The following is a 576,716-nucleotide window of genomic DNA, read 5'->3' as shown; positions in this document are numbered from 1 at the left end:
CGCCTTTGGAGATACACATTTGGTCGCCATTGAGGCGACCGAGAAGAGGTACTGGAATGCATAATAGCCGCCGAGTTCGGACCCCACCGCTGCCGCAGGGGTGGTCGGCTGTGTGTGAAGTTGGTTTTCCGTATTTGCCAACTTCGCAAGGCGAATGCGAGCTCGTTGAAAAGTCTCGCCACAGAGAGCAACATGCCTACAACTATACGTACAATTATTCAATCATTACACAAATATAATCGTTACACTTCACTCATAGTAACAAAAAAAATTACGGCAGATGGCAGCACTACACATAGCAAGCATCACACAGGAGCCGATTTCCCGTTAGGTTCACAACACATACATACATACACGCACAGCTTCCAGCATGTCCCAGGTCTTTTTTGACCACCTGCTAAAATCTTTTCATTTTGAAAGGGCCATGATTTGGTTAGGAGGAGGAGGAGTGCATAATAGAGACTAGCAACGAAAACAAATACATTGTTTTGTTCTACATCGCACAACTCGAGAGGCGAGGTAAAAAAAGAAAAAGAAGCCACTCAACGAGGTACGAGAGTCGAACAAACATGTTTGTTTTCACCTCGATCTGCTGATTTTCACTATTTGCTGATTGGGTAAGAAGTTTCTCCCTTATTTTTTCTTTCCCTCTTCTGCACAGAAATCATCATCATCTCACACCCTTACATTTCAGAACCTCTCCGGCCAGTTTCTCTATCTTCCTCATCCTCTTCTTTCACTATGTGCGGAAATGTCTTCCTCCACCCCTGTGCATTTTAACATTCCTAATCGAAGTCCTTCGAACTGGTACTGCTTCGCTCCACTGTGAGCGCAGCCTTTGTGTGATCAGCTATTTGTTATTTACACCCAACACTTCAAAAAAATTACAACCGGAATTTTTCTCTCCCCTTAAATATTACAGCAAGAAATAGGGCCGTAACTAGAAGGGGTTGGGACAAGGGCAGCGTAACTGCGCGGTTTGCAAAATCTGGGGAGGGGGGGGGGAGTTTTAGGTGGAAACAAAGAACACCGTTATAAAATGATCAAATTTTAACGTTTTGGGGATGCAAAATCATGTTTTCCCCTTTCTGCAAAAATATTAGTTACGGCAGCCGCATTAGTTAGCCACAATATTAGTTGGTGAGCCGCCGCAAGCACTTGTATGCCTGTTGCTCCCTGTTGAGAGACAACCCTATTATGATATTGACTCCAAACGCCAATGGAATAAACTCAAACAAGTCTATCCGTTTTCTTTCCTCCTTCCTCGTTACCACAAAACTTTATTGCAATACCAAAGACACAGAATTTTGGGAATACCTGCAACAGATTCAAATTATTCTACAAAACATAATTTATTTTTTTTTTACTGAAACCCACGCATTTTTCCATTGCACACAGATAAGAGAACAATTCTATTTGAAATGTTTAGTAGCATATCATTAAATAATAATATTATACAAAAATTCGACCCCAAAGACATTTAAAGCACCCCAAGCATAAAACATTCTTCCAAAAGAAAAAAAAAAGGGTTAAATTCCACTTTTCTCGAAATCTGATAAAATTCTCGATTTCCAAGCACGTATATGAACGCAAAAACTCAAAATACATACATATAGTATAAAAGCATCATATAATGATAATAATAATTTAAAAGCAATTTTTTTTTTTTTTCAAGGGCCAATATTCGTTCCGATGAACAATCCCGAAAATCGAATAACAATTTTCTTCCTTTCTACTAACCGTTACCGATATAATATGTGGAAAAGGGGGGGGGGGGGAGAAGAAAATTACATGGAAATATCAGAATATATTATCATCATCTTTCTTATAAATTACTCGAATAAATAAGTAACTAAATACGTTTTCCGTGATCAAAGATTTGAAGCGGGAGAGGGTGGAAGGTAAGGAGCATATAAAATGTTTTTATTTTAAAAGGGCTATTTTGAGAGCAATTTGGCGGAAACAAACATCGCCTTTTAGCTTCGATTTCCACAAACGTGGGAAAGTTGAGCTCGAGAAAATGGCGATTCCGGCAGAAGATGTTTTCTTCCGACAATTTACTTCTTTTTTTTAAATAAAAGAAGAAAAAAAATGTCTAGAAAATAAACACAAAACGCTCTCTTCATTCATTCAACGATGCAAGTAAAGTTGATAAATTGCTAAAGGCTATGAAAAGAAATCATCTTATCCGTCAAAATGGTCTTTTTTTGGTGGCGATTTTCCGCCATTTTGGGGTATGTATGTATGAGTATGCGTTTGCTCGCAACTTCACTCATGGATATTTGGTGGCCATTCAGCCACGACCCTATTAGTTCCAGCACAGCACTATAATAATATATAAAATGAAATAAAATATATAAATACAAGGCGATATATACCGCTTTCTTTCTCTTTATGGAGAAGAATACTCTGGTACGGTATGGCGTACGTATCTATATTAGCGTCCATTTAAAAAAAAATGGGTTTTTTTTTTTTAAGTTAATCTCTTGTTGGATTATCCGAGGCGTGGGATAATAGCCATTGACATATGAACGCTTTGTAACGTGTAATTTGCGTACCAAGTTGACAGGTTCGAGCATTAGACGATGATGATTGAGATGATTCTAACAACCCTCTTTTTTTTTTACTGAGGTGTCGTTCTATGGAAAAGAATGCAAGTCCAGACAAAAAGGATTTGCCAATGATTTTCTATAGTATGATAATGGATATTTTGATATAATCATAATTATGATCGAACTTTCTGTTTTGAATTTTTTTTTTTTTTCCCATCTGCAATATACAGTGGATCCCGCTTACAACGCTTTTCGAAAAACCGTCATGAAAAAACGTTGTGAGCGGGAAATCTTAATGAGAATTACTTAGACGTGAGACCACGAAAATGCGTCGAACTAAGCGGGAAGACGTTATAAGTGGGAACGATATAAGCGGGATCGACTCTAGTCATAACCCCTGAATCATCGGATAATGCCCTTATGTCTAAATTTTCTTTGTTGGCCGCTGAATCTAAGAAGTTAAGCTTAGTTCAGCTTATTCAGAAAAATATTTAATGATCGAAAAAATGAAAGGTATAGGCACCAGAGAGAGTAAAAACAGTACGAATTATCCTCTACTAAGAGCCTGGATGTTCAAAAATAAGATAAAATACTAAAATATACAGTAATTCCTCAAACGGCAACGTATGAAATGTATGCAATTTGAAAAAAATTAAAACAGTCACCTTTAACGTGGTACTCGCCAGCACCACAGTCCTAATCGAAGCACACGAAAGTGTTCGATTCCCATACAGCATAGTTCCCCCAGCCTTTTTTTGTCCCATCGCCCCCTTCTTCAAAAATATATTTTTCTACCGCCCCCCTGGAACATTCCATCTCCCCCCAGGGTGTGTTAACGCCCACGTTGGTAATCATTGCTATACAGGGTGTATGCATAGCTACCGGCCCACACACACCGCGTTTTACCGTTGATCCCAGATGCATAGAACCGAAACCAAGTTCTTTACTCACCGAGCCTGGGGCGACCACCGATAGATGGCGCCTTCATTTCCCACCCAATTCCACTGGTTGGAAATTGCCGTTAGCGTATATATATACCACCCGGAGTTGGTATGTGGTAAAGTAGATGCGTATTTCCAATTAGAAAAATTATCCAAACAAATAACGTGTAAAATTCAGATACGTCATTCATGTTGCAAGGGGGTGTTGTAGAATTATTAAATGACAAAAATAAACTTTTTATATGGAGACATCCTGTGCTCCGAAACCCAATTAGAAAGTTGTTGCCCTGCCTCTCCTGGAACCAAAAAAAAATGACATCAGGAGAGATTGAGCAACAATTTTGTAATTGGGTTTTGGGGCACAGTGAGAATGTATAAAATTTAATATTTTCTTATTTAAATAACCATACAACCCTTTGCAACATGAATGACATATCTGAGTGCTACACGTTATTTGGTTACTTTTGGAAATATGCTTTTAGGATAAATGGTTCGCCCTGTTACCTATGCACCTAGAGCATCATTTTTTTTTTCATACATTATATTCACTATAGAAGGGCCCGTGAAAAGCCTTACTTGAGGGTCGTCCAAAAATCCCAGCCTAGGGCTCCAGGATGTGGGGGAAGGGCAGGGAGGAAAAATCGATGCCTTAGCATACGGGCGCTCTTCCGATTATAGATACGGGAAGTGCTCGCAGTTTGAATATTTTGAAGACAGGAGAATTAAATCATGGAGATGACGAGGACTATGGGAGGTTTATCGTCAGTGCCGCCATTGTATAAATATAACATTCCAATTATATGTTTGCACACATGATTGCCGGACTGAGAATCACCTATGAACAAGCGATGGCGCCAAAGATTTTGTCAGGTTTTCACCGCGGAGGGTTTCGATTTCCGGCCATCAAAACCAAAGGTAAAAAAAAAAAAAAGAGAAATACCCACGGCCTCCAATTACTAGGCTCTTAGTGGTAAGTTTTGTCCGCGAAAATAGGTAGGCTTTAACCGATTTTGTTATTCGACTCCTTGGTTAAGTATAGGTTTTTAGAGCGAGCCCGTCACTCCCCGGGAGCATTCTGGGAGGTCACCAGTCTGATATGTTGGGATTTTTTTTTTTTTTAGTTTCATTTTAACGGTCTCGCAACCATGGGCCCAAAATCCCACGAATTCCGCTCTTTTATGAATTTCGGTTACGGGATTAAAACTAAGCGGCCTGGTTTATTCTAGTGTCTCGGCCGATTTGAAACAGCGTCCCGTAGTGTAATTTGATCATAAATGGCAAATATTTGGCTGTTGAAATCAAGAGATATCAAGCCCCAGGTCCGGAACTAGAGGGGAGCGGGGGGGGGGGCAACTGCCTCGGGTGGTAAAATTTGGGGAGGCGGCAGTTTTAGGTGGGAACAAAGAACACCGTTATAGAATTATAGAATTATAGGAACTAGATCATGGTTTCCCAACTTTTTTGTCCCATCGCCCCCTTCTTCAGAAATTTTTTTTCTCCCACCGCCCCCTTCTTCAGAATTTTTTTTTCTCCCACCGCCCCCCAACGCAATCTAACCCATAGGATCCTATGCTATACCCATAGCTTCTACCGTCCCCTCTCTCTCTATCATCGCCCCCGAGGGGGCGTTAACGCCCACGTTGGGAATCACTGATCTATAGCATAAGGCCTCCGCACGAAGCTCGTGACATCAATGAATAAGGTCATCTCACCTATAACCATTGAATATAGTACGCATGCGCCACCTTTATCCTTTTTATGTAGCATATCCAATGCTTGTAAGTAAGATGACCTTCTTCAGTGATGTCACGAGCTTCGCGCGGGGGCGAGCCTTCGAACCCGGGTCCTCGCGATGCGAGTGCGTCACTGACCACTCGACCACCGCAGCGGCAATTATACGCCTACTTGAGTATCCTACGTAGGAAGTTACGGTATGAAGGGTGGCGGTACCTCGTTCGCGTTTAGGTAGGGCTGCTACTGGATCAAAATATATACTAAAATATTACAGTATATGAATATCGTTTCATGGGAATCAACCGCGGTATGAATGACCTCTCTCTCTCTCTCCTCATTCAATTCAGTTCACTTTCACTACCGGCAAAGCCTCGAACCAGGGGTCACGGAGAACGACCAGACAGAACGAATATATAACGGACATACTCACATCATTACGATCAATTTCTTATATACTCTCTCATTTCCTTATACATGCATTCCCTTTTCCTCAATTTCTTAACAAAGAAGAAAAAATAAAAAAAGGAAGCGTGGATTACGCACATGAGAGATTTTCTCACAAGTCTCAAAAAAAAAAAAAAAATTCACACATCAGACATTATTACAAGTGTGTGTGTTTTCCCAGCTCATTTCTCCTTGTGTCTTAGGTGTGAAAAGCCACTTTAAGGCCCGGAGAATATGGCCCTTAATCACAAGGCTTCTATTTTTCTTTCCTACAAATGAAACCTTTTTTTCTCTTTTTCTCCACCATTCCTTTAAAAAGATCGTTTCCCAAACAAAGCAGTGGCAGTAGCAAATGGAAGAAAATGGTTTGGCCTTCTTCTTCTTCTCATGAGAAGCTTTACATCTCCACCTTCTCAAAGTGTGATGTGTGTATATATAAGAAATGGCGGATAGGTAACCATGTGCGAACCCAAACAATGTAGCATTAACCCCATGCGAAAGGCATCTGCAAGAGAGAGAGAGAGAGAAAAAAAAAGACATACGCCCGCCTTAATAGCTTCACCGCCACCAAATGATGCCTTTGAAATTGCCGGAAACCGAAACCAGGTATAAGTGTGTGTGTGCATATACAGAAGCCGCCATTTTCCGTAGCGAGACCCAAATGCGTAGGTGGTCATCAGGAGTCCATTATTTTTATTTTTGGGACCTGATGGTTATTTAACGCCTTTATTTGCCCCGCAGTAGCCCTAATGTTACATTAAAAAGAAAAGAATATGTAGGTGTGGAAGAAAAATGCCATTTTTTTTTTTTTTGCTTTTTTTCTTGTCCTAAACTGGTGGGAAAGCTCTTTGGGAACAACATTACAGAAAATTGATGGAAAGGAAAGAAATCTCTTTATTGTTTCAATATTATTAGGTTTTTGTTTCTTTCCCCCCTCCTAAATTAAGGATTATGAATCGTGAGAAAACTTTTTAAAAGTCTGAAGAGAAAGAGATCTTTTTCCAAACTGTTCACGGTTGTTTCTCCATCGACGGTTGTCAATTTCAGCCATTCTCGAAGGCTAAATAAAGAATACACAATTATGTGCATAGGAACCATGAGGGTCAAGGTACTTGATTGAGGCCCTGAAATAATTTATAAATATACAGGGTGATTCCATAATTCCCCCTCTTGCTGCATTTTACTGGCAAACCGTTGTCCTAGAGCAGTGGTGCGCAAACTTTTTGAAGCGCGACCCCCCCCCCACCTCCCTTTTGACCACAAACATTTACCGGTGACTCAATACGTAGGCTGAAAAGATGTCCTGGGTTTCCGGGCCATTCCGATTTTTTAGCCAGTAAATATGTTGTCCCGAAAGCACTTTTCGGTACGCTTGTTTCGATTTTATTTAGGCGATATTTACTTCTAAAGATATTCAATTTTTTTAATATCATAAATATTTGCTATGCTTTTTGATGTACTTAGTGTCTCATGCAAGATGGAAGTGTAGCGATGCGAACCGTCCTTGGTTGTTTCGTATACAAGAAAGGAATCATCGATTTCAAAGTGATTCTACTCTTGAAATCAACCATTAACATGGATTAATTGCTAATGAAACGTAAGCACATTTTCTCCCGTGTATTCACGTATCACTTATCATTCTACTCTGTGCTTTTAATTTTTAAGAAATATGCAGTTTTGAAATCGGGTGATTCCCTCCAAGTCACCCTGTAAAAGTACTAACTTGATTTCGTCCACCGCATGTCACAGAAGCACGAATGTACAAATTTCTCTTTCTTTTATCAGCGGTTTAGGCACCTTGTTTTGCTATCTAAGTTGGGCCTGAAAAGCGAATGTGTATCCCTATTCAAACACACGTTACAAAACATTTTAGGAAAATAACTTTCCTAGAGTAACATGGGTAGAGTAAACATTCAAATACCATTTCCCACATTCTTTATTTACAAGGACATTGCACATTCGTGATTCTGGCATGACGAAGCCGATATATTGATTATTGTACGAGTGGAATTTGATAAAATTACATTGTATGATACGTGGTAATTAGCTCAGCTGAATAAAGACATTCTTTACTTTTCACATAAAAATGATTTTCTTATTTGGTAGTTTTTATTTTAAAGAATCTCTCGCGACCTCTCATGGCTCGTGACCCAGGGTTTGCGTACAATTATCTTAGAGCACGGGTTTCCAACCGGTGTTCCGCGAAAGTTTTTTTTTGGGGGGGGGGGTGGGAAGGGGTTCCGCATGATCAAACCCTTAAAAATCCCGGATCTCGGAAAGCTTTCTAAAAAGAAATCTTTCTTGTTGCTGAATAATTCGCAAAGCTGATCTTTGTTTAGAATGTTAACGAGATAGTGTGGCATTTAGGAGAAAAAGCCCAGACCACTTTGATGACTAACCTAGAGAATTTGGAAGCATGTGAGCTACCAAAAGAATGACCTGTTGAGCGAGGGACGAAAAAAAAGTGACTTAAGGGGGGAGTGAAAGTACGTGAATGACAGAAAGGTAGTTGGCACACAGACTTATTTACGGTATGTGGGGGGGGGGGGGGCTGCTAAGAAAGCTATAGTCCGGGGAGGCTAATTTAGGGGAATGAGTAGTCAAGAAAACTAGACCAGAATGGATGAATGAATTGAGGCAAAATTTGTATAGCCCCACAGGCCGCAAAACGATGAATCCGCATCCGGAAAGGGGGGGGGGGGTGCAAAGCCCTCAACGGAGAGCCCAAAAATTATGCGGTCTTTGTCAATTACTCGAATTTCGTGGAAAAATAAGGCTTAAATGAGGAGGGGGGGGGGAATCCTGCTGAGCTGTGTGCGGTGGTTATGCATAATCACCAATTGCCTCAATAAAGAAAGCTAGAATTTGAAAAATATTCACTACATTTTTCTCTTTCACCTGCGATTATGAATAATTCTCAAATAAAAATGGAAAGTGCGGTAAATATGGAAAAATTTATAGCCTTTCTTCTCTTCATTAGACCAATTAATTATTTTTAGCCGTACTTCACGTATTCTGCAATAAAAATAGAATTAAATTAAAATAAGTGTGAAGAAGAAAAAAACATTCATAACGACATTATCGATCTCGTAATGTTGGTTTTCTTCTTACGTATTAACATGTGCAAACAAAACTAACATTACCATTCGGAATCACCATTCTGGACCATAGTTACGTTCCGCTAATCAAGTAAATGATTGCCGGATTGTAATATTTACCAATGCGAACTTGGGATTATTCATAATCACCGTTGAATATGATAAATTCTCGATTAATGGACAAAAATTAATAAATTATAGTTTTGAAAAAAAAAATTCGAGTTTGTCTATTATGTCTGCTAATGGGGAGGGAAATCGATTAAAGCCTTATTCCACGGGACCGGGATCAGAAAAGCTTCCGCTAACGGGAGGTGTCCGTTAAGGGATTTTCATGATTTTTAAAGCACATGCCAGAGTTCTTTCACCGGACAGTGGTTCCCAACCTGGCTCCGCGTCAGCTACAGGAATATAAAATGAATTACAGCGAATTCCCGTGAACACATAGAAAGAAGAGGCTGAAGATTCACGGCATAGACATTGTTTAAAAAAAAAAGGGCTTCACTGCTTGGAGGCTCAATCTTTTCGAGGGCACGGCCCGGTAAATTAAACTTGGGGAATTAAATATTAAATCACACATCATTTATATGATGATGTCATTAAGTGAACATCACATTAATTTACAAATTTGAAACGGCCAACTCAATTTTACTGAAACAATTGTCCGCAAGATCGTACAAACCAAGGGTGATAAACCTTTAGAAGAGTGCGGGGAGACTTCCGTGATTTGAAAAAGTTTCGCGGGGCCACTTAAGTGATACGTTAATGTGCCGCGTATCACTGACGTGATCTGGAAATGTGCCTCGTGCCACTTAAATGCCATAGAACTGTGCCGTGGATCACTCAAGTGATCTGCAAATATGTTGCAGGTCACTCTTGAGTGGTATGGAACTGTGCCACGGGTAACTTAAGTGCTCTGTTAATGTGCCATGGGGGAATTTAAGTGCCCTGGAATTGCGCGGCGAGTCACTCAGATGATCTGAAAATGTGTCGCTTAGTTTATTTTTTACGAAATTCGGTTTGAACTCGCGGACCGCATCAGATGATTCCGAGAGCCACATTTCACTGAAAACTTCACAGCCGATTTTTTTTTTCCCCTCACAGCTCTCTGTGCTTCGGCTTAAATGCCTGTCGTGGCTACCCTTTCACTTGATTTTTCTCCCCTCGTGGCATCCTTAGACTATCCCAGTACCGCAAGGGGTGCCACATGTCCCCAGACTGAGAACCACTGTTCTACCTTGTCCTCAGTGAATCGGATGGCTTCTTTGGTTTGATTCGCGTCAACTCTCTAATTGTAACGTACCGAAGCAAAAAGGGGTCGATATTTCCTAATACCTAGCTAACGTCGGATTCATGGGTATGGGTGCCTTTAACCTCTTTACGATCACTGAAGTTCAAACACCAATGGAATAAATACAAACAAGTTCTCTGTGTTTTCTTTCCTCTATTTTCATCATCACGAAGGTTTATACTGCCCATATCTCAACGGAAGTTGCGTCGTCTTTCCCAACTGTTAATGACTTTTTTTCCACACATATGATGTATCTTTCTACTATACATATAAGGGTGAACACATAGGGTGAAGGGGAAAGAAGACTGTAAAAACTTCTCTTATCTACCTTATATAATTATGCTTTCTCACCTTTCTTCCTTTCCTAACGTGCGATTAAGTCAGCACTAGGTAACCATATTTACCACCGATTCATCAAATAGAGATAATCCAAATTTGTGAAAACCTTGTACAAGAAGTGGCTAAATACTCACCAAAGAAAGCGAATAGGTAAAAGGATGCACCATTTTCCACACCACCCAAGAGGTATGGTGCCAGGCGCGTTACCCCTTTGTGTACGGCGGGTTCCCACGTAGGCATATTTCCGTCTTCATCCTGAGCAACCCATCGAAGATCTTCTCTCGACGGGCCCCAGAGCAGCAACCGTAAGTTGGTTGGGTGCCCTGGTAGAGGCCTCGCCCGTACACCACGTTTCGGCCGAGCCCCGGACCCGGTTAAGGTCGTATGGCTCGGCCCAACGATGGAAAGAAGCCTTTCGACGCGGGCTGCTTCCTCTGCCCCGGCTTCCTTGACAGTCGACCATCTCGCGCGCGAGGGAAATGGCGACCGACTAGCTGCACGCGGGGGCAAACTGGGGATCGGTCATCCAAACTCGCCGTCTCCGAAGATGGGACGGGCAAAAGCCGTGGAGCGCTCCTCAGAGGCGATGGATAAGAATGAAGCAATCTGAAAACATTACGTTTCCATTCAAAACAATGGAATTTTTACATTGTTTAAGAAATTCGTTCCAAAAGCTTCAACAATGAAACTTCATAGCTCATTGTTTGATTTCTAAACACAGGAAAAAAACATACCTACGCCAGGGTTTCTAAACCCCCGGGTAGTCGCGGGGCTTCCACGTGGGCTGTAGAAATTCTCTTACAGCCAAAGATTCTTGAGCTCCTGGTCACGATTCAAACTTGACTCGCAGGGTCTTCCGACATGTCGTTCAAATCAACTAACAGCCCGGGTTTCTTGACTTATGTATCGCGACCAGCAGGGTCGCAACAAGGGGGAGAGAAGGTGGGTCTGTGGTGCCCCAGGCGCCGGACCAGAGGGAGCTCGAATTTTTCATCCTTCAACCTCACCTTCAACATTACAAAGGAGCATCAGAATTTCTTCCCCGTGGCTGACCAAGCATCTAGTTTCGGCCCTGCCTACGGATACCTTTTTAAAGACAAATCTGATTATAAGTCATTTAGTATGGCAGTAAAGGATTGAAAATGTCCAGTAGAGTACAAAAATTTCCAAATTCTGTGCATTATTGCGCTCACATCACCGAAATTGAATGTCTACAAACTAATATTAAACATTCGTGTTAAGCTTAAATCAAGGGGTTCAATTCCACCTTAAGAAGAGTGCGGGCTACTTCATTGATTTGGAAACGTGTCGTGGGCCACACTTGAGCAGATGTGCCGCAGTTCACTGCAGTGATCTGGAAATGTGCCGTGGGTAAATGCGCCACGGGACGTTTAAGTGTTCTGGAGCTGTGCGGTACATCACTCGGATGACCTGTAAAAAAAAGTGTCGCTTATTTCATTTTTACAAAATTTGGTTTGACGCGGCAATCCACATCAGATAACGAGGGCCACATTTGTTCCGCGAGCTATGAGTTTAGCTTAGAACAGTGTTTCTTAACCTTTTTCCACGGCCCTCCTTTGGATCAGATTTTTGTCCCGTGGCCCCCTGTCCTATCCAGGGCCCCCTCTACCCCTCATTCAAGAGTGGGATACTTTCTATTTTTATATTATGAATGAAATTTTAATAAATCAGGCTATGTTCGGATTCAAATGGTGGATTATCATCTCTCCAAGGAGTCAAATTATATTGCAAAAAACGGTCTGTGTAAAATACGGGACGATCCAACGAACATCCACGATAAATTAACCCTCTCAACACATCAACCGTTGCTCCGGCGGCCCTCCATACTTAGCTGGAAGTAACAGCTTATATATGAAAATCATAGTACCAGATCCCATATAATGCAGTCCCCTCCCTCCATTACAGACATGAAGACCCTGGTCATGCCCACAGAGACCCAAGGGTTAAGATGCCCCTGGTTCTATGGACGGATCTGATGGATTCTGAAAGTAGTGATATTTTTCAACCATGTTTCACTTTTAAAAAGCTTTTCTCTTCACAGCTCTCTATGACTCCCTTCACCACCTGTCGTGGATCACGTTTATTCTGATATTCTTCCGTGCCCCCCCCCCCCACACTAGAATATCCCAGGACCGCAAGGGGGCCATATGACCCCAGGTTGAGAACCACTGGCTTAGAAGGTAGGTCACAATGAATTTCTGAAAACAAATTTTTAGCCTTCGAATAGCATTGAAATTGACAGAAATTGATTATAAGGGGCCATTCAAGTATTACGTAAGCAGATTTTCAGCCATTTTTGATCACGCCCCCCTTGTCAGCAGCTTAGAATATTTTATATCTTCAAAAAGGGGTGGTTGATGGCGTAAGCAACTTTCAAACCCCCCCTCCCCCTCCCATCAAAAGTCAGAAAATCCGAAACCCCCCCCCCCCGATGTTGAAGTAATACTTGAATGACCCCTAATATCATTTAAAGGTGTTTTTTTTTTCAGAAATTTTAATTTTTTTTAAATATTTTTTGCATCAAAAAAAAATTTTTTGATCATCTGGGGGAGGCGCCCGTGAACCCCCTATGCCCCCCTCGTACGTCTCAGATCCCAACATGCGTTGGGGGGGGGGCAGGGCTGACAAAATTCTGCTGACGGGGAGGGGGGATTCAAAAATGGCTAAAAATTTGCTGACGTAATACTTGAACGGCCCCTTGCAACGTGCATTACGTATCTGAGTACCACACGTGATCTGGAAATTTATTCCCCACACTTCCAGTGGGGAACGGTTTGCCAGTGAAATGCGGTTTACGGAAAATTCACAGCTGGAAAAAATTACCGACAACAGTTCTCGGTGAGCTAGTGAGGAATGACCGAGTGAGGGAGTCAGCAAATGACACAGTAGGTAGTGAACTAGAGATAGCGACCTAATGAGTTAGTGATAAAGTGAGTGACAAAGGAGTGATTGAGTCTGTAACAAAGGTAGCAACCTGGTGATTGAGAGATAAAAGGAGTGATCTAATGCGTGAAGGACGAAGTGAGCGACCTTGTAAGTGAGGAAGTTAGATGACTAGTTAGTTTGACCTAGGAAGTTAGCGAACGACCTAGTGAGTAAGCGACCCAGGGAGTAAAGAAGAGGCCGAGTTATTGAGTGCACGATTTACTGAGAGTGATCGAGTGACCTTTGAAGTGATAGAGCGAGCTACCTAGTGATAGAATGGTAAGTGAGTGAGTTCATTCACTCGTGTCAAACTCTTACCGGTGACTTTTCCGGACACGGTAAAATGCGGCAAGGGGAATCAACTTTTTTTTTTTTTATCCAATACCAACGTATCGACTCCACCTTGGCGTACGCATTTGAATTCCATGCAGTTTCGCCAATACGCATCTGGATGCGTGATTCACGCGTCAAAATTCAGTTTTACTCCGCAAAATTGAGTAAAAATACTCCTTCAATTTGGGGGGAAGCTAAGTGGGCTATAGCCCAGGGCGGCAAGTTCTGAGGGAGCGGCAAATTTGAGAAATGAGTGGTCGATACATTTTTATAGCCGACCAGGGAGTAAAACCATAGATTCGCCTCTGCCTAGACAGCGAGCAACTTTGGTCAGTGACCGACCAAACGAGTGACCTAGAGAGTTGAAATTATCTTTGATAATTCTAGAATTTTTTTTTCTTTCATTAATTGTGGGATTACCTTCCCTAAATTCTGGAAATATCTTTCATTATTTCTAGAAATTTTGGAATTATGTTTTCTTAATTCTGTAATTATTGTTTTCATTAATTTTGGAATTATCTCATCGACGCTGGAATTATTTCCTTTCGTCTATAGCTTAGTTTCCCAACCTATAGTTTCAGTCCCATCGGGCCCCCCCCCCCCCCAACGCAATCTAACCCATAGGGTCCTATGTTATATCCGTAGCTTCTACCTACCCCCTGGAACATTCCATCGCCCCCAAAGGGGACGCTAACGCCCACGTTGGGAATCACTGGTCTATCGTTTTTAAACTCCTATTTATGCCATTCGAAAACAACGGGGGGATTTGAGTGTGTTTTCACCGGGTCAAGTGATCTCCCGACGGATGATGTTGGCGACACCGTTCTCAGCACTGCCAAGGCGGAGACCGCTGACGTCATACTTCCTCTACTAATTATAAGCTCGATGTTATTACATAACCATCGTGAAACATTACTTCGTAGTTTCGCTATGCTTACCGTATTAGATTCAGTATCTACTTCATTCCAAATTAATTCCTCGTGAAAATGAATTAGGAAGTACACGGACCATAAGTAGTTTATAAGTAGAGGAAAATTGCTTTAAAATCACAAAATTTCACTTAGTTAACAATTTGGATAGTTAGTTCAGAGAGGTTAGTTTCTACTTCGCAAGCGTAACCAGTTTTCACAACACAACAAATCAGATTTTGTTACAAGTTGAAAAACGAAAGTTTTCCCCCGTTAATTTTCACTTTTAATGTCAAAATAAAACTTGCATCGACACACACACACGATTAACGCATACCGAAACTACTACTACTGGTAGTAACAAGCAACACACTGAAACACGGGTATCATTTCACAGGCAAAAGAGATAAATACAGTAGCGTGTACTGTTCGAAACAAAAAGGAAGAAGAGGAAACGCCTCCAAACAAAAAATAAGAAACATCATGGAAACTTTCGTAAACAAAACACAGCAATTCACAAATGAAAAAAAGAAACACCACACGAAACACTAGCGTTTCTGAAAAACGACGACACACGAGTCAGCAAAGGAAACACAAGAACGTTGATGATAAACGCCACAACATCCTCGGACGAAAACGGGGAGGCGCATCGACAACGAAACTCGCGAAGGGTTTATCCTGTCACTCGCCTTCTCCGAAGGGCTCCTTCGTCAAATAGTAGGACTTCTTCCCCTTCATGATGTCCTCCACGACCGTCTTCACGTACGGCGGATTCTTCCCGAAGTCCTCGTAGATTCGTTTCTTCAGCTCTTTCGGGAGGCTCCTCAGAACGGGGAGCTGGGCGACCTTGGCGGCGGCCTGATAGACCGGCACAGCCTTCGCCAGCACGTCCTTGTCCTCCCAGTCGATGTCGCCGATCAGGATCTCGGCGAGCTTCAGCTTCTGGTCCAGGCTGAACCTCGGCAGGTACTCGTTCCTCAGCGCTTCCATCGTGAGGGGCGGTCGCTCGGCCTGCCGGTCGTTGTGGTCGTCCCTGTTCGGATTCGACCCGGCGGCGGCGGAGTGGCGGCTGCTGCCCCTGACCCCGAACGACCTGATCCTCGGCGGGCTGAGGTCCCGCTGCCACGACCTGGGGGCCTTCGGGAGCTGGACCTCCATCTTCTGCCGGCCGTGCTTCTTCTCCCACTCCGCGACGTGCTCCTCGACCAGCGACTCGATGGCCGGCTTGCCGAGGTGCTTCATGCCGTCGATGATGCGGAAGGTCGTCGGGTCCGACTGCCTGAAGAAGGCCATCTTGTGCTTCAGCGACACTACGTGCTCGATGACGTTGATCTTGGTGAAGGAGCCCTGGCACAGGTGGCACTGGTAGATGCAGTCGCTCTTCGCGATGGCCGGCTGCCTCTCGGTGAGGAACGACAGCCCGAGGAGCGGCCCCTCGTATTCGTCCAGGGTGCGCTGGATGCGCGGTCGGATGCGGCCGTTGGCGACCGGGGCCGCGACGCTGATCGAAGCCGACGACGATTCCCTGGCGATCTTCTTCATGTTCTTGACGTGACGCTGGCCGCTGATGTGCATGTTCCAGATCTGCATCGTGTTCATGTGCGAATCGCAGACCCGGCAATAATAGTCGGAACGACTCCGATCGGGTTCGATCTCGACGTATTCAACGACTGATTCATCGTCGGAATACATTTCCTGTTGATTTTCCAAGTCGATGACGTACCCAAAAATACCGCGACGTTTCGAAACCTTTCACAAAAACACCGCGATAACGACAACACCCACACTTGACAGCAGGAAGGGGGGATCTGCCAATATGGCGGCTTCGATGGACTAGCACGCCACGTTTTTCCACTACGCGCATGCGCAAACCATTGGTCATTCAATACGCAGCCGATACGTTCGTTGCCAGGTGGTTTCTTTTCGTAAAATAAAAACCTGTAGTAATTTATTGCTGTGACCATATTTTACTGGACATATAACGGGAATTTCGTAAACCATTTTTTTTTTCTCTACTGTCCCGTTTTTTTTCAACGAAAATTTCGTGAAAAAATCCTGGATTTCAAGATAACATAACAATTGATTTTTTTTTCCCTTAGCTCAATGAAAGCCTTTTTTCAAAGATATATTATACCGAGGTGAACTTGGAAAGAAAGATCACATACAAGTCCACTCTGGGATTCGAACCCAGTTCGCTTGCAACCAAAGCTGCATTAAGAGATTATCTTTCAAGCGGCTTTGCTTGCAACCGGGAAAGCACGCTATCCGTATACGCCACAAGAGGATCGTCCACTCCTTTCTTATCATTTACGCACTGTGGCGTGACGTGCCGAAGTAGAAGCTCGGTATCTCCTCACTTAACTTCAGCAAATAGCCCCAGGTGGCGGCAGCAGCGAGAGTACTTTATAACCATAATTATTTATCACATATTTGTCGTTTTTTTCAGCATTTATTATTATTTTTTTTCGTAAAATGCATTTATATCGCTATAAGATTTGTAGAGGTCCTTTATTTTCACTCATTCATAGGGGCCGTTCAAGTACTACGTCATCATCGATGGGGGGGGGGGGGTTCCGATTTGCTGACTTTTGAATACAGGGGGAGGGGGTACGTCATCAACCACCCTTTATGAAAACATGAGTTAGGATCCAGAGGGGGCAGAGCTGATGACGCTTTCTTTCTCTCAAACCGAGCGTAACTCAGGTCTATCGCCATCTGTGGGTAATTTACTACCAAGTGAGTTGTGCCGGAAGTATGTGTACCTAACAGTCTCTAGCGGAAGCTACATAGTGTCACCAATGCTGCTTTAATATCCCGCATTGTGATTGTGTCACAAATAGTGTTGTTCAATTTAATAATATTGCGACAACGTTGACCGATCTCTATGGAGAAATATCATGTGAGCTAGTGGTTTTCCAAATGTGACAATGTGTAAATCCAGATTCGCCCGCAAGAGGTCGCCAAGGAGTTCGCGAAATTTATTCCGCAGCGAGGAATTTGAAATGAAAACATAGAAAAAATCGATTCAAGTATTTGCACAACCGTCTTGTTGGCGAGACTATAGATCTATTAGATCAGACTATAGATCTATTGGATCTATAGACTCTCAAATGATCCTTACTATTTTTTGAGCAATTCGAGTCTTGGCAGTTTTAAACTCAAACAATATAGGGATGTTCAGGACAATACTTATTGAAAAGCACTTGGTCAGGATATTTTTAAGGCCTCCCCGAGACGTCATTTCCTGCTCGGTACCTATTAGATTGGCTTTATGCATCGTGGTGGACTCTCATCGTGAGGATCCCGGATCGAACCCCGTTGGCATGGCTTTCCAACTTCGAGGTGCGAATTCGAGTCGGTCCCCCATTTGAAAACGTCTCCCCGCCGAGAGAGCAGGCAGCCTTTCTACACACATGATACTGACACAACGTGAAAAATTCAAACATTTATCATAAAATTTTCGAAATATGGAAGGCAGATGGCAGCACCAGCAACAGAGAAATCGAGGGCAGCACTACGTACAACAAGCGTTACACAGAAACAAACTTCACGCCAGGTTCGCTACACACACGCGCGCGCGTGCGCACATTTCAGCATGTACCAACTCGTAGGAAGTTCCGCAGAGGAATATAAACCAGGTGCGTGTGCGATTCAGTATTAGTACCGGCAAGAACATGAAGCAAGCGTGATTCTAACATGAAGACGTTATAGTACCATGCACACGCACAATACGTTTCCGCAAGTAACCGATTCGTTATAAATTCTGCATAGGAATGTGTACGAGGTACATGTACGGACCGGACCTCCAAGCAAGAGTCTTGCCGGGGGGGGGGGGAAGGCGTGAAGAGTAGAGATAATTTTGATTGGCGCGACATGTTTCGTTCTTCGGATCTACAGTCAGCTCCAATTTCACGAAAAGTAAATTGGCTTCTAAAAAGTCATTTCAAGTCATCAGTGCCATATAATCTTGCTAGACCATGGGTTTCCAACTGGTATTCCGCGGAATTTTGGGCGATGCATGACAGCTTTTTATTCGGGGTTATGCGTCATCAAACGCCACGGAGCCCTCGAAAGAAATTCAGGAACCCCTGGTGAGCTTTCGAAGGAAAAAAAAACTTTCTTGTCATGATACTCGAAAAGCTGTTCTTTATTTTGAATTTCAACAAGATGGTGTCGTTCGAAAAACATTAGATCGCTTTTTTAGATGACTAAACAACAAGAAGCAGTAACATTACATTCTTTCGAACCAGAAGTTCCAGAAGTTAACGAATGTCGTTTTCCTTTTCATCAGGAAATTATAATTTGCGAAAACTATGTTGGTTTTTTGGAACTTTCTAATCCACACTAAAAGTGAGGATTCTTGAATTGCAGAATTTACGTGTGTGCTTTACGGGGCCACCTTAACGCATGAGTCCCACACGGGCCACATGGGGGGGGGGTGGGATCTTCCACTATAGGTTAAAAATAACGGTAACCACGTGGCGACCAGACATTTAAAAGTGGAAACAGATTTTTTTGCGCTAGTATCCACCAATTTTCTTTCTTCATTTGTACAGCGATTGTAGTTTCTTCATCCCCTTCATGCGCGAGCTGTTGGCAACAAATTTTGATGATCTGGTAAGATGCTTGTCTACCAACGTGAAGTTTCCCGTCACGATATCAGGTTCGAATCGGGGCATAGAACGTCAGAAACAAGTTCTTCATATACTAGGCTTGGGGTTGACCACCGATAGATGTTACCTTCATTTGCCACCCAATTCCACTGATTGGAAATTGCCGTGTGCTCCGTACAGGGAGATTCAAAACTCGACGTAAGAACTTTTAAGGGAGTTAGAAAACACAAAAACAAAACAGCATCATATATAGGAATGTATGACCAGACTGATTAGCTGGAACATAAACGAAGATGCAGAAATAGCAAGCTAATAATGGGTGGAAAAACTCTTTTATTTAGTGATACTTTGACCCTTGATTCAGTGAATATTTTTGTGGAGGGTTCGATGCAGTGCTGTCACAGCATCATGAGCCCTAGGGCAAAAGGATGCTCTGGAACCCCCCGTATTTAGTTGGAAGCAACAGCTCATTTTACAATGGACACTCTTCTCGAAATTTACCGGCATAGCTGGTTTTCTAGGCGTCTAGTGGGGTTGCCTGCGCTATTTTGCGGTTTGCATCCATCACCACCAAAACAAAGACATTTTATTACTTTAGCCTGCTCCATGCGCGTCGATTGCTCCATCTATCATCCCCTTAAACGGCCCTGTCTCTACTCAGGGCTATTTTAGCTGCATAGGGGGACATCCTACTTGGCTGGCCTACTTTCCCGCATACTAACTCCGGTCAAATATCAACATGTAGCAATTTCCAACCAGTGGAGTTAGGTGGGAAATGAAGGCGACATCTATCAGGGGTCGTCCCAGGATCTGTAGGTAAAGAATATTTTTCTGATGTTCTTGCACGGACTCGAACCCGTGTACCTTGACGTTAACCTTCATAGAGAAAGACGAGCATCTTACCACTGAGCCACTCGAGTGCAGCAACATTTCCGGCACAACTCACTAGCTAGTAAATCGCCCATAGATGGTGATAGACTTGAGTTGTGCTCGGTTTGAAAGAAGAAAGAGAAAAAGACCCCTCAACACTCTGCCATGGGCTCCCCTTTCAATTTGATTTCATCCGATGCCCTCTTCCGCCTTCCCTCGGAGTATCTCAGGACCGCAAATGGAGCCATCTGTGCCCCCCCCCCCCAGATTGAGAAACACGTGCTAGACACTACAAACACGCACACACAGACAAACTTAAATAGCAGCGATGGGTCCATCGTCATCGTCGGTCGTCATCACCACCGTGTAAGACACAAAAGGATGGAGCGGTTTTCGCTGCCATTATTATTATTCATATTGTTTCGCGGGAGATGCGCCCCGAAATTGCGCAACGACCGCAATAAACCCGTGCACAAACTAATGTAAAGCATATTCTATACTCAATGAAACGAGTGCTCGTAGAATATATATATATAAATATAAAAATGGCGGTGTGTGATAACTGCCCTTTTTTTTTTTTCTTCATATTTAGGTATGATAGCGCGAAAGAGATCCCAAATGCGCCGTTGCCGCCGATTTTCTTTGTTCTTCTCCTTGTGTGTCGGCGGCGGCCAGCGTCGTATATTTTACGCAACTGCCCACGAACGACCATTTTTGAGAGTGTGTGTGTGTGAGTCTGTTTGGAAGGGGTTTTTTTTTTTTCTCGCTGATACAAAATGATTGCTTGAAGAAACAATAAAGCGCTACCGAGAAAATCGTTTCACATAAACATCCGTTATCATTTAATCTCCTGTATATCATGTCTCCAGCAACTGGAGAGACAATGGGGAAAAAAAGCCTTATTCCATTCATAAAAGCCTACCTCTGGTCGGAGAGACTGTGACTGTGTTTACACATTCGCATCCATTATACTCTCTTATACGAGTTCTCACTGCTCTCTCTGTACGTATGTGTGTGTGTGTGTGTAGGTATGAGTGAGTGTTTTGTGAGCTTCTTCTTTCTAGGAATTATCACCAAAAACGCTTTGCATTGAGTTTTCGTCAGCTTGGCGTAGACCTTAATGCTTTGTTTTCACTTGTGTGTGTGAGAGAGAAGATGATTCAAGATCGTTGAGTGATGGTCCCATTGAGACAGCGTCGTCTTTCTTTTTTGGACCGTAGCCAGGAGACGTTGCCACGATGACCGGTGCTTAATTTCGTCCAAGAAGACGGTTCGGGTCTGTGGACTGAAACTCTGAAAACGCATAGTTATCTACTATTCATCTATTTTGTGATGTATAAGGGTCGATATCGTCAAAATAGATTCATGAGGCTTTTTTCCAAAGACGCTCTATAATATTCATTATACCATTACTTTGAAGTAAGCTCCTTGTAACCGCAGGATGACTTATCCGCCATCTATGAGCAAAGTGTGACATCAGAATTATCGCTATACAGGGTGCATTAGGGCGTATGACATTTTACCGGTGAACCGTTGATCCTAGAGGCATATACTTCCAATTAGAAAAAAAGTTATACAAATAACGTTTATAGTACTTAAACAGATATGTCATTCATGATGCAAGTTGTTGTATATTAAAATGGTGCTCCTCGTTGGCTGGCGTTGGCACCTGGGTGCTTCCGCGAGCGTGGTTGTCGCTGTCTTGGAACGGCGGGGTTGGACCCTGCGGCTCTTGAATCGAAATGCCAGCTGGGCCTGAATACCGGGAGTGTTTTTCCAGCATGGTCCAGCCGCAAGGTAATCTGCTTATATCCCGCAAGGGACAGAGCAGGGACCATGTTTGGTTTGGCCTATATTGAAATGAAATAAAAAATTAACTTTTTATACAGTCTTTTCGCGTGCCCCTAAACCCAATTAGAAAGTTATTGCCCTGTCTCTCTTGATGCCAACAAGAACAACTCCACATTTCTAAGTGCAATATTCACTGGGATATTCTCGAATTAAAAAACGGAGGGGAAAGTTTGGAAAAAAACGGCATTATATTCGGGTGAATATAATGCTTCTTTTTTTTTTTTTGTTAGCATTAGGAGAGACAGAGCAACAACTTTCTAATTGAGTTAATGGGCACACGGGGAGACGGGAACTATATAAAAAGTATATTTTAATATACAACACCTTGCAGCATGAATGATATATCTGTGAGCACTAAACGTTATTTGGATACTTTTTCTAATTAGAAGTAGCCTCTAGGATCAACGGTTTTCTAGTAAAATGTCATACCCCCTGTTACCTAAGAGCCCCGCATAATATAGCTAATTTATCGCTGTTCCCTATCCCGCATTTTTTAAAAGATTTTACGTCACTTTAAACAAAAAATGGCACTCGTAGAATGGAGGAAGATGAGTCCGCTCGCCTTTCTAGGCGTCTTACGTTTAAGGATACGCACAGGATCATCACCATAGAAATCAGTGTTGAAAGTGCCAATTTCACTGTGAAAAATGTGAGTTTTCTTCGAGGTAAAAAGCCAAGAAAAATTCAATATAGACTTTCGACTTTGATTATACAGTCGATGCCGCTTATTAGAATCACAGACAATGTTATCATTCGGGTATTGTTATCATTTTGCAAAGAACGGAGTGCATCAATATCGTAACATAGGGAAAAAATTCGTTTGTAGTTATCGGAACTTTTCGGATCCGATATCCATCTTTTTTTTTTTGGTCGAAACTTTTTTTTTGTGCACTGAAGGTTTTATATGCTATTTGTGAAAGCTTTTTTCCCATTGGGAGTACGGCTTACAGAATTCATCGGTTCGCCCGTTAAATGCCGTGCTCACTGTTCAATATGCACCCTGTATAAATGAAAGATGCAAATGATTGAAATTTCGTCAAGTTGGTTGAAATTCTTTGATTTCCGTCACTTATTCGTATTAAAATTATCAATTCCTGAGAGGACTGGAATGATTCGATTCACGTTTAAAACACATTAAAAGCATTTGAAGAGTGATAAAAATCAAGAATTTCAAACACCGATGTGTCAGCGAACGTTTGCAAACTGTTACAAAATAAAAAGTAAAATAGAAAAACCGGAAAATTTTTTAATAATTTGAATTTCTTGATTGAGGTCTCGTACACGAAATATTTCCTACTATTCCCATGCGCACGCACACACTCTTACGGTACAACTCATTAACCCACTTAAAGAGGAAATTACCCAAAGGTGATAGAACTGAGTTGTGCCCGGTTTAAAACAGACAGGGGTTGTTAACGTTTTTGGGTTCTAGGGTCCATCTTGTAAAAATAACATGAAAGTCACATGGACCTCTGTTTCATTAAAATGAAGGTTACGGACCTCCCTTAATACAATAATATTCATAATAAAAAAATAAGTTAATTATGTGTTTTCTCATTCAAGCTCACGGACCTCCTGTAATCTTTTCGAGGAAACCAAGGGGTCCGTAGACCTCTGATAGAGAACTGCTGGTTTAGAGAGACGGACCTTGTGTAACTAATTCCTGGATTTAAATGAAATTTTACTAAGTCCCTGTGCACAGGGCCGCAACTAGATGTTTGGTCACTCGGGGCAAGTGCGCATTTTGGCGCCCCTTGTAATGTTGAAGGAGAGGTTTGAGAATAAAATTTGCACCCCCTCTGATCCGGCACCTGGGGCACGAGACCCGCCCCCCCCCCCTAGTAGCGGCCCTGCCTGCGCATGTATTTGCGCTAATCTAATGTATCTGCGCAACGAATAAAAATGTCGGGTTTATCTGATTCGTTAAGTCGGGGTTCGACTGTATCAGTCCACTGGAATGGATTCCGTTTGATCGACGCTTACATTTTTAGTATCCCTCACGCTGTTTACGCGCTTCCATTCCGGATACGTCAAATGAACGCTTCGTCGAGTCGCGAATTAATATGCGTGCCGAACGCACGCTCCCCACATTAATAACTACACAGAAATATATATATATTTATTTTAATCGCATGTTATAAATATTAGGCGGCTGCCGGTGGTGCACGCGCCCGGTTGTTTCGCCAGACTCGTTAGCACAGAGTGCCTATGATGTGTCAGTACACGGCCAACTGCCACCATGGTTACTTCCGGCACGTGTCCGGCACACGACGCTTGCCCTAAATAAATAACAGCGGAAAAATGGACACCCGACCCGGTCGGGGGAGAGAGAGAGAGAGGGGGGAGAGAGTCATTTGTTGAAACTAATTAGCGTCACCTCTCGGAACAGACACTCGTGCCACACGACATGTCCCACGTGTGGAAAAGTACCATACCAGGATATTCACGGGTATATATGGCAAAGTGGGTCCTGTTTGCAGTAGCACGATATGGATTCCGTATAGAAAGGGATTGAGACTTAACACCTTTCAGCAGGGGTGTCATGAGAGGTGGGCCAAAAGAGCCCCTGTAAATTGACGAAGAGTTTATTCGTTTACAATTTTTATTAATGTTTTTTTATTAATGTGAATACGTCTTTTAAAACGCATTCCTGCGCAACCAGTGTCTTTAAAAAAGTGCGCGTCGTGGATCCTAGGGGTGTCCACAACTTTTGTAAAGGGTGTTCGCAGCGAGCTGTCGCAATTGATGATTGCCCATTCAGTACTTTGAAGTGGTTCTTTTTTTAGGCTATTCTGGGGAGCGGTAGGTAAACGTCGTCATGGCAAGGGTGCTGTGAGTGTCAAAAGTTACAACCACTGTGCTAAACCAACTGCATTTCTGAAAATTTTGCGTAACGTAACTTAACGCTAACTCAGTCAAATATCTTATGTTGCTATGCAGGGCCGCTAATATAGGCCAGCAAGGGTCTGGTGCCCGGCCGCTGGACTAGCAATGGAACTGAGTTTATCCTTTTTTTCATTAAAAACTACGGGGAGGGGGGGGGGGGCAAAATGTATGCTAGCTCCAGTTGACAGTAAATTTCTGTTCCTGGTCTAGGGCCTGCTACCATGGCCCTCACATCCTGAAGCAGGACCCCTAGGCTGGGATCTTTTACGGGCCCCCACCCTTTATAGCATGAAAAAACAAAAAAAATGATTAAAATCCTCCCGAGCCCCCAGGGCTGGAGCCTTGTCAGCTCAACCCTAGTGGGGCCATGCCTGCTACTATGCCCGAAAAACTTGACTTGAAAATCGACGTCTGAAGTTATCGTATCTGATTTTTTTTAAACGGAAAATATGATGTCCTGTTGCGCAGCTGCAAGTGCACATGCGAACGGGATTGGATCAGAAAAAAATTTGAATTACCATTCTTAAAAAAATTATTATTATTTTAACATGGTAATGTGTATCTCATCGCGTTAGATAAGCGTTAAACCTCTCACAATTCTGCTTATTAGTTAAGGATAATTAAATGGGTACATTACGTTTAGACGCGGCTGTTTCGATTCGAGCAACGCGTTATCCAATGCGTTTCTAAATGCAGATTTGCACGGATGTTTATTCCATTTAGTAAAAAACATAAAGCAGCGTCTCACTTCTGGAATAGCTTACTCATAGATACTGCATTGATTCGGATTTTGCTCTACGGGCTCGTATAACTCCTGGCTTGTTTTTTGTACCCATGGCCAATATGAAGATTGTGTCGAAACAACCGCCACCACAGTCGGCCACTGTCTGAGCCAGTAATTTGGTCAGTTTGCCCAATTTGTTATAAGGTCACTGTACATTATGAAGCTCACATAAATAATTATGCAGAAGCTTGCAAGCCGAATTCGGTGCTGACCAGCCAATTTTGTGGAAATTCACAGGCATTTTGTTTTTTAATTTTAATGAATTGCAAATTGATCGATTGTAATGATCCTGCCGATTGTCCAGCGTCCAAACGGCTGCGTGCAAACGTTCTGTTCCGACTTAAATACACTCGTGATACGACCCAGATCGTGCCCATACGTTAGGGTAAGAACAACCCTGTCTCTAGTGGCCCATGATGTCTAAGATGGACCTGCGCATCGGACCCTTTCCTCCCGTTAAGCCGTTCGGATTACCGGGTTTGTATTAGAGAAGGTTCCAATGTATTTCCTTGTTTATTCTGTTATTCGCTAATTTAACTCCCATTGCTTAAAATTTTTTTTTTTACAGAAGTTGACCATTCAGTCCTTGCCCTAAAACTGTTTCTCTTTTTTGACATGGCTCCACATCTTGGAGTTGGATCCATAGGGATATTTGACAAGATTATTCAAGGGCCACTCTATAATAAATTAATAGTGTAAAGAAATAAGAAAGTAACCGGATTCATACCTGGTCCCAGGCAGGAGTGCTGTCGCCCCCCCCCCTCCCTATATGACTTTGGGGGCCCTGAATTCGTTAAACCGACTCTAGCATTTTAATCCCTATAGGCAACAAGCAACAAAAAGATTCTATAATTCTTATAGTGGTTTTTTTTCTCCCCAAGCAAGAAAAACGTTGTGAAAACATCGAAAGCACAGCGCAATTCTCTCCCCCCCCCCCCGCCCCTAAAGTTCAGCCAACAGAACTGTTTCAGATACAGTCAGCTCTCTTTTACCGCCATATAATAAGATTCATTTAAAAGGCTTCAGTGTGACCCTCCCCCTTTATTTTACATCTCTTCGACGGACGAATTTCTTTGTCTCCCCCCCCCCCCGGTGTCCACAAAAGAGCAGGTTATGTATTTGCTGGATAATTATTAAGCAAGCATGATCTTGCAGGACCTCCCCCCCTCCTTTCCTTTTATCCGAGTACAACTCCGGTCTATCGCCACCGACAATTTACAACCGAAATGAGTTGCGCCGGGAAGTTGCATGTGCACCTTAACGGTCTGAGTGTGCATCTAGTATTATGCGTGACCTCTCAAAATGCTGCCATATATTTTTTAAAACTATGAGTGAAAAGTGTAATGATTGAATATTTTTACCGCTGTAGGTCTGTTGCTCTCGTGGCGAGAGTTTTTAATGGGTGGGGGGGGGGGGGATCCACTCGCATTCACGCCTCGAAATCGGGGTCCACAGAAAACCAACTCCAACTGACCACTATTAAGCTGCCGGTGGGGGGGGGGGGGGGGTTCGAGCACCAGATTGTGATCCTGGAGAACCGTGACCAGGATGCGGTAATCTAGGCCGATGTGGATAAGATATTTGCCTAAAAGTACCAAAGTATGTTTAAAGGTAAAACTTTACTGACACGGGGGTACAACAAAAACGGCGACATCACCGCAGAAAAATATTACTACCGCAGAGAGTCCCACATCGAGGGGTTAGCGCCCCAACCACTCGGTGAGTATAAAAAAAATCAATAAGTAAATCCGCCTCTTCCGAGACAGTGAAGGAGTGGGTCAGAGTGAGTGAACAAAAGAGTGACCTACAAAGCGAGGGTCCAGGTCAGTGAGTGACCTAGAGCGTGTGCAAGCACGTGAAAGCATGTGAATGACCAATAAAGTGACATATAGCATGCGTAAACGTGTAAATGATCAAAAGCGACTCATAAAGCAAGGAACCATGCCAGTTAGCAACCAAAAGGGCGTGCGCAAGTATGTTCAAATCCGAAAGCTGCCGTTCGGAATCGGCAATAAATTGTAGGTCCCGGTCTAATTAGCCCTCGCGTGCAGGAAAATGACAGTGGTGCCAGAAAAAAAAAAATCTAATGAACCGCGTCCATGGGCGTCGGAAGCGTTTAAGGTCTGTAGGTGCTCGACTCGACCTTATAACATAGAAGATTTGGTGGGTGCTTATATATAGCTCCCGACTCCTACGCCACTGACCGCTCTCTCTGAACCATTTTTTTTACGCAGCCAACAGCCTATTTAAGCGATTATAAATGGCAAAAAATGTTGGAATATATAAAACAATCATTGATGGATGGACGGCGACTTGTGGCGAGCACTCGTTACACGATGGCGATCGCCCCATTGTGGGATTTACGGTTCTTTGGTACGAAAATTATTCGGTTCCGCCTATTTAATATCTACTAACGGATGTTATTAGCCGAGTCAATTATCAAAGCTTAGCGTTTTATGAAGAAAGAAAGAAAAAAATAGAGAGAGAGAGAGAGAGAGATAAGACTGAATTGTGTGTGTGCGAGATGGACAGAGAGAGAGAGTAATGACGATTATGCGCTTTTGTAGTAATAATGGCCTGTTGTGGTGCCTCGCGAAGGTCGAGGTTCAAAAACCAGCGACGCGCGTTTCCGACTGTCAGGTTACTGATTCATTTCACGTATTATCATCATGGTATTATAAACCCCCACCCCACCCGACGCCTTTTTATTTTTACCAAATACCCATCCGGTGCTTCTGCTCCCTTTGTGACCGCGAGTCACTGGATTGTGACTCGTTGTGTGACTCGACGCCTGCCAATGTTATATAATATGCGCGCTTACTTAATAGCCACCGTAATGATTAGTGGAGAAGAGAGAGAGGGTGGGGGGGGGGGAAGAGTGGAAAAAATTGCTGTTTTCTTCTAGTAAATTGTCCGTGTGTTTTCCTAATATAGCCATTTAGTAGCTTTAATGAATATTGACGTCATTTGTGTGATTGAAAGAGTGGAATTGGCGACGATTGAGGTGGATATGGTGGTGAATTTTCGCTGGGATTTTGATCTGTCTCGGTGCATGGCCAGTGGCGTAAAACCGCATGTTCGCATGTGTTATTAAGGACCCTGAACTGTATATCTCGGTGAAAAATTTAAAAATATATAATTTTTGAGTCGCATTTTTAAAACACAATTAGTTTTCCAACCATTTTGATATCGCGGACCACTGTAGCGAAGTTCAATGCACCGCGCACCACTGTAGTAATCATTTGATGGTTTTTTGTCGCACCACGGTCAATTTCTGCACACGAGGGCTAATTAGACAGGAACCTACAATTTATTGCCGATTCCGAACGGCAGGCTTGTTTTTTATACTCATCGAGAGGTTGGTGGCTAACCCATCGATGGGGGGGATTCCCTGCGGTAGCAATTTTTTTTCTGCGGTCATGTCGCTGTTTCTGTTGTACCCCTCTGTCAGGGAAGTTTTCTGACAAGGACGAGCCGGGTATTGAACTCGCGACACCTCAAAACATGGTACTTTAGGAAAGTATCTTATCGAACTTGGCTACCGCACCCAAACGCATCTATGATGTCATATTATGTATAGTTATGTGCGGTTTGTGTTCGAGAAGTTTTGCCATCTTTTCCACTGTAATAAAGATCAATGATTCGCGAACCCCCTGTAACGTCAGAAGTCAATTTCGACACCGTCCTCCCATAAAATGAAGAAAAAAAAGTATAATTTTTTCCCATAGTTTGCATATATCATTCAAAATTGAATAAACTGCAATTTTATTAGACAAAATTTGTCATTCACTGCAATGGCAGTAAATGAAAACGTACCACCCCCTCCCCTCCTTCCTACAAAGTACTCGCGGACAGTACCGCAGGTTGAAGAACAGTGACTAGAGACATATAAGAATTTCGATCGATCATGGATTTCTTTTCGAAAAATGCCCGTAGTTAGCATTTCCAAAAATTGTTTCAGGCACTTATTATTTCAAGTCGGAGGTATGCAAAGTTTATAGAGGTTTGGCCCTGGCATCAACATGCAATTTCCATCAGTTTTATGGGGTTGAGTTCACTCGCTCCGGTAGATTTGATGAAAATATACAAAATAGAAATATTGTGCTGGGGGAAATATAGGCCTATATACAATACTAGAGATCACCCGTGCCATCTCGCTTAGCACCTTAAGATTAAGTGGTGGGATTAAGTGCTGCACATGCTCGATGCAAACCAGCTAAAGAATGTTGAAATAGGCTAAAAATTAATTATCAAACAAAACTGTAGAGGAAAAGGGGATTATAAATTCGAATTAATCATGTTAATACGCGCGTAACCAATACTTTTCATGAAAACTGAATAGATTAGTAAACGACGATTTCATATGAAAGAACCTAAAATAAATATAAGAATTATTCCGATTTTCCGAGTCTTTCCAGACATTTTTCGTGGAATTTGAGGCAAAAGAAAAGGAGATAGAAAATCGAAACCAATTCCTTCTTTTTTAAAGTTAGAATAGAAATAACATTTAACGCGCAGCTGCTTTCCTTTTACAGAAGAAAAGAAACATGTAAAAGAAAAAATATATATATTATTTAATTTCTTCTTCTAAGACGATGATGACGATGGCCGAACACTTACTTCACAGGTGTGTTTTGCGAATTGTTTCTTATTTTCCTTTTTTTTTTTTTGGCATTTCCCCTCCCATTACAGATATACCTATATCTCAGCTGCATCCCATTTGTCTGCTTCCGTTGCAAGTCAGTAGCCCACTCCTCTCTACGGGAGGGCCCTTCTAAGGCCCAGGGCTCACAGTAAAAAGACATTTCGGATGAATAGTCGAAAAAAAAAAAAATATATATATATATACGCGTAAAAGGGGGCGAAGGAGGCGAAGTAGGTGCCGCCAAAGGGAGCAAAAATTAAGCTATTAGCCCGAGATGAAATAAAATAAGAAGAGAATGGATAGATATATAGGAATAGCGTGGAAATGATCTATCATTTATTTCTTTAGGGTGTGTATGACTTATATTCGGAAATCTTATTTGCTTCAGACACCTTTATACTGTACTTTCGGGGGCTTTAATAACTTGTCTTAAGAGCTATTAACAGTCGGTTTCTCTTAGATGTAATTTCTCACACAACCCACAAGATGTTAGTCACGCTGACGTAGATGCTAAGTTTCATTCTGTCTTATACGGTTTTTTTTTTCTTTTCTTAAGAGAAAGAAATTGGTAGAAATCACAAAATGAATGAGATTTCTGGTCATTCTTCTTTTGATTCATGTCAGCGAATGAAAGCGCGCCCCGTATATGGAAAAAAAAGAAAAAGAAGCATCATTCTCACGTGCTTCTGGTCATGGCAGTTGAATTTTATGTACGTACGTAACCGCGGCATTAATTATTGCCAGAGAAACTTTTCCTCTTTTAATGGCTATAAACTTTTTTTTTTTTTTTTTGGTTTTTTCCTGTTTGTGTTAATAGAAAGGAGGATCTGTTTCGTGTCCTCCTACCGAGAATTTGTACGACTCTATTTAGTTGTCGCTAATTTCGGTGGATAAGGGGAAAAAAATGGTGTGATGTCAATGTGATTTGGATGCACCGGTCAGGGCCGTCCTCATCAGATGAAGGCGTATTTTTTGTGATGAAAGAAATATTACTTAAAAATTTTCCACGGAAAATTATTTTAAAAAAATATCCAAAAATGTACAGGGTGTTCCGTTAATGGACCGACAAACTCAGAGGGTTGTTAGCAGGCGTCAAGGGGAACAAAAATTGCAATGGAACATGGTGTCGCAAACCACGTTGAGAGGGTGAAAATCGCAAAACGCACGCAGGCTCCGAGTCTAGAGGAGACGAAAGGTGGATGTCAGTTGATCAGATCACTGAATGCGTTCGAGGGTTCGCTCACCATATCTGACGTAAACAGCGTCGCGAAACGCATGCGCCGGGGTAGGATCGCGCACTGCGGACGACGTAAATTAACGCTATTGCGGTAGTAAGCACGTGTAGCAGTTAGCTGCCTGTTTCAACGAGTATCGTGATGGCTGACTACCCGAACGAGGAATACGTTGATATGCATTTTTGATTGCAGCAGATGGCGATGGGCGCTTGGCACAGCGTATGTACCATCAGCAATATCCGATGAGGCGCGGATTGTCGTCGCTGCGGCAGACATTAAAAGCATACCTGGTATGCTTCCGGGAATCGTTTTAACGTCGTTGTATTAATGACTTATCTAAGGTTAACACGTTATTTGGATACTTGTTCCAAATGGAACCATGTCTCTTTTATCAACGGTTCGCCAGCAGTTTGCGGTATGTGCTGTTAGCTATGCACTCTGCATATGTAAGTGCAGTCAAACTTGTGTGTGGTTATAACGACATTGAATATCCCACGAAATTTTGTCATTATAACCGAGTTGTCGTTACAACCGAGGTTGAAGTTTTCTAAAATTTTTGTTTTACGAAAAATATAACCAGATACAATCAAGTAACGTGCATAAAGCTGTTATTTCGTAATTATGAGGGTGACCATATTTGATCGTGAAAAATACGGGAAATTGGGGAAAATTAAGTATATCTATAGTGACGGACTCGCGATGCGAGGATCCGGGTTCGAACCCCACAGTGGTGGTCGGCTGAAGTTGGTTTTCTGTGGTTCCCAACTTCAAGGCGCAAATGCGAGCCGATTCCCCGTTAAAAAGTCTCACCACAGAGAGCAACAGTCCTACAACGATAAATCATTCAATCATAATACTTCACTCATAGTTAGAAAAACTGGTGGCAGATGGCAGCACTACACATAACAAGCATTACAGAGAAACAAAAAAAAACTTCACGTCAGGTTTCACTACACGTACACGAATATTCCCGCATGCACCGATTCGTTGGGGGTTCCGCGGGGGAGGGGTGTGGGCGGGGGTGCATGTGTGGTGTAGCAGTAGTAGGTAGGGCCTCCAAAAAATGGCTCGGGGATCCATGATGTTCTTAAGTCAGCCACCTCGGTGGGCAATTTGCCTGTTGTGGCGTTGTATTTGTATTTGTATTTGTATTAATACAACACTATGACTATTTTTATCAAAAATTGGTAATCGTTAGTAAAATTGCCAAATACTGCTCATAATTAGTACTTGGCGAGAAATGCGATGCTACAACAAGTCAGCAGTGATTTAACATGTATTTCACAGGGGAAAAAATTAACAGGGCAAGTATGTCCAAAAAATATTTACAGTCATATTCGTTTAAACGCAATTTCTAAATTATGCAAATTACCTACATCACTGATTCCAGTAAATATTGGAAATTGAAGTGAGCTTCGTTTTAAAAAAGCATTCGTGGCGCATTTTCATGAGGAAAAAAAAAGTGGAAATGCAAAATTCCGGGAAAATACGTAATGCCCCGTGAGGAATAATAATGCCGATGAGGAATAATAAATCTCCTCAATATTAGGCATGAATAGAACAACAAAGACGCTGCCTTTTTGAATAAGTGAACTCCAGGAATTTATAGAAAAAACATGAAAACGCTATCAAAAGCGATGGAAAAATTTGTCGTTATATTAGTCGATGCGTTTTCATCCACGTCATAGGCAAGGTTCCTTATCATTATTCTCTATGGGAATCAGCCCAGATCACCGATTATTGACGTTATTGTCAAGCTGTCGTTATAACAGAGTTTGACAGTAATATTTTTATTGGACAAAATATTTCAAATTAATGACAAAATGTTGCCAAGTTAAGACACTCAGACTTGAGAGAGTGAAGTGGGTACTGGCCTCGAAGCATCTAAGTCATATCTTCAGTACGTATACATAATTATTTTATCATTTCTTCTCTTTTGAGCCCACAGAGGACGCTAACTTTCTCAAAAAAAAGTAAAACTTTTAAATATTATGATCGTTGTTATTGAATACAGTTTCCATTAATTGATTTAATTATTCTGATTTATTCCAGACGCTTCATTATCATTGATCCTTCATCAGTTTTCAACACACAAGACTACTGCTGTTAAGAAAATTTTGTAAATTATCCTTACTCATCACCTATTATACCATTTTCATCTGTAAATAGTCATTATCTTATGTAAAAATGGAAATTAGGCATTTCTATAAATATCACCAAGTTGGCAACGAACTTGACAACAGCTCCAATGATTTGGCGACGTCATAACGCCAAGAGAAATGCAAAGATCTCACGAGAACCTTGGGGAGAGTCCTCGAAATTTTCTTTTAATAAGAGCGTCGCCAAAGCGGAACTATAAGCAGTTTTATTGAGGTGTTTTTTTTTTTTTTTGAAGACGGACTCTCTCTCTCTCTCTCTCTCTCTCTCTCTCTCCCTTGATGTGAGAGTAGTCGCACTATGGTTTGTGTGTTTCGTCAAATTACTGCTTGTGAATACGTGCAAATAGCTGTTTTGTAATATAAATCTGTGTTGTCTTTGAAATTACTTCATGCTTTGCCATCTCGAGTGTTTGTGAGAAACATTATCCGGGACAATACTAACGGTGCGAAAAAGCAGTTGAATGTTAAAGCCCTGTACCACCGAATATACCCCACTTAATCGGATATTGTGTGCTGGAACCATTGATATCCGTTTAAGCGGGGAAGCTGACTGTATTTGAGCATTTACTTTCAATATGATATGGTAAAAATCGAATTATTAGGAGTTCGTGAAAAGAAACGAAAATAATTCACACATAAATTAATCAAAAATCAACAACGTCTTTTTCAGCAATATTATCCCTACCGCATTGTTTAAATGAATTCATATTCGTAGCAAAATGCAAAATTTTTCCCTTTTTCCCCTCCTATCAGTGAAAAAAGTGAGATTGACTATACGCTGTACGTTTCAAATTACTTTTAGTTTTTGTTGAAAAATTCACGATGTTATATCCGATGTTTGTTATTAAATCCTCTATAAGTATTTTAATTCATTTTGTTATTATTATTATTTTTGAATTCATGACAGGCGGGGAGATGATATTATCGGAGCAGAAAAGATTGAATACGGCTCGTACATAATCTATGGAAAAGGCGTTTTTGCCCTAATCTCACGCTCTGATGCGTATTTTGTGTTGTCTGGGAGCCTCCCGCTGTTTTCTGTAATTAACTTTTCCGTTCACTTTTTTTTACATTATTATTGCGATCATCATTGTTGGCGGGTTACGGGAAGGCGGGCGGAACCCCCTGCCTTTTAACCCTAAGCGGGTCGTTTTCACCTCCCTCGGGTTCCCGGTTTTTTTTTTTCTCTCTCTCTCGTACTCAGTGCAGTAATATATCAGTTCGATTTTGGGGCTAAAGAGAGGTCATGAACACCTTCAACTCTTCGATAACTGACTTTCGGGCCCCCCACTAAAGTTAATAACTTTGGAAAAATGTCTGGACACCTCAGAAGTTGTAGAAGAGCCCAAGAACTTAGATATAAAAACTTAAAAACTTTGAATTTCGAACTGACTATTTTCGTCTATGTATCTCGGTGCCACTTGTCAGTCAGATGTAAACTGAATGGAATCGGGTAGTTACATATTACGTATACAGGTTGGCGCATTTAGTGGCGAGCGAACCGGGCCCCGACATCTGAAGGTCCCCCCCCCCGCGCCCCGAGGGAAAACGCAAACTTTGCACTTTATTTCTAATTTAACTTGTCCAATATTCTTCCACGCCCGGGGTCTCAGCTGACCTTAATCCGCTAACTATTGCTATAATTTAGCGCGGTGGCTATAATTTAGGGGGTGGGGGTATTTTGGGCTCGATCGGTCATGAAAAAATTATTGGCCCTAATGGAACAGAATCTTATGCGCATACTTCTCCGATTACGGGTTATTCAAGTACTACGTCAGCATCGTGGGGGGGGGGGGGGGTTCGGATTTGCTGACTTTTGATGACAAGGGGGGAGGGGAGGTGTGAAGGTTGCTTACGTCATCAACCATCCTTTTTGAAGATATGAAATATTCTAAGCTGCTGACGAAATTTTGCTGACAAGGGGGGGGGGGGGGGGTCAGTGTTTTGCTGACTTTTGTTGACAAGGGGGGGGGGTCAAAAATGGCTAAAGATCTGCTTACGTAATACTTGAATGGCCTCTTATGAGAATTATTGATGCTAAAGACAACTACATGGTGCTTGGCAATGCATAGGCCAGTTTTTCCCAAAGTGGGAAATATCGCTCCCTGGGTGGAACCATCTAACAGACAAGATTCCCTCCCCACGATTTATGCTGTTAATATTTTACAAAATGTGTTAAAATTTTGTTTAAATTTCCGACTTCTCGAATTTTTTAAATGGACAGGTGGGGGGGGGAATAAAATATATTTCGGACGAATATTTCGGCACATACAACGTTTTGCATTTTTGTGACGTGAAAACGAACGAAAGTAAATTTCGACCCCCAGCAAAGGTGTTGCAGCTTTTCGAAAATAAACTGAAATATTCAATACAGTTAGAAGCCAAGTTCGGTCACTTCATTCACGATTGGCGCTTTTTCTCTCCATGTAGTGTGATGTCATAACCTACCTGGTGTTATTTCGTGTTAGTTTCGTCCGGCTATATATTGGCAGATTTATCACCAGACATATATAAAGTATTAGCCAAACGAGATCTATTGGTTATCTCAAGATCATGGCGTGGAACGCCAGAGGTATTATTCGTGATCTCCAAGAATTAAGAGAAATTGTTGCAGATGAAGATTTTGATCTGATGTTAATTTGCGAAACATTTTTAAAACCATGTTATACAGCTAAGATAGCAAATTATGATTGTATAAGGAAAGATAGAACGCACGAAAGAGGAGGGGGAGTAGCCTTATATATCAAAAGGCATTTAAATTATGACATTGTTGACCTCCCACATTCCCGAGATTGCGAAGCGTTGGCAGTGGATTTGCACCTCACTAGCACTAGAAAAATCCGAATTTGTGTTTTATACAAACCACCAAATAATCAATTTGATATCTCTCTGTTAAATCATATATTTGACTGCAATTATGCAACAATTCTTAGCGGTGATTTAAATTCTAAATCACCAATTTGGAATTCAAATAATTACAATGCAGCAGGACGTATATTAGAGCAGTATTGCAGAAATAAAAATATTATTACATACGGGCCAAGTGCTGCGACACACTATCCGGATGACAGCAACCGAACACCAGACGTCCTAGATATTACACTGGTCAAAAACCTCAGTGTTCCTTTAGCAGTAGAGGTAATATCAGCACTTACATCAGATCACATTCCAACAATTATTGATGTTGATTTCGAAATTCCCATACAACAAAAAATCAAAAAAGTTACAAACTGGCCACTATATAGGCAAGTGCTTACAGGAATTGAAACACCAGATAATGCTAGTGAGTGTACCATAGATATAGAAAATGAAATAAACTCATTAACACAAAAATTGCAGGACACTGTTAATAATTCCACTCGGGAAAGGTCAAACGAAAACAACCCATTAGCACTCCCCAGATATCTGAGGGAAATGATAAGAGAAAAGAATAGAGCTAGAAGAAGGTGGCAAAGAACCAGAGATGCTACACATAGGCCCAGATATACAACATTACGAAACAATACACGTCGAGAAATCAGGGAATTTACAAGTGAACGATTTCTAAGGTTCCTAGAAGATGCTAATTGTGAGGATGGGTCGTTCTATAAAATTTATAGAGCACAAAAACCCCGTAGCCAAAGACTTACATCTATACATGGCCCGCATGGACTGGTATATACAGATGAAGATAAGGTAGAAGTATTTGCAGATACCTTTGAACTGCAATTCTCACCAAACACTAATACTTCAAATGTTCAGGTCGAGAGAGTGCTTAGAACTATTAATGAATATTTTGATAATCCTCCACCTGAAACACAAACAGCTCTCACTCCAACAGATATCAATGAATTAAAAACAATAATAAAACATTTGAAAATTCGGAAAGCATCTGGGCATGACCTAATTTCAAATATGGCACTGAAGAATTTGCCCAATAATATTTTAGAATATATTGTCAAAATTTTTAATAGATTGCTGGAGCTCAAATATTTCCCATCTAACTGGAAAACAGCAATTGTTAAAATTATACCAAAAGCTGGCCAAGATTTGCACTTTCCAAGCAATTGGAGACCCATCTCATTGCTTAGTAATTTTGGAAAGTTATTCGAGAGAGTTGTGGTAACACGTATCAACACTTACGAAAAGTCTCATCCAACAATTGGGCCCGAACAACATGGATTTAGAGACGGTCATTCTACAACCACACAATTATTAAGAGTTATAGAAACACTCCAAGAAGCTAGAATTTATCATGATACAGCTGCAGTTGCACTGTTGGATTTAAGTAAGTCATTTGACAAAGTGTGGCATGAGGGGTTGCTCTATAAAATGATTAGAATGGCCCTACCCTTTAGCATAATTAAAATTGTACGTCATTATCTAGCAGCAAGAACTTTTTATGTAAAAATCAATGACACAATATCTACAACTAGACGAATTAGATCATCTATAGTGCAAGGCAGTGTTATAGGACCTTGCCTCCACAATTATCACATGAATGATTTTCCAGTGGCAATTAAGGGTATTACTGCGCTGTACGCAGACGATTCAATGATAATTTGTACAGATAGAAAACCACAGAAGGCATTAAGTAATTTACAAGAATTAATTGATCAAATAGAAACATGGTGCGAAAACAGCAGAGTTAAACTTAATGCAGACAAGACAGTATTTATGTGGATCACAGGAAAACTAGATCTACCCCCAGATGCCGGAATAGTGGTTGGGGGGAAATTCATTGAACCTGTTATAAGTACTAAATACCTGGGAATAATAATTGACAAACGATTGACATTTGTGCAACAACGCAATTATGTAATACGAAGAGCAGACGTAGCAAAACACACTTTAAAACGCATACTTGCAAGCAGATCAACATTGACAATCAAGAACAAATTAAATGTATACAAAATGGCTATCAGATCCATACTTTTATATGCTGCACCAGTGTGGCTCTACTCGAGCAATCAACACATGGTTAAATTAGAACAATATCAAAACAAAACAATAAGAGCTATGCTGGGAGCCAATTGGTTCATCAGGAATAGAAGTATAAGAAACGATATAGGAATGCCAACCATACACGCCTTTGCTCAAAAGCTGGCTAATAATCTCTTCCAAACTCTTGAAGAGTCAGAATACCAACATCTTAGGGAAATATCCACTTACCCAAAAGATCAGATATCAGCTTTTTCCAGACCCAAAAACTTTCTGGTTATGAAAAGACCGGAGGTACCGGGATTGTGAAAAGTGTATATAAGCAACTATATATAGTGTAAATAATTAGACCAACTGCAAAATATCAAATTTGTAGATAATATATATTTAATCAAATAATCATAATTAACTGCATTTAATAACATATAATCGCATTTATTAATATGATCTATAGTTGACGCTGAACATAAAAATGAGAGTAGGTAATATATGCATTATGACGAATGATTAATGTTAAAAGAATAGCATTAATTATAACTTAATGACGTCCTAACAGGCTGATGAAGTGACATTCTGTCACTGCCCTGTTGAGTGACACTTTCTGCTTTCTATTTCTCCTCCAGCCTACTTAAGCTTTCTTTTCCCCCTAGATAATAACCCAATATGGGTAATATTAAACTCTAAGTAGTTTAAAAATAAAACATATACAACCATGGCGAAAATAGCACTACTAGTCCAGGATGGCTAAGAAATGACTCAGGGGTATGCACTGATTGCCAATTTCAGTCGGAACCCACAGGCCACTATGTCATATTTAGGATTTAGGATCTATTGGAAAAAAATGTTCTCGTAAAATCAGCACATTGCGCCAAAATTCGGTAATTTGCTCTCCGTCACTGTTAAGTAAAATATCTTGAGGGAAGGTGCATACACACACACAAGTGCATAGTGTTTACTGCGCGATCGTTTTTTCTTACCCTATCTTTCAAATTGGATCACATGTTGATCAATAAAACAGGGCAATATATTTTGAGTAATTTCGAAATTTCATCAAAATTGTTAGTCGCAAAAAGCTTCAATGAAGGATGTCAAAATTTTAGCTTGATGAAGGTGACTGGTGGAGACAGAGTTGAAATGAAGATTTTACATTTGCTTCTGACTGCAATTGATTTTTAATCTCACTGAAATGTTTACAAATTATTACTTCCCATTTTTACCAGAAAGATTTTGACATGACTTCGAAATTTATTAGAGCCTGCATGATTCACGCAGAACTTGGTCACTTTTTTTCAGATGGAGTTTCATTTGGGGGCGTATTTATAAGTAGGCGGTTGCCCCGGCCACTCTTAGCAGAGACGGTCTTCAAGCTATCACCACCCACTACTAACTTTGCCGCCCCTATGAGATGCTCTTATATTTCGTTTCTTAATTATGTTCCGTTGCTGTTATATATACCTTTCAATTTTCAAAATTCATCTCTTTACTCTTTGTTCTTCTGTTTTGAATATTGTTTCACACACACACACTCATAACAGGAATGAGATGTAAAAAATTTAAACTGTATTTGTTTTAGACGTCAGAAGAAGAATTAATTAATTAATAATGACAATTTATAATTGCGATCGATTTCATTCAACAAGCTTATTGTGTTGCAGAATTACAATCAAAAGCCGTGATGCAACATGTAAATCTTCCGAAACGTCTAGATTGGAGCTGGAACAAAAATAGCATAAAACTGCCCATGGAGCCAGGGATATCTTTACTCCTGGGGGGGGGGGGGGAAGTGTGGGCTACAGGGAATCAGATCATGATGAGACCTGGTGTTACGTTTTTCAAGAGTAATCAAATATACAGGGTGGGCAAAAAAGTCCGTAGAAACTAAAAATTCATAAAAACCGGAAGAATAACCGAAATAAAATACTGTTTGCAGGGTTAGCATCGCTAGATCACGGGAATTTTTTTACGACAGGGGAAAAAAAAATTACTCAAAAAAAAGCCGATAGGTAGTGCTGACACAAGCCAAAGAAAAGATACGCAAATTACGAATAGAATGCATCCAAATCGTTTAATACAGCAGTATGTGTTCAACATGACCACGACCACAGGGGATAACACATTGCAGGCGAGTCACAAATCCAGCAACGGCAGAGTGCAGCAGGTCTACTCGTGTATGTGTATACACGGGTTACAACAGTGAACTGGTTGTGGATTAGGAGCGCAAGTTCTTATAGCCGTCTCATTTGCATATTTCCACCGAAGTGGCTCGTACCAGTGCCACCTATCGGCTGTTTTTTTAGTTTTTTTTCCTGTATTAAAAAAGTTCCGTAACCTAGCGATGCTAACCCTGCAAACCGTTTTTTACTTCGGTTATTTTTCCGGTTTTTACTCATTTTTAAAGTTTCTGCGGACTTTTTTGCCCACCCTGTATAAATGAGCGCATTCTGTTTCTTTTAGCTAAGTACAGGGGCCTAAGAACATAATTTTGCTTTGGGGGGATATAATCTATCATACCGAGTTGGTCCTTCATAGAACCCAACACTCATTGAAATATAACGGAGACCGGTAAGGTCCTAAAAAAAGTTCTCATTCTCTTTAAATTCACTGAGAAAGTCAAATAAGTAGGAAGAATCTCATTCCTGAATGTGGGTGGAGAGGGCTCTGTAAGAGACGGGGGAGGGAGCATGGGAAGAAAACTTGGTCCAAAGAGAAAAGATCAAGAAACACAGTTATAATCCACTGCTTTTGTTTCAATTGTTATTATAAATGTTTAGCACCATAAAAATTGTCTGTTCTAACAAATTCTTTGAGCGTTTGGTGAGGAAACAAACAGAACGCATCCAATTTCGAGAGGCAGCTTGCTAATACGTACCATTCACACACAGGTAGGTTTAACATTCTCAGAGCGTGTCCACTACCAGAATACCAGCGGGATGCCCGACAGTATAACGTTGCAGCAACAACAACCGTTTCACGCTGTAGGGACCGCAGAAAGAAAATGTTTTCTGCAGGCAGTCAATTTCCTGTTGTTTTTCTGGCTCCGGTACTTTTAGCATCAGAGAAAAATAAAAGAGTGGGGGGAAAATATATTCATGGAGGTGAAGCAGCAGGGAATCGCCTCTCGGGAACATAACACATGGGGGCCCCCAACTCTCTCCATAGGAAATGGAGACCACCGGAAATCCATAAACATACCTGAGCCGCAGTACAGACGCTATAAAACATATAAACGCATCTATCTGTACACACACGTACGTACCTTATTCGCTTCCCACACAGGCAGTCATTTACGATCAAATGAATTCAATTCTTCCCCCAATATAAATCGATTAATACTGTAATATAAATACGCAATATATAAATAAATATGATTTTTAAAATATTTAAAAAATTTAAAAATGTATATATTTTTGTAATGTGAACGTGAATGGTCATTTTAAAATGATATAAATTATGTTTAGACAAGTGTAGGGCCGCAACTGGAGGGGGGGGGGGGGCTCCTGGTCCAGCGTCCGGAGCTGAACCAGGGTGGGTTTTACTCTTTTTCCCTTTCAAAATTTCGGGAAAATGTCACCAAATGAATACCTATTGGCTCCCAGTAATTGACAAAATTTCCAGTTGTGGCGCTTCAAAAGTATTTCACCGAGTGGGTGGTATCACCTACCCAGCCTACCCTTTGTTTTTATCCCGTCACAGTGGAGGCTCTGTGTGTTTCCATGTTTGTGTGTGTGTGTGTGTGTGTGTGTGTTGTGTACATATTGCATATTCTGTAAAAATTGTTTCCTCATTTCTCGTCCCAGTGCAGGCGCTGTATATATTTTCTATACATGGTGTATTTAGATCATTCTCGAATCTCTTCCACCTCAACATGCCAACTTCTTACCTGCCCCACAAATCTTCTCACACTTTTTTTGAAATCTTACAGCCCTATCATCACTTAGACCAGTGATTCTCAATATTGACCCCCGCCCCCACCGCATAGGATGTCGAGTACCCTCGTGAAGATCCGTTTCTAGTTTAAAAGATATTGTTTGCCATTCTTCCGCCCATTTTCTCAAGAAATGTTTTCTCATTAGCACCCCGTCCCCATTTGAATATTGCTCCTAAGATTAATTATTAATTTATATTATTAATTAATTATTATTAAATAATTATAATTAATTAATATTATAAAACTCGGAAATACCGGAAACCTCGCTTTGTCAGGCACGGTAAACTTTATTGGAGGTTTTTTACCAGTTCACATAAATTATTTCTTGCATTTGCTCGGAGTTTTCATCAGTTCTGGAATTATTTCTATTGACAGCAGACACCGCTTATAAGAATCAAATCGGCAAAACGAAAACCAAACGTTATTTTAACATAGGAAAAAAATCATCGGTTATAAGAATCAGAATTCCGCTTATATAAGAATCAAAGAAAAAAATTTTTTTTTCCTCCACAACTGCCACCGTTTATCTCTCAATAGTGGGAACTTGTAAAATAATTTTGTTGGCCATAAGATTATGTTTGAGGACCACTTATTGTCACTCTTACCTTTGTAATAATCATACTATATTGACTGGCCATCCCCAGGGTCGTCTTGAGAGCATCGGGTCTCCCCCCCCCCCGGGGCAAAGCAAGTTTTCTGAGGCCCTACCTGGCTAAAAATGGTTACCTAAATATTTGCATGCTTACTTTCGAAAATTTCAATCGGATCTCAAATTTGTGGGGGCCCTTCTTCTCTTGAGGTCCCCCGTGCAGTGACCGGGTGCGTCCATGCGTTAAGACGGCACTGTCCACCAAAACTGTGAAGATCATATCTTTGAAGTAAAGTGATCTTCCATGAATAACAGACAGGGTCGCAATTAAGGGAAGAAGCAGACAGGTCTGGTACCCCAGGCACTGGACTAGAGGGCAAGGCTCGAAAATTCACTGTTTTTACTGCTCCTTCTACATTAAACGCGGGGGGGGGGCAAAATGCTTGCTTGCGCCTACTGACAAAGTAGCTAGTTGCGACCCTGATGACAGAACTAACTTATCAGCAAGAGGTAGAAAAAGGGGATAAAATAGACACCCGTACCCCCTCTCTCCCCAGACTATTACGAATCCCGTTATAACGAACTCCAAAAACCGGAGAAATCATTTCCCTATAATGAAATTTCGTTATAAAGGAATTCCAGGTTGTATTATTTTGTTTCTATGTAAACGTATTTGGGGGGATTACAAAAGTTTTCGTTAAAATGAGATTTTCGCTATAACGGTATTCGTTAAAACGGGAATCGATTGTATTGCTCACTTGAGCTCACATGAGTTAGGCACTCGGACAGTAACACAGTTACTGTGTACCATTTTCGTCAATTGACAACGAACGATGTCAAAGGATAACAATATGCTATGGATATTCAAACTGATTTAAAATTATAAGAATTAAAATTTTATATAAATTAATAAGGGTTTATTTTTTACTCCAAAAACACAAAACTTGGCTTAAGCGGCCCCTTCCCCCAATACTTGCGCACTCCAGTGGCAACTCGCAACGGAAAAAAAATTCTCTCGATATAAGAATCAACCGCCTATAAGAATCAAAATGATTGAACAAAGCGCAATTCTTATAAGCGGTGGCTACTGTATTTTAAATTCACAAACTCTAGGAATTTTAATTATGTTAGTTTAAAACTACCGTCAGTGCTTAGTTTTCATCAATTTTTTATGTTAATCTACATTTCATTATGTTTCTAAAATTATTTGTACGGATATTTTTTTAAATAATAGATGCCGATTCTACAAAAATCTTGGTAGGGGGGGGGGGGGTCCTATATATAGTCAAATCCCGTTATAGCGAACTCCAGGAGACCGGAGAAATCACTTCGTTATAATGAAAAATTTCGTTATAAAGGAATTCCAGGTATTTACAATGTTCCTGTGTAAACTTATCTGGGGGATTGGAAAAGTGTTTGTTAAAACGAGATTTTCGCTACAACGGTATTCGTTAAAACGGAATTCGACTGTATATATAAACATTTTTTGGTGCCCCGAAATTGTTGAGACGCACCTGGCAATGCGTCTGGTAAGGGCGGCCCTGACCAATGCCAACATCTTAATGAAAACTGTGTGTAAGCGCCAGTGGCAGGAAAATTCAGAAATAAACTGTTAATCGTACACACGCTGCAGTTTTATACAAATACAACGCCACAACAGGCAAAATGCCCAACGAGTTGGCTGAGAAACGCACCCGGGCCTAAAGAGAAGGGGGGGGGGCCTCAGAAAAACGAGTAGAAGAAATTTGAAAAAAACAAAAAATGATGGTAATTACCCAGACCCCCAAGGCTGGCCAGCCCTATACCCTGACTCTGATTTGCATATTTACAGATGGACCGATTCCTTCAACTTTTAGGAACCTTCAAAGTATTTACGAATTTATGGGACACACTGTACACATATTTGATGTTGGGGCAATTGTCCCCTGTCCATTTCAGCGCCCTGATTGGACGCCCACACTCGACAAAACGCTTTTCATCTAAGTTTTTAGCATGATAATTTTTTTTTTATGATATACTTAATTACTTCACAGGAAATTAAAAATTATTTTTAATTCTGATTTTTTATTATTATTAATATAAATTTCTACAAAAAAATAGTTTTTCTACGTAAAATATGACATTTGTCATATTACACAAAAAAAAGAAAAGAAATACTAACAACAGTTTTTGTTTCACTTCGATAGAGGGCAGCACAGCAGATACAAAAAGTAACGCGGGAAAAAAATGGAGTTTTTAAAGAAATAATTTCATTACTAGGAATTAATAATAATTAATTGATCGCAATACTGAACAAAAGAAACAAATAAAAAGAAATTAAAAATATAATCTTATCAAAATTTTCAACAATTTAAAAAAATATATCCGCTTTATTGTAACAAAATTAATTTTCGACATGAAGTATCGATAGTAATTAATAATTCTTGATAATTTAATAATTATGATACCTAAATGAAAGAAGATCCGTGGCATTGGAGAGAAATTGATAGCATCGCGTGATGATAATAATAACGACAAATCGCGTAAGAACGCAGTAATAGCGATAAAATGCTGACCAGTGATAACACAGGAGACGAAAAAAAAAATTTTTTTTTTTTGGGCGACAACAACAGAAAAAAAACCCGCATAATAACAATAATGATAATAACAATAAAAAATACATGTAATACTGTACACGTGCACATTTCTCACACCCGTTAGGTATTACAAGGCCACGATGATGACTATGTACGGAATTTAATTGAACACGGGCTAGAAATTACAGCTTTCACGCGATATGGGGTGGACAATGATACGACGATCATGTCCGAAGTTTATGGACACTTGGAATCATCGCCGTTCGACATGTTCGTTGCCATGGTTTCAAATTAATGTGGGAAAATGGGAGTGTCCATATACAACGAAGCCATCGCCGCAAAACACGTGCGTGAAGTTTTCGAGGAACTTCCACAAAGAATAATGTTCAACTCCAGTTCGTAACTGGGACAATTACATACATGTGTACACAATGAAGAAATAGAGACAAAATAATTCAGTGTAAAAAATTGTAATCTTTTATTTATGGGTAACATTGCATTACATCATTGGTAACATGGGCAAGTTGCCCCAGTGTATAACAATTTGTTAGAAAGTGCAATTCTCAAGTGAAAGTGCTGCCAGTGATGGCCGACGATGTAATTTTAATATTCAATAAATCTCCGGAGGCACCGCAGTTCCCATGGGACATTATGCCTAAATCACCCTGCGTGATAGAGCCTGGGTGTCTCTCGGTAGCATTGCAGGGCTTCAGCGCTAGAGATTCTCGTATTTTATACTGATTTCAGAAATTATCAGTACTAAAGCTAATTTAGTTGTAAAACAAAGTATAATTAATTATACATTGTGGTTAATTATACGTTGTGGTGCCCCCAAACCCCGATGTCGCGTCAAACCCGCTTAACGCCAGAAAATTTCAACGAACAATATGCCATTTCTACACGTGTTAAACCGTGATTCGATATAACGCCAAACTCGTTATAGCGTCAGAATTATGTGAAATAAATGTAGGCGCTAAATCGAGGTTCTACTATTGATATTAACCCAGAGAAGCCTCTAGGAAAGCGGTTCTCAACCGGTGCTCCACGGAGCCCTTGGGGTTCCGTGTGAACTTCCAAAGGCACCGTGGCCGTTTTTTAAAATAATTTTTTAAAAAAACCCAGTAAATTTGAAAAAAAAATGATTTGGGGGGGGGGGGGGGTGATAGACTCCGACGCACCCGGCCCAGCGTTTCTGGTGTCCCCCCACACACTTACGGTAATGATAATTTATTTCGTGTAACTCCTGAATTTTCATCAATTGCGGAAATATATATTTCTTTAGTTCAAAATTTTCATCAATTCTTGAAGTTATGCTTTCATTTTTTGGTGTTTCATCGGGTCTGGAATCATTTATTTCATTTTTTCTGAATTTTCATCGGTGCTGGCAGGCCTGTCATTTCAATTTTTTCCGGGGGGAGGGGAGGGGATACATACCATCTCTCTAGTGTATTTTTTAAAGGCCCCCCCCCCCCGGCCAAATGACGGGTCTGGGTACCGGCAGTATATCTCAGTTAACTATTTTTCTCATTTTTGATTCATAGACTCTGAAAATTTATATTAGTTTTCTCAGAAAATTTCTTTCATTAGGTCTCAATTTTAATTGGTTTTGAAATTCCCTCCTTCTTCAATTTAAAATTTTTTCCGTAAATATTTCCATTAATTTTTTGTTTGTTTAATGTGTGTCTATATTGTTTTTTGTTTGGACATTTTTCAGCATTCCTGTATATTTTGCGAAAATGCATGAATTTTTGGATGTGCCGATTCCCCCCCCCCCCCACACTTTTCCCACAGAATACAGTCATTTCGCGATAAGCCGAACTCCGATTACTCGAATATCTGTTTGAATCAAAGTTTTCACTCAGCGACAGAACTTTTCCCGTATCTTAAAGTAAAAAAAAAAAATTCCCTTATATATATATATATATAACTTGAAGTTTCCTTCCTCTAAGTCAAAGTTATCGGGAATGAGAGAAATTTAAAAAACAACATTTTAGCAATAGAATTTAGCAGATTCATTTGTCTGCTTGCATAAAGTGACAAACCTTTCTCACGTGAGAAGCAGTGCTTGGGGGCGTTTATTATTCGGGCACGGTCCGGGGTGCCCTCAAGAGCGGGGGGGGAGGGCGCTTATGTAAATTGGTACAAATGAGCCAGGTTGGACGACAAAGGTATCACTTTGCCCGGGGGGCGTTGATGCTCTTAGGACCATAGACTTAAGATATAAAGAGTATTATTACTCTGTGCTTAGGATGGACCCGGTAAGAAGGACGAAAAATAGAGTCAAAAATCACTGCATTTTTTCGCAAAACTGCAGCCGCTTTTTACCCAATGATGACTTTTGAATAAACTGGTTTTTTTTCTCTCCAATGATGACTATCGAATCAATCGTTTTTCCAATGAAATGACGATCATCTTTTCTTCCCCCCGATATGGTACTTGCTTACATCAATGTTTTTTCTAATGATTATGTAGAATTGCCCTGTATTCTTTTTTTTTTTATCAATGACGACTCTCGAAACAACGTTTTTTTTCCAATGATGGCTCTTGCATCAAACAGGCGGGGGATCCTTAAAATAAACAATACTTTTTCCCTATCACATCGAAATGAGCATGTATATTGCCATACCACGCCTAGGGAAAGATCTACGTACATAAATGCAATAACTTGCAAGAACGTTGCACACGTTGCACATGATTCGTAAGTCGTAGATTGGGGGAGGGGGGGGGGCCCATTTAAGTATTGCGTCAGCATCGATAGGGGGGGGGGATGGGTTCGAATGATGCTCACGTCATTAACCACCATAGATAAAAATTTGAAATGTTCTTACTCGATGTGCGAAAAACGAGGAAACCTTTCTCTAGTTTGTACGGGTACTTGAAAAACATTCTTCCTATTGATAAGTCCTCTATAGAGCCACTTTAATAATCTCTAAATGTTCCGTAGATCGTTTAAGTGCTCTGGAACTGTGCCGCGCGTCACTGAAGTGATCCGTAATTATGCCTCTGATCACTTGAGTAATCTCAGAATGTGCCGCGGGTAACTTGAGTGATGTAGAACTGCACTGGGGTTCCGCTTAAGCGCTCTAAAACTCAACCTCTGCAGGAAACATGTAAAACCGCACAAAAACCGCCACAAATTGTCCTTCCCGGTCTAATTAGAATCTCACCGTGTGCTTCAAATGACCACGATGAGACAAAAATGATCAATCGATCCACCAGTCCTACGTGAACTGTTTTACCTCCAACAACTGTCAAATTGACTTCTACTTCAAGAATTACTTGAACTTTCTCGAATTTTGTTTCAACAATTCATTGAGCCTCAACAATAGTTTCACATAAACAAAAACAAAAAAATTCGTTCCAAAAAAATGTGTCGCAAGAAGATCCAGGAAATGCGTCATATTCCATAGAAATTTCTTACAGACACACATAACCACTGATAACCGTAAACAAAACGCGTGTCCATAATATAAAATGGTACATTAGGGGGGAGGGATCTACCGCAAAAACAGAAAAAAAAAAATCGCATGATATATATATTTTATACATAAAAGCACCGCGTAAGCGATCAATGAAATTTATTTACCGAAATTGAAATAGAAATAATAATAATAATAATAAAATAACGTTATCGGATGGCCAAGATTATAGTCTTATATACTATATAGATCTCTTCGTACACAATTTTCCTCTCTAAGGAGTAATCGCCAAAAGAATGGCCACGGTATGGACAATAGATGAGGTCAAGAAACACATCTTTTTCGCCGTACGGTGGTAAGTTTTGTCGGCCTTCTTTTGAGTAAAGAAAACACACACAGGAAAAAATGTTATTTTTCGAGATGTCATCTTTATAACTGCTTGATTCTATTTTCGCTTCCTGATTCCATTTTTTTTTTTTCTGCCGCGGCACAAAAATGTTTTTTTTCTTCCTAAAAAAACAGTCATTTATGGCCTTTTTGTGAGAATTTTACGTCAATGAAAATACCTCTTTTTCCGTTCTCGAAGGTCACCTGCAAATAGTTATTACCCAATAGCTTTTTATATTTTCGCTCGAATATCTGTAAGTGTAGAAGTAATTTGTTTACTTGTTTAATTGAATGGAAATTTGTTTTCGCGATGATTTTCGGGAAGTTCGTCAACTCCAGTGGGCTTGAACGCTACTACGTAGATCCAACTGCAAGCCTCGTTTTAGAATGAATTATATAACTTGATCGCGTTTCCGTATTGTAGTCCGCTGACCTCCCCCCCCCCTCCCTCCCCTTCTCTTCCCCGGGAGTCTTTAAGGGATGCATATCAGTATGAAGAAGAAATTTGAATAAAAGTGTTAGAAGTTATTGGAGACTTGAGGAATAGCGTGGTGGTTATCGATTCAATCAGTGCGGCTTTATAACCCTTTCCAGGGCTTTGTAAATTTCCTTTATAACTGGCACGGGGGAAACAAGCGAACCCTCTGTAAAATGGCATCTGTTTTCGAGAGGTTTTTTTCCTATTTCGTGCAGTTGATAGTGCTTCCCCCCCCCACCCCAACTCCGAGTAGAATAAACCTAGGGGGAATAATACTCTAACCTTTTCTACTATTTATGCAGGGTGTTCTGTTAATGAACCGACAAACTCAGAGGGTTGTTAGTAGACATCAAGAGGAACAAATATTGCTATGGAACATGGTGTCGCAAACCACTTTTTTCCTATGGTGACTCCATAGGAAAAAAGCCACGAACGCAATCAGCGATCAACTGACATCCACCTTTCGTCTCCTCTGGACTCAGAGCCCGCGTGTGTTTTTCGCGATTTTCACCCTCTCAACGTGGTTTGCGACACCATGTTCCATAGCAATATTTGTTCCTCTTGATGTCTACTAACAACCCTCTGTGTTTGTCGGTCCATTAACAGAACGCCCTGTATAATGTACGCATATTCATATACTACCCCCAAAAAAAAGGGCCAGAAAGTACATATTTCACAAGCAATCCCTCTTGCTCCTTCTGTTATCAAAATTTTAACATTTTAAGCGGTTTTTAAAATTTTCCTGATCTGTATTATAATTGCCAAATTGGGAATAAAAGCTTGTTAAGAACCCGAGATGTTTCGGGGTGACAGAAATAAAGCAGATCAAGTTCGACGAGATACCTCGGGATTGCCGCTGTAAGGGTTAATTATAGCTTGCTTCGACCACTAGCAGTTCATCAGCGTTCGCCGGCTGCCCATCTACACAGACGATGGATGCTTGGCATACTACGTCGAGAGGAATCAAGAGAAAAGATAATAAAAATGGTGAAATTCCTTGAGGAACAAACATCCTGGGAAGATAAGGGATCCGTCTCCTCCAACTCCTGCAACTCCGGTACCAGCACCTCCGTTAAGGAGATCGCCGCGTCTTCACCCTGACAGTGCGCTGGTGGCACTGTTTGAAGGCGGGGAGCAGGATGAATCCTAAATCTATAATCACGTGTCCCGGAGATATTTTAAAGACCTTCAACTGTGAAATCAAATTTCTGATTCCGCCTTTGCGATATGATTTTATACAACTTTCCATGATTATTTATTATCCGTGCCCGTGGCACTTTGACTTTAACTTGATTAATTTGATTCTTCTTTTTACATAATTTTTAATTTCCTTTCACTATATGTAATCTTTGACGTATCAATAAATAATGGTTTTGCCGGAGATGCCCTGGACCTCCCCCCTTCGGGGGGGGGGGGCGAGGAGCTTACGTTGCTTCTTGCGACAGAGCCTGGGTGTCTCGCGGTTTCTCCAGTTCTCCAGTTCCAGTTCATCTGACAGGTTGGATGAATGCGCAACATGTTGTTGGGGAAAGAACTTTGCACCTGGGCTCATCATTGCCGAAATAAAAGGATTTCAAAGAGTAACTGCTCATTTGGATACAAAGCGTCAAATTAGGTGAGATACATCGTAAACGCTTCTGTGAGACTAAGTAAGAAGTTAGGCCGTCTTGCCAGCACCATAGGGGGAACCCCGGGGAAATAAATTTTTGAGACCCCGTACCTCGAACCTACGTATCAACTTCCATACTAACAGTCTAAAATCATAGCGCCAAATCTCATAATCACGAGGCCTTTGGGCAGAGTCCTGCTGGGTCACTGGGTTAAAATGGTCCTGATAAGACCCATCACTCCTGCAAAAAATCGAACTTATAAGGTTCTAAAGATGGAACTTGATGCTTTTTGGAACTACTACTACTACTACTCAACCGTACATGCACCTCGTACACATTCCTCTACGGAATTTCTAACGAATCGGCACACGCCGGAACGTATGTTTTTAGGGTGTGGGGGGGGGGGCCTAACGTATTAATGTTGTCAAGTTACGCTTGTTTCGAGTTCGTGCTGCCGTCTGTCTTCCATTTTCTGAAGTAAAGATGGAAATGCTTGAATTTTCATGTTATGTCAGTATCGTGTTGTAGGTCTGCCAGCTATCTGTGCGGTTTCACAAAAATAAAATCTTCAAAAATATCGTAATTGAGGGATTTATCGTAGTAAAGTATATCGTTGTAGTTACCGAGAGGAGTTTAACATTAGACTCTCTCTACAGGCGATTCCAAGCAAGATTTGAAAAATTGTCGTTGTAGAGGGATTTATCGTTATACCGGGTATCGTTGTAGCGGGATTTCACTGTATTTCCTACGGTGCGAGCTAAATTTATTGCAGAGAGGCTCAAGAAAAATAAGTTTAATAATTACTTGCATATGAGGTGGGAGGGTGAACGGAAGGTCTTAGTTTAAGGTGCCCTGGCACTACAAGATGGTTTCTCGGTCTCTTGCTCTCATTATTCTAGCTTAACAGGCATTGTAATGCTCATTTAATTTTCATGTTAATTTGTAATTGATGTTTATATTTATTCTCTTCTGTATAGGCTTAAAATTTGTCCGGAGTAAACCCCTTAGCCATAACTGAAGCATCTCCGGCAGATCGGGAGCAATCTATTAAGAATCTCTATGTTCCATTGAAATTGCTTGGCTATGTAACACTTGAATGTAGAAACTTTTCGGTTAGTGGGAAGCGCTATATTTCCATCAAGATTTATGTTGCTTAAGAGGATATCTTCTTCAAATGCATGGTAAAGCCTATGAGCTGGCTACCAGATGTAGGATCTCGGCATTAGGTACACTGGAGTGGGTGCCTGCATTAGAAATACTAACTTAGCAATAAGTGAGATCACCCCCAGCCCTTTGAGGAGGAATAAAGGTATAAAATTGCATACTATACCTCCTTTAAACCTTAGCCTCGATCACGATTCGATTGAACTAGTTAGTGGAAATTGACGGTGGTGTCTCTTGCTGAAGTTCATTATTCGGGAAGGATCACTAGTGTTATTGAACGAGCGCCCACCGCTGTGGTAGTCGATAGTGACGGACTTGTAGGCGCGATTGCGAGCCGATCTCCCCTTTAAAAAGTCTCGCCACAGAGAGAAACAGGCCTACAACAAACAAGTATTCAATCATCGCACTTCACTCATAGTTAGAAAATTTGATGGCAGATGGCAGCACAATACACATAATAAGTATTACACGTTAACAAACTTCTCGTTGGGTTCACAACACGTGCACGCGCATTCCAACATGTACCAATTCGTTAGAAATTCCGCGGAAAAATGTGGACGAGGTGCATGCGTGGTTTAGTAGCAATACATAAGCGTGTACTTCTTTTTCCACTCTTATTTTTGTGCTCAATAAGATCCTTATCCAAAAGAAAATCGAAATTCGATCCAATCCGAAAGCTATATTTACATGAAATGCACCGAAATCAATTTAAATGGACAAAATGTAAATCTCCGATAAGTGCATTCATAAGAAATATAACTATGACTTCCATTATAAAAGATCAACATCTAGCAGTGTGCTTGGACCTACCTGGGTTCATTGTGGACGCTCACCCGTGTGATTGTATCAGTTGGATGATTGTGTACTGTATTATTATTACAATTCAAACATTACCTGACCCGGCCCGAGGGCCCCTACGGCCTCATACGGCCATACATTCATCTGGCTCGAGTAATAATGGTAATAACTAAATTCACGAAATGCGTTCGTACATTTATTGGCTAACTCAAAAGATCTTATAGAAATGAACCCCAGAGATCAAATTCTTCAGATCCAGAGGAGAATGAACTCCATTGTCTCCGATGTTCAGTGACACGCGCTTGCTTGGCCTGCTCCCCCCCGTGACACCCTGTTTTTTTCTTATTCCGTTCTAGGAAAAAAATTAAGAATTATTTTGTGCGTTGAATGAGGGGCACCCATCTTCAATAACAACGACTATTTTTGCGGAGGCGTTCGAACAGGGTAAATCCTATGTGTGTGCTGTTATTTTTCCATTCTCTCTCTCTCTCTCTCTGAATGTAAGTTCTATAATATAATCATGCAGTGATGCGATTCATCGGGACTCAAATGGGTGTCATGGGTCGTCGGGTGCTAACCTCAGTCAAAATGGAAGCGTACGACCAGCGGAAGTCTCCGAAACGAACTCTGATCCCTTACGTCTAGAAAAATGCTATAAAGTACGATTCCTTATTGAGGATAGCAATTTAAATTAGGCATTGTGGTTATTTAGTCGAGCGTTGCTTTTCGAACTTTTTTTTTCTTCTTCTCTTCTCTTACAATAATAACAACAACACATGGCAGTTGCCGTCGTGTGCCGAAGTTGCTATTCCTGTGCGGCACGCACCGGCATTTCGACGCGAATTACCTACACTGATCGCTCACCTTGATCTATGTTTTTGCGCGCTATTGTTTGATGGACACCGCGATCGTTCTTCACTCGCCCTTTTTTTCTTTTTACTTTGAACACTAATCAGTCGCAGGTGAACGACTATGGCAAAATGTCTTCAAAATGCGGAAACTTTACTGTCTTAAGAGAAAAAAAAAGTATAGGGCCCACGTAATATTAGCTTTTGTTATACGCGGTCGGGGCCAGTGACATGTCACTTCCTTTTCCCTTCCTTGATGCACTTGTCGATAATTTCTGGCTCGAGAACAAGGAATCCGAAAAAATTGGGGGTGGTCAGTCTTTTTTGACTTAAGAAGATCAGTTTCTTAGATTCTGCGGTCGGATTTTTCTTCTAAAGGTGGCCATTGTCTTTCAGGACAATGTTTTTTTAGCCTCGGATCGATTTGCCGACTTTGCTGCAATAACTGAATCCAAAATACTCTGAATGAATGTGAACTACGTACTTTGATGCGCGTGCGGCGGTGGTCAGTGGTTTTTTTTTTTTTTTTTTTTTGAGGGATCCCGGCTTTTGTTCGGATCATTAAGCCTAAAATTGATGTTAGGGCATTTTTTTGGTGTTTTTTTTTATCGTGTACGATGTCTTACAGGGTGTATGTAAACCCCACTCGAGAAATTAAGTCCAATAACTACCTTTGCATAGGGCTGGGGCAGGCCCGTCATTTGGGGAGGTCGGGGGGGGGCCCGGCTTTTGAAAATACACTAAAAATGGTATATATATTTACAAATACATATATATAGACGTACATTGAGTACATGTTTTTCGCCCCCCCCCCCTCTCCAGAAAAATTGAATTGACGGCTCTGGGCTGGGAATCGATTAAAGTTTTTAAATGGTTAATCAAAAAAGTTTTAATCGATTTATCGACTGATAAGCCGAAAAAATTGTAGGTCCCAAACTAATGAGCCCTCGTGTGCAGAAAATGAGCGTTGTGCGACAAAAATGATCAAATGATCATATCAAACGTAGCATTGGTGTCTATAAATATTATTAATTGATGCTAAAAATATATTTCATTCATTTCAATTGCTTATTTTCGCAGATGCGAATAAATATAGGAATAGATTAAGAAATTCTAGCCACACACTCATGATGCAATCTAATATGCTGAATATAGTTTGTCACATTGCGACAATCATGTTTAAGGTTACTTTATTCACTCTGCTTTATGAATGTGTTTGCCACCAACATAAATATTTTATATAGTTTGCCTTGGACGGGTCGCACTCATCCCTTAGGAGCAACAAGTGAACCATGCATGTTTGTGTATGTTCGTATATGCATCGTGCTGTATTTAATTTGTGCTTTTTATGTATTGTATATACATGGGTGATCAGCGAATAAGCCCTTATTTCAAAATTAAATATCTCTACAACAAAGATCAATAGAATTATGCGGTAAACGGTACGTTTATTATCAAAAATGTAAAAATGTTTTACAGAAATTTCGAATTTTTTTTTTTTTTTAATTTTTTAAAATTAAAAAAAAAAAAAAAAAACTGGAGATTTTGGGGTTTCGAAAATCCTTATTTGTGTGAAGAGAAACCACTGCATTCGCCTAAAGTTACTGCATGGGCTGCGGTATGCGCCATGTGTGCTGACAAATTGTTCCAAAATTGTAACGTAACGTTCAGTAGTAATCGTTTCTCGCACGAAGAAGGGGCCGATAATGCCTCTGGCGCATACCGCAGCCCATGCAGTAACTTTAGGCGAATGCAGTGGTTTCTCTTCACACAAATGAGGATTTTCGGAACCTCAAAATCTCCAGTTTTTTTGTTTTTTTTTTTAAATTTTAAAAAATTACAAAAAAAAACCTAAATTTTCGAAATTTCTGTACAACATTTTTACATTTTTGCCAATAAACGTACCGTTTACCGCATAATTCTATTGATCTTTGTTGTAGAGATATTTAATTTTGAAATAAGGGCTTATTCGCTGATCACCCTGTATGTGTATGTTAAAATTTCAGTTTCAGTTTTTCGAGGTACTTCATCATTTAACACACCTAATTGGTTTCGTCCAAGTAAATAAAGTTAATATTACATACTTCTAATGAAAATATTAATTGGATTTTAATCAGATTGACCGAGAATCAAACCAAAATTCTTAACTGCGATCAACAATTGATCGATTAATCAATCCAATTAACCAATTAATCGGCCCAGCCTCCCTTTTGCAAGTAATAATTTTAAATCGATTTTTTTCAGGAAATACTCGATGTAGTTTTTAGGTCATTTTCAATAGTAGGCTATGATGCCAATTCTGGATGGGAAAAACAAAACTACATTGGAAATAGGAAAGTCAGTGTGGCGATGTTCACTACTTAATGTTTTAACCAGAGGTTCCCAAACTGTGGTCCGTGAACCTCCGGGGTCCGTGAGTATTCTGTAAGGCAAGTGTCTCTTCAACGTATTTCCAGCGGGGCCACATTTGGCCCTCAGAGCTTTTTTTGTCGTGGCCCCGCCAATCATTTCCGGAAAATAGTTGAAAACATTGAAAAAAGAAATAATTCTGGAACAAATCAAAGAAATAGTGCCGGAACGAATTGATGAAAATTCTTAATTAATGAAAGAAATAATTCTAGAATTGGTGAAAGAAATAATAGAAATCAATATGAGAAATAATTCGTAATTTCTGATGAAAATTATTTCACAATCAATGAAAAGAATAATTGCATAATTATTTTAAAAAAACTGATTTCAAAATATGCATATTAAGAAAAATAATTTCAGAATTACAGAAATAAATAATTACAGAAATTACAGGAAATTAATATCACAATTAATTAATTCAATCAGTTATTAATGAAAAAAAATCGGAATTAGTGAAAAATTTATATGAGAACTAATCAAAATTTATAATTAATAAAATAAATAATTTCAGAATAAAAAAAGTCTTCGATTAATTTTTGTCTCAGTGGTCCCATTGCCCCCTTCTATTCAGATGGCACTAAATTACATGAGTTGGTGACCTCGAACATGCCCCCCCACCCCCCGGTGGATGGGGGTCTCCGGTGGATTCCCAGGCCAGAATTTTTTCACAAGCCTATATAATAAATGAATAGTATATTAAAAAAAAATAGCATTTATATCTGACCCGGCTGAAGCGCCTTCCGGCCTCCTTTGTGCAGATTTTACGGGTCTTGGCCATAAAGATATTATTACTATTATTACTCTATGGTTTCGACAATTGTGTAATTTGATAAGCTGTTGAATTCAGGGTAAAACAGATAAGAGTAATCCCCTCCCCCGAAACTTTAAAACTCGTTTTCTATTACTTTTTCGGATATAATCCGAGTTTCCAGTAATCCGAGGTGGTCTTGGTCCCGTTCACCTCGGATTATCGAGATTCGGCTGCACCACCATTACCGCTGCGGTGGTCGAGTGGCCATAGTGTCGGACTCGCATCAGGAGGATCCGGGCTCAAACCCCACCATCACCACGGTAGTGGTTGGCTGAAGTTGGCTTTCTGTGGTTCCAAACTTCGAATGTGAGCCGATCTCCCCCTTAAAAAGTCCCGCCACAGAGAGCAACTGGCCTACACACAACGGTACAAATATTCAATCATTGCACTTCACTCATTAGAAAAATTGATTGCAGACTGCAGCACACTACACATAACAAGCATTACACAGTAACAAATTTCATGTCAGATTCACAGCACGCACATTCCAGCTGGTACCAATTCGTTAGAAATTCCGCGGAGGAATGTGGACGAGGGGTGCATGTGTGGTTTAGTAGTGGTAATTAGTTGTACCACCACCATAATCATTTGTCATAAACGGTGCGTCCGTTTCGGGTCAGTTTCAATTTTGACAATTGTGTGTTCCAAGATGAATTAGTTTCGCTTTTTAATGCCATCTATCAGCGACTTCATAAATAATACTTTCTATTCTACAAATATAAATTTTAGTGGTCTTTTCCACTTCCTATTTTTTTTTTTTTTTTTTTTTTTTTTTTGTTAAAACTGAAAAATCAACCTCTAAATAATTTGAAAAATATTTGATTATTTTAAAAACTCGTGTCCATTGACAGAAACAATAAACTATTTAGAACAAGAATAAATTCAAGAAACCTAATTTTATAAAGGCACTGCTGCAGTAGCCTTTTTTGATTTAAAGAAATTTCTTGATAAAGTTTTGCACAATGGGCTGCTGTTTAAGATGATTCGCATGGGAATGCCGTATAACATCAAATTTGTGAGCAATTATCTCGACTCGCGCTCCTTCCGAGTACAGATAAGTGACTCAATATCTAATTCTAGACAGATTCGTTCATCAATAGCTCAGGGAAGTGTGTTAGGTCCTATCCTACACAATTTTCATATGAATGACTTCCCAGTTGCCCCTAAGGGTTTCACCGCTCTTTATGCCGACGATAGTGCCCTTTGTTGCACAGCTAGGGACCCTGGCAAGGCACTTTCAAACTTGCAAGAAATGGTAAGATTGGTCGAGCGCTGGTGTGTGCGAACCCGTGTTGAACTGAATGCAGATAAAACCAAATTCATGTGGTTCACTAACAAGTCCTCATTACCACAACAAGCACACATAGAGGTACAAGGAGTTATAATCAACCCAGTCATTCACAATAAATATTTGGGGGTGATAATGGACAAGAGATTCAGTTTCTCCCGGCAGTGTGTTGATGCCATCCGTAGGGCGACTGTGGCCTCGGTCATGCTCAACAGACTAAGCCACAGGCACTCAAGTCTTTCAATTCGAAATAAAATTATTCTGTATAAGATGGCAATTAGACCGATTCTTCTGTATGCTGCGCCTGTCTGGTTGTTCTCGAAGAAAATGAATATCATCGCTCTGGAGAGATTTCAGAACAAGACTCTGAGGAGATACACCGGACTACCTTGGTACGTTAGAAACGTTAATATCAGACGTGATTCCGGAGTGGCTGATGTAACGTCATATGCAAAGAAACTGGCAAAGAACTTATTTGATAAATTGAACGATTCTGAATTTCCACACCTTGCGGAGATTTCATCATACGACAGTAGACACAAAGCACGATTAAAATGACCAAAAAATTTTCTACACATGCCTCGACCTGTGTTGCCAGGTCTATGAAGATTTGAAAACTTTTGAAAGGAAAAAAAAAAAAAAAACCTTGGGTCTCAGGTGAACCTACGTCTTCACCCACCTTATTAGAATCTAACTATCATTGCAAAGCGCACTACTGCACAGGAATTGGCAGAGTCATGATGAAGGGGGTTTGATGGATTATAACTATCCATTGGAACCCCGTTTCACCAATTACGGTTTTCGGTAATTTTGAACCATTGGGTAATTTAACGTTTCAACTTGAAAGTTCTTGCGCCCATGTGGCGCATTGGGTTTGAATTCGGTCATAGACCATCAACAAGCAAGTTCTTTACCTAGTGAGCCTTTAGGAGACCACCGATGGATGGTGCCTTCATTTCCCGCCCAACTCCACTGGTTGGAAATTGGTGATATATGACCAGAGTTGGTGTGCGATAAAGTAGCTCAGAAACTGGAATACCTCAATGCAGGGCTTCTCTTAACCTTTTATATTCCGTGGGATCCTTTTGTGACGATAAAATAAAAACCACGGACTCCATTCGTCAAAAAAAAAAAAAAAAAAAAAAAATTGAGGCCACAGAGCCGTTAACAAAATAACATTCAGTATAGAATACTGTAAAAACCATAAAATAATTTTCTCAGCCATTCAGGAAACAATTATTCACGGACCCCTTCCGCTCCTGAAATCCCTCCAAGGAAACCCAAGGTGTTCGTGGATGCCGGGAATATCTTAGAAAACCCCAGCGTTGATGAATGCCAGGGTTTATTCCTCTTAGCATTATCAAGCAATGGATATTCTATGACAATAAATGAACACCACAGACCAGGGTCGTAACTAGGATTTTTGTCGCTCGGGGCAAACATAATTTAGCCACCTCACCCCCCTCCACAACTTTATAATTCGACAGACGGTTTTATGATGGTTTTCTTTGTTTCCAACTAAAATTGCCACCCCCAAATTTTCCCGCTTCTAGTAGTTGCCCCTTTGTTCCCCCCCCCCTCCCCAGGTTCCGGCCCTGCCCATAGACCCCCATGAGCCAAAAATAGTTAAGGCTACTAACCTCGTACGCCAAAAATACTAATGCCACAGACCCCTTCGCAAAAGTTACTTTTTTTTTCGCCCAAGATCTCGGACCCCAATAAAATCTCCCCAAGGACACCCGAGGGGTTCGTGGACGCTTGGTTAAGAACTCCCCATCCCTTTCCTGTGATGATGAATGCCGTTGTTAATTTCAAGCAAAAAAGGCGCTTCGGAGAGCGCATGGGTCTTTTTCCGCTACCACACACGGAAGACACCTAAAAATAAGAAAATATTCCAATCAGAGGGTAAGTAATTGAATCCACCTATTCATACCTGAATATTATATTCGGAAGCAACAGGTGCGCCAGAGATATTGGCTTCTTTCCTCATGTGTCCGAATCACATTTCAAATTTTTTTTTTTTGGTTCGTCAATGAATGGGTAACAAAAAAAGCAAAAAAAGGGGCCCCCAGAAACGACTGATAACTGCATTCAACAAGATATTAAGTACTTGTTAGTGTGACCACAGAAAAAAATAAGAAGAAATTATGGATGAGAGTGGAGTGAGCGGGCCATATTTTTGTTCAGGCCTATACCTGCCTACCCTCCCTACATAAGATATACAATTACTCGTAGCAAAATAAGAGAGGAAGAAAGGATGGAAGAGGGGCCTCTTGTTTAAAACATGTAGTTACAGGTAATTCTATAGCTTAAAAGCCTCAAATTTTGCTTATTACTGATGTGGGGGTCTTTTACATCCCTCCCGAATGTATCGTGCATGTTACAGGTGGGCCCAGTAACATGATACGAGGGGGTTAGAAATGAGGCCCTCCTCCACCCCTGATTTTTTTTTTTTTCTTTCTTTCTACTTGCTGTTATAATCTATTTCAGGGGCGGTATTGATTACATGTTGTGGACTAATGGGATAAGGTGTTACAAGCGCGACAGATCGTGCGATTATGATACTAACTATTAAAAAAAAATTGTTCTCGAAAGGAAATTATATTAAGCACATTATTTTTATATATTGTCCATTTTATGTATTGATATTACACGTTCTATATAATACTCTTATAACGAGTATTTGCGTGTTGAGTTAGATGCGCGTTTCGTCGCACGATCGCCCCTCGTCGATGAAGTAACAGATTACGGTCGATGAAACGATTCTTTGGGTACCATTATGATGAATGGTGATGATAACAATAATAATAATTAAATATTTATGAAATTTATATCGGCGATATTGATCGTTAAGTTGTTTTTCGATGTGTATCGTTCTTGTTTGCACCGTAGTTAAGAGCGCGATCTTTTTATCGTGGATCAGTAAATGTTCGAAGACTTTAGCCCCGTATCTTACAACCTGGGCCATATGGCTCCATCGTGGTCCTGGAGGATTTTGGCGGAGGGGGGAGGGAATCCCGGATGAAAATCAAATTAAAAGAGAGCCATGTCAGGTGGCTAAGGGTTGGGGGGGACCACAGAGAGCTGTGAAAAAATAGTCTTAATAATGTTAAAACGTAGAGGGAAAATTGTAGCTACACTACTGTATTATCAATGACTATGACTAACCCAAAATAGCGGATTTTCTAAAAAAATGGAGTGAATTCTAGAATTGTTCAGCATATAGTTTCCTAAACTTTTCGTTCTAGCATCCCCTATTTCAAAACTTTTTTCTTCTCATCGCCCCTATTTCAAGGCAACCCATAGGATCCTATACTAAATCTAAAACTTCCACGGCTCCCCCCCCCCCCCGGACCATTCCATAGCCCCCACGGGATGATATTACCTACTTTGGGAAACACTGGTGCATAACGTTTCTCAACCTTTCTGGTTCCCAGAACCAGAGAAGTGTCAGACAATTTTTGGGAGTACGAAATTTCAATAAGGGTCCATTGGCGTACGTAAGGACCCCTTCTTTGAGCTGAGATTATTGTGTTTTTTTTGCATGAAAAAATTATCCACACCCTTAAGGAGAAAAAAATGCCACAATAAATGCCACTAAACTTTATACTCCTGTCCTTCGAATGATGAATGGATTATTTCTATCTGATAAATCTGGGTTTTTTGCTCTAAAAAGGGATAAAAGACATACGATTCATTTGTAAATTGATTATTAATAAAATTCCAGAAATGCTTTGTATCAAGAATCTTTAACATTTGAGACTCAATGATCAAACATTTGTACTAGAAAACACTTGGGCCACATTGGTAGAAAAAGGACCATTTTTTAAGACACTATTTAAATACGTACAGATTATGATTTAAATACAGGGCTTTTTGAGTGAACCAAAACTACTACAGTGAAACTTCGGTTATAACGATCAATTCACATAATGGGTAAAAAGTTTTAAAAAATGTTGACTCTGTTAACGAGAGATGATTCGCATTACGAGCAAAAATGTTGCACTTTGCTTATTTGCTTTTCACGCTATCGCGACTGAGCTGATGGTTTTTTTTGCTTCCGTCCATAAACGTACTGCGGAAATGTGGGTAATATTATTCACAACATTCTCCGGTAAGCGTGTGTCACTCGAAAAACGAACACACGTGCGAGCGCAACTGTTTACGATACGATGCTAGATGTAATCACGCGTATATGCGTATTTTTTGAAATTCTGCTTGGAGAAAAGTGTGGGCTGTATGCATTATTGAACGTGACTTTGAGGGGACAGCTCATCAACAGGAGCTACCATTTGTCGAAGAGAATGTATTCCTTGGGGCAAGACCATCAGACTGGAGGTGCATAGGGATGACATTCAAGAGCTACGGGTAGAATATGGCCAGGAATAGACCGCAGACGAATTGATGGTTCTCCATTGCACGCAACAGCAAAGGGTTTATAGACGGTCTGATGAAGAGAGAAGTGACGAGAAGTTCTTCACTTTTCAAATGATATTAGAAACACGTGCGGAATGTGGGAATCTGTGCAAAATTTTGTGGGAAGGAACCAATCAGATAAAGCTGTAGCAAAGAAAAGCAATGAATCTGTCGACCAACGACACACAGTGCAATTTCCTATATCCGAGAAATCTTAAAAAGGAGGAAAAATTAAGTTTCATTGGATAGGTTCTTTTCAAAGTTTCATAAAAAGAATAGAAATTTGAAGTTTGAAAAGAAAGAAGTTTGCAAACAACAGAGGTCCCGTGAATCACCCTAAACCAGCTGTTCCCGATCTTTTTTGACTCGCGGAGCCCTTTTTGGCATATAATTTCTATGCCGGAGCCCCGTAGACCTATTTTTTACTTATTCAGCAAAATTACAGATCTATTTTTATTATTCTAAAGTACATATAATTATTTTTTTTCAAATTACTGGTTTTTATTTTATTTTCCGCGGAGCCCCAAGTGCTTCGCGGAGCACCGGTTGAGAACCGCTGCCCTAAACGATAGTCTTTTACTCTATCGTCTGTAGAGTAAGTTGATTTGTGAGCATTTTCGTATTGTATGCTTATATTTATGGCGTTATATATTTCATTGTATTATTATTATTGTGTTGTATTATTGATTGAATGCGGTTTTCATATATTCATTTTTATACGAATGAATAATTGTGGAAAGAATTATCCGAGTTTCCATTATTTTCTATTGGGAAGTTTGATTCGCATAACTAGCACGTTGGCGGAACGAATTAAGCTCGTTAACCAAAGTTCCACTGTATATTGTATTTGCAAATACTACTACTACTACTACTACTTATATTTGCCAAAGGCAAATTATATGACATAACATATAACACTTAAATGTTTTATTTATATATTTTGTCAGATTAAGATATTTTGGACCGCATGTCTCTCGTAGTATGGGGGAACTTTGTATGTGAAGCTTTGGTCGGAAGATTAATCGGATGAGGAAGAAAACGCTTTACGTTCCTCATTTCCCTCGATTTCTATTTTCCTCCTGTGTTAATACATATCTCAACGGTACCAATTTTTATTATCTTTCTTATAATTTTTATTACTGGAACAAAAACCGCCAAATGAAATTATCTCGTACCATAAGGTAGGGCGGTGAAGCGCATGTAAAAAGACGTCTACCGAGTACTACATCATCAAACACACACATACGGTCGATCGGAAGCGTTTTTCGCCACCTGCTCTCATACTTCATATTCCATTTTTTTTTTACATACAAGACAGAAGAGTTTTCGGTTCATTTTACCCGATAAAAAAAAAGGAACCGTTCGCTCTCAACACTAGAGATTTACAAGCAAAAAAAATGGCTTTCTATACAAAGCGGCGCGTTATAAGGGGCGTAACGCTATGTTTCTCTCGCCGCCGCTCTTTTCCCTTTTTCGCTTCGACCTACTAAACATTAATTAGCTAGCTAATAGGTCCTTAATTTGGCTAGAACCCCCAAGGGGGTGCTCGTGTTACTGCGTGAAACGGGCTGGAAGCACTACCAGCAGCAGCAGTAGCAGTAACAGTGTGGTAGCTACTCGGCCTAGTTGCCCCCTTTGCGCATCGATCATTTTGTCACTCCATAATAATAAATGGATAAGCTATACACAGGATGAATGCATACATTGATTGTTAAAAGCCCCCTTGTGCTTTGTAATGGGGTTTGCTGTGCGTAGATTATTACCTTGACATTCGGAGAGCGGGGGGGGGGGAGGTGGTTCCCCCTCCTGCAGTGGTGGAATAAAGCCAGATGTAATGTTACAAGGAATAATAATAATAACGCGTCACGCCAACGCGAACCAACGGCCTCTTTGTCAGTGTGTAGAGTACAGAGTAATTTTTATAATGACTTTTATGATCTCCGCGAATCTTTCTCGGGATTATATACTGCATTGCAGCGTTTCTCAACCTATGATCCGTGGACAGTGGGTCCACGACGATGGCATAGGTGACCCGCAGGTAGACTTGATAATTATATTCCAACTGAATGAAAAATTATTCAATTGTTGTAATTTATATTGCAGAAAAATATCTCTTTTATGGACAACGACGGGACAAAAATATTCGTTCTTAACAGAGAGGTGACTTAAATCATGATGATATGAGATGCACACTTTTATTATAGAAGGAAAAATTATTATTTGGCCGTAAAAGAGGGGGTGGCCGCATGGCCGCATCTGAGGAGTGTTCATTAAGAGGCGTTTTACTGTTCTAATTTTGATGTGGATTCAAATTTAAATTCTACCTTCATACTTAGGTTCAACATACCTCATCAAGGAAAATGCGATCCTGACTACGGGATATTACTGATTGTAGCTAAAAGATGTAATTTGTGACAAATTGCTAATTACTCTAAAAATGGACGAATTGGGGGGAAATAAAAGGCTGCTGCATATCACAGTAAACAAAAATGTATTCGACGAAAAAAATAGTCAAACGACTCGATGACCATATTTCATTTAGAAAAATAAGAACTGGAATCTTAACTACTCTCTCTGTAAACTACGGGACATCACCGATTCGTCATCGAAAACGTTGCCTTATAAGTCCGTCAATCACACTTGAAGGAGAAAAATGAATTTTGAAAAAATCTCACATTTTTCAAATCACTTCGGCCGAGTTTGCAATATGAAAGTTTGATAAAAGATCTTTTACAAAACTTGAAAAAACAACCCATAAGCCTGATGGTTACGTTCGCTCGAATGTAACGACCAGCTTATTGGTAGCATTTGTCAAGTTTTATAGAAGAATTTTTGTAAAACTTTCAGTGTACGCTGGAATTACACTATAAAAGTTCATTTATAAAACTTTAAAAATTCAACCGATAAGGTTATCCGTTGTATTTTCTCGAATGCAACCGATACCCTTATTGGTTGAATTTTTCAAGTTCTATAAGTTAACTTTTATGAAACTTTTATAGTGTGATCCCGGCCTAAGGCCAGATGTAGAGAAATCAAGTTAGCAGAGCATCACCTTTCCTTATAATCTCGATAATCCATATAGTATTCCTTAGAAAAGATAAAGGGAAAAAAATATATATATTTAAACTTTTTTAAACAACATCTCCACTCCCCCCCCCCCCCCCCCGAAATGAACTTTTCCACGATTTATGAGTCTTCGGGATAAGCTCTGTCAGGTTATGCAACAGGGACAATTCAAAACGGGAATATTTTTTGCAGATATTACAATGTAAAGTTAGTCTTTTTCTATGAAAAGGGAAACATATACACCTTTTTTTCATACACTTCGGTATTTTTCATCCCTCGATAATGGACACCCATGTTAACGAAAATTTTGTCCGCTAACGAGGAGTCTCCGTTAATGGATAGTAAGATAGTTTGAGTCCCGTCGATATGATTTAAAATTGTGTCCGTCATTGAACGACGTTCCATTGTAGAATGATCGTGTAATAACTTCCTGGGCTAGTTAGAGCATTCTGGAATCAACGGGTGACGTAGAAATTTCCGATTTTTCAAACTTAACCGGCTAAAATTTTAATCAAAAGGAAACGCACATTTCCACGAATTTTTTTTATGCACATTCCTTTTAAATGGGGATAACTATGATTAAGAAACATAATATATTTAAATATTCTTATACCACTCCCGTATGCTACCTGTTAGGCGAGGGAATTCTTAACTTTTTTCAGGCTCGACCCGAAATCCACAACAGAATCCAGCTTCGTGGCCCATGATACCGTTTGTTTTTTGAAATTGGTGAAACCAATGACTCAATAAGTGCATTTATAACGGGACCGTAAGAGGAGTTTTACGACTCATCTAGGAAGCAACCCCGCTAATCTTATTTGGATCGTGTCTCATAGCTCAAAAATCTCTGACTAAGTGGATTTATACTTAGTCGACCCAGCTAGTACTGCTTAGCTACTGGGTAGTACTGCAACTACCCAGCTTAGTCGACCCATTTGAAGGATCGACACAGCTCGGAAACACCTGCGAATCAAATTCAGATCGTGACTCATAGCTTGAGAATCCCTAGCTGCAAATGGATTTGAACGACCCATCTTGGGAGTCCCCGTGACCCTAGTTTGGGTCGCGACCCATAGGTTCAGAACCCCTGTGTTAGGCTGTTTTCCGTAAAGCAACCCATTCCGGAGGAATACGTTTTTTACTTCTACTGTAAATTTGGCAAAAGTTGAAATATTCCCTTTTGAATATAAGCTCCTATTCATATCTTAAAAACTCAACGAGTGGAAACGTTCAGACGAAATATGCAACGTGATCATTTTCAGAGATAAGGATATTCTTTTTCCCCCCTCTTAAACGCGTATAAGTCATGTATTATAATACACCAGAGACAGAGCTTCGGTTAATGATGAAAGTGAGAGATTGAATTTCCCTGGAGAGAATCTGGTTCATCGATGTAGAAACACGTATCCATTTAATCGGCTGATAGGGAATCAGTCAGCAAAAGATATCTTGCGTGCAGACAGCTTTGTTCGAACGACATCAAGACACGAGTCCATGTCTAATGAATTATTTATCGCGGCTTGTGCCTGTCGCTGCGGATAACATGAATTCGAGTCCGTATCCATCCACCTGTGATTCAGTTACTGTCTCTCTCTCTCTGGCACTTCTGATGCTGATGATGATTCGAAGCACTTCGGGGTGGTTGGAACCGGCTTTGATCTAAACTCGTATTTGTTCGTCGATGCATTAACATCACTAAACCGTTTCCCAACATGGGATGACACATTAACGAATCATATGGGTTCGTAGATGTCCACGTTCTACGGTTAAACGACTATTCTGTGTGGATTCGTCTTTTTTTCCCGTCGGGACAAACTGTGGACGAAATAGGCATCTCCGAAAAACAATGTTGTTGATCCATTCGTTTCCAATGTAAAAAGTTCAACTAACTTATTAAATGTCCGTTGTCTGGAAGTCAATACTTTATTAGACCAGTGGCTCTCAACCTAGAGAAGCCGGTGGGGGCCACGGGTGAAAATCGAGTCGAAGGAAAGCCATCACAGGTAATTAAATGGCCACATACAACTATGAAAAATTATTCAGATGTGAAGAAATAACGATATTTCAGGATAATATGGGGGAAAGTTGAATTTGGTTACTTTTAGAATATAACTAAAATCTGATAGAATTAGGCCCAGATATGCATGGTCCAAAGCTCTAATGTCAGCGGAAAGGTCTCAGAGCCGCAACTAAGCTGGTGCAACCGTGGCACTGCCCCTGGGCCCCGAGCTGAATGGGAGCCCCCAACGAAAGTTTACATTTGTTTTGCCTCATGATAAACTTTCAAAGAGAGGCCCTAAGGAAAAGTCTGCCCCGAAAAGGCACACTACAGCCAGGAGGAGCCTAAATGATGCGATATGGTACTGTAATTTCGCAATGTAAGTACATGAAACCTCGCTGCAACGATGTTCGAAGTAACGATAAGTTCCTCTACAAGTATATTTTTTTCGTCTTGTTTGGAGATGGCAAAAGTCTAATGTTGAATAAACGCCTCTCGATATAACGCTAATTAATCCCTCTACAGATTTTATTTATAAAATATTTATTTACTATAAATTTACTGAAAAAAAAACAGTTCTCAATAAGTAGAAAGATACATAAATGTTTCTTACAAAAATTTCAATTTTCACCGCATGTTTTTTCCTTATAACATGCGGAGTTTCCAACCAACTTTTTACGATACTTACAGAAAATCTGACTCCATAGGTCTACATGAGAGACTCACTTTGATGAAATATTTTTTTTTAACGTGTAACAATTGAGTATTCAATTAGATACGAACGTTTTTTTAAGTAAATGATGTTAAATTATTTTTAACTACGCATGCGTAGAAAATATCAATTTTATTTTTTCCAATATTTTTATGCCAGATATACAGGGTGATTATAAAAAAACTATCCCGACATATGGGCCCCTAACTATCATACCATTCACAGAAACTGAATGAAATTTTGGCATAAGGTATTTTCATGTATGCGCTCAAGAATGATATGGAAAACAACAGTGTCACTCTAACGGTTACGGTTACAGTGAGAAAATTTCGAAAATATCAAATGGCAACACCAAGTTTTTTGTATTGGAATGCGATCTCCATTGTGAAAAACCCTAAATAGCGTTCGAACGGCAACTGTAGCATGAAAATCACCGGCGGTAGATAGGCTAAAAGTGAGGACAACCAATAAGGACAGAGAAGCAGCATAAAATAAAGCATTTTATTGTGTTTCAAAAAATTTTCCACGCGACCTTGTGGAGGACTAATCAGGTTGGGATCTCAGCCGAAGAAACGGTGTGACGAATGAAACGAACATTAATGCTCTGGTGCACGGCAAAGTCCTTTTTACTTTTTCCTTGCCTAGCTCCGGGGTTTTCGTGCTACAGGTGCCATTCCAACGCTATTTAGTGTCTTTCAGTATGGAGATCGCATTCCAATACAAAAAACTTGGTGCTGCCATTTGATATTTTCGAAATTTTCTCACTGTAACCGTAACTGTTAGAGTGACACTGTTGTTTTCCATATCATTCTTGAGCGCATACCTCAAAATACTTTATGCCAAAATTTCATTCAGTTTCTGTGAATGGTATGATAGTTAGGGGCCCATATGTCGGGATATTTTTTTTATAATCACCCCGTATATATACTACAACTGCTGCTAAAACTTATATACTAAAAATTATTACAACTTATATAAAAATTCCAGTTGAATGTGTCGAAAATTGAGAAAAATATTGGCGATACCGCGAATCGTAATTTCAGTCACTTGCTTAAAGTAGCTGAATGATAAGGGATTTTCCACAAATCGATATTTTAATTATTTTCCGTCATTTTTGATTATGTATTTCTTCAATACTTTTCTCTTTGAAATTATACACGCGTGTTATGCGGCTTGAATAACACGCAATATTATATAAAAGAAATATGTGCGTTTCTTTTATTTAGTATCAGCCACGCGTCTTCGTTCCTTTACATTATTCTGCGGGATTATTCTGAAAATTAATCAGATGACAGCAAATAATCCAAATATGAGTTGCGGAAAATCACTTATCATTCAGCAACTTTCAGCTCTTAACTGAAAAATAACTATACATGATATCACCGTTATTTTCAACTGGAATTTTTATATAAGTTGCATACTATATACAGTCGATCCCGCTTATAACGTTCCCATTTGGAACGTTTTCCGCTTATTACGATATCTTCGTGATCCCAACTTTAACTATATATAATTCTCATTAAGATTTCCCGTTTAAAGCGTTTTCCTGCTTACACCGTTTTTTATGACGATTTTTTTATACGTTATAAGCGGGATCTACTGCAGACCTGGCAAATCAAATATTATGGGAAAATAAAACTTATTTTCTGCACTTGCGTAATTAAAAATAATTAAATATCATTTACTTAAAATGTTCGTATCTCACTGAATAGAACTCAATTGTTACACACACCTCAAATTTCTTTACAGTGCATTTGATGGATAGAGTCAAATTTTCTGTAATTTTCGTAAAAACTGGTTGAAAACCCCGTATGTTAAAAGCACAAAACTTCAGACACAAAATGGAATTTCTATAAGAAACGTCTATAACCGTCTTCAGTGAATATCCCGTACGTGCTTTTTCACGGAAATGCATACAAGTATTGCATCAAAGCAAGTGAAGTATTTCGTGAAAATTACAAATCATTTTGCAGCTTTCTATGTGTGTGTGTGATACAGGGTTGATAAAAAAAACCCTTTTCTTCTTTTTTTTAAATTTATTGTCGGTCCGCTAAAAACATTCGTGACCAAATCTGCCCTAGAAAAAACGAGTTCAAGTACTATGTTTACATGCCCGAACTTGTAAAACAGTGTATTGCTATAGCTCGCACTGACTTTTAAGCTCATTTGCTTAAAACTGTCAGGCGGTCATATTAAAATGGCCGCTCAGTCTATAAACAGGGTATTGTAAGTTAAAATAAAATAAAGATGCACAAACTTTTGTAGGGACCGAAATTTCGGTTCGCTACCATTCGGTAATAGAGAATGTCTTATATACACGGCTGGACAAAAGTTTCGTTCGTTAGGGGCCGTTCAAGTATTACGTCAGCAATTTTTCAGCCATTTTTGACCACCCCCACCGTCAGCAAAATTTCGTCATCTCTGCCCCCTACCTCCACCAATATGTGATAACATATTGTATAACATATAACTAATATGTTATATTGGTGGGATCAGAGACTGTTCCCGCGTGGGGGGGGGACCCACAATAAAAAAAAATGTTCGATGCAAAAAAATTTTTAAATCAACATTGCGAAAGAAAATACCTTTATATGTTATAATAATCAATTTCTGTTAATTCCAGTGCTATTCGAAGAAGACTAAAAACTCAAAATTTCCTTCTAAGAAATTCATTGCGACCCACCCCCTGCGCCATATAATGATAAATTCTTGGCCCGTAAACCAAATGTGGCCCAGGGAGGGGGGGGGGGGTTATCTGATGTGGCCTGCCCCCCCCCCCCCCCCCCACAAACCTAATTTTGTAAAAATGAACTAAGCGGCACATTCGCAGATTGCTTAGATGACACACGGCACAATTCCAGAGCATTTAGGTGGCCCGTGGCACAATTACGGTTCACTTGAATGATGCTTGGCACAGTTCGAGAGTACTTAAGCGTCCCGAACACATTTCTAGATCACTTGAAGGATCCACGAAGCATTTAGAGATTTTAGGAGATTTATCAATAGAGAGATTGTTAGTTCAGGTGCGCACAAATCACAGTTCAGGATGCTATTAAGAATATTTCATATTTTCATAATCATTTTTCATCGAGGCTGTCGTAATACTTGAATGACCCCTTACGTCCGGAGGCTTAATTATAAGATGGGCGCGAATCTCACTGATTGTTATGTTTTCGTAGTGGAACCTTCAAGTCTACATATTTTTCCAAATCATCATTTCAGCGGGATAACAATAGCTTGATCACAGGCTAATATATACTGCACTATATTGATGATATATTTTACATACATAATTTCAATTTTACAATCAGCCGTGTAGAGATTTTATTCATTTCCGACACTCTTCGTGAACACACAGTTTACCTATATATGTAACTACACATGTTAGAGGCTAATGTACGAAGTCTGGGCCGGCCGCATCGCACATTGGCCGTATAGCTGTTCGAGAACAATACTAATATAGAATCTTTTCTTTTTCTTTTTTCCTGTCTTCTGTGATTTCGAGATAAGACATGCCTACGTAATATGTCGGCGGAAGCGAGTAATCAGGAGGTCATTCAAACGAGTAGAAGCAAACAAACACATAACGAACAGAAAAACTATCCCCCCAAGGGCATCGCGTGTCGAATCTTCCTCAATGGCAACAACTAATGCAGTGGTCATGAATGGCTACGACGGGGGTGAAATGTCTCGAGGAGGAAGTTTGCCCTCCATCAGGCCATCAATAAACATCTTTTACCCCCAAGAACAAAGGAGAAATGTTCCATAAACACTCCAAAGAATTGAGTGCGGATCGCCCTCTGCTCAAGCGATTTCATTCTTAAGAGTAAGACTTTACTGACACGATAAGAATTGGATCATAAAAACGGAAACAATGAGCGCATTCCGCGTGACCTTTGGACGCATTCAAATTATAAGAGAAGATATTCAAGATCATTAACACAGAAATTTATGTTTTCATTTCACTAAGCACGGAAATCTATCATTGATTAACCCTTTATCCGGCGGAAATCACTAAACCCCCTGTAAAATGCCACCAATTTTTAGCGAGTGTGAAGTAAAAGGGGATAGGGAAATAGGTTTCATTGAGAAATCAGCTTTACAAAATATCTGGGCTCACCATTGCGAAACTCTTCAAGCAGGATTGACGAGATATCTCACCTTCTGAAGATCGACTTGTTTTAGCACTGACAACAAGGCCCCCACAAAGGGGAAGGGGCTGACAGGGCTCTAGCCCTGGGGCCCGGGACAGTTCTCGTCATTTTTTGCTTTTTGACGCTATAAATTAACTACAGTAGGGGCCCGTAAAAATTCTGACTGGGGGCCCGCATAAGATTCCATCCTGGGAGCCCCTCTCCAGGATGTGGGGGCCATGACTGACAAGTTCAGATATTTTGTAAAGTTGATTTCTCAATGGAAAACTTTCCCCCATATACCTGAGAGTACACCTGCTGAAAATTGGAAAACAGCCTACTTTCCTGAAGTTCAGAGAGGCTACTAAAATGCCTCTACTTCAACGCCTCACGCCACAGTGCGTGAAATAAGGAAGACAGGGCCATGTCTCCTGTGGTGTAGATGGTAGCATGCTTACCCGGTTTGCAAGAGGGCCTGGGCTCAACTCCCGGCGGAGACCAGATGAATTTTCTTCCCGAGTTCACCTCGGCATAATATCCAAAAAATATCAGTTCCCCTTGATATCTTGGGCTGAGCCTTCTAACCTGGCTCTTGGGCATTATTTCCGTTTCGCCCTGCCAGATCCGTGTTGAACTAACACCTTTCCTTCGCGCGAAGCTCGTGACGTCACTATAGTCATTGGATATGCCACAAAGAAGGGTAAAGATTTCTCCTAAGTTCTCCTGCTATATCCAGTGGCTACAGGACGACTTCAGTGACGTCGAAACTTCGTGCGGAGGCTTTCTGCTATAGAAGGTAGGAAGTTCAACACCAGGGTATTGTCGACGAAAAGCACGATGAACAGTTGTTAAGGACTCATACTTCGCGAAGCTTAGAACACAAAACGATTTCTGTTGTGCAGTCGCCATCTTTACAAACACTGAAGTGGCGGCCGAAGGGAGAGCGTCAGTGCTACCTGTCGGCAACTGCGCGAAACTCGAGATTATCTTTATTATAGTTTTTACAGAATTGACTGCATTCTTTGCTTAGAATATTTTTTCTGTACAATATATTTTGGCTTTTTTTAAATATTTTATATTCTTTTGATTTTTCTATAATTATTGATTTCATTCGTGCAATAGCAGAACGTCGGGGGATCGAGCATTTATTGTCTTTGAGGCTCAAAATGCTCTCAGAAACGTTCTGCTTTAAGCAATTGCCAGGGTGTTCCCCCCCCCCCGATTAGACGGGGGAGGAAGGGGGGGGGGAAGAAACCAACCAAATATATCGGGGTTTTTTCCATGCATATTTCAGATATGTTACCTCGTAGCACGGGTGGCGACGAGGACCAAATGGGAGGGGAGGAGGAGGAATATATTGTAAGAAAAATATAATTCTTGATATGTCCTCGATATAAATCGGGAAAAATGCAAACAGAAAGAAGGGGACGGGTTGCTAAAGATTAGATTATATAGTTTGATCGGGAATAGGTATTGGAGGAGGAGGAGGTAATTAGAAATTCGAGTATGTCTTTGAAGGGCAAAAAGATGCATTCTTTAAACAGATTTTAACGGTCATAATGAGTATTTTGGCATTATCAACCAATATTTTTGTTAATTTTCGGATTCTTAATATATATTTCCTCTCAGTAATTTCACCTTTCTTTCATGAATTCCTAACCTCTTCACTCCAGCGGTACACGTATGTGTGCCTTCATTTTCAACGGTTTTGAATGGTACTTTAAACAATTCTTTTTTCAAAACTTGAGGTATGCGTGCGGGGTGGGGGGGGAGGTACGTAATCCAAATGATCCTGGTAAAGATATCGACCCAAATCAATCAATTGATTAATTAATTTGTTTATATCTTTTTAAAGAACATTCTGACATACAATAAACACAAAACAATTAAAAAATGTTGTTTTTCAATGGTTGGTTTTGGCTCAAGTTTGAAAAAGGATGCTTTTTTAATGCTTTTTTATGCCTTTTTAATGCTTGTTTTCGTCTTCCTTTTTGGACCATTTTTAGTGCCTATACTTCCTGGTCTATTGATAACTAATACTACTATTGTGATCACACCACCTGTAATAAATTATCTCATACTATTTGCCACCAAAGAGCATGCCAATTATCCAACCCAAACAATAAAACTCAATAGGAATTTCATCTAGAATATTTTGAAATCATTTTTTTTCTCCCTTTCTTAATATGCAGTTTTTAATGAGATGCATCGCACGTTGATCTGAATCACAGGGTTGCACAGCCTGCCAAAACGCCACTTGCGATAAATTAGGTGTAAAAGAACGAAAATATTTTCTTTCGAAAGTTTATGAATTCAAACGGCAATCACAGTTTATTGTTCGTTTAACTTTGAAAATAATAAATATAAATAAATAAGAATAGACAAAAACAACGACACATAGAAAGGGGGATAGTCCCGAGTGCTATAATGAGATTTTTTTTTTCTGTTTTTCCTCCTTGTTTTTTTACGCAAAAACTATCCTTTTACTGAGTCACGAATAAATGACTATTCAATTCCGAGAATCTGTTACAATACACGTGTTCAAGGAGTTGCCACGAAGAATGACAAATTACATTCGTTTTAGGCTTTCTTTCTTCCTTATCACTGACAAAGTGCATACGTATGAACAATAGAATGACTATCGTATGACCATTTGGCCGGTATTACACTGTAAAAGTTTGATAAAATCCCTTTTATAAAACTTGAAAAATCTAGCCAATATAAATAATCATAGGTTACATTCGAGCAAATGCAACCCATAATATTGCTGGTTGAATTTTTCAAATTTTATAAAAGAACTTTTATAAAACTTTTATAGTGTAATACCGGCTTTAGACTGGAAATCTTGCATTAGTTAATTCTAATATCGAATTTAAAATATACCATATATATGCTCACTCTACGGATCGCGAGCCAAATGTGGCCCTCGCTGTGATGATGTGTGATCCGGTGTGACCCAGGGCCGTCTTAAGAGCATGATGGCCCCCCCGGGCAAAGTGATTTTTCTGAGGCCCTACCTGACAAATTTTCGAAAATTTCAACCGGTTCAAATGCACCCCTATGTCGTATCGGGGTCTCTGCATGCTTCTACTACTACTACTTCTACTACTTAACCGGACATGCACCTCGTACACATTCCTCTGCGAATCGGTACATACAGGAATGTCTGTTCTGAGCTGTGTCTGTGGGTCCCTAACGTGTTTAGGATAGCCGGCCGTATAAAAATTGAGATTTATTATTTTGTCTCACACTATATTTTCACTCTCAAAACTGGTACAGGGTAATTTTCGAAAGCCTTTTTAGCATTTTTTCAAGTTGAAAGCAGGGCCGATTTTCTCCACCCGGAGCAAACATTATTTTTGCGGCCCCACAACTTCGATAATTTTATAACGGTGTTTTTCTTTGCTCCCACCTAAAATTGCCCCCCCTCCTCCCTAAATTTTGCCGACCGAGGCAGTTGCGCCCCCTCCGTCCCCTCTAGTTCCGGCCTTTTTTGAGAGTATACCCCTTCGACGGACGGTTGATGTGAGATAAAGGCCGCATCAACACATACAAGACACCCTGTATCCGGAGCTTTGACGTGTGAAGAAAATTAAATTAAATTCATTCAAAATAAAATTCATATTTAAATTCGAAAAAACACAAGACAATATAATGCGATGTGATAATGCAATATATCTAAACATATGCAAGTGTATCGATATATATGTGTTGTCGAGGGGGTAATTATACCCGTACTGAAAACTAATCAATGGAATTAATGACCATAGTAAAAACGAATTTCACAGTCATATATAATGGCCCGCGTGGCATGGTGGTAAGATGCTCGTCTACCATCGTCAAGGTTGTTGTCAGGGTACCGTGTTCGAACCCAAGGGAGGATATAGATAAAAGATATTTTCCCTAACGAACTCGAGGCGACCACCGATAGACAGTGTCTTCACTTCCAACCCATCTCACTAACGGCAGTAAACTGCGATATGGCCAGAATTGGTGAAGTAGTAGTCATATATAATGCACATGTTAATAATAGTCGTAACGCTAAGCGGCAATTTTAATTCAAGTACCGTATTCGCATAGTCCCGTGATATACATTTCTAAATAGTCTTCTATGTTAGTTATAGCAGCAATGTAACTAAATAATTTCTTTTTTAAATTTAGAATATTAAGCTATATTTATTAATTTTAATGGCAAGGCATAATGTAAATTTTGGGAGCTAAATTGGGGCGAAGTGTTTTTTAAATATCTCTTTTCTATGTAAAGGGAATTTCAAATATTTCACCAGGTCTCCTCAGAGAAATTACTTTTTTAGGAGAGCATAAATTCTTATTTCTATGAAGTGTCAATATCGATTTGTAGACAACCAATTGTCTTTGACGGTAGCACAAAGTCAAAACCGAATGATTATTAAAAAGATTAAAAAATTAAAAGCTACGGAAACTTTTCCTCGTAAGATCATTTTTTATTAATTAGGCTTATACGCTCCAGAAAGCTTATTTTCAATACTTATTTTCCATCATTAGTAAATATCATTTTACAGTTATATAATTTAAATATCACATAGTGAATGACCGTTAAAAAAATTTTCATAAATTAATATTCAAACATTTGCTTTTCGTCCATTTGAGTCATAGCCCATACAAAACACCGAAAATCCATAAACAAACGCTTAGACAAATGCCTTTACAAAAAAAAGCTAGGTAATTTAAAACCGTTGGAATGTGCATGAAAATAAAGTTTTCCCTCCAAAAACAAAGTTATTGTTTATATGTGTTTATTTTTTGAGTAAAAAAAAATATCTTTGAACTTGAATTTGAAGTGAATTCGTGAACATTTATTTTGTTATCTATTTATTTTTATGTATTTATTTTGTGTCGTAAAATAAATATTTTTTTTAAGTGCGTAGAAACGTTTTTTTGAAAGTGGAACTAAAAAGCCGGAAATGTGGCGAAAAACGTCTAAAAAAAGAGGGGGGGGGGGAGAGAGAGAGAGAAGCGTTTTACGCGTGACAGTATTCCAGAGTCCGTTCTTGTATTTCAAATTCTGATTGGCGTCATTTTGTTTCTGTTTGTTTCTCTTGAAAGCTCCGTTCTCCTTGTAGGATGTCAACAACAATCGTAGCAATGTACGTATGTGTACGCAGAACATTTCGATTTGTTGCTTTACCTTGAATAGAATAATATTTTTGTGTATGGGAAATGATTTGTACCATTTTATGGGGAGAAAAAAAAAGTAAAATTTTTGACAAATACAAAGGCAGCAACAGACAAAATGCCTAACGTGGTGGATAAGAGAAAGATGCCCATACAAAATATGGACGTCGAATGTATATCTAAACTATATCGAAAATACAGCATCCCAATAAGAGCGATAAAAAAAAACCAATTACCACAAAAATTAGAACTTTGCCTGGTTTTAATTTGTACAAAAAATTGACACGCTTTCAAGGCAAATAAAATTTCAATTGGTCGACTGGTCCACGCGTTTCCGCTCTACAATGGAGAGCCGTCATCAGGACCTCATGATCAGGAATCACACAAATGAATCGTTGAAATCATAAACATCACCCCTTCAACGACTCACTTGTGTGATTTCTGACCACGAGATCCTGTTTTAGGAGCACACGGGAAATGTATAAAAAGTACTTTTTATTTAATTTTAATAACTATACATTCCCTTGAAACATCAATAATGTAACTGAGTACTACACACGTTTATTTAGCTACTTTTTCTAACTGGAAGTATACCACCAGGATCAACGGTTCGCAAATAAAATACCGTACACCCTGTATAATTCCAACAATGGAAAATAAAAGAAGCATATAGAAAATGGCAACGAACGTAGAAGTAGTTGTCTTTCACCCGGATGGTGGATTACCATCAAGGGGGTTGGTCCAAGTAAACAAAAATGCAAATAAATGCTTATTTTTATGCATCTTACACAAATTCATTCTTTGTTTGTAGAGTCTAGATCATGTCAGAGATCAGAACATATACGCCACACTCCAAAACACTAAATTTCCATCGTATCACTACAGATAATTACACTGAAGAAGAACTAAAAAACAGAATAATTTCGATGATATTGGCCGGTGAATCCTCCTCGGACACAAAAGAAAACTTTTAGGTCACACGCGCCTCGAAAACGAATCGCCTTATATAGTAGTAGTACGTAGTGGTAATACTTAAGACCATGTTATCATTGTAAAGTTGGCAAAACAAGAAATTATAATCCTTCATAGTGAAGTGAAATATCAGGAACAAGTCGGAAAATAAGAAAGAACATAATAACAACAACAACAACACAATTACTTTGCCCCGAAAGGAAGACCCCGAGGAATATTATTGTGCGACCCGAAGGCGATTTAAAAAGAATAAAAAAAGGAATGAAAATGGAGCAGTCCTTTTTATTATTTTTCTCAACTAAATTGCTGTGTGTGTGTGTGTGTTTTCTTCTACTTCTTTTGAATCTATTCTTTACGAGCGCGATCTTTTTCGGATTTTCCATTCCTGAGGCTGATCGCAATGACAGATATGGACGGTCAGTTCTACTTGTTACAAATCGGCCCGGTTCTGATTTGCCCGTTGCCTGCTCGAAAAGTTCCGAGTTATAAAAATGTGTTGTTGTTGTTTTTTCTCCTCCTCTCTCTTTTATTTTGAATGAATGAAACTAGAAAATTACGCTTTACTCCCTCTTTGTGTGTTATACGTATGCGTACGTCTCTATCTTAAAATGCCGTTTCTCGTATTAAGATGTTCTTGTTTAGTTTTGTTTGGGGGGGGTATAGCCATATACAACAGGAAATGATGCATGGAAACAATGGACTCTTTTTTGAAACGTAAAATACCCAAAGGGATGTATAAAAGTGCTTTGAAAAATTTATATGTTACGTAAACGTGATAAATCCGTTTATTTATAAATAATAACCGGTTATTATGCATAATCGCCGAGCATTTTGGTAAGTTTGACAAATTTACCTAAATTTATCACATTCACCGGCGATTATGCATAATACCCAAGCGTTGTTTGTAAATTTGAAAAATTTTCCTGAATTAATTCCTTTTACCGGTGATTATGCTTAATACCCAAGCGATCCCGTAACTAGAATTTTTTCCTCCCTTCTCCCCCAACTTTAGAAGTTGATAATTTTATAACAGTGTTCTTTGTTCCACTTGAAACTGCCGCCCAATAATTTTTTTCGCCCTGGACAGTTGCTCCTTCCCTCTAGATCCGTTCAAGTCATTGGTGAACATGATATATCACTGTATGTGATATACTATACACGAAATTCATGCATGTATTATGCAGTCAAACCTGGTCAATTTAAGTCCAAAGTCACTAGAAAAAAAGTTTGATTTATTTTACTGGATGTCGAGTGTCGGTAGTGAGCCAAAACCAAATGCTTCACTTTCAATTCATTCTGTATTCTAGATTATTCGAATCCACAAATTATACGAAAGAGGTTTTTCATTCCCACGTTCCTTCCAAAATATTCAATTTATATAAAACAATAATCCCAAAAAAATAAAGTAATGGTGGGGGGATTATTTGGCTTTAATTACTGAATTTATTATAATTATTTTCTAACCATGAGTGATTCTGATAAGAGTATGTTGCAGCATTAAAAAAAAGTCAATAAAAATTGAAATTATCGACATAATTTTTCTTGATATATATAGGTATAGGCCTACATCAGTGTTTCCAAAAGTGGGCAATAGCCCTTCGGAGGGGAGACGATGGAAATGTCGGTGGGGAGGGTCGAAGCTTTGGGTTTAGTATAGGTTCCTATGCGTTTTCTTGTGTTGGGGGGAGGGAGATGAGAAGAAGAAAAAAATTGAGGGTGGGGGTTGATGGGACAAACAGTTTGAGAATGGTCTACCCCGAGGCGATATTACCCACTTTGGGAAACGCCGGTCTACACGATGAAAAACATCCAATAATTTGAAGAGAATACAAGCAAGAGCTATTTATAGAATTTTCGGTACTTAACGGAATATAAAATACACGTGTATTAACTAAACGGTCCGAAATTTGTATATCGAGTTGTTCCGTCACGTTTGGATAACATGTAGCGTACCTAATAGCCATACTGGGAAAATGGCGTACTCCGTTACGCGATTCCTCCATCCGTAAAATTACACCCACTCATCTGAAAATAATGGGTCTTTCTGGATCTTTTGTGGTTTTCATGTCATAACGTGATACTCGGTAATCTCATCCTCTCCCTGTATACAGTGTAAGTAAAATTCAAATTAATGTTATCGATATTCTTATGAGTATATTCTTCAGCTAATTCATACATGACCACTTATGAAAAAGATTCAAAGATATTAACGAGTTTATACACTTTTATTAATTAATAAAATTAACAAAATAATTTGCCGATAACTTAATAATAATAATAATAACTTAGCTCAATAAACTAAAATAATAAAATATTTTACAACTCATAAATTTGTTTAACAGCTGTTAACCAAAAAAATAAATTTGATAGTTTTACTCGTTGTTCAACTTTAATTTCTTCTAATATCGTTTTGTTTTACAAATATTTGCTTATTATCACCATCAATATAACACGTAATTATTGAAAGTTTTTATTAATTATTAAATATTATCTTTGTTTTACATTTATTGTTAATTATCGAAATTATTGATAATTTTGTTCATAATTTGCATGTTAAGGAAGTTTTGCTATTTCTTAAATATTCTATTTTAAGCGAATTTTCAAGTTATAAGTATTAAATATCTTTTGGAGAAAAAATTTAGTATAAAAATTTATAAACAGAAATTCAGGAAATTTTTTTTAAGATGTTGAAATCATATTCTTTGATACAAGTAGCCTACTAGAGCTCAAAGGATTCAGAGAAATATACCTACGAGTAATATTCAATATTATCATTGATTGGATGAGGACTTTTTTTAATCACTTCATTACCTATATTTCATTATCATTGGTTGTTTCCCTAAATTTCATTAACTACTGATTAAAATTATTATTTCTATATTTTTACATGTTTTCTCCAGATTTGGATTGGATTTTGATTATTTGGCGCAAGGACCATCTAGGTCAAACTGCGCCATTCTCCAGATTTACCTATTTAAGAAATTTTAACATTTTCATATATTTAACGTTCATAGAATTGAATATTTTTAAAAATCTGCTATATATAATTCATGTATACATTTCTAAAAAAAAATGTTAACATATTTTTGAAATATTTATTAACACCGTTTCAAAAGTATTTTTGAACCTATTAATTGTATTTTTGAATATAACACATACAGTAAAAAATATTTACGAGAGTCATTCAAAATAAAGAATAAAATAATAGTAATAATGGTATTAATACAAAGAAAAATACAAAAGTGTAGGGAAAAATAGAAGAATGAGGGGGAAAAAAAATAGAATAATCGCTAGTCAATAGCGGTAATTTTACAAAGATGAAGAAATAGAGAGAGAGAGAGATAAAAGTGAGATATTTCACTTTTTCGGCATTATCTTTATAATAAGAAACGATAAAAAAAAAAAACTAAAAAAAATTTTTTTTTCTCTCTCTCTCTCTCTCGTTGCGGCTACCATTCAATGCTAATGGGTCGGTCAACGCCGTAATTCACATAAAAAAAAAAAATAAATAAAATTCCGAAATGTTGAATGTTTTTCAAGTAAAGGAATGAAAAATGAATGCCATTCTCGTATATGAATCTTGACTTTCGCGGCACATTAAAAAACAAAGAAGAGGGGGGGAAAATAAGAAAAGAAGACTTAATGAAGTCTCTTCTTTCTACTCTTTTCTCCTATCCATTTTTCTCTTATATATACTATATATTTCAGTGACAAAAAAATGATAATAATAAAGAAGTGACAATTGTCTTGATTTAAAATAGAAAAAAAAAAATACATATATATATAAAAGATATAAACAGCATTTCTCTGACTGTGAACACTTGCTTCAAAAAATAAGTAATAATAAAAAGAATCGGGCAACAACTGAATTATGACGAAAGAAGAACAAGATGTGAATGAAAAGGGGAAAAAAATTATATGTAAATGACCGAAATATATATTTTATTTTTTTTTTCCACATACTTTCGGAAACAATGGACCAACAAGAAGAGAAGAAAATTGATAAAATAATAAAAAGAGATAATAACATATATTTTTTTTGAGAGGAAAAATGTTTGTAAGAATAGATTCCTTCCCAAATATAATAAACTCACCGCCGTTGGTTGAATGAAAATAAGAGGAAGCGGCGAAAAACGGCTTTTGTGTTTTGGCAACACCGAATGTTACTCGTAGTTTAATGAATTGTATGATTGCGTTCATGAATTTTTGTTGAATGAAGTAATTATGTGGGTTTTTTTTTTTTGAATGAGGAGATTATACGCTGTATAAACATGGATGTTTGATAAGCATCCATGGGTTTGACTCTTAATTAATTACGTTAAAGTCCACACTGTTGCTGTAATTATGAGAGGGACGAAATGAATAGCTGGGAATGAGATCTAGGAAAAATGAGATAAATGATCTTCACACTTCTTAACCTATGAATAATTTTTTTTTTAAGAAATACTTCGAATTATATGATATATTTTTAATATGGTATGTGAAGGTAGATGAGGGTAATACAGCTATGCTAGGTTTCTCTGATAGAGGCCTATCTGATAGATTCTAAAAAAACAAATAATGTGACAAATACTTTGAAGTGTTGTTAATAGAAAAACATAAAAATCTAAGTTATATCTCAGGTGGAAAAAGATAGCTTTTTTAGCACTTTAGGGGCCGTTACGTCAGCAAATTTGTAGTCATTTTCGACCCCCCCTCTCCTTTGTCAGCAAAAGTCAGCAAAACTCTGACCCCTCTCCCTTGTCAGCAAAATTTCGTCAGCACAGCCCCATCCTCCTAATGCGTATTGGTGGGATCAGAAACGTACGCGGGAGGGGGGCATAGGGGCTCTTTCCCAACCCGACGAAAAAAATTATTTTTTTAATGTAAAAAATTTTTTAAAAAAAATTAAAATTTCGGAAGAAAATACCTTTATATATGTTATTATAATAAATTTCAATTTCTGTTAATTTCAATGCTATTCGAAGGGTAAGAACTCAAAATTTCTCCTCAAGAAATTCATTGCGACCTACTCTTTGAGCCATATATGGTAAACCCTTGACCCGCAGACAAAATGTGACTCTGAAGGGTATCTGATGCGGTTTGCCCCCTAAAACCTAATTTCGTAAAAATGAACTAAGCGGCACATTTACAAATCGCTTAAATGACCCGTGGCACAATTCCAGAGCATTTAAGTGGTCCATGGCACATTTTCAGATACCTGAAGTAGACCTCAAAGATCACTTTCATATTCAAAGATCACTAAAGTAACCCGCGACACAGTTCCAGAACACTTAAACGATCCCTTGAGTGGCATGTGGCACAGTTTTAGAGAGCTTAAGCGGCCCCAGTGCTGTTCTACATCACTCAAGTTACCCGCGGAACATTCTCAGATTACTTAAGTGATCCATGGCATAATTACGGATCACTTGAGATATACAAAAACTATTGGTGAGCTTTAACTAAAATTAGGTGATTTTTAATGAATCAAAAATCGTTAATACTTTAAAGTGAATTTAGAGGCGCATTGTGAACATATGAATCCTTTTCTGTTCTTGATGAATAGAAATTGTGGAGGGTGGGGGGTTGAAATCTCGTCTGGTCACATGAAATTTCTGACTAAAACATTTTATATTCGCACATGTGCTGTGAATGTAGCATTCCTGGCAATAGAGCCAACCTATCAAATACGAATAAAATTTTGGAATAATCGAACCCGAAATGAAATGTAAACTGAGGGTAAGAAAATTGACTTGTTAAATGACACTTTAGCTACATTATGGCGAGAACTGCTTACTCATGGGTTTGTTTATTGTTTCGTTATCTTTGGTTTTTGTAGTACAGCGAATCAGTAGTTCCTTTGGATAAGAATTTTAACGGTGACACCCCCCCCCCTTTTTCCCATGGCATCACATTCAGTGACCATATGTCCCGTTTCCCAGGACATTTTTTTGCAATGTGCTTCAATTTCCTTAATCGATGATAAATGAGGTCAACTTTTTGTTTTATTATAAAATATTTAGTTTTAGCAGAACTGTTTTATTATGAGATTGCAAACTAAACACACACGCTTTTTAGCTTAGAATCCTGCGGCCGGTGTCATCAGCAGAGCCGCAAGTTAGGACGGACTGCGTATTGTGCTCATCGTAATGGTGTAGAGGGGATAACTCGGTAATCAAACTCAGGGTCAGTATTACTAAACGCAGGGCCCAGTGCAAAAAAATTCTCAAATTCTTTTGTAAGAAGAATGCTTTTAGTTGTGGTTTGTTATAATATTTTTCAATATTAATAACGTTTTCATGGTTGTGGTACAGCCACCCTCTCGCTATAATATCCGCTATTGTGTTTTAACTACAGAAATATCTTCTATTATAGCGAGTACTCGGTGTACTCCCCGCATTATTTTCAACTCCTGCCTCCCTCTACCCGATATGTTTAAGCCCTCCCAATGTTCTCAATGTCTTCACTTCTTCATCAAAAGAGCTTCATAAACTGCACACTAGCGCACTATTAATTGTTTATAATCTAATATGTGAACATTATCCCCATACATTCGCATATTACTCATCGCGCGTTATGTGTTTTTAATTTTAAAAAATATATAAAAATATTTTAAAATTCGGTTGATTCTTATCCCCCTGTATAAATAGTAACTTAATCTATTGATTATTGAGCTAATAGAATTTCATAAAATCCACATTGTGTGATACAGTAAGTAGCTGTTCAACTGAGTTCAGGCATTTTGTAGTTTTGACGTACTTTTACTTACGCTGAGGAAACTAAAAATAAATATATTTTTCGGAGTCTCTCGTGACCCCCCCCCCCCAACGCATTAATGTGAACCCCCAGAGGTGGGGGGAGGCGTTGGGGGGTTGTGATCCACCCTTTGGGAGCCACTGCTGTAAATTACTGAAATTCAGTTGCTTAACTTGTTTAAGTTAGGTATTCTAATCGTAAAATTTTCATTAATTTAAGTATGAATTTCGTTTTTGTGTCTAAGGAGATATCTCTCTTTATCATGGCCTTGCACTGTCTCAAAGTACTACTGATGTGCGTTTGAAATGAATGTACGTATATATGATTAGTAAACATCCTTATATTATCAAAAAAGACCCATAAGCTCAGCCGTAACGATGCGATTCACTGACCCAACCGATTAATAGGATTCCCAATGACTTCGTGATGTCGTATGTCAGTAGCGTACTTAAAAATATCGATTCTTCTCTCTCTCTCCATAATAGATGGATATGGGACTGCACGCAATTAAGTAACTAAACTGTAAGAGAGAAGCTGATGGATTTCGCACTCGACGCCACCATTTCGAAGAAGGGAGGCAGAGAAAGGAGGGTATATATAAATTTTGCTAGCTTACAATATCAGTCACTCAGTGACACGATAATTGATTGCTGAAAGGTAAAATGATAATTAGATCAGTTTTCCTGATGATATCTGGGGAGGAAACAGTCGGGGATACTCTTCTTTGTAGAGTGAAATATCAATTTTTATAATATGCAATATATGTATATATATATAGCATTATTCCGTGACTACGTCCATATCAATCAAACTACAAGTCCATCAATTACATTGTATGACTGTATTCAGTAGTTTCTTTTGGTTCAAATTCGACGAATAAGTGTGCTTATGTGCGCATTTGCGTGTTTAATTAATATCGGAATGAAAATAACATAAATTATAATGAAGATTCAACTGAAATTAGTGACTATTATAGAATGTATCTCCTTTATAAATATTCATCATTTTCCGACATTTAATTAATATTTCTCTCTCAATGATGGTGAAATCGATCTTGGGTGGGGACACATAATTTTCCTGCTAAGTAGCAGATATATGCGTATCGCTCTTGAATTGCATGTAATGTTACACGTGCGTCTTGTTTGCTGTAATTTATTGCTACCTGTCATGAGAAAATATTTCATTCGTATATTTGTAGATTTTCTATGAAAACATGATTATTTTATCTTTTTTCCCGAATAATTACTTTCAAAAAACATGTAATATGTTTCGTCGTATTCAGATCTAAATTGCAGATGTTAACTAAAAGCTTCGTGACTGTGTAATTCGGAGGCATTTCAGAGGTAAAAACTTCGAATTACCATATTTTTAAGGATTACTGTTTATTGTGGTCGACAATTCCGACGTCAAATAGTCTAGGGACAATTTACTGTTTCGGGCGTTCCACCAGCCGCCATGGCCAACCCAAGGATGGGGGCTGACAGAGCTCCGGACCCAGGACGATTCTTATCTCTCCCCCCCCCCACTACTATAAAACTATAGTGGGGGCGTAAAAAATATCTTGTGAGTGGCCCCCTCAGGAAATCCCCGCCTTCGACCTTGTTGTAGGATGAAGGGACCAACAAGCTTCAAGAGTATTTCTGTTAGGGCAAGAATACCAGTCATTTCTAGCGGGGGCAAGCGTATTAGTCATTTTTTGAGATTCCTACGATATTCGAAAGGGGAAAAGCATCCCGTATGTCTAAATACAGATATTCCTCACTTTACGTGGCTTCACTTTACACGATTTGGAAAAGCTGATATCATAAATTGCAACCTGAGAAATTTGCCTTGGAGTTTAATGTTAATATTGAAAATGGGCTTGCAAATTAAAGATAAAATGACAGTTAATTAAAATTTGTTACTTAAAGTAGTTAAGTAGTTAAAAATGACAAAATCCGTTGGATTTTATGATTTAGATGAGACAAATATGGGCCAAACCCTCAAATCTAATTTGCCAGTGCTCACTTATCAATGTCTCTGGATAACATTGACATGCTTGGCACGCTTTGTATAAAAAAATTTATCAAATAAAATAACCCATCTCTAGGCCGATTCCTTGACTCGCACTGCCATAGCATCTCATTTAGGAATCACTGGAATGTGTGTACGCGTGAGTATGCACGTGTACGATATTTCATATACGGAATGAATTTTTTTTTCTGGAGTTTTCCAACTTAGAGTTTTGAATGCGAGCAGGTTTTCCATTTGAAAAAAAAAAAGTATCTTTCTCTGAAACTAGCCAAACCCACAACATAAAATTAAAATTCGAGCATTTCAATCTCCACTTCAAAATGTGGAAAACAGATGGCAGCACCAGGAAAAACATGAAGCAAGAGCAACTCTTACAACATAAATATCCGTTGGGGGGGGGGGGGCATACATTCACAGAACGCACATTCCGGCCTGTACGGATTCGTTACACATTATTCAGAGGAATGCCATGTGACGCACCCCGACCCATCTCTTGGGATATGCAGGCATTCCGCAGAGGAATGTGTGCGAGGTGCATGTGCGGTTAAGTAGTACTAGTCGTTAACAAACTCTGAACCATTAGATGAGATCAAACCAATCTATCGCTATGTACGACAAAATCAATATTATCAGTTCAGCCATCAGTTAAAATTTTCATTCACAATACATTTTTTCCCTATAGACCTCTAAATAATTTCAATTACGACACTGTCCTTAACGAGTACATACGCGTCCATTTGTTTATGAACAATCAATCCAACGCATGTAGACCTTGAAGCTGACACAACACACACACACACACACACACACACAAAAAAGAGAAAACTTTCACTTTTTTTTTATCTGGGATCACTTTCCTCGTCTAATATGTTGTATGCTTTCCTCGAAATACGAACCAAACATGGCTTCATCATCATCGCCAACGCGATGTGCTTTAAGTATTTCATTAACCACACGCACAGATAATAAAGAGGTGGCTTCCTCTCTCTCTCTCTCTTTCTCCGCGATTTTTCTTCTCCACTTTCCTCCATTTTTCTTCTTAAATGTATATATACACATACTTAATTACTAATAAAGTTTTTTAGTCAAAAAACTTAACCTTTCTTTCCACAGAAGCGAGCAAGCGTTTCAACGCAAGCGAAGCATACAAATTGCACGACGGACGCCGGTGTATAGCACACAAGTACACACTTACTTACTTACTTCTAATTCAATTTGTCCCTTAAAAACATCGTCCACTAGAGTAATTCACTTAAAACTTTTCCTCTCTCTCTCTCTCTCTCTCTCTCTAATAGTGAGGTCATTATAATTTAACGCTTTTTTCACTTCTCTTTTATCTCCATAGAAAATAGAAAAAAATAGAAGACACGAGGAAGAACATAAAAGAGATAAGAAAAAAAGGGGATAAAAGAGAAGTTTTTAGAGCCACTTAATGAATAAATTGTTCGCCGGATCTTCGCGCCGCTAAATCTATCCACTACTTATTCCATGCGGTGACACAAAATACTGTACACAAAAATTAGGTATTTACGGAGAGAGAGAGATAAGAAGAAAATTTTTACTTAAACTGCAAATATACAGTTATTTAATGAGGATATAAATCAGTATTTTCTGATCGGAAGCTATCTTCACCCGATTTCCAACGTGGGAAAAAAATATCTACATAAAATTGAGGTTTTCGTTATCTCTTCGAAGGCTAATGATTATAAATTATGGAGGGAGAAACTCTGCTGTACCTTGGCTGTACCAATGCTGTACCTTGAAAATGGTAAATCGCATTGTAAAAAAAAATGTACATGGTAAACCTTGGAACACTTGAAATAGTTTTAATACTATTCGATTCTAGCTGGGTGTTTTTTGGAGTGTAAAATATTAGAAATGCATAGCCTTACTAATGAGTGTTACTTCAGCTCTTTATCTGCGACATTGACATAGATTTTGCAAGTGGATTCAGTTCGGTAACAAAATTTTGCGTTTGTTCTTGTCGTGTTTCTTCTCATCTCTGCAAGTTTAGTGAACGATATTTAGTTATTACAATCTAGGCAATCACATGATGATGAACCATACCAAGTGCTAAATCATACCAAGCATTGGGAATAAAGTTATTAATATTTTTCACAAATATTTTAAATATATATTTGTGAAAAATATTATGTTTTATATATAATTTCACGACATCATGTACCTTCAAAAAAAAAAACGATCATGTACCTCGGTACAGTATAAATCTTAAATACAAACCAAACATATTTGCGAATTAGCGAAATCACAGTCGTACATACTCTGCAACAAACAAAGAGTTGTTGGCGTTAATTGAGACATCTACCAGCGCATTCAAAATATAAAATGGAAAGAAAATGACCTCAGCGCTTATGTACAAAGTGGAGTGTGACTTTTAATGTTGAAATTGGCTGCATTAGGCAATGAACGTCTAAAAGTCCCTTTGCATGTGTGCAAAGGTACGCATGTTAGGGTGAAGTGTCCCTTGGAGCCACATAGTATATACATTGCAACCACGATATAACGATATTCTGCGGATAAAGAAAACATATCGTTGTAGACAGATCTTTATATCGAGAGGAAACATTATCCTTACGTGTCATCAAATTCATGCTGCTGTTGTCATCTTTTCTACGTGCTTTTATGCATTTATTCGCCGCAAAAAATTTTAATTGTTTTGTTTATATAACTAAAATTTACTTTATATGCATTGCCCCTGTAAAGCAGTTTACCGCTTTGCACTTTTGTGCCTTACACAAAAAGTAGCAATACCAATAACTTATTTTAGCTTTCGGTGATAAGTAGGTGATAGTGATAGGAACCGAGAGACACCCAGGCTCTGTCACACTCAGTGATATAAGCACATTGTCCCTGGGGACTCGGGTGCCTCCGGGGAAACCTAACCATTTATTGATCTTGAGAAAGATATATTACATACATGGGCAGGTGCCATTACGCACCTCGCCAGTAAACAAGTATAAAATTTGTAATCGAAAAATGGTGATTCTGTAAATAAATCACAATTGTAAATCACAGGTTATAAATCTCATAATAATCGTCATAATCGGGAATAGTTCTTGATAAAATTTGATCTGCTTCTCTTCAGGGATTTCCATTGGATCAGTAACTATCACATCAATGAAAGCTGTCAATCTACTGCTGCGTTGATCTAATCGCTGCACCGTGTGGTTTGATTTGGTCAAAAGACATTCATCAGTAATTGCTGCCTGTATCCAGCTTTTCGATAAGCCAGCGTGGATCAAACTATTCTCGACTACTCATGCTCCTCTTCTTCTTCCTCTTCTCTAAACAGATGTACGAGATCGCTGTCTGGGTGTAGTTGACGTCGTAGTCTAGTGGATCTCCTAACTGGCATAGGTGGCTCTCTATCTGGTTCTGGCTCCGGGACTGTAGTTCTGATATCCTCAGGGTGCTGCTCTAGAAAGCGGACCAGTTTACTTATTTTACTTTTCGAATCTTCCCGCTTCAGGATGCACTCAAGCCAAGGTATTCGCAGATGTTCAGCTGGCTCTCTGAAGTGGAAAGCCGTTGTCTTGGGGCATAGAGTTGCGTAGTGAAGAGGCGTGCCTATGGCCAAACATGAGCATTTATCACTGGGGATTGATTTGAACCTATGAAGGTTAGCCGGAAATGGACCATGGCCCGTTACGAACATAATCATCTCACGTGACCATTTATGGTTCCCAGGCATTACATGTCGCAGGATCCTATGAGTTGATCGACCGGGCTCTGCGTTGTCATCCCACCTCTGTTGCCATTTATTCATTAGATCCTTCCATAGGATTGCTTTGGCGTGTGATGCGGGAAGCAGCAGATCTCCTGTAGTGATTTCGCATTCGGTAGCTTCCTTCGCCGTGGTATCCGCCAATTCATTACCCCATTGGCCTATATGTGCTTTTACCCAAGAGAGGCTTATTCTGGTGTGATTGCAGAGAAGCTGTCTTATTGTCCTAGCCATTTCATGACTAGACTGAGGATTAGAGACCGCCAGTATGCTAGAGCGACTGTCAGATCTAATTAGGGCAGCTTTTCGATGTAAAGAAGCATCTAAGACTGCGTTGTAGATGGCGAAAAGCTCAGCCTGAAACACTGAGTTATCATCCTTTAGCTTGACCGACCATCGGGCTATTACTTGTTTACCTTTAGTCTTAACGTATGCTGCTCCAGTCCCTTTTTCCGACTTTGATCCATCCGTGTAGTATGTAAGTGTGGATGACTGAAGCAGCTCACCTTCGTTTTCTGGTTCGTCAAAACGTATTTGGCTGTTCCGCAGCCCGACTGACGGGTGGGATGACCAACCCTTTATTTTTCGTTCATATGCCTGAGGATCCAATGTATTTTCCGTCGTTGAGACTGTCTTGCGGAGCTGGAGTAGGCGAGCCGACTTAGCTAGAAACTCCATTTTAAGGCTCAACGGAGGGAGGCCCAAGATAGTCTGGAGAGCATTTGTCGGGGTTGTACTATAAGCTCCTGAGGTGTACAACAGGTATCCTCTCTGAATTGAGTTCAGTCTGTTTGAAAGCTGTACCTGAGGCGATGCACACCAGATTGACGCACCGTAAGCCATAGTTCGCTCTGCCACCGTCAAATAGAGGATTCTGCGCATTTCTTGATTAATGCCCCACTTTGCTCCGGCCATAAGTCGCATCTTCTGCAGGGTAGCAGCAACTTTATCCTTCATTTTCTGGATATGGGACTCCCATTTGAGATCTTGGCTAATGGAAACTCCTAGATACTGCAATACCGTAGTTCTTTTTATTGTCTTTCCCATCATCCAAATCGATGGGGGGCGCTTCTTTGAGATCCAGAGAAATCTCGTTTTGCTCGCCGACAGGCAAAGGCTATGGGATAATAACCAATTTGTGATGGATTGGAGCGCCTTTTCCGCTAGCTCTGCAGTTCCTTTGATCGTCTGGTGAGACGCAATAACAAGTATATCATCGGCAAAGGCCTGGACACGGATATTGGCTGGCCACTCCCTTTTCAACAGCTCGTCGAGAACTAGATTCCATAAAAGAGGACCCGAGCACGACCCTTGTGGTGCTCCCTTTTGCAGATATTTAGTAGTCGATCCCGCGTCAGTCACAATCGCAGCTTGTCGATCGTGAAGAATGTCACACAAAATTGCCTTCAGCTGTGGAGGGACAGGCATTTCCACGATTCGGCGAAGGATAGATTCGTACCTTATGTTATCAAAGGCACTTTCAATGTCTAAAGATATGACGGCTACATCGTTTCCTTTGTCTCGCTGAGACTTAACTTCTACCATCATATCTTCCAAAGCCATCTCAGCTGATTTGCCTTGTCGGAACCCATACTGATGAATGTGCCACCAGTCAACCCTTTCCGTGTAATACATGATGCGCTGAACTATAATTCGCTCCAATATTTTACCAACAGAGGAGAGTAAAGATATTGGCCTATATGACCTCAAGTCATTGGGGTTACGGCCTCTTTTAAGAAATAAGAGGAGCTTTCCGATTTTAAAATGACTTGGGAAACATTCGATCGAGTAGCACTTGTTGAATAAGGTGTGCAGTAGATCTGGAAAGGATCTGTTGATTGCCTTGGTCATTCGATTATTCACTCTATCCAATCCAGGCGCCTTGTTATTGTCTAAATTGTCTATAATCCTTCTTATCTCTGATTTGGAAATTGGTCTATCACGATATCTAGGAGAGTCAGGATGTGCTGCTACCTTATGAGAATCTTGTGTGGATTGGGTTGAAGAGACTGGGACATCTGGATATATTGTTTGAAGTTGTCGGGTGGCCGCTTCTAGGATTGTCTCGTTACCTGTCTTCCCCATCATGAATTGGGGAAAAGATTTACTTTTCATTGTTGCTCGATAGTTGGTGCCGTAAACCACCGTTGCATCTTCACATGACTTTCTCCAAGACGCAATCTTAGTTTTACGTACCATTTTTGTATACATCGCCCGGTGTTTACAAAACATCGCCCGCAACCTGGGTTTGTCCTCTTCTGATGCCTTCTGGAAACGCCTCTTCAAGGCTCTTGAATGTTTCCTTTCGATTTCTAACTCTCTGTTCCACCACTTCGACTGATTCTTTTTGTCATTGACTCTGTCATTGGTCTCGGCTGCAAGAAGTGTCCGGTCACTCGCCGTCGTCAGTACTTGGAACAAGGATTTCGTCGCTTTCTCCAGGTCTTGTGAAGTATAACACCTCTTAATATTAGCTATTTGGTCTGGAATGCAATTTTTAAGATATCCTGTAAAGTTTTGGAGCCTTCTTTGTGTGGTGCGATAGCTTCTTCTTGTCGTAGTCATGGTAGTCGTTTTTATAGACATATGGATATAAGAATGACTACTCTGTGTCGTCTCCTCCCCTACGTACCACTCTATATTTTGTGCCAGCACTGGAGAGTTGGTCAGGGTTAAGTCGGGCCATCCATAGCTTCCTGTGTGGCCATATGTGGGTGTCTTATTATCGGCGTTCAACAAAATTAAATCTTTCGCCAGAATGAGATCTAGTATCATTTGACCTCTTTCATTATTATCATCATAACCCCATAGACTATTATGGCCGTTCCAATCAGAAGATATAATGATTCTATGTTTTGAGTTCTTCGTGATCATTTCCTCCATTTCTTGTATGACCTCGTATAAGTTCTTGTAAGGGGACGAGTAAGAACTTATTAGGACAAGTTCTTCTCCATCCACATGTAATTGAATTGCCACTGAATTTTCCTTGGTTTCCAAAGAAGCCCCATGGATACAGGTATTCCTAATGACAATTGCAGCCTTACCGTTTTGCGATAACCACCGCGGCCAGCTTGTCGGAAGACCCTTTAGCTCATAGCCATGCTCCGTGCGCCAAACCCATGGTTCTTGTATCATCATAATATCGATATTTTGACCATTTGCTGTTACTTCGAGTAAGTAGCTGGCCGCCTTGGCTCGATCAAGATTTATTTGAATGATATTGATGTCCATTAGAAGCATCAAAAGTGTTTCACTTGGTATTATAAGTCTTGTGAGAGACACTGTTTTTCACATTTAGCAACTCCGACTCCCGGCTACTAGGCCACGCCGGCCACACACTAACAGGTGTGAGGAGCATTTTAGGCCCATTACCTTATGATTGATGTCCATTGCCGTCTGATGTGCCATGTTCATCATCCAACAGTTGATACACCGCCGTGCCTTGCATCCCGTCTGCCCATATTCAGTGGAAATATATGGGTTGGAATGACGCCACTGGTTTTCTTGGCACCGCCAGTGCGCCTCTCTCTGAATGCGGCTGAATCCAGTCTGCACCGACCTACGATCCGGCATTACATTGGTAGACCCACAAAAATTATAATAACGGTATCGATGATTCTTTGATGGCTTTGTTTTTGCCATAGTCCTATTAGCATGGTGACTCTCACTTCGAAGTTTGGTGGATAATGACCTTCTACTACTGGTGAGAGTATCATTCAACCTAGTGAATGATTTGTCGTTGTACACTACTTTGTCGTTAAATGTTACTTGTTTGCGGCGCCATTCTTCTACGATAGAATATTCATCACCATGACTAGGGAACCAAGTTTTACTTTGTTCACTGCAAGGACTTGGGTTCTGTTGTTCCTCCTCGCTATACATTACTTTGTCACTAGGTGTTGCTTGCTTGCGGCGCCATTCGTCCACGATAATGTATTGATCATGCAGTCCAGGGAACCAGAAGTTTGTTTGTTTATTGCTTGAACTTGAGTCCCACTGTTCCCGTTCGTGAGCCGTAGCTTCCAGAGGTTCGTGTGATTGGGGAAGAACAGTTTCTGCTCGCTGCTTTGGAGAGGTGCTCTGAGAATAATCATCGATGCCCATACCAGTGACCTCAGCAGTTGTACAAGCTGTTCTCACATTTCCGTCTCTCTGTAGGGAGCAATGAAAATATGTGTTATTTTTTGATGTCCCAGGTAGTACTGGCCATGGCTCAGCTGTTACATTGTCATTCCGCACTGGCGGATCCTCGTCGCATTTCTCAGTACTGCTGTCCCGTATTTTCTTTGCATGACTGTCGTCTTTCCTCAGGACGACAGGTGTTTCTTTTCGCGGCCTGGAGTCATCTGTTATATACGGTACATCATTCGTCTTTCGGGAGGAAGAGTGATCATCTTGACATATGGTATTCAAGTCTAATATCACTCTCTTACCCAAGAGCACTATTGGATTCAGTGCTATTTGCTTATTACGAGTCGTCGGTGTAAGATGCTTTGGTGTTTCTGTCTGTGTGGTTAGTGACGAAGCTTTATCCTCACAATTAACCGTAGTGGTAGCCGAAAAGTCGCTGGCACCGTCACTCACTTGCACTATCTCTGCTGTGACGTCCTCATTGGTTTTCTGCGGAAGGCTGGTATAACTCCTTGTTTTGTAATCATCTTTGGCGATTTCGCTCACAAGAGCAGACATGATAAGTAGGTGCAAAATAGCGAAGTTATTAGACGCCTTCAAAAGAACGAAACAAGTGACGAATTTAAAACTAATTTCGAAACGATTTTGAGAAAAGTATTAAAAAAATATATCGTTATAGCGGTTTCAAAAATCTAAAAAATATCGTTATACAGGGATTTATATTTAATCCATACTGACAGTTTCATTACGTTTTCTGACCTATTTTCGAAGTTTTTTGAGGAAATGCATCCTCATTCACATACATGCATAATAAATATATTTTTACAATTATCGCTGCCATACCCTCCACCTTATTGGAAATTTTAACAAAAAGTATCGACTTAAAAATGAATTAATAATGTTTAAAACTGGCTCTTTAAAGGATATCGTTGTATCGAGAGGAGTTCAACATTAGACTATAGACAATTCAAGATTTGAAAAATATCGTTATAGAGGGATTTATCGTAGTAGCGAGATTTCACTGTATTCGTTATATATGTCTTCTTCCTTTTCCTTTTGCATTCACTTTTTGCTTGTTATCGTCCAGTACTTGTATAATGTAAATGTGTGTATATTTTTTACAATTAAAAAACATCATATACGGAAGGAAAAAAAACGGTATGTTATAAATACAGTAAAATAGTTTTTTTAGTTTTAGTATAATTATAGTATTAATAGTATAAACATTTCGTTTTTACTATATAAGAAATATATCCTACATATCAAGTTTAGAATTTCAAATTTATGAAAAAAGCAAAAAAACATAAAAAAAACATTCTCGGTATATAGTGTTTCATATTTCTCGTAAAAATACGTTCATTAAAATCCATTATAAATCCGAATATTGATTGCTAAATATTTTGTATTAGAGTACTGTAATATATTAAGCGCTCATGCGAATATCATAACACGTTTCGCATTGTTTTTAGTACGTAAATCCGTAATGACGGTTTCGTTAAGTTTAATGGCCTATTACCGAAGTTTTCTGACGAAATACATCCTCTTCCCATCATATATGCATAACTACCTGTTATCCGCGATTTAATTTAATTTAATTTAATCTGAAAATTGCTTGGCGATGTTTCTTCCCAATAACATTTGAATCCCTCGTGATGTCCTTGGGTGTTGCATTTCCAGAAATCCTGTCTTGGCGAGTCTCTATATTATAAAATATAGTATTAACCGAATTTCATATTTTTAGCGTCCAGTGGTTTGGGCTCAGCGATTGTTGCCCATATGTAACTCTGAACACACCCCCCCCCCTTAAAGTATGAATTTTTAAAAATCCATCATTAGTGAGTTATTACACATTACAAGATAAAACTAATGACCAAATTTCATATTTATAGCTTCGCTGATTTCTTCTCAGTGATGATTCCATATAACCTTTTAGCCCCTCCCCATGATCACTTCAGGCGCTGAATTTCGAGAAAAAAAAACCCTGTTAGTGAGTCTTTACGTCATGAAATGAAAACTACTGATAAAATTTCATAAATATAGATTGATAGCTCCAGCGGTTTCGGCTCGGCATGATTTCTCTGTATAACTTTAGAACCCCCCTTATGACCCTCTTAGGGGTTGAATTTTGGAAGGGAAAAAACCCCTGTTAGTGAGTCTTTACGTCATGAAATGAAACTATTAACCAAATTTCATATTCATAACTTCAGTGGTTTTGACTCGGTGATGATGAATCAGTCAGTGAATCAGGACATGCCATTATACACATACTTAGATAGATAAATACATTTTTACAATTATCGCTGCCATACCCTCCAACTTATTGGAAGTTATTTAAAAAAAACAGTATCTACTTAAATAAATAAATAAATAATGTTTGAAACTTGGCTCCCAGCTGTACACCGTTCAAGTCAAATATTAGATTAAGATAGATTAATTATACAAGGGCGGGGGGGGGGGGAAAGCCAATCATTGCCTAAGACCTATTTATACCATATACTCGTAACATGATAGAATTAATTGAAGAAGGAGTTTCAAACTGACTTGATGCTATCAATTTTACATCGCGAATGTACCATGAATGAGCTAAACGTGAATTTTAAATTAACTTCTTATTCGAAAGAAGTATTAGTCGGGTTGTTTTAGCTGATCAATTATGGATAGTATTTTTGAAATAATGCTGATTTCTCGGAGGCAAGGGGAAAAATGGCCGGATTTGAGATCTGTGACTGCGATTTGCCAGTAGTTATCGCTGAATAGCCCATTGAAAGCTTAATTTGGATTGGATTTGAAGCAAATTTCTGATTACATGTGAAATTGAAATGAATTGATATACTGGGATATAGCAATTAAAAGAGTACTACTTAAGGCCTACTCAGTCAATTTATATGTGTAAAATTGATTTCCTGTGTTTCTATGTGTGTGTATATGTTCTCTATATAAATCTACAATTTTAGACCGATCGTCGCCAAATTTTACATATACAGTCGATCCCGTTAATAACGATTTTCAAAGTATCGTCATAAAAAAAGTTGTAAGCGGGAAAACATTTTAAACGGGAAATTTTAATGCAATTGTTAGAGTTCGGACCACGAAAATAAGTCGTAATAAGCGGGAAAGCGTTCTAAGTGGGAACATTATAAGTGGGATCGACTGTGTACAAAACACGGCCTTGATTGAACAATTGGTGATTTCAAAACTTCGTCAGAGCTGGACAAATGCCCAAAATGGGAGGAAAAACTGTCGGGCAACAATGGTCTTTTGGCCTCAACAATGACTTTTAGAATGTTTATACTTTCGTTAAGTTCCCAAACAATGCGTTTCAGACATGTTTACTCCTTTACAATGTTTTTAAGCTCCCAGTGCATGGCGGAAAAACCCGGGCAGCACCGGGAAATTATAACTACAGTCGAATCTCGTTTTAACGAACACATTTCTAATCCTCCAAATAAGTTTACATAGGAAAAATGCAAACACCTGCAATTCATTTATAACGAAATTTCATTATAACGAAGTGATTTCTCCGGTCTCTTGGAGTTCGTTATAACGGGATTCGACTGTAGTTTTGAATAATTTTCAATTTTTTCCTTAAGATGGTCTCCTAGCTTTCATCATGGTAAAGAACCTCTTGGTAGAAGTAACATGAAAAATATTATTTAGCCCTTATTTATTTCAAATATTACACACTTATTTTTGATTGTGAATGCTGTCCTATGCCGAACGGAATGTTTGACATATCTTTAATACATTTTTTTTTTTTTTGCAAATTTTCAAAAAAATCCATTATTAACGCCTTTCTGCATGATAAAGTAACATGACAACAATGTAATTGAACAAAAATTGATTCAAGGAAACTGTTCAGCTCATAAAATGACGAAAAAAGATTTGAGATTCATTCATAAATAGTTGGGTTATATAAATGACTAGCTATAATACCCGGTGCTGCCCGGGTTTTCTTCAATTACTGGCAGCATTAAAAAAGTGACAAACCATTGTAAAACCAAATACGTACATATCTGAAACACATTGTTTGATAACAACGAAAGTAACCATTCGAAAAGTTACTGTTAAGGTCCAGGAACCATTATTGCCCGAGAGTTTTTCGCCCATTTCGGGCATTTGCCCAGCTCTGACGAACTTTTAAAGTAACCTATCGTTCAAGTCGGGCCCCATTTTGCACATATTCAAATTTGGCGGTGATCAGTTTAAAATTGTAGATTTGTATAGAGAGCATACACACAGACAAAAAAAAATCACAATATATGTATAGACATTTATTTATTATTGGCTATTTTTTTTTAGTTTTAAATGAGACACAGTCAATGAAATATTTTTCATAATTTCATCAATTGTACAGTTTTCTTTGCTTTGAAATCAATTTTTATTCAATTACATTGATGTCATGGTATTTTATTATGCGAGCAATGCTAATTATACTTTTTTCCAATTTAAAAAAAAATAAAAAAGTATTATATACAGTGAATTACGCTTATAACGTTCCCACTTACAGCGTTTTCCCGCTTACAACGTTTTTTATTTTTCATGGTGGTTTTTCAAAAATCTTTATAAAGGGAATCCACTGTATTTAAAACATTGTACTAACATGTACAATGAAATATATGTCTAAAAAATTTGAAATAAATCAATGGTTAAATAATATTTTTAATGATATATTTATATATATTTATTCCTTCTAAAGCATAGTTTTTCCACCATGTTGAAAGGTATCACACACATTAGAATTCTATTCAAAAACATTAGGGGCCATTCAAGTATTACGTAAGCAGATTTTCAGCCATTTTTGACCCCCCACCCCTCCCCTTTGTCAGCAGATATTTCATATCTTCAAAAAGGGGTGGTTCATGATGTAAGCAACCTTCAAACCCCCCCCCCCCCCGCTTGTCATCAAAAGTCAGTAAATCCGAAACCCCTCCCTCCCGATGCTGACGTAATACTTGAATGACCCCTTATAGGTTATCAAAACCCTCGGGGATTAAAATTTTTTATGAAAAAAAAATTGTTTTTTATCCCCCAAAATGAATTTGAAGGAAAAAGGAAGAGAAAATAATTAGGAAAAAAAAATGTGTGTGTAGAGAGAGAGAGAGATTCTTTCAATTTTCAAGGCCTTTTCTGTCAGACTTGAAAGAGAGAAACCTTCAAAATATTTGCGAAATTTTATAAGGATGCTTACAGAAGATGTGGGAGTTAAATGATCTTTGTTTTGTGAGCAAGCTGATTGACCTTCTGCTAAAGAAACATAAATCTGGAAATTTGCTTAAAAATTTGAAGGGAGAAAAACTGAATTCACCATTTAAGAAAAGTAAATTTTATTTATCACTGAATTTTAAGAGGAGGGTAATTGTTTATTAAAACACTAAATTAAAGTATTCAAATTCAAAAGGAGAGCGGTGGAACAAACGGTTTAGGAAACTGTGATTTAGGGTGTTGCAGTAAACGTACGCTATAACGACTAAGGCTTATAACGGGAATAACGAGTGACTGCAAGTAGCCAATGTTAAAGATACAAAAAGCACTCGGTTATAGCGGGTTCAAAACTAGGAACATTCACTATAACGTCAAAAAAATTTCATAAATATTCCGGTTTTTCTTTCTCTTTCTTCAAAAATAAAACATGGTCACTCTTTTACATTGCAACATGCTCCTCGTAAAAATAAGTCTGAGGTAGGCCTACTTCTAACATGAGAATGGGCACAGAAAAGACTAATTTTTAACCCCCCCCCCACCCCCCCACACACACACACTTCCTATTTTTGGGCTTCCCTCTTCCCCACTGTAAACATGGGATGCGTGGTGATTTTGTTTGATTTTGTCTTCTTCAGTGACTGAGGTACCACGGGACCAGGACTTACAGTTAAAAGCATCTTCGGAATTAATGACAAATCGTGGCAAAGAAACTTTCTTTGGGAAATGTTTGACAAGTTCATGAGGCCATGCACACAATTGAGCTGTGATATGATAATTGAGAATTTCAATTGTTCAGATTGTCGATTAAATCGCCTTGATAATACGAAACTCTATGCAAAACTCAGAATAAACAACTGTGACACCAATAATCAAAAAATTATCACGACTGTTTCTTCATGACTTCTGTTCATTCGTTAATATTGGAAAGAAGTGATCTAAAAGACGTTTTAATGCAGATAAAGCAGCAATTTTGTACACTTTTATAACCTGACAGGGCAAAAATTGGAAATTCGCTTATAACGGGAAGTCTAGTTACTATTGAAATGGCAACTGCCGTTATAACGGACTTTTACTGTACCTATTTCAAGGATCCCTTAGAGCAGGGTGTCAAACTCGCGGACCCTTAGGAACTATGGGCGGCCCAGTAAGATCCAAAAAATATTGTGATTGTTTTTTTAATTAAAAAGAAAATGCAAACACTTTTTTTTTTAAATAAAAAGTATGAAGCATATTTACGCCAAAAAATTATAAACCCGAATGAATCGGCAGTGACAGAAGTTATATTTTCACGGAAAATGTCAAGCTATTTTAGCAAAGGTTCCTTGGTTAAAAAAATGGGTGATGAATACTTCAGAAAATGTCTGTCTTAAATACGTGCGAATATTTCATAATATTTTTTGTACCGACACGTATTGTGGACGAAAGAATGACAGCAATAGGTGGTAATTGGCGTGACCATTTAGTTGAAGTGATATCCTAAAAATGTAGGCCTACAGTGTTTTTCTATAGCCCTCGATGAAATTTCGGGTGGGGCTCAAATGACTGTTACTTCGAGCTTGAGATGACAAATATGAATATTACTAAAGAATTTTTGGAAATGTTTTCTATTCACGAAACCAAAAGAAGGAAAATATTTCTGACGTCACACAGTGGTCCGAATCGCGGAATTCCCTGGAAAAAAAGAATCAAAAACTTTTGATTGATATTACAGGAGATTTGATTGACTAATATCCAGTTGCAAGGGAAAGATCAGCTAACGACATTTATAACATTATCAACAATATCTGATTGGGGCAAACGGTTGTTAAGTTTAAGTAGAAATTAGATATGCTCAAAAGACATTATTAAAAGAATATTCTTAATTAAGAGGTAGTATTTTTTCGGCCCGAAATATTCTGAGAAATTGAATTTTCTGGAATCGAACGGCAAGGGGACCTGGGTTCGATTCCCCGGAGGAGACAATCACTTTTCTTTCGATACATTAGTTTCGAATAACAAAGAAAATTCAATTTCTCAGAATATTCTTAATTATTTTTCTATGTGTCAACAGTTGATTAATAAAAATCTTGGTTAACACGTTATGGTTTATTTATAACTATACCCGGCCTAGCCTATCGTTCAAGTCGGTTCCCGTTTGGTATATATGCAAAATTTGACGACGATACATCTAAAATAATAAGCTTGTATAGAGAAATCAATTTATTTCGCTTGGGTACTGCCAGTTATACAATATGCTATCACAGTTTAGGGTCGTAACTGCGAGACTAATGTTAATATGGTTAGAAGCTCTTTGCAAAAAGTAATCAACAATGTATCCCAAAAAATGTTCATGATCCAGGACTGCAATAATGACTATAGATTTAATATACTCAGAAACTATACTTTTATTTAAAAAAATTTATTTATCCAGAAAAACCCTTGCATGGTTCAAAATAAAACAAACAGTGAGACAAACAAGGCGAACAGGAATCCAATACGAAGTAATAAAACCAAATAAAACCATAATACACAGAAACAGTTTTTATATATCGCACCTAAAGAATATAATAATCTAAATCATGATATAAAATCCGAAAAATGTATTAAATTTAAACGATTACTAATTAATGATATCAATCAAATTTATTGAGTAACAAGTAGAATGCAATCAGCCATTCTTACTCTTATTTATTTGGGTATCATATATTTAATTGTATTTGTGGTTTTTTTTTTTTTTTTGTAATCTGATCAATTTTAAATTTCAGTGAGCACGAAAAATTTATGGTTGCAAATTAATGACATCAATTTCCTCAAAGTGCACGAATACTAATTTTTATGTACTCAAGCCAAGATATGAGTGCTGTTTTTTACCTGGTTGGTCTGTTGCCAAGTATTATCAATTAATGAACCCAAAAACGGATCGTATGATCCCTTTGGTTAATATTGGAATGTAATGTGGTTTTTTTTTTTGTGTATCTGTGTTCTGTATTCGTCTTGATGTGTTAATTGAATTTCAAAATTTGTAATAATTATTTAACAAAAATTTGATCATTAAATAACAGTTTTTTAAATTACTAATTTAAATAATTGACGACTTGAGAGATAATTTTGAAGTAAACGGCCCAGGGACCCGATTGATTTTGACATTCCTCCAATGGAGAAATTAAGAAATTGATAATTAATTCTCCATGCATAAATTAATTCTTTCTCTCCGTACACACAACTCCGAAACGTATTTTTCCCTCATAGCTCAAAACAGGCGTTACATATCATAACAAAATTATAGAAAATAATCCTTTCCTTCTAATCTTCCAGTATAATAAAGAAATAAAATCATGCTTAACTAACTCTCTTCTCTTCGTGCTCAATCTGGTCAATACGCGAAGCACGAGAAGAGATCACCAGAGGGCGCCCATCTACGGTCAAGTCATCAGGCTCGATTCGCGGTTGGCTGACTCTTCGGCCAGTTGTGATGGCCACTAGGGACGGCTCCCCCTCCGTTGGGGCGTTACCTATGTCTCTCTCTGCGTTGCTTTTTTTTATCTTTTTACTATTATTTTGTATTTTCTTTCATCGTGTTTTTTTTCCCCATTATATTGCTTAGTTTTCTTTTTTCTTCTCTCGCTCCCTCCCTTCGTGTTGTTTTTTTTTTTGTCTATATGTGTCTCTAATTTCTTCCTTCTCCCACAAAGGAGAAAAGAAAAAAAGAAGTAACGAATCCATCAGACCAAATGCTTTTTGAGAGAGGAGAAGAAAAGAAACACCGGTAGTCCAGTTGTAATGAAGCATGATCACCACCAGTTGGGGGCCCTAATGCGTGTACGGTAGTTAGTTTGGCAGTCGGTGTGTGTGAGTGAGTTGAGTGATGTCACAGCACGCCCTTTTTTTGTTTCAATCCGTGGTGAGGTGCGGTTGAAAGATACCAACGTGTTCCGTTTTTTCCCACACGCACAGCTGTTGCATGTTCGAGAAATTTACAAATTTTGTGGAATTTGTGACGTGCCTTCGGATATTATAGTTGGAAAAAAAAAAAAAAATTGAATGTGAATGACTATCAACTCGTTGGACATACAACGGATATGACTGTTACGATGTCCGCAGACACTATCAATGGAAGAACGTCCGCGGAGCCGACGGAGGAGCTCGTGGAGCAACCGACTGATCTCAGCACCAAGAAGAAGTCCGAAACGGAATCCGGTTCCGATAACAGCCCGCGGTCTTCCCCGTCGACCCTGGCAGACGTCCGCGATTCGAACCCGGCTCCTACCTCGGGACCGTCGTTCCTGATCAAGAATCTGATCGACCATCACAATAGCCACCATCATCAGCAGAGCCACCAGGACTTTGCGGGTTTGATCCCGTCCACGTTCCACAGGTACCGCCCGTCTTTCGTGCCGTCGCCGAATCCGTATTTCTTGCCGCATTTTGCCGCGAACATTCCTTCCGGGAAGTTTTGTTTCGATCAGGATGGGTCGAATAGGAGGATGGACAGCGACAGTGAAGAGAGTGAGGGCAGGAGACCGTCGCCGGTGCAGTACCAGAGGACTCTCCCTCAGGAACTTGCGGACTACAAGCAGATCTGTGATTCGAGAGACGTTCTCAAGACTAGACCGAACGATGCTGAGACAGTGTCTTCGTCTTCCAAGGATCGTATATCCTACACTGCGGTTATCGATTCCGACACGGACAGTATCAGCAATCATGGTAAGACACCTTCAATTCTTATACAGTGGTTCCCAAAATTTCATGTTTCCAGTATGGGCATGCGCATGGGAGTTTGAGTACCCAGGTTGAGATATCTCGCACATTGAGTGGGTATGAGCACCACAGGTTCGGAAACAATGTTCTTTTCCCTATAGCCAGGCCCAAAGTGACATTTGCATATCGTAACTTCTCGGTACCGCAGATAACCCGCGTAACTGTTTACATCCTCCAAGAGGACAGAGCTAGAGTCGTGGTTGGCCTGTGGTACCGCGGACCTTGTAGACTTACTAATCGAACGACGACTCAGTTCATATTCCGAGGAATGTTTTACTGATAGGTCGTCACCGGATTGTGCAATAACACATCCAGGGGGGTCTCATAGGTGACCCTGCAGGCCCCGTAACCCCATGTCCCCCGTCAGCTCCAGGACCTTGTATAGACCAGACAAAACATTCTGAAAACGATAAGTAAATTTAGTTCTTGAACTTATTCTCATCAATAATTGCTCTTCCAACAACTCGCTTCACTCCTCACTTCTTTCGAAATCCCAAGCTGCGGTCTCCAGCCCTTATGTGCCACTGGGCACTCGTGCAATATTTCTCCCTGGTTCAGCTATCAATTTTACCCAAATGGCTTGTAAGTTATATCGACTTGGTAGCTGTCTTCATAGGGAGAACGACGCGAGTGATTTGATACTTGCGAGCACGGGGCAAGGGGCCCACTACTATTAATTTTTGATAATTTTTCCGACACAGCCCTGCCTCTTTTCAGGTAACGGAAGTAAGTTGCTTTGCATCAGTCCGGGGTTGTGAGCGGTTCTATCTATCTATCTATCCACCAATGCAGAAGGTAACAAATGGAATTTACGTAATGCATTTTCTGTATGAGCAACGTATCATCAAAACCAGAGCATGGTCTAGGCCAGTGGTTCTCAACCTTCGGAAGCCGGGTCTCGGTTGAATTCTTTATTTCAGTGGAGATGGCCCGCTTATATATAAACACGACTATTAGTAGTGTTTATGTATAAGCGAGCCATCTCCACCGAAATAAATGGGAGGGAAATGAAACTATGAATCACTCGCGGCCAGGTTTGATTGATATCAGGGCCCGGTACCTTGCCGTGGCCCGGCGGTTGAGAAACACTGCTCTAGATAGGGCCGCAACTAGATGTTTGTCCAGCAGGTGCAAACACGCATTTTGGTACCCCCCCCCCCCCTTTAATGTTGAAGGAGAAGTTAAAGGGTGAAGTTCGTGCCCTCTCTATAGTCCGGCGCACCAGATCCTCCTGACCCTCCCTAGTTGCGGCCTTGACTGTGCGACTCGTCAGCAGACCTCTCGGGGTGCCTTTATAGTAAAAGCGCCGTATTAGAGGTGAAGGAAAAAATAATTCCAAAAATAATTTGGAAGAAAAACTTTTTCTGTCTGAAAAAAAGAATTGTTTGGAGTGATTCAGGAGAAAACGACAATTTTTTATGTCTTTCACCTAGCTGGCAGCAGCACAACTGCTAGTTTTCAGGGTTTTATTCCACTTTTTTTTTTAATTTTTTTGCGAAGAAATAACCAATTTGTGCAAATTCTTCTCGATCAAGATGATGCAGGGTATATTCATATGCAATTTTTTCCAGAATTTTATTGCTAAATTTTATGTAATGAATCGCACTTTGTCCTGAAAATCATCTCAGCCCCCCCCCCCCTCCCCCGAAAGTTCAATATCAAAGTGTTACCCTCTGCTGAAAGCCCCAAATTTCATGTTCACCATATTCCTGACTCAAAACTTGCTCAATCCTTCAAGTCAGGTCTTAATTCCCTGAAGCAGAAAAAAAGAATTAATTCTACAGTGGGAAAAAGCAACCCTCACATTTATGACACCAGGGTCTGAATGGGTTATAGGTCTCTCTCCTATGATGATGAGGCTTTCGTGTCATGCCCAGATAGGCCCATGGGTTCTTTTAGATGGTCTAGATCAGTGTTTCTCAACCGCCGGGGCCTGAAATCAGTCGAACCGGGCCGTGAATCGTTCACCGCTTTATTTTTCCCCATCTATTTTTCATTAGGCGTGAGTATGACCGGGCCGTATACTCACGTAAAAGAAATCAACCGGGCCGCGGGCTGCCAAAGTTGAGAACCACTGGTCTAGATCCTATGGGAAGCCCTGCTGGATTCTGAAAGTAGTTCATATTCCCATATCCTCCCCCCCCTCCACCACCATATCCCACTTTAATATAGTTTTTATATACTCCCCCTTAGCCACCTGTCATGGCTCCCCTTTCACGTGAATCTCATCTGCGGCCCCCCCCCACAAAGAATATCCCAGAAAAGGACCGCAAGGAAGCCACATCGTCACTGGTCGAGAATCCCCGAGATATGATTTCTCCGAGAAAAAGAAAATGTAAAATTATAGTTTAAGTGAAAATGTAATATTTGCTGGAGACCAGGTGTATTATTCTGTAACATCATAACAAAGTAATTAACCTGGAATCCGGAAAAAGTTTGTGGCCGTGTTTGTAACACGTTACTTACAACAACTGACCGGTGACATTAAAATTAGCTTGAATCAACTCTGATTCTGATCTTCGGCTGTACAGTAGGCCCATGTAATGAGTGACAAATGAGGAAATGCTAATTTTATGGTTGGATCCACTTCTCCAAAATATTCGTTGATCATTAGTACGATATCCGTTGCTAAATCAAAACAAAACAATTACGATAGTACTATATTCTCTTATTTCCATTTTTTTCACCTCGCGAATGCAATTACTCATGGTCCGAAATAATTGTCTTTAATTCAGTCTTTTATGGCAAAAAAACAGAAAAAAAAAGTTGGATGTATCTATACGTCCCACTTGCGATAAATAATTTCGTTGGATTCAACTAAAAAAAAAAAGCAGTGTCATAATCACTTTAATTAGCAATTATGGATTCAGATTCAGTGACAGGGAGAACGAATAATAGCTTTCTTCCTTTTTTTTTCTCGGGTATTAGTTTGGTTTTTGAAGTCGGTGATTCCAACCCATTTTTGGCTGCCGTTCATTTGCGCAACGCTTCGTTTGAAAATTTTTCAAATGTACTTTTCATTGAAGTTTTGGTAAGGGGCCATTCAAGTATTACGTAAGCAGATTTTCAGCCATTTTTGACAACCCCCCCCCCTTGTCAGCAAAACACTGACCCCCCCCCCTCCACCCCTGTCAGCAAAATTTCGTCAGCAGCTTAGAATATTTCATATCTTCAAAAAGGGGTGGTTGATGACATAAGCAACCTTCAAACCCCCCTCCCCCCCCTGTCATCAAAAGTCAGCAAATCCGAAACCCCCTCCTCCCCCTCGATGCTGACGTAATACTTGAATGACCCCTAAGAAATGAGCATTTTTGGGGAACTAAAAGGTCGAATGAATGGCATAGTGTTTTTTTAAAAAAATTTGTTTACAATGAAATTTAAGTTTTTTTTATGATTTTTCAAAAATGAAATTTTCAAAAATTTTATTCCGATTTTCCATCTGAATTTTTTTTCTTGACCATGAACAGAAATAAATTTTTAAAAAGTGGGGGAAAAAGTAATTTTTCCAACAATTTTTTTTTTCTTCCTAGAATTTCAATAATTAATTATTTTGATTAAACTAAGATAATCAATTTGCATTAATTAGAAAGTTAATTAATTGGAATTTTACGTTAATTACGAAGAAAACATTGCTAAATTGATGCCGAATTTTTTGAAAATTCGGAAATATGTTACTTAAGTTGACAGTCATCACACATAAAAAAAAAATTGTGCGATTTGGTCGCGAATTGTAAGAGCAGTCAAAAATGGGAGTCTAAAATGCTATTATTCAACAGTGATTGATTCCCTGGGTAGTAGGCAGAGCTGAAAGGCTATAGAGTCCCTGCAGAGGCTTACGCAGGGACGAGCCTAACAGATTTGGGCTCCCCTAAAGTGATAAAAAATTTTAAAAATATTTAAAAAAAAAGTATTGAATTTTTACCCTTCCTGCTGAAAAGTATAAGAAATCACTAAACCGTTTGTAAAATGTCTTTTTTTTTACAATAAAGAAGCAATTCTGAATATTTGCAGCTGGTGCAAAGGAAGGGTATACTGCGGACTGCGGAGAAAATGTTCAATTCAGAAATTAACTCTACAAAGTATCTGGACTTGCCAATGCTAAAATAAGAGGCTTTCCAGAAGCCGAGATATCTCGTTAATGCCGCTTAGAGGGTTTTAAAAGAAGGTTAGAAGCATTTATATGCTTTTTTAACCTCTGTTTCACTTTGGAGTGCTACTTTTTGAAAATCAGTGACAAACTTTCCTAAGATTCCCTGTACCTCCGTTCTTTTCCCTCTTCAATATACAAGTATCCCCCCCTCCCACCAAAAGGATGATCCTGCGTACGCCCCTGATGTCCAGCTAGAGACTCGAACCTTTTTTCGGAGGCCGCTGTGGTATTTATTGTACCATAGCTTTAACTGGTTCATAAATATCTAAATCATATGGTATTGGCAGGTTGTAGGCTTTTTTTCGTTCAAGCTAGTACGACTCTGGTCCTAGCGCCATGGTCAATTTACTACTATGAGTTGTGACGGATGTGTGATTGTGTGTACTGGTCATAGGCTATCGATCGTAAAAAGTTATCCGGACCTTTCAAATCAGACATACACTTTAGTACCTCAGATGCAGATTAATTTTTGCCTGAACGTTATCGTATCATGAAAGATCTCGATCAAACTTTCCTAATTAAAGAATAAAATTCATGCTGTATGAGCAAAATGATTAAATCTTACTCATCTTATGAAGATAGAAACTCCTTCTGTATATAAACAAGAACGTTATCGATAATCGAATGGCTATATCTATTCTATAGCTGATAATCTTTAATTCAATTGCTTGCACTTGGAGCACGTCGATGCTCCAAGAGGTCTTCAACTGAACGAGCTAATTAAACTGCATCCAAGGATGAACATTACGTTGATTTGTGTTTGAGCACATGTTAATATTGTCATGTATTTTTCTTTCGATAAAGGCCAGACGCAGTCATTTGCGGCCCCTCTACACTATACTCGTATATATGCATCCTCTCAAACAAGAGATGTGACAGAGCTCTCTCTCCCAGGCATCTTCATCAACGTTGCTCGTTAGCACCACGGTGCTGAATGAAGCCCCCAAAGTGCTCGATGCTCGTGTCCGATTTCGTGCTCACGAGCACTTGATCAACATTCCAATCAAATACCTTGCGCAAATTGCGTTCTAGGATTGAAATCATCCTTATTTCATGCATTCGCATGTCGAACTTGCCACATAGGGTGCTGTTCTTTTCATCATGGATACAGGCAGTGCTCGCGACTAGAAAAAGATTGAAGAACTCTGCTCTAGCCCAGGGGTGGGGGGTTCGGAATCAACTCTGCCTTTATACATCTACCGAAAACCAATTTATGGAAGTCACTAGATGTAAGTTTGTGGTTCCGTTACAATTGCTCTAGAGGGGTTCCCGCACGGAAGGCCTTCTTAAATATGAGCCTATCCGTTAGTGCACGTCCACAGTGAGGAACTTCATGTCAACGAGACCAAAATGCAAAAAAAAAAGTCTAAAAGTCTGTCATACATCATGAAAGTTTATAAATTGAGATGACTAGCACTTCAAGTTGGCCTATGTTAATAAGGGTCTTACAGAATCTTGCTTCGTTCGGTGGATCATACTGTTGTTAAGGACAACCTCCACATGGTGGAAGTTTACAGGACCAGTTTGTGGTTACAGCCATGTCCCCCCACATCCTGTCAGACCAGTCACGACCCGGGCTCTGTCCCTTCCGGGATGTAAGCCTCTTACCCGTGTGGAACCCCCCCCCCCACACACACACATCCTGGGGCAGGGCCCCTAGGCTGAGATCTTTGGTGGGCCCCTAAACTGGACTTTCACTGACCCTTTTCTGATGAGAATTTATAGCATAAAATACTATTAAATGGTGGTAATTTTCCCTGGCCCTTGGGCTGGAACCCTGTCAGCCTACCCTTTTGAGGGACAGCTATAGACTCTATGTATTTTTTATTTCGCTGAACTAAACTATAAATTTTCTTGAGAATTGATATAAGGACCCCGCTGAAAGTCTTGGCTGAGGGGTCGCACCAAAAAAATCCAGAAAAGGTTTTTACCCAAGATCATGGATTTACGTACCATATTATCCATATGTGGTACTTAATGAAAAGGTTTCACACACATTTTTCGTATGGCTCATCTATAAATTGCTAGAATTCAAGTCAAAGCTTCGTTAATGCATGCACAATACGTTATCAATGTATTAAAATCGATTTTTACGGTTCGCCCCATCCTATATTTTACATCCCTGTGCAATCGCACTCTTTGCATCTTCTTTAAGTCCAAGCCGACGATGTTTTACGATGATTTGCACTGACTGTGATCACGTTCCGAAAAAAGACATCAAAAACCTCTTTAATATTACTGTCCGTACGACAGGAAAGTTGTAAAAATTATCACTATTGAAACTGGTCAAATTAGTGAAATAGTAAAAATATAAAAATCTTATACAGTACTTGATCAGTAAATTTCCACTAACATTGTTAAAAAAAGAAGACATAAAACATATATACGGAAACGTGTATTAATTTTACGTCTTTTTGAGTCTATACTTGGAATTTCACAGTGACAATAGCTAATATTAAGTGCAGTAAATGAGAATAGCAGGAAAAGTGACTGTACCAACCTATAATTTTCTAGTTTAGTTCCTTTTCCTACAGAGTTCGCGCAAGTGTTGTTATTAAATTATTTATTTCAAGGTTATCGAGATAACAAAATAAAATTCTCTATTTCGCCATTTATTACTTCCCTATGTTGTGACAAAGTGCGCTACATAACAATTGCTGTTCCCTTCTTTATTTTTTAATACGGGTTTTATCGTAATCTAACTTGCGAGAAAAAACAAAAATCGTTTATTTTAAAATGAAAAATTATACGAGTATTTCCTTATTTCTGAAACGACGGAGATCGATGCGATGAATCATTGCGAGGAATTTCCATACCTCTACATGGTGTAATATGGAAGAATCGATGTTACATGCAGTATGTATTGCAGCCTAGTAATTGAGCATGATGCTCAATTACTAGGCTTTGATGGTATCTCGTCGAAGAATACTAATATGCACGTCACAGCTATTATGGGATATAAGTAGAAAATTCGTTGAATTTCACTGATAATACAGTACCTATTTCTGGATGCCGGTGTCTGCGAAATCGAAATACGTATCGTTTACGATGTCAGTTTTCGTCGTCGTAAAATTTCTATCTCCACAATTCTGGACATCAACAATCACTTTCGGAAATGATGTTTCACTTCGGAACATAGTATAAGAGCTAGGTAAAAAATCCCTTTAGCGAAAATGGGGGAAAAAAGCTTCAGCAAAATGCTACAATGCTAAGGGACCGTTCAAGTATTACGTAAGCAAATTTTTAGCCATTTTTGACCCCCCCCCCCCTCCTTGTCAGCAAAACTCTAGCCTTCCCTCCCCCTTGTCAGCCAAATTTCGTCATCACTGCCCCCTACCTCCTAACGCATATTGGTGGGATCAGAAACGTACGCGGGAGGGGAAGGGGGCATAGCGGGCTCGTGCGTCTCTCCCCCCCCCCAGACGAAAAAAATATATTTTTTAATGCAAAAAACATTTTTTTAAAAATTAAAATTTCGAAAGAAAATACCTTTATATGATATTATAATCGATTTCGGTTAATTTCAATGCTATTTGAAGGGTAAGAACTCGAAATTTTTCTTTAAAAAATTCATTGCGACCCACCCTTTAAGCCATATATATGGTAAACCCTTGACCCGCGGACCAAATGTGGCCCTAAAGGTTATCTGATGTGTCTTGCCCCCCTCAAACCTAATTTTGTAAAAATGAACTAAGCGGCACATTTACAAATCGCTTAAATGACCCGTGGCACAATTCCAGAGCATTTAAGTGGTCCGTGGCGCATTTTCAGATCACTGAGGTAGGCCTCAAAGATCACTTTCACATTCAAAGATCACCTAAGTAACCAGCGACACAGTTGTAGAACACTTAAACGATCCGTGGCACATTTAGAGATCCCTTGAGTGACATGTGGGGCAGTTTTAGAGCACTTAAGCAGCCCGAAAGCATTTCCAGAGCACTTGAAGGATCCGTGAAACATTTAGAGATCATTGAAGTGGCTGTGTAGGCCCTACAGTGTAGGGGACTTATCAATAGGTAGAATGTTATTCAGGTGCCCAATAACTATCGAAAGGTTTTTTTTCCATTTTTGGCGCTCCGAATAAGATGCCATTAAGAATATTTCATACCTTCATAAAGGATGGTGATTGCGTAAGCATCATCCAAACCCTCCCCCTCCCCTCCCCCACCTTGTCATCAAAAGTCAGCAAATAGGAACCTTCCCCCCCCCCCATCGATGCTGACGTAATACCTGAATGACCCCTAATGATTTAAGGTTGGATGTATTTTCGTTTCGCACCTCCGGTACGCATTTTTGCAAAAGTGGCTGCGGCTGCTTTTGCATTCTAAGATTTTGTTTTGCATTTTGCAAAAAATGCGACCGGAGCTTCGGAATTTAAATATTTAGTTTGGTTGCCGTGGTTCCCTAGCAATGCGTTCCAGACATGCTAATGCCTTTGCAATCGTTTGTCGCATCATGGATGCCGCCGATATTATGTACATAATGATTTGTCACTCAATCTTCCCAGTAATTGATGTAAACCCAGGCAGCGTCGGATATTATAGCTAGCTCCTTATAACACCCGTGTTATTCCCGGTGGAGATAAATCACTTTTCTTTCCAAATATTTGTTTCGGCATAACATCCCGAAAATTCGATTTCTCAGTATATTTCGGGCCGAAAAAAATACCATCTCTTAAACGTCGAATTTCTTAAAAGAGAAAATTTTAAAACAAATATGTGGTTGCAAAAAATAGTGAAAACCAATAACTTTAGTAATCGGTGATTTTTCAATAAAATTATTACATAAAAAATGTCTTTATGGGCCGTTCAAGTATTACGTCATCATCGGGGGGGGGGGGGGGGAAGAGGGGGTTTCCGATTTGCTGACTTTTGATGACGGGGGGGGGGCGGTTTGGATAATGCTTACGTCATCAACCACCCTTTATGAAAATATGAGTTAGGATTCAGAGGGGCAGAGCTGATGACGAAATTTTTCTGACAAAGGGGGGGGGGTCAAAAATGGCTAAAAATTTGCTTACGTAATACTTGAGTGGCCCCTTATATGTATAACAAAGATCAGAGGCATACGTGATTGCAGATATTGATGATGCTAATGAATAAAAGGCTAATGTCAGAATGATAAATTACGTTGTCCGAAACATTGATGAGAGATCGAATTCTATTCACTTTCCCGTTCCGATATTTTTGTAGAGAAGAGAAATTCGAATAAATACTAATTCAAATACAGAAACGTTACACTGGGACCCCTGCTGCCACCTATTGAAATAAGAACAAAACTATTTGTTACAAATTCTCCAAGTAAAATTGAGTTGGTTTTACACTGGTGTGCAACATGAAAATAAATAGTACATGGTATGATAACATATATTGTTTATTTCCCTGCTGTATGCCGATGTAAATTTTGTGTACCATATAATACCGGTTGCTGTATTTTTTACGTTTGCCGCAAACTTATTTTGTGGTAAACATAAACACATAGTAACTGGTATTATGTTGGCGCATAAAATGTAAACCAATATGACGCATGAAAATAAAATAAAAAATATGTCGTATCATAACCATGTGATATCAAATTTCGTGCTGCGCACTGGTTTAAAACCAACAACCAATGTTACTTGGAAAATTATAACAATTAGTTTGTTTTTATTTGATAGGTGGCAGCAGCAGGGGTCGCAGCACAATTAATTTTTTTTGCTATGCGTGCCAAAAATGTTTTCATAAATCGGTAATATTGGAGGAAAATTTACTTCGTTTTGCCTAATAAAAACTGTATGGTATCATACCATATATACCAGCAGTTCTCAACCTTTTTTGACTCACTTTTCAGTAAATAATTTCTATGGCGGAGTCCTTTTCAGTATATAATTTCTATGACGGAGCCCTGTTTTACTCGAGGAACCCTTTTTTTGTACATAATTTTTATGGCAGAACCTTGTAGGCCTCTCTTATTTACTTATCTGTCAAATTTACTGATTCATTTTATTTGCCTCGAGTCACCGCGGAGCCCCTGGGAGGTGCACACGGAGTACCGGTTGAAAACCGCCGCTTTTCACAAATTATCCCCCCCACTCCCATTTATGCTGGTCCGTGAAAAAAACTGTTCACACAATCTCACCGGTCCGCAAGTAGAAAAAGGCTGAAGAACTCTGATAGCTGTATAGGCCTACTACATAGCTCTGTAGCTCGGTTTACGGAAAATTCACCGACCAACAATTCGACACGAGTAAATGAGCGAGGGACGACCGAGTGAAGTTAGTCAGTAATTGACACAGTAGTTAGTGAGTGAGTGACAGAGTGGTTAGTGTTGCGGAATGACAGAGTGAGCGACCAGGTGATTAAGTGTTTAACAGCGTGAGCGACCAGGTGATTAAGTGTTTAACAGTGTGAGCGACCAGGTGATTAAGTGTTTAACAGCGTGAGCGACCTAGTGAGTTGATGATAGAGTGAGTAGCCTGGTAAGTGAATGGCAAAGTGAGCTACCTAATGAATTAGTGAGTGACCTAGAAAGTAAGTGAGTTGTAACACCTACTGAGTAGGTGAGTGATCTAGGGAGTAAATGAGCGACCTGGAGATCAAGTGAGTGACCGGCCTACTGAGAGACTGATCGAATGATATTGTGTGAGTCAGTGACTTGGTAAGCGAATGGCTAGCGGCGGGCGCGCCAGGGGCCGTGACTTCTAAAGGGTCCCGAAAAACCCAAACTTCACATTATTTTCTAATTTAAGGGGCCCAATATTTTCTTTTGCGCCCGGGGCCTCAATCGACTTTAATCCGCCACTGCCTAGGGAGTAAGTGAGTGATATAACGAGTGGCCAGTGACGGATTAAAGTCGGTCGCGGCCCCGGGCGCAGAAGAAAATATTGGGGCCCCCTTAAATTAAAAAAAAGTGTGAAGTTTGGGTTTTTCGGGGGCCCCCCGGACGCGCGCCCGGTGTGCCCGCTGTTAAATCCGCCTCTGTGAATGGCTATAGATATAGGTATATATAGTGAGTGAATGATGTGTAATGAACGGCATAGTGAGTGAATTGATGTGTAATGAACGGCATAGTGAGTGAATGATGTGTAATGAACGGCATAGTGAGTGAATGATGTGTAATGAACGGCATAGTGAGTGAATGATGTGTAATGAACGGCATAGTGAGTGATATAATGAGCAACCTAGTGAGTGAGTAACAGAGAGAGAGAGAGAGTGATCCTGTGATTGAGTGATAAAATGAGCTACCTAGTGATTGACTGAGTGACCTGGTGAGTGAGCAAGAGCGAGCTAGCTCGACAGGTCGATTTCGCTCATTCATTGACTCGTCTCGTACTCCCTCATTCATTCTCACTCGTACTCCCTCATTCATTCTCACTCGTACTCCCTCATTCATTCTCACTCGTACTCGCTTATTCATCCACTCACTTGTTCATTTGCTCACTCGATCATTCATTCACTCAAGTCGTCCGTCTCCGTTCACAAGTTATTTCAGCTAGAAAGGGCTCTCCTATATGTTCCACCCTGTATGTATGTTGAAAATCCCGATAAATAGCTGGCTTTTCTGTTCTTATTGTTACTCCAAAACCGAATTTGTATACTAAATGTAGTTCTTTACTGAAAGACATTTTTCTTTTAAATCACGTCAATTCATCTTGCGTGTGATTGGCGGAAAACCAACTAATACGAAACGAAAAGAACATTCAAACGAAATACATTAAGTTTCATTAAAAATGCATTCACTCTTAATGGTAGGCGCCGAAACTCACATTATAGCTTGACGATACATTGAATGTACACAATCCCATTCTTCGATGTTTAATCGGCCGGTGTTTTCCGGGTGAGATCTTCTTATGATCAGTTATAAAGAGGGGAGGGGGGAGTATTCCCATTAAATTAATGGCTGCATAAGATATGTCATTTTTATGTTCGACGCTGAAGCTCCATTAAAACTGAACAATTCATCGAAACATACAAAAATTCGGAGCCTGGTTTTTTCTTACGAAGTTTTCCGGGTGACATCTTGCGGCCAATTACTCGCGAGGTTTTTCCATCCACAAGGAAATTTATTCTTGTTATCGCTTTAATTACGCACGTGCCCGAAATCGAAGTTGGAAACATTGTAGATATAGTGCTGTGAGAAAAGACGCCGAGTTCGTAAAATAAGAGAAAAAATTTGCTTGATGCTTGCAAATTTTCTCTCGAAACATTAGGTCATCCTGAAAGATCTGATCCAAGTGAATCATTGAGCATAGGAAATAAGCTTGGATCTTTTCATCTCTGTTCTTCAAAATATCCTCTACTTTTGTTTTTTAAAAATTTTAGCTGTTCTTCAAAAACTTTCTAAATTCTTCCCTCTGTCGAATTCAGCTGGTTTCTTCTTTTTCTTAATACAGTCGAATTCCGTTATAACAAATTCCAAGAGACTGGAGAAATCACTTCGTTATAAAGGAATTCCAGCTTTTTCTTGCATTGTTCCTATGTAAACTTATCTGGGGGGATTAGGAAGTGTCTGTTAAAACGAGATTTTCGCTATAACGGTATTCGTTAAAACGGGATTCAGCTGTATATATCAACTAATGATTTTCCACGTAAACAATTCCCACGTGATCGAAACAATAGAAAAATTAATAATAATGGTCTGACTGCTTTATTCTATGAGTGGATATTACTAAACAATAAAGCCTGTCTAATGCAATTTGTTTTGTGCGATTAAAATCATTAAATTTTATCACCATTATGTATGTAGAGGCCCTGGTTAAAACTAGGGTTCAAAGGGGCCCCACAATTTGAGAAACGTGAAGAAACACTGCTTTGAAGTGCACAGTTCACGAAAATTTGGTGAAACTCATAAGAGACCAACTGCATGTATCGATTTTGAGTCAGTTAAATGCTTCTGAAATGAAACGAAATGAACTCTGAATGATTGTTATGAATGCAGATATAAACATTCATAAACATCGGAAAAACATCTATCAAAATCGATATATGCAGTTGGCCTCATGAGTTTCGCCAAATTTTCGTGAACTGTACTTCAAAGCGGTGATTCTTCAGCTTTCTCCAATTGGGTGCCCCCTTTGAACCCTAGTTTTAACCAGGGCCTCTACATCCAGAAGGGGGTCATTATTTGCTTCTTATATTGATTTTCTACCATTGTTCATTTCACATGATTTTAACGCATGGCCCCCATGGAATCGCTGCTATTACCCTTTGAGGAGGGCATTTCTACAATATTTAATAAATTGAATATGGGCCTAATGAATGGGAAATGTGTTGAAAAAAAGTTATTAAAAATAGATTCAATAAATATATTGAGATTAAGTTCATTAAATCGTTTGCATAAACTCATAAATAATAATTAATTTCTCAATTAAGAATTTCTTAAAAGTAAACTAAAAACAAGGTGGAAGGTGGCACTTTTTTCCTCGATAGAAAGTTTTCAAAACATCGAGAGACTATTGATACGACCCTTCTCCCCTCTATAGTTCCTTTTGAGGACATTTCTTCAGAAATTAATCGGCGGATATTAATCATAAAATAATCAATCAAAGGCCACGGGAAATCAATGTTAAGACCACCTCAACATGAAACTTTTGTGGATGTAATTCTAAATTAATTTTGATTTATATAATGCATGAAAATAAAGCGCTTGTTTTTTTTTACACAGATGTTATTGGAATCTGTATTGTTTAATTATAATGGAATAATGTCTAAAAATTACCATTTCCGAATAACTGAGTCTTTGTTACTATCTTTAAGGTAGAAATGAATACCCACTGATTAATTTCATATTGATGAATTAAAATTTCATGGGGGGAAAACAGTCATTAAATATTCCCATTCAATAACATTTAAAAGTTTAAATTTCCTTTTAAAAACTCATCGATAAATATATATTTTAATTTAAAAAATATACTGTTTTAAATTTCATAAAAGAATTCGTTAATACTTTATCTGGCATATTTTTAACCCTTTATCTGGCTTATTATAAAAAGTAAAATAAGTAGAAAATGACAAGAAATAGAAATGTAATCATGAATACTGTAATTATTATGTAAATATTTGGTTGGTCATTTTAGTCCTAATAAAAGACGAAAAGTTTTCAAAAACAATTAGTTACGTAACAAATTGCATAACCTGGTACTTTCAACTGTTTGACTAAGTAACAGGTTGAATAATTTTTTATGTACCATATAATTGTTTGAAAAACTATTTTTTTTTTGTTTGCTTCTTATGTGAGTTAAAATGGCGTACCGAATAATTAACATAATAGGTATTTATCATTGTCATTTTTTTAATACTTTTATTTGTTTTGTTTTTTTTAAATCATTTTCTTCTTCTTCTACTTCTCATAATGTACTAGTCAAAGGGTTAAATAAGTGATGGGTAAACTACGGCCCGTCAAAGGTGTTCCGGTAGAAGAAGAGTGTCAATACTCATAGCACAATAAATACCTAGGCCCACCATATTTTCCTCTATAAAAAAATACGGGAGATAGAAAATCGGGATCCATAAGGGGTATCACAAATCATCGCCAAAAAAAAAAGAAAATTGCCAAATCAAGTCATATTGGTGCTTACAGAGAAAACGAAATGGTCAAAGGCAAGTGAAATTGTCACCTATTGCTAAAATTACTGGTGAAAATTATTACACTTATCGCCAATTATTACGGTTTTTGTAATAAAATCGTCAATGGCGGGAAGTAAGGAGCCTCCGCGAGACGTAATGGGTGAAAATTTATAATTCACCCAAACAAAACGTATATGTTTGACAAACATGTGAGATGAATATATGTGAGATGTTTATAGTTGTATAATAATTGACTGTCGTGAAAAACAAAATTTTAATTTTTGATTTCAAAAAGTTTTTTCGAGTAAACCTCATTGAAAATAAAAGAGAAAAACTGAAAGTTTTTTATAAAAAAAAGTGGGAACGCGTCCAAAACTTAAGGAAATGTCCCGTAAAATACGGGTCATGTAGTCACGCTGCACGTACAGGTTTCTGGCCCTCGGATTTGAAAGTTTGCGCACCATTGGGTTAAAGTATACATTTGCAACAGCTGCAAAATAAGGGGAGGATTGGAAAATGTGCTCCATCAAGATATCAGCTTTACAAAATATCTGGGCTTACCTAAAATGAAACAGTTTTCAGAAGGCGAGATATCTCGTCATTGTCAGTGAGACGGTTAAAAATAGTAGCAATGTATTATTTTTATGATCAAGTTTAGGAACTGTACATAAAATGTATCACCAAAAACATTCTAAAATTAGGAACTTCTATTTCATCCAAAGTTTTTCTTTCCCATCTTGTCCGAGCATCCACTAAATGGCCATCAATAGATATATACATTTTAAGCTGGCGGTCATTTTGAAGGACATACAACGCAATCATCATCTCCGAAAATGATTTCATCGCCGGCAGCTAGAAAAAAAAAGAACCATTTGGCCGGAGGCAAGCGATCCAAAATATGTTTATAAACATAACATTTGCCAGTTTATTTTCCCACAGTATAGTGGCCAACCGGCAATTTATCCTCTCTTTTACAACGATGTCATTCCACTTTTTTAACATTGACTGAATCATTCTCTTCTTTTTTTTTTGGGCGCAATTCCTTAAAAAAAATGCATTTCTTGAGAGCCGTGGGAACAACATGACACAACCAATGAATGTTGTGGCTGCTTACCCTAGCTACTACGCCTTGCTACGACAAGCAGAGCGTAACATGGCTCCTGTATCCCTAGTAAACAGTCCAAAAAAGTCTCCATCACCTAAGGCTATGGAGAGAGAGAGGAGAGTCTCTCTCTCTCTCCTTTTGTGTGCGAGCAAAACGAAAAGACATAATTGACTAAGATAGGTACTTGGTTCGTTTCCCTCCAGATTCTCTTAAAAACTTGACCGGTCGATATCTCTCTCTCTCTCTCTCTCTCTCATTTTCCAAAATGTCTCTTGAAGTTATAATATATGATTAATATAATAGCAAAAAGAAAATATTTTTTTTCTGAATTTTATTTCTTACCTCCGTTTTACTTACAAGTCTCGCTTGGATGGTCAAAAAGCTTCTTCATCTTCTTCTTTTCACACGCCTTATTTTCCTTTTTCTTCTGTTGAAATCCTATGGAAGCATCAAACCGAGTAATACACTGGGCATAATGACTTTTTTTTTTCCATGAATTTTACTTTATTTTTATCTTTTTACCATCCATACCCTTAATCTATCCGTTTCCGCAATACTGATTTCTGAAATCTGATAGGCATGGCAATTTTTTTTTTTTACTTCTTTTTATTATTATGAGATATGATGACAAGAGAAGTTGACCATCTAGCTATACGTTACTGTCCGAGCGGTTTGGAATTTTCGTTCTCGATGGCCGCTAAATTGATGGCCATTATGGATGAAGCTACATAAAAGCGGGGTGGTTCGAGCGTAAAGTCCAATCATCGCTGGACACGTCCGTTTCGCTTTCTTTTGATATACATATCAGCGGTTTTTCTTCTTTCTTTTTTTTTTCCAAAGTATTTTACATCTGTTTGACCAACGTTTACGCCTAAAGCTAATGCTAAATTCCCCTAAGGGTCTGTTTTCTTACCAACAGCACATGCTATTTTCGGTCTACATTTTCTGTGTTCGTTATTTCCCACGGTTACCGCGACTAGATATTATCATTTTTGCATATTCTATATATGACATATTTAATAATATATTTTTTTTTTCTGGATCGCAATTGCTGTTGTTTGTGGCGAGATTCAGACGGATGAATCATATGGAATTTTTTTTTTTTTTAAGAATTTCCATGATGACTCATAATTTTTTCATGCTCCTTTTGGGACAAATATCTTTTAATGTCCCATATATATATTTCCCATGACTGACTATTTTCGGTGCCTTTGGAGAGGAAAAATCTGTCGTTTCAGTTCAATGAATAAAAAATTATGGGATCAGTTTCATCCTAAATTTCTCAAGTTTCTGTGAGAAATATGTCTTCCGGAATGATTATTTTTATTTGCATAGTATTGTGGCTTAAATTCAAAATTTCAGGTCGGAAATTGTGGTTTTTTTAAGGTGAGTGAGTCTCTTTCTTAAGATAAGAAAAACAGGAAGCCTCTAAGCGGAATATTCATTTAATGAACAAATAAAAAGCAAGCACTAGATTACTTAAAGCGAAAAAACAAACGTCGGCCTTTTTCCCCTTCCTTCTTAGTAGGACAGTATTTGTTCAAAAAAAGACGGAAAAAGGACACTTGAAGTGTGAACCATAATGTCGATCCAGATTAATTACCGATAATTATTTTTAATTAGTTTTATAACCGATCGTTCAATAAATATCCTCGGTTGTAATCAAAGGATTGTTCCGACGGACGACAAGTAAGAAGGAGAATTTGCATTTTGGTTGTAGATGTAGACATCGTGCTTTATTCCTTGAATGGAAAGTAAAATGGCTTCTCGATAAAATTGATTCGTTGCTTGTGAAATGCGTGGGAAAAAAATTTATCAGTGAATGATCATAGGAAAAAAAAATTATATTTTACTGCATCAAATTGCGTAATCATGAATTACTGTTTTTAAGAATCCAAATTTTTCTATACTGACACTTTTTTTTTTGATAATTTGTTTTGAGTTATGGTTCTTGGTTCGTTACCTTATCGATCAATTCAACTATGTGAAATGTTTTGATGAGGGGGAACATAGGTCGGGACGTAAAGAGGTCCCCTCAGGAGCATCTAAATCCCCCCCGTGATGGTGTTAATAGAATGTTTTCAGGGCCCTTTAGAGAAAAGTTACATCAAAGAACTTTCGGGTGAAATTTTCCAGAAAATTAAGAATAAAATTAAGAGCCCGGATTATATGCATTAGAAATTTGTCGAAACATGTTCTAAATATATGCAAGTATATACTTAAATATGTGTTTGAACTAAAATATGCAAGTATGTACTAAAACATGCAAGTATGTACTAAAACATGCAAGTATGTACTAAAACATGCAAGTATGTACTAAAACATGCAAGTATGTACTAAAACATGCAAGTATGTACTAAAACATGCAAGTATGTACTAAAACATGCAAGTATGTACTAAAACATGCAAGTATGCACTAAAAAACCGCAAAATATGCACTAAAAATTAATCAAAAAGTCACTAAAAATTAATCAAAAAGTTACTAAAAATTAATCAAAAAGTTACTAAAAATTAATCAAAAAGTCACTAAAAATTAATCAAAAAGTCACTAAAAATTAATCAAAAAGTCACTAAAAATTAATCAAAAAGTTACTAAAAATTAATCAAAAAGTCACTAAAAATTCCAAAACATGCATTAAAACTGATACATTAAATAATATACATTAAATAACCCACGAAGAAAAAAAAAGCAAACATCTTTTTAAAATGCATATTTTCTATTTCTTAGTGCATATCTATTTACAAAAAAGCAATTCTCATGCAATTAAGTTTCACGTTTTTTCATGCGGCAATTTTTCCTGGGTAAGCCAGTATCTCTTCACAAGTAAGAAAAAAAAATTGCTCTGAAGATAAATGAAGTAACACCGGTAACAAAACTTATGATTATCGTGTTTTTTTCCCACTAAATCATCAGCAATAGATTGTTTCTCCAAATAATGGATCGAAGTACATTGTGTGGCCATGAAATTGGCTTTTCTCAATATCAAAACTTTTTGAGATATTTTACAAAATTCCATAAAAGAAAAATTCTTTTAGAGGTAAAACTGAACCAAATTGCTAAAAAATATATAGAATAAAATACTGAAGGATGAAATATATTTAAAACAATAAAATTTCAGACTATATTATCAGAATCTTCGACGATTTGGATCCCCTGTCTTGCTATTTTAACGAGCCTCGTTGACCCACCCGTGAGTTTAAGACGTCTCTGCTTATCTCTCTCCATCACTGCTCAAACATATAAACAAGAAAATAGCTTTCTTAAATTCAACTTAACATTACTTCCATTTAATGAATTTATATATATATTTAGTCTTTTAGTCTGCTTAACATACGAATTTTCTCTTTCGAAGAGGGCGATGGGTTTTTCGAATTGATGCAGCTTAGGTTAGGTGTGATGCCGAGTTGCATTGGCTAACGTAGAAACTATTTTTACCAATATAGTTTCAGGTTAACATTCGTATTTCTTGATCTTGGTACTAAAAATGTTCACATTAAATAATTAATATATATATATAATTTATGGAAAGGATGGATTATGTAAATGCCTTGTGTGTATGTGCGTGTGTGGATTTATCAAAAGGATTAAATTGCTCTTAGCAATATAGCTCTTCATAATGAGCAGCTTGTGATCCTGATCCTTGGTCAGTGTTTCCTGTCCTATCCCACCGTAACTTCCTACGTATAATTCGAAGGAGCAAAAATATCGCTACTTTGAGGAAAAAACTACCATCATATACTGGCCGTCATACATTTATATATCGCCATATTGGCGTATAATCCGTATGTGGGAAATTTCATATCTCGATATTGAATGGAGAGATTCAGTGGTGATGAGAGAAAAATATTCCTGAAGAAGGGGGTGATGGAACAAAAAGTTTGGGAAACTGATTTATACTATATATCTTTACTACACTATAATGTAATTTATAAAGATACATGTAATGCTATATATTTTTATTCTATGACTCCTCCAAATTTCATTGAAGAGTGAAAATACTTCAAATTTTATTCAATTTTTTTTAACAGAGTTATTATTTTTTTTCGTATAAAAAACATACCCCCTCTTTTAACATGCAAAAGTTGAGAACCATTCACTTAAGGGGTCTGGAAATGTGCCGCTTCGTTCATTTTTACAGAATTAAGTTTGAGGTTACTTGCCACATAAGATGACTCCGAGGGCCGCATTTAGCCCGCGGGGCCATGAGTTGAGCATGTATGTCTTACGATCTTATGTATGTGCTCAACCAGAATGGAATAGCACAATAATGGGTTCGAACATTTTCAAAAGGAAACCATTTCTTCCGTTCCAAGACGAAGAAGAAGCTACAGAAGAAAATGGAAACGATCAAAAAACGATTATTAGCAATTTTTTATGATTTAGTTCAGTTTTCTATGTACACGACAGCTGGACAGCGACATCATTACAACAACACATAAAAAAAAAACGAAACGCTCTCTATAATAATATATCTCGGAGTTTCTGGTGCTGTGCGGTTGACATGGATGGTTAAACACATGTGAGTGTATGTAATATAATAATGTGTGCAATATATTACGAAGGAGGAATCCCCCTTTTGGTAATTATTGTGTACATAAGTTACGTCCTCACGTTTACTTCTAATAGGTCATAAGAAAATAATAGACTATTAATATCGTCTACGGTACCGCCATATGCTAGGACACATTCGTATATATCCGTAGGTAATTTGGACGCAAACGATGCGTTTAGTGCGGCTTGGGGACGAAAGATAAACGCTTGTTTTGAGGGGTTTTTTTTAATAGTAAATTACAATGAATATACTTTTTTGTTCCCACGCTAATAAAAAGAATTTTTAAAAATATAAAATTGAAATATAGATAAAGCGCATTTATTGACATTTCCATGTTGTATCTACTCTATAATATAAAATCACAATCTCGAAAAGGTTCGTTTCTATTCAACGGAAATCGGTTACGATTTTGGGTCTAGTTTTCATTTAACTCTTGAATATATCGGGGACCGTTTGACCCACCGCTTTCCCCCCCCCCTCCTGCAGCAGGGCCCCTAGGCTGGGATAGTTGGCGGTCCCGCAAACCAGTTTTCTCACGGGGCCCCCTCTGTGGTTAATTTACAGTGTGAAAAATCAAAAAATGATGAGAATCGTTCTGACCCCTGTCAGCCCTGCCCTTGCGGGCCATGCCGAGAAGTATGTATATGTATAGGACCGTAACTAGTCAGTCAGGTGCACTCGCACAGGGCCCAGAATGGCCCTAAATGGGCGAAAAGGGGACTAAATTCAAATTCTTGCACAGGGCACGGGAATGGCTAGTACGTATATGTATAATATACATATATCACCAGTGCTCCCAACAAACACGGGATCGGGGTACCCAGGGCGGAAGATTGCACATATACCTTCATGGGGAAGTTAAAAGGTTTCATTTCCAGGTGCCCCTTGATGAATCTCACGTTGTTTTCTCGCTGCTTTAACAATGAAAAATTTGCAATAGCGGAAGCCCAAGATATGTCCAGTCTGGAGGCCCCATAAAAATCTGCGAATTTGTAAATTCGTCCGGGGTAATTGATTAGGGCCCTGGATTTTATTCATTGTTAAAATGTATGCAATTGAAATTTTTTCGTGGCCCTCACAGGGTGGGGGGATGGCCGACAAGCTTCCAGGTCAGGGGCCCATGTCGAAAGTGACAGGTTTCATTTTCGAGGCCTTAGATAAATCGCAATGTGTGTGTGTTTGTGTTTTTTTTTTTCACTGTAAAATTTGCAACAGTGGAAGCCCGAAATAAATCCAGTCTGGGCCCCCGCTGAAATTCTGCGAATTGGGTCTCGGCCCTTGGAATTTAGTTGGTAAAATTGTGGAAACTATTGGTAAAAAAGCTGTGGAAAATTGTGGAAACTATTGGTAAAAAAACTGTGGAAAATTGTGGAAATTGTTGGTAAAAAAACTGTGGAAACTATTGGTAAAAAAACTGTGGAAAATTGTGGAAATTGTTGGTAAAAAAACTGTGGAAAATTGTGGAAATTGTTGGTAAAATAAGTGGAAACTTTTTCGAGGTCCAACAGGACTCCAGTCTGGGGAACCCTCATGGGGAAGTTTGTTAAGCCGTAGAAAAATTTAAATTTAAAAAACCGCCTTGGCTCTTAATTGTGAAGTAGAATTCCCCCCCCCCTTCGCGCTTATTTAGTGTACTCAAAGAAATTCACCGCGTAAATATTTATATAAAAATCCGCCGAGATATCGCTGAATAAAAGAAAAGTTTTCACCACTTTTTGCATCTCTTCGAAGTCTAAATTTTAAGACGTGATTGTTTTAGCACGTAAACAAATTACAAAAACAAAAAGCTAACATCACCGATATACATCTCGGAAAATTTGTATCAAAATGCGACCAAACGAATGTCTTTCACTGTAAAAAGAGAGAAGTTATATCCTAATCGTAAATTATTGATGGGTCTTAATAGATGTTGTGTTTTTATATTTCTCATAATTATTATCTTACGAAACAACGAATGAGGTTTGATATACATGGACGAATTTCTAAATAAAGCCTTTTCCATCTTCAAACAAAGGCTTCAACTACTGGAACCAGAAGGTATTCGTTGCTGTTTTTTTTACCTTTTGTTTCTACAAGTTTGAGATAAGTTTGGAGACAGTTTCGTTTTCATTAAAAGTTTCCGCCAATGTCTCAGAAGATGTAATTACGCTGCTGTGAATCACATTCGTACGGACATAGGGATCTAGTGACGGTCAAAATTAAAGATATTTTTTCAATATCTTAGAAAAAATTAAAATATGAAAAGAAAAAACTCTTATATGTCACTTAGTCGATTTCTATTATGTAATTTAAAATGTTTCTGGAAAGTTAGTAACTCAAAATTTCTAAAGGTAGAAGAGATTCAGAGATTCCTTTCCCCCTTCCCCGAATCCATTGTACCACTCCAAAAGTCGATTCTGCGGACGCCCCTGTGATGTCTAGGTTTTGAACTAGGTTTCAAAAGGTAGAGAGTTCAATGTATACCTGCATACAGAGATGTCTTTTGAGCAGAGCCACAATTGGATGCTTCAGCAGCGGGGACAAGCTCGCATTTCGGCGCCCTCTTGTAATGTTGAGGGAGAGATATTACAGGGTGAAATTGGCACCACCTCTGGTCCTGCACTCGGAGCACCACACCCACCTGCTCCACTCATTCCCCCCCCCCCCCACTCTCAAGTTGCGGCCCTGCTTCTGCTCCAGCGTGGCTTCGTTAACCGCTTATATCCCTATCTTGGGACAGAGTGGGAGCCATGTTCTGGTGGCCCTGCTTCTGAGGCATTGGTCTATATTTCCTGGTTCCAGCATCTGATGACTTTGTTTCAAGATGGAAAATGATGTTTTTCATTAAGAAAATTCCCCCATTTCCATTAAACTTCATTCATGTTTCTGTGGTTTAGTTATACGTATCTGATGGGTACTTGATGCTGTTCCTAATAAGAGATGGTGTGTCATCAATAGTGCTCGCAGGTTTCTTCATTTTTCTTATTTCTTATTGGTTTTTTATTTTTATTTTTTTTGTTCTTCTTTGCAAAAGAACACCGTAACCTTGGCTCAATAGGGGAATTCCCCCCCCCTCCCTACTGCGTATGCCACTGGGTGTCATACGGAAAAAAAAGTCATCCAAATGTAAGTTAGGCAGGCTTACTATCGCTAAACAACATTATGGTTGATGTCGTATGCAGATACACGCCGTGAACATCGATTTAATGCTTTGATTCATGAAATCTATGACAAAATCAAAGATGGCTATGTTACACCTTATTTTTACGATATCAGCAAGCGTTTTCTCATTCTATCGAAACAAATGCACGTGTAATTTCTCGTTTGCGTTAAATGTCCTAGTTTTGAACCCGTAAAAGTTACAAACTAGTCCAGGTTTACATACATAACCGTAGGACATTAATCCAGACGAGTTAGACGTACGGCGCTTGTACGATTTGATGTTCATTGGCATGAAAAATATTCATGTAATTATCCGTTTTTATTCAGTATGTTCTAATATTTTTGAAACAAAAGGGTAAAAGTGTCTTGTCACATTTTAAGAGACATTCGATTCCCTTTAAGAAAAATCTTTATGGAAATTCAAACTACAACGATACTTTTGTACAAGATTCCTCGAAAGACTGGTTATATTTTTGGACGAATGCTCTACCAACCAAGCTATGGAAACAGATGGTATCAATCAACTTATAGCTCGTGAATGACATAGGCCACCAGATGGTGACATGTATGTAGTGGGATCTTTCGAGGAATCTTGTGCATTTTAACAAGTGGAGAGGGAATTTCTACATACAACCATACTTTAAATTTGGACTTTACAACATGTGCAGTACTTGAACTGCGATCGCGAGATTCCGGGATGCTCTAATTTTTTGAAACAACCGTCGAAACGTGTATGGGGAACCCCACTACACATACATAATTATTTTTTATCGAAAATATTTTTCTTTACCGAAATGAACCAGAAATTTAATTGGTATGGCATTAAAATGACATAAAAGCACTTCTAGTCAAACAAATCATTATATTAATTGATCGCATGAATGGTTGAAGCCATAAAGAAAGCTTCAAATCGTTAACTTTCGGTGTCAAAAGTATATACATCATCAGTCAGAAGTATTTGAATCTCTCTTCGCTCATAACCTCGATAATTACGGTTCTTTTGATTTTATAACATCTTCAGCTGACCCCGATTCAGTATCAATCCTGGTCCACTCGAATGATGGACTTCCAACTCTGAATAATAATTCGCTTTTTCATTCTTTATATGTCCGAACAAAAGACTACATCGCTTCAATTAGCTGCTTCCAAATTGGTCATAAAAGCTATATTTATTTAATTGATATGCTAAACTTAGCCCACACATATCCTCGTATATTATATATATGTACACGTATATAAAGAACGATGGCAATGGCCAGGGACGTAGAAGTAATATTGAAAAGAAAAAAGAACTGTAAGCAAAAGATTTTTCTTTTAGCGGACATTCGAGGAAGACAGCAGCAGCAATAGTAGCAACGTTTCTTGAATTAATAACTTTGGCGCTAAACACTATCATTCCAGAAGTCTATCATCATGTCAGTGTCTGCTCTAGTTCCCTCGACCATCTCTTTCTCGCTGCCCCTTACCCTGATCTCGACTATCATTAAGTCTTCATGGGTCCCCCTTCCCCCCTTGCCCAATTTCCATCATTCGATCCGCCTTCAGCATCTCATGGGGGCTTCTTTGCTGGGGATGGACGACGAAAAATAAGAAGAGGCCTAAATAGAAAATTCAAGTTTCCGGGAACTTGGACCTCCATGCAACAAGATATTCGAGACTTCCCAACCCCCCTCATCGAAGATTGGGCTCTTCTTGTTCTTTCAATTTTTTTCCCCCCCTCGACCGTCATATATAATACTGTATATCGACTGTATTTGATAGGAAATTGAGATCCGAAGTTATCGACCTCCCTTTCTAGCAAAAAAAAAATAATTTTCGTTTTTACTTTCTCGTAGGCCTGTGATAGAATAATAATAGTTACGCATACCCTAAGCTCGTACACTAATTCCGTTGATACATTTCTGTTTAAAAAAATTGTATATTATTATTTAAGCAATAACGATGTTTCTTTATCTTTTTTTTTGGAGGCTGTAATTGACTACCTTGAAATCATTGACAAAAAATTACGTCAATTGTGAAATGACATCTCGAAGTCCGACATCAATCTCGTGCAACAATTGAATGATTCTCGAATTCGATTATCATCACCGGTTCCTCACCAAAATCAAGTCATTATTATTGCTTCATTTTTCTTAGCTCTCTTTTAAGACTATATCTAATATGGATCTCCAGTAATGTCATTATATATGTTACGGTAAATATGATATAACAATATTTATAATATATAACAATATTTATAATTTAATGTATAATGTAGAAATATATTTATATTTAATGTATAATTTAAAAATATATTTATATTTTATGTATATTTATGATATAATAATATATAACAGGTTATATATATATAAAGATAAATTTATCACTTTTATCGGAGATAATGCATAATACCCAAGCGTCGTTGGTAAATTTGATAAATACTGAAACATTATCACTTTTACCGGCGACTATGCATAATAACCAAGTGTAGTTGGTGAAATTTGATAAATATGAAAAAAAATTCAAAATGAGCCTAATATGTGTGATTATTGTCGGACCCCGATATAATGATAAAAACTTTTACTATAGTACCCCGATATAATGATACTACACATGCATGAATTATGATGTAAAGCGTATCTTATAGTACAATTTATCATGTTTCCAACGACGCGACGCTTGGGTATTATGCATAATCGCCGGTAAAAGTGATATTTCTTTATTACTTATTAAATTTACCAACGACGCTTGGGTACTATGCATAATCATCGTTAAAATTGATAAATTTAGGGGAAATTTAGCAAACTTACCAAAATTCTTTGCAATTATGTATAGTAACCGGATTTATCACATTTATTGCAACGTATATATCCCCTGTATTAACTCAACTATTGCTATAGCTATACAATCTGATTTGAATCACACGGTAATGGACGCGTGATAAGGAATTAGAAATCAAAATAAATAAATTGAAAAAATATAAAATAAAGCTAAATAAATTAAATATAAAAAAATTGAGCAAATGCATACAGTAAATAAAAAATTACTATTTTACAGTACTATAAAAAATTAATTAATATAAAAAAAACTAAGCAAAACATAAATCTAAAAAAAATGTAGCAAAAAATGAAGACTAAGGAAAAAGTAAATAAAGCAAGAAAAAATAGAAATGTATTTACTATGTGTAAAAATTAAAATGAAAACAAAGCAAAAACATGGAAAAAAAGTTATAATAAAATACTTACATCTTAGATTACATTATAAGGGGCATAACAAATTGCCTAATTAATTGAAAATCCTAATTATATATATATTCACACGTGTGTGTGTTCAGAAGATATGCTGCTACCTATCTTTCATTTCATAAATGAAAAATAAACTGATTAATGAATATCTTTCTCTAGTATTGGCCTAATTGCTTACTGTGATTCGACGTTGAATTGGCGCCTCAGAATTGGAGAATCACAGAAAAAAAAGTTGAAGTTCGACATCACTGATCGCGCTGATCGGTAAGACCCTGCATAAAACAAACGCAAGCATAATAAAATATCCGTAAAAAAAATGTGCCAAAACTTTAAATAAAGGCTAAGAACAAAAGTGTTAAAATCCGAAATTTAAATCTTCTATCTTATATTTGAATCCCTAAACGCATCTCAAAAATAAAACAAATGTTTTCAATTGAAAAAAAAAAGTGACATTTATACGTAGAAGGAAATAATAAATTGTTCTTTTCGCTAAAATAAACTTTTAAATCCAAACCAGCGTTTTCCTACAAAGAAATAAATAGAAGAGAGAAAAAAAAAATGACAATGTTTTTGAATCTAAATGGGAAACTAAAAGATAATTTTTGCAAGTCATTTATCTCAGCGTAAATGTTTCTTCTTCTCTTCAAAGTTTTTTCCCATTCCATAATGGAAGCGGACAATAGGAAAAACACTAAAGCTGTTGTTACTTAAATAGCTATTTCTAAGAAAACAAAAATAATGATAATGATAATAATAGTGAGAAAAAGTTTTCTTGTAGGCAAACACATCTTTTAGTGGATGTAAAAGAGCAGGAAATAGCCCTCGAGAAATATTTCTTTTTAAAATGGCCGTGAAAAAAATGAATGTAAACGAGAACAATGTTTCATAAGGGGGAAAAATAAGTATTTCAAATTGTTCAAGCATGGATATAAAATTACATTTAAAAAAACAGAAAGAAACAAAGCTTTTTTGTATTTTTATTTTTTGGAAACGAAAGGAGATACCTTCTTTTATATGAGTGAGATATTCAAAAGAATGAAGTTTTTGAATGAATGACGATGGAGAGGAAATTACAAAGGGCGCTCGTTCATTAATTATTTACCATAATGACCTACAACTTTTCCTCCAGACAAAAGATGGAAATCTTTCTTGTCTTGTCTTTTAATACTTACATAAAATGTACTAAAAAGCAGAGCAAAGAAACATTAGTTGTAAAGAAATATTAGGATAACATTAAATGAAAAAAAAAAATTAACATAATTTTCTTCCTGTTGATTCATATTTCTAGAAATTTCAAAAAATGGAAATAAAATGAGTGTTATATTATCTTAGATGTTGAATACATTTGAATTATTTTGTTGCATTTTAAAGTTTATTAATTCATGTTGAATACTTATGCGATATGCATGATACATGGGTTGCATAAATGAATGACACGATTTTAAAAATCGTAATGTAATCGGTGATACATAAAAATGAAGAGAAACATACATAGTTTTTTTTTAACATCCCTCAATAGATAGTAGCACTTTCTTAGAAAGTAATGTCTGAAATTAAAAATGGTGACAATGTTTTTGTAACTGAAAGAAGAAGATTGAATAATTGTACCGTTGTAGGATATAGGCCTTTTTAACGGGAAATAAGCTCGCATTTCACAAATGATGCTGCAAAAGTTTTGGCACTACTGCACTACTAGGGCTTGACGAATCAAAAAATATTTAAGCGCCAGCCCAATTTCTTACGAGCCATTCCGATTTTCTAGTCGCCATGGTGACCTGGCGCCTGGGATTCACCCACCCTGATCATTACCGATATTTTTGTGTTATGGTGGCACCACACACACAACAAACATTACACGGAAACAAACTTAACGTCATGTTCATAACACGTACACACGCACATTCCAGCATGTGTCAATTCTTTAGAGGTTCCGCAGAGGTATATGGACGAGGTGCATGAGTAGATACTCTTGTACTAGTAAGATTACTTGCCATTCTCCCGCCGGTTAAAATAAAAAATATTGAACAATTCGACTAATACAAGTAGAAATTTCAATTAAGTTTCAGAAATTTTAATTAAATTTTTTTTTAACTTATTTCCTTATATTGCTTTCATTAGAAATTTATGGAAAAAAAACACGAACACTTTGAAGGAATTTTCAAAATATCCTAAAAATCAGCTTTAAATATTTTTCGTTTTCATTTCAAATACATACAAAAATGAAAGGCAAAAATACAAGAACACAGTGAACAATTTAAAACATGTACAGAACGGCAATTTAAACTCTTCAAAAAAAAGGGAAAAATAAATACACACTTTGCAACCTGTAGGGATTTTACAAAATCCTTCCATCAGCTCTAGATGAGTCAGGCCTAATCACTGGCTATAGCTGATTTTGCAGTATTTCAGTTATAATATATTTGCTGTATTCAGTTATTATAGAAATACTTACTTTTGTGCATAAAATTTTTTTCTCTTTTTTCCCCTTCTTAATTTTGATGCTATGGCGCTTCAATCAGCATATACATATATATAATTTTTTTTTTATAATTTAAACTTTACCAAATTAATATCCTCATCTTTTTTCATCATGTTTCTTTGATTCATAATCGCTACCATTAGTTTCTATGAACTGAGACACACGAAAAATAATAGAATATATTTTGTTTTTCTGATGTCAAAATGAAGTGGAATAATGGACTATTGATTGATTACAGAGAGAGAGAGAGACTTATCAGATAGGCCTACATGATGTATTGAATGATTTAAAAAAAAACTGAGTCACTCACTCACTCTCCCTCTCGAGTATCGGCCACATCTGCAGATCAACAGGGATGATTATTCCATTGTAAAATGTTTTTGCGATATCAGGCCCGTCATTTCAACTTTTTCCGGCGGGAGGCGAAGAACATATACTCAATATATGTGTATATGTTACTGCCAAAGCCCGATATTAGGCGATTCGCGAAGTGGCCTATTTTATTGTGAATTTTTCCGGCCAAAGCCCATATTATTCGAAATATGTTCGAATTTTGGGCTTGGGCCAGCTAGTTCGTGAAGTGACCGGATATCCCTGGCTAAATCCGATAGCAAAATACGTGACTCGGGGTTAATGCCAAGTTGAAGCATTTTTTCTTGATAATTATGTCCACGTTAGCTATATGGCAACCCATTGAACCACAGTCACGATGTCGTAATCATTTTTTTCCTTCAAAATTAAAAAAAAAATACTATATATCTATATTATTATTTTTATCGGTCTTTTTTTTTTTTAAATTTCTCTTTTTTCTTTCGTCACATGGAGCCCAATACAGTTACTATATATAGAGATGCACCATATGTTGCTGGTGAACGAAATATGGATTTGGCTCCTACCAGACCGTCTTACATCGAACTTCGGCGAGGGATCTCTGGCCACTTCGCGAATTCGCCAGTCAAAGACCAAATCATTTCTGAGAATCTGACTTTGGCCAAAACCCTCGGCCAATTAGTGATGTGCTGGCAGTAACATATATATATATTTCACTTTGTGTGTTTGTCTATTTCTATCTTGCCCCAGGGCAGCAACTAGATGCTTGGTCGGCCGGGGCAAGCACGCATTTTCTCGCCGCGTTTGCAATTTTGAAGGCGAGGTTAAAGGATGACATTTACGCCACCTCTGATCCGGTGTCTTTAGCTCCCCAGTTGCAGCATGACACGGACTGAAAGCCAAAAAAACATCTATTTTGAATTGTACTGCTTTTTACATGCCTTATTTCAGAAAAGAATTTCAACATGCATTTTTCTTGTGGAACTTTTTAGGATCGCATATTGTCAATACGTTTTCATGTCTTATTGAAGGCGTGCAAATCCTCAAAAATCGTACACAAAATAAATGTATTGAAGTAATATTACTTTTTAAATATATAATTACTATCTCTGTGATTCAATCTATAGTAAGAAAAAAAATTCTGATCGCAAACTTCAAGGTATAGAAAAAAAGAAATGCAAACAAAACATTTTAACAAATAACCAAAACCACAGCCGCTCATGCTCTCCAAGAAACAAAAAGTTGTCGTTATTTGGAACATCTATATGTACCAGCAAATTCAAAATATAAAATGGAAAAAATATGACGTCAATTTATGTGCAAAGACGATTGTGAATTTTTATCTCCAAACTGGCTGCAGTAATAAACATTTAAAGGACCCTTTGTACATATGCAAAGCTACGCATTTCAGGGTTAAAGCTCTAATATTAGCGGCTTCTTTTCTAATTCGTCGATTTTGCCAAACTAATTCTTATTTTTAAATAGGTGAAACTTTTTAACATGCTTTATTTCAGAAAAGAAGCTTAATATGCATTTTTGTGGAACTGTTTAGGATTGCATATTGTCAATGAGTTTTCATGAAAAATTTTCAGTAATAATCCCGTTGAAAATAATAACGATCCATAAGCATCAGTTTTTGTCGATTGTGGAAGAAATTTTGTATGGTATGAAAAAAATGTCCCATAGAATTCATTTCTTTCTTTGGACTGCTTCAGTCATAAAACTGTTGTTCTAGATGAAAATATTGTTTACACACGAATTCAACCATGAACTACATTCATAAATAACAACAAATCCGAATAAATTACACCCAATTAAAGAAAAAAAAGTGCGAATTCCCTGGAGCTATTTTGTCGAAACACTGACCTTTCTCTCTCTCTCTCTCACAGCGTATACACACATATTGTTTTTACATTGGGCAATATTATAGCAACTCTTTAGTACAAATTAGAGGGAAAAGTGATCGTCCGAAAAGAAAAAAAATTCCCTGATCTCTCTCTCGAGCCATAAAGTCGACTAACAAATTGTGTATGTGTATAATAATTAACTGTTAAATGTGCATTTTACGCCTTGGGAAAGGAGGAGAAAAAACAGCTCTGGAACATTAGTATCGACGATGGCAATGAGAAGGGAGAGAGAGAGAGAAAAAATAAAGAGATTTGAAATTATAGTAATCAAGAGTTAAATGATACTCAATGAAAGGCGTTCGGAAACTGAAGATAAACTGCTTTTAACCTTTACGATAAGTGCCTTAACCTGCTTTAGTTTATTTTTATTTTTCCCTTCCTTGCTTTAATCGAATCTCTCCTCGAGGCAACGAATAAACACACGCCCAGAAGCCAAGACCGGCATCGCTAAAACCGAATTTATCGCGTCAATAAAATCGTAAAGGAGACGGAACCATGCCACATAGGAAGGCAACCAATACGATGATGTATGGAAGCTGAAGAGTGTTTTCCGGCCCCCACATATAATACATACATTCAGTGGTACCTCGTTTATACGACGTTCAAGAGGCCGGGTCAAAAAACGTCGTATAAATGCACAAGTCGCACAACACAGAGACTTCTTTGAAAAAAATTACCCCACCCCACAGACATACAAAATATTGCAAAATTTAGTGTGTAAAATTGCATTTCCAATTCTGTAATAATTAAAAAAAAATCATTTCAATCACACTTGAGGGAAAAATAATAGTAGCAATAATAATAATGTTAATTTACTTCCAAATAAATTTTAAAATTGTTCAGTTGGTGTAAATGATATCACGTATAATTTCATTTTGGTTTCAAATAGAAATTACAGCTTCTTACTTGGCACTACCATTATCTCATCGAGGAAAATGCGGGAAATTGCTTAGCCGAGTTAATTCAACTCGATCAATCGGATTAAAAATTTTATTAAAAACTTTATCAAAAAAAATTCATAATTTATTTTGATTTGTTTGACGAAACAGATTAGATATCTCAAATTAGGAATATATCTCATCATAGGAATAAAAATTTCAGATATAACTGACGCACATCTAAAAATACATTAATAAATATTTTGATCCAATTTTTCGAAAAGCGAAAACGGTAGATATGATTATATAGTTTCAAATCGGGTTTGATGGAAGTTTTAGAAGACCAAACAAAATTTGTTGGCTCTCCATTGTGTGAACAGCCGTTTTTCTCGCATTCTTGAAAGGACCAGCTTCTCTCCTCACAAGTACCATTGGAGGGTTACTATTACCAAGTACCATTCCTATAGGAGACGATTATAGGAAAACAAGGACTAACCCAAAATGACGGAACTTAAAAAAAAATTACAAGATCCCTAGTGAAGAAATTCCAGAATATGACAAAATGTTCAGTATTACTTTAAGCGTGCAACTTTAATTTCTTAATCTTTTTTAATATTTGTTATATATCTAGAGAATAATTCCGAACCATTCTTGGTCTCTTGAAGTACCACAATGCGGTTTTCGCATTACATACTTTTCCCTATCCAGCTTTCACCATCTACAAGGCGCTAATGTACTAAATTTAAGCCGCCATGACTAGCATGTAGATTTGTATACAAAAATTTTTGCTTCCATTTTTCAAAGCTCACGCCCTAAAGGGCTTAAAGAATTAATATGTACTATGATAGCCATGAAGGTGAGGGATCCTGCCTTCCCCGAACCAACAATTAGCACAAAATGTGTTTGTCATCACCTTTCTATGTCTTTATTCAACGTATTTCTTCTCCAACATTAGATTTTCCATCTTAATTTCATCTCTTACGTCTCTTTCTCATGTGAGACTCAAAATACCAGGACCATTCCTATTTGTCTTATTACTCCCAAGAAAACCGAAAAGAAAGCTCAACGGATAATAAGTGAGTGAAATGAATAAAATATATTTTTGCAGCATCAATTAATAGAAAAAAGTTAATAAGTTTCTTTGAAAGCAATTAAAATTGATTCCCATCATTAGTTAAAATGTCGCTTGGTGGGCATTTTGCCTGTTGTGGCCTTGTATTTGTACAGGAACCAATTGCGGACGAAGTCAAACGTCGTACAAGTGCGAAAGTCGTATAACTGAGAGACGTATAAACGAGATTCCACTGTATAACCACATACATACAGAATAATATAGAACGTTGATCGGTTCGGGTCTGCAGAAGAAGCAAAAGGAGGGGTGGGGGGGGGAGATAGATGTTGGACGGACACCGAAACGGCTGTGTGGACATCGCCTCTCTTTTCGACCTTCTCCCCACCGAAATTAAATAGCGTAAAAGTCACCATATCGAACGCGCGGTGATTGATGTCGCCTGATGCCAACCATTAAACGAGTCATTAAATCTTGTTTTGCATATATCGGGGCCCAAGGAACCGGTGATTAACGCTCATTTATCTAAAGAGGTTGATTAGCTAATTGGTAGAGTACACTTCGCCTCGGTGTTATTATGAAGACGTTGCATGGACTGAGGCATAGTCTATGTGTGTTTTAAAAAAAAATACATATAAAGAGGTGTACATATATATAGAGAGGCACCCGTTAAAAAGAGTCTCATTCCGTCTCCGCCTCTTTTAAGTGGAGGTCATGTCGACGACGAGCTACTTCCGACCACGAAAACATTCCCGACGAAACAGGAATATTAACAAAAATAAAAAAATTGTGACTTGATAAGGACATCTTTGGCCATTTCGGAAATTTTTATGTGTTCTAGAGTTCTATCAAGAATTTATTACACCATCTTGTTTGATTTTACTGATCGATATCCACATTCTACTCTACAAAATTAAGAACCTCACACGATGCATGTTGTATATGACTAATGTCGATATTATTTATGTTTAACGACAAGCATAAATAACCAATAGGTTTCGCGCTGGAAAAAGATATCAATAATATTTTCCGGAATTTCCGCTGATAAAATACGGTTTCGGGTGTTTTCGTGAATTGGAATTTATCGGTCTTTATCGAGTACGAAATCGGTAGAAAACACGGTGATTTTGAAATAATTTTCTGAATTGTTTGCTTTCAAATGGTAAAAAACTATAATAAATGGCAAAACACAGCTTCAATTTTTGATTCCATTATTCTTCAGTTGATGTCGAAATTTTTTTATTGTTAAATGACACAAAACATCTAAGTACAGTATGAATAAAAATTTTAACCTAGAAAAAGTAATTTCAACACTTTTTTCGTTGTTATTAATATTTTTTTTTTTACTTGGCAATGAAAATGCAGAAGTCGCTAATGGAATCATCTTTTTGTGTGGTTAAGCGCACCAATATCTTTCTTCCCAGAAAAAACACCTTAGGTATCAGGGAAGGGGGTTAAACAAATCTATTTGCCCGACATGCTGGGGGCACGTGAAAATTTCGACCGGGCATGTATTTTTTCCGACCACATGCCCGATGCGGCATATAAAAAATTTTAATATATATATATATATATATTTAACTTACAGTTTTTTTTTCATCAACGGTGATGCAAATGTTCCTATACACCAGGCATCATCAACCCGTTGCTCGCGAGCACCACGGTGCTCCCTGAAGCACCTAGAGTGCTCGTGTCCAATTTCGTGCTCGTTATCACTCTGGATCAACATCCCAAGTAAACACCTTGTACAAATTGCATTGAAAGATTGAAATTATCCCGATTTCATGCATTTGTATGTCAAACTTGCCATAAGGGTGCTCTTCTTCTTCTTTTAATGATGGATACAGGCAGTGCTCGCGAGGTTGAAGACCTCTTTTATACACATTAGTGAAATTCCACAGAAATGCTTTCTTTGGCAGCCGTGATGCAAAATGTGTGTAGAAAGTTCCCCGTTTAATATTTCCCTCCCTTGATAGAATATTATGCTCCATACGTCCGCTGTTAATACACATCAACCACTATACACATAATGTTTTTATTGGAATGAAACATTTGAAATTAATGGAAAATATGTTTAAGTTCAGATAAATACGTTTGAGAGTAGGTACTGGCTTAATTCACGTACCTTCAATACGTACATTTAATTATTTTATTTTCGTTCTCCATTGAGCCAATAGAGGGCGCTAACATTCCTAATGAGAAGTAAAAATCTTAGGTATTGTGATTACTGTAATTAAATAATTTTTTATTTCATTTTTGATGTCCGATTTATTCGGTTATTGTTCCGATTTATTATTATTAATATTGATCCTTCGTCAGTTTTCAGTATACAAGCTCTACTAACGTTGTAAAAGGGCAATCGAATTGTTCCCCACATAACAGGATATTGCTTGCTAGAATCGCTGATATCCGATTAAGCTGGGGAATGTATTTTCTCGCTCCTAATAGTTAGCACTCGGGCCCTCACATACTGCAACTGACCTTTTCTGGAAAATGGAAAACTATCACTTCCAAAAAAATATTACATCTTGATGGTATTCACAGAAACGAAAAAGACTTCCTGGCCCCGGGCGCAGAAGAAAATATTGGGTCCCTTAAATTAGAAAAAAGTGTGAAGTTTGGGTTTTTGGGGCCCTTTAGATGTCGAGGCGTCCGCCATTAAATCCGCCTCTAATTATATGACCCTATTATACAGTATATAAAGTGTCGGAAAAGGATAAAAATTCTGCGATATTGATTCAAAAGTTAGCACAAATATTGTAAAATACTTGTGCGCATTTATTTCTCTTTCACACAAAAATATCTATCACAAAATATGGTGCCACTGCTGAATGAATGAATGCCACTAGACTTATCCCGTTGCCGAGATCTCTTCCAGCCCAACTTCGTATGGTACCACTGCTGCCACCTATCAAATAAAAGAAAAACTATCTGTTATAATTTTTCAAAAGTTAGTTGTTGATTTCAAACCGGTATGCAGTATGAAAACGAACAAATGTGTTATGATGCCATATATTATTTGTTTATATGCTGTATACCGGTGTAAATTTTATTCGCCAATTATATCGGTTAATATGGTCTTATGTTTGACGCAAAATTACTTTTTGTAAACATCAAAATATATAGTAGCCAGTATTTTGGCGCACAGAACTTACATACGTATGCAGCATAAAAATAATATATCTTTTTCATACCATATGTTGTTCGTTTTTATTCTGCACGGGTTTGAAAGCAACAACCATTTTATTTTAAGCGTTTTCACAAGTAGTTTTGTTTTTATTCTATAGGTGGCAGCAGAGGTCATAGCTTAACGCAGTTTTCCGTATTTATAATAGCAAAGTAAAACTATAAAATATGTATACAGTGGATCCTGCGTTTATAACATTTTTCAAGAAACCGTCACGAAAAAACGTTGCAAGCGGGAAAACGCTAACAAAAGGGAAATCTTAATGAGAATTAATTAAAGTTGGGATCACGAAAATAAGTCGTACTAAGCGGACTAAACGTTCTGTGGGAATGTTATAAGCGGGATTGACTGTTCGCAAGTAAATCCAGAGATATTTTTCAGCATCTATTTTTTCTAGTTACGTGTCCGATATGAATTTTTGGAGATTTGCCCAGGGTTGGCTATTACAGTGGAACCTCTCGATAGCGTTCACCCTTGGGGCAGAAAACATTGTCTGTTAAAGTGGAGTGTCCGGTTAATGAGTTGGAAAATGCATTGAAGCCTGTTGACATTTTTAAAAAAAGTGCAATCATTGAACGCAACTTTAATGAAATGTTCAATTGTGAAACCTAGATCAATGCCTCGTACAAAGTCGAGCAATAAGCATCGTGCACCCTTGGGTACTCAAAAGCAACGAATTGACGATGACTGCTCTACAACTTACTAAATTAACTGATTTTTAACGTGTTTTTCATACCTGGGTGGGATACTGAATACATAAATGTTCGAATTTCTCAGCTTGGATCGGTCTCGATCACTCATAGCCATTTTACAACATTATAGATTGCTTTCACAACTGCAATTTTCTAAATGCGAAACTTCTGAGGTTTCATGCGCTTTATTTTGCTGTAGATCCTGCATATATTCTAACCAGCTAGAAATATAAATGGTAAATATTTTTATTAGAAATTGTGATGATAGGAGAGAAGAAATTTTCAAAGATTATAAAATCGGAAAATTATGCATCATACTTCTAGATATTTCCCAAGAGAAATATTAACATTAAATCAAAATGCATACTTATGATACGGTCAACGGCACCATGACCTGCTACTTGAATTTATGGCCTGTTTATTCTTAGGCTCGATTTTGAAGACGGAAATTTCCGAAAACCCATTCATAGGAAAAGCCAATGATTTTTATGAAATTCAAAATCCTCGGAAAATACCCTCCTTTCCGCGATTGAATTGTAAATTACGCGATTCATAATGTTCAGACACGTCATAAATTTTTCCTTTTGTTCGGAAAGCCGTCATTCTTCTGGTAAATCGATCGCATTGCCGCTTCATTTTTAAAGTTATTATTATTATAATGTCTCTTATATTTATCAAAATGAATTTAAAAACTTTAAATCATCCCAATTTCATTTTAATTCTTCCAGATGGCGAAAGTTTCGATGCTCAGCCACCAAGAGAAGACAGCCCGTCTCTCAAAAATAAGAAACCGAGAAAAGCGAGGACAGCCTTTACTGACCATCAGCTCAGAGTAAGTTTTATCATAATTGGCAACGAAAGTTTCTGGTTATGCACTATCAGAAAGTTTGATTTGATTTGCTTTTACATGACATTGTGAATGAATAAATCGGTTTTTTTCTCTAAATTGTGGTTGAAGAAATATGTTTACTGAGTATTGGTTGAAATATTCATTGAATTTCATTGCTTTCTCTGTTTTCCTCTACCTTGAATAGACACTGGAGAAAAGCTTCGAGAGACAAAAATACCTCAGCGTTCAAGACCGTATGGAATTAGCCGCTAAACTCAATCTGACCGATACTCAAGTCAAAACATGGTATCAGAACAGAAGGTGAGTAACCGTTCGTTGATAAATTAACAATGAAGGCTTTCGTGGCCAGTGTCTTGGTAAGGAGATAATTCCAAACTAAGAAGTCGTGGTCCGTGAGATTCGAACTTCCAGACATTTCGTCCTCATCTAAGTGAGACTCCTACAGTGGTAATTGGAGTTAAATCCACCGTGATGGATCCCTCTGATCGAACTTCCCTCCTGAATCTCATCAGTAGTAGCCGTCTCTGATCAGCTAAAGTTAATGAAACAGAAACACACGGGTGATGTATGCACTTAGTCCCTAGGGGAAGTTATAGCCAGCCCCTACTGCTCAACACGAATCTGGGGAATTTCCAACGGTTCATGGCGGAACGAGGATTTCTAAGTGTGGCCCTAATATACATATGTTGCCAGAGGTTATATGCGTGGTTTGTGATCTGCCGGTGCTGCCATTCATATTTTTCAATGAAAATGCCTGAATTTTCATTTAACGAGAGTATCGTGTTGCGGGTCTGCGGGGAAACTTTTCAAATTGAGGTGGCCGGCTTGAATTCGCTCCTTGAAGTTGGAAAACTGCAGAGAACTAGCTTCAGCCGACCACCACTGTGTCGTCAAGTATAGTTAGCTAGAGAGCGAAACAGCGTCCGACCCTTCACAGATGTGGACGAACCGTCTGGAAGTTCATATTTCACTGGACTATGGCTTGTTATAGTACCAGATATATCTGCTCATAATGATTTTTTCTATGAAAATACGAATATGCAAGGTGTTTAGAAAAGATGGGTACAAATTTGGTATGTAAAAGGAAGTTGGTAAAATCCACCAGTTTTCTTTTTTGATGGCACATGGTCAAAAATAAAATAAAGTACAGGTGGTTGAATTGTAGAAAAACCATAATATAAAATGATTGCTGCGCCATCTAACTCTTTTAAGTTTCATTTACTAACCATACATCCCATAGCAAAATAAAAGATTGTCTAAGTGTCTTCTATAAGCTTTCAAAATTTGCCTTTTTTTTAACACACTTAAATCAGTCTAAGAAGTCTAGACCAGCTCATAGAATGGCTGGATACCACGAATTTCCTATATTCCGCACATTGTCAGCAAAATATACCAAATTATTCGAACTCAATCACGAGTGAATTTGAGAAATATATTTCCATCTTTAACTGATATGTTCCATTCATGTATTTTCCAGGACGAAATGGAAGAGGCAAGCAATGATTGGATTCGAGGTTTTTCCACCGGATGCCTGCAGTTTAGCCCGTTTTCCTAGACTCTGGGGACCCGCACAAGCGCCTTACTGGCCTTACAGCTATAGCAGCTACCTTTCCACGATATCGTCTCTGTCGGGATTGAATACAAACCCTCTGGGACAGACATCATCGTCGCCGGCGTCTCCTCCGTCCTCTCTGGAAGGCTACGTGCGTCAAGCTGGAAGTGCAGTGTCTAATACCGTCAGTCGTCCTCTTTTACCGAGGGCCGTTTATCCGAGTCCGTCCAATTTCTCGTCCGTTTCGCCGTTCTACCAGGGCCAGGCTGGGCCTTGAACAACAAAAAAAAGCAAAGGCCCCCAGAATTAACCGCTTGATTTATTTAAAAACCCGAAGATATTTTGCGCTTTTTCTATGGACGGTGGAAAGAGGTTTACTCAGGAAAAAAAAAGGCGTGCTTTAGGAACTGATTATAGGAGAGAACTGAGATCATTCTTCCCGTGAAACTGGTGTGTGGTTATGGTCATTTTCTTAACCGTGGTGAAGAAATTTCATCCAAATGAAAAAAAAAAGGCACGCTTCTAAATAAAATGCCAAAGAGGATTCTTTCTGGACTGAATGCATGTTGCTTGAAGGGAAAAAATAAATAACTGAAATTGCTTTTCTTGTTTTCATCGAGTTACTCATCTTTATTTTTAAGTTATTGTCTTTTCGTAACATTCCACGTCGAAACCAAATAAGTTATCAGAGTCTAAAGTTTTTAGTTGGAGAGCGGATGAACAGAGATTACGATTTTTTTTGCTTCAATTTTGAATGCACATGAAATTTGTTGTAATCAAAACACTGATTGCCGTGTGATAATGTTAGTTGTATTGTATATGGAAAAAAAAATTATCTTCATAAATTATTCTGGTAAAAAAAAAATATATTGATTATCATTTCGTTGTAGTTATTTATTTTTGATGAATTTTTTATTACAGAAAAATTTCTCTGACCACTCCAGATATTTTTCAACTTCGTTGATTAGACGAGAGCTGGTTATTTTAGCGTGTTGAAAGTTATTATGTTCTATAGTTAGGCATGGTAATTTATAGTAGTAGTGAGAAAATTACGTCGCCGTGTGTCCCGTATTTTACGCCGAATGGTGTGTTCAGGAGGTTCCCATTCCTCACTCAGGAACGAAAGACTCTTTCTACTCATTGAATTGGTTTTCTGGGTAAATTTTAATAGTGAACAAAAATTGTATAAATACGGTTAATATCCTGGTCCCCGGACTAATATTCATCGAGCTTCCCTCTTGTGGAGGTTCTATGAATGGCCATTTCAACATTATGAGCTTTCCGGGTAAAGTAGTGTTCTTGGGGGGGAGGAGAGGCTCTGTACTTTATTCTCGTAACTATGTAAGCTGTACGCGTAAAAACTACAAAACCAGATCTCACACACATCGTGTTGGCATTCTGTAGTTATGAGGACTCCCGGGCCATGCCTGGGTGGGCCCCATGCGTTGAGATGGCCAGCGTTCTATTAGACGCTTTTCTGGTAGTCACAGTTTTCTCACCATATTTTACTCTTGAAAGCTTAGTTTCTAAATATATGTTTTTTTTTAAAAGCTCTCTATGGCCCTCTTTTACTTGATATTCACTTGTGGCCACCTTAAAATATCCCAGTATCAAAAAAGAATCATATGGCCCCACGTTAAGAAACTGCAACCCTTTTGCGACTGCGAATCGGTAAAAATAATTTAACAATTTCGTGGACCAGCGGAATTAAGATCCGCAAAAACAACTTGAGTACCGGCAAAATAGATAAATAGGAGAAAAAACAATTTGCGGGCAGTAGAGAATAGGAAAAATTATTAAAGAGTAAAATTATTTAATTTAAATAATTAAATAGGAAAAATAATTAGATGTGTGTGTGTGGCAAAAGATGAATAAATAAGAGAAATAATTTGCGGACCACTGAAAAAATTACAAATAAGAGAAATAATTTGCGGACCACTGAAAAAATTACAAATAAGAGAAATAATTTACGGACCGGCAATAAATAAATATGAAAAATAATTTTTGGATCAGCAAAAAGTTAAATGTTGGAAATTATTTGCGGGCAGACAAAAATGATATATACGCAAAATAATTTGCAGACTAGCAAAAAATAAGAAAACGTACTTGCGGACTGGCCAAATGTAAGTACGGAAAGTAATTTGCAGACCCGGCAAAATACTAATATGGAAAACAGCTTGTGCACCGGCAAGAGATAGATGAATACCAGGAATAAATTGGGATCGGCTGACGGCAAAGCAGAAATAACAGCAAATTTAGAGACAGTTTGATTACTTTTGTCGCACCACGGTCATTTTCTGCACACGAGGCCTAATTAAACCGAGACCTGCAATTTATTGCCGATTCCTTGTTTTTTTTTTCTTATACTCGTCGAGGGGTTGGTGCGCTAACCCCTCGACGATGAGGAATCCTTGCGGTAGCAATTTTTCCTGCGGTCATGTCGCCGTTTTTGTTGTACCCCTGTGTCAGGAAAGTTTTCTGACAAGAACGAACCGGGTATCGACACCTCTAAACATCCTTTGGTACTTCAGGCGAGCATCTTATCGACCTGGGCTACCGCGCCCAATTTAGAAACCGGGTTATATTTTTCAAATCTTAAATTATGTAGAGGTCTACATATATTGGGCCAAATTTTTTACGGACCAGTAGTTGAAGAACACTGATCTAGAATAAGACAAACGACTTTTTATCATAAGATTAAATCTTGAAATTCACATGTCTAACAATTTTTACTATGCACCATTACACGAAAAGATTTTTTTGCTAATCAAATTTCGATCAAAATTTTTTCCAGCGATATACGATGGGCAAAAAAGCCCCACAAACTCCCTTCATCTTTACGATATAAATAAATAAACGTATGAAAATGTCACATCGCAACAAATAGGCAATAATAATAAGAAATGGACGCAAGAGAATCCACCTCAAGCTCTATTGTTAGCTGTCGACAAAGAGCAGTTGACGTACCGGCGGCGCCGCCGGTCCATCTTCATAATTACAGGCCAACAGATTCAATTACAACACACAACTCTCTCTCGACTTCTTTATATATTGGCATCGTACTTACTGTATACTACCTGCCGTCGTCCATACAGCGCGATTGTGAAGCCCATAGAAAAAAAAGGAGGATGAGAAGACGTTCTAATATGTACAGGAGAGAAGATACGCGAAAAGATTGTGCCCGGTAGCGGTTTTTAGCCCGATTTATGCCCCTAATAAGTGTGTAGTGGAATTATGGCTTATTAGAGAGAGTCCTCCTCCTTCTATACCTTCTCTATTCTCGTCAACTTATTATTATTATTTCTGTCTAGTCTATTTAGCTACTAGTTGTATAATATCGTTTATGCCGGACTCGAAAACATTTTTTATCCCCTTTTGTCCACGATTCTTTGACCAAATGAGTCTTCAAAGTCGTTTTTTTAAGGCTAATTTCGCTCGGTTTTTCTTTCTATCTTTCTTCGAAGAAACAACCACTGATCAAAGAAGAAAAAAAAAAAAAGAGAACATTTCTGTTTCTTTCATTCTCCGAGATATACTTGTCATACCACGAGAAAGAAAATGCACTGAAACGAAAGTCAAAATACCGGTTGTATGAGTAATTGCATGATTTTTTTCTTTTTTTGTGAATAATTATATAAAATTATGTTTTCGAAATTGGCTTTTTATTTTGGTTTATACCTAACTCGAGTGAATTAAGACGTTTTTTTTTCTGGTGAGAATTACTTCTAGTTCTTTTTTTTTTATGATGATTATTGTAATATCAGTCAAGAATTTTAACTCAGATTTATATAATTTTACTGTTTTTCTAGATATCTATAAAAAAAATAGAACTTCGATCATGATTATTTTGATATAAATGTCGTATGACGTTAGTATAATGATATGAAATTCAGATTGGAACATTTTTGGTTGCGTTTCATGCACTTTAAAATTTAATTTTAATAGTAAGAGACAAAAATTGAATATAAAGGTGGAGCAGGACCAATATCTCGCAAATTACTGCTAGATAATAGTAACATAAACTAATGAATATAAACTAATCTAAATATTATAAACTGATATTTAGATATCATCAGCAAATTAATGGCATAAAATTTGAATCTTTTTTTTTTCAATGGGCTAATAATTTTCTTTAGAATGATTTATTTATTATTATTTCCATTTACTTTTATATGTTTCTTATTTAAATTTTTGTTTACTTTTTTATTTATTTATTTATATTATTTATTTTCTTAATTTTTTCTTCGTTTATTTTTCTTTAGGTACTTAGTTTCTTCTAATTTATTTATTTTGTTTTCTTTCAGATTTTTTTTGGATAATTGTTTTAATTTACAATAGAGAGTAGAATCTCTACAAAACGAATTTTTCGGTAAAACTAATTTTTTCTAATGTCTACTCTGAATTTTATTAATTTACACTTCATTTAAAATAATTGTTCTAGTAAGAATTTTTAATGCAGTTCTAATGTTTTGAATTAAAAATATATATTATTGCTTAATATGTAATATTGTTTTAAATTAAAAATTGCTCGTAAAAATAAAGAAATGCGTCTTATCTCCTACGAAAATAGCCATTCATATTATACCGACCGTGTCTGCATCAACATTATTATTATTAATTATAAATAAATTCAGTAATATAAATATAATTGATATTACACATACAAAAATTTCTTAAACCATCAATCACACCACCAATATCAATAATAAATATATTATTGAAGTGAAAAAATTGGAAAGTGCCCCCACAAAATTCTCTAAAAAAATCCAACATAAATTCTAATTCTTTTTTATTTAAATTTTCTCAAAAGTTAAAAAAAAACTGATAGAAATCATCCAGTATCGAAAATCACTAGGTGAAGAACCCTTCCGTGACTTGATTGACACACGCACCATATGTTCAGCAGAAATCTAAAAAAAAAACCGTTAAAATTGAATATTAAAGTACAATAAAAATATATAACCTAAAAATATCTTTTTATTATGCAAAACATCCACAATCAACATATTTTACATAAGCCATCAAATAACACTTACATTAGAATTGGGGAAAAAAAGAAATTGAAATTTCACTTCTCTATTTCAAGAAAAAATTAAAATAATTTCTAAAATCATCGGGAACACCCACACGAAAAAATAAATAAATTTAATCTAAAACGGGTTTTTTTATGTTACTTTAAAGTGCCATTTAAAGAAGAAGAAAAAGGTATTATAATTTATTTGATCTTTTCCCAAATCGATAAATGAAAGAGATTTAAAAATCTTATCTTCAAAAAAGACACCTTAAAAATTGTTCGCAAAAATAAGAAAATGCGTCTTATCTCCAATGAAATAGCTTTCTTGTGCCATTTATAATATACCGACCGTGTCTGTTTCAACATTATCAGTATTATTATTTATCATCATCATCCTCGATGATGCTTCAAAGTAATACTGTCCATTCCTTCAGTTTTCTATGATGTTAAGATTTCGTTGTATGTAAATGATAAACATTAAGTCTTCTCCTTCTCTCTCTCATGTATATTCCGCTTTCTCTCGTCTTTTACAAGCATTAGAAATGCTATCGAACGCTCGAGATTTGCATCACAAAAGGAAGTGATAGTCGAAACGAGCAAATGGAACTTGATTCTATTTATCTTTTTTTTGCTACTCTCTCTTTCTCTCTCTCAGTTTCAGATCTTCAAAATCACATCTCTCCTGTCATTGTTGTTTGTACCTTAGCTTTGGACCAATACACGCCCTAGTAATGATACGGTAGGTGCAACTCTATCTCTCTTTCTCTTTGCATATGTCTCTCCCATTCTTAGTTGGAGCTCCCTGTATTCCGCTTTTGCGTATTCAAAAAAGGCTGCTGGAGCTTGATATCATCCACACACACGCTATGATATCCTTTTCTCTCTCTCTCTCTCTCTCTTTTCAACCTAACAATCCCGATGGCTTCCTATCTTATTTTTATACAACGTATAAATTTAGAATTCTTAGTTTTGATGTTATGTATGTATGCTTATATGCATTAGTGAAAATACTACGCGCGAGAATTTTCTCGATGTTGACATTCAATGGATAGAACTAAGAAATGGTAGGGGATGTGATGGCGAAAATTTTATCATATGCGAAGAAAGACTCCTTTTCCTCTCGTATAGTTTTTGAAGAAAGGCATTCTCAGCATAGAGAGAGAGAGAGAGAGAAAGGAGTAATCGCATATGAGGAATGGATGCATTTAATATGCGAGTAAGTGCACGAACTGCTCAGTCGGTCGTGACTATGCATTCGTCGAAAGTCTGTCGTAGTTTCTTTTGTTTTCGACAGGCACAGAAAGAGTATTATGGTGTATGTAACAGGGATGGAGAGAGTGTGAGTGAGAGAGATGAATGTATGTCGAAAGCAATAAAGGAACCCATCCACTTCTTATTTGAAATTTTTGCGAATGTGTTAGAATAAGCCTCTCTCCCTTCTCTCCAATCCTCACTATTTCCTTCAGAATATTTAATAATAATAATAAGCATACATATGTATATAATAATAATAAATAAAAAAAAATAAATAAACAAGATGGAAACTATAATCTTACTCGTCTTTCTGACGACGGCGTACCTTTTCACGGGGTAATAATATGTAAAGCTTTCTCGCTAAAATATATTCCGCCACTTCATATGAATCTCAATAGAAGGTGAAGAAAAAAAAATTGGATTTTGATTGTCATTGTCGTCACTATTTATGAGCAATTGAAAAGACGCTTTCGGCACGAGGAGCTTATCTCGCTTACAGCTTGAGAATAACTCGAGCCGAAACTTTTTCTTATTTTCGTATTTATCACATATATATATCTGGTTATAACGTCACTTTGTGCTCTTTTGAAATTCCGATCGGAGCAGCTACGATGTATTGATAACAAAAAGAAAAAGATAATGTTTAGGAATTCTTTTTTCAATCGTACGAAGAAAATCGCATTTACCTTTTCGTTATTATTTTACAATACCATTTACTTACAGATGATATTTTTCGAGACTAAATTTTCAAATTTTGGGGATATGAATAATTCTCAGAAAATAATAATTTCTATCGGGCTTTCGATATGGCTATAATAAAATTAGTTTCATTTTTCTAACGGTATTTTCCAATTTCAAATATTTTGTTTCGATTCAAAAATTATTGTTTTCACAATTTCAAACACTATTATTTTCACAATTTCAAACACTATTATTTTCAAAATTTTTAATACTATTGTTTCTAAAATTTCAAATATTATTTATTTATTTTTCATTATTCCAGCTGCAGAAATAACCCGTTGAAATTTGGAGATAGAAAAACACAATGGATATAAAACAAAAGTAAAGTAAAAATAATATTAAAAAGTAATAGAATTAATTACACGGACAATGTTTAATCAATATAATAATTAAGATAATAGATAATGTTTAGGAATTCTTTTTAATCCTACGAAGAAAATCACATTTACCTTCGTTTTTAATATTCTTCAGTTCCATTTGCTTGCATACAATATTTTTAGAGAATATATTTTAAAACTTGGCGTATGAATAATTTTCAGAAAATAATAATTTCTATCAAGTTTTCGATATGACTTATAAAATTAGTTTTTTCTGATATTTTCCTAATTTCAAATATTTTGTTTCGATTTAAAAACTATTCTTTTCAAAATTTCAAGTATTATTTGATTTATTCATCATCATTCAGAAATAATTCATTTATAGTTAGAGAAAGAAGAAAACAAATAAAAATGGTATATATTAAAAATTAACGAATACGCATTGTAACCTTGATATGACTATAAAAAAACAAGATGATTATAATAATGATAATCTTCTTACGATTATTACCAAAGGGGGGGGGGGATCAGCTTAATATATCATTTTTAACTTACACACATAACGTGTATGATTATTGGACTTAAGAATACAATTTCGAATTAAGTGCAGTAATTGTCAATACAACGTGTTTCGTGAACAATGTTAAAAGGAATGAAATCCCTACTGTTGATTTTTAGATGAAAGTAATTTTTTTGAAGAATGATCAGCAAAAAGAAGATTAATTTTTCTTTGACGATGAATGATAATTGAAAGATATCTAAAAGAAAAATTTTTTATTACCCCTATTCGGTGTCTAATTCCGAAAATTAGTGGCCTTCTTTTGTTAAACTGAACGAAATTCACTGTGCATTTGAATAAAAATTTATCGATTTGATATTACGATGAGTTTTCATCGTTGAAATTCTTGGAATTTGTGTAATTTATCACGTGCTTAAAAATTTTGGGTAAAAAAAATTCGGATATTGTCGTGAAAAGTTAGAAGCATCAAGAAATTCAATCATTGATGTCTCGGTGAATTTTTCTCCATACGTTAACTTGTTTTCGGTTTGCGGATAAAAGTGTGAATTTCACTAATTGGCATTTTTTTAATTGGGGACCGTATAAAAAACATATTTAATTTTCGTATTTCTTTACGTAAGTGAATTATTGCAACTAAGTTACTCTTTTTTTTACTGGTCAGTTTTCACATTTTACTTCACGATCAACGTTAGAATTTTTATTTCTTTTCTACACTCTTCACGATAAACAACGTATAACACTCTTTATATTGTTATATAGATCTGACCAATACTAAGGAAAGTGCAAATTCCATTACCACACATGAAAAAAAACCAAAAAAACTGACAATTATAAATCAAAATAATTTCTTCCATATGCTTTAAAATTTTAAACTCAGTAGTAAACCACGTTGAAGGCGTATTTGCCAAAATTTGGCTGGAAAGATCCTGATTCTGTTCTAATAACTCAAAATTGGTTATCCTTAATCTCTCCAGCATTATCAAATACATTGTAACCTGGATATAACTATACTCTTTGGGCCAAGAAAAAATATAGTTGCAGAGTGATTATCATTATATCGAGATCTAGCATTATCATCGGTAACCGCCAAATTTATGCTGCTGTTGGCTCTTTTGAATTGGCGTTGTTAGTCCCACTATAAAATGTATTTGTAGGTATTTTTATTCGCAGCAAAAAATTCTATGATTAGTTGAAATTCAGTTATTTGTTCCACTTTGTAAAGTTTTTAACTCACAGCGCTGTTGTATACTACAAAGAAAACAACTTCACGGCGACTCCATTAACCCTTTCGGAGGGTAGATGGTGCTAAATACCGAAGTTATTAACCCCCCCCCCCCCCTCGAAAGAAAAAACACTTATGATGAATTTAAAAATATATTATAGGTGATTTTGAATGAAATATAAAAAATGTCGTTGGTGTTCGAAATATCCTCAAAAATATTGCTATGTCTATAGCATAGTTTCCCAAACTTTTTGTTCTATCGCCTCCTTCTTTAGAAATTTTTTCTCTCATGCCCCCCCCTACTCAAGCGAACCCATAGGATCCTGTTAAACCAGTAGCTTCTATCGCTTTCCCCCCCACCGGGACCATTCCATCAACCACTAGGGGGGGGGGGGCGATATTGCCCACTTTGGGATACATTCCTATAGAGGGATTTATCGTTGTACCGAGAGGAGCTAAACATTAAACAATTTTAAACACTATTCAAAAGATATCGTTGTAGAGGGATTTATCGTTATATCGAGTATCGTTATAGCGAAGTTTCACTGTATTCAAGATATAAATTCAGATATTTTTACAGTTGTGGGTTTTTCAAAAAAGTTTTTAGAGTCTGATATTTTTATTTCAACACGAGAAATAAGAAAAATCTATAGGTCACATATAAAAAACACAAATTACTTTCACTATAATAATAATAATAACAACTAGACGTTATAGCAAGAAAAAACTTAACAAGTAGCGGCAGTGGCGCCTCGAATGTCACACCATCACAATCACCCCCTTTCTTACATTAAAAAAAATTCCAAGAAACACTCTTTTTAAGGTGAAATAGTGATGATGATGATAATAATAATAATAAAATCAGATAAAATACCGCAATGAAAAAATAATAATGTTTAAAAGCTGGTATTAAACTGGTACCGACCGCAAAATAATAACACACACACACAAAATTCACATACCTGTGTAGAGTATATATAATATGTATTATATATAAAAAAATAATAGTAATACTAAATAAAAATTGAGCTTAATTGGCCGTCCGTCGGCTAACTCTGGCGTGATGCCTTTACCTCTCTCTCTCTCTCTCTCTCTTGTCAATGGTAAGTAAGGTATTCGCCAAAATGTACACGAGTGGTTGGTTTTTCTTTTCTTGGCATCAAATGATAACAGCACTGACCTCTGGCTAAAGATTCTTCTTATCATTCTTCTTTTTTTTTCCCCCCTTATGATTTAAAGAAGAAGAAGAAATATCGAGTTAAAAGAGATGACCCGTCAAAATCTTCTGCAAAGAAAAGCAAAAATATAAGAAATGTATGAGTACATACATATACTAACTTCTGTACTAAAACCTGTTACGAAGCCACTTATTTTCGTTTTTCCCCCTTTTGTTTGTCAGCTTTCACCATCACCCGATACGTATTAGAGTTGTTATTCATTTATTATTGTTATTTTCTGATTTTCCGAAGCAAATTAGCCATTTTTCTCTCTCGTCTTTATGAAGAGATTTTAATTATCTTCTTCGGGACTAATCTCATACGCGTGGGTTTATCTCTGACAATTGCGACGTTGTATTCCAAGAAAATGAAACTCGTTCCTGACCGCGAAGACATAAAAAACGCGTAATTTTTTTTTAACTATAAGAGGAATTACTGAGTTTTAATGGATGAGGAAAAAATTGTAATTTTGTCAGTAAAATTTTCAAAGAAGTATAATCGGGGGTTTTTCGTGGTTTATAGTAGGTTATAGTATCGTGGTTAAATAGTGATTTTCTGCATATAATCCGCGGATGCTGATTTAGCTCCGTTGTGAAAAAATGTCATCGTATAGTTTTCAGCGGTGTATATATAATCCGCATGTAAAAATTTCATTCAGCAATAACGAAATCTTAAGGAATGGAAGGAACTATTTGTCCTGTTTCCGCAGAAGAAAAAAAAATCGATTTTTTTTTCAATTGTTTTTCACAAATTAATTTTAAAAATATATATTTGTATTTTTTTTATTTTATTTTATTTTTTCAGATACACACACAACGTGATAAAAGTATAAAAAATGCAGTGAGCGTCAAAATTCAAAAAATACACTGTATATTAAAAACAATAAAGAGAAAAAAAATAAACACACTTTCTGACCTGTAGAGATTTTGCAATAATTCCATCAGGCAAGTCTAGATGAGACTTAACTGTAACTAATATAAGTTTTGTTTTACAACCTCTCCATAAGTTTTACCTTCTATAGTACCATGTATATTTGAATACGTACGGCAAATACATGGTCAAAAAAAAAACCCATCATACCAATTTCTTTTCTAAATTTTTTTTTTTTTTTGGGTATTTTATTAAGTACATCGTTCAGTATCATTTCAGTACAAAATATGGCTTATAATTATAATATTTATTTTCATCTAGAAAGAGTTGATTCCCCTTTGTCGGTATCATTTTTTGAGTGTAGCTGAAATTTTAAGTGATCAAAGATTTATAAAATCGAACCAAATTAAAGGAATTGGAAGCAAAACAGTTGTAACAGTAACAACTATTCAACTTTACTAAGCAAGATTTTATCAGTTTTTAGATAACAGTAAAATAAAGAAAAACTGTGTGTTTTTCCCTTAACTGGTCATTGTAATTAATTTTAAAACTCACTCTCTTATTAATTGCATAGCTTTGTTGATGTATTTGTTTCAATTAAAAATATGCTAAGCATATGTGAAAAAAAACAACTCAATACGCGTTTTTATGGGGGTGAATCATAAAGGATTAACAGCTGGAATAAATAATTTTTTCTTTGAGGTAATGGTAATTCTCACGATTGGTAACTGCAGCATCGCAAAGCCACAAAAATTTCTCAGAAGAGTGATTTGCTTCACGTTTTTTAAGGTGGTCACGAACCATTTCGAGAAAAACTTGGAATCGAAAAAAATAAAAATCATTCCATTTTCCACAAAGATAATGATTCCAATGTTAGAAAAGAGAAACATATTGCCTTCCTCAAAAATCGTTTACGTTATTGGTCCATAAAAACACGGGTTTTTCATCATTATTTTTCAAATTTGGAATCAGCAATAAAACTGTTGGTTCGTTTTTTTTTGTCCTTAAGAATTATGTGATGACTGTTTCAGTTATGTAAATTCATCATCATTACTCTCAAATGTACGTACATATTCAGCAATGATAATAATCTTTTCAAACATTTACATGATTCACATAACTCCCTCAAACTACGAAAAGTATTTCAAAGTGATACCAGATAGTGTATCGCATAAAAAAAACTAATTTTTTTAAAATTTTTTAAGAAATGCTATTTTGATTCGTATCACTTTATATGTATCCTGTTGTTTGGTTCTCAAGTTCATCAATTTCTCACATCTCTCTTCCGTAACACTTCAATTGGCCTCGAAATTTAAAATTCCATTCCTTAAAAAAAATGAAATTTTGCGCTATCAGCTTATCAGCTAAAGTTGAAAAAATAGTACGAATTATATAGCGAATGGGTGATTCATAAATACCAATGCCTACAATATGGCAATAGCGACACATTTAAAGTTTGGTAAAATCATTTTTGACCTGATCTTGAACGCATTAAAAATCGATCTTGATTTTGTGACATTTTCTTATCATACATACAAATTGTAATAAATTTTTTCCTTCCTATCAGACAGCACTCACGTGGAATCGATCACTTCAAACCAAATCGATTTAATTCCAAATCACTACCATGTAAATATTTCAAAAATATAGCCAATCATTTTTATGAATCACAAAAAAATATAATAATATACAAATAGAAAACCATTTGGTTATATCTAGTAGTAATCATAAATTCCAAACTTACTTTATCATCGACTAATAGTCGAATTACTTTGCTTTTTTAAATTATAAAACCGGCTGAGATAAGTTGACAAATCAATGCAACAAGTTTATGTGAAAGTATCTGAATTACTGTTTTTTTTCCCTTGAAGATAGAGTATCCTCGATGTATGATGCATTTTTTACATGGCAGCATTTATTACTTTTTTTTATTATGTTGAATTATTTGACGATGTGAGAAGAAAAAGTATAAAGATTATCGTTTTCTAAGTAATTCCATGGTTCAAAACTTTTCATGTAAGCTAATGTTAACAATACTGATATGTTTGATTTCCTTGAATTGAGTCCAGTTTGCACAAAACCTACAGAACGATCATAAGATGAGCTCAATTTTCTAAATTTAAATAGACTGAATATGTTTACGTTCATTGGAGCTGATCTTGTAAGAAAGATTGGGAAGTCCACCGGTGGCAGCAGTTATTGTTCATCTTCGCAATTCAAATGATTTGTGTCAGTGCTGAGTCGGCCGATGGAAGAGAAAAGAAAATTTGTAAATATGGTCAAACACGGAATGCTCTAAAATAAAACTGAAAGAAAATCGGAATAACTCTACAATGAATGTGTCGGGTGATCGCCATTTTCTCCTTAAAAAATATTTAAACTTTTGGACAGATTTTCTTCTTATTATAATAAAGAAAAAAAAGACTTTTTTTTGCTTTCACTCTTTCGTAATCATCTCTTGCTTTATTCTTTTCCATGTACATGATGGAAACTGGTGCGTCACTGCATAGTTTATACTGAATTGACACCCAGATATTAAACCGTAAATAAAGATACCATTCTATTTTACCACGGTTCAATTTACCAATCAAAGTAGAGCTAAATTATTCACCTTTTATCAAAAAAGCGCTCAATCATACCAAGCACACAAATGGTGTAACATCGTGTACCGTGATCATTTGGTCATTTTTGGTAGACGTATTCCATTGAAATTGGTATATACGCTATATGATTCATGGGGAAAATGTGAAATACAAATAAAATACGATAAAAAGGCACCAATTTTTCATCTGGAGAACAAAAATCGAACTTTTTTTTATTTCATAAATCTCTCTCTCCCATGGTCTCGCTAACCCTTTCAGTGATAACCCCGAGATATCTCGTCAAACTTGATCTGCGTTGTTTCTGTCATCATGAAATATTTCATCTTCTAAAAACGTAATGAAGCTGATTTTACAATTAAACATGTTTTTCAGCCCCCCACCAATCAACTGCCAGTTTGCGGGGTCAGCTCTTGTTCAATGTTAGATAATAAGAAGGAGTGAGAAGATAGAAAAAAGAGAAATATACGCTCAGTATAAATGATATAAAAAGATTTTCTCCCCCGAAAAAGTATTTCTCTTCTTAGAAAGCCATGCACACGTTTTTGTATTATAGTCAGGGAAATAAAAGCGATGGGCGAAGTAAATTTTCTTTTTTCGGGGAAAAGCAGTTACTAAGCTCGCAATCGGAAAACAACAATTCTTCTTAAAAAACGTGGCCATTTGGGAAGATTTCGCAATTTCAAATGTAGCAGTTATAATGCAGATCAGGAAAATTTTAATAACCGCTTAAAGGGTTAAGATATCGTAAAAATTTGGCTGTATTCGCATAAGTAGTACTCAAAGTACAGGAACTTTAATTATGAAATCATCCTGTATAATAATAATCATATTTGTGTCATTATTTTGATATTTTTTTTATTTAAATACTAGGGGGGCTCTGCCCCCCTGCCGCCTTTGGCGGCCAACCCCCCCCCCCCCCACTTCTCTCCCGGACATATCTTGTTTATTTCGTCCCACTTCATCAGCGTGCTATGGAAAAGGGGAAAGGGACGTGTGAAAGCACCAGCCTACTGAAGAAGCGAATTTTAATGAAAATAATAATAAAGCAACAAAAAACAAATGAGATTCATCAAGTATCCCCAGAAAACTTCCCCATGGGGGTCCCCAGATTCAATTCGCTGAATTTCAGTGGGGCCCCACACTGGATATATCTTGGGCTACCGATGTGTTGCAAATTTTACAATGTTAAACCACAAAAATCAATGAGATACATTCAGGGGCACCGAATTACAACCTGCCAACATTTCCATGAAGCCCTGACCTGCAAGCTTGTCGGACACCCCCCTGTGAGAATTTTTCATTTTTATCAATTTTACAACGAATAAAATCCAGGGCCCCACATCCAGTAGCGGGGACACAATACTCAGATTTTTAGTGGGTCCCCAGACTGGCTATATCTCGGGTTTCGGCTGTGGCAAATTCTACAACAGAAAAGAATGAGATTCATCCAGGGCCCCCAAAATCAAACCTGTAAACATGGGGGCCCCCCGACTTGGAAGCTTGTCGGTCATCCCCCGGTGCGAGTGCCATGAAAAATTTTCATTTGTATTCGTTTTACCAACGAATAAAATCCAGGGCCCCAAAATGAAACCTGTAAACATGGGGCCCCCGACTTGGAAGCTTGTCGGTTATCCCCCGGTGCGAGTGCCATGAAAAATTTTCATTTGTATTCGTTTTACGAACGAATAAAATCCAGGGCCCCCAAACAATTACCCGGGACAATAATTCACATACTTTTGGTGGTGCCCCCAAACAATTACCCGGGACACCAATTCGCATACTTTTGGTGGGGCCCCAGACTGGCTTTATCTCGGGCTTCCGCTGTTGCGAATTCTACAACAGAAAAGAATGAGGTTCGTCCAGGGCCCCAAAATGAAACCTGTAAACATGGGGCCCCCGACTTGGAAGCTTGTCGGTCATCCCCCGGAGCGAGTGCCATGAAAAATTTTCATTTGTATTCGTTTTACCAACGAATAAAATCCAGGGCCCCAAAAATGAAACCTGTAAACATGGGGCCCCCGACTTGGAAGCTTGTCGGTCATCCCCCGGAGCGAGTGCCATGAAAAATTTTCATTTGTATTCGTTTTACCAACGAATAAAATCCAGGGCCCCCAACCAATTACCCGGGACACCAATTCGCATACTTTTGGTGGGGCCCCAGACTGGCTTTATCTCGGGGTTCCGCTGTTGCAAATTCTACAACAGAAAAGAATGAGATTCATCCAGGGCCCCCAAAATGAAACCTGTAAACATAGGGCCCCCGACTTGGAAGCTTGTCGGTCATCCCCCGGTGCGAGTGCTATGAAAAATTTTCATTTGTATTCGTTTTACCAACAAATAAAATCCAGGGCACCCAAAATGAAACCTGTAAACATGGGCCCCGACTTGGAAGCTTGTCGGCCATCCCACGGAGCGAGTACCATGAAAAATTTTCATTTGTATTCGTTTTACCAACGAATAAAATCCAGGACCCCCCAACCAATTACCCGGGACACCAATTCGCATACTTTTGGTGGGGCCCCAGACTGGATATATCTTTTGCTTCCGCTATCGAAATTTTTCAACGTTAAAGCAGCAAGAAAACAATGAGATCCATCAAGGGCCCCTGGAAATGAAAACTTTTTACTTATACGTGAAATCTTCCCCGGGTACCCCGACCCTGTGTTGGGAGCACTGCTGTTGTGTGTGTATATTATACATATATATACCTCTCGGCATGGACCTCCCCCCCCCCCCCACAAAGGAAGGGCTGACAGGGGCCACAACGATTCGTATCACTTTTTGATTTTTCACACTATAAATTAATCACAGAGGGGCCCCTGAAAAGCTGGTTTGGGGGCTCGAAATCTAAATTCCAGCCTAAGGGCTCTGCTGTAGGATGTAGGAGCCTCTTGGTACATGCACATAACATGGTCCCGATGGGTCAAATGGGTCCCGATATGTGAATATCGACCCAATATCGATATATGATATATGATATCATATCAATATATGAATGTGAATATCGATATATGAATCGAACCCACTTCCGTAACAGATTTCCGTCACTCAAAAATTTCACCCACTTCCGTCACTCGGTTGCTTAGCAACAGGCCCTTTTCGAGTTTGTTTGTGATTTTATATTATAGAATAGATATGATTTGTATTTAAAAAATGCTCATTACACTAAATTTTCCAAAAATATTTGTATTTTTTGTCTGTGATTTTTCCCTGATTCAAGGTGCAAGACCCAATGTTGTACCTTGTAGAATTTTAGCCTACTCTCAAATCCATATCTCATAGTTATAGTTCAACAGAAAGATAATTGAAATGTTACCCGATGTTAATGTTACCCGACAGATACTAAAAATGAATTTAGTGAAATTTTACGGTGAAAACTGAGTTGGAAAAAAAGGTTTGAATAATAATGTTCTCCAGTTAATAACAGTCTCTCCAACTTTGTTGGGAATTCCTAATTTCCTAATTCCTTCCCCTAATTTTTGGGCAAAATTATTTTCGAAAACATAATATCAATATTAAAAAAAAGAAAGAAAATGAAACCAGAAAAATTAATATAAAATAAATATTAAAATTTTAAGTTTTAAAATCATACAACCAACAATGATTTTAAATTACCTTATAAGCTTAAATTATTCTTTTATGGTCAACGTTAATATAATACTCACACTATCCACTAACTCATTCACGAGGTAAACGCGTTAATGAAGAGATCGAACCGTTAATTTTTTCGGAGGACAAAAGAATCGATTATCTCTAAATTGAATGATTCCAGCCAATCACGGCCGCTTTCCTTCGCGGTCTAGGAGAGAAAGAAAAACATCCGAACTATACATAAAAGACAGCATCAAACGATAATAAGAAAAAACAGAGAGAAACCAGCCAATTTTGTTTTTTCTTAAACCGGGTTCGATCCCACTCAGTCTAGAAATCTCCTTTTCTTTTTTTAATAATTGCAATTTCTTTAGAAGTTTCTTACCCCGCTTACAGAATCAGCCCAAGCTGTTGCTGTGTCAAATTCTGGTGCTGTTAGTTTCAATTATGCATTGCTATTTTTTTCATTTATGGGAAGTGTCTGATCATAACAAGGCCTCCACAACCACATTTTGGGCATTAAAGGACCGGACACACCATGTTTCACATCTCAGATATCAAAGTGTTCACCTCCGCTACTGCAGTTAAACATTTTTGTTTTCAACCATATAAAACATAAATATAAGTATACTAGTCCACATTATACACAAATGTTTTCCACCTCTCGCCAGGGCCACAAGTACAGGGAACAGGTAGATATGGTTCCCAGGGTGCTATGCGACGAATTCACCTTTTAACCGTTTTTCAACATCGCGCATGGGAGCCAAAATATATGATTGCTCCTGCTGACCAAGCATCTCGTTGGGACTCTGCCTCTCGTCACAGGTTCACAAATTTTAGAATCGCCCTGTAACGACTAGTGCTCTGATCCTGATTTACGTATGGTACTCCAAGCTAGAGATGAGGCAGCTGCGTTGAGTTATGATGGATGATTTTACATACTTTACTTACACAGTAAACTCTCGACAATCCGGCCGTGTGCTAGTCCGACCCAGGACCGTAACTTGGATTGTTGCCGCTCGGGGAAAACATTATTTTGCCGTCTCCACCGCTTTAAAATTCGATAACTTTATAACAGTGTTGTTTGTTCCCATCTAAAACGGCCGTCCCTTAAATTTTGCCGTCCGGAGCAGTTGCCTCTCCCGTCCCGGTCCAACCCGTCCTGTAACCCGGTGTTTTTAAGCAGGTTATCTTCGAGCATAAAAGAGGAAAACATATCACTACCTGTCGAATTTTAAATTTTAAAATCCCATCTTACAACCAACAATGATTTTAAATCACCTTATAACACCCTTTTTCTCTAATTTTTCTTTTATAAACGTTAATACAATATGGTCCACGTTAATACAATACTCACACTATCAACTAACTCATTTACGGGGTAAACGCGTTAATGAAGAGATCGAACCGCTCATTTTTTCGAAGGAAAAAAGAATCGATTATCTCTAAATTGAATGATTCCAGCCAATCACGGCCGCTTTTCTTCGCGGTCTAGGAGAGAAAGAAAAACATCCGAACTATACATAAAAGACAGCATCAAACGATAATAAGAAAAAACAGAAAGAAACCGGCCAATTTTGTTTTTTTTTTTTAAACCGGGTTCGATCCCACTCAGTCTAGAAATCCCCTTTTCTTTTTTTTAATGATTGCAATTTCTTTAGAAATTTCTTTTATTTTATTTTTTTCTAAAGGACGGTGACGTGTTTAAATTACGGGAAAATTATGGAAGCGTTCAGAAAAGGTCATCCGAAGCCAAACTGCGAGTGCAATGTAATTAAAAGCCCTCACAACAAGGACAATTGCTGGAAAGTGACAAGCGCACGTCAAAATCACCGCGTCACAATTTTCGTGTCAAAATGAGTCGGTTTTTTTTTATATACACACACAACACACACTATATACACAAGCGTGTTATTCTGTCTCCTTTTTACGGTTACAAACTGCCGAGACTCACGGGCGACGCCGAATTAAGATTTACCTTTGAAAGAGAAAAAAAATACATGTGTAAGAAAACTTTCTTCTCGAATATAAGAAGAAGAAAAAATAACTTCTAAAAAAGAAAAAGGAAAAGACAGGCGCGAAAGACGGAAAAAACATAAAAGCAGCTTTTATCGTGTCCTATTCTGATAATTTCCCCTTCAGCCGTATCATTATTAAAGCTACTGCTATAGAAGAAACTAGTGAAAATTAGGTTTAAGAAAAACTTTCTTACAAAGATCTAATTTTCTGTGTGTATGTGTGTGTGTGTGTGTTGTGATGAAGATCAAAGAAGAAAAAGAATCGTTTTGTACGAAAGAGGTCTTTTTTCTTTCTTTCTTGTTCTTCTTTGGATGATGAGAAAGCGACGCGCCGCCATTATCTTTGAATATTTCTTGTGGCTGTGAAAATGAACGCGAAATAGTACGTAATTATTTTGAAAATATATATGTAGACCTATGTATGTGTGTGTGTGTGTGTGTATATCCAAACTCGACAATGTTTCACTTTTTATATTATATATATTTTTTTTTTCACGTATATGGAAGATATGAATTATCTTTATAATCTATGTGAAAAAAAAAATTTTTATCCGAAATTGTTGCTGTTATTATTATTTTTTATTTTATTTGAATTTTTTCAAGGTCTTGCGTGAGGCTGTTTGTTCGTATGAAAGGTATTTGGTGACGATACATCCAGTACGAGCGTCATTTTTCGATGGATTATCGCAGTGGTTTCTGAGTTGTTCTTCGGGGAAAGACGGGAAACTTTAATGTATTTAAGGGGGTGTTTCGTGATAATGAAAGTTTGGGAACGACTGGATTATTCTGCTGATCGTGATCGATATCGATTGATTGGTGCTTGATTTCATGTCGTTTAAAGGGACGGTTTTCATGCGATCCACCATGCCCCCCCCCCCTCCGCAAGGGTGGGGCTGACAGGGCCCGAGATGATTCTGATCATTTTTTTGATTTTTCACGCTATAAATTCACTATAAAAGGGGCCCTTGAAAAGTCTGATCTGGGGCCCGCCGAAGGTCCCAGCCTAGGGACCCTGCTCCAGGACGTGGGGCCATGGATTCCACCTATGTACGCTGTTGTATGGAGCCACAACTAGCAGTCACTCTTAGACAAAGACACAACTAGAAACAAATATGTGTTCTGCCAGCCAAAACATACATGTATTCAGTCCTGTAGCCAGAAATTTCATTCGGGGGGGGGGGGGGAATCACTTTCATTTCGGTGGGGGGGACCAAAGTGATAGAACAATAGATTTGGCTTTTTTCGGTCATTTTCTCACATTTCGGGGGTCCTTCCCCCCCCGCTATGGACTTGCATATATTTCAGCGGCCCCTTTCAGTAATATCGAAAGAGTAGTTGAAGGAAGACAAAGCAAAGGGCAAATTTAGCACCAGTTAGTGTAACTAGAAGTTAAGTTTATTGTTGGCGGATGGCAGCATTAGAACAAGTATTACACAGAAGCAAACTTCACATTAGGTCCACAACGCGTTCACGTACATTCCAACATGTACCAATTCGTTAGAAGTTCCACAGAGGAATATGGACAAGTTGAATGCGTGATTTAGTAGTAGCACCCCGTTGGTAGGAGGCCAGTGACACCAGAGACAGCCCAAAGTTTATTGTAAACGTTTGCACGTACGATACTGTTACTCATACCTTCGCTAATGTGTCGTGAGAACCCCCACAGTCACCTCGGTGATGGTCGGCTGAAGATGGTTTTCTCTGGTTCCCGACTTCCGGGAGCGAATGCGATCCGATCTTCCCTTCAAAAAAGTCTCGCCACAAAGAGCAACAGGCCTACAACGACACGATTATTCAATCATTACACTTCACTTATGGTTAGAAAAATTTATGGCAGATGGCAGCACTACACACAATAAGCATTACACTGAAACAAACTTCCCGTTAAATTCACAACCCGTACACGCACGTTCCAACATGCACCAATTCGTTAAAAGTTCCACAGTGGAATACGGACGAAGTGCATGAGTGGTTTAGTAGTCAGATAATATTGGACTGAGATCACAGCCCCCCGCTTGCGATGTGTTAAGAGGTCAATATAAAAACAAAAGTGCTTTTGAGAAATATTGTCATTCGGCTCATAATTTGCTAATAATTTCGACGTCGATCGAAAGAAAAGTGTTCGGTTACCCAAAGCACAGTGCGGTCAACTGGGCCCCGAAGATCCTTAAAGATCCCTTTGTCTGTGGCTCATGACCTTGACACGACGCGGCATGGAAGTCATGTCAACATCAATCAACAGCCCAGGGCACCAGAGATATGACTTCTTTTCATACATCTTCTTCCTCTGCAAATGTACTCAAAAAATCCAGTCGAAATAATAGAATTCGTAATCTCTCTCCTGGATGAGGGTGAATAGGGGACCCTGGATAAGACAAAGGTCCCGACAAGATTATATGGTAAGGGAGAGGGGGGGGGGTGCATGAGTGGAAACGGTTAAGAAATACTAATATAGATTATCACCAACACATCTTTTCTTACTGTAATAGACATCAATAAATTTATGTACATTAACATCTACATATTATACGTATTGTTTATTGCCAGGAAATTTCTATGAAGCAATGAATAACGTGGAAATTTCTCGCAGTATTTTATGTCATGATTGCAGAAGTCTTGGACGTGTAATTAAATGACCGAAGGAAGCGGAATTGGTTCCTGTTGGCCATTTGTCTTTCCGTGGCAAGGTAGAGGGAGCGATGGAAAATGAAAAACGATGTGTGTACGATGTTTTGTACGATGTTCTCGGTACAAAAGACGTCGCACTTCTTTTCTCGTGCCGTGTCCGAAGAGAAAAAGAGAAGCAAAGAAAAAAAAATAAGTCGTAAAAAATGAATTATTCATTTAGATGCGCTTTCGGCTATTATTACGCTGTTGAACTTGGGAAAAGTACTTTTTGTGTGTCGGAAGTTGACGCACGTGTCATCACCGCGATAATCATTATAGCAATTGCGACGGGGCTTTTTATTACTGCAGTTCTTGATGACCCGATGTACCACCGGCAGATAAATATACCGCCAGACTCTATAATGCATATTCGTGTTACTCTGAAAGACGGCAATTAAGTCGATGTTCGGGGACGAATGACTAATAACATGAAATGGGATCGGGTATTTTCTGAAGGAAAAAATAAAACGCGCGCACGCTCACACGAAACAAGAGCATTAACAAAAAACAATATTAAAAATATAATCTGTTTTATTTAATTTATTCTCTCATTCACAATAAAAATTAATTTTTTACACATTTTTACCATTAAAAGTTTTTCAATGGTAAAAATGTGTTAAAAATTAATGTTGATTTGTTGATCTGATGACTATTGCCATCTGTCGACAAGTTCCGGATCTACAGAAGTTGCTTTGTCGAAAACTAGATGGCAGCATAAATTGCTTGGATTCCCGTTGTTTTCGCTTCAGGGCCGTTCAAGTATTACGTCCGTCGAGTTTATATTTTGCCATAGATGCCCTGGACCTCCCTGGACAAATGCTTTGAAAAAATTTAAAAGTGCCGTGTTAAGAGCAACAGGACGAGTGGATTTTTCTGAGTCTCTCTAGCTGATTGAAAATGTCTACTTAAAAATTTGCATGTTCAATCTCGAAAATCCTAACCATATCTCATTATTATGAGCTCATTATTATTACACATAGAATGAAGAATCCATTCTTGTTTTTTGCATTACGACTCCCATGGTCCTGTCTGTTCTCTCAGGTTTATTCAACATCTTCGGCATCTAGTTATGGCTCAAAATCCCTTACAGCCTCGCTCAAGACAACCCTGGGTATCAAATCAAGAGAGATGTGATAGGGGAGAGTCATTTAGAAGATGAGTATTTTGCCATTTGAAGATTGTATGCAGGACCGCAACTAGGGGGCAACAGGCGGATCTGGTGCCACGGGCACTGGGCCAGAAGGGACGCCGAATTCACCCTACTACTGCTTCTTCTAAATGGCAAGGGGCACCGAAATGCCTAGTTTGCCGCGGGAGACAAAGAATCTAGTTACAACTCTGATTGTATGACACTTATTATGAATTTTCGCCCAGTGGCTTCCTGGCCTCAATTAACATTTATCCCATAGGTGGAGATAGAATTGGAAGTCTGGGGGGGGGGGGGCACGGTAATTATTGCTGGTGGGCACGATGATGATGATGATGTCAATCCATATATATATATATATATATATAGCCGCTGTGGTGGTCGAGTGGTCATAGAGACGAACTGGCATAGCGAGGTCCCGGGCTCGAACCCCACAGTCGTCTTAGTGATGGTCGGGTGAAATTGGTTTTCTGTGGTTCCCAACTTCGAGATGTGAGTGAAAGCCGATCTCCCCATTAAAAAGTCTCGCCGCCTCTCTCTTCAGTTGGCGTCCTAAAAAAGTCGGCCTCCTTCAGTTGGCACCTTCTGCAGCCAGTACTGTCTTAACGCGCATAAGCCTACCCGGCAAGGCCTCGGATGTCGAGATCCGGGGAAACCGGGTTGAAATTTTCTAGAATTTATTAGGTAGGGCCTCAAAAAAGCCACTTGGCCCGAGGGGCCTATGATGTTCTAAGACGGCCTTGTCTGCAGCCCCAAAGTGCACCGGATTAAAGATCCGGTCGGCCCTGGATAAGAATGGAAAAAGTCATGTAACCCACTATCAGCAATACTGTAAATCTGCCTCTGTTTACGCCTGTTTCTAATTTGATATTACGTCGTTTCGTTGTTAAATACGTCAATTTTTCATGGTATTTTCCCCATATTTAGGCTGACCATATTTCCTCGAGAGAAATACGGAACATTGGGATTCCAAATACGGGACATCGTCAATTATCGCCAAACACGACGCCAAAATCAAGCAAAGTTGCCAAATATTGCTGAAATTACGGGAAAATCACAATGGCGGGGAAATGATGCATTACTGCAAATTGCAATGGATCAAAATGTATTCCACGAAAAAAAAAACGTTCACCAAGGCAAATGTGGGAGATTAATATTCTCATATATAGTTATAATTACCATAAAATAATTTATGAGTTAAAAAATAATGTCAATCTTTGACTTCAATAAAGAATAAAAATTCAAGTAGGCTTCGTGTAAAATACGGGAAAAACCGGGACACTTTTGCCAAAAAGTCGGGACGGCCAAAAAAACAGGAAATACCGGGACTGTCCCGGGAAATACGGTAAGTTTGGTCACTCACCCATATTGCCACCTTTATAGCTGCCATGGTGCTTTGATGGACTTTGAGCGACATCTGCTGACGCTATCACAGGAGATCGTCTGTTCCGCCTGGTTAGTATGCTAGTGATTTTGTATAAACAAACTCGTCTCAATCACAAAGTCAAAGCCGTTCAGTAGAAGCTGGTTTATTTTTGAAATTTTGCTTGAAGCCTCCAAGATGTGGCTTTCAAAGGCCCTGGGCAATCGTTCGATATTGTTGTTTTCGCGAAACAGCCGAAATGTATGCTGCAGTTCGAGATGGCGCTGTTCGTCGCCGACGACGTCTAACGCGAAATTCAGCAGCGACAGGAAACAACGGAAGCACCAAAACGAGCTCATTCGTCTCCAACTCGCAGCCTCGTACAGGGCTTTGAACTGGTACGGGCTCAACGAAGGGCTCTGCAATCATTTATCGGCCAAGGCGCCTGATCCAAATGATCTAGGATCTGAGCTCATACTCCTCGTACCGTTCGGGACGCATTGGGAGGAGGTTTGTACATGTTGAGTTTTTTTTTTCTTCTAATGTTGATGTGCTATATTTCATGTTGTATCCAAACTGTGGCTAAGATTCCGTAAATATGCATGCCAAAATATATATTTGCCCCGGTTGACCAAGCATCTAGTTGCGACCCTGCTTCTCGCCAAAGGTTTTGAAATGTTAGAATCGCCTTGTATTGACCTGTGCTCTGATCCTGATTCATGTATGGTCCTCCAATCCAGAGATGAGACAGCTACGTTGGGTCATGACAGATGATTTTACATGCTTATTACTTACACGCTTGCTTTACTTATAAAGTAAACTCTCAAACAATCCGGCCCGTCCAGTAATCTGGCGTTTTTATTCTGGTTTTCTTCGAGTATAGAAGATCAAAACATATCATCGCCTGTCTGTGTGCAGTCTAGAAGTTTACATTATTTAAATGTGCTTTTTGTGATCAACTTCCAGTAATCTGGTGCTTTCGGTAATCCAGCCCACCCTGTTCTGGTACGTGCCAAATTAGCGAGAGTCTACTATGCTTCAGGTTTGAGAAATGCTATGTACTACTACTCAACCAGGTACAACTGCATGCCCACTTTCTCGGCCTCAGAAAACTACATGTAAGAGGGACTCTGAACTATTTGCCCATGGCCCCGAAAACAGGCCTCTCTGTAAGGAGACATATTTTCCACACATTATTGATAGGCAATGCAATTATGATATTTTATGATGTTTCAAAATTTCATGTCACTTAATTCTTGAATCCCCCCCCCCCAATTTCACCAAATAATGCTCTATTATGAGCAATATGAAAGTGGGAAAGTATTCAATACATAGTTGAATTACACTTATGATAAAAAATTTAATGAATAGGTTTAATGTGGGATCTATCTAATCAGGGCTGCAACTAGATGCTTGGTCACCTGGGGCAAGCGCACATTTTTACGACCCCCTTGTAATATTGAAGGAAAGGTTTCAGAATGAAATTTGCCTGCTCTCCCCCTAGTTGCGGCCCTGTATCTAATGCAACTAACAAAGTTTGTCATCAAACTTCATATATAGGCCTAAGTGTGTCTCTCTGCATATCTGACTTTCAGGTCACTCCTTCGAAACTCATTGGAATCAATGATGAAAATGTTGTGGTCGAAGGCGAAGGGGAACCTGAAGTAACAGCTCTGTGCATTCATAAAGGGATATACAATGCAAGTCCTAAAGTAAGATGCATAATGCACACTCACATGAAGTATGCCACTTCTCTGAGTAAGGCTGTCTTGAATATCATCTCCTGTGTTGTGTGATGTCATGGTATTCCTTGAAAATTGCAATACAGTAAAACTACATTATAACACGTCTCATTATAATGTGGGATCAGATATATCGTGGGTATCACCATTCACGTTATTTTTATTGAACATAAAATCCTTTTTTATACATGGGTGATTCTCACGAAATCGCGTTTCCGGCAGTTTACATTAAACCTATTTGACACAGAACTTTTTTTTGTCACTTTCTATTTTTATTGCAGTTTGTGGAAAAATCGTTTTACCCATATTTTTAACGCTGTTCTTTCCCAAATTTTCTGTTTTTTGAATTTGAATATCTCTGTGAATATTGCACTTAGAGACATGGAATTTTTTTCATTGTCATCAGGCGAATCATGGCAACAACTTTCTAACTGGAAGTTAGCGCACAAGGGGATCGTATAAAAATGTAGATTTTTTTGATTTTGTTACACTCTGTATTTTCACTCTCAAAACTGGTATAGGGTAATTTTTGAACGCCTGTTGAGCACTTTTTTAAACTGGAATCATACGTCTACGACAGATGGCTGCCACCCATCAAATTTTGTGTTGAGAATGTTGAGAAGAATGTAGCCATCACTCAAACCTCCTTTAAATCAATTAGAATTGTAAATTAATTCACAAATTAGGTTTATTGACGAAGAAATACACAAGTACAGGGTGAGCAAAAAGTCTGTAGGAACTTCAAAAATTCATAAAAACCAGAAAAATAAACGAAATAAAAAACGGTTTGCAGTGTTAGCATCACTAAGTCACTGGAATTTTTTTAAGTCAGGAAAAAAACAGACGATAGATGGCGCTGGTACGAGCGACTTCGGTGGAAATATGCGAATGAGACGGTTATAAGAACTTGCGCTCCTAATCTGCAAACAATTCACTGTTGTAAATTTATAGTTAACTGTGTATGTGAACAAGAATGCTGAGTGCGAAGGATAAAGCTTTGTTGGTGTTATCCCCTGTGACAGTGGTCATGTGGAACACATACTGCTGTAATAAACGGTTTGGAGGCATTCTGTTCGTTATTTGCATATCTTTTCTTTGACTTGTATACGTCAGTGGCTGTTTATGAGTTTTTTCTTGCCAAACAAATTCTCATGATCTACAATGCTAACCCTGCAAATAGTTTTTTATTTTGATTATTCTTCCGGTTTTTATGAATTTTTAAAGTTTTTACGCGTGCGAACTTTGCCCACCCTGTATTTTTATTAAATGTCCTCCTCCTGGCTACTTTTTTTTTTTTGTGAGAAATATTGAATTGAAAATTATTTTCACTTTGCCACATGTTTCAGTTCAGAGACATCCATGCCCCCCCCCCCCCATATACTGTAGCAGGGTCGCTAGACTGGCCCCTTCTATAATGAATTTATAGCATGAAAAACAAAAACTGATAATAATTGTCCCGCGTCACAGAGCTAGAGCCCTATCAGCTCCACCCTTGTGGGGGGGGGGGCATGGAGACATCTATTATTTCTGAAAAGCTCATGATTCCAACACGCTTAGTTTTTGATCAGTGGTGCAAAACATGTAAAAATGTCTTTCTCCTGGCATTAGGTAACCAGAAGGAGGGTTTGATCATGGGGGATAAAAATGAAAAAAAAAAGTCAGATTTCTCAGTTGCAGCATCAAGCTCAAGTAATGTTTCATCTAGACTTTGCTTTGAGAACGCAACTCATGCTATAGTGAAACAGAGACAAATTAGAAATCTGTTCTCCCCATAAAAATTGATGAAAAAAGAGTGAGAAATGCAAATTAAAAAAACTGTACAGAGTACGTGCTTCTCCAAGTTGGAAATGAGCTACCAAAATGAATGGAACATGTTGCAATTGTCAAGCATTAAATATCAAATTGAGTGCTGAAACAGGCGAAATGCCCCATCAGATTTGCCTATCTCTTAACATGGTTAGATTTAAATTAATTTTTGTTGTCATTAAATTTTAACAAACTTCATTGCTGACTATATTTCATTTGATGAGAATTGTTTGTTTGGGTTGGAAGACCGTCCTCTGTTTGAATTAGTCTTCAACATTTCCCCCAACACTAGTAATTGGCATCATCGTCAGGAGAATTGATAAAACTGGATCAAGTCTTATCAATTCTCCTGATGATGCCAACCACTAGTGTTGGGGAAACATTGAGAACTAACTCAAACGGACAACGGTTCTCGAACCCGAACAAACAATTTCTTTCAAATGATAGCCACAAAAACCTTATCAACTATTTATATTTCATTTGTAAAGAGATAAAGAAGTGTCTGTAAGAATGTTTTTTTGGTTGACATTTTTATTTATTTTTATTTTTTGTCCAGTTCCGGGAAAATGACCCATAAAACCTATTATTATTCAACGAATAAGTACATTAAAACCTTGTTCATCCGATATGACAAGATAATTAACAGCAATCAGTTAATTTCAAAAATTACTTATTATTAAAACTATTAATGTAATAATTAAGATGGAAACGTATGCTCAAGTGCCCTTTCCTCGCCAAGGCCAATTTTTAAGGGGACGTATTGAAAATATTCTTTCTGTTGTGATAAAATACTTTGCTGTAGAATTTACTATAAATATGTTACGCAATGAAGTATTGCCATACAATATAATTCAATTTCCTTCCGTAACATTGTCCCTCACAGGCTGCCTCGAGTCACCAGAGCTGCTGATGGTTCATCAAAATTCTGCTCGTTTTTACAATAAAATAGCATATGACAGTGAATATGGTGGTCTTGGAGATACATTTGAAGAAGGGAAGCGGCTTGGCAAAGTTCTCGGAAACAAGGATGTTTTGTTCATGGGTAACCACGGAGTCATAACAGTTGGAGATTGTGTTGCTGTTCCGTTTGATAACATGTATTACTTGGAGCGAGCTGCAATGATTCAGGTACAAAAATATTCGTATTGCAATGCGAGAGTATCCAGGTTGATTGGTTGTAATGTTGCATGTGTTTTATAACTTGTATATATCCTGCAAACTTTATGCATTGGTTTGAATCCTCGAAATATTTATAAGTTTTGTTCAGGTTTTCGATGTTGAAGAACAAATGTTTGGTGTATTTAAAAAAGTTCAAAATGTGATAACAGGATTTCTGCAGTCTTGCATTCTGCCTGATCTACTGTAGAAAAAACATTTCATTCGATAACATCATAAAAATGACTTTATTTGCAGTGCACTTTGAGTTTTGGGAGAAACAGACAAAGCTTGAGACTTCAGAAGCCCAGTGATGACGCATTTTTAATGTTTCAATGAATTGAAGGTTAAAACTTTAACTTCAGTTTGGCCTCAGTTTGACTACTATGTACTTAACTCAAGAGTACTCACGTTAACCTGATGAATAGGTAAATAAACTGATGCACAGGCCTCTAAAGCCTGACGTGCTCACAGGTAACAGCCATAAATGCTCCTCCTAAACATTCTTCTGGGAATTTCTAATGGATTGGTTACATGCAGGAAGGTGTTGTATGTGGTCCTAAATTATACTTCTGATGTCTGAGTAATGCATGTTTCGTGTTCCACTTTTGCTGCCATCTGCTTTCGATATGTGGGGAGCCATGGATAAACCACAACTTAGACAAAACAGTTGCAGGTGGCCATAGATGGCTTGAGAGCTATTGGTCTACCTGGTCTTTCAAATTTACTTTTTCAGATGAGCGACTGGTTCGCATTCCCCTCAATGTGACTATTAATACTACTATTTAACCACACATGCACCTTGTACACATTCATCTGCTGAATTTCCGATGAATTGGTACATGCCGGAATGTGTGTTTTTTGAGTGCACATGTGGCCCCAATGTATTTTTGTTATCACAATTGTTCTTGATTTGTGTTTTTGTTGGTGCTGTCACCCGTATTCCATATTTTGAAGTAAATATGGCAAATGCGTTTTTTCATGTTATGTATCTCGTGCTGTATGTCTACCTGTTCTCTGCAGAGAGAGAGAGAGAGAGAGTTTTAAATGGGAGGCCGGCTCTCTCTCTCGCATTCATGCCTCACAGTTGGAAAACCACAGACAACCAACACTGTGTCAAACAGGGTTCAAAACCTGGATCCTGATGATGAGTCCAGCACGATACCCACATGACTGCACAGTGACCCTGAATATGATTACTGAACACAAAAGCATATAAATTAAAATTGCATTGAGAGTAAATTAGCGAAATCTATAGCTGTATGAAATTCATTATTTCAGGTGACTGCGTTGTCAACAGGACAGAAACTGAAAATAATGCCCGATGATATCCTGAAGGTGACTTATGGCCAAATACAGCAATCATTAATATTCTATGCTACAACACATTTGAACTATGCTATTAGAAAATTTACAAATGGAATAGAGGGTGTGGACGAATTTAAACATTGAATCAGTTTATGAAAATGCTGCAATAAAATCTATTTTCTTAAGGAATATTTATATTGGAATGGGTTTGCTCATTATTGAAATGTTCTATTTTTACTTTAAAAAACCATTTTGCAAAGGTTTTTTTTTTGTGTGAAAGTAGAAAATTTTCATATTCAAAACATAAAAATAATTTATAAATATACATATTAGAAGAAACATATGAAAGCTTTTAACAGTTGGCTGATGGAAAGATACATTTAGAAAAGAGAGAAAATTCAACTGCCCTTGCGGGGAATCGAACCCACACCCTCTCACTTGCCAGGTGAGCGCCCTAGACCCACTGGGCTACAAAGGCAACGAAATGGCGACTTAATCTGAGGATGATGTCACTCTCCGCTATCCATATGAAGGTTTTTAACAGCTGGCTGAAGCAAATGATAAGTCGCCATCTGCTGGCAGTGTCAGCAATTATGAGCTTTGGCATGAATCAGGTCCAAAAAAACCATCCATGTATGGCCCAGTTCAGTGCACACAAGCTCCAAGGAAAGATTGAGATATTTGTTGCCTTTGTAGTCTAGTGCGCTCTCCCGGCAAGAGAGAGGACATGGGTTCGATTCTCCTCAAGGAAGTAGAATTTTCTCTCTTCCCTAAATATATCTTTCTATCAGCCGGCTGTTAAAAACCTTTGTATGGATAGCAAAGAGTGACATCATCCTTGCATTAGAAGAAACATGCAGGCTAAGAGGGGTGGTGATACGGCCAGTCAGATACCTTTACATTTTGGTATAACTTGTCCCAGTGGTGGAATTATTTGAAACAAAAACACACATCCTGTTAAAAAAGGTAGTAATATTAATCCACAATGCCAATGATCCTTCAAGATTGGAGGACAGTGACACAGTTGTGAAATTCTTGCCCCCTGACGTTGCTAATTTGACCATTTTATTAAAATGAACAGAACAAACAAAAAACCTTTATTTGAAGGTCATTGTTGTGTGAAGTCTCACATTTTAGTTTTTGCAATGCAATTTGAGGTACTAATATCCGAAATGTGTGTGAGGACCCTGTGAGCATGGCACCCACATGCTGGAGCAGGGAGCCTAGTCTGGAAACTTTGGCGGGCCTTGACCAGAATTTTCATGGTCCCTTTGCAGTGAATTTATAGTGTGAAAAAAAAAAATCATCCCAGACCCCAGAACTGAAGCCTCATCAAAAGCACTGAAAATTAATAGCGTTATTCCAAATTGAAAAAAAAAAATGGATATAGTGCAGTGTGTCCTTATGGCATATAGATATACACAGTGTAGATGTGACAAAAAAAGCTATTAACATTGCTTGTAGCTTTATTTTCCTCCCTCTTTTACTAATAACCCCAAATGACAGAAAGGGGAATATCATGGTATATATATAATGTAAGGAATATTGAGTACAGGATTTTTGAAATTTACTTCCTCAAAAATTGGGGAAAATTGTGTTACAAGTCAGATGAATACATTGTTTTTAGTCTACAAAATTCTACATACACAGCTTATATTTTGGATAAATAAATTTCAGGTAATGAAATGTTCAGAGAATCCTTTTTATGAGAAAAATGAATTTATTTCCATGCGTGTTGATACATTGAATTTACATGTACAAAAGATTCATACCTTTTGTGCATGAATATTAATTTGCTATGATGGAGGAAAAAAAGTAAATTGACAAAGGTCAACATGAATTATGCCATGCATGATTTGACAGCACTAATAAATAATTGATATGCACATGACTGATTTATATTTCATTATAAGACTTTTTTTAAACATATACTTCCCTCAATATATTCATCTGTAAAACTGTGAGCAAATTTAAATGTGTGATGATGCAAAGCACACCAACAAAAAGAGAAATATTTAAACATTCAAACCTGTGTGTGAACTCAGAAACCATTTCACATACCCTTTAACACTAGAATGACACAACCAGTTATTTTAAGCGTGAAACTACTTTGGCATGCAATTTCATCCAAATGGTTTATCTCAGGTTGTTAAAATTTCATGGCTTTTTTCATCTTGTTAAGACGTTTAAAATCCTAAAATATAAATGTTCTAGGTTTCGTAGTGTTTAATTGTAAAATAAAGTTCTACCTAGAATGACGGTAGGATGTCAAAATGATCACTATAGAGATATTTAATATGATTGCAAAATGTTCTAGGCAGTCTTCTTTTGTGAAAATTAATATTGAGGGAATAGATGTTCTATCATGATGTTTGCTTTTTCTCTACTGTCCATTTTGTACCATCCAATGGTACACTTTGACACTCATCATCATATGTTATTCAATTCATTTAGCATTTCTATGGGTCTGTGCGCTTTTACTGTATTGCATTTGCTGGTACAATGTCGCAAGAAGAAAGGAATCCTTATTTTTCGAGATTTTACTCGTGAACAGGGCTCTAGCCCAGCGACCAAGGTCATTCTTATCATTGTTTTGTTTCTTCACACTATAAATTCACTATATTTGTTGGAGACTTCTCTATTGTGAATTTATAGGGGGACCCTGCTGGATGATGTTGGGAGCCATTATTTTATCACATATCATGCTTTCCACTGAGCAAAATAATTATAAAGTTGATAAACTGAGAAAATCTAGGTCTTGAAGGATTTCAATTTGTGTGTGCATGGTACTCAACCATGCACACACAAAATTGAAATCATGGACAAAAGAAATTTCTGCTAGAAATTTGAGCGTCATTGATGTTTTAAACAAAAATGAATTCATTCGGTGCATAATGCAATCTGCATCGAAAAGCTGTCTTGTGTATGTATTTTCAATTGCTGAGTATTTGACACTTATTCAGTTTTTTTCATTCCCTACGTACAATCTCTTTGTAAATTACTCAAGTGTATTATACTTTGAACCTTATCAGTGGACTACCAATTGATGAATGAAGCCACAAGTTACAATAATTTGTATATTACAAATATATTTTTACAGTAACAAAATAGAAAATTAAAAATTAGTCTTTGTCATAACAAGTCGTTTTGTCCAACATTCCAAAAAAATTATACACGAACAAGGGTTTATTTCAGAAATAAGTCAGACTGAATATATAGTTTTTCTGTATATATAAATAATTTTCTGTAGAGACAAATAATTTGTATTCATTTTTTTATGGCAGTCAAAATAACTGCAACCGTCATTCTAAGTAATTCGAAATTCCTGTCTTGTCGTTCTAGTGTTAAACAATCTTTTATGAACAAAATATTAAATAAGATGAACTGTAACAAATCGAAACACCCTAATAGCATGCATAAAATAAGACATTGGATATTCTGTAAAACACCACTTAATGATAAAAGATAAAACAATCCTATAATTATTATAGATAGATGCCAAACTGATGGAAATTTAGATATTTCACATAAAGAGAATCACTGAAAACAGTTTTGTTACTTACATTGTGAAAATTTAAGTGCCAATATGCTTGAAAGTGTCACATAAATATAAAAATTGAAAATCAAATAAGGAAGACCACGTGGAAGATTTATTCATTGAAGGATAACATTTATCCTATACTAACGTTTTGGAATATTTATCATTTGAAATGCAAAAAAACCATATAAATTTAAAACTTTTGGTATACTTATTTTAGGTTTCCACAGGTATATCATCATATAGCAGAGCAAAGAAAAAAAGACAAAATATACTAAATCAGTCACAATATAGTGTAATTATGTGATGCTGTGATTTCTGCTGACATTTTTTTCTTATTCGCGTGTATGTTGATTCAATTATATTTTAGACATTCATTAGCTAATTTATGGTATTCTTGTACCATATCAAAAATTTATTTTGAGAGAGAGAGCACAGTCCTAATTATTTTATCAGATAATTATGAATGTATGCAGGTTGCTATGAAATTTAAAAATAACATTGGTCCCAGACCCCAAGTAATTAAAAGAAACAATGTGCCAGATTTTGACTATCGTGTAGAAGAGAAAAAAAAACTTTATTTCAGCAAGTCATTCTATGAATGTGAATCCATTATACCCCCTGGATAATTACACATGAATTTGAGAACTATATACCAGTTGATAAATGAATGATTTTTATTTTTCTCGGGAAAGCAAATTTGGTATTCAAAGACATTTTGTGCTTCTAATATGGAATAATATGTGGCATATAGAAAATACAGGCTACTCCTACATTAAATCTTACTCAAACGCTTTTAAGATAGCCTTCAAAAATCAGATTTCTTGAACAATAAACAGCAACTATTAAGAGAATGTTTCTTCAGATTTATGCACATTGTTTATTCATGGGGTGGGTATTAAGACGCAACTTAATATAGCATCTAGAAAATTCATATAAAGAAATCCAAAATTTATTTTTTTGTGTTTGCAATTCCTGGAATCACATTTCTTGTTACTCCAGTCACTTAGCCTATCTTATTTTAGTGAGGTTTCACAGTATTGAAGCTAGTTATAAATGACAATATTTAAATCAGGAGTATAGAGTTAAAGTTGGTGCACTAAATACTCAGCTGCCAATTAAAAACTCTTCGAACTTTTTGGCTGTGTCAACTTTTATTAAAAGTTAAAATATATTGTTTGCATGATTTAGCTCTAAGAAGGAATTTCAAGACAGTCATTTCAAAATTAATTGTATCTACGAGAAATTTGCTTTGTTTTTTTTCTTAAATTTGCTGAAGCACTATAAAAAGAACAACAATGTGTAACGCATATACAATCAGACCAGCTTATAACGAGCCCGCTTTTAGTGAGAGTGGATTTAATGAGCAAGTAATTACATTTTGATACAATGCTCATTGCATGGTAATTCTGACACTTTTGGCGAGCAGGTTTTCACAGTAGCTTGGATTTAACGAGTGATTTGAAAGGAAAACTTGAAAAAATAAATTAAAAAATGGAGAAAGAATAAAGTGTTAATGCAAGAAAAACCACAAAACTGTTTGAGTTTCCCCCCCCCCCCTCAAAATATGGTGATAATGCACTTGATGAGGAATGAATGACAATCAAATAATTCAACAAAAGGCCTATGACTCCATAGGGTTTGTTGTGAATGTTTAGCAACAGTAATGCTTCTCTAGAAAGGGTGGGGGATGAGAATGGGAAATGAAGATAAGAGAAACTGACAACTCATAATTATATATAAGAAAAAAGCTAATCTGTCCCTTGCTTTTAATTCCAATAGAGTCTAAATAATAATATCTCAATAAGTTTGAGAATGAGGGGTCATCACTAGAATTTGTTCTTTATCATGTGTTGTGTTCTTTAATTTTGGGGAAAAATGGTCCAAAAGCAAAGTTTTAGCCATCAAAGATGAAATACAAATTATGGGAAAAGGTGAAAAATAAAAAGCTTCTCGTTATAAGTGGGTCAGACCATATGTAGATTTAAATAGAAAATTTAGACCGTTTTTAGCTCGAAACTGCTAAAATTTTCATTTTACTTTCAATTAATTCAACTTCAGTAAAGGTATGGTTTGGTAAGAATCTACGAATCCAGGGTCTTTTACAACATGTGTCATGAAACAGTATTGGTACTTGATCTTATACCCCTCCACTTCACATAAAAATTATGCCTGTATATTTTCACCAAGACACTATAAAGTTATTTCATACTAAAAAATAGAAATTTCCTACATATTAGATGAACTATATAACTACATAAAACTTGTACCATACATTCTTGATATGATGAAATTAAGTAGTCATTAGAAATTGTTCCTTAAATATGACTTATTCATGTTTATGTGCTTCAGAGTTGCAACTACTTTTCTTATTTTTCAAATTTTTTAGTTTTAAAAAATTTACTTGATATATTAACCTCTTAATTTTCAAGTGATGTATATTTAGAAAAAAAAAATTCTTTTCAAATTCAATAACAATAGCCCATTTAAATAGTGATTTTAAAAAACTTTTAATATAATATGTCAGCGTAAATTTAAACTTTAAAATATTTCTTTTCGGACCTATGTAATTTATTTTAAAAGATTAAAGTCATGGAAACCATAATTATTAAAAAAATAGTATGAAATAAAAACTTTCTCTTTTTACTTATCGTGATAACAACTTTTTTTTTCTCGATATGTCATGTCTATTGGTTTATTCTGTGAATTCACAAAACTTTAAAGTTATTCAATTATATTATGAGAAGAAAGAAAGACCAACATTTTACAAAATACGTCAACTGCACCACAATGTGATAAAACAGTAAACCTATACATAGACACTCACAACTGTTAAATTTTAGTTGCTTTTATACAAGATAGGAATAGCACAAGGAGGGAATTCATTGTCACATATGTATAGATCTGCAGATATCAACTAGTCTTTCCTCATTGAAATTATATTTCACAAAAACAGGAAGGAAAAAAAATGATAAGCTGACACATATGCGTAAAACTAATGAACCTCTGTTATGTATATATATATATGTATGTGTATATGTATATATATATATATATATATATTTATGTATTTATCACAAGGAAATAGCGTATTATTCACAATTCAACAGCTTGCTTCAATTCAAACCACAGAATTTCTGCCAGTTCAATAAATATTTTTGGTGGACTTCAACATTAGCTAAAAACAGACTACGAAAACATTAGCAAAAATATGGTTTGTGCATATCACCAGTAAAGAGAGAAGTGTGCAGCTTCCAGTATATCCAGTGCGTAAGATCTGACATCAGGAAAGTCTTCTTTTTATTTATTTTTTTTCTACACATCTTTTGCAAAAAAGAGAAGAAAAATTCAGGTTTTACTTTGAAGTTCAAAAGCACATTCTTGTGAGTGAAATTCAAAGAAAGCCAGTGCCCGCAACATGAGGTCCTAAAACCAGCTACCAAACAAGAGGAGTATCACTCGTACTTTTGTCTCTCTTGTAATTATACAAATGAAAAGGAAAGAAAAACACTGTCAGGTAGAAAAATAAATAGGCAAGACTTGATCCCACTATAATTCTTGTATGATCCGAAAGTCTGTCTCTGCATGCGAGACTATAAAACATCCTTCACTTTTTGTAGAATTTTTCACAAAGAGCACCAATTCAAAAAAAGGCTATGACTAGGGCAAAAAATGTCTTCAGTACCTCTTAGCGGTAGGTGAGAGAATTATTATACTACGATTTTTTCATACTGTTGTGCTTTGTAGCGTTTCTGGCGACGGTGTTATCTCCGCAGCAACATTCCGCCTGCCGCTCATGAGTGGAGTCCCATTTTCAATTTGATCCTCTTGAGAATACTCTCCTGAAGTTTCTATCAATAGCAAAGATTCATCAGAAGAATTCATACGTTTCCTATTCATGTGCTTCTTTCTTGCAGAATGCTTTGTCCTTACTGATCCTCTTTTCATGAAAACTTTAGGGCTTGATATCGGGCTAGGTCGGATGAGAAATCTAAGAAGAAAAATCAAATAGAAATATCAGTGTATGATAGAAAAGAAATGACCAAGGAGATTTACTAAATTTAGTTTTTGTGATTGAAATGAAAAGGGCCTCACATTGTCATCGATTGATCATTTTGAGCATTTTTGTCACACCATGGACATTTTCTGCACACAAGGGCTAATTAGACCCCAGGACCTACAATTTATTGCCAATTCCAAATGGCAGCCATTTTTTATACTTATCAAGCGGTTGGTGTGCTAACTCCCTCGATGTGGGACTCCCTGCGGTAGCAATCTTTTTCTATGGGCATGCTGCCATTTCTGTTGTATACAACTGTATCAGGAAACTTGCATTGTCAAACTCTAACTTTGCTTAACCCGTTAAGCGGTTTTTTAAATTTTCCTGTTCCGCATTGCAACCGCCGCAGTGGAAATCACTAAACCTAAAAATTTTGAAGAATAATACATATTTTTTTATTGTGAGCTGATAAATGCTGTCCCCACCAATACAAAATAATAATAAACCAGGAAGTGAAAAAACAACTATCGTTTTTCTGTTATTTGTGCTATATGCAACAGTAGTTATCCTATACTACCTCAAACAGAAAGGAAAAACATTGTCTCTCTCTTCCTTCTGTTATCAGACTTTGAATAAAAGCTGACTCCGCCCACTGGAAGTTGATTTACAGGTCGTGGGGGGGGGGAAGAACATGTTATCAGAAGAAAAGTTAATACCATATCTGGGCTCATCAATGCAGAAATGAGAGCATTTCAAGAACCCAAGCTATCTCAGGAGCGCGCCTGCGCGATGAAAAAACTGGACTGGCGTTTTGGTGGCTCAAACCAGATAGTCACGTGGCCCGAAAGTTCTTGTAGGTTCTGTAAATTTAATTATATAATAAATGTTTAATATCTTTGAATTGTAGAAGGAAGTGTTTGTCTCCATCCGCCACATTCCCTCTACAACAACTGACATTGTGTTTGAAAATTTTTTTTTAAGTGTTACGCAATTTATTTTCATTCAAATTTTTGTACAGAAGTTGGAAGTTCTTATGAGAGTACCACAAAATTTTTTAAAATTTGTTTACAGAGAAATTTGGTTTTTTATGACTTTTTAGAAATGAAAATTTTGGAAATATCATTCTTATTTTTGATCTGGAATATTTTTTTCCCTATGGCCATGGCCAGAAATAAATTTCTTAAAAATAGAAAAAATAATTGTTTCTCAAAATTTTTTCATCATATGGTATGGTACATGAGGTTTCCCAAAATAATAATTACTAATCATTTTAATTAAATTCAGTTCATTTACATTAGCTTAAAAGTTAATCAATTAGAAATTTGCATAAATTACAAAGAGAAGCATGCGAAATTAATTTCCAATTTTTTTAAACTTCTCAAATATGTTTTATTAAAAAAATGTAACGAGTTATCATATATATACACTAATTGTGCAATTTGGTCATGAATTGGAAGAGTGGTCAAAAATGGTTTGAGAGAAAGCAGTTGCAGAGGATGCGGAAGTAACAAATAACAAATCGAAATCCAGAGATTATAGGTTCACTGAGTTACAATTTAGTTTTATAAAAGAATATTTGACAACAATTTAGTTTTATAAAGAATATTCGAGGACAAATAATTTACAAAACACGAACATATGTTTCGGTTCTTATTTGTGCCGTTATCAAGGTGGAAAAACAAACAATGAGAGAGCATCTGTGGTGGTCAGAGTTGTTTTCTTCACTTCTGTATTTTTATTCTTGGTTTTTGATGTCATAGTTGTTGCCCTCTGTTGTTAGTGGCATCGTATGTCCACAGCTTGGCCCCCTTCAAATATTATTCAAATGTTTTGCCAAAATGAAAATGTGGTAGGGCAATGGAATGGAGGACATTGATTTTGTGTCATTTACTAATTGCTCATGAAAAGCCTTTATTTGTAAGTACCCTCAAAGAAGTCTAAAAGTAATGACAATCAAACTTTTTGGATCACCTTAGGCTCTGGAAAATTAAATTTGCTGTCATCATTCCAGCAGTGTAACGCTATTGTGGACCTCTTGATTTTTAACATACCTCTTATGTTCACCTAATCAGTATTTCAGAGAGCATTTGATTAGATTGATGTAGCCTTGGGGGGGGGGGGGGCAAAATTTCTCGGGTTGCAAGTCGATGATCTGTATTTGGAAAACGACTTAGAATATCTTTGACCTTTGTAGAGAGAAATGGATTGAAAGGTAACAACTCTGACTGCCACAGTCGCTCTTTTATTCTGATCATGTTTTTCTTTGGGACAGAATGTGTGTTTGTTTTTCCACATTAATAACGGCACCAATGAGCACCAAAACATTTGTTGGTGTTTTGTCTTCATCACGTCGTCAATATTCTTCTATAGTTTGGGCTAAGTTATTCTTTTTGATTAATTTAGTTTTGTATTTTTGGAAAAATGGTGCCATTCTTAAGTTTATGTTGAGCAAAAAAAAAACAAGAGAGAGAGAGAGTTTATTTCAACCCATAATACATTGACGAAAATTTTCTGGATATTAATGACGAGATGAACTCTGAAAGAAAAGTAAAAAAACTTTCTCCACTAGGAATCAAACCAAAATCTTGCAATTTGGGCAAGTGCACTATACAATATACATCAGTGACACACCAACCTAATCGTGCCTTAACACTAGAACCGCGGAGTGGGTCAATTTGACCCAAATCAAACTTCGTTTTCATTTATCTCGAAAACTTACAAGCAGATGTTAAACAAATTTCGTGACTTTTCATGATATCATATGAATATTAATTCACAATTTTATTATCTTCTCAATTCGTGTTCCAGAGCTATAAGAACTTCTACCTAGAACCACGGTTTGGGTCATTTTGACCCAACGTACTATTCTACAGAAAAAAAGGAGTGTAGAATTTTCTTGGAAGTGGTTACCCTTTCTAAAAAGTATTGGTAAATGAAGATAGTGAAGAATAAAGGTCTTTCAAGGTCAAGGCCAGTTCATTGTCAGAGCAGATTATCTTTTTTCAATGGAGGAATGGCAAGTAGAGCTAAATATATTTTTTTTCCTTTGTAAACTTGAATACCTGAAATTCTGACGAGACTCAATAAAGATTTTGGGGGACTAAAAGTTTAACTCTAGAAAAAATGTGTAGTTGAAATTTCTGTAGGCAAACGATGTCACAAAAAAAGAATAAAATTCTGGCCTGCACCAAATACGTTTTTAATGGATTTTCAAATCTTCGGAAGTATCAGCGTCCAACGAATCTCTCTCTTTCAGAGCACATAGTGATGCAACTGATCAAGTCATTTGAGAACAAGGGCAGAAATGCCTCAACCGACACCTTTTTTTTCACTACACTGAAGCTGGCTCAAATACTGAAAGCCAAAAAATATGAGCTTAGTATAGACGGTGAGATGAAATCGAAGAACAATATTATCTGATGCAATAAAGATAGTGAAACTACAGTTGTATAGAAAAATGATGCCACAATTACAATTTTTCAAGGAAAGAACGATATAAGTTTTTCATTAATCAGCACGCTTCATCTGGCAGTCGATATTGGCAGTAGTAGCCTCAAAAAGCTTCCACACACACAGAAACTATTTCACACTACAATTCAGCAAAGTGTAACGATCGTAGTTGCAGTGATCAAATGCCCAGAAAATATTCGGTGAAGGTGGCATCACAGACGTTTTCTACAACATCCTGGATTTCACTATAAAAATATTCCTGTATTTTGTATGGAGCAGTACAGAAGGCCAGAATTAGTTTTTGGAAAGCAGCTCCTCTAAAATCTTATTGAGGAACTGCGTTCATCATATGTGTTGCCTTTGCGCAAAAGAAAACGTTTGTGTGCTCTTGATCATGTATCTGTTCGTGAGCGATCAAAATAATAATAGTAATAAATAAAAATAAATGATCTGATGTATCAGGTAACATAAAAATGTGGAAACAAAACTGTTAATTTTTGCATGGGATGTGCAACTTCAAAATGCTATGAATGTGCAAGAATAATAAAAAAAAATTTGCTCAACTGCTCATCATAAATTCCACTTATCAGTAAGAAATCAATGCTTATTTGACAGAATTACATTATAGACTTTCTCATATTCAATTTGACACGCTTATTTTACATCTTTGTCCTATTATAAGATTACTGAAAAACGTTTTTGGACTGAATATAGTAAATTATGTATACTAAATCTTATTTTTACTGAATTACATCATTTTTTAGCTAATTTTGAAGTTCATTATATATTCATAAAGAAATATAATTTTCCATTATGAATATGTGATTAAACAACATTGAATAAGAGTAAGGAAAAACCCAGGAACCAAAAATAAATTCCTGTTTTTTCGCTGTGAAATACCGTTTTGTCACAGTTTGGGTCAATTTGACCCAGTCCGCGGTTCTAGGTATACCGAAAGTGCCGCGGTTCTAGTGTTAATACGCAGAGTAACATGATATGATTTCCAAGTTCATCTCGGCATAAAAAAATTCAGAAAGTCTTTCCTCAATGTAAAGAAAAATATTTCTATTGTTTTTCCTTCCACGTGGGAATTCTCTGAGAGAGGGAGAGAAAAGACTTACATAACATCCCCAAGCTCTAATTTCAGATCACAGCTGGGATTTATGATGACAAATGATAGACCATTTCTTTTTTCTGATACATCATCTAGATTCATGTAGAAAATATATATATAAATAATGACCATGTAGTTTCAATGTATAATACAATTAGGAATTCACAGGAATGAAAAATCAATAAACTGATTTAAATAACGTGGTTTTCTTAAAAAAGATGTACAGAACTTAACATGCATGCAAACCAAATATTCTGCGCCGAAATATCGATTTTCTTAAAATTCATCACAATTATAAATAAAATTAACGTTTTCAATTGAAAATAACATGAAAAATTTAAATGATTGAATTTTAATTATGCAAATTTATTACTTAAATATCAAAAACTGGTAATTGAAGATTTTTATTGCCAGGATACTGACAATCAATTTTGATGACGATCTATTGTATTTTAATATTACTTACAGAATCATTTTTTTCCCTTAAACACTTGTTGCCAATTTTACATCCAATTAAGAAAATGTCAACCATTATTACTCTCAACTAGTAACGTATCATCAAATTTACGTCTCTTATTTCCTTATTTTTCCTCTTTAGATGTTCTTTGTCTCCTCCTGCCTCTTTCAGTGGTTCAATATGTTTCTTGTCTCGGTGCATACTTCAATTAGTGAACTTGCGTATAATTCCTATTCACTTTTACTTTATTGCAGTAAGATTCTATTTCCAGTTTCATATTTTTCCCAATCACATAAATTCACCCTGACATAACCTTTTTTCATGGAGGGCATATGCACAACACAAAATATAATCAGTAAATATTCGGCAAAATAGCAACTGAATATTCATCCCATCTCTATCCAGAATCCTAGAGCTTTGATGATTGATCATTCAGCTACATTACTGGTGAGTAGAGAGTTTAGCAAGCAATATAAATCAAGCACGCTTAAAAAAGTTTGGCAAAACTATTTTTTTTTTTACTTCAGTGGACCCGTTACTACACTGCACAGTATTATTGAATAGGAAATGCAAAGTTCTACCACTGAATGATGACTACCACTGTACTATGAAAATTCTGTATACATGAGAGCATTTTTGGCTGTGGCACAGCTTAGAGGGATTATATTGCTTTTTTGAATTCCCTTTGAATAAAAAAATCTGATTTGTATTAATTATTTGGAACATTGAATATATATTTTCACATATCATATATATTCATGTATAACAATTTCAGACCCTGGTGCCACAAATGTGTGTGGGTTGCTTTTTCTCACTGTAGAATTTTTACTTTTCACCTCAGGGAGTTAAGCCCTGACTTAAGGATTGTGTAAGTTTTGAGTTAGAAGTATGGTGAATATGAACTTTTGGGGCTCTCATCAGAGGGCAGCACTGTGAAGTTGAACATTTAGGGGGTTTTTAAGATGACTCCTAGGAGAAAGTGCCTCCGGTAAAGTGTCATTTATTACATAAAATTCGGCAATAAATTTCTGGAAAAAAAGTGGTATATGAAGAGTAACATACACTTGCATTATCTTGGCTGAAAAAAAATTCAAAGAAGTGAATTATTTTTCCACGGAAAAAATTGAAAAAATAGATTTGCCGACATTTATGTTTCTAATGCATTTTTTGAGTATCAAAAATGCAAAACATTTTGAAAATTCCAAAAAATGAATGCTTGGGTCTGAAAGGGTTACATAAATGAAATTTTTTTATAGATAACAACGCATTAACTTGAAGAACAAAAAATGAATTATAAATCCCATAAGAGTCAATTTTATTAAGACTTAAATTTTACGAATTATGCTGAAAAACAATAAATTTCATCATTCAGTGAACTTGGATGAGAAATATTGAAATTAAATATTTTTTTCCTCACCATAATCCTCGGTTGGAAGTCTGAGGTCCATCATTCTGTTTTTGACCAGATTGCTGATTTCTTGTCTTTCGATATCAGATGTTATCCTATTTCGCTCACTGTCAGCCAAAATCAAGTTGACCTGAAAAATTAAATAAATATAATTTTATAAATCTGTGTATATATCTAATTGCTTCTGTTCAAAACTTTTTGTCTAATTTTTAAAATATAAAAACAAGTTTTTTGGCATGCCGGCTTACCCCACTTCTTTTTCAAGTATGCTGACTAATTCTCAGAGGAATATTGTATGTTATTATGTGTGCAGTGTGTTGTAATTTTCACATATTTTGTTTGTTTGTGCTTCTATTCATTATGGTGGTGTTTGTTTAATATTGTTGCCAAGGGCAGCTTGAACTTACCTGCCGCTTGAGTGCAGTCTAATCGGCCCCCCCTCCTTGAAGATGACGAAGGAGGCAGGCAGGACTTCCCTGGCATAAACCAGATTTTTCTTTAATACAAGCCGCACATGATTGTTCACTGAGAAAAATCTGCATGACCATATGTTTCACTTTTAAAGAAACTGTGTGTCTCGATCTTCCATCTAGGATTATTTTACTATCATTAATAATTACCAGATAATTTGATCCGCATCACAGCTCTTATTGATGAGCCATCATTATTTACATTTCTCCTGTGAAGAGCAAGCACGAGATAACTTTTAATTTCAAATTTTATTTTAAATCTATATATTTCAAGGGCCTTTCTGGTGCTCCAGAGACCAGACAAGTGAGAGAAGCCGAATTTGTTTTGCTTTTATTTTAAAGTGTTGGTAAAATTACTAAAATGCACTGAATTACTAAAGTACAAAAATGACTAAATTTGGCACTAAAATGCACTATATTCTATTTCTGGTATTATGGTTCCAGGCCCTGCATGTTCCCTCAACTTTTCTCAATATCTCTGTCATCAATGTATGGTTCAAAAGTCAAGTGTTATGTTAATTTTTGGGCACAGTAGCCCAGGTCAATAAGATATTCGCCTAAAGTACCAAAGGATGCTTAGAGGTGTCACGAGTTTGATACCCAAATTGTTCTTGTCAGAAACTTTCCTGATGCTGAGTTACAACAAAAATGATGACAACATTACCACAGAAAAATATTGCTACTGCAGGGAGTGCCCTGACAAAGGGTTAGGGTGTCAACCTCTCTGTGAATATAAAAAAAGGCAAAAATGTTGAGTGCTGCCGTGTTTGGAATTGGCAACAACTTGTAAGTCCTGATCTAATTAACCTTCACATGCAAAAAACAACCATGGTGCAATAAAAAGGATAAAAAAAGGTCAAATGCAAATTTTCATAATTGAAAATTTTTAAATTTTTTTATTTCTAACTAAAGCCTAAGCTGCCACCCCATATAACTTGCTGCCTGGGTGCACTGTACCCCTTGCACCCTCACTAAAGCCACCCCCCCCCCTTGTTGCCAAGACCATTTTGCTGCCCCATATTATAATATGCATATTTTAATCAATATGTGATGCAATTTAATATGCATGAACCATTGATCCACATTTAATTAGTTATTAAAATCTATTGCACAAAACAGTTAGTAGAGCTCTTCTGAGCTGCATTTTAGTCTTTCAATAAACACTATAAAAAAAATAGTCTTACCGTAGTTGCTTCTGACACGCCAGAAATCTGTGTTCTATATATGCCTATGGGAATTTCACAAGTGGATGAACAAAGTTTCTGATACAGGCGACCATAAGTTCTGATCCACATGTCATCTTTTGTGATCCTCATCTTTGTTAAACGTGAGATTATCAAAAAATAGAGTCATTATAACGATTTCATGGTCTAGTGATGCAAAACATATGATAAAAATTTATAAAATCAGACCCGAAAAAAGATATGTTATTAATTGTTTATGAATTGCCAATTAAAAAAGGATCTAAAAATTTTATTCACTATTAAAATTTTTTCGATAAATTTGAATGTGTTGATTATTTGCACTATTAAAATTCTCTAACACAAATCAAGAAATATTTTTTTTTATATTTCATGTTTTAGAGAAGTCGGAATAAAATCAAGATGTAAAAAAAACATCCCAGAATACTCACTGATGATAAAAATCCTGAGCCTGGAGCTTGATCAATTCCAAGAAGCAGACGAACAAATGTAATCATATAATCTTTTACAAAAGCCTGCGGGAGGAATTAATGCATCAAAATTTAACACAAACAATGTAAAGTGTCAAACTAATATTTAACCCTTTTATTTCTAGCTCATCAGGCATGTCCTCTGAAGAGTTGACATGTTGCATTTAATCTTTATTGGAAAATATAATTTTATCATACAGAATTTCGTTTCAGTTTGTTTCAATAATTTTTTTTTTTTCATTTTCATTTCTAAGTTTCACAGCTATGTTGGAAATCAGAGAGAGAATGATATATAAATGTATAAAGTATCAGATATGTCAGAATTAGCAGCCATTAGTGATGGTGTTCGGTTCCTGTGATCAGGCATAGATCCAGGGTAATGTGTCGGGAGGGGAAATTTATTTTGTGGGTTCACTGGATGGATATTTTAAGGAACAGAAATTACCTGGTAGAGAATTGTATCCAGCATGCTAGCACTGAAAACACTGCCCGCAGCAAATGGAAGGCGAAACATGTATGATATGTGAGAGCCTCTTTCACGCTCACTCTGAAAGAATTAATAAATAAGTTGAGTATAATATACAAAAGAGTCAATGTTAAAATAAAATAATCAAATCACGCTTTCTTCAAAAACATTCAAATTAAAAATGAATAATGAACAGTAATAATGGACAAAGTACCGTAATGGAACTTTTTTTTTGACAAATAACATGATCCTGGTGATAAATTTATTGTCCGCCTGTTTTTCAAATTACACACAAGACTCTTGCTAAACACTCAAATTTTACATATGATATGAACAAATAAATTCTAATGAAGTAATACTTATAATATTTTATAGTCTTTTAAATACTTATGTAACTCATTTACACAACTAAATCAATAATAGTTTATAATTTCAACCTTTTCCATTTTTGACAAGTGTAAAGCATATGTGTCCGTCGCTCTGAATTGCATAAATCTCATGTTACTTGACTGACTTAGTTCTGTTATTATCCTCACACTCGGAAACATTCTGCGGAAAATAAAATGTAATATTATTTCAAACAATAAATGAAGAATCATTGATTAATAATAAATAAAATAAAATTTCATCAAGAAATTAACAAAAATATATAATACAAGTGACACTAACAGCAGAGAAATCTGGATTATTAGAATAAAATATCTGCTGTGGCGAATGACATATATTTGCCTTAGAATTAAATTTTGATTTACACTCTAAGAGATTTCAAATTTCTTAGAAACATCATGTGTCTGAAAAATTTATGTGACACTGAAATAAAATGTTTAAATTCTCACTTAAACATAGTCTGTACAGCTACTATTGTATTGCAATCAGCCAAATAGTCTTCCTCGGCTGAATTGGAAGTTTCTTTATTTACAACCACTACACTGTCAGCCAGATTGATACCAGCTCTGAGCAAATCATCCAAACTGAAAATTAAATAGAAAAAAAAAGAACTTTATCAGATTAGTTCAAAATATATGCTTGATATACACTTACTTTTTTGAATGTGATTGATAACTGACGTGTTCTTCATAATACTGATGCAATAAATGACACTCTTTCAGAAACATTTTACAAGCACCTCTAATAGCATAAATATGTTAGGAACCACACTTACATTCAGATCACACATTCTGTCATGTACCGATTCATTAGAAATTCCGCAGAGGAATGTGTATGAGGTGTGTGCATAGTTAGGATCATCATGTTTTACACTAAGCAAGTTACTGCACAGAAGAGTGATTGGAACCTGGATGCCTACAGTTTTTCAATCATGTTTTATAAAAAATTATTTTATTGATTTTTTTGTTATTGCATTAATGAGGATAATTTACCTAAGCATACATAGCCGATGCACATATCATTTTTATTAGTTTTCATTATATTAACTTAGAGAAATTGCTTTTGAAACAAATGCAGAATCAATAAGAAAGATTGGGGAAAAATAATTTGTTTAATAATTTAATAATACAATACATATTAACCACTCAGGTAGCCAATTAATTTCTCCCTTTTCCCGTTTGGAAAGTTTGAAGCTAATAAAATTAATTTTCCTGATTAAAATCTTTTATGAATACATTTAAACTGACTTTATGTTCTTAACTGTTTTTTAAAGTCATTAATGACAAAAAATTATGATAATTGAAATAATTACTAATTAGTTTTCAAAAATTGAAATAATTACTAATCAGTTTTCAAAAATTGAAATAATTACTAATTAGTTTTCAAAAATTGAAATAATTACTAATTAGTTTTCAAAAATTGAAATAATTACTAATTAGTTTTCAAAAATTGAAATAATTAGATTAAAAATTGGCATGACGAAATATACCGTTGTAACTACCTGACTGGTTAATATATGTATAAAAATGAGAGCTAGTCTGTAAGAAACGAAAAAAAAATCTCAAAAAGAATATTCGCCTGAGTTCGATTCATTCTTACTTGTCTATAGATCCTTGCATCCAGTAGATAAGAGGAAACCATGAAATTGCATCCAAAAATGCTGGATGGGGTCTGAAAATATATTTGTTATGCATATCAGTAATGCACAAGATAAAAAAAAAAAAAAGAAAGCCTGCGACATATAAGAAAGTTTGATGTCTTTAGTTTTTCAATCTAGAGCAGTTTCATCAACCACCAGTCTGTAGAGATCTCCTACGGGTCTGTGATACATTTTACTTAATTCATGCAGCTGCTATGTAAAGTTACATTCAATACACAAAATACTCTCTCTATATTGGTTTTTGTTTGTCTTAGCTACCAACAGGTGTGTGAATTATTTATCCTATTTACACCAGTTCATGACATTGTCCCATTATTTTCTCTGGTCTGAAGTTGTAATAAAGGTTGAAAATTATTGAACTGGATCTTGTAAATATGATTGATAAATAAATCAAATAATTAATTTCCTAGTTAAAGTAGTTACTGAAAAATAATCAAAATTTCACTCATAACTTTCAAAAAATAAATATATATTTTAATTATACTACTCATATAAGTATGTATTGAAGAAAAAGGGGATAACTAAAGTCATTAACTCAAGCCCATAATAAATCACATTCAACACAAAATTTAACATTTTTATAACACATAAATAACAGATAAACAGGTACTAAAACAATCACACTGAGTTACTAACTTTCTTTCAAGTAATAAAATTATGGGTCTGAGTGTCTGTGGTTGATGAAAGTGTGCCCTTAATGGAACGACAAAGTTGTATATGCCATTGGAAGCGAAATCTGCAGCCAGAATTATGCAGCGGTTTGGCCAGTTATATTCTTTGGCATTTCGGAAGGAGCAGTGTTCACAGACCTAAACAGACATGAAATTATATTTAGTGTCTCAGTAAATTTACATTCATAATTGAAAAAAAAAATATTGTATACATTCATGCATTAGAATAAAAGTCTGATTTACTTGAAAAGACTTAAAAATTTACACCAATCTGCAACATGAGCAAGAAATTTTCTGCAAACTACTTTTATGAAAAAAATTTGGAGTCTATATTCAAACTCAGGATAGCCTTTTAACCCAAGAATATCTTGTTCACTGAATGACAGTCACAAAAATCTAATAAACTACTTAAATCTGCAGACATATTTGAGACTTTTTAAGAGAGTACCTTTGCAATAAAAGAATTTATAAAAGTGTAAGTTTATAATTAAGAACAATTTTTTATGTTTAAAATTCAAAAATATAACCCTTAAAGCTTGACAGCAATCAAGTGAAGTTTTGTATAAGAAAAAATAAATTTCGATTTTCATACTTGAGCAAGTTGTAGGCAACATAGTTGTTTTTTTTCTTTCAACAGATAGCACAGCGTTGGACTCACACCAACATAAGGAGATACAGGAGGAAAACCTTTGACAATTCTGGAAAAGATGGAAGGTGCTTAATAACACAAAAACTGTCAATTAAAAACTATCAATTAAATTAAATCCATTGTAGTTTTGGAGGATTTTTTAATTAAGTGACACTTTTTTAATTAAGTGATTCATCTTATGTAGGGCTGGTCAAATTAATGAATTAATAGGGTCGGTTAATCAATCAGTTGTTAATTGTGGTTAAAAATTTTAGTTGAGTTAATCAACTCGATCAATCCGATTAAAATTTTTGGTAAAAGTTTATAATTTAATTTCATTTATGTGACTAAACCGATTAAATGTCTTAAATTATGTTCCTATACATAACATATCAGATAAGTGACCATATTTAAAAATATTTTGATCAAATTTTTTGACATGAGGAAACACCAGTCAATTCAACAAAAACTAGTGATGATTTATAAAATTACTGATTAAAAAAACAAGATCCAAGTTAAGAAATTCCAGGATATGACAAGTATGTTCAGCATATCGTCCCCCTTATGCAGAGACATGAATGTGCAAAATTTGACTTTTGGGTTTATCAGCTGGTTGGATCACTTATTTTGTTTTCTAAGTTGTGCCAGAAACGCAAATGTGTATCTCGTATTGAAACACATTTTAGAAGAACAACTTCCATAGAGGATGTAGCTAAGTAGCATGGTAGAGTAAACCTTCAAAAGTCATTTTCCAAGTTCTAGAAATTTTCACATTCATGTTTTGGCAAAGGGGGTGATATTAAATAGCTTCAAGCGGCCGCCTTTATTTCTTAATCTATTTCTATATTGGTCTACATCCATTCAGTGGATAGATGTGTGAAATGAATGAAATATATTTTTTTATAGCATCAGTTGATATTATATAGTTACCAACACTACGCTTGCTATGACAATAGCATTTGAAAATATTTGATTAACCGGTCGATTAATCGATTAAAATTGATTTGATAGATTTGATTGACCAGTTAAAAATTTTAATCGATTCCCAGCTATAATCTTAAGAAACTTGAGTGTAAGCGCTCAAAGTTAAACATTTTCAACTCATATCTCTTCAACACTTTATAAAAACATGAAGCAGAGCTGCCTTAACATATAGGGCCATGGGCCTCATGTCCATAAGGACTTTCTATGATAATGACATCTGGTATAATGATATTCACGAGTATATAAATTGATTGTGCAAATTGGTATAAAGAGTATATAAATTGATTGGCTGTTTTTTCCAGTGAGGACCCTCAAACATCACTTTGCCCCAGGATAGTGTTCCTTAAAGTATGCATCATCTTAGGGGCATAAACAACCTTTGTTTGTGAGCTGTCGATATGGATGTGTACCTTTTCAGTACTATGAAGTAATTATTTTCTATACTAGTTTGAAGAGCAGGAGATAAATTATGATTGAGACAAGGGAGCTGCAGATGAAAAAAAAAAAACTGAGAACCACTGCCCTAGGGCTATGGTATTGTTGAGAGCAAAGCTGTTTTTATGAATGGGTTAGACTGGCATATCCTGGGAGCCTCTTGCTGCAAAAAGAGGCTTCATCACAATGCCCAACAATCAACATCAAGTATGTTCGACTTGAAGCGAGGCTCCAGTGCATCGCTTGGCCCAAGTGTTCATGATGATGTTAAGGTGACTCTGATTTGAACAGTCCTGGGATGAAGTGATATATGAGCTGAATAATATCTCCAAAAGGAAAAATTTAATTTTTCAGTGATTTCTTACTCAGAGCTTTCAGCTGGAGTGACATATGGCATTTCAAGGTATTTCTCTTCCTCCTTTTCTCCATCTTTCTTCACTTCCTGTTGAGCATCTTCCTCCTCCTCAGATTCATCATTCTGGCCAAACATGGCAGGAACAGGAGCGATGCTAGGTCTCCTGCCTCTGGCCAAGGCAGTGAATCCTTCAGAACCTGGGTTACTGTCCATTTTTGGCAAGTCAAGATGCTTTCCAAGTTTCCTCATGATGCCAAATGTGAATTTTGATCGAATAGGGGACATGTCATATGATCTTCGGTCTGCAATTATAGACAAATGTCATTAGCCAATTAATATGAAATAATGTTATTTTTTAAAACTTTTTTTCATGTATTGAACTTAGTTTTCAGAAGTAAACAGAGCATTCAAGATTGAATAAATAATATAAAACCATATTATTAACATAACCTTACAATTAACATGTGTAAACATAAGTGAATGCAAGCTCTTCAAACAGGAAGGAGAGGGAATTGTCCACTTCTGCCCCCGTCCTCTTTATCTGCCAGTGTGTGTAAAGATATTTGACTAAGACCTACACATAATTTGAACTCACTGACTAGTCAGATTTTTGATCTGATATAAACAGCAAAATAACTCTCTCATTGATTAAATTTAAAAATCTTCATCTTACCAAGCCTGGTATTGCTTTTACCAGCTTCTATGAAGTTTCTGAGAGCCACAGAAGTATCTGCAGATGCAGGATCTTCATCCTCGCTACTTGCAGGCAGAAAAGCGCTGTTCTCTTCTTTTGCAATATTCATATAAAAACATATATCTGATGCTTGCATCTGATATGACGGTCCAGGATTCAACATGATTGGCCAGGTTCCTGGAACATCTGTTTGAACACCCAGAAGGGATACTCCATATCTGAAAAAAAAGTCACACAATTTCTCAAATTTTTCTATAGGTAAATACAAAATGATAATGGTAATATAGTGAAACTCCCTCTTCTATGAACACTGGTGGGACAACAAATATCTGTCCATAAAACAGGTCTGACTATGAACGAGAAGGTTGTTATTGAAAAAAATTCAAAAACAGTAATTACTATTTGGCCACTAACAGAGGGGTTTTATTGTAATCTGAAAGTAGTCTTACTTTCTGTGAGAATGAAATGAAGCATAAGTGAAGCTTTTTCCCTCATATTCTCCAAAAAATCTACTGTCTCCTAAACGTATGTGATATATTTCATTGCCTGAACATTTGCCATAAAGCCCATGCCATTCTTCTTGCGATTCTTGGCCTTCTCTGAAAATAAATAATAATAGTAAATAAAACAGATTTTACTGAAAAATTTCATTATAATAGTTAGAAGCTGTGACCTTACTGTGCTTTATAACCATGTGTATCAAATCAGCATATTTTTGAGTGATTTACACAAAATGTGTAGCTATTCAAACGCCTTAAAAAGATTAGTCCCCATTAAAAAGATTTCCCTGTTAAAAATGTCTTACCATGGAAAGCAACAACTACAATGGTAAAATTATTCAATCATTAAGCCTCACTCATAATTAGAAAAATTGATGGCAGCACTACACATAACAAGCATTAAAAAGAAACAATCTTCACGTTAGGTTCACATCATATACATGCATATTCCAGCATGTACCAGTTCATTAGAAATTCTGTAGAGGAATGTGTATAAAGTGCATGTAGTTAAGTAGTATATATAGTAGTAGATATTCAAACCAAATAAGGTACTCCACAGGTTAAGAATTATATTTTTTTGAATAAAGAATATCTGAGTTTTTTTTACTTTGAAAAACTATGTCACACACAAGAAGGCTAAGCTGACAATCAATCCAAAAGGTTAATAATTAAAATTGTTGATGTGAGATAAACTTAGTTACCCCTAAGAAAATTGATCATATGTTTTGCAAAAATTTTTCACACATTTAAAAATGAAACTTTCTCTAAAATTTTACATGATATGGCAAAAACAATTTAATCAATACAGGTTTTATTTAGTTCTACTGAAAAATGTTGCAGTTTGTAGAAAAAAAAAGATTTTGAGAACTGCAAAATTGAAAATAACACATTTCTTTGAACCACAGTGTATCACATGCAGCTCACTATATAACAAATAAAAATTGTCTACTGTACTCACTGCCCTCTAGAAGTGTGAAGAAGCAATGTGACGAGCGTGGATGTTCCAGGACACAGGCAGTTGTTTGCAAGTAAGGCATACTTGAACTCATCTTCACAAACAACATGTTCTGTGATTATAAAAAAAATATAGGGCTATATATATGTAAAGAGGGTTAATGTGGAACTTGGATGATAAAAACATGAGCTTTAGAAATTATTATCGTGTTGCATACAGATAAAAGTAATTATCAAGTTTATAAATTATATTAGAATAAAAGAAAATTCTAAACCCTGGATAATGCAGTAGAGCTTGGTTAATTCGAATTTTTGAGAATCTGAACTTTTACAAACTCCCCTAGAGATTGCTAATTTAATGTTAAAATTACTTGTTCAATTTGAGCTTATTTTAGATTTTTTGGAAAATTTGAAGTTGGAGGGGAAAAAAAATCACAATTTTTGCAAGAGGAAATTCAGTTTGGAAAAATTCTACAAGAAGCCAGACTTTTCCTTTTTCTCAATCAAGTTGTTAAGCAACAAAATTTTAAAGACAAATAAAAGTTTGAATATTTTTTCCTTTTTGTTTTGATAATTGAATGCCCATTTTAACATTGTTCAGCTGGAGTGCAACAAGACTGTCTACCATTTAATACCAATTACGTTTTTTCAAACTATAGATCAAGATCTGAATCTTTTTGTCTTCATTAACAGTATGCAAAGTACCAGAAAGTTCAGATTGTAATGTGTTAATGAAAGTAAATTTCCTTCGTAGCACTAGAATGATAAGCAAAATTTGAGAAACAGTTTTGTAATGGATGATCATGAACTGTTTCTGTAAATCATGCTTGGAATAATTTATTTATTTATGAAATATTGTTGGCCTAGAGGCATATACAAGAGGATGTGGTTGATTTACACATAGATATTTAGTAGCATTTAACAAGAAATCAGAGATTGGGGGAAGTCAAAAATAGTGGAGGGGAGTTTGTTCCATTAAACTATGGTATTGGGAAAAAACTGCATTTAGAACAGTTGGTAGAGGCAAAAATTGATTTTAATTTTTTGGGGTGATCAAGTCTATTAGAGACATAGGAAGACTTGGTCAGAATACCAGACATATAAAAATTTAGATGACCATGAGTAATATAAAGCATGGCTAATTGAGAGATAAGTCAGTGAGTAGCGAGTGGGTGGAGATTAAGTTAGACTTTAAGATCAGAAATGGACTAAAAACGTACCAGCAGTTGTGAATAAATAGAGCAGATTTATTTTGGATAGATTCAAGTTTATTGATATTACTAGAGGTTGGGGGAGGAGGGGGGGGGGGGTCGAAGACCTCAGCTCCATATGGAAGAGCAGACAAAATTTAACAGCTAAGATCAATTAATTATTATAACTATAAATTATTAAAATTTGGGAAACGGTTTCATAATGGATGATAAAATTTTAATAATTGATAATTTATAATCCTATGTGAACATTGAGGATTAAGTTGCAATTTTTAGTCATTTCACACATCCAGGATATATTAATTGGATAATTAAAACTTTTTTCCCAGTGACTTTGGACTTTGAATTAATCAAGTTCTATGGTAGCTAGCAATAGAAAAATCAGTCATTTTTAATATATATTAAAAATGACTGATTGACTGCTATGCAGGAGAAAAAAAAAATTGATACACTTAGGACCTATCAGTTTTTAATGTTCTCAGAACTGAACCCAACAGGAAGTTATGTGCAATTCACTAAGGTAGTGCCACAGTAGTTACTTTAATAAGCAATACTCAGACTACTATAGAAATGATCAATTCATTCATGTTTCTAAAAAAAGAGGAAATATTTTATTTATTTATACAATAATGTTGGCAGAGGTCAAACTTTCCTTTTATTGTACATTTACTGGCAATGTTCCCTCTGATCTATATGTGTGCATTACTATTACTACAAGAGGCTTAAAATGCTTCTGTATGCACAGAGTTTTTACTTATGCAGAAGAAATTCACTTAATTGTATAAGGTAGTTCGGCATTGCCATTTTGTGCAGAGTAGCAACAGACAGGGAGATAATGTTACTCACCGGCAAATGCGACATGCACTTTGTTCTCTGGACGGAATATCTGCACGTATTGTGGAACATTTGGAGCAAAATCACGGACTGCCCATGATCTGAGAATTGTATGCTCGTCCTAAGGAAAAATAAAACATGAAATTATCAAAATTATAGAATAAAAGATGCACATACATATTTATTCATAAAAGTTTAACACAAATAAAATATAGAATTCCTAAAAAAATAAACTCTAAAAAAATTTATTTATCATAGATCTAATTATGCATGAAAACCAAAAAATACATACAGTATATATATATATATGCCTGCATCTGAGAAAAATAATAATTTAAAAAGAAGTTGTATCCTTACTGAAATGAATGTTTATTTAGAATCCAAGTTTTATGGTTAAAAAAATAGGAAAAATAAGCAGTTATTTTTCATTAGTCAATTATTTAATCTAAGTTTTCTTCTACAGACATTAATATTGTGTATCACATGCAGAATTTTTTACTTTAAAAACTCTTACTTAAGTTGAGTAATTTTAAATATGAATATCAGCATTTATGTATTTATTACAGTATAAATTGTAGTACAGGGATACCTCAAGCTAACAAATGCCTCAGCTTTTTTTGGTCACATTTCTGGGTGAACTAAGGTTTTTTTCAGTTTTTCTGCCTCGGCTAAGGAACATTTTAGTTGATATTCATGCACATGCTAATATAAACAGATGAGTCATGAGCTAAATTTTCATGCCAAGCAAAACAAATCTAATGGTCAACTTCGTCACTGGAGCAAGATTAATTCATTTCCACCTCAGAATCACATTCTAGATTCAACTCTTTTTTTCTTCCACAAAGATTTTGAGTCATTTCATGTGAAATGAATGATTAAACTAATAGAAAATGCATTAAAAGGAAAAACCTCAGTCTAATGATTTCTGTTGATATGGTAAGACTCTTAATACCAAATTGAACAGTCTGGGACTTATTCTAGGAACTTATCTTTTCCATGTGTGTGAGAGAGAAATGATTATATCACATAGCACACCACCTTGCACACTTTTTTTCTCTTCACAATGGCTCACGAACATGACTGCAAAGCATACATAGTGTAAAATAAAAATGTGTTCACTTTTTCATCTTCCTTTAGATTCTCCTTCATCCAATTGTTTTTATGTCAGCTTCCAGTAATATTTTTATTTTTTACAGTGTTTCTTAGTGTTTTATGAAAGTTATCTTCAAATTTTGGACATTTCAGGAATGAATTGAATGATTTTCCACATGTTTTTATGGAAAATCATTGAAGATAAGTTTCATGAAACGCTAAGAAACACTGTAAAAAATAAAAATATTAACTGAAGCCTGACATAATCAACTTCACAAACCATAGGTTTCTATTGGAAAATAGCATTTCAAAGATTTCAGCTAACAAATGTGATTCTGGAAAGTATATAATTTGCTATAAAGTATATGAAGGACAGGGAAAAGTTTCTGCTGAATTTCCCAACTCGATGTTGTTTAAAAAAATATAAATATCAAAAAAAAAAAAAATTGCATTTTGTCATTGAAATTGTGAAAAAAAAAAAAAATTTAGATGATGGTACAGGAGAAACCAAAAACAGACCCTGCTCTTGTTAGCTAAGGTAGCACAGTGTTTTTCAGACTTTGATCAACTCTGCACTCTTATAAGACCTGAGATTCTATGATATTCAGATTTTTTTCTTACTGTAACATACTAAATATTTATTACACATCTATACACATCTATAGAGAATGAGAAAAATACAAACTGCAGCACTCCTATCAGCATAGTTTCTAGCTGCAAGAATAAAACATGCTTCTGCAGCGTTCATCCTGCAATATAAGCAAAATAGACACACTGATAATGGTGCTATCTTTCTTTCTCGGTATTTATGCAATTTTTACATAAATAAACTCAGTTAATTATAATAGTTTACAATATTGATAGAATAAGTTGTTAATGCTATAAAGTATATGAAGGACAGGGAAAAGTTTCTGCTGAATTTTCCCACTCAATGTTGTTTAAAAATATAAATATTTAAAAAAAAAAATTGAATTTTGCCATTGAAATTGTGAAAAAAAATTTTAGATGATGGTACAGGAGAAACCAAAAACCGACCTTGCTCTTGTTAGATCTGTGTCCTTTAGAGCTGAACCCTGTATATAAATAACCCTTGAGGCCCACATCGGCACCTGCAGAATCATCTTCATTGTTGCATCTAGCTCACAAGGGGACAACAGAACAACGTAAAAGTCCTAAAACAAATTATAAATTTTTTTAAGAGTAAAATTCAAACTGTCTAGTTTTTAAATTAAAAGAATTAAAAACTATAAAAAAACAGTTTCAAATTTCACAAAAATAAAAAGTCAATTACAGGTGATCATAGAATGCAATAAATTTCAATCTGGTTTTAATTCTAATACAACAATTTCAACATTATTTAGCACACATTAAGATAAGTATACTGAAGCAAAAAAAAAAAAAAGATAAAAGCTGATGATAACGTTTTGATACCATTATCTATGTCTTACTTGAAGGAGAGGATGAGCATAGAATTCATTAAGGAAATCCATGATGGTATCTGCCCTTAGTGTTGTGTTACATACAACCACGTGCTTCTCACTCTGAGCTCGGTGCATGCTGTATGTGCCGCCAAGTTTCTGCCGTTCCATCCATGTATAAGCAAGTTGCTCAAACTGCACACATAAAATAAAAACAAATATAAAAAAAAAGTACAGCATTGAACACTTCTGAAATACCAATAAATAAGCCACATCAGAGCCAACATATTTTTCACAAAAGAAAGTAGGACAGGAAAATAGTCCAATAGTTTTTATATATTTATCATTTTTTGGGAGAACAGATTACAAATTCACTGATCTCACCTGTGTTGGTAAAACTATGAGAGCAACGCCAATCATGACGATCATGAACAGCTGTGAAGGCCAAACACTCGGCTTCAAGTCCCCATAACCAACTGTAGAAAATGTTACTACTACAAAATACAGACTCTGGAATAAATCAACTTGCTCATCACCAGACCGTTGGAAATGTTGGAAACCACACACACTAGGAAATTTAAGAAGCTTTCATTGAAGGATGGAGTTTTCTATATATATATATAATATTAGTCAAACGCATTTAATATGAGCATGAATGATTACATCACTTGTATTTTTTAGTTTCAATTTTATTCATAAACACAGAAAATACAGAACAATATAAGTGGGAAAAAATTGCTAAGAAGCCGGGATGTGGCTCTTAATAGCAATCACATTATTTTTTAGACATTAGTTGTAAGGATTTTGATTCGCAAATAGATAAAATAATAATAAACGAGAGAAAAAGACAAAACAAAAAACAAGAGAAAACAAAAAGAAAAACAAAAGAAAATGACAAAATATGAAAATAGTTAATGGTGGCAATTGTGTTGCAGAAACAATAGTAATTAGAAAGAAATTGTGTTTGATCTGTTTTTCCTTCATTTTATTCCAACATTTTATTGAATTGAACTTGATTAAAAAGTCATAAGAAAAATAAATAAATAAATAAATAAAAAGTTGAAAGGGTTGTTATGAAGGTAGTCAGGAAAAATTAAGGAGAGGTAACCTGTGGCAAATGGAAAGTAACATGATTTAGAAAAGGGGTTGAAGAATACAATTTTTTTTAAAGAATTTTGTTCAATGTTAGTGATAGAAAAAGATGCTTTTTCAAGAATCTATTAATATCTATTTTTTTTTTTCAAAATAAGAACACATTTTAAAAAGTATAAATGGGTATCCATTTGTAATATAGTAATATGAAAAATTAGAAAGTATAATGGGTATGAAAGTATAAAAGTATCCGCAAAGGGAGGATATTCAATGAAAGGTAAAGCTCATGTGATGATGAACTATAGTTGTTGGTGATTAGTCTGATTAGTCTTTTTTGAATACAAATCAAAGGGTGTAGATTAGTAATGTATTCAGATCCCCATATTGATAGTCTATAAAGCAGATGAGAATGAGAAAGGGGAGTAACATAATACCAAAAGAAATGAGGAGTTGATATATGATTTGATGTAGTAGAATCTGTATATTAGATATCAAAGTTTCGAATGAATATGCTACTGTATATATGAATTCCATTTCAGGTTAGAATCGATTAAAACTTATAGGAATTTAATGGTATTAATCTGCTCAAGATGAACACAATCACAAGGGAATAATTTGACATTTAAAAAATAAATTTCAAAATCTGTGATTTCTCCAGGAAGCTAAAAAAATATTGTCTATGCCAAGGTAAGATTATAAGTTTACATTACATGCACTATACTGCTGTATAATTTCATGTATAGAGTGACACCTTGGCTAATGAAAATGTTTCATGATGCATCTTCAATTGTGCATTATCTTATTGAATTTTTATTCTTTCAAGGATTTTAATTTGAGTATAATCATATATCATTGTTTCAAAGAATTATAACTTTATACTTAATGTCACAATACATAGAACACAAATAATGAGAGAAATAAAAAAGAAGTATATACAGAGAGAAGTTGCATACATTAAAAGTACTTATTTTACATCAATTGTGGATCATGGAACTTTATCTCATGGTAAATTGATGTATAAACTGAAAATCACCTTGTGAAAATGAGGCACATCAATGTAGCAGAAAGTATCATGATTTTCTGTGAGAGAGCAGACTGCGATCTCTGCATGGCACGGTGAAGATCATTCTGTATTGAAAAAATAGAGCAAAAAATGTAAGGGCACAATTTGCACTTATTTTCTTAAACTTATTAAACCTAGTACACTAGATGCTCAATAAACTGGCCGTGTGCTAATCCAACGTTTTTTAGGAAAGTTTTCTTCAAGCATAGAAGAGAGAAGTGTGTCACTGCATGTCTTTGTGCTGAAGTTTATATTATCTATATGGGCTTTTCTATTGACTTCCAGTAATCCAGCAATTTCAGTAATCTGACACACCGTAGTCTGATATGTGCCAGATTAGCGAGAGAGTCTACTGTACCTATAAAATTGTCTGTTGCTTTAGTATTAATAATTTGCATACTGTCTATGTACTACTACCACTAAACCACACATGCACTTCATCCATATTTCTCTGGGGAGCTTCTAACAATTCGGTAAATGTTGGAATGTGTGTGTCCATGTTGTGGACATAATGGAAGTTTGTTTCTGTGTAAGACTTGCTATAGTGCTGCCATCTATTTTTCAAACTATGAGCGAGATGTAATGATTGAAGATTTGTACCCTTGTAGGCCTGTTGCTCTCAGTGGCGCGACTTTTTTAATGGGGAGATTGGCTCACATTTGCACCTTGAAGCTGACCACCACCATGACAACAGAATTGTTTGAACCCGGTTATTTACAATGCAAGTCTGTCCTTATAATCACTTGACCACCACAGTGACTCTATATCCTACTGGATGACACTCATACATCAAGTTGGCCACTCTTGCTTTGTGTAATTCTTAGTGCACTTCTTGGAATTGATAGTCTAATATTTAAAATATTCCTCATTACAATTAATTTATCAATTATGATTTATATATAGCAGGAGCATATTATAACTCAATAGCATGAAAATTAATAATTTTACTGTCCTGATTGCATTTAATGTAACTCTTATTTGTGGTATCTAAGATGTGAACTCAGTAGGGGGGGGGGGGGAGGGTGGTGAGGAAATTCTACAGATTCTTTATTGATGCATAGGCCAAAGATTTTGAAACAAATGCAAACCAACAGAGTGCAATACTCTTTTTGATTCTTAAATGCATAGCTTTGCAAATGTACAAAGGGTGCTTTATTGCTACAGCCAGTTTGAAGATAAAAAATACAGAATTACCTTTGTGCATAAGGTGGTCATATTCTTTCCATTTAATGTTTTGAATTTGCTGGTAGATGTCCCAATTAACAATAACTCTTTTTTGTTGCAGAGCATGTGTGGCTGTAATTTTGCTAATTTGTTAAAATGTTTTGTTTAAACTTCTTTCTTTTCTTTTTTACCTTGAAGTTTGCAATCTCATTTTTTTCCTCACTATAGTTTGAATCACAAAGAAGGAAGTTATATATTTGGAAAGAGTGAACTCTTACTTCAATACATTTATTTTATATGCAATTTTTAAGGCTTCTCTCATTTTAAATAAGGTGAAGCTGTATAAGGTGCTACTGTATAAGCAGTACAATTCAAAATAGATTTTTTAAAATGATTTTTCCAGCTTTAAAAAAATATGTGTCATTAACTATGAGAATTATCAGCTAAAAGTTTTCACACTCTAAAAATTTGCATTTTAATATGATGTACTGAAACCTACAAACATATTTTCCAAAGCATGTTTCGCTAGCCAACAATTGAGGAACCCAGGAATGAAGATGTTTCTGATGGGTGGCCAAAACAACTATAAAAACAAGAAAATAAATTGACCTATTTCAGTTTTTAGGTAAAAGATACATGGGAAAGATCTGAGAACACTGATTTAATAACAAACACAATCCATCAAAAAATATTGAAATAATCAAGCATATACCAAAGTTTGAATAATATATTGATACAGTATATATCATTATTGTAGTGACATATCTTTAATAATATTAAAAGGAATTTTTCCTTCACATTAAAATTCAGAATTTTCAAAAACATAGCTTTTTACATTCGTTATTGTCCACTTTGAGCTGCAGAAGATTTCATACTTTTTCAGTCCAAAATCTCTAACACAATGAAACTCTCCCTAAGCGAACATTGACTTTTATATCAGTTTTCTCTTGTCTGCCAAATAAATGTGGCAAGAGTAGAAGTACAGTGAAACCTCACTACAACAACTCAATACAACAATAAATCCCTATACAATGATATTTTTTCATATCCTGTTTGGTAATGCTTATAGTTTAATATTAAACTACTTTCTCGATATAACAATAATCCCTCTACAACGATATTTTTATTTGCTCTGCAGAGTATTGTTATATCAAGATTTCACTGTAGTAGAAATTTAAATCTAAAGAGCTATACACCTGGGATCATAAACTAAATTCAACCATTCATGAACCATTTTTTTTCTCTCTCTTTTTATTTTCCCAATTTATCTTGTGATTTGTTATTATAGTCTTGAGAATATGATTTAAAGAAATAATGTTCAATAATTTTTTGGGGGGTGGGAATTCCACTAGCACTATCTGGTACAAATTCCAGTAGGGTAAGGCAAACTCCAAACATCAGTCAAGTAGAAAAAATATGTCCCTTCCCCCCCCCCCCCCAATTTTACAAATGTTTTTCCTATTTGTTGTCTTAATCAAAATGATCAAAAGATCAGAGATTTTATTTTACATTTCAATAGTGTTTGGACTTTACAGAGCCACATCCCTCAGGAACATTGATGTCCTATGCATAATCTTGAGGCAGGATGTCTTAAAAGTATCACGAGCCTCCGGGCCAAGTGATTTTTCTGAGGCCTTACCAAGCAAATTCTTGAAAAAATCAATTGCTGCTCATTTTTCTGAGGCCCCTCTTTCCTTAAGGCCTCCCGGCCATGCCCATATGGGCCCATGCATTAAGACGGCACTGTCTTGAGGCAGAACCAGTGATCCAAAAATATAAATGACAAGACAAAACTACTTTAAAGGGAAATGCACTCCCCCAAAAGAGTATTTAACAAGAAGAATTAAATACAGTAGAATCCGAACTATCTAACCTAATGTGGTGGATGAGCAGGCTGGATAATGATGAAGCCGGATAGGCCGGAGAAATATAAATGCTCATTCCCCCCCCCCCCCACTATAAAAAAACACCATTTTAATACCAAAAGCCACTCCTATTCATATTTTCTGACTTCTTGGTACAGGTTAGTATTTCATACATAAATATATACATAATGTAAATGTTTATGTACAATAACAGAAGAAGAAAGTCCAAGAATATAAACATTGTTACAAAAAATATGTAAATAGTTCTTATTTATCATTTACTATGTCATTTTTCACCTGTAAATAGTCATTATCTTATGTAAAAATGAAAGTTAGAGCATTCCTCTGAAATATCGCCAAATTAGCAACAAACTTGGTAAAGTTTGGTGATAGCTCTGATGATTTGGTGACATCATCGACCAAGAGACTAGACCGGATAGTCAAGATTCTACTACATCCCATGGCCTAACGAAAAGGTTAACTGATGCTAGCTACTAAACGATTTTTCATCTACCAATAATCAAATTTGATTTATGGTGGAAGCCCAATGTATTTATGTGCATGAGCCTTTCCATACATTATCACTAAATCTACCCAAAAATTACTTTATATTTTGTCTTTTATGAGATAATATAATCAACCCCTTTTATGCAGAATTGCTATTATCTTTATAATTTATGCTTTCTTAATTTTTAATTGAAAGGATTTCCCCAGAAAAATAAAAGAATTGTTCCCTCGATTGATGAGGTTGCCAACTAATGAAATGTATGAAAAATTTATAATGAAGTACAGAATGAAAAAATTTAATAAAGACATCTAATTGTATTGTGCATGACAGAGAAAGGAGCTGAAGTTCTTGAGAGACGATTTCTATTTTTTAAACATTTCCAAAGTTATATGCAGTAAAACCTCAATGACTCGACATACAGATAACTTGATATTTATTATTCTCATGGTTGGCATAATGCTAAATTCAACGGGGAGAAACTTGTTCAACTCGACACAAAATAGTTAAACCATGCTCAAGTAAATTAGGATTCAGATTTTGTTATCACAACTATTCTTTCTAAACTGCCCTCGGATTGGCCAGTTAATAAATTTTCCACGACATTTCTGTCATATATTTCAACAATTTTTCTTTTCATTTTTTGTTTGTTTGTTTGTTCGTTGGCTGAAAATATTTCCTCATACGTTGGGGGAAGTAGGGTCATTTTCCACTTTTTTTTGGAGCTAGAAAACTCTACCTGTACACTACAAAACTCACAGATAGGCGTGAATGATATCTGTAATTTTTGAGGAAAAGATGGTTGAATAAGAAAAAAAAGTCTTTTTTTAGATCAAAATTTCTAAGCTGAAAAAATGAAAGTTTTCTCCACTTTCAGCAACCGCACTGCTCATTCGCAAATAACAGATATTTTGATACACTTGTGCTTTTTCACCATAATTTGACGTTATTTGGAACTTTTCGTAGAAAATTGCAGATTATTTGTTTGTTAATTTGATGATAGAATTCATTGATTTGATAATAGAATTCATTGATTTGATAATAGAATTCATTGATTTGATAATAGAATATTATTTTGATAATAGAATGGAATATTGTTCACCTCCGTATACAGGGTGTCCTGTAAGTGCTAATGTTTTATTTGTTAATTTTTTTTAATAGAATTCACTTATTTGATAATAGAATTCATTGATTTGATAATAGAATTCATTGATTTGATAACAGAATTCATTGATTTGATAACAGAATTCATTGATTTGATAATAGATTATTATTTTGATAATAGAATGGAATACTGTTCACCTCCGTATACAGGGTGTCCTGTAAGTGCTAATGTTTTATTTGTTAATTTGATAATAGAATTCATTGATTTGATAATAGAATTCATTGATTTGATAATAGAATTCATTGATTTGATAATAGAATATTATTTTGATAATAGAATGGAATACTGTTCACCTCTGTATACAGGGTGTCCTGTAAGTGCTAACACATCCATTTTCTCATCAACCATCTATAGAGGAATGACTCTAATTCAAAAATTACCCTGTATCAGTTTTGAGAGTGAAAATACTAAGTGTGACAAAATTTATATGGTCCCCCGTGCTCTAACTTCCAGTTAGAAAATTGTTGCCCTGTCACTCCCGAGGTCAACCAAAAAAATAAAAATAATAATAAAAAGCTGAGATATTTGAATTTGAAAAACCACAGAAAGTTGGGAAAGGAGCGTTATCCGTCAGTTTTTGCTGTTCTTTAACTTTTCTATTATTTTTGAATTCAAATATCTTAGGGAATATTCCACTTAAAAACATGGGACTTTTTCTGTTGGCCTCAGGAGAGGGCAACAACTTTGTAAGAGGAAGTAAGAGGAAAAGTGCACCATATAAAAATTTAGATTTTTTATTTTGTAACACACTGTATTTTCACTCTCAAAAATGGTACAGGGTAATTTTTGAACACCTTTTTAGCATTTTCTAAATTGGAGTCGTATCTCTACGATGGGCGGTCGATGAGATAAAGGCCATGTTAGCACTTACAGGACAGCCCTTTATAAGTACATATACATGGCATAAATGATGTTTACAAATTGGGAGGGTGAGATAGGATGAAAACTCTCTAACTTGACATCTGCTCAAGTTGATGACATGCTCATTGATACTTTTGGGATGTCCAGTTATTGAGGCTCTACTGCTTAGAGAAGTTCACCTATATTAGAATTTTAATTTATAAAAAAAAAAGATAATTTCAAACAATTTTTGTTACTTACAGTAGCTACAAATGGACCATTTATTAACATTTCCAGTATAAAACTACAGGACAAAAGCTGTTGAAATATATTCCCCTGAAAATAAAGAAATTATCACAACATTACACAAAACCCATCAAAGATTGCAACTAAAGGAGTGTTATCATCAAAGAACTTACAAAATACACTTTAAGGCAATAATTGAAATAATTTAAAATATATATTAGAAAAGTATCATTACTGTAGTGATACCGCAAAGCTGCCTGTGACACATTTAAACAACAAGTAAAAATAAACGATTTTCACTGATTGTGGTCATAAAAATGAATTGAAGACGGACAGAATGCTTCATCAAATCACGACTACTACTATTAAACCACACATGCACCTCAACCACATTCCTCTACAGAACTTCTAACGAATTGGTACATGTTGGAATGTGCATGTACATGTTGTGAACCTAATGTGAGGCTTGTTTCTGTGTAATATGCAATGCTGTCACCTGAGATAAATTTTTCTAACTGTGAGGGAAGGCCATCAAATCATGACTACTACTACTAAACAACACATGTACCTCGTCCATATTCCTCTGTGGAACCTCTAACGAATTAGTACATGCGGGAATGTTAATACTTGTGTAATGCTTGTTATGTGTAATGCTGCCATCTGCCACCAGTTTTTCTAACTATGAGTGACGTGTAATGATTGAATAATTAATCGTTGTTGGCCTGTTGCTCTCTGTGGCGACACTTTTTAATGGGGAGATTGGCTCGCATTCGCGCCTCGAAGTTGGGAACCACAGGAAACCAACTTCAGCTTACCACCACTATGGCGAGGTTCAAACCTGGATCCTCGCGATGCGAGTCTGTCATTATGACCACTTGACCACCGCAGTGGCATCAAATCATGGCTGAAAAATGCCATGCTATGGCATAAGAAGACACTGCATAATATTGTATAATGTGAGTTCAATCTAGGTAAGGGAAAATTAACCAGCACGCAACGCACAAACATTTAAAATTCCTTCAACAGCCAAACCTTCATTGACTCTATATTGCAGTGATTCTGCAAAAACCATTTTAATATGCTGTCATCCCCAGTGACATTTGATATTAGTTCTTGCACAACTTTGATTAATCAATATAGGTGGTGGATCAACAATTGTTTAAAAATCAACAATTTGTAAAATAGGAAAAAACAGGACAGACCTAAAGGTATTAATAGTTATATACAACAATTGGTATATTGTCCTATAAACAGCTTCTGAGGTAACAAAATATCCCTTGACCATGTCTCATTATAACATAAAAAATTGAAATGTGTTTGGTTGTAAAAAGTATAATTGGTTCTAATTTATCTAGTGTAATAATTGCAAATACTGTATCCAGAGTTCTTCCCACAGCCAATGTGTGGGGGCAGACCATCCCCCTGCAAAGATTTCTCATAATACTCTCTAAAATATTTATAATATGATACTGTGCTATCCCTCTGGGATGTTTCTTACTATCATCAAGCTCAAAAAAAGTGTGAGGAAAATACTTGGATGTATCACATGTTAGAGACATGTTTCTTAATTTTACAAAACACCAAACCCATATAAGTACTACTTAACCGTACATGTACCTCATACACATTCCTCTACAGAATTTCTAATGAATCGGCACATGCCGGAATGTGTGTGGCCCTAACGTATTTAACTTGTCTGGTTGTGATTGTTCTGTGTTCAGTTTGCCATCTGTTTCCTATTTTCTGAAGTAAAGATCATGCAAAGAAAATGCTTGCATTTTCATGTTATGTCAGTATCATGCTGTAGGTCTGCCTGTTGTCTGTGGAGAGATTTTTTTAAATGGAAGACTACCTAGCATTCGTGCCTCGAACCTGGAAAACTTCAGGAACCCAACTCCAGCCGACCACCACAGTGAAGTGGATGGGGTTTGAACCTGGATCCTCAGGATAAGAGTCCCCATGATGCCCACATGACAGCACAGAACATTAAGCCCATACTGCAGTTTTCCATTATCCACAAAAAATGACTCCAGAAGTTGTCAAACAGATTGAGATAAACCTTGTCCAAGAGCAGTATAGTTATGGCTTTTCCTATAGCTAGTAGGATCTGCTTAAAGTCTGGACAGGATTTCTAAAAAAAAAAAGAAGCAAGCTACATGACACTAAAACTGGACTTTTTGCTTTTGAATTGGTGGTACAGTGGAACTCCAGTTAACAAGCTCAATTCATTCTGCCAACGTGCTTATTATCCAAATAGCTTGTTATTCGAATCAAACTTCCCCACAGGAAATAATGGAAACTGGGATAAAATTTGTTTCACAATTATTCATTCACATAAAAATGACTAAAAAAATGGCATCCAATCAATAATGCACACACACACACGCACACAAAGCAATAAATAATACAATACAATATATATAAATATATATATTATAAATAACACCATAAATAAGCATACAATATGGTAATGTTTACAAATTCACTTACTCTAAACGATGAGAGAGATGAGGACTATATCATTTTGGATGATTTACGAACTCTCTGTTGTTTGCAGACCTGCCCAATAACACTTACTTTTGCCCCTTTTTAGGATTTCTTGAAAAGAGGAAATCACATTGTCGTTTGACAGATTCGTTGCTCACTGTGCTACAGCATTATTCGATTGGTTCTTTTCTACCAAATGGCGTACAGATTCGTATACACACATTCTATATATCTCTCTAATCTCATTTGAAGTGAGGGGGACTTCTCTTCCTCAGATGAGGTACTGTTCATAAACCCTTGTTTCAGTTGCGTGCAAAGGAGATCCATCAGTTCATCTACTGATGGTTCAGTGAACACTCCTGGCCATGTTCTAGCACTAATTCAATGTCACCCTCATGCACCTCCAGTTCCATGGCCTTCCCCAAGGACACAATCTCTCAGACAAATGTTGGCTCCTGTTCACCAAGCAGCTCCGAGACTGGAGATGGCAGGGGGAAGGTTATTACCCACAATTCCACAGTACGTACGTGGGTGAAAGCGGAAAAACCATCAGCTCAATTGCCAATAACATGAAAATAAATAAAGCTCAGCATTTTTGATCATTATGTAAATTGCTTGTTAACCAAGTCCCACTGTACTGATTAGGACATGGCAGCCAGTGGGGTACTCAGGATTGACTTTTACAAGGGGCATTGGGGAAGGACAAAAGAATCTTCTACAGGAATTTTAAGTTACTACCTTCAAAAGACAATTTAAATTGATTTTAATAGCATGTAAAGTTTTGTGGTTAGGGAACTAGCCTCTGACTATGCGGGTCTGGGTTTTAATCCCGATTCGGGCATGGATGTCTACTAACACTAACAAATTCCCTGGACAGATCTCTTGGGAATACATTATCATATTATGTTATATATTAAAGTTGCTTTCTTCAAATATTATGTTTTTTTTCACAAAAATATTCGAAAATGTTTTGGAGGAGGGGGGGGGGGGAACACATGCTTTTCCAACATATGCCTCTGATGGAGGCTGCAAGAAAAAAATAATATATAAAAAAAATGGAAAAATTGGAGGGGGAAATAAAATACGGGTTAATAATATGAATTTAATGATATTAATTTTAAAAACAAATTAACAGCAAAACTTCTATACAACAACAATTGTGCTCGTAACTGTAATACTCTTAGGTTCCAGAAGATTTCTTTTGCAGCAATGATGCCCTCTCTCAAGTTCTATCTATAACGATAAATCCTTTTCAATCATAATTTTCTCTGGCTCCTCTTAATAATTGTTTTTAAGAGGAATTTTTTAAATCTATTTGGTCTGTAAGGAAAGTTGCCGAACACAATAAAGCTTATCTAGGAAAGAGACTTTATGGATATTATGCCAAGTCGAACTTCCAAAAGAAAAAAAGCTCTCCTTGGCATAATATCCAGAGTCTTTTTTCCCCTAGATGTGTTGTAGGCTGGGAAAAAACACCTCTCATATTAAATTGTGCACTGGTCTGAATATTTTATGGTTTTTCACAGATTAAATGCAGTTTTATGCACTGGTCCTCAACCAGGACTGCGATTTCGAAAAATATACCATGATATCTGTTTTACAGGTTATATAGGGGCTTGCTTGCACTATGACTGCTGATTACAGGATGTACATCATCTTACGATTTTTTTAAAAATTGTGTCCCAGTTAAAGAATTTTGGATTCTTTCCCCTTGATTTTATTTTCTTTATTTAAAGGATTTGAGCTCTAAAAACTGGCCACCTCCTAATAAGGTCTATGAATGCAACCAAGATTCAAAGTATTTAAACTTTTACTAAAATGGGTTATAATTTTTATCAATATCACATATTTAAGATTATTTCTCTTCACCAGATGTTTTGATGAAACAATGCATCTTCATTGTTGCAAATGGCTGCCAAAGCAAGAAACAGCTATTTGTGTTGCGGAACATTACTGAGGGTGATTGTATCTTTGAGGTTTGTATATTGTTTGGTGCGCTTTCTCAACTCACAAGAGGACCAGGATTTGATTCCCAGGGTACACAACAAACTTTTGTTTCCAAAGTTCATCTCAGCATTTGATAGACAAAGTTTCTTTCTTTGATGTGTTGTAATCATTGAAACTGCTTCCAAAACATGCCGGAGACAAAGTTCAACCATTAGGGCAGGTTCAGACTGAATGTATACTGCAATATGATCTGTGATATAGACAAAGATTTGTTTAAAAAAACCTGAAATTCTGGTTTTTAATCTATCCGTGTCAATGTTGCGGTTCTTTTGTATCAGACCAGTGTGAACTTGGCCTTATGCAAAATGCAGTAACACAGTTCAGCAACATTATTTTCAACTATCTGGACAAGGCTCTCAAGAGAAATATCCCTTGCTATACAGGTATTTTAACCAATTCGCCAAACTAAAGAAAAAAAAGGCATCTGAAACCAGTTGTGAATCCTACCGCTGATATGGGGCCCCCAAAGCACAATGTGCTAAAAACTGTGCCCCATGTTGCAGAACAGTATGGAAGAATTTTAAGGAAGGTTTAGAAAACACTATTACAGGAATTTTGACCGCAGAACATTTCCAGCCAATTGAGGGCTCGTTGCAGAACAATACAAAACATTTTCATTCATCGGGAGAGGGTATAGGCCGATATTGTAGGCTTAATAAATAAATTAGAAAGTCAGTATTGACACATAAAACTTTCTATATTTACAGTCACGTGTACTGATTGATACCATAATTTTATCTAGTTTTCATAACAGATCTCATCACTATACTGACATAAACCCCCCCCCCCCAATTTTTCCCAACTAAAACAGAACTGCTTTAAAGAAGGAAAAACAACAAATACAATGTCTCCCTTAGCTTATAAGGAATTGAAAATCGGGAATGGTAAACACAGTAAATAGTAAGAAAAAATTTCAGCGTTAAAACAATAAATACCAAAGTTATCAACCTGGGAAATGATACAATTGTTCAACACACTCTAAGTAGGTGAAAAACACACCAGTAGATGTCATATAGCATTGGCCTATGGCACCTGAAACTTTTTCACTCTCCTGTAAAATTTTGTGATTTGGCACTTACTGCGTTTACCATTTCTGGTCTTCTATTGCTCCTACCGTATGGTCAGTTTCATTGCTCTTTTTTCTTTTATTTTCCCCTCTGGCGGAAACAAGGAAATTTGTAAATCCTCATAAGAATCAGCATTAAGTGTTGTTTGCATGGTATTTTCTTTATTTCTGAATGTTAACACCCACCTTCTTTCCAACTTCAGCATATAGCATTAGGTGGTGGTGAGCAAACAATGGTATCCTCAAAATGGATACTGCGGTTTTCTTCTACCAGAACTATTTTTTCTGACCGTCTTTTTTTTACATTCAGGAGAAAGTACCTTACCTTAGTTTCTCAATCCTTAATGTAACCTGTGTAGCCCAATATTTGTTTTTAATTTTTATACTTAATAAACAACTTTACTTTTAAAAGGAAGTCTTTTAGTATGTTCTTTACAACATCGGTAGCTCTTTCAAAATGAAATGGCTAACAATATCAGCAGTTCGAGGTATGCCACACTCTGCTAACCTCATCAAGGTCAAAATTTTTTTATTATTGTACAATATATTGTCTATTGTACACATAGGCATACGCAGAATTTTCTCAGGAAGGGGGTTTCCAGATTCTTCCTGCAAAACGACACTATAATCTTGGCTTTAGGGTAGAACCTCAATCCCCCCCCCCTTTGCGTATACTAATGATTGTACAATAAAGGATAACCGTTAGCATAAACTATAAAAAATCATTAGCATTAGCAAAAATGTCTGCTTGTTGTTGCATATCCTGCGTTTCTAATAAATTTTCAAAACTTTTCAGATATCTATCAGACTATATTCATGCTATATTACATTTCAATAACATGCTGCATAAGCGTATTTTGTCTGCGACAACATCAATATATATAATGCATTTTATCACGGGTGTAGAGTTGGGGGTCTGCGAAATGTGAGAAAATGACCCAAAAAAAGGAAAAAGATGGCCAAATCTTTTGTTCTATCACTTTGGTCCCCCAAACGAAATTTCTGGCTACACCCCCTCTATTTTATGCATATATATATATATATGCTGTTGCTATGCAAACTAATTTCAACACCTCGCTTATAACATACACCCACGGAGTATGTTATAACCGAATTCAATTGTACCAATAATTTTCCCATAAATAAACACACATTTCAAAGATGTGAAACATGAAAGAAAATAGTATTTATACATTCAGTGAAAGATGTTTATGAAATTCAAAGGAAAAAAATATTGTCAATTCTTTTTTTTTTAATTCTGATATTTATACAGATTAGACCGTATCAGAGCATTTCCGCTTACATATATGATCATATTGTACCAATATAAAGCATGAAAATCTCATGAGTGGGGGAAAAAATGGTTAAAATATTGTTATATCGACTATCTGCGCCATGATCTTGATTCATTGTCATCGTCGTCATCCTCTTCATCTTCCAACAGCTGATCTTGTTGCACTTCAGCCTCGACGGCAGCGGTCGCTGACTCTGTAGGGTCGACGCTGGAGACAATCTTTTCAGGATTGAAAATAGAATCCTGGTACCACGTCATGTGCAGCAAATACGGGCCGCACCTGGAACCCAAAGCTAAAGCAGATTCTGCTTCTTTCCTCGTTCTAAATGCTACCAAGGCACCTACTCCGTCGAGCTCAATGCGTTCAACAACACCGAACTGTGAAAAATGGCTCGTCAAATCAGTCTTCTCCAAGGTGAAGGTATTTGATATACGCAGTTTCTTCGGTCTGTGATCCACGCGCCTGGATATGATCATACCTCTGCCACGGATCCCACGGCCTCTTCCACGGATCATGGAGGGACTTCCGCGAATGGATGGCAAACCTTTTACATCCAATATGCCAAGGGACAATACCTTGTGTTTCAAAACACGAACTTTCTCTACCAAGTCAGTCACATCGTCTCCAGAATGTTGCATCTTATATAAATCCATTTCTGCATCCAAGAGTTGCTTCTTGATTTCGATCTCACTCACGATGAATTCTCCGCTCGATTTGTTCGAACCTGTAACACTTTCGGATTCTTTCTTGATGCCCTCTTTTAAGTCCCTGATCTTCTGATCAGTACTCTCGATTGATTCTTTCAAGAACTGTTTCTCTTTCTCTGACTTGCTGTTGGAGTATTTCTCGAGAAACAACTTTTGGTTCTCTATCAGAATGTGTAACATCGACTGCATCTTTTTGAGGAGTTCAAGTTTCTTCTTCATCCCTTCTTTCAGGTGATCGTTTTTAGAGTTACTAGTGACGGCAACTGATGAATAACTACATTTCCTAAGCATTTTGGGTTGTACATACGGACTCACGGCTGCAGGTGTGATGACTGGAGGAGTTTCAGGAGGATCAACGATGACTTCGTGTTTACGTATCGGCACTGGGTGAATATCTTCCTCCAAAGTTCTCACTTCGGTGATACGCTCCTGAACTGATTTGGGATGACTTATCTGGTCATCAGCCACCAAATGGAACTTTTTTTCGTCCTTTGGTGGCAGTGACAACAAGGTAGGGTTTCTCGAATCTGGATTGTGCCAGAACACTCTGATGAACCTGTTATTTAAAACAGGTTCAGAACTGCGATAAGCCGCATTCGCCGTTGCATTGGTTTCAAACACAACCAGAGCACCTTCTGGATCATTTTCATATGCACACACACACATTTTTATTTTCCCAAACTTGGAAAAATGTGCGCTCAATAACTCTGGCGTATTGAGGTTTCTAGGAACTTTTCTCAACTCGAGAGTGCATCTGTCTGTCCATTTGTTTATTGGTCTTCTAGTTCTTGACCTACCATGATCAAAACCTCCCCTCCTCTTGAAGAACGGCTCTCTTTGAACAACTGCTGATGAAAATTCGGTTGCCTCCATCACATTTGTAGCATTGTTCTCCTCATTACCGACAGACATATCACGGGGCGGCTGCGGCACATTCACTGTACTAGCTACAGATGGCATGCCGGACGTGGTTGTAATATCCAAAGTCGGCACAGTGATGAGTTCTCTGGTCATCGGCATCTTGGAAGCATGGAATGGCAAGCGAGGTGGCGGTTGACTCGGATCGAAAGGAGGAATTCGGGTGATAACAGAAGGTAGTGGAGGAAACGGGGTAGGTGGAGGTGGGGCATTATATGGCCAGGCTGGTGGAGGAGCCTTTTGCTGAAACATCCCAGGTGCTTCTGGATTGTAAGGCTCTTCTGCATTGTTGTAAGGTGGAAACGAGCTCGTTCTCGATGATGGACTCCCATAGTTCAAAACAGACATATCGTCAACAACTAGAGGATCAACTCCATGATCGTAAGGACAGCATTCACCTTGCACACAGAAACCTTTCTCGTCATAATCTTTGCAGCGTTTTGAAATACGTTGAACAGGTCTCCATCTTCTCGAAGCATCGTAAGCACTTGACGAATGAGTAGAATCCGACAGAGGTGAGCGATCCCTGTAATCAATACTACTGTGGATGGATGGCTTCTGTTGTTCGTCATCATGACCGCTCACAGATGAGCGACTTTTTTCTTTTGATCTCGTCCTGGAATCTGAGCGTGACCTTGATCTAGATCTTGACCTACTAGATCCGAAATAATTTCCTTCTGAACTTCCGCTTCTGGACCTTCCACCACCAGATGGACTACGCCTCCTCCTCCTGAAATCACGCTTACCTTTCCTATCCCTTCCTCTTTCCTGCGAATCAAAGTCACCGTACCTCCTCTCACTGGCATGTCTCCTAGTCTCATCTTGACGTACTGGATACTTCTGCGTGAACAGGCGATGGCCACTATCTTCATCTGATCCACGGTTCCTGCGCCTTGCTCTATAACTCCTGCTCGAATCAGAACTAGAGGATAGACTCCTCGACCTTTCAACAAAGTTACGCCTCGAATCTTTCCTTTCGAGATCCGTCGAAGGACTCCTCAACATCCTCTCGTGCTTGTCAGCTTCCTCACATAGCTCCATGACAGAAACAACATCATTTTGAAGAACGTCAACAGTTGGAGTTGGTACCACACCATTACCCGGTGATGGATCCACATTACTCGCAGTCCCGAAGCCAGCATTCTCACAAGGCGACCTATTATTACGCAACGAGGCAGCGCTGGGTACCTGGTATGCAGATGTCACAGGGGTCAGTAAGCTACTGCCGTCCGCTACTGTCACCGGTACGCCACTGCCACTTTTACTATCCGCCTGGGGCGGAGCACTGTGCACTACCACACTAGGCGGCGTTGATGTAGGTTGCAGGTACGACTTAGACCTGAGGGCGTTGAACAGAAGCTCAACGAAGGGTTTGGTGTGGGTGGAGAGGAAGATCTCCAGCTGGTCACAACAGAACTCCCTCAGCTCTTTCTCGGGCTTGTCCTTTTTCACCAATGCCATGACATACTTGGCCAAAGCGGCTGGATCAGCTTCACACAGACTCTCCAGTGATTTCAACAGCCAAGCATTCAGCGCATCCGGGTTTTCAATGATCATGACGGACACGTAAAACAGTTAAATTGTATATATTTGTTTATATATACAAGCACACAAACACAAACTTGAGCTCTTGCCTTGTTATCAAATGTAGGGGCAACACCACGCTTCGGAAGATTCAAGCCCTCGTCCACGTTTCGCGATCGATCAAATCCTTGCCAGAGAAATGGCTACCATGCATCATGAATTCATCCTCCAATGTTTACGTCGGTCGGAATCGAAGTTATTATCGTTAATAATCTGAAAATTACCCTTTTCTCACTGGTAAATGCGGTTTCGTTTATTTTTTATTTCCACGTAGCATGTTGCCAAACGCGAATTCAAAAATGTTTTTGTAGGACACCAGAAATACTGCCATTTTTAAAAAAATAAATATAATAAAAACATATACATATACAGCCGAGAGAGAAAGAGCGGAGGTTCACGCAAGCGCCGTGAGACTGCAGACAGAAGCGCGCAGCGACTCACGGAGGAGGCTCTCTATTGGTGCTGCCATCTAGCCCACTGGCAGTGAAACAGTAAAAGAGAGGTTACGGTCGACTTTTTCTTTATTGATCGAGGTTTTGCCCCCCCCCCGCCGCATCTTGGAGCAGGGCGCCTAAGTTAGGACTATGGCCCTCACAAATGGGGGGACCATGGACCATGAGGGGGGGGGGCTGACAAGGCTCCAGCCCTGGGGCTCGGTGTGATTTTAATCATTTTTTTGTTTTTCACGCTATCAATTCATCATAAAGGGGCCCCCGTGAAAGTCTCGGGCGCATAAAAGATTCCAGTCTAGGGGCCCTGCTTCAGGATGTGGGGGCCATGGTTAGGACCTTCTATGGGACTGTCCAGACTTTTCACTGGGCCCCCTCTCTATGGTAAATTTAGAGCGGGGAAAAACAAAAAATGACGAGAATCGTCCCGGGCTTCAGGGATAGAGTCCTGTCGGCTCCACTCGTGTGGGGGTTTCTAAAGCCAGGTTTATTCCTAGGGGCAGAAAACATTGTTTTACAATATTCTTGTTTATTTCTGCAACTGATGAAGGAACTTTATATAGTTCCGAAACGCATATGGCCGTGGTTCCTTTTTGCAAATTTGGGTTAAAAACTAATGTCGGTCGTCCAATTGTATTATTCCTAGCAGCAGTTTCTTCTGCTTCGCCTGCAACGTGAATCGCCCAGCTCGACACGCCGTCCACTCATCAATAGGAAAAGCGGCACGACTGTTTACCCACACAGCGCAACACGCCTCTGGCCAGCGCTTTAAGTCCGGCGTAATTGGCCAACTGCTCCTGGAAGAGTCAAATGCGTCGTAAGTTGCAAGTTTCGCCTATATTCTCTTCACTTTTGTTGTGTTTCTTTCAATTCTTTTCTGTCTCTTTTTTATTGTGCAAAAATACATGGATATGCAGACGACAGAACAGATGATGCGCCACGCTAGGAAAACACAAACGCGTGTCGCGGAATAAAGTTACACTGTCGGTGCGAAATGGTTCTATTCGGTTCACGCGGGGCAGAAGAATCTTCATTGTAAATTTCCCGGCTTTATAAAATATTTTTAAAGGCAGGTGACCAGTGTGCGGTAGCAGGAGACGCTTTTGAAGGATCGGGGTTAAGAGATAACTGCAGAAAAATTTGAAAGAAAAAAAATTCACTATAGAACTCAAACCGGGCTTTCCTAGAAGCAGGTTTCTGTCACCGTGTGCAACGTGAAAAGAACAGCCGACACGCCGTCCACTCACCAATAAGAAAAGTAGTATGACTGTTTCTTTGCGGAGCGCAATGCGTCTCACGTCAGCACTTATGGTGGGCGTGATTGACCGACTGCTTCTGGAGGAGTCAAATGCATTGTGCGTCGCACATTTCGCCGATGTCCTCTTCATTTTTGCTGTTTGAACTTTCCCGTTTCCTTCAAACCGGAGCGTGCAGACGACAGAATAACAGAGATGCCAGGTCCATATAATATATAGCCGCCTTGAGCTGATGCACCACGCTGCTCTCCTACAAACATGTAGCGTGATTAAGTTACACGTTTCTGTTGACGCGAAATGATCCTATCCGGTTCACGTGGCAGAGAAAAACCTGCTCCTAAGGAAAACCATGCTTTTGCCCAAGAGTGGGTGTTTGGCGTGGTTTGCAGCGTGAATCGCCCAGCTCGACACGCCGTCTACTTAACAATAGGAAATGACTACTCTCCTACAGAGTACAACATGCCTCTCACCAGCGCTCAACGTCGGGCGTGATTGACCGTCTGCTTCTGGAGGAATCAAATGCATCGTGAGCCCCGCGTTTCGCCCACCTCTTCATTTTTTTTTTCTCTTTCCCTTCCCTTCTTTTCTGTTTCCCTATGCAGACGACAGAACAGCTAACGCACCACGCTGGGAAAGCACAAACACGCAGCGTGATAAAGTTATACGTTTCTGCTGACGCGAAATGGTCTTATTCGGTTTTGTTAGATGAAACAAAAAGCTTGTTGCTAGGAAAACCCGACTTAAGAATGAAATGGATGGAATACACTGAAATCTCTCAAAAACCATATTCAATATTAATAAATTCCTCTAAACCAGCGGTTCTGAAACTTTTTTGACTCGCGGAGCCCTTTTGAGTAAAACAATTCTATGGCGGAGCCCCGTAGGGAAATTTTTTAATTATACATCAGTTACTGATTTATTTTACCATTTGAAAATATTTATAATTCTTTTTTTTTTAATTTTCCTCGAGTGGCCGCGGAGCCCCTGGAGCACCGGTTGAGAAACACTGCTCTAAATGATATTTTTTGAAACCTTGTTTGAAATTGCTACAGTCGAACTTTGCTATATTGAACAATTTGCTATATTGAGCTCTCTCGTTACAACGATATCCTCTATTGCGATAAATACCTCTATAATGAGGAAACCTATAAACCTATGAACCTGTTTAAAGAGATTTTGAAGCTGCTATGATGATATATTTTTTTTTATACTTCGCTGAAAATCGTCTTAAATTTAATTTCGACTTCGTAAACTGTTTTCGTTCTTCTAGGTGGCGTCTAATAATATATAGTGTTTTGTACCACGTGACCACCATAAGTGTTAATGAAGTCGTTGGTGCCAGGACCGTAACTGAATGCTTGGCAGCTGGGGAAAGCACGCATTTTGGCTCACCACTGTAATATTAAAGGGGGAAATTTGCACCCCCTGTGGTCTTACGCCCGGGCACAAAACCGCTTGTTTCTCTCTAGTTGTGGCCCTGGTTGGTATTACTACTTTCTGTTTAAGATGCATAAGTACAATACGGTAAACTTTTAAAAGGTGAGAATGCATCTAAATGAATTTCATTAATAAACTAATCAATTTCCCATTAATACGTTTAAGCTCATTATCTGCTGGTACTGACAAAGCAGATTTAGAAAATGTCGACAGTGTTGCCTCTCGAAGTAAAGATAAACCATCTACAACGACATTTTTTCTTGGTTCGCAGAGTATCGTTATTACAAGGTTTCGCTGTGATTTGAGAAGAAAACTCTAATTTTGTTTGCAATCTTTTAATTTCATCCAGCTTGGAACGCAACCCCCATATAAATATGTGTAGGTTCATGAAAAAGTAAGTGAATATAAAGCTCAACTTAAGAGCTTTAACGACTGAATTGTCTGCGTTATCTTTCATCATATTATACGCAGGGCGTATATGCGGTTTTCAACCTATTTTGGATTCGAGGAGCTCCTTTTGGTATACAATTTATACGGCGGAACTCCGCAGGCCTCTCTTTTATTTATTTATAAAAGTTACGGATTTATTATTATTATTATTTTATTATTATTATTCCCTCGAGTGGTTGCGGAGCCCTTGGCAAGTGCTCACGGAGTCCCAAGGGCTTCACAGAGCACCAGTTGAGAACCGCTGGCGTACACAAATTCGTGTTTTCCGGATCATTTTCTCGCATGGCTTCAAGCATTTTTCAACATGTTATTTGGTGGGAGTGTTTGGCCTACCAGTCGTTCTATTTGACCTACCAGTAAAAATGAAATAAAAAACAGTTTACTCATGGGAGTATGGCCTTTTCTGTTCTTCGGTCAATGATTGTGCTTTCTGCAACACTGCCCTTCCTCTATTGGAACCTACGTGGTTAACAAACCGCAGGATCGTCGAAACGTTGTCTCGCGTGGGTGAGAATTTTGTCTCGAGCCCCCTCCGCCCCCTTTATTTTTAGAATAATGATTGTGTGTTAACGAGACATCAAATTGAGTCAAGTAAGCTTCTTGATTCTTGTAATCATTGCCATACATAGTTTAAGAGCACCCTAATCTTTTAAATTCCTATTCTTTGACTGTGGGGTCCAGATACAACTATACCAATCCTAAGGTACACTCCTAACAGGGTCATCTTAACCGGTAACACGCTAACCTAAGGCAGCATTGGGTCGTATATGAAAATGAGATCTGTTGATGTAGCTTTCGAAGGAAATTTTGTAAATTAGTAGGGTAGCACATTCTGTTAGGTAGGAGACACCCAGAAAACTAGTTGAAATATGAATACGGAAAATCTAGTTGAGAAATGGCCACGAGGATTGCATATAGTTATGTAGGTTTATAAATGTGCTGAAATTTCAATCATTCACATCTTTCATTACGTGTAATCCATGTGCTGGATTGCTGGTGTATCCGACAATTCTTTCTGGTGATGCATTTTCCCGGAATAGCACTGTATATAAGTACGTATGTATTATACAGGGTGATTCAGAAAAGATGGGAAAAACTTTAAGAGGTGATAGCACACACCAATGCAAACAATTGTCATCAAAGAATGAATGGTATAACATGAAACGCAAACGCGCTAGCACGTTTCGAAATGGCCGCTCCGCAAACGTTAAAACGGCATTCCTGTTGAAATTTATCGGGAGAAAACAAACACCACGCATGCAAATGTAACCTGGAGAAGAAGAAGAAGAAACCGTATACAAACGTAAAAGGCGCGGACGCCAGCCCTGTGAAGTTATTTCAGCGTGCAATCGCGTTCTAACAGTTGTAACGTATGGGATAACTTCAAAGGCTGGCGTTCGCGCCTTTTATTCACTGTGACGCAGATTTGCATACGATTTCTTCTTCTTCTCCAGATTACTTTTGCATGCATGGTGTTTATTTTCTCCCGATAAATTTCAACAGGAATGCCGTTTTAACGTTTGCGGAGCGGCCGTTTCGAAACGCGCTAGCGCGTTTGCATTTCATGTTATACCATGCATTCTTTGATGACAATTGTTTGCATTGGTGTGTACTATCACCTCTTAAAGTTTTTCCCATCTTTTCTGAATCACCCTGTACATTATGTCGAACAGCAACGTTGGAAGACTCACTGCCATGAAATCAAAAAAATAAAAAAATTGTAAGATCCTTAGACTCTAACTTACCAAATACAGTAGACATAAATTTTTTTATATGTTTAATAACAACAAAAATAATATATGAGATTTTAAACGTCTTCAAACTGTTATTAATAACCCCAAGTTTCTTTCTTCCTCTGAAAATGAGTAAATACGGGAAGAACAACCGTCTAAAAATTTTTTTTTGGGACACTGGGGCACTTCTTTCGAATACGGGACAATTCTGTATAATGTTCGGATATGGAGCGTATTGGTTTTCTAAAGAACTTTTTGAATTCATGCAAGTAAAATTACACCATACCACGCATGGAACTTTGCTTGTTAATTAAAAATTTCTGTACAAAAATGCAATTTTCATATGAAAATTTATATTTAAAAATATGTTCTCAATAATTGTGTAAATGTAATTAAGAGAGGAGGTGTGTGGAGTGTCTTGGAAAAGCACTTTAAAGAAATTAGAAACTAGAAGCGATGTCGGAAACTAGGTCAACCTGAAGTAGGATCCTCAAGAAATTACACATTAACTGATTGCATACAATTATTAATTGGCCCAATAATTTGTTACACCATACAACTGATTACTGATATTATTCAGAATTATTCGAGAGAAAAAAGAATACGAATCAACGAAGATGACTTTATTAATAGATGAAAATATAAAATTTTTTATTGCATTTGTCAATCGAGCTTGCATTAATCAAATGAATGGAAACCATTCTCTAATGAATTTTTAGGGAAACTGTATTGAGATTATTCGAAAAATAAGTAAAGAAGAAAGAAAATGAGCGGAATTCTGCCATTCGGATTCGGCAATGAACTGTAGGTCCCGGTGAAATTAGCCCTCATATTCAGAAAATGACCGTGGTGTGACCAAAACGATCGAAAAAAAGTCAGAGTTTTTGTTCTCGTAATTATCGATTCACGGATTTGAATGCTCTCTTGGGGAAAGATTTAATTACAGTAAATGGTGGACCAACTCGCATCTGAGTCTGAAAGCTACTGAAAACCAACTTTTACCGACCATCACTTGACTGTGCTTGCTTACTTGACCAAAATGCGATATTGAAAAAAAAAAAAAAATGTACAAATTACTTTACCGTACATGCATCTCGTACTCATTCCTCTCCGGAATTTCTAACGAATCGGTACATGCTTGTTTCGTGTCCTTGCTAGTGAATTTTTCATCTTAATGCTAGTATCATGTCGAAGATCTGCCAGCTATCTGCGGAGAGACTTTTTCAAACGGGAGACGCAGCTGATCATCACTGCGTCTCCTGCGAGGACTGAGCCCGTGCTCTCGCGATGGATATCGCGACACCTCAGCGTCTGCCACTAGGTTTTGAACAAAACATAGTTTTGGCCATCTGAAGTAGGTTTTTTGTGATTTTTTCACTTTGAGGTGTAAACATGAAGCGATCTCCCCGTTAAAAAATTTCGCCAAAGAGAGCAACAGACGTGCAAATCAAATGAAATTAAATATATAAACGTTACAAATAATCAATCATATCTCTTCAGTAACAATTTGAAATATAGATGTAAACAACAACTCCACACACAACACTTGTTTTGCACGCAGACTGTTAGGTACACATACACATTATCGGCACTTCACTGAAACGGTAGTGAAGCGCCCATAATGGGAATGGATAGACTTATAAGAGGATACTGACGTTTTGAGCATTTGGGTGGGGGCGAATCACCGAGAGTGTGTACAATTAGCGGGGGGGGGGAGGGGGCAATTGCTCCCCTTCTACTCTGCCGCCAATAATATATTGCTTTGGTGAACGGAAGGGGAGTGGTAACGCTCATCAAACCCTTCTCTTTTGATATAACGGGGTTGTGCTCGGTTTAGAAGAAGTTAAGATTAGCAGTTCATAAATAGGTTTACTTATACTGTTTTTTATCTGTTTGGCCCATTAAAAATTCTACTACTTATTCTCTGCATTCTAGAAAAGTATGTGCAGGAAATTTTTTTTTTTACCGATTCATATACATTTACTAGTTGCATGGGCGTACGCAGAAACTACCTGTAAGGATAGGGAAAAGAAGTACTCTGATGAATTGGAGATAGGAAGGGCCTATCTCTAATTTAAATACTAATTTTTTTTAACAAAAAAGTATTTGATTTTTAGTAACTAGCAAACACAATGTAGCATTGGAAATCGAAAAAAAAACAAATAAATAAAACAACATTCTAAAGATACTTGCTTAAATAGGGTTACATACGAAAATTTTTAGTTTCTGATAACTTTGGGAAGAAACGGCCGCGGCAGCCCTATGTCCTTTCCTGCGTACGCCACTTACTCTACATGAGTTATGTCTAAAATCAAAGTCTACAAACAAAAACATTCTGAGTAGATAAAAATAAACCTACCTTATAACCTAAATAGGCAATCAGTAAGGCCTCGGATAAGCTAACTGTAGAAAGAGAAACCTAGGGAAAAGAAAATGGACACAAAAGATTTTAACTTCAACTGAGAAAATAATATAATTTTATTTTGGATACCCTCCCACCCTCTCCCTTCCTCCACCTTTTCACCAATAATTTAAAAGTCACAGTTTTCTCTCTTATAAAGAAAGAACTGCCTTAAGCAAAAATGAAAAACTCTTACATGATGGGGGAGATAAGAAAAAAAAATCGAATTAAGAAACTTCTTTCAAGAACATATGAAGCTTCTGATTCGCATATTGCAGTGGAAATTTCTTCTTTTTTTTATTCGAAAATGAAGGTCTGAAATTAGCATAGGTGTATAATTTGCATAAGAATGCACATGTGAAGAACAGAATTAGTTTTAAATTTGTAGAAAATTATAAACAGAAAGCTGAATCATGAAAATTGTCTTTTCTGTGATATATATGTATATATTTTCCTTTTCAGTGAATTTCGTTTCTGACATCTACCTTTTCATTGAAAGGTTAAAATTTCTTTTATTGTATATTAAAAATTAGAAAAGTGATTCAATATCTGAGTGAGTGACCATAGAGACATGAACGGGATACTGGGATGATCAAAACGGGACAATGACACAGAAAGGTCTATTACAATGAGCTAATCATTTCGTTTTAGATATTGCGTTATTGCTTGCTGATCGTCATCAAATCAAATAAATTACCGATTTAGTAATCGGAGGTTTTTATTTATTTATTATTTTGGTGACAATCAGCAATTTTGTTGGTTTTGTTGACCATCATAATGGTAAAGCTGCCAATGTCCCTCATTGTCCCGTTTTGATTTAAATGTTGGTGACGACCAGCAATAACGCAATATCTAAAACGAAATGATGAGCTTATTGTAATAGACTTTTCTGTGACACGAAGGAATTTTACAAACATCATTTCGAAAAATAAAACAAACATTCAAGATGAAAAGTCAACTGCAGATAAGCTGCACAAAATCAAAATGTATGTTACTTTTAAAAAGTTGAACACATCACTCGTGGTGCAATTATCAAAATCAAACAAATGACTTCTCCCAACATTTTCTACGTCTTTGGCTTAGTTTCGATTTTCTTATTGCTAGGTTTTATGCAGTAGTAGTTACATTTAAGACCAAATGTAAGTGTTCATTTGCAATTTATCATTAAAAAAATTTGCTGCGTGAGACAGTTTCAAGGAAGCGTCTAATTTGATAATGAATTTGAAATTGCTTTTGTACGTTTCTTTTTGTGTGTGTATTCAGTTTGTATCTATGACAGCACCATTATCTCACGTATTTTTCAGAATTCACCATTATTATCATTTGGTTTTAATAATTAGCTTTTTCATTCCTGGGTCTATTTTTTTCTCGTCTTCGCACTCCGGTTTTTGTTATCATAGGTCGAGAGAAACACTGAGTAAAATACTTACGTTCATATCTATAAAAGTATGGAAATTAATCGCCATTTAAGTAAAGATAATGAATTCGAGTTAACTTCCATAAAAAAGACGTAGCAGAGAAAAAAAAAAAAAAAGTGAAAAATAAGGACGTATGGTCACCTTTTTTCAATGATGAAGTTGATAAGAAAAAAACTGATGCACTTTCTTATTCGAAAATTGAAAAGTTCGACAAATACACGGGAATGCGTCTGATATTACTAAAATAGAATGTAATAATGTAATGTAATTTAATTAAAATTAAAAAAAAAATTTAAGCATTGAAATTAAGTTTGCGAGAAATTATATTTTTCTAAAAAAATGCATGTAGGCCTAATATTAAGAAAAGTATTGACAACTTATTTCATTGCTCCTTCTACACGCAGAACAAAATTCACTGTAAATTATTTCAATTAAATCAATGAAATAATTTACAGCGAAGAATGAACGAAACATATTCTTGAGCTACTGGATGACATTTAAATTATTCATATATGCTTTTCTGTTGTACTCTTTATACTGCTCTTTAAATAAAAATGAAATTTAAAGAAAAAACCTCAACAAATACCAATGTTTTTTTTTTTCAAATTATACATCTTTTCCACAAATACTATAATCCCAAGAGTGCACAATGTTTCGAGTTCGCGGGCCAGGTACGTGGTAATTCTGAAGCTCGCGGCCAGAAACTTATAACTGGCCAGATCCGCAAGGGATGCTCTTATTTTCGATGAGAGTTACAAGTAGTGCTCACGACCCGAAAAATGAGTCCTCCACCATGAAACACGTCTTTTGTTTTCTAAACGCTCTATGTATAAAATTCCCCGTCATTCCACCCCCATAAAAAAAAATTCTGTAAAATTTTCCCACAACTGGAAGCTGGAACAAGTTAGGTTTCCGAATTACCCGTCGGAATTTTAAAAGTGCTTTGCAATAGACATGCGAATTTCCTTGAGTGTTTCTCCAGGGTTCAGGAAATGCACACCATTTTCGTCTCAAAACACAGCTGCTATCATATTTATTCCAGATTGAGATTATATTTTCCTTTTCTTTCGTCTTTATATAATCTTTAAAGAGGATTTCTCGGATAGAGGAAATACGCCATATTCTGAGGCGGATTTATGACGCGCACACGTCTAGTTTGGATGGTTGATTGGGTTGCGTGTGGGTGGAACTCGATGTACAGCCACCTTCTAGTGATGAATTCTGGGGTCGTTTTATTCTGACAAAACGGACGAAAAGCTGCACAATGAAACTTGCAAAAATTTGGTAAATTCCTGTTTTTCAAACACGCTGCGCGACCAATAAACATTGAAATATTAATGATGTTTTAATTTATTTTACTTTATTGAACCATAAAATAAGCGTAACAAACTTTTGCGTGTCGATCATAGAATAAATCTAATATTAAAAAATTTAAGAATAATGTTCGATTTCGTCAGATTTCATAAAATTCAAGTTCAATGCGCGACCGGAAGATTTCAACCGATTTTAAAATTTTTTACGTCGTTTTTCTTCTCATTAAAGGAGGCAAGTTTTCCGCACTATAGCGATTTGAAGTACTTAATTCAAAGCAACTGCAATTATTCGAAATAAATTACTTTACCGAGTTAGCACATGACATTTAGTGGTTAATTGCAGACACGACAATAAGATTGACCTGAAAGTTGCATGGCTGCTGTCCGGAGGCAGAAATACGATCTAGTATGATTACAGATGGGTTTACGATTACGATACTCGTTGGCATATCGAAAGGGATGGATGGTGAGAAGAGAGGTAGAGGCTTAAATATCCATCTTTTCCGACCCTATCCAAGCAGACCACCCACAGCACGTCAAATTGAGCACAGATCAGATTCCGCTGACGGTGATGGGACGGACGAATGGTGACCGTGTTCCAAGCCATTAGCTTCATTTGACATGCCATTTCGGTTGTATAGGTGGATGTTCTCCTCCATCTCCCCGCATTACCCACCCCTTTCCCTTTTGCAGTAAATCCATAGGATGATATCCCTTCCTAACATCTATCTGTCTGTCCACTGGAATCGGGTTACCGATAATACGCAGGTAAGCATGGTAATGGAAATCAGAGACAACTTTTCAAAAACCCGTTGCGTGATCGCTTATGTTTAATTAAATGTTATAAAGTCTTCTTTGGATGAAGTTCTCCCCTGAACTCCCGAATATATAGGCAAGAATTTCGGTATTATACAAAACTAATCCTAAAATTTGGGTATACAGAGAGCAAAGCAAAGAGGGAGTATTACATTACTATTGATCCTAGAAGTATACTTTCACTCATAAAAAAGTTTCCAAATAACGTGTAGTACTCAGATATGTAATTCGTGTTGCAAGAGGTTGTGTGGTTATTGAAAAAAAAACTTAACTTTTTATACGGTCCCCATATGCTCTAACTTCCAGTGAAAAAGTTGTTGCCCTGTCATTCCTGATGCTATTTTTTTCCGTTTTTTAGAACTCGAATATCTCAGCGAATGTTGCACTTGGAAGCATGGAGGTTTTTTTTTGTTGGCATCAGGACAGACAGGGTAACAACTTTCTCATTGGGTTTTGGGGCACACGGGAACTGCATAAAAGATTAATCATTTCAGTTTAATAGCTACTACAACCCATTGAAACATGAATGACATATCTAAGTACTACATGTTATTTGGAAACATTTTCTGATTGGAAGTATATCTCTATGATCAACGATGATGCCATACCCTCGTTTGCTATGCATCCTGTATATATTTTGGATAAAAGATAACTTTCTGGCGTATCACTTGCCACTGCACGCCCTACTTTTGAAATAATTGGGAAGTTGTCGATGGCGAAGGGTACCGTATCTTGCGTCTAATTCGCGGATTGTGTGTCGGAAAACATCACAAAACATCGGAGCGTCTTTTTGTGGATTATACAGGGTGTCCACGCTAATGGCTATTTCCTGAACCGTTGGTTTTAGAGACAACTTTCAATCAGAAAAAAATGCCGTTCAAATGAATATTCATAAAAAAAAAGTTAGAAAGCTGTAGCCTTATTTCTCCCGAGTTAAAAAAAAATCCACGTTTCCAAGTGCAATATTCGCTGAGATATTTGAATTCAAAAATCTGAGCGAAGGTGGGGGGATGAACGGCATAAACTAGCGGACAAGGCTGCTTTCCCTTATTAATGCTGTTCTTTCCCCTTGTTTCTCTGTGGTTTCGAATTCAAATATCTCAGCGAATATTGTACTTCGAAACAGGAAAATGTTTCTGTTGACCTTAGGAGAGACAGGGCAAGAACTTCCTGATTGAAAACTAGAGGAAAGGAGGGAATCGTATAAAAATTTAAATTTCGTATTTTTTTTAAATTAAGAATTTTTTTTCGTTTGAACGGCATTTAAGATGATGGATGAGATCATCTGAAACATTTTTCTTAATTGAAAGTTGTCTCTAGAAGCAACGGTTCAGGAAATAGCCATTGGACACCGATAAGAGTGGACACCCTGTTACTACCAAAGCTCGAAATCAGCCAGTTCGCGAATTGGCAGATTTCGTTGTAAATTGACCGGCAAATTTACGAATTTCGGGTTTTGTCTGGCCAGTTCATGAGTTGGCTGGAGATCCCTGGCCAAAGTCCGAAAAGAAAACGTTTGATTCGGGGAGTCATCGATATATATGGCATATTTTTTCGTGGTTATTGTGTCCACGTTAGCTATTTTTATAAAACCAAAATATCGGTCACGATGCGGTAATCATTTTTTCTCTTCTAAATTTGAAACTAAAAACTGTGTGTGTCTATGCTATTATATACAGTCGAATCCCGTTATAACGAACGCCAAGAGACCGGAGGAATCATTTCGTTAAAAGTAATTTCGTTATAAAGGAATTCTAGGTTCCATTGTTCTCTGTTCCATTGTTGACATTTCAACAATGAAACATGTCATAACAGTAAATCATTTGAGGCTATTTAAAGAGGTGTAATTTCACTTTTAGACGTGGGTTTTTAAACTTCATTATGGAACCAGTAAAGACTAGTCATCATTGTACAGTTGGTCGGCGCGAAAGCTTGAAACACGTGGAATTTATAATTGCCGTCGTGGAGGTTGATAGCCGGTACCGGGACGATAAACCAGTAGGTGTATGCTAGCCTAACTTATCGGACTTCCTAATGGATGACGTGCCCACCACGGTGGATGTTCTTTAAGGAAACATCAACGTGAAAATATCGAAACCTTTTCTAGAACAATCAAAATGAATTAGATTCAAAAAATATTGAATGACGTGAACGAAATGAATAATACATATAGGACGGTCCTTACCCCAGACGCGATCCCGGTGAGAAAATAATACTGGGGCTAGGTACGTCTCAACAATTTCGGGGGCACCAAAAATGTTTAGGAACTTCCCCCCTTCGCCACGGGAGTGGTGGATATCAGCATCTATTTTTCAGAACGTAGGACGTCTTATCAGTAGTAATGCGGCGTCTATTTTATCAACCGTTCGTCATAGAGGTATGATCCCGTTTTTAAAATATGCTCAAAAAGCATAGAAAAAATCTAAATTTTTATACGGTCCCCTTGTCCACTAACTTCACCACAAAATTGTTGCGCTGTCTATACAGTCTCTTTCGTGAGGCCCCTTCTTTCCTGAAAAAAAAATTTCCGCATTTTTAATTGCAATATTCGATAAGATATTTGAATTCAAACATCGGAGTAAAGTATGAAAGAACAGCAAAAACTAACGGACAACGCTCCTTTCCATCATTTACGGTATCCTTCCCCAACGTTTTTCCCGTTTTGAATTCGTGTATCTCAGCGAATATTGTCATTTCGAAACTTGGAAACATTTTTCTTGCTCTCATGAGAGAAGAGACACAGAAACAACTTTTTTATAGGGAAGACAGATGAATGAAATGAGAGGTGAGGGGGAGCGTATGAAAATTAGATTTTTTTATGCCATAAAATGCGTATTTACATGAATGTTAAAATTCAAGTGGTGGACGGGGAGATTACTTATGCTTGTACTAAAATAATCACTGATGTTATCTACAATTCTTCTAATCCAAAATTTTAGAATACAAATAATTGATTTACCTGTACGGACCATAAGGGTAAAGGACGGTCAACCCAGAATATCGCTCGCCTGCAATAGAAAAAAAAATGTATTAAATATTAATTGAATATAAAGAATTTTAAATTCTAGAAAGCAGATATATTTCTGCAGTGAAATAAGTTTGCATATGTTATAACCAACATCTGTACGTCTACATGTTAGTGCGAAACAAGGAAAAAAAAAAAATTCATGACAGCTCTTTGCACGACAACAATAATCTCAAACATTGAAAACATTCTAGTACGCAACAGGTCGATCGCACCTGTTGCTCAATCTTAGGCGGGGGGGGGGGGGGGAGGACTCTGTTCCATTGTTGACATTTCAACAATGAAACATGCCATAACAGTAAATCATTTGGGGCTATTTAAAGAGGTGTAATTTCACTTTTAGACGTGGGTTTTTAAACTTCATTATGGAACCAGTAAGGACTAGTCATCATTGTACAGTTGGTCGGCGCGAAAGCTTGAAACACGTGGACTTTATAATTGCCGTCGTGGAGGTTGATAGCCGGTAACGAGACGATAAACCAGTAGGTGTATGCTAGCCTAACTTATCGGACTTCCTAATGGATGACGTGCCCACCACGGTGGATGTTCTTTAAGGAGACATCAACGTGAAAATATCGAAACCTTTTCTAGAACAATCAGAATGAATTAGATTCAAAAAATATTGAATGACGTGAACGAAATGAATAATACATATAGGACGGTCCTTACCCCAGACGCGATCCCGGTGAGAAAATAATACTGGGGCTAGGTACGTCTCAACAATTTCGGGGGCATCAAAAATGTTTAGGAACTTCCCTCCTTCGCCACGCGAGAGGGGGATATCAGCATCTATTTTTCAGAACGTAGGACGTCTATCAGTAGTAATGCGGCGTCTATTTTATCAACCGTTCGTCATAGAGGTATGATCCCGTTTTTAAAATATGCTCAAAAAGCATAGAAAAAAATCTAAATTTTTATACGGTCCCCTTGTCCACTAATTTCACCACAAAATTGTTGCGCTGTCTATACAGTCTCTCTTGTGAGGCCCCTTCTTTCCTGAAAAAAAAATTTCCGCATGTATGTCCTATCAGTAGTAATGCGGCGTCTATTATTACCATTTCCAGGACACTCTGTATGTAGGAATGCTGCTCTCAGCATTATCCGTACAAAGTTAATTTAAAAACACACAACTAAATGTAAGTTTACTCAAATATTGCTGAAAATTTAGCACTGAAGGTAACTTTAAACTAATGAGAGAAAACGATTCCGGAAACCAGTGAAAATTTTAGAATTGTTGAATTAAAAATATTTGAAAGAAAGATTCCAGCAAAACACACAATATTGCAGCAATAGTGTTAGTATGCCTCGACCTCGACTATTGTTGTGTGGAGCTTGGGACGGGAGGTTTCCCTGGTCTAGGGGTATAGTAGCTGATAGTTTCAACTGTAATGGGTGCTTGGATAGGAAAAGGCTGGAACTCGAGGTCGAAGCTTTACGGGAAAAAGTTAGGGTGTTAGAGGGCCCGGTTATAACGGAGCCTCTGGTCGTCGAGCCACCTGTTGATGAAGAAGCAATCTCCACGTACAACGACAGTTTAGAGGGCGAATGGGTGGTCGAGGAAGAGGGGATATAGTGATAGGGGTTTAATCATCGGCGATTCTATGGTTAGGGAACTTGGGAACCGAGTGTGTAGGGATTTTTGGGGTTTCGAGCGCTGTTGTCTTCCTGGGGGGAAGATTGGCAACGTTCGAGACGTTTTTCATCGCCGAAAGTTGCCCTTGCGGGTGATTCTGTGGGTGGGAACAAATCAAGTAGGAACGAATATTAGTGAGTCTCTGTCAGAGTACCGGGATTTACTATTTTCCGCTAGGGAGGGGAGTTCAGATGCGGGAGTGATTCCAGTGCTGTCAAGGCGTAGAAGGGGGTATAGGAATAGGATCCACCAATTCAATATAGACCTGAAGGACATTTGCTCCTCACTTGGGGTCACGTTCTTGGAGCTTCCCGCATTTACCGATAGGTGGCTTCGTTCGGATGGGATCCATCTAAATAAGAGGGGGGGAGGGGTCTGGGAGGTTTACGATAGTCTTAGGTCAGGTTTTTTACTCCCAGACCTCGTAGTCGGGAATGGGGTTAGTTAATGGTAATCACAACAGTACTGACGGGGAATTACCCACCTCTGACTTGGATGGCTTCTCGATTGACACTAAACCACCGGGAAAATTAAAATGTGTGTTAATAAATGCCAGGAGCTTGGGTAATAAGAAAGATTTTTTAGAAACTATGATAGTTGTGGAGGGCTTGGATCTTATAGCCATTACAGAATCTTGGGCAAACGATGGGGATGAATCTTTCTTACACATCTCAGGATACGATACTTTTTTGAGAAATAGATCTGATAGGAAAAGGGGTGGAGTGTTGATATACGTGAAATCCTGTTTGAACGCTAGAGAGTGTAACGTGCAGAGAAGTGATATTGAAACCATATGGGTTGAACTTGAGAACAAAAGACGTCATAAGCTTATTGTTGGGGTTTGTTACAATCCACCGAATAGGGATCAAAATTATATCGCCAAAATGCATGATGAAATTTCCTACATGTGTAAGCGAAAGAGGGTTCTCATACTAGGGGATTTCAATTACCCGGGTATTGATTGGGAGAACCTTTCATCTGGAAATCAGTATGAAAGAGACTTTTTTAAGTTGGTGCTCGAAAATTTTTTGTATCAGCATGTATCAGGAGCCACTAGGGGTACTGCTATTTTGGATTTAGTTCTTACTAGTTCTGAGGATCTAGTTGAGCATGTTTCAGTGGAGGAAGAGTTTTCTTCCAGTGATCATCGTATCGTCAGATTTCACTGTAACTTTTCCTCGGGTAAGGTTGATAACAAAAGATTGGTTCCTTGTTTTCGGAGAACTAACTTTGATGTTTTGAGAGGAAGGTTAGCGGAAGTTTTCAAAGACCGGTTGAAATCAGTAGGGGTGGTAAGTCAATGGGAAGAATTTAGTACGAAGCTGTCCTCTGTTTTGCACGACGTCATACCCTTTGTTCGAAAAAAGCGTGTTTGTACATCACACCCTCTATGGTTCACGGATAGCGTGCGGAACCTTTATCTTGAAAAGAAAAGAGCATTCAGAGAGTATAAAAGTGGACGTGGTGACCTATCATTGTTTACTGATAAAAGAAGACTGTTGAAGAAAGCGATAAGGGATAGTAAAAAGGAAGTTGAATCTAGGTTGGCAGATAACATTGGCTCTGACCCAAAATCATTTTTTCGATATGTCAATAATGGATGTAAGGGGACAGTTGGCCCCCTCTCGATAGGAGGCTCTAAGGTAGAGAGCAATGTAGGCATGTGTAGTGCTTTCAATGACTTTTTCGCGTCGGTTTTTAATGGAGATAATGATATTCGATATACGGGTGTTGCATGGGGTAATAAAACCCTCAACGATATTCAAGTACAAGACGTGGAGGTCCTACATCTTATAGGGAAAGGTATGTGCAAGCAAAGCATCAGGACCAGATGATATCTATCCCAGGGTCCTCAGGGAATGTGCTAATGAATTGTTGGGGCCAGTCGCACAGATATACAGGAGTAGTGTTGCTGAGGGTATCGTCCCAAGAGAATGGAAACTTACTAACGTTGTTCCGATATTTAAGAAGGGTAGTAGAGAAGCGGTGTCAAATTATCGTCCAGTGAGTTTGACGAGCTCCCTCTCGAAAATTTTGGAAATTATCATCAAAATGCAGTTTGTGAAGTGGATAGACGAGAATAATGTATTGTCGGATAATCAGCATGGGTTCAGAAAGGGGAAGTCATGTGTAACTAACCTCCTTTGCTTCTATGATCACGTGACTAAGGCTTTGGGTAAGAGCAAAAATATAGACGTTGTTTACCTTGATTTCCAGAAGGCATTCGATCGGGTCCAACATGGCAAACTCTTGAATCGTTTACACGAGATTGGAATTGGGGGCAACTTGCTGAATTAGATAGAATCGTAGTTAAGAGATAGGTCGCAACGAGTTATGGTGAACGGGGAATTCTCTGGTCGGACAGACGTCACAAGTGGAGTTCCTCAAGGAAGTGTCCTTGGCCCCATACTTTTTTCACTTTTTATCGACAAACTCGATCAGGGTATCGATGGAATTACTAGCAAATTCGCAGATGATGTGAAGCTAATGGGGGTAATCGGGAATGAAAGCGATAGAGAGTTGCTCCAGACCAACTTAAACCGGATTGCAGCATGGGCAAATGAATGGAGCATGACTTTTAGCGTTGGTAAGTACATGGTCGCTCATTTTGGTTGGAACAACCCACGGCTCTGTTACGAGTTGAATGGTGTCACTATCCCGGATGCAACTAGGGTCACCGATTTGGGAATTCTCATTGACGAGCGACTTAGGTTTTGTGAACATTGTTCAGCGGTGGTCAAAAAATCGAATAGAATGCCTGGTTTCATTTTGAAAAACTCTCAACGCGTTCTCCTAAAGTCATTCTTCCGCTTTTTCGAGGATTAGTTCGTCCTGGACTGGAGTATGCTGTAAGGTTTTGGAGAACATACCTACAGAGGGACATGGAATTGGTTGGAGGGGTACAGAGAAGAGCTACGCGTGTCCTTGTTGGCACACAGGGCTTGAGTTATGAAGAGAGACTTCATTTTTTATATATGTTTACATTGGATGAACGTAGGTGTCGAGGAGATATGATCGAAGTGTTAAAAATTTTCAATGGGATGGATAGGATGGACCATGAACTTTTGGTACACCGCCAATCAACTGCTTTTACAAGGGGACACCAGTATCGATTGGTAAGGGACAATGCAAGGTTATGGTGTCGCAAGGAATTTTTCTCTAATAGGGTTGTCAATAAATGGAATAGCTTATAGGTAGTAAACTGTAACACAATTGACATGTTTAAAAAGAAGTATGATAAACATGTTGGGGTAAATCGAGAAGCTATTTATACTTAGAATAAGACAACCATAAGTATTCTTTATGGGCATTGTATAATATTTTATCATGTGTATATATTGTTTATAATTTGTGTTAATTGCATTTTTAATTGGGTTGCTGTTTTTTTTTTTTTGAAATATATGACATCCATATTTTTATGGATGTCATTTGCCTGTTGTGGTGATGTATTTGTATTTGTACAATGAAAATCGAGGATTAATGAAAGAATTCTGGAATTGATGAAAGAAATAATTAGAGTCTACGTGGAAATCCTGAATCAACGGAGAAAAGAATTCCAGAATCTATGAAAATCAAAAATTAATGAAATTAATAATTCTGCCATTGATGAATACTCAGAATAAACGCAAGAAATAATTCAAGAATTGGTGAAAGGGTTTGGCGACAGATCTGCACGTTGCATTTCCGTACAATCTAACCCTCTTAAACATCTTTTTTTTTTCCTTTTTAATCCCTGCTTTCTTTTATTCCCATCCTGAAGTGGATAGGTGTTCTATAGGGGCTGTATCCACATCACATTTTTAAAGTTCAACTATTTTTTATCGCTAGAATGTCGAATTTTTTTGGAATATTTCACTCCGAACTATTATTTACCCATAAATGTAACGGGAAAGTTGCTACAGTTGCAATTATGAATAACCACTGATCGCCTCGGCAAATTCGATGAATTTTTATGGTGGAGAAGAAAAAGATGGAAAGAAAGACAAGAAGGGCCTTTGTTTTCGCAAGTGCGGGAGAATGTGTCCCCAAATTCACCGTGTGGAACCGTCAAAACACCTGGTGAAAGATCTTCCAATAATTAATTATCGTGACTACGGGGAATCACAAAGCGCGGGGCTAGGCCGATAGCACCTGTTGCTCATTCTTAAGGGCGGCTCTGTTCCATTGTTGACATTTCAACAATGAAACATGTCATAACAGTAAATCATTTGAGGCTATTTAAAGAGGTGTAATTTCACTTTTAGACGTGGGTTTTTAAACTTCATTATGGAACCAGTAAAGACTAGTCATCATTGTACAGTTGGTCGGCGCGAAAGCTTGAAACACGTGGAATTTATAATTGCCGTCGTGGAGGTTGATAGCCGGTACCGGGACGATAAACCAGTAGGTGTATGCTAGCCTAACTTATCGGACTTCCTAATGGATGACGTGCCCACCACGGTGGATGTTCTTTAAGGAAACATCAACGTGAAAATATCGAAACCTTTTCTAGAACAATCAAAATGAATTAGATTCAAAAAATATTGAATGACGTGAACGAAATGAATAATACATATAGGACGGTCCTTACCCCAGACGCGATCCCGGTGAGAAAATAATACTGGGGCTAGGTACGTCTCAACAATTTCGGGGGCACCAAAAATGTTTAGGAACTTCCCCCCTTCGCCACGGGAGTGGTGGATATCAGCATCTATTTTTCAGAACGTAGGACGTCTTATCAGTAGTAATGCGGCGTCTATTTTATCAACCGTTCGTCATAGAGGTATGATCCCGTTTTTAAAATATGCTCAAAAAGCATAGAAAAAAATCTAAATTTTTATACGGTCCCCTTGTCCACTAATTTCACCACAAAATTGTTGCGCTGTCTATACAGTCTCTCTTGTGAGGCCCCTTCTTTCCTGAAAAAAAAATTTCCGCATTTTTAATTGCGATATTCGATAAGATATTTGAATTCAAACATCGGAGTAAAGTATGAAAGAACAGCAAAAACTAACGGACAACGCTCCTTTCCATTATTTACGGTATCCTTCCCCAACGTTTTTCCGGTTTTGAATTCGTGTATCTCAGCCAATATTGTCACTTCGAAACTTGGAAACATTTTTCTTGCCCTCATGAGAGAAGAGACACAGAAACAACTTTTTTATAGGGAAGACAGATGAATGAGGTGAGGGAGAGCGTATGAAAATTTAAATTTTTTTTGTTTTGTAACACACTCTTTATCACTCTGAAAACTGGTACAGGGTGATTTCTGAAAATATTTTGAGCATTTTCTAAATTGAAACGATATCTCTACGACGAATGGTTGATGAGATAAAGGCCACATTACAATTTCCAGGACACTCTGTATGTAGGAATGCTGAGAGATATCCGTACAAAGTTAATTTAAAAACACACAACTAAATGTAAGTTTACTCAAATATTGCTGAAAATTTAGCATTGAAGGTAACTTTAAACTAATGAGACAAAACGATTCCGGAAACCAGTGAAAATTTTAGAATTGTTGAATTAAAAATATTTGAAAGAAAGATTCCAGCAACACACAATGAAAATTGAGGATTAATGAAAGAATTCTGGAATTGATGAAAGAAATAATTAGTCTACGTGGAAATCCTGAATCAACGGAGAAAAGAATTCCAGAATCTATGAAAATCAAAAATTAATGAAATCAATAATTCTGCCATTGATGAATACTCAGAATCAACGCAAGAAATAATTCAAGAATTGGTGAAAGGGTTTTGCGCATAATTGCGTACTTCCGTCTCTGAGTCAGCTTTTGGTCACTTACATGCTTTCATACCCTATGGACACAATCCTTTTCACTCCTCGCTAACTAGGTCCTTTTATTTAGTCACTCCTATGATTACACACTCAATAGGTCACTCACTGGCGTGATACCTTAGTCTCTGTGCCACTGGTTTGATCATGCACGCATTTTGGTCACGCTTACAGAATACTTAAGTCTATCTTTTGGTCACTCACTGATCTGGCCACTCGCTCTTTAGGACATTCTTTTTGTCATTCACACACTTTCACACTATTTATGTCATTCACGTACTTGCACACTGTTTTTGCCACTCCCATGCATGCACACCCTTTTTATCACTCGCATTTGTGCACATATTTTTGATCACTCGTATGCTTGCACCTTCTCATGGTCACTCTTTTAATATCACACTGACCTAGTCCCTCTGTCACGTTCTTGATCGCTCACCCGACCAATCACTCTTCATGCAGACGGGTATTTATAGCTATATATGATGCCCTTACCCCTTCTAATTTTCCTCGATCACATTAAATTTTCCGACCGCCCTCTGAATTTGCCTCTCTGGGCTATAGCCAACTTTACCTCCCCCATCCGTGGATACGCCTCTGTGTAGAGATGACTGTGCGCTTCGGAACATACGCATTACAATGCGTCCATAAATTGCTTGTAGATTTTATGTGTGTGGGAGAACCGTCTGTATCTCCCTCCATCTTCTGATATACCGCTTTGACAGCTCGGAAATGTATCTCCTCGTCATGGACAAACGGTGTCTCTTCGATGACAGCACTGATGTCGCGGATATTGTCAAATGCACCTATCCAACTCGCAAGAACTTATTTGCCGCAGATCAATAATTGCATTGCCGGGGAAGATAATGGAGTACATGAATTCCAGAATCAATTTCGGTCTTGTTTGCAAACGTAACAAAACGCTTTTAGGATGGAATGCGGTCAACCGGAAGATACCTTTCAGAGCAGGATGTTGTTGTCCAGAAACTGGTGGATCTTTGAAAATGGATTTGGATCCATGGCCACGGACACGAGATACATGATGAATCATGCATTTGAGACGTTTATGATTCATCGATATTCGAAATCAATCAGTAATCTACTACCTAACCGAACGTGCAACTCGTAAACATTCATTTGGGGAATATCTAACGAATTGGTTACACACAGGAACGCGTGATTTTTATGTGCGTGTGTGCATGCACGGCTTTAACCTATCTATGTCATCGGAGTTATGATTTGTTTCGTGTTACATTTGGCTTCCATATTTGGTTGGTAAAACCTGCGTGATCACTATAAAGTCGGATCCACAAGCACTGTGGGGACCCATGGAAAAACCGTGGGAACTTCAATCCGTAAAAAAACCGGTTTTGAGGTGTGGAAACACTCACAGCCCGAGCTATCTTAATGGTAGAGTCATCGAGCTTATATTATATAGAGGGAGCATGACGTCAGCGGTCTCCGCCTTGGCAGTGCTGAGGGAAGGTGTCCCCCAACATCTTCGTCGGAAGACCACGTGATCCGGTGAAAACAAACACGATCTCCCATAGAGATCAATGTTAAAATTGCCGATTTTAACATAGAATTGCGGAAATTTAGTAAGGTATTCCGCCGCATCAATAATTTTAAAAATTGAATTGAATCCTCGATTTTCGAAATATTGAGTTCGCTTAGAGATACGAAGCCCAGAAAATTAAATATAAAATAATGAGCCAGATAATAAAATAATGACCCACTTTTAAGGTTGATATCCATGTAATGACATTAATTTCAGCTTTTTATTTATATCTCAAGCACGAAAATGAGAATTAATGTCTCCGTATTGTCTTATATTATCCAATTGCATCAATCCGTATAGTTTAGGATGTTTTGAAATTAATTATGGGCCCATATAAATTAAATTCCGCAGCTTTAATCAAACATTTTTTGAAGCAAAAACAGGCAGATTAATAACTTTAACCAAACATAATTTTAGCATTAATGAAAGATAATTCCAAGATTAATGAAAGATGCTTTCAGCATCGATGAAATTGATAATTCCAGAATTAATGAGAGATAATTTTAGTTCCAAAATAAATAGAAGTGATAATTCCAGAATTAATGAAAGTGATAATTTTAGTTCCAAAATAAATAGAAGTGATAATTCCAGAATTAATGAAAGTGATAATTTTAGTTACAAAATAAATAGAAGTGATAATTCCAGAATTAATGAAAGTGATAATTTCAGTTCCAAATTAATGAAAGAGATAATTTCAGCTCCAAATAAATGAAAGTGATAATTTCAGCTCCAAATAAATGAAAGTGATAATTTCAGTTCCAAATTAATGAAAGAGATAATTTCAGCTCCAAATAAATGAAAGTGATAATTTCAGTTCCAAATTAATGAAAGAGATAATTTCAGCTCCAAATAAATGAAAGTGATAATTCCAGCATTAATGAAAGATGATTCCAGAATAAATGAAAGAAAAATTCGTTTTAAAGACAGATAATTTCAGTTCCAAAATAAATGAACGCGATAATTTCAGTATTAATAATGAAAGAAATAATTTCAGAATTAAGAAAAAGGGATAATTCCAAAATTAATGAAAGAAAAATTATAGAATTAATGGAAGACATAATTCCAAAATCGATGAAAGAAGTAATTTCAACATTAATGAAGTGATAATTCCAATATTAATAAAAGCGGTAATTCCAGAATTAAAGTGAAAGATAGTTCTAAAATTAATGAAAGAAAAATTTTAGAATCAATGAAAGAAATAATTCTAGCATTAATGAAAAAATGATACTTCCAAAATTAATGAGATATAATTCCAAAATTAATGAGATATAATTACAAAGTTAATGAGATATAATTACAAAATTAATGAGATTTAATTACAAAATTAATGAAAGAGATAATGCCAGAATTAATGAAAGAGATAATGCCAGAATTAATGAAAGAGATAATGCCAGAATTAATGAAAGAGATAATGCCAGAATTAATGAAAGAGATAATGCCAGAATTAATGAAAGAGATAATGCCAGAATTAATGAGATATAATTTCAGAATCAGTGAAAGAAATAATTCCAACATTAGTAAAAGAAATAATATCTGCGTTGATGAAAAATAATTTCAGCAATAATGAAAGAAACAAATCCAGAATTGATTAAAGCAATTACTCCAGAAGTAATGAAAGAAATAATAATTAATAAAGAAATAATTCCATAATTAATTTCAAAACATCCTAAACTATACGGATTGATGCAATTAGATAATATAAGACAATACGGAGACATTAATTTTCATTTTCGTGCTTGAGATATAAATAAAAAGCTGAAATTAATGTCATTGCATGGATATCAACCTCAAAAGTGGGTCTTGCTAATTAATTTATATTTAATTTTCTGGGCTTCGTATCTCTAAGCGAACTCAATATTTCGAAAATCGAGAATTCAATTCAATTTTTAAAATTATTGATGCGGCGGAAAACCTTACTAAATTTCCGCAATTCTATGTTAAAATCGGCAATTTTAACATTGATCTCTATGGGAGATCGTGTTTGTTTTCACCGGATCACGTGGTATCCTTGCATTAGATGTAGACGACGTCGCGGCTGCTGGATGCTCCCTCCCGTAATATAAGCTCGATGGGCAGAGTTTGTGAAGGCCCCTCCTCCCCCCCCCAAAAAAGCTCAGAATCGCGTACAATTTTTTCCATGTTCTATGACAGCAAATCAACTACCCTTCCCTACAAAAAAAGATTGCTTCTTGCATTATGACTCGTGAAATTCAAGAAACAAATTTTCATAATAATTTGGATCCATTAAAAAATAGACATAGAGCATAAATACAGTGAGTATGCATGGAAATATAGCATAAAACATAATACAGTCGAATCCCTTTATAACGACGCCAAGAGACCGGAGGAATCACTTCGTTAAAACGAAATTTCGTTATAAAGGAATTCCAGATTCTTACATTGTTCCTATGTAAACTTATTTGGGGGGGGGGATTAGAAAAGTGTTCTTTAAAACGAGATTTTCGTTATAACGGTATTCGTTAAAACGGAATTCGACTGTATAATAGATATACAGGTTGCTTTCCGCACTTCGCTGTAGAACCGTTGATCTCACCGTAGAGGCACACTTCCATTTAGAAAACATATCCAAATAATGTGTAGACCTTAGATACGTCAATCATGTTGCAAAGGGTTATGCAGTTATATAAAACTTAACTTTTTATACGGACACCCTGTCCTCAAAAACCCAGTTGGAAAGTTTTTTTTCTGTCTTTCCTGAGGCCAAAAATATATATGTATATATATTCGCTGAGGTACTTGAATTCAACAATCGAAGAAAAGTTGAAAAAAGACAGCATATGCTAACGCATAACGTTTTTCTCCCCCGTTTATGCCGTTCTTTCTAAAATTTTCTCCAATTTTGAATTCAAATATCTCAGCAAATATTGCACTTCAAAACATAGATTTTTTTTTGTTGCCCTCAAAACGGACAGGGCAACAACTTTCCAGTTGGACTTTTTAAGAGAATATTCGTAGAAAAGGTTACTTTTTCCATTTTTCAATTAATAAAACAACCCCTTGCATCATAAATGATATATTTGAGTTTTTATTTATTATTTGAATATGTTACTAAGCCCGAAGTTGGCCAGTTTGCGAACTCACCGGCCCAGTCGATCCGGTCAATGTCTAAATTTCGGGCTTTCGCCTAGCTTTGGCCGGCCCTTACATGTCGATTCCTATGTATATGGATCACTAAGACATCGATATTCAGATTCCTTTGATCGTTAGAGTTGCCATAGTTAACCATAATTGTTATGGTTATCTACTGCTAATTATAAACGGTCATAATTATCACAAAAAAAAAAAAAAATACACCAACGTGGCGATGACCCCCGAATCATAGGGATCGATGTATAGGGCCCGGTGAGAACCCGAATTTCGGACATTGACCGGGGCAGCTGCGTCGGCAAGTTCGCGAACCGGCCAACGCGTTAAAAGTAACAGATACATTTTCTACTTGAAAAAGTATGCCTCTAGGATCAACGGTTCGCCAGTAAAACGCGGCAAAGGGGGATATAATGGAGTCACCCTGTACAACATTCAATGTGTGTCATCAACTGAAGCAGGGAATGATTTGAGAGCTATGGTAATGAGTTATTACGACAGGCTTTTCGCAGGAAAATGCGTTGTTGTGACATTGCTGGAAAATTATTTCTTGGAATTTTGCTCGTTACGTTAATTGGACTGATGATGATTATTAATAATAATAATAATATCCAGCTCATATCAATATTTGGGTTTTACATCAACGGAAATCAAAGTTAATGGTGTCATGGAAGTACCTTGAATTATTATTGTTAATTGAAAACAAAAAACAACACAACAAAAAAAACGACAATCCATAAGTTACGGTTTTGGAAGCGATAGAAACACACAAATGTATTAGTTTCTTCGCCATCGGAATAAAACCATGCCCAAATCGATTCAGCCAACTTATTACGAGGCAATTAATTTCAAACATAACGATTACTTTGTGAATATTCATCCGGGCATGGAGAAATTGTTTTCACCATCGAAATTTCGTGTTACAAACTTTCAAAAACAACCGAGAGACGTCGTAAATTGAAATATGTACAATCTTTCTCTCGAGTGAGTTACGCGGGAGACTGAAAATATTTGATCGTAATTGAAGTGGAGTTTAATTAATCGGGATTCTAATTACATCGCGGAATTATTTCGCTCATGCCATTCAGTTTGAATATCTTCACGTGTTCGATCCAATTTTTCCGCTTATAAGCTGGGGAATTGGCGTGGGGTGGCTGGGAGGTGAAACCCAGTTCAATTTCTCATTCATATTCATTTCTTTATTTTACGAATTTTCAGTTCGCGTCATTGCGTTAACTTGTAGGGTGTGGTGGGAAAAAAGTTCAAGGACAAAACTGGGAAATCGCCATACCTCAAAAACTTGCGGATGTAAATATATGAAAATTTTAGAGCGACAATTACAAGTAGAACTGAACATTTTCCAGTGCAAATTAATTTGTTGAGTACTGCACTGCTCCAGGAAAAAAAAATTGTTTAAAGTATAGTAAAGGTCAAAAAACCTGAAAGTGTAAGCACATTTGCGCACACACGTACGCACGTACTCATGCACGCGCAAAATTGAAAATTATGTGCAAAAATTTTTTGATCAAGAGAAGAAAAGAAAGACGCCTTTTTTTTCTTTATTATCGTTATCATTCGGGACGTCATTGATAGAGATAAGCCATAAATAACTGGTTGTGTAACCGTCTTTCATACGAGCTTGTTTGATGACTGCAATAGGAGGGATTATGTTTGCTTTCGTACTGTGTACAATTTCTATACCCTTCATCAGTCAAAATGTAACGCAAGAAAGTGCTTTATAGGAATAAGGAAAGGATGTCTCAATGATCACTCGAAAGGTTTCACCTGAATTGTCTTCAAACCAACTGTTTTTAGACTTTGAAACACGTGCAGGAGTATTGCTGTAATGAAACAAAAGATGTCTAAAAGTTACGAGAGGTGCCTCTGGAAATAGAAATTATTTCGAAACTGTTGTATGACCTTGACATTCCATAGGTCAGTAATATTGAAAACCATCGAGTCCATCTAAATTGCTTCTCATCAAAGAAAACATCCTCATCCCACTTGGTACCGAAAGATACATGCTGTGTGTGGCCAATTCGCATAGCTTTTCTCTGTGCTGTTTTACAAGAGCAGGTTGTACTTTTACCGCACATTTGAATTTATCTATTTTTAACACATAAGGCGCAGTTCAATGCGTGCAAGGCAATTTGCATTTCTTCTAAATTACGCAGAGAGATTATTTTTAATCAAATACTGTGAATAATCTTTTTTGATCACCTTGTTTTCCGCCGGAAAACGTAGAGCTCCACTAGTAATTATCGCTCTGAAATTTTCATATATTTACATCCACAAGTTATCGAGATAAAGATTTTTCGGTTGTCCTTAAACTTCTTTTCCACCACTTTATTACACACTAATTTTTATACAAACAGACTAAACCGCTGGTTTTTACCCTTTTCCTGACCCGCGTTATAACTGCCACATTTGAAATTGTGAAACTTTCGCAAATCGTCACCTATTATCAAGCATTGTTCCATTTTTTCCGATTGCAAGCTGATAACTGCTCCCCCCACAATAAATTTGACACCACTCATTGCTTTTATTTCCCTCACTATGATACAAAAACACTTGCCGTGACGTGTGTGGCTTTCTATAGGAAGAGATATACTTTTCTTTCGTGAAAAATATTTCTGTATTATATATATATATGCCGAGTGTATATTACTCTACTGTGCTGAAAGAAAGTGGAACACACACAATACCTATTTTTCTCGCTCTTTCTCTTATCCAACCTTGAACAAGAGCTGACTCCGCCCACTGGCACTTGATTGGTTGTGGAGAGGGAATGGAAAACGTGTTTTACGGTAAAAATACTGTCAACGCATTTTTAGAAGACTAAATATTTTGGGGTGATTGAAATAAAACTGATGAAGTTCAACGAGTTATTTCGGGATTGCCACTGAAAGGATTAAGCATTGATAATAATTAAATTTTAAGATTCTCCTTTTCTAAAGTCCTCACTAATTAGCGAAAAGATAGCAAATACAATCGACGCTCGTTACAACGAGCCCTTTTCCGTGAAAAACAGACGTTATATATCGGGTGGCGGTTGCATCGAAAGGGAAAAATATACAGGACAGAGTAGTGTCGTTTTTACAAACATTTGGGACTTATCCTAAATAGTTGTAATGAAATGGTCGTTACAACGAGCGTCGACCGTATATCGTTTCCATCATAAGAAATCACGTCACGCTTCAACATTTGAGATGAACGCACGGAAACAGACGCTATTTCGAATCAATGCAGGGGTAAAGATACTCACCAAATTATATGTCCTTCTTCGGCATTATTATCCGCAATGCTGTCACCTCTTTGATGAAGAGATTCATTTGCTGCTGCTGCAGTTTCTAGGCATCCATGGCTAGATTTCAATTAGATGAAGAATCAAGATATATGTGTGTTACGAATATCCATATGTATCTCAAAATATAGAAACTAGAACATTAGGATCAGGATATTTATTATTAAATACAGTTAATATCATCTCTTTAACTTGGTGAGAGAGTGTCGTTGAACAGAATACGCACTAGAGCAGTGGGGGTGCACAACCTCCGGTCCGCGAAAGGTGTTCCGGTAGAAAAGCATTAATAAACACACATGACATACAGGGTGATTTAGAAAAGACTGGCGTCCGCGCCTTTTACGTTTGTATACGGTTTCTTCCTCTTCTCCAGGTAACATTTGCATTCACGGTGTTCTTTTTCTCCCGATAAATTTCAACAGGAATGCCGTTTAAACGTTTGCGGAGCGGCCGTTTCGGAACGCGATAGCGCTTTTGCGTTTCATGTTAGACCACGCATTCTTTGATGATAATTGTTTGTATTAGTGTGTACTGTCACCTCTTAAAGTTTTTCCCCTATCTTTTCTGAATCACTCTGTATACCTATGCTGACCTTACTTCCTCTACAAAAAATACAAGAAATTGGAATTCCTACGGGAATTCAAATACCAGGCATCGCCAATTATCGTCATAACGTTGTCCTTTACCACTGAAAAATCGCCAATGGCGGAAAATCGAATGCTACTGCAAATCACAGTTGATTAAAATACCATTCACGAAAAATAAACGTTTAGTTTGACGAACATGTGAATTGAATATATATGTTATAGATGTGATAAATTTTTGGTTATTATACATATTTACCGGTTATTATGCACACTTACCAATCGTCTTGGTAAGTTTGATGAATACAACACTTTTATCGTCGAATATGCATGTTACCCTAGTGTCGTTGGTAAATTAGATAAATACTTGAAATTTATCGCACTTTGTGATTATGCATAATACCCTAGTGCAATTGGTGAATTAGATAAATATGAAAAATATTCTAAACGAGTCTAGTATGTGTAATGAATATAGTCAAACTGAATTATAATGATAAAAAATTTTACCTATCCCGATATAATCATACAATACATGTGTAAATTATCATGTATAGGATATCATATTGTACGATTTATCATGTTTGCCAACAACGCGACGCTTGGTTATTATGCATAATCGCCGGTAAAAGTGATAATTTTTTCAGTACTCATTAAATTTACCACCAACGTTTGGGTGTAATCATAGATAGGTAGAACCGCTCACAACCCCGGACTGATGCAAAGCAACTTACTTCCGTTACCTCAAAAGAGGCAGAGTTGTGGCGGAAAATCTAGCAAAGATATATAGTGGTGGCTCCTCTTGCCCCGGGCTCGCAAGTTTCGAATCACTCGCGTCGTTCTCCCCATGAAGACAGCCATCAACTCGATGCAACGTACAATCCATTTGACTAAAATGTATAGCTGAACCAAATGACCCCCCCTATATATAATAGCTGAAACCTATGCATAATCGTCTGTGAAAGTGATAAAGTCGGGGCAATTTATCAAACTTAGAAAAATTCTCGGCGATTATGTATAATTACCGGATTTATCACTCCCACCGTACTATACATGACCAAAATTACTTACTTAATTATAAATGCGATGATAATTATAGTCAGAACTATATCATCATATAGTTTATAAGGTTTAATAATCTTATACACTGATTTCAGAAAAAAAGGGAAAAAAATCAAGTAAGCTTCGTTGGGAAATATGAGAAAACGTAATATTGTTATCAAAATATGAGGATGGTATTAGAAAGATGGCCTCGTTATTACGAGCGTCGATTGTATTTTAGGTGGTACAATACAATACATTCAAAAACCGAAATTTGAATCCTTTTTGTAAGGCGCAAAACTAGCAAGTAATGAAATAAAACGATTAAAAAATTTATAATAATGCATATACTGTAAATATTGATTATGAATAAGAATAATTCTGTAGTTCATTAAATGATAAATAAAAATTGATGTGTTCAACATGGCACAACACAACAACTATGTTCAACATCACACGGGAATTCATTTTATGCAAATCCTCTTATTTCGCCGTATTTCAATCAAATAACAAACGAAGGTTCATTTCAATATGCTAGTGTATAGAAATTTAGGATTTTTTAGTGTTCTTATCTCCATAGGAAATTCATTTGCTTTCACTGTCACAAATGATATTTGGAAGCCTTCGATGTTTCAAATTTAATTGCATTACTTTTCAACGCCAGAAAATATATTTTTTAAATTTTTTTTTTATCAGCTGTAGTTCCTCAGGAATTCGCATAAAATTTTCGAATAAATATCTCTTATTTATAGTTCGTAAAATAAATGATAAAAAATATAGAGAGAAAAATGAAACGTAAGTGTTTAAATGGAACTTTAGTAGAGAAACTTTAATAAAACTTTCACAAAGAGCATAAAATATAATGCAATATATCTATGGATAATAAAATATTTCCACTACTTTATGTATAGCATAAAATTATTTAAATATTAATTCTCACGAAAAAAAGTTCTACGTTTTTATGTCCAACATATAAAATGTATAAAAACGAGATGAACATATTATGGAAGAGCGTTCTTTAACCTTTCTAAACCTGTGGACCGGTGAACATGTTTTAAAAACTTCGCGGACCGGCGGAAAGGAGAGAAATAATCTGCTGACTAGCAAAAGAGAAAGAAATTAGGAAAAACAGTTTGCTAACCAGCATAAAATGAATCAGTAAGAAGAATTATTTGCTGGTCTACTAAAAATGAATAGAGAATTAATTTACGGACCGACGAAAAATAAATAAATAAAAGTAATTTGCTCTGACCGACAGCAGATAAATAAAAAGATGGAACATCTTGCTGACCGGCCAAGAAAAAGAAAAAAATAATAATAATTAAAAAAAATTTCCTAATTGCCAAAAAAATAAATCATTAGGAAAAATAATCTGCTTACCAGCAAAAAAAAAAAGTAATAATAATTAGGAAGAATAGTTGCGGATCGACAGAAAAAGGAATAAATAGAAACAATTTGCGGACCGACCGAAAATAAATAATTAAATAGAAGAAATAATTTGCATCACGGCAACAGATAAATGAAAAGATGGAAGAACTTGCTGACCGACAAAAAATAATAATAATAATAAGGAAAAATTTATTTTGTAATTGGCAAAAAATAAATCAGTACGTAGAATAATTTGCTAACAAGCAAAAAGAAAAAAAAAATCAATAGAAAGAATAATTGCTGATCGGTAAAATAAATAGGTGAAATAATTTGCTGTAAGGCAACAGATGAATGAAAAGGTGGAATAATTTGCTGACCGGCAAAAAAGGCAATTTATAAGGCAAAAATAATTTTCTGATTAAAAAAAAATAACAATAATTGCGAAAAATAGTTTGCTAACCAACAAAAAATAAATCAATATGAAAATAATTTGTCAGTCAACTGAAAATGAACAAGTAGAAGTAATTTGTGGACCGACTAAAATAAATATAGAGGAGAAATAATTTGCTGACGGGCAGCAGAGGAATGAAAGTATGGAATAATTTCGGGCCGGCCAAAAATAATACACTGCTGGCCACCCAAATTGCAACACCAAGAAAGACAAGAGATATCGCAACAATATTTATTTTGTAGATAACATGTTGACCAAGCATCAAATGATTAAATTTATAGACTTCTGTGAAGTGTGGTTCCTGCCAAAATCAGTAGCCAGAGTAGCCGCCATTGTTGGAGATCATCGCTGCCACACGCCTCGGCATTGATTCAAAGAGACTTTGGATGTGTTCTTGGGGTACAGCAGACCAAGCAGCTTCCACGCGTTGCCAAAGTTGATCTGGTGTGGCAGCTGGGGATGTAATCTGGGTCAATCGTTGAGCAACCATGGACCACATGTTTTCTATCGGCGAAAGATCCGGAGAGCGAGCTGGCCAGGGAAGCAATTAAATCTGGCAATTGACGAAGAACCTTTGGACAATGCGTGCCACGTGTGGTCGCGCATTATCCTGTTGAAATATGGCTGTGGACAAGCCCTGAAGGTAAGGAAGGACAACTGGCTCCAATACCTCGGAGATGTAGCGCTGGCTTTTTAAAGTACAGGAAATGCGTACTAGAGGAGTGCGAGAGTGATATCCAATACCGCCCCATACCATAATACCCGGTGCAGGACCAGTGTGGCGGTGCATAACGCAGCTGTTCAGCATCCTCTCTCCACGGTGTCTCCAGACTCGAATCCGACCATCGTGGTGTTGCAGACAGAAGCGTGACTCGTCAGTAAAGACAATTTCATTCCATTGTGCCGTCCACATCCTTCTTTCATCGCACCATTGGCGGCGGAGACGTCTGTGGTTCTGCGTCAAGGGTAGACGAAGCAATGGACGTCTTGCGGACAGACCACTCTGCTGTAAACGGCGTCGAATGGTACGCGCAGACACTAGATGATGCGGTACAGACTGAATGTGCTGTGCTATGGTTCGTGATGTGGCTGAGCGATCCGTCACTGCCATACGCACAATACGCCTGTCATCACGTGAAGTGGTGCACTGAGGTGGATGCGATCGAACACGTCGGTCCGTCGTACCCTCCTGCATCCAACGATCACATATCCGCATTACAGTTGTTTGGTTTCGTCCAACACGACTACCGATTTCCCTGAAAGATAATCCACAATCTCGGTAGGCCACTATCCTTCCTCTGTCGAACTCGGATACTTGATCAAAAGATGATCGCTGTTTTCTACGAGGCATAACTGATCGTTTTTTTGAAAAAACCACAAGAAAAACACAATTGCCGTACTTCAAATCGTCGAAATCTCCAAGCCTTAAATAGCGCTTTGAAGTGGCGCCACAGGCGCGCGTGATGTGCGTCTGCGCTGAAATTCTAATCATTTGCATATCTCACCTCCGCTAATGCATGTTGTAAATTTCATATTATTTGCATGCTTCCTTCAGGGTGTTGCATTTGCGGTGGCCAGCAGTGTAATTAGAAAAAATAATTTTCTGATCAGCAAAAATGATTTTCTTATTGACAAAAAACAAATCAATAGGAAGAATAATTTGTGCATCGACTAATAAATAAATGAATAGAAGCAATCTGCGAACCGGCAGCAGATAACAAAAAAAAAGTGGAATAATTTGCGGATTGGCAAAAGATAAACAAAAAAAATGCGAGATAATTTGCGCAACAGCAAAAAATAAATAAATAAAATGAATAAAAAGAACTTTTTTGGACTGGCAAAATATAAAATAGACGGAGAATAATTTGCACACCACAGATAAACACAAATTTCAGAGGCAGCATTTCATTTTTTTTAAAAATCTGGAATTATGTAGCGGCTATATCGATTACGCAAGATTTTTTGCAGACCTGCAGAAAGTTCTCACGGACCATTGGTTGAAAAACATTGCCATAGAGATCGATAAATTATATTGATAAAGATAATTAATATTTATTTCAGCGGTGATAATGAATATTCCCGTTATTAAAGATTATTAATATTTACATACAAATACAAATACAACGCCACAACAGGCAAAATGCCCAACAGGCTGAGAAAAAAATGCCCATAACAAATATGGATGCCATATATTTCTGAAATAAATAGGACAAGTAATATGCGAACCGGCATTATTAATATTGAAATAATTAGAGATTGTAAACACACATTTATATTATCAGAGATTATTAATATTTATATTATTAGAAAGAAAACCGTGAGCAGAAATATTAATTAATTAAATGATAACATTGAATTTTTCAGTATCAAATTCTCCAATCAAGAATTTCGTACTTGGTCTTGAAGCGGCGAAGAATTGAGTACTAGTACGTGATAAATACGTATTTGACATTTTTTCACTATTCCTTCATATTAAAAAGAAAATCAAGATATTATCCGATTATCGATATTTTTTCCCCAAACCGACTACCGAAAATTGAAAATTAGAAAGAAAGAAAAAACCAATATTCAAATAAAAATATTATACGCAATAATCTATCGTAGGTCTAAACTAGTGATGGGCAAACTACGGCCCGCGGGCCAGATGCTGCCCGCCGAACGTGTTCCGGTAGAAAAGTATATACACGCAACTCAACAAATATATGGACTGACCATATTTCCTTCATAAAAATACAGGAAACAGAAAATCGGAATCCATACGGGATATCACAAATTATCGCCAAAAGAAAAAAAAAACTATCGAAGGAAAGTAAAGTTGGTCTTACAACCATAAAAATTGTATACGATGATAGCCATAGTAAATTACAGCGATAAAAATTGTCAAAGGCAAGTAAAGTGGCCAACTATCCCTGAAATTGCTGAAAAATCGCCAATGGCGGAAGGTAGAGAGCTTCCACAAGACGCAATGAGCGTCAATTTATAATTCACCCAAACAAAACGCATATATAACTTATGTTTGACAAATATATCAGATGAATACGTTTATATGACATGATAGTTTACATAAGTCATGAAAAAAAAAATCTTAATTCTGGATTTCAGAAGTTCTCTCTCAAGTAAACCTCATTGAAAATAAGAGAAACTTTTCCAAATAGTCCTTTCAACGGACAATATACTGAATATGGAACACGGATTCAGTAACATGAACTTAGTTTCTGCGAACAAGGATGTTAAAATTTTTGAATGTCTTCATACACGAAAGAGAGCATTTTCATTTTGCCGTTTTCCTCCATGCATATTTTATCCGTCATTCACCAGCTCTTTGATATTTATGTATTTATACACATTTTCATGTATTAAATATTTTCAGTCTAAAAACCGAGTATTTCGGAAAATATACGTTTACCTTCTGAGTCCTTCTATATACGATCGTTTTTCCAGGGCGTAATGTATTGTATATAAACGTGGTTGCTTGGGGTGATGGAAACATGCATTTTAAATTTTGGAATTTACCTTTTCTTCTTATTACATTAAAATATGAATGTATATGTGCGTGGAAAATGGATCTCTGGGGAATAGAGTTAATGGAAAAAAGTGAAAATATGGATTTATTCGGAAGAAATGGTTACTTTCATTTTGGAAGAATAGGAACTCACTTTGAGATAATATCTTTTATGCTTGTTTATATTTATCGATTTTTCTTTTACTCAACATACTTGGTTAAATTTAATTCTGTTTCTTACCTAACTGATCTAATAGACAAGTGGGATCTTATCCTATAAGTCGCAGGGGCTTCTTAGATGTGCGGTACAAGTCAAGGTATATATGTTGCGGTGAATGCGATAAATCCGGTTATTATGCATAATCAACCGATCATTTTGGTAAGTTTGATAAAGTTCCCTGGATTTAATTTTTTCCCAGGATTATTCATGACACCCAAGCGTCGTTGATAATAATGATAAAATAGTACTGAATTCTCACAAAATTAGAAGCGTTTTGACTCTTTAATGGAGAGCCGTCATCAGGACCTCGTGGTCTCGGACGACCAAACATAAACATCACTCCTTCAACGACTCATTTGTGTGATTTCTGACCACGAAGTCCTGATGACGGCTCTCCGTTGTAGAGCCGAAACGCGTCGACCAGTCGACCAATTAAAATTTTATTTGTCTTAAAAGCGTGTCAATTTTTTGTGTAAAGTACTGAATTCGTCACATGCATAATCGTCATATCGTATTGGCGTATGATGAATCAGTCCCACACTGCCGTGATGAGATTTATTATTACGATGACCGTACTTTTAAGCCAGGGTCTGAACCGGACATAATGAACTCTGATTTAAAGAATTTTTCCGAACATACCCGAGATAATGCCTATTTGACGAATTCTGAAGTCGTACCTCGATGTAACGAACTTTCATTTAACAAATTTTACGACTACACTCCGATATAACGATCTCTAAAAGAAGGAAGAAAGGAATTCTTTAAATTAACGAATTTTTATGTTTTATTTTTTTGCGTAGGCAATCAGACCCCAATATAACAAACTCCTATTTGACGAATTCTATAACGAGTCCCCGATACAATTACCCCCTATGGGGCCGTTCAAGTATTATGTCATCATCGATGGTGGGGGGGGGAGGAGGGGGTTTCCGATTTGCTGACTTTTGATGACAGGGGGGGGGGCGGGGTTTGGATAATGCTTACGTCAGCAACCACACTTTATGAAAATATGAGTTAGGATTCAGAGGGGCAAAGCTGATGACGAAATTTTGCTGGCAAGGGGGAGGGGGGGGGGGGTCATCGTTTTGCTGACAAAGGTGGGGGGGGGAAGGGGGGTCAAAAATGGCTAAAAATTTGCTTACGTAATACTTGAACGGCCCCTATTTAACGGATTTTACAATCGGACCTTGATACAACGAACTCCTATTTATCAAATTTCACGATCGTACCCTGATATTACGTATCAAAATCATCATTACGTGTAATTTTTTTTAGCATTCTTCAAATTTACGAACGACACTTGGGTATTATGCATTATCGCCACTACAAGCGGTAAATTTGTAAAATTAAACGATTGTGGCGATTATGCATAGTAACCGATTCATCACATTTTTTATTTACCGTAACATATACACTATACACGTTGATAGCTAACATCTACCACCGAATTTTACTGGTGAACCGATGATCCCACAGACGTACTTCCAATTAGAAAAACGACTCAAATAGCTAGTGAACCGCAGACACGTCATTTATATTGCAAAGGCTTCTATCGTTGTTAAAATTTAAAAAATTAGGTTTTTTTTTACACGGACATCCCTGTTCTCGAAAAGCCAGTTAGAAAAACTGTTGCCCTGCCTCTCCTGATTGGATTGGATTTTGAGTTTATTGGCACAACGATCAATTAGGTCAAACTGCGCCAAAACAAATGAACAATTAAAAATAAGATAAAACCTGTTCTTGTCACGTCATGAAAGTAAATGCCCCTCCTGATGCCAACAAAGAAAATTCCAAGGTTTCTAAGTGCGATATTCACTAATATATTCGAATTCGAAAAAACTGAGAAAAGTTGGGGGAAAAAAACATTATAAAATTTATAATGTTTTTTTCCCCAACTTTTCTCCGTTTTTCCGAATTCGAATATATCGGCATCCTAATTTAATTAGGATGCCGTTTTTATATATAGTCGAATCCCGTTATAACGAAGTCCAAGAAACCAGAGAAATCATTTCGTTATAAAAGAATTCCAGGTTTATCATTATTTCAATGTAAACTTATCTCGGGAAATTAGAAAAATGTTCGTTAAAACGCGATTTTAGCTATAACGGTATTCGTTAAAATGAAATTCGACTGTATTTCTATTAGCCAACACATTGGGCAATTCGTCTGTTTTGGCCATGACTTTGTGAAAGTAAATCTTTGCAAGAGGACTCCCTGGGGCCGTGATCGATCAATGGTTGGTTTGGTGTATTGATAACTTTTAGTCGCTTCTATTCCTCCTTTGAAAATCTCCGCGACTTCGATCATACCCTTCGACACCCACGCTTCCTTTCGAAGGAAATATATTCATAGAAACTAGTCAACCCTTTTAGCTCAAGTCATGCATATCTTAGTAGTTTTAGTACATCGTCGACCAAGTCGTTGGTCTGGTTGCACAAACTTCGGCTCGCGGGCCAATCTAGCTCTTTTCTAGAATTGGATATATAGCCTACGAAAAGCAATTCTAAAAATATAACATCATTTAAAAATCTGAATAAGGACGTGAAGAGTTCGATCGGCTATGCATACGAATTGACTGTACTTATGCGAAAAAATAACTGCCGCTCCAATAATAAAAAAACAAATTTAATCATAGTGATTTCTCAAGTGTGTACCATTCGCGGAAAGAGTAACTAAGCTCTTACACGACTCGAGAGTAATCCTTAGCGAAATATGGTCCTTAACCAGCGAAGTTTGTGCTCTCACGTTGGTCTTTAGTAGGGTATGGCCTCCAATTCCGTGAGGCAGTGAAAAAAGTTGATGCCAGATGACAGAGCACTACATACAAAGTATTGCAGAGAAACAAACTTCACGTCAGGTTCACAACACATACGCACACATTCCAACATATGCCAATTCGTTAGAAGTTCCGCAGTGGAATTGCATGCGCGGTTTAGTAGTAGTAGTAATGGTTCTGAAAACATGGAATTTGGGGCATTGCCAAACTTCATCAATAGCGTCGCACTTTGCCGAGTATATTGGTGTCGCACTTTGCCGAGTATATTGGTGTCGCACCTTGCCGAGTATATTGGTGTCGCACTTTGTCGAGTATATTGGTGTCGCACTTTGTCGAGTATATTGGTGTCGCACTTCGTCGAGTATATTGGTGTCGCACTTCGTCGAGCATATTGGTGTCGCACTTTGTCGAGTATATTGGTGCACACTTACATCGTGACCACTAGGAATCAAATTTTATTTGGACATTTGTTACCACCTTGGAAACGTATCATGTGTATGACATTTAAGACGATCGTGCCCGTGGGTTAATGAGGTCTAGGGTAAGGGACTCGTGGATGAATAAGGGTAGGGTTAGGAACTCGCGGGTAAGTCAAGATTAGGATAATGGATCCCCGGTTCTATGACTGTTAGGGTGAGAGGGGTCTTGGGTAAATGAGGGAATAGAATGGAGAACCCGTGTAGGTACTAAATGATAGCTAAGGGCGAATGATCGCTATAGTAAGGGCGATTGATTCACAAAGATCATGATTCCCCTTGTGCCACTGTAAATTCAGGTACTCCTCAAGGAGCGGCTCTCTCACCTTTATTGTTTTTAATATATATAAACGATCTCCCTGAAACCCTCAACTACACCAATAGATTTTTTGCTGATGACTTGTGTAATCTACCGCGCAATTTCACAAATTTCATCAAGAAACTCTCCAACGTAATCTTGCTTCCATCTCAGATTGGTGCTCATATTTGGCATCTAAAACAGTTTTCATGAGAGCTAATAGTAAAACTCTTCCCCTTGAATTCTCATATTCTATCAATAACGTAACCATTTCCCAAGTTTCTCAATTTAAATATCTGGGGGTCATAATCTCGGCTGATCTCCGTTGGAATAATCATATCGATTATGTCTGTTCAGAAATGTCTCAACCAACTTTTTTTTCCTTCGCCGCAACCTCAAACATTCTACTCGTGACGTCCGACATCTCTGCTATCAAACTTATATTTCTCCCGTTCTTTCTTATGCAACGGAGGTCTGGGGCCCCCCCCCCCCCCACACCTCTAGTAACATCGACAAACTTGAATCTATCCAAAATAAATCCGCCCTCTTTATTCACGACTCTATATATTTCACATATCATAGCCTTTATGTTATTTGAAATTGGGGGAGGGGGTGGGGTCCTTGTCTTTCGCCTTGTTTTACCCAAAGGATCCATGGAAGACAAAAAATTAAGACCCCCTTGTTTTAGACTTAAAACAGCGGAAAAATGGATGTATGGTTGTTTATATAATGCAGTTTGCTAAGACCGAAATCGGGCACTTTTCAACCATAGAAATTATGATTTGTTTATCTGCCCATGTGCTGCGATAAAATTGAATTTGGTCTGGAGCAAAACCCGTAATAAAAATAGAATATAGTAAGCAGACACATAGACATTTTAGGAAATTTGGCTTCATTAATGATCACTGATTTGTCAAAAATCTCTTTAAGGAGATATATATATTTTTCGGGGATTTTTTCCAGGTGGAAAGGATGAAACTTGTAGTTCCTAAAAAATTATTGAATAAAAATAATTATTCAAAACTGGTTTTTATATATGTTACTGCTAAAGCACAAAGCTCGACCAATTCGTGAAAGGGCCGGACACTTCACGAATTGGCGAAGAGTTTTGGCCAAAGTCCAAATTGCAGGAATGATTCGGACTTTGGCCGGCAATTTCGGGAACTGGCCGGAGATCCCTGGCCAAAGCTCTATGAGCTGACGTAAGACGGCCCGGCAGGAGCCAAATCCATATTTTTAAATTGCCAACTTGTGATACATGTCTATATGTATCACTTATATTGGATTAGCTCCATGTGACGAGAGGAAAAAAAAAGTGAAAAATGATGATCGCATCTTGACTGCGGTTTGATGGGTTGCCATAACTAACGTTGACGCAATTACCACGAAAAAAAAAAAACATCAACTTCACAATGATCCTGAATCATGTCTTTTGTTATCGGACTATGGCCAGGGATCATCAGCCAAATGTCCGCAACTCGGACATCTGAAGGGCCAATATTTAACGAAATCGACCGATTCGCGAAGTGACCGGCCCTGTCGCGAAATGGCCAATTTCGGGCAGTAACATACATGCATTTTGAATGAAATTGATATTGAAAAAAATGGAAGTTTTGAGAAACTGAGTTTTATTTTCCCAATACGTACTCCACTTCGTCTGGGAAATTGAGTTGAAATATTCATGATTTCTTTTCATTTTTTTATTCTTTCTTTCTTTTCATTCGCATAAGAGACAGAAATGGAGGAATGATATACAACCTGACAAAGCCAGTCTCGAGACCACGCAAAGCGAATAACCGCAACCAAGCGCTTCAGAAGAATTTCATGCGCCAATAGATGCGGTCTATCGAGTATAGAGATATTAAGCAAACCATTTTTTATTAGGAGGAAGCAGCATGTGGAAAGTGTAGTCGTCACTGGAAATATGAGATGGAACATTACGTGTTCGTGAATATGTGCATGTGGGTTTCTGCGCAGGGAAATACGTTATTTTCTACCTAAGCATTGCCGAATGGAGAGAAATTTGAAATTTAACTTTGAGAGAAAAAGGTATTCAATATAGTGAATTGAAAACTGTTATATTCCTTGAAATTAGGGATAAAAAATCGATTAAAGTTTTTAAATAGTTAATCTCTCAAAAAATTTCAATCGAATATTTTCAAATGCTCTTCACATTCATAGCAAACGTAGTGTTGATAACTACAGTCGAATCCCGTTTTAAGGAATACCGTTATAGCGACATTCTCGTTTTAACGAACACTTTTTTAATCCTTCAGATAAGTTTACATAAGAACAATGCAAAAACGTAGAATTCCTAATTAATGAAATTTCATTTTAACGAAGTGATTCCTCCGGAGTTCGCTATAATGGGATTCGACTGTACATAAAATTTATTGATGCTATAAACATATTTTCTATTCATTTCACGCATCTATTCACTGAATGGATGTAAACAAATACAGCAGTAGATTAACATGCGACAGTACCCAATTGTCCGGGGAAAATATGTTGTAAAAAAGTTTGTATGTTTTTTTGTTTTTTTTTGACACAAAATAAAGTGTTCCAGACTCTGCCACGAAGCTGGGCTGGAAGAGATCTCGGCAACGGGATAAGTCCAGTGGCAAAGTTCTGGCGTTCATTTAGCAGTAGATTAACAAATAAAGATTGTGCCCACTTGAAGCTAATAATTAATATTAATATAATGATATTGATAATATAATGATATTGATAATATAATGATATTGATAATATAATGATATTGATAATATAATGATATAATATAAATATAATTATATTGATAATTAATATCGTCCCACTTAGAGAGAAACACGAATGTGTGCAAATTTCTAGAACTTGGAAAACACGACTTTTGAAAGTTTATTGTACTCATGTTACTCTATGGAACTTGTTCGCCTAAAATGTTTGGTAAACGTATTTCAATAGAGGATGCACATTAACGTTTCTGAAAAAACCTAGATAGCAAAATAAGTGATCAAACCTGCTGATAAACGCAAAAGGGAAAATTTGCATATTCATGTCTTCCATACTTTTAGAATAAGACAACCCCATAAATACATTTTATGGGCATTGCATAATATATTTTATCATGTGTGTGTGTATATATATATATATATATATATATATATATATATTGTTTATAATTGTTGTAATTGCATTTTTAATTGGGTTGTTGTATTTTAGTAATATATGACATCCATATTTGTTATGAGTATATTTTTCTCAGCCACCTCGTTGGACATTCTGCCTGTTGTGGCCTTGTATTTGTATGAGGGGCAGGACATGCTGAACATGCTTGTCATATGCTGGGATTTTTTAACTTGGATCCTTTCGTTGTTTTTTTTTTTCATCAGTAATTTTAGAAATCATCACTAGTTTCCGTTGCATCGACCTGTGTTTCCTCATGCCGAAAAATTTGAATATTTTCAATATTCAAAATATTGATTGAAATGTTTTTAAATACTGTCACTTATCTGAAATGTTATGTATTGCAACGTAATTTAAGACATTTTTAAAAGTTATATTATAAACTTTATTATATTTTATATATTATAAAATATTATATATTATATTAATATTAAATATATTAATATTATATATCATATTAATTATATTAAATATTATATATTATATAAACTTATTATATTTTAAAGTTATATTATAAACTTTTAATAAAAATTTTAATTGAATTCTGATCGGTTTATCGAGCTGATTAACTCAACTAAACTTTTCAACTGCGATTGGCAATTTATCCATTAATTCAACTCGATTAATCGATTAATCGGACCAGCCCTACTTGAAATCAAATCAGGAAGTCTAGATTTAATTTTTTTTTCAATTCATAAACTTTTGTTGCTGTGTGATGGTGGTGAAACTGTAAGTAATTTACCAATGTTTCTTCTAGATCTAGACATTACTTCGTTGTAAAAGTGCGAACGGACATGAAAAAGTTCTGAAACCGCATTGCATCGCATTTCGCACATAAAGTGGTGCAAGACTTTTGATTTGGCGACAACTAATGGATTTCACGGCATCCGACTTTATTTCACTTCAGCCATATATGTGTGTGAAACTATTTTAAGATTCCATGAAAGTTTTATCAGAAAAAAACCTATTTGGTATATCATTAATGAATCTCTGAACAGTTTCTGATGAACACTGGTAAACGTCGGAATTTCACTGTGTATGTGTCCTGCATCCGACGTGAAGTTTGTTTCTGAAGAATTCCTGTTATGTGTGTTTTTAAGAAGTGCTGCTACCTGCCTTCTGAATTCAGAGGAAAACAACTCGGCAGGGTTATTTTCGAATTGACGCCATGCCATGCATTTGAAAGAAAATGGGGGTATGTTCTCCCCAACATGCAGTGACTCTTCAGTGAGAAAAAACTCGTGAAGATCCTGGTTCAATCACTACTAGCGGTCTCTGCTGGAGTTCTCTGTGGTCTCACAATTTCGAAAAGCGAATGCGAGTTTTATCCTCTCATTTCGAAAGCCTCTCTACATTTAAAATTCACCTCCTACTACTTACCGACTGATTTTTTGTTTCCGGATTTCGAAGACAGATGGCGGCGATTTTTGAGAGATGCCATTTCGTTAGCATGGGCTAATATTCCCCCTCAACGGTTTCAGCAACTTGTAGAGAGTCCATGCATTTGCCGTCATCAAAGCCATAGGAGGTCCCACACGATATTAGTGGCGAGTAGCAGAGTGTTCCTAATTTTTTCGCCACTGTGTGCATACAGCATATTCGAGGACGTGCCAATTCATTGCAAATAACTCAAAGGAATGTTTATGGGAAACGTGTGGTTCTCAGAGTAAAACTATTCCAAAAACATTCTTCATATCTGAATATTTTCTTAAATATGATTTTGGAGTTGTATTTAATGTTTTATAAGATTTAAAATTCATGAATTTTGAATGTAATCGTATCCCGAGATTTGAACACATTCAATTTGAATTTTTTAACACAGCCATTTTATATATATATATTTTCTGGTTACCAAAACATTTCCTTACAAACAAACAATGCTTGATTCTCGAAGGAATATGTCTATTAGTGGTATTTAAGTATTCAATAGACCTTTCTCAACGGTAACACATACCTGATAACCCATTTGCATACATTAATATTAAATGTGAAAATTCATTTCAAATTTTGTAAAGCTCAAGGCGAGGGTTTTATATGATGGTGTCGATAATGTTCGTGCCTATACAGACCAGCGTTGCGTATGGTATTATTTTAGTAAAGCATGATAATGTGTTTATTTTTAATTACACGAGGGTTGAGGATTCAAGTTTGAATGGCTTTTCTTTCGGATTCCTTTTGGGAGATACAGGTTCGATTACAGGTTAAATTGTAATAAATATTAGTTTTGTTTTCTCGATATATTTATTTTGAAAATCCCCCTTTCTGTGATCAAATGGAGGAATTTGAAAACATTCAAATTGAATTCATTGAAATGGAATTTGGATTAAGATTTAATTAAAATTTTAATTTCTTGAAATTTGTCAAAATGGAAATAAATAAAGCAGAACAAAGAAGACAATTAAGTAACGTGGAAAGGTGGAAAAATCTGAAAAATATGTGAAAGAAGGAATGATAAATTTTTTTTACATGAGATGGTTAATAAAATCGATGAAAAACACTAAGGCATCAGAAATTTCTTTTAAGCGGGTTGGTGCAAGCAAATTTTCCAAAAAAACACATTTCCCAATTTTTCAATTTCCAAATACTATGAGATTTTCTGCGTCTGTGTTCAAGTTTTTGTTCTACCTGTACTGAAAATATTTTTAAAATATTTTAATATAAACTGCTGGCAGGAATTATACGCATGCTTTACACTAAAAACCGTTTTTTCTCAAAACTGTTTTTCGTTATATGAGGAACATTTTTTCGAACACCACTCATTCAAATGTCTTGATACTTTGTGTGTCTCTCAACACTATGCGGTTATATACTTTACCACGAGGTTGCGGGATTTTAATTGTTGGTTTTTTTTTTATCGAATTTCAACTCCAAGAACATACAACTTTTACAAAAATCACCAAAATGTATCATATTTTGTGCCATAAAATTTTTAAAAAATAATTTTAATAAAAACTCCTCGTGTTATATTACGACCTTTCGACCAAACGGAACATATGGCCATCGTAATTACAATTGTGATCTATTCAGATATAATTATCAATTGGTTATTGTTATCAGGAATTCCGAGTCCCGATGCGATAAAATTAAGCTGCGTGCACTGTGCCTTAAATAAAACTTCACGAAGTAATCAGTACTGTTCATGATGCTACTTACCATGAGGCATTAGCTGGTTCCCTATCGACCATTACACGAATTACGAACAAAACAAGGCACGCGAACAAAAACTTGAACACAGTTGGACGCAGAGATTTTCATTATTTGAATGGAAAATTGAAAAAAAAAAAAAAATTGTTTTTTCGAAAATTTACGTACATCAACCCCCACCCCCTAAAAACACTTTTTTCCAATAAAACAGGAATAAAATAATATGTGACACCCCCTCCCTTCCATGTTGGTTAACACTATGACAAAAATTCCAAAAAAAAGTCTGCGTGTCGTCAAACAAACTCCACTTCTACATTTGCTAATCCCACATAGAAAATTTTAGCCACCATTACCAATTTTTTTAAATCGTTATGGTGACATAGGATTTATCAAGCCTTGAATTATATATACAGCACAGACTCCGCTTATTAAAATCACGGATAATGTTTTCATTCGGTATTGTTACGAAATAAACGAATATCATAACACGGACAATAATCGTTTATAGTTATCAGGACTTAGGTTTATGTTATATTTTTTTTATTTCGTCGCAAGGTTGTTTTTCACCTTGCATATTTTGACGGTTGACTCATTTTTCTCCCTTAAGTTATCTTTATCAATTTGCAAGACTATGTTGGAGGTTAGCAGGTTCCCTTATTGACAAAAATTTCCGTACTCAGTTCACTATACCCTAATTAAGCCGTAAGAGTCATTATGATCTATGTACATGTAGCACTGCTTTTGCTATGGCTTTTCTTAATGAGCGAATAATAAGGTACATTAAAAAAAAAGAACATTTTTTCAGTTTATGGTCGATATCTTTCAACTGAACACATTCATAGGCCCTAGGCCGGACACTTATACCGTACTTTATATGTACTACCTTAATTTGTAATACAGTCGATATAATGATCCCCTTCGTGCTGACTGTACATTGTAGATAGTTTCATTCCGACTCCTCAGCAGGGCCGTTTTAAGAACATGAGCCCCCCCCCCCGGGCCAAATGATTTTTCTGAGGCCCTACCAGGCAAATTTTCGAAAATCTCAACCAGATCCCATTTTTGTGAGGCCCCCGGGCCGTGCTCGGGTGGGCCCATGACTTAAGACGGCACTGTTAATCACAGTTTCTGAATGATGAAAAAAGGATTTTAGCTTAAAAGGGGAGATAAGTCCTGTGCTAGAAGAATTGAAGAAATAATTCACAATTTAAGATACTCAAACCTGTTATATGTGGGAAAGAAAAACAGAACTGTCCCATTTATCTACATCCCTTTCGCCCAAACGGAACATATGGATATCATACTTACAACTGTGATTTATTCGGGTATAATTATCAATCGGTTATTGTTATTAGAAATTCCGAGTTCCGATGCGATCAAATCAAGCGGCGTGCACTATGCCTAAGACAATCAAACTGAAATAAAATTGCACGAAGAAATTAGTACTCTTCATGATGCTACTTACCATGTGGCATAAGCTGGCCCTCTATCGACCATTACACGAATTACGTACAAAAGGCACGCGATCAGCTTTATAACCAAGTTGAATATTCTTATTCTTAAGCCTGAAAAATACCAATATACATGCATAAAAAAAATTAGAAAACTGAATAGTTATTCTTTTTCCACAAATTAAAGCACTTCATATTCATGTTTAAAATCATATCACATGAGCATAACCAAGTTTCAAAAACTACAAGTTTAAAAATTCGATTTTCCTCTTCCCGGTTTTGAACTATTAAATAATAACGTGTAATTTATATACTCATCTTTCCAAAAGATCTACAAATGCATTAACAATTTTCGGTCAGAACCAAAGTTTAAGTACCACTACGTTCAAGACCTATAACATCTGAACAAGACGATGTATTAGTATTCTGTCCTTGACAATCAGGACATCGTGAATAATGAACTTAATGGGTCTTAAAAAGGATCGTATAACTGGAAAAAAAAAAGAAGAGGCTCAATTTCAGCAATTATTTCGGCGAAAAACAGTTTTATGGACAATTCATTACACAAATTGCTTTCGTAAATTGACGGGAGACCACAGTTTCACCCACGATAATTAATCAATGACTATTCATTTATTCATACATGAATATATACTTGTATATTACTGAGTCATCTATCAGATTTAGAGGTATACCGACTGTAATCTTGTTTAGTACAAAAAACGAACGTGCTTTCAATTATTTTCTAACACCCTTTCCCGTCAAAATGTAAGAGAATACTCTTTTCAATCGCGTGCATGCATTCAACTTATTTTGCACGCGTTTAAAAATACCGTTGCACGTGAATGTGCAGGATGCATAACACGCACGACATTTTACTGGCGAACCGTTGATCCTAGAGGCATACTTCCACATAGAAAAAAGTACCCAAATAACGTGTAGTGCTCAGGTATGTCGTTCATGTTGCAAGGAGTTGTATGGTTACGAAAATTAAAAAAAAAGTAACTTTTACACGCATACCTTGTGTTCAAAAACTCACTTAGAAAGTTGTTGCCCTGTTTCTCCCGATGCTATCAAAAATATTCCACGTCTCTGTGCAATATTCGGGAAAAAACAGTATGCGTAAACTTTCCCGCATTTATAATAACGCTGTTTTTCCCCAACTTTCCTCCATTTTCCGAATGCGAATATTGCATGTGGAATTTTTTTTGTTGGCATCAAGGGATACAGGGCAAGTCTCTAATTTGGATTTTGAAAACAGTGTCCATATAAAAAGTTAATTTTATTTATTTTAATAATTACACAAGTTTTTGTGACATGAATGACGTAGCTGAGTTTTACACGTTATGTGGATACTTTTTCTAACTGGAGGTATGCCTCTAGGGGATCAACGGTTTGCCAGTAAAATGTCGTACGTGCTGTTACCAATGCACCCTGTATATTCTGTAATATACAATTTTTCAGTCTGATAACTATGCATGTAGTGTTGAGTGTAGTTTTGAGATGTGGAGCAATACGAATGGCATGAACAGATCAAGATTGAGCGGAAAGAAATGCTAAGAACAGAGTGAGACTTCAATATTAACTCAAAAACTACTTAACGCGTTTCATGTACGCGTTGTTTCAGGAAGGACTGCCTAACTTTGAAATGACATAATTTAGAAACGGTGACACATTGAAAGATGGAACAAGTAACGTGTTTGATGGATAGGCTTGGAATTTGAAGTACTTTGGTTTGCAACATTAAGTACAATTTTTACAATCAGATGGCACCACAGTCGTTTTGACCTGATTTTGGGGGGGGGCTTCGAAGACTATTGTTCGCAACAAGAATAGGAAAGATCGGGGCTGGTTGGCAACAGTTTGCGGTTTATTATTTTTGAGAGCAAGTGTGATTTAGTTTCGAAAATTTTGATTATATCTACGATAACTACATCTATTCGGCTGGTATTTTTTTCATTTCTGAATACCTAACACTCAAATGCTGAGAGTACTTGGAAGCCATCAAGTCAAATTTGGTCAGCCAACCTACCACATTAGCAAGATAAGTTGGCATAAGCCATGGGGTAGAGTGGTACACCATTTCTGTGATGAGAGAGAGGTAATAAACCAATGCCAAAATGACCTTTTTTTTCAATGTTTTACTTCAAAGCATATTTTCAAGCATAGTAGAACAAATTAGCCATCAAATCAGACATCAAAGCAGTCTCAGTCCTACTGTTAATTTTAGCATTTCAGAACTAACTTTTAACTACATTGGTATCACAAGTAACAAAGCTAACGAAATTTTTCCTGTCCACTAAATATTTTTTCTCACCGTTAAGATGAACACAAGAACTTGGGCAAAGGAACTGTGTTGACTACATTCGATAATTTAAAAAAAAACTTCATCTTTGTTTTTAGGCCAAGCCCAGTACTTCCCATCCCCCTTTTCTCCATCGTGGTAACCAGGAAATCCTCTCCATCCAGCACAGTGACTGTTCCAGGGTATCTCTTTCCATGTTATAAGATGACAACCTAGTCACCTTGGGGTAGCTTGCAAAATGACAACACCTTGTTCAGCGACCTCTCCAGAGCCTACACTTGCTGTTCTTATTTCATCTGGAGCAAAGCCTTAAACACTTGGGGATGGTTGGCACATGGCCAACCTGCTTCCCTATAACTTAGCCAACCAACTCCAAACAGGATTTTCAAATAAATGTGGCGGCAGAGGTGACCAGGCATCTCAAATTGTGGAACCTGATACATGAAAATCAAACGCTTGGTTACACGATTCTGCTGTGCTGACGGGAATAACAAGATCTCTCCACATGCTTACCATATAAAAAAAGAATTATTGAAATGCGAAATATATATATTTACTTACCAAATCAAAGAACAGAAATTCTGATACAGTTTTGCCATCATAGTTGGGATCGCATTGAAAACAATTGTCTAGGGTTAGCTGGCAGTGAAGATCACGTGAGTCAACACTAGCGTCGATCAGAGGTTCCTGGCGGAAACCAGAAGTTGATTGTCAACCTACCCCTTTCCGCTAACCAGCCCCGATATCCCCTACTCAAACGCTGTATCGGCTTGGACACATTTCATCTGTGAGGCATACACATTTCAGTAGAGACGTTGCAGAAAAGTGGCTTTAAATTCCACTCTTCATTTATCATGTTTTTACTAGACAAGGCGACCATTTCGAATCCATCGTAATGGGATGTGGTCCATGTTCGCGAAGGTCACCCACTGATTAAAGCAGTGTTTTTCAACCTTTTTCAGCCAATGCTCTTCCCTTTAGACCATATTTCTTTTTCTAGTTGCCCCCCCCCCCCCCCCCCCCCAGTATTATCCAGGGCCTCCTAACCTCACCCATGAGCAAGACCGTTTTTATTTATTCAATTCGATCAAAATTAAAGTTATAGTCTGTGCAAAATACGGGACGATCCAATGAACCTACACAGTCACCCCTCCCAACACGTAGGGTCGGGTCCACACTCTGAATCCATGACTAGCCTGAGTTCAGCGAGCTTCCTTCTTGTGGAGTTCCATGCATGGTCGTCTGAACATCATGACCCCGGATAGAATGATGTTTTGTTGCCCCATACTTTGCTAGGGGGTGGTAATAGCTTACATATTAATACCTTCACCACAGTTGTGTGTCCTTTTTCATTTGATTTTCACCCGTGACCTCCTTATAGTATCTCAGGACTGCGAGGGTGGCCAAATGGGCTCTAAATTGAGAAAAAAAAAATGTTTAAAGAACTGGGGTGCCATATATAAGCAAAAGTTGTAACTAATTTCACAAACTGGCGTATTTAAAGTTTCAGGCTTGCCCATAAAAGCGCTAGTTTCATTTTTCTATCTCTCACTGTTTCCAAGTTATGCCATTTCAAAGTTAGGGAGTCATTTCTGAAACACCCTGTACATACATCGTTGGTTCACAATATAGAAGATAGAGATTTCAGAGATATTTTTCACAATTTAATTCAATCGAGACTTCCTTGAGTGGCTCTTACATAAAATCGGAAAGCAAAATCACACTGGAGTGTGGCCTCGTATTTCGATAGAATTTTATGGATTCTCTTGTCATTTCCCAAACATGTTCCACACGCGTAATCTTATAGAAAATCCTTTTCCACGAGGTGAGTTTATCTATCGAAAGAGATTTCCTTAAGAAAATTCGAATCCTCTGAGAGAGTAAGACGACAATTCCCGCAAGCAAATTATTCAACTAGTTTAGTTGAATTCCATCCTTAATTCTTAAATACCACAGTTCAAGAGAGAATCGAGGTGTATCATCAATTTAGATTTCCCGTGGTTTTCGATAAAAAGACTCTGTAAATGGCTGTGGAGTTGAAAACCTTACATCAAGAGACGGATAGAGTATTGATCCAAAGCTATAAATAATGGGTTTTCTAAGCCCCCTTTTGTGCCTCACTGTAGGATCGAGTTGCAAAAGTTCGAGGAGACTCAACAGCTTCATAGTAACTCGTGTTATTTCAATAGCTTTATATCCTTGGACAGCGCACAACACTTCAATAGCGTTTCAGCATCAGCGAAGTTCTGAGTAAATTCTTTAACAGTCGAGTCAAAATTAAATTTTTGGAGCGAAAATTCCATAGACAACTACTATTGGAACGTAATTAAATAATACCGAAACAGAGGAAAGACGATACCAATATTATTTTACTCTTCTAAGGAATTTCGTAATAGGGAGAAATCTTCGTATTTTTCTTTGATTTAGATATTTACAAAGACGGGAGCGCTAGCTGTATTGACAATATTGTCGATGGGATTGGAACTATGTCAATTGAACATCAGGGGAGAGAGAGCAAGAGAAATATTATGGACGAGGTGGAAAGAAAAGGAAAACGAGATTATGACAGAAGCTAAACTGAATGCCGAAAAGAAAATGAAATGGTGACACGAAGCAGTATTGGATGGTAAAAGGAAAATAACTCAATTTTGATCTCATAAAGTTACCCAACGGTTAGGTTTCTTCTGCCTTCCGAAAAAATAGATTTTAGCTGAATAACAAAGAAAATAGACAGGAAAATGTGTTTAAAGGCAAGTAATTGGCTTCGCGAATCTTACGTCATTTACTTAAGCCTTTGAAATTATCATGACGTAAAAGAAGTCAGTACTGTATTTGAAGTCAGAATTTGGGGGGGGGGGATTAAATTTACTTTTTTTAAACTCGTCTTTTTATAGAATTAACTTCAAGTCTTTAGAGAAAGAAACTGAAAAATATTTACATTTTCACAGAAAAATGAGGAAAATATTTCATTTTTTAACGTTAACGTGTCAAGTGTGAATCATTTACATTTTTATCCAGTTACGTCAGAGAATTATTATGCTGTAATAAACGAAAATATGATTTCTGAACGAAATAAGAAGAAAAAATTTATTGGAAAACTGAATAAATTTTTTATATATTATATTTTAATATTTAAATTTTATTATATTTTTTTATACTTATGAGTAGAATATTGAAATTTCATTTCGATTATTTCTGAAAAAAAGTTATAGACATACTGCCCCGAAAATAATGAACCAATACCATGCAACTAATCGTACAAATAATAACATAAGACCCAATCACAATGTATTTATATTCTCAATAAACAATAGTTTAGAATCCATGCCACAACAGCAACGGATCAGAAAACAACATAATTAAAATAATTCATTCTGAAAACATCAACAATATAACCATTCTTGTAATCAATTTAAAAATACATGTGAATACATACTGTGCGTGAATTCTGTGTTACATAATACATAAATAATGTATATATATATATATATATATATATATGTATGTATATTTTCTTTGTTGAGATTAAAAATATCTAAAAATATATATATTTCGATTTCAGTAAAATTTTACTGAATCAGTCAGTTTTAGTTTGACACTGGCAATAAAAAATTTAATTTCGATAATGTTTTCGGTATCCAGTATATTGAAAAAAAACTTATATCCGTTTATATATATATGTTTTTTCAGATTGTTAATATTAGTATTATATGGTAATTAGTGCAGAGTATGTAAAATGGAATAGTATGCGGGAAAAACTTTTGATTAATTTGATCTAATTTTCAAGAATTGCCAAATATTTGTGAAATTATTTTTTTTCAATAATTTTAAAATTCTTTCATTAAATCTGAAATTATTTCTCATTTATTGTGAAATTATTTCTCATTTATTGTGAAATTATTTCTCATTAAATAAGAAATTGTTTCTCATTAAATAAGAAATTGTTTCTCATTAATTGTGAAATTATTTCTCATTAATTGTGAAATTATTTCTCATTAATTGTGAAATTATTTCTCATTAATTGTGAAATTATTTCTCATTAATTGTGAAATTATTTTTGATTGATTCTGAATTAATTTCTCTCATTATTGCTGAAATGATTTCCAAAATTATTTTGAAATTGCTTTTTTCACAAATTGTGGAATACATTTTTTTATTGAGATTTTCTCTTTCAGCATTTTTATAAATTCTGTAACTATATAAATCTTTTCGTCAGCTGGCCACTGTAAGAAGTTTCGAGGGCCACATGTGGCCCACGGGGCATGTGTTGAAGTCCCCTGCTCTATATGATTGTTTCATTTAATTTACGATTTATTTTTAATAGAAAACATTTTTCCATCAAATTCCGACGCAGTATATTCCTCATCCACGATCCTTTCTGTTACAGAATAACAGCATCCAAAATAGTTTTCTTATATTCGTTGGAGATAATGTCATTAAATGAAGACTTTCATACACCCTATAAGAATTTTTATTAGAAATGACATTTTTTGTAACGTCAGTCTTCCCTACTTAAATAGATTTCCAGAAGCGACTCGCTTCTTAAACCTACCATAGTCAGACTCCAAAGAATATCAGATAATAATAGTTTCAGATCTAATTATGTCATATACGAAATTAACTAATTTCGATAATTAATTAAATAGCGGCTCTTGTGATGCGAACGATAATCCACTTTCTGTGTTGGATTTCGCTAGCTCCGGGAAATTTCGTTCGATAGCTCCGAAGGGCGATCATTCGATTTCATTCGCGAACAACAATTTTATGATTAAAACTTTTATGAAAGTTTTAATTATTTTTTGGAAAAGAAAAGAAACTTGTAGAAACCACACAGCTGATAAAACTTAAAATTTGAATAAATTCTTGAATTAATTACTCCGAAAATTACTACGGAAATTCTGACATAATCGTTAGTAATTAACACCGTTAGGTATCGGTAAAACCCTTAAATTTCTTTTTTTTACTGTCTTAGTCTTTGACAGTAAATACGCTGTTTATTTTTACCCCTAGAAAATGTGATATTCATTGACGCAAGTACGACCTGAAGAAAACTGCTCATACTATGCTCTGGAAACTCTCGAGACATGGACTCACGTAATCGTTGATTGTCTAACATATCGTCAGAAATATCTAAAGAGTCTTTGGAAATAATTTTAATATTATAAGATTTTCTCCGAATTATTAGGAAAATATTAACTTTAACAATATTTTTTTTACTTTTCGCAATTAGGAATGATACTGACTTTGATTCTTCTCACACATGACAAGCACAAACATTGCTGTCAGTAGAGGATACATTCGAATTCGAAAGTGATTTTGAACTGGCAGAAGAATATCGTGATACATTCTTACTGATGAGCAGTATTATAGAAAAAGTATTAGAAAATGCTGATTCTATTGTGAGTCTGCCAACTTCTCAGAAACGAAAATTTAAGCTTCCAAAACTTGTGTTGCAAAAACTCGGTGGTGAGCCTATACTTGGCGTTGTGGTCTCAACTCGCAAAAATTCAAGATGATGACATCGCAGAAGAAGATAAGTTCCAGTATTTGCTGCAAGCTGTTGTTCCGAAGTCAAAAGCTAAAGGTCTTGTACAGAGCTTTCCACCGACAAACGAGAATTATGCAGAAGTCATTTCGCAGTTGGAGGACAGATTTGGAAAGGAGATTTGTTGGCCCAAATATGCGTCAGAGACCTTCAAATGGTCATGAGAAATGCAACTTCAGGAAGAAAGAAGACAGACCTTGCAGAACTATATGATAGTTTGGAAAGCGAGTTGATATGACATTGGAAAGTTTAGTAAAGTCTTTCCAATTAAAAGAAAGACGAAAAAGAAGTTTGCCGATTTTTTCTGGAGCCAATTGTGGAATCGTGTCTACCGGAATTAATCCTCCTTGTATAGAGAAATTAAATATCAGTCCATTGTTGGAAATAGTATCGAAAGAACCTCTAACAGACGGACATCCATTTCTCTTTTGGTCTTTAATATTTCCAGTTTATCGAAAATTGGCTACTACTCAAAGATTGTTGTGTTATTCGATGCTGGAATATTGGGAAATCCCTCATTGGACACTTTAATAATTGCTTTAAATGACTTGAAAATTTATATACAGTAGTATTGATCAATCCTGAAAATTCTTTGGTAAGGGCAAAGAATTCAACTTGACCATTCAACGAACTTAAAGCTACTGGAAGAATTTCGCTCAAGGAAAAATGTCAAAAAATATTAATAATAATTTTGAGCTGCATATAGTGCTGCCATTCATAAATAAATTAATAAATTAAATAATTAATCAAATATTGAAAAATAAAATGATTTAGAATCACGCAGTCGAAATTTAAAAATTAAATTTTCATAAAGAGTTGCGTGACTTTTGGATCACTGTTTTTATCAAAGAAGTTCGGAAAATTTCATGAATTAAAATCAGATCCGCACCTGGTAACACGTGAAGAGCATTGCTGAAGTTTTATACTGTAAATCTGGAGATAAGTGATAAAAATTTCTTGCAAAGCAAACATCTGTATACGTTACATCAGTTTTGTTATACAATTCTTACCGCATTTACTGCCAATGGCAGAACGGTATCATTGGGCATATCGTAATCCGCCATCGATATGTGGCAATTCGGACCTTCAAAAGAGGTTTTATCTTTGTTTTTTCTTTTCAGGATTTCAATGCGTGGAGCATTGGTCATATGCGGCACATGTTCCACTTTTAAGGGGGTGCCATAAACTCTCCATCTCACCATAAAATACACACTATAAACCCGCTCGTAAAATTTTGTTTTTCAGTTCATGCATGCCTGCCGAACTCCGTGAATATCTCTCTCTCTCTCATGATACGAATTTTTTCTCGAAAACATATTTTATACCTAGAATTGTTTCCCTGGAATAATACTGAAGAATAGAAATTTTAAATTGAAATGAAATCTCATAAAACTCTCATCTTTTACACATACATGGACACTGGATGTTATATCTTGTATATTCTTCGAGCGTAAAAAATATCAGTTCAGCATTATTTTATTTTTGTATGTTACGGAAAATGTGATAAATCCGGTTATATGTATAATCGCCGACCATTTTGGTAAGTTTGATACATTTCGCGAAATTTTTGTCGGCGATTATGCATAATACTCAAGCTTCGTTGGTAAATTCGACAAATGCTGAAAAATTATCACCTTTTCCGGTAATTATGTATAATACCCAAGCGTCGTTGGTAAACATGATGAATCATGATAAATTCATCACATTTGACGGTTATTATGCATAACCGCCATTTCGTATTGGTAAGCATGATAAATTGGGTTCCATTGCCGTGATACAATTTATTATTTTGATGACGGTACTTGTGAACGGAAAACCGGATTAAAACTAGTTTTTCCTAACACCTCAAATAACACATAATTGATAATAATAAATAATAACTTACCGGTAATAGTAATAACCGTAATAATAATAATTAACTCCTATTTGACGAATTATGAAATCGAACCTCCGTATAACGAACTCCTATTTAACAAATCTTACGATCGTACAACGCACTCTCAAGTTTTCATTTCTCAAGTCCTTTGCTTTAACGCAAATACAAGTTTTGTGCATATACCCAGTGCCGTAGCTAAGCAGAAACGCAACAGGTGCACTTGCAAAGGGCCCCACTCAGAATGGGCCAGATGGGTCCTAAAGTTGAATTCTTGCACAGGGCACAGGAATGGCTAGATGCTCAATCTGTGGCCCTCGGAGTCATCTGATGTCGCCAGCGACCTCAAATCAATTTTGTAGAAATGAACTAAGTGGCACATTTCCAGATCATTTAAAGAACCCGCAGAATATTCACAGATCACTTGAGTGACCCGTTGAACATTCCTAGATCACTTGTGACCCGTTGCACATTCCCAGATTACTTGTGATCCACGGCATATTTACAGATCACCTAAGTGACTTGCGGCACAGTTCCAGAACACTTCAGCGGTCTGCGGTGCAATTCCATATAACTCAAGTTACCAGCGGTACATTTCAGGATCACTAAAGTAAACTACAGCGATATTTCAGGTTATTCAAGTGGCCCGCGAAACGTTTTCAGCCCAATGAAGTAGTGGCCCGCACGATCCTGAAGATTGAGCACCGTTGGCGTATACAATCAGACTAAAATATCGCAAACTCATATTTACCGAATTCTACAATCGGGCCACGATATAATTTAACCTCTATGTGACGAATTCTAGAAGCAAACCTCGATAAAACGAACTCCTATTAGCAAATTTCGTGATTTTACCCAATTATTATGTATAATCACCGGTGAAAGTGATATTTTCTTAGCATTTATCAAATTTACCAACGATATTTGGATATTATGCCTTATCGCTGATAAAAATTATAATTTTTTTCTACTATTCATTAAATTTACCTACGAAGCTTGGGTGTTATGCATAATCGCCTTTAAAAGTGATAAATTTATCAAATTTATCGAGACGATTAGTGATTATGTATAATAACCTGTTATTAAGCTTAATTGATTTATCACATTCATCGTAACATATGTATTGATTACCGAACGTAAACTGGGCTGTATGATAATTAATGCGTTTTTGAAGTGAAACTTCTTTAGGGACATAGCAGTGAAATTTTGAGAGGGAAAGGAAATCATCACAGAAAGTGAAACGCTTTCTTTTTCTTCAACGCCGGTTTCGTAGAAAGATTATGTGATAAAGTTCCGACAAGCAGATGGTTTGGTGGTGGTGAGGGGTTGTTAGGGGTCATTAAAGTATTACATCAGCATCGGGGGGGGGGGGTTTCGGATTTGCTGACTTTTGATGACAAGGCGGGAAGGGGGGTTTGAAGGTTGCTTACGTCATCAACCACCCCTTTTTGAAGATATGAAATATTCTAAGTGGCTGACGAAATTTTGCTGACGGGGGGGGGGGGGGGGGTCAAAAATGGCAGAAAATCTGCTAACGTAATACTTGAATGGCCCCTTAATAGAGACTCGGCTGTGTAAGAAAATAAAGTTGGGAGGAGGGGGTGGGGGACGTATACAGCAATAGAGTTGGATTTAACATTTAACAACCTAGAAGTTTCACTTCTATCACACGAGATTCTAACGCAGTTTTTTTAAAAATTCAAATTTGTCACCATAATTAGAACCCTCGAGACATAAAAACTGCTTATGATAAGACAGCATTACATGACACAGCAAAATATAAAAAGTAATAACATTGTTCAAAGAGTTCAAATAAAAGAAAACCGTATTTAATTAGGAAAAGCTTACTTGATCTTTGGTTTTTGATGAAAAACAGTTGAAGGCGTTCTTTTAAAGAATTTTCATTTACATAAAACTCTACTCTCACCCTGAAACGAAACAAATTAGTCTCTGGTGAATATTACGAAGAGAAGTCATTAAATTACATGAAAATAAATAGAGTGACGACGTTAGAAATATTTATTATATATTCATGATTTTATCAATTCCAGAATAAAAATATAGATTGTTTCAACGAAGACTGTCAGAAGGGAATACAAATTCGATGTTGAATTCCGAAACAAAGTACAATATGAAAAAGAATCACTAAATAGAGGAAAATTGAGCTGCAATAAAGAAAACTATGCTAAATGATAATTGAGGAAGACATAGGCTTCCAATTAAAAATTTCCAACCGGTAAAATCAGCGTCACTCATTATTGTGCTTTGAAAACAAGATATTATATCATATTACATTTATGAAGAAAATTTCCCGGCGATTGAAGTTTTTGATTGTCGATAGTTTTTGCGCCATTTCGAAAGCTCTTTAGAAAAACAAATATCAAGAATTTGAAACTTCGATAACAGCTGAAAAATTTCTTTCAATACAATAAAGTGTGACAGGTGCAAAAATTTACCAATTCATATCTTTTTTGAACGAGGACAGTATAAAATTTCACAAACTTTCCTCAAAAATTATTTTACTTGAGTTCCATTATGGCAGATGAATATCCTTCTTTTCGCTGATCATTTTATTCTAATTTTAGAACCATGGGGGAGGAATTTTTATTTCTTTCGGACATTTTTCGTGAAACATCTTCGGTAGAAATTGTGTTATTATTGTGTAAGTCCTGAGAAATAAATCTCTGAGGGGAATTTGTTTTCAAAAAATGAGAACGTACCTTTTATTAAAATATTAAAACAAAATGCAGTTAAACGCACTTATTAATGGTAGTTGAAAATGAACTGAAGCTACTCAGACGTATGTAGCGCCACGACCTCCTATATAACCTAGGTTATCTAGGTGGTCGTGGTAGCGCCCACACTGATGGAACTCGATATATAGGATATATGGACTATGGGGAAAAGAATCCCCCCCCCCCCCATGGTCTTGAGGTGGACGTATTTCATTGAAACTTGGTATGTCCACCCCAACGGGCGCTATATTGGTCTGAGTACTGTCAGTACAGTATCAGTAAACTGACACTACTGAGCTTAATAATACTGACATTATTCCGACCAATGTAGCGCCCGTCGTGATCGCCGCATTTGATTGCAACTTGGTAAATACGTTATTTGGACCACGAGAATAGAAGGTAGCTGAGATTAAAAAAAAATCGCCACATTTTCATCTGGTGGTCAAAAATCAAACTTTTTTTACTGAATCTTTCCTTTCCCCCCGAGGTGCGTATATTCTATGTACCAAGTTTCATCAAAATATCTACACAAAAATGGGCGCTACATATGTCTGAGCACTGTCAGTTTATTTTTAACCACCCTGTATACCGACACTCAAGGGAACAGAAAAACGTATCGTTATAAATGGAATATATTAATATTATGGAAAGTGTATCGCGCGGGGACCGGATAGTAACATCATTATACAGGGTGTTCTGTAAGTCCTAATTCGTCCTTTATCCCACCAACCGTTCGTCGTAGAGGTGTAGGCTTTAATTTGAAAAATTCTCAAAATGCGTTCAGACCTCACTGTACAGTTTTGGGGGCGAAAATATATCACGTATCATAAAATAAAAAAAAAATCTAAATTTTTATATGGTCCTTCTGTCCGCTAACTTCCAGTCAGAAAGTTGTTGCCCTGTATCTCCTGAGGCCAACGAAAAAAATTCCACTTTTCTAAGCAAAATATTCGCTGAAATATTTGAATTAAAAAATCTCAGAGTTGGAGAACAGCTAAGATGAGGGAAAGGAGCGTTGTCCGTTAGTTTATGCCAGTTTTTCCCAAATAAGGGAAATATCGTCCCTGGAGGGGTGATGCAATGGCCCGGGGATGAGGTAGAAGCGTTGAGTTTAGTACAGGATCCTATGGGGTGGCTTGAGTTGGATGAAACAAAAAGTTTGGGAAACTATGGTTTGTGCTGTTCTTCCCAACTTTTCTGACATTTTTGAATTCAAATGTTTCAGCGAATTTTGCGATTATAAACTTAGAAATTGTTTGTTGGTCTAAGGAGAGACAAGGCAACACTTTTCTGATTGGAAGCTAGAGGACTGGGGACCCGTATGAAAATTTAGATATTTTTTATTCTACGACACGGTGTATTTTTACTCTCGAAACTGGTATAGTATGATTCTTGAAGACACTTATGCATTTTTCAAATTATAACCATAACTCTACGACGAACGGTTGATGAGATCAAGGCCGAATTCGATCTTTCAGGACACCCACTATAGGCAATTGTCATTATGCAGAATTTTCACAGTATGTAAGATTCCCAAACATTCGTAGTACCTGCTGAAATTAGATCCGATTGGAAACTAAAATATCTCGTGGCCCCCCCTGCCGGATCTCTAAAGCAATCTAGCGGCGCTCTTTAGCCCTGTTCACGCGTATCTTATCGACCTGATCTACCGCGCCCAATGCAGATTGTAGTACAAACTGTACCCGCTTAATCACCTCATTCTAAAAATTATGTCAGCTAAAAATAATCAAAACTTTTCTTATAGACCAGTGGTTTCCAACATTTTTTCATCATATTCCACCTAAGCATAATTTAAAATCTTCATGCATCCCCCCCCCCCTTAAGAGACACACATGAGAAGGGGGAAGAGGGAGACGATCGGAAATTGAAAAAAAAAAGAAGAAATATTGAATTAAATATAAAATATTAAAACAAATGTTGAAATATTGAAAAGAAAAAACTTTACATGCTGTTCTAATAAATTTCTGTGAATTAGAAATATTTTTGCAGGTGCAAAACTCAAAATTTCTTTGGACAGTTACTGTGTTCTGCTCTCAAGTGTCAAATTAGCCTGTGTGTGGGCTTTCTCCCCGCCCCCCCCCCCGAAAGTAGGTCCTACATACGCTCCTGTCCACTTTCCATGACATATACAGTAGAACTTCTCGATAACGGACATCCACGGGACCGAAAGTTCTGCCCGTTAATGGATAGCAAAATACACTGAGGCCCGTCGATGTCATTAAAAAAGGAGCGTCCTTTATCGGGAGGTATCCGTTAAAGGGGAGTGTTTGTTTTTGAGGGATATTTCACTGTAGTTTTATTATTTGAAGAGGGATTTCTTATCCGTGTGAGGAAGCCAAAAATCGACCTGGTATAAAACAAGGGTTTCCACCCTTTGAGACAATACGGGCCAAAAAAGAAAAAAAAATCCATGAAGCCCAAACGGCCGATAAGTCAATACTGCGGTACCTCCATTCACACAGTAGCTTTTGAAAGGGGGATCCAACGGGTCCAAAGGGCTTCGAGTCATTTACTCCGAGATAGTTTTTTCATTAAATATGAATTTTTATTCATTCTGAAAATATTCGTTCAATAAATATGAATTTTTATTCATTCTGAAAATATTCTTTCATTAAATATGAATTTTTATTCATTCTCAAAATATTCGTTCATTAAATATGAATTTTTATTCATTCTCAAAATATTCGTTCATTAAATATGAATTTTTATTCATTCTGAAAATATTCTTTCATTAAATATGAATTTTTATTCATTCTGAAAATATTCGTTCATTAAATATGAATTTTTATTCATTCTGAAAATATTCTTTCATTAAATATGAATTTTTATTCATTCTGAAAATATTCTTTCATTAAATATGAACTTTCATATATACTCTTAAATTATTACTTATCTAATATAAATTGTTTCTTCAATTCTGAGAAATTATTTTCGTTATTGAATATGAATTTCTCATTGATTCTGAGAAAATATTTTTTACTTAAATATGAATTTTCATAAATCCCGATTGCTCCGACTAAAAAATCGAATTGCCCTTTCTAAAAATCCATATCGTCTCCCGTGGGACCACGTTAGGAATCAAGGCTATAGACTATATTACAAAGAAAGTACGGAAGGGGAAATATTGTATAAAAGAGCGAATTTCTCAAAGAAGAAACGATGTACAGGAAACCGTTCACATTCCAGAAAATTGGAGCAGAATCATGTTTTCATCGAAAGAGGCAAAAATGGGAATGATCTCGCAAAAGATGCATTTCCCTTGCAATGGAATTTCCGAAACTTTGAACGAGTTGAATACGTGTTCTGTTTCTCTGTTTTTCTTCACATGTTTTTATGAGAAAATTTTATTGATAAAATGATGAAGATAAGTCACCCCGAATATTGAAAAAAAAAAAAACCCCATCTTTTTTGCTCCAAAATGAACAAACGCATAAAACCAAATACCTACTATATGTACCGGCGCAAATTGAATTTCTCTAGCTCAATTTTCGCTCGTTCGAACGATACATTTCCCGTCATCTTTGATGGATTGACGGATCGGAATTTTCTCTTTCTTTATTTCGCTACGATGAGCTTGTGAATCATCAAGTGGTGATTTATTATGAAATAAATTGTCTTGTGGAATAATTGTTCTGTTTTTGTTGTGAAACAATTTTATGAAAATAAATTTCGTAATCAAATTTATTTCAACAGTTTGAATAATTAGAAAAATCGTCGATTAGGACTTGGAAAAATCAAGTATAACGATGAGTTTGCTAGAGCGCTATTTCCCCGTATTCGTTGTATAGCGTATTTTTTTATGCACTTGATATCATTTAGTGTATTATTGATACTGCGTAGCGTATTTTCTCCTATCCTTAATCCTATACACTATAAAATTTTTTAGATTTCTTTATCTTTTTATTTGTTTTTTTTACATCTTTAATCTTATCTTTTTCATTTGCTTTTTTATCTTTTTTATTTATTTTCTTATGTTTGTTTTTTATCTTTCTCATGTTGTTTTATATTTTGTGTTGTTCTTTTTGTATTTTTATTTGTTCTTTTTGTATTTTTATTTGTTCTTTTAAAATAATTTTTTGTTTTCTTCATCTTTAATTTGTTTTTGATCTTTTTTATCTGTTTTTTAAGTCTTTTTTTTCATTTGTTTTCTCCAGACTCGATTTTTCTTCTTCTTATTTTTTTGTTTTAATCATCTTTTATTTGTTTTCCTTATCTTTCTTTATTTGTTTTCCTTATCTTTCTTTATTTGTTTTCCTTATCTTTCTTTATTTGTTTTCCTTATCTTTCTTTATTTGTTTTCCTTATCTTTCTTTATTTGTTTTCCTTATCTTTCTTTATTTGTTTTCCTTATCTTTCTTTATTTGTTTTCCTTATCTTTCTTTATTTGTTTTCGTTTATATTTTTAATTTTTATGTCTTTTTTTATTTGTTTCTCTTTATTTTATTTATTTGTTTTCTTTGTATTGTTTATTTACTTTTTTATTATTTCATTTTTTTTCATCTTTTATCACTTATTTTTCGTTATCTTTTCTTTTTTTTATCTTTCTTATTTTTTTCTTTTTATTTGTTACCTTTATCTCTCTCATTTGTTTCTCTTTTATTTCTTTTCCTCATCATTTTCATTTTTATTTGCTTTAGCTTCAAATCATTCATGCTACACAAAACAAAACAATGAGATTTATATTCATCTATTGATGATAAAAAATTCAAAACTCACAAAGAAACGTCAAAATTTGTTCATTTAAATGCGGTGATTGGATGTAAACTATCCTAATTAAAAAAGTATTACATACTACTCGATTTGAAGCAAATAATTCATCCACGTTGCTTAGGATTTATCCAGGTGGAAGGATGCTTCCGCAGAAAATAACTGTTGAAAAGATAATGTCCGTAACAGCTATTCGAGACCTCAATATATTTATTATATACTATACGGGCATTACGTGATACTTCCACCGTACTATTCTTTATGCTCAACGCGTAGCCGTTCTGATATATTATGTAGATGACAGCGAGAAAACAGACAATTGCAATGATCTGGTGTCCTTGGGAATTTGGTGGCGATATCTGTGGAGCGTTTTAGTTAGATTGGTTGAAATTCGTTGCGGGAGACTTGCATACTCTCGCAACAAAGACGTTGAAGTAAGCGGTGATTTATTTATTTTTTTTTTTCGGATTTCGATATTCTGTCCGATCGCAAGGGAAATCAGCTCTTGAGATTTCTCTTGAGATAATTGAAGTTTATGTGTCTACAACGAGAATCTCACCACGAGGGGGAGAATAAGCAAAAAAAAAGTGTGGAGCCGAATACTTCTTTCAATCCTTTAGAAATTCATAAGAAATTGATGCTCAGACGTACATGTGCTACTACAAAATTAATCCGTCCACAAAACTTTATATAAATTACTAGATTAAACATAAATTTTTCAGTTAAACGGGCGATTAAACATTGAAAATCCCCTCAGCCATTAGGAACGGTACTTTAAATGAGATTACGGTGAAGGCATTATGTACCGCGAAATCGTAAATTACAAGTAACGACTTTGAAAGTTTGTTCCTTGTTGGCCTGGAGAATTGAAAGAGAGCTCATTGATTGGTGAATGTTGTAAAAAGATTTAAGTTAACGAACTATCACACAGTGAAGGATTAGGAGGAAAGAGAAACTGCGGTGAATAGAATGTTATTTCACGAAGTTGAAATAATGGCGTTTTAAAAGTGGTGTTATTATCATAGGGCTGAATGAATAAACATCAGGGCATAGCCACTGGGCTTATCCCGTTGCCGAGATCTCTTCCAGACAAGCTTCGTGGCAGAGTGATTTAGGACTGGGGGTTCTTGATTTTTTTTAAGCGCGGCCGCAAATCAACAACGCGATCAACTTCGCGGCCTATGTTTAAGTCTATTTTTAATTTCAAAATGTTTATTAAATGTTCCTGATGCATATAATGTTAGATTTTCGAAATTAGTGATGCCAGGCAGTGGCGTCCCAACGGGTAGGTCCAAAGAGCCTGAGCCCAGAGTCAGCACGGGTCCGAAACTATCGGAAGTTTTCACTGGTTTTGAAATCATTTCTTTAATTAATTTTCATTTATTTCTCTCATTAATTCTGGAATTATTTCTCTCATTAATTATTGAATTATTTTTCTCATTAATTATTGAATTATTTTTCTCATTAATTATTGAATTATTTTTCTCATTAATTATTGAATTATTTTTCTCATCAATTCGAGAATTACTTCCCTAATAAATTTTCAATTATTTCTTTAATAAATTTTCAATTATTTCTTCTACATTAATTTTGAAATAATTTCTCTCATTAATTATGGAATTATTTTTCCCTTTAATTGTGGAATTATTTTTCACTTTAATTGTGGAATTATTTCTTATCAATTCGAGAATCATTTCTCTTATTAATTTAGGAATTATTTCTCTCATTAATTTTTACATCAATTCTAGAATTATGCATTTTTTCATCACATATTATCTCATACTTTTCCATTCACCCATTATCTCAAATATTTTCCTCATATACCTATTATCGCAGCTGTCATCAATTCTGAATTTTCATTAATTTTTGTTTGTTGCGTTCATGTTTTTGCACAGATATTTTTGAGCATTAATGCGCGTTCTGTAATAATTTTATGTGTTTTTGGATGTAAACCCCCTGAAAAAAATATGCACATAAAATTATGGCTAAGGAGGGCTCAAAAACATGTCTCCGTTCCATTCCAAACCACCGATATCTCAAACGAAAAATCCCAGAAACGAAACCAGTGGCACAACCAGGGCCGCAACTAGTATGGATTTCTGTCACCCGGGGCAAACATGATTGTGCCGCCCCCACAGCTTTAAAATTCGACAATTTTATAACATTTTTCCCACCAAAAACTAGTAACCCCCCCCCCCCCTAAATTTTGCAGCCCGGTTTGTTGCTCCCCCGTCTAGTTCCGTCCATGGGTGCAACAAGTGAATATAACTGGGTTGTAAGTGACTGTATATACTGTATATAGTCATGACCTACTTTCCTCTATTTCCTCTCTTACCTAAAATTCATCTTCGCATCAGCCAGCTGTTAAAAACCTTATAGTCATGACCTGCCTTTCACTCAGGAGCGTCCTACGACCCATTGATTAAGAACTCCTGTGACAGGGTTTTCGAAATAGTATGGTTTTCCCAATACAAAGCCAAAAAAAAAAATATGTTGAATGCTATTATAGGAATTATAATATTGCTCATAATAATGTTTAGTTTTTAGAGAAAAACAAAAGGAAATTTACTTATTTTTTGAATTAATTCCATCACATAAAGAATTTTATACGTAGGAAAACTTCAGATAAAATCTCATCTTCTTTGCATCATTGGTATACAGTGTTATAATCGCTGAAACAGAATTTAAGTTAACAAAGATCCGAGATCTTAGTTCCTGCCAAGAATAAGAAAATTCGGGAAATACTGTCTGGAAAATCTTTTGTGAGTTGACAGGGGGGAAAAAAACAATCTCTCAAAGGATTCAAAGAGCCAGAAAAGACTAGACGATCATGGCTGGTCGATAACTGCAGAAAGGAACGTTCTAAGAATCAAACCATTGTGCGGGACACTGAAAAGATAGCCAAGAAATGATTGAAGATGAAAAGCCAATGTCGTGTGTACTTGGCAGCCAGACAGCTTTTGATATCACAAGGGATAACACCCGACAAAGCCATATTTGGGGGTCACAAGTTTAGACCCATAGAATTTCACGAGTTTGCATGCTGCTAAAAATCCTCTGTCCGGGATTTGGTTACGGCAGAAGTAAGCTGAATGATTTCCACCCATGAAGAAATGGGAAAAAGTGGTACTTTCCTATGCACTCTGTAACTACATACAATACAAAAATATTATATTTTTTTTACGGTGTTCTTATAATTTAACTTCCCAATTGCAAAGTTGTCTATACTGAGCCCAACAAACAAACTTTCGATGCATCCAATTGCAATATCCGCTTAGATATTGCACATTGAAAGCTAAGGGGAGATCTCATAGTGAAGAAAAGTCTTACTGCACCTTTGAAAAATCTTTGGAATTTTCGCGTTTTTTTTTCCACACAAGTCTGTCCGTTCATACGCTGTTTTTTTTCCTGCGTTTAAAATATTTTTTAGTACAAATATCTCAGCTAATGTCACGCTTTGAAAAATGGAACTCTTTTTTTTGTTGTGCTCAGGAAAGAAAGGGTAATAACTTTCTGATTGGAAGTTAGAGGACAGGAAGCCATTTGAAAATTTAATTTTGTATCTCACTATATACACGATCCCTAGTGGAATAAATGACATATCTAAAATGGGCACGTTATTTAAATACTTTTTTTAGATGGAAAGTATATAACGGTTCATGACTTATTTGGGGGGGGGGGAACGGATTTAAATGGTTTCGTGTGTATTTAAATACACACGTCAAATACATTGTTAAAAAATCCATTTTACTAATTCCTTTCATCATTTTTTTTTCGGTATTTTAGAAAGTATATTTTTAGTACAAAGTACAGGTATATAGGTATAATAATTTTTAATAATTCTTTTTAATCTAGAAAGAGTGGATTCTTTGTAGATGTCATTGACAACCCCAGTTGAGACATTGATAACTACATTGAGACAACCATAACTTTTTATGAACAGTATGTAGATTTATATTTTATCATAATTATTAGTTTTTTTATTGCTCTTATTGGGTTATTGTATATTTGATATACGGATAGTTTAAATATACGTATATTCGACAACCGTACTTTAATAAGGCATGTTTTTTCAGCCGATGCTTTTTAAGCATCTTGTCTGTTGTAGCCTTTGCATTTGTATTTTTTGAGAGCTAATATACAGTCAAACTTCGTTAATGAGTCACTCTTGGGAGAGCAAAAATATGACTTGATAAGCGGAGTGACTCGTTAAACGGAGTAAGCCATAGCTGTTCCAATTCCTGCATGAGGATAATTGGGACTTCCAAAAAGTGATCCGGTAGGCGGAGTGACGTGTTAACCGGGTAACGCACTAACGAGGTTTGACTGTATATATATATTTTTTATGTGTTCAAAGATTTTTTAAAATCGCACCAAATATTGAGGAAATTGGAAATAAAAAAAATATTAAACTTTGCTATGCAAGATTTTATTTATTTATAGATGATGTTAAAATCAAAGCAAACCGCATAATTTACCAATAATCAACCATTTTACTTAATTTAAGAATCCACTCTCTAATTAATAAATTGTTGTGCTGGTGTATTGTTTCAATTAAAAATACGCCAACAGTACCAATTTACATCTGTTAAAAAAAAAAGAAAAAATTAATACGATTTTATATGGGGTTTAACCGTAGGGTTAACCATTAAGGTTTCGTCCTGCATATGAATGAATACAAACATCTTTTGAGGGAAAAAATCTACATTAGGTATGAGACAAAACATATTTTTTTTGCTTCTCCGTGATAGTATTGCCTCATATATTTTAGAACATAAAACATCCGTATGAGACGAGAAGACTTCATCGACTTTCTGGATAGACTCAAATACAAGGGGGGCCCGTAAAGCGTTCGAATTGAGCAAGAGGAAAAAACCAGAGTTTCTCCTTTTGATGTATGAGGATTGCTATGTAGCAGGAAATGATATTGCCCCATGAGAAAATTCCCAATTGAAAAAGGAAAAGGGGGTAAACACATAAAAAAATAGAGGAAGAGAAAGCAATGTGTTATTTTCAGAGCGGAGATCTTCAGATTTGCCAAGAGAACACGAAAAAGACAAGAAATGAAGAAGTATTCGTGGATAGGAAAAGTTTTTTGCTGCCCCTAACGGAAAGATAGAGGGTTATAAGTTTGTCCCTGGAAATGATCAAAACCTCAACTATCCGTAATGGAAGAAGACATCAGGAACGTGTCCAGAAAGTTAGACGAGGAACTTGAAGCCTGGGGATGGATGATGCAAACTCAATAGTAGAAAAGAAAAAAGATAGAGTTCTTCACTTTTTTGTAGACCTTCAGGGAAAAACAAAATCCTTCGCTGTGAGAATCAACGAAATCAAGAATAAAAGTGATGATAATTGTATAATTGCAAAGGTAAGTACACGAAGGAATAGATACACAGTGTGTGTGTGTGTGGTTTAACGAAGAGTGTCAGAATTGGTGCAAAAATATCTAAATAGGAACTAATTAGAAAAATCGAACTATGGTGCCGTAAAACCACCGTTTTTCTAACGCTCGAGGGGCGAAAAAAGTCGTCCTTAAAACAGGATGACCGTATCTGGGGGGGGGGGGTTCCTGTTGGAGCTGTGAAACACAGCACACGTTAATAATAATAACTGAAATGGTACTTTATTCCAAATTAACGAAATTCTGACAATGTAAAACGCCTTCAGAGCATACATGCTTAACCCATGGTCTGCGGGCCAAATGTGGTCCTCGGAATCATCTGATGTCACGTCAAACGTAATTGTGTGTGTGTATGTTAAATTAACTGAACGGCACATTTATATATTCATATCACTTGAGTGACCTGCGGCATAATTACAGATCACATAAGCAAACTCGGGATATTTATAGATCGCTTAAGTTAACTGGGGGACACATTTACTGATCACTTAACGGTCCTATGGCGCTGTTCTATATAATTTAAGTAGTACGCAGCACATTTTCATATCATTTAAGTAGTACGCAGCGCATTTTCATATCATTTAAGTGGCACATTTAAAAATCTTTTAAGTGACTCGCAGCACATTTACGGCTCACCTAAGTGACCTGGGGCACATTCCCAGATCACGTAAAGTGACCCGGGGAATATTTGAAAATCTTTTAAGTTACTCGCAGCACATTCACAGCTCACCCAAGTGGCCTGGGGCGCATTCCCAGATCACGTAAAGTGATCCGCGGCACATTTCAAAATCACCAAAGTGACTTGGTGAGGAGGACACATTTTCATTTCAATCAAGTTGTCCGTGCCACTTTCCCAGATCACTGAAGTTGACAGCACCGCAGTTGTAGATCGTTTAACTTACCCGGGGCGCAGTTCCAGATCACTTAAGTGGCCGTTAACACGTTTTCAAACCAATGAAGTGGCCCGCTTTCTCGAAAAGGTTGAGCACCCTTGGTTGATTTAAAGCAATATTTCCCAACCTTTTTTGTCCCATCGCCCCTTCTCCAGAAATTTTTTTCTCCCATTGCTCCAACGCAATCTAACCCATAGGATCCTATGTTACACCCGTAGCTTCCACCACTCCCTGGAACTTTCCATTGTCCCCAAGGGGGCACCTACGTTGGGAATCACACTGACTTAAATCATAGTTTCCCAACCATTTTTTGTCCCATCGCCCCCTTCTTCAGAATTTTTTTTACTCTCATCGCCAATCAACTCAAGCATACCCATAGGATATTATGCTATACCTGTAGCTTCAATCGCCCCCCCCCCCCCGGATGATTCCATCGCCCACCAGGGGGCGATATTGTCCACTTCGGGAAACACTGGTTTAAAGTCACTAAAGTTACATTTATTATACAAAGTTTGGAAACTGAAGTTACATCTTTTTTGGAAGAAACTCGCATCAATCGATGTTTTGATGGTGATTTTAGCGATGATTTTGGGTTTTGATGAGTATTCTAACGCTTTCAAAATGTGTTTTTGAGCTGTGAGATTGAATCCAATGACTTTCTGTCACTGTGATTTGCGGGAAAATGTATTTAATACGTCCAATAAATTAAAAACGTCCAAATAGATTTTGACAGTGCTTTCTTGCTCCTTACAATACACTTCCATCTACCGGAATATCGTTTTCTTCTTCAGATGCCTCTGACATTGCTAATTTCTCAACGATGTCGGATATTGCTCTCGGTGGTATGTCATCTTATATTCTCACACACATTATCATCTATATAGGAGCATAATCTTCCACCCGATACCGCCATAAATCACTGCATTCGGCGACATCAATTTTTTTCTCTTGGTGATAGAGAGCGACGCTTTTACTAAAGCTGGCCATACTAAACATTCTGGAATCGCGTGTAAAATATACGAACACACAACCAGCAACACGTGATTTCAGTTCTAAACTGATACCAGAGAGCTCAAACATTAACAAGTTTGAAGCGAAAATTCCGTTCAAAAGTAGCCAAAAAGTGAGTCATACATTGAGCTGCCATAAATTGAGCCAAGATTACTAGGTGTGTGAGTAGGGATTTTAGTCCATTGGAACGAATGCTGAAATTGTGTCTATGATCGTATCTGAGGGTCACCGTAAAGCAGGGGGGCTCGAAATACATTATTTAGATAGGTTTTTTGCCGGGGAATTCGTATTTCGCCACAGGGTTGTAAAAAAGGCTTGACCGCATCGGAGGGGTGACTGTTAAGAGGGGTTATACCACTACTACTACTACGACTACCACACATGCATCTCATCCATGTTCTTCTGCGGAACTTCCTCACGAATTGGTTATGTTGGAATAGGCGTGTACATGTTGTGAACCTGTAGGGAAGTTTATTTTTCTGCAATGCTTGTTATATAGCACTGCCACCTATCTTTCGAACTATGCGTGGAGTGTTATGAGTGGCGATTTGTACCGTTTTAAAGGCCTGTTTCTTTCTGTGGCGGAACTTTTTAATGGCGGGGAGGGGATAGTTTTGGGTCGGATTTGCTGTTTTTTGATGATGAGGGGACGGTTTGAATGATGCTTATACGTCATCAACCATCCTTTATAAAAATACGTTGATGTTCTTAATGGCATCTTACTGGGTGTGCCAAAAAAAAAGAAGAACGAGAATAACCTTTCTATAGTTTGCGGGCACATGAACTAATTATTGACTCCTTATTGATGAGTCCTCCACAAAGCCACTTCAGTGATCTCTAAATGTTTCGCGGATCCTTCAAGTAATCCGTAAATATGTCCGAGCCGCTCAAGCGCTCTAGAAATGTGACGCGGGCTGCTTAAGTGCTATAGAACTGTGCTGCTCGTCACTTAAGTAATCTGGGAATGTGCCGTGGGTAACTTGAGTGATATAGAACTGCATAGGGAAACACGTGCTCTAAAACTGTGCCACGTTTCACTCAAGAGATCTCTAAATGTGCCACGGAACGCTTAAGTGTTCTGGAACTGTGTCGTGGGCCACTTAAGTGATCTGTAAATGTGCCCCTTAGTTCATTTTTACAAAATTAGGTTTGAGGTTGCTAGCCACATCAGGTAATCCCGACGGCCACGTTTGGCGCGCGGGCCATGCGTTGAGCATATATATGGCTTAGAGGATGCGTCGCAATGAATTTATTCAATAAAAAAGCAGGGTCAGAGTTTTGCTTACTTTTGCTAACTTGAGGGGGGGGGGGATAAAAAATAGCTAAAAATCCGCTGACGTTATACTTGAACGGCCCCTTAAATGCTACAGAATAAATTTCTACTTTGATAAAGAAAGACACCGAACTGATTGATATTCTTCCTATTTCAGGCCAGTATAACAATTTAAATTTACTAATAATTTACAGAGATATATGGAACATCGTAGAACCTTTCCCACTTGTAGTGATATTTTATCACGTATTACTTTGATTTTTGTAAAACAATAGAATATATATTTTGAGTTTTCATTCGAACAGTCTTGGAGAAACACGTAGTAAAAGGAATACCGTAGGTAAAAGCAAAAAGTTTCAGACACGTTTCCAATTTTTGTAGTTGTTTCACTTTCTGTCAACATGTTTCGAATTTCATGTTGAATAATCGATTCTTAAATAACATTGTAGTATGATTAATTCCATGCTTATTCTTTCATATTACTAATTGGATAGCCCTATCTAATAAAAAAAAAAGAAATTCATGTTTTTAAATATGACTATTCATTTCTTGAATAAACGTTCTCTATATCGAATACTTCGATGGAATTTTACGAAAAATAAACGAAATTTTTTTTATACGCATATAAGACCTTGAAACCATTTTATTCCTTTATTTTTTGAACTGTTTTCCGATTGCAAAAACAAATATTGAAAGAAATCTTTCGATTTTTGAACAGACGTAAGATCAGATGAGATAAAACTCAATTCAAACGGAAAAAATATACTTTTTCTTTTAGATTTACATAATCTCTTATGGTCCATTCGGGGTTTTATAGCTTTGTTTTACATTCTCATGATCATTTCAATCTTTAGATTCGAATTGCGACCGCTTTTATATTATTTATATTGAACTGGAATATTATGAAATCCCCCAAAAAATACATTTGCTAAATAAACCTTACAAACTGAGATGTATATCTCTGAATAAAGAATAAGATTCAATTCCAAAGGTGAAGAAAAGCATTACGTTCAAGAGAGAAATACTGCAAACGCCGAAATAAGATGATGAATATGTTTCTCAACCGGTGATCCGTTATCACTGGATAGGTGGTCGGGAGGCAAAGTTGATAATTTAATTCTAATTAGATGAAAAATTATTTAACTGTTACAATATTGGTATTTATAGGGTATATGAGTGACCATATTTAATCCAGAACATATAGGATAACATATAGGGACATTTAGAAAACGTTTAAAATTTTAAATTAAAAATTAACCGAAATTAAAAAGTAAAAATTTAAAAGTTCAAAGCAAGAGTATAGCGCCTAAGGCAGCATTATACACATAGCTGGAAATTATACAAGTGAAAAATTAGAACACAAAACAAAAACAAAAGGGGAAAATCAGGAGACTAATGCGGGAATGTGTTTTCGAATGTATGTGTTGCCCAAAACGTATTTATGTTGTCAGAGTTGTGATTGTTACGTGTTCTTGCTGGTGTTGTCATCTGTCTACGATATTTTGAAGTGAAGATGGTAAATGCTTGAATTTTAATTTCATGTAAGTATCATGTTGAAGGTCTGCCTGCACTATGCGGATAGAAGTGAAGAACGCTCATCATGACCAGGGTTACGATACTTCAGAAAAAGTAGAATAAAGAAAAATTACGGCGAATTTGAATCTCTTGTGAACCCTTTCTGTGAACCCTTTCAGACCAGAGCATTTATTTTTTCTGAATTTTCAATATGCTTTAGCATTTATGATACTAAAAAAAAATGCATTAAAAACATAAATGTCAACAAATCTTCATTTTTTTTTTCAAATTTTCAATTTATTTTGTGAAGAACTAATTCACTTCGTTCAAATTTTTTCAGCACAGATGATGCAGGGTATATTCATCTTCACATACAATTTTCTCCAGCGTGTTATGTAATAAATCACGTTTTTCCTTGAGGCACTTTCTCTTGGAAGCCACTTCAAAACCATTTGAAAGTACAACTTTAAATGCTGCCCTCTGATGAAAGCCCACAAAGTTCATATTCACCATATTTCTAACTCGAAACTTACACAATCCTTCAAGTCAGGGCTCAACTCGGTGAGGTAAAAAAAGAAAAATTGTACTGTGAGGAAAAAAAAGCAACTCGCACACATTTGTGGCATCAGGGTCTGAAATAAGGAAAAATAAGGAACATCGCTAGTCGTTACCAAAAATGTTATTCTAAGTCGGTAAAATTATGATTTATTGCTATAATTGCTGCAAACATTACCGATTGGTGGGGAAATGAAGGGGGTTTTGGAAACCGGAGTGAACTCAAACGTAGTTTATAAATTTTGAAAACCATCTTCATATACGATTTTATAAACATTGTTTAAGATCACAAATTCAAATAAACTTCGTTGAAAAAAAAACGGGACTGCTGTATAACCGTTATACAACTGTCCCTTTTTCATAGCTGCCAACTTTTGAAAATAAAAATTCGGGAGATTTTCGCGCACACCCGTATTTTATGCTAAAACCACTCCCTAATAAATACAATAGGGATTTTTCCAAATAAAATAGGGATTTTCCAAGCATAAAAGTTGAAGCGTAGGGAGTAAAATCCCTACTCAAAAACTGAAGTCAAATTAAAATAGGGATTTTACACACATGGAAGTTAAACCCTTGGGAATAAAATTCCTACGCAAAAAACAAGTGAAATTGGAGGCTAAAACTTCAATGATGTAAAAATAAATATTGTGTTCAATCAGAAATGCTGTGAACAAACATTCTGCGCGAATGACCCCACAATCATCGGAAGATGAAGGGAAAAAGCGTCAATATTTTAAGAACACTGACTTTTTGTGACACTTGCTTGATGTTTTTTTTTCATTTCACGAGTGATGATGGCAGTCTTTCCATGACCGATGATCATGTCCGTAACACAACTTGTACAAAAAGGAAAAGTCGGCACTCTTCTGGAACGTTTGATGAAAGGAAATTCATCGGAATAAGTATCTTTAAAATTGATTAAATATGTTTTTGCTTATCATTATTCATGCTTTGTTATATCGCACGTACGTAACTTCAAAAAAAGAAATTTTGACCACATGTGCATCACTATAATCTTCAATTATTATCCAGGGCTATTGGCTGCTAAGCTATTTCCCTGCACAATAAGACAAACAACTTTCTTGTTACCATCAGAGGGTTTGTAAAACTTCCTTAAAAAGGGAATTTCCCCATTTGCGACGTGTGGCGTCATTTCGAAAGGGGAATAAAAGAGTCTTCATGCCCCGAAAGAAATTCCTTAGGGATTGTTTTCATAAGCGGCGATTTTTTTTTAAATGAAGTAGGGAATGTTTAGGGACAATTAGGGATTTTTTATGATTTTCTTAAAAATTCGGGAGATTTAAGAACTTTTCGGGAGGTCGAGCGATGAAGCTAAAATTCGGGAGACTTGGCAGCTATGCTTTTTTTATTTTCAATACTATACTATAATACAGTGGTTCTCAAGCAAGAGTCATACGGCCCCTAGTGGTACTGGGATATTTCAGGGGAGGGGGGGGGGTACAGAAGAAAATGGAGAAAAGGGCCATGACAGGTGATCTGTAGGGCTGCAGAGAGCTGAGAAGAGAAATTAAGGTGTGAAGAAATAAAGCATTTATATTAGTGACTATACAATTACAGAATCCAACAAAACCAGGGTCGTCTTTGGGCAAGGACCCAGCCGGGCCTCACGCCTACATTTTGCAGCAGGTTCCCTAGGATGGTTTTTCGCAGGCACCGGATAGATTTTTCACAACGCTCCCCCCCCCCCATATAAAATTTATAGTGTGGAAAACAAAAAAATGATGAAAACCGTATCAGGCCTTGGGTTGCAACTCTGTCATGGCCCCAGGGGGTCTCATGCCATAAGTGACCCCCACCTTATGATATTTTGTATAGAACAATAAATTTTGAAAATAAGTGGGAAATATGCAGGCTGTTTATTTCCAGTTAAGTATGGGACTACCATAGCATCACTTTGCCTGAGGGACCCGTGACGGTCCTGAATAGAACTCGGACTATTGGGGAGCTCAATAAATTCTAGGCCAGTGGTCTCAATCTTCTTTGCAAAATTTTTGTTCAGTATAAATCCACTGAAAAAATCAATTCAATACGTATAAAGGATCTTGCTTCCAGATGAGGGTCGGAGACTCTGGGTAAGACAGGGGGAGCCACTTGAAATAAATATGGTTCAAAGGGGCCACGAGCAAGAAAAAGGTTAAGAAACACTGCTATAATGCAACCAGAATTACCAATGATGTAGGAATGTTCCGTAAAATATTAGTAATACGCTCAACTAATACAATGAGTTAGTGGTCTGTCAAATTGTTGCAGACATGTCATGGCTTCTTGGGTTGGGAAGCAAGCACTGTGTTAGCATATCTATTTCACAACAGTCCTTTCAGATCCTCGTGCCACAAATATGTGGGTTGTTTTTCTCACTGTAGGACTTTCGGGGAGTTAAGCCCTGACTTTAAGGATTGTGTAAGTTTTGTGTTAGAAATATGGAGTTATGAACTTTATGGGGCTTTAATCACAGAACAGCACTTGAAGTTGAACTTTCAGAGGGTGATTTTAAGATGATTTCCAGAAGAAAGTGCCATCTGGTAAAGTGTGATTTATTTCATAAAAATTTAGCAATAAAATTCTGTTAAAAAAATTCTACGTGAAGATGAATATACCCTGCATAATCTTGACTGAAAAAAAATTTAATGAATTTTTCACCAAAAAAATTAAAATTTGAAAACATTGGGAAATTTTTTTTTTGACATTTATGTTTTCAGTGAAATTTTTGAGTATCAAAAATGCAAAAAAAATTTGAAAACTCCAAAAAAGAAAAAAAGAAAATAAAAATGAATTCATAGATCTGAAAGAGATGGCGGAAAGAAATTATAAAAAAAAGTTATTCAACATATAAATTTCATAGAGTGAACACGCCTCGTCCATCTTCATTACATCGAATAATAACTTTTTTTCCCCCACTTTGACATAAAAGTGTTTCTTCAACCCCTTAATGATTCCCAAATGAAACTAATTAACTTACCGCCGGAACTCATACTTTTAATTATTCTGATCAGCATACGCTTCAAAGCATCGAAATTTAATTTATTCAGTAATTTTGTACTTCTTAATCGGAACTCGAAATTCAAAACACACACACACACAAAAACGGGTGATATATATATTTTTCCCTTTTCTCCCATTTACTTAAATGAAATAATTGAAGTAAGCGAATGAATAATTATAAAGCAATTCGATTCAGGTACAATTGGTTAATATTGAATTCTCGACGTTAATAAAAATAATTTGCAAAATTTGATATATTCAATGGAATTAAAAATTCTCGTAAATATAATAATATTTATTAGATATTATTTCCTGTTTTTTTGAAGTATCGGATAATTAGTTTTTTTTGTCGGTCTTGACAAAACTGCCAATTTTACCTACCTGCTCTGGTCTGGGAAAATTATTTCTCCCATTTATTTTTCACTGGTCCGCAAATCATTTCTCCTGTGCTTTCGGTATTTATTTTTGGTCGGGTCTGAAAACTATTTCTCCTATTTCTTGTATTTATCTTCTGCCAATATGCATACCATATTTCTTCTAATTTCGGAATTTATTTTTTACCGGTAAGGAAAATATTTCTCCTACTTTCGGTATTTATGTTTTTGTTGGTTTGCAAATTATATCTCCTATTTTCGATATATATCTCTCTCACCGGTCTGCAAATTATTTCTCCTATTGTCAGCATTTATTTTTTACTGGTCTGCAAACTATTTCTCCCATTTTCAGTGTTTATCTTTTTCCGGTCTGTAAAACATCTCTACCACACTTTCGGTATTAATTTTTTCTGGTCTGCAGATCATTTCTCTTATTTTCTGGGTTTTTTTTGCCACCGGTCTGCAAATTATTTCTCCTATATATTCGGGATTAATTTTTTGTCAATCAAAAAATTACTTCTGTCACACTTATTTATTTTTTGTCGTTTCGTGGGTGAATTATTTTTCCTGTTTATTACTAGTATATTGATCTATAAATTATTTCTTATAATCATTTATTTCTTGCCGGTCCGCAAATCATTTCACTCATTAACTTATTTTCTGCCGGTCTGCAAACTCTTTCTGCCATTGTTTTTTTTTCGTTTTTTTTGCTGTTCCTCAAATTATTTTTTTTGCCAGTCTGCAAATTATTTCTCCCGTTCATTTATTTTTTTGCTGGTCCGTGAATTATTCCTCCTATTTCTTTACATTTGTTGATCCTCAAATTATTTCTTACACTCGTTTATTTCCTGCTGGTCGGCAAATCTTTCTCTTATTTATCTATTTTCTGCCTGTCTGCATATTACTTCTCCAATAGCCATCGTCCAGTGAAATTGATTAACTTCTTTCACTGATCAGCAGTTGTAAAAAATTGTTGAAAGACACTCTGCTTTAAAGTTATACGATTATTAGTTGTTGTAATCGGTCTTGGCCAAAATACGAATGATAACTTTTTTGATTCAGTAATTTTCAGTTAATGAGATCAATCATTTACAGTAAAACCCTTCTTTTGCGGACACTCACGGGACAAAAAAAATTGTCCGTAAAGCAGGGGTGGCTGTATCAGAGGGTTGTGTTGAACTAAAATATAGTACTCACAATAACTGAAATGATTCTTTATCTGAAAATAAACGAGATTCGGACAATATAAAATGTGTTTAAGCATGAATGTCCATACTTAATGCTCAGATACGCAATTAAAATTGCAAAAGAAATATTGTGCAAAGTTTCCATATTAAATTTACATCTATTGAGGAAACTGATCAATCGATGTTTGGTGGGGGTTTTCCGAGTATTCAGCCACTCCTTCAAAATGTATTTTAAGCTCTGAGACCAAATCCAATGCCTTTCCGTCACTGTACTTACAGGAAAATGTATTTAACTGCACAGTCTTTAAAAACCAAGGAAACAGTTTATGACATTTTTTTCTTGTCCCTCACACTCTACTCTTTCCCTGTCGTCTTCTTCATGTGACTCTGAAATGATGTCGGATATTTCGAAACGGCATGATCTTCTATTATCGCATTATCATGTATAGTATCATTCTATACTGACAACAGAATGGCCTAACATTAACAAGCCAAAACTTCAAAAAATTCAAAAATAGCCAAGAAGTGTATCAAATATTCAAACTCTCTTGTGCTGTCATCTAAAGTTAGCGTAATCTGAACCAAAATTGTAAGTATCTGTTTGTGTGTACAGGGGTTTTAATCTAATGGAACGAATAATAAAAATGGCGTCTGACTGTATTTGAGGGGGTGACCGTTGAGCAGGTGTTAAAAATACATTATTTAAATAGATTTCGTGCTAGAATATATTCATTTATCCGTTAAACCGGGGTGACTGCATCTGAGGGGGGTGACCGTTAAAAGGGGTTTTTACTGTAATTTAATAATAATATCCGCTCTATTCATTCAAAACTCATTCATGGTAAATGTTGAATTATTACACTAAAGAAAGAGAAAGTCTCACCATTTTTTACTTTTTTCTTTCGCCATATCCCGTGATTGAAAGATGAACACGATCTCGTTTTATTACCTCACGGAAGCCTAACAAGATCACGTTTTCGACCTGAATGACATCTATGATGCTGGAAGAGATCTTGGGGACGTTTCCCTAGGATATGTTGGTCCATCTCAAATTTACCACGAGACGACAAATATCGTTACCCGAGCCATGTTACGTAACATAAGCTGAAGATTCATTCTTGGCTGATTTGTGAAATAATATCATCTTACGTATACGACAACCATAAGTATTCTTTATGGACATTGTAATAATATTTTATCATGCATGTGTACATATATATATATACACATATATTGTTTGTAATTAGGTTTTTAATTGGATTGCTCTGTATTTTTGTGTGTGTGTGTGTGAAATATATGACATATATATTTGTTATGGGAATTTTTTTCTCATCCACCTGAACATTTTGCCCGTTGTGGCGTTGTATTTGAATACTGTAAGTACAGTAAAATCTCCTTCAGCCGAAACAAAGAAGTGTAATCCCATTTTAGAGATGATTAAATATCTCGACATACCTGATAAAATAAGGGGCTCCAAAGCTAGTTAAAAGAAAACTCGTATGTTTTATTTATGTTGATCATTGTTGTCGGTCATTTTCTGCACACGAAAGTGAATAAGACCGGGACCTAAAATTTATTGCCGATTCCGAACGGCAGCCTTTTTTATACTCACCGAAAGGTTGGAACGCTCAGAGGCACATTTATGGTTTTGCCGCTTTTCTCCCATTCTAGTCTAATTTACTTGACTGCTCTTTCCTCGAATTCGTCACCCTGTGTTATAAGCTGCTTGCCCCCCCCCCCCCCCCAAAGTACACCTGTGTCTCTAAGTCAATATTTTGGTCACTCCCATGCTCACGCACTCTTTTAGTCACCATTTTAGTCATTCACATGCGTCCACACACTGTTTTGGCCACTCACATGCTTGCGCACTGTTTCGGTCACTCACATGATTGCACACTGTATCGGTAACTCACATGATTGCACATTGTTTCGGTCACTCACATGCTTGATTCCGTGAAACAGTCTCATAATCATTAAGGGCTTCATGTGAACTAAATCGTTGGAAACCTCTGCTGTAGACATGCAACTAGTCTGTGTCACAGTTTCGGGGAGGAGACTACCTTCAACGGCTCATTACCAACTCCCTCCCCCCTCCAATAATAACTCTGCCAAATAAATGCAGTAGGAGCACTGGTGTAGTGGTTCTCAACTAGTACTCTGCGGAACCCTTATTGCTCCGAGTACACTTCTCAGGGACTCTGCAGTCGCTTGAGGAAAATAAAGCAAATCAGCAAAGTTTATAAATAGATAAAAAAAGAGGACACAAAAAGGTTCCGCCATATACAGTCGAATCCCGTTTTAACGAACACTTTCCAATCCCTCAAATAAGTTTACATTGGAACAATGCAAAAACACCTGGAATTCCTTTATAACGAAGTTATTTCTCTGGTCTCTTGGAGTTCGTTGTAATGGGATTCGACTGTATTATACACATGCATATTATATACTAGAGTGGGCTCCTCGAGTCAAACAGAACCCCGCCTTCCAAATTTATACACTGAAAAGAACACTGCGAGTCGGTAAAGTTTGAGAACCGCTGTAGTAGAGTTAGTGCATTGAAGCCATGGTTGGTGTGATAGAATAGGAATGATGACAATTTAAGAGTCATCTCGCACCCTCTCTAAAGTGGCGAAAATTTTAGAAAAGAAATGTGGGGCTGGAAAATACATCTTTTTCTCGGGAGTTACTACCCAACTTCACAGGAACTAATGGATATAATATATTAATGATAATTGATGCCAACTAATAATATGTGATAATATGATATATGATGCAATGTGAATAAATTATGAGTGAGATGCTGAAGATGCAACATGTTAATAGTGACGCGATTAATGCTATATGAATATGATAATGAACATATATGTAAATAATGATGAGAGAATAATAATTTATTTGAGGTAAATATGGAATATAATATGTGTAGCCATGAGGTATTTACGATGACATATGCAGTGCATTAATTCTGGCATTACCAGAATGGATAAATTGTCATATAAGACAAGTACATGCCAAAGACTCGGACGAGTGGGTCTTGATATCTCTAGAAAATTTTGAAAGAAAAGACTCAAGTTTTTTGTGTCTAAGAGTATCAGTGCTACTTATAATTAGAGATTTTGCTGGAGAGCCTTTTGGCATAATTCATGATTGTTTCAATCTTGGTATCTCTGCCTAAATATGCCTATTTCCGATGAACCATTGGGGTGGGGGGAACGTTCAAGAGCAATAATATTAGGATTTCTTGCATACATCCAGGCAGGAGCTGCGTAAAGTAATGTAGGCCGCATGATCAATTTATAGAAAATGAGTTTGTTGTTTGGCCTTTTTATTAACTTCGAAACAGTGACGGACCAATGAAAAATTCCCCCAGGATAGCTGGCGCTCGGAGGAAACACGCAGTCAGGTCTGTTAAAGCGAATGATTAGAGGCCTCGGGGCCGAAACGACCTCGACCTATTCTCAAACTTTAAATGGACCAATGAAAGACGTTTATTGAAATTTAAACCAAGACATAAACGATATACTGTAATACAGGGCGTTCCATAAATTCGTAAATAGTTTAAAAATTCATAAAAAACTAAAAACAAATTGTATATTTGAATGCGGTATATGCGGAAAAAGCTATTTTTAAGAAGCGGGATTTTTTTAGATTTTTTTTTTATACAGAAAAAATTTAATTGAAATTTCTGTTGATAGAGAGCGCTGCATGAAAACGGATCAGAGTAGTAGTATAAAATGCAGGGTGTACGATTAACAACTCATTCCTGAATTTTCGTGTCGCTGGCAATTTATATTGTTTTCATTGTGACATTGGGGAGAATAAAGAACTATTGGTGAAGTAATTATACCTAAGCTACGAATCACTGAAGCTTCATCAACGTTTAGGACACAGGAGAGACCCGAAGTAATGTTCAGATCCAGTCACTCCGGACGGAATAGCGTGTAGCACCCTTTATTGACAAAAATTTTAACTTACTTTTTTTTCTGAGCCCAAACAATTTTTTTTTCTTCGTAAGAATAACTTTTCCGCAAACCACATTCAAATATATTAATTCATTCAATTTTTTCCATGAATTTTTAAATTATTTAAGAATTTATGAGACACCCGGTAAATGTAAGAACAGGCGGGGAAAAAATGTAGAATTGATACATTGCAAAATTTTGTTTCAGAAATTTCAACTTAAAAAAAGTATCAAACACATTGTAAATATGCCAGTTCCAAGTGAAGAAATAATTTGTTATTTATCGCACGTGCGTCTCCCGCAATTTTCAAAACTGTCAATTTCTTGACCAGATAGTTCACGAAATCAATCAAGAAAATAAGTGGAAACGAGAAAAGAAGTAAGAAATCTAAAGCAGAACAAATTTAAGAAAACACCTACAGAAACCCAGGTACACACACACACTCACACGAGCAGAAAGTACCAGCAACTAGTTCTTCAATGGAGGGGGGGAAACCCGACTGATTCTGTCTGCAAGACCATAATTTAATTGACAAAAGTAAAAACCAGCTTCGTTCTCGTCACACACATACACAAAAAAAGAACCAACTTTTGCGATTACTTAGCGCAATTTCTCGAGGAAATCGATCGATCTTTTGGTGATGGATCGGGCCCGTAATGAGATGGACTTGGCCTTAGGGCCTCAAAGAGAAGGAGGAGGAGAAGAATCAGCCTTCTGTTTCATTGATTTCAGTGGCCAACGATTCTCGTCGGCAGCAAGAACCAAAAAAGTGGAAGGAAAAACTACTTTTCGTCGCCACTAATTAAGAAGCTAGTTTTCAATTTCTCGGAATTTCTCTTTAACGTTCCTCTCTAAACGGCCATAGGCGAGATAAAACAAAAAACAAAACAGAAGACTTATGAAGTTTCCTGACTTTTAATATATCGAAACTTTGCGGGAAAAAGAAAAGCGAATTTCTCTCATTTCTGAATTTAATTTTTTTTTAAAAACATTAATTCCTTACTAACATAAAACTCCGAAACAGGTTAAAATTTTTCCGCGGCGGTTATTATTTGAGAGAAATGATTCATACAAAATAGCCAAGGGGATGACGTCACTCTCCGCTACCATACGAAGGTTTTTAACAACTGGCTGTTGCGAAGCTGAATTTTTGGAAAGAGGAAATTCAACTGCCTTTTTGCTGGGAGAATCGAACCAGCACCAAGGCCTCTGCATAGTTTGCCACAAACGTTATTCAGACTACCTAGCAAGTTTGCCACATTTTGAAACACAGCATCCTATTTTGTTCTTCTTATTTAGGCGTAGAATCTTCCTGATTGGCTCACAAATACCGCATATTGATTGGATGTGGGGCATAGAAATCGCCATCCGATCATTCCTTTTCCTCACAACGATGATACTGGCACGAGCTGATCGAACCCACGTCCTTTCACTCTCCGGTTGAACGAGCTGCTACACCACTAGACTGCAAAGGCAACGAATCTCTCGATCTGTCGTCCTTGGAGCTCTTGGGCACGGAATAGACGGCCGGACCTGACTCGGGACAAGCTGACACTGCCATCAAAGCCATAATTCATCTGACCGAGGTACCGCGGTGCCCTTGCGGCAAATTATAACCTCTTCATCATTATTCTGCCGATGGTATTTGCAGTTGTGCAGAAATTGCCATGGTGGGTGTAAAAAGTTATTTTTCGCAATATATTAATATTGCTGAGCGCCATCTAATGGCGAGTTTATACGTTATAAGGTGGATAGGAAGGGGGACGGGCCATTCTCTTGAAGAGGGCGTATCCAGCTTCACCTCGTGAGAAGGTGTGACTGCTCACGAGGTGAAGCTCACAGGTGGTAGCGTCAGCAGTTGTGAGCTTGTCCCGAGTCAGGTCCGGCCGTCCATGTACGGCCCCGTTCAGTGCACACGAGCTCCAAGGAAAGATTGAAAGATTCGTTGCCTTTGCAGTCTAGTGCGTTCACCCGGAAAGTGAAAGAATGTGGGTTCGATTCCCCGCACAAAGGCAGTTGAATTTTCTCTCATTCCAAAAATTCAACTTCGCAACAGCCAGTTGTTAAAAACTTTCGTGATTCACATGTGTCTGCCTGTAATGGGCCGTAACTTCATTTCAGCATTATTTGAAACATTGGAACATCCCCCTAATGGACATTCCTATTTAAAGGACGCTTTTCTGATCCCCGGTCCCGTGAAATAGGATTTTAATGTATTTCGGTCCTCGTTAGCGGACGGTAAAATCAGGGCAAAATCTAATTTTTTTCCAAACTCAGTTAATTTTTAGTCAGAAACCGAGAATTTATGACATTCCACTAAGATTATGCGCAATACCAAACTCGTATTGGTGAATATGATAAATCATCTAATAATTAGAGGTAATTAACTGAACATAACTGGTGATTTCAAAAGGTAATGGTGGTTTTTATTTATTGATAACGAGTGAACAAAGCCAAAGTTACACGACTGATAATGTTGTTATGGATGTCTTTATCTTCTTAACGCTTATCTTAATTTAACTTAATTTTTATTGCAAAATATGTGTTTCGCAATAAGATATATAGAGGATATAAGACGATACATATATCCTCCCTTGGGTTTGAACCTGTGACCCTGACAACAAACTTCACGGTGGTAGTACACGTATCATGTACCAGTACAAATTATTAATTGGCTTAATGAAGCGAGAAGAAAGAATAAAATGCTTCCATTTTTATCAGACTTACCAATTTTATTTGGGAATTATGCATAATAGCTGGTAAAAGTGATAAATATATACAGCCGAATCCCGTTATAATGAACTTCAAGAGACATCCGGAGAAATCATTTCGTTATAACGAAATTTCGTTGCAAAGGAATTTTAGGTTTTTGCATTGTTTCTATGTAAACTTATCTGTGGGATTAGATAGGTGTTCGTTAAAATGAAATTTTTGCTATAATGGTATTCGTTTTAACGGGATTCGACTGTAGTGGAATTTAGGGAGACTTTTATTATCGATACGATTAATAGATTATTATAAAATTAGAATAGGAAAAAGTTAGAAAAATATTCTACTTAGAAATGTAGAATTTCTTTTGTTGGTGTCAGGGGAGACAGAGAAACAACTTTCTAATTGGGATTTTGAGCACAGAATGTCCGTATAAAAAGTTAATTTTATTTGGATACTTATTTCTAATTGAAAGTATGCCACTACGATCAACGGTTTGTCAGTAAATTGCTTTGTCAGCTGTTAGTTATGTACCCTGTATGTCGGATAATATTGCCCTTAGACACATGAAAGTCTTCTTCTTGAGCTCAGAAGAGACAGCGCAACAATTTTCTAATTGAAAGTTAGAGGACAAGGAAGAAAGTATAAGAAATTAAACTTTGTATCTCCTTGTATATACGGTCTCTATTAGAACAAAAAAAGACATATGGTCACGCTATTTGGATAGTATTTATATAGGACATTCTAAATATGAGTATTCAATTTGCATTTGCGTTTGTGTGTGTGTGTGTATTCAAATTGTTCCATCCCAATCAAATTCTCAACGATTATTACAATATTTGCTATTAATTCGCCATGATGCCATTGATCAAGTAAGATACTATAAATTATTTCAGATCTCTACGTACGATGTATATAAAAATCCAACATTTTTTGATATTTCTGAGTTGTAATGTTAATATTTTCTTTTGTATTGCTCGAAAATGAAATTCGATTTCAAAATATCCATTTATATATACAGTAAAATCCATCAATAACAATACTAGAGATCTAGAGACTACCACTACTCTAGGGACCTAGAAAAAATACTGCTGTAGACGGGTTATCCTTTCAGATAGTTTGAGCATTTGCGCTATTTCTCTATTCAATAAAAATTCCGCCGGGGCCAAAGAAAATATTGTTCTAAGCAGGTTTATCGTTATAGACAGTATCGTTATGCACGGGTTTCACTGCATATATTCCCGTTTCATTTCTTTTGAGAATAAACACATCAATGATTTCTCTTTTTCATATATCGCGTTGAATTCATCTGTTATATACATCTTAGCATAATATTTGTGTCTCTGTTTCTTTAGTTATTCAGTTATTTTTCCTTCACTTGTGAGTAATTTTCAATTGCATTTTTTCAGAATGGCTTTCGAGAACTTTGTATTTCCTCGAAAGTGTAGAATATATACGATATCTTTGAATAAAATTGAAAAAAAACCTAAAATAAATACAGACGGGGGGGGGGGGGAATGATTAATGAGCTGACTATAAAAATATCGTGAGCTTCGGAAATTCCTCACTCTTGTTAAATTTTCTGTTATCATTAAATTATGATTAAGATATATCAGATACGTAACCATGTTTCGATTTCCCCTCCTCCAGTTAATCACACTGTCAGTCATGAGCAACTTCATTTTCTGTAAGTTGCTGAAGCAATTATCGTATTTGTAATAAGTGTTTATGGTATATGCATTTATTCTAGGGTATGAGTTCTTGACTTTTTGTATTTTACGAACCCTTCGTGCCACTAAGACGAAAGATAGTGAACTCCTGCGACAAAAGATGGAAGCCACTGACGAATTTACCGAATAGTATTCAGTACATAATAATGTAAAAACAATATGTTACTACCAAAAGGAAAAACGCGAAATCGCAAACAAATTGTTTTTGCAGCCAGCAGGGACGTTCACATTTGCAATCTATTTTACACGCTTTTTTGAGCCACTTGAGTGTTTACCATTTTTACCGTTCGATTCTGTCGACTCATCAGAGATTCCGTAGAGCATGTACAGTTAAGTAGTAGTAGTGTTGAGAGGAGTTTGCTCTGATAGATGTAATCTTGATGTAAACCACCGTGGCATAACAAAATAATAAACAAATATATGTTTGTTATTTTGTTATGCCACGGTGTCTTATTTATTTATTTTTGGGGTACTACTATATGATTAGTATATTCTTCCAAGGGGTGAAACTGTTGGTAAAAAAATTTAATTTGTAAGGGCGATAAAATACAAAAAATGCCCAAAATTTGTACCCAAGTCACCCCATTTCACGGTTGTATAAAAATATATTTTATGATTTATTGAATTAATTCATGTTGTATATATAAATCAGTGTTGAAGAACATTAATTTATACCGCTGGTCCGTGGACCGGTACTAGTCCGCAAAATATTTAAACCATATGGCCACCATATAATTTTTGATTCATTCAATATATTATGCCGTCTCTAAGAGTGGTCTGCGAATTATTTCTCCCACATATTCTCGGTCTACAGATCATCTCTCCGATTTACTCTTTTGTGCCGGTCCACAAAACTATTTCCTCTCCTTTGTTTATTTTCTGTGGGCCCGCAAATTATTCCTTCTCATTTCCGCAGGCCTGTAAAATTGTTCAACTGCTTCCACCGGCCTTCAGCTGTGAAAAGTTTAAAGAACACTGGTATAAGTAAATTTTATACTCCTGATCAATTAATATGACACGTGGCTGCTGTGTTTGATTTTGGTTTGACACGGCTCAGATTGAATCCCACCTTGGGCATGGAATCGGCTGCAATTTGAGTAGAGTATTGAGACTTCAAACTTGCCGATCTAATTAGCCCTAATAATCCTGCCTCCTCCGGGGGAATGAAAGTGACTGCAGTAAAATATCGCGAAACCACTAATGACGGCTTAATATAAGGAAAAAAAAAAGCTCTGATAATCCCACATAACTTATAATTAATAAATAATCAGTGTATGCAAGTAAAAGATCAGCAACAGAAAAACCCTTTTGGATAATTTTCCATGCAAACATGAGCATTAGTATAATTACTGAAGAAATGCATATGAGAGCGAAAGAGAAGAAGGTGTTTCAGAAGTAAGAGTTATGGAAAAAGAAGAGGAAACAAGAGACCAAAAAAATTGCAATGATAGTTCGCTCCAGGCACTTGCATACCATGTTACTATTTTTCAACATGGCCATTTGTTTTTACCCGCGTTTTTTATGGCATCATATAAAAAAAAAACAAATTCTTTCTACATAAAATCTCACGCCGGCTCAGCGATGTTTCTAAATTGCTATCCACAATTTTGAAAGTTTTTCATTATAGACGTGATTTGAGGGTTGTTTCAAGCATCATCAATTTCACGAGTTTAAGTTTATTTTTATGTGCTTTTAGACAAGTAAATTGCTCGATGATATGCTCAAAAGTACACTCTTTCATCCCTTAAAAATGTTCAATTATGTTTCCCAGATATTGTACTATTTATTTGCTTGTATTTTCTTGTTTTGCTTGAAGAAATCTGATTAGTGAGCAGACTTTTCAAATTGGTGACAATGGTAATTTTCAGTAGAGTTATTATTCACTATGAAGAAAAACTATTCATATGAACAGTTTAAAATAGAACGTTTATGTGATAAAACATCGATAAAAATTAATAGGCATGCTTGGCTTAAGCAAATTTATCGTTCCTAATTCTTCTAAATCCAAAGAGCCTTTTTTAAAATGTGAAAAACTTATTTAAAAAATTGCGGAAAATGCAAAAAAAAATTATACACAAAATTGTGACACCTATAATACAGGCACTTTATTTAAATAGGCTACTTTTCTAACTGAAAGTATCTCTCTATTGTTCTCTATTGCCAACGATTCACGACTTATTTGTGGTGACACCAACTCAAGTCTTCACTCTGTATGAAATCACAATGCTTTGGCAATTTATCACTGCATTGGCAAGTTTTCATTGAGACTCAAAAGTTGCTATTTTAAGGACTGTACACAAATAGAATGAACTCCACACTCCTAACACCATTTGAAAACTTTTTGGAATTGAAAGTGTCTAAAGTCAACGGTTGCAGAGATATCCACAGTTTTAACAACGTCAGACAGCTTATATGGACTGTATGTAAAATAGAACTTTTTCCAAAATCCGTAACTATCAATTTTCTTTGGAAACAGTACCAGAGAGAGAAAAGAAATCATAAATCAAAGGGAAAAATAATAAGATAAAATAAACAGGGGAAAAAACTAATTTATGGAAAGCAGCAGCACCACCATTTTTCAGATGTAGATATCGTCAAAAAAAATCTAAACAATAAAACAGACGACCCCCGAGGTGTTTTACTTTATTACTTGCCGCTCTAAATGACAAATGTACTTAGCAAAATTACGCGACGTTTATTAACACAAACACTGGATTTTATGTGACAAAAGACATTCTTAATAGTGACAACTAGTCTGCCTGCTTTCCTTTTGTATTGCTGAATGGCGTAGAAAGCATAATTAAGCAGAAACAAAAAAAATAACAGCTTAAATGAGATGAAAACATGGAAAAAAGACATATTGATTTTTCAATAAGTAGCGCGTTTCCGGAACATAAATCTAAAAGAGCACAATAAAAGATGGACTCTGCTATGATATACACACACACACAAACGCACTTATTGGCGATGTAATTATGAAGGATGTAATGGAGAAACCGATGTGTTATTTGAAATGAAATAGAATGTGAAAGAGGAATTGAACCACACAGGGGAAATAAAATTAAATTCGCCATTACGTTTTCCAGTATGTTTCGGTTCCGAACACTTGTTATCAAATGAGGCATGGTAGTTGATATGGAATATTTCATGTTGAAACCTTTCTCTTTCTTGGAAGAATATCGACATTACTCGGAAAAAAAAAATCTCATTATGGTAAGAGATCGAAAATTGAATTAGGTTTTATATTTATTTACTGTTCAATTTTTGTGTAATAACTACAGAAATGTAAAGTCACTTTTTTTTTTATTAATATCTATTTGAAATAATGAATGTAATTCTATATTTTATCTCGAATAAGTTTTTGGAATTCGAGGATGAATGACTTTGGATTGGAAGTAATTTGAAATTCGGAGGAAAAATATTTTTAGAAATAAGCGCACAAAAATAATAAATGCTAGGAATTTTTCGGAAAGGAAATTTTTGCCATATAATTTCTCTCAAGTTTCTGTTGAATACAATAACGAAAAATAACGCAATATTACTTTTTTTTTATGTTAAAGATTTTCAGTAATACATATATAAAATAATGTAAACTTATTCTTCATACTGTAATTGAAGTTGGAATTTCGTAGGAATCGCGTGACTTTTGTTTTGGGCTGTCTGTTCAGTGCTTGGCTATTGGTCCAATGCAGCAGCACTCTTCAATCTTTTTACAACTAGGGGCCGGTGAAAGTAGTTGAACAATTTCGTGCGTTGGTGGAAATGAGTGAATTGATTTGTGGACCGACAAAAAATAAATAAATATGACAAATAATTTACGAACGTTCAAAAAATAAATAACTGGGAGAAATTACTTTTTGGGCCGACAACAATGAATAAATTAGAGAAGTAATATGCGGACCGGCAAAAATAAATTGAATAAACAATTTTAGAACTGCAAAAAAAAAAACTAAATAAATAAGAGAAATAATTGAACCGCCAAATAACAAATAAATAGGAGAATTAATTTTTGGAGCGGTTAAAATTAACAATTGGTAACAGTAATTTGCGAACCTTCAAAAGTAAATGAATCGGAGAACACACAAACACACGTGATGATGTAATTATCGAGGATGTAATGGAGAAACTGGTGTATTATTTGAAACAAAAGATAATGATAAAAAGAACTGGACTACACAGGGAAAATAAAATGAAATTCACCATTACATTTTCCAGTTTATTTTACTCCCTTTTTCTTCGAAGAATTTTGACATTACTTTAAAAAATCTCATTATGGTAAGAAATCGAAAATTAAATTCAGTCTTTACATTTACTGTTCGATTTTTGCGTAAAATAACTACAGAAGTGTATAAAGTCTTTTTTTTTCTTTATAAGAAATAGTTTATTTGAAATAATGAATGTAATTCGGTATTTTTTCGACTTTGGATTGGAAGTAATTTGAAATTCGGAGGAAAATAATTTGAGAAATATGTACTCGCGCGTATAAATGTTAGGGGTTTTTCGGGAGAAACAACTTTCTTATCTTATTGTTTTTTAAGTCGAACGTAACCGCTCATTGGTTGTTGGGTTTCTTTTTCAAGTTTGGTAAAAGATCATTTATCAAACTTTTATAGTGTAATCCCAGTCAAATTTAATTTGGAATTTAACTGGGATTGTGATTTATTTCCGAGTTCTCTGACAACTGAGTTCTTGGCTAGTGGTCCAAGGTCGGGATTACATTCTAAAAGTTTCAGTAAAGTTATTTTTCGTAAACTTGAAAAATGCAACCAATAAGCGTATCGGTTGAATTCGAGCAAATGTAGCCAATAGGCATATTGGCTGTTATTTTCAAGTTTTGTAAAACACCGTTTATCAAACTTTTATAGTGTAATCCCAGCCTAATACAGTATTTCTCAACGATTTTATAACTGTGGTCCGGTGAAAGTAGTTGAACGTGGGAGAACGTGGGTTGAACGTCATGAAAGTGGGAGAGTTAACTTGCAGACAAGCACAAAATAAATAAATGGAATGCACGTACGCACGCACCGGGCGAAAAAAGAACCCGGATAAATGGGAGAAGTAATTCACGAGTGAGCAAAAGATAAATAAACAGAGAATAAATTTGTGGACAGGTCAAAAATAAATAAATTGGAGAAATAGTTTGATGACCGGTAAAAAAACTTGTGAGTGGGAGAAATAATTTACGAACGGGCAAAAAATAAAGTAAATAAATTAATAGGAGAAGGAATTTGCGGACCAGCAAAAAAAAAAAAAAAATGAAAGAATTAATTTGCTGACTCGCAAAAAATAATAAATAAATGACAGAAAAATTTTGTGGACTGGCAAAAAATAAATGGACTAGAGCAGTAATTTAAAGGCTGACAAAGAATAAGTAAGTAGGTGAAATATTTTGCGGGCCGGCAGAAAATAACTGGGAGAAATAATTTGCAGACCCACTGACAGCTTAGAGACAAAACTAATGAAGAGAAATCTAGTATTTAAATAAATCCCTAAAATTATATAGCGGATATGTGAAAAAAAAATAGATTCTAAATAGGAGAAATAACTTGCGGACCGGAAAAAACTAAATATCGAATATGAGAAACAACTAGTGAACCATAAAAAATAAATTAAATTGGAAAAGTAATTTGCGGATCAGCGAAAATGAATGGAACAAATAATTTGAGTGTCACGAAACTTGATACTAAATAGGAGAAATAACTTGAGGGCTAGAATAAACTAGATATTTAATAAATAGGAGAAATAACATTTCAGATCGAATGAACTAGCTACCAAGTAAGATAAATAACTTGCTGTCCGGTAAAAAAATAAATGAATGGGAGAAACCACAAGTGATCACAGGGTGGATTCGATCCAATCACAGGGTGATTCGAAACTCAACCTACAAACTTTTAGAGGAAAGGTAGAAAACACAAAAATAAAACAGAATCGTATAGGAATGTGTGACCGCAAACCCCAACCTGATAAGCTGGAGAATGAACGAAGATGCAGACATGACAAGCCAATATTATGGGTGGAAAACCTCATAGTGGCGCCCTCAAGGGTGTGTAACTGTGGATGGCATGAACTTTGAGCACTTTGAGTAGTGAAACTTAACGTGTACACGTGCTGTCCTCGTTTAAAGTATCGCTAAATAAAGAGTTTTTCCCACCCATTATTGGCTTGTCATTCCAACATATTCGTTTATTCTCCAGCTTATCAGGTTGGGGTTTGCGGTCATTTATTCTTATGTGATTCTGTTATGTGTTTTCTTGTTGTTAGGAACCATCGAGTCGATTTCGACTCCTGGTGACTCTATAGATCATGTCTCTCCAAGCTGGTCTGTCATTCACAGCATGTCTCAGTTGTGCTAGATTAATTCCATTGCTTTGCAACACTTCTTCTATCCATCTGGTGATTGGTCTGCCACTCCCTCTCGTTCCCTCCATTCTTCCAAGCATTACCATTTTTTCTAGTGAGCCTTCTGTGCAACATGGCCAAAGTAAGACAGTTTCTGTTTAATGACTGTTGCTTCTAGAGAATAGTCAACCCTGACTTCTTCGATAACCGATTTGTTAATCCGTTTAGCTGTCTATGGAATTCTCAGTATCCTTCTCCAGCACCAAAGTTCGAAGGAATCAGTTATTTTCTTATCTGCTTTCTGTAGTGTCCAGCTCTCACATCCATACATAAAGACAGGAAAGACCACCGCATTTATAATTCTAATTTTTGTTTTCATTGATACATCTTTGCCTTTCATTATCATATTAAGCTTTCTCATGGATGTTTTACCCAGAACTACTCGTCTTTTTATTTCTTCTGTGCAAGCTTCCTCTTTTACAATTCTTGATCCTGGGAAATCAAATCTGTCCATAATCTCAAAACTTTCGCCATCTAGTTGAAAACTGAATATCTGCTGTAGTCATGATCTTTGTTTTTTTTTGTATTTAGGTAGAGAGAGTCAAAGCTTCTCACTTTCTGTTTTTACTCTTGATATAATGTTCTTCAGGTCCTCTTTAGATTCTGCCATCAGAGTTGTGTCATCAGCATATCTAAGGTTGTTGATCACTCTTCCTCCAATTTTAACACCTGCCTCCAATTCCTCTAAATCGGATGCTCTCATTATATATTCCCCATAGAGAGTAAATAAGTTTGGGGAAAGGATGCATCTCCTTGTCGAACCCCTTTTCAATTCTTACACTTGCCTCTTGGTTAATATATAAATTTCTGATCAAGAAGACGAGGTGATTAGGCACTCCCATTGTTCCAAGAATATCCCAACACAGTCAAAGGCCATCGTATAATCGACGAAACAAAAATATAACTTCTTTTGACGTTCTTTCGCTGCCTCCATTATACATTTTATATTGGCAATTTGGTCTCTAGTTCCCCTATTTCTTCTGAAACCTGCTTGCTTCACTGCTAATTCTCTTTCTGTAATGGTTTCGAGTATTTTCTGAACAATTTTCAGTAGAATCTTGCTAGCATGTGGTATTAGGGAGATTGTTCTGTAATTGGAGCATTCTCTAAGATCACCTTTTTTGTGAATGGGTGTGTTTTCCACCTTCCCCTAAAAGTTTGTACGTTGAGTTTTGAATCACCCTGTATATATAACAATAATTAGATATAATTTAAGAGTAGGAAAAAAGATAAATGCAAGAAATAATTGACTGCCTGTGGACCAGAGAAGGTTGAAGAATACGTGTGATACATACAGTAACTAAATAGAATGATCATGGAACGGCAAAATTTTTGCAAAGCTCCATTTTCCATTTGTTATTTTATTTTGAGGAAAATACGTTTTTTTTTAATCAAAATGGTATTTCCTTTGAAATTTCCAGCTGATTTCTTTTAAATTTAATTTAGAGGAAACTAATTGAGATGCGTGTGTTGTTATGTAGATCAGGCTTTTAGTACTTTGGCAGTGGTTTATTGAAATGTGAAATGGATATTAGTTCTCACTCTGTAACCTTTCCCCTTTGTATCAGATCAAAGATACAAATGGGGATCGCAACAAATTGAGAAATCCTCTCTGTCCTCAGATAGTGCCTATGTAAATGTTGACCTTGTGCTTCACCACTGAAGCTACTTTTATCAATCGCTTTGTGTCAATTCAATCGTGGCGTGCATTGAATTCATTTGAATTTCATTAAACGTTTAGGTCCCAGATAAAAAATCTGAGCCGGGGGTCCCAGATCCCCGGCTCAGTAAGACTAGATCAGATGAAAACCCACACACACACAGCCATATTTTTTTTAAATTTTTACTCAGGAAGATTCTGTACTCATAGTAGATACTTGAAAATTGATAGAGAACACTAAAATAAGCATTTATTTTTGTCCAAAACACAGGGGTGAAATGGGCTAAACACTTTGATACGCTAATGGAATGCTAAAGGATGAAACAGCATTTTTCTTTGGTGATAATTGATGATTTTATCTCCATTTGACAATTTTTGGCTACAGATTAAAGTTTTGCTTGCCTTTGGCAATTGTTTTGTCTATAATTGACAATTTTATTCGCCTTTGACAAATAATTGTTTAGACGGTAATTGGTAATATTCCGTATGTGCGAATCGGATTTCCAATATTTTTTTTAAGAAGGAAATATGGTCAGCCTATCGTGTAGTGAATTTTGATACTTTTCTATCGGAACACCTTTCTTGGGCCACACTTGACCCGAGGGCCGGAGGTTGTGCACCTCTGGGCTTTTCCCTGTCTTGTGTTATTTTCACTTAATATAACTGAACTGATTATTGCTTGAATGTAACACTGGAGCCTAAACACTTTACTTGCATTCCATGACAAAAATATTTGTTTTATTGTTCTCTATCATATTTTAACACTTTACAATGCAGATGGTAAATTACTAGGTTAGATAATTTGTTATGCACTAACTAACTGCTTGAGGAAACAGTATTTTTTATCTTTAACTAGAACTAAAATTACCAATCAAATAAATTTGGGAGATAATCATTTATCATCATAATTATATTTACGATTTTTACCTCTAATTTGTTACCATTCTCTTCCAATACTACATTTCATATTGTAGTAGATGGGTTAAAGTATCTACCGCGGGTTCAGAAGCATAACTATTTTGAAGTATAACAAAATATATAACAAAGTACGCAAACTTTTCACTGGGAAGTTAAGTATGAAATTAAGAAAATAATACCATGCATATTGCAATTTTAAAGATAAAATCTCAGACATGACATTCATCTTCTTTGTTTCTCGTGAACGAGAAATTTTTCATTGCGGAAGACTATTTAAGAACCATATATATTTTCCGAAGGAAATAATAATAATAAACGTGGAAGTCGAATGAATATGTCGTGAAATGTAATCGTCATCGGTGTTCGTTGAGAAGCCCTTGGGCAAAAAAAAAGAAAGTTGATCTCTTGCAGTTTCCTAAATTAAAAAAGTTGAAAATTTAATATCGAAAATATTTCATTTCATGTTTTAAATTTATAATGAATTCTCTTCGTGACATAATCTCTTATGAAATACTTCGAGGGGTGCTTAAATCTTCATTTAAAGTCGTTGAATGGCGTCTAGATCAGATTTTTATTCAAAATACAAGCGAAGATATTATTGCATATAAAATGAACAAGATTCAATGTAATGATGGAAAGCTAACCTTCTCATTCCCAATATGAGACAATTTGACCCTATGGCAAGACCCTATACCCTATTTTTACTCTCTTTTTTTTGCGTACAGCATTTTGACGTGAATATATCTTTTAAATGATCTGACGATAAATGCATTCCCAAAAAGTTGCGTAACGAAATGATTTAAACGCTCATATCTAACGAACTATTCAGAATATGCCATATTTGATTGCGACCCGGCCCTAAAGCCATGCGCTTAGTCTGATGGTCAAAGTTCGCACTAAGAGACCTTTACTGAGCACGTTTCTTTCATTCGATCAAAACTGTTCATTCAAATTATACTGTTACAATTATTATGCTAATATCTGTGCTGTCGTCATTACGCTTCTCCCATAAACATTCATATGCATACTAGGGCAAGCAAATATAAGTAAATTAAGTAAAATAAGTCAATACAAGAGAAAAAAAATTGAATTGCTTGAGGGAACTATCCGCTCCCATCAACTAAGATAACCTATACAAGACTGCCTAGCCAAAAAATAAAATAAAACACAGCATTACCAATCAAGGCCGCTTAGATCAAGGAAAAGATCGCAAACCCATACAGTTCTTTCAGCCCTTCACTTGAGAGCTGTTTCTCAAAAGAAACAGGAATATCGATATATTCAGAATATATCGATATTTTTGGGATCTACGGGTAGATCTCGTTGAGGGAAATCCAATGCTACCTCTCTAGTTCAAAAACCTCTTCCTGTATGGGCACCAAGCTTGCGGCTCGCTTTTGCAACGAAATTGCTTTCCGCAGTGTCCCGATAGGTTCGAAATGCAACTAAAAAACGATGGTTTGGTTCATTAGGTATTTCAAAGGCGAATGTGTGTGATGATACCCTACGAATTTTAATACGTCTTCCGGTCTGGTCACCAGACACGCAGCCCGCATTCGTAACGAAATTGTTTAATGCTCTGTATCGAGAAGTTTGCAAAGACAATAGACAACATTGGTATCGTCGGTTAGCTATTCCAAAGACACATCCGATGATGACAATTTCATTATGTCAGTACCTACTACCACGCAAAGTTAGGCCCAAAGAACGAATTCACGTCAAAACTTTGTGACCGTACCCATCACACAGCCTACGACAATTTTTTTAGTGAAGATTTTGAGTGGTATTCTTTTCTTACTGAGTTTTATTTCTTCTTTTCCATAATTTTGAAAATTATATAGCATTTTTTTTTAATTTTGGAAAATCGAGAATTCATAAAAAATGATATTTCAGCATCATTTCATCGTTTATCTAGAGTATTTTGTAAATATAATACTTTACTCACTTGGTAATGAGAAAAAATGATATTAATTAAAAATATTTGAAAAATGAGTAGAAATTTCTTTTTTACATGTTTTTTTGTTATAATTAATCCTTTAATTGAAATTTTAATTAATGAGAAATATTCAAGAAATTTGAGTTTTATATTCATAATGAATGTGGATATTATTGAACTATCGTGTCATTTTGTCATTAGTATTTTCTTAGCTTGAAAGTTATAAAAATTATTAATAACATTATTGTAGCCACTTTGAGAATCATTTTTCTTGAGAATGGGATGGTTCAGTTCAACATCGAGAGCGATGAGAGATATTAATATCGAATTTCTCTCTCTTCTCTTATAGAGAAGGAGTTTCTAAACTTTTTTGCGTTCCCCTGGCCCTTTTCAACCAATTAAATGAAAACTACGGATCCCTTTACCAAATGACATTCAGTGCATAATAATGTAAAAATAATGAGTCAATTGTTTTCTCATCCGAGGTCATGGGTTCCTTGAAACCTCTTCAAAGACATCCAAAGAGTGGATTAATGGTTAAGGTTCACTGTCATTGGGTATTTCATTTCCGTTATATAAACGCAACTGTAAAAAAGTACTATATAGCTTTTAGCGTCCAGCATTGGCATGAGAGGGTCCTGGCCAAATCAATAATTAGGGATCTCCTTGACTTTATTAAGGATTTTTTAGTTACTCAGTGGGTCTGTATTGTTCATCTTTTGGGTGCCCGAACATTATGAGGCCTGTAAGATATTTCATTAAATATATGTAACATGGCTTTATTAACATATTCAAAAAATTGCACTTGAAATGATATCTACGAGTAAGAAATGAAGGTTTCTGATCTCTTTGAAAATAATATGTATGAACTTGAAACCATAGATATTCATAATATCTGCTTCACAGAAAAAAACTTTAATTTGATATTGTATATACAGGGGGTCCATAATTAAAAGTCCCTATTTTAAAGTAGCCACAGGCGAAACCAGTCATCAGAAAATTGTGAAATTTCGGAGTGATGGAAATTTGTTTCAGGGGGAAAAATTAGTTGCACATGTGGCCACCAGAGGGCGTTTTATTAAGAAATGACATATTTAGGCAAACATTTACAATTTTAACAATTGTTAAGCACTTTTACTGCAACAAAACATGTTCCACATGATGGCCATCATTTCCAAATACCATGTGAAATCGCAAGATGGCATGTTCCACAACTGACCGAAATGTGTGCGGGAAAATGTTAAGCACGTGGCGTAAAATGCTGTCTTTAGTTGCATTGCAGTTAAAGTTCTTGGATTATCACGACTTACCAGACGTTTCAAATGCCCCCTAAGCCAAAAATTGCATGGATTAAGGTCCGGGGATCGGAGAGTCCATAGATTAGGGAAGTAGGCGGCTGATGACACGTTCTTCTGTAAAATGTGTTTAAAGAACATTTTTAACACACACTGCAATGTGTGGAGGAGCTGCGTCGTGCATAAAGATTGTGTCTACAAGGCAGAGCTGGAAGAATTTTGTTCTGTAACAGCAATGCATATCGCTTCCCGGTGACCGAACATGTCACTGGACCTGTAGAACGTAACTCCTCGTAGAAGTAGGGACCGAGAATGAATGATGCCATATAAGTGAAAATGCGCTTCGTCTGTCCGGAGGATATTCCAAAGCAATTCTGAATCGACCTTAACGCGAGCCAGAAACTTCAGTGAGAACCGGAGTCGAGCGTCATAAGCATGTGAAAGCAACCGCTGCACATGTGAAAGTTTGTACGGATAATATCGAAGGATATTCTGCATGATCTTATGGACAGTTGAACGTGGGCTATCCAACGCTTGTGCTAGACGCCTGACACTAGTCTTTCCTCTTCCACTTGAAGCGAAACCTCCTGTACTTTGTCTATAGAAACGGGTTTTCTTCCTCTTCCAGGACTAACAGCCAACGATACTGTGTTTTCAAATTTCGTTATTATACTCCGAAGGTTTTTAACATTCATTGAACGTCTTCGAATCCTCTTTCAAGTCCGATATTTCCGTAGAGCAGTTACTGCGGAATTGCTGTTTCAGTAAAACAATTTGACCAAGAAAGCGCGATCTCGTAAATCGAGCATTATCTCGTAAATATCGTCATTATGAGCAGCAAACACATTGAGAAACAAGATCTGCGCGAATGTTTCTAGGTTTTATAACAGCTGCTGCGTGACATCACATAAATTTACATGTTAACTACAGGTATTCAAAGTGAACCGCCCTCTGGTGGCGACACGTGCAACTAATTCACCCCTTCCAAAACAATTTCCCATCTCTTCATGAAGTCCTCCACAAAATTTCACATTTTTTGATGACTGATTTCGCCTGTAGGCTACTTTAAAATAGGGTCTTTTAATTATGGACGCCCTGTACCTATATATGATAATGACTTCGAAAACATGTACTTACTATGTGAATTTCGCATACTTTTGGACGCACCTTGCACATTGAGAAATGACATGCAAACATTTGAGAACAAGTGAAAATGTAGGATCAACTTGACCCATACCAATGGGAAAACGAAACATGACACACTTTATAAAGTAAGAAAAGCTGTAATCTGTACAACTGAACTGAACTGAACCTTTAATGATTTGCACAATCGTGCCTATCACCAGTGGATGGCAAGTACAAATATTAGTGATTAAATTATTGGAGATACACACACAAGACAGAAACAAATGCATAAGGTTTAAACACAAAAAATATACATGCATAATATAGTCTCGAATCCAGATAAATAGATTGAAAAAAAATAAAATAAAATGTTATCTGGGCGCATGGGCAGAGATGTTGAGCAAACAAAAACAGAAAGGAGGAGGGTGTCAAAACTACTGCCCCAAGAAAAATATAATTTTTGATATATCCTCAATAAATCGAAAAAAATGTAGACACATAGAAGGAGAGGGGTTGCTAAACATTACATAAAAGTTTGATCGGGAGTAGGTATAGCGAAGGTATTTGGAGATATGAGTATGTCTTTGAAGGGCAAAGAATGTGCATTCCTTAAGCAGGTGAGAAAGATCATTGTAGCTATTTAGTTGATTGCAATACTGACAAGGTTCATCAGGGTTAAATTTGTGCAATATACCTTTGTTAGTATAAAGTATAAAAGGGTAAAGGCGAAGCCTGGCCATATTCTTACGAACCACCAAGGGGAGATTGAAGAGAAGAACTGCCTCCGAACTACTGAGTGAATGCCCTAATTGCTCATGTGAAAATTAGGTCCTGATTGCTTAGGTGTTTGATACCAGAAAATTAAATTCCAAAGGAGACGCACCAACGTAAGAACCGTGATTCTAACATTAACCTTTAAAAATAGTGCATACAAGGGATTTTTTTCATTAAAAAAGCAACGTTGTGTAACTGACAGAATTTCCAGTTAATTATTCGGGTATAATTTATCACAGATTACTTCGATGGCATATCTGCACGTGCATACAAAGCTTTTAATGGGCCTAGCTTACGAGAGAGAGAGAGAGAAAGACGACAAGATCTGTTATCTCACACGCGCATTAAGCGTTAAAACCTTTCAGAGGTGTTTATGACAAAATGTTACTCGCCAAGAAAATTTCTTTCCGAGAATCAAGACAAGGTAATTTACAAGAGAGAGAGAAACATATACACAAAGCCATTTTGTGAAAGGTCTTCTTGATGTATTTCAGCGAGGCATAAAAGTTAACATAAATGATGGCACTTGAACGCTCGAGATACCCTTTTCTCCTCGGGGCGTAATTATTTTGATGATCGTCGAAGGGAGAAGCATAAGGACACTTGGTTTTCAATGTAGATTTTCTACTTCATTTTTTTTGTTGTTGTTGAAAAACGACATAATTGACGTTCTAAATCGCTTGTTCAAAATAGGTTCTGTATATTTAATTTTTATATGTTCCAATAGCAGCTTCAGCGAGCAGCTAATGTTACATTAGCAGTAACATTATAAATACTTGACAGATAAGTCTCTACTAAATATAAGGAATCTATGGTTGCATGTATATCAATATGTTCATGAAAATTCATTCATCATCAAAAATTAAGCACGTCTGGTATCCCTAAACCTAATTAGTACCCGATGAAACACTTTAACCCCTTCACGTACAAGCTTTTGGAAACAAACTTGGATGATCTCTATTTGACGAATCGGCGATAAATCTGGTAACCTTGTCCTAACCTAACCGCACATTAGAAAAAGGAAGAAGAAGGGGAAAGAAAAAGTAGAAGCAAGGAGAGAAAAATAAATAAATATGGAAGGAAAAGACGCGTATAATAGATAAGTAGATAAATAGAGTAGGCCAATACAGTATATTTCTCTTTTCACTCTCACTCCTGCAAGTTCTCTTTCGCTCATACATTTATATAGTAGGAAGATACATTTTATGTATAGAGGGGAAAAGAATCACTAACGCGAGTATAGAAAAAATCGGGAGAAAAAAAGACAACTCTTCGGCTCATAGGGTTAATGTAAAGCTTTGCGATGGTGGGGAGAAAGAGAGAATTGAATTAAATTTATTGTACTGGGTTTTGGACGAAATATTTCGTCCGTGATCGTGAAGGGGTTAACCTTCCAGTAGGCGCTACCTTCGACGGTTAACAGCTCACCGAGAAAAACCGTGTCAAATATCACAATTTCTTTTATAGTCTAGAAACCCTGGTTATCATGGTTATCGTCGTACGGGATATTTCCGCACAATTGATTATTCCATATTCTGTAGCGATTCCTCGAGAAATCGGCTATTTGACTGAGCAAAAGCAGCTAATTTTATAGCTGTATAAAGGTTTCTCTCTCTTTTCGTTCGGCTATTATTTGTGATCGTCGTCATCGTTGTGCCTTACATGTCTTTACTCGCAGAGAAAAGCCAACAACTACACTTTTTATTATTGTTATTTCCTCATTTCCCCTCGAGAATGTTACAAGCAATTTTTCTTGTCTTTGTCTGGATTTTGTCATCATTATGCGTCGCGTATCAATCTTCATCGCAAGCGCATAAGGTCGCTATAGCGAAAGCGGGTAAGAGTAAGAGAGAGGTCCTTTACGATGATGTGCCGCTGTGCGAATGAATGCACACACGTACCTTTTTTCTGTTGTTATACATCCCCTGTGAAATCGATACCAAACCAAGAGGTGGGGGGAAAAAATCATGAAAAAAATAAAAATAATACTGTCTGTTAGTTTCTGTTAATACTGAACCTAATTCTTTTGTCATTTTAATGAAATTTACATGAGAAGTTTTCAAAATCATTTCATTACCATAATCATGAATAGAACCGTTCAAACGAATAAAAATAGTGAATTTTCGGGAGAGATTTTGTTTTTTCTCAATAATTTCCGACGTGGATTTTGTTTCTTCCTGAATTATTCATTTTTGTGACATTTTATTATTTACCGGAATATTTTTTGAGATTTTCTATGTCAGAGATTTTTGGACGTAGACTTACGAAATTCCATGAACTATAATACAAACTAAAAAAATATTTTCAGAAGGAATGCATTCCATTTTGTTCTGCAGACAGTTTTTAGATATATTCTGACAATAACGCACAATTTTCAAATTTTAAATAGTTTTTACATCCATTCCAAATAAGAAAACAGGTGTTTTATCAGATACTCATTCTCTCACATGAGATAATACTTGTCTAGCAGATTTTTGCTGTCCTAGAGCGATGCATTCTCATTACATAAGAAAAAAAACCAAGTGACAAAGAAATAAGAGCTGTCAAAGTTAAGGATTACGGATCCGCATAATACACAACTTGTGCTACAAAATTAAAAAATGCACGTTCAACAGTGGAATGATTGAAAAGGTTTTCGTTCTTTGATAAAATTGTAAAATTATGTCAGTTATATATACCGTTTGAACAGAAGTTCTTAGATTCCATTTCTGATAGTCTCGTTTCTAGCGCCATCTAGTAAAAATCGACATCGACAGTACTAGATGCTATGGAATGCCATCAAAGTCTCCGAATATTCGCGTACTGGCCTATGCATCCCATTGCAAATTACTGCTGTTCTTAAGCTTTTTTTTTTTGCCCCGGTTTTTTTTCTCCAATTTTATTTTTGATATCAGTCGAGGTGGAGAAATCTACCATAAATTACCTACCATTTCGGGAAAGATAGAGGCTATGGAAAAAAATCCAAGACCTTTTCTATTAATAAAGCTGAACTGAACGAACTTAGCACGGCCAGGCTCTGTCGCATTAGCGATATAAGCTCAGTGCCCCGGAAGTAGCGGTAGTGCCGGAAAGTACTCCAACCGGTAGTCCCACCGGGCAAGCAGAGAATTCAGAAAAAAGTAGAAAAAAATTTATAATAATAGTGATAATAAGGAAAATAATGTGTAATAAATAATAATAATATAAAATTAGCGCAACTAGGTTTCATATGCTGTAAAAAACTAGGGCATTTGCAGAAATTTTTAGTACATTCTGAAATATATGAAACACCAGGTTTTCTCTGCTTTCAGGAATGAGCTTCAAGTAGAATAGTGATAAACTACCACAAAAGCCCATGCCTCCCACTAATGCTATAGAGTCAGTGTCGCTCGGGTGTCACCATCATCATTGCTTCGTACTTAGTGAAAATGATAACTATACACGGATGATGACATTATCAAGGATTCTAATAAGTGGTTTCGACTGTATTTTATTTTAGTTCGACTGTATTTATTTTCCATTATACATTATTAAAATTATTTGCTTAGCGCAGTAATGTTTTTGAATCTGCATAGATATGAAGAGGCTATCATTCCGATTTTCCATATCCTGGGTACTGGGAAAAAAAAGGAAAAAAATCCTAAGGAGAAAAGGGTGGGACAAATAAGTTTGAAAGTCTTGTTTCGAGGCCAAAAAAATTATTTCACGTTGGTATTACACTATAAAAGTATGGTAAAAGTTCTTTTATAAAACTTGAAAAATGCAACCAATAAGCGCAAGTGATACGTTTATTACTTTCAAGTAATAGCCATATTAAAGTCGACCGATAAGAATTATTTGAGGTTTCTTTTTTCAAAAAAAATTCGTAAGAGATCTTATATCAAACTTCTTTTTCATAGTATAATGATGGCCTTATGAGGATTGAGCGACAGTAACTTACCACGGAAAGCGAAAATTCCCGACCTTAACTGACGTTCCATAGAACCATCGACGTCTAATATACAGGGTGATTCTAAATTCATGGGACAAACTTGAAGAGGTTCTGTATAAGACACCTCAACATATTCATTTTTAGCCATCCAATATGCGATCGAATGGTGATGGCAGTAGAGGGTTATTTTAGAGAATGCTCAAAACAGCACATCATCAGAAACATACATCATATTTACCCGACGGATTTGCTACGATATATGCTATCAACCATTCGAGGATGCATGTACAGTTTCGGATTTGATAGGAGTTTTATTTGGTGCAAGAGCCATCAAGGTTATGCTGCGCCAAGAAATGATCAAGCGGTATATAATGGTTTGTAGTATAATTTGCGTTACCTAAGTTACGCCATGAGTTAGGCCTACAACATTACAATACCCTGCACCCTCGAATGGTTGACTGCACTTATCGTAGCAAATCTGCCAGAAAAACATAATATACTTTTGGTGAAGTGCTTTTGTGCACTCTCCAAAAACACCCTCTACTGCCTTTGTTATTGCGATTCTACAGCACATTCCATGACTGGAAATGCTTGTATAGAAGTCTTACATCACCTCTTAAAGTTTTTTTCCCCACAAATTTAGAATCACCCTGCATAGCGCAGTAATTGTCTGGTAACGTTTTTATACCGACAATGTATATCGTACATTTACATATTAGTTGTTGAAGAAATTGTATTGTCTTCTAAAGCTATTTGTTTGGTCCTAAACAAGTTAAAACGAACCTCCTGAAATGTTTCTCTTCAACAGAAAAATCACTTTTTTTTTTCTCTCTATTATATCTATGCACCTAAGCCAGAATCTCTTACGCAAGTCATCTGTAAGTAAAAGAGAGTAAGTTTTAGATGTTTCGAGGAAATCACACACGAACATACGCCGCATATCCCAGAAAAGCGAATGCTTTTTAGTAGTTGATTTACATCCCGAACGAATTTAGTGAAGTAATTTAAAGTTTTCGCGAACTTTATTTTTATCTTCGCAGTCCGAGTGGTTTTCCGATTCGGCTACAGTTAGTGCTCGCACGGAGAAAACACAGGACACAAGGCAACTGCTTGTCCCGCTTTTGCGGAGAAATTCATTTGGGAAGCAAAAAAAAGAAAGAAAATCAATTCTAAAACGAGGCCGAGAATAAATTTACAGTTGACGCCCTTGTGCAGCTTCAAAGGCGATCGACTTCCTCCCAATTTTTTTTATTTTATTTTATTTTTAGTTTTCCAACTTTTACCTGCTGCTGCGGCATACAAAGCAATTGATCTGCTGGAAGAAATCTCCCGAGTTAATAGAAAGAGTGACTCCACCCAAAAGGAGTCCGTTTTTAGCAAACCCGGGTTAGGGGGGGGGGGGCTAGAGGGTGAATTTGTCTCTCTATCTCTTAAAGCTGAACCACCTGAGAAACGTTTAGAAGACAGAACTTCCGGAATACTTACTTTAAGCACAGTTTTGCCAAGCGGAAACGACCGCTCGGAGATTTGCAAAAAAACCCACTGGTATTAAGTTCGTTTCTTATACTTTTACACAGAATTTAATCGTTCGAGACAATTTCAATACACCAAGAATGTCGTGTAAGTAGTTGTTTCGTAAATGTCTCCAACAAAAAAACCTTTTGAGAAATGTAAAAGAAATGTGATTTTCGATTGATAATTATTAATTGGGTGGTTCGAAGCTTACAAGTATTCCTTTCTTGGTACTGAAATAGATAAGTAATAACTAGAGCCCACATATAATATGCAAATTCATACGTGCGTATTAGGGTGGCCCTTATTAGGGGTGCGTATTAGTGTGGCCCCTCCACTTCAACCAGTCTTGTTTAAATTTAAAAAAAACACAAACAACGATGCGTGAAAAATTTCAGCTGAATCGGAAAACATTTAGGCGACACTCAAGCACCTTGAAGTTCAACATACAGTAGCGGTCAAAAGTCATTTGAGAGCAATAAATTTGTCTAAAAATTTCGTATTTGAATTTTATAATTAAATCTGTCCCATGAAAAACAAACACTGGACCTCATTACAAACTATTGTGTGACCAAAACACTGCTTATCTATACTTTGTAAAATCAGAGAGAACCCGTAATCACTTTTATATGGTGGGTCAAAAGTCATTTGACAAAAACAAATAAGAAAGTAAACAACTTATAAATAGCCAAATCCGGTCTTGCGATGGGTATTATAATAAAGTAGAATAAATAGCAGCGGTTTTAGTTATTAATCAGAGGTGCGGGAAAGGTTTTTTTTTTTTGGGTTGCGAGACGGAGGAGAAAAAAAATTGTTAACATGATGACTATACATTTACTATGCATCTTTCCCTCAGCGGAAAATTTCTATCGAAACACTTACTGGAGTCTCAGAAAGTGAAATGATGAGCACTCCTTTCACGTCATAACTAACAAATGAATCGACAAACGATATGAATATTGAATTATTAGTTCTTAAAACTAGAATTTAAAAAAACCAAGTATCAACAATGCAGTAAGGGTATTATTTTACAAGAGGACTGCATTCGAATGAGCACGTTGAATTTTGCTGTTCTGCCGAGATTGAGGAGGCCTGATTCTCGAATCGACGGAGCCTCACCATCTTAAGTTTCCAAAATGTCTAAAACTATATAAACTAATAGAATAATCAGCGCCAATTATCTAAACAACGATCCTTTTACCGTCCTGTCGAACTTCATTAACGCAAGCAATTGCCTATCAACGATTAAAAACGGATCACTTCTTGGAAGCCTTTACAGGGACGACTCTTCACTAAGCAGAAATTCCTACATGCTCGAGGTCCACACGTGCTTGATGATCTACGCCGCACCCTCCTACCGCCGTTGAAGAACCACCAAACGTCAGCAAACCGGGGTAGGCCTTGTCCAACTGAAGGTGGTTATCGCACGTGCTAACCGACAGACACCATACGCAAGTCAAATCAACACTATCCAGAAAAGACGAAGAAGGCTTTCGCGCGAAGCTCGTGACGACACTGAAGAAAGTCATCTCGCCTATAGTCATTGGATATACTACAAAAACGAGTAAAGATGGAGCATGCGTCGGCCTACTATATCCAATGACTAACTGAGATGATTTTCTTCCGTGACTTCACGAGCTTCGCACAGAAGCCTTCTGCTATAGATGGTGGTGGTTAAATCTTCTTACAACGCCTCGTCTCCCCCCTTAAAGAACTGCCCTTCTATCCATGGAAAATTACGAACAATAGCTTAATCAACTGTTCAACTTAATTCATCGGAGGGCCTCTCTATTAATTGACCGTTAATTATTTCGTTCCTGGATGTTTATTGATTATATTAATTAGTGCTCATTAAAAATGTTCCAAATCTAAACTCGCTCTAGTAATGATCATTTTGACTTTGTTCCCCCCCCCCCTCCTATATGATGAAGCGGGATCTTCTTTTCCTCCGATTTGAAGGCTTTCCTCAACAAGTTGTCGAAGTCACAATTAATTCTGACCGAGACAAAACTAGGTCTTGTCACATTTACATCTACATGCCAACATAATTTAGTCCATCGGGTTAACAACGAACCTAAACAATCATTAATTTTGAATCCTTATTATGTTTTAGCTCTTTTGAACTTGAAGTGCATTACTTAGTTCACAAATAAGGCTAATTCAAAAAGATAAAACAAACCACTTTGATGGTAAAACTAAATTGTTGCCAAAAATTAGCGCCCCCCCACCCTCTGTTTTACTCATGTAATGCATGTCTACGATTCTAATGGCAGAAAGTCACGGAAAATCCTTTTATATCCTAGAGAGCTTTGAGAAATATCTCGGAATGAACTCGGAGAAATGCCCGACTGAGTATGAGTTTGAATGATTAATTGATACCTCCTTAATCACGGAAGCAGCCGCAGACTTGCTTGGACGAGAAATTCAAAGTTTTGGGAACTTTGCGGATTCCAGTGGTTTCTCGATTCTATTTAAGTGCAGCAACATAGGTAGCAGCATTAAAGACCGTCATCAAAATACGGAGCGGAAACAATCGGAAATGTTCAAGACCTTGAAAATAATTCAATAACCACAGCTATATACTTTCAACCTCCCTTTACATTCATATTCCGAGTGGAAAATTTACTTCAACAACCGGGTATAGAGTAAACATCCCCGGTAACCAGGGCTATGAATTTTGTTCCCGATTGAATATAACGTCAAAACATGGAGAGCTTCTAGAGCAAAATGAAAGTCAAAAAAATGGAATGACTTCTTTTATACTGAAGTACGTACGCAAAAAACACACTCGTAAAAATATTCCCATCGATACTGCGCCATCATGTTATATATTCTGGAAGCTTCTTTCATCTGAAATGATATTGGATTTTATCGCGGCAACGAAACACGCAACCATAATGGAAGGGTAAAAAAAAAAAAAACATATCGAGATAGCATATTTAATATTGAAAAATTGAACCTTTCGGGAATTCTTAAGGAAAGGGGGAAAAGATAGTAAAAACGGCTCATGAAGTGCCATAAAATGGATTGAAAATAACGAATTCTTTATTCTGAGCATTTGTATGCGATGGAGGATAAGCATGGGGATTTCAAGAAGAAAAGAAGGATTCTTTAGGTATAAAGTAGTATAAGACGTTATACAAGCTATGCCAATTCCTTTGACCAGCTACTTATCTCTACAAACAGTGACTATAGAAACATACCTCCAATTACAACAGAAATTGCAAATAACTTGCGATTATTTAAAACGCCATGAATTCCTTGAAGAGGTAGTTTTTGTTAAAAAAAGCATAACTTTTTTTTTGCTCATTAAATCAATCAGGGAATTAAATAATGCTTTGAACAATCTTTTACAAAAAAAAGGAAACAACCCTAATTTTAAATAAATTACACATTTAAATAATTGAAGATGTAAAATTATACGTGTTTTGACGACTTATTGAATTGTTGGCGAGGTTGTATTCTATTGGAAATCTTTATGCTTGAGACTGTACGCACAAATGGAAGAAAATTTATAATTACTGGTTTTTATTTCATGTGTAGATTAGATATTACTGAAGATTTATTTATAATCAATGAAGTTATTTTTTTATTATTCTTATTTTATTTGTAATATTTTAATTTTTTAAATTTTAACTATTTTTTAAATTTTTAAATTTTAACTATTTTTTAAATTTTTAAATTTTAACTATTTTTTAAATTTTTAAATTTTAACTATTTTTTAAATTTTTAAATTTTAACTATTTTTTAAATTTTTTAAATTTTAATTTAACTATTTTTTAAATTTTTTAAATTTTAATTTAACTATTTTTTTTAATTTTTTAATTTTGTTAATTTAATTTTTTTTTAATTTGTTATGTGTAATTGAAATTTCTAATTTTAATTAAAAAATAAACTAATTAAATTAAATTTAAACATATGTTAATTTAATTTTTCTTCGATTTGTAAATTTCTATTTTTTTAAGTTTGATACTTTTTTTGTTCATTTGTTAATTATTAACTTATTTATTCATTTCGCGTCTTCCATTTGTTGTCTTCATTATAAAGTCCTGCTAACACAGCATTTGAAAGTAAGATTCAAAATTATTTTTAAAAGCAGAAAACTGTCTTGTTTGAGTTTTTATCGCTCACTGTGCCTGTTCTAGTACACTTGGATGAAATTATTTCTAATTATGAAATTGCAATAATTTAAAGAAATTATTTTATAGCACGTTATATACACCTTTATAATTATTTCATTTTTATTTCCTTTTAAATTAATCTGATTTGCATTTTCGCACTCCTTGTATCACGCCCTTTATCGTTGCCGATAAATGCTGAAAACTTCAAGCCGAATATTTCGATGAATATCACATTCAAAAATATTGAATTTTTTGAATTAAATAATTACAGTCGGCCCCCGCTTAGTCAGTTATCAACGATTCCAGCACACAATATCCGATTACGCTGGGAATAAATTGTCATTTTGGAATGTTAGTACACTTTGTACATTGAAAACTGATGAAAAAGATCAATATTAATAAAGCTCCTGTAATGAATCAGAGATCAAAAATGAAATGAAAATTATATTTAATTACGATGATTACAATTCTCTGACTTTTCATTAGAAAGTTAGTGTCCTCTATTGGCTAAACAGAGAACAAAAATAAAATAATTAAACGCGCGCGTACGTAATTAATACAACTTGAATACTTGAAGGCCAGTACCTACTGTCAAACGTATTTATCTTAACCTAGTAACACATTTTTCATTGATTTCAAAATGCTTCATTCAATAAAAACATTATGTGCATAGTGGTTGATGTATATTAACAGTTGATGTGTGAAGCTTCATAGGTATTCAGTTGAGCGGGGAAAAGTTGTTGAAATTTTCATATTATTGATTATTTGACGACTAATAAACGCGGGGAACTTTAACATTGTCTTTATGGGAGAAATTTTGGTGCCGGGGGATTTTATCCGTTTAAGCGGGAGTATCCATTTATCCGTTATTCGATTAAGCAGGGCCGATTGTATATAATAATATTTTTGTTAATAACAATGTAGAATTACTGAATGCAGAGCTTTCATACATAGGGTCTGTTTGTAAACTTATACAACCACTCATGAAATTTATGACATTTTGGATATCCGTTTATCATTCGAAAATGTTTCGTAATTGGAAGTAATTCTCTAATGTCAACAGTTGCAGATACAGTCACTGGTCATACACACGATTTGGGACACCCAGCAGATATTTATATAATAAACAATATTAATGCACGAATTTCAACCGCTGTTCGATCAATCCACCCACGCTTTCATTTTCACCAAAAATGGCTGCTCTCCAAATCAGGCACTGTATAGCCTATTATCGAATTCCTCTAAAACTAATTGAGATGTTAAAGTTGTACTTGCGTGTTTGAAGTTATATACATAACTGCGGTGCTACTTCATTAATATAATGGATTCTATCGAGTGCTTTTGGATCTCAAAACACACACTCGCGAGATGGATTGACTTCGCGCGATGAATTTTATAATCAGCATAGATTAAGAGACTAAACAGTTTTGTGTGTCCTTCACACCAACGATGACGATGCCCAGATGTTTATATTAATTCGTATGTTCTTAGTAGGAACGAATTTTATTGAGTACTGTAACTAATTTAATACAGTTGAACTCTGATTTAACGAATTGGAAGAAATCGACAATTTTATTCTTCAAATCGAGGTAATCGTTAAAATCGGGTCAAATTGAAGACCATAAGCACACTCGAAACGCAAATTTCAAAAGCTACTTTCTTTGGAGTTGCTATTACAACTTATCCAATTAGAAAAAGTATTTAAATAACATGTAAGAATCCAGATACGCCATTCATGTTGGAAGGAATTGTATAGTTATTAAAGTGAAAAAGAGTTATAAAGTGTATACAGACACACTGTCCTGAAAACCCAAATAGAAAGTTGTTGCAGCCATTGTCGAAATTGTCATTTTTAAGCTGATCAAAAAATATTTTCTCTTCAGATGATCCACCCACCCATGCTTTTACTTGTCAAGACAGAGCACAAATTTGAAGAAACTTGATGTGTTTACTGAAAAATCTGAACGTGTGTGTTTTTGTGTGGACAGGACAATGCTTTTATGGTAGTGGTGTTACACCGATTGCTGAAACCTACCCACGTACATTCTGAATGGCTTTATTTCTTCCTTTACACAAAAAGAAAGAGATTCCTGTTTTTCCCCTTTGTTGTTTGTTTCTAAAAGAACCGGCTGAAGGTCGATTCCTGGGAAGTCAAATCTTCAGATTATGGTTTGGTTGTATATAAAAAAATATTCGTTTTATATATCGAGGTTTTGTATTCATTTAATAGGGGATTCGGACTATATTTTCGTTAAACCGAGAAATCGTTGAATCGGAGTTCGTTAAATCGGGATCTGACTGTATTAATGCATTTTATCGGATATTGTAACTAATTTCGCTCATTTTAACTCAGAATCAATATTTCATGCATTCAATTGAACCGTGATGACCAGCAGTTTTTCTTTATTTTTTTAAAGATATATCTCCATGCCTATTATAGCGGTCGCCTCCACAGAGAGCAGGTAGACCTACAACATGATACACAACATGAAAATTGAAGAATTTACCATATTCATATTAAAATATTGAAGCCGGATGACAGCACCAACAAGAACATCTCCGACGGGATAAATACGTTTCCACATTTCTATTTGCTGAAATATTCGAATTCAAAATTCATAGAAAAGGTGGGAGAGAACAGCATAAACTAACGAACAACGCTTCTTTCCCTCGTCTATGCTGTCCTTTCCCAACTTTTTTCCGTTTTTTTTAATGTAGACATCGCGGCGAACATAGCGCCCTTAGAAACGTGGAATTTTTTGTTAGCATCAAGAGAGACAGGGCAACAACTCTCTCTAATTGAGTTTTTGTCCATATAAAAAGTAAAATTTTTGTTTTAATAACTATACAACCCCTTGCAAAATTCATGACGCATCTGGGGTCTACAAGTTATGTAGATACTTTTTCTAATTGAAAGTATGTCTCTAGGATCAACGGTTCTCCAGTAATGTGAAGTGCCATGCTGGTAGCTATGCACCCACTATGTATAATATAATTATAATCTGATTCAGATGTAAACAAATTAGAAACAGAAGAATAGGATTTCAAAAGATCGCACAGATGAATTCATATTTAACGATGAGAGAAAGTTGCGACAAACACTGAGTATGCCAGTATTGATTTGAATATGGGATCAATTAAAACTTAACGGAGAGCCGTATAGTACGTAGATTTCTTTCCTTCGAAACATTTCCCAAAGTTATACAGTACATAAAAATTTTGATAATTTCTCGAGGTGAAACCTTGTTATTGGTCTGGCATATTTTGAAACTGAAACGCAAAAATAACATTCAGGAAGCCGTGCCCTTGTGTTAATAAGTATTTATGTCATGAAATATCATTATGAAGGTGCATATAATCTTGAAACCAATGAACAAACTTTACAAAGTTCCGGATTTTATTTGAGTTTTACGCTGCAAGCAGCAATTGACACCCAAATTTACCTTCGGAAAATATTTTCAGTTTATTTAAGATGTGATTTTATGCAAATTACATTACACACACTCTCTCTCTAAATTTTCTATGATGATTCCCAAAATCGTGTGAGAGTAAACAACCTTCCTAATTAAAAAGAATTTCTAATCACTTTAATTATCTTTTGATAATTGAATCTAAAGGAAAATTTTTTTTTTTTTTTTTTTCAAGAAAGTAATCAGAATTTCAGTGGAACTTCTCTCTTTTCGGAAATCGTTATATTTCCACGTGATCGTGAAATTAGGTATTCTTCGGGGATAAATAAATACAGTATATCATTTCATTGGATAATTCATTTAAGAGGAGACGAAACGAAATCATGTGCCCTCTCGTTGGTGGAGGAAATTTCATTAAGATATATTTTTTTCCTTTCTTCAGCAATTGGTTTCGTAAATAGGAACGAAACGCGAGAGCAAAATTGAATCAACGTTTCTCGAATTTTCGTTTATGAATTCGGAATAAAAAAACTTTTTATTGCTGCGTGGAGAGGAAGGTCTCTTGATAGTCAAGGTCTTCGTGCCAACTACTAAATGATGGACGATACATTTAATTGCTATGCGATCTTCTCAAATGAGAACTACTTCGGAGAAAGAATTTCTTATACGAAATAATTTTTACACAACAATATTTTTCATATAATAATTTTTACAAGAATAATTTTCATATAATTTCTGCAAGAATAATTTTCATATAATTTCTGCAAGAATAATTTTCAAATGATTTCTGCAAGAATAATTTTCATATAATAATTATTCCATGTAAGAATAATTTTTACAAAAATAATTTTCATATAATAGTTATTCCATGCAAGAATAATTTTTACAAGAATAATTTTCATATAATTATTTAGTGTACGAATACTTTTCATATATAATTATTTAGCGTACTAGTACTTCATATAATTATTTAGCATAAGAATACTTTTCATATAATTATTTAGCGTACGAATACTTCATATAATTATTTAGCATAAGGATACTTTTCATATAATTATTTAGCGTACGAATACTTTTCATATAATTATTTAGCGTACGAATACTTTTCATATAATTATTTAGCATAAGAATACTTTTCATATAATTATTTAGCGTACGAATACTTTTCATATAATTATTTAGCGTACGAATACTTTTCATATAATTATTTAGCATAAGAATACTTTTCATATAATTATTTAGCGTACGAATACTTTTCATATAATTATTTAGCATAAGAATACTTTTCATATAATTACCGAAAGAATAATTTTCATATAATTATTTCAAAAAGAGTGGTGAGATCTTTTTTGTCTGCGTACTGCTCCGGCGTTTATCATGCTACAGGTAACATTCCAAAGCCAGTTGTCCCGTTTATCATACAACCCGTGGCGATGTATTATGAATATTACGTGATATTCGACGGGATGTATAATCACCGTACTTGAAAATGGGACCTTTTCTTTGGATACAGTTATCATTCGGTTATTAGTATCAGAAACCCCGGGTTTCGTTCATGATTGTATTAAGTGGTGTGGTGGACTGTACTTCAATCGTTTCACAGTGAAATAAAGGGGAAAAAAATTTAAGTTCGTATACTTTTATTCGCAAATTTTGAGATACGAACAGCAATCTAAACCGTGGAAAGAAAAACCAGAATTTATGGAAGTTTTTTGACTTGGTATTTGTTCTTTGTTAATGAAGACATCTATTGAAATCGTTGTAGCAACCGATAATGAATAATTATAACGAATTTGCTGTACACGTATGTGTGGGTTTAAAGGAAATAGGAGCGCATATCTCTCTCTCGTTCCAAAGAAATGAGGATAAAGGGGGAAAAAAATGAAATAAACGGAAAAGAAAAAAGGAAAATGAACAAAATATTGAATAAAAAGTACGGGAAAAAATTGGAAATGATTTATGATGTTTTTCGAATAGTTGATACTCAAGTTCTAGAAATAAAACTACTTTTACGGAACAGAATAGAATGGAAAATTCAAATGAATTCGATCAGACCTGCAATAAGCAAAGTATCGGTTATGCATAAAGAGTTAAATGAAATTCTTCTTTCATTAAAGGAAAAAAAAAATGGAGTTTTTCTAGAAGAGAAATAAAAAATTTCTTTGATTTCTTATGACAAAAAACCAGAAATTTCCATTTCTCTTTATATAACGGAACCTCGCATTTTTTTTCTCTATAGGAATTTTAATAGAGAAATTCATTGCTTTTTACTTATGTGATTCATTCATTTCCCGAAGCGATATTAGCAGTATAAAATCTACAGTCGCTACAACAACACTCGATGTAACAATAAATCCTTCTACAACGATATTTTCGCGAATCTTGATTTTAATCGCTTTTATATTCCGATTTTTAAACTCTGTCACAATATAATGATATCATTTACTACGAAAAATCGATAATAACGATATTTATTTTGAGATACAGCGAAACCTAACTACAACGATACTCGGTATAACGATAAATACGTTCGTAATGATAGTTTTTCGAATCTTTTTTGGAATTGCATATAGTTCTAATGTTAAACTCTTCACAATACAACGATATCCTTCTACGATAAATCCATCTATAACGATATTTTTTGAGACACTATCTACCCTCTGAAAGTGTTAATGAAGTTGCCGTGAAGCTACTTTTTGTGCAGTACCCAAAAAAGTTGTAAGGGAAACTGTTCTACAGGGTGACACAACTAACAGAATTTTGTTCATGAGCTCAATTAGATTTTTTATTGCGAATAAATACACAAAATGCATTTTGTGTGTTAATGAAAACGCCAATTCAGAACAGACGCCATAACAGTATACATTTGGTGGTGCCTGATCTTGATGCTACCTCCCGATACAACGATAACCTCTTGATAACAACGATATTTTTTCTTGGTCGGCAGAGTATCGTTGTACCGAGGTTTCACTGTACGGTCAGTCTCCCCCCCTCTCCCGTATTTGCGGGGGTTACGTTCCGGGGGTGAGCGCGAATACGGGAAATCCGAGAATAATCGAATCTATAGTTTTTCTTGTATATCTCATTTAATGAACATCATGACAACAGCAAAGTGACGCAGAGGTAGAATTGAATGTAAAAGAGGGGTGCAGAGTGATTGTTAGCAATGTTTTCTGAAAGAACATTGTGATTTCTGTATGTCGTTTCTTCTTCATATGATCAAGTATGTTGGAGTATGTATGTGTAACAATTTTTCTACATGTGAAGAACGTACTGTAAGGGCCGTTCAAGTATTACGTCAGCAATTTTTCAGCCATTTTTGGCTCCCTGCCAGCAAAGGTCCGAAAAACTCTGCCCCCCCCCCCCGGCAGCAAAATTTCATCATCTCCAACCCCCCACCTCCTATCATATATTGGTGGGATCAGAGACTACGCGGGAAGGGGGGGGGGGACATACATCCTGCCACCCCCAAACGATCAAAAATAATTTGTCATTTTGTCATAACTTGTCATTTTTCGATGCCAGAATCGCTTTCTCACAAAGCCACTCCACTCATGGTTTTGGTGATTTTGTTGAATGTTTGGGAAGACTTTGTCTGCAAGTTCTTGAACCGAGTTTATATATATAAGAACTGGCAAAATCCATTAGGGAACGTTATCAGTCCAGTGCTTGGGTCTACGGGAATTCTTCCACTGCCAAGTTTGATCAACTGATGTGAAAATGATAGCAGTGCTGAGTCATTTTGCAGTTGAACTCGCATGTTGGTGGATAATGATAATTTTTTAACTTCATGCCAGAGTGTTGATGATTGAGGCAAGCATTGAGTTCATCAGTTGGTGTTGAACATTTTTATTCCCAGTTTTGTCAGCGAAGTTGTTGTTCTCTGTTGTTAGCGACGTCATACGCCCAGCTTGTGCAGCGAATATTATTCAAACGCCTTTTACGCATTCTTTAAATTGAAACTATACCTATACCATGGGCGGTTGATGAGCTAAAGGCCGCATTATCACTTACAGAACACCCTGTATATAGGCAAGCAGAAATACCCGGCGCTCTTCCCGGATTTTCTTCAATTACTGGGAGGATTGGAAAAGAGTGACAAACCGCTATAAAGGAATAAACTGTTATAATAACAGAATTAAAAGTGTGACAAACCATTGTAAAGGCATATATACACGTCTGAAACGCATTGTTGGAAACCACGGTAACCAAAGTAAACGTTCCGAAAGTAATTGTTGAGGCCCCAAAACCATTGTTGCCCGACAGTTTTTCGCTCATTTCGGGCATTTGCCCAGCTCTGACGAACTTTTAAAGTAGCCTACGGTTCAATCCCGGACCTGTTTGGTATATATGCAAAATCTGGCGACGATCGGTCTAAAACTGTAGATTTGTATAAAGAGCATACATACATACATACATACATACTTTCACATTTATATATAAGATTATAATCAATTTCTGTTAATTTTAGTGCTATTTGAAGGCCAAGAACTCAAAATTTATTTTTAGAAATTCCTTGTGACCCACAACCTAAGCCATATAATGATAAATCCTTTGGTCCGTGGACCAAATGTGGCCCGGGGGTTATCTGAGATGCCCTGCCCCTCAAACCTAATTTTGTAAAAATTAACTAAGCGGCACATTTACTGATCGCTTAGGTGACTCATGGCACAATTCCAGAGCATTTAGGTGGTTCGTGGCACATTTTCAGACCACTCAAGTAGGCCCGTGGCACATTTTTCAAATCACAAAAGTAGGCCCGTGCACATTTTTCAAATCCCCCAAGTAGGCCCGTGGCACATTCACAACTGTGGCCCGGGGGGGTTATCTGAGATGCCCTGCCCCCTCAAACCTAATTTTGTAAAAATGAACTAAGCGGCACATTTACTGATCGCTTACGTGACTCATGGCACAATTCCAGAGCATTTAGGTGGTTCGTGGCACATTTTCAGACCACTCAAGTAGGCCTGTGGCACATTTTTCAAATCACCCAAGTAGGCCCGTGGCACATTCACAGATCACTTAAGCGACCCGCGACACAGTGCCAGAACACTTAAGCGTTCCGTGGCACATTTGAAATTCGTTGAGTGACGGTTGGCACAGTTTTTGAGCACTTAAGTGATCCCCCCCCCCCCAGTGCGGCTCTACATCACTCAAGTTACCCCCGGCACATTCCCAGACTAGTTAAGTGACCTGCGGCGTAATTACGGATGTAGAAATGGTTGTGTCCTGGAAAGCACATTATGGCCAAAGGTCATAATAATTATCCACCTTAATCCAACCCGAGTTTACTGTTTTTCTCTCTTTAAGAGCTGCTATGGCTCTAGTGATGACAGTAATGGAATAAGCGATAGTGGTAATTATCTTTCATACCTTCAAGACATTTTCCACATTTGCATCTTCTTCTATTGCGTATACAATCATCTACATTGAATGACGTGTACAGTGAGCCTTGAATGCACGCATTTCAGCCCCCCAACCCCCCCCCCACCCCGATCAATGGCTGAATGGCAGATGTTGTTGTTTAGGGGGCATATAAAAGACTTCCACACCGTATCAGCTTTGAATCCATTGACATATGGGTGTCCAGGAGCATTATTCATTATCAAAAGAACTTTGAATGCCATGTCTTCACTCTCAAGGTACCTCCTGACTTCCGGAACGAAACACCGTTTCAATCAATCCAGGAATAGTGTTTTCGTAGTCCTAGTCGTTCATCCAAAATACTGTGGGAGCTTTGACTTATCCTTTCCTTTCAATGTTCGTGGATTCGTAGATTTGAAAATGACAGTGGGCTTTTTCATGTACCCATACGCATTTGCACAAAACAACAAAGCAAGTCTATCTTTACTTGCCTTAAATGTAAAGGGGCTCGCTTTTCTTCTTGGGTGCTAAATGTTCTTTGCGGCATTTTCTTCCAAAATAGTGCAGTTTCGTCAGCGTTAAACACCTGCTGAGGTGCATAACCCTCCTCTTCAATGTTTTTCTGCAAAGTCTTTCGAAATTTTCTAGCTGCCTCCTGATCTGCAGAGGCTCGATCGCCAGTGATTTTTACATCTGAATCATTTCTTAAACCTATGGAACCAACCTTTTCTTGCATAAAATTCTGTTGAAATAGGCGTTTCACCATCCCTTTGTGGAACAGTAAAATTTTTTCTCCTTTTCCGTTATAATATAACAATCAAATGGAATAACTACTTTTTGTAGCAGTCTTGTACCCAACAAAAAAAAAACAGCATTTCCTATACGAGAAACACGGATCCCGTAGGCGATGCAAAGTTTCCGCTGTCACAGGGGCAGCTACAGCCATTGCTGATCGAATTTCAGATTCCTTTTTCTTGATATATCTCAACGTTGATTTTGTAATGGCGGTCCACGGCAGCAATCGACTTACTTTCTCCAAGGATAGTCAATATATTCAATTTTTCTTGTAAAGTTTTCACTTTTTCTTTTTTGTCTTTCCGAAGCATTATCAGTAGCATTAAAAAATTATTATTATTTTTCAATTGCTATTTGTAGCAATTGAATAATAATAACAATTTTTTAATAGATATATTTCAATATAATACATTTCAACATGACTTGTTGTGGGTGTACATTTTATTATACATCCAGCATGTTTCATTCAGGAAATTTGAAGCTTAAATATAGTAGAATACGGAATATCGGTAATATTCACCAAAAACTTGGTCGAAAGATATCGAAATTACCAGTTCATAAATTATTAATTATAGGGTAATGAAGAGTTTGTTCACGGGGGGAAAAAACTTAGAACACAACAAATATGTTTCGATGAACATTTATATTTATACGTAATTATCATAATATAATTTACAAGTGATGAAAATTATCTTCATTCATACTTTCAGTAGAGATTGCCAATTTAAATATGCTTCATTAAAGAAAAAAAACTGGAAAAGTGTATAAAAAAGTGAGAACGACCGAAAACACGGGAATACCACTAAAAATGCGGGATATTCCTTGTAATATGGTCAAATATGAATTGTTTCAGACTTTTGCTGGTACGTCAATCACTCGCCTTTCTTCTCAATGTGAAAACAAGGGGTGTGTTGATTGACAGTAATCCAGGGAAGTGGGAGGGGATAGAAGAGATCGGATGAAACGGGACTATTTTGACCTAAGGAGGAATCGGGAAATGATGAAACGGTACCTAGTCCACACACACACACAGATTTCTGGAGAGATTCCTCCAAAATTCTGCGTACGCCTATGATAATAGCATCCGTATTTTCCACCATATGCTTACACAAGTATTACTATAGGTGCCATTAAACTGTTTTATATGTAATATGCAAAATGGTAGCCCTTTCACACGGGTGAAACAATTGACTGAATTTTATTAATGAACTAATCAATTACACAATTCAATGCGGCGGATAAATAGTAAGTTTATTCTCTGGTGATACTAACAATGCCGATTCAGAAGAAATGTCAATAATAACATAAATTTGGTGCCGCGTTATGATAGGCTGCCTATCGATATAACGATAATCCCTCTATAACGATATTTTTGCTTGATGCATCGTTATATTGGGATCACACTGTATATTAACTCAACGGCATTGTATTTTATCTTTCAAAATCCTAGCAAAAACCAACAACAAATTTGTCAAATTTCCATACATACCGTATGATATCTAAAAACCTGTCTTAAAAACATGTATTTTGAGATTTTTCTGATGAAATTTTCAACATTTTTTCAAGCCATTTAAGCGGGTATGCATAGTCCTAGACCCTTCCAATACAGTAAAAGTCTGTTACAACGAGTACGGCAAATAACGAGAATCTCGCTATTACGAATAATTCGCAAGTGACTGTGAAAGAGCTAATGCTAAAGATACAAAAAGCATTTTTCTGGTATACTCTTGGTCTCCTATTTCAACTGGAAACATTCAATGTCAACGCATACCTCCACATCGTTGCTGACTACGTGCATCCGTTTATGGCCATAATATTTCCTGATGATGATGGCTATATTTCTAACTGGACAATGCACCCTCCTACGGGTTTGGAATTATCTCAAATTGATTTGAGGAACATTAATATTCAGAGTTTCTAGTGTTTCAATGCCCCCCCCCCCTCCCCAGACACCTGATCTCAACCCAATTGAGTATTTGTGGGACGAGGTAGAAAGGTCTGTTAAAAGCTCCGAAACACCATATCCTAATCCGAGGGAATTGAAAGTTTCCCCTTTTGCTAACATGGGTTTCCTCAGCAGTTTCAGCAACTTTTAGGAAGTCCATACCTCGAAGAATATCTGCTGCCATCAAAGGCAGCACGATATTAGTGGCGAGCAGCAGGGTGTTCTTAATCTTTTGGCCACTGTGTGTGTATCTCTATGGTTTTGACATCGTTGAGAGAGAGAGAGAAAACTTTCCCCCAACCCTCTTCTTTTTTTCTCGGAATTTTCCAAAACTGGACAGAGTGCAAATAAGTATTAATCGTTTTTTCCAAAGCGGTTGAAAATATTCTTCGATTTTTTCTTTGCCTGTTATTGAACATCTTTATATTTCAATGAACACTTCAGTTGCAGAAATTGCTGCATTTCACAAAATGCAAACTTTGGTTATACTGTACTATTAACAATGTGTATGCATAAGCAGTTAACTCTAGATGCATATTTATGCAAAAATAGTGCAAAGTAAAAAGTAAATTGATTATAAGTTTGTTTCCCTCCTTTATATGTTTCTACAGTGCAAGAAAACTAAAATTCATGTATAACGACAAGTCTGCTATAACGACAGATTTTATTCTGATTATGAACTGTCGTTATAGCAAACTTTTTCTGTATTTCAGTTTTTCAGTTTTCTAGATCAAAGCCTATCATTCATGTACGTTTTTTGCATTTTCAATGCAAGCTTAAGATACTGCGAGAAAATGCAAGATATTTTAGTAATGAGTGATATTATTGTAAATGCACTTATGGAGCACCTTGGTATATGCTTGGAGACGTTGTCGAGACTGTCCACAGTCGGTAAAATGATGGGACAAAGTTCCCTGGTCCGTTCTGGTGACAGAGGCGGGACGCTCTCTGTCGTCGGAGTGCAGCAAGTCAGTTGGAGTTGTGGCGGGGACATTGGTCGCTCACGTGGCGCACTTCGATCAGTTGACGACGATGCACAAGAAGTCGTTTTGTCCGTGGACCAGGTCGGAGAATAGGACGATGACCCACACGGGTCCTTCCGACGTCTGTAAAACCAACGATTGGACATCTGCGGCAGAAACATTTTTTTAAACCTGAATACTGAAATCTAAAACTCTGTACTCATGAATGAAGGATGACAGAGAACTGTCGTCTCTAGAAACTAATTATTTTTCAAATGTTTTTATTTTATAATGTTTACTTCGTTTATAAAAGCAATGAACACCTTCTTTGATTTTGTAATAATATCTTACTAGATGAATATTTATTAAAATAAATAAGCTTAATGTGTGACTGTGATGAAATATTATAAAGGTGTCCATAATTACATCTAGTTTTCTAGATTATTATATTAACCATTGTGATCTTCCACATATTTAAAACCAGTTAGGAGAATTTAGTCGTATTAACTTGATATCATATGCTACTTACTGACTGCTTTTTATAGGAGTTTATATAGGAGCTCTATAGGAGTTTTCTTTAAAATCTAGGATATACTGTATATTCCCGTATGGATCGTTCATTAAATTCCTGATAAATTAAAATTCATTAGATTCGTAAAAGATTAAAATTCATATGCGTGAAAAAATGAAATTATTATTGCAGATGTATTTCATTCGAGTGAAAAATTTAACTTTATAGTAAATTTTAATGACCTTTCTGGGTAGTTTTCCGAGCTAAACATCTTAATTTTTTTAAATAAATATTATAAGGAAGAAGTGTAACGGAACTTAAGCGTATCTTGAAATATGTCACTCGTAAATGCATGTCATGATTGACCACCATGCAATTGAAGTGCATGAATTTTAATTTGAATCAAGCACAGATACTTCATATACACTCGATCCAATACTATCAATCACGTATAATTAAGTTGACTCAACACACATGAGATTGATGACATTACATTTTACTATCATATTATCTTATCTTTTTACTTCACCTCCAGATTATTACTACACATACTATAAACTAACCGAATTAACTGTAGGTGAATTAAAATACGCGAAGAAAGTAAATAATTTATTTCACTCGGGGTGATTCTTGAATAATGTATTGATTTTTTAATCTTCTTTTGAAAAGGGCTCAATTTTACTCATTTAAGTATGTTTAACTTCTTAAGTATGTTTTTTTAGGTTGTATAACGGCGAAATTTTTTACGCTTATACAGAATAATATGTAAAAACATTTATTACGATATATTTTATTGTTATAAGTATTGTACAAAAGATTTTCAGGTGTATTTCATTCTGTTATAGGAATGTGAGAAATACCGTAATATAGGCCTGTAAGATATTTTTGTTTGTCACGAGTTTATAATAACTTTAGTAAATTTATAGATGAGCATTCAAAGTACATGTTAATTCTTCCAATTATTTACAATATGGAACTCACAATACTTTTCTATCCATTAATTAATTTTGTTATTATTTTCTTTCCCTAATTTTTTTCAGCCACCTCGTTGTGTAGTTTGTCTGTCTGCTTTGTATTTGTATTCACATATAAAATTTTAAAATACAGTTTTCTGAACTGGATAAAGTATTTTAAATAGTTTTTTTAGTTAATTTGATTTGCCTTTTTTTAAATTAATTAAAACGTTTCTATCGGAATATCAATAAGATTTAAGTAAAATTAGCAAATAACAAAGTAATAAATAACAAAGAAAAGCACATTCCATTGATTACATAGATTTGAAAAAATATTTCAGATTTAATGTAGTTTATTTTAATATTTGTTTTCTGATTCACATATATCGTAAATCTAATTTTTCTTCATGCATGTCGAAATGTATATCTGATATATGATCATAGAAGTCAGAAAAGTTATCTCTGATTCATTCATAATCAAGATATCAAGATAGAAAGAAAAAAAAATCGGGAAAACACACAATTTCTGTTCATGCAAATCTTACCGTACAGCAACTTCAATAAGCATCATCCGATAACCACATAGAATAATATTTGAAAAGCAAGCTCGCAGCTGACCACTTGTCCCGCTGAAGTCGGTGAACTCTCAAGCTTCTGAAGAAGGTACCGCTCATCATATTGATATGTATAAACCACAAGTATAAATCTCGGAAATAGTAGTCATATAAGAAAAAAGCAAAAGCCCTCCCCAAAATATGAAAGAGAAAATTTTTCAACTTCCCATCACCATTGACACGAATTCTCACGATTCCTCCAGAGTGACGAAAAAGATTTCGACACCTTACAAAAACGAAAATCTTGCAATATGTGCTGTCAGATTTCGTATATCCATGAAATATCCAATTCGTACAACGAGCATACCGATGCACAAACTGTTAGGATGCCAATGCGACAGATATTAGTAAGCTAAAAAAATAACATTATATGTTTGCAGGGAGGAAAAAAACAAAATACAATGGGAGAAAAAAAATGATAATAATTCTCGAGAATGGCTGTTTTTTGAAGCACGTGCAAATCCAAGAGGATGTTTTTCTCTCAGGAGCAACGAAGCTGCCACTGAAGCCAGAAGAACGAGAGATTGGAATCAATATCTCATCTGGTCAAGTCGTTTTCGGTTTTCTCAGCCCTCCGCCAGGTGTCTCTACCAAACTGAAGGGGGGTTCGATGCTTTTTAAAGATGCATGAACACTTCTTATTTTGTTCTCAAAGGAAAAAAAAGGAATAACGGGGGAACTTTTTCCTCCTGTTTCAATTGTTAAGGAGGTTAATAATGAAAAGTAAAGTCGAGCAAAAGGTTAGGTTTAGCGGTAAAAAGTAGTTTTCTTTGAGGTTTTTTTCCTTCAGGATATATTGGGTGCGGATATTATAAATTCTTAAAGACGTATTTTTTCCTTTTTCATTTTCCTTGAGGTATCCGACTTCCGACTACCTTTCTCAGCGCTTTTTCTATAAAACGGTACTGGAGCGAACTGCAATAACATTTTTCGATAAGAAGTATCTCTGAAAATAATGATAGATTTTTTGGACTACCATTGCCATTTTCTATGAAAAGTCATTTTTTATTGAAATTTTAATAAAAATGCATGTAATATAGTCAACTCCGCTTAATCGGATACCAACGATTCAAGAGCACGATTCCGAGGAAGTGGGGTATCCGTTTGCGTGGGGAGCAATTTAACTGTTGTTCTACAACGTTAGTTTTGTTTGTGCATTGAAAACTGATGAAGAATCAATGTTAATAAAGCTTTTCGAATAAATCAGATATCAAAAAATGAAATGATAATTTATATTTAATTATAATAATCACAATACCTAAGATTTTTTTACTGTTCATTAAAAAAATGGTGCCCTCTACTGGATCAACAGAGAACAAAAATAAAATAATGAAATGTACGTATTGAGACAACGTGTACAACATAATAGTCGATTAAATATTAAAAAAATTGAGACAATTATCATACAGTCGAATCCCGAACGGGGGGCAGATGACAGCACTACACATAACAAGCATTACACAGAAACAAACTTTACGTCAGGTTGCACTACACGTACACGCACATTCCCGCATGTACCGATTCGTTGGGGGGTTCCGCGGGGGAGGGGGTGCATATGTGGTGTAGCAGTAGTAGGTAGGGCTCGAGGATCCACGATGTCTTAAGTCAGCCACCTCATTGGGCAATTTGCCTGTTGTGGCGTTGTATTTGTATTTGAATACCGTTATAGCGAAAATCTCGTTTTAAAGAACACCTTTCTATTCTCTCGGATAAGTTTACATAGAAACAATGCAAAAACCTGGAATTCCTTTATAACGAAGTGATTTACCCGGTCCCTCGGAGTTCGTAATAACGGGATTCGACTGTATTAAGTAAAAAAACTTCAACGTTGTCTCTATGAGAGAAATTTTGGTGCCGGAGGATTTTACCCGTTTTAACGGGGGGTATCCGCATTTAACCGTCACGACTGTAAAAAAATCTGTTAATGAAATGTTTTGTTATTTTCACAGTACGTTCAGGTAGTGATATTGCAGGTTATGAACCGAAATTCAAAGGGTAGTATGGTATGCTCATAAGTTACACCCAAATATGTTGATTTACGAGTGAATTTTTTGAAACTTCATTTAAGTCGTGTCACGACCTCTGAAATCGATTTTTCAAATATGACCTTAAAAAATATTCCGTTCAATTGCAAATCGAATGTAACAAATTCCGTGTCAATCGGTTAATTTGTTCTTCCAAAATGAAAAAAAAATAAGTGGCAGTCGAGTGGTTTGGGAGATAGTTTATGACTATGCAGGCCTGGGTTTGGGCATGAATGTCTACTAACACTAACAAATTCCCAGGATAGATCGTAAAGATGTCTTGGGAATACGTAATATGCAAAGTATATACAATTATAAAGCAAATGTATACAAGCAAAAAACCATAATTTTTTCAAACTACTAGGGGGGGAGGATAAGGGGACTCGTGCCCCCCCCCCAAGACAATAAAAATTAGAAATACTATTTTTGTGAAACTACTGAAATATTGAAAGAAAATACCTTTATATGGTATCTTATTAAATTTCTGTTAACTCAAATATTTTTGGAAGCTAGTAACTGAAAACTCCGTCCCCAAACCGTTGTGGCCGCTCAAAGAGTCAAAGGTCAATCTTGCTCTGGCATTTGTCGAAAATGATTTCAAAATAGCCCAGTTACATTGGTTTCTTGGCTAAAATATTGACTCCCAGAACGCTGAATTTGTTTACCATGATTGCAAAAATAATGCGTTCTTCTAATAGTAAAATATTTTTTTTTCCCCCGAGAAATACTTTCCGAGATTTTTTATCACCATCTATTTATCAGAAAATTGTTCAAAACAAATAAGACGCGCATGTAACAAATGTAAAAACATTTAAAAACAGAGCGAGATGCTTGAATGTATATGGGGCGATTAAAAAAGCAGCGCAAACATTTCATTTCAGCATAATTGAAGATATTACATATTCAAGATAATCTGTTCATTAGTTAACTATAACGTGTTAAAAACACTAAACTTTATTGAAAATTTTTTTCTTCTAATGCATGGACTAAGGTAAGACATTAGACCAGTAAATTCAATTAAAGACCTGGTGTGCGTACTTTGAAAAATCCATGGCCTTTGTACCACAAATCAAATACCTGAGAAGCTAAGTGACACAAGCATTGGGTTATGTCCAGGATTATGTTCCCAAGTGCTAAACGCGGAATAAAGTCCTTGCGGAATAAAGTCATCCTATTCAAGTCCATTCTTCGAACTATTATTGACTAACGCGGCACCTGTTTGGGCTCATACTTCAAAATCAAATATGCAAAGCCTCCAAACACATATCAGAACAAAATCTCAAGATCTTTTGTTAAAGCATCAAAATTCATCGGAGGAGCTGAAATTAGAAGGGACTTTTGAGGGACACGAGGTTGGAATATATCCAGGAATTATCGGGAGAACATTTTCAGACAATAGTTACTTCTGAATTTGAATATCTGGTTGATATATTCAACTATGATGCATTCCAAATGATGGAGTTCTATAAGCCGCAAAAAATTTTGCACGTAAACTGGCCTATGAGAGAGCAGACTCATTGAGCCTAGAATTCGTATAATTTTTGAATTGTACCTTTCTTCTAATATGCAAATGTTCAACTACTTATTGAAATAAATCCTACTCCAAATGTGTAAATGTGCAAATGTAAAGTATACGAGAAAAGAATCTTATGTTCGTTCCTCAATATTGTATTTCCTATGCATAAAATGTATGCTATTGTTCTTTTAAGTTGTTGGACTCATTGTAAATGTGAAATTATTACGCAAACAAATGTTTTTAAGGTGTATTTTGACTTATTATATATTATTTGTTCCTGTTGCATAAAATGGAAGCAACCTTTAATTCTAGTTTGTGCATAAGCATAAGCACATTTACCCGCGCATACTGTCTATGGAGATGGTAAGGATTCGACATTCGTTATGACTCCAGGATCTATAAGTAAATTTTTGTAAGTGAGCAAAATTTTATATAGATTGAGATCACCACCCTGTTTGGTGTATTGGGTTGTGTGTGTGTGGTTTTTTTTTAAAAAAGGTGTTTTTGCCCCTTTTTTCTTCCGAGCGTGGAGCGGTTTCTTTGCTCGGGTGGCCAAATGCGTGCTGAATGAATGAGTGGGAATTAGTGCTTCGGTTAATTTTTCAAGACTTCCTTGCAACCTTTTGATATTGATTATTACAAAAAAATTTTCATCATCTCTGTTCACTACACAACACTACACAAAACACATTACACGCACAATCTCGTCTTTCTCTTCACACGCCCGTACAGGCAGTTAGTAATTCGTCCGATTGCCCATGAGGGCCAGGAAACGACGGAAAGATTAAATTAGGTGGGTAGGTCATGGGCTAAGTTAACAAATACAATAAATTTATTGGCACGTGCCAAATGTGACTCCTTGGAGTCATCTGATATGGCCCGCGACCTCAAACGTAATTTTGTATAAATAAACTGAGCGGCACACATCCAGATTATTTAAGTGACCTGCGATACATTCACAGATCACTTGAGTGAACTGTGGCATAGTTCAAGAACACTTAAGTAGCCCGCGGCACATTTTCAGATCACTTAATTGACCACCGGCTGAGTTCCAGATCACTGAAGCGGTCCGCTACACATTCCCAGACCAATGAAACGACCTGCAGGATATTTTCAGTTAATTAACCGTTTAATTGGCCTGCGGCACAATTCCAGATCATTTAATCAAGTGACCCCATACCCCCAACCTAATTTTGTGAAAATGAAGCAAGCGGCACAGTTCTGAATCACTCAAATGAACCGCATCACTTGAATGGCTTGCAACACGTTCCCAAATCACTGGAGTGACCTGCGTCACAGTTCACGAACACTTAAGTGTCCCACGGAATATATACATATCATCGCGGCACATTTACACATCGCTTAAATGACCTGCGGCACAATTCCAGATCACTCAAGTGGCGCGCGCCTCATTCCCAGATCAATTATGTGACCCTCAGCACAGTTCCAGATCGCTTAATCAAGTTGCTAGCGACACGTTTTCAAATAAATGAAATGGTCCCGCCCTTTGCTAAGTGGGTAGAGAACATCATTTTGTTTTAAATTCTTTATAAATCTCTTTCTTGAAGCACATTATTTTTCCTCGGGAAAAACTTTGCTTATCTGTTGATAGCACAATCACTATTTAATGATAGTGACAAATAATTTTTTTTATGTAGTAAATATTCTCCCTGAAATGGAGGAGATAGTTCCAGATACTTTGATACGTAAATAAAAACGCGCTTTCGAGGCGCCTTTGAGGGCAATGGTTTCAGTTAAGGGGGTCTTTTATTAGGTCAAGATAATAGTATCTCTTGACCAATCCTGAAAGAATAAAGCTTTAGGTAATATCTTTTTGCGATGGAATTTATTGCCCGTAAATTACACCGGAAGAGGTTGCTTTTTCGAAACTTTCCGTTGTCGAGATATTGGGTGAAATGCCCGACGGTAATGTTTCCTGCCCGCCATTGCAGAGAGCTTCAACCTCATAAATGACCATAAGGTTAAATCCCATAAACGATGTTGATCTTAAACTTATTGGTCTAAAATGCTGGGAAAATCCATCTTCACCCACGTGTTATGGGAGATAGGTTATTCACCTGTGAGGCTATCAATCCGTTCCTGTAGATAAAACACAGTAAAATAGGACCGATCTTGACGAGTACGGCTTATAAGGAGAATCTCGCTATAAAGAGTGATTTGCTAGTGACTGTCAAACAGTTCGTGTTAAAAATACAGAGAAATATATTCGGTTGTAGCGAAAAAAAGGAAAAATATCGAATTTGGAAATTATGAAGCTTCTGCTATATGACGTTTTCAAGATTTTGATAAAAGGCCAGTTTTTATCTCCACTTCAAGAGAATTAGACTTCTTAACCGTGCACGCACCTCGTAAGCGTTCCCCTGTGTAATTTCTAACGGATTTGTTTACGTTGGAATGAGTGCTCTGAGTGTATGTGTGGTCCTTACGTATGTATGTTGTCAAGTTGGACGCGTGTTTTGTGTTTTACTAATGCGACCACCTTTTTTCCATGTTCTGAATGGAAACAAGACTTTTGGACTAAAAGGATAGATTGTAATCACTTATCATCGCACATGCTTATTGTAAACGTGACTCATCCCGATTCACGAATTGGCCGAAAGTTTTGGCCAAAGTCAGATTTTCAGAAATGATTCGGGCCCTGGATGGACAATCCGCAATGGTCGGCCAAAGTTCGTTCGACTTGCTTATTTAAGACGGTTCGGTTGACGCCAGATCCATTTATTTCAGCGATAATGTGTGATGCATGGCTATACTGTATATAAAAGTTGTATTGGATTAGCTCCATGTGACGAGAGAGAAAAAGAGGGATTCGACAGAAAATTTTATTTGTATAATAATATAGACGTATAGGTTTTCTGCCAAATTAAAAAAAAAAAAATGATTACCGCATAGTGACTGTGGTTTGATGGGTTGCCATAGCTAACGTGGACATAATTGTCACCAATGATGTGTGAATACACACAGAAAAAAATAATATTCCCCGCTCTCCTCTCAGTAACTCGAAGACCACTGTCACTGCCCCACGGTCTATTTCACCGGAACTTACAGTTTGAAGTTTGTTGCCACTCTGCGTTCGTGCGGACATCATCATGAACTCTGAGCGTGAGGTGATCCAGGTTCGAACTTTGTTGGTTGCAGTTTGTTTTTACCGGTTTCCCAACTCCGAGGAGGAAATGCGGTCTCCCATTTGAAAAAGTCTCTCTGGGGAAAGCAGGCAGGCCCTCAACACGAATTCTGAAATTCGCATTTTTCATTTTAAAATATGGAAAAGAGATGGCAGCACCGATATAACACGAAACAAACATACCTCTCTAAGAAACTTAATTACGTTATTGCCATGCATTGTGTGTTCACACTCACATGTTCCTTCATACACCAATTCGTTAGTAATTTCTTAGAGAAATATTTACGAGGTGAATGTACGGTTGAGTTGTAGCAGTTTAAAGTCTGTGAAAATCATGCGACGAAACTTTACAATTAACGGAAAAATAAAAAGGAGTTCATACAGCCAGTGATACAATAATTGAGATTTTTAATTATTCGATGAGTCCATTAAATCATTTTAATACGAAATTATATATATTTTCTACAATAAGCTGAAACAGCAAAAAAAATAAATGAAATAAAAATAAATAAGTAAATAATAATAATAATAGTAATAATAATAATAATAATAATAATAATGAAATTCAATTATAACGAGAAGTCCGTTAAAAAGAAAATTTTCTCCATTATTGTGAGCTGACGTTATAACTGACTCTTTTGTTGTAATTATTTCTGACAATTATTAATTTTTTTTCCATGCGCATTTAAATTTTCACCTATTTAGGTACATGGTGTGCCTATAGTGAGATACTGTAAAGGAGTAATAGTGTTAAATGACACTTCCAAGACAAAATGTTTGGTTTATCGGAAATTGGAGTATTGAAAGAATCACAGCATCTACAGACTATTGATCGCACTATACTGGGTAGGTACTTAGATTGAATCCGAGTATCATTTGGACAGTCTTCGACCTACAAAGAAGTCCCATGTGGAAACTTATACTGTGAATATATGGATATGGAAGTCACACCCATGCATATATAACCAAGACTGTATTCTGAAGTCGGTACCCGTGTGCTTCTGCATTGACACATTGAAAAGCCATGGAGGCGGTAATCATTAAGCAACTTTCTGTCGCTGAATGTGATTGCAAGTTTGTGCCACAAAATTGTCAAATAAATTTCTCAGCCTCCATTTCCAAAAATGTTTATATTGATTGCAAAAATAATTTCTCGTAAAAAAAAATTCAAGATTACAAGTCAGACGGAAAAAAATATTACATTTAAAGTATTCTTATATATTTGTTACTCCTATAATAATAAATAGACAATTTCGGGGTATTATAACTCAGTAGCTACTCCATGAGTTATAAATTTCCTTCGCAATTCCAAAAATTCTAGATACGATCGTGAAATGATTCCAACATCGATATGAAAAATTGGTGACGTTAAAATGATATTCGTTGACGACTTATGGAGATAAAATTACTTTTCGGCTTTCTTAGTTACGTTTTTCATATCACGAATTTCGAAAAAAAAAGATCCATATATCGTCATTTAAAAATTTCTTTTTTCCCCAATGAAATATCTCTTTTGATCAGAATTTTAAATACGATTGAATTGACTTCACTAAAAAGAATCAAAAATATTGTATTAAAAAAAAGACGGGAAATAAATCGAAATTTTTCGAATTTATTCATATTCGTAGATTTTCTTTGTATAATATTCTACCTCAAGGAAAGAAGAAAAAGAGCTTCATATATGTTAAGAATTATTTATAGGTTTTCCTTCATGCACTTATCCCTTTTTATAGTCTCTAATTTATTTAGTTTTTGTCTATCACACTTTTATGTCAGAAAGATAATTTCCAATTTCCTTCCTGAAGATGAAAATCGGCGCTGATACAAAAAATTTCTGAAATACTCAAGGCTTTCTTGTGATTGAAGTTGTTAATGACTTCTGAATTTTTCATTTCTATGCTCAATCAGATTGGTTGTTCGTTATCTGTACGAAAAATACACGGACATAATTTTTGGTGGCAGTGTTCGAGGCGACATGTGTTAAACATAGATAGACTTGAATAGCATGTATCGTAATGTAATATTTGTAATCCGTAGTCTTCGTCCCGTCTCAAAGTCTTGCCACAGAGAGCAACAACGATTAATTACATTTATCTCGTAGTTCGGAAAATAGATGGCAGTGCTGTGACAAACATCAAAAAAAGAAATCTACACGTTAGGTTCACAACACATACACGCACATCTCAACATGTACTTATTCGTTAGAAATTCCGTAGAGGAATATGGGCGAGGTGCATGTGTGGTTCAGTAGTAGTCTTCGTTTCGTGGTGAGTTATTGCCGTTCACTCTTTCAAGACTTTTTCTGTCTTGTCACTTTTTTGTTTTGTTATAAGCAGTGAAAAACTCTCCAACCTACACACACACACACATACATATTACACTTTAGAATGTATCTGAAAAGCTCGAGTTGATAACAGTTGTTGAAAGAGGTTCATAATTTATCATCGGAAAAGCCCAAGTTGATAAAAGATAGCCTATAAATATCACACTATCTCATACTGCTGTTTTTAGTGATACTTCAAAGAGAGTCACCACTCACCAGAAGAGGAATATTAAGAAAAGGAAACAGAGAAGTGTTAACGCATGATACACTACGGTCAGAAAAGGGGGGGGGGGCTCAACTATTCATAGTGGCCACGTGGTAATGAGATTTGGTAGTACGAGTTTTCCGAGAATAAGTGCGTAAATAGGTAGGCAGACGCTTCCACCTTTGATAGGTGCCCAAGAACATCATATTGCACGAGAGCTCATGATGCAGTTAAGAGGGCCCTGGAGGGGGCTGAAAATTGCCACGGAGAAACCGTTAAAAAAAATACATAAGTTAAATCAGGTATCGGCATCTAGTGTTATACCACGGAAATAAAAAAAATGGCTCTGTCCCATATATTTTTTTACATTCATTGTTTATATTTTTTACGTTTTAGGTTAAAGTGGACAATTGCGGGGGCCGGCATAAATGGGAGAAGTAATTTGCGAATCAGCGAAAAAATAAATAAGAAGAGGAAAATTTCCCAAAACTTTCTAACTTATTATTTTTATCATACGAGAAACATCGTTGAGCCAGGACCCCTGCTGCCACCTATCAAATGAGAATAAAACTGTTTGCTATAATTCTTCAAGTAAAATTTGTTGGTGGCCTCAAACCTATTCATGCAGCATGAATAGTATATGGTATGATGCCATACATATTTTATTTTTATGATGTATACTGGTGTAATTTTTCTGCTTCATAAATACAGTTTTCATGCAGACATTTTTGACATACCTATGATACCACATAGGAGTACATAGGAGATACCTATATACCAAAAAAACAATTGCGTTGGAATTTCTGCTGCCAACCGTGAAATGAAATTAAACTTATTAATATGATTCTTCATGTAGAAATGATTGTTGGCCTAAAACCCAAGAGCAAAATGAAATTAAATATATGCATTACATGGTATGATATACATTTTATATTTTTATGCCACACATGATGCAAATTTTATGCGCCATTATATCAGTTACTATGTTTTTACGTTCACCAGAAAATAATTTTGTGGTAGGTATAAAAATTGATAGTAACTGGTATTATATATGGTGCATGCACATACACCCACAACTTCACTTCCAGCATAGACCTACGTGACCAGACAGAGCAGCAGGTCATGATCTGGTTAGGAAGAGAGGTCTCAGCGAAAAGTTCCGCCATTTCAGTCAATAAACTCACATTTCTCTTCTTTCCAAAAAATATCGGAACGGGAAATCGAATAGAACTCGAACTCATTCATCAATGTTTTACGTCAATTACGCATGCCTGTGGCTGAAGAAAACCAGGTGCAAATATTTGTGCAGAAATATGGTTTGCTCTTTGAACGTTCATTGATAGTAGTGCAACGGCAAAATGCTCGACTACCAACATGAAGGCAAAGACTAGGTCCGCGTGGGGTCGGCTCTACAACTCATTTTTTGTAGCTATATTGGCAAGAAGAAATCTTTCTCATACATGAAGTGTCCATGGCTAGATGGCGTATTTGCAATATGCCCTTCAATAAAAGGAGATACCTATGAACACGTATCACCCAACCGAAATTGAAAGGGACAAAAACATTCTATTCCATTACATAACACCCCCCCCCCCGTAGCAATCAGATTTCTCACTTGTAGGATATTTTTGTTCCCGAAAATTCAGCTAAAGATAAAAGTAGTCAACATTCGGATCTGTTCTAGACATAACATACTCTTTAGAAACGAGTGTTACATACAGGTGCGGATCTATGAGGGTGTCGGTGTGATAATCCTTCCTCCCCCAAGCAAAATGCAATAATTCATGAGACTTTCGGAACTTTTATATGACAATCAGAAATGCCTCTGTAGTTTAATTTACCTGGGTCATGGGACCCAGGTGATTGGCCAAATCTGGGTTCTTTTTGAGAGAGAAAGGGAGGCCCCTCTCGAAAAAAAATAAAATATGGTTCCCCCACAAATCACTGGTATTAATGTGAATCAAACAAATAATTTTTTTCTGAAAACATGTTCAATCTAAAGGCTCATTGAAAAAAAAAGAAAAATAAAGATTAATTTATATACCATCTTATAAGTAAGTTCTTTTACTTTAATTGTCTACTACTAGAGAACACGTCCCATGGGACGCGTGAACTAAATTTTTGTGCGTTCTTTTCCGAAATTCCGGATATTTGACACGCGATAGCATGTCAGCGGCATCTCTGATAATATTGCATTCAATCAATCCGCTGAAAATTACCTGTCCAACGTTTTTGATTGAATGAAAAATTTAAGAAAACTTCGACTACAAAATAGGAAAAATCAATACATTTTTTTCACAAATTTCGAGATGGAGAGAAACGCGAAAAAATCGGTACTACACATTCCGGGAAATACGAGACAAAATGAAGGATGCATCGTCACCATATTCACAGTGACTAACTCATTTTATTTATTATTATTATTGTAAAATCACCCCTACCCAATAGCGAGCTCTAGATCCGCTCATGGTTACAGAGCATTAGATCTTCATAAATGTTCTAAGACGTATCTGAACTGCGAAAAATATTAACACACATTCCACCAGAAATCGAAGCGCAATATGTGACGATAAGTAAGACGAAGAATTAAGTCAAAGATTATCACACATAAATAATGGTCAGATTTTTTTCCCCCCTGATACACAGGGTGCCCACAAATTGTTAAATAATTTAAAAATTCATAAAACTTGAAGGAATTGGTACTGTTTGCGAAAAACTAATTTTTACACGAAAGAAACCCCACTTTTTGGTACAGAAAAAAAATTTAGTTCGAATTTTCGTTGACAAGGGGTGGGGGGTCACGGAAACCAATCTGGCAAGATTGATTGGATTGATTGGACCTTCTTCAATCTCTTCTGTGTGAGAAGCATTCGTAAAGATTCAATCGCCATGGTTGAGGTGAAACAGCTTCAACAACAGTGCTTTTTCTACCCATGCCAACATCACAATGGTAAACCTTTAAAAAGTACCAGTAACAGCAAAATTTAGAAATAAGCTGTTAATCGTATATCCTGCATATAATAGGTTACTGATTTACACATCTCCAGTTAGTCGGATTTGTGCAGCGCCATCTAACGAGAAAAATGTGAACCATTTGCCTATGCAAAAAAAAAAAAGAAAAAAAGATGAAAAAATCATCATCATCTCATCCCCTTTCGTGAAAAAAATCACTTTTTCGCAAACTACATACAAATATACCAATTGCGCCAATTTTTATGAATTTTTAAACTATTTACTAATTTATGGGATACCCTGTATTTCACTGGAATTAATTTATTCAAAAGCAAATAAAAACACGAAAAATTACTGGTAAAATAAATACTAAAAAATACTAAAAAAAATTATCATACGTTTTTTTTTAGCTGAATTCATGCGTTTTCATATACTTGCATGTAATCAAATGAGAAGCATCATGGCTCATTTGTTGTTATATGATAATACATTATTTTTCTTAATTTTTGTCACGTTTGGTCGTCGAATTTCATTCGATTCCATTTAATTTGTTTTTTTTTAACCATCTAATTAAGCGAAAATTCGCTTTCTTTCCCCTCTTTTGTTTGGGATTCGTATGTCCCCGATCACTACATTGAAAAAAGATAAACTAATAAGAATGAATGACTCGAACTAAAACCAACCAAACTTAGTTAAGACTATCCAATGGCTAAACAAAAAGGAATAAACCCAAAAAACGGAATCGTTCTTTTTCTTATTGCAAAATATGTTAAAAAAAAAATACGCTCTCGTGTGTTTATGATTCGACTTCAATTATGCTTGAATTAGGCGATTTTTTTCCCTCCGTGTAATTATGGTAAACATACGTGATATTGAGTCTTGGGGGGGATGGTTAGAAATTCACATTTTCCATACAAAAGAAATATCGATCGGAATTGATCGGCGAGAGGCCGTGGTAATTAAAGGGGTAGAAGAGGCCTAGATTTTTCGTCCGTAATGTAATGATCTCGTCTAATGAGTTCGATTTTTCATGGGGGGGGGGGGGGGTTCATTTCGATTAATGATTGCAGGGTGCGATCAACACATTAAGATGTTTCTCTTATAGTGGTTAATTTTCATGTTCATAGACTTTTTGCTAACATGAAACTGAATCTACGACAATTCAGAGCAGACAGTTCAGTGCTATCACATGTGCAGTTATTCAAAAAAATAATAATAATAGAAAAAATATGATTAATAATGCTGTGGTGTTTGGGCAGAACATGAGAATTCCAAAATCACATTTTTGAGATATAAGAATTTTCATTATCATTTTAAAATCAGAAATACAGCATACACACAAATGCAAATTAAAATGTCATACGCCAGCATGTTGTTTAGCCGCACGCACGTATTTATACAAATACAAATACAAATACAAATACAACGCCACAACAGGCAAAATGCCCAACGAGGTGGCTGATAAAAAGATGCCCATAAAAATATGGTTGTCATATGTTTCAAAAATACAGCAACCCAATTAAAAATGCAATTAACACAAATTACAAACAATATATACACATGATAAAATATTATACAATGCCCATAAAGAATACTTATGGTTGTCTTATTCTAAGAATGGATAGCTTCTCGATTTACCCCAACATGTTTATCGTATTTCTTTTTAAACGTGTCAATTGTGTTACAATTTACTACCTCCGGGGGTAAGCTATTCCATTTATTAACAACCCTATTGGAGAAAAATTCCCTGCGACACCATAGCCTTGCATTGTCCCTCACCAATCGATACTGGTGTCCCCTTGTAAAAGCAGTCGATTGGCGGTGTACTAAAAGTTCATGGTCCATCCTATCCATCCCATTGAAAATTTTGAACACTTCGATCATATCTCCTCGACACCTGCGTTCATCCAATGTAAACATATTCAAAAAATGAAGTCTTTCTTCATAACTCAAGCCCTGTGTGCCAATAAGGACACGCGTAGCTCTTCTCTGCACCCCTTCAACCAAGTCTATGTCCCTCTGTAGGTATGGTCTCCAAAACCTTACAGCATACTCCAGTCCAGGACGAACTAAGCCTCGAAAAAGCGGAAGAATGACTTTAGGAGAACGCGAAGAGACCTTTTTGAAAATGAGACCAAGCATTCTATTCGATTTTTTGACAACCGCTGAACAATGTTCAGAAAACTTAAGTCGCTCGTCAATGAGAATTCCCAAATCGGTGACTCTTGTTGCATCCGGGATAGTGACACCATTCAACTCGTAAGAGAACCGTGGGTTGTTCGAACCAAAATGAGCGACCATGCACTTATCTACGCTAAACGTCATGCCCCATTCATTTGCCCATGCTGCAATCTTGTTTAAGTTGGTCTGGAGCAACTCCCTATCGCTTTCATTACCGATTACCCCCATTAGCTTCACATCATCTGCGAATTTGCTAGTAATTCCATCGATACCCTGATCGAGTTTGTCGATAAAAAGTGAAAAAAGTATGGGGCCAAGGACACTTCCCTGAGGAACTCCACTTGTGACGTCTGTCCAACCAGAGAATTCCCCGTTCACCATAACTCGTTGCGACCTATCTCTTAACCACGATTCTATCCAATTCAGCAAGTTGCCCCCTATTCCAATCTCGTGTAAACGCTTCAAGAGTTTGCCATGTTGGACCCGATCGAATGCCTTCTGGAAATCAAGGTAAACAACGTCGACATTTTTGCTCTTACCCAAAGCCTTAGTCACGTAATCATAGAAGCAAAGGAGGTTAGTTACACATGACTTCCCCTTCCTGAACCCATGCTGATTATCCGACAGTACATTATTCTCGTCTATCCACTTCACAAACTGCCTTTTGATGATAATTTCCAAAATTTTCGAGAGGGAGCTCGTCAAACTCACAGGACGATAATTAGACACCACCTCTCTACTACCCTTCTTAAATATCGGAACAACGTTAGCCAGTTTCCAATCTCTCGGGACGATACCCTCAGCAACACTACTCCTGAATATCTGTGCGACTGGCCCCAACAATTCATTAGCACCTTCCCTGAGAACCCTGGGATAGATATCATCTGGTCCTGGTGCTTTGCTTGCACATACATTTCTTAGAAGATTTAGGACCTCCACGTCTTCTACTTGAATATCGTTGAGGGTTTTATTACCCCATGCAACACCCGTATATCGAATATCATTATCTCCATTAAAAACCGACGCGAAAAAGTCATTGAAAGCACTACACATGCCTACATTGCTCTCTACCTTAGAGCCTCCTATCGAGAGGGGGCCAACTGTCCCCTTACATCCATTATTGACGTATCGAAAAAATGATTTTGGGTCAGAGCCAATGTTATCTGCCAACCTAGATTCAACTTCCTTTTTACTATCCCTTATCGCTTTCTTCAACAGTCTTCTTTTATCAGTAAACAATGATAGGTCACCACGTCCACTTTTATACTCTCTGAATGCTCTTTTCTTTTCAAGATAAAGGTTCCGCACGCTATCCGTGAACCATAGAGGGTGTGATGTACAAACTCGCTTTTTTCGAACAAAGGGTATGACGTCGTGCAAAACAGAGGACAGCTTCGTACTAAATTCTTCCCATTGACTTACCACCCCTACTGATTCCAACCGGTCATTGAAAACTTCCGCTAACCTTCTTCTCAAAACATCAAAGTTAGTTCTCCGAAAACAAGGAACCAGTCTTTTGTTATCAACCTTACCCGAGGAAAAGTTACAGTGAAATCTGACGATACGATGATCACTGGAAGAAAACTCTTCCCCCACCGAAACATGTTCAACTAGATCCTCAGAACTAGTAAGAACTAAATCCAAAATAGCAGTACCCCTAGTGGCTTCTGATACATGCTGATACAAAAAATTTTCGAGCACCAACTTAAGAAAGTCTCTTTCATACTGATTTCCAGATGAAAGGTTCTCCCAATCAATACCCGGGTAATTGAAATCCCCTAGTATGAGAACCCTCTTTCGCTTACACATGTAGGAAATTTCATCATGCATTTTGGCAATGTAGTTTTGATCCCTATTCGGTGGAATGTAACAAACCCCAACAATAAGCTTATGACGTCTTTTGCTCTCAAGTTCAACCCATATGGTTTCAATATCACTTCTCTGCACGTTACACTCTCTAGCCTTCAAACAGGATTTCACGTATATCAACACTCCACCCCCTTTCCTATCAGATCTATTTCTCAAAAAAGTATCGTATCCTGAGATGTGTAAGAAAGATTCATCCCCATCCTTTGCCCAAGATTCTGTAATGGCTATAAGATCCAAGCCCTCCACAACTATCATAGTTTCTAAAAAATCTTTCTTATTACCCAAGCTCCTGGCATTTATTAACACACATTTTAATTTGCCCGGTGATTTAGTGTCAATCGAGAAGCCATCCAAGTCAGAGGTGGGTAATTTTCCGTCAGTACTGTTGTGATTATCATTAACTAACCCGCATTCCCGACTACGTGGTCTGGGAGTAAAAAACCTGACCTAAGACTATCGTAAACCTCCCAGACCCCTCTCTTATTTAGATGGATCCCATCCGAACGAAGCCACCTATCGGTAAATCCGGGAAGCTCCAAGAACGTGACCCCAAGTGAGGAGCAAATGTCCTTCAGACCTATATTGAATTGGTGGATCCTACTCCTATATCCCCTACTACCCCTTGGCAGCACTGGAATCACTGCCACATCTGAACCCCCCTCCCTAGCGGATAATGGTAAATCCCGGTATTCTGACAGAGACTCACTAATATTCGCTCCTACCTGATTTGTTCCCACCCACAGAATCACCCGCAAGGGCAACTTTCGGCGATGAAAAACGTCTCGAACGTTGCCAATCTTCCCCCCAGGAAGACAACAGCGCTCGAAACCCCGAAAATCCCTACACACTCGGTTCCCAAGTTCCCTAACCATAGAATCGCCGATGATTAAACCCCTATCACTATCCCCCTCTACCTCATCCACGACCACCCATTCGCCCTCTAAAATGTCGTTGTTCGTGGAGATTGCTTCTTCATCAACAGGTGGCTCGACGACCAGAGGCTCCGTTATAACCGGGCCCTCTAGCACCCTAACTTTTTCCCGTAAAGCTTCGACCTCGAGTTCCAGCCTTTTCCTAACCAAACACCCTTTACAATTGCAAATTGATTGTATTTGTGCATTTATCTCACTTCTAATTAGTTATAATTAGCAAGATTTACTACTAGATTAAAAAGCCATTTTTGGAGATACCATGTTCTGACCAAACACCACAGAATTATACACACAATGAGGTTTATAACACAATTTATAAACCTCATTTATTACTTCTAAATATCTCTAATAGGTCACGCTGCAGGTTCTCTAATTGGTTCACTATTCCAATTTGCATTTCAATGCTTTTCGAAGTACGCCAGTCCTAAGTGTGGAAAAAGGGGGAAGTGTGAATTGTTATTTAAAAAGCGCAATCGCTGCGCTGAATCGTCGGGGCCAGATTGTCTCGCCCTGAGTTGTTGCGGCGCTGAGCTGTCGTGACACCCATGAGACAGAGGACGTTATCAAACATTTATACGAAAATATTCTTATCAATCGAATAGCTGTTATTAATATTCTATTATTTTATCACATCTAAAAATGATGTAGTGGTATATTATATTATAGCGCCCGATCGCTTCAGTCCGCGGGCCAGATGTGCACTAATTCTGCAGTTCGCGGGCCACAAACTTGCATATGTAGAGCTACCTTATTTTACGGGACATTTCCGTAATTTTTGTCATCCCGATTTTTCATTATATATATATATATATATATATAGCGTGATACACTATGTGACACAGTGTTAGTACACAAAGGAATACCATTTAGAGGCGCCACCGAAGGGACGAGAGATCTTTTGGAAACGGAAAATTATTTTACAAAGAGATCTGCAACGAGGAAACTACAACAAGTCTTGGGCTATCTGATAAATAATAAAGAAACTATTTTGATAATAACTGGAAGCAGTGAACATTCCACTGCTGATTTGGAAGTAGAATCTGAAACAGATTCAATATAGAGGGGTGCACTTGAGCTCCTAAACCATAATATTTAAGTAATATACCTTGTATAATTTATGAATGCTTTTGAATATACACTTTCACATAGAATGATGGTGGTTTTGTAACCTTGAATATTTGTATGATCTCATTATGGCATTTGTTTAGAATATATGTGACGTGCATAGTATTCTCATAGCATTCTCTCATACACCATAGCCTTTGTAAAATTTTTTTGGCTGCAATATGTAATTTTACTTACGTTTGACAATTTTTTTTCACTGGGATAGCGACCCTACTTGTTTTCTCGAAAAATTTTTAGGCTGTATTTGACGACTCTACTTACCTTTGAAAAATTTTTTTGGCCATAATATGCAACTCTACTTGCATTTGTAATTTTTTTTGCAATAATTAATGATAACCCGTACAGATCGTGATTTCCTGGGGGGGTGGGGGGGGTTGCGCAGCCCTGTTTATATATATATATATATATATATATATATATATATATATATATATATTAAGTTATGTACCAAATTTTATCTCCTCTATCATAGTGATCTTCAACTGCTGGTCCTTGTGAATTTCCTTCTAGTCCACGTAACATTTCGCCGAATTATCGAAAAGTCACTACGTGATTGGAAAGCTGCATTGCTGTGGGGTGAAGCAGAATAATTTTGAATTTTATATTTATGTGGGGGAAAAAATTTTTAGATGTGTGTGTCAGTAAAAAAAAACAAAAAAAAACCCCATCAAATGGAAGTTAATGCATTGCCTCATACAATACTCTGAATACAATACTGAAGTCACGTAGGGCTACCAGATTTTTTTTTCTCTGATAAAGAAGTTAACGCGCAATATGATTAAAAAAAAAGGCGATATTGTTGGTATAAGATGAAAATGATGTTATGCGAATGATGAATGCATCAACTTTTTTTGTGATACGCATCTATGCAACGAGTTTTGGTCACGATTTTATATGCATTGCTTCAATATTGCGCCGTTGTGGTGTGTGTTGCTTATCGCGTGTTTTGCTATATTGTACAATAGTTTGTACTGCATAAAGTGGTGCATCACACATGAAGCTGTGTTGCGTATCATCATATACGCTGTACTGGTGTGTTGAATAGGAAGGCATATTGTGGTATATTGCATAAAACGCTCGCGCACCTAAATATATTTTTAAGAAATTTATTTACCCACATTCTAAGCCATATAGGCTATAACAAACCATTGACCCGCGGGTCAAATGTGGCCCTGGGGGGCTCAAACCTAATTGTGTAAAACTGAACTAAACGACACTTTTACAGATCGCTTAAGTCACTTAAGCGGCCCCTGGCACATTTTCAGATCACTCAAGTAGGCCTGTGGCACATTCACAGATCACTTAAGCGACACTGTTCCAGAAAACTTAAGCGATCCGTGGCACATTTAAAGATCCCTTGAGGGAAGTGGCGCAGTTTTAGAGTACTTAAGCAGCCTCCAGTGCGGTTCTACATCATTCAAGTTACCCGCGGCACATTTTTATATTACTTTAGTGATTCGCGGCAAATTGCAGGTCACTTCAGTGATGCGTGAGATCACTAAAGTGACACTGTAGGGGACTTATTGATAGGGAGAATGTTAGTTCAGGTGCCTACAAACTAGGAAGAGATTTTTCTCCTTTTTGGCGCAGTAAGATGGCATTAAGAATATTTAATATTTTTATAAACGGTGTTTAATGACTTAAACACTATCCAAATCCCCCCCCCCCCTCCTGTCATCAAAAGTCAGCAAGTCGGGAACTCCCCCCTCACCATTAATGGTGACGTAATACTTGAATGACCCCTTATAATTATCATAGGAAAAGACCATAAAAGCAGAGGTACCTTACAGCAAATGTTTCCCAAAATAATAGCGGCGTTTGCATATCGATATTTTTTGATGAGAAATTAATTCCTCTTAAATTATAATTTAATTGTACAAATATCAATTATATCATTATCGAAGTAATGCTGAATTTCCTATGGTATTTATAAGTGTAAACATAATGGGTTAGATACCTCTCTTTCTTCGTTCGTCCAGATACCTGTACATTCCTCAAATACGGTGGTAGGTACAGCGAAAATCGCCTATTCCCACCCACTACAAAAGTCATTTGAATACACGTTTACCCTTATTGTTATTGTTATTAATAATAATAGGTTCCTGATATATTTTTTCGGTATGACGGATGCGGTTTTTAGTTTACCTTTTGCGTGTTGTGTTGCGAGGCCCCCACAATAAACACGCACGCCAAGTTGCGTGACAAGATGCAACTGACGTCGTTCTTTTCAGTTTTTTTAGTTTTGTTGACGTTGTTGTGCGTGAAATGCCCTCGTTTCAAAAATTATGCTCGAATCCTCCGGTTACAAGAGTTTTGTGTAAAGTGAGCCGTTTCGGAAAAGCATTTTTCGGATATATCTAACATGTTCGAGTATTTAATTAGCGAAAATCTCCGTGTTGTGTGTTATGGGGTTTTTATTTTGTAACTCAAAAATGTTTGTCTAATAAAAAAAGAAATAATATACGTGTTTCTCTTGTTGGCTGAAAAGATATTATCAGATACGGAAATCAGTGATAACATTCGTACATAATTTCTCTGTGTTTTACCTGTATAATTTCATTTTCTGTATCTAGTTTAAAAGAAAAATCTAGTTTAAAAAATAGTTCTTGTATGCAAAAGAATTACCGTGTTGTAATGAAAGTAAGAATTTGCAAATACAGTCGACGCTCGATACAACGAACACACGTTATTGTGACCTGACCGTTCTGTTAACCCTTTTCCCCCCCTTTCCGCACCCGCAATGCTATACAACTTACCTTCCTACACCTCCTTGAACAATGTGTTTGATTTCCTATTGGCAGGGCCGTCTTAAGAGCATCATGAGCCCCCCCGGACCAAGTGATTTTTCTGAGGCCTTACAAGGCAAATTCTCGAAAATTTCAACCAGATCTCATTTTTGTGAGGCCCCCTATTATCTTGAGGCCTCCGGGCCGTGCCCGGGTGGGCCCATGCCTTAAGACGGCACTGCCTATTGGTTAGAAAAAACTGTGTTTCTATAATAAATTACATAAATTATCAATCAATTAACTTTTATAAATTCCTTTAAATATTATTAAATTTTGTTTTTGGCTATGGTTGGTAGGTAGTTTCAGATTTTCTTAAAATTAATTCAAAAATATAAACTTTTTTTTTTTAATTTGAAGGAAAATGATTCAATGTGAATTTTCTTCACTTATTAATTCCAGTCGAACAACAATATACATATGCTATTCAGCACTTGGTTATAAATTTCTTGACGTTTTTCCTGGGGCATGATCACGACAGCATCAAATCTATGCGCAGCATGCTAATAACACGAGGTACTGAATGTAAACAAAACACAAAGTATTTTGGTTATTGATTGCTAATTTTCCTCCATCGAAATAAAAAACAAGTATGATAACTAACCGAAATAGAAACTTCGCGGTGTTCATATTTTTTAATGAGTTGAAATAAATCAATTTTTATCATCATCTCAATTTTCCTAAATGATCAGTTCACATGTCATAATTTTTCCCCCATCTCGCAGGCACCCAAAAATGATTTGTCGCTACCCAAGGGGCGCTGGAAGCCCCGGTTATGAACCGCTAATTTACTCCATTCTGGAAAGAAGTTTGTTAGAATTTATGTGTATGAAGAAAATGATAATAAAAATAGAATTTTAATATAATGTTAATAAAATGGTAAATTATTTGGTAGTTCAATTTACTTCTAATTAAAGACAGCAGAACCAAAAAAATATTCCTCACTATTTTTCAAGCAATCAATTAGCACATAACGTTCTCTAACCTGGTACTTTTGAAAAGTACCGTCAGTAGAAAAAGGATTGAAACGACAGGCACGATGAGTCCTAATTTTTTTTTCTATTTACCCCATGTTCTTTGAAATCTAGTATAACAACCCAAAAATACCATTCAATCCAATACAGCGCCCAAATTTCTTTGCCCTCATCTATTTTGCAAAAAGAAATGTTTCAATTCCATATTTTTCATTTGCCTAAATTGTTATTGAGTCCGGATTATATGCGAATGCATATGTGAATATCCATTTGCATATTTTGGCGTTTTTAGCATTAATGCATGTAAATGAATAAAATCAAATGATTTTGAGAATGAGTACATATTTTTGAATGTTTATTAAAGCCCAATCACTTTTCTCATAATTTTTCAAATGAATATTGGTCATAATATTTTCATAACATCGGTTTCCACAGGCGGGACTTAGTGAATTAATAGAGATGTTTGTAATTTCTTCCAAATATCAACTTTTCCATTGTAATGCTATTTCTAGAGATTTCGTCAAAAGTGTTCAACTTTTTTATAAATGGTGTCGAAATTCTTTTGTTACGCGTATTGCTAGAGATTAAAAATGCCTAAATAAAAAATTATGCAGAAGTTATTTGCATATGCAGTATATTCACGTGTGGGGATATTTTTTTGTAAATGAATATGCACAAAGAAATAGAAAATATGCAGTTAAAAATAAAATATCTGGTTTCTTTTTGCATAATAATATTTTAACGGATACTTTCTCATTTTTGGTACATGTTTCGAAAATTTTTCAGGACACTTCAGTGCATATTTTGGCATTTTTAAGACCATATTCTGGCGTTTTTGAGTATAAATTTACATATTTTTAGAGCATATTTCGCCAATTTTTTAGTGCATATAATCCGGGCTCTAGTTATTGACCTTGACCCTTGATATTGGATAATTCGGTACCTACGTGCGTGCATGTAATTAATTTCGTATTACATTTTTATTGTTATTTTATAACCTGATGCATGTTCACTGCAATTGCTTACATTATAGCAAATTAAATGAATATTTCATACTGGACGAATACGAATTATCTTAAGAAAAGCTAATGGTTTTCTTTTGTTGTTTAAAATTTCTATATAACGTCCGTTTTCGCTGGAACAAAGGGGATCGTTATAACTAACGTCAACTGTATAAATGCTATGAAAGCTATGAACACGCATGATTTCCATTATTGTCTCAAATTCGAAGCAATTAACTCTTCAAACATTTGAACAAAATTCTCTCGATCTTTTAACGGCAAATGTCCCAATGGGAGACTCATGTTTGATTAATTAATCAAAAATATCTTTTTTTTACGAAAACGGTTTTTTAAGGTTTGACATTGCAAACATATTTGAAAAATGAAAACTTCATTTCACGCGCACTATTTACAGAAGAAATTTATTTTTTTAAAATCCCGTAGTTTTAAAGAAGTAACTTTTGCTCGATTTTTATTCCGATGTACTTTTTATGGACATAAAAGAGTAAATTCCTCGCTTGATGTTTCCAAACTAAAAAGTTAGAAATTTATAAATTAATTACTAAAAATTAGACAAAAAAAGAGTTAAAACTAATCAAAATTCGAATCAGACCTGCAAAACGATAAGAATCTCTGAAAAATTCCGATTCAATACATATTTTTTCTAGTGATTTTTGCCATGTTAATGAGCAGAGGTTTAAGAAATCTAAGAATACATTTTTTTTTCTACGTATGTATATGCAGGAACTTTTTTACCAGTATTGGGTGTGGCACCTGTGGCAGCCTTCATAATTTTGACAAGAAAATCGATCGCGGCTTCATCAATGTGTGCAACAAATAATTTGCCATTAAACTGTCTCTCCATTAATAATTCATTAAATAATTTATCTCTACATCTGATCAGCACGTAGTAGTCTTTCTTTCTTCTCAATAGATGCTCCAAACATTAATATATACATTATTTCTGCAGATTTCAGTTAAACTCAAATCGATGAGCAAACGCATATGAAATGATTCACCTGATTCCAATGTTTTCTCAGCTATACTTTTCAGTTCATATTGTTATGACATTTCATATTTTTCACTTCAAAATACCTAAGCCAGATGGCAGCACCAATATAGCATGAATCAATCAGAACTCGGACAACATAGATACGTTAGAACTAACCATATACACGCACATACAACACGTTTCTGCATGTACCAATTCATTAGAAAATCCCATGGGATTGTGTACGAGTTGCATGTATGGTTATGAAATTCATATTGCGATTAGATGCATTTAGCCTCCATGTTATCAGTGAAGAGGAAAATTAAATTTCATAATCGTCCGAAATTGATAAATAAGACGCATTTAGCACTTTTATACTAGAATAATAAAAAATTAATATACTCTGTATACATAAAAACGTGAAGAAGAAAATTATTGTGCACGGTGTACACAAAAAAATATACAATAGAGCATCGGTTATCCGAAACAATTGAGGACTGGGGGTGTTCGGATAACTGATTTTTCGGATAAACGAACTTTCCTGGAAAAAATTGTACTAGTGTTAGAAGCAATGTGAAACAAAGAAACAGTGACAAATACAAAACCGTATATATAAGAGAACTAAGTATAGCCTACTTAATAGGAAAAAGAAGGGGCGCGGTAGTGCAGGTCGATACGATACTCACCTAAAGTACCAACGGATGTTTAGAGGTGTCGCGAGTTCGATACCCGGTTCGTCCTTGTCAGAAAACTTTCCTGACACAGGGGTACAACAAAAACGGCGACTTAACCGCAGAAAAAGATTGCTACTGCAGGGAGTCCTCCATCCACGGGTTAGCGCACCAAACTCACGATGAGTATAAAAACAAGCCTGCCGTTCAGAATCGGCAATGAATTTCAGGTCCCGGGGTCTAATTAGCTCTCGTGCGCCGAAGAATGAACGTGGTGCGACAAAAATGATCAAATGATAGGAAAAAGAAGTCCAAAATTTTCTTTTGCTTCGGAGACTATCGGCCACTTAACGAGCAAAATTTGAATTAGCAAACTGGAACGCTTTCGGTTAATCGATGTTTAGTTTGATCGGTATTCGGATAATCGACGTTCTACAGTATTCTATCGCCCAAACGACGAATTATTTGATTTAATAAATCCAAAATTAATGATTAAAAAAATAAATAAAATCAAACCATAAAAAAAGACGCTAGCCAAGAATTAAAAAATTCTAAATCCAATGTAAAATACGTTATACATAGATTCGCAGAAATAGAAATGGGTATTAACCCAAACAAACATGTTTTTTGCTAAACATAAGAATGACTATAACGAGCAAAGACATATAAAACGTGGATCAATTATATTATTATTATCACGAAACAGAACACTTTGAATTTTGAAAACATCTGAGAATTAAAAAGCAAAGTAAAATAAATTCTAAGAAAATATTTACCTATATCATAAAATCAATGCTTGAAAAATGAGAAAAATGATTTAAGAATGCAATATCATTTCAATATCGAGTGAATATTCGACATTTTTGAGCAATATTGCCTACCATCAGTTATTCAATTTATAATTTTGAAATGCTTTGAAAAATGCCGTTGAAAAAAGAAAAAAAAGACTCAATGAAGTAAACAACATTTTAATAACTCGAAATTTAATTAGGAAGAAATAGATTTAGCTTTCAAATTTCTTCTATTCAGTTATTAGCTGTATTTTTTTATATATTATAAATACATATTAAAAAATTTAGAGCGAATCGGATTAAATGAGTATTTGATATTGATTATGAAAACCAATTTTCTAATATAGAGAAAGCCTCAGGAGTAGATTTACAAATAAATAATTCAATCGGATAAAAGTTTTTGAAAAGCCTGATTATGTGGATATTAAGCAATACTTGATAATATTAAAAAGAAATATTTCATGGTTATTCAAATTCTTAGCAAAAAAAAAAAAAAACAATTTATGACAAAAAACCAAGTTTTTATTTTCGTTCAATGAAGTCTTATTTTATTCTTCTAATCGAATATTTATGCCAAACAAAGAAATGGTTGCTTCTCAGTAGAGCTACAGGCAGCTGAATGTCGCTGTAAATTTTTACAAAAGTGCTAGAAATCTAATCCTCATCTGGAACGGTATTACGTAAACCATCTTTACTGAGACTAGAATTTCACACATGCCATTACGGGCTTATCTCGTCATACACGCGCTAGGTGTACCACGGAGAGTGTTTGAAAGTAAAAAGGTTTCGAAAGTAATAAATAAGTTTATTTGACTAATTATGATTCCAATACCTAATTAAAAATTTTAAAATGTTGTCATCGAAAAAAGCAACTGATAGTTTTTAAATTGGTAATTTTGGGGGAAAGTATTATAAAATTAAAATTTTTATACTGTTCTTCTCAATGCCAATCAGTTAAATTAGTGAAATTTGTTGATTGGAAGATTCCAATTCGATTGGGTTTTGAGCTGCAGTGCAAATAAATCGTTTCAAGATACAGTAACAGAAAACAAGAACCGCTTTATAACAGACTTGTAAAGGTTGAAGGTTGTCCGTTTTAATGAAAATTTCTGTCTACAACGAATGATTCTTATGGGGGGGTGGGGGTGTATATTCTTATATACTGCCTGTAGCTAGAGATATAGTGATTTTTTAAGAAAATCCGTCTCTTCCCTCACAGGGACACGAACCTCGGTTTCTTCTACGTCGGACGAGTGCTCTACCTCTAACCTATGAAAGCAGACAGAACATTCCCTCGTTCAAACGTATATACAGTCAAACCTCGTTAGCGCGTCACCCGGTTAACACGTCACTCCGCGTACCGGATCACTTTTTGGAAGTCCCAATTATCTTAAGGCAGGAATTGGCACAGCTATGGCTTACTCCGTTTAACGAGTCACTCCGCTTATCAAGTCATATTTTTGCTCTCACAAGAGTGACTCATAAACGAGGTTTGACTGTATGTGCTGAATGTTTCCGCGTGCGAAGGACGGTGGCAACATTCTGCTAATAAGTAGTACGCAAATGACATCAAAGCCACCAGATGGTGACATATGTGTAGAGAAAAATGTTCTCTCCCTTGTTAATACGATATATTCGGAAAACTGGCTGTGCACGTGAAAGCAGAGATGAAAGCAGAAAAAGGAAAAGATTTGTTTGCGCCTTATTTCGACGGTTAATAATTGACGGAGGTGTCCTAAGAGTTCATAATAAGCAAATATATTTTCATTTTCCGATCGCTGAACATATTGAACGGCAAAATTTGAAGGGTCTTTGTAAATGTGAAACTCGTCACAGAGATAAAAATAAGCATAATATATTACAGTCGACGCTCGGTACAAAGACCTTCTTCTTCCCGTCGAAAACGGACGCTATATTGGGAGTGCCGAATGTAAAACATATATAATGGTCGTTCTATGAAAACATTTGGGACTTATCCTACCGGTCATTGTAATGGAATGCTCGCTGTAACGTGGGGTGTCGCTATAACAAGCGTCGACTGCATTATAATTATTTTTAACCTGTCTTTGTTATGTTGAAGTTCTAGTGTACTGTGGAATGTAAATGATCAATTTTTCCCTGTTTGTAAAAATCAAATATCCGTGAAATTAATTTAAATTCACATACAATTTGTTCCCAGAGTTTTATTGCTAAATTAAAAATGCAATACATATCAACTTATCCTGGGGATACCTTCTCCTGGAAACCATCTTGAAAAAACTGGAAGTTCAGCTTCAAGTGCTTCCCCCGATGGAACTCTTAAAAGTTTATATTCATAATGTTTCTGCCTTCAATTTTACTATAATTAAATAGTTTTACTATAATTACATCACCTATAATATTTTACCCGTGTACCGTATGAGTGCTATTTTCAGTCCTTTACTGATCTGCCTGTTCAGCATACTTGAAATTTCATTTTTCTGTCGCCTCTACTGTTTTGCCGTCTCTTATATTTAAATATCAAATTAGTCGTATAGATGGCGGTAATTGTCCACTAAAGTAAATTAGTTTGAATTGTAATTATAAGTATTACTTATTCGTATTTACGTATATAAGTATTTTCTTTATATTCAAAACCATGAATGTAACTTCCTTATTGTGCGCTCACGTGGAAAAAAAAGACAACTTCCAGGAAAAACATTATTTTATTTGCAGTAGAAAAAGTTCTAAATGTTTAAAAAATATTGTAAATATTAATTTTAGTATTATTTTCGTACTTACAAATGAACAAAAAAATTTGTCATTTTTTTGGATCGGGTTCTGGGAAAAAATGAAACTGTTAAGGGGGTTAATTATGATAGTCATAGTAATCATAATATAATTTATGAGTTATGAAAATAATGGAAATTTCAAAAATTCAACCAAGCCTTGTTTAAAAAAAATATAGGGAAAACGGGACGTTTTATATATATGAATCAGGACGGGTAAAATTCCTTATAAATCAACACGGAATTCCTTGAGGTTAAAACCTAACCCCACAAATTGCGAGTATGGGATCCGAACATATTTCTATGAACCATGCACATATTTTATATTTCCCTCAAACTTTTGCTGTTCCTTATATTATTGTTAAAACATTATGATTCTGTACATTAATTTTAATGTTCAAATGGATCAAACTGCCGAGTTGTTTGATTTAGAAATCGGAAGCAAGATGGCAGCTCTTCTGGACAAGGTGAGTTATTCCTGGAAACAAAGTTGACGGTGGTACACAATACATACACTGCACATTTCGACATGCACAAATTCGTTGAAGGTTTCTCAGAGGAATGTGCATGAGCGTGCTAGCTAAATTTAAATAAGTGTCGCGTGTGTTAACAGCTGTGCGCACGGACTGAGTGAAACGTGGAATCTTTTACATTTGAAAAAGCGTCAACAGCAGTTGATTCAATTAATAGCAAAAAAGAAAAAAAAAATTAACGCTAATGAATAATAATTCAAATGCTATTCGAATTATTATCCATTAGCGTCGAATTCAAGAGATCGAATACCGTTCGGTCATCTGCAGAATCACTGAGAGTGGTCCTATATACCTAAGGGTGGTTTTGGATACCTCTAGCTCATACTGAACTTAATTTAACCTGCAAAAATAAACTCCAGGAGATGCATTCTTTATGAGTGCATTCTTTCATAATAATGAAAAAAATTGTCTGAGATAAAATTAAAATTTGGAATTTGGTGAATTGAAAGTAAAAAAAAAAAAATTCCAGAATTGATGGAAATTCGGGATTTCAGAAATTTTTGAAGGTTCAGAGTTCCAAAATTGATGAAAGTTCAGAATTCCAGAATACCATATTTGAAGATCAGACACCTTGTTTGTTACAAAAAAATGTATTTGATGCATATTATTTTTTCACTTCTACCATCGTAAGTGCGACCGCAGCTGCCGCACAACCTTAAGGCCGACTCTGTATAAGTAATCATGTGTGACTCTCTCACTACAAGGCGTAACTTTTAGATACCTTCAGCCCGGACAACCTGTATTCACAAAGCTCCAAGAACAAACAATTTAAACAAAAAAAAAAGATTCTTCATTGTGTATAGAAAACAAAAACATATTTTCGTTTGACTCAAAATTAAAAATATTTTCTGAAAAAAAAATCCTTAATACAAATACAAATACATTCATACACGTTTTTTCATCGTCACAGGTTTTTGAAAAAGAACAACAAAGAAAAAAGAAAAAAAAAAAGGAATCTCTGAATTCATGTGTCGCAATTTTACACATGCACAAAAATACTGAAAAATTCTCGCAGTGAATTCTTGGTATCCTGGAAACTGTTCAAAAATCGATGAATAATCCAAGATTGAGATGAAAGAAGGAATAACACAAAAAAATAAAAATAAATAAATAAATAACGACTCAAAATGAAAACTCAATATTAATTAATTCGTCCTGCACTGGAGTATGCCGTAAGGTTTTGGAGACCGTACCTACAGAGGGACATATACTTGGTTGAGGGGGTTGCAGAGAAGAGTTACGTGTGTTCTTGTTGGCACACAAGGCTTGAGCTATGAAGAAAGACTGGATTTCTTGAATATGTTTATATTCGGAGAAACGCAAGTGTCGGGTGTTTAAAATTTTCAACGCGATGGATAGAACGGACCACGACAAGAGGACACCGGTGTTGTTTGGCAAGGAACAACTACAGGTGTCGCAGGAGGATCTAATAGGGTTGTCACTAAATGGAATAGCTTTCCCCTGGGGGCCGTGAATCCAAACACAATCGACAAGTTTAAAAAGAAGTACGATAGACATAGTGGGATAAATCGAGAACATATCCATACTAGATAAGATTATATAGTATTAGTTCTTATTTCTTTCTTTCGTGATATATGCTTTTATATTGGGTTGCTACATTTTGGCTATATGTTTGATATCCATATTTTTTATGGGCACCTTTTTTTCAGCCAGCTCGTTGGGCGATTTGCCTGTTGTGGCTTTTGTATTTCTATTTGCATTTGTGTGTATAATGAAACAAGTAATTCCAGAATTGATCAAAGTTAAGAATTAATGTAAGCAAAAATTTGAAAATACCATATTTGAAACTCAAACACATTGCCTGCTACAAAAAATTGCATTTGATGCATATTTTTTCTTTTCTACCACCATAAGTGCTGGGTACTTCAATACGCAACCGCACCTGTCGCACACCCCTAAGAGCAGCTCTGTATAAGTAATCGGGTGGTTCTCACACTATAACTCGTTACTTTTGGATACTTCTAGCCACAGAATACACTGTATTCATAAAGATCCAAGGAAAAACAACTAACAGAAACAACATCAAAAATCTGTATTTTGCAGATAGAAAAATGTTGCCATTCCATTTAAAATTAAAAATGTTTCTCCCAATAATTCTTAATGCATATATTTTCAACGCGTCCTTTCATCGTCGCATGCTTTTAAAGAAAACAAAAACGCAATCTTGAGGCATGTGTCTCAATCTTGCACATATACACATAAAACACTAAAGAATTCTCGCAGTGAATTCTTGGTATCCAGGGAACCGTTCAAGAATCGATAAACGATCCAAGATTGAGATGAAAGAGTGAATAACACAATAAAATCACGACACATCGATTGACCGGCCTCACAGATTTTCATTTTTCTTGTTCCGTTTTCTTTTTTGGCTGATGTCGAGTTTCATTATTTCGTCCATTATCTCTACTCTATACATACACACACAGTTATATATATATATATATATATATACAGGGAGAGGAAACAGAAAGAGAGACATTGACGTCATTCCTAACATGAGAAGCAATCATTTACCGATCAGAGAGAAATAAAAAATAGATGTATCCGAAGGATATTTTTAAAATTACACAGAGAGAGAGAAAGAATGAGATGAAGAAAAGAAAAATTGAGTCATTTTGTTTCAGGCAGTGTGCTCAAGCTTTGCTTTTTCAAGTTTTTATTTTATATACCCCGGGATTTTTGCTTTTTTCACCTGCTATTTTCATTCAAGTAGGATTTTAAAGAATGATGTGAAAAAAAGAGACATTATGATCTGTTTCTTCACGACATTTGCCACAAACTTACTAGTTGAACGCTTTTATTTTTTTTAAGGGAATAAATAAAAATTTTTGATGTGTTTCGGGTTTTTTTCGCGCACAAATATTTTTTTTTTTTTACTGAAATCGCACATTTGGTAAGTCGAATTGTTCAAAAAGATATAAAAGAAACATTGATTTGTTTCCTGTTTTCGTCAGTTTTATGTTGTTATTAAGGTAAACAACACACACCCACAAGAGATGTTTCTTTTTAGAATATTTTCCACCAACTTACTGGCTGCACGCAGCACAAAGCATTGCTGGTTTTTTTTGTTTTTTAATCTTAATGAAGAAACAATTAAAATTAGTTTCGGTTTCTGTTTCTAACGAAAAGCAAAATTGAACATTTTCAGAAAGTTTTTTTTAGCCAAATTATATAACATAAATAATTTTCTGTTAGTAATTCTAACGTTTTCAGTGCTGATTTATAAATATTGAGGTGGGAGAAAACGAAAAGTTTCACGGAGACAACAGCTTATTAAACTTATATAAATTGATGCAATACAATTCTTAAGCTGCATCCGGCGAATTTCCCAAGAATGTGGTCGGAAAGAAAAAAGTGACAGGTTAGAGTTACATAACAAATGATAAAAAATCAATAAATAATAAATATAAGGGTGCGGTAGCCCAGGTCAACAAAATACTTGCCTGAAGTGCCATAAGTTGTTTAGAGGTGTCGCGAGTTCGATACCCGGTTCGTCCTTGTCAGAAACTTTCCTGGCACGGGTACAACAGAAACGGCGACATGATCACTTCCACATCGCGGGGTTAGTGCACCAACCTCTCTGTGAGAATAAAAAAAAAGCTGCCGTTCGGAATCAGCAATAAATTATAACCGGTCCAATTTGCCCTCGTGTACTGAAAATGATCGTGGTGCAACAAAAATGATTAGAAATGGTCAAATGATAATAAATTTAAACAATTTAAAAAGTAATAAAATAAATCATAGGTATACCTATAGGATATTTTAAAACTATAAACGGAGAAAAAGAGGGTGGCGTGAAAAAAATTAAATGATTTGCTTTTAGGTAGTAGGTACTCAAAATTCGGTTTTTCATGTTTTTATTTCTCCTATGATTTTTGCTTTTTTTCCAACTTTCATCAATTAGGATTTTCAAGAATGATGTATAAAAAGGGGCATAATCTGTTTCTTCAGAATAAATTTACCCCAAACTTACGGGTTGTGTGCTTAAGTAATTTTTTTTTTTTAATTTTTCCTTTTTTTTAATAAATAAAATAATATTTGTTTCGGGTTTTGCTTCGCACAAAAAATTGTTGTTCTTCTAAGTAAATAGCACATTTTTGTAAGTTCTGAAAAAGAATTGTTGAAAAATGTAGGAAAAAAAACCCAGTTTTATCGAATAATTTTAATGAAGAAACAATTAAAATTAGTTTCGGTTTCTAACGAAAAGCAAACTTGTGAATATTTTCTGTTTCAGCTAAATAATTCATCATATACAATTTTTAGTTTCTAATTGTAACGTTTTCGGTGTTAATTGATGAATGTTGAGGGGGGGGGGGAAAAACTAAAACTTTAAAAAGTTCAAAAGTTTAAAACGTTAAAAGTTACAGCTGAATAACAAATAGTGAAAAAATCAAAAAAACATATCAATAAAAATTAACAATTGAAATAATTAAATAAATAAATAATAGATCTGTAGGATATTTTGCAAACCTGTACAAAAATAGGAACAGGGTGGGACGGAAAAAAATTGAATGATTTTGTTTCAGGAAATGCTCAAGAATTGGTTTTTCAAGTTTTTGTTTCTTCTCCTAGGAATTTTGCTTTTTTTAACTATTTTCCACAAGGAAGATTTTAAAGAATGATGTGCAGAAAGAGAGACATGATTAGTTTTTTTACGAACATTTTCCACAAAGTTACTGGTTGAATGCTTAAGTAGTTTTTGTATTTTTTTTTGCCTTTATCTTTTTTTTAGGAAACACATAAAAAAAAAAACTTGTTTCGAGTTTCCCCCACACAAAAAATAGTTTTTTTTTACCTAAATCGCTCGATTTTGGCAAGTCCTTAAGCCGAGTTGTTCAAAAATACAGAAAAAGAAACTTAAAATTTATTTCTTTGTTTCAGTGAGTTTTATCAAGTGAGATTTTCAAAAGTAAGGTTAATAATATTAGATTTTTTTAGAATTGTTGCCACAAACTTACTAGTTGCACACTCAAAGAGTTACTTTTTTTTAAAAAAAAAAATTTTCAATATTAATGACAAAAACAACTGAAATTAGTTTCGGTTTTTGTTTCTAACATAAATCGAACATAAAAATTTTTCTTATTTGCGAATATGCAAAATCTTTCAAATGTGAAAGGTTTTTTTAGCCAAATTATTCAAGATACATAATGTTATGTTTGCAATTCTAAAGTTTTTAGTGTTAATTGATGAATGCTGAGAGAAAAAAAAAAGATTTCAAATTTTACTGGAGAAGACTATCTTGTTAAACAAGTTAATACGAAATTCGTTGTTTTAACAAAATCGTTAATTTAATACAAATACAAATTCTGAAGCCACATCAGGCAAATTACTCAATAAGGTAGTTGGAAAGAAAAATAAAAAAGAACAAAAAATAAGGTAAGAATTAAATGATAAAATTAAATAGCAAATAATAACTCAATCGATAAGTACTAAATTTTTTTAAGTAATTAAACAAATATCAAAAAATAAGTGAATAAATAGTAAAAAAAATGAGAAAAAAGAAAATACTAAAAAATAAATAAATGAACGTGTCAGTTTTTATTTGTTTTCAGAAAACCCACCCACTTAATACATATTTCTATTTCATAGATTGTATAAAGATTATTTCTTTATACAAAACGTGTTTTCCAAGCGCTCATTGGCTAAAATTCCCATAAATGCAAAGTTTATAGAAGCATAAAAATTGATACTACTTCTGTTAATTATTCATATAGATTGATATAAAGAAAAAACTTAACTGCAAACGCTTAATTAAATTTTTATGTACTAATTATTTTATTTGTAATTATTATCATTCAGCAGCTTTTTCATTTTCACCGTACGTAATACGTGCGTGTCTCTCATGTCTCTCACATATATACGTAGGCGTACACAGAATTTTCTCAAGGGGGGAGGGGTTCAATTTTTTTCTTCTTCTCGGGGGGGGGGTTACGTTTTTTCTGCAAAATAACACTATAATTTTGGCTTGAGACTCCAACCCCCATCCCCCCCCCCCTTTGCGTACGCCAATGCATATATATATATATATATTATGAAAAGTTTATTCAAACGATAATAACAATATTTTATTAATATATCATAAAAAATTACCATACCAAACCTGCAAAAAAACTCAACATTTATTTATGAGAACTCCAAATATTTTAATTCTTTTTTTTATTCTATTAAAAATGAAAAAAACGAAAAAAATTGTTTCACGATTCAGTGAAACTTATTAATCAAGAAGTAAGTTATAGTGAAGAAGACATTATAATAAGCAAATATAATGAGCAAACTTAAATGAAGAGCCAGTGCGCCAGTTTTTCCCAACCTGGGGGTCATATAGCTCCCTTTTGTGGTCCTGGGAGAGAATGCGCGAGAAAAAAATTGGAAGATAATCCATGACGGGGCTAAATAAGCAAGCCACAGAGAGTCGTGAAAAAGATTCAGATGTGAAGGAATACATCTTCCGAGAGAAATGTAGTAGAGAAATTCCGACTACTTTTTCACATTGCAGCAGTAATGGCAATAAAACCAGGCATAGGCGGAGACAAGGGGCAGTGAGAACGGGAGCGATCACCATCCCCCGTTCAATGAAAAAATGGGAATTATTGGTATTAGTGGGATGGCGGAGAAGGTGGACGTTTGCCTTCCTGTTCACTATACACCCCGTCGGTGATTCGCCCTTTCTCCCCTCGTTCAAAGAACCGGCATCCGCTTATGAAACTAGAGCCGTTTATGTGGCCTACCCAGGCATGCCGAGTGGGGGGGGGGGGGTCTCATGTTCATTGGTGGTCTACTACATGACGAAATGTGGTACCATACTTTTCTACAGTGTATGTATATTGTTTTGTAATCTTATTAGGAGGGCCGTAAAACATACATAATTTTCTCTAGGAGCCCATCATGTTTAAACGGCCCTACATAGAGCCACTACAAGAAGGAAGTTCACTGAACCCTAGCTCAGGGGTCCGGAAATTACGTTAAAAAAAAAATAAATAAACCATTTTCTTTATATAAATTTGCTCGAAAAATAATCAATAGTAGGTAGAAAGGTTCACACTCCCGGATGAGGGCTGGGCTCCTTGAATATAGGACGGGGGGGGGGGGGCACGCGAAGAAATTATGTCCTAAAAATGGCCGCGAATGTTCAAAACTGAATTAAAACGTTCAAAATTTAATGGCGCGGAAACATTACCAAAGTTCAAAAAAATTCGCAATAATTACTTATGATAGGTATTATTTATTATAAGAAAATGAACGGGGATATTCTTAAAGACGATAGAGAGATGGCCGTAGATTAGAATGGATTATCCTGACCTACTTACTAAATAAGAGCTATAGAATAATCCCTGAAGATGTTGTTGCATTCATTTTCTATAACCAAGTTATGCATAATATATTCTGAACGTTTGATCAGTGGTCGCATGAAACGTTACCGACTGCACGCTTGACATATCTTTGCCTTTGGATTTGGCTGCGATCACATAATCCTCAAGAGACACGATCCTTTGAATGTTATTCTCGCGATCAGAAATCAAGAGGATACATATTCCGATATCGTTTTGGTACCCGTACTCCTACTTAATTCCTAATGACTGAACGTCACGTATATCGATCACACAACTCTGCACGAAACTGTTCCTTAACAAATATATAATGACTATTACATACTTATAATTTGAATTCAGAATATTCCATTCTCGTAAGTTTAGTTTAGGGTATATAAGTTACTTGAATTGTTATTATGCTTCTATGTAATGACGAACCCAGGGCCGCCTTTATCAGACGCCGGGCCAGAGGCAACCTAATAGTTTCGGGGCCTCTTAGCCCCGATTTTAAATAATACGCGTGGGAGGAGAAATCGGGCATCAAAAGAAAAAATAAATGATTAAAAATTGAAAAATTCTCTTTTCCCTCTCTCTCTCAAGCATCAATGAAAATTCAGAATTAATGAATCTAACAGTTTCAGAATTGTTGAAAAATCTGAATTAACTCCAGAATTGTTGAAAAATCTGAATTGACTCCAGAATTGTTGAAAAATCAGAATTTATTCCAGAGTTGCTGAAAATTCAAGATTAATTTCAGAATTGTTGAAAAATCTGAATTAACTCCAGAATTGTTGAAAAATCAGAAGTAGTCCCAGAATTGTTTAAAATTCAGAATGTGAAAAAGATTAATGAAAGATGAAATTGAAGATTTTGTAGAAAGACTTTGATAACTAGAGCGACCCTCCCTGTTTAGTTTAGGGCTGTGGGCCCTTTTTTAACCCATTTTATCCCACTGTCCTATTTAGAGGACAGCTAAAAAATAACATGTGTAAATCAGTATTTTTTTGTTGCGAATATTTTTTCAGTTGGAACATGTAGGGGTATGTATAAGCTTCTGCCAGCGTGAGTTATGTGTCTGTTCCCCCCTTCCTCCATCTGGAAACTTTGGTTATCCCCCGCTTTAGGGGGCGCTGTTTGTATCTTCTCTTTGCAGTTGCAGAATTCGTTCTCAGTGTACTTTGGATACGTGGCTAGGCATTTTTTATGTAAGAGTACTCTTTCCTTATCATCCTGATGGTTAATTAAAGCTTTATTGTTATTAGGTAAGTTGTAGCACATTATTTTATAACTGTCCTCTAAATAGGACAGTGGGACGATGAGCTTGCAATTGTCGCTTATTTCTCTCCTTATAGCTAAGAGTGAAAAAAACTTTTTTTTTCTCCCTAGCTTTTCCCCCCTGCATAGTCATGTCTAGGCAGAGGTTCCTGAAGTTGGAGGAAGCATTGGAACTACTAAATCGTTTAGATTCAGATGAGAGTGATTTTGAAATTGATGGTGTACCGCCAGATGCCAGTGAACTAACTGACGAAGATGAAGGGGATGACAATGAAGTAAATGCTGGTGAGATTATTGTAAACGACGTTCCTGGAACTCTGGAGGTTAGAATTGGAGACAGTTTTGAGCCCGAAGCTTCCACAAGCTCTGGTGTTTCGACAACAAAGCGCAGACGAAAAGCTAAGAAGCATCAGTCTTCTTGGGTAAAGATGAAATCACCACAATATACAAAATGGAAAACACAGGATGATTCAATTGCAAATGACTTGCTCGAGAAGATGGAAACTACATTGGGAGGAAAAACTCCATCAGAGCTATTTGAACAGTTTTATTCCAACGAAGTTTACGATCATATAGTTAAAGAAACTGTGCGATATGCAACAGATGTAAAAAACGAACACGATTTCTTGACCACAGCTGATGAAATACGTGTTTTTCTTGGAATTTTGCTTCTAACTGGTTATCATTCAAATACCTGTGAACGTGACTACTGGTCAGATGCTGAAGACCTTGACATTACCCTGGTGAAAAATGCCATGCCACGAAACCGTTTCCAAAAGTTGAAATCTTATTTACACTTTGTGGATAATGGAACAGTGAATCAGTATCTCGAGGATAGATCTTTCAAGGTAAAACCTTTGTTTGACATGCTCAATAATAATTTTATGAAGTTTGGACACTTCTTAGCTAATCTAAGCATTGATGAAATGATAATCATGTACTATGGTAGGAATAGTCTGAAACAATTCATCCGAGGCAAGCCAATACGTTTTGGCTATAAATTCTGGGCTCTCTGTGGAAGTGAAGGATATTGTTACAACTTTTTCCTCTACTGCGGTAAAGAATCTGGTGCAGGAAAGGATACTCCACTTGGTACACGTGTTGTGATGAAACTGACAGAGAACATTCTGAATCCTTCAAGCTACACTTTATATTTTGATAATTTTTTTACCAGCATTGATCTTTTGAAAAGTCTTGGTGAACAAGGTTATCGAGCTACAGGAACCGTAAGAGAAAACCGGATAAACCATGAGTGTCCTTTAGAAGGATCTAAGTCTATGCGGAAGAAGGAAAGAGGCACGTATGATTTTGCATTTGACAAGAATTCCGAGATTTTCCTGGTGCGATGGAATGACAATAGTACTGTCACTGTTGCTACAAATTGCAGCACTTTAGAACCATGTATTGATGTGAAAAGACGAGTAAAGGGACACAAAGATAAAGTTAACGTGAAGATGCCTAATTTGATAAATTCTTACAACAAAAATATGGGTGGGGTGGATCACCACGACTGGTTGGCTGGAATATATGCCATTAAGATTCGTGGAAAAAAGTGGTACTGGCCACTTTTCATTCGTACACTGGACATGGCAGTGGTAAATGCATGGATAATCCACAAAGCTCTCAACAAAAGCGACGCCCTAAACTTGAAGGAGTTCCGACGAGCAATAACAATGGTATATCTAAAAAAGTCTGTAAGCAGAACAAGAGGTAGACCCAGGATCTCTTCTGTACCTCCAAGTGCAAAAGAAGACATCTACAAAGATGGTGTAGGCCATTTTCTACTGAAGAGGGAAAAACAGCGCCGTTGTCAAAGAGAGGGCTGCAAAGCAAAACCCAAAACTTACTGTGGGAAATGCGATAAAACCATTTGTCAGGCTTGCTTTGGGCCTTTCCACCAAGTTTAGTGTCATATTCAACTGAAAATTGAACTCTAATGTAAATAATGAAGTATTATTCGGATACCGTGAAAATTTTTAGTCGGAAATTGCTTTCCCCAATGAAGAGAGCACTAAAACCTGTAAGTGCAAATTTTATCCCCTTTATCCCAGTGTCCTATTTAGAGGACGGGTCAGATTTCATGTATAAAAAATTAAAAAAAATTCAAATTTTGTATATTTAGTCTATTTAGGTTTGATATACCTCAGAAAATACAATTATTCTCAAATTTGAGCAAAATAAATAAATTGGGATAAAACGGGTTAAACACAACTAGAAACGAAAACCAGAAACGAAAACTAGAAACGAAACGAAATTTAGTCATATGGGACTAGAATTTATTTTGTTCCCAGGTAGACCCCCCCCCCCCCTCCCTGATTTCGGAAAAAAAAAAGTGAGTCTGTTCCACACTGGTCATGAAATACAGTTGCATTTCTTTAATTACGGCTCAACAGCGGTCCCTTTCGCGAAAATCACAAGTTATGCTCTACATTAGTTTATATATTTTCAGAGTCGAAGCTAAGTCATGTTTTCTGCAGAAAAAAAAATAAAATGTAATCAATGCCCCATCTCTATCAGTTTGAGGGGGGTAGGGCAAATTGGAGAGCCCGATGTGACCGCACCTGTCGAACAACCCTAATCTCTATTCTATATGAACGATATCTTCTGTTATTACATATATTTTTTTAATCTCGAAAATAGCGTCCTCAATATCGGGTACGATTTATCTTTCATGAAATGAAATTGTGATAATTAACCTGTTCTCCGAAAAGCGGGGGAAAAAAATGTTTCAACATGCATAAATTTTCGTAATGTCTCCCTCAAGAGATAATCTGAAGTGCCCCCCCCCCCTTAATTTCCATTGAAACACGGCCAACACTGAATTACAACGTCTTAACGCTTGCACAATGAGGAATATCCGTCATTTTCGTCACTCCGTGAGTTACAAGCAAACAGACACATGCATGCAATTCTGACGAAAACTACAGAAAAGCCTATAAAGTTCTGCCATTAAAGTGTTACGAAACATGGATAACGTATCAGTAAAATGAATTTTCCCCCTCTGAACAATCTTACTGTAACGCATCGGAATTTTAACGCCTTGAGCAAGGGCGACAAAATTTATTTGGGTAATTTTCCAGTCTCTATGCGAGTGTGTAACTTATTTATAACAACGTTTACATTGTGGAACGGCTATTTCGTCTATGTAGCGATTATTATAAATTATTTTTAACTCAGTTCCCCGAAAAAAAAAAAACCAATCAGACCGATATTCTTGAGAATTCGCACAAATATATGATAGAACAAAAGTTGCAAAGCGTGTAAAACCAATTGGCGTGTGCAGTAAAATGCTTGTTATGGTCAAGAATGTTTCATTTTTGGAGGATAAAAAATAATATATACCGTAAATAAAATAATACTCACATAAATGGTGCTCTACCATAAAACATTTGAACGTTAACTGCAAGGATCTGACAATAGGGATCAGAGTTTAAAATTACATGTTTAACCACCTTTCAATATATATGTGTTACGGTAAATATGATAAATCGGTTATTACGCATAGTAATAATCGGTTTATCACATTTGCCGGTCACATTAATTGGTTATTATGTACAATCGCCAATCGTTTCGGTGAGTTTTATAAATGTATCGTTTTTATCGGTGATTGTGCGTAACACCCAAGCGTCGGTCGTTGGAAACTTTCATAAATACTGAAAAATCATCACTTTTATGTGACAATTATGCATGATACCAGAATTGTTATCTTTTATTTTTTATCAGTAAATCAGTAAATTTGATAAATGCTTAAAAATTGTTACGGGTGATTATATCTCATTGCTTAATGAGGGTTCTCGCACACCCATTATATCGGGGTAAAATCGTAAAAAATAGGGGGTTCGTTATATCGAGGTTCGATTGTGGAATCCGTTAAATACGAGTTTCTTGGATTGAGGTATGATTGTATGCGAACAAAAGTTGTAAAAATCCTATAAATCGAAAAAAAAAATGTTAAATTACAGTTCGTTATATTGGGGTACGATAGTAAAATTTGTTAAATGGAAATTTGTTTTATCGGGATAAGATTTTAACATTTATTTAATAGGAGTTCGTTACATCGAGGTCTGATTTCAGAATTCGTCAAATTGGTGGTAATTATCGGAGTTATTTTCGGTATGTTTGGAAAAATTCGTTAGTACAGTCATCTAAGTAATAAATCTTATCACGACAATGAAACCAATTTATCATGTTTACCAATACTAAATGGTGATTATTCATAATAACCGGCAAATGTGAGGAATTCAGTACGATTTATCATGTTTATATATGTATAGTACCAACGACACTTGGGTATTATGCATATCGTCACCGATAAAAGGGATAAATTTAGGGAAATTTATCGAACTTACCTAACTGGTCACAATTGTGCGTAGCAACCGGTTATCATGCATAATAACTGGATATTTGACACATTTATCATAACATATCTCTGTAGCTTCAGTAACACGCACATCTGAACGATACAAACAATGCATTTGATGATAAGAAATGCATTGCAGATGACTAACGCGATTTGTCTTTAAGTATTCAATGTTAACCAAATGTAAATGGCACAACACCGTCTATGGGAGTTTTAATCAAAAAATTATTTATTAATAAAATTCTTGATAGTTCAGAATGTTCCGTGAATGTGTTGTGTACCTTACGTGAAATTTGTTTCTAAGGAATGCCAGGTCTGTATTTTCAAGATGTGCCGTCACGTGACTTCCGAATTCGAAAGCAAACAACTTGGCAGGTTATTTTGCCAGTTTATCCATGAATTTTAAATGTCGTAGGCCTGATTGCTCTGTCTCTAGTGACTTTCTCAAATAGGAGACAGGACTTCATTCGCTCCTCGAAGTTGGAAACTAGAACCTAAAACTAACTTCAGCCGACCACCACTGTCGCCAAAGGGGTTCGAACCCCGATCCTTGCCATGAGAGTCGAGTGCGATGCCCACACGACCCCATAGCAGTACGAGTTTTTTTTTTTCTTTCAGACCAAGCGCAAATGCGGTCTATCGCCACGGTCAGTTTACTACAGTATGAGTTGCTCCGGAAGTGTACATGTGAATCTAAGAGTTTGAGTGCGTATCTAGGGTGTTGTACGAATTTTTTAGTGCTGTCATCTACTTTTCAGACTATGAGTGAAGTGTAATGATTGAATATTTGTTCCGTTGAAGGCCTGGTGCTCACTGCGGTGACTTTCTAATGGGGAGACCGGCTCGCATTTGCTCCTCGAAATTGGGAAGTACAGAAAAATCCAACTTCACTAACGTGCCTCCCACGGCATTCGAACCTAAGTCCTTAATGTGAGAGTCCAGCACGATGCCCACCCGACCGCACAACGGCACGATCACATACCGCACATCACATTCTCATACACAAGAATCGGTTCATTTATATTCATTTCAAAGCGCATTTTTGAGCCATCCTATGTATATTTCATAATTAACTTTACTTATAACGTGCGTATTATTTTATTTCGTTCTTAAGATATATGATTATAGTAACCTCTTATAAGAACTTTTATTTATTGAAACATCCTGAAATATTTCTTGATAATGTCTTAATGAATTTAATTCAGAAACATTAATTAAATATTGTTTTCATGATTTCCACATGCGTAATGGGGAAAAACCATATAAATAATTTCTTTTAAAAACGACAAAGAATATTTAAAAGTTCAAATAAACTTCAATCAAAAATATATCGTTATGAATAGAGTCCGGATTATATGCGAATGCATATGTGCATATGAATTTGCATATTTTGGCTTTTTTAAGCATTAATGCATGTAAATGAATAAAATCAAATGATTTTGGGAATGAGCTCATATTTTCAAAAGCTCAATCACTTTTCTCATAATTTTTCAAATGAATATATTTATCACAATATTTTCATAATATAGGTTTCCACTGGTGTGGTTTACTGAATTAATAGAGATATTTGTAATTTCTTCCAAATACCAACTATTCCTTTGTAATGCTATTTCTAGAGATTTCCTCAAAAGTGTTAAACTTTTCTATAAATAGTGTCGAAATTCTTTTGTTACGCGTATTTCTAGAGTTAAAAATTCCTAAACAAAAAATATGCAGAAGTTATTTGCATATGCAGTATATGCATGTGTGGGGATATTTTTTTGTAAATGTATATGCACTAAGAAATACAAAATATGCATTATAAAACATATCTTGTTTTTTTTGCATAATAGTTTTTTAACGCATATTTTCTCATTTTTGGTACATATTTCGGGATTTTAACTTGTTCAGGATATCATAGTGGATATTTTGACATTTTTAAATGCATATTCTGGCGTTTTGAGTGCATATTTCCATATTTTTAGAGCATATTTCGCTACTTTTTAGTGCATATAATCCGGGCACTAGTTATGAAAAATCGATTAAATTCTTAAAAGAATTCAAAAACTGATTAATTACATTGTTTAAAAAAAACTATTTAAATAAGGGAATAACCTTATATTACTGATAAAAATGTTTCTTCAATTAAACGAAAAAAGAAGCACAACTTTTTTAAATCTTAAATATAGTAACATTTATTTTTATTTAGTATAAAGACGAAGTTCTATATATCCGATTTCTCATATTATTGCTCCCTCAAATTAAATAAAATTTCCCTCTCTAAGAAAAAGTGTATTGCCGGAAAAACATCTAGGAATCGAATTCCTTAACAGCGATATTTAAAAGATAAAATACGTAGTATATATTAAATCATTGGGATAACATTGGATGCCGACGAGAAGAAAAAGAAAAGAAATTCCCCTTATTTCTCGTTTTCATTCTTATCTCACGCGTCTTATAATCGTGGAATTTTTCTAATACAACTTGAAAACAACCCACGTTCGAATTTATTTCTCATCTCTTCTTTTATTTACGCTGAAAATTCCGAGAAAATTTTCAGATGATTTGGAGAGCTAAAAAAAGCGAGATTTTCTATCCGATATTATCCCGACACGAAAGGAATTTTCGGGTAACAAATATCTTTTCAAAAGTACCTTGATACCTAAACAAGGTAGAGAGCGAGAATGTTTACTCTGTTATGAATTATATATATACGCGTGGATTTATTTTCTTCTTCTTCCTCCATCTTCATGGGAAAAATTTGCACGTCGTCAGCTTGCTACGTGAGAAGATACTTTCACTAAAAGTAAATGTGATTATTATTTGCTGAGGTAAATTAACATTGACAATGCTTTAAATCTAGGTATTATTTTAAATATTATGAACGCAGCGGTTGATTTTGAAAAGGATTTTGATAACGCGTAACTATAAACCGTACTTGACAGGACATTTAAAATGGAAGAGATTTCTATTGCATATCTGGAAGGAAAATGCTGTTTCCGTAACATTTAGTTCCATTAATTTAAAAAAAATATATCTGTATTTAAGAAAACTAACTTAAAATAACTTTGAATAAAAAACTTCATTTTGGAACTTTATTAATGAATTTTTACTATTACCTTTTGTGTGCATTCTTCAACGCTTGAAATAACACACGAGAAACAAAAATAAATATAGGAATCATCCCGGGAACCCTGGGCTAGAGACCTGTCAGCCCCACCCTTGTGGGGAGCCATGTCATGTCGTGGCATGGTAGAAATCACTAAACCCTCGTTTAAAATGCCATACTTTTTTGAATCAAGTAGAATTTCTCCTGATTTTCAGTAGGTTCAATATGAAGGGTATAGGGGAGAACACTTGGTTAAATGGAAAAATTAAATTTATATAATATCTGGGGGGGGGCAAGGGCGTAGCCGGGGGGGGACTTGGGGGTCTGGTCCCCCCCCCCCCCCCGAAATGTGAGAAAATGACCGATAAAAGGGAAAAAGATGGCCAAATCCATTGTTCTGTCACTTTGGTCCCTCCCCGAAATGAAAGTGGTCCCCCCCCGAACGAAATTTCTGGCTACGCCCCTGGGGGGGGCGTAGGCTTGTCAACGATTAAATAAGAGGCTTCACACACACACACACATGAGGCGAGATATCTCGTCAATGTAGCTGTGAGCTTTAAACTGCTCCCATCGCTTTCAGATAAGATGGCCTTAAAATAATAAAATTCTTAAAATGACGTATGGATGACGTAAGAATATATGTTCTAGTTTCCTTTGTAATTATTTTCATATTCTCGGGCAGGTTTAATTGTGTGTGCGAATGTATTATTTTCTTCCCATTCTGATTTTAATGAATCTCTGCAACTTCTGATTTTGATTGCCATCTATCTTTCATAAAAGGAAACGAATAAAAAGGGGAAATTTTTTTTTTTGTATACGCAGAATTAATCTTAAAAATATTGAATATAAAAATAATGGATTCGTGCTATTTATCTTTTTAATTGCTTTTTGCGCCAATAATAATAATTATTTCGTTAATGTGCGCATGAGAAACAAAATATTTACTTAAGGTACGAAAGCCCTGAAAAAGTGCATCTACCTCAGTCAATCAGTCAGTGAATGCATGTTCAAAAATACATTTGATTACATTTAAAAACAAAACTAGCTGAACCGAAAGTTTCCAAAAACTACAAAAATCATTGTTTAAAAGCTTACGACTGTTTTGATCACACCGTGAATAATGACGGACACATGTATACGAAAAGCATGTGAATAATGACGGACACATGTATACGAAAAGCATGTGAATAATGACGGACACATGTATACGAAAAGCATGTGAATAATGACGGACACATGTATACGAAAAGCATGTGAATAATGACGGACACATGTATACGAAAAGCATGTGAATAATGACGGACACATGTATACGAAAAGCATGTGAATAATGACGGACACATGTATACGAAAAGCATGTGAATAATGACGGACACATGCATACGAAAAGCATGTGAATAATGACGGACACATGCATACGAAAAGCATGTGAATAATGACGGACACATGCTTTTCGTATACATTCCGATAAGAAATTTTAAACACAGAATGACACATGTCAAAAAGTGTTGTTTTGACTTCCCTAATAATACAATACAACGCTGGTCTCTGTTTATTTTATGGTTGAGATGACATCTACACTTCGAATTAGGAGTTAATAGTTGTGAATTTTTAAATTTCATAATGAGTGCAGTTTTTCGTAGATTGCTTCTATTTTTGATCCAGCACAACTTCGATTTATTGCCATGAGAAATTTATTACCGAATAAACTGTGCCAATTTTGAATTTTTTATTTGTTTAATATTCAATGAAGTGTGTTGAACCATTGTTTCGGATTATTGGTGTATTATTAATTATTGGTGAATTAAGAGTAAATTGTTGAACCTATTTCTATAGATTTCATGAGGTTCATGCTTTGAATATCATTCACATTGAATGAACCAAAAACTGGCGTATATCCATACTTCCACGCTTCGTGTGCATCGGATCAAGTCCTTCTCAGTGCCGAGCAGAGCTTTTCTGACACTTTTTTTCCCCCACCTGAGGATGATGGATGACGCTTGCAGGAAAAAATAGTTTTCTCTACTATACGGGCGTTATCATCAGTATCAGATTAGAAAAGATCTCGGAGAAAGTCTGTGGTGCTGTCCTATTGTTGCCATGGATGTGCATTAAAAATGGTCTTGTAGCATTTTTTACATTCCCACTACGTGTTTAGATACAACTAACCGTAAGAAAATATAGAATTGTTGCGATAAAATCCAGAATACATTTAATATAAAACGTTGTTTTGATTTTTAAAGATAAGTGGGCTCTCAGTTATGGAATATGAGCAATGGCGGATGAATCCCAGATTTGTCAGCGTATTCCTAAGCAACCGAAATATTCACCTTCTCGAGATTTTCCCAATAGAGACATCTTCAATCAGCTACGAGTCTCAAAAAAAGATCTCTAGTAGACCTTCAACACTGAACCTTACATAATATGAAATTCAGGTACTCGTCATTTTCACTTCAAAATATGGAAGACAGATGGCACCGGTTCAACACGAAGCGATTATGATTCTGACAAGGTAAATACGTTAGGTCCACGCGCACAAACACAAACAACACGTTGCGCATGTAACCGATTGGTTAGAAGTTCTTCAGAATAACGTTTACAAGGTGCATATACGAATGCACGTTTAAGTAGTAGTAGTCTCCATATAGTGAGGATCTAAACACGCAAAGTTAGATGAAAAACAGTTCCGCTTTACTATAACTACTTTTATAATGTATTAAATTTATTAATTATAATGTATAATATTCTATTTTTTTGTCATACAACAGCATAAAAATGCTTATGTATATTATATCAACCGTAAATACATAATATATATAATACAATATAGAAATATCAGCATATGTTGCACGACACCACATATATTACATACACTATGTAGCCCCAAGGGAATAAAGTTTTTTCGTTACAGGTTTTTCTTCTAACTTTCACTTTTCATTGTTGTTACAGGAGATAAGTACACTGATTATATTTCCTCGAGAAAAATGGGAGATATTGGGATTCCAAATACACGGAAAAATACGGGACATCGCTGATTGTCACCAAAACTGATGCCAAAAGTACGCAAACTTGTCTGCTATTGCTAAAATCACTGAAAAATCACCAATGGCGGAGAATGAAGCACCACTGCTAATTGTGGTGGATTAAAATGAATTCTACGGAATAAAATATTTAACATGACAAACATGTGAGATGGATATTTTTCTATTCAAAGCCCTAATTATCATAATATAACTTATGAGCTAAGAAGATAATTTTAATCCCTGATTTAAATAAAGAATAATAATTTAAGAGTTGACTCTGTTCAATGTACGTGAGAAAACGGGACATTTTTTAGAAAAATGTCGGATGGTCAAAATTAAGTGGAAATACGGGAATGCCCTGAAAATATAGGGCGCACAGTCATACTATGGATAAGCGATAAAGTAACGAGCCCGTCGAGAATTCACAACTTTCGACCCGTATTTGTACCCGTACTTGCGGTAAAATTTACGTCCGTTTTGAAATGCGCCGTGGCTAAGGATTAAGTCGCAAACTAACGCATGGCTGGTTCAGCCAATTAAGGATGGGAAATTGAAAACTTTGGTGGAAACTTTCTCGCTTCGTGATAAACAAGGTGTTACCTGAAACATCTCTGTTTTAATCCTGTGTCCTGTGGATGTGTGCGTGCCTTTCTTATTATATGTACGTGCGTGCATCTCGATCACAGAACACGCTGTCTCAAGTATTAGCCCGCGATACCGAAGTACATTTCGCTTCTTTCCTTGAAGATCATCCAACTAAATAAATATACCTCCTTGGAAATTCCTTGAAAGTTCATCGTCCACAAGTTCGATACAGAGTTAATTAGTTGGAACCAATAAGAGAGAGAGAGGAAACACGCGCTCTCAAATTTCTTAAAGACTTCGAATTATGTGGAGTTCAGTTCAGAATACGTCTATTGGAACTTCAGTGCTTAGTCGAGGGTTGGATACCAATTACGTATATTCTAATAATCATAGATTGGTTATGTTTAACGTTAACAATGGTGTAGGTCGCGGTAGCCCAGGTCGATAAGATACTCGCCTGAAGTACCAAAGGATATTTAGAGGTGTCGCGAGTTCGATACCCGGTTCGTCCTTGTCAGAAAACTTTCCTGACTCAGGGGTACAACAGAAACGGTGACATGACCAGAAGAAAAAGATTGCTACCGCAGGGAGTCCCACATCGAAGGGTTAGCGCACCAACCTCTCGGTGAGTATAGAAAAAAGGCTGCTGTTCGGAATCGGTAATGAAGTGTAGGTCCCGGTCTAATTAGCCCTCGTGTGCAGAAAATTACCGTGGTGCGATAAAATGATCAAATAACAATGGCGTATAGGTGGCAGATCCGCACGGTGCATTTCCGAAGCTCCGTGGTGTTCGCGAGTAACGGATTGAAGATGCCTGTACTAGATCATGGAAAGTTTAAAATGACATTTTTGTTAGTGAAAATTTTATGCAAATTTGCAAAGCATTTGCAATTGGATAGAAGGCAATAAGCATTTCATATATCGTCTGCGTGGATCACTTTGCCTAGTAAAACAGAGAGAAACGTCACTTATAACCAACCTGTATTACAGGTCGCTCCTTTGATTTTTTCTTAAAATGTAAGCTGCATTAATATTGAAAAATATTGCATACTTATTAGACCTGTCATTCATAATCTTTCATGCTTCAATTAACTCTCGGAAGTACATAGGAGGGTCCCCAGAAACGTGTTTCAAGCATGTGTATAGTTTGAGATTATTCTCCTAAAAATGCACAGGATGCTTGTTTAACCTTAGGCATGCACATGAGGCTTGTATACCTCTGAAAATACACTGGAGGCTTGCGTATCGCCCTAGAAATTCATTAGATATTTGTGTATCCCTAGCCTCATATCACTGGATCCTAATAAAATATATCTAGCGGTGTGCCTGATTCTAGATTGTCCTTAGACATGCTCAAGGGTCTTGAATACCTATAGAAGAGTCTTGAATGCCTTTGAAATGCGCAGGAATATATATATATTATATACACTGCTGGCCACCGTAAATGCAACACCCTGAAGGAAGCATGCAAATAATATGAAATTTACAACATGCATTAGCGGAGGTGAGATATGCAAGTGATTAGAATTTTAGCGCAGACGCACATCACGCGCGCCTGTGGCGCCACTTCAAAGCGCTATTTAAGGCTTGGAGATTTCGACGATTTGAAGTACGGCAATTGTGTTTTTCTTGTGGTTTTTTCAAAAAAACGATCAATTATGCCTCGTAGAAAACAGCGATCATCTTTTGATCAAGTATCCGAGTTCGACAGAGGAAGGATAGTGGCCTACCGAGATTGTGAATTATCTTTCAGGGAAATCGGTAGTCGTGTTGGACGAAACCAAACAACTGTAATGCGGATATGTGATCGTTGGATGCAGGAGGGTACGACGGACCGACGTGTTCGATCGCATCCACCTCAGTGCACCACTTCACGTGATGACAGGCGTATTGTGCGTATGGCAGTGACGGATCGCTCAGCCACATCACGAACCATAGCACAGCACATTCAGTCTGTACCGCATCATCCAGTGTCTGCGCGTACCATTCGACGCCGTTTACAGCAGAGTGGTCTGTCCGCAAGACGTCCATTGCTTCGTCTACCCTTGACGCAGAACCATAGACGTCTCCGCCGCCAATGGTGCGATGAAAGAAGGATGTGGACGGCACAATGGAATGAAATTGTCTTTACTGACGAGTCACGCTTCTGTCTGCAACACCACGATGGTCGGATTCGAGTCTGGAGACACCGTGGAGAGAGGATGCTGAACAGCTGCGTTATGCACCGCCACACTGGTCCTGCACCGGGTATTATGGTATGGGGCGGTATTGGATATCACTCTCGCATTCCTCTAGTACGCATTGCCGGTACTTTAAAAAGCCAGCGCTACATCTCCGAGGTGTTGGAGCCAGTTGTCCTTCCTTACCTTCAGGGCTTGCCCACAGCCATATTTCAACAGGATAATGCGCGACCACACGTGGCACGCATTGTCCAAAGGTTCTTCGTCAATCGCCAGATTGAATTGCTTCCCTGGCCAGCTCGCTCTCCGGATCTTTCGCCGATAGAAAACATGTGGTCCATAGTTGCTCAACGATTGACCCAGATTACATCCCCAGCTGCCACACCAGATCAACTTTGGCAACGCGTGGAAGCTGCTTGGTCTGCTGTACCCCAAGAACACATCCAAAGTCTCTTTGAATCAATGCCGAGGCGTGTGGCAGCGGTGATCTCCAACAATGGCGGCTACTCTGGCTACTGATTTTGGCAGGAACCACACTTCACAGAAGTCTATAAATTTAATCATTTGATGCTTGGTCAACATGTTATCTACAAAATAAATATTGTTACGATATCTCTTGTCTTTCTTGGTGTTGCAATTTGGGTGGCCAGCAGTGTATATATATATATATATAATATGGCATCTCTAGGGATATATATATATAATATGGCATCTCTAGGGATATGCAAGCTTTTAAAGCATCGGATATCCCTAGAGATATCCGATGCTTTAAAAGCTTGCATATCCCTAGAGATGCCAATGAAACTTGCTTGTCCCTGGATCCTTTTTGTTCCTGGATATACGACTGATGCTTTTTTTTGTCAATGGATATGCGAATGATGTTTGTTTGTCCCTGGATCTACAAATGATGTTTTTTTGTTCCTGGATATGCGAATGATGCTTGCATGTTTGTCCATGGATATGCGATCGGGGCTTGCATACCTCTTTAAATGCGTAGGAGGCGTAAATATTCCGTAGAAATACATGGGTTGTGTGCATATCCCTTTAAAATGCGTATACAACTTGTGGCGATGTTTTTTATTTCACTATTGCTGGTTATAATCAGCAATATAAAGAATGGCACGAGGAAAAAAATTATTTTCCACTCTTGGATGACCCATTAAGTACCCCAAAGAGATACTCGTACCTTACATTGGGAGCTGCTCTTATAGATATTAGTTGAAAAATACTGAATACATAATTAGTCTTCTCATTAGGATGATAGTCATAAAAGAGAGAAACTGGAAATGAAATAAGGAAATTCTACGGGACTGATGGAAATCGAGGAATTTCCGGCCGAGTTCAGCAGGCAGCACGTACTTTGTGTCACCCGCAGACGTCAGAGGGATCCGTCTTGAAAATAATGGCGTGACCGCGACTCTCACATACACGACTCACGTACAAATGCGGGTATTGGAAAACGCGCGCAGCCGCGATTACGACGGAATCGCGTGCGTCCGACATCTGGAAACGAACGATCCCTCTTAAATTTGAACGATTTGTCTTGGAATGACCGAAACGCGCGCCGGAAGTTTCACTTTTTTCTATACATATGCGCACTTTCGTAGGGAGCTAACAGAAATAGAATTCCTTCGTATAACAATAAGTGTGTATCATAACTTCCTGTAATAAAGCCGTTTCTTTTGTATGATTTTGAAAGCCAATTTATTTTTAACCTTTATGGCTAATCCAAAGCCTAGGCTTATGCAACAACATTCGAATAAATTTCGGAATTTTCTTTTTTACTTATTATTTTCAATACAGTTGCAAAACTAATTCTCAACTCTAGGATAATAAGTAAATATAACGCTGAGTAATAACACTATGAGTAATATTACTTTGAGGTACGTAAATTTCACCATTAAAAAAGAAAATCTAAATTTCACCTAAAAAGTCGGGTGACAACAGCAGACATTGAGTCAGGCGACTAAAAACGTTTCACCGCTTCTGTTGAAAGCGACTTTTACCAGCACCTCCTAGAGATAGAAGGCCTCCGCATGCTGCTCATTTCGTCAGCAAGTAGTCCATCCTCACTTGGAATATTCAGAGAAAAAAAATCCGTTGCACGTGCCAGTATCATCGTTGTGCGGAAAATAAACGATCGGGCTCAGAATTGGCGACGTCTATGCCCCAGATCCAATCACCATGCGGTATTTGTATGGCCAACCAGGATGATTCTACGCGAAAATAAGAAGAAACGAAACAGGATGCTGTGGTTCAAAATGTCGCAACCTTGCATTGTCTTAATGACGTTACAGATGAAGTTGGCAACCCGTGCTTAGGCCCTGTATCTCTAGGGGATGCTGCCTTTACATGCTACTGAATTCGCGACAGCACTCCGTGCAGACGAGCGTGTTCGTTAATAATATTGAGGAAATATTGAAAAACTGAAATTTATGAGGAAATGGATCCAGAGGAGCTGTACTTATCAAGTATCGATTACTGCCTACCATCACAACCCCTAAACAGCAATTATCAAATTAACAGTTTCCATAATCACGCGGAAAAGGAGGGAGGGAGAGAGGGGGGGGGGAGAGAAAGACCAAAGAGGGGAAAAAGGAGCAAATTGTGCGGAAAAAAAGTAAACCGTCGTATTGCACTTGTGCAGATAAGGCGTATGATCCTATTCCATTTGGATTTGGTCGGTCGTCTACAGCTGCCGGCGGGAAAACATTGTTTCCAGTGTATCCTCCTTTCTGTACAATGGGATCAGTCTTGCGAATACAGGCAAACATAATTGCGCGCTACTTGTCTATCACATCAAGTCGCATCCGGTGGACGACCGGCCTTAAAATTTTGAATAGTTGCCCTTGCAAAGTTTAAGTACCATATTTTTTATACATTTTGAAGTTAACGTGGCATAAACAGAAATCTGTTGGTTCGCTACTGGAAGTCGCTGCCCGTTAAAATGATCGCATCTATCGATGAGCTCATCCCGCCCAGCACGCCTTTGAAAAAAATCTAACAAAAATTTTCCAATAACAAATTTGAGTGCAGAGGTGACGTATAATGGATAGATAGATAGAAACGCTCACAAAACCCCGGACTGATGCAAAGCATCTTACTTCCGTTACTTCAAACGAGGCGATGTATAATAGAAGTTGGGCTTTAGATGGAGAAAATATCTATGAGCTGGTAGGTTTTTCGTATTGGATGTGTTGCTGCCGCGTCGCGTCACCGGATCACTCGTCGAACCTCTGTCACCAGATTCGTCCCATCCCGCGGATATCTCCAGGGTTCTTCGCCGAGAACTTGAGGATGGGTAGACAATCACAGGAACGAAGATTCGAGAACAAACAAACAGCTTTATTCCCATAAACTAAAAGTCCTGCTAAAACTAGAGCAGCTTTCCAAACGTCTTCTCTCTTCGAATTCTACTGTCCGAAACCATTTAGAATCTCGTTCTTCTATTCAAACAATCGCATGCTGCGTGAAAAGCATCTTCAAATTCCTACCCTTCGTAACAATACCTATATGCTGTAGGTCTTTCGTATTGGATGTCATGTGTAGAGTCATTTTATTTGAATACTTATCTGATGCTGTCTTCAGCGTAATATTGTGCTGTTCAACATCACCATTCTCATTTTCAGAATTTTTTCTCTCTTTTTTTAAAAGAACTAAAAAAAAAAAAACTTACTTTGGGACTCAAGATTTCAAGATCACTAACTCAGGGGCGTACGAAGGATCCGCCTTTTGAGGGGCAAAAAAGGCTTAGGGGGAGCATCAACTTCCTTCCCGAGAAATGTTGAGTTACTACCCGTTGAGCGCCTTTGAACAATAAGTGCTTTGAACAATGTTCAAGAATTTGCATTTAGGCTCCTTCTGGACCATTCTTGGGCCCAGAATGTCTCACTAAGGCCTATTCTGCCCCCCCCCCAAGTTGGTCCTTTCAACATCAGCTAAAGTAGCTCTATCTGGTGTTAGCCCTGTGCGGGTGCACCTGTTGCACGTGCCTAGTTACGTCACTGATAACAGGTGACGCCAGCCGAAATATTTGCCTTTTTTATTCTGAAAAATCATAACCAACACTTTTACATCCTCTATGAATTGTGAATGAAATTTGTACATGTAAATACAGGACGATTTTACACGTGGGAATTATTCCTATGAAATCACGGTAAACCCCAGCGTTATTTACCGCAAAAATACGTAATGGGTATGATAGCGATATATGTTTCGTAACAAAAAATAATTTTGAATATTTTTTAGTGCTTGATTAATTGGAAATCAAGCAATGCACAGTACTTGTAAAAAATAATAATAATTTATGAAGATTTAAGGAAATAATAATGAATGCAAATTCAGTTCATTTTACTATTTAAAAAAGGAATCGCTCTACACACTCATTAACGTTCAGGATCTATTTGCAGATATCAAAAAAATTCGATTTATATAAATATTTACTCAGAAGGAATGTGCTTCGAAACATTGAAATTACAAAACATAACATTCGAAATACTCACATTTGCATATTTAAATTGGTTCTGTTACTTCGCAATTAATTAGTTTCCTCAGTATAAATTTTTAACTTGCAATCCATTGTTTGTATCAATGTGATGTGAATTGCTCAAGTTTCATTTAGTATGCACTCATACGAACAGGATTTCTTAAGACTGAAATCTCTTAAGAAATCCTGGGCGTATCAGTGCATACTAAATGAAACTTGAGCAATTCCCATCATATTGATACTCACAAATAACGGATAGCAAGTTAAAAATTTATACTTAAAGAAATGTTATATGCAAAACACAGGGTGTTGCAGTGAATCTGAAAAACCCCTCAAGTGACTTGAAAGCATTTATCATGAAATAACCTGCTTCTTTCGTTGGTTCTAGAAAGAATAAGTTTAAAATTTCGAAATCTTCATTTTATAATCAGGGGTTCTTGCAGATATTTCATAGGCTCCGTGAACTTGAATAAGAAACCAGTTACCTCATACATTTAAAAAGAGACTTTCTGGATATTGATGCTGAGATTGAAATTTTTTTGGAAAGAATAGCATTTCACCGGTATTTGAACCCTGGTTCTCTGGTAATTAGAGCAACCCATATATTATATATTACAGAAGCAAAACTATTTCTATATTTATTGTAACACGCGCAGAAGCGTGATATGCTGAGTTGACATCGCTATTGGCATTTTCTGTATAATAACCGATTTATACATTTACCGTACCAATCGACTGCTTTTAAAAGGGGACACCGGTATCGTTTGGTAAAGGACAATGCGAGGTTATGATGTCGCAGGGAGTTTTTCGGTAATAGGGTTGTTAATAAATGGAATAGCTTACCCCCGTGGGTAGTAAATTCTAACACAATTGACGTATTTAAAAAGAAATACGATAAACATGTTGAGGTAAATCGAGAAGCTATCCATACTTAGAATAAGACAACCATAAATGCATTTTATGGGCATTGTATAATATTTTATCATGTATATATATATATATATATATATATATATTGTTTGTAATTGCATTTTTAATTGGGTTGCTGTATTTTTGGAAATATATGACAATCCACATTTGTTATGTGCATGTTTTTATCAGTCACCTCGTTGGGCATTTCGCCTGTTGCGGCGTTGTTTTTGTATTTGTATATATACCGCAGTGAATAGTATTAATGTATGGATTGGATTTGGAAGCACTTTTGGGGAAAATTGGGTTTATCATTTGGAAATATCTTCAAACTTTTCTCATCAAAATTTAAAAACTTATGAGAGGGATTAAGAATCGGTTTTTTCCTGCAACCATCTATATGCTATATGATCTATATGAGGCAGAGCCTTTCGTGACTTCTACTTCTACTCAACCGTACATGTACATCCTACACATTCCTCTGCGGAATTTCTAACGAATCGGTTCCTGACGGAATGTGCGCTCTTATAAGTGTATGTGTGGTCCAAACATATTTATGCTGAGTCGTGCTTGGTTTTTGCACCTGCTTGTGCTACCATCTCTTTTCCACATTTCGATGTGATACGACATATGGTTGAATTTCATGACTAGTCTTGAGCAGCGCAAGCACTTCGCGTAAGCATTCTCCCAGTGTTTTATAACTAATGTGATGAATGGCTGTTATGGTTAGATGTGCTGCCATCTGTGTTTCAAATATAAACGAACAACTCCGCAGACTGTTTTTACTGTTGTATTACAAGAAAAGATTACAATTTTATAGATTTGATTGGTTTCTGCAAAAAGCTGTTTAAAATAAATATTGGCAACTTTCGTGAATTAAAATTACATTTAATATGTCTGTTCGATACTATATTTTAAGAATTTTTATATCATAAAATGATATATTTTCCTTATCAGGGTTTGGATGGTTAAAATCAACGCATTTTTCTGAACGGAAATGTACCTTAAAAGATTGGTAAATCACTTTAGTGAAATTGTATTTAATATTGCAGATATTGACGGTGTTTGCAATGATCCAGATTTATTAAAAAAAAACATAATCTGAGAGAAGTAGTAAAAGATGTTTTATTGTTGAAAATGTAAATCAATATACTAATATTGTATTGTACGTAGTAGATAGATAGAACCGCTCACAACCCCGGACTGATGCAAAGCACCTTACTTCGGTTACCTCAAAAGAGGCAGAGTTGTGTCGGAAAAGTTAGCAAAGATTTATAGTGGTGGCTCCCCTTGCCCCGTGCTCGCAAGTTTCGAATTACTCGCGTCGTTCTCCCCATGAAGACAGCCATCAACCAATGCAACATACAAGCCATTTGACAAAAATGGGTAACTGAATCCATTGACTAGGGAGAAAAATTGCACGTGCTCCCAGTGGCACATAAGGGCCGGAGACCGCAGTCTGGGATTCCGAAAGAAATGTGGAAAAGACTTGTGGGCAAGAAAGAAGAAGTTGGCATGTTGAAGTGGGAGAGCTTTGAGAAAGGTCAAAATACACAATATATACAAATTACATATATACAGCTCCTCGACTGTGACGAGGAAATGAAGAAACAAAGCCTCCGTCCACAGTGCTGAGCAGTTTTGTTTGCCTGTCCTATTACAGAATATGCAATATATACACACACACAGAATGCACACAGAGCCTGCACTGCAATGGGAATAATCAAACAGAGCCTCCGTTGACAGTGCTGGGCATTCACATTTGAATTACATGCATACATTATTTACTTAACAAAAATTTCCCTTTTTTATACTATTGGGAATGCACATAACATTACTCTATAAAGGTGGTATTGGGTACAAATATCACCATGAGCTCATACAAATATATATTCAAGGTTACAAAATTACTATCATACTATAAAAGTGTGGCGGGAACAATCAAACACAGCCCCCGTTCACAGTGCTGGGTGGCAGCGATCACATTTGAATTACTCACACATATTTACGTAATATACTTATATGACATGAATGTCGCTCTCCACTTGTTAATACAAGATATACAGAAGACTGGATGTTGTGAAGATATTTATTATTTGAGATGTTAATTTTTTTTAAGGAAGGAAAAAAAATTCCTTAAAAAAAATTAACATCTCAAATAATAAATATCTTCACAACATCCAGTCTTCTGTATATCTTGTATTAACAAGTGGAGAGCGACATTCATGTCATATATATAGCCATCTGGTGGCTCGTCGTCCATGAGCTATTAGCTGATCGGTTTCACCGTCCATTGCACGGTTCCGTTCGGCATATATACGCTCTAGCGAAGGAAAATCTCTATCTCCTCTGTAGCTTAGTGGTCAGAGCACTCGTCCGGCAATCGAGGGACCCGGGTTTGACTCCCGGTAGAGGCAGAGATGAGTTTTTTCCTTCCTTAAAAAAAATTAACATCTCAAATAATAAATATCTTCACAACATCCAGTCTTCTGTATATCTTGTATAATATACTTATATAATATACGCTATTTACATAATATAAATTTCCCTTTTTATAAAAATTTTTGATACACATAAACATTACTATGTACGTCACATATTCACAACAAATGTCATAATGAGCTCATACAAATATTCAAGGTTACTAAACCACCATCATACTATGAAATTGTATATACAAAAACATTATACAGGGTGTATTACTTAAATATTATGGTTTAGGAGCACAAGTGCACCCCTCTATATTGAATCCGCATCCGTTTCAGATTCCACTTCCGAATCACTAGTGGATTGTTCACTGCTCCCAGTTACTATCAAAATAGTTTCTTTATTATTTATCAGATAGCCCAAGACTTGTTGTAGTTTCCTCGTTGCAGATCTTTGTAAAATAATTTTCCGTTTCCACAAGATCTCTCGTCCGTTCGGTGGCGCCTGTAAATGGTATCCCTTTGTGTACTCACACTGTGTCACATAGTGTATCACGCTTCCCGGATGGCCGCATCTACACGTGCTGGTCTGGCTGATTTTGAACGTTTGCATGTATTCACCGAATGGACCGTGTTCTGTGAGAAACATTACTATTTCTCTCGGCATGACTTCTTTCATTTTACCCACTTTTGGTATTACGTCGAAGACTTTTCTTCCAGTTGTGCATATTTGCCAATGGTGTTGCCATTTCTCTGACGCTTCTTGCGAGAGCAGATTTTTAATGTAGGATGCCGGTAATTTCATTAGGTGGTTTTCATGCTGATGTTTTGTAGCCTCTTTTGCGAATTTATCCGCCATTTCATTCCCCTGTACGTAGTAGTGAGAATATTATTATGTATAAGGGTTTTATATATAACATTAAAAAAAAAAATCACCGATGGTTGTTTTTAAGCAATCATTTTGCCATTGACTGATCAATATCTTTACCTAAGTAGAGAAACCAAGATGGAAAAGACGAGAGCTCGGTGCTCGGTACTTCGCATCAACTAGCAAGGCAACAACGTATTCTTCTGGATATATCATCCTAATTTATAATCTGCGGGCGCTGGCAGCACCCTGGTAGGGTACGTGCATGTAGAATGTTCATCAACTCAATGCAGGGGTTCTTAACTTGGGTTGCGACCCAAAGTTAGGTTGCCAAAACTTCTCAGAAAACCTAAACAAAAATATTTTTCCGTATTTAGCGTTTTAAAAACGCGGAAGTGTGAATATATTGAAGACTATGATTATGGTAGCAATTCTTTGAGATCAACAGAAAGCACATCTATCATTCTTTTCCCCTGTCCGATCTTGTGTCCCGCCTCTTCTTCTCTCCGTGGAGACAGTCTGGGCAACACTCACCTATTGATAAGGCTATCTTCTCTAGGGTCTGGAACAGAAGATTTGAGAGGAAAGAGATCATTAAAATTTTCAACTCCGTAGAAGCAAGAACCGTTTTCAAATGTGAACGGTGTTCGTTTTGGATAAGTTTGAAAAAAAAAAAATTTACTTTCATTTCCTAGTACGTACCTATGTCAAGATGGCTTTTCTACACATATTCTGTCATGAAAACTAAAAATAGGAGCAGAGAGTACAACCAGAACATGATATGAGATGCTGCCTATCAAAAATGCATCAACAGTTGTGCGAGGTCAACGATCACACTGATGTAAAGTAACAGTTTTTTCCTAGTTATTGCATAAAATATTTTTTGATATTTTTATGGGTATCTTTTTCTCAGTCACCTCGTTGGGCATTTTGCCTGTTGTGGCGTTGTATTTGTATTTATTTGTATTTTCTCTTCATCTGTATTATCTATTTCCTAGCACTTTATTTTGCATATTATCCTATTATATAAATCAGTTATCCTTTATTTTTTTTTTTTTTGGAGACCGTGGCCCAATAAATTAAATTTATATGAGTCAAGCCACGCCCGTCATTTGGGGAGGGGTCGGGGGGGGGGGGGTCGGGGAGGCCACTGTCCCCCCCCCCCCCGGCTTTTGAAAATACACTAAAAAATATATATATACATACACTGAGTACATGTTCTTTGTCCCCCCTGGAAAAAGTTGAAATTGCGGACCAGTTTTATAAACGAACTTTTATCAAACTTCTATAGTGTAATGCCGGCTTTATACTGAAATCAAGAATGGAGACTATTTTCATAACTTATAAATTGTGCTTTGATGATTACCACCATAGAATATTCATCTCAGATATGTGTCATGTTCAATATTTTTTATGGGGAATTCAAATTGATAAAAAAACACATTTTATTCTACCTTGATTTGAGGTAGCTCTTTATTTTGCATCCATTTGTAACCTTTTTCTAGGTTTGGCGGTAAAATAATACGGGACATCACAAATTCTCACCAGAAAAAAAAAACTGATCTTTTTGAAAACCGGAAACACCCCGCTTCCCATCTTGGAGAAATATCGAAACGTTCCCGCAGGATGGATACACCCATTCTTCGGGAACGCTTCGATATCTCTCCGAGATGGGAAGAGAAGCGGGGTGTTTCCGGTCTTCAAAGATCAAAGGTGTCTTTTTTTTAATGAAAATCGGCGATATCCCGTTTATTCTCAATAGAATATGGTCAGCCGAATAATAATAACAATTAAAGAGCATTTTGTAATTGAAAAATTGGTTCACGGGTCACGAACTGTATAGTGTTGTTGATTTTGGGTCGTGACTGAGAAAGGTTAAGAACCCCTGACTTAATTAATGCATACAAACAGTTATGGAAAACATTGCCCCCCCCCCCCCCCCCCCCCCCGCCAAGCAGAGATTATAGTGTTTTTCTTCCGGAAAAAATGTAAACCGCCCCTACCCTTGAGAAGAAAAAATAATTGAATTGGCAACATCCGGGGCTGGCTCTTCAGTTATGGGTCCCAATTCAAACTTGGTTCGCAGAGGCTTCAGAGATGGGTGGTACAAATGCATTTACAGCCAGCGACTCTTAAGCTATTGATCACGAACCAAACTTGATTCGCAAGGGCTTCAGGGATGGATCGTACAAATACACTAACATCAAAGGAGACGTGGACTATGGGTCCTGATTTAAACTTGATTCGCAGGGGCTTCCGAGATGAGTCGCACAATTACACTTACAGCCAAGAATTCTTGAGCTCTCGGTCACGACTTAAACTTGATTCGCAGGTTCATCCGAGAAGGGCCGTACAAATCTACTTATAGCCATTTATTATTGAGCTATGGGTCACAACCTAGACTTGATTCGCAGGGGATCTTTAGATGAGTCGTATAAACCCATTTACTGTCTTGTTAGAAATTCACTTATTGCATCACTTGTTTTACCAATTTCGAAAAATAAATGGTCCCGTTGATTTTCGGTCGCGGCTGAAAAAGGTTAAGAACCCCTATGTCATAGCTATTGACACCCCGGTAACACCAATTATGGTTTTCGGCTTCCGGTAATGCACCTTGAAAAAATTATTCCATTCCCAATTCAAAGTTTTAGAATCCGTGAAAATTTACGAGATTTTATGTTCTCAAAAGAATATGCATCCAATAAACAAGTTTGTTACTTCCGATTTCAAAGATGGCAGCACCTCCTGAACATATTCATTCACGACACCAATATGTAGAGCTACTACAGTCCACGCCGCTTAATGTGATCTCATAAGGACTCGGAGTTTCTGATAACAATAATTCGAATGATATCTATATCCGAAAAAAGTCCCGTTTACAAGTGCGGTGATCATGCATCCCGTTTTGTCGAATGGGACGTATGGTAAAGCGGCATTGGTAACACATACTGAGGGCCTGCTTTACCGGACAGGGGGCCCGGTGCGAAAATGGCAGCAGAGCCTGTCGCACACCCCTAATGGCGGCTCTGCACATACTAGACTCATTTGTAATCAACGTTTTGGTAGGTTTCCCCAAATTTATCACTTTTACCGGCTATTATGCATAGTACCCAAACGTCGTTGGTAAATTGAAATATAAGTATTCAAAAAAATTATTACTTTTACCTCCTCTTGACTGGAACATGTCCCGCCACTCTGTCTCAACGAAGAGACATAAGCATATTCTATAACCACTTTTATCGGTGATTATGCGTAATAACCAAGCGTCGTGTCGTTGGTAAACATGGCAAATCGTACTGTATGATGTACTATACATGATAATTCATACATGTATTGTATCATTATATCGGGGTCCGACTATATTCATCACACAAACTACACTCATTTGGATTTTTTTTTCATATTTATCAAAATCTTTAATTACACTTGGGTATTATGCATAATCACAGATAAGGCGGTAAATTTCCAGTATTTATCAAATTTCCTAACGACGTTTGTGTGCGTGTGTGGATATTACGCATAATTGCCGCTAAAAGTGATAAATTCATCAAACTCGCCAAGACGATTCGTGAGTATGCATGATAACCTTACAGTAAATCACATTCACTGGAAATATGTATAAAATAAGAAAATGACTTTATGCATTTTTTGAACAGACCCCCCCCCTCCTCCTCTCTCCCCCCCCCCCCCCCCACCTACATCTCTACGGCCGGGATAACACTGTAAAAAGTGTACACACGAAAGTTCATTTATAAACCTAGAAAAAGGAACCTATGAGGACATCGGTTGCATTTGCTGGAATGTAACCAATAATCTTATTAGTTGAACTTTTAATGTTTTATAAAAATACTTCTATAAAACTTTAAAAATGCCACCAATAAGATTATTGGTTACATTCCAGAAAATCCAACCGAGGATCTTATTAGTAGCATTTTTCGAGTTTTATAAAAGGACTTTTATCAAACTTTTATAATATAATACCAGCCTTAGGCCGATATCACACTATAAAAGTTTCATAAAAATTATTTTATAAAAATTGAAAAATGTAAACCAATAAGCACATCTGTTACATTCGAGCGAACTTAACTGATCCGCCTATTGGTAGAATTTTTCAAGTTTTATAAACTAACTTTTATCAAACTTTCATATTGTAATGCAGACCTTATTCATTAACATACTTCCGAATAATGCGAAATCTACATTTCTTGTTTCTCTCTCACGTGGTATTTTGATTCATTAAATTAAGTAGGTAATGAGAAACGTCTCTTTCTCTCGTCTTCAATTGATTTAAAAGCGGATGGGATCAATCAACGATATTCGCAGTCAAACACGTCTCTGATTCAGCTTCCACATCATGTGCAGAGAGAAATTTCTCTCTCTCTCCTCTTTACCTAGAATCTATACTTGAATTTCCACGATCAAATTCCGAGGAATGCAACTCACGTGGTTGTTGCAAACGTGTTCGAAATATTTTAAATAGAATTATTTCCCAGGTCTTCTCTATTGATTGGCTCTCCATCCAGGTCGTAGTGAAGTAGCCCGGCTCTCTTAACGAACAATCCGTCATCGTTCAAAGAGATCTCAGACCAATTATAGATATTCCGGGGAAGTAATTTGCATCGGAATATTTGGGACATAAAATATTCGATTAATTTCTGAATTTCAAATGCCTCGGAAAATCGCTCTTTCAGCCTTTCGACTTGATTTGCGTGCAATTTAACTATCACTGAAATCCGAGTTATCTCGATTCATAAGCATTACATAGATTTGATCATGTTTCATTCACAAAAGATGGGAATTTGAATTCAAGAGTGGATTTAGGGTGATGTGTATAGAAGAGGAAAGGTTATCTTATCATGCATTTATTGCCACTGTCAGTGGTCCATTTTCCCATATTATTGGGATCAAGGGAGGGGCCGATGTCCCCCCCCCCCCATCCGTATCAGTACCTTCGTACCTGCTAGCACTAGCATGAATTACACGGCGTCGTGCTCTGAACGACTCATGTTCTGTGCTACGAAGATAAATCTAGTCGTGCGCTGAGCGTCCAAATTATTCAATCTACACCTGGAAAAAAAAATCCTATTATCTATCCACCCACCCACTGCATCAAAAACAAAACACTGTGTGTGTGTGGGGGGGGGGGGGTCTAACTCATTTTTTGAATATCAAAATGCAATAAAGTGAAGACTGATCTACAATGCAGCCCTATCTCTAGCCACCCTAAAGTGTAGCGGCATACTGTTTAGAAATTCCTATTCTAAGCGTTTATTCGATTTAATTCGCTATATTTATAGATGCCCCTGTTTTCACCTGTCGTTCTAGGTGTAGCTGGCGTTTTGGGCTTGTCATGGTCGCGATGGAAGCTTGTGGCTGGAGGCCAGGGGACTGGGGACTTCTGTCTGCTCTTGATTTTTTTTTTGACAAGGGTCAACACCTGAGCGGTGGCTGGCTTCTGAGCGAAGCTCGTGACGTCACTGAAGAAGGTCATCTCACCAACAGCCATTGGATATACTACAAAGAAAGGGTAAAGATGGCGCATGCGTCGGGCCTGCTATATCTAATGGCTATAGGTGAGATGACTTTCTTCAGGGAAATCACGAGCTGCGAGCAGAGATCCTCTGCTGTAGATGATGTTGGTAGGGTGCAGGTGGCGGGGACCGGCGCTACCGGGCTGTCCGACGGCATAGCCACGGTGTCTGGTGGATCGCGCTTGTTTCTTGCACAGTCTGGTGACGACCATTCAGTTAGAAATTCTTAAGAATAGGGATTGGGTTTTCGTTTCGTAAGAAAAAAAACGAAGACGTAATCCTATTCGGAATTCAAATTTATGACTAATATAATCCGATTTATAGAACTTAAGTCGGGAAACTGCTTCGCACATATATTTTCGCTATATATAGCGAAAAAACATTTTAAACGAGAACACTTAGCTATAGAAGTGCTTACAATTTGATAAGCGAACAGTTAAGCGTAAAAATCAACTGCTACTACTACTACTGTATTGAAAATTAACTGAAAAAAGTGTGATTTTTATCTTCTATCAACATTTAACACAATATGATAGTTAACACAATAAGTAATTACTATAGTAAATGTATTGCCAAAGATAGAATCGCTAACAATTGTAATATCATAAAATAAGGGCCGGCCCCTCATTGTCGAAGTGTAGAATGTAATAGTCACTCAGAGCTCGACATTATTTTATCGGTCACTCAAGCCCCGTTTACATGGGAAATAGGAAAATCGGGTTCAAAATCCGCTTCAAGAATTTCATAATTTTCCATTTTTTTTTCCTTACGAAGGAAATAAAAAGTCGTCAAGCGGGTGCTAGAACTCCCAGTGCCACCGCAACACTGCACATGTAAACTGGGCTTCAGATACAATAATATTTATCTCGGAAGTCCAGAGCGCAACAATATCTGTCTCTGTCGCTCAGCTCAGAGAACATTTTTTCTTTTGTCAATCAGAGCAAGCAACCATTTATACTTTGTCACATTTCTTCATGTGTGCGGTGTAGTATTTTTTTTTATGCTTCAAATATATTTTTAAACTGTTCAAACATTTATAGCTATTTAATGTTTCGTATTTCTGAAAAGATATATTTTTTTGTCATCAAACAAGCACATATTCATTTATTTTCATCACAGTTTTACAAAATTCATCTTCAAACATATGGTTATATTAGTCCCTCGGAGATTACGTTCAAACTTATACAACACACTGTTATGGAATAAAATATTCGATTCGGGGTTGAATTTTCAAGAATCGCTGTCGCTTACGTGTCTTTTCGGTAGTATTGCTGCGTCCAAATTCCTCTCCAATCTCTCGACGGCCGCGTGCAAGTTCTCGAGCTGCTGGTAGCTTGCGCGATGTAGATGGAGTCCTACCCACGAGATCAGTTTGTCGAAATCGGGCACAAGATCGGGCGCGAACTTCTCGATCACCTCTTCCATGGAATAGAGTTTTGCCAAGGCTCTAACGCAGTTAGATAAGACTTGTAAAGAAGCCCACGACGGTCTCTGCTCGTCCATTATCCTGTTTATATCCCTGCAAACCACCAGAAACTTCCATCTGATGGGACTGCTGTTATGAAAAGCTACTCTGTATACCGTCATTATCTCTCTCTGATAAGCGCGGGCGTCGGATTTGCGAAGAATTATTGACTTCAATTTCTTCAAGTTTCGATCGAAGTACTGATTTCTTCTAACAGGAACTTTGCAGACCTTGCAAGTCGGCCATGTTTGGCTGGAGTAGGCTTTTTCGAACGTGCATATTAGCTCATCTAGAGAAACTGAATGCTCGCAGTCTTCCAGCATGACCAATTTCTGAGTTTTCTGACCTACGTGATTTCCAAACTGGTCTAGAGAGCACAATTCACATGAAGGACACTGCAGGCCGCACAAACTTGTGCACTGATGACCACAAGGCAAGTCACGCTGGCACTCTGCCCCACAAGGCTGGCATGGTTCCCAACACTTTTTCAGGCACATTCCATGTTCACATCCCCTCGTGCACGGCTCCATACACTTCACACACGGTCTTATGCACGGATTTGGACAAGTACTGTGCGCGCATCGATTTTCACATGCTCTTTCACAATCAGGACAAGGAAAGCCGCAGAGCCCTTGACACTTGTGTCCGCATGGAAGCGATAACTCACAGGCTTCAAGACATGCTTCGTGTATTCGCAGCTTAGAGCAAGAGCTGCAGGAACCAGTGCAGGGATGTCCGCATCCCAGTATCTCCTCACAGCTCATTAAGCAGTACGGCAGAAAATCGGTTTCCCAGCATGGTACCTCCACCATATGTGCACACGGACTGAGTTTGCAAACGGTGGCATGGCATATTTCTCCAGCTATTTCGGAAGAGCTCTTGTGGCAAGGTATCAATTTCTGGTGGCCGCAATGTAGTCTTGTTCGCACAAGTGCTTTACAAGAAGACCGTTCGTTCCCCGCATTGCACGGGATAGTTGACAGATGACCACATCCGTATAAAACCGAAATTTCTTCCATGCATGTTTCCTTAGAGACAGCATGTCCAACATCTTCCACTCTACATCGCAACACGTGGCCACAAGGCAGTTCAACAGTAAATCCCTTAGGTTTTAAGCATGTTTCCGAGCATTTCTTGCGGCAGGGCAATTTCTGTCCTTCAACTTCGATTAACCTGCGGCATGGTGCTGGGCAATAATGATATAAATGTTCGGGATCTTCAAAATGGCAGCTTTTATGACAACGATGTCCACAGGGTAGCTCCATATCACATCGAACACCACACCCCCTGAGCAAGAAGTCTCCCAGTTCGTCAGGATGTTGTACATGTATGACGACGGCTGTGTGGTTTTTGCAACGTATAGGAAATGTGCCACCGATCTGGCCGTTTGTATGTAACTTCTTGATAATGGTCTTCCACAAGTCGCTGCTGGAAGCGAATAATTCGAAGTTACCGATGCAGTACAAACCCATCTTGGCTCGTGACAGCGCGACGCACACCCTGTTACCTTGTGCTATGAAACCTATTTTACCAATTTCGTTGCTTTTGACGAACGATATCAGCACAATGTCGTTCTCTTCACCCTGGTAGCTGTCGACCGTGCAGATCTGAGTGTCATTTTCACCATCATCATCGACAGTGATATGTCTCTGAATGACTTCTATCTGACCGTAGTAAGTGGTAAGGATTGTTATTTGCTTTCTAGTATAGCCATTTCTCAATAAGTACTCATAAAGTTTGGCAATGAATAGTCCTTCGTAGTCATTCGTGGATATCCTCAAGGATACCGGACAGTCTTCTGGTCGAGAATGTTGCAAGAAAAACACGTTCTCGGCCATGCCTACTACGTCAGGGTATTCGTAAACGGAGCTGTGAGACGTCAAAGTTTCGTAGAATTCAGGCACTAACAAATTCGTTATGGATGGTCTCATCCTGTATTGGCAGGTGAGACTCACAGATGGTGCTTCATTCTTCAGAAGCCTCTCGAACATAGACACGTTGAGAAAATAATCTCGTCCGATAGCGAATGTCGCTGTGTGTGGCTTCAGCTGTTCGTGGTCTCCTATGAGAATCAGCTGCTCTATGGTTGGGACCAATGCCGACGCCACGTGCGACTCGAATATTTCGGCAGCTTCTTCCACCATCAACACCGTTGGTCTTGCTTCTGTCACAAGATCTTTGTATTTCGCGGCTCCGCATGTCGTCATCCCTATGATGTCAGCGCATTTTAATATCTTTGCCGTGTATTGGTTAACGTTCCTGCGTACTTTGACGATTGTTTTGTTGTAGTTTCGCTTGGTTGCTTGAAGCTGGGCATTCATTTGAGACAACGCTTTTTTTCTCCAGTCGTAAAACAGGGCGTATCTTTTCTCGATGGGGATTTTCCAAACGTTTAGATTCTCCTCATCAGATTTATCGCGATTCTCACCGCCATCTTCGATCTTGCGACTTCTAGAGATGCTTTTGAATATCTCTTTACAGTTCTCATATACGTTACCTTGTTTCTTGTACAGCAACAGCCACTCCATCACACAACGACTGAGAACTCTCGCACTACATCCCGCTCCGGCTACTATCTTCTCTTTGTAATTGTCGGGCATCATCAAATTCAACGTCGAATCGTCGAAGAACGAGTACTTACAACTGGCGTATGCCGAATACATTTCGTTCAATTTATCGCATAGGCACTTAGCAGAGTACCTAGTGCTTTCGGCCTCTTTTTTCGGTGATTGCATAAAAAGGTCGGGACACATCATTTCCGTCAAATAATATGATTCTTTGAGGACATCGTCAATATCTTCTAGAGATTTCTCACCGTGTTGTCGATAAGTTCTGATGGCTTCCGTCACGTTACTCAGAAAGTGAGGCTTTAGGGCTTCGTTTCCACTCTGCCCACCTAGTCGGATGATTTTTCTCGTATACTTCAAGAGTCTCTCAAGAAGCTTATCTAGAGTCTGGTTCGTAGCACTGCAAATCATTACCGGCCCCGTGATATTGTTTTCCAGCAAGGACTGTACGATCCTGCATCCCATATGAGTCTTTCCGGTACCAGGGGGTCCGTGTATCAGTGATAATTTCTCTGTACGTGCGAGGTGCAAAGCCCTCATCTGGTTCTCGTCGAGTCCCAAGTCTGAACAACATAGGGGCCAGTTTTCGATGTATCTCACGTCGAACTCGTGGGAAGTTGAATCTTTCGACGACTCGTTATCTGATTCTGTGCACTGCACAGTCAACGTTGAGTTAGACAAGTGGCTCATATTGGACTTTTTATGATTCAAATAGACTATGCTGTCCGCAAGAGGAAAGTTATCCTCGTTCATCGTTTTCAACGCGTTCAAGACGTGTCGGTAGGGCTCGAAGTACACGTCTGCTTCGAGCAGCACGTAGTTCAATTTATGAGACATTTCTTCTCCCGTATGCTCTATGACGGCACTGAAATGCACCTCATTCTCTGGAAAAACCTCTCCTTCCTTGATGGTGGCAAAAGTAACGCTTTCAAACTTGTCTTGAGAGAAGCAGACCAAGGATCCAGGTCTGAAATTCTTGGACATGTTTCTTTCGCTGGCCGGGATGTGCACAGCTACCGTGTAAACCAACCCGTCTAGAGTATATCTTGGCGGGAACTTAATATCCACATTTGTGAACAAATATCCATCGCAAGTCTCTGATCCATGTTGATCGTTAAGCGTCCTTTTACATGTTCCGATGCAGGACCTGAACGAACGCAACATGTCTTCCCTCATCATCCTGAAGTTCACATCCAAGTAGTGTTGGACATTATCGTACGATCCGATTAGGATGTTGCGACGAATAAATGGACGAACGCAGTGGACGACGTCTTTATTCCTGGGCACGACGGACAGAGTGCGGAAGTCCTCGGGAGGCTGGCCTTCCATTCCTTCCATTTTTTCTGTGGGTGTGTATGACTTATCTTTCAGAGTTTCCACGATGAACTCGAGATCGCGGACTACGCAGTCGTTGCCGCTGAGATTGTTGTAAGACATCGTCTTCGCTATCCATTGAAGCTGTGGAATAATCTCACACACAACGTCAAGTTTTTCGTCCGACGCCTGTACCATAACCTTGAGAACAGCGAAGTAACTCTTCGAGAGGTCAGGTAAGCTAATGCAAGAACTGGAACTGTTCATCATCATGCCATAGGTTATGGCGTCGGGAACCGTTCTCAGGAGCAGGTCGCCTTCACGCTTTTCCATTTTTTGGAAAAAGTTTTTATTTTTTTTCGATCCAGCACCACTCTTACGGCAGAATATCGCAACTGCGTGGACAAAGGCCATCATGTCGCTGTCCGTATTTCCTCGCAACTTCGGAAAGTACGAGAACGCTGCAGGCACGTCACCGAATCTGGTTCGCAGCTCGGAATTCGGTTCTTTGGCATAGTACGGTGTCTTCATTTTCTTTACCGCTCGATAGGCTCGTCTCGAATCGATTTCTCTTCTAGCTTTTGGATTCGTTTCTCGATTCTGTGAAAAGAAGAATATTCAAAACTGTTTTGAATTCCACGGCTATCTACTCACTCTCGTGGTGAAAATTAATTTTCGATAAGCATTTATTCATGGCTTGCAGACACCTGCTTACTACACTCTCGTTTCATCAATAATATTTTGACAGAAAGTGCAAAAGAAAACATGCAATGATAGCACTGGCATTTTGAAATACCTCGTCGAAAATTTAGAAAATACCACGCCTGTAATGAAATAAGCATTATTTTAGGTCAGTGTTTCCCTAATAAGGGTGATATCGCTGCTTGGAAGGCGATAGGTACAGCGTAGAATCCTTTAAGTTGGCTTTAAAGAAAAAGAAGACAATATTTCCGGTAAAGAGTGTTCGGTAATAGGGAGATAGATCTCAACTTTGACTTAGGAGCGTACAGATCTTTGAAGGAACTTACCAAACAAAATATTATCGTATGACACTCGATTTTATAATCCTACTATCGCATGGATAATAAACAACTGAGATATCACGCCGATTCCAAGTTGTTGTTTTTTTTCATTTTGGTTAATAGAGACGACTTTGACCGAAGATCTTCATCTCAATGATGTGATTTTTTTAAACAAGTATTTATCCTTCGAAGTATGACGGGTTTCAAAGTCTGTATCCCAATCATTATCTATTTTGTGCTGTAAACCTGAGGTTGAAATTTTTAATTATTTGTTATTTTATTTTTACACAGTAAATCCCGTGTTTGTGCGTGTCTTCAACGAAATTGTAAGGGACCGAGAATTTTTTCTGTTGAACACAGGTTCCTGCTTAATGAAGATTCAATTGACATAATGTGAAAAATTTGGTTTTCGCACCATCTGTATGAAACTTCACTCCACACTGTCCTTCTTCTGAACTGACATTTACGTTATTTTTGACTTTCTCTAAAATTTTCAATGAGAATGTTAACCCCTTCGCTTACAAGCGATTGGCAAGAAATTCGGATGATCTGTGTTTGACGAATCAGCGATAAATATGGTAACTTTGTCTTAACCTAACCCATGTTAGAAAAAGGAAGGAGAAGGAAGGAAAAAATGCGGAAAAGTAAGAAAAAAACAAATGAAATGAAAACAGTATAATATGTAAGTACAAAAGATATACTTATCTATTATACTATATACTCTCTCTCTCTCTCTCTCTCTAAGAGAGTAGCTACGAAGTAGATTCTCTTTACACCTTCACCTACCTCTTTTCTTTCGCTCTTACATGTATATAGTAGAAGGATACATCACGCAGGTAAGAAGAACTACTTTTTTTCATAGTGTGACGTGTATCGATAAACCTGTTCTCTTTCTCTCTCTATGCCACCTTTTCCTCTCACCCTCCACTCCATGCAGGAGGAAAAATATATAAAAGGAAAGATCCTTGTCCTGATGTGGTTGATTAAAACTCGAGTTTGGAAAATAAAGCTGATTAAAAACGAGAGTTTTCCTCATAATAGGGCTGCAACAAAGCTTCGCGATGGTGAGAAGAGAGGAAAGAAAACAGAGAGAACCTGTTTGAACTTATTATACTGGCGTTTGGACGCAATATTACGTCTTTGATCGTGAATGGTTAATATCGGTCGTGTCAGATTCAGTTTGCACATTGTCTCTCGTCTATGTTTAGATAATACTCAGCACCAGGACCGTAACTAGGATTTTTTGTGGGGAGGGGGCAGCAGGTGGGCCTCGTGTCCCGGGCGCTGGACCATGGCTGGACCCGAGGGGGCGCAAATTTCATTCTGAAACCTCTCCTTCAACATAACAAGGGGACGTCAAAATGCGTGCTTGCCCCGGGTGACCAATCATCTAGTTGCGGCCCTGGAGGGGGCGTGATGTTCCTGATCCTACCACTGTAAAAATCGATGATTTTATAAATGGGTTTTTATTACCACCTAAAATTTTCTGGCCTACAATTCTCATAATTTTTTGGCTTTTTCACGCTATGAATTAACTACAGAAGGGCCAATGAGTAGTCTGACTGAGGGGGGAGCATGTCCTCACCCAGAATTTGTTTCACAATAGTCAAATGAAAGCGAAGGAAAAATTCGGCTCCTCACTTGTCCGTTCCCTGGAGTACTAGAAATACCTTTGAAAAAAAATTATTGATAAAAATAACCTCGTTTGTATCATCTTTACATGTTAAGTGATGGTGGCTCGCAAAAATAAGTGCTGTTTCAAGGACTAAGTTATCTGGCATTATTAAGAATGATAAAATAAATCTGGAACAAAAAAAAACCAAATACTTCTGCTTCAAAAGCAGGATGCATGGTCACGCACATTTTGCACGGTAAACAATGATGTGCGGCTTTCTTCTGAAAACAAATCAGATTTATTTCGAAGTCCCCTTCACTGAAGCCTTTCCAGCCTCCTGCCAGGGTCACCGTTATGGGCGGCATATGAGGCTCGTACCCGAGCGGCAAGTTAGCTCAAGCCTTCCCCTGCTTTCCGTTTCCGCGTTAGACAGGTTCCGTTTAATCCAGGTTTTTAAATGTGCATTTTAGCATCTCTCTCGGAATCACAGACCTTAGATTTTTTTTCCCGTGGGAAATACGCTTCCGCTTAATATAGGATCCGTTAAAGACGGGGTTTTACTGTATTTTTTCCCTCTCGAGCTGTTTTTGTATGAATATCTCTGAGATGAACATGGAATCTCGTTTACATTATGGATGTTAGGGAACTCCCCGATCAGATAAGAATATGGTGGAACCACCCATAACTTATACTCCTTGTTAACCACCTTCCATTAACGGACACATTTGGAGCACTTTTCCCCAGAGGGTGGAGTAGGGGATACGTTTTCTTCCCCCATAAATAACTGCTGTAATATCGGCTGCTTGCGCACGTCAGTGCAGTGTGTAATTTGATAAAATATATTAACGGACCATTAGCGGACAAAAATTCCGATCATGAGTGTACGTTAGTGAGAGGTTCCACTGCAATCACTACTATTGCTTAACCGTACCTCTTGAACATTCCTCTGCGGAATTTCTAACAAATTGGTTGCACGCAAGAGCATGTTGTGTGGGTATGCGTAGTCCTAACTATTTATCCTCGTGGTCCTTCTAATTTATCTTGCCAAAGTTATCCTTGTTTAATGTGACACTATTACTATACTTTACCGCACAACAGTTATTGTACGCCCACGTTGAGTTGGCCTCTAGCTACGTCATGAAACGTCACGATGGACGATTCCATTTATCTTCTTTCGGTAAAAAGGTCGCAGGGAAAAGGAACAGGTTGCTATTTTCCGTTGACGTCTTTTGCGCTATTTTAGCGAGTTTTTTCTTCTCTTCGCCCCCCCCCCCGTTTCCCCTCCTTAGAAAATGAACCTTCCTTGTCAAGGTCAGAGGCCAACTCAGTATGGACATACAATACAGTCGTATCACCATGCAACAATTTACTACCGATCTCGAGTCGGGTCGGAAATCTCCCTCTCTAGAAAAAGTAATGTTATACTTCTGTCCCCTCGTCTTGGATAGAGGCGAAAGTGTATTGAAACACAATCTATAGCCACTCTATGGTCCACTCAGGTTCGATAGGAAAAAGAACTTATCATCTGTCGTTCCCCGGGACCGAAACTGCGAACTTGACGGTAGTCTTTATGGTGTTAGCATAATTTTTACTACGCCACTCGCCCTAGTTTCGTGCCATACTGGTGAGGTCATCTGTCATCCATATTTTGAATTGAATACGACAAAAGCCTGAATATCCATGTTATACAAGTATCATATTGAATGTTTGCCTGAAATCTTCGGGGAGAGTTTTTTTCTAGATTCGAAACTGTGTCTACTGACATCTATCTATTCGGCCTAAATCGCAAATAAAACGGCTGATCGTATTCGGACATCTCATATTTCGAATTTCAAATAAACTAACTTATGCCGGATCCTACAACAAACTGAAACTTGTTCTTTTGTTTAAGGAGTCGATCATTCCAGAGCGTTCTTATTTCACTTCAGAAATGAACCATTAAGCATGAAAAATGCTGGAAGCTTCCGGAATGGTCAGTAGCTATCGAAACGCAGCAGCGTTTTGCTTCCCAATACTGTGAATTGTCATTATATGGACTGGGTCCAAGTCATTTGGATTCCTTCCAATGAAATGCCAAAAAAAACGGAACCGAAAAGTAATTCAAGATGTAACGAGAACGAATGTAGAGAAATAAGTGATCTAATATCAGCTCGCGCGTTTTTTTGTCTCTCTCTCTCTATCCCTCTTTCAATGCCCTTTTATTTAGAAGAAAAAGCTTCTTTTCTCCGAAACAAACTTCTCGCCTGTGTTTTTCTTCTTTGTCACCGTTATTATTATCGGCGTACCCTCTGGCTTCAAGGCAGAGTTATTTTTATTAAAGCTTAATACATCATCTTTCCAAAGACATTGCGCAACATTACTATTTTGGCATGCATATAAATTGCTGAATCAGAGAGAGTAATTTCGCTGAATTCTCTCAAAGAAATAGATTCGAATAGGATAGAAATTCTAATTTGTTTTTGAGCAAGTCAAAGGGAAGGATATGTTAATAAGGAAGACTGAGGAAAAGATTTTAACATGTTTTACAATTTATTTGAATAGTAATTCATTTGCAGCGCTATGTATTATAAAAGCCATAATAATTTCCATTCAATTGTTATTCAAACCGTTCAAACAGATCTTGAGGTATTTAGATGAACGCAAAGAGAATTGTAATGATTATTGATGATTATTTTACTATTTGATGCAAAACTTAAAAATATATGCAACTGAATCATTTTCGATGAAGACTATTACAAAGAATTTCAATTTTAAGACACTTTTTATATCACAATACTTGAGACATAGAAAAATGCATAGATTCATACCAACTTCCAATTACTTAATTCCATGACTAAAATATTGATTTCATTGTGAAAAGTATTATTTTGGTCATAAAATTAATTACCTATAGCACAAAATCATTGCTTTAATTTACTATGCTAATATTTGATGCTAGCTCTATCCCTTTACAAAATCAATTTCAATTATCTATATATATATATATATAATTGATTTTCTGTCTGCATGTTTATATGTTCTTTTAACAAATTACAATTTTAGATCGATCATCGCTAAATTTTGCATATATACTTTAAAGGTTTCTCAGACCAGGGCAAATACTGGTGCAGGCGCGGATCTTGGAGGGGGGGGGGGCGATCACCTCCCAAGCGAAATGTGAATATTGCATTTAATACTAGACCAGAATTGAATTTGAAACCGATACCCAGCTCGCCAGCACCGACGGTCGGTATACGAACTGACCAGGAAGTTCTAAGAAGAGAGGAAGTTAGATTATGTTAAACAGTGAAAAGTGTATGTATGTGTAATGACGAAAGAAAATATCCCAAAATTTGGTCATCAGATTACTCTAAATTTAGCCAGAGAACATTGCCGCCACAACCACACACATCAACACCTGCAGCCAGCAATTACCATAGATGACACAGTCTTCTTCACAATCGTTTACACCAATATCAGTTCTACATAACTTGTGGGGGGAAAAATGGGGAAAAACACTACATGTGGGTGTCGTAGCGCAAAAAACCCCGAAAAAAAGATGTTACAAAAATTTTAGAATTGAACATGATCATCAAAGATACTTTTTCAAAGAAAATACAAAAATAAAACTAATTGGTTCTGTTCACGTAAGTTCTCTAAGGATAATGTTACACAAAATGTGTGTGTGAAATTATTTATAAAAACAGAGGCAATTCAGAATAAGCCCCATCAAAATAGAAGTCAAAAATCCTGAGATGAGTATGTAGTGCCTTATACACACTTGTTTCAAGAGTCAGATTATACACAATTCAGTTAAAGTATAAAATGATTTGAAAATTACTTAAAAAGAATATACTTGGAATGAAAGAAAAATTCCAATTTTAATGGGAAATCAAAATTATAAGGAATATATATTTACATATATATATATATATATATTGCATTTGATAAATCCGTTGGAAATTACTTGTATCAATGTTTTTGATTAAACAACAAATTCAAGAAAACTTCGACTAAAGGAACGGAAAAAAACCGGGGCATTTTTTTCAAAAAAAGTCGGGACAGAGAGAAAACCGTGTCTGTCCCGGAAAATATGGGACAATGCCGGACGTATGCACACTATCCACAATGCGAGGGTGTAGAAACCTACCCACCCCCACCCCTCCAAACAGTGAGCTCTAGATGCCCCTGTACTGGTGTGTACTTAAATCTTGTTTATGGATATATGTATATATTCATAATGTCACTCTAATATTTCATTAATTGGGTTTTCCCCCTGCATAATATGCGTCTTTGCACATATTAATTGCTTTTTTGCATACGTCACTATGCAATGTAATTGGCCTGTCACCGGATCGCTCACACAATGAGTCACCTCTGTGACGTAACGCTTATTCAACTGTCTGAGTTAGTTGAGTACTCGATCAACCTTCGGGGAAAAACAGGAAATCCATCGCTTTTTAGGGAAGTTATGGTAAGATGTCGCTCGATGTTGGTGTTTCTCTGAATATCGGGATCGTGATTATAGTTCATTGCTCCTTCCCATGGTCCATTCTCGATCTAAATATCCGTATTTAGTCGCCTCATTCTTCTAGATACCTGTAAAGATATTTATTTGTTTCGTATATTCTTGATAAATAAATTTATCGAAAAAATGCGATGTTTGCAAAAAAAAAATTCATATTCATTTATATTGAATTTTCCATCAAATATAGCAGATCATGATTTTGATTTGATGATCATGATTTGTTTCTAACTTGTTATGCATGTTAACATTCTATAGTCCGTTATTATTTGGTTTTTAGTAAAAACATTTTTTAGTCATTTTAGTACAAAATACGGCCCTATGAGCACAATTTTTTTTATATATCTAGGAAGAGTTTATTCCTTGTCAATGTCATGTTTTGAGTGCTGCTGAAATTCTACGCGCTCAAATATTTTTATACAATGACGCAAATTGAGGGAGGAATAGAAATTCTGGGTAACAACTACTCATCTTGGATTAGCGTGATTTTATCTGCTTATAGATAACAGTGAAATAAAGGACCACTATATCTTCAATTGGCTATTGAAACTAGTTTTGTAGAAAAACCCACCCAAATTGATTAAATGACAGTTTCGATGTGTGTTATTTCAATTAAAAATATTCTAGTAGCACTCATATACATATTTACTTGTAAGAAAAAAATTTGATACATTTTATGGGGTGTGAACCATAGAGGGTTAATATTAGCGGCAATTAAAAGATAAATAATTACCACTCAGTGATTTCATTTCATTATTAAACTGACTGGTGGGAAACCGTTCAAGCTTGTCTGGTCATAAAAAACTACAATCAAAGATTTTGTCATGATCGCAATTCATTCCCCGCCCCTTCCCTTAAAAAAAGTATTCGTTCTAAAAATCCCACTTCAAACATATTAATCAGAAGATAGCATGGGAAAAGAATCTAGGAACATGCTAAGAAATCTTGCAACGCACTCATTTTTTATTTATATCAGATATAACTGCTGAAATCCATCAACAACATTGACGTCAATGTATGAAAGTATTCTCATGACAAAGTCGTCATGCCATAACAATATCTCTGGCATCAGAAAAGACACCGACATTTTCACCTTATGAATCACTGCTGCCGCAATCCAGACATTACCAGTTCGGATTCAAAGCATTGTTTTAATTTTTTTTTGTGGTTCTTTAACTTGTGGTAGGGGGGTGCAAATGATTTACCCAACCAATTAGTTTGAGTTTGAGCCCGAACAAAGAAATCCGAACCAAAAGTTAGCGCTTTCGATTTTCTTGTGAGAGGGACAACTCACTGACTCGACCCGGGAACATGTTTTTGATCGATGATCAGGTTGTAGTTTCCCAGTGCTAAGGAACTTTGGGATTTCCTTCGTGTCACATTGATGTGTTTAAAATTTTAAAATCGCTAAAGGTACTTCGCTTTTAAGGGCCAGATAAAAGAAAATGATGCGACTCTGGATTAAAGGATAAAGGTGAGTGACTAATATGTTTATTTTTATCAATTGTTTGTATGGGGTGAGTGCATACGATGTTGACACATAATAGAAAAATATTGAGAAAATTAATTATGACTGTTTAAAGAATAATTGCCTGTGATTGATTAATCATTAATGGAAGTGTCTTAGCAATAATATAATTAAAGAATAAATGCGACACAATATCTCGAGTATTTAATTGAGCAATGTCTTATTGGTTTTATCTAATATGTCACGATCTGCTCTCGCCACAATTTGATCTATGAAACATTTTGATAACAGAGTTTTTTGTTTCTAAATATCACGATGATTTTTGAATCTCCTTTTTCTTATACAGAAATATCCCAACTCTTAAGTAATTACCCATTTAATTGCACGCATGTCCGATAATTAAGTAAATACGCGTAGTATCGTATTATAGAGTAAGAAATAAATAAAATTGAAAGTAATAAAACAATTACGAACAGAATGATTTGGGATCTCTAAAATAATGAACATTATTCAATCGAAGAAGCTGAGATGTTCAGAATTCCATCTTGAAAACTAAACCCTTCAAAGACATTTTTTGTCTTTTCGCATGCACTAATTAAGTCTTAATTAGGTATCATGAAGAGATCCCACGATTACCTCAAGATGAAAGTGAAAGTAGGTAGAGAAACTCTAGTAGAATCTAGTACCATTCATTTAATTACGATGTCATTATATGAAGATCAAATTAAAAAATCGAATGACTGCATGTCTGTGAGTGGAAAATAAATTTCTTCAAATGATAGCGTGAAATATACCTTGTATGTTCAGATAAAAGCTAAAGTTATATTTTCCACCAAAGAAAACAGATTATAATTATCTTATCAATCAAAATAAATCTTGCAGAAAAAAAAAATGTCGAATGAGAAAAGTTGAAACAAACTTCCTTAATTAATCTCCTCTGAATAAGGCTTTCATCCCCCTCTCATTTACAAAAAAAGAATGCATGCTCGAAGTTTCATTGCTATCGCTAATTATGACCACAGAAAAAATATGGTTAACGAATGCAATTAGTCTTAATAGCGGGAAAAAAACTGAGTGGAAAAACAAGATCGACACAGGGCGATATTCGTTCTTCCTGAATCGATTATATTAGCAAATTTTGTAACTAATGAAATACACAATATATTGGAGGACATGAAACACTTGTGTACAGAGTAAATGATCGCTTGTTGATGGAATGTATGAACATAAAATATTAATGGATGAAAAAAAAAATAGATCGTGGGAATTATTTTCTATTGCCTAAGCCAGTGTTCGTTAGATGTTGCTAACGACCATAACATGCTGAAAACACCGGTTCTCGTCTGATCGAAGTTAAGCAGCATCGGGCGTGGTTAGTTCTTGGGAGAGTGACCAGTCTGGGAACATCGCGTGTTGTGGGCATCACTTTAGGCTCGAGTGGCTTGGTGGTAAGATGCTCGTCTACCACAATGAAGGTTGCTGTCACGTCGCCGGGTTCGAACCCAACGGAGGAAGTAGATAAGATATTTTCCCTAACGAACTTGAGGCGACCACCGATACACAGCGTCTTCATTTCCAATCCATCTCATTAATGGCAGCAAATTGCAATGTAGCGACATGGCCAGAGTTGGCGAAGTAGTGTTCTTTAATCCTTTTACAGATAGAACTCAGTGGAACAATTTCACAAACTGGCAGAAATAGGAGTGGTACTTCGAGGACCAGAAAAACGAAATAATCTACTATCCGCTAAAAATAAATGGGAGAAATATTTTGAGGAAACGGCAAAAAATATATAAATATAAGAGGAAATAATTTTTGGGCTGACAAAAAATATTGAAATAGGAGAATGTAGAATGACAAAAATGAATAAAAAAGGAAAAATAATTTGAGGACCGGCAAAAAATAAATACCGGATAAATAATAGTAAGAGAAATAATTTGCGGATCACAAAAAATATGAATTCAGTAAATAGGATAAATAATTTTGGAACAAAAAAAAAATACATGGGAGACATTATATAGTTTTAAACTATAATAACCACTTCATATCCAGGCGTGTCTGTTTCTATGCGACTTTGTTAACCACGTATTTCTTATATAATGAGAATATTATTAATTGCTAATAATGAGAATTATTTTGATGATATTAATTACGTAATGATTCATTCCGATAAAAGATGATACTCAAATGAAATGAAAATGATTTGAAGAAAATAATGAAAGAATAATCAAAATTATACGACGTTCCTTATAAAATTCGCTATCATTCCTTTTAATGTACGAAAACGTTTCGCACAATATCCAATTATGATATAAAATCTTCCATTTCCTCTATTGTTGTAGTTTATTTTCCAATCTTTTAAAGTAATGAATAATGAAGTGATTGTTTCTTCCCGAAAAGTTAACCTTTCATAATTTCTTATCGTTCCTTTTACGTTTTATTCAAAGTAATGCTCTTCTGGAACTCTTACGGTTCGAAAAATTCCCGAGAAATAGGAAACACATATGTAATAAAAGAAAACGCGAAGTTCTCGATGGCTTTATATAGAATATACATACGCGTACATATGTTGCGGAATGTGAATGGAGAAAGGCTTTTTACCCCAGAACTGTACTATAATTTTATTTTGTAGCCGAATCTATTTCTGAAGAGCGAAGTCTTCTCCTAAACTCGATTTGGTGCTGCTGAATGCGCACTTTTTACAAATGCGGAAGAAGGCGATATGATTTCCATTCAAGAAAAGAAAAAGAGAAATTCTGGAAATGCAGTAAGATTTAGATAGTAAAAAGCATGGATAGATTACGTGAAATCTTTCAACCAAATCGAATGAAAATTATGCAGCTTTAAGAAAGTTTCAAACGGAAAATGACGTAATAGTCTACGAAGTTACCCACGTAATTATCTGCGTTATGCCTAATGTTCAAATGGAGATTTTCAAGTGCTAAAAAATATACGATTCTTATATCTGAACGTAACGCTCCAGACTTTGGGAAACTTCGTGCACACAAAAAATATTTCTATCGTAGGTGATTATAGAAAAATTATGAATTTAGTGCAAAAGTATTATTGTACTTTCTCATTTTTCAGGGTTGAAACTCAAAAGAAACGATATTTTCGTTGAGAAAAATAGGAGTGTAAACGAAATACAACAATAACACTCTAACATGTGGCGATAATCCGTGCTTTGTTTAATTCATTAAAGAGATCGAAAACGTTTTTTTCGAGAATTTTTTGACGTTACAGCGAAAGCTTTATAATTTTCAACTCAATGTGAACGAACATTTTTTTCTCTCCTTAACATTAGCTCTTTGACAATCACCAGCAAATCACTCGTAGTAGAAAGAATCTCGTTATATCAAACTTTTAGGGAAGTTATTCTTGCGTACTTTGTCAATGTTCACACATTTTTCTATTCTAACGGTGACTGATATTTTACTATGTATGAATAAACGTAACGGAATTCTCGGAAATAATTTGTTTTAGTTTTGTCGTACAAAAATGAAACTCGAGAGTGTCAAATGAATTTTTAATCAGAACAGACACAATCCACACGAGAAAAACTTCAATCAAAATCGACACATACATTCAGGTTTGAGCTCGGTAGTTCACAGCGGACCATTTATTTCAATGGAATCTCTCGTCCTCGATCGAAGCGGGTATGTCATCCTGAAAGCGATGTCTTTCCTCGTACAAACCACTCAATCATCTCCTCTATCTGTAACACTCATACCTCCAAATACACAGAAGGTTCTCCTTTCTTTTTTTTTTCCTCTGGCACATACAACATAACACAAAGTTGTCAATTGTATAGAAAGAGAAATGGATTTTCTTTCTGCACCGTTAATGTTCACAACCGAATTTATCGTGGACGTCCAGCTGGTGCTTCTCTCTCTAAATACAAGCTCTTTCTTTCTTTCCTCCCTCATTCAACTCGCTCGACCACAGGATCTGCCAGATCGAATGACGCAAAGAGAACGGAAAAATATATATGTACACACAAAAATATCATGTGAGGTATTAGAGTATATCATAAATAGGAGAAAGAAGAGTAAGCTCGCAACGCGATAATTGCTGCGTATGTGTCTCTTTTTTCTATATTTTTCTCCGCGTCTGAGCGCAGATCAATTCCATAGCGTTAATAAGAAAGTTAATGAGAAAACAAAAACAGATTTGAAGGAAAACGACCGAATTCGATTATTGTTTCCGTCGAATTGTATTTATTGTCTGATACGCGAGAGTGTGTGCATCCATTTTGTTTCTAGCTGCAAGTTTGAATTCCAGGAGCCATCACGAGGCGTCACCATGAGGATATACACCTTGCGGCCTAGACCAGTGGTTCTCAACCTTTTCGAGCCCGCGACCCGGTTTCATTCATTTTTGTGAGTCGAAGGCCCGGTCAAATACATGACCAACAGAAAATGAAACTCAAATCACTCGCGGCCCGGTATGAATGAGGTCAGGGCCCGGCGGTTGAGAAACACTGGCCTAGACGACGGAAACACTGGCCCCCCAACGAATCGGTACATGCGGGAATGTGCGTGTACGTGTAGTGCAACCTGACGTAAAGTTTTTTGTTTCTGTGTAATGCTTGTTATGTGTAGTGCTGTCATCTGCCCTCAGTTTTTCTAACTATGAGTGAAGTGTTATGGTTGAATGATTTACCGTTGTAGGACTGTTGCTCTCTGTGGCGAGACTTTTTAACGGGAGATCGGCTCGCATTTGCGCCTTGAAGTTGGGAACCACAGAAAACCAACTTCAGCCGACCACCACTGTGGGGTTCGAACCCGGATCCTCGCATCACGAGTCCGCACTATAACCACTCGACCACCACAGCGGCGTAGCCACGAGGTTGGAATTCCGTTAGCCGATTGGGGGGCATATTCACGAATCAAGAGCTTCGATTGTAACCATCACTAGAAGAAAAGCACCCGTACAAGAAATAACTGTAACTGAAATAACCATGATGCAAATCATTGAATCACAGGGTCATCGTCTGAGTTGTCGGTAAATATCTCCTCAGTACGAAACAAGCATCCATCCTCAATGGTTTAGTGTGCACCCCTACATGAAAAGGCGTAGCAGGGCTATATCACGGTGGGCCGGGACAATCGTATCATTATTATTATTTTTTTTTACACTATAAATTCACTATAGAGGAGACCTACCACAAGATCTTTTTCTAGGGAGCCTGCGTCCCGGTTATGCGGGAGGGGCATAATGAGCACCGAGATGCTCACGAGGAAAATGAAAACGTTATTCCTACATAAAATGGGCATTCTAACTTTTTTTTTCCAAATTGTGGACACGTTCTCTTTTATTTCACCTGCACTTACACGTTGTTTCGCTGCTCACAGAATTTCAATAGCTATTCAAAATGACCAAATAAAATGCTACTTTATACAGTAAACGGAATTTTTCTTTCATCAACAAAACATTCTGTGTACAGGAAAGTATTTATTCTCACACTCTAAACGTCCATACTTTTCAAACTTATTCACCCTGAAAAAAAAAGGGTACCTTTCTAAGTTACTTTTGTCCATAAACAATAGACGGGTAAAAGTAAAATTTTATCGATGATCATGTGCTTTCTAGAAGACATTGGAAATAAGTATACAATACAGTAATAAATTACATATGAGAATCGCATCAATGAACTGGAACACGTTTTGCCACCTATAAATTAAAATTGTTATTATTCTTTGATTGAAATTAGTGACCGGTTTCTGATAAATGCACTGCATATAAAAAAATCAATATAGTACGATATTAACAAATGCTTTGTAAGCAATAATATTAGATAAATTCTCAAATTTGCCTCAAGATTTTAATAGTTGTTATTAGTATGTGGAAAACCAATTGAAAAAATAAAACTCACAGGAAAATAAAGTTATTATAAATAAGTTCTTTGTTATCTAAAACACCATAGACCTAAAATTAAAACGGCCCTGGTTTAAATTAATTGGTTTCTATCATCATGTTAAAAATTGCATCCTGCGCATTTTACTGATGTTAATTTACCTCACACAAATAGTAATTGTTAAAATTCAGAAACAAACTTGACATAAAGAAGTTTCATAAGATCAACCAATGCCGGTTTGAGCATCCACCCATGGACATGAAAAAGACTGTGGTGAACTTGACAGATCGAGTGCTTACAGAAAACGAAGTATCAGTGCTCGCCAAGGGAGGAAATTTTGCCATCACCCCACGTGAAATTCCCACTGAAGAAATCATCGCAAATGTTGAAGCAGCCATGAGAAACATGCCAGAAGAGCAAGCAGAAGAAATACGAGTAGAAACATCCAGAATTCTGACAAGAGCCAAGCCACCCCGGAAAAATCTAAAAGCAGCCGAACTACGAGCGATTAGGAGCCTCAACTCCGATAAAGATATTCTCATTCTGTCAGCAGACAAGGGAAATGCAACGGTAATAATGAAGACAGAAGAATACGGCCGTAAAATGACAGAACTCTTGGATCCATCAACGTATAGAGTGCTCAAAAAAGACCCAACACAAAAGATCCTGAGGAAGATGAACAGTTTGGTAAAATCCTCGTCTTTACCTGAGAATGAGAAAAAAAGGTATCTGCAGAACAGAAGCACTTTCTCCTCGCATTTATGGTTTGCCGAAAATACATAAAGAACTGGTTCCGTTGCGGCCGATTGTGAGTTCCATTGGATCTCCCACCTACAATCTAGCCAAAGTGTTAACCACCATCTTGCAGCCACACATAGGAAAAACAAGCACATTTGTGAAAGATTCTGGTCACTTCGTCGAAAAAATAAGAAATATCAACTTGCAACCTGATGATATACTGGTGAGCTTCGACATCGTATCATTGTTCACCAAGGTGCCACTGAAAGACGTCTTAAGACTACTCGAGGAAATATTCCAAAAAGATATAGTAGGTCTTTTCCAGCTTTGCCTTACTACAACCTATTTCACTTGGAACAACGTCATCTATGAACAGACGGATGGAGTAGCTATGGGAAGCCCCTTGAGCCCGGTAGTTGCCAACTTCTTTATGGAAAAATTCGAGGAGCAGGCAGTAACAACAGCGCCTCTCAAACCAACAATTTGGCTCCGCTACGTTGACGATACATTCGTTGTTTGGGGGCATGGTGAAGAAAATCTTCACCGATTCTTGGACCATCTCAACGGAATCCATCCGAACATCAAGTTCACTATGGAAATAGAGAAAGAAGGACAGATCCCGTTCTTGGACGTTCTGGTCAGCCGTCAAGGTCAACGTTTAGGCCACAGCATTTATCGTAAGCCTACTCACACCAACAGGTATGTGCATAAGCTCTCCAATCATCATCCTCACCAAAAACGAGGCGTACTGAAAACCTTGATCGAGAGGGCAAGAAGACTGTGTGAAGGAAAAGATCTAGGTAAAGAGATTGAGCACTTGAAATCAGTTTTCCGCTCTAATGGGTACACGAAAGACGACATCAGGAAAGCCTTACGCTCCATCAAGGAATCACCAACGGAAAATGAGCAGTCACAATCAATTGGAAAAGCTGTGCTGCCTTTTATCCCCGGAGTGACGACAAGAATCAGCAAGGTCATGAAAAAACATCGTATAAAGACCATTTTCAAACCAACCAGAAAAATATGTGAAAGGCTACGATCAGCAAAAGACCACCGTGACCCTCTATCAACACCGGGGATCTACCGAATACCGTGCACCTGTGGTCAGGTATATATTGGAACCACAAAAAGATCTGTGGCCACGAGAATAAAAGAGCACGAACGATGCTGCAGAATGGGCCAAACAGAAAAGTCGGCGGTGGCAGAGCATGCGCTTTACGACAACCACAGTGTACAGTTCAGCAAAACACAGGTAATAGCTAATGTTGACCACTTCTTCCCACGAATCTACAGAGAGGCTATTGAAATATACAAGCACAAAAACAGCTATAATAGAAGAGAAGAAACTTTGAAATTGAGCAGATCCTGGACACCAGCTCTCAGAAGAACAAGAACCTTCCCCTTCAAGGTCCAGCAACAGAATGATGACAACAGCCAATCAGATAACTCCACATCTCTCGGCCAATCAGGTTCTACCAGCATAACAACTGTTTACAATACGCTGCCAGTCATAGAATCAACTGACCAATCACAAAACAATAGTGTAGTTCAAGCCACTTATGTGCATAAATACAACCTGAGACTCCTTTTATTATAGGCCACCCCATTGGCCCGCTTGTTAAGAGCGGTAGAACGGCGAACGTGCCACGGAACCGCCGAAAAACGTTTTATTCAGGTCAGGTCAGACTCCTTTTATTTTTTCCCGTCTATTGTTTATCGACAAAAGTAACTAAGAAAGGCAACATTTTTTTCATGGTGAATAAGTTTGAAAAGTATGGACGTTATGATGGAGTCTGAGAATGAATGAATGTGTTTTCCTGTACACAGATTTTTTTTGATGAATGAAGAAAAATTCCCTGTGTTGCATAAGGCACTATTTTATTTTGTCATTTCGCGCAGATATCAAAATCCTGCGCTCAGAGAAACAACAGGTCAGTGCAGGTGAAATAAAAAAGAATATGCACTCTCAAGGTGGATAAGAAATATCTCAAAAAAAGCATTGTTTTTACTGTTTATAACTTACTGATGAAACGAAGAATGCCATTTATAAACTTCTTTGCAAATGCTCTAGAGTATACACTCTAGACGTAATGTTTACGAGATGCATGTACGCTTAATCAGTAGTAGTAGTAGTATGGTAGAGATTGAGCAAAAAAAAAATTTTAAAAATCGTACATTGAGAAGATGGTTGACCGAAGAGATCGGGAAACATCACTATATGGAATTACTAGTTATGGGATGTGGAAATCAAGACATTTGATCATTTTTGTCGCACCACGTTCATTTTCTGCACACGAGGGCTAATTTTTTTCAGACCAGGACCTACAATTTATTGCCGATTCCGAACGGCAGGCTTGTTTTTTATGCTCATCGAGAGGTTGAAGACCTTCGCATCCCTCGATGGGGGACTTCCTGTGGTAACAATTTGTTCTGCGGTCATGTCGCCATTTTTTGTTGTACCCCTGTGTCAGGAAAGTTTTCTGACAAGGACGAACCTGGTATCGAACTCGCGACACCTCTAAACATCCTTTGGTACTTTAGGCGGGTATCTTATCGACCTGGGCTACCGCACCCGAGATCAAGACATATTTCTGAAACAACAGCAATAAAACGGCTCTTTACAATGGCTCCATTTTGTGAAGATCATTATTCTTCGATACAGAATGAGACTCCTGCAAAAGCAGCACAGCGTTCTAAAAATGGTATTATGCGGCTTTGTGAATCCGAGATTAAAATTTGGGCTACGACGTGTCTATGGTGATAAACCGGAAGTTGTGATGGGAGTAAAGTTCTGGGCTTAGGCACCTATAAAGGAAAGAAGATGCATCCGCCATATTAGTCCTCAAATATGAATACGTCTTTACCGGAAGCAAATGCGCGGAGAATAATTTTTTAACGCAATTAGAACAGTTCAGAACTGATTAGCACGACATTCTGGTATGAAAAAAAAAATAAAAATGAATTCTAATGACGATAAAATAGGTATTATACGGATAGACTCTACATAGCGCCACATTGAGCAGCATCATAACGGAAACTAAATAGTTTTTCTAGGAGTTCCATTCTGAGCTAGCTAGTACCTCTCTCTCTTAGTATATAAAAGTCACGCGTATAATCATTGAACAAACATTCACAAAGTGATTGACGCTTAGTGAGATGATCGACTAGAAACTGTTGGACAAAGAATAGAAGCTAGTTTTTTCGTAGCGACCACGAATTTTCATCGAACCGAAATGGTCATCATTTAAGGGATATAGATTTTTTTAAATGAAATTGCCTGAGCTGGCGCGTAACAACGTATATTTCCGTAATAACAGATCAGTTATACAGGGTGAATAATTGAGTCCGTCTCACCCCAAATAACTCGTAAACCGTTGACTATATAGAAACATATTCAGCATACCTTTCCAATTGGGAAAGGAATTATAAACCGTGCCCATCCAGGCTTCTGCAGTCTTTGCCATAAACGTCATTCGGACTACCTAGCAAGTTTGCCACATTTTGAAACACAGCATCCTATTTCGTTTCTTCTTATTTTGGGGTAGAATCTTCCTGATTGGCTCACAAATACCGCATAGTAATTGGATGTGGGGGCACAGAAATCGCCAATTCTGAGCCCGATCATTTCTTTTCTTCACAACGATGATACTAGCACGAGCCGGAATTTTTTTTCCCTGAATATTCTGAGGGAAAATGGACTACTTACTCACGTCATAAGCAGACTTCAGCGAAGACCTTCAGCGAAGATGAAAAAAAAAATTAAATTGGATGGGTTTCAGACTAAATCGAACACACAACTTTCGGTACGCGAGTCTCGTACTATAACCATTACTTCAACGATGGATGTCCGATTCAAGCATAATTGAATGTATCCGTTGTTAAACGTCGTCAGCGAAAATTTCACGATGTGACGTAATGTTTCATTACTCATTTTAGCCAATCACGATGCGCTAAATTTCTACAATGTAGTTAGAAATGTAGGGATTGTTTTTAATAATCCTCCCGCGTCTCTTACTTCCAATGAAAAAGTGGTAGATCCTATCCCTCCTGAGCGCAAAAAAAACATGTTCCTATGTTCAATATTCGCTGAGATATTTGAATTAAAAATCGCTGAAAATGTTGGGAAGAAGCACATAAATTAACTGACAAACTCATTTTATGCTTCATATGCTATCCCTTACTTCATTTCCGGTGATTTTGGAATTAGAATATCTCAGCGAATATTGTACATAGGAACATGAATTTTTTTTCTTGAGCTTAGGAGAGAAAGGGCTACAACTTTCTAATCAGAAGTTAGAAGACGGAGCGACCGTATAAAATATAAAATTTGTACATCGTAATATATACGACCCTTAATAAAATAAATGGTTCATCAAAAATGAGCGGGTTATTCGAATACTTTTTCCAATTGAAACTATCTTTCTATAGTAAACGGTTTACGTGTTATTTGAGGTGAAATGGAAGTTTTCGCCATGTATACTAAAAGTTGAAATAAAACAAAGCGTATTTATTTTTAGAATCGTTCGTGTCCCGCGGCGCATCTCATTATGTATGGTGCCCGCTCTTATCGTTATCCGATAGATAATTCCTAGACCCGCTTAGGGTTAATTCTCATTACAAAAATGTGTTTTATATTTTAAAAACCATCCATACTTTAAGAGTTCCGAAATTTTGTTTTCTGTATGTTTCACGGGTCCCATATAAGTCAACTTTAATAAAAAAAATATTCATAAATCGACATATTGAATTTAAACAAAATTCCATAATTTTAATGACCAAAACTCCAGCTCTAATTCCGTTACAGCACTTCTTTTTTGCTGATAAATGGGAAACATGCATACAATTATTCCACAGATGAATAACTCCGACCAATTTCATTTATTCTCCAGGAGCAATCCTAATGGTATATCATTGAATAAAATCAAAAACAGATTTCCAAACATTTTGAAATCAAAATTTCCTGAACACAAAATTCTTGAACACAAAATTTTCTTACAGCATATTTCTTAAAACATTCTCATCTTGTTCCGGATGCACTTACTTCGATCTTACTTTTTTTTTCTCCAAAATGAAATCATTGCCGAACAGGCAAACTGCGAATTATCATTTCTCTACAGAAATTTATGAGTAGTTTAATTAAAATCTTAAATGCAACTCTCCCATGACATGCTCGTAAGATTTTTATTATATAATAATTTTGGAAGCTTCTCCTAAAAAAGTAAAGGTAAAAGTAAAATTTCAACAGTGAATATGTGCTTTCTAGAGAACATTGGAAATAAGTATACAGTACAGTAATAAATTACATATGAGAAACACATCTATGAAGTGGAACACGTTCTGCCACCTATAAATCAAAATTGTTATTATTCTTTGATTGAAATTAATGACCAGTTTCTGATAAATGCATTGCACAAAGAAAGTCTATATAGTATGATATTAAGAAATATTCTATAATCAATAACAATATTCAAATTGTCGAGTTTGTTTCAAAATTTTAACGGTTGCTATTTGTATGATGTAAACTAATTTCACTTAAAATGCGCAAAACATAATTGCCTTTTTTGAGTGATTCAAAAATGATATTTAAGGCGGGATTAATTCGATTCTAGTCTCTGGTTTTTCCAATTACAAATAGGGTGACCGTACCTCCCGTATTAGCCGGGACAGTCCCGGTTTTATCTGCACTTAGGCTTTTCTTTGCATATGACACAGATATAGATTCAGCTCCTGAGAGGAAAAATGCCGTCGTATAGCAGGGTCGGAACCAAGGGAAAAAGGGGGGGGGAATGACTGCCCTACGTTAGGGATAGACATACACCCAGAAAACGGGATTCCGACATGTACTGATTCGTTAAAAATTCCCCCGAGGAATGTTTACGAGGTGCATTTACGGTTAAGTAGTATTATTAAGAAGACACCAACAAATAAGGCAAATACACTTATATTTGCCTTATTCGATGGTGTCTTCTTAATATTCTTGGGCAAAGTTGACCGACTCTTCCTAAGTAGTATTGGTAGTCCGGACGCGGAACTTCCTGACGATACTTACATAACACGAAAATTCAGGCATTTTCCACATCTTCACTTTATTGTATATATAAAAGACAGATGGAAGTACAGTACAACACAAAACAAACATAACTCTGACGACATAAACGCATTACGGCCACGCATATACACACACAACAGGTTGCATGTAGCCAATTCGTGAAAAACACTCGAGAGGAATGTTTACGAGCTGCATGTGCGGTTAAGCAGTAGTAGTCCGCAGATGCAAATTTTATTCATCAATGATGAAATTTTAAGGAATGGAATTGCACGTTTTTGCAGAAAAAAATATCGATCTTTCTATTTTTGCATTTATAAGCCATCACAAAACCATAGAAAAAAAATTATTCTTCACAAACTAATTTCAAAATATTTATTTCTGTAATTTTAGGCATTTCGGAAAAAGCTGCAGATAAGACCGGTATATAACCGGTCTGAGAAATCCCAATGTTTTCTAACGTATAATCCGCGGATTGTACGCAAAAAAATACATTCCATGCAAAATACCAAAAAAAGTGGTTGAATGCAAAAATTATTGTATTTTAAATTGTGGTTGCAGGCTATCTAGAAAAAAGCGTGTATTTTGATTTCAGAAAAGCTTCTGCGAGCAGAAACATTTCACGAGAAAGAAAACACGAAGTACATGATTGAATGAAAATATTCGTCTGCGAGATTTATGCAGTTCAAACATATTTAATCCGTCCACCTAATTTAACCAACTTGATAAATTCTGTCAATTCCAGACGATTAACCCCTTTAAAACTGTATTCAAACTACAAACGTTTTCACTCGTGATTTAAAAATTTGTTTTACTTTTAAAAAGATATCAAAATATTCTTATGATAACATCTTTTCCTCTTATTCGGTTCATGTCGTATTGATTTTGTGAACATTTTCGTTCGATGCATCTCTACGACAAGTTCATTTAAAAATGGGAAAATGAAGTCTCGGTTTATTAATTATCATTATTTTTATCAATATTATTTTAAAAAATGTTAGTCATAATAGGAGAGAAATAAAGCAATATTTGTGAATTTTTATTTTAAAAAATCAACACCCAGCAGGGATTATTTCATTTATAAAAAAAAAATGTAGAAAAATATACATATAACTTATATTCACTGGTCTGTGGACTGTCCGTAAGAATTTTTGTCGGTCTATGAAATATATTTCGACAAATTCATAACTCTGCTACTGTATATAATTTTGTAACGAATCTATTTTATTCAGTATGTTCATTTTAACTAACTCTCTATGGCCTTATATCACATAATGTGTTTTGTTTGTTTATATGTTGTTAAAAGAAGGCGAGAAGAGAAAATCTATCTTCCAAGAGAAGAGAGCTTGAGTTGGAATGTGGTTTCCGTCCTGGAAGGTTGTGTGTTTTGAGTGTGATTTTAAATAAAGTCTTCTTCGTTAAGTTCCGTAGTTTCGTGCGTTAATTGGAAACTCCTCCAATATCAAGTGTCTATGAATATTCCGCCACCTCACGGAAAAGAGATGCATCTCCACCCGACGTCGCTTATAATTTTAGAGAGATTTATTAAATATTATACCGTCTCTCTATATTCATATTTATATCTGTCAGAATGTCTGCGAATTCTTCTCGCATTTACTTTTTGCTGGTTCGCGAATTATTTCTCTTATTTATTATTTTTCGTCAGTCATATAATTATTTCTCTTGCTTTTGCCAGTCCGCTAATTATTTATTCTACTTCTACGGGTCCGCAAATCATTTTTCATATTGCTAAAGGTCAGCAAATAAGCCTCCTGCTTATTTTTTTTCCAATTATATCATTATTTCTCCCACTTTTGCCGGTCGGAAAATTATTACTCCTACTTTGACAGGACCGCAAATTATTTTTTTCATATTTCCACGGGTCAGCAAAATATTTCTCCTATTATTTATTTTTTGCCAGTCCGCTAATTATTTCTCCAATTTATTTATTTTTGACAGTACGTTGATTATTTCTCCTGCAGGAGAAGTAGTAGACTACTTCTGCCGGTAAACAAATTATTCTTCTATTTATGGTACTTGTTTATATCGGTCTTCAAGTTATTTTTCCGATTTAATTACCTTCTGTCGGTATTCAAATCATTTTTCTATTTATTTATTTTTTTGTGATCCACAAAAATTTTTGAGTTGGTTTTACAATTCCGCTGCTGTAAAAGGGTTGAAGAGCACTGCTCTATATCATGTAGTGAGGACTAGGTCTGTTTAGGACTCTCAGGCGAAAAGTTTTGACGGGCATCTAGGACTTTTTTGGGACTCCTCACATTGATTCCCCAGGCAGTGTAAAAAGAAAAAAAAACCGGTTTCCCAGGGTAGAGGTCCATTAAGTTTCCTCTTCTTGGGGAAATGTACCTAAAGTTCGAATTTCAGCAAAAACTTCCGAAAGTTTTTGTAAAACACCTCACACAGGTTGTCATTTCTTTCCCTCTTTCATAAACGCTTTAAATATAAGTTGCCGTCTAGCTTGAATGCGGTTAATGGTAGTGTTAGTTTGTTAATTTTGCTGTTTCAGGCTTCAAATATCACGATTATGTTGGCTAACGTCACAGAAATGATCTCATTTCGGTTTCTTACACGACTATTAATGAGCAACCAAAGCACAAAACGCGTTATTCGAAAATTAGAAGCTCATGATAAACATCAAACGTAATTCTGTAATGAAGTCACGTTTTGGAATTTTTAACAGATGAGAAACAACGACCCACTCTTCGCTGGTTTTCTCTTGGATAATTTTCGAAATAATTATCTCGCTCTTCACAAATTCTCGCCTCTTCTTTTCTCATGTTCAGCTGTGACGTTTGCGGTTTTATAACCACGAGAACATTTAGATGAAATTTCCGAGATCCAGTTGACAGCGAGTAAAAATAAGATTTGACACGGTCGCATGTCGCTCGTTCCAGAAAACGAGGATAAATATTATGAAAATGTCCTTCATTAATTTTTCATCATTGTTGGCTGTGGTTTTAGTGAATTGTGTTACTTTTATTTATTGCAAGAGGAAGATTGCCAAAACTGGAGACTTTTTCACTAGTGACGCTCGAAAATGGTAAATATAGGCTTTCGTTTTTTAGGATTACGCGTAGTTTTGGTTCTCCTGAGCGTTCGGTTTGACCCTTAGCGGTCCAGAGGTTTTTATCGAAACTTCGTTGGTACTTTATAGCACCTACCCGCAATGAGGAAGTTCCGGAATGTTTGTTTCATAGCTTATAAGTTCTGCTAAAAAGCCGAATTCACAGCGACTTCCCTATTGTCGTTGTAATGGGGCCGTTGTAGCAATTAAGTACCGTTGTTTCCCGATGCGGCCTGATGTAAAGTCCAATTCGACATAGACCCGCAGAAGGTTAAAGATATGAACCATGAAATTCAGGAAAAAAAATTATGTTTTCTGAACTCCTATGACCATAACAACAACAGTTAAAATAAATATACATTTTCGCTTCCCGGAAAATGGATGATTTTAGAAAAATTAATTTTTACGATATATAATTTTTATACACTAAAATAAAATTGGTAATTCAACTGAGCACTATTAGTTTAATTCCGTATAAAAAATGAATTTCTTAAAATAAATATGTTTATGCTAGAAAAAAAACCTCTCAAAAATACTAACCCTTTAATCGGTTTTTAAAATTTTCCTGATCCGCATTACAACTGCCGCAGAGAAAATAGTTTCTATAGAAATTGCCACCTATTTTCAAGAAATTGTTTTTTCCCGATCTCATGAGCTGATAAATGCCACCCCCCCCCCCCAAAATAATATGAATACACTCAAGCCCGGAGGAGATTTAAATGGAAATAAATTATAACTTCTATAATTTAATTATATTAAAATCGTTGAATTAATCTAATACTTTATATGTTTATAAAATAACGTATTACAATATTATATAGTATCACTTGTATTATTAAAAACTTTATATGATATTTTCTTTGGTAAAATTTTCTTTTGTTTTTTTTTCAATGCTGCCAAAAGCAAGATTCATCTTCTTCTTTTCTTTAGTTTATATAAGGCTTTATGCAACAAAAAGGTCATCCCATCTGATTTATAATTCAGGCTCGTGGTGGTTGCAAAGAACTACGAACTAAATTATACAGGGTGTTTTAGCTCAATGGGTTAAAATATGCTATTTATAATAATATTTCTGATACCCCACGTGTTAAAGCAAACGTTCATCACTTACAATAAAAAATGATAAATGAAAATAATATAATAGCTATGATTGTACAAAGCCACATTACTCCACTTTCGAATGTTACCAAACATGCAGAAATCGTGAAATAATGGATTAAGAATTTAAGATATGGAGTTGGCCGCCTCCCACGTACGGAGCTCGACGGCACGTGAAGTTCGTGCCCAACGTACTGAGTACATCGCTCGACCTTGAGAGGTTAATAATAAAAAAAACAAGGACGAAGAAAAACTTCTGTTTTCTCTCTTTTACTCATGCTGTAATCATAATCGTGTACATTTCGAAGGGAAAGGAAAAACATCTTTTATCTTCCCCCTTCTGTTATCAGACTTTGAATAGAAGCTGACTCCGCCCACTGGCAGTTGATAGGCAGGATGGGGGAAAGAGGAAAACATGTTATCAGGAGAAGAAAACTTACAATGGCATCTGGGTGGCGGATTGCCGATCTGAGAGAGTTTTAAGAATCCGAGATATTTCGCTATTTCCGATATGGAGGGTTTTAAGAACCTGAACTCTCTCGAGATTGCCGCTGTTAACATGTCACCAGGGTAAAAAAAAAAATCTTTATAAGAAAATGTTTTTTTTTTTAATAATTCGTTTCGGAAACCGAAAACCTCAAAACGAGTTAAAAAAGAAATGTTTTCGAAGTCCTGAACGAACAAATGTCTTATGCTTTCATAAACATATTCTTAAGAAAAAAAAAATTAAATGAGTTTGTAATCCGTAAAAATCACTAAAATAGAAAAGTCGGGTAGATAGAATTGTTTTTTTTGTTTCATTCTCAATCTTGCTTGAAAAAAAAAAATGTATATTTTCTTAAAATACACAAAAATAAATTTATTTTCTTAAAAAAAAAAACTTTGAAAATATACACGTTATGACTTTACTGTTTGTAAAAAGAAGAAGAAGAAGGTAGAGAAGAAAAATTCTTCCCAAGACTGAATTTCGATTTTCCAACATGAGGCAAAATGAATAAAAGATTTGAAAATTTTCCCCCTTTTCTCTTCAAATAATGAAAATAATAAAATGGCTATGAACGTTCTTTGTACTACAAACCAACGTAATACGCATGCTCTTATTACTTGATGGAATTTTCTGCTGAAAAAATAAAGTAGAAAAAGCAAAAAAAAATTGTTTACTCACTTTTCTATCTCATCCATTCTTTTCCTTGTCTACTTGGCTTTTATATTTCTGGCAGTGATGCTGTTATGTAGCATAACCAGCCCTCCACAATTCAAACTTCCCGGTGTTAAATTCCACGCTTCCGCTCTCATTTTCTTTTATGATTTTTCTTTCTAGTGGCTATTAATTTTTCAGTCGAATGACTAAAACTACGACTACACAAACTATTGCGAGCTACGTGAGAAGCATAACACACAAACCCCTTCCGGTGGTCGCGGGTTCTCTACGGCGAGCAATACGAGCCTACGACTTCCGCGTCCTCAATCACACAAGTCCTTCTTTCCTATATCCTGGTTGTCAGTCCATGAACGTCACAACTCTTCCGTCTCTAGCGTTTTCCCATGTGAAAAATATAAGCTTTAGATATTCAGCATAGTCTAGATATATAAACAGGAATCAAGTCTCATGGTATAGCTCTAGTCTTTTCTACTTCCATGCTATCACGCATATCCGGTATTACGTAGGAAAAATTCTGAAAGGTTTTATTTTTCATGGATAATAAAATAAATAATAATAAGTAAAATTTGCGTCAGATAAGCAGAGTTAAGGGGGAATCAAATGCTATTCACGAAATGCATTCATGAGAATTAGACTGCTTAGCGATAAATCATATTATTTAAACTGCTATGTATGAGGAGACTGACCATTGCTAAACCACACATACACCTCGTCCATATTCCTCTGCGAATTTCTACTCAATTGGTAATTGTTGAAATGTGCGTATACGTATAGTGAATCTGACGTGAAGGTTGTTTCTGTGAAATGCTTGTCATGTGAAGTGTGCCGCCATCTGGCATCAGTTTTTCTAACTATGAGTGAAGTGTAATGATTGAATAATTGTATCGTTGTAGGCCCGTTTCTCTCTGTGGTGAGACTTTTTAACGGGGAGATCGGCCCACATTTGCGCTTCGAAGTTGGGAACTACAGAAAACCAACATCATAGCCAAGTATGGCGACGGTGGGGTTCTCGAAGAATCCAAGTTATCACCACACCACAAATGATGCCGAAGGAAAGAAAAATACCGCTAAAAGTAAAAGGGATCGCAATACCAAGAAATAAAACAGACTGCTGCAAATCGCGATTTCTCTTTAACTGAATTCTATGAAAAAAAAGTTAAAAAATTAAAAATATTTAAGATGAAACTTTCATATTGATATAGTATTTTCTACCATTGTATAATAGGTCTAATAGAAATCATTTTTACCCTTGATTTCAGTGGAGAATGAAATTCAAGTTGGCTTCGTTAAAAATACAGGGAAATTTTCATATATATAAAAAAAGCTAGTACGGCAAAAATATACGGGTTATACAATCACCCCATCAATAACCATATAAAATAATAATTATTATTATAATACTATTATTGCTATTATCAATAACTACCGTAAAGGTGAATGATGATGATTTTTTAGAATATGAATCATAATCAATCAATTCGTTAACAGCAGAGACCGGTTTTAAACCGATTTTATTACCTCGTCAATTGCAAACTCAACTGTTTTTGCTGTTAAATTTGAGAACACACGCCAATCATTTCTAAAACTCTAATATTTGATATATCTGTCAATATTTGTCGTACGGCAATGAAATGTTTTGGTTTACATATTTCCGAAAGGAAAAACTTTTTCTAACTATAAATACAGGAACTTTTTATAGCATAAGCGAATACAGACTCCTCGAACGGAAGAGGATGCATAGAGAATGGTGGGGACGAATGTTCAGCTTTGCCTTCCCGTATATGCCGATAATACAAATTTTCCGCTGCATGGAGGGGTAGGACAATTGGCCCCTTCGTTTCCCTCCCCCTTCCGGTACCACCAATGTGTTAAAGACATGCGTTTTTCATTTCATCTGTCTTCCATATTTTTTGAAGTGAAAATGGCAAGTGCCTGAATTTTCATTTGCAGAGAGACTTTTTCAAATAGAAAACCTGCTCGCGCATCAACGCAGTGCCTTGCAGTTGGGAAAACTGTGGAAAACGAATTTAAACCGACCACCACTGTGCCGCCAACGAGATTCGAACCCGGATCCTTACGATGAGAGTCCAGCACGATGCCCCCACGATTGCAAAGCAGCAAGAAAACTGTGCGATATTAATTAATTGAAGTTTGAAAAGTGATAGAAAACTTGCTTCGTCACAGCTTGTTCATATGCGGCAATCCATTTATAAGCTGACGCTACGTGGTCTATGGAGAATCCTCGAATGATTCGTCTCCGTTCCAATGATTACTGCCATATGCTAATAATCGAAATTTTCCAAAGACGAACTTATCGATCTTCAAAGTCATCAAAATCCAAATGATTCGGGACGAGTCTCATCCTCATGTAAAGCTCCGTCTGCAACGTAATAATGGATTTCGGTAACTTTGATGGTCCTAACCGTTATATGTTAACGGAATCAGATCACGATCGCAATTCATGGTCGGAACAGCTGGATTTTACGAATATTCTCGCCGTATGTGGCGACGATAAGTGAATCTGCTTCCCAGTGGAATCGATATTTCGACTTATTTCCGGCTCTATAGATTTATGATCTATCCAAAAATCTGGGAAACCATAAATCTTGAAACCGGAAATATGTCGGGAAATCTTGAGGTTGGTCCAGAGTTTCGAGAGATTCTTCTTAATTTTTTGTTTTTTAAAGAAGATAAATATTATATATTTTTCTGCTTTTCTTACTCTACCATATACAGTATCTTGAGCATTTAAAGGGGGTTTTTACGGAATTTCTTATCATCTTGTATGTCTCTATAAATACAGACTTACTTCTAATAGCTTTTTCATGTCTGCAAATATTTCTCTTACTGATTGTACTGTCTTGAAGGAAGAGAGAGAGAGAGAGAATTTATAAGAAAGAATAATATTCAGAACTGTATTTTCTCATCGGGAACTTGGTTTTGCTTTCAACAATCCTCTCCTACCCAAAGACTGTACGCTATTTACGTTGGGAATTATTCTTCAGAACGACTTAGAGGGATTTCGTATTTACCAATACGGGACGATTTCTAAAATTATATAAGAAGTGCTAGTCTCAGATATTAAAAAAAACAATAGAAAACAATTGTTTACTCAAATAATCAAAAACAAAAACACAGCAGCAGAGATTACAAGCCTTGTCAGATATATACACGCCAACGAAAAACAAAAAATCTGTTCACCAGATTTATAAAATAATGTTTTAAATGTTACAAAAATAAGGGGGAAAAAAACAGAAATGAATGAAAACAAAAATCATATCCACATGACTGCCACTACTAACTATTACATGTACAAGATATAGAATGTATAAACGGGACCCGAACAAGAATTTTTATGACATTCCCGTTACAATGATGTAAATGTGATAACCACAAGTGTCTTTCATTCCGCTATTCTAGCGAGGGTGCTAGGCGGGAGGACACGAATGGTTTCATAATAACCATTACATGTGTGTGTGTGGTTTTTATTTAATATACAGTCGAATCCTCCCTTTTAACGAATACCGTTATAGCGAAAATCTCGTTTAACGAACACTCTTTTAATCCCCCAAATAAGTTTACATAAGAGCAATACTAGGTAATCTAGAGTTCCTTTATAATTAAATTTCGTTTTAACGAAGTGATTCCTCCGGTCTCTTGGCGTTCATTATAACGAGATTTGACAGTATATTCAATTTTTTCTTCAATAAATATGACCAGCCAGAGCGAATCAACCAAAACAACAAGAACGAATAAGGCTCTCTCTAAGACAATCTCCCATTTGAACTAATCTCACATTGCTCACCAAAATAGGTTTAGAGCGAGACGACTCGGCTTGTCAGTTATATATATGCATATAAATTTATGTATATGTGTATTTCTCTTTCCTCTATTCAAGTTCTTCATGCATTTCATGTCCACAACACACGTGATTACTCATATTGTCGTATTCATGTTGCTCACCGAGTAAGGTGCTAAGCGAGATGGCACGGGCTATCCCTAATTGTATATATTTTCCCCCCACACAATATTTCTATTTTGTATATTTTCATTGAATCCACCGGAGCGAGTGAACGGAACACAATAAAACTGATGCTGGCTTCTAGTCCGCAAGTTATCAAACCCATTTGCTCAACAATAAGGTGTTAAGCGAGATGACTCGCTCAGATTGATATTTTATATTTCACAACAAGATTCTCATTTCGTTTGTTTTTCTGTATCCTGTGTATATAATATGACAAGCGTAAGGTAACAGATTAGATGGTATGCCCCCCCCCCCGTCCAATTGTTTGTAAAATATACCTCCATCCTGATATGTGTACATTCGCCGTCGTAACGAAACACCCGAAACTTTTCTCCAACTCCCAACCCCATCCTGCCTGTAATCACCACAAAATTTGTTTATCGCGACAGTACCCAATTGTTCTGGGGAAAATATGTTGTAAAAATTTTGCATGTTCCTTTTTTTTTTACACAAATTAAAGTGTTCCAGACTCTGCCACGAAGCTGGACTGGAACAGATCTCGGCAACGGGATAAGTCCAGTGGCAAATTTCTGGCGTTCATTCATACAGTCAGAGATTAAATGCCAAATGGGTGCCAATATCCCCGTTCAAAAAAGTCACGCCATAGAACAAAAAACCTCCAACGGTGCAAATATTCAATCATTACACTTCACTAGTAATATGAAATAGAGATGGCAGTAGTATTAACGCTGTTCTACAAATAAAAATGAAAATTGAAGCAATTCGGTCAACGCCACATTGAACGATGAATTCTTTGTTTCCAATCCAGCTTAATTCTAAAAGAAGGAAATTTTAAAACTAGCTCAAATGTTCAAGTTTTAAATAAAGAATAAAAAAAAGACAAAATCTTTTGATCAGTTTTTCTTCACCCAAAAGTGAAAATGGTTCAGAACAATTAGTTAATAACGAATTAATAGCATGTGTTTCAATAATGATAAAGACGGGAATCTCTTCGATGGATTTACAATTAGCTAAGTAGAATCATTTAAGACATACAATAATCATTCAATATGTCTGTTCTGTGAAAAAGTTATGTCATGGAGCTACTGAAAAAAATAACCTCCATTTAGACTGAAGAAAATTCAGCGTGGAAAGAGATGGACGGTTATGCGGTTTTCCCATTACCACTCGGAGATCGAAAACCTCTCTACATATATTGGGCATCGGCATTGGGTGGACCGCAACAACGGTCATCAATCACGTGCAAGATAACAACTTCCCTTGCCCTGGTTATTGCGGAACACGAGCATTTTGGACACTTAATGGCCGAACGGTCATCAGAGGCAGGTAAATATATACCTACAAAAATCGTAAATCAACTTCTCACTCCTTCGCACTTGATATGATGTGAAATCACGACGTTAACTCCTCAAAAGTATTCCTTTTTTTACTTTGTTGTAATTTTTGCAACTGATAATTGGGGAAAATACAGTGGAATGTCTCGATAGCGGGACACCCATGGGACCAAATATTTTGTTCGTTAACTGGGAGTGCCCGTTAATGAAGAGGTACGATATACAGTGGGACCTTGTTTATACGGCTTCCACATTTATACGACGTTTGGCTTGGGTCGCAATTTGTCCTTATATATTTTAATGTTAAAATGTATATGTTACTGTGTGTGTGTGTAAAAGGAATATACCGGTGATTATGCGTAATCACTAGGGATACGTAAATTTCGTGTTTACGAAATAACCGCAATAAATGCGAAATTTGCCAATTTTGACGAATAAGTGCTGAAATTTGATTTTTTTTTTTACTACTTCTTCGCGAAATCTAGGTAATTTACCCTTTTAGAAGTGGAAAAGTCATAATTTTGCTCAATACTTGTGAGCGTGCTTGAAGGGGGAAACCCAAGCATCACTTCTTTCCTCGCTGTCATTGCGTTAGATGTAAATACCGTTCAGTTATAACATTACCCCTGCCTAGGTGATTCGAGAAGTGTATTTAATAACCGACGTGTATGTTTTTAAAGTACGTGTTAAAATTAGCTTACGTAGCAATAACATATATGCATTGTTGAGATTGTCGTGGGCAAAATAACATTATGTATATAACATAATTGAAATACGTAACATAATTGAAATGTAATATAGCGTGAATATATAGTTTTTGATTGATATCTGAAAAGTTTTAGAAATTTATTAGAAAACGCAAGATATGTGTGCAACAAGATGCAGACATTTTTGGAAATGTTAATGATTTGTTTGAGTCTATGAAAAAGGTTTTTCCCTTTGAAGTTGCCAATATTAAAAATAAAGAAAATGAAATGCAGAAAATTTAAAAACCCCACTGATATTTATAATTTATTTTTTATATACATTTTATGTCATCAATTAATAATTCACGAATTAGCATAGCTTTTCAACAGCGACTGAGTTGATTTGCAACAATTGTTTTTTCACCACTGCCACGAATAAAAAGATCACAAAGTAATAAAAACAAGTAAAAATTCAGTAATTCGAAAGCATGGACGATACCAGTTATGCGCAGAAAGACAGGATTTTATTAAATGTCAAAAATTTTATCGGCAAAACAGTTGCATTTATTATCGACAGGTGACGCAGTATTTTATTAATTATAGTATTCGGTGCCATCTGTTGATCAGAAATGTAACTATTTCAGCCCACTGATGTTTATCGAGTTAAATGCAACTTTTTGGAAATTCGGAAACTCAAATGCTATAAAAAGGATTTGAAAAATAAGGTTAAATTAGGAGATAAGTACAGATTTAGTTAACTAAGTACTTTAACACTTTTCAATAATAAACTTTCCAATTTTTTTTAATGCGTTAGTTTTTTTTATTTGAACTGCGTTTTTTATATTCGAGTTTATTATTTTTTTCTCTTTTGTAAACAAATGTGAAATTTTTCATTTGGAATTCGTTATTGAGAATAAATGCGAATTTGTGAATTAGTTTTTTTTTCTAATCGCGTAGAAAAAATACTTTGATACTTAGAAATTTACGTATCTCTAGTGATCAATAATCGTCTCGATATATAAAGAAAATTTGATTAAATTTCACTACACCTTCATCACTTTTAACTAAGATTATGCATAACTGAAGCCAAAATGCCGCCAGATTATGCCAAATGAAGTTGAAAAGTCTTTTTTTGTCCCTCAAACCGAGCACAACTCAGGTCTATCGCCATAGGCACTTTATTACCTAGTGAGTTGTGCCAGAAGTGTGTGTATACCTAACAGCCTGAGTGCGTATCAAGTGTTGTGTATGTTTTTCCAGTGCTGCCATCTATATCTCAGAAGCGAAGTGAGCGATGTGTAGTGAATGAATATTAGTACTGTTTGTAGGCCTGTTGCTCTGTGTGGCGAGACTTTTTGACAGTGAAATCGACGCGCATTTGTGCCTCGGAATTGGGAACCACAGAAAACTTACTTCAGTCGACCACCAGTGTGGTGAAGGTGGGGCTCGCATCCAGGTCCCCGCGATGCGAGTCCGTCACTATGACTAATCTTCCACCACAGCGGCGAGTTGAAAAGTCTGATATAAACATGGAAAAATTTATAATCTTTCTTCTCTTCGAGGATGATGTTACTCTCCGCTATCCATATGCGAAGATATCTTTATATAGGAAACAGAGAAAATTCATCTGCCCCTGCGGGGAATCGAACCAAGTTCTTCCACTTTCCGGCTGAACGTCCTAGCCGATAGGGGCAACGAATATCTTAATCTTTCCTTGGGGCTCGTGTGCAACCCGCAGGGGCTGATGAATTTTCTGTCACAGCCAGCTGTTAAAGATCTTTTCTTCACTGAACCAATTAATTATTTTTACCCACACATGACACGTGCACTACACATATTTTGCAATAAAAATTACATCAGGTTAAAATAGGTGTGAAGAAGATACATTCACATAATAACATTGATAATGTTATTACAGTCTTGTAAATGTTTGCTTTCTTCACACGTGTCAGCAAACAAAACCAACATTACTATTCGAATTCTCCATCTTGAACCAATTAGTTCAGTTAGTTAAGCAATTAATAAACGATTATTTTCCCGTGGCCTAGCGATGCTAACCCTGGTAATTTTTCCTGTTTTTATTCATTTTTAAAGTTTTAAACGGACTTTTTGCCCACCCTGTATTCCAATTTATAAATCTGAAAATTTAAATGTTTCGTTTTCAAGCCTGAAATGCAGCAATAACTTCGTTTTCTGTTGTAATACTAGAAGTGATTAGAATCGTGAGCGATGTATCGCTTATGATCAAAATGTCAAAGATTAATGAACTTTTTGAGTGACGGAAATCATTATAAATGGTTTTTGACATTTTCATCTCATATAACTAATTGGAAAAAGCCAGACACAACATGGTTCTACCATCCAAAAGGCAAAAAATATAGCATCATTAGTTTATACGATATCGATTATGTTTATTTGTCGGGGAAAAAAATAATATTCCATTCACTGGTGTGTATTTATGCATTCCTACATAATTAGAACGATGATTTTCGGATATCGATATTACAGGACTGCTTTCAACTATTCAGGGAAAAAAATGAATTATGTATCCAAAAAAAAGGGTTAAAAATCGATATATTTTATAATAAATATTGACGATGAATGCGATGTATATAATGTATACAGGGTGTCCCGTAAGTGCAGGCTTTTAGGTATGCGGCTTTTATCTCATCAACCATCCGTGCAATATGTCTTTAATTGGAAGTTAGAGGAAAATGGGAGCGTATACAAATTTAGATTTTTTTCCTATTTTGTGAGACACTGTATTTTCATTCTCAAAACTGGTACAGGGTAATTTTTGAACACCTTTTGAGCATTTTTTAGAATTGGAATCATACCTCTACGACGGCCGGTTGGTGAGATAAAGGCTGCATTAGTACTTACAGGACGCCCCGTGTATAAATTTTTAATGCCAAGTTGCATAATTTGAGTCGTAATAAGGAATAATTTCTTAGAGCATGTTTAACGTAATTTTTGACTCGTATATCATGTCCATTACATACACGCTTTTTTATATAGACGTGAATGTTATATCCTACTGACCCCATTTCGTATTTGTAACTGATAGGCGAATGAAAAGGCTCTTGCGTGAAATATTTATCTAAATATTATGGCACTAACCGTTGAAGAAGAGAAAAACCTCCATTAATAAACTTGAATATTCAATTAATCATTCAGAGCTGAAAAAAGAAAGTGATCCTGAACATACTTTACAAAGCAATAATTGCGATAAAAACGGAAAAAAAAATAAGCTGGATGTTTCTATCAAGTTTTCTGGGGAAATAATCCAATAATTATGTGTTTGTTCCATCTTCCATGTTGCATTTCCATTAGATTCATATCTATCTTTTATTTTTCTCCTGATGGAGCTCGTAATGAAAGCTTATTGATTTTTCGCATGACGAAGAATATACTGCTGCGGTTGATGCAAATGGATGTGTAATTTAATGTTATTGCATGGGGGAAAAAAAACACTAAAAAATTTGTGTAAAGAGAAGAGAAAGATCTAAATCCCCCTTTGATGTTAGAGTAAGAGTTTTGGGAAAAACACAACTATATTATTTCATTATGTTTGAAGTCGAATGAAGTTTATGTAAAGTATTTCGAAAACTAATATCAAAAGAATTTCGCGCTTACACAATATTTACTTTTGCTCGGAATCTTTTGTTCTGCAAACCGGTAATTTTGATATCGCTAGCCACATTTTTTATTATACGGGGTGTTCCATAAATTCATAAATGGTTTAAAAATTCATAAAATTATTGAAGAAATTGGTGTATTTGAATGAGACGCGAATGCGAGCCTATCTCCCACGTTAAAAAGTCTCGCCACACAGAGCAACAGGCCTACACAGCGACACAATTATTCAATCATTACACTTCACTCATAGTTTGAAAAATTTATGGCAGATGGCAACACTAAATCAAGCATTACACAGAAACAAGCAAACGAACATTTTCCCGGGTCCTCGAGCACCTGTTAAAATCTCTTCGTTGAGAGAGAACGGCGGGTCACGATCTATGGTGAGAAGGAGGAGAATGTATATTTAAATGTGGTTTGCGGAAAAGTTATTCTCACACGAGAAGGATTTTTTTTTTCGGTACAGGAAAAGTTGTAGTTAAAATGTTTGTACATAGAGGGCGCTGCAAGAAGGTCTGGCAAGAGTTATTGAAAAATGACCCTTTCTGCAATCTCGTCTGTGTCCGAAACGTTCGTAAATCTTTCGTCGACGCCGCTTATTAAGAGCAAGAATGATGTCATCATTCGGGTATTGTTATCACTTTTGAAATAAATGAAACGGACGATATCATAACATGGGAAAATATTGTTTATTGTTATCGGGTCTTCGGATAATGCCATCGAAAGTTTTTTCTGCACATTCTGCAGCTAAAGTTATCGTTATCAGGCTTCAAGGCTATGTTATGAGGCTAGAAGGCATTCTTCCCCCCATTCTTCGTTCACAAATATTTCCGTGATGAATGTGATAACCAGTCAAAAAGTTCCCCTTTCTGGAGAATAACTTTTTCACAAACGTCATTGAAATGTACCGATTCCTCCAATTTTTGTGAAATTTTAAACTATTTACGAATTTATGAGACACCCTATAAATATCTTTCGAAATTTAGTCACCCGATTATTTGTTTCCCGTTAAGTGAACTTCGCAATTCAACAAAACGTTTTAGTGCGTTTTTCTATCTTTAGAATAACTTTAAAAAAAATGAATGAATATTATGTTTGGAAAACAAAACCATTATATTTAGAAGATCTTTGACCTAACACTTTTGAAAATGAGGTCGTGCATTATGTTCACTTTACCAACAGCAAAATGGTCAGCCAAGTGGAAACATGAAGCGCTCACTCATCGATCAAATTTTCCAGCAATTTATGTAACCATCGCCATTAGTAGCAATTTACTCAGTCGAAAACACGAAAGAAATAGTGGTTATTAGATCAGTGGGTGAATGAGCAGTGACGGGATTTAGTAAACGTACTGAGGGGAACTGTACAATAGTGAATGTTTATTTTATGCAAATAAAATCACCAATTACCGCATAAAAATTGTCCAAAGCAAGTAAAGTTTCCAATAATCTAGGCCCAAAAAATATTCCAATTCAAGAGGAGTTGCCAATTACAGCAAAAAAAATTGTCCAAAGCAAGTGAAGTTGCCAATTAAAACCTTAAAACCAAAAAAAAATAATCCCTTCATAAAAATACGGGATTCATACGGGATACCTTCAATCATCACCAAATTATTAAATGCAAAAGAGATTGCCAATCACAGTAGAAAAAATCAACAAAGGCAAATAAATAACCCCTTTCAGATTCAGTACTCAGAAGGTTTTCAATTTTCGATAAATTGCTGAAAAATTGCCAATGGTGAAAAATAGAGAGCTACTGCAAGTCGCAATGCATTAAAATGTAATTCACCAAAAATAAAACGTAATGTTTGTAAAATATGTGACAAATAAATAACAGTAATCATGGGACTATAATTAAATGAATCATAACTATCATAATATAATATATAAGTCATGAAAATAATCCTGATTCTTGATTTCAAAGATTCAACTTTGAAAATAAGGAGGAAAAAAACGGTACATTTTATAAAAAAAATACTGCGACAGTCAAAAGTACTGGCATGTCCCGTAAAAAACAGGCCATATGGTCACCACGTATGGTACTTGTAAAGCCCAAAGCTGGACTTTGGCCGGCCCCTATATGTAGATCCCTCCACATAATTATATATATATATATACACTGCTGGCCACCCAAATTGCAACACCAAGAAAGACAAGAGATATCGCAACAATATTTATTTTGTAGATAACATGTTGACCAAGCATCAAATGATTAAATTTATAGACTTCTGTGAAGTGTGGTTCCTGCCAAAATCAGTAGCCAGAGTAGCCGCCATTGTTGGAGATTACCGCTGCCACACGCCTCGGCATTGATTCAAAGAGACTTTGGATGTGTTCTTGGGGTACAGCAGACCAAGCAGCTTCCACGCGTTGCCAAAGTTGATCTGGTGTGGCAGCTGGGGATGTAATCTGGGTCAATGGTTGAGCAACCATGGACCACATGTTTTCTATCGGCGAAAGATCCGGAGAGCGAGCTGGCCAGGGAAGCAATTCAATCTGGCGATTGACGAAGAACCTTTGGACAATACGTGCCACGTGTGGTCGTGCATTATCCTGTTGAAATATGGCTGTGGGCAAGCCCTGAAGGTAAGGAAGGACAACTGGCTCCAACACCTCGGAGATGTAGCGCTGGCTTTTTAAAGTACCGGCAATGCGTACTAGAAGAGTGCGAGAGTGATATCCAATACCGCCCCATACCATAATACCCGGTGCAGGACCAGTGTGGCGGTGCATAACGCAGCTGTTCAGCATCCTCTCTCCACGGTGTCTCCAGACTCGAATCCGACCATCGTGGTGTTGCAGACAGAAGCGTGACTCGTCAGTAAAGACAATTTCATTCCATTGTGCCGTCCACATCCTTCTTTCATCGCACCATTGGCGGCGGAGACGTCTGTGGTTCTGCGTCAAGGGTAGACGAAGCAATGGACGTCTTGCGGACAGACCACTCTGCTGTAAACGGCGTCGAATGGTACGCGCAGACACTGGATGATGCGGTACAGACTGAATGTGCTGTGCTATGGTTCGTGATGTGGCTGAGCGATCCGTCACTGCCATACGCACAATACGCCTGCCATCACGTGAAGTGGTGCACTGAGGTGGATGCGATCGAACACGTCGGTCCGTCGTACCCTCCTGCATCCAACGATCACATATCCGCATTACAGTTGTTCGGTTTCGTCCAACACGACTACCGATTTCCCTGAAAGATAGTCCACAATCTCGGTAGGCCACTATCCTTCCTCTGTCGAACTCGGATACTTGATCAAAAGATGATCGCTGTTTTCTACGAGGCATAATTGATCGTTTTTTTGAAAAAACCACAAGAAAAACGCAATTGCCGTACTTCAAATCGTCGAAATCTCCAAGCCTTAAATAGCGCTTTGAAGTGGCGCCACAGGCGTGCGTGATGTGCGTCTGCGCTGAAATTCTAATCATTTGCATATCTCACTTCCGCTAATGCATGCTGTAAATTTCATATTATTTGCATGCTTCCTTCAGGGTGTTGCATTTACGGTGGCCAGCAGTGTATATATATCACTAAGATATCGATATTCAAATTCCTTTGATCGTTAGGGCTGCTAAGCTCCACATAATAATTATGGTTAGCTATGACTAATAATAAATGGCCATAATTATCACAAAAATATACACCAACTTGGGGATGACCCCGAATCATGGAGATTGATAAAAAAAGAATATATGAGGATCGATATCTAAGGACAGGCCAAAGAATGACAAAATCCCGAATTTTGGACCTTGACCTAGTCAACTGAGCCTGCCAGTTCGCGAACCAGCGAACTTCGGGATTGGCAATGACGTATATAAGTTGCTGGCCCACGAGCGGCAGAAATACCGCATATCTGACCCAAGGAGTGAAAAGGTTGTGCATCCTTGTTTTCAAGGATCAAAATTCTTCAAGAAGTTTGCCAATTTTTTTTTTTTTTTGTGATAATAAATTATGTAAATTGGTTAATCAGTATATAAATACAGAAATTTTTACCAGTCGATCTGTTTTTCTAATAAGCCATAAAAATCAATACAAGAAGAAATTATTTGAAGATAATCCCATACTTTTCAAGAAGTCGCTCGATAAGTCAAAAGCACACGAAGACTTATCGAGCGACTCAAGAAGAGATAGATGATAGAGCAACGTTTACTTCCTATGCTGTATAACAGATTTCAAGGATCTCCTAGAGAACTCGAAAAAATAAAAAATGTTTTACTACTTTTGTTAGGAAAGCAAACCGAGTATATATCCCCATGAGACATTGCTTTACGCCGTAATATTTGCAGAAGCGCACGTGACCAACCTTCCCAAAATCGTGCTGCTGTCGACTCCGTGTGGATAAACATTCCATTACCGTTTATGTATTTTTTTTTATTTACAGTATGGGTTGAGGTTTATGTCCACAAAACCATTCGCGAATCTATATGAAAAATCTATATACAGGGTTATATACTGCTTTATACTCGCGAACCGTTGACCCCAGAGCCATGCTTCCAATTAGAAAATGTATTTAAATAGCGTGTAGCCTTCAGTACGTCAATTCATGTTGCAATGGTTTTTTTTTGTATGGTTATTGAAATAAAAATGTTAACTTTTTATACAATCCCCGCGTGCCCAAAAACGTAATTAGAAAATTGTTTCCCTGTCTTTCCTGATGCCAACTAAAAAAATTCCCCGTTTTTAAGTGCAATATTCGTTGAGATATTTGAATTCAAAAATAAAAGAAAAAATGGGAAAGAAAAGCGTAAACTAACGGACAATACTTTTTCCCCCCTATTTTTTTATGCTGTTTTTTTCTCATCTTTTCGCTAATTTCTGAATTCAAATATCTCAACGAATACGTCACTTGGAATCGTGGATTTTTTTTTTTTGATCTAAAGAAAGAGAAGAAAACAACTTTCTATTCGGGTTTCTGAGAACAGGGTGTTCGTATAAAAAGTCTCTTTCATGACTGACGTATCTGAGTTCTACACGTTATTTGGATACTTATTCCGATTGGAAATATGACTCTAAGGTAAACGATTCACCGGCAAAATGCGGCAAGATGAACTATGGAATCACTTTGTAAACCTAGAAATCGGTGGAAGAGCAATTTTATTATATTGGTGTACTGAAATAATCATTTAAAAACCCAGATAAGTCATGAGAGTGTATTTTAATGTAAAACTAACATGAAAGCCGATACATAAAATCTGGTTACAAAGCTATAGACTGATACCAGATGAATTTATCGAGATAAATTTAAGAATAAAATATTTCAAAATAATTCTCACCGTATCAATGAGCAATATTCAATATTGATGAATTGATGATTCACAAAATATTTGTTCTGTACTAGAATTCATTTTGCAATTCATTATTTATAATCTGTTTAATTTAATGTTTTATAATGTTAATGATATATATATATATAGAGCTCATGAATGAAGTGGCAGTTTTTGTTCTTTTCGATGAAAAAGTATTGATGTCTAACGGATGTTGCGTACATTTAATTTCATTCGTGATATTTTTAAAATATTTTTCCCAGGAATACTTTGAATAAGCTTGCACAAAAAATTTCCACAAATTAATATCCTAGTTCCTGTTGAGGTGGATGGTAACTGTTGGAGTAAAGATGTACTTCCAGCCACATTTCTTTTCTAAAATTTTCGTCAACTTAAAGATGGTGCGATGTGACTCTTAAATTGTCATCATCTCTATTTTCTTATACTAACCATGACTTCAATACATTACTGCAATTTAATTAGGAGAGCGATTATGGGAGCGTATGAGCTTTCTCATCTGCGGCACCCCGATGTACAAATGAAAGTTCACGGCCCCAAATTAAGTAAAATCTTCTCTTCAAACTCCTTCCAGATATCTCAACATTATAAGCAACTGCAGAAATGCATTACAATTTTATTAACTTGTTAATAAAAGCAATATACAGTTGACGCTCGTTATAACGACCCCACGTTATAGCGACCATTCCATTGCAACGACAGGTAGGATAAATCCCAAATGTATTCATAGAACGACTATCATATATGTTTTGCATTCGATATGAAAATCCTTCCAATATAACGTCCGTTTTCGATGGGACGAAAGGGGCCGTTATATCGAGCGTCGAATGTATCATTTACTGTTCATAATTTGGTTGTATAGAAAATAGTGTTGAGAAAAAAAATTACAAACTCATTAGATAATTACATTTTCTTGAGAGCACCGAATAATTAAGAAAACGTTTCAACTGACAAACCAAGAAAAAACTAACATGGAAATAATTAATTAGTTCATATTCGAGCAAGCATTTATGGAACTAAATCTTTTCATGAAGTATCTTTTGATTTTTCAGGAAATTTTCATTTCATGGGAATTCAATTTGTTTCAAATTACTTCAATGGTATTCTATTTATGTAGTGTAATATTTATTTAGTCTACATTTTTTAACATCAAAGTAAACGAAAAAAATGTTCATAAATGCACTGTAATCATTTGAAACTGCTGTTCTGTATATATATGGTGATAGTTCAAATTTGTGTTGGAAAAATGAATTGTGTGCGTATTTATGAAAAAGTGCAAAATTTCCTGCCTGAAGTGCGTTCAATTCTGTGAAAGAGGATATAAAACATGTCTTTGATCAATTAATCATGAAAAGGTTAGAGTTTTTACTCTACCTACCGTTGGAAATTGTATTGTACGTACATTAATTAAGAATCATAGATAGGACCAACCGACAACAAACAATCTATAATGCATTTTCAATCGAAATTGGAATCCTCTCGTCCCTGAATATACGTCGCAAGAAATACGCAAACAAATAATAATTAAAATCGATCGAAAGTTGATACTTGTTTTCAATTAATTATATTTTGTTTCCCAAGTCTTGGAAAGAGTATCGTAATTCCTTTCCCCACATTGTACTAATAGAAACGGGTCAGCGTTACTCGGAAATAGCGTTTTGAAGTTTGTGCGGACGTGTAATCCCCTATTTTAAAGCTCCGTCCCAATAATTACAAGATATCGATTGGGAATTCATTATCTTTCAACCAGTTCTATTAGTGAAAGGTAAGTAGAAAAAAATAAAATATTCTATGACCCTCTTGTTCAATGTTTCTAGCCTCTACAGATAATTTGTTTTCCCTTTCGATGTTTTATGGATGCTCGTAAATATGACGATCAGTTCTATAATTTTGTGAACGACTGTTATGTCGTACACTTAATGTGTACTGTGTATCATGTGAAACAACAAAACCTGAACAAACATGATAAAATTTTCATCCTCCCATTACATAAAAATATAATACAGTCAAAAATTTTTCTAATTAGAGCACAGTTGGAGCTGCATGAACGTTGTACAGTCGATGTTCGTTCCCGAACCCCTTCGTTCCGCCGAAAATGTGCATTATATAGGGGGTCGTTATATCCAAAGTAAATTATATATATTAGTCATTCTATGAAAACATTTGGGACTTATCTTGCCGGTCGTTGTAATGAAATGGTCGCTATAACGTGGGGTAGACTGTATGTCCACCTTTATCGCGTGAAATAAATTAAATTTTCTTCATCAATTTCTTTTAAAATAATATGTTTTCACGGATGTCACGGGGGATTTTTCCGAACAGATAGTCAGTATAGGAAAGAGCTTGCCATCTATTGTAAATACTATAATATTTGCAAAAAATTGGGAAAAACAATTGGTTAACTCTCTATGGCAGAGGTCTTTAACCTTTTTCTAGTCACGAGTACTGCCTGTATCAATCACCGAAAGAAGACCTTTTTTGAAGAAGGTTTGACATACCAATGCATGAAATCAGGATGACTGATTTCAATCCTTCAATGCAATTGTACAAGGTAAAACTTACTTGGTACATTGATCCGACGCTCGCGACCACGAAATCGGACGCGAGCATCGAATCCTGCACTTGCTTCAGGGAGCAACTGCTCGCGAGTAACGGGTTGAAGATGCCTGCGCTATGGTCATGTGCACTCTTCATTTTTTTTCTTTTTGGTGTTTTAAAACTCGCATCTTTTACTGTTATTTCAGTACAAAATACAGCTGTATGCGTGCAGTGTATTTTTGTTTTTATTTCTAGAAAGAGTTTTTATTTGTCGGTTTCATTTTTTTTTTTTTTGAGATCTGCTGAAATTTCAACTGCAAATAAAAACCACAAAGGCCGCAACAGAAAAAATTGTCCAACGAGGTGGCTGGAAAAAGATGCCCATAAAAATATGGATGCCGAATATAACCAAAATACAGCAAACGAATATAAAGCATATATCACGAAAGACAAAACTAATAATTAATACTATATAATACACTGCTCATAATTACGGTTGTCTTATAAAAGTATGTACAGCTTTTTTCGATTTATCCTAATAGGTTTATCGTACGTTTATTTAAACGTGGCAATCGTGTAATTCATGACCCTAGAGGTAAGCTATTCCATTTATTCACAACCCTATTAGAGAAAAACTTCCTGCGACACTACAGCCTAGAATTGTCCCTTACTAAACGAAGTCTCTCCTTGTCAAAGCAGTCGGTTGGCGGTGCATTGATAAATCCTGGTCCATCGTATCCATCCCGTTGAAGTTTTAAACACTTGTATCGCATTCCTCCGACACCTGCGTTCCTCCAATGTAAATATATTAAAGAAATCAAGTCTCTCTTCCAAGCCTTTTGTGGTAATAAAAGCACGCGTAGCTCTTCTTTGCACCTCCTCACCCAAGTCTATGTCCCTCCGTAGGTACGGTGTCCAAAACCTTACGGCATACTCCAGTCCAGGACGAACTTAACCTCGGAAAAGCGGAAGAATGCCTTTAGGAGAACGTGAAGAGACTTTTTAAAGAATGAAACAGAGCCTTCTTTTCTCTTTTTTGACCACCTCTGAGGAATGTTCTGTAAACCTAAGCCACTCGTCAATGAGAATGCCCAAATCGGTGTCCCTAGTTGCATCCGGAATAGTAATATCATTTAACTCGGAAACGTGGGTTGCTCATACCAAAATGAGCGACCATGCACTTATCAACACTGAAAGTCATGCTTCATTCATTAATCTATGCTGCAATCATATTCAAGTTCGTCTGGAATATTTCCCTATTGCTTGGATATCTGACTACCCTCATTAGCCCACACATCTGTGAATTCGCCAATAATCCCTTGGATATCCTAATCGAGTTTATCAATAAAAAGTAAAAAAAGTATGGGCCCAAGGACACTTCCTCGAGAGACTCCACTCTACGTGGTCAGGGATTTATAAAATCGAACAGAATTGAGGGGAATGAAAATAAAATTGAGGATAAAAACTGTTCAACTGCCCAATCAAGAAATTAGGCAAATATAGCTTTAGACAGATGAAAACCAACGATTTTAACTCAAAATAAGGATGTATTTTTGTATTTTGAGTTAGATTCATTGGTTTTCATCTTTCTACACTATGCACTGAAAGTGTTTCCTTTTGTAAATATCGTTTTTTTTTCTAACATACTTTCCACACGTTATAAATATAGATAGAAAATACATATATAGAAAAAAAATCAGTATTCAGTACTTCAAAAAGTATTATTTACATTGTATTCGAAGATTACTCTCAGGCTAAAATAAGCATTCAGCAGATCGATTTTACCCTATAAAACGGTATCTATTTTTATTAATATTATTTTATTATTATTTATGTATACTCCACCGAAATGTATCTTCTGACTAAATATGTGAATTTCGAATAAGCAAATTTTAGAAAATACAAATACAACCAACAATATATCCTGTACCATTCATATACACGTTATAAACAAACACTATGTTCCTTTAGCTAGCAGTATTAAGTTTGAGGAAAAAATTAAAGGAAAGTATTTAAAGTTCAAAAATTACAGTTTTATACGTAATTTAGGAAGAATTTAAAATTTAAATATGCCTCGAAAAATTCATTAGAATTACTCATCATCAGAACATTGTGATAGATCTTTTTGTCTTGTTCATCATCATTATGTTATTTAATCTTTGTTGCCTTTTTCCTAGATATTATTTCAGCTTCACTATTCAATCACTTTATTATTTTAGGTTTCATTTTAATGAACCAACTCTACGTGGTGATTCAGAAAAGATGAGTAAAACTTTAAGAGGTGATAGTACACACCAATACGAACAATTGCCATCAAAGAATGCATGGTATAACGCTTCGAAACGGCCGCTCCACAAACGTTAAAAACGGCATTCCTGTTGAAATTTATTGGGAGAAAAATAACATCATGCATGCAAATGTAACCTGGAGAGGAAGAAGGAGAAACTGTATGCAAATCTGCGTCACAGTGAATAAAAGACGCAGACCTGCATCAAACCGGGAAGCAAGAAAGGACCCCGTTCAGCACGGCTGCCGATGCAAGCGCACAAATGTTTTCGCCTGTGGGGGAAACGCTCATCGTACATTCGAGCTGCCTCTGTGGTACTTCCGTTTGCAGCTCCGTAAATGAAATGCCTGTCCCCTTTTTAAGTATCACTAAAGTGCACCATTATTCCATACGTTACAACTGCTAGAACGGTTGCACGCTGAAATAACTTCGCAGAGCTGGCGTCCGCATCTTTTATTAAATGTGACGCAGATGTGAATGCAGTTTCTTCTTCTTTCCCAGGGTACATTTGCGTGCATGGTGTTCTTTTTCTCCCGATAAATTCAACAGAAATGCCGTTTTAACGTTTGTGGAGCTGCCGTTTCGAAAGTGGCTAGCGCGTTCACGTTTCGTGTTAGACTGCCCATTCTTTGATGACAATTGTTTGTATTGGTGTGTACTGTCACCTCTTAAAGTTTCCCCCCATCTTTTTTGAATCACCCTGTATGCACCAAGCAACGCTTTTATGAACATGTTAGTAAACATCAACTCAGTCCACAATTTGTGAAGACAAGTGCCATCTTCACAAAGGTCCGCAATAGTCAGTTATCTCTCTGAAGGTTATATCAACAAGAAAATAAAAGAAATCTTGTTCATCAAAGACATTGATATAGTAGTTGATGATGTTGACTGTTATATTGCGCCAATTTGTTTCGAAGCATCTCACGCGATGACTTCCTAGCAATGCTTCGGCCACAAGCTTCTATTCGTGAAGAAATTGGTAAAAAAAAAATTGACTTGCCTGGACAAAAAAGTCTTAATTGCTAAGGACTATCTCAATACAACTGACATCCGTGACTTCCATCAGATAGGTTTTTCTACTTTTCTTTTTATCACGCACTGCACGCGATTTCGTTTTCCGATTGGATAACGCTAAAAACTGCCAAATAATGTTATCGATCGCATGCAATAAAAATATATCCCATGCAAAAGAAGAAAATATGCATTTAAAAAATTCAGTAGAAACTGCTATAACGTTATAATACTACACTGCAGTTATGCTGTATAGGAATTATCCGATATCGACACAACCTACCTATAAATAATAGATGAAGTGTTCTCAAGAAAGAATAAAAATACGTGGTAGGGGGGGGGAGTATGTGATGAGCTGTAGCAACAAAAATGTGACAGAAATGTGTCAGGAAGAGAATTTTATCGATGCCAACGTTGGGAAGAAACAGTTGGGGGTAGAAAGAGAAGCAAAATTGGCAGTTTACGACGTGGAGATTCACCAAGAAAATTAGGTTATAGTTGTTGCCTTGTTACGAAACATAAAAGAGTTTTTGCCCTTGATCTTTTGTGGATACCTGAGAGTAACAAATACCGTAAACAATGTAATTATTTGAAATTATATCAATGACTTCTTCACCGAAAACCCGAATTTTTGATTAAAGATGAACGTTTCATAAATGAAAAGAGAATTCAGATTTAACGTTTTTATCATGGAACTATGTAGTTTTTTGTAGTTGAAAAACAACTTTGTATTATTTTATTCTGATTTTTGTTAATATGCATGTTACGGTAAATGTGATGAATGCTGTTGTTACACATAAAATCAATTATTATCAGGCTCAGGAATCAATTACAATTTTTAACCGATTAATCGACCTTTAATCGAATATTTTTTGTGATCATAATAATATTAAGATGGTATAAAAAATATGTTTTATTGATATCAACTCGCCTATCCTGTACATGTAAACAAATATAACAATAGGTAATATAGAAATTAAGGTTGCCCGCTTCAAGCAATTTAATACGTTAAATAATTTCTATAACCTGTAATTTCTTCATTTGGATCTTGTCGTTTTTTTAAAAGAAATCAATTATTTTTGGATATCATTCACTGATTTCGAAACTACTTTCGATTATACTGCTCGTTGCCTGCCTACAAACTCCTCTCGAATGGTACTTGTGAGGAGATGAGCCGATGCTTCCAAAAATAAGGAAAATGTATTGTTCATGGTGGAAACAATAAATTTTTGTTTTGTCTTCTAAAATTCCCACCAAACTCAATTTGAAACTGAAATTATCAAGTTCAGTTGAATATAATTTCATCAAAAATATTGATTCAAATATTTTAAACATGGTCACTTATTCAAAATGTTCAGTATAAAACATGATTCATGACATCTAATTGTTTTTTTTTTCAAAAACATTAAGCTAATTCACAAACTTTTAATAAAAATTTTAATCGAATTTTAATTGAATTGATTGAGTCAATTAACTCAACTAAAATTGTTAACTGCGATTAACAATTGATCGATTAATAAAGATTAATCAGACTAGCCCTAGTTATTATGGATACTTACCAAGCATTTTGGTAAGCTTGATAAATTTCCCTAAATTTATAAGTTATACCTGCGATTATGCGTAGTACCTAAGCGTCTGTGAATCTGATAAATTTCCCTGCATTAATCACTTTTACCTATGATTATGAATAATACCTAAGCATTGTGTGTCTTTGGTAAACATGACAAATCGCACTATATGATATATTATACATGATAATTCATACATGTACTGTATCATTATATCGGGCACGATCGTAAATTTCTTTATCATTGTATCGGGGTACGATCGTAAATTTCTTTATCATTATATCGGGCACGATCGTAAATTTCTTTATCATTGTATCGGGGTACGATCGTAAATTTCTTATATTATATCAGGGTCTGACTATATTCATCATACATACTAGATTCATTGGGATTTTTTTTTTCATATTTATCAAATTCACCAATTCCACTAGGTTATTATGCATATAACAGGTAAAGGCGATAAATTTCAATTCTTTATCAAATTTACCTGCAACATTTGGTTATTATGCATAATCGCCGATAAAGGTCATAATGTTTCCAGTATTTATCAAATTTATCAACGACGCTTGTGGGTGTTATGCATAATCTCCGGTTGAAGTAATTTATCAAACTTACCAAGACTATTACTTAGTATGCATAATATCAGGTCTTTTAATAATAACCGTTTATTATGTATAATAACCAATTTATCACATTTTTACCGTAACATATACACTAATACCTAACAATGATATACAGTCGACGCTCGTTATAACGCCTCTCATCGTTCCATCAAAAACGAACGTTTCATTGGGAAGTTGTTACATGGAAAGTTTGGAAAAAATAGCTTTTCGAGAGAGAAGAAAGTATATTCCCATATTTGGACAGAATAAAAAAAATATATAGGTCTATTATTCGTTTTGTTGTAATATGTGTTGTTTTGTTTCATATGTGCAGTTACAATGAAACTTACAAATCAGGTTAGAATTTAATAAATAATACAGTGAAATCTCGATATAACGATACTCTGCAGACCTAGAAAAAATATCGTTATGAGGATTACCGTTATATATATAAATATATATATATAATATATATATATATATATATCGAGAGACAAAATTGTTAAACATTATAATAAAAACATATTCAAACAAGACTTGCAAAAATATTGCTGTAGAGGGATTTATCGTCTGTAATGAAATTGTAACAACTAATTGCATGCACCGCACTTGTTTACTCTATTCTCCTATAACCAAGGAACTGAAAGAGACCGGGGTAGAACTGAGTGCGGACGTTGTATTGGACTGAAAGGTCTTCGTAGATCGTTATATTTGATGAAAAATAACATAGGATGAATGTGAAAACAATTTGAGAATTTATCGTAATGGTCGTTATAATATCACGGTCGCTATAACACACGGTCGTTATAGGCAGCGTCGACTATATTTTGAAAATTTAGCAGACTATAGATTTAGCTCAATTTGCAAGTTTGATTATTTTGCATGTTCAGCTCAAAAATAACAAAATTTCCATGTCACAATTCACGAACGAGAAAGTTTATATTTGCTATTCAATGGTTATGGATGTACTGCATTCATATATGGGAGGGAGGGGGGGGGGGGGTTAAAGTCAGTTTTCAACCATTGTGAATCAAGTCCAGAAATGCAATCTAGAAGTGCCAAACTGTTGAAAGAAAAATTAACCAAGTCTCTCAGCTTCGATAGTTCATCACTAGATTGTTAAATTCTGAAATTTTTAACATGGGACTCTATGACAACACATAATTTTACTAAAATATTTTTTTCCCCGAAATGAGGATTATTGCCTTACCCCCTCTGACTTTTACCCCCCCCCCCCCCCATGCAAATACAAAAACATCAAAGGATTGATCGGCAGAAATGTTGGTAGTTCCCAGATTTTTTCAAGTTGGCAAAATTCCAGATTACGATTTTATTCGTTTGTACTAGTCAAGTGACGCAATATCTCGAAGCCGAGGTTGTTAACCTTCGATTCAAAATCAAAATTTTATATAAGAGAGAGGGGGGGGAATGAATATATATATTTCCATAATTATCTTAAATACACCGTAGTTCATTCGTGTATTGCAGACCGTATAGATATGAGAATAAATCTTTAAATTAACGTACAATTATGTACATTCATCTCACAGTTGGATTTTAAAACCATAAAAACCCCAAAAAATCACGTTAACTGCATAATTAATGCATAATTTACGCTCAAATGTGTTTATAACTTATCGAAGAATGAAATAAATCTAAATAATGAATAAAAAATATAATGCATCTTCCTAGTGTTTTATAGAAAATATATTCGTGCGTCTCATATAAAACTTCCATTATAAAATTTATAATCTCTTACATTTATATTCAAGAAAATATACTCATCTTTTCCTCAATTTTCAATAAATTACAATGATAAAGCAAAAATTTATGAATGAGCAAGATGCCGATAGCAAAATTAATCACATACTGCAATAAACAAATTTGTTACATGTGAAAAAAAATTCTTAAATTGCGAGAGAATTTTCTATAGAGAAAAGATTCATCCAACTGGTCTCCATAGAAAAGATGTGAAACAAAAGGTTTGTTTATGTCCATTGGACGCGCACGTGCCGAATAAACGTCATCGTTCACATGAAGAACACATATGTGCAAGTGATAGCTTTGGCACAACCGTGGTCAGCGGTGTATTTCGAATATAAATAGCGGATAAACCATGTTGATGTTGATCGAGAATCTAGCGATGGATTCAGTCCGTGAAATAGATCATTACGCAAGGTCAGCTAAAGTGATCGTGAATCGATACGAACGTTGTTTATCCTCCTGTATACGTGATTTCTGCATCCGGATTCGGACGTGATCTTGAAATAGCAATTTAAAAAAAAACCCCAGAAACATAAACATAACGGAACTAGTTCATTTTTTTGAATTTTTTGTATATTTTAATCTCTACGGGTTTTTCCCCCCTACACTGTAATCGACCGGTTCGATCAAATAAAGTTGGTGCTGTGGGAAAAGATGGAAAACTCTATACACACACACAATGTGAGCGAGAGACGGATAAAAGACATTGAGAGAGGAGAGAGATCTCTCCCTTACCTTTGGCCGTCGTCTCCGAAAGCAAAATCTCCTAGGATCAAATCTCTCAGCCTATACCTTGGTGGTAATGGAGGCACAACACCACTTTGCATAGCATTATTAGCAGCCATAGTATTATTGTTTCGTATAGCAAAAGCACGCGCAATTCTATTGATTTCGAGCAAAGAAGCAGCTCCCGTCGTAGTCTCACCATGTGCTATCTGTATGGTGTGCGGCCGACGCCGGTTTGCGTCGTTTTCCAGAGGTTCCGTTCCGGCGCCGCCTATCCTATCTCGGCTCATGGTGAGACACAAAACGGGCAAAGCACTCACTCCTTTTCCTTGTGCCTTTTTTTCCACCTCTCTCTGTCTCTTTATTTCTTTTCAGTTTTTTTATTCGGTATTACGTTTGCTCAGATTGCGCATGCTCGGATTGTGCTTGTTCCTTTTTGTTTTTCTTATGCACTTCTTTTCAGTTAAAACGTGGAAGTAGAAAAGACGAATTAATGAAATGATTTGATTCCTTAAACCAGTTTTTCTCGACGGATGGGCCGCACGCAAAAAACTCTATAAGGCATTATCCACCTTCTCTAATGAGGTCCAAAACAGAATAAGTTCAAATTTTATATGTACACACACACAAATACACATACAAAGACCACAACAGACAAATTGCCCCATCGAGGTGGCTGAAAAAATTATGTCCATAAAAAATATGGATGCCAAATATAACCAAAATACAGCAACCCAAAATAAAAGCGAAAGAAAAAACTAATAAATAAACATATAATACACTACTCACATAAAAAATATTATGGTTGTCTTATCTAAGTAGGGATAGTCTCTAGATTTATCCCACTATGTCTATCGTACTTCTTTTTTAAAGTATCGATTCTGTTATAATTCACGGCACCCGAAAAATTAAGTGTAAAAACTTTAATTAAAATTTTTACGATTTTTGTGTATTAAACTAATAGCATTCAGATCTTGACAACAGCGTGTTTTTCATAAACATTTTCCTAATTAACTTCCTTCCAATCATAAGAACAATGGAAAATTAACTAACGTTGAGTTGAATTAATTAAACAAATTAATTAAAATTTTAATCAAATTTTAATCGAAAAAGGTTTTCGTTAGAAACACCGAAAATCCACCAACAAAAAAGTATACCTATTTGTGTTTTATTTTGATTTTTTCTAATATTTTTTTCCATCATCGTATATTCATATTTTTTTTAAATGAAATTATAATTGTGTATAAGAAAAAAGGCGATATAGAGAACAAAATTTATTAACAGCTCCAACGAAAATGCCACATTACAACAATACAAATGAACACAGAAAAAAAAATTAACACATAATCAAATCGGATTGTAATACAATCTTTTCAGAACCAGGTTAGAATGACAATGCAATTTTTATTTATTTGAAAAAAACCTTTTTACTAACATCGAATTGAATTGAAAAAAATTCTAGAGAAAAAAAGTTTTTCTTTCAATAGCCATGGAAACCAGCCATTTAATAAATGTCTCAAAAAATGAAAAAAATAATAATAATATAGAAAAATTGGAATTGCCGTTCGAAAACATCACTATTTATTGATATTATTATGTTTTTCTTTTTCGAAACGCCACTAATAAAAAAACGAAAAAAGAACAACAAATTTCAACAAAAAAATTCAGTTAAAAATGAATTATTTTCATTTTCAAGAAATAAATATTTTAACGTTTCTTTTCGAAATTACTAGGAATTCGCATCGTGATAAGTAATGCATGTATCTGATGTCTTTGGAGTTTATGTATGTGCTTTTATTATATGAAAAATCTGAAAACACACACATATAAGAAAATTATACATGAAAATAAATGTTTTCAGGGAGGAAACGAATAGGAATACCCCTGTCTTAAAATTTTAAAACCACGTTGTGAGAAAAATTCGTCGTAATATATCATTTCCGAAGAAAGATCAGAATCTTCCGATTGTGTTTCTGGAAAAGATAGATTCATCTTTTCTTTCATATTTTTCTTCAAAATACTAATTGTTTAAGAAAAATGACGATAGAACAAAATTTATTGCAAACTTTGCCGTGAATCCCGCACGATAATGATAAAAACGACACAAAGAAGGAAAAAATAATAATTCACTTATAATCAAAGCGGACTTATAAAACAATCGGTTCAGGTTAAAATGACAAACAGTGTAACTTCAATTTATTTCAAAGCAATTCTCACAAACATTGAATTGAATTTTTAAAAAAAAAATCTAGTAAATAAGACGTAATTTTTTTCTAGCCCCATAGAAACCAGCCAATTCAATGAATGTTTCAAAGAAAAAAAATATCGAAAGATCGGATTTCGTTGCTCGAAAACATCACTATTTATTGATATTATCCTGTTATACTTTTTCGGAATTCTAGTAATAAAAAGATGAAAATGGAACAATAAACTTCAAAGATTTTATTAGAAAAATAAATTATTTTCAAGAGATGAATGTTTTAACGTTTCTTTTCGAAATTATTATGAATTCGAGTCGTGATAAATATGTACGTATCTGATGTCTTTGGAATTTATTCATGTGTTTTTATTATACGAAAAATCTGAAAACATGAAAATTATGCATGGGAATAAGTGTTTTCTGAGAGGAGATGAATACAAATACCCTCTCTTCTCTTAAAATTGTAAAACCACGTTAAAAGAGAATCGTCTCTTTATGAAATTTCCAAAGAAAGATCGGAATCTCTCTCTCTTCTGAAATTTTTTTTCTGGAAAAGAGAGATTCATCATTTCATTCATATTTTTCTCGAGGAAAATGTATAAAAATGCAAAGATACAACAAAATTTATTACAAACTCCAACGAATTGCCCAATTATAACAATAAATAACGATTCAAACACGGAAAAAAATTAACATATGATCAAATTGGTGTGTAATACAATCGATTCAGAATCAAGTAAAAATGCCAGTGTAATTTCTATTTATTTGAAAACACTTCTCACAAATGCTGAATTGAATGTTCAAAAATGGAAATTCTAGTGGAAAAAAAGAATTCATTTTTCTAACCACAGAAACCAGCCATTTACAAGTAATAAATGTTTGGAAAAAAAATAATAATGTATCAAAAGATCGTATTTCGTTGTTCGGAAACATCAACATTTATTGATATTAACTTTCTTTTTTGGAATTACAGTAATAAAAAGATGAAAAAAGAGCAATAAATTTCAGCAATATTATTAAAAAAATAAAATATTTTCAAGAAATAAATACGTTAACGTTTCTTTCCGAAATTACTAGGGATTCGAATCGTGATAAATATGCAAGTATCGCATGCATCTGATGCGTTTGGAGTTTCCGCATGTGTTTTTATTGCAAGAGAAATCTGAAAACATACACACACGCATGGAAATTATACATGTAAATAAATGTTTTCAGTGGGAAAACGAATAAAAGTACCCTTGTCTTAAAATTTTAAATCCACGTTAAAAAGGATTCGTTGCTTTATGTAATTTCGAAAGAAAGATCTGAATCTTCAGATAATGTTGCTGGAAAAGGGATTTCCTAAGAAAGAATCAGATATAAAAATACATAAAAAGAAGCGATGAAACGAAATGAATCCGAATACGTTCCGGTAGTTAATGATATCTCAATTCTCTGAAGTTTCTTTTTTCTTATTCTTCCCGAAGGGAATGTATTATTCACAATTTTGTGAGATTCATGGAAACTTTTTACGATACTGATGCAAAAGAACAAAAGTGACTTAGACTTTTTGATGGATATAATATCAAATATTAATGACTTTGCTCTCGTGTTAATCTTAAAAAAAGAACAAAAAACAGTGTGGAAGTGATATTACCGTTTTATATTTCTTTCGCAACATGGTTATGAATTATCGATATGATTATCTGAAAGAAAAAACACAATAATGAAATTTTTAATGTATTTCTTGTATGTAAAGTAATTTTAACTAAATAAATATAAATTGAACATAAATTTTAACTTTTTTGTTTCTAGATCGAAAAGGAAAATTAGTAGGTAGTGAATCATCCCTCTCCCACCCCGTACTATGGAGAAAATTCATAATTGAGGCAATTACTTTTTTAATAATACAGTAATATTACTGTTAATTCCATCTGTTTATAATATCCATTGAAGTATTTATACAACATTGAGATAAAAAAAAGAGAAAGTAGTCACGAAAGTAAATAGTGAAAAAAACATTAATAAACAATATCAAAATGCGTGTAATTGAGAAACAGGATTAATGCAGAATTATATGTGTTAGTTTTTATCAAGATATTCCTTATAATTAAAAGTGATTTAAAATAAAAGGCGTTTATTGAATTTACATTAACTGATTGAATGCTGCTATTTTGATTCTCAAAATTAGATTCCGTAGGACAAGGGTTTACATACCGCGGCCCAGGGCAGTTATTAATGTGGCCTTTTGGTGACAAGCAATTTCGAATATAACGTATACAGAGTGGAAACTCGAGTCCGTTTTCAGCTCGAATTACTCGCAAAACGTTGGTAGAAGAAATTTATTAGAAGAAGTATCTATTGCGTGCCTATTTTAAATTAGCTCATTTATTTTACTAGGGGTTGTATATGTATGTACCTAGGTACAAAATTTAATTTTCTATATAATCCCTATGTCCCCTGTATTTTCTAATTATAAAGTTGTTGCTCTGTTTCTCCTGAGCCCAATATAAATAAATAAATTATTTGTTTCTAAGTATATTATTCGCTGAGATATTGCTGTTTTTGAAGGTTAAGAGAACACCTAAGAATTTAGAAAAGCACATGGTTTAGAATTCTTTCTGGAGTTTGTCCCTCAATATACAGACTGATTCCGTAATTCCCCTTCCCGCATTCCACTGGCGAACCGTTGATCGTAGAGACATACTTCCAATTAGAAAGAGTATCCAAATAATATGTAGAATTTAGATGCATAATTCATGTTGCAGAGTTGTATAGTTATCAAAATGAAAACAAACTTTTCATATAGACACCGTGTTCTCAAAAACCCAATTACGAAGTAGTTGTCATGTCTCTCTTGAGGCCAAAAAAAATCCGTGTGTCTAAGGCTGGGATTACACTGTAAAAGTTTTATAAAAGTTCCTTTATAAAACTCGAAAAATACAACCAATAAGGTGATTGATTGCATTTGCAAGAATGTTACCAATGCTCTTATTGGTTGCATTTTTCAACTTTTATAAAAGTACTTTTATCAAATTTTATAGTGTAATCCCGACCTAAGTGCAATAGGAAAGAACAGCATAAACAAACGAACAATTCTTTTTTCTTCTCCGATCTTTTAATTCAAATATCTCAACGAATATTAGACATGCGAAATTTTGTTTTTTTGGCCTCAGGAGAGACAGGGAACATCTTTATAATAAGGATTATGAGGACAGAATGGCCATATTAAAAAGTTAATATTTTTATTCTAATAACTATATAACCCCTTGCAACGTGAATGATGCATTTGAAGCCTCTCTCTATACGTTATTTAAATGCATTTTTCACTTGGAAGTATGCCTCTAGGATAAACGGTCCCTTATTAAATTGCTGCAAGGGGAATTTAATTATGGAATCATCTTGCATGCTGCTTTTTTCCTCTCATTTTCAAACATTATTTTTAATGTAAAATAAAAAATTTTAATTATGAACATGTAATTAATTTTACACTTTCCATTTTTCTGAATATATCTAGGTATTGAAAATAATTTATTTTATTTATTTATACAATATTGTTGGCCCTGGGGCCTATACAAAAGGATGTGGCAATATTGCCGATGATGTGGAAAAAAGAGATGAACGACTCGCGAACGTATTAAACATTTTAATCCGTAATTAATCACGACATCACAATTATTAAGGAAAAGAAACATACACAGAGAAAATTGAGAACTAACTATACATGTCGAAAATCCAGAGCGAACTGACTGGGGACGACTCAGCCTCGTGGCTGTAACAAGAAGAAACTACTCGCTCGATTATACAGGCAAAATTGGCTCATCGGGCCAAAACATGCTTTTTACAAAAATTATAATAATCCCCACAGTACTCCCCCCTGAGACCGTAAGTCGGTCAGACTGGAGGAATTCGAAACCTTACAGTTCGTCCAGAACGAGTTGTGACAGTTCGTGGAGGATCAGTTTTTGTCTTGTTCGATTCGGAACAGTTTGCTTCTCTTGTAAGTTCTTGTGGAGTATTGAGGAAGAAGGACGGCTTGAGACGGTCTATCGACACCGTTTGAGACTTGCCATTGACGTCCAAGGTGTAGAACTTGTCAGTTCGTGCGAGAATCTTGTAGGGTCCGTTGTATGGTGCCTGAAGCGGTCGTCGAACTCCATCCACTCGAACGAAGACGTGGGTAGCTGTCGGCAAAGTCTTATGGACGAAGATGTCGTGCTGACCATGATGACTCGCCGGAACAGGTTTCAGGTTCTGCATGCGCTCTCGGAGATGAACCAAGAATTGGTCAGCTCGTGGGGAGATCCTGCAAGAATGAAAATACTCACCTGGCAAACGCAGCGTCTCACCATAGACAAGTTCTGCGGGACTAGCGCCAACATCTTCCTTGAGGCTGCAACGGATCCCCAGCAAGACGGATGGCAATGCTTTCGTCCAGCTGTTGGACTGGAGACACATGATGGAAGCTTTTAGCTGTCTATGGAATCTCTCGACCATCCCGTTAGCAGCTGGATGGTATGCCGTGGTTCTTGTTCTCTCTGTACCCAGTAGACGAGTGAAAGAATGGAACAGCGCAGATTCGAATTGTGCACCACGGTCAGTCGTAACAACCTCTGGGACACCAAACCTTGAAATCCATCCTGCAAAGAAAACTTCAGAAACAGATTCAGCAGTTTGATTAACCATAGGAAACACTTCGGGCCACCGAGTAAATCTGTCAACGCATGTGAGACAGTAGGTGTAGCCTTGCGAAGGTGGTAGAGGGCCAACGATGTCAATATGGACGTTCCTAAACCGAGATTTGGGTAATGCGAACTGTCCAAGTGGTGACTTGACATGTCTGCTGACCTTGCTCTTTTGGCAGGTAATGCAACATTTAGCAAAATGCATGCAGTCTTTTTCCAGAGATGGCCATGTGAATCTGCTTTTTACCAGCTTTGCTGTAGCACGTCCACTTGGATGTGACAGCGAGTGCATAGAGTCAAAAACTGCTTTTCGTAAGCTTTCAGGTACAAGAGGTCGAATAGCACCTGTTGAGACGTCACATTGAAGATCGGGACCATCGGAAGAAACAGAAAATGGTTTCAAGTCCAATCCGGAATTGTCAAGCTTACAGGAATGCAAACTTTCATCGCGTTGCTGTTCCTGTGCCATGAGTTGATAGTCAATATTGACTGGCAGTTCTATGCCTGCCATACGTGAAAAAGCATCGGCGATAGGATTTTGCCCGCCTGGAACATGCTGTATGTTGGTAGAAAACTGAGATATGAATTCGAGTTGTCGTAGCTGCCTGGGAGAACACTTGTCTGTCTTCTGGCAGAAGGCATAGGTGAGAGGCTTATGGTCACAAAGAATGGTGAACTGCCTACCCTCCAAGAAATGACGGAAGTGCCGAATAGCAGAATAAATTCCCAGTAACTCGCGATCGTAGACACTGTAGTTCTTTTCCGTTGCAGTGAGCTTGCGGGAAAAGAAAGCAATGGGTTCAACTGTAGTTAAATGTTTTTGATTCAGAACGGCTCCGAGACTTGTGTCTGAGGCGTCGGTCATGAGAATCAATTCAGCGTCTTGTTTAGGATAAGCCAACATGGCAGCATTAGCGATCATGTCCTTGCAAGTCTGGAAAGCTTTCTCAGTTGCAGGGGTCCAAGCAATAACGGTTTTGTCTTTCTTCTTTTTACTTTTCACCAGGTCATGAAGTGCAGCTTGTTTTTCGGCTGCTTTGTCCAGGAACCTATGGTAAAAATTTATGAGAGCTAAGAAGCGTCTCAAATCATACACCGTGGTAGGCTTCGGGTACTCGGCGATAGCACTGACCTTTTCGGGTAATGGCGATATACCCCTCGAAGATATGAGGTACCCAAGGAAGGGCAATTCGGTTTGGCCAAATACACATTTCTTGACATTGAGGACAACGCGATATTTATTGAGACGTTCAAAAATTTTGCGTAAGTCCTGCAGATGCGTGGTTTCGTCTTCACTAGCCACTAAAATGTCGTTGAGGTATACATAGCAATTGAGACCACGAACGACTTCGTCAATGAATCGCTGGAACGTCTGGCCTGCATTTCGCAAACCGAAAGTCATGCGAGTGTATTCAAAAAGTCCTATCGGAGTTATGACAGCTGTTTTTTGTATATCTTTCTCGTTAACTGGAATTTGGTTGTAAGCTCTCACGAGATCTAATTTGGAGAAAAAATTTTTACCATTCAACTCCATGCCAAAATCTTGGATGTGTGGCAGTGGGTATCGGTCCGGGATTGTAACGGCGTTGAGCCTACGAAAGTCTCCACAGACACGCCAGGATCCATCTTTCTTCGGAACGAGGTGAATGGGACTCGCCCAAGGACTTGAGGACGGACGAACTATACCCTGAGCCAAGAGCATCTGAAATTCCTGTCGTACCGCGTCTAACTTCTCTGGGCTAAGACGTCTGGCTTTTGAAGCTACAGGTTGACCATCAGTGAGAATACAGTGTGTTGTTGAATGATCAATAGGAACTTGATTGAGGGCAGTCTGCGTAATGTTTGGGAATTCGGACAGTAGCTGATGGTACTGGGAAGTACCAAAAATGGTCTTCAAACCAGGAGGCTGACCGGGCAAAACATTACCTCGTGCGTTAAGAGATGTCAATTGATCAATGAGTCGACGGTTCTTGATATCAACCAATAACTCAAATCGTTGCATAAAATCAGCTCCCAAGATAGGGCCGGAGACATTGGCGATGACAAATGACCAAGGAAAGTCTCTGCGTAAACCCAAGTCGAGCACTAAATGTTTATTGCCATATGTTTTAATAGCGGTTCCATTGGCAGCGTATAAAATGAAGTTTTCGTCAACAACTGGTTTGCGATCACGTATGTGATTCACGGGAAAGACGGAACATGCCGCGCCTGAATCGATCAGAAAACGCAACCCAGTGTTGCGATCTGGAATGAATAAGCGGCAGTTAAGTCGGCTAACATCAGATGCCGCTAGTTCTGATGAGCTCGCTCGTTTCCCGAAAAATTACAGGGGCTGATGCATTTGCGAGCTTTCTCGGCGAAACGTCTGTGATACCAACAATGATTTTCGGAGGAAACACGATTTTTAGAACAATTTCTAGTTCTCGAATTCGAACGATTTCGGCTCTGAAAATGTCTTGTCGGGGAACGCCCCCGCGACAAAAGCTCAATTTGCTCGCTGAGAGCTTCTAATTTTTTTTCAAAAGTTTGAATGATCGTGTCTGTAGAGGTAGCCGCGATAACCGGTGAAATGTCGGTAACTTCGGCGATTTTGTCTGCAACCAAGGCCAACTCTGTCAGTTGATCTTTGCTGACTGATAATATTTGCTGCATGTTAACTGGGAGTCGTTGTAAAAACAATGATCTCAACACATCGTCAGAGACATGGTCTTGTGCTAAATCCTTCATCTGTCGCAACAGCTGAGAAGGTTTCTTATCACCCAATTGTAAGTCTTGGAGAAGCGAACGTAATCGCGCATTTTCAGATTCTGCGTACTGGGCGATTATACGGTTTTTAATTGCGTCGTAGGCACCTTCGCTGGGGGGGTTGCGTACTATATCGCTAACAGAAAGCAGTACATCATTATCGAGCACGGCGACAACGTTGTGGAATTTAGTTTGGTCATTAGTTATACCAGTAACTTGAAATTGGGATTCAACCTGAATGAACCATAGTTCGGCGTTATTTTTCCAAAGAGGGGGTGCACGAAATGCGACTCTAGCGAGTTGAGATTGAGGCGTAATCGCTGTGGTTGAAGTTTCGGTTGGCATGACGAAAAATAAATTTAGCGGCGGCCAACAAAATTAGAAAAAAGCAACTCACCCCTTAAAACGGCAAACTTGAGCGTTGAAATCCCCCAGCGAAGCGTCGTTCATCCGGTAAATGTGTAGGCGTGAAGAATCAGCATCGGTGATAATCAGGCAGCACCATAGTCAGGATGAATATCGTCGTCCATTTTATGTTGAGTTATCGTGAAGGCAGCGATGTTACAGGATTTCGGGTCACCAATGTGGCAATATTGCCGATGATGTGGAAAAAAGAGATGAACGACTCGCGAACGTATTAAACATTTTAATCCGTAATTAATCACGACATCACAATTATTAAGGAAAAGAAACATACACAGAGAAAATTGAGAACTAACTATACATGTCGAAAATCCAGAGCGAACTGACTGGGGACGACTCAGCCTCGTGGCTGTAACAAGAAGAAACTACTCGCTCGATTATACAGGCAAAATTGGCTCATCGGGCCAAAACATGCTTTTTACAAAAATTATAATAATCCCCACAAGGATGCGACTGAAAGTGACAAAGATGTTTGATATTGGACAAAAAACTAGGGATAGTGGGGGATTCGACAATAAAAAGTTGGGAAGTTTGTTCCATTCACCAATGGTATGAGGAAAGAAGCTGTATTTAAAGCAGTCCGTAGAAGCAACAATAGGTTTTATTTTAAGGGAATGCTCGAATCTGGAAATGTAGGATGGTTTGGCTAGGTTACCAGAAAAAGTATTAAAGGTGAAATGACCATGGGAAGTGCTATATAACAGGGCTAATCGAGAAATGAGACGACGAGTGGAGAGAGGGAGGAAAATAAGTTCATTTTTAAGTTTCAATATTTACAAGACAATAACTAATGATATATTTATGTTCTTTATTTTACTAAGAATTTGCGATATATTTGAACGTTCCTTGTAAATTGATCTGTCGAAGGGGACCAGAGAGATAGTGTTTGGTGCTGTACAGAAATGATTCTGTATTATTATCACCTTGATTTTAATTAAAAAGTAATTAGTTATTTTGTCATTTCGTGATCATTCTTTATTATTCTTTTTTTCCTTTCAAATATATTTTAGTAGCACATCAAAGGGTGATTCTCGTATTTCAGAATCGAAAATTGCCCCCTTCATCAGTGAGCTTTGCATACTTCTACCCGTTTCTATCAATATTCTAATAAGAAAACTCATTAGAATATCTTTGAGCCTTTTTGAAGAGGTAACAAATGGTGACGGAAAAGAGGAAAGAGATTTCATCTGTATAAACTGCGTTGGGAAGTTCATTATAATCGGCTTTTATGATTTTAGGCTTTTTTTTTATTATGATACATTATTTAGGAATATATTGCAAAATTCGCGTGATCGATCGATTGGAATTCATCATACTTACCCTTACCTAACGGGACTGTGAACATGATTACGTCAAATTGTATTTTTAGAGGATATTACTTTTAATATTGCTTATTAGGAGAAAGCATTGGAGCGATGCGAATTTCAACAAATTACTAAAGTACATGCCGTCCCATAAATTTGGACAGATTTTGAAAAATTTGACCAACTGGGGGTGCGGTGTGAGCCCTTAGACTTGTTGAAAAGTGATAACGTCCCGTGTGTACGGGATTCAAGATCGTCCACATGGAGGACATGCTATGTATAATGCAATTACATCACATATCCATGAATTCTTAAGGGGGGGGGGGGAGTGGGCTAAGCCCTTTTACAAAGTTTATTGGGGAGGAGGTGGGAAAGCACCCTGAGTCCTTAGGTTCCGGTGCCTATCTCCACAACATGGTGTGTAGGTAAGCTGACCTTCTAGCGATATACGTGCATACACAATCTGCATTGCGATAATTGAATTTGACTCAAAAATAACAGCAATTTAGAACTCAAACGCGTAACGCACTGAATAAGAGTACAGTCGGACAATATTTGTAAGAACAAAGAGAATGTTTGCGTAACGTTTCAACGGGACACATTGTCTGCTTGTTAAACTTCGTACAGCGGCACGCGCATCGAAAATAATCTTAATTGTGACTCGGCATGGAAAAAAAGGTTGTCCACTCCTGATCTATATTATGCAGCAAGCATTCGTTTTCACTTGAGAAATTAAAAACAGCACAAATGTTCGATGTGTACACCACCATATGCAAACATTTGTGTTGTTTTTATATTTGCAAGAGAAAACGCGTGCTTGCTGCATAATCTAGATGCTTTTTATATATGTTTTGCTAACGTGGGTACCATCACACCTATCGGTGAGAATTTTAATTGTTTCTTTTTCTTATGTTAAAAAAATAAATTTAAAAAAAATCAAACTCTTTGACATGCCTAAGGGTACGAACTGCACCCCAGTACGTCAATTTTTTATGATTTTTTTAAATATGTCCAAATTTATAGAACAGGCTGTGTATATACAACATACATGAGTAAAAAATATGAAATATATATTCCGTATGTAAAGAAATAGATGTGAAATTCATTTTTAATGTTCTCTCGTAAGTCATTATCATTTACTACTAAAGAAAATATTAATATATCTGCTAATAGAAAGCTACAGAGATTAATGTCTACATGAAATTTATTTATTTTTTATGGAAAATGTAATTGAAAGATTGTGAACACGTTTTTGTGTATATAAGAAAGCTTTCTAGCCTTTATCTTGTCGGTAGAGTTTTAGTTTTCTTCACAAATTCTAAAAAAAATCGCCTTCATCTATTACACTCGTGTATATACAAGAAAAAAATTTATATAATGGATGATGTGGCTTTTTCCCACCCACGCCAAAAAAATAAATTTTAAAGGTATGAAGCATGCTTTGGTGGCTTATCATGTCAAACGTGTCTTATCACTTTAAGAAAATGTATCCCTGCGTTGAATAATATATACACACGCGTTTAAGACCGGAATAAAAATGCGTAAGAACTGAATAACAAATACGAGATAGAGAGAGAGGGCAATTTTCGTCGACGTGTTGATCATATTTTCATATTAAATAACGCTTGAGAAAGTTATTAAATTTGTCATAGCCATCTTTGAGAGTTAAACTAAAATTTATTTTTATTTAGGTCATTAGTTATACTTTCGGTTCAAAATATATTGCCAAGCATATTTTAAACATTAATAAAATTGCAATCGGTTATATATTCCAGTTGGTTTTAATGAAATTTTTCTAACTGATTGCAGTTATATTCTTTACAATTGTATTTAAACTGTGTGATATACCGTATTTACTCACCAACACGACGAGGTTTTCATTCCATTTTCACCGCTTCAGAAACCTAGATCGTCCTATATGCGTTAGCGAATACCAAACAAACCAAAAATCAATGAAAAATAGGAATTCATTTTATAAATAACTTCAGAACTAATGGTAATTTTGAGTGATTGAAAATGCTAAATCGGGATTGATTAAAAATTTAATATTGATCTATATCATATCTGTAATGGGTACGTTATTGTAATCCCTCAAAAATTGCAAAAACCCTTCTGAGTTCGCACTCAAAGTACATGGAAAAATTCCCAGAGAATCATATACTTCTATATTTTAGGTGAAAATGCAAAAACAAAATTGTGTACTGCCACAACAAGATTAAACGTGAGTGTCCGGTAGAATGACCACCACTTTTGTTTTTAGATTTTTCTTTTTTTTAGATTTAATACAATACGAGATACCAATCCATGAAGTTTTCTTGAAGAAATAAAATAAACAGAAGACTACATCCGGAATATTTCCATTAAATTTCAAAATTTGATTACATTAATATTACCAATTAAGATAATTAAAATAATTTTCTTCTCTCTCTCTTGCATGTGTAAACAGAGAAGATATCAACCTTGTAGGCTTCCTGGAAGGGCAATTCTCCCTTGGAGCCACATAGATGCCATTTTTGTGTGTGCGCTCAATTTCATGTGTGTATTTGTGAAAAAAAAAATCTCTACCAAACAAACAATTTTTCCATAATTTTAATATTTCATAACAGTATTCGCCCCAGTTATTTTATTCGAAGCGATCACGATTGTTTATTTTCGATGTTTACTCAAATATCTTACTGAATACGATTATTTACTATTCATGAGAAGCGTTCCGATGTTGAAATTCCGTATAAAATTTGTTAGCATATTTTTCTTTTTTTCGCAGTAGTAGGATAAATTGAAAGATTTATCGATAAATCCAGAGATTTAGTAGACTTCGTTTTGTTTCGAGAGCGTTGTAAACAGTTTCGCATCGAGGTCTTACGTGAGCGAGGATTTGTTGGAGACGCCGAGTATTAGGATGAAACATCGCCGTCTTGATAGAGCACGGTTCGTGGTAGTAAAATATGTTTATTGCGAAACATGGAAAACGCAATTTCTTGGTTTCGTGATTTCCGTATTTTTAGTGACTTTTTCAATTGTAATTCATTCGAGCTTGGAATTATTTGGAGAAACACCGATTATGCATCGATTCGAAAAAATGTAATAGAAAGTCATGATTATAATGCCCGGAAGAAAAAGAAAAAAAAAAGACGTAGCTTTTGTATTTTGACATGCTTTCCCTAGAGCAGCGGTTCTCAACCTTTTTTTGCTCGCGGAGCCCTTTTCAGTATATAATTTCTATGGCGGAGCCCTATTTGACTCGAGGAGACCTTTTTTGAACATAATTTATATGGCAGAACCTTGTAGGCCTCTCTTATTTACTTATCTATCAAATTTACTGATTCATTTTATTTTCCTCGAATCGCCGCGGAGCCCCTGGCAGTTGCACACGGAGCACCGGTTGAGAACCGCTGCCCTAGAGTATAAATTCTGTTTATGCTGGGAAAATACCAATGGAAACATTTGAACGGGAACGAACATTTTTTACACAATATTTTTTAATCTTCAGTAAAACAGTGTTTGGGTTTTACTTGATAGAAACAAAATTAATATTCATACCTCAATTGACATTAAAACTATCACTATATATAATAACTCATTTATTATATTGTAACTAAGAATATAGATGTCTATAATCTTAATTATCATTCTTTTATATTGCTATTTTAAAATAATTGTAATTTTCAACTCTCTTGTTAGCCTTTACACAGGGTGGACGAGAAACCCAGGACACATTTAAAAAAATTAATAACACAAATAAACTCACAGGTGGCATTTTAAAACGAAAAACTCGACATAACACATAGCATGCAACGCAAACAGTATGCAGGGTGTCCACTCTAACAGCTGACCAATGGTTACTACCTGAACCGTTCGTTTTAGAGGCAACTTTCAATTAGAAAAAATGTTTCAATAGATGTCGCCCGTCATTAAAATTAAAAAAAAAAAAATCATTAATAAAATTTTTTTTTATACGCTCCCCCTGTCCTCCAACTTCCAATAAGAAACAGCCCAACAAAAATATTTCCCATGTTTCTATAAGTGCAATATTCACTGAGACATTTTTTTTAAATCAAAAAGGATAGAGAAAAATGGGGGGGGGGGGTGTAAAGAACGGCATAAACTAACGGTCAACGCTTCTTTCCCTCATTTGTGCCCATTTACATTTTTTCTCTGTGATTTTGATTTCAAAAAATACCTCAGCGAATATTGCACTTAGAAACATGGAAGTATTTTCGTTGGCCTCAGAAGAGACAGGGCAACAACTACCTAAGTGTAAGTTAGAAGACGAGGGGGGACTTATAAAATTTAAAGTTTGTAACTTTTTTAACATTTTTATTAATTATTTTCTTTAATTGAATGACATTTAAGATAATGGGTGATATCATCTGAAACATTTTTTCCAATTGAAAATTGTCTCTAAAACCAACGGTTCAGGAAATAGCCATTGGACAACGATAAGAGTGGGCACCCTATGAAATAGAGTTTTATGGCAATTTCCGTTACGTGAAACTACCCCATATTCCTTCTAGTTATAATTAGTTATATCCCTTACACAAGTTTAGATGTAGCTGGAGGCAAAAGATGCACTCATATTGAAATGTGATAGTTTTATAACTTATAGCTTTTAACGCAAACTGTTATAAACATTAATAAACATTAATTATCTGTTATGTCGAGTTTCTTTTTTTACAGCGCCACATGTGAGTGAATTTTGAACTTTTTTAACCTGTCAAATAAAAAAAACTCTTGGTCGATTAGTATTTTAGTGCATACTACATAACACATTTTAATATCAATTGTTTGATGTAATATTAAATTTTTAAAATGTGTCCAGCGCATTTCGTCCACCCTACTACTACTACTACTACTACATAACGGAACATGCGCCTCGTAAAGTTTCCTCTACAGAATTTCCAACGGTTCGGTACATGTCGGAGTGTGTTCTGAGAGTTGTGATTGTTCGGATTTCCTTTGCTGCCACCTTTGTTCCAAATGTTTAAGTAAAGATGGTAAATGCTTGATTTTCCATGGTGTGTAAGTATCATCCATCAACATGAAACTATCAACAAGTATGAAAAAATCTCTCTGAGAGTCTTTCAAACGGGAGACTGTCCCGCATTCATGCCTTGATGTTGGGAAACCACAGACAGCCAAGTTCGGCTCTCGTCCACACTATATTTCACTGAGAAAATTTCAGTTTCAAATCTTCTCAAGAAAGTTTCATTAATTTTGTACGAAATTAAAAAAAAAAAACTAAGACGAATCGTAAATACACAGGGTATCCCGTAAGTGCTGGTACGGCCTTCATCTTATACAAATACAACGCCACAACAGGCAAATTGCCCAACGAGGTGGCTGACTTAAGAACATCATGGATCCCCGAGCCATTTTTTGGAGTCCCTACCTACCACTGCTACACCACACATGCACCCCCCCCCCCGCGGAACCCCCCAACGAACCCCCAACGAATCGGTACATGCGGGAATGTGAGTGTACGTGTAGTGCAACCTGACGTAAAGTTTGTTTCGGTGTAATGCTTGTTATGTGTAGTGCTGTCATCTGCCCCCAGTTTTTCTAACTATGAGTGAAGTGTTATGGTTAAATGATTTATCGTTGTAGGACTGTTGCTCTCTGTGGCGAGACTTTTTAACGGGGAGATCGGCTCGCATTTGCGCCTTGAAGTTGGGAACCACAGAAAACCAACTTCAGCCGACCACCACTGTGGGGTTCGAACCCGGATCCTCGCATCACGAGTCCGGCATTGTAACTCGTGATGCGAGGATCCGGGTCAATCGTCTGTCGTAGAGGTACAATTTCAATTAAAAAAGTGCTCAACAGGCGTTCAAAAATTACCCTGTGCCAGTTTTGAGAGTGAAAATACAGTGTGTAACAAAATAAAAAAAAATCTAAATTTTTACACGATCCCCTTGTGTTCTAACTTCCAGTTAGAAAGTTGTTGCTCTGACTCACCTGATGGCAATGAAAAAAAAATTCTCTGTTTCTAAGTGCAATATTCACAGAGATAATCGAATTCGAAAAACAGAGGAAATTTGACAAAGTTGAGCGTTTGGGAAAAGAAATGTGGAAAGACCGTTTTACCCGCATTTAACGTTGTTATTTTCCGAAGTTCCTCTGTTTTTCGATTCGATTACCTCAGCGAATACTGCACTTAGAAACATGGAATTTCTTTTTTTGTCATCAACTCAAAGAAAGGGCAACAACTTTTTAACTGGAAGTTGGAGCACAGGGGGAACGTTTAAAAATTTAGATTTATTTTCATTTTGTTATACACACTGTATTTTCACTCTCAACAGTAGTACGGGGTAATTTTTGAGCGTCTGTTGAGCATTTTTTAAATTTGAATCATACCTCTACGACGGACGGTTGATGAGATGAAGGCCGTGCTAGCACTTACGGGACACCCTGTGTAATGGAAAGAAATTCAATAATTTCGTTTCCAATTTTTTGATCACCTTATAGTGACCAATATTATTATTCTATTCCACTAGAAAACAGCCATGCCTAACTATTCGAAGCTTTCATTTCAAACTTGCAATTATTACAGATCATATGAATTGTATAATTTTTTGAAATTTATTTATAAATAAAAATCAATGGATAACAACAGTGGTTATCCAATTTTCTCCCTTATGCTCATAATTCTTTTTTGATTTTCAGTAGAAACCAAGATTTTTCAACGTTTTCCTCAGACATTTTCTGGTATCAAATAAATTTTCTTCCAGGTGCATCAACAGTATCTTACTTCAGATTATTAACAATGACATGGCGCTGACAGAAGACATAGACGGCGCGATTCTATACGAAAACCAATATGAGTTGACGCGTTGAAATGCAGTTCCTTGCAAATGCTACCATAAATAAGAAATTTATATTTTCCTCTTTTTTAGTGTATGCTTAGATTTATTTTGTTGAAAACGTCAAAATCAGAACCTTACTGTGAGTTTTTTTTTTTTTTGCATTTTCAACATTGCTCAATGTTACTGCCATTCAAGTTTTCGTATGCCTTTTCGTCTTTGAATTTTAAGAATTCTGAGTTAAGATACTGAAAGTGAAAGTCATCCCGTACACTGCAAAACAGTGGCTTCCAGCATTTTTGAATTATAGGTATTTTTGGGAATCTATTCATGGAAGTTAAAGAATGAAGAAAAAAATACCCATCAAGTTTAGCTGTATTTAATACTATGTGTTATTCATAAGCGTACGCAGAATTTTCTCGGGGGGGGGGTTAAGTTTTTTCCTGTAAAATAACACTATAATCTCGGCTTGAGGAAGGGGTTAGAGCCCCAATCCCACCCCCCCCCCCATCCTGCGTACGCTAATGGTGGCATTTCATTCTACATCTGACCAATACATACTGATGGAATAATAGACCCCAATACATAGTTTCATTGAAACTATAGGAGACGTAAATCTATAAGAAAATTTTCTCTTTTGGAACAAAAAAGTCGCCTAAAAACTCAACCTTCAAAAATTATGTACCAATACCCAAAATACTAATGAAATAAAAGTATCGTATTTTCCTCCGTTTAGTTTACAGATTTTATGTTAAAAAGCATCGGGATTTCTCTTATTGCAGATTATATACCGCGCGTTAGTTTAGGTATGGCGTATTGAATTCAGTGTCTCTTGTTTGTCTCTCTCTCTCTCTGTTGCCGTTTAAATTCGAACCAATCGGGATTTTTCTGCATAAAAGTTAATATTTTGTAAAGATAGAGTTTATTGATGTTAAATCTATAAATCATTGTAACAGTCTTGGATTGTATTTGATTTTTCAGGTATATTTATTCACAATTTTTCTCAGAGTGTTTCTTATTATATTTACATTTGAGTCATAATCACCGCCCCCATACCGATATAACATATTGCATGACTGGTAAAATCCATGCAAAATAAATCGTAATATCGTAAATCGAAAGGTTATATAATATTTTTCAAGCAGTAAATTCTGGTATTGATGTTTATTACTTATTACCTCACCGCCTGAGACTTCCATTTAAGGTTTTTATTGAAAACGATTCCTGGATAGTTTATTTCATCGGATTCATTTATTTCGATGCAGCAAAAATTATTACGTAAACAATGTCCTACATGATATTGTAGTGTTATTGGTTCTATGGTTCAGTTATTATATAATTGGAAATGCATAAATTTAGTTTTATTTAGATTAAGAGTCAATTTATTGTTCTATCGTGAAATTATTGTCATATCATTTTCAGCTTTATATTTGATGTTCAGGCTATCATTAATCCTAAATGAAAAGCACTGTGTGATCTGCATCAATATTGAAAATATTAATGAAGTAAATCGATATTCACATGACAACAAACATGTTCCCAAAATAAATCGATATTCACACGATAACAAAATATTCGCAAAATAAAACGATGTTTACAGTATATCAAAAACAATTCACAATACATATCAAAAATATTCACTTCAATGATATGGAGTTTGCAACGACATCCTGTCTCATGCATCGCAACAAAAAAATTGACTCTTTTCAATCTCTGAAAAGACAGGAATCGTGCTGGGTGGAGTTGCGCTACTGAAAAAATTCTATTGTAGGAATACGTTATTCAAACTCATACATTGAAGAATTAAATACCTATTCGTTCACCTAAACCCACGATGTAATGTAATTAGTTTGGATCGATCTCATTACCATAAAATGACAGCAAACGAGGATTAACAAAGAGCTGGTGAGGCTCTAGTTTCAGCAGCTGACAATCAATTAGAATATAAAAAAATCGACGAGATTTATTTTTTTTCCGCCAAATTCATTCAGACTGACAGTGTCTACTACACGTACAATAAGCGTTAGAAAAAAAGAACACAACGTAGAATCATATGATTAATGAATAAATTAGCGTTTATGGGTACATACGAGGCCGCGAATGATACACACACACTGTACGTGACTTCTTTGTAGGACGAATCCTTTTACACGCCCATGTCATTTCTAGGTGGGTGCGGTTTCCATATCCGACTTTCAACTCACGAAGATTTCGATGCTGCCGCCATATATTTGGTCAGTTATAAAAATTACCTGTACGAGAAGGACTGAGAGATTTGGTAAAATGTAAAACATCGCTGTACAGATATAATGTTTTCTTTTACACTGTGTGTAATCTCTTGCATCACGTCCGCAAGAAAAATTTAATACATGAACATCATTACATGTCGAGGCCGGTGCCATTCATACTTTCGTGAGTTCTCGCCAACTACATTATGGATCTCGATTGACACGACCGTTTTGTATTGGTGATGGTAAAATAAATGGCCATCTTTTTTTGAGATCAGAAATGTGATGTAACCATTTCAGTCACGATTTATTTCGTGGAAGATCGCTAAATACCACTGAAAAAAACACTGATCAAATTTGAACCTTCATTTCCTATACCCCTATCATTCAACTTATCATAATGGAGCCTGAACCAAGGTAACCCATTTTGGGTTTTTTTGGACCTCGTTGAGAGAGAAGTAAAATTTTTGGACCTCTCAATATGTCAGCACTCAAATATACCATCGATGGATGACAAGAGCATTATGGGGGATAATTAACAATTTCGGAAGACGTTAAAAACCATAGAAGCATTACTGCAGCTCAGAACCGCCTATAAGGGTATGCGATAGGTGCGGCCGCACGGGACTCCACGCTTGAGAGTGACTCGGCAGTCACAGCAATAGAAAGCAAAACAGTATTCCGGGAGTCGAGAGGGGCGGCCAGGATACAGGACAAAATGACATTATTGTAGAATGTGCAGGAATGCCGAAAAAATATTTGTACACAAATATCAGCACACAATTAGATGTAATTCACTGTTGAAAAGCACAGTACCTAAAATAAAATACTGTTAAAATATATTTAATACAAAAGTGATTGAAAACTCGAGATTTATGAAATAAATAGTTCCAAAATTAATGATAGAAATTATTCCAGAATTAATGAAATTCAGAATTCATGAAAATTCAGAATTGGATTCATGAAAGAAATAATTCCAGAATTTTTATAAAAATTCAGAATTGAATTTATGAAAGAAATACTTTATACTCTTTTTATGCAAATTCAAAATTTATAAAAGGAATGAATCCAGAATAAATGAAAGAATCAAATCCAGAATTTCTAAATGAAATAACTGCAGAATTAATGAAAATTCAGACTTGAATTTAAGAAAGCAGTAATTCTAGAGTTTTTACGAAAATTCAGAATTTACTAAAGAAAATAGTCTTGATAAAACGCAACCACCGAACATGTGAGAGAGAGAGAGAGAAGTAGCTCTACTATTATTTTCAGACAGACCACTGTAGCTTTTAATTTGATATCAAGTGATATGTAAATGTATCGCGGGTCACTTAAGTGCCCCGGAACTATGCCGTGGGTCTCTCAAGTGATCTGGAAATGTGCTGTTCAGTTCATTTTTACAAAGTTAGGTTTGTGGTCACGGGCCACATCTGATGACTCCCAGCGCAGCATTTGGCTCGCGGGCGTTGGATTTGAGCTTATATGATCTACTGCACGCATCTTCAATCCGTTGCTCGCGAGCACCATCGCCGAAGCATCCATAGTGCTCGATGCTCGTGCCCGATATCGCGCTTTCCAGCACTTGTGGCCAGCGCCTAAATTAAACACCTTGTACAAATGGCATTGGAAGATCAGAATCATATTGATTTCAGGCATATATATATACGCATGTCTAACTTTCCGCATGAGGGTGCTCTTCTTTTGATGATGGGCAGTGGCAGTGCTCGGAAAAAGGTGGAAGACTTTTGATCTACTGTTTCACTCTCTCTCTCTGGTAGGTTTATATTTTTATATTTAGAAATAATACCACTCCCAATACTGTACGACCCAAAACTTTTCCGATAACAATAACTTATAAAACCCTAAGAAAGAAAGTTAAAAACACTAAAAGTAAGAAAAATGAAAAAAGAAGTAACACAAAACAGAAAACTAGTATAAAAGAAATGCATAACACCGGGTAAAATATTTAAAAAAGTTTGTGTCAACAGGGAGTGTATACATACACACACATGGAACGAAAACATCACGCAAATGTTACGGATATAATAAATTAGCGCCACCTTCACGCCGAGTAAACCGGGAGCAGTGTAACGCTACCGGCAGTGCTAAGAATGTAATTAGAGAAACTTCAGCAACGAGGTGGGAATATATAGCGCTAATTCATCACGGAAGGCAAAGTCCCGACGAAACAAATAATTAAACACTCCTGGCTATTCGCTCTCGACAGTTGCAAACAACAGAGAAAAGTTTTGCTTCTCTCTTTATACTCACACAAAATTGTTATTAATAATGATAATAATAATTGAGATAAGTTTCGCTAGTTTTGAATTCTTCGGAACAACTTGGTGTTCGTTCGTCCCAGAGAATACCCATGCGTGTGCTTATCATGTTTCGGCAAAAGTTATTTTTCACGTTTTATTTATTAATAAATAATCTACTTTTTAACGAAAGTAACTAAATTATGAGATGATTCCGTGACCGCAAGTTAACGTTGCGATTCGAATTGAGAATGCGTAAACATCTGAAGCATAGAAGAATCGAACAATTTATAGATGTCGTGCAGGAAAAAATGACTCGTCATATCAACTTGAATCAAATTAAAATATGTTTTTCCTTCCTTAACATGGCGAGGATTATACAAAATGCGAAAACAAATATACAAAAGGGGACACATCTGCTGACTAAAAGAATGCGTTAAGAAAAGCATACTATTAAAAATACACAAAACATAAATTAAAATATACAAAATGTCATTTAAAGAATACAAAATGTCATTTAAAGAATACAAAATGTCATTTAAAGAATACAAAATGTCATTTAAAGAATACAAAATGTCATTTAAAGAACAAAATGCAAAGTAATAATATATATATATAGAAAAATGTACGTTGGCTTAACACAGAACGTTTCTGATAGCATTCCTTGGCTCTATAGAAATAGATGCTCGATCCCCCGACGTTCTGCTGTAGTACCATTAAATTCAAAAATCAAAATAAAAGCCAACGCAAATGTTTTTGTCAAGTTGAAGGAAAAAATTTTCAAAATGCATTATAAATAATCTCAAAAAAATCTTAATATGCAACAGGTTTACTCCTTACACCTTGGACTGACTTCCTACTCACACCAATAGCTATAGCTGTTAACTTTGATACTTTGATAGTACCATTATATACTAATAAATGGGATACTATGGCTGGGATTTTTGACCTGAAAATCTTAAATTATGCAAGCATTTATGGCCTAAAAAACGCAAAACATTATCTTAAAATTTAAAAATATGACCTTATTATGTTTCCGTTATTTCGTCTTTTTCAGTTGATGCTTCTTATCTTATTAAGTTAAAAAATGAGCATAAAATTCATCAATTTACCATTATAATTAAATGAAAACCACTCCTACATAATAACTTTTTAGAACTGCACTGAATTTTATGAGATGCAGTTTCAAACGTTTATAACAAAACTGCTGTTGTTTAGTTTCTTCCAAGAAGTATTTGAAGAAACTATTTTACAGAATTTTTTATCGAAAATTCGATAAAAATTGCCAAAGAGAACAATATTCATTGATTGTTTTTTCAGCGAAATTTTAATGTTTCTGTACATCAAAGAGAACTTTATATTTAAGAAAACAAAATACAGTGGTCCCAATCGGTGCTTTTCTTTTACACAGAATACAACTTCGGTCTACCGTCATTGGGCAATTTACTGCCATTTTACCTGCATTCAGATTTGAGTTGAGCCGAAAGTGTGGTGGTTTTTTCGCCACTGATACCTGATATACCTAACCGTCTGCGTACATATCTAGGGTTGTGCGTAGAGTTAGTGCTGTTATCTATGTCTCAAATAGTTAGTGAAGTGTAATGCTTGAATATTTGTACAATTGTTGGTCAGGGCAGCAACTTATGGAGGGAAGGAGGGGGGTGACCCGAGTGCTGGTCCGGGAAATGCGCCAAGTTTGTTTTTTGTTTGTTCAAATTTACCAGGAAGAGGTACCCCAAAGGCAGGAGGTACCTATTTGCCCCGGGTGACAGTGTCATTTTTGTTTTTGGTACCGGCCATAGTTGTAGGATCTGTTGCAAGACTTTTCAATAAAGACATCGACTCATATATGCCCATGAAACTGGAAAACGACAGAAAACCAACTTCTGCCAACCACCACTGCAGCATCGATGGTATTCAAACCCAGGTCCTCGCGATGCGAATCACTCACGATGCTCACATGGCCGCGTAGCAGTTATCATCGGTGCGGAAAAAGTTCTCCTCAAAGTCCTGGAAAAAATTCTGTAACTTACTGCTAGCATTTACTGCAAGCAGTGCCAAAATTGAGGGAGTGGCAATTTTAGGTGAGGAGAAATGCGAAAAAAAATTTTATTTCCAAACGTTATGCCAAAAACCTTGTTATAGAGCTTTGGAACTTTTTACAGTGACACGGAGCTGTGGCAAAACGAAGTCTGAATCTCCTGACAGAAATTCATGTGTTCAGGCATGATGAAAATGCATTGAACGGGAAGTTTCAAGTGTGCGAATGACATCTTTCGCACGTGCTGGGCATGCCATTCAGAAACATAGCAAAACGATCCTCCGAGAACAAAAAAGTGGCCACTTGTTTTGCAAATTGTTTTTTTTTTCCCCGATTAAAAAAAAGGACGAGAATTCTTTGTAAATGCATACTACATCGCTAAAGAAAATGCCTACAGATTAAAATTAATTTTCGGTGATAAAATGACCAAAACATATGACCGATTGCTTGAAAATTCCTAAAGCTATGACGGATCTCACAAAAATGCTTAAAATATAATCAATAGGCTCGGAAATGCCCAAAATATGACTTGTCATAAAAAAACATGACACGCCATAAAAATCCGAGCCCTAATAATAACTGACACGGATGATCGCTTCACAAAAAATATTACAACGCATTGACATGAAATTTTAAGTATCAATTTTAGAAAACCGGCCATACTCAAAACGATAACAATATATAGTACAGTATATATAATATATAAGAAAATAGATTAAAAGTGTATTTTTACTGTAATAACAAGAAAGTTACATTCAGGAAAAAAATAATTTGGATTATCGCCAAACAGAGGAGAGTGTGCGCGATATAACGTAACTGAAATAGTTCGATATACCTAAGAACTATAAATAGACTGCGCAAAAAAATGGAATTAGAACTTGGCTATTACAGATACTATTTCGGGATAAACTTTGTGATAAAAATACCTCTCTTACGGAAATTGTTCGTAGAATGAAGAAGAAGAAAAAAAATCAATCTATCTAATATGATGAATGTTAAATGGAAGATAAGCCTGTTGTGCTCTTTTTTCTTTATTTCGCCCTCCCTTACTACAAAAGAAAAGATAATTTTTCATGTGTAACTGGAAACACGTGGAATCGCTCCCGAAAACATTTCGGAGTACCAAATAAATTATTATAGGCTGAGGTTATTGTCCCACCATGAATGTTAAATCACAGGGACATGTTTGATCTACAAATTTACTACATACTAATTGAAAATATTATCTGGCGTTTCTTTTATGGCAAAGGCTTTTCTTTTTTTTTCTTTCTTTAAACCGAGCACAACTCAGGTCTATCGCCATGGTCAATTTCCTACCTCGTGAATTGTCCCAGAACTGTGTACCTAAGTCTGAGTGCGTGTTGTGACTGATTTTTCAGTGCTGTTATCTATATCGCAAAAGTGAAGTGAGTGAGGTGTAATGATTGAATATGTGTACTGTTTTTAGGCCTGTTCCTCTCTGTGGCGAGACTTTTTAACGGGGAGATCGGCTCGCGTTCGAAATTGGGTAACACAGAAAACCAACTTCAGCCGATCACCACTGCGGCAACGGTGACGTGTATTATTATGCTGAATAAATTAAATGATTAGTCTAATTTCTTATGTTTTCATCAATATACAGTGTGCGTAGCTAACAGCACGCACCGCAAATTACTGGCGAATCGTTGATCATAGAGGATTACTTCCAGTTAAAAAAAGTATCCAAATAACGTGTAGACCTAAGATATTCATATTGCAAGGGGTTGTATAGTTTTCAAAATAAAATAAAAAATTTTTTTATACGGACACCCTGTGCTGGAAAAAAACCTTAGAAATCTGCCTCTCCTGAGACCAGAAAAGAAAAATCCACTTTTCCAAGAACAATATTCACTGAAATATTTGAATTGAAAAATCGGAATAAGGTTTGAAAAAAAAAAAAAAAACATAAATAAGGGATGGGGGAGGGGGGTCTTTAATTTTCCGTTAGTTTTTGCTGTTGTCTCCCAACTTCTCCATTTTTGTTAATTGAAATTTCTCATCGAAAAATTGAACTTAGCAACGTGGAATATTTTTGTTGGCCTCAGAAGAGAGGGCAGCAAGTTTTAATTGGATTTTTGAGTACATGACGTCCATATGAAAATTAGTTTTTTTTAAAAATTTTAATAAATTATACTTTTTCACATTTTTTCTCCAATTTTTGAATATCGTAGTGAATATTGCACTTCAAAACATGGGTTTTTTTTTCTGTTGGCCTCAGGAAATACAGGGCAAAAACTTTCTTATTGAAAGTTAGAGGACATAGGCAAAAATTTAGATTTTCTTTTATTTTCGGACACACACTCTATTTTCACTCTCGAACTGGTACAGGATAATTTTTGAACGCTTTTTTGAGCATTTTTTAAAATTGGAATCATTACTTTATGATGAACGGTTGATGAGATAAAGGGCGCATTAGCATTTACAGGACACCCTGTATCTTATTTTCAATTTTGATATGCAAAACTTATTTTTCATTTTCATTTGTCTCTTTGGAAGGTTGGCATTTGGCAAAAAATATAGAAAATTGATTGAATTGACATATTTTGATTCCCTGAAACAACATTCATGCATTGTGATAAATTTTTGTAAATTAATTGACTTTCAGATCAATTATTACATTATGTAACACGATTTTCGTCCTTGGTAAGCAGACCACATTTTCCAATGGATTACGACTGAAAATGACTGAATACAACAATTTCATGCTTCAAATTTTGTTTTTGTGGCAAGGAGATCTATATTTGTGTATTGGCCGTTGGCTCATTGGGTGACTGTAATACTAAATATGAAAAAAAAGACCTTCTTGCACTGATAATAATTTCGAAAACTGTAAATCACATATCTGTACGTTTCACAGAAAGTTAAATTAGAGTTAAAATAAAAAATTTTAAATTTAAAAAGATGATGGAACTTTTCCTTATCGTAAATTTGCATTTACGACTGGAGTCTGAATTAAGTAATTGACATGATATTTTCTCGATGCTCTCTCCCTTATGTAGATGGGGTCTAAGTCGAGCATTTTTTGATGAAGGTACTTTTTTGGATAAACACCAATGCTGTCTGAGAATTTTCCAGGTTGATGTGGAGCACTGTGATTGCAGTTAAGAATGATGAATGCAAAGAACTTCCCAAAACATTCAAAGATCGATAAAGATGCTTGGCATACTTATGTTCGCATGCTTAACGGTTTCCTAGGTGATCGCTGGACCAAAAACCATCTTAAGCTTGTGGAAAAACATAAAATTCTATACAAAAATGGAATTTCCCATGTTTCTCCAAATCACATCGCATCCTCCACTCTCATCTCATCCCGAAAAATTCAAAAAAAAGCATGGGAGCTTACCCAAAAGAGTACCGTCACCAAAGAATTTTCGAATTGGAGCATCTATATAAGGGAGAACACATTGAAAATGTCGTGGCAATTACTAATTACAGTACTTTCGGAAACTTAAACGTGAAGACGAAGTGTATATGGGAATAATGATGGGGAAAAAAATCCCATTAATAAATTGAATTTAAAATTTTGAAAAATCAATGAAATCGTGTTTTCTGTTAAAAGTCTCAATACTTGACTCATATTCTAAAATTTATTCACAGTTTTTAAAATTATCGAATACGAAAAGTTCTTCATTTTCAATACTTCAGTCACACGATGAGCCAATAGTGAATGACCAATAAACAAATATCGACCTCATCACGACAAGAACAAAATTTGAGGGGAAATAACCACATTCTAATGATTATACACAGGCCGAGAAAACACAAAAATAACAACTTTAACTCAAGGGCAAAGAAATTTTGTTTTTCTTATATTACATAGTGTTATTTTTCTCACCCCGAAGATGGGTGAATGCTGATACTGATAGGCTCGTTCCCCGTAATATACAAGCAATAGATGGAGTTATTATGCATTATTTTGGTTACATCTGACATCTTTTTTTTTTAATGGGCATCTGTCTCTTCGGCCAACCTTATTGAGCAATTTGTCTGTCGTAGCCTTTGTGTTTGCATTTGTATAAAAATTTGCATAAATGTAGTAGTAAAGTGATACCCTTCTTACCGGTTACCTCGCAGATGCGGTCACCCATCTTTTGCGGCCAAATAATAATCAAGTTTCATTTTGAAGACAACCCCTTTTTTTTGTGGACGAAGTTTTTTGTCCCACCGGTGTCCTCAAAAGAGGAGGGGGGGGGGGGTTTATTTTATTTATACTTGCTATAAATCGAAATGACCGACATATTCGTAATGAAACCGGGTAAACTTGCAATAATCGGTCTTTTCATGATCGTAATAAATGCTCAACGAGTATCAAATAATTCCATCTTGCTTACAATGGATCACTATGAAAACTGATAATAATTGAAATTTGGGAGTTATTGTACGTGATAAATCTTGCAAAAAAAAACAAAAAAACAAATCAGTAATTATTACCCATATAAGTATCCAAAGTCTTTCTCCAATAATTTCTATTGCAAAAGCTGTCAATGTCGAGGGTTAGGTCTTCAATCTAACAATCGATACCCATTCAACGTTTTAGAAACAAAATAATGCGATAAAACCCATTGATTCTTGGCACACCGATTTACAATTCATTAAAAACGGCCCAAATATACAAGACATATAAACATATGGGGGTCTAGACTCATTATATTACAACTGTGTGGACTTGTTCATTTAAATGGTATAAATAGTTTACTGATGGATATTTCAAAATCCTGCCTGAACCCAAGCTAATTCGTCACCAGTTCTAAGGATTTTTCATTAAAATTAATATCATGTGTGTGTCTCTCTGTCCCTCCATTTCCCGAAATTGCTTTCCTTGCAGATGGAAAACAAACGAGACACTATCATTTTACAGCCGCACGCCGTTAATAGTCTGCGAACAAAATATTTACAGAAATTAAATAGCGTACGTTATTAATGGATCTCTCGAGAGGGAAAAGCCTTTTTTTTTAATGTAGGGTTCTGCTCTATCTTTTAATGACGTGTGTATGTAGTTTTCGAAACAGAAATAAACCATGATGCACCTGATAATATTCACATCAAACGTTGTTTTTTGCATCCGTTTACTGCGACAGCCTTGCTTCTAGGTCGCTGTTTCTAAACCGCTGAGCCGCGATCCGATACCGGGGCTGGGGCATCAATCGTAGTGTAAAATGAATAATCCATGCGATAACAAATCTTACGATTAAGAAGTCTTCAATGATCAGTTGGGCGTTTAAAATTGGTTGATTAATGTGATGATATAAATGGTGTGTAATTAATATAGCAATTAATTCCTTATTGACTTTAATTGTAATTCCCCGTTCCAAAAAAGGTAGTGAACCTCAGCTCTAGGCCGCGATAAAGTAGTGTGGTTAATGTTCTAATCGGCTGTCGCATGAGAATTCAAATCCCCGCTGAGGCAATACTATACAGGGTAGTAATGAAAAGGGTTGGTACAAAGGAATGGCACGATTTTAAAAATTTATATTTCCAAAACTGTTGCACGTATATAATTCTGTGATACGTAAAAATAGAGAAAAACATTAAAAGTTTTTTCAACATCGCTCAATAGATGGTAGCACTTCCGTAGAAAGCAGTGACAAAAATTGGCTAAATCGTTCTTTTTTTTGCATTTTCTAACACAATTTTTTTTTCTCTCATTATCAGCATTTTTAATTTCGGGCAATGCGTTCAACGAAAGTGCTGCCATCTATTGAGCACTGTTGAAGAAAGTATTGAATGTTTTTCTTTATTTTTATGTATCACGGATTATACAGGGTTATTCAAAATGATGAACGGTATTTTAAAATACTATAATAAACTCATTTTTAAACATACACTTACCAGAACGGGTTTAAAATAAAGGAAAACTCAATACCGTACATCATTTTGAGCAACCATGTGTTATGCGTAACAGTTTTGAAGTATAAATTTTAAAAATCGTGTCAATCACTACTGCGAACCTCGTATAACAACTGCCGATATACGAGCAGCTACCAGCCGCAAAAATCAACGAGTACGAATGAAATTTAAGGTATAGATGTTTCAAGGTATGTATGTGCTCATTGTACAACCCTAACTCCCGCGGTTTCTGTCACCAGGGACGTACGCAGGATTGACCTTTTTGAATGGAGAGCTAAAGTCTTGGGGAAGGGGCTAAAAAAATTTTCTTTCCGAGAAATTTTGAGTTACTCCACCAACCCCTTCATAAAGCATTTAAGGGAACACATGTCGTTCAAATGAAAATTTCTTATTACTTTATATTTCTTGCTAAAAAAAATGCTTTAATGATATTTCAGTATCATTATTAAAACGATTTCAGGTCTCTTAATTAAAAAAAAATATGTTTCAACAAGGTTGGCGCCTTATTTAGCCACCAAAATGCACCAAACTGGAACGGTAATTTTTAGTCACTTTTTGTGTCCCCTCACAGGCGGAGATAGACTTGGAAGTCTGGGGGGGGGGAACATGGTCATTATTACTGGGGCGAGGCACGATGATGATGATGTCAATTCATATACACGCATATACATTAGATCTGTTGACTTCTCTGCTACCAAACTTATATTTCTCCCGTTCTTTCTTATGCAGCTGAGGTCTGGGATCCGCACACCTCTAGTAACATCGATAAACTTGAATCTATCAAAAATAAATCCACCCACTTTATTAACGACTGGACTGGTTGGACCTTAAACTCGAACTTAATCTCCACCCACTCGTGCTACTCACCGACTTATCTCCCGCTTAGCCATGCTTTACAAGATTATTCATGGTCATTTAAATTTCGATACGTCCGGTATTCTGACTGAGCCTTCCCATGTTTCCAATAGACTTGTCTACCCCAAAAAATTAAAAAAAACTTTTTTTTCCTCTAGAGATTGTTTTAAATTCAATTTGTTTCCCAATACCATAGTTGAATGGAACAAGTTCCCCTCTACTATTGTTAACTCCCCCACGATCTCAGATTTCTTGTCAAATCTTAAAAAGCATAAGTACAAATCTACCACGTATAGGCCTTGGGCCAACAATATTGCTTAAATAAATTAAATAAACGGTATCTTATAATACAAAATAAATACTACAACTCATTGATATAATGCCTACAAAGCAAAAATTAAAAAAATGATGCTTTTCAATGCAATTTAAGACGCAAAGGAAAAAAAATGACTAAAAAATTACCGTTCCAGTTTAGCGTCTTTTCGTGTCTAGACAAAGCACCAAGCTTGTTGAAACACATATTTTTTTTTTTTAACTAAGAGACCTGCAACTGTTATTACATTGAGGCTGAACTGTCATTTAAGCATTTTTAGCAAGAAATATACAGCAATAAGAAACTCTAATTTTAACGTCATGTGTGCCTTTAATATCAACAGAAATTGGTTAAAATAACATGTAAAAGGTATTTTCTTTTGATATATTAATTTTTTTTAATCGAAATATTATTTTATTCTAATTTTTGATCGGCATGGAGGGCACGAAACACCCCCTCCCATCCTCTGTACGCCTCTGAATGTTACAGCAGCAATACATAAATTTCGAAAAAAATCAAAAGAAAACACTCGATTTTATGCATTACAAAGTGATCGGCACAGTAAAAAATCATAATTGGTGTTGTAACAGTACCTGTAGCAATATAAAAACGCTGTCACTAGACGCAAATAAAAACAACACGTAGAAACAACCAATGCAGATAGCATTACTGCTGCTGGAACTCCCCCTTCCCTGACGGGTTAGTGCACCAACCATTGGTTTTTACAAATTCGTACGGACGTGAATAACTAGCTCACGCAAAATTGAAAGTCCTTGAACGGGAAAGACGTTTAACAGAATGATATATTGCAGTATTTCTCAAAGTGTGCGTCGCCGATCTTACTGGCATCGCCACCATTTGGACGTCACGGTGAACTGGAGGTATTCATTTGTGCGCTTGTTAATGCGTATTACTCTGGTTCTTTTATGAGGGAAAATATCTACCAAACGATTCTGGGGTACCGCAATTGAACCATGAATTTGGTCAAGGGAGTCGCATGGGGCAAAAGTTTGTGAAACACTGGTATATTGTTTGGGAACAAAAGACTGGTTCGAACAAACATGCAGTTCATGAATTGGAGGTTCGTGAAATCAATCGTCGACTGTATTTGGAATGGATGTTGTGCGTTCCGATCGAATTTTTAAAAAAAAATTGGATATTTTTAAAATTATTTTTCGAAAAAAAAAATTCATTGATAAAGAAATTTGTATACATTCTGAATGGAAACTTTTCTACCAATCATTGATAACGACGCACGCTTGTAGCAGAAACTTTTATTAGGATGTCAAATTGTTTTGCACATTAATATTGGTATATTTGCAGCTCCCAGAAAGAGAGAGATTTCCAACAAATTGCATTTTACGCTGCTCGAGTGAAGATTTCGCAGAAAAGAGCGCTATATCTTTATTATCCTATCGGATTTTGTCCGTCTGAAATAAATCACACGACAGGCGAGCAGAGATGTCAGTAAAATGAAGTAGGGGTTTGTACTGAGAGGATTATCAAATTTAGTTACCCGATATATCAGACAGTAATTGAACTCCTCAATCGTTCATTCATACGACTATTTTAGGAATGAAATTCATGTTGGAATTTTTTTCTGTTCTGTAATTTTTTTGAGCAAAATGTCGTACGAGTATGACTAGAACTTATTCTACATATTCAGATTTTTTTTTTTCTGCTAAAAAAATGTCAAAACTAGTTCACGCTAAAAATGTTAAGATGTCGTCTATAAATGGCGATCCTTCGTATGACGTAAGAATGCAAATAAAATTTATTTAAAAAATAACTGTCAGTCCAACACAACTTTCAGAGTTCATGGAGATCGAGTTTAGTTGATAAGGGATTGCTAATTGATCATATATGCATCTACAACGTAAACATTCTTCGGTTGAATTTCTAACTAATTAGTTACATGAAGACAACGTGTTGTGTGTGTGACCCTAACGTATTTATGTTGTCTGAATTTTGCGTGTTTCTTCTTCCATTGGCGCTGCCATCTAGTATTTCACTACACACCAACTCTGGCCACATCGCTACACTGCAATTCACTGCTGGAAAAGGCTTGGGTTGGAAATGAAGGCGCCATCTCTCGGTGGTTGCCTCAAGCTAACGAACCTGGGACCTGACAGTGACCTTTGCGGTGGTAGACGAGCATCTTTCCACCAACACCCCACTCGGGCACTTGGTGCCGCCACCTGTCTTTCATATTAGGAAATGAAACTGACAAATGCTTCAGTTTTCCATATTATGCAAGTATCGTGTTGAACTTCTGTCTGTCTGTTTTCGACGGAGACTTTTTCATTTTCTTTAAAGATAAAGCATTGCCGGTGAAGTTGTTTCGGCTCTAGTTTCTTTGACAGATAAAAATTCCATCGAATGATTAGATGGCAGAGGCAGTGGCCCCTACAGACTAAAATTTTAATTTACTCCGAAATCATTTTATAAATTTTGGAACCAATCGCATTATAGTGTGACAATATATTTTTCAATTATTATTATTATTATTTTTTGGTCTTTCGTCTAGTGACTTACGGTTCACCCCTCACTTGTTTATAATTATAACAGAAAAATCATTACCAATACATAGGCTGACCATATTTCCTCGAGAGAAATACGGGACATTGGGATTCCAAATACGAGAAAATACGGGACATCGTCAATTATCGCCAAACACGACGCCAAAATCAAACAAAGTTACCAAATATTGCGAAAATTACGGGAAATTACAATGGCGGGAAATGATGCATTACTGCAAATTGCAGTGGATCAAAATGTATTCCACGAAAAAAAAAACGTTCACCAAGGCAAATGTGGGAGATTAATATTCTCATATATAGTTGTAATTATCATAAAATAATTTATGAGTTGAAAAATAATGTCAATCTTTGACTTCAATAAAAAATAAAAATTCAAGTAGGCTTCGTGTAAAATACGGGAAAAACCGGGACACTTTTGCCAAAAAGTCGGGACGGCCAAAAAAACGGGAGATACCGGGACTGTCCCGGGAAATACGGGACGTATGGTCACCCTACCAATACATGTTAATTTTAATTCTTAATACCAACCGTAGCCCTAAAGTATTCTATGCCCATTTGACGGGGTTGGGGTGTGTCAGAAAATTAACCCTACCTTTGTTTGTACATGGATGTGCATGACAGTTGCTAACATGCTAAAAATAAAACAAAAAGTTTTCAAAGATCCAATAACCATTAGTAATTAATGCATGGAAGTTACGTATGTTTTTTTTTTTCTAAATTTGAGATTGGCGATTGGTTACGGAGTAAAATCAATCCCGTGGCGTTATTCCAAATCAGCAACTCAAAACAAGGACACATTTTGTTCTGCCAAACGTCAGATAGCTTTACAAGACCATCTTCTGTTGGCAATGGGAATTGTATGTACGTAACCTTAGGCAGAGATTCCACAAATTTGGGCATTATCCAAATGGGCTTTTCTTACATTTTCATCTAGGAAATGATCTTATGATTGGAATTCCTTTGTGATTTCATGCATGTGCTCTTCGGTACGTGTTTTACTTGTTCTAAAGGAAGGCACGTCAAATTGTTTCAGGGAAACAAGAGGAATATGAAAGTTTGTGTAAAAATGATGTATATATATATGTATGTATTATCATAGATTTTTTTTCCCCAACAGGAACCTGACAAGGTTATTTGAGAACGGGGCGGGTTGAGCGAGGACGCAAAGGGTGCAGTTATACCCGGACGGCAGATTGTAAAGGGCGTCAGCTTAGATTTTAGTTAAACACCAAAAATTTTAAATATATTTCCCGCAGTAAAAACTTCTGACGTCTTCTGACATGTGTGATAATCAAAAATCTGTCCAGCTTGGACACCTCTCTCTACTAAATATCTACAATACTTTATTTCGGTCTATCGCCCCCTTCTTCGGAAATTTTCTTTCTCATGGCCAAGAACGGGATCATGAAGTATTGCGCCGCCCGATGTGAAAATAGCTTACAGCCCTCTAAAATGCCCACGCCCTCCTCCAGTGTCTTCGAGCACCCGCGCACGTCAGGTTTACATTAGCACCCGAGAGTGACTGTGAAACTGTATGTAATACGGATTACATTACGGTAATAAAATTACCATTTGGCAATAAATTTTGGGCAACAGTACCTACCGACCAACGAGAAAAATTGATGGTTGAGAACTTCTATAATCATGACACCTACCCCCTAAAAAAGGTGGAGCTGACAAGGTCCCCAACCCCCCTGGGTCCCGGAATGATTCTTATTAGTATTTTATGTTTCTTCCTCCTATAAATTCATTGTAGTGAAAAATATCTGTTACCCGTACACCTGTATCCCACTAAACATCACAGCCCAGGAGCAAGATATGGGGGCCGTGTCTACAATATCTATCCTAATGCACGCCTAGGAGCCCTTCTGCACGATTTTTTTTAAAGGAGTGCATGTCTGCAATATCTGTACGTACGGTGCCACAATGGAAAAGCGGTCAAGCATAGACGACCGATTATTTACCAGAGAGCCGCAACTTAATACCCTCAGCCAGGCCAAGCATACCTTTTGCCCACCTTGTGTAGTTTTAAATGCGTTATCAAAGGGAGAAGTAAGTGATCCTTCTGGTCCAGCCCTCGAGTGAGGCAACAAACCCACTTGTGCTCTTGGCTCGGGTTCTGTCAAAACTCTAGACTTGTGAATTTTCTGTCTGGAACAGAATTTTAAGATATTGTCAAAAAGTTTAAATGCAACTTTTAATGTAATCAGGGTATTTTTAGTCTATTTTGCAGCCCCTAAAATTTGGCGGCCCTGTGCGGCTGCACCATTTGAACCTTCCCAAGTTCGGCCCTGCTCATCGCCCTCATACTCAAGACAACCCGTAGGAGTCATTATTATACCTATAGCATCCACTGCCTACTCTCTGCAACATTCCATCGTCCTTCTACCCAGGAAGAAGGTAGAACAATCTATTCTTTCCACCCACTTTGGAAAACATTACCCTATATCAGAGGTCTCCAACCTTTTTTTTAATCACGAGCACTACTTGTATTCACCATGCAAAAGAAGAGCACCCTTACGACAAGTCTAACATTCAAATGCATGAAATCAGGAGGATTTCAATGCTTGAATGTAATTCGTATAAGGTGTTTAACTGGAACGTTGATCACGAACGTGAGCACGAAATCGGACACGAGCATCGAGCATTATGGGTGTTTCAGGGAACACCGTGGTGCTCGCGAGTAACGGGTTGAAGATGTCTGCCCTATATCTTGGATACCTCTCCAACTCGGATAGATTTTAAATGAAACCGAAGGTGTCAATGATGTTTCATGTGATATGCCTGATGTGTTGGTGCTGATGACGCTGGGGTTTCGCGAACTACTCTCGGGAAGTTTTACGCACTGTCGACGTTCACTTGACCTCGGCTTATAAATTGCTTAAGACTTGTCCGGGTAGTGACGGATTAATAATTCCTGCCGATTTCCATGGACTACGCCGAGTAAGTGAGTCTGCAACTTGACCCGTTCGTCCGCTACTCCCCATAAACATCCCGCACAAAACAGTACAGGACAGAGATGGCCACCGGGCGGTACCGCCGAAGCGATAGTCGAACCCATAATAGTGACTACTTCGAGTTTTGCGGACTACTTTGAGAAGATTTACGCAATGAGCGACGTTCACTCGACCTCGGCTTATAAGGTTTTAATATGACATTCCAGTGTGTCCGAGTGTAGGTATCGATCTACTTAGTGTAAACAGTAAAATTTCACACTACGCCAAGTAAGTGAGTCTGCCACTTGACCCTTTTTTCGTTCGCTACTTCCCTATACAGAACTATCCTGGAAGTCCTGGTGGGGTTATCAGTGTGCCTCTATAGTGATTGTTCGAACTTTAAATTCTTACAAGCAATAACTTTTTGAACTGTCTGTATAAGTGAAAGCATGAGAGTTGTTTGAGAATCGTGCCAAAAAGGAAAAAGGCACGATAGGAAAAACCTCGCGATAACGGACACCCACGGAACCGAAATCGTCCGTTAACGGGTAGGGTAGTGTCCTCCTCTAGTAAGGACTGGAATGCACTAAAGCTACGGTGCTCAGAGAAGTGCCCGTAACTGGAAGCACACATCCACTGTATCCTCTCTATCAGATACCGATACGTACTTAATATTTTTACGATGTCGATTACAACTCCCTCAACACAGCGGGAGAAAAAATTCGTTACGCGTGGTCATCCGATATCGCGAGTTTCTACTCCATTACTTAATAAGACACCGGTATAACGTCAACCATGGGAACCGATTGAAAAAATGACTTAACAAGCCGGCTGATTTCACAACGAGTAAACCCAATTCACTAATTATGCTGCAAGGACCTTTAAGAACTGACGTTATATACATGTATACGAAAAAAAGTGATCGACGTTATATCGAGGTCTTAGTGTACTTATATTATGGCTTTGTCTAAGACTTTTTTTTATAAACTATTGTCCCATTTTTTGGCTATAATTCCCATAATTGAGTGGGGGGGGGGGGGGAGTCAACACAAAGTTGGCGACTTTTTCCGTAATAAATTTAGCCTGAGCATCGGCTTTTATTTGCCTAATTATATAGCACAGTACGTGAACCTATTTTGACCAATTTTTACCCCTTGTAGTCACCTTGTCTTAAAGAGAACTTGATAGCATTTCCTACAGATGTTGAAAGATATGAAATCCAACCCCCCCCCCTCCAAAAAAAAAGAATTTTAATGGCATAAGCGTGAACACCCCCCCCCCTCTTCCTGCGAATACATTTCATGAGGGGGCAATAACCCCAATAATTAATGAATACACAATGCAGCACACTCCCTTCTCCAGTGTGTATACACGAGTCCCTTATATACGGGTTAACTGGTAACTTTCGGTGCCCCACCCCCCCGCTCAATGCTTGCTTCATGTTGGTGCCCCTGGGTGATAGGGCTCTAGCCTAGAACCCAAGGGATCAATATTCTAATTTTTTAAAACTGTGAATACAATCGGAAATCTATCCGGGGGGCACATGCAAAAGATCCTTTCCTAAAAAGAGCCAAACCAAATTTCCATCCTTTATGGGGTCCGCCAGGATTTCTCTCCTAAGACTAAGAGGGCTCTACCAAATTCCAGATCTTTATGCAGCCCGTCAAAAACCTTCTCCTTAGAGGATCTGTCAAAATTTCTTTCCTAAAGGAAGCCCCCGCTATACGGAGGCTCTGGAGAATGGTACCAGAAATGTCCCACCTGCTCTAAATGATTGAATAGAATCTTCAATCATCACGTGAAGATTTTAAATTGGTCTCACAATGGAAACTATGGATTATTATACATTTTTAATATTATAATAATAGCTGTTGGATCATGTTATTTAGATTTCAATCCAATAATTTCATGATAATTTTTATTGTTATGGCCTAATGCTATTAAATTTATGTCATTATGCTTTCTATGAAATAATTTAATCAAAGAACCCCCCCCCCCCATTAATGATTTAAATAGTTTTTACCATTTAACGAGGAGAGTCAGAATAATTTTAACGGACAGGCAAGAAAACACAAGATGGTGATTAAGGATAGGAGACACAGTTAAAATCAATACAAATGCTTCAGAAAATTAAATTGATGGTAAATGTTAAAATGAAGAACAGACCTTTTCGTTCCTGATGGATCTTCTTTGATCGCCGATGGCGTCCGCTAAGCAATGCTCCTGTTGAAAGACTGAAGAAAGCCATTGTCGAATTTTACGTTGTAAGGCGTTTTTAACAATGATTTCGAATTATGAATCTCATAACAATTGGGGGGGGGGGAGGAGATCTCTCGAGTATTTTCGAATGAACGCAACAACAGTCGAAAAAGCTTTAACACGCAATTATAGGAGCAGCTAGCATACGCCTATGCAATGATTTTGACATACAGTTTAACACGTATTCTAGACACGTACAGCGGAACCTCCTTGGGGATTCTTGATCTTAAGTGCTCCATGAACCCTTTGTAGCAATGAGATGACAGCCACTGATCACCTCCCCCCTCCCCCACGTCCAATAAAAAGAATGTCACGGAACCCTTAACAGAATAAATTCTCTCAAATTCATGGATAACCCTTATTCAGAATATAATTGTGTAAAAACAGTAAATTAATTTTTTTTATTCAAACTCACGCACCTTCCCCTGAAATCTTGAGTTCTTGGTCTTATTTATTACTAATACAGGGGTAAACATTATGACAGCTTAGAAAGCATTTTTGTCCTTGAAAATGCTTAAAAATACATTTAAAGCCGGGTACACATCCGCAGCGCTATGCGGCTTCTAGTCGCTGTAAATCTGGTTTTACGTAGTGTCCAGCATATCGCGAGCTATTTCAATGGTCGGTTTGTACCCCCCTCGGAAATTGGTTTTGCGCCGTAGCCGGTCAATTTGTCGCACTCAACTTGTCGCGCTCAACTCGTCGCGCATCAATTTGTCGCAGTGCCAATTCGTCGCGGTACAAATTCGTCGCAGAGCAATTCTTCGCGATACAAATTCGTCGCAGAGCCAATTCTTCGCGGTGCAAATTCGTCGCAGTGCCAATTCATCGCGGTACAAATTCGTCGCAGAGCCAATTCGTCGCAGTGCCAATTCGTCGCGGTACAAATTCGTCGCAGAGCCAATTCGTCGCGGTACAAATTCGTCGCAGTGCCAATTTGTCGTGTAACCAATTCGTCGGGACGTCAATTTATCGCAGAGTGAACTCGTCACGCGATCTGTATGTAGGTTTTTGTCTCATACGTGAAAAAATAAACATGAAGAAAAGTTTTTTTCCATCAAGAAATGCACACAGTCTACTAATTTTTTTTTTTTTTTTTGTCATTTCGAAAAAAATCATCGAAATTAAATCGAAATTAAAATTGAAATTGATATTAATGTTTTATTATTCAATTATTGTAAATGTTAAAAAAATCATTTTTTCTTGATAAAATTTTAAAATTTTGTAAAAAAATGTCGGTGTTTATGATATTCCCCAAATTACAGTACAGCGGAGGCTCTCTTTAAGTGTAAACTTGTATCTGTCCCATGTGGAATCGAGACTCCCACCAACATTAACCACTACAGTATCTCCACAAGAACCTGAAATAATTAATAATTTAATTTAATTAATATTTCATTTTCACCGGATAAGCCACACTTGCCGCTTTCTCTCGAGATTTCCATTACTCGTAGCGAGGGGAGTTGGGGCGCACACTGAGATGATAAATTGCGATCACATACATTTTCAAAATTTAATTGCACCGGATAAGTTGCTCAAGTTAAAAACTCAAAAAATCCAACCAATAAAGTTCATAGGTTACATTCGAGCAAATGCAACCGATAATCTTATTGGTTGAATTTTTCAAGTTTTATAAAAGGACTTTTAGAACACTTTCATAGTGTAATGCTGGCCTTCGATATATTGCCGGTAAAAAATTCCTCAAAGATGTATTCTCTACATGGCAGATACATATTCAATAGTGAATTAGGGCCATTCAAGTATTACGTAAGCAGATTTTCAGCCATTTTTGACCCCCCCCCCTTGTCAGCAAAAATCAGCAAAACACTGACCCCCATCCCCTCCCCTGTCAGCAAAATTTCACCAGCAGCTTAGAATATTTAATATTTTCAAAAAGGGGTGGTTGATGACGTAAGCGACCTTCAAACCCCCCCCACCCCCCCGCCATCAAAAGTCAACAAATCCGAAACTCCCTCCCCGATCCTGACGTAATACTTGAATGACCCCTTAGGCAAATTGTGCTTTGGGATGGGCATTGATCCTAATTTATCATCTTGGTGTGTTCCCGCAACACCCCTCGCTGCAAGAAATGGAGATCCCGCCAGAAAGCGGGAGTGTGGCTTATACCGTGAAAATTGAATTTTGAAAATTTGTTTTATCGTAATTTATCATCTTGGTGTGTTCGCCCAACACCCCTCGCCGCGAGAAATGGAGATCCTACCAGAAAGCGGGAGTACGGCTTATACGGTGAAAATTTAATTTTGAAAATTTATTTTATCATAACTTATCATCTTCATGTGTTCCCCCAACGCCTCTCGCTGCGAGAAATGGAGATCCCGCCAGAAGGCGGGAGTGCGGCTTATACGGTGAAAATTGAATTTTGAAAATTTATTTTACCGCAATTTATCATCTTGGTGTGTTCCCACAACTCCCCTCGCTGCGAGAAATGGAGATCCCGCCAGAAAGCGGGAAGTGTGGCATGAATACCATGAAAACTGAATTTTGAAAATTTATTTGATCGGCGTACTGACTCTGCGACAAATTTGTACCGCGACGAACTGATTCTGCGACAAATTTGTACCGCGACGAACTGACTCTGCGACAAATTTGTACCGTGATGAAATGAGTCTGCGACAAATTTGCACCGCGACGAACTGACTCTGCGACAAATTTGTACCGCGACGAGTTTGTAGCACGACGAATTGATGCTGTGACAAATTGATTGCGACAAATTGTCGCGCGACAAGTTGAGCGCGACGAATTGACCTAGACCCGTTTTGCGCTGCTCAGAATCGAGTAACGCGGCAGGTGGGACCTGAATAAATATGTTAAACCTGTTCAATAAAGAATTACACTGATTTTTTTATTGGAATTTTTCTCGAAAATATACAGCCCCCGAATGGGGATTATATATTTTGATATTGGTTATAATTTGCCTATGTTAATAACACTTAACCTTACATTAAACATTAGGTTACAATTAATCTAATGTTTGATATAGGTTATGTTCGGTCCGTCACATAAATGGGAATACAATACGGTTGTTTCACAGAACGGAAACAGCAACAAAAAGGGCACATCACTCTCATTTTGGGTCATGAATAGATTGCTATCGGCAACGAGTGATATGTTTTGTTTTTACCTAATGTACAGGGTGTGTCCTGTGAGGGGCCGTTGAAGTATTGTGTCAGCAATTTTTCAGCCATTTTTGACGCCCCCCCCCTTGTCAGCAAAAGTCAGCAAAACTCTTCTCCCCTCTTGTCAGCAAAATTTAGTCATCTCTGTCCCCCTACCTCCTATCTTATATTGGTGGGATCAGAGACTGTACGCGGGGACATGGGGGGCTCCTGCTCCCCCAAATGATCAAAAAATCATTTTTAAATGCAAAAAAATCATTTTTTCAAAATCAAAATTACGAAAGAAAATGCCTTTATATGTTAATATAATCAATTTCTGTTTATTTCAATGCTATTCGAAGGCTAAGAACTCAAAATTTTCTTGTAAGAAATTCATTGTGGCCCTTTAAGCCATATAATGATAAATTCTTGGCCCGTGGACGAAATGTGGCCCGAGGGGGTTATCTGATGTGGCCTGCCCCCTCAAACCTAATTTTGTAAAAATTAACTAAGCGGCACATTTCCTGATCGCTTACGGGCCGTTCAAGTACTACGTAAGCAAATTTTTAGCCATTTTTGATCCCCTTCCCCCCCTTGTCAGCAAAACCTTGTCAGCAAAATTTCGTCATCAGCTCTGCCTCTCTGAATCCTAACTCATATTTTCATAAAGGGTGGTTGATGACGTAAGCATTATCCAAACCACCCCCCCCCCCCTTATCATCAAAAGTCAGCAAATCGGAACCCTTCCCCCCCCCCATCGATGATGACGTAATACTTGAACGGCCCCTTAGGTGACACATGACACAATTCCAGAGCATTTAGGCGGCTCGTAGCACATTTTGAGATCACTCAAGTAAGCCCGTGGGACATTTTTCAGATCACACACAAGTAGGCTTGTGGCACACTCACTGATCACTTAAGTGAGCCGCGACACAGTTCCAGAACACTGGAAGCGCACATTTAGAAATCCCAGAGATGACCAACTTTCTAATTGCAAGTGAGAGGACAGAGAGACCATATAAAAGTTTAGATTTTTTTATTTTGTGATATAATCTATTTCTACTCTGCCTTCCAAAGTATACAATGTTCTAGATATGCTATTCAACAACTGTAAAGCTGACTGGGGATCCCATTTAAGTTCACCACCGTATTTTAACTACGTATTTTTTCTCTTCAACCGGAAAAAATTCATCCAGGCGGATGAGACTACTAATACTGTTAATAACCCAAGCATTGAAACCCGTAAACATTATAATAAGGAGCTTCTAACGAATTGGTGCATGTGTAGTGCCACGTTAATGTGCGATACATGTAATGTGCTCGTGAAACATGCTACTGAGGAATGCCCGTTATGCGTTAAAGAATCTGTTATTTATGTTCCGCTAAAACACTCGACAGTTTATCTGGTCTGTTCTTATCATGTATTAATTATAAATGTTTTATAGGCGTGATTGCACTCTCTGGAGAGACATTTTAATTTCGACCGGTCTCGCATTTGTGCTTAGCAGAAGGAAAACCATAGCAAATCGATTTTGACGGACCACAGCGTCCCTATACCACACACCAACTCCGCTCATATATCACCATATGGCTATTTCTAGCCAATGGATTGAGTGGGAAATAAAAGCACCATCTATCGGTGGTCGCTCCAGGATCAGTAGGTGAAGAATTTGATTCTGATGTTCTTTAGCCGAATTCAAACCCGTGGACTTTGACAGTAACCTTCATAGTGGAAGATGAGCATCTTATCACTGCGCCACTCGGGCACTTAGCGTCCCTTTGTTGGCAGTCAGCGTGCAGATTCTGCAAAAAGCCTCTTTCGGCAGTGCACATGCACGACCTAGGTGAAAAAATTCGATGTAAAACTTCGAATCCCCTATCGATGGTGCACCTCTTTCATAACTAACAAGGAAAGGGTCCTAGGGTGACAACTTCAAAAAAAATTGAAAAACATTACCACCCATTCTACTCATTTAAATATATAGACAGAAATACAAATAAAAAATATCCGGTGGAATTATGATTTGTCACTCAAAAGAACGTAAATATTAATATTTTTAACGCCAATAGAGGCCAAGAATGAACTTAAAAATCCCACAACCCTACAGTGACGTCATTCAAATAACGCGTGATGAGGTATAGCACAGAAAAACAAAAAGGAAAGAAAAGGAAAAGGGTAGCTAGAGTGTGGAAAGAAAGTGAAAAGAGTTTTTTTTATAGATAATCGCCAAGAAGCGCGGGAAGCGATGAGTAGCCAACTCTCTGTTGCACATATTTAATACATTTTTGTGACTCAGAATTGCATTCCTCCGCTAGTTTTTTGTTTCTATTTTTATCTGTTTCTGGGAGAGAGGAATGTACATTTTTCATAATTTTTTGAAGACTTCACCTTAGGACCCTTTCCGTGTAAGTTAAAGCTCTCTTAGTTTAAGCTATCATTTTTGCATAGCTTTAGCCCGGTACACCCCTTTATAACTATAGTAAGTCTCTGCCGTGGTCGTATTCCTCATTGCTTATATTAATGTCATGCATTTTCATTTTATCTATTAAGTGCATTGTTTACAGCCAATTTGAATTTCATTCCGCTGGCTTAGGAAATTCGGAAGCTTCAGGTTCTGAAGTTGGCTGCGTGATTACGGCAGTTTGACGACCGATAGCATCCATCTCGATTACTTTGACGGCTTGTTAGATGATTTCCTTGCTTCCTCAGGAATTTTTCTGACCTCTTACGGTCCTTCGGAATGTCCTTGATCACGACTGTAACAATCTCACGTAAAGAAGGAATGCACATATACTGTAATGCATCCTTGTGTATGTATGTGTATAGACATATCCACCCTTGAATTTCCGCAAACACGCCTTCGTTCGATTTCCAGATCCATGGCAACAACGAGGGAGGACTTTTTTCCGCTGCTCAGCTGTTGCCACCGGGAGAAAAAGCAAAATTGGATCGGTATTCCGGCGGGTCGTTTCCCGGAGAGCGAAGTAGAGGGATATATCCAGCCAGAGTAAGACGATCGATGTGGTGGCAGTGCCGCTCTCTACTCTTCCCATCATACTGGAGCTCCATAATGGTGTAGAGACTATAGCAGAGTCGGCCATAACTAGTAAGGATATGGCGTGACCACACCACGCATACCTACCGTACACCACTCTAAGGGAAAGAGGAGGAGTTGTTTATGTTTTGGAATATACCAGAGCGCGTCACACAGGTAAGTCTTTATCTGCGATGACAAGGTAGATATTTAATTTGCCTAATTAATTTGTGTTTATAAACATCCAACAATTGAAAGCTTATGTGACTTTTTCCCCAATGCATTTTCTTTTCATTTAATGTGTCATCATGAGATTAATCAATCAGAAAAATGAATTTCAATTTTTAAACTGTACTGGAATCGATTTTAAATTTTTTTTTTTGTATTTATATTAAACAAAATTATTCAGTATTTCAATCAAATATTAAAAACTTTGTTGATGGTTTCTCTGGAAAGCACGAATCACATGTAAGCAACGAGTTCAGGCTAGGGGCAAATCATTTTTTAAGGCCCTTTGAGTCCAAAAAACTCCCATATGTATGTGTATTGGTAAAACATTTTCAATAATTTGAATGCTTTTGTTTAACCAGGGGCTCTGGATCCATTTGTTGAGACACTACTGCATGTAAATATCATGATGCGTTAATGACTATCAAGTTGAATATAGAGGGTAAATGTCATATAATTGTCAGTTTTATTTTATAGTCTTCATATACATGCCTTTAAATCATGTCTCTAAATCTACAAAGAAATTCTATACATAAATTTCCCAACATTAAAATTCCCAGACAGGAAAAATTATGATAATATATTTAATTGTATGGGTACAACAAAATTTTATAAAAATAAATTAATTTTGAAAAAAGACCTTCATAGACGTTTGAATATTTTGCATTTGTGTACATTTATTTATATATCTTCCATTTATTACATATTTTGCATTTGTGAATATTTAAGAACATTTATTTACATATTTCACATTAATGAGCATTTGCTTGTTTTTGTATGTTACTCAGACTACCAATTTTATTATTTTCTAAAATATTTATTTGACAAAAACTTAACAAGTACAAACTGATTCAACTAGTACAAAAGACTAAATCAGAGCAAAAAACTGGTACAACAAGACAGAAAGAGAAACGAAAAAACGCAAGATTAGGATTTTATAAATACATAGATTAGGAATATTCACTCTGTGATCCCAAGGGACAAGGGTGTCTTTCCAGTAGGTCTCAAAAATAATCTATTGCCTGTTGGCACATTACACCCATCATTCATTTTTCAAGGATATTCTTAATTTATGTTATTAGTAAAGTAATCGTTCATCTGCTTAGTGTAACCGTCAGTATGACATATATATTTTCCTTTTTCTCTCCCTCTTTTTTGATCAGTATAATAAAGTTTGAAACATATTCATGCAACAAGATTAAAAAAAAATAAAAAGATTGAAACAAACAACATATTTATATTTACACTGTACGATGATTGCAAAGATGAATTTTAGTATGTACATGCAAATTCCAAAAAGTCAATTCCTTGCAATAAATAATAACAAAAAAGATCAATAATATTTGGGAAGAACGAAAAACTTTTTTGACAAATTATATTCATCATACTACTTTACATTCATCAAATGTGTAATACTTATACAAGATTTCATCAACTATTTTTACTGTTATCAATCATCTGTATTTATTACACGATGTCTTCATACAGTATATAGTTCATATCTTTTGCTAATAAGTAAATGTTGAAATTTGAGCTCGTATTACTATTCGTATGGTTTTTATGAAAAAGATTTAGTATTTTAGGGGGCAATATTGTATAACAGGAACTCTTTTAAACTAATGTTTTATGGACTCCTGGCACTCGATAAATATTCCTATATCGAGTAGATGTTCTATTGGTTTTTATTCTTAGTCTTGTAGTTATTTGCTATTACAAATTTTGTAATTCTATACAAATAGATTTGTCCTATGTTTAGTGTGTAACATTCTGTTCTATTGTTGTTATAGTCAGTAGTTGTTATTAGTGATTTTATTTTATTATAAGTGCTATTTAATACTTGTGTATTTGTATCATATGGCAGGCATAAATTCCATACGTTACTATTGCATAAATCTATACATGAAAGATGTCCTTTAGGCCGGTATTACACTATAAAGGTTTGATAAAATCCCTTTTATAAAACTCAAAAAATTTAACCAATAAAGCTCATAGGTTACATTCGAGCAAATGCAACCGATAATCTTATTGGTTGAATTTTTCAAGTTTTATAAAAGGACTTTTAGGAAACTTTCATAGTATAATACCGGACTTAGAAAGGTTACATCAATTGCGGTTTTTGAGTATATATAGGATTGCAGCAGAAGATTCTAATCTTTTAACTACTTTTTCCACATTTGCAGATTCCATTTAAGATCACATCCTGTATTATAATTCTTAAATAGTTATAGTCATAATTTTTTTCAATTTCTTGACAATTACATTGTAAGCTCAATTGGCCCCAGCAGTGAGCATGTGTTTTTATGTGTATATCAGTTTCATGATTGATAGTTTTAGTTTTTAAGCAAATATATTTTGCTTAAAAACTAATAAATTTTGTTTTTCGAGTATTTAGTTTTAATTTGTTATTATTCATCCACATATTTATCTTAAATAGGTCCTCTTTAACTTTTTCTCGAGACTAATCATTTTTTATTCTTTAGCAAAAAGGATAGTGCCATCTGTGAATGAAATTAATTTACCATTTAAATCCATTTCATATAAGTCATCGATATAAACAAGAAATAATGATGGTCCTAGGTCCGATTCTTGCGGGACTTCTTTCATTACCTTTTGAAATGTGCTGATTTCACCACTTATTATAGCAGCTTGTTGCATATTACAATAGTATGTTTTAAACGAGTTTAGTACATTTCCTCTTATGCCTGCTGAAAAGCGCTTTCTGGTAGAATAATCAAATCAACATAATCGAATGCACATTTTAAATCTAAGAAAACTGTAATGGAGTATTTATCGTTATTAAATCCATTGTTTATGTGATTACTTAATCCAACAATTATCATTTCAGTGATTTTGTTATTTGAAAGCAATATGGGTTAAATGCAAAAAATGTTTTGTTATTTAAAAAGTTCATAAGCTGATTATACTTTTCTCTATTTTATTTTTGAAAAAAAACTGGAATCACTGATATTGGTCTATAGTTTACTAAATCATTAATACTTCCTGTTTTATAAAATTATGTTTACAATAGAAAATTTTTACTCATTTTGTAAAAATATCCATTTGAATAATTATGCATCAGCTATATTCTTTAAAACATCAAAATGATAGAAGAAGATGATTTTAATCATTTTCGGGGTTAATTTATCACGCCCACTTGCTTTATTATCTTTTAATTCTGTTGTTATTCCTTTCGATGTTTAATTAAAAGTCGCTGAACAAAACATAGAGTTACCGGAATTATTGAAAAAATTTTTCTTGCATTGTACAAAGTAAATGTACAGTTTCTTCTATATCGTCTAGACTTCTAATAAAGTCATTATTAAAACTTTCAGCCATATCTCTACGGTTTTGAAAATGTGGTGAAATGTTTTGTTTCGTATTTTCATTCCATATATGTTCATGCACTTCCATTGTAGTATTTATTTATTTATATTCCCTTATTTATTTATGTATCTTTTATTTATTTATACACCTTGCTAGATTAGGAATCTTCTTTTGTGCTCTATACATCCAAAGGTCTCCAGTTCAAATTCACTCATGAAGACCCGTGTTCATTCTGCAATTCCACATGAAGCCGCAGCGATATCTTCCATACTTTATTTAAATGTAATTTCTTAGCCAGCCAAAGGTCCACTATAATCTTTAATTACAACTTTCAACTTTTAAAACGTGAAAACGTTTGGAGATATTTTTTGAACCCTTCTCGAGCATTCTATAGTGACATCTTCTATTACATCGAAAATACTATGAAAGTAATCAAGTTCATCAAAGCCCACAGTTAATTTTTTTTTTCATGCTGTCCCGGGTCGGTCCCGGTCATTACATGATGCTATTTATGTTTATTATTACTTGTTTATTTAATTTTTTTTTTCTTTTTCGTTTGTATCTACATGATTCCCCCCTCGACCATATCATAGTGGACCATTTTATTATACTTTTCTTAATTTTTTGTTTCTGCATGACTTTTATCCGCGCTCCCGTTGCTTTGTCTCTCCCCACCCCAATGATTCATTTATTTTGTACTAATTGTTATTATTTTTTTAATATCCGTGTTTTATTTCTGTTCTGTGTTGTTTTCCTGCTTGTATGTAGGCCTACCTCGGTACATTGCCATCCTTGATTGGCCACGGTGGTGTCAATAAAATTCTTACTTACTTATTTATATTTCTTTTATTTATTTTTATTCTTTAATTTATTTCATTTATATACGTTAAGATAAATATGATAAATCGATTATTATGCATACTTACCAATCCTCTTGATTATTTTGCAAATTAGTTACTTTTATCGGTAATCCATAATACCGAAGCATCGTTGGTGAATTTGAAAAATAATTGAAATTCATCATTTTATCTGTGTTACGCATAATACCCTGGTGTAATTGGGGAATTTAATAAATATGAAAAAAATGCCATGTGTGAACCCCGATGTGATGATAAAAAATTTTACAATCATAACCGATATAACGATGCAATACACTATGTATTGTATCCGTATTTATTACATTTATCGTAGCATTTTTATATATTTTTCTTGAATTTATTTTACAGATTTTTTCTATTTCATTTTTGTTATTTTTTTATAATTTCGGTTATATTCTTTCTTCAAGTCCATCTATGTTCTTTTTGTTTTCATTTTATTTATATATTTTTATTATACGAAAACAAATTTTATTTATGTTTTTTAATTTAATTTATATACTTTTTTTTAATTTATGGTACTTTTTTTAATTTCATTTATATTTTTTATAATGTTTTTATTGGATAGTGTCTAAGTATTTGAAATTGTTCAATAAATATATGAATGTACAATATTTTTCTTTGGAGTGGATTTATTCTCTCATAAGAAAAAAGTTCAATTTAGAAATTGAAATATTTAAAATTGAAAACGAAAATAAATCGACTGAAATATTTCGCCAAAATATTATGTCATTCAGAATCCTCACCATAAATAGCAGAAAATATTTTATATAACCGGAAATACATATAACAGTGTCCCCAAAAGTAATTTAATTTTCACTTGTGTAGCAATGTGTAGTATCTAAATCTAAAAGTTCCAAAAAAATGTGTATGCTATAATTTTATAACAACGAGAAACATTTTATAGTTTTTTTTCTTATTAGTAATTATTTTCATTTTTATATTTTAATTCTTTTCTTATTAGTTACTTTCTTCCTTTTATTTTAATTCTTCTCTTATTATAATTCCGTAGTTGATTTTGCAATTACTCTGAGATTATTAATTTTTTTCATTACTTTCTTAAATTATTATTTTTTTTTTCGTATACTTCATTCCAAATATCATCCGTTTTAATTTAACGCTATTTTTAGAGATTATATCAAAAGTGTTAAATATTTTTAGAAATAGTGTAGAAATTCCTTTGTTACAGAATAGAAATAAAACGTCTGAATAAAATATATATGGAAGTATGGAAATATGGAAATATTTGCATGTGCAGTATATGCATATGTGGAGATATTTTTTGTAATTCATTCATTCATTTTTTGTATCATTCTACTAAACTAAGTGGTTGACTAATGCTCAACACTGCGCTTAACTATTACTTGTTTTTAGATGCCGCACAGTAAGTTTAAATGAATAAATTTATATGAATTTAATACTTTCTTCAACGTTTCTCTAATAGTCTAATAGGGTTGTTAATAAATGGAATAGCTTACCCCCGGAGGTAGTTAATTGTAGCACAATTGACACGTTTAAAAAGAAATACGATAAACATGTTGGGGTAAACCGAGAAGCTATCCATTCTTAGAATAAGACAACCATAAGTATTCTTTATGGGCATTGTATAATGTTTTATCATGTGTATATATTGTTTACAATTTTTTGTTAATTGCATTTTTAATTTGGTTGCTATATTTTAGAAATATATGACATCCATATTTTTATGGGCATCTTTTTCTCAGCCACCTCGTTGGGCATTTTGCTTGTTGTGGTGTTGTATTTGTATTTGCATTTGTATTTCTGTCGTTTCTAACTGTGATGCAATGGATTGTATTTGTATAAATGTTTGCATTTCAAAAACACATAAAATTTTTCCTTTTTTTCCCACTAGCAAATATGATGGATACTCTGTTCAAAAAGATCAAAAATATTCGTTCCCCGAGAGTCGATTCTCCGAAATATCAAAGATCAAGGAGAGTCCGTGAATCGCCATCATCGATAGCTTCAACGACAGATTCGTATTATACAGCGGCTCCGAACTTCATCGACAAGGTACCTACTTACCTGTCCATTGACTTTCTATATAATTAGCATGTACTTGAAGGGAAAATTGTTAAGAACGATACTCATATTAATTCACAAAGTGTTAGAAAGCTTGACGCCATTGTCACGCTCCTTTTCAAAGAAAGTGACAAGAGAAAAAGACAGGTTGAAGACTTCTTGAAAGCGGGAATAGTTTTCTCATCACAGTAAATGAGCATGCAAGTGACAGCTACCATTTTTGAAGTTATACTGTATTATATTCATAGTCAATAACATGAGTCTCCTTTGGAATATTCACAAAATAAGTTTTCCGAAGAATATTGATCAAAATTTAATAAAAAAAAAGGCCTTTTGAAAAATATGAAATGCTAAAAGTCAATTTTAAATTTCCATTTTTTTCCCATTTACTTGTATAGAAAGTGCGTCATTTAGTGTTTTGGATAGTTCCTGTGAAAAAATCGGTACAGGTTTTGTACGTGAATTTTTATGTATCTCATTATTAGAGCAAGGATTATATGCAAATGCATATGTAGGCTTTTAAAGCATTAATGCCTATAAATGCATAAAATAAAAGAATTATTAGAAAAAGTGCATGTTTCTGAAGGTTTATTTAAGCTAAATCCATCTTTTTATAATTTTTCAAATAATTATTGCTCGTAAAATTTTCAAAAAACATCGTGTTTTGTTTCCGGAGATGAGGATTTAGTGAATTAATAGAGATGTTTGTAATACAATAATTTTCCAAATATATCAAACATTTCATTTTAACAATATTTCTAGAGATATGCCAGAAGTGTTAAATTGTTGAAATAGCGTTTAAATTCTTTTGTTCCTTTTATTTCGTTTCTGAGCAGTTACAACAAGCAAGTAATTAAAAATGTCTAATAAAAATATGTAGAAGTTATTTACATATATGTAGTATATAAGGGGATATATTTTTTTGTAAATAAATATGCACTAACAAATAGAAAATATGCATTGTAAAAGCACATCTCCTTTCTTTTTGCATTGTGACGTTTTTATTCTTGGTACATATTTTGAAATTTTTAACTTTTTCAGGATTTTTTAGTGCATTTTTTTGGGTTTTTTATGCATATTTTGGAATTTTAAAGTTCATATATTTTGGCAATTTAAGGTGCATATTATGAAAATTTTAAGTGCACAATTGTATATTTTTAGAGCACATTTCGCGATTTGTTTATTACATATAAACAAACTATACTCAGGTTAGTCTCAGGTAAATGGTAGTCTCTTAAGTGTCAAAGAAATTACGTAGTACTCTAATTTTTCCTATTAAAGCATGGTCAATTATTTTTAAAACTCATTAACTGTTTGTTGCTGATGACTTTCATTTTCATCTTTGCTTAACCTGAAATTAAAATTTCCAACTGAATCGGGTATCTTCAACCTGTTGCTTCACGAACACCTCACTGCTTACTAGATCCAAGAGTGCTCAGAATGCCTCAGTTCACAACACCCCAATCACGGATTAGCATTTTTCTGATTCCATTTTCAGCATATGTTGGAATCACACCAGATGGTTGCTCTTTTACTCACCTTCGTAGCAGATTTTCGGGACCCAAATAGATTGAAAACACCTTCTCTCTTAAGAATTATTTATTAATTCTATTTTAAAAATTAGAAGTTTGTAATGATAATTATAGGTTTGAAATGAATTCATCGACACTCCTTTCACTTATGAATTGAAATATTATTAGATAATGAATGTACTGTGATCGATAAGATGTGGAAAAATCATTCATCAGAAAAAATATATAATTGTGACTACTAGATATGATTAGCGCGAGTCTGTGTCCCATTTAAAATAGTCTCTCCACAGAAAAAGCAGGCAAACCTCCAACACGATACTTATATAAACATGAAAATTCAAGCACCTGCTATTTTCACTTATATTGATGGCAGATGGCAGCACTAGTGGAATACGAAACACATTCATTCTTTCCGGCATAAAATCCAGAAAATATCTGTTTCCTTGATATATCGAGCTGAGGAAAAAAGTCGTCTATGTTTATAGCTACCGTCCGACCTGGGGGGCATATGCTGAAGTTAAAGGAGGCTACTAATGCCTATATTTTAGTGCCTCACACCACCGTGCGTGAAATAAGGAAGGCAGGGTCGTGTCTCCAGTGGTGTAGATGGTAGTATGCTTTCCCGGTTTGCAAGAGGGCTTGGGTTCGAGACCAGATGACTTTCTTCTGAATTCACTTCCGCATAAAATCCAGAAAAAATAAGTTTCCTTCACGCTCTGTCAACATTAATACGTTAGGTTCATACATACACACATTCTGGCATGCGCCAATTCGTTACAAATTCCCTAAATAAATGTGTACGACTTGCATGTACGGTTATTTATTAGTGTTTTTTTAATATATATATATATATATATCTATAATTTAGAATTAATAAATTCTTCGAAATGCAATATATTGGTGCCGTTCTTACAAAACGCCATGTGTCGAAGCTCTCCATTTTTTATGCCACTAAAAACTTCTTAACATATGTCTCCGTGTTCTGTGAACATGTCATATCTGTCTGACCAATAAACCGCTGTAGAAATGTCATTATGACATTTTTGAGATAACGGAGCACAAATGTGAAGATCTCTTGGTGGCATAAAACAAAGTCAGAAACTTTGATAAATGGAAATACAAATAAAAAGGCCACAACAGGCAAATTGCCCACTAAGGTGGCTGAAAAAATTATCCCCATAAAAAATATGGATGTCAAATATAACCACCATACAATGTAAAAGCATGTATCACGAAAGAAAAAACGAATAATTGATACTATACGCTATCCATACAAAAAGATTATAGTTGTGTTATCCAAGTATGGATAGCTTTTCGATTTATCCCACTATGTCGATCATACTTGTTTTTAAACGTGCCAATTGTGTGTTAGAGTTCACAAACCCTGGAGGTAAGCTATTAAATTTATTACCAACCCTATTACGGAAAAACTCCCTGTGACACCACAGCATGACGTATTTAAAAATTAAATCCAGCATTCTATATTCGATTTTTTGATCACCGCTAAACAATGTTCAGAAAACATAAGCAATGGCAATACTCAAATCGGGTCACCCCGTTGCTATCCCATCCGGGATAGCATCTCGTCAGTGAAACGTGTATTGTTCGAATCAAAATGAGCGATCATTCACTTTTTAATACTAAATGCTCCATTCATTAGCCCATGCTGTAATAATAGTCAAATACATATGACATTTTGCACTAACTCCACCGAATTTATTATTTTATGGATAAAATTATAATTTGTATGATTTCTAATTAGATACAATGTCGGAGACCATTTAAAATTGAAAATGATTTTATCAATTTAATTTACCACTTGAATTTAATGTTCCCATTTCAGATTCCGAGTAAAGGAATTTAAATCAATCTAATAGCAACTTTGTACATGTTTCAGAATAAGTAAATTATAAACGAATATCATCTGCTAAATACTTTTAGATTGTTTCAATTAACTTGAATTGAATTACCGAGAACCTAAGCTTGTAAAGCATGTGCATTAAACCGGGTTAGTATAATCAGTTGGTAAATTCTATTAGCAAAGTAGATTCAACAACTCGCTTAATTATTCCAAGTATAATTATTTACTAATTTTAATAAGTGCTGGATTATTACACAAGCTTTCTATCAATTATCTACTAATTCATCATTTGAATATAGTTGTAAAATAATATTAAAGGTTTAAAAATACGCATTAACATCTTCGCTAAATCAAAGTAATCTACCATTTCAGCAATATTGACGAATTCAAAATATATCACGATAAAACCGCATTAATAACTTTTGCGGCTACAGGTGATGAATATTTAACTAGCGATATATATAAAAAATAGTTTTGAAATCAATTTTCAGATTAATTATAGTTAATTTAAATGAATAAATTTAAACTACTTCAAAATGTACTCGTTTCAAATTATAGTTCACATGCATAGCTACAAAATAGCATCTGAGATACTGATCCAACGATGTCTGAAGAGTAGTTTTAATAAATACCGAATGTATAGGATCCCGCGAGATTTGATGCCGCATCACAACAAACCGGGAGAGAGCTAGCTTATCTTCAAGGAACAAATTCCAGCTTGAATCCAACACAGTGACATACAAAACCAAGTGATCCAAGAATGGAAAAATGACGAATAATTTATTGATCTCTTCTATTTATATACATGTCCTATATATAACTCTGCTTTTATCCCATCTTATCAACCATTCCTCGTAGAGGTATGGTTCCAGTTTTAAAAATGCTCACAATGCGTTCGGAAATCACTCTATATGCCAGTTTTGATAGTGAGTTAATATATAGTGTCACAAAATAAAAAAATATAATTTTTGATATGTTTTCCCTGTCCTTTAACATCTACTTAGAAACTTGTTGCCCTGCCTCACTTGAGGCCGATAAAAAAATTCCCACGTTTCCAAGTTCATTATTGTCTGAAATATTCGAATTAAAAAATCGGAGAAAAGTTGGAAAAAAGAACAGCATAAACTCACAAACAACGCTTCTTTCTCTTATTTATACTGTTCTTTCTCAACTTTTCTCAGATTTTTGAATTCGAATATCTCAGTGTATATGGCATATAGAAACATGTTTTTTTTTTCCTTTTTTTTGTTAGCATCAGGAACAGCAGGGCAACAACTTTCTAGCTGGAAGTTGAGGATGGTATGGAAATCGATTTTTTTATTTTGTGACACACACTCTATTTTCACTGTCGAAACTGGTACAGACTCAATTCTGAATCCATTTTTTAGCATTTTTTTCAATGAAAACCATACCTCTACAACGAACGGTTCATGAGATAAAAGCCGAGTTAAGACTTACAGGACACCCTGTTTATATAAATTTAACAATAATAAATTATATTCTATCCAGACCAAAAATTATTTTTTCGTCTGAATCATTATTGCAAATGTAAAATTTTTGGAGTAAATAAAATCTCGACATAAATAAATGAAGGAAAAAATAGTTGTTTCATTCGTTGACTTTTGTTTTGAAAATTTAAGGAGTAAATAAATTGTCCAGACATGAACAAAGATGGCTTCACTTATTTGTTTTGATAATTTAATGTAAATTTCTTATTTTCTTTTGTCTGTCTGTGCAGGTCATTCTTGGAAAACCAATCTACATCAATCGTAGCCACCATGTAGAAGCCAATTTCTCGGAATCAGAATTCGTTGCGGACTGTCTGAATTGGCACAACATCTTCCGAGACAAGCACAGCGTACCGTCACTCCGACTCAGCAATCAGGTTTATTTCACAACTGATCTGATTAGTTTGTTTTCTTTCTATAATTCCGAAGAATGGATTTTTTTGTCATAGACATGTTATCAGACATCCGTTAATTTTATCCGTCTGCCTCTATCTAATCATACGAGTCTTATTTTGATTGAGACCAATATTGATTTTTTCGCAAAAAAAGTGTCTATTTGTTGAATTGATGTGAACTCTGACATTTCAAGATAATCCATATAAATTTTTCTTTGAAAAATATTTTTATACTACGAAACAGTACATTTGTATACAGGGCGATTCATGGGGACGAACGTTGAGAGATGACATGGGACTCAAACAAGGATTTTGGTTCATAGAACGGTGTGGTCGAATCGCAATAGCAAATGGGTAGTGGATGTTTTTAGAGAGTGCACAACGACACATCACCAAAAAAATATATCATATTTGTCCGGAGAATTTGCTGCAATAATTGCTTTCAACCATTCGAGGATGCCCGGTGTTGTAATATGGTGGGCCTGCTCATAGTACAACTTGGTTAACGCGAATTCCACCACAAGTCATGTTGTACCGCTTCATTATTGTTTGGCGCAGCATAACCTTAATGGGTCTTGCACCAATCAAAAATAAACTCCAATCCAATCCGACGGTGCACATGCACCCCCCCCCCCGCCCGTAAAAATATCCGTCGTAAAAATATATTTGCTTTTGGTGAAGTGCTTTGCTATTGCGATTTGACCGAAAATTCTATGATCAAAAATGCTTGTTTAGGTGTCTTATATTAGGTGCTTTTTAAAGTTTGTCCTATGAATTTAGAATCACCCTGTATAAATCTCTATCATATGACGCACGGATATTCCGATGTGCTATTTCAATTTTTACTGTAAAGGTCATTGCCCCTCCGCACTTAACGGGCTACAGCGCGTGGGCCCAAGACGACTCCGGTAACTTTTTGTTTATCTACATTTTAAATGCACTTTTGAGGGGCCCGTCGAAAAGGTTGGGGCGGGGCCCTGCTGCAGGATTTGTGAGGGAGACATGGTGAAGACTTTATCATTTTATTTAGTTATAAAATGCATGTTCGAAAAAAAACTTTACAGCTTTTAAAAAATATGTTCACTATTTGGTGACGATATCTGATTGTTTCTTATTGATTGTCTTTGTAGCTATGCGGAATGGCACAGTTCTGGGCTAATCATCTGGCTCACACAAATACATTCAGCCATCGGAATTTACGTGACATAGGAGAAAATCTATTCTGCAAATGGTCATATATCCCCGACTTTGACATAACAGGTAAGAAGAAATGTTATTTTGAAATTCCTGAACTCAGAAGAGAAATCATATTTCGCGTGTTTTGTTACTAATACGTGGAATCACTTAGAAAAGAAGAAATCGAACATACATTACCTTGCCACAAAAATGTTCGTGCAAACTTTGAAAGGAAGTGATGTTATTTGTTGTTGTTCTTGTGGCTCTGGTCTAGGGCCAGAAATAAAGTGAAGCGTGCTAGGCATTTCAGCATACTCAGTTTGGCCACATGTTTACTCATTAATATTGTTTTCTCTGAAGACGATGACATGTTCCAATTTGATGATTCCAAAATGCATTTGTTTCAAACTGAGAAATTGGTTGAAATAGTACTAGTCCTCGTCCAGACATTGATAAATAAAGTTTCCCCTTAAATACAATGAAAAACCTGTGTAACTATTTAAAGAGGAGTCATGTGTCTCCTCCTGAATCTACCAAGCATCTTGATGAAAATTTTGGTGCAACTCTGGCTAAAAATAAATGTATAGATAATGCATGACTGCATAAAATAAATACCACGGACCACGGTGAATTTGATTGTGTTTAAGTTTTGAGAATGACGATATGCAACAAACTGGTTCGAGTTGTGAGGCTTTATTTTAGCTAGCCAGTGTAGTTATATCAACGGAGTGCTTTTATCGAGGAAGATAATCTATGTATACACAATATAATCTTACATAAAAATTCCAACTGTCTTTTCAGCGAAATTATTTAATTATACATGAAATCAATGCGTTTTATATGCAACACGATACAATTCCTCGCTACACGAATGCTTCTGAATTCATCATTTGATTTTTGTCCAGGAATACATTGCGGAGCTTATTTTCAAAAGGGAACATTTCCATTTTATTTCGAAATTCATTTTTCAACGGTTTTTAAATCATTGGGATGAGCTTCATCAAATTACGAAACAGGTTAGATAATTCCAATTATTTATTCCTATTATTACATAGGAATATTATTACAATAAAATATCTTGATAAAAGACTTGACCAATTCCAATTTTAATCAAACTTTAACGTTTCCACTAATTTTCTTTCAAAACGACACATTTCCAAAATTCAAAAGCAGATAATAACTCCCTTTAATGTTGATCGAGAAACATAATACTGTGTTTAAATATTCGTTTGTCATGCCTATATGCTACCTAATGGGCTATTTTCTACTTTTGTAAAGCAATCTATTTCCGTTCTAACGTAAATTTCCCTACAGTGCAAATGTTCCTCTGCTACATTTTAAGAGGAAAAAAGCAGAATTTGTGACTCAAATACCTCAATATGTATGCATTTAAGAATTTAATGAATCAAATCTCTTTAGTGAAAAATAATTTCAAGAAATAAACTCGTCAATTTTCATAATTCACTATGAATTTTAAATGTACATTGTAATTTTAAAATCTACCAAAAGCAACAAATCCGTATCAGCAATAATTTTATTCAACGGAAACGTATTTTTCTTGGTTCGGTTGGATGTTCATAGATGGCAGCACTTCCATCAAATGTGGAGATAAAATTATAATCATCATTGATTGGTTTAATTATAAAGAGTGCAACTAAAGGCACGGGACACAGATGCATTAAAAAAATTAAATATATATATATTTATTTATTTTTTTTGTAATAAGTATTTTTTTTTAACTTTCACTCAAGTTGTATCAGACTTCGTATTTTCACTAGCACGCACCGAAACAATAATCATGGATTATTTCCTGATTACTCTCTTCGGCATCTTTTCATTTATATACAGTAAAACCTCTATAAGTCGTCACCTCATGTTATCGAAAAAATTATGACGGCTTAATCGGGGAATGACGACTTAACGAGGTTTTACTGTATTCTCAATTTATATTTTCTAAAAGTATTTTAAAGCTGCACGTGTAAGTTTATTTAACATATTAATGAAGGAAAAAGTTATTTTAGAACAATGATGATTAGGGCTCGGATTTTTATGCCCAAAAAATCTTAAAAGTATGACCTTTTAATTTTCCCATTATTTCATCACGAATTTTTCAATTATTGTTGCTCATGTTAAGAAATGAATAAAATCATCAATTGGACTTTTTAATTTAAATTCTCTCACCAAATTCAAAGAGAAATCATGTCCATGTTACATGTAACTGTTAATATATAAACAATAGCCGTACGCAGAATTTTCTCGGGGGGGGGGGGTTCATTTTTTTTTTTTTCTTCTCGGGGGGGTTACGTTTTTTCCAGCAAAATAACACTATAATCTCGGGTTGTGGGGAGAGGTTAGAACCTCAAACCCCCTTTTCGTACGCCAATGTAGGTATATCAAATGCTATTTTACTTATAGCTGTTCTTTAGTAGGTCACTGAATTTTTTTTTTATTTATTGGACTGACACAACACATGAAACATACAATCAAACTGAGAAAAACACAAAACAATAAATTCCACAAAAAATAACATTTCGATGATACGGACATTCTGTGACCCCAAGGAATGTTGGTGAGCTACCTGACATTACTCATAAGCATGGAGGCCGTATTTTATTTAGAAATAGTACAAAAAAACCACCAAAAAAATTAGTATCTCAAAAAAACTGTTAAAAAATCCTAAAGAAATTGGCAGTACCTCAGTTTCCTTAGTTTTTTGAGATGCGCTTTTTAGGCGTAGGACGGCAGTATAGACATATACCACTTTCAGCATATCTCACCTCTGAAAGGACATAAAACGGTAGTAACTTGTCTAGTAACGGTAGACTGGAGTTCTGTGCGGTTTAAAAGATGGTGACACTGTATAGTATTTTGTTAAATATGTTAAACGTTCCAGCACAAAAACCAATCCAATGTGTAGCAGCAACATTGCGCGCAATTCAACTATAATCTACGAAATTTCAGAAACTAGACGCCTGCGTTTTTTTATGGCAACACTTCTGCAAATATACAAGAGGCCTTTCTGCAGGCCTACAAGATGTCTTCCAATTGGTACAGTGGTTAAAGCGTGCGACACACATAGCGAAGATTCCCTCAAACATAGCTGCGATTTTTTTTTTTTTTTTTGAGGTGGCCATCAATAGATAACGCCTTTGTTCCCAACCCATTAATAGCAGTAAATTGCAGTGTAGCGATATGGCCAGAGTTTGGTGTTTGGTGAAGTAGGTCTTCAAGATGCGATTCCCTCACGATGTCCGCACAGCAACTATCATCGCTGCTGAAAATCTTTTCTTCAAAGTTCTTTAAAAAATTCCAGAACTTTTTATTCTAAACGTCCAGCTCGGGACAAATGGAGGCATCTACCAAACTTGAAGGAGTGGCAATCTTTTAGGGACAAAAAAAAATTCAAAACTTTTTTTTTACTGCTCAATACATAATTCAAAAACATTGTTATAGAGATTTGAAGTCTTACAATAACGGAAAGCTGCGGCAAAATCAAGTCTGCCCCTCGTGACAAAAATACCTGTGTTTAAGCATGGTGAAAATGCATTGATTTCGAGTGTCGAATGAACAAGATCTTTCACTCGTGATTAGCGTGTGATTCAGAGTTTCCCTTCAGAAATATAAGCAAGAGGATTCGTCGAGAACAAAGAAATAGCTACTGAGAATGCAAAAAAAGGAAATAACAGACAAGAACTCTTTGTACTTGCATACTCCACTTAAAAAAATGCATACAGATAGAAAGTTTCGCTGATAAATGGCCTAAATTGATCTATTGCTTGAAATAGATCCGGGGTCTTCAACCTTTCTTGTGTCGTGAGCACTACCAGTGGCAGTCATCAAACGAAGAGCACCCTTACGAAAACTTCGACATAAGTATGCCTCAAATCTGCATAACTGTAATCCTTGGATGAAGTTTTCACAGGATGTTTAATTGTTCAAGCGCTTGCGAGCACGAAATATGACACGAGCATTGAGCACTCTTGATGCTTTAGAGCACCATGGTGCTCGCGAGCAACGGTTTGAAGTTGAGAGTTGAACGAAAAACTGATCGTCATAGTCATTTAAAAAAATTTTAGTCTTTTCTTCTAAAACTCTCCTCAAACTCAATTTTAAACTGAAATCATCCATTTTCGTTGAACCAACTTGTATTTCCACATACCAAAACATTTTGTCAAAACATTGATTGAAATAGTTTTAAATATGATGATTTTCTTATATCCAACTAGGTGCATAAAATAAGACAAATCTAATCGGTTTCATTAAATAAATCAAGTTAAATTGCTAACTTTTTACGCAAATTTCAATCGAATTTTAATTGGATTGATCGGGTCGATGAACTCAACTATAATTTTTAACAGCGATTAACAATTAATCGGTTAACCGACCCACTCAATCGACGTATCGGATCCCAGTCTTAATTATCAGTCTGTTAACCCATTATATGCACAAACTCCATTATTCAACTTTTTCATTATTCATCATTGTCCCTTTTTTGGGACATTTGTTTTTAGTTCAAATCAAAGAGTGGAGTTTTAGTTTTGATTGTTGTACCAAATCGTTTTTATGTAATTTTTAAAAAAAAATTAGATAAAAACGGTAACACGAATAAAATATGAAAGGAAAACAATTTGGGGGAAAAAGTTTTATTAAATTAAAATTATTAATTAATTAATGATTATTCATTAAAATTTTCAGAATATTTTCATTGCGTTAGTACCGTTTATAGCGCTCAGTTCAAAATTCAGATACAACAATCAAAACTAAAAACTCCACTCTTTGATTTGAAATAAAAACAAACGTCCCAAAAAAGGGACAATGATGAATAATGAGTTAAAATATATAATTCCTTAATTTGAACACAATAAATGCAGTATATAATTTTTTTTCATTTAAATAATATATTTTCACGAAAAGTAATTGAAATTCCTAAGCAGGTAACCCTCCCCCAGAAGAGCTTCAAATGGAAAATTATTATTTCTCTCCTTGCTATTGTATGAGCTTTCCCATGATAATGCATTCATTATCTAACTAGCAAAAATACCCAGTGAAAAATCCAGGATTTACTTTTACACGAAACATTAAAGAAGTTGCAATGATTTTTAAATGCATTATTTATTGTCCCAATATTGTTGAAAAACGTATTTCTTGAGAATCACGATGACGAAATTCATTTACTTGATTTATTTTGTCAGCCATATCTCTTTTATAGGCAATTTTTTTTCCAGCCACCTCATTGGACATTTTGCTGTTGTGGTCTTTGTATTTGTATATTTGTATTTGAATGTATACATTCCTAAAGTCATTATTGAAGGTATGTAGCTGTTGTTGCTGGACAGTTTTTTTTTTTGACGATTTCAGATATTTCTGTCGAAGTTTACCTGGTTGGGGAACATGCAAGCACACTGTTTTCTAATTTTTTACAAAATCTTTCTTTCTTACTTTTTTTTTTTGCAACTTGCTTCGAAAATTTTCTAACGCCTCTAATGAGCTCTCCAAGTCTGCACACGTATTTCCCTACTCTATTCCTATCAAGATTGTGCTGAAATCAAATTTCATTGCTAACTTCTTTCGAAAATTTTGAATTACTTCGGGCCTCTCGAGGAAAAACTTCTGCATTTCCCCGAGGGAGTAATGTCTCACGATCCAGCAACGACAGAACCATTGCTAATGTCAAAAAATGCAACATACGCGAAAGGAAAAAAAGAAATCTAGAATATTATACGGCCAATTCAAATCTCCCGTCATTCCCATTCATTTCAGTAATACCAGCATAAATAATAATAACTTCCATGATAAATGGTGAGAGATTGCAAAAATATGAATTATTTTCGCCCAGGAAATGACTGTCAAGGATCTGATTTTTCCAACACATTTTACAATCATGCTCCCTTTATTTCCCGAGCTTAAGTTCTCTCTCACGTGCCTAAAAAGACTAGAAGACTTTCCTTTAACTACTTATTTTCCCACTTCTTCCATCCATAAAAATGTCATACCTTGTCAATGAATATTCTGTAATCGCAGATCCATATTTTTTTTATTTCTGGTATGATGTAACATTAATAATTTTCTAAGCACGAAAATGGAATATACACTCCAGTTACTGTATTTTCGTTTAGTTTGTTTCTTGTCGCCGTTGATCTCTTTTCGAAACGTGTCCATCCATCATTGCGCCGTGACGTAAAAGGGCTTGACTTCCTCGAAGGCGGTCATTTTTCCTTCCACTTGTCCGAACTAAAACATACACTATATAATAAAATAAATTGAAAATAAGCATCCTATATATAAAATAAGAAAATCTGGGAGAGGGCTTTACCCTTGAAAATACAGTGGAGGAGAATAAACTCGTTCTACTTAAATCTTCTCTTTTATCAACTCAGATTATTCACGTGCATTCAACTGAATTTAGTGGAAAACTCGAAATTTTGAATAGAGCGAACTAAAGTCTCCATAACGAAGTTCTAATGCCCCCCAAGCTGTTTTTATCTTTGTTTCTACGTAATCTCCCGCTATTTAATATTGAATAATGCATCAATTTAAGAATGTCTAATGTGGAATAGAATAAAAAATAAAGCATTTCTCTCATCTGATAATCAGAACACCATGCAAATGCGCATTATTTAAAGAAATGTCTGTGAGAGTTCATTCAGTTTCTCATATTTTCATCTTGTTTTGTTTGTAGTTACAGTATGAATGTCTGCATAATTTCATTTGCTCCACTACGTTAAATTCTTCAAACTATAAGCAGTAATGGAAATATAATCCTTCAGTTTTATGTAATGAAATGGGAATAAGTAAAATTTATGCAACGAAGTGAAAATAAAATCCTTAATTTATTTAAATTAATGCACTTATCCAATAACATGAGAATAAAATGATAAATTTTGTTTATGGAATTTATTAATGCAAATAAAATCGTTTAATTGTATGCAATAAAATAAATTACGGAATTCTTTAATTTAAGCATAAGATAAATTTCAAAATGCCTTAATTTTTTATGTAATAAAATGGAAATAGTGTACATGGAATTTATACAATGCAAATGAGTCATAATAAAATAAAAATCTGATTTTTAATTTTCTACTCTTAAAATAACTTTCCTTTTAATTATTTTTTTACAGATTATTTTTGAACTCGATAATCAGTTCTTCGACGTTGAATTTAGAAGTATGATAAAACATTTCTGGGAATACTGTAAATTTTTTTTAAGTATAGTTCTGTAATATTTTCGAATACTGTAGAAAAAAAAAGTAATTTTAAGGTTACTACTCAATCGCCAATGAAGAATAGACCCTGGTGGTTCAAATTTTTATCGACTTTTCTCTAATTTTGAGTGGCTGCGAGTGGCAACTCTCTCAATAGATAATTAAGTGTGGTCATAAGATGGTGAAAAATCATTGATTGCATTCGTAGTTTTGGAGATCATTGTAAAAAAATTCTAATGCTCAAAATTTCAATGGTTTTCAAACAACACTTCATAGTATCCAACAGGAAAACGAGCGACAAATACACTATTCACTACTACTACTACCACTGATAAACTAAACATGCATCTCGTCCACATTCCTCTGCGGAATTTCTAATGAATTGGTGCATGTTGGAATGTGCATGGCATGTACGTATTGTGAAACTAACGTTGAAGTTTGTTACTGTGTAATGCTTGTTAAGTGTAGTGCTGCCATCTGCCATAAATTTTTCTAACCCTGAGTGAAGTGTAATGATTGAATAGTTGTACTGTTGTAGGTCTGCTGCTCTCTGTGGCGAGACATTTGAAAGGGGAGATCGGCTCGCATTCGCGTCTCGAAGTTGGGAACCACAATTCAATGCAGCCTTAAACAAAATCTTAATAACGCCCAATCGTATAACTTCTTATCATCTCACTCATCCAATAGTGTGTGTGTTTTTTTGTATAACAACCGATCACTTCCTTTTTTATACCTTATTTTTTTATTCTGATAGTAACCTTGTCAATGATGAATCTACACTGAACATCTAATAATACCAACCATTTGAGCTGGAGAAACATCAAACACCAACTCAAGCTTGCAAACAGCATTCATTCAATCAAAAACCATAAGCTGTATGGAATTTGAATGAAATTCAGCACAAAAGTGCAGAGATTTTAAAACGATCATGAAAATGTGTAAATGAAACGAAGTCTGCAGATCTAAATTCATGCGTATAAGATTTATTTTCCATTTTTACGTGACTGAAATATAAAGAAATAATTTTTTATGTATTTTTTTCCCTTTTGAATAGATAAATATTTACTATTGCAAATACATTTCAAAGATAAACGTAACGTTGGCTAAAAGCTCCGGTCAAATTTTTCGCGTTAGTCTGCTTTCATTACATAGGCTTTTACCATTTCTTTTTGAATTTATAAATTCTTTTCGAACAGAAAACTGACAGCTAATATCTACCGAAAGAAATATTTAATTTGGTCTCTTCAAGATAAACCCAATCTGAGGAATAAGAATAATGACCCAAAATTACTTTTTCCATTATGAAACGAATAGAAATCCTTCAGCTACAGAAATTTCTATTTGATGTACAAAATTTATTTTTATGGCCTCACAGCTTTTAGTTTACAAATTTACGAACTCACTCGAAAACAAAATAAGGGTTTGCGATTTTTAGGAACACTTATTGGGATTGTCTTGGTGTAACGTTCAAATCAATGCCACTGATAGTTACGCTAAAGATCTTATGATATCAGCCATTCGAGAGGGAGAAACATCAAATAGCAAGCAACTCAAACTCGCAATCATTCAAAAACCATAAACGGTGTTGAATTTCGATAACATCCCATACATTTCAATAAATCACCACGCAAAACGTGCACAAATTTTACAATGTTCATGAAAATGTATGAATTTCGTGCAGTCTATAGATCTGCCGCTGTGGTTGTCGAGTGATCATACTGGCGGACTCGCATCGTGGGGGGGGGGGGAGGGGAAGCCCAGGTTCAAACCCTACCGCAACTACAGTGGTGGTCGGCTGAAGTTTGTTTTCTGTCGTTCCTAACTTCGAGGCACAAATGCGAGCCCATCTCCCCGTTAAAAAGTCTCGTCTTAGAGAGAATCAGGCCTACAACGGTACAATTATTCAATCATCACATTTCATTCATTGTTAGAAAAACTGATGCCAGATGGCAGCACTACGCATAACAAGAATTGCACAGAAACAAACTTCACGTTAGGTTCACATTTACACGGGCATTCCAGCCTGTCCTAATTCGTTAGAAAATCCGTAGAGGAATGTGCACGACGTGTATGTACGGTTGAGTAAGTAGTCTATAGATCTAAAATTATACATATAAAATTTTTATTTATTTTTTTTTTTGGTGTGACTAAAATACAAGCAAATAAATTTTTTTCCTCGACGTTTTCTACTTTTCAATAGATAAATATTTATTATTCGAATTGGATTTGTCTGCTTTTGAAAGATAAACGTATCGTCGGTTGAAAGCCCCGGTTAAATTTTCTCCCGTTAGTCCCCTTTTATTACACAGCTTTTTACTACTCCTTTTGAATATATAGATTCTTTTCGAACAGAGAACTGACAGCTGATATCCGCCGAAGAAATATTTTATTTTGGTCTTCACGTTAAACCAATCTGGGGAACTGGAATGGCGCGACCCGAAATTACTTCTTTTTTTTATTTTTTCATCTGAATCTCTTCTCTTCCCGAAATTTCTACTTGATGTCACTGTTCAGTGAATCAGTCGGAATTTCCTTTTTTTATTTTTATTTTCTACTGCTTCAGAGCTTTTAGTTCACAAATTTACGAACTCATCCGAAAAAAAAAATAAATTGAGATTCTTTGAAAGACTTCCTGGAATCGTCTCTCTGACTTCCTCTAACGTCAATCTTCTCACTTGATGACACTTTCAAGTGGCTTTTTTTAGAACCAGATTCTGTCTTCAAGGGATATATAGTTGTTATTAAGATTATTTTTTTCTGTCCTGGACATATTTTTTTATCAGATTGTCATCGCAGATTCTAATTTGACGTCATGTCATTACGCACCAGCAAGAGAGGATCCATTATCTCTATGGAATTCCTACAAGCCGCATGAAGTGTTGAGGAGTCTTAAATTTCTAAGTCGTATTGAAGTGTCTGCATAAAATTTCACTGGAGGAAAAAAAGGTTCCATCAGTCGTCGTAGTGATGCTGGACCAGTAGTGCATTAAATTTGTTGTTATAAATTTTAATGATGTTTTTTGAGCATGGATGGAACAGAAGCTCATATTGGTTACGTGTTAGCTGTCGAAAGGCTCACTCACACTGCACTTTATGAATCCAAAAAGCTTTTTCTTGTAACCCGGGAAAAAAAGAAAATAGACTTATGGGAAACTGCAAAATTTAAGGTTATATCGAAGATATCGATTATTTCTCATTTTCAAAAGTGGTTTCCACACTTTTTTCAGTTTTAAAAACTCAGGCATGCTCAAATCCAAGTAGCATTAGCGCTAATCTTTGAATGGTGATTGAATAGAGGTGATTAATCGGTGGTGATTAATGCATGTGGTACCTTTCGAGTGTAAACTCCTACTCAGGGATCAATGTGCGCGTATGCAACAGTTTGGGCAAAAGTACGTAGATGCACAATTGTTAAAACCATACAACCTTCTCACTGAGTAGGCTCTACGCCGCAAATAGAAACGAAAATTTATTTTGTCGCCCGCGGCTGATGCCCATTTTGCCGCCCTCTTCTCGTGATTTTGAAAGGAGAGACATTGAGCCTAACATCCTGCCTAATCTAACGCCCAAGGCAACAGACCAGCCCCCCCCCCCGTTGAGGGGCGGCTACTTTCGGGCCGTGCGACCCGTGCTGTTGCAAGGGATGCCACTCTAAGAGGGGCACCAAATCCGAATTGAAAAGGGGGAAGAGAAAAAAATAAGTCTTTTTTGACCAAAAAAAAAAACGTGGTCGTGGATGCCGAAAGTAGGTCCTACACTGTGGTAGAGATTTTTCTCTTGCTGTACTTGCCCTTGACCTTCCTCTAGTTGTGGCTCTGGTTAGGCTATTTACGCAGTTGCTTACGGAGAATCGACATTTGAAGGGAGCTCACCGTGTTTGCAGGGCACAAGGAATCCCTTCTAAAACATTTTTGATTAACTCACCCCTTCAAAAAGGATGTTTAATTAACAGAAATTGAGTAATATAGCACATGAAGGTATTTTCTCTCGATATTTACAATATTTTTATTGCAAAAAATATGTGATTTTTTTTAAATTTTTTGATTATCTAGAGCTGGGGAGTTCCCTATTGATTTTCTTCCCTGCTTGTAGTTCTGTATCTACGCATGCTTAGATATGAAAAAAAAGATCAATTATACATTTTCATAACTTATGTAATTTCAGAAATATTACCTGTGTTTTTTGTTTTTTTTTTTAGTTTTCCTCCTTAACAGAGCGACGAAAACCAATGGAATATCGGAATATGCAATATGCAATATGCAATATGTTTCATAAAGATCAGTATTTTGTCACGACAAAATATCACCGAGAAACAATGATTATTAAAGAAAATATGGGAAAAGAAAATATATTTATTTTAAGTACTGTATTTAAAAAATAACAGCTTCATTTGAATGCATTCAGTATACAGTGGAATCTCGACTATCCGGCCTAGTCTCTTGGCACCATGGCATCGCGAAATCATCGGAGCTATCGCCAAACTTCGCTAAGTTTGTTGCCAATTTGGCGATTTTTATAGAGGAATTCATTGACTTTCATTTTTACCTAAGGTACTGACTATTTACAAGCAAAAAATGGCGTAATAAATGATAAATAAAAATTATTTACGTAATTTTCATTACAATATTTATATTCTTGGACTTTTTCTTTAATAAATTTTTAAAACGCACAGTGCAGTACCTAATAAACATTTAAATTATATGTATACATTCATATATAAAGTACTGACCTATACGAAGAGGTCACAAAATATGAATAGGAGCGGTTTTTGGTATTAAAATGGTATTTTTGAGTGGGTAGGAAGTGAGCATTTTTATAACTCCGGTCTATCCGTATTTTCTGTTATCCGGCCCTCTCTTTCGCCACATTAGGCCGGATTGTCCGGATTCTATTGTATTATGCTTTATGTGTAGGCAAAGATATTGATTATCAATGTAATGATCTCTCTGATTGAATAAGCACTGATTACTTCTCTTTCCAGGCGAACAAGTTTGCAAATACTGGTACGAAGAAATAAAATCATACAATTTCTTTCAAGATCCAAATTTGCTTCACATCAAAGCAGGTATGTAATGATAAAGCATCTACGTACATACTTCATGGAATTCATGGAACATTCCATCACTTTTCTCTCTCGATAAGAAATAATTATCTTTCCAAAACGAATCGCGCATATTGACAGAATAATTTACATATATTTTCTCCCCCCCCCCTTCTTTTTTTAAAATTAAATTGCTATTATGCAAATTTGAATTCTTCGTAATGTTGGAATTATGATATTTCGAAAGGAATGTGTTATGCTAAATATTATTCAATTGAATAATATTCGGAATAATTATTAGTCTAATTTATTGATTGTTAAATAATTGATAGCACTGCTGAACACCTCTAAGATATTACAGTGATTTTAAAGTGATTACTTGGGCGCTGATTCGAATATGGCATTGGTTTTGTCAGATTGGCTCTAGTTTTCTCAATGAATTGAAAATTCAATTCCAATGGTATTACAGACTACACTAAAATAGTGAACAATATGCATTATTTTGAAAACTAGAGCCGATCCAGCAAAAGTAACACCAATCAGCAACCCAAAAATACCCTAAAATAAATGAAACTTCCTAGAGAACACGATTATTATTTTTTGACAGTGTAGTTAATTGATTGCTATTTAATCTAGTCTTCGGATTCAAATGAAACACAGTCGACGCTCGTTATAACGATCATGCGCTGTTGCGAGCGTTCTTTTGTAACGAACGGTGCGATTAAGCTTAACTAAATATATGCCCCCAATTTTTTTCGTATTAGGTCCCTCCCATGTTTTTTTCATCGAATAAACCTGTTGCATTAAATGTAATAAACCGGAGATTATGCACTATGACAGGTTATTATGCATAATCACCAATCGTCTCAGCAATAATTTGATAATTTGTTATAAATTTATCACTTTTATACCGTACCGGTGATTACTCCCGACACAATTCCCGAATGAAGTTGGAAACTGATAAGTGAGGAAGAAATCACACGAAATGTCACTTAAATTCAACCATAATATCATCATCTCCCGTACGAGATGAGTATAGTTCACATACATTTTCCATAAAAATTAAATTAAATCAAACTATTATAAGTAGAGCCCGAATTATGTGCACTAAAAAAGTGGCGAAATACCGAAATATGCACTTGAGACTATCAAAATATGCATAAAAAATCCTAAATATGCACTAAAAAATTCTGAACAAGTTTAAAATTGGAAATTTTCGAAATGTGTACCAAAAATGGGAAACTGTACCAAATGTACATTTATAAATGTATAATCACTATGCAAAAAATGCATATATATTAATATGTTATTAAAACGCATATTTCCTATTTCTTAATGCATATTCATTCACAAAAAAATCCCCACATATGTATATACTGTATATACAAATAACTCTACATATTTTTCATTTAATAATTTCTAATTTTTAGTTCGTTATAGTCGCTCAATAAAAAAATATCAGTAACAAAAGAATTTCGACACTACAGTACATTTCTACAACATATAAAATGTGTTATCACAAAAAATGAGTAACTTTGCCTAGTTTTAATTTATAAATTTTTTGTATAAATGTGGCATTTTTGTATAAATATAAAATGTGATTGAGCTTTAAAGTAAACCTTTGAAAATATGCACTTGTTCTAAGAATCATTTGATTTTATGCATTTGTTTACACAGTAATGCTAAAAAAAAGTAAAAATATACAAATGGAAATTCGCATATACACTTAGATATAATCCGAGCCCTAGTTATAATGATCAAAATGTATAAACTATTATCAGTCTTGTAATGTCAGATTTCTTCACATTTATCAATATTTTGAAACATAATCAGCATCCCGCCCCCCCCCCCCGAATCTATCAATCCTGGACTGAAGTTTGAGCAAAATGTCCGGTAAATTTAAGTAAGTCGTTGACGATTAGTAATTTTTACTAATACGAGCAGGTATTATGATATAACCACCGGCAAATGTGATAAATTCCTAAAATTTATCAAACTTACCAAAAGGTTCGATTATTACGCATAATAACCGGTGAACCGTCTTTATCACATTTACTTTGACATAACGACCACAATGACCATTCAGTCTAACATAACGTCCAAACTTAGATCTGCCTCCATATCTTTATTGCAAATAAATATACAATATAAGTGTATTTTCCCTTGCCAAAATCGTGTTTGACCTTGACCCTTGATGTTGGAGAATTTGGCATATAAGGTGCGTGTTGTTTTTTTTTCTATTCTAACAATACATGAATGTGCATGAGTACTTCTCCCAGGAAGAAAAGTTTAACAAATGTTCGATACAACGACCTCTCAATATAACACCCGTTTTCCGTGCGACAGAGAAGATTATTTGGAATAATATTCCATTATAAAGTGCGTGCTGTAATTTGCAACGATTTTTCTCCCACTATTAATACACGTCGTACATATTTACAATAACGCTCAAAAGCTTTACAATAGTGCTTTTGACAAACCTACTAATTGCAGTACCGCTGCATGCACTGGCCTGATCTTGTACAGTTTATACAGTATAGAAGAATAAAACTATTTATCGACACATTAGCTGGAATTTGTTTGTTCGGGGGTTAGAGCTTTTATTGTCCTGTTTTTGTGTTATTGGACGGAATCGAAAGTGTTTTGACAAACGTAGTTCAACCATATATAGAGGTATATCAATATGTTCGGCCGTCCCGCCTTTACAGGCTTACGGCAAGGTGGGTTCGACGCAGCGATCACAATTCCACAGCGATGAAAGCAAACAACTCTCTCGACAATATAATGAGCTGAAAAGAAGTTAGCAACAAAAACGTATAAAACTTCAAAGTAAACATATAAAGAGATATGGAGGTAATGGAATCTTTTATGAATACATAAATTTATTGTAGGATTATTAGGATTAGCGGTCTTTGTGTATATATATATATATATATATATATATATATATATTTGTATTGACTCAATGCCATGTATTGACTCAATGCCAAAGGCATGTCAAGTAGTGCTACACACAATACGAAGGGGTTTTCCTATCTAATTAATTTCACGAAAATGTCACGCAAATTCTCATAAACATTAATTATGCACTGTTTATATTGGATTTCAATCGTTTTCCGTTTTATAGTGCCATCTGTGAGTGAAATTTGAACATTTTTTAATTATTAAAAAACTCCAGGTATGAAAAGTATTTTAGTGCAAACCGCAACGGTTTTATTTATTTTTATGCCTATAGTTTATTTGTTATTAATTTTTAAAATGTATAGATGACTTTTCGTCGGCTCTATATTTCCTTAGAGTACTTAATATTGAATTCCCGAAAATACTAAATTGAATTATATTAACATATGATGCCCCAGCTCGAGAAATAAGGGTCGTGTAACCAACATCTGAGAGAGATCTCCAATTATGATGCTCGCAAGTTTCTGAAACATACTCTATACGAAATATGTGTCCGAATTTTGCAACAATGTGTGTGCGCTTGTGTATATACATATACTGTATATATTTTTGTGAATGTACATTCATTAGTTCATCATTCAAGATAATGTCGTGACATTCTCACGAACAAAGATATCAAATGTGTGATGAATTATTGGGTATGGCAATTTTCCGTAACAAAATATCATTTTATTTTCTCTTTTTTTTCCCTTTAAATATTATTATTTTATGCCATATTTTTCGCCAATGTAATATTATGTTACTCCAAGATGAAGGATATGGTTCTTTTTGAGCTCGGCATTCTTTCTCTCTCTGTACAACGGTCACGAATAATGCTATTTAATACGTGTTATCAAAAATTTTATTGATGAAATTTATTGCATCGGCATGGTATATTCGTGATAGCATTCATCAGGGTTGACTGCCTCCTAGTATATATCATGGAAAATATTTTCACTTCTGCGCATTATCTTATATTTTTACACATTTGGCTTATTCTACTTTATTATTATCCCAATTAAATGATAGATTTGAGACGATCTATTAGATGTTTGCTTGTGTCTAAAGACTTCTAACCCAACACGTACAAGTGATTTAATTTTTTATTTCTAATTTGAAAACGTGTAGATGCAATTTTTTGTTTATAATAGTTTGATGATGTTTGTTATGACCTAGACATTTTTTAATATTGATAAATTTAAAAAAGTTCAAATTTAAGTCACAGGTGGTGGTGGCTGGTTCACAACTAAGAGGCGCAAATGCACGCCATTCTCCCCATTAAAAAGTCTCGCCACAGAGAGCAACAGGCCTACAACGGTACAGTTAATTAATCTTTAATTATTTAATCATTAGTTGGAGAAATTGATGGCAGCACTGCACGTAACAAGCATTACACAGAAGATAACTTCACATTAGTGTCACAGCACGTACATGCACATTCCAACGCGTACCAATTTGTTAGAAGTTCCGCAGAGGAATATGGACTAGATGCATGTGTGGTTTAGTAGTAGCCACAGGTGGTGCTGTAAAACGAAAAAAAGTGACACAACACATAAAACGTAATAATTAACGTTTGTGAGAATTTTCGTTACCTGGAACTACAATATTTCAATATGAGCACCCCTTTCATCCGTTGGGTCCGTAGATGTAGCTTGAGCTAAAAGGAGCACTCACATTGAAACGTGATAGTTTTATGTCACGCAGATTGCCATAAACATTGATTATGCACTGTTTGTGTTGGATTTTATGTCGAGTTATTAATTTTAAAGTGCCACCTGTGTGAGTGAAATTTGAACATTGCTTAATAATTTAAAAAAAAAAACTCTAGGCATGAAAGTATTTTAGAGGCAAACCACACTTTTATGTCAATGAGTTGATTTATTATTTTTTTAATATTCTCAAGACGTCTCGTCTATTCATATCTCGATAAATGAATGAAAATAGGAATTTTGTATAGACCTGCTCACATAGTTACATAATATATTTCTAACCAAGCATGTGTGTAAACTGCATAAGCTTAAATAAGCTTTATAATACAGAAATATAATGTATGAGGACATATGAATATATCGCAAAAGAATATTAACACACCATATATCTGAATAGTATCCTTGAATACGGGTTGTCCAAAATTATATTGGTGAAATTGATGGCATCAGCATAGTATATTTGCGATAACATCCATCAGGTATGACTGCTTTATACTATAACTAATAGAAAATATTTTTCACTTAGGTGCATTATCTTATATTTTTAGAAACGAAATAAAAAATAAAATTTTATAAGAAAACAAAATTTTCTTTTTCTGCAAAGAATAAATGCACATAGAACAGGCATGTCTAGAGATCGGCGTCATCAATCATTGATCGACATCAGCTGTCTAAAACGATCCTGGGGAAGGAAAAACTTCTTTAGAGAAACTCTTCTCAGAAGTTTTCTGCAAGAAAGAGCTTTCGTGATAGTATTGAGAACAAAGGAAATTAAATATAGACCGGGGGGGGGGGGAAGGTCTGTTTTTTTCCCGTATAAATAAGAAAAATAATTTGGAGAAAATCAACTTTTTATGAATTTTGTTTTCACGATAACTGAGCTATACTGTATAGCCAAAAAAGTATTTGTCCACTTAGGAGTTTTAGACATTTCTCGAAAGATATTGGAGAAATAGTTCTGATATTTTGGTCATGTAAACCCCATATTAGTACTCGAAAGTTTCAGTACAAATTTAATCACGAATGCATTTTGGGGACCGTCGAAAAAGTAAATGAGGTAAAAAAAAGGTTTTTGATCAACCCTGTATCACATAGATAAAAAGCTGCAAATGGCTTATAGTTCATTTTTTGAAATACATCCTATGTCTGTCTCTAAGAAGGTTTTTGACAGTTGGCTGATGCGAAGATGAATTTGGGAAAGAGAGAAAATCCTATGTCATCTATATCTTACTGAAGAATAAAAATACAGTATCCTAGACTGCTTTTGCTTGTCTTTTTTTAACATTTTAAGGATTGATTTTTTTTTAAATTCTTTTCGGACGAGTCGAGTTTTTCACTAATCCGAGATAATCTCGGTCCCATCCACTTCGGATCTTCGACACTCTACTGTAGGTACTAACATAGGGTTTACATGCCTAATTTCGTAGTATCCTTTCTTAAATTCTAAAAAATGTCTAGAAACACCTCAAAGTAGACACAGAGTTACATAGTGTATTTGATTTCTAATCTCTACTTGTTTTATATACTTAGGTCATTTTACTCAAATGGTTTGGAGAAGCAGCACTGAGTTCGGCGTTGGAAAAGCACGATCACGTTGTGGTAAAGTTCTGGTCGTAGCTCACTATAAACCAGCTGGGAATGTCATAGGTGCATTCCAAGATAACGTCTTCCAACCCATCGATGATTTTGACATGGGATGAACCCCCTCGAGGGCCAAAGATGGACAATGAAACGATGCCAACGACTACAGACATCGAAAATTAAATTTCGCTGTCGGAAGGGAAATTTTAGAATTTATCTATACCAATTAGAAATAATTTCTTTTTTTATATAACCTATATAACATGACAAATTTATCCTCTTTCAAAATTATTAAAATTATAAATATCTTTTGATATTAATTTTTTTTAAATATCAATGAAAATCAAAATACTCAAATTTTTCTGGTATTCATATTATCTCTTACGCTGAAGAATATTTTCTTAAACAAATTTTTTTATGATTAATATTTTCAAAAAATTTCAAATTATATCTCTTGAACTGTTCTTTTTGTCAAAGCACATAGAAAAAATATAATGAACAACTACTGTATTATCAGAAAATTTATTGTTAAATAGTTTATTTGCTCAAGTGCATTGACTATCAGATGAATTTTCACACCCAAATTGCTTTTACTGTTTACGAATTCAGTTTTTTGGATGGAATTTTGAACAAACGGTATTATATATGTAAATATTTCAGATAATAAGTATAATAGAGCTGGATAATATCTCTACAATAAAATATGTAAATATATGGACTTAGGAGTTGTGGTATTTTAGTTTGTTTCGCTTAATATCTGAGTATAATATGATGAAACCATTTGTATTTTAACGACGAAAGACAACAATAATCCACATAACATTTTGAGGTTTATTAAGCTATTTGGCCGTATGATAATTGCTAACACAAAATATGTTATTATTATTATCTAAAGGGGGGGGGGTTTCTTCTAAGTTTCAGATATTGCAGCCCAAAAAATATTTCCATGAAACTCAAGGGCCAACAAGTCATACTGTGGTATCTAGATTCACACCGTGGCGTATTAACGGTTGGGTTTAGCCGGCTCCAAGGGCCCTGATTTATTGGTGAATTTTAGTCATGGTCAGAATTTATTTCATTTGATATAATTATTTAGGATATAAATATGAATTTTCATTAAAATTCTGAAATTATTTTTTCTTAAACATGATTTTTTTTTTAAATTGTAATTGATGATTTCTATTAAATATGAATTTCCTTCAATTCTGTCAGATCGAATGTGAATTACCTTCAAAATTCTATGAGATTGCTTCTTCATTAAATGTGAATTTCCTTCCATTTTGTGAGATTATTTTTCCCATTGATCGTGATTTTCACCAATTCTTAAATTATTATTTTCATCAAATATCAATTTTAATTAATCATACAATATTTTCTCATCGGATATCAATTTTCATCAATCGATCACAATTTTTTTTCTCATTATTTCTAAATTCCCATAAGTTACTCTTTACTCCAGAATTCGAATGATCCTAGTGAAGATATTGACCCAAGTAAATTAATTAATTTGAAACAAAATATATTTTAACCCATTGACGCCAGTTGTTAAGAAAATTTGCCATTTGACATTTACATTTTTTCTTTGCTTTCAATAAATGGTGGGAGTGCTTCCGCTCAGTGTTTTTCTTTTTCTTCTAAAAATCAGTCATATTTTATGGGTTAATGGGCATTTTGACATACAATATAAACACAAATCCATCAAAAAAAAAATTTTTTTTTAGTAGTCGGTTTCGGCTCAGGTGTGAAGAAGATACGAAAGTATTTCTGGAAATATTTTTCATTAATTATGAGTTTTTAAACATATTTGTGTTGCAAAATTTGTCAACTTTCACAGTCGCCATTTATGTTATTGGAAATAATAGAGTTTTATGTGTCCCATAGACAGTTTAATTGAATGTACAGAAATGCTTTCACTATTTTTCTCCAAGAAAGTTCTTATTCACAGTACCAAGTAGTTTCAATGCTTGAACTCTATACACAAATATGGTAGCTTTTTCGAAATTCTAAAGTCATGGAATGTCTCAATATTTCAAAGCTCTAAAGCAGTGCAATTTCTGAGACAGCGTGGGGGCTTGTGATATAATAGTTTCAGTTGTAAAAATGTGTGAATAGAATATCAATACGTTGAGTTGCATATTCTTACATAACATGCTATTTATACTAGAACAAAAAATTTTTCTTTCCTACTCTGTAAGGAACCGGTTTTATGCAAAAATCAAGATGTTGTTCTGTAAAATAATCCCATTCTCAGAGTAACAACTGGGGAAACTTGGCATAAAAACCACAATTTCAGATAAGGATTATGTAATACTATATTATACAGGGTGTTCATTTCCTGAAAGTTCTAGTTCGACCTTTATCTCATCACCCGTTCGTCATAGATGTAGAGTTCTAGTTTAAAAAATGCTCTAAAGGTGTTCAGAAATCACTCGGTGAAAATACAGTGTGTCATAAAACAAAAAAAGTTAACTTCTCATTTGGTCACCCGTTCGTAAAAACACAATTAGAAAGTTGTCCTGTCTCTCCTGAGGCCGACGAAAAAAATCTCACCTTCCTAAGTGCACCATTCGCTGAGATATTTGAATTCGAAAAACAGAAAAATGGGAAAGGATAGTATAAGGGAGCTTTTCCATTAGCTTATGCTGTCCTCTGTAATTCCCCCCTCTTTTTTTGAATTCAAATTTCTCAGCGAATATGCATTTGGAAACACGAATTATTTTGTTAGCCTCAGAAGAAACTGGGAAACGCCTTTGTATCATCGGGATTTTTTAGGACAGGATGACCAGGTTGTAGAGCCGGACAAAAAGCTACTACTCAAATTTATGAATGTTCAAATGTCTTTTTTATGACACACTTTATTTGCATTAACAAAAAACTGGTGAAATCTTTTTTTTTTTTTTTTAATTACAACTCTACGACGAACGGTGGATGAGATAAAGGCCGCATTAAGATTCACGGGACACCCTGTCTAAGAAATTGAATTTTCTGGATGTTATGCCGAAACTGATATTTGAAGAAAAGTGATTTGTCTCCTCCGGGAATCGAACCCGGGCAAGTGAGTTAACCAATACACCAGAAACACGCTTTTCAACCCCTTATAACACGCATTAGTAGCGTGAAGCGCTGAGTGGAGACAGCAGCCTCCCTTAACTACAGCAATTTCTGTCCCAGGTGGCGTTTCGTATTAAGAGATGGTATTTTTTCGGCCAATAGAAGGGAGGCTGCTGTCTGCACTCAGCGCTTCACGCTACTAATGCGTGTTATAAGGGGTTGAAAACTGTGTCTCCGGTGTATTGGTTAGCGCACTTGCCCGGTATGCAAGGGGACCTTAGTTCGATTCCCGGAGGAGACAAATCACTTTTTTTCAAAATATCAGTTTCGGCATTTATAACGTGCAGAAATTTCAATTTCCAGTATATACTTCGGGCCGCAAAAATACCATCTCTTCACACTGTCTAAAGTTGCAAAATTTATTTTACCTCCTTTTAGATAGATAAGAAACCAAATGAAAATACGTAATTAACATATAGTTTTTCATTTCCAGTCCATGGAAAAGAAATTTATTTCTTATACGTTTTTCTTTCATGTTTACAGGGCAATTATCACAAATTTAATGAGAACATTTTTCATATTTTAAAGCCCCTTTTATGAAATTCAACGGCCAGAAATATTTTGATACAAAAAAAAAGAAATTCTATTTGATCATCACCAGAGAAACGATTCCATGGTTCAAAATATCACCAAGGAACATTCCACTGCCGTAAATAAGACAACAAAAAAAATAATAATCACGACCTAACCCTGGAAAATAAAACCCATCGTAAAAAAAAATTCATTTCAGCGGCATAAATCTCTAACGGGAGATTCATTTTATTGCGCCAATCCCGGTTTCGCCAACAGGGAACACTTAACTCATAATAAAAGTAATAAACGAGGGATATTCACCTTACACAAGTGGTATCATGAACGGAGGGGAGGATAAAAAAATTATCAAGCAAATTCAGATCTCAGGACAGGAAAAAAAAAAAGAATTCCTACATTAAAGTCGATCTTAAAAACGTCTTTTAGAAACAGTTAAGAAATTCTAACCGTTTGCATCATTAAGGAGAACGGAAATTTAACTTCCATTTCAGGCAATTTCTTACTCTCGTATGCACGCGTGTGTTTGTCGGTGCTGGGGAGGGGGGGGGGGGTTGAAAGAGGCAGAATTGAGAGCACCTGAAAGTTACTTAAGCATAAAAAATGATAGTCTTGTGATTGCTCGGAAGAAAGTGGAATGCTCTTAAGGCTCAAGTTAATGCTTTCTAGAGAACGAAGACGGTAAGGGGGTAGGGATAAAGAAAGTAAAAAATAAAAATGAGAGAGGAATCGGAGAAATATTTCGTTCGAACACGAAACCCATGGGGAAAGTAGAGAGAAAAAAATAAATTTAAAAACCTAAAGAATCCCTCTCTCTATACGGAACTCTACCCCATCTCCTATGCATAAACGACACATACAACGATGAGCATCAGTCGTGGATTTTTCTTTTTTTTCACTCTATTTTATTCTTTTAGGAGCACGTCCGCCCCATTCCTGTCAGAGACTCACCTTGATTGATGCTGGTGTAGCCCGAGCAAAGGAAGAGCAAGTTCTTAAAACACCAAAATCAGGTTAAAAAATATTTATAGGCAAAGACGAAGAGTGGAAATTTATAGCTTCTTATCCTTCTTCCATCCTCTCTTTCATCCATTCTTTTAAGGGAAAAGGAAGCACCAATCCCTTGCCCATCTTTTCCCATTCTTTTGCTCTTTTTTTTTCCGGGAGATGATTCCCACCGCTGCTGCTGGAAAAACCATAGAACTGTTGGGGGGTAAAGCTTCCGATGTAAAATGTGCATAACAAATGGCAAACATCATAAAATAACCGAGTTAAACATAGATGTTTCGGTAAATGTATGTTGTAAATATTTGACGTTTGCGTATGTGTGGCAAAGAAACTTTCTTATTTAGGTGAAAAGATAAGCTCTTCTTTGTAAGAAAATATGCTTTAGAGAATTCTCTGTAAACGCTTCTGCGGGAAGACAGACAGTTTCAAGTTATCTAAATTGAATGGCGACAGCTTTTATGTTCGATGATAACTCGAGTTATCTCATGGAAGAAACTCGCATTACTTTTGATCATCAAAGAAACATTTATTCCGAATATAAAAATGCTTTAAAGCATAAAACTACTGATGGATCCATTGAAGCCATTATTACAACTGATCGATGTGATTAATCGTAATGATTCGTTAAATAATGAACCAGCAAAAATTCTCAGCTCTGCCATGGTAAAAAACGACATACATTTTCTCTTTTTTTTGACGTGGAAACGATAAAAAAATCGATGGAGGTGTGGGGAGGTAATAGCGTCAAAATTAGCACAGGTTTCGTCAAACTAAGTTCAAACTTTAATAGCTCAATTAAAATAGGGACAGAGCTGCCATCTTGGTCTCATTTTAAAGAGGAAAGATGGAAATCTGTGCTAGTACTATTTTGATATTTGTAGCACCCTGATGTCAGGAACTGCGCGCGCAAATTGAACCAACGATTTACAACTTCTCGAATTCGACACATGTCTATAAACCGGATCATATCTGAGAAACTGCTTATCCAATCCCAGTGAATGGGAATAGATGAGATGGCCTTCTTCAATGACTTCACAAGCTTCGCACGGAGGCCTATAGATGGTGTTGGCTCAGGCAACTCTTGCAACATCTGACGGGGCTGGATCAAATAGGGCTGATGAAATGGGGAGTGCAGTGGAGGTCGGCCCAGACCCACGGGATCCACTTCGTATTCCCGATGCGACGGCGAGGGTTCGAAATTGGACTTGCACCGGGGCCACAACTACTTTAAAATCGATGCGGGGTGTGGGAATCGGTGATTATTTATCTTATAATTAAAAATTATAAATTTCCGAAGACAAAGAAGAACTTGTCATAGACGCAGTTGCATGAGATTGGTTGGACCGTAAATTTTGTAGGTGAATCTGCTGAGAGAAAAGAGTGAGACAGATGTGTCAATGAAATGAAGTGGTGTGAAGAATGGAGTAAAAAAATTGGGAAAAAAAATTTCGAAGGATAATCAGCCAATGATAGGCCTATATATACCAGGGGTGGCCAACAGCTGGCCCACAGACAGCATGCGCATGTGGTCAATTTGAAGGAGCTAGAATGTTCAGCAACCCCCCCCCCTCCCCCCGCTTCCGCCAAACATCGGCTGATCAGTTTTTTCCAGAAGATGTAAATTCAGTATAATATTTCTTTTGTAATTTCAATTACGCAATAATTATATAATTTCATGCCTTTAAATGCATCTTATACTGCCAGAATTTCGATCATTTACAAAGAACCATTTCAGTTATTACCTAAATGTATTTTACAGTTCCAACAGGAAACCCTCTCCGATGCGGTCACTCCTCTTTTACGGACGATTTTTTTTTTTGTCCCTCACGTGCCCGCAGAAGAAAGGTTTTACTGTATAAGGAAGCAAAACTTCATATTTCTGAATTAACTCCCCTTTAATTTACTCTTGAAAATACAATTGAAAACTATTTTTTTAAAACTCTGAAAATACAAATACAAATACAACAAATACAAATACAACGCCACAACAGGCAAATTGCCCAACGAGGTGGCTGACTTAAGAACATCATGGATCCCCGAGCCCCTACCTACTACTGCTACACCACACATGCACCCCCCCCCCGCGGAACCCCCCAACGAATAGGTAAATGCGGGAATGTGCGTGTAGTGCAACCTGACGTATAGTTTGTTTCTGTGTAATGCTTGTTATGTGTAGTGCTGTCATCTGCCCCCAGTTTTACTAACTATGATTGAAGTGTTATGGTTGAATGATTTACCGTTGTAGGACTGTTGCTCTCTGTGGCGAGACTTTTTAACGGGGAGATCGGCTCGCATTTGCGCCTTGAAGTTGGGAACCACAGAAAACCAACTTCAGCCGACCACCACTGTGGGGTTCGAACCCGGATCCTCGCATCACGAGTCCGACACTATAACCACTCGACCACCACAGCGGCGAAAAGATTTTCATTCCTTTGTATAATGCATTCAGGGCTGACTTTGATGTATAAGAACGACTGCTTTAGTAATTTAGTTGAAAGCAAATTACGAGGACACGTCCTATAAGTTTTCGATGGTTATTTGGGACGCGCTTCATCTTCCTTGCACTGACAAGTTGACTTTAGAGGCGGCGATCGATTTCTGCCAATTTCTCTACGGTTCAATGTCCCTTTAAAGAATTTTAGGTGGTGGAATTTAGGGAGAAATAAATCTCTGTTCCGTTTTATTATTCACCTGAACCGTGTAATTTCACTAGTTCCATAAATTAAATGAAACAAACGCCGTTTCATAGGCATAATGTATATAACTGTATAGGGTTTTTGTCTTTATTTTCAGCAGGGAATTTGGTATTACCAAATAAACTTGCTTTGCTTTTGAGACATTGCTTTTTACGAAAGATTAGGTTCGTTTCTAACTGGGGGGGGGGGGGATGTTTAGATGTTGTACTTGTATGAATTAAGTGAATAATGGATTTACTCGTACGAATGAGAAATTTTGAAAAGAAATTTACTCATAATACATGGTCAATAATTAATTTACTCGTTTTAATAAGAAATTTTGGAAATCTGTAATTATGACCATTTAATTATAACAACCGGTATGATAAGTTCCTCTTTCTCCAATTAATTTCACATGTTATTTTTCATCAAATACAGAATTCGACCTTCATCTCATCAATCGTTCATCGTAGAGATATGGTTTTATTTTTAAGAAAAATGCTCAAAATGCGTTCAAAAATCCCCCGTACCAGTTTTAAGAATGCAAATACAGCGTGTAACAAAATAAAAAAAATTAACATTTTTATACTGACCCCCTTTCCTCTTACTTCCAATCAAAAAGTTGTTGCCCCGTATCTCCTGAGGCCAACAGTTTCCATGTTTCTAAGTGCACTATTCAATAAGATATTTTTTGATTTAAAAAAAATTGAGAAAAGTTATGAAAGAACAAAAAAAACTAACGGACAACACTTTTTCCCTCATTTACGGTGAGCTTTTCCAACTTTTCTCCGATTTTTGAGTTCGAATATCTCAGTGAATATTGCACTTAGAGACTTTTAGCACTTAAGAGAGTTTTTTGTTCGCTTCAAGAGAGACAGGCCAACAACTTACCAATTGGAAATTAGAGGACAGGGGGCCCGTATGAAAAGTTAGATTCTTTATTTTTTGCACACTGTAGAGTGCAAGTGCTGTGAGTAGTTTCACTCTCAGAGCTGGTACAGGGAAATTTTCGAGAGCGTTTTCAGCATTTTTTCAAATTGAAACTACACCTTTACGATTAATGAGATAAAAGCCTCATTAGCACTTGTAAGATACCCTGTATATAACCACTATAAAAGTTCTTATTTTTTTTAAATTATTTCCTCGCAATGTCAATATTTCGAATCATCTTGTATTTTATTTTAGCAATGACAGCCTTGATAATTTATTTGTAATTCTGATTCCCCAATAGAATGCATTTTCCTATCCCCTTATTTTGCACCTGCTGAAAATTTTCAGAAAGACCACTTCAAAAAAAAAAAGATACTGCATTTCACAGGGGGTTCAGTGATAACTGCTATGCTGAAGAAAGGGTTGGGATTTCTGAATTAAACCCTTATTTACATCTTTAGGTAAGAACTAAAAAACGTTAAGGATTGGATAATCGCTAAGGACAATAAGGCTATTCCGATATGAATGTATTTTCCATCCTCTGAAATTAGTTCAAAACTGAATTAACTAATTCAATTTGAATAAACGCAACAATTGATTTCAATTAAAAGAAGATCCAAATCAATAGGCACTTAATGATAATCTGACGCATCTTCACATACCTGCATACTAAATTAATTCATAATCATAATGCAGATAATCCGAAGGTTCCGGGGACACGTAAATTAATCACAAATGCTTTCAAAATAATTAACACATTACAGAAAGGAATCGTAAATATTTGGTTTTCCCCCATCACAAAATTTTAGTGTTTTTTGTTGCTGTTTTTTCCATATACAAACGCATTATTAGATTTAGGACGAGTAAAGAGAGTGCTGCAGAAGTGCAATTGCTGGTAATCTTCTATAATCACAGCACACGACTGTAATCAGTACTAATGAGATCATTAACAGACGAGGGAGAAAAAAATACAAACAAATGGCTTTTTTTTTTAGAAAGTATAAATAATGTCGCATAGAGTTTTTCGCCGCGTGTCATCCGAAAGGACACACACGTGCTAGAAAAACCAAATGCATTCGACCCCCTGATGCCATTAGCTTATACACTATACAAACGCAATCAATCTAAACGATAGAAATTCTCCGCCTTAAAATCGTGGCCTTGGTTATCGGTACAAAAAAGAAAGTAAAAAGGTTCTAGATAATATCTGGTGGGCGTTGCAATCAGTTTCCGCCATTTTTTTTTTTCACTTTAGTTGCTAATAAATGTCCCAAAAAATAAGATTCTGTAGAAAAAAACTACATTTTTTTTTCCAAAGTATCTCATTTTTTTTTACCACACACATCTCTTGAATATTAAGATCTGAGGGGAAAAATGAGAAGGTTGAATTTTTTTTAAGAATAAGAGTGCCTATGTATTATTATAAGATCGCCTACGCAAATTTCAAAAATTGTTTAGAATTCTGAATTATATCGATTTTTATTTTGGACTTGAGTGATTCATCAATTTTTCAACTCGCAGAAAGAAGTTTAGTTTCATTGTTATGATTGAATTAAGAAATACGTTTCGAAGATCATGTAAAATAAAGTAGACATGTGTATGAAACTTCTCTTTAACCCCTTAACTACTGACGTTACTTTTGGCAGTGCTGCTCTCAAGAACACATGGCCCTCTTATATTTTTCAAGTGAAAGCATTGCATATTTTGAGCAAGTTTCGGTATTGATACTACTAAAAAACTCCTAAAAATTCGATTTTTACTTGGGAGACGTTCATGAAGTTATAATAACCAGCAGAATGGCTCAAAGATACACGCCTCCAATTTTTTGACAATCCAAGCAAGAGCGGTTTTCTACCCTTGCATTTTGGAGAAAAATACCCTGTGTGAATTAGACATATTGCTGTGTATTCCTCAGCAATTATAGTAAAAGTAAGTTGCCAAACAATAAATACCGCTTTTATACAATTCAAATCTGCATAAATCATATAAATACAGTGTGTTTCCCGAAGTACAACATCCCATATATTTTTTTAAATACTGACAATAACTTTTTTTTCATGTCATAGCATTCAGATTTGCTTAAAATACAGTGGGAAAGCTTCAGACACATTTTGAAAAATGAATAAGAAATCATGTTTTTCGTAAAGTGAGAAAGGAAAAAAAAGCACAAATCTGCAGAAAACACACTCATAGGTTTCATTTTCAGACTAAATGCATTTCGTTTTACTTAATTCGCAATAACTTTGCTTCTAGATAGTGTAGGGATGAAAATAAAACACTATTGGTTTCTAGAATAACTGCACTTTCCAATGAACGCAAAAAATAATTTCAGCAATTTTTGCCAAGTTAGCCATTTGAAGGCAGAACGAGATATATTTCGTGATTTCCAAAATAAAGTTCATCAAGTAAGACGACATATCGCGCCATTGCTAATATAAGTGTTAATTCTGTGTTGGTGATTATATAAACATACTTTATTCGAAAAGGGGTACACAAATCCATGTTTAATAGGTTTGGTTGAGTTATTTGTATGCGATTTGATATCAGGTTGATATCTTCAACCATGATTCTCAATGAGGACACAAGAGTACTCTACGTATGAATTCGATTCCCGACTCGAAGGATATTCATCATCGATTGAATACCCTTTCTAAATTGCATTCATAGATTAGCATCATGCTGATTTCAGTTTGAGCATATATCATATAGGTGCTTTTCCTTCGACTATTGGCATAGATGGAATAGATTAGATGCGTACGACTCGAAAAATAGGAAAACCTATACGTACAGGGTGTCCTATACGTACAGGAGAACTAAAATGTACGTGTTCTGAGAAGTCTAGTCTCAACTAGTCCATCAAAAAATTACGAAACTTTTGGAACGTTTTAGAAATATGGTATAGAAAGATGGAAGAATTAACGAAGCTTCACTTTGAAGACCGCAAAGATTTTTGTATGGAATAATCGTATTCATAAATGAGTTTCACACCACCAAAGCGCTTTCATGGAAAGTCAATAACATACTCCTTAATAAAAAAATGGGGATAAATATGGTTTAGCTGGAAATATCAATATATTCCGACATTTCAAAAATTATCGTCCAATCTCGATTTCGCCCGTTTCTTCGAAAATTCTGAAAAAGTAATAAAGCACAAAATTACAAATTTCTAAATCAATTTCTCATTGTTTTTTTGAGAAACCAGTTCATATAGCATTATTAAAAACGGCGTCCCACAGGGCTCTGGATCCACACGAATTTGAATCTACATGGTGATTTGATTAGCTATCCTGATGACACAGCTATTGTTTTGTCAGCAAAAAAATATGCCATGCTGAAATCTGATACCGAAGAAAATTTAATAAAAATTAACACTTTGCTGGAGTATAATAAGTTAACCTTGAATCTCAACAAAACTAAGTATATAAATTTTCAATTATATAATAGAAATATTGAAACACTTATAATTCGGTGTCATGAATTAGTGAATTAGGATGTTCTAATGAATTATGTTTCGGCCCGATTGTTTCAGAAACTGATGAGGAGCCACTATATAAACAAAAATTTGAAATAGAACTCTGTTGCAACCGTACTTAGTAACATAATCTTACCTCCAGGGGTCGTGAATTCTAACACAATTGACACGTTTGAAAAGAAGTAAGCTAAACATTTTGGAAAAAATTGGATGCTATCAATACAATACAAATACAACGCCACAACAGGCAAATTGCCCAACGAGGTGGCTGACTTAAGAACATCATGGATCCCCGAGCCATTTTTTGGAGGCCTCTTTCACCAATATACCTCTTTCACCAATTGTGGAATACATTTATTTTTCATTGAGTGTTTTTTTTTTCAGTCTCGCTCTATAAATTCTGTAATCATGTAAGCCATTTCAAAAATTTTCGAGGGTCGCATGCGGCCCTCGGCGTATGCGTTGGAAACCTCTGATCTAATCGATGTATCCGTATTTAAATTAATTCACACATCTTCGTTGCAAATTTTGTCAACTCTCACAGTCACCATTCTTGTGGGTAGAGTCAAATTTTCATTTTAAATGGCATTTTGACGTACAATAAACCCAAATCAATTACAAAAAACAATTTTTTTTAAAGTCAGTTTTGTCTCAGGTGTGAATAGGTTTATCTTGAAACTCTGTAATGTAGTGAAAAAAAATTTTAACAATTGTTTTAGTTAGAAACACTCCTATGATATCGATTTTTCGATCGTTCATGCTTTGAGTATGGAAGCGACAGAAAAAATACTCTGAAAAAAACATCATGGCATCATAGATAATATGGAAAGGTAATAATAAAAGTAAAATAATAGGGAAAAGTAATGCTTCTAACCGGTATCTTAAACCTGAATCATCATGATAGGTTTCATTTGGATTCATTTAGATTTCAGAGAGAGAACGCGTCCACCTCTCTAGAAATTATTTCACTCATCATCATTATCTACTTCATATAAGAAAATGAAATTCCAAAAAGAATGTGTCATGTCTCACGAGACTGCTTTCGTTCTCTTATTTTAGTGCATATTAACTAGTTAGTTTAAAATAATATGGTAGGAAAAAATAATAATAAAAGGAATTTAGCGACGTGTAAGTTGTATTTTCAGGGGAAAAAAATTACGGATCCGGCTGAATAACTGCTTCTAACATTAAATTTGCAAAAACTTTTTTTGATGAAGTAAAAAGAAAAAAAGCAAGTTATTTTACGGGACATTAGCTTTTTTTTTCTTTCGTTTTTTCTGCCCTTGTTATTACTGTATCAAAATGCGAAAAGATAATGTTTCAAGTGGTGAAAGAAAATTTCTCTAATGAATTTTCTGTTTCTATATACTTAACCTCTTTTAGTATTTAATGAACCTGGCTTCGTTTGGGAGGCGGTTCTAGACCTTCGCTTGTTAAACTTAACTACCTGAAACTCGACGTTAAGAAAAGTTGGGTTTCTGGTTGCAGATGTTGTTCGACTTTAAATTATCTGAAGTAACACGAACTTCTTTTCAAACGAACAATAGAAAAATAACAATTTTTTTTTTCTATCGTGGGTTGAACAGATTTAGCTGAGAACAGCTGCAGTTTTGAATTCAACCATTAAATTAAAAGGCATAATTAACTTTAAATTTGCTATATAACAGATACGTTTTCACTACGAACAACTTCCAATGGTTAAAAAAAAATATTCTTATTTTTGCACGTGTAAGCGTAAAAGATCTGAGCAAGTATAAAAGAGAGCCACTGTATTAATTATACAACAATGCTACTATATTATAGTTTTCAGAAATATACGTAGACACTAAGTGCCCACCCTTAAAAGGTAAATTACGAGATGTCTATACTTCGGTATTTAAAAAAATATTTCGCTGTATAAGCATTATTATATTCTTTTTAATGCGCTGTGTTTTAAGCCTCCTAATTCGCTTTATTTATTACTTACCATGTATTTGTATTTGTGGCTATATAATGCATGAAATCTCTTTTAACATTATAAAGATGTTTCAAAATTTCGGGGAATAATTTATGAAAGTTAAAATTTGAAATTTATTTTGTAACACAAAACAACCAAGTACACAGTATGGTGGTCGGATATGTAACTATTCTGATAGTAAAATTTTGAAATGCCCCAGCGCTATATAGGCCGTTTCATCCTTTTGGAGTCGCGCTTACCGCCTTGACAGGCCTTGACTTGTGGTCAGTGGGCATGGTCTCGGAACTGCCGTGTGTGACGTCACTGCTCAAACATTTTTTAACAAATGACATCAGCACACAAAACGAGGTAAAATTGACGATCTATTTTTATATTACAGTTGCTTATTTTACGGTTTTAAGAATTTTCACCAATGACTGCTCTACATTTCTTTCCTTATACAGGAACAAAGTCGTCAAGCGGGTGATAAAACTCCCAATGCTACCGCAATATTTGCACATGCGAACAGGGCTTTAGTGTCACTGGCATGTGCTTGAGGTACTTTTATAATGCTTTTATAATCTGATAGATTAAATCCATGAATTAGTTAACGTATTATAATGTCTTTTGATATTAAGATTCAAAATGTGTGTGTGTGATAATAAATAACTTCAAACATTTGTATTAGGATTTTTTACATTTGCTTCCCATGCTTTTATGTAGTGGTTGTATTGGTAGCAACGAAGTCTAAGGCCTCTTAAAGCTAAACCTAATTCAAATGAAAACAAAGCGATAACCAAAAAATATTAGAACGTTCAAAAAGATAATTGGAATTATCTGTCTGGAATTGGTTTTAAATCAACCCAATAAATGTTTACTAACGTACGTGATTCAACTAAAATATATCCGATAAAAATACTCTTAATGGAACCTCATAACCAAATGCAAATTTTTTTATTTTAAATGTTCAAATGGTTGAAAGAAGTAAGCTAATAAATTTACAGAAACAACTGATAATAATAAGATGATTTTGGAAAATAATTCAATAAAATGGGCAGTACAGCGATTGCAAACCATCCATAGTAACATGGTAGCAAAGTGGGCACACTCTGTTCTGTTTGAGGCATGACGTTACGCATCGCGTCAGCTGATACCGATTCCGGTGCGTCAGGAAATATCCCTCATTATATAGCTCTTGCACACAAAATTTTGTTTCAGTCCAATCATTTTTTCTGAGGAATGCATTTCAACATCAATATTTAAAGAATCATGAAGCTTCGAAATATCCTTTACTTCTTAATAATCCTATAAATTTATAAGTTGACATAATTTAATGGTTCAATAAACAGACAAAATGAATATATTTTGTCGTGGAAAAGTCACAACGACGCACGAGTTTTTAATACAATTTTAGAGGCTATAGTGCTTCTTTCGCATAGTTTTTTTCATAAGTTTTTAATTTGTTTTGAAATCCATGTTTTTCATCACGAACGTGTGATCCATGACTATATATACAAATACAAATACAAATACAAATACGACGCCACAACAGGCAAATTGCCCAACGAGGTGGCTGACTTAAGAACATCATGGATCCCCGAGCCATTTTTTGGAGGCCCTACCTACTACTGCTACACCCCAAATGCACCCCCCCTTCGCGGAACCCCCCGAACGAACCCCCAACGAATCGGTACATGCGGAAATGTGCGTGTACGTGTAGTGCAACCTGACGTAAAGTTTTGTTTCTGTGTAATGCTTGTTATGTGTAGTGCTGTCATCTGCCCCCAGTTTTTCTAACTATGAGTGAAGTGTTATGGTTGAATGATTTACCGTTGTAGGACTGTTGCTCTCTGTGGCGAGACTTTTTAACGGGGAGATCGGCTCGCATTTGCGCCTTGAAGTTGGGAACCACAGAAAACCAACTTCAGCCGACCACCACTGTGGGGTTCGAACCCGGATCCTCGCATCGCGAGTCCGCACTCGCGATGCGATATAATAGCTGTATTGAATTAGTTTCATGTGGGACGAGAGAAAAAGAGAGAAACAGCTAAAAATAATATTATGAACCTATTCATGTATCATAAATATTCATATGATATGATATATAATAATAATAATGAGATATATATAATATTATATGATATATGAAAAAAAATTCTGTAAATTTTTTTTTTGGGGGGGGGGGGGGAGATTGCCTCTCATCGCGAATGCGGTTTGGTGGGTTGCTATAGCTAACGTGGACATCATTATCACGAAAAAAAACCAAAAAAACACCAACTTTGCAATGGCCCAAAATCATGACTTGTGTGTTATCGGACTTTGGCCAGAATCTCCTCCTACTGCGCGAACTGACTGGTCAAAACCCGAAATTCGGACATTAGCCAGGTGGGTTTACGACGAAATTGGATAATTCTCGAACTAGTCAATTTCAGGCTTTGGCAGTAACAGATACACTGATGACGAACTTATCTGGAATATTTCTCTGGGTCCCCCCCCCCTTAATATACAGTGCTTATTCCAAGAAATTTGGTACTTTCTGAAGATTTTTTTTTTAGTTGCTCAAAAATATTGTTGAAAAGGAAAAAAATAAAATAGATAAATAAAAAATTCAAAAAATCGTTGAGTAAATTTATAATGAAAAAGAAGAAAATAAAATCTAATTTCTGAATACGAAAATATCTAATGTCCACGTATGAGGAATTTTGCAAATGATGTTTTACCGCATCATAAAAGTCGATGAGACTAATAAGTTCACGCTGATGATGACGTCTTCATTATGAGCATCTTCAATTCGTATGTCACGCATTTGCTGTAGCAGCTGTCTCTGTGGTCAGGGAAGACATTCGGATTTACTCTATTGTTCCCCAACCAATCTCTTTATATGACACATAAAAGTCACCTAATTCGATTCAAACCGGTTCACCTTGAGAATGGCAAGAAGTTAACCTCGAGTATGAAACTTACGTTCTAGAAACGAAATAAAATGAAATATAAACATGTTTATTATATGCATAAGAAAAAGAAAATATTTTGAACTTTTTAAAAGATACATTGTTCTTGAATATTCTTTTCTGGTTGTCACTTGAATGTATGTATGACGTATGTTTTTCCTCACAACTGATATATATATATTTGCTAGCATTTAGTGGCTTAGAAGTGTGACATAATGTTTAGCTCATTAGTTGTAACTAATTAATTATTTCACCGTAATTTTGAGTTATGAACGATGTTTTATGCTTCATCAATGAGGGTTTTTAAGAAGCACTATCATTGGGTTAATAAAAAATACTGGAACATCATTACTTTCAACTTGGCATTATTATTTTTTTATAATTCAACAATCCGGCCATGGAAACCTTCAACTGGGAAGCACTGGGGGGGGGGGGTTTCCATCGAGCGCACTCGCCCAGCGTACGAGGGGATGTTGGTTAGATTACCAGCAGAGACAGTTGAATATTCTTTCCTGAATTCATCATCATGCATGAAACTCCAGTGTTCGAAACCCTTTCCGCCAATAGTTTCACTACGGCTTGGTATAGCACTTCGCTTCCTATACACTTAGCAAAAAAAAGGCAATGTTCAGATTGCACTTGTTCCGTTCGTGATGGTGCACGAACTGATACAAGAAATATGTTTCGTCAGTATTTCATTATTGGTTGATTAATTTATTTAAATTCATGTTGTTTCCAGTGGTATTTTGATCTCGTCCTCTATAAAATATGTATGAAAAATCTGATATAGATTCGACTATTAGATGCAGCTGCAGAGCGTTCTGAATTCACCAAATATTTCAACAATTCCTCGATTTCACTTATCTAAATTAATGTTTTCAATTCAATTTAAAATTTTATATATGTTTGTAATCACTTTGTCATGTTTTTAATTTATCAACCGCAAAAGTTAGAATTAACTTTAGGGGAAAAACTCGAAACCTTTTTAATGTTTGATGATTGCTACATACAGAAATGTTTCATTCTCGAATTTTCTTCCGGCAAAAATAGAGGGGAAAAAATGAGGATATAGAGAAATTCCTTGAACGCCAAGAGATATGTTAATGGAATACAATTTTTTTTTGTCACTCCAATTTAAGTAGTGTTTCCATGCATCGCGTAGGAGGCAGTCATAAAAGAGTTTTGCTCGCTTTGTATATAAATATCGTGTGTCTGATTCATTTCAACCAGTCCTACATTATATATTTTCTTTTTGATTTCTTAAGATTTTCTTTCTATTTCACTAAAGAAATTTTCGTATTCATGAAACTCTCTCCTCTTTTTTTTTCTGTTCTTTGCTTCATTTTCCACTACTTCCGGAATTTTCGTGCGCTTTTCGTGGGTATCATAGAAAAATAAAATAAAAAATAGTAATAATACGGGGATGTGGATTTTACTTTCTCTTAAAGCGGAAAAGAATCAAGGACACCGACATGGAAGTGCTAAAAAAATATACCTTCAGCAGATCCGGTGAAGAATCTTAAATAAGACGTTTTTCTAGTTTTTGTTCTTACGTGTGTAACTGGTGACATTGGCGTTGTGTCTTACTTGAATATAGGATAATAATTTTTTATCTCTTTTCAATATTTTTAGGTATACGCGAAAGGAATGTTTACATATCACAAGGTTTCTGAGAATCACACTAGACGTAGCGAACTATAATTATTCCGGCTAAAGGTTTAAATGTATTCTAGATCTTTCGATTCTTGTGTCCAACAAACACATCTGGAAGAATGTCGTAAAATAGTCTTGCCTTGGACTCAGACCAACTAGTCCAGTTCTTATCAGTTCTTTATATTCATTATTACATTATCAGTTATCCATATTTTTCCATAGTGAAAAATATTTGTGAATAATATAAATTTTCCAAACTCAGTGTCCAATAAAATAAATTTTAAAATAGTTTAAAAAAAATTTTTCAAGAAAATATTCAATTGAAACATTGGTTCTATAATGTGTTTCGATGAAAATCAAATTGAAAGAAACAATAAAATCTTCTAATTAATAAAAGTGCTATAAAATAGTTTCCAGCATTTGAAATTTAAATGTTAAATTCTGGCACTTAAAAATTATGTACTGAATGAATGAACGCCACCGGACTTATCCCGTTGCCGAGATCTCTTCCAGCCCAGCTTCGTGGTAGAGTCTGGAACAAAGTGAGTGTGTACACCTAACAGTCTGAGTGTGTAGCTAGTATTCTGTATGATATTTCAGTGCTGCCATCTATACTTCAAATTGTGAGTCAAGTGTAATGATCGAATATTTGTAACGTTGTAGGCCTGCTGCTCTCTGTGGCGAGACTTTTTAACTGGGAGATCGGCTCGCATTCGCCCCTTGAAGTTGGGAACCACAGAAAACCAACTTCAGCCGTCCAAAAAAATTATGAACTGAGTACTGGAACTTCAGCATCTTAGCACTAAATGCAGAAAGAAAAATTTAAATGCTGAATATTTCCAATTTTAGCATCATTCTATTAAATACAACGTATTTCAAATTTTAACGTCTTACTATTGAATGCAGAGTATTCTAAATTTTAGAACGTTGAAGTTTAAATGCTGAGTATTTTGAATTTTTGCATTTCCAAGTTCAAATGCCGAATACCTAAAAATTTGAGTTTCTTGACATTGAATGATGAGTATTTTAAATTTTAGCATTTAAATCTTTTTTATTGTAAAGTTTTGTCTGAGTCACAACCGCACCTAAAGAGTTTAAAAATTTTTTAAATGTGCATTTGCCGTGAATTTTGTTTTTATTTAAGTATATTGTATTTGAAAAAAATTTAATTCACTAAAATAACTTTGATATTCATTTAAATACAGAGGGATTTTTTTGAAGGAAAAAATTTTCCCGCACTGCACATTCGTTTCCATGAGTGGTTACCACCGAAAAAATTTGGAACATTGATCTCTACTGAATGTTCTTCCCTTTGTATAAAACCAATACAGAAACGCATAATATGCCAGAAAATCAGTCATAAATATGAATTATATGTTATTTCACAGATTAATTAATTAAATTCTTGATAAAATTAATTAATCAATGCTATAAATTTCATCGAGTAGAACCAATCTTTTTTTCTTTTTACAATTCATTACCAATGTCGAGATTTATGGTAAAAGGAAAACATCAAAGGCTCCATCATTCACAATGCCCATATACCAGTTCTTTTAATTGGCTACAAAGTTACTTGGCCTGGAATGACTTTACCGAACTTCGTAAGTCACTCAACATAAGATCGTGCCCGTTTCTTTTAGAGTTAGGTCCCCCTGTCTGCTGGCCTCCTGACCTTCAATTGCTTTCACGTTCTAGAAAACAGTTGCCCACCCTTTTCTTTTATGACTGGTTTCGTTCAGGATGACCTTAAGGATTGGACAACGACGTCGCAGGTAAAACGTGATGAGTCAGTCAGATGGTATAGAACATTCTTTTCTCTCCATTCCCTTTTCTCTTGGTGTAACGTTTCTCTCACTTGTTAAACTGCAATGGCCATGGCTGCGGCTTCTTCTTCTTTTTTTCATGTAACATCGTGGAATTTCACCTGAAGGACCCTCTTAATTTAAGGGGCCTCCATCTTTTGATGGAGAAAGGTGTTAAGGCGTCTGCGTTTCGAAAGAACTTCGTTCGTTAACGGAGGAAGTGTCGTTCCGAAGAACGCGACTCATTTATTTTTACAATATGTATTTTCTGTATAATTGATATGCTGAATATCAAGCACAAGCAGAAACCAGACTATATTTCTATTTTGATGCCTTGTGTCTTGGGAAAAAACCGTTTTACCCGCACTTAACACCGGTTTTCCACTAATTCCCTGCGTTTTTCGAATTCGAATATCTGTGAATACTGCATTAGGAAACATTGATTTTTTTTTTTTTTTGGCATCATAGAGAGACATGGCAACAACTTTCTGATTAGAAGTTATAGCACAGGGGGGGGGGGGTGTGTGTGTGTGTGTGTGTGTGTGTGTGTGTGTGTGTGTGTGTGTGTGTGTGTGTGTGTGTGTGTGTGTGTGTGTGTGTGTGTGTGTGTGTGTGTGTGTTTTTAAATATGTGTGGAAAGAAATGTATACAGTAAAAAATTGAAGCAGTTCAATTTTTAGCTTATGCAGCTAATTCAATGAGAGACGCGTGCTGTACACTTTTTTTTGTTACTTAGCGTTTTGACTTCAAGTGATTCTAATTAATTCTTATGAGAATGGTTTTTATACATGTCATTTTAATACAGTGAAAACATTAAATTTTAAATAAAGAATAGTGGCGGTAATATTGAAAAATTCTGAATTTAAATCTCTTTTGGTAAGTTAAACAAAAACATATAACTTCATTTCGGTTTTTAGTGTTTTTTTTTCTTTTAGTTCTAAATGTACAAAAGATTTATTCTGGATGTAAATTATAAGCTGCTTATACGGAGAGCTGTGGCGTTTCTACTAAATTTTCTTTCTTTTTTTTCTGTCATTTTTCTTTTGTGGCTCATTTACCAGAAATTATTTCATTCCGTATCATTCGGATGAAAATTCGATAAAATATTTATAGTCGATTTTTTTTTTATTTGTTGCCACTTTTTACTTGCTAAACCGACCAGATTTCGAAAAGAATAGGTCAAAAATACAAAATTCCAATCACAGATATATTGATATATTTTAATTCAAAAATCACGTGTTAGTTTTCTTCAGTATGATAGACATGTGCAACTTTTACTTATTGAATTAATTTTGCGCCACATGCAATTCTTACATATATATTTTCCCAAAACATTTCATGGGATTGAATATGGCAATGCTCAATTTCCATGTTTTCGCTGAGATTTTTTTCTTCATAATCTACTAAAATGTTAGAATACAATACGAGTAGACAATACAATGCAAATACGAGTAGAATTATTTTCTTAATTTTGGACACTCCTTCTTTTGAAACGCCCATACGCCACAATACAAAAATACACAAAGTCATAGTGAAGGAACCGGAATGGAAGACATTTTATTTTTCTTTCAAAACTTCGTCACACCGGCATTTTATTCATCTTACTCGTCTTCCATCATCACCATTTATTTCCCTTGTCCCGGCGAGAATGAAACTCGAAAACCAAATCATATCTGGACGGGTGTAAAGTGATATGCAATTCGAAATAATAGATTTGAAATAAGCGTTAGATTATCGTAAGGGACGTATGTGTATGCGTACAATGCATCCGTATTGATAGAATAACGATTTATAGCAGGGAAAAGAAAGAAAAAGTTTCAGTTTTCAAGAGTAAAATTGAATTAAAATGCCATTAAGAAAAGCTTGAGAAGAATTCAAAGGCAAGAAAATCCCGAAGACAAAAAAAGGAATCGATCTGATCGGCTCCAGGCTTTATCGACTTATTGAATTCTTGAGATTTACTAAATTTACTTGACCTTAAGCGGGGTTTTTTGCCCGGAAAAAACCGGTCTTTTCTTCCATGAAAATGAAAGAACCGAAAGTGAGACACAAAACCAATTAAATAGTTCATAATGGCACTTCGTTTAGACTTCAGACATTAAAATTCAAGTGATCATGCTTGATTAAGTCCAATGTTAAATCAAAGTCTGATAAGTACCTTTTTTGAAAACATTTAGTTAATTCCAGTTAGATCCAGTCCAAAAAAAAAAGTGGTTGCTCTCCCATGGTGTGGTGGTATCTTTAACGAGATAAAACAAGTTAGAAATTTATGTATTTTTTAGTGCTTTTTAGAGAAGAAACACTTCTCCCGCTTTCACTTTTATGTTTGAATAATTCTTGTCTCTAAAAAAGAAAAACTAAATAAATGTTCTTCATAAATACAAATCCTGTCCGTTTAATGACATCCCCCCGAGACGAATTTTTGCATTTTCCCGTCGCCGGCTTCTTTTTCTCGTGTCACTCTTCTTCACGTAGTGGAAGAGCCAGCAATACTTGCGAAGAAATAGAGTACTTACTATAGTGTGAGAGATCATGATCATGGGGGATTCAGCTCACGAAACACCGAGACCTTTCCAATTGCCATCACGTACGTTTTATGAATGGCTGACGAAAAGAACTGGGATAACCCGCAGGGAATCCCCACAAGAAGGATTTAGCTTTTTATCTCTTTCTTATCTCTTTTTTTTTTCATCTCTCTTGTCTCCATCGGAAATTAAACTTTACTCTACTGACCAGATCATGTCTAATGAAACCTGTAGTTTTTTTTTATTATTATTACTCAATGCATTCTTGTGATGATAAATGACTATTGTTTCTCGTTTTAAGCATATTTATATTATACGTAATATATCATTTTGGTAGTATAATGTTGGAGATAACCTTACACAAACCTTGGGTGGATTATGAGTAGCATAAATCAATTTCGACTTTGATATGCATAAGTTACTGTAAAAGCTCAGAGACCGATGACGCCTGGAATTTACCACAAGCGCCGGTAAAAAAGTCCGCAAAATACTTGTAAACGTTGCCATTTCAGGATTTTTCCAAATAATTCGATGGATGTCAAAATTTGCTAACATCGATCAGAAAGAAACGGAGTCTATGTTTTTTTTCAATGTTTTATTAACCAAACCTCTATGGACGAGATATTTTGCCTCTTTAAAAGGCATTTTAGCAATGATAGACCCAGATATTTGGTAAAATTGATTTCTCAGTGCAACATTTTTCCCCATACCCCCCCCCCCTTGCTTTACACCTGCTCAAAATCTTAAGAAAACCTATTTAGTCGGGGTACCGCCAAACAGCCCGGAAAGTTTGAATACTCTTATGATCACCATTATTATCATAATCATCATTAACCATTTTCAATCCACTGCTGGATGAAAGCCTCCTCTAAATTTTTCCCGCTTCACGAGCTGGCTACTACTAAACCACACATGTACCTCGTCCATATTCCTCTGCGGAACCTCTAACGAATTGGTACATGCGAGAATGTACGTGTAGTGAAACCTGACGTGAAGTTTGTTTCTGTGTAATGCTTGTTATGTGTAGTGCTGCCATCTGCCACCAGTTTTTCTAACTATGAGTGAAGTGTAATGATTGAATAATTGATCGTTGTAGGCATGTTGCTCTCTGTGGCGAGACTTTTTAATGGGGAGATCGGCTCGCATTTGCGCCTCAAAGAACCGCGGGAAACCAACTTCAGCCGACCACCGCTATGGCGGCGTTGGGGTTCGAACCCGGATCCTCGCTTCACGAGCTGGCTGGCCAAAGCCCGAAATTTGGACATCGGCCAAGTCAATTAACTGCGAAATGGGTCCAATTGGCGATCTGGCCAATTTCGGGTTTTGGCAGTAACATATAGAAAGTACCGCGTTTTATTTGTTTGCGAGGACATTTGTATGCTAGGATCATTGGGAAAAATGCAAAATTTCCTCTAACAGAAATTCTTATTGCATGTGTAGATATGGCGAATATCAGAAAGCCATTGGCTGATAGAAGAAAAATGACTCCCGCCACTTCATATATAATTTGGTTTGGTGAAACAATTTGTTAAAGCACTCAATGAGGATGATGAGTGCTTCCTAGTAAAATTTTAAAACGTTTCCTGGACTGAACAATTAAAAGCTGCGACACGGAATTTTTTGACATGGTCCTCAAATTCATAACCTTGCTAATGATCCAAAATTTTCGCATCTTTGATAATTATAATCAATGATTATTAAATATTTTAAAAACAAAAGTGTTTACAAAAACTATCATGTGTTTCAAAATTTTCATTTCAAGAAAGGCAACCTTAGAAAAATCAATCTACAGTACTGGTCTACACGGAATTGGTTTCTATCAGATCATATACAGATTATCGATTTAGAATAGAATCCATTTTGAAAGCACGAGAAAGATTTCGCTTCAAAAAACTTTTTATAAGGTACAGAAAATTGTTTCAGAGTTATCTTTTTCCTAGAAATATCATTACCTACATGATAGCATTACGCAACGAAGATGTCTTTTGTTATTTTCAGAGAAAAATCAATCGCAATAGGAAATTCTCTCTTTTGCACACGCACTTAGTAACAAACTGAATCGAACAAACGGAGAGTGTTAATTAATGGATTCAGCTTTACAGGTACTAATCTAAAAGTTCCATCGATTGGATCGGAGGATGAGAGAGAGAGAAGGGTAAAGGAGATTTGTATTTTCCAATCGCTAACAACACACAACGAGGTAAGGAAACGGCACTTTTCGTCTGCAGTCGTAGTTCAAGTATAGAAATCATTCCATCGAAATGAGTTTTCTTTGCTCTCTTTCTGCGGCGAAATTATCCAAGATTCCCAGAAATTGTGGAGAGAAACCCTCGTTCCGGTACCGCAAGATGCATAAAATAGCAACTTTGATTTATTTTCCCATCAATGCAGAAAGTACTTTGCTTACTCGTCTCCGAAAATTTGCTAGTCATGTAATATTGAGGGGATGAAAACTTCTCAATAATCTTCCATAAGCCAACCTTTATTGCAAGTTTCTCTCTCTTTCTCTCTTATAGTGAGAGTCTTTCTCATTTCTGAAATATTATACCAGAGAAGCTTTTTGCAACAGCAATGTATTCATTATTTATTTCTACTATGTCAAAATGAAGCTCTAAATTTTTGCCTACTTGTATTCTTAATTGACAAAATTTGGAATTTAGATTAAGTATTGGCAGGAATGCCCGGGTTTCTCTAAACTTGAAGCATTAAGAAGCATTAAAAAGGAACAAGCTATTTTAAATTGAGAAAAGATGTTTTTTTTCGGCCTATAACATGTTGAAAAAACGATTTTTTTTATGGATATTAGTATCAAGATGAACCTCGTAAAAATGTGTCGTAAAAATTTGTTTTCACTGGGAACCGCGAACACGGGTTCTCTTGCATACCGAAAAAGGGCGCTAGCCAATACACCAGAGTTCAATTCCTCACGACGACCGACTAAACGCCCATAGTAGCGTGATGCGCTTAGTAGCGACTTTGCAGGCTCCCCTTAACAAATAAGCCCCAGATGGCATCGATAGAGATGTTAATTTTCCGGCCTAAAACATACCAAAGAAAGATATAAGTGCCGAGATAAAGATGCAACGTCTTCACTCGGCGCAACACGCTACTATGTCTGTTTACTTGGAAAGATAGTTAGATAGAAACACTCATAACCCCGGACTGATGCAAAGCAACTTACTTCCGTTACCTCAAAAGAGGCAGGGTTGTGTCGGAAAAGTTGGCAAAAATTTATAGTGGCGGCTCTCCTTGCCCCGTGATCGCAAGTATCGAATCACTCGCGCCGTTCTCACCATGAAAACAGTCATCAACTCGACGCAACGTACAAGTCGTTTGACTAAAATGGATAGCTGAACCCAATGACTGGGGAGAAAAATTACACGTGCGCCCAGTGGCTTATAAGGGCCGGAGACTGTGGACTGGGATTTCAAAAGAAATGTGGAAAAACTTGTGGGGGGGGGGGAAGAAAGAAGAAGAGAGGTGGCATGTTGAAGTGCCACCACTACACACATAATGTTCTCATTGAATGAGACATTTAGAATTAACAGAGAATGTGTAACGTAGGTTAAAATTTAAAAATGAAAGTACATTTGAGAATAGGTACTGCCCTCCACTTACTCAAGTTGTCTTCAATACGTACACTTAATTGTTTTAATTTTGTTCTCCGTTGAGCCAATAGAGGGCACTAACATTCCTACTGAAAAGTAAAAAATCTTAGGTATATATATTTCGTGACCATTGTATATAATTGAATATAATTTTCATTTTTTGTAAGTCCGATTTATTCGAAAGGCTTTATTAATATTGAGCCTTTATCAATTTTCAATATAGGTGTCGCGAGTTCGATACCCAGTTCGTCCTTGTCAGAAAACTTTCCTGACACAGGGGTACAACAAAAAACGGCGACTTGACCGCAGCAAAAATCGCTACCGCAGGGAGTCCCCCATCGACGGGTTAGCGCACCAACCTCTCGATGAGTATTAAAAAGAAGCCTGCCGTTCGGAATCGGCAATAAATTGTAGGTCCCGGTCTAATTAGCCCTCGTGTGCAGAAAATGACCGTGGTGCGACAAAAATGATCAATGATCAATTTTCAATATAGAAACTATACTAAAGTTGTAAAATGACAATTGAATTGTTCCCCCGCACAATCGGATACTCCCTTAATCGGATATTGTGTGTTGGAATCGTTGATATCCGATTAAGCGAGGGCCGACTGCATGTAAAACACAGTCTGAACTTAACGCTCTTCACAGACTTCCTATGAGTGAGCTTGTAAGACCACCAACAGCTCCAAGGACTAAGCCCGAGCATAAAAGTTGAATACTTGTCTGGTCTGAGCAGATGCGAAATTCGCTACTTTTAAGAAAAAATGTCAGCCTGTAATTTGCTTGACTCATAAATGCAGCAAATAAATTCTAGAGCATTGGAAGGATTGTTGCTTACTTGTGTTTTACATATAAAAAATCTAAATCACCATCTATAAATGTAAAATTTGAAGAAAAAAATTATTTTCACAAATTTTTAACTATTATTCATTACAACATCCCAAAAAAAAAAATCTGCAGATAATACGCAACAGTATATAATCAGCAATTAAAAATTCAGGTTTTATTCAACGTGTAATTAGGGGGATTACACGCATGAAAATACGATAAATTTGTATTAAGAAGAGGAACACAAAGAGAAAATCATCTCTATATGGATTTAGTTGGGAATTTTCCGGTACGAAAGAGAGACAGTACTATTCATTAAAATCGAAATTAATCTGACAATTATCGAAAATATTCAGGCACATTTGTTTGCGAAATGATAATGATGGATAACGATTCGTAAAAGTTCTATAAAGTGCATCAAAACAAAAATGCATTACTAACTCGTATTCGAAAACAACCGTCGCGATGAATTACCAGCACGACGCTAATGACCCTAGAGTTGAAAAATACAATTACGAGTATAATCACCGAAAGTTACGTACACATGTGATCATTTTCATAACAAGGGCCATTTCACTTGACACTAGACCTTGAGAATCATTTCTACTACTATAATAATCTATTGAACGGGAAAAAGAAGAAATACAAAAGCTACTAAAGGGGACTTTTAACATTACCGACCTACAGCAATTAGTTTCCTTAACCACTTTCTCCTTAAAGATAATACATGTAATGTCATATATGTGTACACAGGAAGCTTACAGAATCGTGCTCGCGGTCAACATGACGCAAGGCCGAAGACCTGTACGCACACTTTGTTTGTATGCCTAAATAACGAGAGAAGACCTCGAAAAATGATAACTTCA

At 36.3% G+C, this 576,716-nt stretch overlaps 6 protein-coding genes across 9 annotated transcripts; 3 read left to right on the top strand and 3 right to left on the bottom strand.

Moving 5' to 3' along the window:
• The first annotated feature begins 104,938 nt into the window (after nucleotides 1-104,938).
• Nucleotides 104,939-146,381, top strand: LOC149086778 (uncharacterized). The gene is made up of 4 exons (XM_089231826.1): nucleotides 104,939-105,812; nucleotides 143,854-143,957; nucleotides 144,160-144,275; nucleotides 145,453-146,381. The coding sequence occupies exons 1-4, from the start codon at nucleotides 105,188-105,190 to the stop codon at nucleotides 145,802-145,804; spliced, it is 1,197 nt and encodes a 398-aa protein (XP_089087952.1). The 5' UTR covers nucleotides 104,939-105,187; the 3' UTR covers nucleotides 145,805-146,381.
• Nucleotides 146,382-170,181: 23,800 nt separating this feature from the next.
• Nucleotides 170,182-176,268, top strand: LOC149086777 (uncharacterized). Its single transcript, XM_089231824.1, has 4 exons — nucleotides 170,182-170,581; nucleotides 171,667-171,829; nucleotides 174,503-174,747; nucleotides 176,056-176,268. Exons 1-4 carry the CDS (start codon nucleotides 170,270-170,272, stop codon nucleotides 176,224-176,226), a joined length of 891 nt encoding a protein of 296 aa, XP_089087950.1. The 5' UTR covers nucleotides 170,182-170,269; the 3' UTR covers nucleotides 176,227-176,268.
• A 3,778-nt stretch (nucleotides 176,269-180,046) lies between these two features.
• On the bottom strand, nucleotides 180,047-472,109 carry LOC149086774 (potassium channel subfamily T member 2-like). 3 transcript variants are annotated; one of them, XM_089231145.1, is made up of 30 exons: nucleotides 349,565-350,009; nucleotides 347,442-347,722; nucleotides 282,199-282,278; nucleotides 270,642-270,741; nucleotides 252,116-252,214; nucleotides 236,717-236,765; nucleotides 230,169-230,228; nucleotides 212,436-212,510; nucleotides 208,299-208,382; nucleotides 206,606-206,700; nucleotides 204,865-205,048; nucleotides 204,511-204,675; nucleotides 204,098-204,234; nucleotides 203,748-203,811; nucleotides 201,983-202,091; nucleotides 199,930-200,038; nucleotides 198,921-199,070; nucleotides 198,451-198,689; nucleotides 197,788-198,079; nucleotides 195,968-196,073; nucleotides 195,341-195,513; nucleotides 194,644-194,715; nucleotides 193,494-193,628; nucleotides 193,095-193,206; nucleotides 192,637-192,738; nucleotides 192,153-192,236; nucleotides 191,704-191,835; nucleotides 190,059-190,179; nucleotides 188,192-188,276; nucleotides 180,047-183,611 (listed from the first exon to the last, which is right to left on the bottom strand). In XM_089231145.1, exons 2-30 carry the CDS (start codon nucleotides 347,720-347,722, stop codon nucleotides 183,347-183,349), a joined length of 3,759 nt encoding a protein of 1,252 aa, XP_089087271.1. In that variant the 5' UTR covers nucleotides 349,565-350,009; the 3' UTR covers nucleotides 180,047-183,346. The 3 variants fall into 3 exon arrangements, with proteins under 3 accessions (XP_089087271.1, XP_089087272.1, XP_089087270.1); XM_089231146.1 differs by lacking the exons at nucleotides 347,442-347,722; nucleotides 349,565-350,009 and adding an exon at nucleotides 471,837-472,109; XM_089231144.1 differs by lacking the exon at nucleotides 349,565-350,009 and having other exon boundaries at nucleotides 347,442-347,820.
• On the bottom strand, nucleotides 219,215-222,886 carry swm (Zinc finger protein swm). The gene has a single exon (XM_089231143.1). The coding sequence runs from the start codon at nucleotides 222,455-222,457 to the stop codon at nucleotides 219,365-219,367; it is 3,093 nt and encodes a 1,030-aa protein (XP_089087269.1). The 5' UTR covers nucleotides 222,458-222,886; the 3' UTR covers nucleotides 219,215-219,364.
• Nucleotides 415,689-420,335, bottom strand: LOC149086775 (NFX1-type zinc finger-containing protein 1-like). The gene has a single exon (XM_089231766.1). It carries the CDS (start codon nucleotides 420,333-420,335, stop codon nucleotides 415,689-415,691), a length of 4,647 nt encoding a protein of 1,548 aa, XP_089087892.1.
• Nucleotides 472,110-517,259: 45,150 nt separating the features above from the next.
• Nucleotides 517,260-549,541, top strand: LOC149086773 (Golgi-associated plant pathogenesis-related protein 1-like). 2 transcript variants are annotated; one of them, XM_089231822.1, is made up of 7 exons: nucleotides 517,475-517,586; nucleotides 518,000-518,079; nucleotides 523,710-523,870; nucleotides 529,011-529,157; nucleotides 530,306-530,435; nucleotides 542,535-542,618; nucleotides 548,774-549,541. In XM_089231822.1, exons 2-7 carry the CDS (start codon nucleotides 518,055-518,057, stop codon nucleotides 548,941-548,943), a joined length of 717 nt encoding a protein of 238 aa, XP_089087948.1. In that variant the 5' UTR covers nucleotides 517,475-517,586; nucleotides 518,000-518,054; the 3' UTR covers nucleotides 548,944-549,541. The 2 variants fall into 2 exon arrangements, with proteins under 2 accessions (XP_089087949.1, XP_089087948.1); XM_089231823.1 differs by lacking the exon at nucleotides 518,000-518,079 and having other exon boundaries at nucleotides 517,260-517,586.
• The last annotated feature ends 27,175 nt before the right edge of the window (nucleotides 549,542-576,716 follow it).

This window comes from Pholcus phalangioides, unplaced genomic scaffold (assembly GCF_987345545.1).
Source record: "Pholcus phalangioides strain wild (caught in Gottingen) unplaced genomic scaffold, Ppha-v1.0 ptg000004l_1, whole genome shotgun sequence".
NCBI lineage: Eukaryota > Metazoa > Arthropoda > Arachnida > Araneae > Pholcidae > Pholcus > Pholcus phalangioides.
This window is presented reverse-complemented; position numbering and strand designations above follow the sequence as displayed.

Bases quoted from the DNA above. Each gene is read 5' to 3' on its own strand.
- LOC149086774 (XM_089231144.1), bottom strand. From the start codon at position 347,737: ATGTTTCTGCCGCAGATGTCCAATCGTTGGTTTTACAGACGTCGGAAG. The intron at 206,701-208,298 runs GTAGGTTTCAGT...TTTTCAATACAG, and splicing joins ATGCTTTGGAAAATATGTTT to AATGATCTTCACCGTGCCAT. The intron at 192,739-193,094 runs GTTGAAATTATA...TAATTCTTTCAG, and splicing joins ACTTGTCAAAAATGGAAAAG to AGTGAGCGTGAAAGAGGCTC.
- LOC149086777 (XM_089231824.1), top strand. From the start codon at position 170,270: ATGTGGCTTTCAAAGGCCCTGGGCAATCGTTCGATATTGTTGTTTTCG. The intron at 170,582-171,666 runs GTTTGTACATGT...TCTGACTTTCAG, and splicing joins TCGGGACGCATTGGGAGGAG to GTCACTCCTTCGAAACTCAT. The intron at 171,830-174,502 runs GTAAGGCTGTCT...TGTCCCTCACAG, and splicing joins GAAGTATGCCACTTCTCTGA to GCTGCCTCGAGTCACCAGAG.
- LOC149086773 (XM_089231822.1), top strand. From the start codon at position 518,055: ATGACTATCAAGTTGAATATAGAGG. The intron at 530,436-542,534 runs GTAAGAAGAAAT...TTCTCTTTCCAG, and splicing joins CCCCGACTTTGACATAACAG to GCGAACAAGTTTGCAAATAC. The intron at 542,619-548,773 runs GTATGTAATGAT...TTATATACTTAG, and splicing joins TTTGCTTCACATCAAAGCAG to GTCATTTTACTCAAATGGTT.
- LOC149086775 (XM_089231766.1), bottom strand. From the start codon at position 420,335: ATGAAGACACCGTACTATGCCAAAGAACCGAATTCCGAGCTGCGAACC.
- swm (XM_089231143.1), bottom strand. From the start codon at position 222,457: ATGATCATTGAAAACCCGGATGCGCTGAATGCTTGGCTGTTGAAATCA.
- LOC149086778 (XM_089231826.1), top strand. From the start codon at position 105,188: ATGACTGTTACGATGTCCGCAGACACTATCAATGGAAGAACGTCCGCG. The intron at 143,958-144,159 runs GTAAGTTTTATC...TACCTTGAATAG, and splicing joins TTACTGACCATCAGCTCAGA to ACACTGGAGAAAAGCTTCGA. The intron at 144,276-145,452 runs GTGAGTAACCGT...TGTATTTTCCAG, and splicing joins ACATGGTATCAGAACAGAAG to GACGAAATGGAAGAGGCAAG.